The 489,919-nt window shown below is 41.9% G+C and overlaps 2 protein-coding genes and 1 long non-coding RNA gene across 9 annotated transcripts; 2 read left to right on the forward strand and 1 right to left on the reverse strand.

The window, feature by feature from the left end:
• The first annotated feature begins 55,105 nt into the window (after positions 1–55,105).
• AKAP13 (A-kinase anchoring protein 13) lies at positions 55,106–393,621 on the forward strand. Of its 4 annotated transcripts, XM_060156069.1 has the most exons (39): positions 55,106–55,301; positions 152,748–152,791; positions 186,256–186,403; positions 198,455–198,751; positions 208,850–209,033; positions 233,462–233,660; positions 236,348–239,492; positions 243,292–243,425; positions 302,626–302,701; positions 307,845–307,981; positions 317,820–318,190; positions 320,404–320,457; positions 323,682–323,747; positions 325,667–325,859; positions 328,713–328,821; positions 334,462–334,590; positions 338,391–338,433; positions 340,165–340,297; positions 347,034–347,208; positions 362,867–362,934; positions 365,094–365,160; positions 368,588–368,723; positions 370,151–370,263; positions 370,851–370,997; positions 371,619–371,869; positions 374,179–374,304; positions 374,421–374,538; positions 375,401–375,649; positions 378,784–378,860; positions 379,394–379,575; positions 379,696–379,778; positions 382,428–382,622; positions 385,747–385,908; positions 386,337–386,407; positions 386,874–386,918; positions 389,693–389,743; positions 390,384–390,833; positions 392,281–392,608; positions 393,439–393,621. In XM_060156069.1, the coding sequence occupies exons 2-39, from the start codon at positions 152,759–152,761 to the stop codon at positions 393,486–393,488; spliced, it is 8,595 nt and encodes a 2,864-aa protein (XP_060012052.1). In that variant the 5' UTR covers positions 55,106–55,301; positions 152,748–152,758; the 3' UTR covers positions 393,489–393,621. The 4 variants fall into 4 exon arrangements, with proteins under 4 accessions (XP_060012052.1, XP_060012060.1, XP_060012063.1 ...); XM_060156077.1 differs by lacking the exon at positions 334,462–334,590 and having other exon boundaries at positions 370,845–370,997; XM_060156080.1 differs by lacking the exon at positions 334,462–334,590.
• Positions 393,622–400,135: 6,514 nt separating this feature from the next.
• LOC132524264 (uncharacterized) lies at positions 400,136–426,644 on the forward strand. The gene is made up of 5 exons (XR_009541836.1): positions 400,136–400,708; positions 401,602–401,657; positions 402,315–402,420; positions 416,030–416,121; positions 426,153–426,644. It is a non-coding gene; the product is annotated as an uncharacterized LOC132524264 (long non-coding RNA).
• Positions 426,645–431,362: 4,718 nt separating this feature from the next.
• KLHL25 (kelch like family member 25) lies at positions 431,363–482,990 on the reverse strand. 4 transcript variants are annotated; one of them, XR_009541834.1, is made up of 6 exons: positions 482,853–482,973; positions 444,337–446,141; positions 442,225–442,446; positions 440,421–440,593; positions 431,947–432,153; positions 431,363–431,739 (listed from the first exon to the last, which is right to left on the reverse strand). XR_009541834.1 is itself a non-coding variant. In XM_060156098.1 (6 exons), exons 4-5 carry the CDS (start codon positions 447,058–447,060, stop codon positions 444,361–444,363), a joined length of 1,905 nt encoding a protein of 634 aa, XP_060012081.1. In that variant the 5' UTR covers positions 447,061–447,211; positions 451,581–451,635; positions 451,729–451,812; positions 482,853–482,990; the 3' UTR covers positions 431,363–431,739; positions 444,337–444,360. The 4 variants fall into 4 exon arrangements, 1 of the variants encoding a protein (XP_060012081.1); XR_009541833.1 differs by lacking the exon at positions 482,853–482,973 and adding an exon at positions 446,937–447,409; XR_009541835.1 differs by lacking the exon at positions 482,853–482,973 and adding an exon at positions 446,344–446,639.
• Between the last annotated feature and the right edge of the window lie 6,929 nt (positions 482,991–489,919).

The raw sequence follows: 489,919 nt of genomic DNA on the forward strand, positions 1-489,919 counted from the left end.
CTGTCCTCTCCTTCTGGAACTTCAGTTGGCCATAACGTTGGTCCAGCTCATTCTATGATCATTCTAGTCCCATGTCACAACCTCTCTTTCATTTTTTTTCATCTTATAATCCTTGTATGTGGCATTCTGGATAATTTCCTCAGAAAAATCTTCCAGTTCACTAAATTTTCTTTCAGCTGTGTTTTGTTCAGTAGTTCACCCATCCACAGAGGGTTTTTTAATTCCATTGACTATTTTTAATAATTAAAAGTTTAATTTGCTTATTTTCGATATATACCTTTCCATTTTTCATAGTGTACCCTTCTTCCATTTTAATTTCTTTTTCTAAAATGTATGTGATTGTTTTAAAGATTCTTATGTTATCATCTGTCTCAGATGAGTATGTGATTTTAAGCCCTTAGGTGCTAATCCTTCCTCATGTTTTGCCTACCAACCACCTCACATGGTGGATGGTTTCCTTATGTGAGTTGTTATTTTTTATTGTGAGCTAATACTTACTGAACTTCTCATGCACCTGAGGTTATGAAAGTATCCCTTCAGAGTAGTTTGCATTTGTTTCTGTTGACTATTTTAGAGAGTTCATTGGTCTAGGTCATTCTATCTATAATGAAGTTAGAGAACATTTGGATTCAATACTTACACGTGGCACAGGAATGGGGTTTTACTTTTAACAGAAGACTTTTTTCTACACAGAATATCAGGCACAGATAGGCTCCCTTGCTGCTTTTTTGGGAGGGCGGGGGGCTGTGGATAACAGGAGGAGTTTTCTAGTTCCCTTTTTTTGGAGAAAGCAGCCACTCCCTGCCATCTGGTTATATGCAAGAGGTTCAGTTTAGTTCTTTGTGCCACATGCTTCCTGTCACTGCAAGGGAGTTCAATCCTTAACCCCAAGTTCCTGGGGCCCATATCAAAGTCTGGTCTGTCCCTAAGTCACTGTAGCATTGGCTGGTACACCTATTGCTCCCCTTGTGAATTACCCCTTCATTTCTGCTATCTAGTAATCTTTTTTTTTTCCTTTGAGTTTGCTGTATTTTTATTTTTCCCAATGTTTTCTTTTGAAATTTTTCAATAAGTGAAAAGAATAGTATACTCAACATTTTCACACCCTTTTTTTTTTACTTAGATCTATAGTTAGGGGAGAAAGAGAGAGAGAGAGAGAGAGAAATTGGCTTCCTCTTTATTGAAGTGCCTGTTCAATGCTTTGGTCAACTTTTTCTATTGAGCTGTCTTTTTCTTATTGATTTATAAGAATTCTGGATACAACTCATTTGTCAATTAGGTGTGTGGCCAATGCCTTTTATCATCTGTAGCCTGTATTTTCACTCTCTTAATGGTGCCTTTTGATACTTAAAGATGTTAATTAATGTAGTTAGGTTTATCAACCTATTCCTTTATAATTAATTGGGTTTGGGTTTGTTTTGTTTTGTTCTTTGTTCTTCATAAGAAATTGCTCTTTACCTTTATTCTATGCATTTGTAGTAGTAGGTGGGGGTATCTATTAGCTCAGTCCAGCATTTTGCCAAAACCTACCATACAGCTTGTAAAGGAAAACAACATAGAAAGAGCAATAAACAATCAAGGAGCTTGAAGTTTAGCCCTCATGACACCATCTACAGTATTCGTGTGACCTATTGAAAATTACATAGCCCCTAGTGTTTAGTTTAGCTGGGACTTCAATCATTTGGTCACCCCATTATGTGTCTTCAAAACAATTAAATATCAATTATTTTCCCAGGGGTTTTGTTAGTTGAAACCTCACATTTACATCATACTTAATGAGAAAAATATTTTAAGTATATTTACATTTGGATGTACTTCCTAGGGTAGGGATTGGAGAAATCTGTTGTCAACATTCTTCAGTTATAATCTATGAAAAAGTTTAAAAGTAAAGAAGAAAGTCCCTTCACTTCTAAAAATTTCAGTTTCCTCCTCAGTAGGATGATCATATAATTTATTATCCAAACCAAGACATTTTGATACTGAAAGGAAGTGTTATTCATTGCTATTCTGGAACAACTGGTATAAACTGGGACTGTCCTCGGCATCTCTGCATGTGGTTTGCTCTGCCCATTTATAAAGTGGGAGAGCTATACTAGGTGATCTCAGGGATTTCTCTGGTCTCACATTCTATTACCCTAGGAGGGGAAAAAAAGGAAATATCTGTATTTCTTTAAATTTATTTCCTACTCTGATAAATAGGGATGTTGTCACTTTTATTATATGGTCTAATTTTTAATAATCTATGTGATAGTGAAAACTTTAATAATTTAGATAAACTTTTAGGTAGAGGAATATGACTAAGACAGGCTAAACTTCCCTTTTGTTTTTCCCCAAGAACATGTAATCATACTCACAACTCCAGCCATGAAGTTTGCTCATCGTGCCTAGTAAGAGGGCCAATCCAGAGTGTTTGGAGTGGTCTCTGTCTCTTGGATCTATCCCTAGTGAGTTCACTGGGAATCTAAGCCCCTCAAAACCCCAGTTCTTACAGCTGTGTTCTCCATGGTCCAGACGCCTCTGGCAACCTTTAAAGTTTCCTCACAAATTCCTATGAAATAACGTTAAGTGAAGAAAATAGAAGAGGCACCAAGACCAAGAAAAAAAAAGAAAGAAAGAAAGAAAGAAAGAAAAAAAAGTGTCAAGAGAACAGAATAAGAAGCCTAGAAACAGACAGCAGACCCACCGTCATATAAATGGTAACTTGGAACTTGACAGCAGTGGCCTTTCAAACCACTAGGAAAAGAAATCATAATTTAAAATACAGTACTGGTGTATTACTAATCTATTGCTGCATTAAAAAGAGACTGGGGATACGGGGATATAAGTACACACATGGCTGATTCACTTTGTTATACAGGAGAAACTAATGCAGCATTGTAAAGTGATTATACTCCAATAAAGACATTAAAAACATCAATTAAAAAATAAAGAAATAAAAATTATCCCCAAATTCAGCAGATTAAAAGAATACACATTTATTATCTCAGTTTCGAGGGGTAAGGAATCTAGATACCACATAGCTGGGTCCTTGGCTTTCAGGGCATCCCTCAAGAAATCAAGGTGACAACTGGAGCTGCAGTCATCAACTCAAGGTTTGGCGGGGGCAGTATGTACTCCCAAACTCACCCAGTGGTTGTTAGCAGGATTCAGTTCCTCACAGATATCAGACCAGGGGTCTCAGCTCTTTTCAGGATGTTGAGCAGAAGCCATCCTTGCCTCCTTGTCACGTGTTCCTCTCCACCACAGCGTCTGGCTTCATCAGAGCATGCAAGCTGAAAGGGCAAGAAAGAGAGAGAGAAAGGGGCAGAGAGACGGTCCTAGCAAGGTAGAAGTCACAGTCTTTTGTAACCTAATCACGGGAACATCTCATTACTCTTGTCGTATTCTGTTTATGAGGATATTCTCATATCCTCATATTCTAGTCTTGAGGACTAGCCCAGGAGGAAATTACACAAAGGAGGAAGTACCAGGAGGTGGAAAACATTAGAAGTCTGCCTACCACTGGGTCTTACCATCAGTCCAAAATTCCTCTTCCCAGTTTTTCTCAGGAGACCTAGCAATGCAAACTGGACTCCAAGTGACCCCTTCTGCTATCCCTAGTTCCATATGTAGCAATCCAGACACACTCATTTCTACTTTCCAAAGTTATTCTTCTATCTACTAGTCACGCAAATTTAGCCTGTGCTTTCAGAAGATGAAAATGGCAGACAGACAAAAGGAAAGCCTATCTAAAGTGAAAAAAGGCATTAAGGATGCTGCCAGTTTCTAAAAGAAATTTTATCCCCTGGTAAAAATAAAATCCTTATTCGGCTTGACCAGTCCACTTGACCCAGAGCCCAACAAAGGAATTTTCCTGTTCACACTCACTGAAGCCACACTGTCTTCCTGAAAGAGTTACTTGGCCCTAGGCTGTAGCTCAGCTCCTACAGAGGGACTTAAAAGGAAACAACAGTTCTTGGTCCAAAGCAATAAAGAGACAAGTGAGTCATAACAGTCTGGATTCTCCACCAGCATAAGCAGTTCCGTGAATCGCCTCTATAAAAACCCTGCCTTTCTATCCCAAGCTGTTCCAAGTGCCAAAACCTTCCATTCAAGAGTTTTATAACTCAGCCCTGTGCTCACAAATGTCACTGCACATAAGAGGGCCTTTGATCTCTAGCCATACCCAAGCCCATAGTCTGCAGCGAAGCGTGGTTTGATAGCTATCTAAAGAGAAAAGCGCTTGGGTTTCCTCTCGTCGATTTCTATTCTACTTTTAATAGGCTGCTTAGCTTCAGGCATCTGCCCTCTGCCCTCCCAGCTTCCATCTCAACCAGAAGTAAAACAGGGCCACGGTTATGTGGTTTGAGAGCTCATGAAATAACAATGGTGGTAGCAAATACTCAGAGAGGGCTCACTACATGCCAGGTGCTGTCTTAAGGAGTTTATATAGCCAGTCCTATGTAGGAGGAAGAGGAAAGGGAAGCACACAGAGGCAAAGTGACTACATGACAAAGTCAGAGTTAGTAACAGATATGAAACCAACTCATACATCCTCAAAATACGTCTTGCCGCTGAACGGTGAAAGAGAGTAACACAAGCCTTCACTGAGAAGACAAAATATGAAGACAGAAACGTGAGTATCTTTACCATGTGATCCTGTAATACCACTCCTGGACATACATCTGGAGAAACCTCTGCTTCAAAAAGATACATGCACCCCAGTGTTCACAGCATCGCTATTTTCAACAGCCAAGACATGGAAGCAACCTAAATGTCCATAAACAGATGAATGGATCAAGAAAATGTGGTATATTACTATATATAAAATAGATAAATAATAAGGACCTGCTTTATAGCACAGGGAACTCTACTCAATACTCTGTAATGGCCTATATGGGAAAATAATCTAAAAAAGAGTGGATATATGTATATGTATAATTGATTCAGTTTGCTGTACACCTGAAACTAACACAACATTGTAATTCAACTGTACTCCAATAAAAATTTTTTTAAAAAAAGAAGATGTGGTATGTATATAATGGAATATTGTTCAGCCATAAAAAAGAATGAAATAATGCCATTTGCTGCAACATGGATGGATCTAGAGATTATCATACTAAGTGAAGTAAGCCAGACAGAGAAAGACAAATATCATATGATATCACTTATATGTGGAATCTTAAAAAAATGACACAAATTAACTTATTTACAAAACAGAAATAGACTCACAGACAGAGGAAATAAGCTCATGGTTACCAAAGGGAAAAGTGGAGGGGGAGGGATAAATTAAGAGTTTGCAATTAACATATACACATTATTATATATAAAATAGATAACCAACAAGGACCTACTGTATAGCACAGGAAACTATACTCAATATCTTATAATAATCTATAAGGGAAAAGTTTCTGAAAAAGAATAGATACAAACATGTATAACTGAATCACTTTGCTGTACACCTGAAACTAACACACCATTGTAAACCAACTATACTTCAATTTAAAAAAAAAATCAAAGAAACTCACAATTTGAATTAAAAAAAAAAAAAAGAAATGTGAGTCTCCTTTTAATAAAGGGAGAAACTTTGGAACAAACTCCTTAGCTCTAAAAGCACTTTCTTTTTCCAGGTACAGTGTTAGAAAAGTCTTCAGTAAGAAGACTAAATGCACAAACCTTTGAACTAAACCAAAGCCATGAGCTTATTAATCAAATTGAACTGAAGGCCCCAAGTCAGACTAAACTATGCTCTGAGATCTATTGGAAGAAGATTTCTTCTACTGAAGTTTTTTCCCCCATTCAATATAAAGATACAGGACTCCATTACTGTGAAATTCCTTTAGTAAAAGAGGCTTTCTTGACTCATCTGAATTGGAAGGCTTTATGTTTTTAAAGTGTGTTTTTGTTAATTGTGGAAATTCATCAAATATGGCTAGGTCAGAAGACAGTTCATAACTAAGTCCTAAGATGTATCATTTCAAGCATAACTAAATTCAAAAATTAGATATTCAAAATTAAGTCCAGAGAAGTTTCTATCTACAAATAGCTGCTATAATGAAAACTACCTTTTTTCTCTCAGACCATAACAAGTAGTGGAGTCAAGCCGCTCCCTGGGAACAGGGGTGGGCTTGTATATGCTGTTGGGGAGCACAGGGTTGGTCACATGGCTGTAGTTGGGTCAATAGAGCCCCACAATTTTGCTGGAATGATTGAGAAAGAGGAGTTTTTATACTGGACTTTCCAAGCAAGTGACATAAAAGCTGTCGCTGATCCAGGCCATCTCACTGAGGACAGCCTGTCTGAAAAGGGAGCCAATATAGAAGGAAGGAGATAGAAACAGATGCCATGATTTTCTTAGAGCATTTGGATCCAGCTGTCCCTGAATCTCCTCCTGTGCGATGTGGTTAACCGAGCCTATAAATCCCTTTGTGTTGATTTTTAATTTATTTTATTGAATTATAGTTGATTTGCAGTGTTGTGTTAGTTTGCAGTGCTGTGAAACTGTAATTGTTTCACAACAATTACAGTTGTTGTGTACAGCACAGTGATTCAGTTGTACATATATATATTCTTTTTCACATTCTTTTCCATCCTGGTTTATTACAGGATATTGAATGTAGTTCCCCATGCTATCCAGTAGGACCTTGTTGTTTATCTATTCTACATATAATAGTTTGCATCTGCTAATCCCCAGCTCCCCATCCATCCCTCCCCCACCCCAAATCCCTTTGTGTTGAAATCTGTGAATTGGGACTCTGACCCTTGCTATCCAGAGTCCTGAATGGGACAGAGGAATAGGTCAGCTTCCACCTCCTGCTCTATTACTACTGACACTACAGGCTGTGTGAAATGAACACTCGTGAAAGCTGGGCACTTCAAAGCCACACCCATATCCTGGGTGCGTCTGCTAAAGCAATCCAACAGCTGTGCACACAGCTGGAGCTGACTTAAAGAGTTCCTAGGAAGGCTCATCCTACGGCTAAAGGTCATGTAAAGACATTTTGGAGAGATAATAAACAACATCACACACAAACACATGCACACACACACACACCTGTTAGGCAAGAATACCACATATTTTCTTCTTAGGGGAAATAACCAGGAGCGAAGTATGGTGATTAGTCAGTAACTGACTATAATTAGGGGCTTTTCCGCCCTAGTAATATCTGAAGTAAGGCAGAGAGCATAAGCACAGCCCAGCGGTCTGTAAAGAAGTTATCACATCTTGCTTGATGTTTCCAGTGACTCAGTCCCTGAAGAGCAGGTCCCTGCAAATCAGAAAGAAAATGCCTCCTAGGAGAATTTAGTACCTAAGTAATTGGGAGTTTCCTCCTCTCTATCAGAGTTAAAATAATTCTACCTTCAATCTTCCACTTTGGGGCCCAACATCACTCAAGCAGCCACTCTAGGAATTCCCCAGCTGCTGGACTTTAAGTCCATTTTTATTTCAGAAATTTTATTACGCTGTATATAATACATAGGGAAGAGTGTATAAAAATTATAGGTACACTTTAAATTAACGATTAAACAACGATGTACCCTCACCCTGGGTTAAGAAATATTGGGTGGGCCAGAAAGTTCGTTTGGGTTTTTCCATAAGAGGCAAAACCCAAACGAACCTTGTGGCCCACCCAATATGTTACAAGTCATCTTAAACTCCATGGTGTGTCCCTTCCTAATTGCACTCGCTCCCAGGAGAATAACCACTATCCTGACTTTAATGTTAAGCATGCTTCTGCATTAAAAAAATAGTAATTGTAGCACGATTGCATGTATCCCTAAACAATATATTATTTCATTTTGCAAAACTCAGTATAAGCCCACCTTGGAAGGAAGAGGCAATATCGCCTATTTTAGATGAAGGCTGCCAAGAAAAGCAAAGCTGAACTGAGTCTCTGGGTCACAGTCTGGCTTTAACTTCTGCCCCTTCTGGTGAAGGTGGAAGGGGCAGATCTTGTTAGTGAGTCCTCGGAAACACAGAGCTTACCTTCCCATCGGGCAGGGCCAGGCACAGGATGTCCAGAATCTAAATGGACTATTGAGTATTTTCTGCTTCTAAACTCATGACTGTCAGGTACAAGTAGAAACAGAAAAATTCTGTGCAGTGAAATGGATGTTCTCAGCACATCTAAGCGGCACTACATGTAGGCATTTCACTAGTATATGGTCAAGACAAGCCACATTAAGAAGAGAATATGACTCTCAGACTTGCTGTTCTCAAGTTGAAAAGAAAAGCAAATGGCAGTGTGTGTGGGGTGGAGCCCTCAACCTGACTCTCAGGTCCACTCCTCCCTGAGGGCCACTGCACCAGCTGGCCACTCCCACACACCTCTCATTCTGGAATCTTCTTTCACCAAGCTCCAGGGGACTCCTTCTCAGCTTCTTTAACTGGATCCCCTAATTCCTGTGTCCCAGATCTTTCCTGGTTTGTTCTTTCATTTTTGATGGCATACATCCTACTTGAGATGAGCCTCTTGAAAAAGGCTGCATGAGACATAAAGGTCTCAAGACTTTGTGTGCCTGAAAATGTAGTTTTTTGACTCAAACTTAAGTGATAGTTTGGGTCTCAAATTCTAGGATGGGAATCATCTTCCTTCAGAATTTTGAAGGCATGGTTCTATTATCTTCTTACCTTCAATGTTGCTATTGAAAAGTCCAAAGCCATTTTTGTTCACAAGCCTTTTTTATTTATTTATTTTCTCTTTGGAAGCTTGTAGAAACTTCTATTTGTTAACCAATGTTCTGAAATATCACAATATGTGCCTTGTTGTAAGTCTGTTTTTGTCTTATTTTGCTGTACATTCAATCATCCCTTTCTGTCTGGCAACTTATGTCCTTCAACGCAGGGAAATTTTCTTAAATTACTTTTTGATAATTTTGTTTTCTCTGTTGTCTCATTCTGGAAACTTATATTATTCAGATAGTGGATCTCCTAAACTGATCTTTTAATTTTCTTATATTTTAATTCTTGTTTCTGTTTCTATATTTTTTACAGTATTTTGGGGGTGATTTCCTTTACTTCTACTAAGTTTTTAATTTCCAGAAGCATATTTTGTCCTCTGAATGATTCTTCTTTTATAGCCTCTTGTTCTTTACCTCTCCTTTCCTTCTGAGGATTTTAATTATTGGTTCTTTTGTACTACTTTTTTCTCCCTGTCCTGTTTCTGCATTCCCTAAGTTGCTATTATTTGTTTCCTTTTTTCATCTCAACCTATTATGATGGTGACTTTTCTCAGAAATCTAGTACTTTTTGGCCACCTACTCATAATGACCAGGAGTGAAGAAAAGCTGGTTGGAAGCTCTGAGCGTATGATGAGCTTTGTTGACTTTGAGCTTCACTGTAGAATTGTATGGGTGGTCCCTTTGGGATAAAACCTTGATGTTAGTTTCTCAGGCTGGTCAATATCTCAAGGAAGAGCCTTCCAATCCCCTGCCTGGAGATAAACTCTGGTGCCAGTATTCTGGGCACCAACAGGAGCAACAGGGCAAGGGGTCCCTTGCTGAAACGTGGTCTATGTGAGTGTTACATTAAGCCATTCTGCAAATGCCTTCTGCAGAACCACCCCTACAAACACCTGTGTGGATGAACACCTTCTCCAGCTGAGGTGGAAGAGATAGAAAGTCCTTGGCTCTAAGTAGGAATAGAAGAACTCCTAGGTTAAATGTTGCTAGAAAAATCCCTCCCATTATCCAAGACCATTCCATCTGTAGTTGCTTCCTGTGTCTTCTGCCATCAGAAGGTCCTCGTGTGGTTAAAAGAAAGCTCTCCTTGTTGCCTTTCTAGGGATTTTTCTCGCTACGTATTCCATGTACATATAGATAAGATTAAGATGTTCATATACCTCATCTCATCTGTTCCTTATAACCACAGTCCTGTGAATTAGGAAGGTTGGGTATCATTAGTACTGTTGTTGTTGTTATTATTATTATTATTACCACCCTTTTGCAGAAGTGAAAACAGGCTCAGAAAGGCTGAAGGACTTGTCCAAGATCAGATTATATGCAACAAATAAAGCCAGCATTATAACCCAGGTATTCTGCCCCATAGGTCCCACTGTCCACTGTACCACCACTGCCTCATATAAATTAGCAGTCTCCTTGGGACGTACCCACTGAGATTTTCCCAGACCAATTTTAAGGAGGAGAAACTTGTCATCAACCTTGAATAAGGGTTGTGATGTCTTTTCACAGTTTGTGCTTTCTCCGGGAGGCAGAAAATGTGAGTGGTTCATTTCAAGAACCTGGAGCTCTTGCCCTTGAACTCTAACACTGAAGCCACCCTATGATGTGGTGACTGAGGTGACAGGATCCTCTGTGAGAACTTATCCTTCAGACAATGACTGTGGCTTCATGTTCAAACCAGGAGTCTCCATTTTCCTCTATGCCTCAGCCAGCCCAGCTTTGTCCTAAGGTCTGACTTCTTCATTTTCAGATCATCATGATCAGCACCAAAAACGAGTTGCAACTGTCCTGTCCTTTGAGTTTTATTTAATTACAAAGGATATTATTAGTATTGAGGAAAGGCACTAATTTTATGGCGTTTCATTAAAGTTATATACCTAGAAACATCTAATGAACAGGGCATGTCCAAAAAGCCATGTGTAACTTACATTTTTGCAACTCATTCCATTTTCAGGACAGCCCTTTGAGGAAAGTATTAAAGAAACCAAGTCTCAAAATGGTTAGTAATATTCAGTATGAGTTAATAATATTCTCAAAGACAGGGAACTAACGAGTGACAGAGCCAGAATTTAAATCCAGATTTATCTCAGCCTACTCTTTCTTCTAGGTTTAGGCACCACTCTAGATTTATGGTCCAAATATTCTGAACTGAGGACGACTTGTGCCTACTGGGGTGCAATAAGGGGTGGGATGAATGAAGGCTGGTCTAGAGCCTAGTCTAGAGCAGGGAATCTCAAACTTGACCGTGCATCAGAATCACCTAGAAGGCTTGTTAACCAAGATTTTCTGCACCCCATCCACTCATGTGTTTCTAATTCAGTAGGTCTGAGTGGGGCCTGAAATTTCACATTTCAGACAAGCTCTCAGGTAAGGCTGATGCTGCCGGTGCAGGGACCACACTTTGAGAAATCATTAAGTCTTCTCAACAAATAGCCAATCCCTGAAGCAACGACCTTCATAGCTAGTAACAAGGGATGAAATTCACCTAACTCTTGAAGGTCTATAATTATGATTAGTACACAAAGGGAGCTAGCAGGTGAATTCGCTGCTCTGGAGAAACAACATGGAAAAGAAGCAAATGTTCTCAACAAGGTCCCTCTCCACACATAAATTTCATTTTCTCCAAAGAAAAAAAGAAGCAAACAATACAGAAAATCAACAGAGAACATTTAGTTTGGAAAACAGAAGCAATAAGAAGAAAGGGCAAGGTGGAAACAGTGTGATGACTACAAAACAGTTGAGTTTCTGCATTTTTTTTCCTCAATGCCTATAGAGCAGCTTAACCAGTAAACATGTGTTTATTGGGCTCTTAGGGCTCTTAGGCTATGCTCAGGTAGGTGTAGAAAAAAGTATGGGGCATGGCTCTTGACCTCTAGAAAGTTACAGTGATGCCTCATGATCAGTTTCTTGCATGACACAAAGTGAAATTCCCAAATAAGTAAAAGTAATTCCTCAAAGTACTCAGATTTTATCTATTTGAAGTGTTCTTTTCATTTTAAAAAAATATTTCTGAAACCTACACCTTCCTATGAATTTAAACCAAGAACAAAAAACATGGTTTAAATTTTTCTTGATGATTCTAGGCCACATAACAGATATCTTCTTTTGGAATATTAAATAATAACCACAGGACTTATTGAGGGGTACATGGCTGTTTGCCCTACTTAACGTCACCCAAGTCCAGTCTTAATATTTGGGGGGTTCCCATTCTTTATCAATTGTCACTTTACCTTTGCCTTTGGGATCCAACTTCTAATACCTCCACTTTACCTCTTTGAATTTGCTGTTTCTTCTCTACTGTGGATTAGAAAATTCATACTTTTTAGGAAGCAAGACTAAGAGAAAACAAGAGATGAAACCTGAGGACCTGAGTTTTTTGCCTATGAATCAAGTGAGCTTTAGGGTCTGGCCTTAGTGACTTCATCTTTGGAGCTCCCTGGTGAGGCTGATGCCACCCGTCTGAAGACAACACTTTGAGAACTCGTTAAGGCTTCCCTAATGAGTCATCTCAACAAATACAAATATTTTTTCCTTTTTCTAAATTATTTTCTCAGTGGGGGCCAGTTTGAAATCTTCCAAATATACCTTCACTTTGAGAGGATGATTGGCCCAACCCTCCTGGCTCTTTCCTTTTTCCTTCTGGACAAGCCCTCTCAGGACGCTACTTTCATCTTCTGAAATTTTCCAAACATTTAATATAGGATAATATTCCCTGGTCATATATGTGTGTCACCTATTTATTGGATGAATAAATAATGTATCAACACATATATATATTATTGTACCCTAGTCCCCTATAAGACAGGTACTATTTGGATACTTTCATTTATCTCCTTTAATCCTCAGACCCATCATATGAGCTAGGAATGAATAGCCCATATTCTAAGCTGAGAAAACTGAAACTCGGGGAGATTAAGTGACCCACTCATTCAAGGTCTTAGTCAGTAAATGGCATAGCTGGGATTACAACTCAGATCTTCAGATCCCAAAGCCAGCATGCTTTCCATTAGACCACAGCTATTGTCCCACTGAGAATAAACTAACTATTGGGATGCAAAGGAAGACGGCAATTTATAGTTTTAAATGAGAAAAACTCATGGCAAGCATAATGGCCTCTCTACCCCACACCCATGGCAGACAATGTTCTTTCCTGCTGCATATGGAATCCTCAGAATCCTTTTCAACCTAGTGTCTCTAGTAGCCAGAACTAATCCATTGGAATAGGCACAAAGTACAAACCCATATGCCTTAGCTTCATTTACTTGGAAATTTCATTCTGTGGTATCCCACTTAGAAACATTCCACCTAGAAAGTAGAAAATAAGATGCTATTTGCAAAGGCAGATAGATAAGGTTGGGGAAGATAGACATTCAGTAGAACTGACAGCTTATTCCTTATCTTAGATCAGTGGTTCTCAACCAGGGGCAATTTTGGCCCCAAAGTTGATATCTAGGAATATCTGGAGACATTTTTCTTTGTCACAAATGGAGGAGGAGGGGGTGCTACTGGTATCTAAAGGGTAGAGTTTAGGGATGCTGCTAAACGTCCTACAATGTGCAGGATACTCAGGTTCTCTTACAGCAAATAATTATCCAGCCCAAAATGTCAACAGTGCAGCAGCTGAGAAACTCTGCCCCCGATCACAACACACAGAAAGGAAGGAACAGAGCATAGCCCCTTGCAGAGACCTACTGCTTCTCTCACATTAGTAAAATAAAGTTGAGGGAACTGAAACCACTGGTTTAGGGTCTCCTTCTGGTTGCTCTTACACAAAGAGCAGAGGCCACACAGGGTTCAGTGATAGCTGGCTGCAGGATCCTTTTATTTTCTTCCAGCCCAGATGACCTGAAGAAGCATAAGATGCTACCCACACATCCTGTATCAACATAGCTTTTGGCTTTGCTCTCCCAGTTTCTCTCCAATCAAGACAACAGGAAAGAACATTAAAAAGAAAAGGGAAAGTGAAGGGTGAGGGGAAGAGTAGACTAGACACTCCAAGGAAAATTCCTCCACAGCCAGACTGGTTCTTGGTGCTAGCTCATCCACATGGATGCTGTGAGCGCTCTCACAGTCCTTTGGTCCCTATTTTTCCACAACCTTACCACTCTCAGTGTGGTGTCCAGAGCAGAAGAACTGGCATCACCTGATGCGTATCTCCTTAGAACTGTAGAATCTCAGCCCTCCCTAGACCTCCTGACGCAAAATCTGCATCTTAACAAGATCCCCCAAGTGATTTGTATGCACATTCATGTTTGAGAAGCACTGCTCTAGGGTTTCCAAAAGGCAAAATAAAAATGCAAAGTGAACAGCTGCAAAACAGATGCAAAGCAAATCACGTGGTGTAACATATGACTTCTCCAGGGGATTTATGACCCTCTGTGGACGGTAGCTTGAAATATAGAAAACAGAAATGTGAAGGAATATGTGCAAAAAGTCAATGCCATGTTATATCTTTTTAAGTGCCCTAAAGGGATCCACCTTGGGTTCAAGAAAATGTGGTACTGTACCTAAAACAGTTTCATGTACCCAATGTGTGCGCAAGTGTTTTGTCTTTTGTTTTTTTGTTTTGTTTTGTTTTGTTCTCAACAGGGAACAAAGATTGGATTTATACTGATCGTCCACAAAAATCAGAGGATTTGATTTGATCAGTATTTCCAACACAGCATTCCATAATACCGAAATTTTGTAACAAGAAAAAGAGAAGAGTCGATGTTGTCTCTTTTTAAATAACGTAGAAAATAGATTAAGGCGAATGGAACCGGTTCAGTCTCAGGTCCTCTCTCAATTTATTCTAATTGTCTTGGCTTTACTCATTCAAGAAATATTAGGTCCCAGAATCCGTGCAAAGGAGAGTTTGAAGGAATGCAGCAACCAGCGCTGCAAAACATTGCCTGAGATTAAGTGCGGCAGGCCGCCCTTGATAACTGAGATGGAGAAGGGAACCGAGCAGGGGGGAGGAGTCGGACAGAGAGGAGCTAGAGGAAGGGGGAGGGGGGCGCTCTGGATGCACTTGTGGATGCGCGGGTGGAGCCCGGGAGACCGACCTCACCCCGGGCAGGTCCAGCCTGACTCACACGCTTGCCTGCAGGACAAGGCCATGACTTTGCCCGGTGAAGGTTTTCCGAGGACCGCGTCAAGCAGTCCCGCAGCCTGTTTCCAACGGAGCCGTGGCCGAGTTTCAGATGATCCATCCACAAGGGCAGGTGTAGGAGGGGCCGCTAGAGGCCGCGCTCCATCCCTTCACGGAGGAAAGGAAAGGGCCCGAGCGAGTATGTGTGCAGCTGGCTTTGTTCAGCCCAGCACTGGGTGTGCTTTCCTAACCTCCGCGCTCTGCCTGCGACTCTCTGCGTTGACCTGAGAGAGATCAAACACCAGCCTCGAAGTCAGAGCACCCCGCGACCCCTGCATCACTAGAGCGGGGTGGGATGCTGGGTGGTCCCTCCGAGCCCCTCCTCCGACTCCTGGGTCTCTTCCCAGGCTTCTTCTGGGGCAGAAAGCTTGGTTCACTGATAACAGGCGTCAGTCCCCTCACTTCACTGGGATTCTGAAGCCCAGAGAACTGATTTGGAGAGAAAGCAATGGAGCAAGGTGGAGAGAGAGAACGAACCTCAGAACTCAGGCAAACCGTCTCCTTCCTGGGGAGGCACCTGAGCCCTGGGAGTGCTCCCCAGGAGGTTGGGCAAGAGTTGACACTACAAGAGGAGCGGATGTGGAACGGGAAATGAGGCAGACGTTTCCAGAGGCTGCCCCGCCCGAAATAGTGTTCAGAGACCACTGAATTCTTAAGATCACTGGACATTTTTACGGTGGAGTGAGGACTCAGATAAAGTCATGACAAGGCAAGCAGGAGAGAGTTGCTCCTAAAATGCTTCCTGAGAAATTCTGAGCCAGTGGATCACAATTCTGCCCCAGGACAGAGAGACCCTGGCACTTCCATAGGGAAGGGAAATCACCCAACATTTATGAGCACCCCTCCAGGCACTGGGCTTAGTGCTTTATGCTTTCCGTTGCTCAGTGACCTAACAGGCCAGTGGGGTGAATATAAATATATCCATTTTGTTAAGTAATTTTCTAGGGTCAGCTGGTAACAAAGTGGCAGAACTGTGATGCTTGTTTGTTTGATTTAATTTATAAATAGATAATACAATCACATCTAAATCGGAAAGCCTAGAAAGGGATGTAATAGAAAGTCTCTCATCCCCACTGACCCCCAAATATCCAGTTGCCCTCATCTCATCTCCTTTGCCACATACACAGGTAACCACCATCATGTGTTCCTTATTACATATACACTTTCAGCATTTCTTTACACATATACCAGTTAATGAGAATATATAGTCTTATTTTTCCTCCGTTTGTAAACAAAACATGGCATGCTATACACACTGCTCTGTGCCTTGCTTTTTTTCACTTCACGAGATATCTTGTAGATCTTTCCATATCAGCACATGAAGACTTTCCTCCTTCTTTTCCTTTTACAGCCGCATGGTATTCCATTGTATGGACATACCATAATTTAATTAACCAGTCCTCTATTGTTGGATACTGCGCTGTTTCCAATCTTTCGCTACTATAAACAATGTTGCAGTGAATAGCTTTGTACTTACATCATTTTGCACATGCCGGAGCCAGAAGCCCACATCTTTCTCCCTCTAAATAATTTATGTTCCCTCCACTCCAAAGCTGACACAGGACTGATTATGTATGCCGGCTCTGACAGATAAATGCTCATATCTCTGTCTTCCCCCAACCCCCAATCTTCCTATTTTCCTTTTCTCGTTATGAAGCCTATTTGTATTTGAAACAGCTACAGAGATGCCAGACAGAGTCCTTGCCATTTTATCTCTTTCTGTGGTTGCTTCATTTCATTCTTCAAATACCAAGTGTGACTGTAACTGGGCTGTACTGGAGATAAAATCTGCAGATGTTGTTCCACATAAACATGGAATTTCTGCTACCAGTTGGATCACACTGTTTCGTACAAGTGCCAGGGATGTTCAAAGCCTGCATACCATAGCCCACACCAGGCTTGGATCCCAGCTTAGAACTGGAAGGAAGATGAGCTAGAGGCAGTCTGCTGCTGCGGGAGCTAGCAGCCATCGTCGTTTCTGGCTGTTGACCTAAAGGGACATGAAATGAATGGAGGCAACATCAGGGAGGCCCAAGGAAGTCCGCCTTCTGGAAAAGACAAAATGCATCATCCAAGCTTTCATCCTTGTCATCTGTGTTCATTTTATCTTCTCTTTTTACAATCAGATTTTTCGGGTTTGCTTTTCAAAAGATACCTTCTTGTCTCTCAAAACAGGATCTGGGGATTAGAGAGAGTACTGGGCCGGGGAGGGGTGGGGGTGGGGGGGCAAGAGAAGGTAGGGGTTTCTTTTTTTTTAATGCATGTGATTCCAGCCACTGTCTGCATAGTTCACCAAGATTGGTTTACCCTGTTTTGTGTATAGTTTGATCTAAGTCCTAATTCTTGGAAACTTACTGCACACCAGTCATTATGTTGATGAATGACAGAAGGCCCAGATGCTCTGGTCTAAAAGAAGAGTCAGACACATACCAGATATTGTCAGTGCAGAACAAGAGATCAATTCAAAGTGATACGAGCCGTGATGTAGGTAGAGATGTACGTTCGGGGTCTCGTCTAGCTCAGAGGAGGGGCGCTTAACCCAGAGTGGGGAGACAGAGAGGTGGGGCAGGCAGTTCAGGAAGGCTTCTTTGGGAAGATAATGCTAAAAGGAGCCATGAGGAGTAGCAGGAAGTGCTCCAGCAAAGAAGGCGAACGGAGACAACAGCATGAACAAGGCCCAGACCAAGGAAGTAGTAGGGGCACTATGACCCAAATGTAACTTATTTTTTAAACACTTGAAATATTGAATAGCAAGCTAGTAGCCCACCTGGAGCAAGCTTTAAAGGTGAAAGCTGGGATAAATTTGAACTTTATTCTACAGTCCTTAAATATTAGCCATTCCTTCTGTTCTTACCTTAATTAGATGGGTCTCCAGTAATAAGCTCCCATCCAATCTTCTTCTCTAACCTCGGAACACGTCAGGCAGACAGTTCCAGGGAAGCCTTTCTCAGCTGCCTCGGCCCTTCTGTCTCTTATCTCTGACCCATGACTCTTTTCTTGTAATCACAAGGATGGCTAGAGTTTGCCTTTTAAAACCACCACCAACGCTCTGAACTTAGGCAATTCCTACATCTTTCCTTCCAGCTGTCGACCAAGCCTGGCAAGTCAAGTCTTCTGGAAGTCTGTATGACAGCTCTTTGCCCCCCAGGAATGGAGACACTGGAAAGCTTACAGAGCCCACATCACTCTGTGAATGTAATAAGCTGGTGTTATCATCAGAATAATCTCCAGGGATCGTATCTCCAGGTATTAGTGGATATGCTAGATTTGGTTGAGAAATGCATGTGTCAGAGATTCTCTGCAAAAGGTGGTTTTTCAGGTGGTCTTCCAATAATAATAATGCCAGTAACAGTAATTAACATATATAGAACACTTCCTATGTTCCAGATACTGTTCTAAGTCCCTTAAAGATCACTCCTTAATGGTTTTATCTCCTTTAATCCCCAGATTTCCTTCTTAAAGCCTGGCATGCTGCCTAGTTAAAATTCAAGTGTCCTTGGGTTCAAATCCCGGCTCTGCCACCTACTATTTTTGTAATGTGCCTGAACTTCAGTTTCCTCATCTATAAGTGAGCATATTGATACCTTCCTCCCAGAAGTGAAATGATATAGATTAAAGCACCTGGCACATAACAAGCTCACAGTGAATGTCTCTTACCTTCCCCTAAATAACAGATACTTTTATTGAAAATGCTTCTACTTTCTTTTTTTTTAATGCTTCTACTTTCAAATAATTTAAGACAGAAGACCTAGTCGAGTGTTTTTTGACAATGATATAATTATATCACATCATTCCTCCAAATAGCAGAAGGAAAACATATAGATTTTTTTTTCTCTTCTGGGGTCTGTATTTCTTAAACAAGACTATGAATATGAGGAAAGAATATATGAGAGCAAGACCAAGTGCCAGTTAAGGACACATTTCCTAGTCTGGACACTACTCCTTCAGGGATCCACACCCCACCCCCAGCCCCATGAAATCATCAGAAAAGGAAAGAAACACTTGGGCTCTGAGATCCTGTCCAATTTTAGCTCTAGGTGTTAGGGTCATGTGGAAGTGGCAAGTTTTTGAAACGCTGACATGCTGACACTTAAGCGAATGGCTGGATCCTATTATAGCTCAAAGAAAATATATAAAGAACCTGGCCCTGGGTGAGAGTTCCAAAATGAAATAATATCCAGCATGATGTAAGTGGTAAGGCTTAGGGATGGAAAGACTGGGGTGTGAATCTCAGCTTCACACTTCTCATTGTGTGACCTTGGGCATGGATGAATAATATATTGTCACCTTAGACTCCGTCCCTGGGTTTACCTGTAAAACGGAGATAGCATCCTTTTCACAGCATTGCTGTGCTGCTCAACCAATGTCCATTCCCTTCCCCTTTGTGGTCAAAAGCTTACTCCATGTGAATCTACGGGGACTCCCAGCTCAGCCCAGTTGCAACCCTGAACACTTAGTAAATTGTTGGAAATCCACTTCCATATACCGTTTCGTGTTTTTTTAAGGGGTCTCTGTTGGAATTATTTCCAGGCTTGCAGCATGTGTCTGCCCATGGAGAAGGAACAATTTTCCCTCTTAGCTCCTACTCATACAATTTCACCTTGGCTGGCATCTATCACATAAACCACAGAACAGCAGTCACTCCATCACGCTCTCTGCTTCCAATCTCCTTTTCTTTTCTAGCAGTGACAGACTTTCATCTTTCTGAAAACGTTTCCGTCTCCATTGGGACTATCCTAGTCCCTTTCGTGCCGGTGACTGGGGCTCTCAGTCTCTATTTCCTACTCCTTGGCCTTTGCTTTCTTTTGCATTTCCTGAGGTGGTCCCCTGTCCTTTCAATGACTTTCTGGATTTCTCATTTGCTTTGTGTTGTTTTTCCTTTGTTGTCTCTTGGGGACCAAGGTTGAAACCCCACTCCCTCCTTTTTTGGTTGCTCATCCTGCTATTTTTATTCCCTTACCCCTTCTGTCAAAGTAACACAAGGAAGAAGTGCCTTGAATATACCACAACCATTTAACTGCAGACATTAAGATTAAGAAATATAGAGCAAACAGAGCTTCAACAATATGTGTTTTATACAAAATGATAAATATTTTTAAATGGAATTATTAGTATTAAAATCTTCAATGATATTTTATCTTGATAGAAATAAGTGTTCGCAAGGATGTAGAGAAAGGAGAATGCTTTCCCCTTTCCCACTGTTGGTGGGACTATAAATTGGTACAGCCACTCTGGAGAACAGTATAGAGTTTGTCAAAAAAATTAAAAATGGAACTACCATATGATCTGGGAATTAATTCCACTTCTGGGTATTTACCCAAAGAACAAAAGCACTGATTCAAAAAGGTATCTACACCCCATGTTCATTGTGGCATTGTTAAAATAGCCAAAATATGGAAACAACCTAAGTGTCCATCAGTGGATGAATGGATGAAGAAAGTGTGATATTTAGCTATTAAAAAAATGAAATCTTGCTGTTTTTGACAACACGAATGGACCTTGAAGGCATTACGCTAAGTGAAATAAGTCAGAAAGATAAAAACAAATACTACATGATCTCACTTATATATGGAATCTAAAAAAACTAAACAAAAACTAAACAAAACTAAATGAACTCCTCCATGAGAATCTTTGTACTCTAAGATACTGGATATATTTGTCTCCAGTCATTTTTCTCCATTTTTCCTGAACATGAAATCCACCATTTTTTCACTCCCGTCCCATGGACAGTGTTCTCACTCAATTTGCCTCCCAAGTGGGACCATAACACCAACTATAAAACACACACACACACACACACACATGCACGCATGCACACACTTCCCTCTTTCCCCTCTGAATTCCTTGCACCCAACCCAGTTAGCTGTTCAATGTACCTTTCCCCCAGATATGGCTTTATGACAATCTCCTATTGTTAAATTAAACTATTATTCGCGACCTCTTGTGCTCTTTCCCTTGTCACAGGACTGTGTCACACTTACCTTCATACTCTCCACAATGCCAACATAGAGTGCCTTGCTCATGGTGAGTACTCAATGGATATTCATCTCATGGGTGACTCTGGCTCTGCTGGATTTTGCTTCTCTTTTTTTCAGAGAGGGTCTAGCTGTCTCTGAAGAGGTAGCTAAAGCTTAAAAAACAAAAAGAGAGCGAGAGAGAGACAATTAACTAATGCTTTAGGAGTCCGTAGTCTAAAAGAGGAAAAGGCCTGGTGGTAGAAACTTCACAATAGTAAATCCCTGTTTTCAAAAGTATCCACTGTGTATCTGGAGGCTGGAAGGAAGAGGACTTCAAAAACAGGAGAACAAATTAGGAAATGAGATCAACAAATACTGTAACTACAAACATTTACGCAAACAGGCCCCCTCTCTTATCCTAGAGACCAGAAAGGAAATAACTGCTCCCTTTGGAAAATAGGATTCCAACTTGGGGAGACACCCATGGCCTTGACCCAAAGCTCTAGAAGGCCTAAATGTATGCTGTGTCAGAGGCCTTATGCACTAGGGGTTGCCCATAAATGATGAATTAATGAATGTGAGAGAGAGAGAGATTGGCAAATAGTCTATTCCAAACAAGTCATAAACTTCCAGATTCTAAACAAGCTGGATTTCCCTAGAGAATTATAGTAATAATAACCACAAACATGTTCTTTCTATGTGCAAGACATAGCTATAAGTCTTTCCACGTATCAAGTCATTTCATCTGCACAATCTCTGATGTAGATTATTTTACTATCTTCGTTTTGTAAATGAAGAAATTTAAACACAGGAAGCTTAAGTGATTTCCCCAAGGTCAGACAGCTAGCAAGCGGTAAACCTGGGAATGTGGAGGGAGAAACATAGGGACTCAGCTTAGAGAAACTTGAGTTGGAATCTTGGCGCCATCATCTATTAGCTGAGTGAACTTTTGCAAACTCCCTGAATCACATTTGCCTCATTGGAAAAATCGGATTAATTGTATCTACATCCTAGGGCTGTTGTGAAAGTTAGATGAGTCTTGGAACTTTGAGTTTCCTGTAACTGAAGGACTAGCCATTTGGATCAACCCTCCTGCTGAAATAGCCAAGCATGCTGGATAACTTTTCTTTTCATCTTCATAAAAGTATCAAAGAACTGACAAAATGGTTTAAAAAAAATACAGGCCTAAATCTAGAAGGAAGCAAGAACCCAGAGAGGTAAGCAGAGCATCAAAATCACTTTTCTTCTGAAGGCGTTTGTTCATCTGGATTATCCAAGCTGTGAAACTGAGCTGTGGTTTTGATGGCTTCTCGGGACAGAGGACAGAAGTCAAGGCCAGGGATTGCCAGGTCTTCCACAGGTACTTTTTCAAGGACGCATGAAACAGAAGTAAATGGGCTCCACCCACAACACCCCCATGGACTGCAGGGAATGAGGTCTTGGTGCCAAGCAGAGTCAGGAGAAAAGAGAAAAACAACCTGTCTCTAAGGGGCTGTAACCATGGGCTAGCATTTTTGCAGAGGCACAGCCTAGGTCTGCATCGTGGGTGTGGTTCAAAAGCTCAAGCTATGAATTTAAAATGGTACTGCAGGAAGAATAGGATGAGAAAATGGGAGCAGGGTTACAGAAAATAGGTTGGAGGGCAACGAAGGCAGACACAATTTGTGTGCTGTGCTCCAGGCCCACTGACAGGCTCCCCCGTTCCTCACACAAACACCCACGCACACCTGCTCATCTCTGCACCAGCTGGGCCTTCCACTGTAGGCGTCACGGTGGTCAACAGTATGATCTCTGGAGTTGGATGGCCCAGGTCAAATCCTAACTCTGCTACTTCCCGGCTGCATGACTCTGGGTAAGTCACTTAATCTCTCTGTCCATTTTTCTCATCTGAATAAAGGGAATAATTACAAAACCTCCTGTGGTTTATTGTAAGGATCACAGAGTTCACGTCTACAGAATGTTAAGAACAGTGTCTGGCATATAGGAAGTAATTATATGGTAATGATGATGGTTTTCTGAAATGATCATTTGCCCTTTATTTATTTGGCAAGATTTTATTAATCCTTTACAATTTGGATAATATTACCTGCTCTGTCAGGCCTCTCCTGTCTCAGCATACCACACAACTTCACATATACATCTCTCCTGGAGCCCTTATCATACCAATTTGCAATGACTGGTAGACAATTCTGTCTCCCCCGTGGCACTATCAGTTACTTAATATGGAAACTAAGTCTTATGTATCATTGCATCCCTAGCTGCTAGTACAGAGCTTGACACATAATAGATGATTAGTTAATATTTGATGAATGAAAGAATGTATTGATGACTTCACCTTGCCTTAGTGCAACAATTTTTCCCATAAGAACAGTTTTTTGAGTTTCCTGTCCCTTATTCTGCCCTCATTTTAAACAAAAAACATAAAATTCAGCTTGTTCTCCCACTTGAATTGTTTCTCTGGAATGTAAACTTCTTACGAGCAGTCCCAGTATCTTATCTACTTAATTTAGATCTGCATGAGTATCAGGAAAATGACTAAACCACCATAAAAATGGTATTGGCAAACAAATTGGACCAATGAGTCATGAGATCATGAACTAAGACATGTTCACAGATTCTTCCTGCTTATGTGGGGATGCGGACTTAAATCAACTTCCTGGTTCTGCCGTATTCATGGATCAGAAGACGGGATTTATAGTCCCAGATTGACGACTTATTTGTTATGTGACTTTGAGCAAAACATATTCTTCCTAAATTTCACTTTTCTCATCTGCTAAGTGGGTTTAATAATACCTGCCAGATAGTGATGTTGTGAAGCCAATAAGGTGATGCAAGACATGTGAAGGGGCTTCATCAATGGCCAAGTGCTTAAAAATTGTAAAAATGGCCGATTGTATTTATCTGTGCTAGAAAATTCCCATTTATATTCTGGGTGGCCAGTTCTCACCCTTCAATGGGTGGCTTTTCTCAGAAGAAGCCTGTGTTATAAACACAACAAAGTCAGTGTAAAATATCAGTGTTATAAACGCAACAAAGTTATATATCAGCGTTATAAACACAACAAAGCACCTCACCTGGCAACAAAGAGACCGCATAAAATTTAGATACCTCTCTGTTTTGAGAGTTTGGCAAGTGACTGAGCTTGGTTCCAGAGAAAACAGCTCTGAGGGGAACTGATTGGGGAGCACGTAGGAGAGATCATGCTTTCCCTATGACCGACTTGCTCTGACACATCCATCCACAGCAACAAGTGGAAAGAGGTCGTGGACTGCCGCAGCTGGGTGTCTGAGAGCAGAGGGAAGTCTCTCTGAAATGATGTGGTTTGAAAACCAGCTCTGAATATAAGAGAACAACCTCAGCCAGAGATTAAAGACAATCCTCATCCTGCCCCTAGGCTCTTCATGGCATTTGTTTTACTCTTCCTGACTTCCTTCACTCTGTATGACAGACTCTAGGTCCATCCACCTCTCTACAAATAACTCAGTTTCATTCCTTTTTATGGCTGAGTAATATTCCATTGTATATATGTGTCACATCTTCTTTATCCATTCATCTGTTGATGGACACTTAGGTTGCTTCCATGTCCTGGCTATTGTAAGTAGAGCTGCGATTGAATTATGGTTTTCTCGCAGACCTACTAGAGAACGGACTTGAGGACATGGGGATGGGGAAGGGTAAACTGGGACAAAGTGAGAGAGTGGCATGGACATATATACACTACCAAACTTAAAATAGATAGCTAGTGGGAAGCAGCCGCATAGCACAGGCAGATCAGCTCAGTGCTTTGTGACCATCTAGATCACAAAGTGGGATAGGGAGGGTGGGAGGGAGGGAGACGCAAGAGGGAAGAGATATGGGGATATATGTATATGTATAGCTGATTCACTTTGTTATAAAGCAGAAACTAACATACCATTGTAAAGCAATTGTACTCCAATAAAGATGTTAAAACAAAAACAAACAAACAAAAAATGATTCTTCTCAACCAAGGGGAATCAGACCCTGCGGGGGTGGGAGTGTTGAAGGCATCACAAGGCACCACCTCCAAGTCATTAAAGACAAGACTCTGTGTCCTGAATTTAGTGACATATTTGCTCATCCTCATTACTAGTCTCGCTGAACTCTTCCCTGCCCCTTTTAGAAAGCCAGAGAAATTTCATAACGGAACGAGGCAATTTCATTTTGGCCTTGCCTTGGTCCATTAAGACCATATTCTGCAGCTAGGAACCAAGCTGCACATTTGTGGAATCACAAGGTACTAGAACTTGGAAGGAATTTGGAGAACATCAGTTGGAAGCTGAAACTCAGATATGAAGTGACATGTCCATGGGCAAGCTGTGAGTGGGACCAGAATGCAGGTATCTTCACTTCCAGCCCAGGACTACAGAACTGCATCCTCTCTGCCTCCTGGAGTAGAACCTTGAGAATCCAGATGCTTCCATTTGCCAGCTGTGGTCCAGAGAGAAGGTGGATGTAGGTCATAAGTGCAATCTGCTATCTAAACAACCTAGCAACACTGCCAAGGCAATTCATTTTGAAACCTGCTACCTAAGTAGGCTGCATGATATCATCTGTCTAAAGAAGGTTCCAGTTGTCATTACAATCATTGGAATTGCATCAGTTGCATCAAGCATGAAATATATTCACCCACCCGGTTCTCTTCCTCACCAAGCAGGCTTTTTCTTCTCTGTAATTTCTTCCAAACAGTCCTAGAGTGTAAAGGAGCTGGGGAAGACACCAAGACTTGATGACAATGCTCTACATCCCAGTTTAACTTCTGTTTAACTGAAGAAAAGGAAAAAATAAAGTTAAGTACTTCTCTATGTCAGATGCATTCCATTTGTCACCTTTAATCCTCACAATAGCCCTCTGAGTTCGATAACTTAGCCACAATTCCCAGTTGAGGAAACTGAGGCAGGAGATAAAATAACTTCTCCAGGTCACATATTTAGTAAGTGGTAAAGCCATTCTTGAGTCTCTCTGTCTCCAGTGGCACCTGGTCTATCATATTTAAAGTTAATGAACATGGTGTAGTTCATATACAAGTTTAAACTATTTGTATATATTACTTTATGCATAACAGACAAGTACATAAAGTCCATTTCTAGGCAATGATTTGAAAAAGTAATTGCACTTTGAATACTCAAAAAAAAAAGCTAGCAGGCCTCTGTTACATTGAGTCCCATGCCACACGGTTTGCAGGATCTTAGTTCCCCGACCAGGGATTTAACCTGCGCCTTCCGCAATTAAAGCACAGGGTCCAACCACTGGACCACCAGCGAATTCCCCATTGAGTCTTCTGTTGCGGAGCACAGGCTCCGGACGCGCAGGCTCAGCGGCCATGGCTCACGGGCCCAGCCGCTCCGCGGCATGTGGGATCTTCCCGGACCAGGGCACGAACCCGTGTGCCCTGCATCGGCAGATGGACTCTCAACCACTGCGCCACCAGGAAGCCCCCTTGAGTCTTTTCATGAACCTTCCTACTGAAGAGTGTTTCAAACATTCAAATGACCAGAAAATTAAAGGTAGAAGATTCTCCATTCCACCATGCTAGAGACACACCTGAATTTAACCTGAATTCGAGTCCATTCTGGGCCAGATAAACCTGCCCTTTGTGCTCTAGAGAAAAACAGCATCCCAACTTCACCAAACTCCAAACGAGTTTAAGATAATAAAAAATTACCATTTAGTAAGTGATTACTGTGTGCCAGACACTGCACTGAACCTTTTGAATTAATTACCTCCCAGCAATCATAGGAGAGAATTACCATTACAGGCATACCTTGTTTATTGCCCTCCACCTTATTGCACTTCATAGATACTGCATTCTTTACAAGTTGAAGGTTTGTGGCAGCCCTGCGTCAAGCAAGTCTATCGGCACCATTTTTCCAACAGCATTTGCTCACTTCATATCTCTGTGTCACATTTTGGTAATTCTCACAATATTTCAAACTTTTTCATCATTATTATGGTTGCTATGTGATCTGTGATCTTTGCTGTTACTACTGAAAACACTTATGACTCACTGAAGGTTCAGATGATGGTTAGCATTTTTTAGCAATAAAGTATTTTTTTAATTTATTTATTTATTTTTGGCCACACTGGGTCTTCGTTGCTGCACACGGGCTTTCTCTAGTTGCGGTGAGCGGGGGCTACTCTTCATTGCGGTGCGCGGGCTTCTCGTGGTGGCTCCTCTTGTTGCGGAGCACGGGCTCTAGGCACCTGGGCTCAGTAGCTGTGGCTTGGCGGGCTCTAGAGCGCAGGCTCAGTGGTTGTGGCTCACTAGCTTAGTTGCTCCGTGGCACGTGGGATCTTCCTGGACCAGGGCTCGAACCCATGTCCCCTGCATTGGCAGGCGGATTCTTAACCACTGCGCCACCAGGGAAGTGCCGTCAATAAAGTATTTTTTAATTAAGGTATGTAATTTTAGTCATAAGGCTATTGTTAGTGCTTGCACGTTAACAGACTACAACATAGTGTAAGCATAACTTTTTTTACACGTGTTGATCATTAATGAAACTTTTGATTTGCAATGTTTTCTCAGACTGTCCACCAATGATTTTCTCCTTTTCTGCTTCTCCAAACTCAAAAAGCATCTGATAAAAGACAATGATATGTTTCTCTCTCAATTTCTGTCCATATTACATATAAGAATTAAATCAGTTTCCCAAATCTTAGTTACAATTACCTGTTCAGTGTTTTTCTTCACCACTCAATTATAAGCTCCCAGGAATAGCATTTGGTTTTTGTACCACTGTCATATGGTTTGTATCCAAAAAGATCCATTAAATGAGTTATGGATATAGCATATTTTAGTTACTCATTACATGGAAAAGTTGCTAAGTGAATTTGACTCAGAGAGTGAAGAATACTCTCTTAAAGATCAATAAAGCACAATGCAATAACAAAACAAAACACACAGGTTTGCTCTTTATATCCTATGTTGTCTTTGACAAGGCATTTAATATCTTCAAACCTCATTTTCCTAACCTGCAAAATGGGGAAGTACTTTCTCTGAAAACCTGTGAACATTTTTTCCCAAGATTTTGTCTCTGGTGGGAATCCAAATGATAAATTATTGCTTAAATATTAATAGAACTTTGTCATTCCTTCACGTGAATAGTCATCTTCTATTGATAAGTAATGATAACAACCTGAGGGTTTTAAGCTCAAAGGGTGAATGTACAATACATTGTAAGAGGAGAATAGAATGGCACCCCACCTAAAATTGAGTTCTGTCCACTTAAATGAGAGGTCCTCTGTGCCCTCTTAAATGGTGCTTCAATATCATCACTTAAAGCATAACTTTTATATGCACTAGGAAACAAAAAATTCATGTGACTCACTTTATTGCGATATTCACTTTGTTGCGGTGATCTGGAACTGAATCAACAATATCTCCAACGTTTGCCTGTGTTCAGATCATCCCTATAGTTGGCTGGCTAAATTACCTAGCAAGTAAGAAACAGAGCCATGCCCATAACCACCATGCCATGATGTCGCCCAGCTATAGAGAACAGCACAGAGGAAGGTTCTATTCAGAAGCTAACTTCGGCTTGGGAGGTTGAAACTGTAGACCAGAGTCCAGAGACAGAGCCTCACCTTCAGCATCCTCTGTCCTCGCCTGTGAGGGTGGCAGATCCAGTGATCTGCTGCCAACAAGAGGTGGCACCATGACTTGTTCTATGCTGACATACAGCACCTAATGGACCTCTAGCTCTTGTTCATTGCAACCCTACACAGAGAAAGGTAGCCTTGCCACCTTGTAAGAATTGCTAGAAAGTTCACACTTTCTAGCAATCATGAAACTATGATAACAGGGATGGTCCCCACCTCGTGCGGATGAGAGTTTCAACTCTTCTTCCAACTGGTCAGTCAGTCTGGAGAGACTATTTGGATTTGTTTTGGTTACCAGCACTAGCAACAGGTAATAAAACCGACTTGATTGGCCTCATTCAATTGCCTAAGAGCCTCTTGACTTATCTCATTATCTCCATATAATCTTGCCTTCTGTGCAGATAAGTCCACATGCAGGAGATTCTTCATTCTTTCTCTGGGCTTCTGCTGGGGCCCCTTCTCCCTGCTGATCTCTGCCCTAAGAAACCTCCCTGACTTTTCACACCTAGCTCTAGTCATGCCTTCACTCTACCTCGGCATTTGGCAAACAGGCTATTATTTTGCTCATGGGTGTTTAAAAATAGCCTCTTTTGCATATTTTATTTCTCTTAATTAAGTCAGAAGCTTCTCAAGGACAAGCATCATGTATTTCATTTACTTGGTCTCCCACCTCTGACACACAGCATCCTCTTCGTTCATGACAGATTGGCCAGCCACCTTTTATTTCCTCTGCCCAGCTTCCGAAATAAGGGAAAACATCACACAAGCAAGGGAGGAGAATAGGGCAGAGATCTGGACATTCCAGCCTACAGAAAAATAGATAATTCTCTCTGGGCATTTTCATATGAGTTTTTTTGGTTTTGTTTTGTTTTTGTTTTGCGGTACGCAGGCCTCTCACTGTTGTGGCCTCTCCCGTGGCGGAGCACAGGCTCCGGACGCGCAGGCTGAGCGGCCATGGCTCACGGGCCCAGCCGCTCCACGGCATGTGGGATCCTCCTGGACAGGGGCACGAACCCGTGTCCCCTGTATCGGCAGGCGGACTCTCAACCGCTGTGCTGCCAGGGAAGCCCCATATGAGTTTCTTGATTGCCAATCAGATTTCACTTAGGCATTAGTTACTTTCAAAAACAAACAGACCTAAGACTTACTGAAGACCTCAGTGTGCCAGGTTCCTTACATACATTATTTCAGTTATCCTTGCAACAACTGTAAATAGCAATAAATGTTTTTCTCATTTTGGAGATAAGAAAAATGACTGGGATATTAAATAATTTTCCCAAGGCCTTCTGGACTCAAAACCCAGTCTAATTCCAAACCCTATGATCTTCCACTCAACCGCACAGCCCCCAGTTGTGGCCCAGGGTTTCCTTGCCTATCCCTCTCATTCCTTGTCTTTTCACTTGACAGGTTTATCTGTTAAGTTGCATAACATTAACTCTGAGGAAGAATGATAGTAGCTTCCTGGAAAAAGGGACCAGGAAGGGGAAAAAAGAGCAAATTTTTCTGAGTCCCCACTGTGTGCCAGGCCATGTGCTAGCTTCTTTACACACATTTATTTACTCTTCTTAGTGAGCTCATTATGCAAACAAGAAAACTGAAGCTCAGGAAGTCACATGACTTGCCCAGGGTCCCCCAGCAAGTGAGCTGTGGAGTTAAGATCCAGCCCTAGGACCATCTAACCCAAAGCACAAGCATGGACGTTCCCAGGAAAATAGTGATGTTCTACTAAAGTAGTGGGCTGTGTTTTCAGGATTTAGGACTGAGACCTTAGCAGGTTGTCAGGCCCAATGGGTAATGTGTCTGTCAGTAGAAGTGGAACAAGACTCTGAAAGCCACAAGCTTCTGACATTGGTGATGTCAGGCAGTTGTGATTGTGGCTCCCTGAAGCCCACAGAGGAAACACAAGAGGTCACAGGCCAAAACCACACATCCAGCCAACCTCCAGGGGCTGACTGCCCATGAGTGTGCTGCCCACATGTCTGTATGGTGGAAGGAGAACCCAGAAACCACCAGTCCCACTAGACAAGCTTAAACAATATCTGCAGGCCATCTCTTAGGGAGAAATTTATGCTGAACTATCCTTTGGGCATGGAGCACACTGGATCAACATTGCACACAATGGGATAAGACAGATCATTTTTAGATCAGAGATATAGTGGATACTCATTGATTTCTCCACTCAGCAGTCATCCATTCCTTCCGGCAACACCCCAAATTTCCTCTGAACCCCACCCTTCCCTTCTGTCAGTAAGTTGACTCTCCCTCCGACTCCAGGGACAGGCAGGTGACCAGGCCCAGCCAATCAGAGCCATGTGTTCCTTTCCTGATCACAGTAATGTGTCCAGATGAGCCTGCAACCCAATGAGATGCAATGAGACTTTTGCTTGAACTGTAGGTAGAGGGACACCTTCTCTTTCCTTCTGAGTTTGAACCTGGCAGGCTGTTGACCTGGAGGTGACCGCAGCCAGTTTACCTCTGTGTGGAGCTAGAGAATAAAGTCACCACAGAGGAAAGCAGTGATACTGCTGTGGACTGAAAGGTTGTGTCCCCCCAAATTCATATGTTGAAATCCTAACCCCAGTATGTTGGTATCAGTTGGTGGGGCCTTTGGGGACAATTCAGTCACAAGGGTGGAGCCCTCATCAATGGGTAAAGCTTTGATGCTTTATAAAAGAGACTCCAGAGAGCTCTCTTGCCCCTTCTGCCATGTGAGGACACAGCAAGAAGGCAGCCATCTATGAAACAGGAAGCCGGCCCATATCAGACATTGATCTGCAGGCACCTTGATCTTGGACTTTCCAGCCTCCAGAACTGGGAGAAATAAATGTTGTTTAAGCCATCCAGTCTATGGTATTTTTGTTATAGCAGCTCAAACAGAGTAAGACAGATGAAGAAGGTTGTGGCCTAATGACATTGTTTGACCCCTGAATCCAGCCTGGCCTGGACTTTTCAACTTCCTGAATTAATACATTCCCACTTTTTGCTTAAGTCAATTTGACTCAATATGTCTCTTTTTTTATCACTTGCAAGAGAAAAAGTCCTGACACAATGGCTCTTCAAAAAAAGTCCTTCTCCCTTGAGATTTGGGGCCTCAGATTAAAGGCAGTCTGATAGAACTTAATCTTTTTCATATCTTTGCTTAACTGTCTCCTCAGTAAGGCTTTTCCTGACCAATGTATTTTCAATTATGACTTCCTCCAACCCAGTAATCCTTGTCCCCCTCTCTGCTCTATTTTTCAGTTAACACCATATGATACACCACTTATTGTACTTATTTGTTTTGTTCATTGTCTGCCTTCCATAACTGGAATATAAGTCATAAGGTCAGGGATTTTTTGGTCTGTTTTTATTCATTAATATGTCCCCATTGCCTACACAGAGTCTAACACAGGATAGAAGGTCAGTGAATATTGGTTCAATGAGTGAATGACTATTTGGACAAGCAATTCAAGGAGGGATTCCAGAAACATCAAAATCTTCCCAGAGCCCTTGGACCCAGACAGACTTGGGTTCAAATCTGGACTCCTCCAATGACTGGTTACCTGCTCTACAAATTACTGAAGTCTCATGGAGATTTAGTTTCTCACATAAAAAGGGGGGGGTAATAATTTGTACTCTCAGGATTATTGTGAGATTAGGTGAGATTATAACATCCTTCCTGCCACATTGTAGGCTCTCATTATAGGTTATCTACACATAGGGTAACCAACCAGAATGAGAAAGAGAACTCACTAGAATGATACATCAAGAGATCTTGCTCATCTTTTGTGAATCCATGATGACTGAGGAACAACCAAGGGTATATACTTGGCTCAGTATGACAACCACTGTTAGCATGTCTACCTGGTTTTAGAATGACTGATTCAAGAAAGAAGGCTTTTGGAAGGTATGGGAATTCTTGTGGGACACAGACGATAAATTGCTGGCTCCTGGCAAAAGATGACGTGACTTGTATCATCTGCTTATTTATTTAATGTTACAGACTGAATGTTTGTGTCCACCGCAAGATTCCTATGTTGAAGCCCTATACCCTACTGTGATGGTATTTGGAGATGAGGCCTTTGGGAGGTGATTAGGGTTAGATGAGGTACTAAGGATGTGGCCCTCATGATGAGATTAGTGCCCTTATAAGGAGAGTTTGCTCTCTCTCTCTCCCTCCCCCACCTCCCCCACCATGTGTGGACACATCAAGAAGGTGGCCATCCGAAAGTCAGGAAGAAAGACCTCACCAGGACCTTACCATGCTGATACCCTGATCTCAGACTTCCAGCCTGCAGAACTGTGAGAAAATAAATGTCTGTTGTTTAAGCCACCCAGTCTATGGTATTTTGTTATGGCAGCCCAAGTTGACCAAGACACTTGGGCACTCTTCCTTTCTTATTGCACACATGAAAACTGAGATCTGTATAATAAAAGAGTAAAGTGAGAATAAAAAATATCAGGACCAGGGAAAGTGCACATTAGCACAGGAGGTGTCGAGGGAGGGGAAGAGCAAGTAGTTCATCAGGTAAAAGAGAGTTCTAGCATTGAGATTTAAATTTGCCTATGAGTTCCCAGTGAGCCAAAGAAAAGAGAGAGAGAGAAAAAGAGAGAGAGAAAGGCATTAGTAAGGGTCAGCAAAGGACAGCTTCCCATTGGCTTAATGTCTAGGGGTTTAGAAACTTCTAGAGTTCAAGGGAAGCATCAATTATTTAGCATTATATAAGGTGTGGCTACTTGACTCCTTCATTATATGATTGGGGCCTTAGCAAACATGCTCAGGTGAATACGTTCAAATAAATACATTGAGCTTCAAAGAAATGGTCAAGGGACTTCCCTGTCAGTCCAGTGGTTACACCTCGGCACTTTCACTGCTGAGGGCCTGGGTTCGATCCCTGGTCTGGAAGCTAAGATCCCACAAGCCTCGAGGCGCCGCCAAAGAAAAAAAGAAAAGAAATTGTTGAGAAGCAATCCACTGGGCTGCCTGCCTTGGCTCATCACATTTAATGAAGGGTCTCTTTTGAGCTGGTGGCAACTTCTTTAAAATAGACTCCTATCTTTGTCCTATGAGAGTGGATATGATTTTTTTAAAAACGGTTCTCACTATGGAGCCTTTTAGGTCCTGTGCTAGGTACCCCATGAACCTTATCTGCACCTCTCTCTCCTCATTGTAGGGATGAGCAATCCCAGCTCAGAGAGGTTAAGTCACTTGCCCACAGCCTCCCAGCTAATATGTAAAATAATCGGGACCCAACAGCCCCCGCTCCTTTCATTCCTTCAGTGTTTCTCACACTTTACTCGTACACGTGCCTTCTTCCCTATCTTTGTCTTACCCTCATAACATTCATGATTGTTTACCATTTTTCAGCAAATTAACTCTCTGTATTTTAAGTTTAACTTTTCCTTAAGCAATATGCATGAAATTATGAGTTTGATGTGCTTGTTATATTATATTATATGTATGTTATGCTATATTAGCAATATTATTAATGCACATTAAAATAATTATGTAACCATTAATTTTTTAATTTAAAATTGTGTGAGTATGACCTAATATATCCTTCTAATGGTGTGCACATTCAACCTTTGGAAAACCTTATGCAGTTTCCAGAAGTGAACTAAGGTGGACATTTCAATGAAAGATACTGTTTGTTGCTGTTGTTTTGGGCTCTAAAGTAACAAGACCCTCTTTAAGCAAGGCTCGTCCACTGTCTCTGAAAGCAAAAAAGGTAGAGACCCCAGAATATCTAGAACAGCCACAATGTTATCACAAGAGAAGTGGCTAGACCTGCAGAAACTCTGCAGTGAGGTGGGATAGGGAGGATGGGAGGGAGACACAAGAGGGAGGAGATATGGGGATATATTTATATGTATAGCTGATTCACTCTGTTATAAAGCAGAACCTAACACACCATTGTAAAGCAATTATACTCCAATAAAGATGTTAAAAAAAAAAGTCTGCAGTGAGGGGATCCAGTCATATAGATACCTGGGTTTCCGCTCTTCTGCTTAAAATAAACATTTGTTAATAGTTACACTTCAAGTAATGTCATGAATAAAAGTCAAATAAAAACCTTTGGACTTTATTTGATAACTACAAGCAGATTAACAGTAAATCATATTTAAATAAGGCCTTCGTAAGTGCACCATGATGAAACAGAAGCAATAAAGTTAATTAAATCTTTATGTTCTATTATATACCTAGGGAACCCACCCTCTTTAGACTAAACAGTATTAAAGATAGAAGGGCATGTGGTAAGTTGAAGTTATCTTCAATATATCAATGAAATGCTCTTCCTGGATTTTCAATGGTTGATTTTAAAGTTGGTTTGAGCAGTAATCCCAAGAGAGGAATCTTTTGATCTAACCAAATGAAGGAATAATCTCATTAGTGCTTAAGCAAGGAAGTCATCATTTGTTCACTCAGTTCACTCATCTACTGGATGGATGCCTAGTGATGCTGGATATTGTGCTAGGTTCTAAGATACCCAGATAAGATGTGGTCCCTGCCCTCAGCGAGCTCATAGTCTAGTTGGGGAGACAAACAAATCAAACATAGAATGATCATGTTATGTTGTATGGGCACAGGTACTAAGGGGGCCCAGAGAAAAGGAATTAAATGCAGCCTGAGGGAGTCAAGATAGGCTTCTCAGAGAAGACAAAGTGGCAGAACTAAGTGCTTAAGGATGAGTTGGAGTTTGTGATGAGGTAACTCCAGGCAGAAGGACTAAATCACATATGGGAAAGCACCGTAATGAAGGGCAACTTGATGGAATTGGAGACCAGGTTGTTCATAATAAACGAGTAATTCAGTACCACTTAAGTGAAGAAGGGGAGTGAAGTTCAAGACAAGATGGACCAGATGATGACAAGCCTAACTAACTAGTTTATCCTGAGAGCTGTAGGAGCCATTTGAAGGTAGTAAGCAGAGGAGATTTGGGTTACTTGATAGCGGCTGCCAGGAATCCTCTGTGTGGGCTGCTCGTCTCCATTCTGGGGACTTTCCCTGGATGCATTTGGCACTAGAGAGCAGCTGCAATTACTGACGGCTGGAAAACAAGGTCTCTCTGGCATGTTATTCGGGCGACTGTAATTACAGATAATGGGCCTCAATTTGCCCGTCAGGAATTTGCACAGTTGGCTCTATCACTGGAATTTGAATATTTTGCGTCCTGCTTGTGCACCAAAGTTAGAGAGCAGAAGTGGCTGTGGTTTCTCAGGAACTCACACACTGACCTTGCAAATGGTCCCAGGCCTTTGTGAAGCAGTGGCCCTTCCCTGAAGAGCGGGCTTTCCCTGAGCAAACCCATCCCCCCAGAAAAAGTTTCGAGCCACTCTCCTCAGGCACCAGGTCGGGAAGCTAAGCAAGCAGGACCTACTGTTCCAGTGAGGTCGTGGCACTCTCCTGGAGTCCATGGCTGGTTGGGAGGACTGTGTCCACTCAGCTCCTTGTCTTTAACCCAGGCTGACACACCCTCACACTTCACTGCCCATAGCCAATTAAAAAAAAAAGTGCTTTGAATATATTTCAGCTCCATTTAGGGCAATTGCCTTGGAAGCTCTTGCTTCATTACTGTTTTTGTTCTTTATGCCCAATTCTGGTCCAGGGTCAACCAACTTTGTTTTCAACTATTCTGGTTTTGTGTTCTGTTCTTGTCCCAGCACTGGCCCTTCTATCGATTTAACAAGTATTTATATAGTATTTGGTCATATACCAAATCATGTTCTAAATTGCTTTATGTGTATTAACTCATTTATTCTTCATAACAAAAGTATGCAATAAATACAGGTAAGGAAGTTATTATTATACCCATTTTACAGATGAGAAAATGAAGCCAAGAGTAGGGGAAATCAGATTTGAACAAGGCAGTATTGCTCCAAAGTCTATGCCCAACTTCACTTGAATTTCATACATTTCAACTTGTGTCTCCTTAACATCTGAGATATTTTTTTACTAAGCACTTTTTTTGTGCTAGGCATTTTACATGTGTGACCTCCTCTAATCCTCAAGACAACCCAAAAGGACAGATACAGAAAAAAGAGCTAAGTTACAGTGATTTAAGCAACTTGCCCAAGATTATGCTGATTAAGTGGGAGAGCTGCTGGCCACTGAGCCTGACAGAGCTCTTTATCCCCCCATCTTTTTGCCTTATTCTCTCCTGTACTGATTGTTTCGGGGTATTCTCAAGCTTGAGTCAGTCCCTGGGACGCTACAACAACCATGACACTAGACACAGCCCAGACCCCACTCAAGGGAAGCGTATTACAATCCGCCACAATCTCGGAGGAAGGAAATGTAAACTTACAGTCTACTCTGTGAGGTCACGTTCTCACTGCTTCAAAGGGCCACTCAATAAATATAGCTGTAACAGTTATATTCGCCATTTATGAAATGCTTTCTAATGTGCCAGGCACTTTATATACAATATTCCTAAGCAGCGTGACAATCCTATGAGGTCAATATTATTACTGCTGTTTTACAGATGAAGAAACTGCTGTTTTACAGATGAAGGTTCAAAGAGGTTAAACAACTTGCCCACTGTCACCCAATTATTCAGATATGCTGACTCCAAAATCCATACTTTTTCTACTATATCTGGCTTCTTTTCTTGTGAACTATATCCAGAGAAGGCCTTTCCAAGGGCTTAGAGAAAATATAGAAGATGAAAGAGAACAGGTTCCAGCGTGGGTTGGGGGAGTTCATTATTTTGTTTTTTTCCTTCCTTCCTCTCTCCCATCCTCCCTCCTTGCCTTCCTTCCTCTTTTCAATCAAGAAAAATGACACAGTGAATAACAAAGCTAACAGAAGCCCTAGACTTGGCCTCCTGTCATCTTTAAAATCTAAGTTCCACCCATGCACAATTATGACTGCTGACAATAAAATCCCAACCCAGTGTGAATCAGCACAAAGAAAAAGCAAAAGAGGGCAGGGCTGGGGCTTGGTGCTCGGAGTTAGCCCCAAAGATATGAGTCAGGGAAGTCTCAGGATAACCTCCTGCCAAATTAATCCCAGGCCAGGGCTTGCCAAGGTACAGCCGCTCTCACAAACTCCAGAGGACCTAAGTGGACTGCCCTAGGGAGAAAGGGCAGTTCTACTGGGCCTGAGAGAGACCACTGGGCAGGTCATTGGAATTGTTGTTATCGACTGAATCTTCCTGGGACTGCTGTGGCAGAAGACAGTCCTACAGTCATGTAGGTGGCAGCGTACTGTTTAATTCTCTTCTTCACTGTACCCAGATACTCAGTAAAGGTGTGTGTAATGCACAGAGGCACAGATTTATTTGCATTATTAGATAACATCTGCAACGTGGCCTAGCCAAAAATAAAGTGTCAACACAGTGCCTGCGTGCTATCCTAAAAATAATGGCATGGGCTTGTGGAGATCTAAACAAAATGAAAAAGGTTGGTCATAGTGTGTCCTTGGTCTGGGTTCTCCCCATAATCTCCAGGTCAACCTCCCTCTCTGAATCTGAACTTTGTGAGTAAATTCTGGGGTCAGAGGTTGTCAGCATCACCTTGTGCTCCAACCCCAGACAGACCTAGGCTCTTGTAGGTCTCAGTAATCTGCACTTCTTTCTTTCAGAACACAGAAACCAGGACATTTTCTGCCCACCCAGATCCTCCTAGAGAAAGAAGAGGGAGTTATGCATCCATGCTATATGGAAAGAGAAGAGGATTTTAGAACCATAAAGATCTGGAAATGAACTCTGCTACTTCCTGTCTGCATAGGCTTTGGGCAGCTTATTCATCTGTAACAATGGAGAAAACAAGACTTACGTTGGAAAGCTGTTGAGAAGACTACTTACGTGTTAAGGTCGCCAGGACAATGTCTGGCTCATGGTTGATTAGATCATGGTCACCCAATCTCCTGGGCTGACCTGTGCTTCTTTCTGTATTCCCAAATCCTTCTGAGAGTCCTAGAGTCAGCTCTTCCTTCAGATACAGGATTCATTGATCAGAAGTGCACTGAAGGCCACTCTGGGATACTCCCTGTGTTCCAGAAACAGAAATGGGCAATTTAATTATTCTTTTATTCCGTAAAATGATGAAGCATGTGTTCTGGGTTAGGGACTGAACTAGGAGCTAGGGATGTATAAATGAGTTGTGGGTCTCAGTTTAGAGGGGGAAACAGACAAATCAGACTATAGTCATGAGATATATAAGGGCAAAACTAGAGTCTGGGCAAGTCCCGGGAAGAGTATCTAAATGGGATTCTCGGGAACTGCTTGAGGGATGTGTGTGTGTGTGTGTGTGTGTGTGTGTGTGTGTGTGTGTGTGTGTGTTGGGAAATAAGGCATGAAGGGGAGGGGGGCAAGTGGGAGCCTGAAGACCAGATGAGGAAGGAAGGTGGGATTGGCTCTGCCTGCAGAGGGAACAGCGTACGCTTAGGCACAGAGTAGGAAATCACCAATGGTTCTGACCAAGGGGACCAGAGGATAGTGGGGGGCGAGGCCAGGGCAGCAGCTGGAGATTTGGGCAGAGGTCAGATCGCAAAGGGTCTGGGGAGCTAAGCTATGCAGTTTTTGGTTTTAACATGAAATGTATAGTGAGTCCTTGAAGCATTCCAAGCAGGAGGGTAACATGATCAGATTTGCTTTCCTAAATTGCCATGACAATTTATGTCCTCAGATTTGACTTGTTTTTATGAACTCATGACACTACCTACCCCTACCACCCCTACCCGAAGGAAAGAGAAAATTACATTTCCAAAAATTAAAATTGTCAAAGAACCACATGCTAGGTGGGATTTTGGTTTTGTGTTGATGACGCTGTTCGGGGTGGGAGAGATTGGATTTGAATAGGAATATTAACACTATGACTAGAGCATTTAGCTCTCTTTTCACCCACGAAGCTAAGTCCATGGTTCTCAGATCATGAACAGGAGTTTTGAGATTTTTACCAAATCTGGAGACAATGATCTTCACTCTGACAAACGAGTTCTCAGAGGTCCCTCAGGAGTGAAAAAGCAGGAGGGCTGTAACCCAGCCCTGAAATTTATTGGCAGAAGCAGTTTACGACTGTAAACTCTCACTCTTAAGGCACCCCTGTGCTTGCCTTCTATTTCTGGCCCTGACCAAAGCTGTCAGCTTCTCACTTTCAAAAGCATTTAGTTCGTTTAATTAAAAAAATATTATGATTGTGAGAAGTCTATAGAAGTGCCCTGAAAATCTGATGACCTCATTTTTTGGTAGCTCCACAACATTTGTGAACATTTGTTTTTAATCATTGTCACTTCCTTTGATCAAATTTATTGTCAGGGTTTTGGAGTTTCAAGGGCAGTTTATCCTACCAATCAGGACCCATTTATCCGAGGCTCTGTCTCTGTAACTTAAATACAACACGCCGGCATAAAATAAAAATCCCACTGACCTCAGCAGCAGGCAAGATCTGGAAAGCAGACTTCGAAAGTAGATTAAAAGAAAAAGCTCAAACTTTCTCTCTTGCAATCCTGTATTGTCCTCATTCACTGGAAGGCTTTTCTAATATGACATTTGTCTTGGCAGATAAAGTGTCACATACTAAGCAGGTGATAAGTGGCATAACTCAATGGAAGCATTTGGGAAAGCAAGTCAGAAACAAACGAGTAGCTGGAATGTGTAACAATCAGCTCAGACAGGCAAGGTCCCAACACAAAAGTTATTTTGAAGGCTCCTCTCTGATTTGGCAGCCTGGCTGAAGTTAGATAGGTTTGAGCTTACTTTTAAAATCAGTCTCCCCATGAGTGTGTGTGTGTGTGTGTGTGTGTGTGTGTGTATTACACAGCTGCTGTCTTTCTGTCACTGAATACTTAAAGTAGAAAATCAGGAGGTAGTGTCATACTTGAAGAGAGGAAAGCAGATTTCCAAATAGACCTGATATCTACTTCAAGAGACCAGCTAAAATTACCCCAGCTAGAGTTTCTTGTGTCACAAGCTTTGTCCCTAATGTACGCTGAGGCCAAGGCCTCCACAAGCGGAGCTCTAGTCACAGCTCAGCTGGGAGTTATACACCCTCTGGGGTCTGCAGGCCAAGATTTAAGTGCATTAATGGAGGGCCTCCTCAAGCTAGTGTGACGGAGATCCATCAAATCCGAAGAGAAGCCAGAAAGGGGAAAGAAAATAAAATTAAATAGTTCTTTCATAAACTTCAGTCAAGTTTCATGAGTTGAGACACAGATGTGAAATTTTAAAAGCATTCTCCAATGCCTTCGTTCTGGATGAATAGGTTTCTATATTTAGGCAGTTTTAGCATTTGCAAGGCACTTGCTTTGTGGAGGGGAAATGAATGTGTGGACAGGAGAGAGAGAAGAGGGAGGTGAAGGGCCAGCTTTTAGCTTGTACCTGGTTCCAAATTTTCCTAAGTTCCAAAGGTCTTGGTTTAAGAGCTCTGTTTAACTGTGAGAGCAGCTCCCAAATAAAAGTGAGACCCAGAACTATCTTCCTATAAGTCTGTGACTAATCTGACTCTTCCCAAATTGGGAACTTCATAGAGGTGGTATTCTTGAGCTGGCTTTTAAGACTTGTGGAATTAGCCAGGCAGTGATGCAGTAGGAGGAGATTCTGGGTAGCAGTAACCACAGCGGCAAGGGTGGGAAGGAGGAAACAAGAGGACATGCTCTGGACATGTGAAGATAAAGAATTAAAAGGGCTTGGCATCAGTCTGGATGGTTGGGGCAGGGCAGAGGGAGGTGTCAGAGGTGACTTGGCAGGTTTCGGTTCAAGTGGTGACCCTTACTGAAGAATGGAATACAGGGAAAGGAGTGAATTTGGAAGGGGAGGTGATTGAGAAGGACATCTGTCGATTTTGGCTTCCCAGCATCCATCCCACTTCTTTCTATCCATGGTACTTCAATTTTCCTTTAAGCACACACCCCATCCTGTATCCTCTACTCAAGTGGCTCAGGTGTAACTGACACCATCTGTGGTTCAATGGGTGGACACATGACCCAGACCTGACTAATCAGAACATTTCATCTCCCAGGCCATCAGGGCTGACTCTATAACTTTATATAGAATTGATTATGAATACTAACATAATGGTGGGACAGTGAAACTTTGAGCTGTATTTGCATAGCAGTTTGTAAGATTAAGAAATCACCAAAAACAGGGGGATGACATGATTATACAGGAGGTAAGTCTTCTCCAGTGACCTGCTTGCAGTGCTATGGTACCACCAGTACTGATTCAGGGATGGACATGTGATCAAAGTTGGGCCAATGAAAGATAGCCCTGAGACTTTTGATCAAAGTATTGGGATACAGGACCTCTCATTTCATTGGGGGTACAAAGCTGATAAAATGGGGGCCTGGAGCTTCTGGCAGTTATATTGCTACTATGAGAGAAGAGCTTCCTGAGAAAGAAACCAAGACAGAAGAGAGCAGAGCCAAGAGAAAGAGATGGCGAGAGACAAAGAAGGTGGTGATGGGGAGAGATAGATTCCTCCTACTGGCATCATTGAATCACTCGGAACAAGACTTGCTTGAAATCTATCACTCAGAACAAGACTTGCTTGAAATCTATCTCTGGATTTAATTTTCCTTTTTCTTTTTTTCTTGAGCCAGTGAACCAAAAGAGTCTTAATGAATATAAAGATGCTATTTTTGGACATATATATTTTAGGTACTGGGAGTCATCCAGACAGTTAAAAAAGAAAAACTAGTGCCCAAGACATTAGAGAAAGTGACTTGAGCACTAAGATAAAGTTTTAAGAGTCTTTCACATGTTTAAAACAATAATAAGAGCCAAGAGTCACCTTCTTGCTTGGTGCCAGGTATTGTTCGAAAGGGCTTTGTATTTATTCTCTCGTTTCACCTCACAGCAACTATGTGAGTAAAAAACTGTTATTTGTATTTTACAGGTGAGGACATTAATGCACACACAGGGGAGGTTAAGTAGCTTGCTGTGGTGGCCAGACTCCAAGATGACACTAATGAAACCTACCTCTTGGTTATTCATGCCATTATTTTATTCCCTCCCCTTGAGTCTGGGCTGGACCTAGTGACTTGCTTCTGATGAACAGAATAAGACAGAAGTGATGGTGTGTGACTTGGAGACAATCATTAAAGTGGTATAACTTCCACTCTTCCCTGTCTCTCTCTTTCTCTCTCTCATCACTCTCCTTGAGGAAAGCCATGTTGTGATCAGCCCTGTGAAATGTCTCATGAGGTGAGAAACTGAAGTCTGTGGTCAACAGCCACAGGTTTGCATTTGGAAGTGGATCTTCCAACCCTGGTTAAGTCTTCAGAGACTATAACTCCTACTGACAGCTTCACCTCTTGAGAAACTCTGAGCCAGAACCACTCAGCTAAGCCATTCTCAATTCCTGACCCTCAGAAACTGTGAGATAATAAGTGTTTGTTGTTTTAAGCTGATGTGTTTATGGGTAATTTGCTACACAGCAGCAGATAATTAATACAGATTTTGGTACCAATAATGGGGTGCTGATATAATAAAAATCTAAGATGTCAAAGTTGTTTTGGAAACACAAAGTGAGTGGAAACTAGAAAAGCTGTGAGGATTTTGAGGAGAGTGTTAGTGAAAGCTTAAATTGCCTTAAACACATGATTTGTAGAATTACGGACTTCGAAGAGCCCATCAGTAAAGGCTTAAAGGAAAATGGAGAAAAGCTTATTAGAAACTGTGTAAAAGGGGATCTTCATTGTGCAGTAGCAGAAAGTTTAGTAATATTGGTGTCTGCAGTAATGTGGTTGGTAAAAAATGTGCCTGATTAACTGGGTGATCAAATTAAGGAAATTTCCAGCCAGTGTGCTGAAGGTGCCAGCTAGTTTCTTCTTACTGCTTATGGTAAAATGCAAATGAGAGGGATAAACTAATGGAAGGATTGTTAAACAAAAAAGGAACTGAAGGGTTTGAACAGTCTCACCATCGGTAGATGCCAAATGATGTTAAAATTTAAAAATGCCTTCTGAGAAAAGATCAAATCCAGAGCACTGCCAGGAAAACCTGGTCCAGAGACAAAGCCACATGTGTGTCTGTAAAATGCTTTGTTAATACTTGGAAAACTTAAATGTGTTGCCTCACAGTACTGTTCAGGCAAACAAAAAGTCCTCTATGGTGCTAAGGGTGTGACTAATCAAACAATGGGACTTCTAAGAAGCTTTAGCGTATTGTCTTTCCATAGACATCCAAAGTAGAGAAGAACTATATCAAAGAGATTTGTGAGTGTGGCTTTATTTTAATGGAGTGGACCCCCAATAAGATTCACAGGAGACCCACTAAGTATTTAAAATAATTATATCAGCAGAAACACTACCAGCTTGGACTAAAAGAGGTGAAAACAGTGCAAAACGTAGAAAGGATTTTGAGCTCTCGAAATTCAACAAGACAGAAGCAAACTGAGGAAACTACTTAGTTGCAGATACATGCTACCTTTCATGAAAAAGGAAAGATAACACAGAGAGTGGAACCAAGAGCTATGAGAACCATTACTGGGCAGAGATAGGACTGAGTCTGAATCTAGGAACTCACAATATTTTCCAAGATGGCTTTCAGAATTGCTATGGACCAGTGATGACTTTGTGCCTCCCAGTTCCTTCCTTTTTGAACAGGATATCTATAACGAATATCCGATGCCTATTTCACAATTGTACATTGGATGTGTGCTTTGGAGGAGGGGATAGATCATTTGGCTACTTCATAGGATTAGTTTAAAGATTAAGAGCTATACTCAAGGAACTATACTTAAGGTCTACATCTGAGGAGCCACATTCACACCTGGACCTCATTTAAGTTATGAAATTCTGGACTTTGATGTTACAATGGTCTGGAGACTTCTGAAGGCCTTAGGATGTGATGAGTATATTTTTTTCAGCCTTGGGATATAATAAGGATATTTTTCATGTGAGAAGAATGTGAATCAATGTGAGGTCAGAGAACAGACTGTGATTGCTAGCCTACAAATGACCCCCAGTGGTTCCCATCTCCTAGAATTCAGTCCTTTGTATAATCCCCTCTTCTTAAATGTGGACTGGACTTAGCAACATGCTTCTAATGAATATAATAAGAAATGTTGGTACATGACTTGGAGACTATGTCATAAAAAGTAGTGTTGCTTCTACTATCTGTTTCTTTCTCTCCCTCTGTCTCTCTCTTTCTCTGTTTCTCCTCATTCACTTGGTAACAAGCCATGCAGTGAGCATTTCTGTGGAGAGGACCAAGTAGTCAGGAACTGAAATCTTCTGGTAACAGCCAGGAGTGTAAATTTGGAAGTAGATTCTCCAGCCCTAGTCCAGAGACTGTGGCCCCAGCTGACAGCTTTACTGCAACCTCATGAGAGACCTTGAACCAGAACCACCCATCTTAGCTACTTACAGATTCCTAACCCTAAGAAACTGTGTAGATAATAATTGTTTTGCTATTTTAGCCTACATTTTGGGATCATTTGTTGCATGACAGTAAACAATATACTTGCCAAAGGCATAAACTCTCTGATTCCATTTAAATGAAACCTAGGGAAGACAAATCTTATCTAAGTTGTCTGGAGTCATGGGTGGTGGTGAGGACTGACAAGACAGGGGCACATTTGTCACACTCGCTGAATTGTACACTTAAAAATGAGTGTATTTATTGAATGTATATTTTACATAAATAAAGTTGACTTATGAGGGCAGATGTTGAGGAGATGGAATTACTAGTGACTGTAGGCTAAAAAGTATGATGGGGAAGGCAAGAAGAGGGATGGGGTGATGTCCTAAGAATATATCTGTGTCAGGGATTTTAATTTATTTTTTAGGAAAATAGAGGCTTGACTAAGTTTGAAAGCAGAGGATAAGGACTAAAGGTATAGAACAAAAAGTTTAAATTATAAAATAAAATTCCAGAGGGGACCAAAATAAATTATATTAAGCAGGACGATTGGATAGTAAAATATTTCTTGGAAAATATGGCTAAAAGGAGAGTTAGAAGCTTGAGAGGGAACTTGGATTTAGGTAAAGAAGGAGTCTATTATAATTTTTGTGCAAATTGACACCGGAAGTCAATTATTTTTTGATGCTCTGCTAAAATGTTTAGTATTATTCTGTAAGCAGCTGCGAGCCATTGAAGTTTTTTGATCAGGGAAGTGACAAGATAGGGCTGTACTTTAGGGAAATCATTCTATAGCAGAAATATGGACTAGTTGGGAGATATTAGAGGCAGGGAAACCCATTAGGGGACTATTGCTATCATTCAGTCATAAGATGGTGACTGAACATGAGAGAACCAGAAAAGAAAACTTGGCCTTGATTTGTAAAAGAGATTGTGGAATGAATAAGGCAGAATTTTGGAAATGATTAGATGGAACTGAGGGAAAGGAAAAGCAGGAAATGGAGCAGTTGAGGGAGAGAAGGAGACCTCACTTTTGGAATAAATTCTGAGGTTCAGCAGACTATCCAAGTGAAAAGGTACTTGCAGTGAGTGGGACTGCATGTAGAAATTTAACAGCAATTATTGGATTAGGTTAGAGATGAGATTTAGGAAGCATCTGTCTTTCTTTACTGACAGAGGAATCAAGACTCTTTGAAATGGACAGTGTGGGCATATCAGTCAGCTTGGGCTGCTATAACAAAATACCATAGACTGGGTACCTGAAACAGCAGACACTTATTTCTCACAGTTTTGGGAGTGGAAAGTCCAAGATCAAGGTGCTAGGAAGTCCAAAATTGGTTCCTGGTGAGGGCCCTCTTCCTGGCTTGCAGATGGCTGCTCTTCATTATATCCTCACATAGTGGACAGAGGAAGCTCTGGTGTCTCCTCTTCTTCTTATAAGGGCTCTAATCCCATCATGGGGGTTCCACCCTCATGACTTCATCTATACCTAATTATCTCTCAAAGGCCCCATCTCTTTATGTCACTTCATATCTTCAACACATGAGTTTTAGGAGGCTCAAACATTCAGTTGGTAACAGTGGATAAATAGTAAATGATGCTTCAGACTCAATTATACCTATACTGTTCTTTCTGGAAGATGAATTGAATGGATTCCAGACACGGTTTCTCAAAATGTGCCCTCAATGCAACATGAGATATTAATACGTTTTCCAAGAGAAATTGATTTCATGATGAAAGAAGTTTGAGAAATATAGGATTAAACAAAGCTAAACGGCTTTTTAAAGGCAGTTCTTCTTAGAGCCTTAATATGTAATGGTACTATGCACAGTGAATCCTCAAGAGGACAGGACTACAGAATATAAAGCATTTCTTATATTCCCTTAAATAGACAAAGCTTTTTCTTAGGAAGAGCTCCAGAAACCAATGTTTTAGGGAGAGCACTGTAAAAGAAACTAGTTTAGGGACTTCCCTCATGGTGCAGTGGTTAAGAATTTACCTGCCAATGCAGGGGACACGGGTTCGAGCCCTGGTCCAGGAAGATCCCACATGCCATGGAGCAACTAAGCCCATGCACCACAACTACTGAGCCTGCACTCTAGAGCCCGTGAGAAACAACTACTGAAGCACCCACACCTAGAACCCGTGCTCCACAACAAGAAAAGCCACCGCAATGAGAAGCCCGTGCACCTCAACGAAGAGTAGCCCCTGCTGTCTGCAACTGGAGAAAAGCCTGCAGGCAGCAACAAAGACCCAACACAGCCAAAAAATATATAAAAATTTTAAAATAAATAAATAAACTAAAGCTAAGAACAGAATTAAAAAGACCTAACAATTACAGACAGAGGTTCAATGTGAATTGACATAAGGTGTTAATCACATTAAAGAAAAAGAAACTAGTTTAATATTTTATATATATATGTATTGATATATATACATACATGTATATTAGAATATAACATCACCTATGTAGTATTCTTGCAAAAATAAAAATCACCCTATTCTACCAAGGAGGGGCCAATCGGACAAATACATATCGTGCAACAAACTATTAAACAGTTGACCTAGACTCTTCAAATAAGTCAATGTCATGGAAGACCAAAAGAAAAAAAGATGGGGAAACCCTTGTAAATTATGAGAGTCTAAAGAGATACTATTAATACATGCAATGAATGAGCCTTGATCAGATCACTTAAAGGAAAAATAAGCACAACTATAAAAATCCTTATTGGAACAACTGGTAAAGTTTGAAAATGAACTGTACATTGGATAATACAAAGTAGGGAAAAAAATAAGCTTCTGACTCAATTACATCCTATTGACCAGGTCTTTCCCAAAGTACTTTGGTACCTGGGAACCTATACTATAAGACCTAAAAACATGAAAGTTATAAGTGATATGTTCGTTCCATTCAAAAAGAAAAAAGAAAAGAAAAAAGCTGTTTTAAGCTGTACTGGAATTGTAGTTATTGGTAACATTTGTGGGCGAATAAGGACTTCTTTAATATTGCAAACTCTATACAGTTTAGGAAAAAATATTGTATCAAAGATGAAAAATTTAAAAAAAAATCTGCCCAAGAAAACCTGAGTTTTCACAACACTGTAAATCAACTGTACCCCAATAAAAATTAAAAAAATAAAAGAAAACCTGAGTTTAGGCCTCCCATGAATCATTAGAGTCCTTTTTCCATTAAATAGTGTTTAAGGCTCAAAAAAAACCATGGTGTTTCTTTAACTCCAGCTTCAGAAACCCCCCATTATAAATAATTGGGGATAATTATGAGAGCAGCTGAATAAACTGGAAAAGACCAGGCACAAAGAAAAAAGCAATAGGATGAAATGTGTAGTCCTTGAGCCAGCCCATAAATCTCTCTGGAATCAGAAAAACAGTCCCCATCTTCTCCAAACTGGAACCTACGTTTAAAGCAAACACCAAACCAAACCTAACCAAATCAAAATTATGTAACCCCCAAAAGTGAGTCTGGTTTTCTTTTACAGTTATATAGAGAGAATCTCTGGACCCTAAAATTAAATCCCCTTGACTCCTGACTGAGAAATATGGCAATAACATTTTTTGAGGGTAGTGTTCCCTTAATCCTAAGGCTTTTGTGATTCCCTTCGTTCTATCAACCCAGCCGCCCCCTAACTCTTCTACCATGGGAAATATAATGACTTTAGAAGCTTAATTTGATCCCATGAGCAGCCTTTAGCAAACCTGTTGCTGGAAGGGTCATTATGGAGAAAAGCAAGGGTTTCAGCAATTAAATGAATCGTTCTATCACTAAGTGGTACATCTGGCCTATATTAATTAAAGGCTGGGAAACCGCTCGGGGGCAGGAGACTAGGTGGCTGTCACAACTATTGGAGAGGTCAATATGCACTTTTTGTTGGAAATTCTCTATTACAGTTGTGGCAGGGTCCATGTTTCCCTGAATTTCTCTAAATAGCACTAATTCTGCATGATCAGGTTTACTCCTAGAGTGTCATTTTCTTATTATCTACAAAGGGAGAAGTGGAGGAGGGAGTTAAAGCAGGCAGAGCACTTGCGCTGTGCCAGGCAATGTGCTAAGGGCTATGCACAGGTTGTTTTAATGTATTTATCATTATGTGGCTATTGGGTGGGGGTGACCAATTTACAAACAAAGAATTTGAGCATCCAGGATCTAAAGCCAGCCCTGGGTGCTTCTAAAGTTCTGGTCTTTCTGTCTAATACAAGAAAAACTTAAATCAGAGAGGTTAAGCACTCTAACACCCTAACAGCAGGGAGGTAAACAAGCATAATCTTTCTGGAGGACTATTTGCAATGAACGTACATCAAGGTCCTGAGCTGGTAATAATCATAATGATAAATGCCATTTACTATGCACTGATCTGTAATCCAGCATATAGCTCTAATCTATTTCTTTGCTACTGTTGTGTTTGTGCCTGTAGAATTTCTGATACGTATTACAGGAATATATTCTGAACAAGGAACTGGTTGCTTAAACAGCTGTTTACTGAGCACTTACTCTGTAGTTGGGCTGAACACTCACAATCCTAAATGGAGAAGGGGAGGGGAGGAGCTGAGAGCCCAAGTGAGGGAAGACCTAGCCAGTGTGCTATTCTAAAGTGGATTTAGCAACTTTCCCTTAGTTTTTGACCTTTGGAAGCTAAGTTGTGTCACTTAGTAGCTATGATTTGGAGCAAGTTATTTAATCTCTCTAAGCCCGAGTTACTCTTACCAAAAAAATGGGTGGAAGACCTAAATAGACATTTCTCCAAAGAAGACATACAGATGGCCAAGAGACACATGAAAAGATGCTCAACATCACTAATTATTAGAGAAAAGTAGATCAAAACCACAGTGAGGTATCACTCACACCGGTAAGAATGGCCATCATCAAAAAATCTACAAACGATAGATGCTGGAGAGGGTGTGGAGAAAAGGAAACCCTCTTGCACTGTTGGTGGGAATGTAAAATGATACAGCCACTATGGAGAACAGTATGGAGGTTCCTTAAAAAACTAAAAATAGAACTACCATATGACCCAGCAATCCCACTACTGGGCATATACCCTGAGAAAACCATGATTCAAAAAGAGTCATGTACCACAATGTTCATTGCAGCACTATTTACAATAGCCAGGACATGGAAGCAACTTAAGTGTCCATCGACAGATGAATGGATAAAGAAAATGTGGCACATATATACAATGGAATATTACTCAGCCATAAAAGAAATGAAATTGGGTCATTCGTAGAGACATGGATGGACCTAGAGTCTGTCATACAGAGTAAGTCAGAAAGAAAAAACCAAATATCATATATTAATGCATATATGTGAAATCTAGAAAAATGGTACAGATTAACCTATTTGCAAGGCAGGAATAGAGACACAGTCGTAGAGAACTGACGTATGGACATGGGGTAGGGGTGAGTGGGATGAACTGAGAGATTGGGATTGACATGCATACACTACCGTGTGTGAAACAGATGGCTAGTGGGAACCTGCTGTGTAGTGCAGGGAGCTCAGTTCGGTGCTCTGTGATGACCTAGAGGGGTGGGATGGGGTGGGGGGAGGGAGGTCCAAGAGGGAGGGGATATATATATATATATATATATATACACACACATATATATATATATATACACATACGTACAGCTGATTCACTTCATTGTACAGCAGAAACTAACACAACATTGTAAAGCAATTATATCCCAATTAAAAAAAAAGGTGAATAGCAGCACCAGCCCAGGGATGTGAAAAATAAATGAGACAGTGCAAGTGAATGAGGTATAGTGAAGGCATTATGGCCCAGGCACACGTTAAGGTTTGGAACAAACTCCCACAGGGACGCTCTATCAGAATCAATCAACCTGAAGTGTGCTGTCCAGTATAGTAGTCACAGCCACATATGATTTTTAAACATTTGAAACAAGGCTAGACTGAATTGATATGTGTTTTAAGTGTAAAACACACACTGGATTCTTTTGAAGACTTAGTATGATAAAACAGAATACCTCATGTATGAATTTTTGTAGGTATCACGTGTTGAATTTACAATGTTTGTCATATGTTTGGTTAAATACAATACCTTTAAAATTAATTTCATCTGTTTCTTTTTACTTTTTAAATGTTGCTGCTAGAAAATTTTAATCACATATGTGGATCACCATATATTTCTATTGGACAACTTTGGGCTTGATATTGAGGAAGAAAGCTTCTCTTTGTCACTGAAGAAGTGAAAACTTAGCTCTGGACTGTAAAACCTCCTCCCTGGAGCCAGGTTTCTCTTAGAGATTCTCCTGTCCCCTACTCTCATCCCCATCCCCCACTTAAATTCAGCTTAAGCACGTGGTGCGTGGGTGATCTTTCAAGATGAAAATCTGTTTTCATCCTGGTTCTATGGGTTAAAATCCTTGGAAGGTTCTTCTTGGCCTTTCAGGATAAAGGCCATACTCCTTAGCAAAGCAGTGTAACCTGACTTTGGCTCACTTCTTTCCTTCAGCTTTATCTCTTACCCCTTCTTGCTCCAGTTTTTGTGTGTGCTGTGTTTCTGGACACCTTGGTGTCTTTGGATTGTCTCCTCCTTTTCCTGGGAATGGCCTCTGCTACCTGTGCACACACTCCCAAGCCTCGTGCACTAGCTACACCACCGTTCTTTACCCAGTGGATTGTCCTCCAAGACCTGGCTTAACTGTCACTCCCCCTGGATGCCTCCCCTGAACCTTCACCCTCTAAGTAGAAGTATTCCTCTCTATGCCCCATAACACCCTGCGTCTGCCTGTGGGGGGGTGCACTTACACTTCTGATTTCCTGCTGGCTTGCTTGCCTATTTCCCTCATTTGACAGAGTTCCTTAAAGACAAGAACAATGCTCTTCATCCTGAATCCCAGGACCAAGCCTAAGCCTGGAACACAGTAGACTCTCAACAGCTACTTGCTAACTGAATTGAAAGCAGGTCAGAGAACTGCCCAGGGATCATCTGCTCCCGGGTGGTGTATCAATTAGAGCTCTTGCGGATGCAAGTGACAGAAATCTCCACTCCGACTGTCTTTGTTGTCTTACATGATTGAAAAGTCTATGGGTTGTTCTAGCTTCAGGAATTGCTGCATTCAGCTGTCCAATCAATGTCACCAAGACGTTGTTTTTGTTTTTTTGTTTTTGCGGTACGCGGGCCCCTCACTGCCGCAGCCTCTCCTGTTGTGGAGCCCAGGCTCCGGACGCGCAGGCTCAGCGGCCATAGCTTACGGGCCCAGCCGCTCCGCGGCATGTGGGATCCCCACGGACCGGGGCACGAACCCGCGTCCCCTGCATTGGCAGGCAGACTCTCAACCACTGCGCCACCAGGAAAGCCCAAGACGTTGTTTTTAATTTCTCTACCTTTCTACTGTGCTGGCTCCATGTGAAGAGATTCTGTCCTCATGGCAGAGACAGCTGATAAGCCTATCTTCCAGTTTCCAGTTGAGAAAATGTCAGCTACCCCGATAGTTCAAACAGAGAGTAGAATTTACTCCTATTGCCCCTAATTGGCCAGTCTGGGGTCATGTGCCTAACTCTGAACTAATAATTGTTGACCTGCAGATAGGATGCATTGATTGGCTCAGGGTTGATGGTATGCTAAAGCATGGAACTGAGATTGTGGTGGAGTTGGCTTCACCCCAAGCAAGGGGCTGAAAGTGAAAGTTACTTAACGCAACAGCAGGGTACTATTCCTACTGTGAAAGGAATAAAGAGTCCACTGCCATGAAAGAAGAGCCCCGAGGCAAGTTGGTTCCAGCGCTCCTTCTTTTACCAAAGCAGACATTTTAGGGACCATGGGTCTCAAGAGAAATTCATGTTCTTGCATTTCCTTGCTTTGGTAATTTCCAGGGACTCTGTAAAATGGGGTTCATTCTTGTTAGAGTTATAGGTATTATAACCTATGTAAATCAATTGGAGAACTGTAAGTTGGCTGGAAAGACAGGTTAGAGATAGTTGAGAGATACAAAATCCTACTGCTGCTTGATAAGGCCCTGGTATCTTTCCTGGCTTGAAAACTTACTCAGGAAAAGTGAGAGAATTACTAAACCCCAAATCTCTTTCTGGTGAAATGGGGCACACTGAATAGAGACATTTGGTGTCCCTTGGAAGAACAAGTCTTTAGTATCAGGGACTGTCAGTTTGAGGGCACCTCACAGTAGCTCCTTCTGTACAAATTCATTCATGCGAAACTTCTGAGTGCCTACTGTTCCCACTGGGACTCTGTTAGGTGTAGGAGAGAGAGGGGTAAACAAAAAAGACTTTAGGGAACTTACATTACATTATGGGGGAGAGAGCCCATAACCACACGTAAATAAGATACCTTCAGACCGGAATAAATGCTGAGAATAGGTTTGAGTAATATGAATGAGAGGGAGTAGGTGAGAGTGAATTATTTTAGATAGATGTTTTCTCTGACGAGGGACATTAGAGCTGGTGCCTAGATGATGAGAATGTGCCAATCATGTAGATAACTACTTAGGACTTCCCAAGAAGACAGAGGATTTAGCTGTCTAGGGAATGTAGAGTAGACCCTTGCCCCTCAAAGCAGGGTCCCAGACCAGCAGCATCAGAATCACCTGGAGTCTGTTAGAAGTGCAGAATCCCAGATACCACCCCAGACCTACTGAGTCAGAATCCACATTTAACAAAACGTCCCAGGTGATTTGTAGGCATGGTAAACTTTGAAAAATGCTGGACTCTCGACTTTTTCTGCAGCTCACTGGGAAGGTATAAATCCTGCTGAGGCTGGGAGCAGGGAATGTTGTTGTCAGCAGTCACTTGAAAGACAACATGTATCTTGTCTGCTGCTGCTTTGCTCCAGAAGAAGACCATAGGGTTTTCACGTGTTAGGGTCCAAGAGATTTTCTAGGTTAGTCCTCTTGCTTTACAGGAGACTGAAGTTCTTTGAGAAGGGGTGACCTGCTCAGGGTGGGCTTCTTTGGGACAGAGTCAGGACTAAGATCTAGGAGTCTCTTCTCTCTGGGCCACCTTTCAAATATTGACAGGACAGATTAGAGTGAGTATGGAGGAGGGAATAATAAGGTGATTGGGAAATAATTTCACATGAAGCACTGGAAATGTTTGGCCTTGGTTTTCCATTCTGTGAGGCTGAAATAAGAAAACATATGTGAGAATCAGGTTCACTTACAGGGAAGCAAGTTTCTTCTCAAGGCTAGGAGCACTTCTAAGATTTAGAGCCAAACAACAATGAAAGTGCCTGATGCAGGCAGTAAGTATTCACAGTAGCCCCTCTCAGGTAGTCAGTCACTGGTAGGGAGCTTGGCTGGATCAGGTTTCCCAAAAGATAGTCCTTTGCATCTTCACATTTTGGGAGGCCATATCCTATATGAGTATTTTAAATTGATATAAAATACATGTGTAACCTGTGTAAAGTGCACTAATCTTAATTGTACACTGGATGAATTTTCACATAAGTCTATACCTTTGTTATTTACCATACAGATCAAAATACAGAACTTGCCCAGCACCTGCCCTTCTCCTTCCCAGCCAATAATACTTCTCCCTCTAGGTAACCACTGTTCTTACTTCGATTACTATCAATTTGCACGTTTTTGAACTTATGTGAAGTGTAAGTACATATATACTTTATATATAACGTAAATTTTTTACTTAATTTTTTTCTTTAAGTAGATTCATTTTTTACAGCTTATCTAAGAAATAACATCAATGAAATAGTCTTTTGATGTGAAAGGCATTTTCCTCCAATACACATTAAAATAAACGCACAACTATCAAAATGAGTTTATTCGTGTATTAACAGACCACATTTTGCTTTTCAAAAGCCACCAGGTGATTCCTGAGGTCCATGCAACTTGCAGATTGTCTGATTTTGCGCTGATCGAGAAGCCGAAAGTTTATGGAACGCCCTGTCACAATCCTGATGCCACCATAGATCCATCCATCCATCCATCCATCCATCCATCCAACTAAAACACTTGTTGAATACCTAGCAACGACTCTCTCAGGCACTGGACACAGAAAAGACCCCACTTTCTGATTTCAAGTGGAGGGAAACAGAAGAGTAAATCATTTCAGTATGTGTTACGGTAAATGCTACATCTCAGGTAAGCACCCTTACACAGAGGAAGGGAGTCTTCCGGAGTCAGGGAGCAGAGGAGAGGGTGGATGAGCATTTCAGTCGGCACCTCTACCAGCCACCCGACTTTGATCACTTTGCCGCAGCGATGCAGCTGCGGTCAACCTCAGCCTTCCTTAGCAACCCGAGGGGACCGCCCAGGTGTCTTCCTATTGGTCTCACGGAGCTTGATGGGCAGCTCTGCTGTGCAACCCCGGCTCGCGGCCCCCGGCTCCGCGCTTACTCACAGGAGAGCTCGTAGGCGTTACGGCCCTTCCCGGGTGCCCCGCCCATCCCCGAGTAGCTTGTGGCGCATGCGCGGGCTCGTTGAGGCTGTGAGTAGGGACAGCAGGGAGCCGGAGCCGCTGAGGTGAAGCTCCTAGGCTCCGCCGAGGTCGCCGCGCCCTCTCCTCGCCTCTGCCGCCGCACTTTCAAGCCGTTGCCACCACCACGGCCTTTGCCGCCGGAGGAGCGGCCGCCTATTGTCTTTCTCCGCGGCGAAGGTGCGGAGCTGCTCCGGCTCGGCCCGCGGGGGAGCCCCGGGCGCCTCGCGGTGAGAGCGCAACTTAGTTGGCGGAGTTGGGGGAAGTTTTGTGATTTGAGGAGGGGTCGCGGGTGGGGAGCGCGGGGCCCTCCCCCAGCGGCCGGTCCTCCGGCGGGGGCCGGAGCGGGGGTCCGGGGCTGCGGGGGCTGGGCAGGGGCGCGCGGACGGGGATGAATGGGCGGCGCGGGAGCGCCCCCCGGCTCTGCGGCCCCCGCCTCCCTCCGCGGCCCCCTTAACGCATTGTCTGCCCCGGGGCCGCGGCGCGCCTTGCCGCTCCCGCAGCCCAACTTCGGGGCCGCCTCCACTCCCGGAGTGGGGGGCACGGCCGCCATGCCCCTTCAGGTGCCTGGACCCCCGGCCTTGCCCGGTCGGCTCCTATGGGAGCGGGGGCCGCGGTAGCAGCTGCGGCTGCCCCACGGGTCCCTTCCGTCCGGGAGTCGGCGAACAAGTGCTGCGGCCGCGAGGGAGCGGCTCTCGGGGGCCGGCGCGAGCGGTAAACACGCCGGGCCTTACCCGCCTTAGGGGGGCGCTCTCAGGGCCTGTTCCCGGGGGCGCGGCCGGGGCACCCGCGCGGGTCGGAGACGTGCAGCCCGAGGGGACCCGCTTTGGGACCGTGCCATGGGCTCAGCTCTGTTGAGTTCAGATGCAAACATACTTTGAGACCAAACCAAACTTTTTTTTGGATAAATATGGCTATTGAACCCCTCTCCCTTCCCCCCGTTTCCCCCCCCAAAGTCAACTCGTATGTTAAGATTTTAAAATAAATGTGGGGGAAATCCTCAAGAGTTTTTCTATCAGAAAAAAGGATTGGCTTTTTTTTTTTTGAACTATTTCTTACAGCAAAATGATTCCGTCACATTTAAGTTTCTAGATCTTACTGTGAACTCAGGAGTTAACAATGTAAGTTGGATTGAGCAATATTTTGGTGTTCGTCTTAACTTTTACACTCCTCAGTGAAGTTATTTTGAGAGTTTGTTGCCCCAGGCATATAGAACCAAAGGAAACAGCAGTGTGCCTTTTTTACTTATTCAACAGCCCCCCCCCAGTTTTATTTTCATAAATAACTTTATTTTTTTAAACCGTTGGATTGCCCAGATCAGGATAAATGCTGGCAGTTTTGGAAAGATCATTTTTGCAAGTTTGTAAAGGATCAGCTGTTGTGAGTGATCAGAGTTGTGATCAGAGTTGTGATCAGCTGAGATAAATCATTGTTACAGTCCTGTAGGCTTTCGTGGTCTCTAGGGGATTTGCAGACTGCAAGAAGTACAAGCCTTGTTGTCAAGCTTTGGGTGCATCGGTTCTGCTGAATTCAGTTCATTTGCCTTATGATGTGAGAATGATTCTGTTTAAATCCCCTCGGTGGAACAAGCCTAAATGTCTGTCAGATTGCGTGGTGGAACAAAATGACCAGAATGTGTTCCTATCAGTTGTATATCCCTTTGCCATCTGCTAAATTAACAAGAAAAATTTGAGAAATATGGTGTGGGTCAATATTCATTGATTGGTTTCTCATGCTAAGTGAGTAATGTGAAGTGTTGCCCAGGTTTTCCTGGTTAGGTTGGCCTAATTTTGCTTTGAAAAAGCAACTTCACCTGACAAAGCTAAAGAAAAATGTCCTAATGGCATAAGCTTGTATTTTTAAAGTACAACAAGGTCACTTTTAGGAATCATAATCCTTGCTCTTAGGGCTTTCCTTCCTGGTTGTGTGGTTGTGTGTACTGTGTGTACCTGTGTGTGGGGCGGGACGGTGACAGAGGTTGGAAGGCGTTGTCAGGGAGAGACAAAATGTAAACAAACACTACTTAGAACGTGTGACAAGTAGGCCAGTTGCTTTCCCTCTCTGACAGCATGTTATACATACTTTTGTTTTAGGATTTCTCACACTTCATTTTTTTTGCCTGACTAATAGTAACTGCATATGTAGTATAAATGGACTCCTCTTCTAGCCTGTTAACTCCCTGAGGGCTGTGATGGGTCTTAGCTTTGTGCCTCTGTGCCAGGAAGGAGTCTTAACACAGCTCAGGTGCTCAGGATGCGTTTGAATTGGGTGAAGTGCTTGGGACTTCACCCTAGTGTGGTACCCAGAGAACCACTAACTCTGGGGACTTGTTAAACATGGCAGCTCACTTGTAGATCTGTGATGAAACGTAGTGTACTTTATAAGGATTTCTAACCTTTCTTTTTAACCTGTTAATTACTTCTTGAAAAGAATTGAGGTTTAAATAGTGCGCTATGGATTTCAGAAAGTGGTTCTAATCGAGAAAATTTCTCCCTTTTTTGGTGAAATGATTAAGACTTCTGGACTAATCCATTCACTCCTCTGCCTGTTCATACCTCTGTTGTGAAATGGGGAGGTAGCACAGTTTAGAAGAATGTACATTTTTTGGAATTAGGTAAATTTGAGTTCAAATCCCCACCCTTCCATTGACTAGTTGGGTAGCCTTGAGCAGGTCACTTATCCCCTCAGAGCTTCAGTTTCCTACTGTGTAAGGTATAGTAACATACTTTACAGCATTCTTAGCAATAAATGAAACTATGTGCCGTACTTCATAGTGTGCCAACCGTTAAGTAGGTGCCTGTTACCTGGTAGCTGTAATGACAGTAATTTGGATAATTTTTGTATGAGTTAAAGCATTTTTAGAAGTCTGATGCTTCTGAGCACAGTGGTTTAGCTGTCTGTTTCGTAAAGGGGGAATGCTTCTGAGAATTGAGAGTCTTAAATGCAGTTTTTTAAAGGTGCGGGTTGAGCTGAATGTTAATAGAAAACAGCAGTTTTATCTTCTCAGTCTGCTCTTAGTCTTTGAGTGGGCTTTGCAGAGTGTCTCTGTAGGATAGAACTCTATGCATTTATAGTGTTTAGGAAATCGTTAGAGATGGGTTGTTTTCAACATTTGTAATAGGATATCTGAGTTATTTAGTTCCAGCTTTTCTTCCTTATTTTACCTTAATTTTGAAAAATAACAGGCATCGATTATGACTACGTTTCTCAAACTTGATTAAGATGGGACTGGACTGTGGGTTAATATAGCAGTAGTACAATTCAGAGACTTGAGCAAATCATTTACTTCCCCTTCAAGATAACACTTTTGAAGGTGCCACCATTTGTGGAAGGAAACAGTGATTTAAATCAGTTATACCAGCTTTGTTTAGAATATTCAGAATACCAAGTGGAATAAATACATTCTAGAAATATTAACCTGTCATGGACATTTCTGTATATTGAATCTCATCTTTCCATTTATTTTCTTATAAAATAAGGGCAAAAAGTTAACCATGAAGGATTGTAGTAAACCTTTAAAAATTATATTTGACCAGACTCACGTATTGAGGAAAAAAAGTTGACAAAGCTAGATGAACACACTTGGACTTTTGATAATCCCCTCTTTTAAAGTTAACATTGAAGTGTGCTTGAATAAACTTGGTTATTACTGATGGGGACAGGCATTCATTCAGAAGCAGTGCTCCTGAGTCACTGTCGGGCTGTCTTACCCCACTGTAAGTGGGGGAAGAGGAGGAAGCTGTTCGTGGAAGGAAGTTTGTTTCATTCATATGTCTTCACATTTATGGTCTTGTGGTCCACCTCTCGGTTGACTGGGACATATAAGTAGAAGATGGGTAGATAACCCATATTTGTCAGTCCTTGCTGAGAGAATGGACCAGTAGACCTGATACTGAGATACTGTGATTGTTACGAATACTTGCGTGGGACAATGGTGTGTTTTCCTTTTTTACCTCTTCAGAGCTGTGTTCAGAGCGTGGGGAAGGTGTGGATATCAGTGTGTGTGATGTGGGTATTGGGATGGGGAGAAGGAGATGGTGTGAGGGATTTACAATTTATGTCACTCTGTAGGCTCTTCTATTAGAAATCAGTCCTTTTGATATTTATTATTATTTATTTTGGCTGTGCCGGGTCTTTGTTGCGGCATGAGGACTCTAGTTGCGGCATGTACGTGGGATCTAGTTCCCCGACCAGGGATCGAACCTGGGCCCCCTGCATTGGGAGTGCAGAGTCTTACCCGCTGGACCAACAGGGAAGTCCCAGAAATCGGTCCTTTTGAATTTTCACTTATGATCCTATCTTAAGCCCATATTTGGCCACAAAAATAGTCTTTACCACTTCAAAAGGCTAGTTATTCCTGAATGGTTAGGAATTAAGTATGTCACACTGTAATGAATTAGTCTTTTAGACAGCCAAAGATGTCAAGCAAGAGAACAGCACCTAGGAGCTATGTAGAGTTTCACAAACCCAAGATAACTCTCCGATGGTGATGTCTACTGAAGGCATATGATACGGGGCCACATGGCTGACTTCACATCCGACCTTCGCCAATTATTGGCAGTGTGTCCTTGAGCAGGCCACTTCATCTGTCTCAGACTTAGTATCCTTACTTATAAAATAAGAACAAATTTTATATTGTCATCCTACCTACTACCACTACTGTCATGAGAAACGCTCGAGATAAAGCACTATAGAGATGCTTTGTCATTTTGTAGTTTTGTTGGTTGGCTACTGGTTTGGATAAAATTCAAATCCTAGTCTATAAAAGGAAAAAACATCCAACTAAGTTTATTGGTTTTTCTTTATAAATATTATACCATTTCTGTTGCCATTCTCCTTACTTGTGAAAATGGATACTTCTTACTTTTGGCTCTTCTCAGATTTGCTTTTTTTTTTTTTTTTTTTTTTGCGGTACGCGGGCCTCTCACTGTTGTGGCCTCTCCTGTTGCGGGGCACAGGCTCCGGACGCACAGGCTCAGCGGCCATGGCTCACGGGCCCAGCCGCTCCGCGGCATGTGGGATCTTCCCGGATCGGGGCACGAACCCCTGTCCCCTGCATCAGCAAGCGGACTCTCAACCACTGCGCCACCAGGGAAGCCCTCAGATTTGCTTTTATAACGTATTTGTCATGGAGTATTTTTCTAAACTCAGTGCTTGCTGTGAGATCCAAGTTACTCTGAAATCACAGGAACTGACATTGGATGCCAGTGCTTAAAGTCAGGTGAAACCACAGTAAACAGTGAACAAAGAATGTCAGAATGTTTCAGAAGAGTACAAAAGAAGCTAGTGTAGTTGTCTGATCTTTACTGACTCATTTTCTTAAATTATTTTTTAAAAGCTTAAAAAATCAGGGAGTGTGCCTCTTATGTGCCAGATGTTATACTATGTGTCTTACATACATTTATTTCATTTTTGAAACCAACCTATGAAGCAGGAATTATTAACCCATTTTAAGGGGAGGAAACACCCTCAAAAGTGATTTGACAGGGGTCACATAGTTGTTAAATTTTTGGTGCTAAAATTTGAACTCAGATTATTCTGGCTCCAAAGGGCATGCTTTTCACATCATTGATGCTGTCACCTGAAAAGAGTACATTTTTAAACAAATCAGGTTTACTGAGTTATTGTTTATATGATAAAATGCACCCATTTTAACTATATGGAGTTTGATGAGTTTTGACAAATGTATCCATGCATGTAACTTAACAACACAATCAAGGTATAGAATGTTTCCATCACTCCAGAAAGTTCCCTTTCTGCTTTCCAGACAGTTCTGCCTTCAGCCCTCACCCTGCTGCCTACCTTGCTATAGGCAACCACTACTCTGCTCTCTGTCACTAGAGTTTTGTCTGCAAACTATGGCCCTCAGGCCAATCTGGCCTACTGTCTTTTTTTTTTTTTTTGGTTTATAACAAAGTGAATCAGCTGTACATATATATATACCCCATATCTCCTCCCTCTTGCATCTCTCTCCCACTCTCCCTATCCCACCCCTCTAGGTGGTCACAAAGCACCGAGCTGATCTCCCTGTGCTATTTGACTGCTTCCCACTAGCTAGCAATTTTACATTTGGTAGTGTATATGTGTCCATGTCACTCTCTCACTTTGTCCCAGCTTACCATTCCCCCTCCCCGTGTCCTCAAGTCCATTCTCCACGTCTGTGTCTTTATTCCTGTCCTGGCCCTAGGTTCTTCAGAACCATCTTTTTTTTAGATTCCATAAATATGTGTTAGCATACGGTATTTGTTTTTCTCTTTCTGACTTCACTCTGTATGACAGACTCTAGGTCCACCCACCTCACTACAAATAACTCAATTTTGTTTCTTTTTATGGCTGAGTAATATTCCATTGTATATATGTGCCACATCTTCTTTATCCATTCATCTGTCGATGGACATTTAGGTTGCTTCCATGTCCTGGCTATTGTAAATAGAGCTGCAATGAACATTTGTTTTTTAATAAATAAAGTTTTATTGGGGCATAGCAGTGCTCCTTTGTTTACATATTGTCTGTGACTGCTTTGGTGCTACACTGACAGAACAGTTACGAGACGCCCTGTGGTCCACAAAGCAGAACATATTTACTATCTCACTTTTTAGAGAAAAAGTTTGCTAATCCTTGTTCTACATAACCAAATATAATAACACCTAAAATATGAACAATTCTATAGAAGTATTCAGTGCATATTCAACTTTCCCTATTTGTCCTCCATATATCTTTTTATAGTTGATTAAAATTTATAAAAAAAGGATAATATTCCATTGTGTGTGTATTGGGCACTTGGTTTGTTTCCATTTCTTGGTTCTGGTAAATAGTGCTGCTATGAACATTGGGGTGCATGTATCTTTTTGAATTGGAGTTTTAAACTTTTTGAATTAGAGTTGATTGCTTTCTTATTATTGCCCCATCTGAGAGTGCAAAGACTTGCCCCTGTATTTTCTCCTAGAATTTTTATAATTCAGAGGGTTTTTTTTGGTTTTTTTTTTTTAGTTTTATTTCTTTTCCAATTTGTATTCCTTTTGTTTGTTTTTCTTCTCTGATTGCCGTGGCTAGGACTTCAAAAACTATGTTGAATAATAGTGCCGAGAGTGGACATCGTTGTCTTGTTCCTGATCTTAGAGGAAATGCCTTCAGTTTTTCACCATGAGAATGATGTTTGCTGTGGGTTTATCATATATGGCCTTTATTATGTTGAGGTAGGTTCCCTCTGTGCCCACTTTCTGGAGAGTTTTTATCATAAATGGGTGTTGAATTTTGTCAGAAGCTTTTTCTGCATCTATTGAGATGATCATATGGTTTTTATTCTTCAATTTGTTAATATGGTGTATCACATGAATTGATTTGCGTATATTGAAGAATCCTTGCATCCCTGGGATAAATCCCACTTGATCATGGTGTATGATCCTTTTAATGTGTTGTTGGATTCTGTTTGCTAGTATTTTGTTAAGGATTTTTGTATCTATATTCATCAGTGATACTGGTGTGTAATTTTCTTTTTTTGTAGTACCTTTGTCTGGTTTTGGTATCAGGGTGATGGTGGCCTCATAGCATGAGTTTGGGAATGTTCCTTCCTCTGCAATTTTTTGGAAGAGTTTGAGAAGGATGGGTGTTAGCTCTTCTCTAAATGTTTGATAAAATTCACCTGTAAAGCCATCTGGTCCTGGACTTTTGTTTGTTGGAAGATTTTAAATCAGAGGTTCAATTTCAGTGATTGTGATTGGTCTGTTCATACTTTCTATTTCTTCCCGGTTCAGTCTCGGAAGGTTATACATTTCTAAGAATTTGTCCATTTCTTCCAGGTTGTCCATTTTATTGGCATAGAGTTGCTTGTAGTAGTCTCTTAAGATGCTTTGTATTTCTGTGGTGTCTGTTGTAACTTCTCCTTTTTCATTTCTAATTTTATTGATTTGAGTCCTCTTTTTCTTGATGAGTCTTGCTAATGGTTTATCAATTTTATCTTCGCAAAGAACCAGCTTTTAGTTTTATTGATCTTTGTTTCTATTTCATTTATTTCTGCTCTGATCTTTATGATTTCTTTCCTTCTATGAACTTTGGGTTTTGTTGGTTCTTATTTCTGTAGTTCCTTTAGGTGTAAGGTTAGATTGTTTATTTGAGATTTTTCTTGTTTCTTGAGGTAGGCTTGTACTGCTATAATCTTTCCTCTTAAAACTGCTTTTGCTGCATCCCATAGGTTTTGGATCATTGTGTTTTCATTGTCATTTGTCTCTAGGTATTTTTTGATTTCCTCTTTGATTTTTTTAGTGATCCCTTGGTTATTTAGCACCGTATTGTTTAACCTCCATGTGTTTGTGTTTTTTACATTTTTTCCCCCTGTAATTGATTTCTAATCTCATAGCATTGTGGTCACAAAAAGTGTTTGATATGATTTCAGCTTTCTTAAATTTACTGGTTCGTGACCCAAGATGTGATCTATCCTGGAGAATGTTCTGTGCGCGCTTGAGAAGAAAGTGTAATCTGCTCTTTTTGGATGGAATGTCCTATAAATATCAATTAAATCTATCTGGTCTGTTGTGTCATTTACAGCTTGTGTTTCCTTATTCATTTTCTGTTTGGATGATCTGTCCATTGGTGTAAGTGAGGTGTTAAAAGTCCCCCAATATTGTTGTGTTACTGTCGATTTCCTCTTTTATAGCTGTTAGTAGTTGCCTTACATAATGAGGTGCTCCTATGTTGGGTGCACATATATTTATAATTGCTGTCTCTTCTTCTTGGATTGATCGCTTGATCATTATATAGTGTCCATCCTTGTTTCTTGTAACGTTCTTTATTTTAAGGTCTATTTTATCTGATGTGAGTATTGCTACTCCAGCTTTCTTTTGATTTCCATTCACATGGAATATCTTTCTCCATCCCCTCACTTTCAGTCTGAATGTGTCCCTAGGTCTGAAGTGGGTCTTTTATAGACAGCATAAATATGGGTCTTGTTTTTGTGTCCATTCAGTGATCCTGTGTCTTTTGCTTGGAGCATTTAATCCATTCACGTTTAAGGTAGTTATCAATATGTATGTTCCTATTACCATTTTCATAATTGTTATGGGTTTGTTTTTGTAGGTCCTTTTCTTCTCATGTTTTCTTCTTAGAAAAGTTCCTTTAGCATTTGTTGTAAAGCTGGTTTGGTGGTGCTAAATTCTCTTAGCTTTTGCTTGTCTGTAAAGCTTTTGATTTTTTCGTCGAATCTGAATGAGATCCTTGCCAGACAGAGTAATCTTGGTTGTAGGTTCTTCCCTTTCATCACTTTAAATATATCATGCCACTCCCTCTGGCTTGTAGAGTTTCTGCTGAGAAATCAGCTGTTAACCTTATGGGAGTTCCCTTGTATGTTATTTGTCATTTTTCCCTGGTTGCTTTCAGTAATTTTTCTTTGTCTTTAATTTTTGCCAATTTGATTACTATGTGTCTCAGCGTGTTTCTCCTTGTGTTTCTCCTGCCTAGGACTCTCTGCGCTTCCTGGTGTTGGGTGGTTATTTCCTTTCCCATGTTAGGGAAGTTTTTGACTATAATCTCTTCAAATATTTTCTCAGGTCCTTTCTCTCTCTTCTCGTCCTGGGACCCCTATAATGCTAATGTTGATGCGGTTAATGTTGTCCTAGAGGTCTCTTAGGCTGTCTTCATTTCTTTTCATTCTTTTTTCTTTGTTCTGTGGCAGTGAATTCCACAATTCTGTCATTCTTCTGCCTCAGTTATTCTGCTATTGGTTCTTTCTAGTGTATTTTTTCATTTCAGTTATTTTATTGTTCATCTCTGTTTGTTTGTTCTTTAATTCTTGTAGGTGTTTGTTCTTTAATTCTTCTAGGTCTTTGTTAAACATTTCTTGCATCTTTTCTATCTTTGCCTCCATTCTTTTTCTGAGATCCTGTGTCATCTTCAGTATCATTATTCTGAATTCTTTTTCTGGAAGTTTGTCTATCTCCATTTCATCTATTTGTTTTTCTGGGGTTTTATCTTGTTCCTTCATCTGGTACATAGCTGTCTGCCTTTTCATCTTGTCTTTTGTGAATGTGGTTTTTGTTCCACAGGCTGCAGGATTGTAGTTCTTCTGCTGTCTGCCTTCTGCTATAATTCCGAATTTTACATTTAGGTTTATGAATCACTTTGAGTTATTTTTTCAAGGGATGCAAAGTGTGGATTGAGATTTATTTTTTTTGCATATGGGTGTTTAGTTGTTCCAGTAGTTTTTTTTGAAAATACATCTTTCTCTATTGAATTACCTTTGTACCTTTGCTGAAAGCCAGTTGATCATATATGTGTGGGTCTGTTTCTGTATTCTGTTCCATTGATCTGTGTCTTTCATTTTTCCATTACCACACTCTTGATTACTGTAGTTTTATACTAAGTCTTGAAATCAGGTAGTATGAGTTCTCTAATTGTGTTATTTTTCAGAATTGTTTTTGAGTATTATAGGTGCTTTGCCTTTCCAAGGACATTTTATTTATTTATTTTAATTTTTAATTAATTAATTAATATCTGTTTATTTTTTGGCCGCATCACGTGGCTTGTGGGATCCTAATTCCCCGACCAGGGGTCAAACCCAGGCTCTCGGCAGTGAAAGCACGGAGTCTTAACCCCTGGACCACCAGGGAATTCCCTCAGGTACATTTTAGAATCAGCTTGTTGATATATATAAAAAATCCTGCTGAGATTTTTGATTGGCATTGCATTGAATCTGTAAATTACTTAGGGGAGAATTGACAGCTTAATGATATTGAGTCATGAACATGTTATATTTATTTACTTAGACCTTTCTTGACGTTTTTATTAGTGTTTTGTAGTTTTTTTTTTTTTTTTGCGGTACGCAGGCCTCTCACTGTTGTGGCCTCTCCCTTTGCGGAGCACAGGCTCTGGACGCGCAGGCTCAGCGGCCATGGCTTACAGGCCCAGCTGCTCTGCGGCATGTGGGACCTTCCCGGACGGGGCATGAACCCGTGTCCCCTGCATCGGCAGGCAGACTCTCAACCACTGCGCCACCAGGGAAGCCTGTAGTTTTTAATAAATGGATCTTGCACATATTTTGTAAGATTAGTATGTATTTCATGCTTTCTGGTGCTCTTGTAAATGATGCTTTTAAAATTTCAGTTTCCAGTTGTCCATTGCTAGTATGTAGAAATAGGATTGAATTCTGTATGCCGACCTGGTGTCTTAAAACCTTGCTAAACTCACTTGGGATCTTCTTTATAGACAGTAATGTCAGTGGCCAATACAGGAAGTTTGATTTCTTCCTTTGTAGTCTGTATGTTTATTTCTTTTTCTTGCTTTATTGAACTGGCTAGGACACCCAGTATGATGTTGACGAGGAGTTTTGAAAGTGGACATCTTTTCCTGATGTTAGGGGGAAAACATTTGTGTTTCACCATTAACATGATGATCTTTATAGTTTGTTTGTTTTTGTAGTAGTAAAGATGTCCGTTATCAAGTTGAGAAAGTTCTGTTTCTAGTTTGCTGAGAGTTTTTGTCGTGAATGGATACTGAATGTTGTCACAGGCTTCTGCATGTATTGAGATGATCATACGTTTTTTCTTCTTTACTTTGTAGATATGGTGAATTGCACTGATTTTTGAATGTTGAACTAGCCTTGTATTCCTTTGGTAATCCTCAGTTGGTCATGATGTATTTTTTAAAAATCTCTTTATTATTTATTTATTTTGGCTGTGCCAGGTCTTAGTTGTGGCATGTGGGCTTCTTAACTAAGAAGCATGCATGTGGGATCTAGTTCCCAAGCCAAGGATCGAACCCAGATCCCCTGCACTGGCTGGGAGTGCGGAGTCTTACCCCCTGGACCACCAGGGAAGTCCTCATCATGATGTATTTTTATATATTGTTGGATTCAATCTGCTATTGACTGTTTTTTATTTCTTCCATTTGTTTATGTTCATTAAAAAAACAATTCTTGGTCATATGTATAATGTTCATATAATAGTTGTTAAAGTTCTTGTTCATTAATTCCATTATTTCTTTCTATGGGCTGATTTTTTTTTTCCCCCCGTCTTGGGTCACATCGTCTTGTAATTTCTTGTTAGATCCTAGAAATGGTGAATTTTAAGTTGTTGACTGCTGTTGATTGGTCTAAGATAGACCAACCCTAACTCTTGTCCTTTTACTCTAAGGCTTGTTTTACCCCATTACTAAGGCCTGAAGCCTCCGTAGTTTCCATTGAAGAATGAGATGTTCTCTGCTCTGGGTGGTCAGAATATGAATGTCTGCCAGCCCTGTGTGAGCTCTGGGGTAATGTAGCATATAGTTCTTGGGTCATTCTTTGCCTACCTTTGTAGATTTTTTTACAGTATGTACACATGGCTTATTATTCAGTATTAGACTCAAGCAGGCCTCTGTGCTGATTTCTGGAGATCCTTCTTCATGCAACTCCTTCCTTTCTAGTACTCTGCACTTTTTAGGTTCCTGAGCCTTCTCATACTCTTTGACTTCTTAGCTTGAGAAAACCACCATGGTCTGCTTGGGCTCCTCATTGCAGGTGGTCCAGCATGTGACTCCAGGCTGGGAAGGCTGGTGTACTTGTGGGGTTCACCTCATCTCTTCCCTTTGCTAGGGATTGCAGTCCTTGTGCTGCTGGTTGTCCAGAAGCTAAAAGATGTTGCCTCATATATTTTGTTCATTTTTCTGGTTGTTGGAGGGTGGGGTGTGTGGCAGGATAAGTCTAGATCCAGTTACTCCATCATGGTTGGAAACTGAAATCCCTTGGAAGAGTATACTTTATTGATGGTGCTCAAAGTCTCGTTATAGGATTCTTCAAGTCTTTGTGGGTGTAAATATCAAAGAAATGTTTGTTAAATGTTTACTGCCTGTAGCTAGCCCTTACTCTGTAGGTAATACAGAAAAAGTAGATATCTTCTAGTTGAAGAGGTATGTACATAGTACATACATGAGATTAATCAAAGATGTGAAATGCTCTAGTGATGAGCAGAAAGAGAAAGGTCACTGTGGTCTGATATTTTCTTATAGAAATGTTTTCCTTTACATTTTTGTTTCTTAGCCTGTGTTTATAATTCCCTTTTATGGCACAGGATGAAGTGGGTCAGTGGGTAGAGTATTGGCTCTTTCATATGCATTTGGTGACTTATTTGCTCTGTGGCTTTAGGTAAATTTTTAGTCTCTGAAACTTAGTTTTCTCATTTGTAAAATGGGCATGTGACATACCTTGTAGGGTTGTTTGTTATTCAACACATATTTGGGTGCTTTCTGTACATCAGGCACTGTGCTAGGTGATGAGAGTTCAGTGACAAATAAAACGTAGTTGTTGCCATCAAAGGGCTGACGTTTTAGCGAGAGAAGCAGAACACAAACAGGTAAAAAACAACTTTGGTGAGGTCTGGTTTTGGTAATTGTAGGAAGACTATGAAGATTATTAGCAAAAATTGGGGAGGTCAAACAATACCTTTCTGAGGAGATGAGATTTGAGAGAGACCTGAAGGAAGTGAAGAGAGCAAACCACCTGAAGGTCTCTGGATGTTCCAAGTCGAAGGAGCATCAAGGGCAAAGAGCTTGAGGTGGGAGTATGAACAGGGAGGCTAAGGATGGGGCGAGACTAATAGGAGATAACGTATATGTACGTAGGGGCTTGGTCGAATAGGCTTTTAAGTAAGATGGCAAGCAGCTGAAGGATTTGAGCAAGGAATGACAAGAGCTGATTTAGGTTTTGAAAGTTTCACTCTGAGTGTGGGGAGCAGGAGGTGGAAACAGCGAGGCTAGTTAAGAGTTTTACACTAGCCCAGTTTAGAGCATATGGTGGCTTGGGTTAGGGTGTGGCAGTGAAAGTCTGAGAAGGTTGGAACCTATGTTCCTGTGAAGATAGAACTGATAGGATTACTTATGGATTGGGAAAAGGTGTTGAGCAAAGAAGGCAAGCAAGGATGATTCCTAGGTGTTATGGACAGCTGGGTGAATGGTGGTGTGGTTTCCTGAGTGGAAGAAGTGAAGCGGTTTTGTGGCGAGGAAGAAGTTGATTTTACTTCTGGACATGGTAAGTTTGAAATCTGTGAGACTTTTAAGTGAAGATACTAGTAAGCATTTGGAGGTGCAGACCTGGAGTTGAGGGCTGAAGGCTGGACTGGATTTACAAAGTAGAGAATTGTAGCTTGAGAAGGGAGGGTGGGGGTTATTGTGGGAATTAGGGATATCTAAAGCTCTTGGCACATAGTAGGGCAACATGGCGTGGTAGCTAGTAATAATAATGACAGTGGTAAAAAACAACAGCAACGACAACAACTGGGTATGACTAAGAGCTAGATATAAAAGAAGCAAGATGGTAGTGACCAAAAACAGCACCTTGTGTCAGTGTTAGTTAGGACTCCAAACCTGCTGAAAACTTTTCTCCTCTGAGCACGATAAAAGTAACATCAGTGAAAACTGTTGTACATTTTCCATCTCTATATCAGTGATCTTCAGATGTGATTCAGGGATGTCATTACGTGTAGTGTACACACAGTACACAAGATAGTTTGGGAGGAGGCTGTTGCAAAGTGTTAACTGTAGTTTCGTTTGAGGAGTGAGATGATGGTAGAGTGTCTTTTGATCTTCTAAATACTTTGCAATGTATATATTTTTCTTTAATCTCTCTTTTTTTCTTTTTTAAATAAAGAGAGGTAATACCTTTGTAGCATCTACTCAGTTGGTGAGCCTCTGGGCTGATGAGTTTCATTTGTTTGTGGTTGCTAACACTACAGATGGGTCTTTGACTGTGGTCTGTTGTCTTGAAAATTTGAGCCCTTGATCACAGTGGGGAATTGGGGGAAAGAGTATGGGTGGTTTTGATAAGAGTCCACAACAGCTCCTGGGAAAATTGTTAGCACATGTTCTCCCCTCCCAGGCTGGTTGTGACACCGCTTTGTTCAAAGGGGATGTTATGTTGCATTTGCATTGTGGTGGGCAGATCACTTCAGGTAAATTGAATCGAGCATGACTTTTTTTTTTCTAAGTCTGAATTATAACTATCCGTACTAACTTAGATTCTTAGAAGTATTCCTTTTCCCAGGTGATAACTGCCAAAGGTGACAGGGATTTTTTGCAGATATGACATTTTCTGTAATTTATGAGTCATTTCTGAAAACACACTTAGTATATTTTGAAATGGTGTCTGTCAATTAATCCATCTACCTGGTGTTGCCTGTTGAGTTCTACCCTGTTTAAAGTCATTGTGTTTCTGGAGTCAGAGAAGAGAGGTCCATTGTGGCATTACATGGGAATCATTTCTGTTACCTTTTATAATCTAGAAGAAAGTGGTTTTTTGCCTCTTGGATACCTTGTGCACAGAGAGGCCTGGCTCAGAATACAAAGGAACTCTGGATGTGGCCTTGGAGTTTGGGAGTTATTTAGGGGGAAAATGTGGCAATGAGAGTTTGAGAAGTAGAGTTCTAATTGTTCATTTGGTCACATGAAACCTTGGGGTCTGGCTGAGGTGCTTTCTCTGTTTGAGGATTAAGGATGCATATGGGTCAGTGGACAGGAATGACCAAAGCTTTTGCCTGGGCCCCCCTGCTAAAAGGGTGCTGTATGCTTAGAGCATAGGACAGTGTGTATTTAAAGGACTTTTTCACTCTAGAGAGATCTTTTGCTCAAGATCAGGCCATTTCCCAAAAGGTGTTTTCTAAAAAGTGAAGTCACTAAAGGGAAGAAGAAACTTTTACTGGGTGCCTGCCTGTGTATTGTGTGTTCATTTACATTTTCTCAATTCTTTACAATAATCCTGTAAGATTGGTATTATCCTCATGGCTTTTTTGATGAGAAAAGTATGGTTCAGAGATTTTACTTTGCCTTTCTCAGGTTAATGGACTATAATTTTCATCCAGGACTCTGTGACTATAAATCTACTCTAGTTTTATTATATATGCCATAAGTCACATTTTTTATTCACTCTGATATGATTATATCCAACATAGACAGCTTAAAATTCCAGCTTGTTCTTGTAAATCGAAGTCATTGTGGTCTGCCTTTAAAGTTTTCCTAGAATTCCTAAAAACATGCTGGGCTTCCATGTTCGTGCCTTGAAAGTAGCAGAAACTTGCCGGAAGAATTGTATTTTACTTCAGATGCAGGGGCTTTGTGGATCAACATTAATAATTAACATTTATGTACTTTTTCACATCTTCAAAGTGTTTTACAAACAGTTAATTAGTTCGTGTTTAACTTATATTGGAAGTTGAAAAACCAGTTTTTTAGGTTCATTTTAGCAGTACTGAAATGTTAAGGGCATAAGGAGTAATTCTTCAGTAAGAAAAATGTAGGTAGGAACCGTGCAACATTAAACATCTCTACTCAATCCCCTAGCTTTGTGCCCAGCTTAGCTCACAGCAGGCGTGTTTTTTGGGTGTACACATCTTGTGCTTAATGCAAGGGAATGGAATTATGTGAACTGAAAGACACGGGGTTCAAAGACTTGGATGATTCAGTGGACTGTATTGCAACTTTCTTTTCTGTAGTTCCTTAAACTAAACGTGAATGGTCCTTAATTTCTGTGGGGTTTTGACAGATGGGAAGTGATTGGCATAGAGACTTTGGCAAGTGAACAGAGTCGTTATACATGCTAATTTCTGGGAAAAATATTTTCTTTTTCACTCCTGGCTTAGGAGATAATAACTCTGTAACTGAATACTTTGCTAGTTTCCTCACTTGTCACCTGACTCCATCTCCGCTCCCCCCAGTAAAATGGCTTTTACTTGGCAAGGTTGTGTAGCTGGAAAAAGATTTGGAAGGAGACAGTCGTCTCAGTTCAGCTGTGTTTCTGTCACCTAAGTAGGTGTGTGACCTTGAGCAGGTTACTGCTCTTCTTCTGCCCTTGAGTACTTCTTTGAAATAATGTGTTAAACTCACCTTTCATTGGATCCTTAGAGGGGTGGCTGGAGGAGGATATAAAATGGAATGGAGGATATTTTCACATCAGTGAAGATTCTTCAAAGTTGCAGTGACTTCTTCCTTCCTACTTTGGTTGGAATAATTAATTTATTTTCTTACTGTTATTGCCAACCACATTGCTGCTCTTTAAACATCTTTTTTCCCCTAATACAGAGCAATAAATAGAACCCTTTGATAAACATTGTGTCTGGGTAATTTCCTAAGACAGGACAAGCAAGTTCCTTTTCATCATTGCTTATAGCCCTGTCATTCAGAGGAATCTGTTCATGAATCTTTGCCTAGGTGACCTTGCCAGAGAAACTTTACTATGTGATGGCAGAAAGGAGGAGTCTGAGAGCTTGGCATGTATATTTAATAACATTTTTATTATGAATGGGAATCTGTTCTTTTTATGGGGCCAGGTAGGAATGAATGGCCCTGAATTTTTTCCTCTATCAAATTGTGTTGTTTTTCATATCTTTCTCTTTTTTTCCACTGCCCTTTTCCTTCACTTCGTGAAAATCTGGAAACAAGTGAGGTGAATTGGCTTTTGAACCTTTTTGTAACATTAAATACACCCAGGTTTAAGTTTTTTATTCTGTTTTACCAAGGTTTTTGGTAACTTGGAAGGAGTGTTTGTTATACAGCTGAACCTTGAATAATAATACACTATGTGAACTTTGAATAATTGAGATTAACTTAGTTAAATGTTTAAAGCCACCGTTTTATTTTAGAGGATGTCTATAGGTAACATATTTACTTTTTTTGAAAAAGACTTCTTTGGGCCAAGTTTTATATAAATTAGACAAGATAGACGTTTTGGAAACACGCAGTTGGTTATATTAGTATCATAAGCTACAGAAATAGATGGATTTTTCTGAGACACTGTGCCAGCAACTAGGATAAATGATTGTTTTTCCTATTTAGGTTAGGTATCTTGGGTTATACTATTTTCAGTCACCTTTTTAATTTTTCCACGTTGTCTTTGCCCACTGTTCGTTTCCCCTCTCCCAGTTAATTCAAAAGGATTCATTTGTCACATTTCTCACTGACTAGGTAGGGACAGAGTAAACCCACATGTCTCTATTTCCTCCTAGATTATAAGGTCCTGGAGGACAGATTTTATCTGCTTTGTTCATTGTTGTATTCCCAGCATGTGGTATTGTGCATGGCACATAGCAGTTAGTTATTACTCGGGAAATATTTGGATTGATTGATGAATGAATTTGTGATACAACTGTATATAAATAATATATGCATATGATTAATATTAATAAAATCTATATTTTGAGAATAAATGAACAGAATTTAATTTTTTTCTCCCAGCATCAATTGTAGTTTGATTTTGGTGAGTTAAATCATCCCTTTTTGGGGAAGAGAAGGCACCATGTTAAATGGAAGATTGGCCAGTGTTGACCAAATCTGGCAGTAAAATTTGTTCAGCTCTTCCCTGGTTTTTGTGCTTGGGCAGTGTAGGTCTCTATTACTTTATATTTTAACCTGTTCAGCAGCTTCATCACTGACATACTGGTGTGGCTCACATATGGCCGTAAGTGTGGCTTGCCTGCCTAATTTTTAAAAAATGTAATTTTAAAACATATTCGAAATAGAACAGTAGAATTGATCCCTATATACCCATTACTCAGATTCTGGAGAATTAGTGAGATTTTGCTATTCTCTGCAACGTCTTTTTTTTTTTTTTTTTTTTGCGGTACGCGGGCCTCTCACTGTTGTGGTCTCTCCCGTTGCGGAGCACAGGCTCCGGACGCGCAGGCTCAGTGGCCATGGCTCACGGGCCTAGCCGCTCCGCGGCATGTGGGATCTTCCCGGACCAGAGCATGAACCCGCGTCCCTTGCATTGGCAGGTGGACTCTCAACCACTGCGCCACCAGGGAAGCCCTGCAACATCATTTTTTAAATAACAGTTGTATTGTGATATAATCCATATAGAATAAAATTTACCTGTTTCACTTTAATATGTTTATTATAGTTGTTTTGAAAGTTACTACCAGACTGTTATTTTCTTAATAGTGAATTTTAAATGGTATTTTTTACTCCAGTGTTTAATACTGTAAACCGTGAAATGTCTCTGTAAATCATGGCATGATGTGTTTCCAGGATATGGAACAGACAGCTTTAACTCAAAGCAAATGAGTGCTGAGTAGCCTTTTTTTCCTTTCAATAGAATCATTACAGAAATAGGATCATAAACCTTCTATTAAGCACTTTTGTATGAAATCTGAGGTTTCTGTCAAATTAGACATGGAAAATTAAACAGAGCTGCACAAGTTACTGATCTTTGCAGTTTTTGAGTTCGCTCTTATGTTAGGCTTATTTTTTTTTCTTCTTGTTTGGATGACTTTCTCTTAATACTAGTACAAGAATGTTATGATTTAGACAAAATTATTATTGGTTTCATGTCAGTAGTTTTTTCACCGCCCCCCGCCATAGAATTTAATGATTCTTTTGAGAATCTATTTTTCTTCCTAAAATGTATCCCTGTTTATTTTGATTGTTGTGAAGGAAATACTTGTCAGGTAATTGAATACCTTCATAAATTTAGTACTTCCTTAAGAAGTCATTTAGCGATGTATGTAAAAATAGTGTTGATTTTTCTCATGCTTCTTAATTCAAATCATCATCTTAAAAGCTTTCATTTGAAGCCCGAAGAACAATTGATTCACTGTTTTTCATAGCCCGTATTTGTATACATTATGTCCTAAGCTCATGAATTCTCTGAAATACCACACTTTTTCCCTGCTCTGTGGTAAAGTACTGTTTGAGTTGCTTTGCCAAAAGTGCTGTGGCTGTCTAAAGATTACCACTTTAATAGTTAGCTCTCTAGGATGTGTGCCTGTAAATGGAGAATTTTCTTTCTGGAGTCTAAATAAAAGCAATGGTTTAACTGTGAGATATTTCAGGACCCAAATACTAAAGGAAACTCTGAGAAAAAAATTATATCTGTTCTCTCCCTTCAGCCTTCATGCCTGTTGAAATCTACAGGGCCATGTTCCTTAATACAGCTGTCATTTATTGAGAGCCTCTGTTGAACTAGGTATCTTATGTTTAATCAGTTCTTACCTCTGCAAGGTGATTTTATGATTTTGCCAGAGAAGGAGATTGAGGTGCAAGGAGGTAATTAATTAATTGTATGCTTAATCAGCAAACATTTAAGGCCACTACTAGGTGCCAGGGATCCAGGGCTGAACAAAAATAAGACATGGTCACTGCCCTTAAAGTGCTCATGATTTTGTTTCTTGTGATAGCAACAATAATAATAGTAACAACTGCAGTCATTTATTACTGCTTTCCATGTGCCAAGCTTACTTCTATGTGTTCTCTACACCTTTATTTCATTTTAATCCCCACAACTCTTAAGAGGTGGGGTTTATACATACTTCATGGTTAAGGAGACTGAGGCTTGGAGAGGCTAGCTAACTTGCTCAGGGTCTCGCAGCATGTGGCAGAGTTGGGACTTGACTACGAGTCTCTGACTTTAGGACCCAAGCTCTTTATACATCAAGAATATTTCTAGCAAGAGTTGAAATAAGTAATTATGTGAAAGGAACATCCACTGTGAGCTGTGATTTTGGCAGAACTTTGTGTAACTTTGACTTTGCCAGTAAATTTATTTTTATAGTTAATTTTCTGCTATATAATCTCCTATTCTAGAAGTCATCAGATAGTTTTCATGATTCATGAGAGATATTTTTTGTTTTATTTTTATTAACAGTAATGTACAGTCCCTCCAGAAATTTAGGAATTAGACATAAACAAAAAGTACACATGTGAATAAATGACACTACCTGGAAAATTTTCGTGGTACAACTGGTGTTTTTCTTTCCAGACTAAATTTGTAGAGGGAGTGTATGTGTGCGTTTATATATACCATATGTGATCATATTTTATATGCTCTTGAATATAAACAGGTTATAAAACAAGTTTCATGACTATACTTTTGCACGATATCAAGTAACCTGTGTAATCATTTTAATGGCTATATAGTATTTCATTGTATGGATTTAGATTTATCCTTAGATCACTCATTACCTTTTCAAATTAAAAAAAAAAATTATTTTTATTTTTTGGGCATGCCGCACAGCTTGCGGGATCTTAGTTCCCCGACCAGGTATTGAACCTGCGCCCTTGGCAGTGAAAGCCCGGAGCCCTAACCACTGTACCTCCAGGGGATTCCCTCACTACCTTCTTTTTTTTTTAAATTTATTTATTTTTGGCTGCGTTGGGTCTCCGTTGCTGTGCACGGGCTTTCTCTAGTTGTGGCGAGTGGGGGCTCCTCTTCATTGCAGTGCGCAGGCTTCTCATTGCCGTGGCTTCTCTTGTTGCGGAGCACAGGCTCTAGGCACGCGGGCTTCAGTAGTTGTGGCTCGCGGGCTGTAGAGCGCAGGCTCAGTAGTTGTGGCGCACGGGCTTAGTTGCTCCGTGGCATGTGGGATCTTCCCAGACCAGGGCGCGAACCCGTGTCCCCCACATTGGCAGGCAGATTCTTAACCATTACGCCACCAGGGAAGTCCCCCTTATTACCTTCTTATTTGAATATTTAGGTGGTATTTCTTTTCTTCCCTCCTTCCCTCCCTTCCTCCTGTTGTAAGCACTGCTGTGATGAACAGCCATGTACATAATCTTTGTATTCTTATTTTTTTTGCTAGGGCAAAGGCTGTATGTTTCAACAGCTTTTAATAGATACTGTCGAGCTGTCTACAGAAAGTTTATATCATTTACACTCCCACTGGCAGAGTATGAGTGCCTGTTTACCATTTATTTTTGCATAATCTTTTTTTTTTTTGGCTGCGCCTCACGGCTTGCGGGATCTTAGTTTCTCAACTAGGGATTGAACCCAGGCTGCAGCAGTGAAAGCCCAGAATCCTAACCACTAGGCCACCAGGGAACTCCGTTTCCATAATTTTAAGAAAGTTTTTTAAAAATCCAACATTTAAAAGGAAGTTTTAAATGCCATAGTAAAATTACTAGTAGAATTACTGGACTGCTGGCAACCAATTGTAAATAAAAGAACTCTGTATTTCTAAAAGAATAGAAACTCATGAAGCATAGTCCCTACTCTCTTAAGCACTGAGAGTTAATCTAAGATTGGTTCTTAATATTAAAAGGCACATAATGGAACTTTCAAATAAAGAAAGTCACTGATAATCATGTTCTCTGGCTTCTCCTTAACTGCCAGTCCTAATTAACTCCAGCAGTGAGATAGGGAAATGTTTGAGATAAGATTTATAGAGATGGTATGGAGTAAGGTACCCTTCTACACAAAGTGCTTTATGAGAGATGACCTGTGGCCATTCTGTTCCACATCCAAATGAACATAAGAAGCTTTAAAAATTAATATTACATCTAATTTAATTATGAACATGCAGAATTCACATATGTTCCCAAAATCACAGTCATGTGTTGACATTATGGTTTAAATAACCAAGAAAATAATCAAATTAAACATTGGTCTATGCTCTTGACTTACTAATCTGACCAAACATTTTTCTGTGAGATGGATGAGTTAATTGGTCTTAACTATGATAGCAATGATTTTTAATTAGATAATGTTAAGATTTTCTGTACTGTAGGTAGGAAGAATTAGTTGCATAGCGAGTTATAAGTCAGATAGGTGCATAAGCTGGTCTCCTGGTACTCTTGATTCACCAAAGTGTCTCTGTTCTGTTGGGCATTCTTAGCAGTATTATCTTGCTGATCTTTAGCCTAGTCCTGGTTATAGAGAAAGATTTGCTGGTTAATTTAGTAGATAAATCCTCACTAGAAGTAGAAGAATTGATTTATGCTGGCTCTATAATAGTGTTGTCCCGGAACATGTAGACTGTTATTCAGTTGTGGGAGGACTTCTGTGATCCTGTTGGAAATACCCAGTTTTTTATGTAGCGTACCTGATTCTTGAACTGTTCAGATTTCATTGATGTGTCTGGCGGTTATTTTGGTTTGGTAGGAACCCTCTTAAGTGGAATTTTGAGGACATCTTCTCTGCCGACCTAAATTTTCAAAGGGCCTCTGTTTTGGAAATCTTTTGGGATCAGGTGAGCATTCTTCTTCTTTCTTCTTCTCCTCCTCTTCCCCCTCCCCTCCTCCTCCCCCTCCTCCTCCCCCTCCTCCTCCCCCTCCTCCTCCCCCTCCTCCTCCCCCTCCTCCTCCCCCTCCTCCTCCCCCTCCTCCTCCCCCTCCTCCTCCCCCTCCTCCTCCCCCTCCTCCTCCCCCTCCTCCTCCCCCTCCTCCTCCTCTTCCTTCTTTCCTTCCTTCCTTCCTTCCTTCTTGCTTCTTTTTTCTCCTTCTCCTCTCCTCCTCCTCCTCCTCCCCCTCCTCTTTTTCCTCTTACAATCACATTGCTTGGACTTGAATCTTAAAAGTGTGCCATCCTGCTTTCTCACTGTTTCCTCCCACTGGTAACTTAAGCTATAATTTGTTTATCAGAGAAGCTAGTCATTTTAATCCTAGCATTTTCTTGACAAACTGCCCTTTTGGAGATAGAAAGGGGAGTAATAACATTGAGCAGAGCAGGCAAGGACTGGGATCTCGGCCTCTAACATTTCAGAGGGTTCTCCCTTTGAGTCTTGTGACTTTTTCTTTCCTGGCCTATGGATTTGGGCATTAACATAATAGGTCTGGTAATGTACCAGTGCTAGGAGTTAAATGTTTCACTGCAGTTGTCTTGGGACACATGACAAGATTAATGGGGAACAAAGTAATAAGAGAATGTGTAATGTGAGAGTAATATAATAATATAAGAATAGTAAGAAAGTAAGGGGTCAGATATAAAATCAGAGAATTGAAACTCACTGAATGTGATAAAGATGCTAAGGGTAAATGTTGATGCAGAGCATTCTGTAGCTGAGGAAAACTTGATGGTTAGTGGATAGACACTGGCTTCCAATTCAGTAGATTTGTGTTCTGGACTTAGTTTGCTGCTGACAACCTTGGGCAGGTCACTTAGACATACCCCTCCCATACCCAGTTTCTGCCATTAAAAGTGAAGTGCATTCATTTTTGTTTTTTAGTTTAGTTCCTCCCCCCCGCCCCACCCCAAATGGTATTCTCAAGCCCTGGGGATTCCTTAGAGTTATATTGGGGGCCAAGTGGGGTTGGGCAGGGCATGAGGAAGAGACCAAATTGTCCCCCATAGAGTAACTCCAGTTTTTTTAATTTTACGTTTGTGGGTTTCCTGTAATATTTACTTTGAAGAAAGTCACATTGCCAAGAATCAGTTTGGAAACATCTAGACTGAAACATCTTGAAAATGTTTTTTGGATGCTAAGATGTGGAGTTTGTGAATACTCTTCCATAGTCTTTGTTCTTCGTGTAATTCTCTCAGAGTTAGGGAACTATTGGCTCAGTTGCAAAGTAACTGCACAGCACAATAGATAATTGTGGTGTTTGACTATTTGGCTGTGCTCTGATGTCCACTGCACATGAGCTATTTCTCAATACACAGTTAGAAATCAAAGTACTTTCTGCCTCTCATAACTTGCATAATCCTAATAAAAGGGTAAAGAAAATCATATTCCATGCTTATCAGAACATATTTATACTACCTGCCACTTTTTTGAGCAGCTGCCTTGTAGCATTTTATATAAGTTGTCTCATTTAACCCTGGGATGGTCTGTGAAGTTGCTGGAGTTAACTGTGCTGTAGGTGAGGACATTGAGGCTTACAGAGATTGTGTAGCTTGGCCAAGCTCCCACAGCCAGTAAGAGATAGAGCTGGGGTTTGAAACTAGGATTGCACTTCTAAAATATGTGCATGCTTTATTGGTTGCTTGCCTTTCCTAAATTTACAGGAGTTTTGTAGCGTGAAGAAATTATCAATAGCACCATTACTACTCATGTTTCTCACTAATGAAATCAGGTAATATAAGTAATTGGCAGCTTTCATTGTTTTGGGGTTTGTTTTTGGCCACACTACGCGGCTTGTGGGATCTCAGTTCCCTGACCTGGGATTGAACCCAGGCCACGACAGTGAAAGCATCGAATCCTAAGCACTGGATCACTGGGGAATTCCCTCATTGTTCTTAACTGCTTAAGATTATGCCAAGGACTCTCAATCATAAGGCAGAAATGGTTTGATCAGACTGAATATATATTCCTTATCTTGTAAATACAGAATAAATGAGACATTTTTCTGATTAGAGCAGGATGAAATAGTCTATACGAAAACTTGGAAACTATTCCTAAAAGAATAATAGATGTGAAAAAAAACAAGAGTATACAATAGATGATACAAAATTCTTTAAAGTCAGATTAGATTGTTTAGTAATCAGAAAGAGATTTGTGATATCCATAAAGCTATATGGGAAATTTGGTAATAATTTTGGTGCCTCAGGAACAAATTTACTGTGATGTTATCTAATTGCTAAGAAACTAGGCATTTACTTAGTAATTAGTTTATTACTGGACATTGTAAAGACAACACATTGTGATGGGCATTAGTGCTGCTCACCAAGGTTTCTAGTTCTCCTTTCTTATTCTTATTAAGGATCCATTGCCCAGACTCTTTCAAGTCCACGTGGCTATGAGACTTGCTTTGTCCAATGAAATGCGAGCAGGAATGACAGGCATCACGCTTGGATGGAAGTATTTAAAAGCTGATGTGAAATCCTTTCTCTCTCTTTCCCTACTGTTGGGGTCCTACCGTATGACTAGAGCAGACTGAATGCTGAGTCCAGGCATGAAGGACAGCTGCTCTAGAGAGTTTCCTGGAACCGTGCTGATCTTTGAGTGAGCGAGAAGTAAACTTTATTGAGTTCAGCCTCTACCACCTTCTGGTTGGTTGTTTGCATAGTATAACCTAGCCTGTGCTGATGTTACTACATGCGTTGTCAATACTCATTAGTGTAACAGATCGCTGAGGAGAGGGACTGACGGAGAGCAGAGCAGAATTATTTTGGATGTAGATAAGCTCAATGATATTAAATACATATTAAATAGCAGAGTTTCTCTTTAGCTATCATCCATTTCATATTATGTCAGTTTATTCTTCCAGAAGCACAGCTTTGGTCATATCACTACCCTATTTGAAAACATTAATAGTTCCTCAGTGCTCACAGAATAAAATCTGCGTAAGGCCTGCCACATGCTTTAAAACTGTTCTCTTGCTACAGTGAACTGTACCTCCAGCATGTGCCTTTGCCCATTCATGCAGTTGAGAAACACCTATTGACCACTTTGTGTGCCAGTGCTGAGATTTGACTCTGGGGACGCACAGAATGTTCCTTCCCATCTCTGCATGTCCAAATTTGACTTAGCTTTTGATAGGAGCCTTGAAGGATATTTCCTATTTAAACCCTGCTTCATTCTTATAGTGTGATATAATCTCTCTCTCTGACTTCTCAGGCGTTTTTGTCACACCACTTTCTCTCCTATGTTGTGAATTTTTATGTTATGTCTTATTCCCTTTGCTTGGGGTAGAGTCACACCTTTCCCTAGCACCTAGCTCCCAGCAAAGGGTAGGGACTCTAATATTTACCGAGTGAATGGTTGATAGATTGTGGTCCTGTTGAAATGTCAGTCAGTGATTAATTTGCTTTTGTTTGACAAATTGTGTTAGTTATCTTTTTTTTTAATATAGGTACTCATTACATATGTTAGAGAAGGATTTTTATTCATATTTTTAAAAAATTAATTAATTAATTATTTTTGGCTGTGTTGGGTCTTCATTTCTTGTGCAGGGCTTTCTCTGTTTGCGGCGAGCGGGGGCCACTCTTCATCACGGTGCACGGGCGTCTCACTGTTGCGGCTTCTTTTGTTGCGGAGCACAAGCTCCAGACGTGCAGGCTCAGTAGTTGTGGCTCACAGGCTCAGTTGCTCCGCGGCATGTGGGATCCTCCCAGACCAGGGCTCGAACCCGTGTCCCCTGCTTGGCAGGCAGATTCTCAACCACTGCGCCCCCAGGGAAGCCCTGTGTTAGTTATCTTTAAAGTTCTTCTGCCTTCCTTGCTTGCACTTGCTGCCTTCTGGTTATTATCTTTATATTTGTACATTCTTAGCAACTTATGTATGGTTATGTAGTAGGGCCTTATGTGGCAATGGCATTAAAAAAAAAAACATCTAGAATGCTGTATTCTGACACATTGACACCTGCTGAGTCTTCTTTACCACAGCGTAAGGTCTGTTTTGTGTTTTCTTAAAGAGTTACCATAGAGTTTTTTTAATGTGACATATGGGATGAGTCTAGGGCATAAGAATGTATGCCAATTCAAACTTTGTTTTGTCTTGATGTTTTGCTGTCTCTATTGATAATCTCCTGAAAGATGTGGGCCCTTGATTCAGAGTTTCAAAATGGGTGGTTAAAAAGATGCAGATTCTTGTCTGGTTTGGCTGTTAGCTAACTTTGTTAGTTTTGGTTGTGACCTTTATGTCCTCAAAACAAGTGGGCTTGACAAGAATCTATGATTCTCTTCCTGATTTTACAGAGGACCAAGTACTTTATTTGAATTCTAATCTAGTGTGGTTGCAAAAATTGGAGACAGCATCCTGGTGGAGTTGGGATAGGATGAGGGAGACTTTGGATTTATTGAGTGCTTACTATATGCTGGATGCTGTTTATTCACTTTATCCACTCTCTTGTGAGGGAATTTTTATCTCCGTTTCAGTTAAGGAATCTGAGGCTCAAAGAAGCTAGGATCCTTGTATAGGCCACACATCTGGTAAGAGCAGGATCCAGAACATTGGTCAAAATCAGTCTCACTCCAAAGCCAAGGTTCTTTCTGTTGTAAATTGCAGGCAGTTCTAGGTTTTTCTAACAGAGTGGCCTTTGGGGCAAAATGAAGGATGGTTTGGATGTGTCTTGAAGGAAGCACTGTATGTTGCATATGATACTGTTTGTAGAATAATGTTGCAACACAAAGGAGTGACTGGATGAACTTTTTTTCTGGATCTTCTGTTAAACCATGTATTCTGTAATAGTGGAGTAATTCCCTTTGTTTTTGTTAGTGTGCTTTATGTCCTGAGATAAAAGGACTTGACTGAAATCCCCACAGCTTTGTGTGGTTTCATGAGTGTGGGTTTAAGTCATGCTTGCTCTTAACTAGTTTTTGTGGCTTTGGGCTAGATAATGTAGCCTTTTCGAGCTGAAGTTCTCTTGTGTGTAAAATGGAGAAAGCAACACCTGCTTTATATAGCATGTTGCTGGATTTCATCTGTAATTGTACCTGTTATTGGGAAAAGATTTTTTAAGTACAAATCGTGTTATAGGATGTTGGAAGGTAAAAGAAAACCTACACGGCAGGCACTGACCTTGCCAGTGTGGGCTCCTGTTGAGAAGTAAGTTAGTTATGATATTTGTGTATTCCTGTTTTAGGATACAAGCATTGTCTAGTGCTCTAATAAGTTATTTGAAACTTTGTTTCTTTGCTAAGTTTTGTAAGTACAATTAAATTTTCATAATCAACGTTTTCAAGCAGAGCATAGACACTCTGAGGGGAAAGTATATAAGCATGAAGCTAACTTGATTTGTTTCTAGGGGTAAATTATCTTGGGATTCTGTTTAGCAAACATTTGAAACATCATATTATGGGCTAGGCCCTGAAGGAACTGATAGAGAATAATACACAGTCCCATTTCACTGAAGGCTCATCTCTGGAGGATAAGCATCTTGCTCACAAAACAAAAAGAGTAAATATTATGCCAATTATAGGTACAAGTAGTATTAGCTCGTTGAAAAAAAAAATGAGCAGAACGAATGGAACCAGCCACTAGGAATGCAAAGATAATTTTTGGGTGAGATGGAAATTTGTGGTGTAACAGTGATATATAAAAAGCTCTAAGGAACACAGATGAGGGATGTGACTGGACTGGATCTTAAAGTGTGAGTATAGGAGTTTGCCAGGCGTGGGTTGAGGAGAGAAGGTATAGAACACAGTCCTGCAGGGACAGAGTCTGTGCAAAGAAACAGCCAGCCCGATGTGCTTGAGCAGAGTGAGCAGTGGGTGGAGGTATGTAGTGTGAGTGGGGTGTAGCCACAGAATTAGGTTGAAAAGTTGGGTGGAGTGTCACATACCATGTCACATGACCACAGAGTGTCACTCTAGGGAATTGCGTTTGCCCTCCCGAAGCTAAAGGGAGGATCGTCTGTTTTTATTTTGGATGGTTCATTCTGGGAGCAGTATAGGTAGTGACTTGGTGGGGGACAGGGGAGCACTGCCCCTCAGAAGAGGTAGAGGAGACCATCACAATAGTTTAGGACAGAGGTGATGAGGGCCTGGATGGTGCGGTGAGAAGAGAGGGGTGTCAGCAGATCTCCTGGACATTGTCAAGGTCGAATGGATTAATAACTTGGTGAGTAGATGGTGGGCAGGAAGGGGTGGTAGTTGTCCAGGGTGACTGGAAGTTTCCAGCTTAGGCTGCTGGGTTAATGCTTGTGTACTTAGGGCATGATTCTTCCTGGCACAGTGGGTATGAAGGAGTGTGCTTCCAGGAGGAGGTTGGCTTAGATTACCCCTTTCACCGGTTTTTGTTTTTGCTTACTGTCTGTTTTAGAGTTTATTCATCCAGAAGACACCATCTGCTTACTGTGTGCCAGTAATCGTTATTTTTTAAATTAAATTAATTTTGGTGAAATACACATTACATGAAATTTACCATCTTAACCATTTTTAGGTGTACAGTTTAGTGGTATTAAGTGCATTTACATTGTTATGCAACCATCACCACCATCTGTCTTAAGAACTGAAACTCTGTACCCATTAAACAATAACTACCCATTTTCTCCTAACCCCCAGCCCCTGGCCACCACCATTCTACTTTCTTTCTTTTAATTTGGCTATTCTAGGTACCTTATATAAGTATAATTATGTAGTATTTGTCTTTTTGTGACTGGCTTATTTCACTTAGCGTAATGTCTTCAAAGTTCACTCGTGTGTTAGAATATCCTTCTCTTTTAAGACTGAATAGTATTTCATTGTATGGATGTACCACATTTTGTTTATTCATCCATTGATAGACTCTTGGGTTGCTTCTACCTGTTGGCAGTTGTGAATAATGCTGCTGTGAACATGGGTATGCAAATATCTCTTGAAGTCCTCATTTTCAGTTCTTTGAGTGTGTATACCTATAAGTGGAATTGCTGGATTATATAGTAGTTTTTAAAAATTTTTTCAGGAACTTCCATACTGTTTTCCATAGTGGCTGCACCATTTCATATTCCCATCAGCAGTGCACAAGAATTCCAGTTTCTCCATGTGCTTTCCAACACTTGTTATTTTCTGTTTTTTTTCCCCCTCAATAGGAGTCATCCTAATGGGTGTGAGGTGGTATCTCATTGTGGTTTTGATTTACATTTCTCTAATAATTAGTAATATTCAGCATCTTCTCATGTGTTTATTGTCCACTTGCATATCTTCTTTGGAGAAATGTCTGTTCAAGTTCTTTGCCCATTTTTTAAATTGGATTTGAATTTTTGTTATTGAGTTGAAGGAGTTCTTTATATATGCTGGATATTAACCCCTTATAGGATATATGATTTACAAATGTTTTCTCCCATTCTTTTCTTCTGATTGTGGCCTTTGATGCAGCCAGTATTCTTTTAACAAACATTAAATTATGAGGGAGAGTTGTTGCTTCTGAGGTAAATTCACTGAGTTCAAACCAACGAATCAGTTTCTTCCCTTTTTCTTTAGAGTTTCTGGGTTTAGTTGAAGGTGGGTTGGAATTCTTTTTCTGGAATGTTGCTTTCTAGGTGTGGTTTCCTGACCTAGTATCTCTTGAATGGTGTCGCTCCCCTTTCTTTCTTTTTCATGCCTCATAGCTATGGTTATTAGAATAAGCATCACAATTTATTTCCCTCGGCTGGTCCCTCATCACCAGCTGTCCATTTAGAACCAGGCCCTGCCATAGTTTCTTTTGTGTAACATCCCTTTTGTGTTGTAGTTACATGAAACCTGCTCATGCCCTTCCTCATTGACTTTGACCTGGATCATGGCAGTGGCTTCCAAACAGATCTCCTGCTTCATATTTCTCTTACCTTTATTCTTCTTGCGTACTATTTAGACTGGTCTTTCCACAGCACCTCAGAAATGAAAACTGAACCTCTTTCAGGGGCTTCGTGATGCTCCCAAGATCAGGTTCAAACTGCTAAGCTTGGCAGTCAGACTCCTTCCACCATAACCATATAACCTTCCTTTCTAGCCTTTTTACTTCCCAGGTCATTACTGTGTTGGGGTTCTTGGTCAGGGCATTTTATTTTCATTGGCTGGGCTAAGGAGCTTGGCAGCTGGGACGTTTCTCCTTGTCTGTGACTTCAGATTTCCTCACTGTGCCCTGAGCTTGCCTGTGCTCCTGCTGTGCCCTCAGCTTGTAGTGCTCTCACCTCTTCTCCTTGCCTTGCTTTTCAAAGCCCCATTGAAATCCATTTCCTCCCTGAATCCTTTTCCAGCTGCTCCAACCCATAGGGATCGTCTCCCTTCTTCAGAATTATTATGGCACTTATTTTCTGGGCTGTTCATCAAGCAGTTGATTTTAACTGCTCTGTATTGTTTGCCTTTGTGTGTGTGTGTGTGTGTGTGTGTGTGTGTGTGTGCGCGCGCGCACATGCATGTATCCTGTCCTTAGTTCCTTGAGGTAGTAATCATGTCTTATACTCTGTACAATCCTGTACATATAGGTCATTGATAGATATTCATTGATCTATAATATTGGTTCTCAAAGTATAGTCAGTGCATGACCCTGGAGGATTCCTGAGACCCTTTCACTGGGTCTGTGAGATCAGCACTATTTTCATAATATTAACATGTTATTTACATTTTTATACTGTGCAGATGTAGGCACTGGCACTGCAAAAGCAGTGCTGGGTGAAACGGCTGATGTGCTAGCAGGAGCCAAGGCGGGGGCCCTCAGCTGAGCTTGAGTAGTCATGGCAGTTGAACAGTTGTGTTCTCGGAGTGAAAGATGGTGCCAGTTTCACTAAATGTTCTTGATGAAGCAGTGAAAATTATTAGCTTTATCATATCTCAGTCTTTATAGTACCCCCTCACCGTGGGGCATGCTGGATCCTTTATCTTGCAATACATGTGTTTTCCCAGTTTTACAAATCACAAAAGCACAGGAAAACAGAGCGGTTAAGTCACTGGCTCAGACTTATTCAAGAGGTAAGTAGCAGATCCAAGTTTTAGGCCTCGTTCAAGTCTGATTCAAAAGCCTGAGCTCTTCATGCTGCTCTACCACTGCACAGAAAAGTGTGTGTTATGAATCAGCACTGTATACACACTGCAGATGAGTCATTAGAATAAAAGTACATTATCTTTTATTTTCGGCCGTGCTGCGGCATGTGGGATCTTAGTTCCCCAACCAGGGATTGAACCCGTGCCCCTGCAGTGGAATCTCGGACTCTTAACCACTGGACCACCAGGAAAGTGGTTCAGGAAAGTCCTGAAAAGTGCATTATCTGAAGATGATTCATGCAGGGCTCACGCAGTGGCTGAAGGTCCCGCCTATGGTTTTTTTTTTTTTTTGGGAACCCAGGCTGTAGTCTTGTACTGTTTTGTGGAACCAGATCCTTAGAAAGTGAGCAAAACTTCACAGCAGACCGTCACAGGAAGGCTGTAGGCTTTATGTCTTATAGATTAGTAGTAGTTAGTATGTAAATGGAGCTCAAGGTTGGGGAGATTTATAGGGTGGCTGTAGTTCAGAGGCCACTGCTTGGACTAGTAGCCCTTCTTGGTTTCATTCAGGGGTACAGAAACTTTAGGTCATCTGAAAGTGTTGTTTTGGATCAGCAATGGGTTCCCCCACTGGCAGAAGAGGAAACAGGAATGGAGTTGAAGGCAGTGAACGTGAGGTTAGCACTGTCTGTCTGATCCTAGGCTCTTGGGTTATTTGCTGAGAGCATCAGATGACAGAAAAGCAAGTGTGAAAGCAGATTGAGAAAAGGGGAAGCTACCCCACCCACGCACCCTGCACAGGAGTGTATATTGCCAGTTTCCACTCTGGATGGTGTACAGTAAGGCCCTCGCATTTGGGATCATCTGCAGAACGCTTGTTTCTGCTTGCTAGGTTTGCTGACCGAGAGAACTTCACAAGTGTTTGTACTTTCAGTGTCCCAGATGCTTAAGCAGCTTGACTTTCTACTGTTTAGATACTTCAAAATTGTCTTTGTAAATTTGTTTTGAAAGTAATTATATGAACTTTATTTATATTACACATTATACCTCTTTATTAAAGACTGTATATTTGTTATACTTTATTATAATTATTAAACTCTCATTGTTTTCTTTCTTTGTAACCGCCTCAATGGAAATGGAAATATGAGTACCTATTTTAGCCCAAAGAGCAGGGAAAGGAGGTGTAATTCTTTTTTTCATATTTTGGTCTTCACCAACTTGTTTTACTCCCAGGTTTCTCATAATGTGCTTTCAAACCAAAGTCTTCCATTTGCTCAGCACTGCTGTTGCCAGTGTGTAATTGGAACTTGTCCTTTGGATTTGTATTATGTAAATAGGCTTTGACAGGGGCAAATTTAAACTGTTGTAAAGATTGCATATTTATTTCTAAAACTGTATTTTGCGGTAGAATTGAATTGCTAATTGTGTTGAAGGATTTTTAAAATGAGGGGAAAATAAAACGAAAACTTATGAATAGTTGCACAGTAAAAAAAAAATAGAAGAGGAAAATATGAACATTGTGCATTTTGCCTCTGAACTGGTCAGTAGCTGTTCATTCCAATGATAATTAACAAAAAAGATTCCCAGACATAAATGAAAATGAGTTTTAGTGGGATGTAGCTGCTTATATATAGAATGAAGATGGAAAACGTACTATAAATATAAATGATACGGCTTCAGGGTGTTCCTTTATTTAGTAATTTGGGAAGAGTTAGGGAGCTCCAGAATTGGCTAAGCAAGTTGGTGTACTACATATTTTGTTAATTCTTATGTCAGAATGCCTTTTCTTGGTGTGGGTGCATTTCTAAGATGAATGGTTAATTTGTTCTTGGTTCTTTTCAATGACTGTCTTTGAGCAAATGACAAATTGAAAAGATGTCCTAACTCTGAGACTGCTGGCATATGCTTGAGACTTTTTCTTCTTTCAGCTTTCCCATTGTATTTGGGAAGTATATGACTGGATGTCACCTACACGGCTTGGGAGAAGGGTTAGCTTCTGTTTTCTAAATTTGATTCTGGGCTTTGTATTATGTAGGATTGCGGCTTTTTGATGAGGAAAAAAAATCTTACTTGTAACCTCAGAGTGTGATGAAGGGTGTCGTGTGAAGTTTTTTGGTTGAGTTCTCTGGGGTTGGGATGTTTTGTTTGTTAAATTTTAGTTTCAGGGGTGGGGTGGTAGTCAAGTTATTCTAGAAATTGATCATTTTTCTTTGGTTAGTCTCCTGAGAAACTTCAGAGAGAAATGACTTTTTAAAGTGAGATACGAGTAGATACATTATTAGTTCCTAAAATGTGATGGGAGGTGTTTGAGCTGGTGCTTTGAGTAAGCTCAGAATTCATGGGTCAAGGCAGATTTGTAAACAGAAGGATGTTGAGTCAGTATGTTAAGTGGCATTAGAAAGATTTGAACAAAGGTGGAAACAGATGATAGAGCAACTTTATCTGCGTTGAGGAGTTGAGGAGGGAAGGAGGGAAGTAGAGTTGACCTTTGAATAACACTGTTTTGGACTATGTGGGTCCACTTATATGTGGATTTTTTTCAATAGTAAATATTTCAGTACTACATGGTCCGTGAATGTGGAACCGTGGATACCAAGGAACATATACATTGGGCCGACTATAAGCTATATGCCGATTTTCAGCTTTGCCAAGGATCAGTGCCCCTAACCCATGCGTTGTTCAAGGGTCACCTATACAGTCTAAAACCTTGAAAGTGTTAAAGAAGAATGGGATGAGGTTATCCTTTTATAAATTCAGAGTTCACTGGACTGCTAGACACTTAAGAATTATTCTAAACAACTATTCTTTGTGCAGTTTATGTTTACCTCTGTGATAGGTGCTTGAGGAAGGAGTTACAAAAGAAATATGTGGTGGTCTTGCCTCAGTAATTTTTTGGAGCAGCCTGATTAACTTTGGGTTCAAGACTGTGGTGTGGGTAGCCAGATACTTTGGCAGACTGGTGCCCTTTTGTTCATTCTGTTCATTTCCCCCCTTCCTGCTATTAAATTGCTTTGGAAATCATCCATCTCATTAATGTAAAATCACACCTTATACCTCTCGCCATTAGTACCCATGGGCATGAGTGGTAGCCACAACAATTTTAGGGACTTCAGTGGTCAATGAGTGTGTCCAAGGTGCTTAATTTCTTCTACAATTAACTAGTTTTAGTGGGGAAAAGGAAATTTGAGAGCTTTTGGGTGACTTGCTGTAACTTACAGGACATGTAAAGTATCACATTGTATCATGATAGATTATCAGAATTTTGGTGTATGTTGGAATGTTAGAAATAGTGTCAAGGTCATTCTCCTGAAAATCGACCCATCTGAAAACCAGTATGTTTGCTCTAGTCCATTCTCACCAAGGCCATGGTTTCCATGTTCATTCTTCTTCCTCCCTCTCCATTAAAAGATATAAATTTTAGGCATCCTCTACACACACTCCTTTAAAATTGTACTGTAGCTTGGAAGACGACCTGTCCTTTAAGGGTTATGTACTTAATAGAATTGACATTTGTTATCTGTGGTGGAGTATGATATGTTAACATCATAGAGATGTACTAGGTTTCAATATGAAATATGGGATTTTTTTTAACATCTTTATTGAAGTATTATTGCTTTACATTGGTGTGTCAGTTTTTGCTTTATAACAAGGTGAATCAGCTATACATAAACATATATCCCCGTATCTCCTCCCTCTTGCGTCTCCCTCCCACCCACCCTATCCCACCCCTCTAGGTGGTCACAAAGCACTGAGCTGATCTCCCTGTGCTATGTGACTGCTTCCCACTAAGCTACCTGTTTTGCATTTGGTAGTGTATATATGTCCATGCCACTCTCTCACTTCGTCCCAGCTTACCCTTCCCCCTCCCCATGTCCTCAAGTCCATTCTCTGTGTCTTTATTCCTGTCCTGCCCCTAGGTTCTTCATAACCATCTTTTTTTTAGATTCCATATATATGTGCTAGCATACGGTATTTGTTTTTCTCTTTCTGACTTACTTCACTCTGTATGATAGACTCTATGTCCATCTACCTCACTACAAATAACTCAATTTCGTTTCTTTTTATGGCTAATACTCCATTGTATATATGTGCCACATCTTCTTTATCCATTCATCTGTTGATGGACACTTAAGTTGCTACCATGTCCTGGCTCTTGTAAATACTGCTGCAATGAACATTGTGGTACATGACTCTTTTTGAATCATGGTTTTCTCAGGGTATATGCCCAGTAGTGGGATTGCTGGGTCGTATGGTAGTTCTGTTTTTAGTTTTTTAAGGAACCTCCATACTGTTCTCCATAGTGGCTGTATGAATTTACATTCCCACCAACAGTGCAAGAGGGTTCCCTTTTCTCCACACCCTCTCCAGCGAAATATGGGATTTTGTTCACCAAACTGTCTTGCTTCCTTTCTTCCCAAAAGAATATTAATTAATGCTTAACTTGAACAACTTGATTTTTGTAATAAATTTTTCTTGTAAGCTTGCTAACTTACGAACAGCAGGTAACTTTTTCTTGCTGTTTTATTTGCTGATTGTTTAAGTTCTAGAATGGTATTAGAAAATTTTTTTTTTTGAGTTTTGAACTTATTTTTGGCTGCGTTGGGTCTTCGTTGCTGCATGCAGGCTTTCTCTAGTTGAGGTGAGCGGGGGCTACTCTTTGTTGTGGTGCGCGGGCTTCTAATTGCGGTGGCTTCTCTTGTTGCGGAGCACAGCGCGGACTTCAGTAGTTGTGGCTCGCGGGCTCTAGAGTGCAGGCTCAGTAGTTGTGGCGCACTGGCTTAGTTGCTCCACGCCATGTGAGATCTTCCCAGACCAGGGTTTGAACCCGTGTCCCCTGCCTTGGCAGGCGGATTCTTAACCACTGTGCCACCAGGGAAGTCCCTAGAATGGTATTAGAAATATTAATATGTTCATCCTCGGTAGGGGCAAAGCCTTTTTTTTTTCCTAAATATATACCAGGTGAGCTTCCAATAGTTCTGGACTTCGAGATTTTAGAAACCGATGCGCAGGCTCAGCGGCCATGGCTCACGGGCCCAGCTGCTCCGCGGCGGCATGTGGGATCCTCCCGGACCGGGGCACGAACACGTGTCCCCTGCATCGTCAGGCGGATTCTCAACCACTGCGCCACCAGGGAAGCCCTCTCAAACCTCATTTTGAGAGGGATTTTGACTTTGCTTTTTCTTTGTCATAATTTAAAATTGCTATGTATGACCAAATGAATCGTTCTGATACGATTTTTTTGGGTAAAATTGGAACAGCATTCAAACAGTAGACCTTTAACTTAGAAGATATTATTTATATAAAAATAAACCAGAAATCACTGAAATGTAGTTTTGGAGTATTGGTCAGTGTTGTCGAGTTAATAAGTTAATCAGTATGGTTAAAAAGGGTATTTGGCAGAAACAGAAATGTTGAAATATAATGACAAGTCATGCAGTGTTAAAAGAACAGTCCTGGGCTTCCCTGGTGGCGCAGTGGTTGAGAGTCTGCCTGCCGATGCAGGGGACACGGGTTTGTGCCCCGGTCCGGGAAGATCCCACATGCCGCGGAGCGGCTGGGCCCGTGAGCCATGGCCGCTGAGCCTGTGCGTCCGGAGCCTGTGCTCTGCAACGGGAGAGGCCAGAACAGTGAGAGGCCCGCGTACCGCAAAAAAAAAAAAAAAAAAAAAAAAAGAACAGTCCTTTTTTAACCCATTCACAGACTTTTTGTGATACTTAATTTGAGTGCAGTGGCATCATTGGCAGAATTTGTTATCCTTTTTGTGAGTTTCTTCTATGTTCTAGCCATTATGTCCTAAGTGCTCATTAATCCTACCATGACCCAGTGAAGAAGGTGACGTTGTAGTTTCACAGAAGGGGAAATTAAGTGTAACTATTAATCAGCTGTTCAAATGGCACAAAGCCACGGGAGTTATTGGTCTTGGGAAACGAACCCAAGTCTGTCTGGCTCCTGCTTAGGTTTGTCCGATAGAAATATAATGTGAGCCTCATATGTAATTTAAAACTTTCTAGTGACCATATTAAAAAACTAAAAAGAAACAAGTGATATTAATTTTAATATTTTCCTTAACTCAAAATATGCAAAATATTATTTCAACATATAATTAATATAAAAATTGAGGTATTGTACATTCTTTTTTGGTATAATACTAAGTCTGAAAGTCAGTGTGTACTTTACATGTATAGCACATCTCAGTTTGGACTGCTTTTTAAGAGTTCAGTATCCGCATGTGGCTGGCTGGTGGCTCCAATGTTGGATGGTGCAGTCCCAGCACCTCTGCTGTTGCCACTACTCTATTCTACTTAAGTGTCAAGGAATGAAGAGTTCAACATCAGCCCTAAGTTTTGCATGTTTTTGATTGATTTCCGCTTATAGTATATGATTATAGCATTGACTAGTTTAATAAAATAAGTCCTTAGAAAAAGTGGCAGAGTAGCCTTGTGGTCATGCAGATATTTGGTTGTCTTTCCCATATTTAGAAATTCTGCCCCTCTGAACAGGAGTAGATGATGTAGGTTAAAATAGTCAAGCAGTATTTAAAAGGCAAGTAATTACCCTTAGCCTGGAGATTTTAAGGAATTCAGTTACGTACTTATCCTTAACAATAAAGACCACAAATGACTAAGACCACTTTTAACCACAAAAGGGGAACAGCTGAAATTGTGTACGTGCATTTAAGGTAGATAGTTCAGCAGTCTATTTTCAGCGCCTACTGTGTACCAGGCATTGTTACATGTTTAGGGATTAAAATAAGAAATGAACTCTTAAGAATCTCATTCTCAAGGGTTTAATTAGAACAGTTGTTTCCAGAAAGATATTTTTCCCCCCATCTGATTGGTGTTGAGAAGAAAAACTGGGGGGTGATGGGAAAAGTCAAACTGTATATCTTTTGGGATATTGCACCATGAAAACAGTGTTTGCTTCAGGTACAATTTTTGTCTCACAGCATTGTAGGATTTCAGGAAAGTGCTTTGCAAATTTCTTTGTGTGCATTTTAAGAAGGTATTATATTGTACTGAGAGGGTTGAAATGTCAGAGCCCCAGAACAAGTTTAAAATACTCCCCTTCTGACAGTCTGTGACTTGCCATTATGTTGCTACATTTCTGTTCCTGGTAAAGACCCGTTGATCATGTTGATTAACTTGGTGTGCATTTTTGACTGAGCTTTTCATACAAGTAACATCCCCCAAAGTATGATTGTCAGTACTGAGCTGTATATCATTATGTACAGGATTGCTTGGTTGCAAGGTAGATGGAAGTATAGGTGCTTAATCATTTAAAGTTAAGAGTTTGTTGCATTCTAGTTTATTTGGGCTGGGGAGGAGAGTAACGTTTTTCCAAATTCAGTGATTTTTTTGGTGAGAGGAAAGAGGAAATAGAAATGATTAGTTAACTAGCGTTTATTGTTTCAAAAAATTGAAAGCTCTTAAAGATAGCGGCATTTTGTCAGCGACAAAACATGCATGTGTGTCATATTTTCTGTTGCTAAAGGTCATTGCCTCAGGGTTAATAGGGCAATGAGAAGGGAAATTGTTCACTTCATTTTTTTCTCTGGAGTCACAGAGTGAAGAGGGTGGGAGAAAGAAGACACACCTTTTATATTGTCATGTCATTTCTAGATGCCTAAGGGTGTCTGACCCTTGAAACAGTGTTCTTACACAGCAGTGGTAGCTTCACTATGCAGACTCTTGTCACTTCATTTTTATGATGATCTGCAGAACAGCTTCTTTTTTTCTTTTTTTTTTTTGGCTGCACGAGGCATGTGGAACTGGAACTTCCCCCACCCAGAGATTGAACCCATGCCCTCTGCACTGGGAGTGCCTGTGAGTCTTAACCACTGGACCACCAAGGAAGTCCCAGAACAGAAAGTCTGACCCACGACTTTGGGTGCAATTGTTGGGCTTGTTAGCCCAGTCTGTTACTCTTTCTGCTTGAAGGAATGGGTGCAAGGTTGTTACTGTTTATCCAACGTGAAGACCATTGCCCAGCTATTTGTAAAGCAGTCACTTGACCATCTCCTGAGATAAAAAAGGCAAATACAAGTTGGAAGTTGATACTTAAAACTTATACCCTTATTGGGACATGGAGGAGGAATACCCTATTTTACCAGAATATAACGCCAGGAAATTTTGTTGAGAGTAAAAATGTAGGGACCAGAGATACATTTTGAAGGGGCTCAAGAGCTAGCTATTTTATGTGAGAGAAGTTATCTGAACAGCATGGAATTGTAGGAAGGGAAGCTGAAATATAAAATAATTTTTCTTTCTACTCCTTTCTTCAGTATTGGAAAACATTTTTAAGGGATTATACCTAAAAATGTTAGATTTCACACTTAAAGGGGTTATTGGCCCATTCCTAGTTTTTCACAGATTAGGACACTTGAATTACGTGGAAGTCTGCAAACCATTTCCAGTAGAATCTCATTAAACAAAGGTGCAAATGGACAATGACTCAGAAATCCAGACAATAATGATTTTGATTATGTTTGTGTGGTTTCTCAAGTTTTAAAAAAATGATGGGACTTCCCTGGTGGCGCAGTGGTTAAGAATACTCCTGCCAATGCAGGGGACACGGATTCAAGCCCTGGTCCAGGAAGATCCCACATGCCATGGAGCAACTAAGCCCACACGCCACAACTACTGAGCCTGCGCTCTAGAGCCAGCGAGCCACAGCTACTGAAGCACCCACTCCTAGATCCCATATGCTCCGCAACAAGAGAAGCCACTGCAATGAGAAGCCCGCGCACCACAAGGAAGAGTAGCCCCCGCTCGCCGCAACTAGAGGAAGCCCGTGCACAGCAACGAAGACCCTACGCAGCCAAAAATAAATAAATAAATCGATTAAAAAAAAATGGTGACCAAAAAAATAGTGAGTCTCATAAAATAAATCTTTTGTGAGATATCTAGGCATCAGAACAGTCCATGGTGCACATAGAATTGGTATAAATTAAGGGAGAATGTGCTTTAGATTGTGTTAGAGCTCTTGTAGTGTGCTAGAGACTCTTAAAGGGTGGGCAAAGCTAAAACTAAAAATAGCTGGAGGCTTATATGCACATTTGAACTTTTGAAGCAGCTGGAGCGGGTCTCTTAATTCCTTTACCCCTCCCAGCTGAATAGTTCTCCCTCTCTGTTAGCAGTTTTATTGAGAAGTCTTCACTGGCTCTTAGGGCATTTTTGAGAGAGAGATGTGAAAGGAGCTTGGATTAGAGCACAGAAGGTGGAAGGAATAGCATGGAACATTTGATGATCTCTGCCACTGTCAAAAAATAAAAGCAAAATTTGATTGGAGAGGTTCCAAGAGAGTAGCAGATGTTTTTATGGAGGGGGGTGTGTGTGTGTTCATGTTCATATATATATATTTTTCCTTTACCTTTCTCTCCTTCAGTCTAATACTTATTCTTGTCCAGACTTCGACAGTGTAATGGAAGAGGCAAAGACTTTTCTTCCTCTGTAAATGAGTTACAAATTTTCCCAGGTCCAAGGCGGGTAACAGAGGGAACTTTATAGGTTTTTTCTTTACTTCATAGGTTTATTAATATTGTTTTAAAATGTTTGAATAAAAGTTGATTTCTCAGGTTGCTGTTTTTCAGTTTGTATGCATTGTTAAACAGCTGCATTTTCCCATGTTGATTAAGGAACACTTGTTTTAGTAACACCACTGTCGCCGCTCTATGAGTGAGGTCTCCCCTCCTCCCACTCCTTTTCATATCCAGTACCTAGAACACTGCCTGGCACTAAAATAGGTGCTCCAGTATACATCAGCATTCCTAAGGCCTTTGTTACAACTACAACTAGAGGATTGATAGGAGTAATACACATGATGATGGGCTCTATCATTGTTTCTCTCTGCAAATTATTTATCCGCAGTCATTTGAATGATTACTTTATACCAACCAGTATGTGTGGTCCTGGGATATACATTTTTAGGACCTAATCTCACCCTCAGGGAGTTTATTATTTTAGTTGGAGAGGCTAGACTAGTCAACCAACAACCAGCAGTATGAAGGTGCTGTGTTAAGAGTTTTGATAGTGTGCTTTAGAGAGTATTGGGGGGGGGCACTTGACCCAGTTTTTCCATGCATTGAGAGAATTAGGTGATTGTTTCTTGAATGAAGTGATGTTTATGTTACCATGTTCTGAAGGATGGGGAGGAATTAGTTGGGGAAAAGTTGGGGTTAGAGTAGGAAAGGCTTGGAGGCATGGAGAGCCTGTCCCTTGCAATGCAGAAATACTATATTCAGTTTTCAGGTTACCTACCATTTTGACTCATCTATGAGGAAGAGTAATTGGTTTTGTTTGGATTTAATTCCTGTTGTAATTTGAACAAAGCTCCTTTCCAGTGGAGCAGTTTAAGAAAGAATAAGTTATCAATCCTACCTAACCTAATTAAACCAAACCAAACCAAATGTTGCACCCTTCCCAGTATATTCCTGTACATGGTTCTAAATTAAGGAAAAAACCCATTTCAACTTTATTGTGGATAGAAGTTGTGTTACTGTACACTTTCTTATATTGGCAGCATCTCAGAAATGCAGATGCTCTGTAGTAAAATGGATGACTGAAAAATACTTAGTGCAATATTTTCTTATTAATATATTGATACCTTATTAATTATAATATATTGCATGGGCAACATACAAGTGAGCTTGAATATTGTACAACATTATATATATTCAGGTTTATTGTATTTTTATTGGAATTCCCTTTATGTTATTTATAAAGAAAAGCCTGGTTGTAAATGATAATTTTGGAGGCATGTTTAAATTGTAAAAGATAAAAACTTACAGTTCTTGGGAAGTAATTCTTGGAGTATCAGACGGTATTTGTTCATTTAAAGAAGGTCCTCTAAGGACTTTAACACTTGGAAGACATATCATTTTCATTCCAGGACAAAGGCCTCTTTGAAAGTATTGATATTAACTGGTGGGATAGATACGTTTTTTGGGGTGAGAGATAGTTTTGGTTTTTAAAAATAACCCCAAAGTTATTTAGAAACAAATAGATAATAAATTGCAAAGAACTATTCTGTGTTAAGAAGAAAATGAGACACATCTATAAATATCTAATGCTATTTTGAAGATCCTTATAAAAGAGAAGCTCCAAAAATACTTTGAACAATGGCAGTGTTGGTGGAATAAGAATTGACTCTTCCAAAAGGACCTTGAATAGGATAATCAATGGTTCATTGTATAATTTCCAATTTTGACTCTTAAGTGCTTGCAGTGGTAAATGGCTAGTTTGAAAATAAGAAAGTGTGGTTTTCCAAAAGGCTTCCCATTTCTATTAGGATTCTATGTTATCAAAGTCTTTAATATTCTGTACTGGTTTAGTGAGTAATAGTAATGGGTGTTTCCCTTAATTAATTTAAACGTAAGGTTTCACTGTTGCATGAGGCCTTGATAATTATTAAGCCAAGTGTTGATTAGGGCGGTGGGCAAAGGAGCAGCGTTCAGTCAGTGAGTTGAGAACTTAATCATCTCTTACAGTGAATTAATGAGCCTTTACTGTTGGGGGCCTCTGACATTACTGTCAAGGATCATACAAAAATAGGTAAAAATCTAAGAGAATTAAGTTTTTGTTTAGGCACTTTCACTTGTATATTGAGGTAACATAGTCTGTGGATAAATCTTTGTTTTTTTTATTTTTTTAGTGTAACTGAAGCAGTCGCACATATTTGAAGAGTATTTTCACACTTGGATTTAGGCTGAGGAAAACATAAAGTGATCATGAAAATGTAAAGGAGAAAAAATATTCTGAGTTCTCACTGCCATTCAGGGAAAACTTGATGGAAAATCGTACAGGATGATTTAGGTTTACCTGACTGGTGAGTGCAGTTTCTGCTCAGTTACCACATTTTGTCATTTAAAATCCTAAGACGAGAGACGTTCTAGCTGTAGTCCTGTCCCCACCCCTAAATGTTTTTTAAAGGATGATGTATTGCAGGAGATTTTTACTTTATTCCACATCATACCCTCTCCTACATAACTGTCTCTGAGGAATTTTCTTTTAGGTAATTCTTGCGGCCATCACTTATGTATATAGTTACTTTGACTAGAGATTTAGATTGCATGTGTGAAATCCTGTTTCAACAGAACCTTGTTCTTCATGCTTTAATAGGAGTAGAGAACCCTGGTCATCAGAAATGTTGGGGCTTGTTCTCCTTCCTTTTCCCAGTATAAAGTTTTGAGAAGGTTATGTTATCTTGAACTAAAAGCTCTGTAGGGTGGTTTTATGACAGGAGCATGAGTGGCATGCAAGGATAATGAGTCCTTTAGGCAAAAATCTGTGGCCATTTGTGGTTTGGAAAAAAAAAAAGAAGTCCTTTGAAAATCCTGGGGAATAAAATTGCTTTAAAACTAAAATGTTAGCCACAAATGTTTATTTAGTAAGTGCTAGAATATAATGTTGCAACTTGAAGAAATCATTGAAATCATCTTGTCCAGTTTGTTCATTTTATTGATGAGAAACCTAAGGGTCAAAGAGGTGGAAAGAGATTAAAATAGCATTCCAGATCTGATAAGACTAATTGTAGTAGAAGTATACGTAAAGATCTGCATTTGGGTCCAGAAAACCAGTTATGCAGGAATAGATGAAGGAGGTCTTGGGTTAGTTAGAGCGTTAATTGACCATAATAAGCGTACTTTAGTCATGAGTGACATGGCCATCAGAATTGCTAAATTCATTTTTAATTGCAATAGTAAAAGTATAATGTCCAAAAAAAGGGACATTGGTGGCCTCTTAGAGAAGAAGACCACACCTGAAGATTCAGACTGTTAATGTACTTAGTCCTGGATTATCTATTTTCAGGGAAACATTGACAAATGAGTTTGTCTTACCATCCAATTTATACTCCTGAGCACTGTTTGAAACCAGATGCCCCAGGTCACTGACTTCAAGTGGTGTTCCTGGCCTCAGGAGCAAGGCTGACCTTTTACCTGTTTTCGTCAACATGATTCTCTTGCCTTTCCTACTGCCTCAAGATCACAGTAACACCTTTTTACCTTCCTCCAGGCCTGCTCAGGACATGGTACCCTTGTTTAACGCTGTGAAGGATAGAAGTTGTTTCTCAGCGTCTTGTGGAGTCAGGCCCTGAACCTCAGTAAAGATGAGGCCTCTCCTCTTTTTTCAGAGTGGCTGGTGAGGGGTGGGTGTTAAATGGTCATTTGTGGGTTTGCATTTCTGCTGTTAAGGTTTCTAAAAGGGACTTAAATGTAAGGCCCAGAAATCTTTTACTTTTTGGCTTCCCTGTGATTTTGCATATATCAGAGATGGTAACTGAGGATAGCACTGAGGACTGACACACCTACAGGAATCAGAAAACAGCAAACACCTGAGAAGGCACACATTCAAAAATGGTGCTAGAATGACCATGTGGTCCTTTTCTACTAGGTTATCATCGTTTTTATTATTGATATCTTACCTTCTGAGTTTCTACCTGAGGAGGAAGGGAGCTAATCTTTATTGAACATCTAGGTAAGGAGCCACATGCTTTACAACTATCTCTTCTTATCTTATAGTAGTGTTCTCACCCCACTTATAGGGTAAGATAAAGAAACTGTGGTGTGTGAATGAAGTCATATCATGTAGCTAGTGGAATTGTAATTCACTTGTGTCTTGACTCAGAAGATCTTGTGTCACATTTATTTGATGACCAAGGAAGACAAATTAGTATATTTTTCTTGTTTAGAATGGCCTAACAACCACCATTCTTTTCTACCTAATTGTTTACTTTTATACTTGTTAGGCTCTTTATCTGTGTTTTCCCTTTTTCCCTGGTGGATTTTGAGTTCTTAATTTTTTTGAGTTTCTAATTTAGGATCACATGCTTCTGGAGTTTCCCTGGATGATCTTCTCCCTTCCTGTCTCCCTTATAAGACTAATGGTCCATCTGGAAGTTGTTTTACAGGCCAGGGAAGAGGGAAGCATAGGAGGTTATTCCCTAAACTGCTTCTTAATATTTTGTTTTTATTGGACTAATTTCCTTTACTGGTTGAGCATCTATTATTGACATGATGTGGTACGTGGTGCCCAGGAAAATAGTAACCTCCCTCTGGCCCTCAGGAGATTTAGGATTTAGTTTGGGAGCTAAAGTATGTACAGCTGGCATTGTGATAAGTGCCACAAGGCCATAGATTGTCTAACCAACCAACCAAAAACCAAATAAACAACTGTTCAGAAGGGGAAGGGAGCACAAATTTATACAGATATTACAGGGAGGCTGTGGTTCTCAATCCTGGCTCAAGATCAAAACATACTAGGGAGATTTTAATTCAGTAGGTCTGTTGCAGGGCAGGAATCTGTGATTCCAATACGCACAGTGATTTATGCCATCGGGGAGAATCTCTTAGTTCTCAGAAACAGGTTTGTTCTTACCTTCTGAATAAACCTTTGCATTTTCCTCTAGCCTGTACTTTAAAGTGGAAATAGTTGAACTTGAGTGCATTTTGGCTCATTGCCCTTGTCTAGTTAGTAGATCTGTGAATGTTATCTGTGATTGACTTAAGCAGAATTTCCAAAGTAGAAGTACATTCAGTCTTTCTAGGAGTTAGGTGTAGAACCTAGTATAGTAGACTTCATTTATTTGTATATTTTTTGGGATAAATTTGTGTATTTAATAGCAAAGCAGCATCATCTTCTATAAAGTCTCATTAATTTGGACTCTGTTAATTTAAATTTGTATTTTGAAGGCAGACAGGCACCGTTGTTTACCGAGTGTGCTGATTACATGTTTTAATCCTAGTTAGCAGGTCAAATGGAACCTCTTATCGGTAATGTTTTATTGGCTCGCAATTTCAAGTTATCTGCATTAAAGTAGTGAAAATTTCTTAAGTTCATTAACAGTTGTCACTAAATTATCTTTCTGAAGCAGTTTGAAATTGGTTGAAGTTGTAAACTCTGTTTTCCGTATAGAAATATGCTGACACTTTCTCTTCAGTTGTAGAGAGATGCTGTGTATGACTCAGAATCTTTCCCATCAGGGGAGATAAAAGTGATGTGTATGTTAGTGGCTCTTGGTAGGTTTGTTGCTTAAAAGCTGTAAGTTATATTTCTCTGAACCAGCCTGTCTGATTTGCAGCTGTATAGTTATGTTGTCTTGAAGTTCTTAGTCATTCCTACACTTGTGCGTGAAGTGGTACTGTGGGCCTTTGTAGTGTTTCTGCTTTTCATCCTGTTTTAACATGTCTGACAGTTACTGTTTATCTAGCCGCCTCCATTCCTATCCTAATCATTACATATAACAACTAGCATTTGAATACTTACTATATACCAGGCATTATGCTTGATGGCTTTACACTTATTACCTTAACATTCATAATAATACCTATGTGAGTAGTATTATTATTATCCATATTTTGCATATGAGAAAGTTTTGAAGGTTTAAATGCTTGCCTTAGGTCATAGAACTAAAATTAATGGAAATCCATGTCTGTGCTGGGAACCCATAGTTTTAACTTTGCTGTACCAGGACCAGGCCAGATCTTCATCATCAGTTAGCGTTATTTTGTTTTGTTTTTTTGTATAGTCACTGGGGATTTTGATTCCAGCGGATGGAATAGTCACAAGTGTATTACTTCCCAGACATTCACACTAATGGTGTAGAGGCTCATGCTCAACCAAGGACAGTAAACATTATAACATTGTTTAGAAGTATATTTGTTACAAATTTAGGAACCAGGTGTATCAGGAAAATCCAAAATACCACTGGTTATGCCATTATAGTGATTAAGAACTCAGGTTGGGAGCATTTATACCTTAGTTCTGCCTGTCCTGTGACCCCAGGCAAATGATTCAACCTTCCCAGTCCTCGGTTTCCTCACCTGTAAAACAACGGTAGTACTAGTACCTTACTCCAAAGAGAGATTGTGAAGGTGAAATACTTAGCAGAGTATCTCGCAAATAGTAAGCTTCAAATGCTGCCTTCCTATTATGAGCCAATAGGAAAATCATAGTAGTATTAAATTTAGATTATGTAAAAGCTCTGAGGTGGAGATGATCAAGTATTGAGGTGCTGGTACTTTGTACCAAAGTACTAAGGTACTTTGTCCCTTAGTGTTAAGCAGACTTGTGTTGGTGGTCTTAAGCTCTGCTATTTCCAGCCATAGATAATTACTTGAGGAATATAAAAATTCCAAGTTCTAAAATATTTTAAAACATTTTAGAGTGGTTTATGTTTAAAAATATTCTTGCTAATATGAAAGTGAAGTAAATGGTAAGAAAATCGATTACCAGGTTATTTTAGCAGAGTGACCTTAGGATAGATAAAACTTGAAAAATATGAAGTAGAGTTGTATGTGCTTGTGGGCTTGCATTTGGTAGGAGGGATGCAGGCAGAAGAGATGTCAAGTGACAATTACTGATCAGAAGGAAGGGTTGATGTAATTGTGCCTATGTGTGGTTTTGTGTATGAAAAAGATGCCTTTAATGTTAAAATGACTTTGAGAAATAGCATTTATCTAACCAAACTGTCATTTAGTCTTCTCTATAATATTTAAACACACTGTAAGTTTTCAAAAGAAAGCCATTAAGAAAAACTGTCTTGCCACGTAAGGTAGGGGTGGGAAACCATTTACTTTGTAAAGAGGCCTCTGAACTGTGCAAAAATTAATTGTAGGATATCTGAAATAAATGATTTAATTGGTGATTATTTGTTTCAATTTCCATGTTTGAAATTAGAACATAGACTGTTTAAAACTATATAAGGAGCAACATGCTTATGTTATATATTGTGGTCAGGTCAGGGAGAAGGAAATGGAGAGTGAAGTAGACAGCAGATTGTTGGAAACTGCTGTCTACAGAAAAGTTACCCAATGAGTAGCATGTGTATGCATGACCTTCTCTGGACCAAAAAGTGACACAGTGCAATATCACTCCCATCTTCAGGTCTTTTTTAAGTTAAAAGATAAATTTGTGTTGCATTTTTACAAGTACAGGAAGAGTGGCAATCTTCTCTGGTTGTATCTGGATCAGCTGATGAGCTGGAGCAGACGATTTCTAAGAATTTTTCCAGCTCTAAGATTTTATGATTCTTTGTCATCATCTGATAGAAATAATGACTGAAATAGCTGAGCACTTGCAGATTTCGAAAGTTCAATTGATAGAAATACTTTTTTACTAATTACTTCTGAATTTCATTGTGAGGCAGTTTATTTTTTTATAAATTTATTTATTTTTGGCTGCATTGAGTCTTCGTTGCTGTGTGCAGGCTTTCTCTAGTTGCAGCGAGCGGGGGCTACTCTTTGTTGTGGTGCACGGGCTTCTCATTGCGGTGGCTTCTCTTGTTGCGGCGCACGGGCCCTAGACGCACGGGCTTCAGTTGTTGTGGTACAAGGGCTCAGTAGTTGTGGCTCATGGGCTCAGTAGTTGTGACTCACGGGCTTAGTTGCTCCATGGCATGTGGGATCCCCCTGGATCAGGGCTTGAACCCATGCATTGGCAGGGAGATTCTTTTTCAAAATTTATTTATTTATTCATTTTTGGCTGCATTGGGTCTTCGCTGCTCTACATGGCCTTCTCATTAAGGTGGCCTCTCTTGTTGTGGAGCCTATGGGCTTCAGTAGCTATGGCACACGGGCCTAGTTGCTCCATGGCATGTGGGATCTTCCCGGACCAGGAATCGAACCCGTGTTCCCTGCCTTGGCAGGCGGACGCCCAGCCACTGAGCCACCAGGGAAGCCCCTGGGAGGCAGTTTAGATGAGGAGCTCTTTCCAACTGTGTTTCTGGGATTCTGTGTTTTTGAGTATTGAATGTTACATAACAGATCAGTTCACATTTTTTTTCCTTTTCAGTAGAATATATGAATTTACCTAAGAACAGTAGAAAACAGCTTTCTTTTTTAGCTGTCTCATCTCATTCTAACCTCATTCTAACTTAGCCTAACTTTATAGTTTATTTTGGCTGCAATATCTTGCCCACTTTTTATCTGCTATAAAAATGTATTTTTCCTTCCATGAGGGGAAAAAATGCAAGCTAACACATATTTATTTTGGATTATCTTTTTTCCCCATTATTTTCCTAACCCATTGAGCTCTGTTCATGCCTCTGCCAGTCTTTAAAAAAAGTTGATTCAGTTTGAGGATAGCTGAAACATTTTTTATGTAGGAGTGGTTTGTAAAATGTGGGAGAATTCTACTGACTTTCCTCTCACGGCATCATTTGGTAGCAGCTTACCAGTGATACAGAGATTACTGTTGATGCCTTTACTGTTCTAGGATAGCTCTAGGTTTTGAAGGAGTCAACACAGTTTTACTTCAGTATAGAAACCAGGAAAAACTTTACTTTGTCATCTGAAAAATACCTGGGTGTATGTAAGCTTCATTATACGACTAGATTTTCATTCACTTTGCAAATTTGGGCTTCATGAAGCTACTATAAGGTGAAAAAAAATGATCTATGATTCTGCCAGTTTTGCCACAGACTGATCTCTATCATGCAGAATCTTGTTACTCTAAAAGAGCAGAACACTACTGAGAGAGAGCTCTGGGAAGATTTCCAACAACTTTGTTTCTTATGGTTGAAAGCATTTGCCATCATATTTTTATAAGGTGCTGGTGGTGGGGCTCTCTCCTCCCCCTGCTACCTCCCAGTTGTATAAGTGATACATAGAATTTGGCAAATATATAATAAAGGAAATAATTACCCATAATTCCATTACCTAGAGATAGTTAATATTTTGATTTTCTTCTAGACTTTTTCTTCCTTGTACATGGTTTAAAAAATACATAGTTGATCAGATTATATAAACAGTTTTCTGCTTTTTTCCGTTTAATAGTGTGTTCCCATGTAATACAGTTTCTTGAATATTATTTTAAGGGATAGCATAATTCTATTGCTTGGAGTTATCAAATTTAATTGTTAGTAGATTAAAAATTTTTTTTTCCAAAGCAAGTTTTCCTTCAATTTTATCATTATTTCCTTGTGGTAAAGTAAAATTACTGAACATTTTCAAGTTTTTTTATTACAAATTGTTAAATTTTATCTAAAATGTTTTGACTGCATTATAGTTAATATGTATCATCTGAGTAAGGGAGTATTTTGCTACATCTTTGTCATCAGTGGGCGCTTTTGTTTTCCTACCGTTTCTTGTTTTATAGGGGAAAAATACAATGAGATTATACCTCTCTTAGAAATGCTATGACTATCTAGTCGGTTCATAAGCTCCTTGGTCTTCGTTTTAGTCTGAAACCAATTCTGGGGACTTCTTGATCATCCCTTCAATATTATTAGCTAAGCTTTGTAAACACATGAGTGTTTTGTGTTAGACCAGATCTGGAGTGGGTTCATTAAAACCAGGCTGTCACTGAATAGTTAAGCAAGCATTTGGAAATTCCCTGTGAAGGAAAAAGAACACCCAACAAAACTATCCATGTTTATGGTGTTCTGTGCCCATCCTTTGTATAGCTAGCAATTACTTTGGCAGAACCAGTTTGTGCATCCAGAAGAACTAGTCCAAATGTCTCTGCCCTTTATCAATGCAGACACCTGGTCATCCCCTCCTGTTGCCTTTTATTTTGACTGTAACTAGCAGGTTTTCAGCTAGCTTACAGGTTACATACAGACTTGTTTATTCAACTTTAGCTCTGTATTTACTAGGCATATTTCTGTTTTATAGGTGAAACTCTTAAGTTAAATTTCTCTGTTTCTGGAACTTATTCATGTGTTCTGAAATGCTTCTTTTTATTGTAACTGACTATAGTGTAAACTCATGGATCCTACCCAGGAGGGACTTGACTTTGATATCATGGAGAGAGCTGGTGCAAAATCTTCAACAGGCAGTTGTCATAGAGATAAAAGAGCAATTCTTCTGTATTCATCAGTAGAAATTGTCCTATCTGGTATTGCATAGGTGAATCTTTTCTTTAATTAACCAGTTTTCAGTTACCTTAAGGTCGGTCAGGTGCCAAAAAGGAGAAAAGGAGACATCTAAGCAGTAAACCACCACAAAGATGTCAACATGATGGTGCATCAAAGCTCTCACACGCTTTTATTTATCCTAGGAAAACTATACTTTCTTAGTCATCCAGTTACTCTTGTCATATTGCAATTTGAAGAAGGTTACTTACCTCTTTTCCTAGCCTCTAGCAAAGTATTGATGGCCATTCAGAAGCCAAGGATTAAGTTTAGGGATGGCTTAGTGTGGTGGAAATTGAAAAAAAAAACTTTTAGAGTGGTTTAAACAATGCAAGTGGATTTCACTAAAGGGGCTGAAATAGTTTGATAGCAAGAGAAACTGCAAGAAACATACTTAACTCTAAGCTCAGTAGTCTGGTGCCATTTGAAAGTTTGAGCATTTCTTTTCAGGTCTTTATGTTTTTCACATATGTAAATATTTAGAAGGAAAAGTTTTTAATTCCGAATAAGTCTAGTTTGTCATGTGTTCTTTTGTGGATTGTACCTTTGATGTCATATCTAAGAGATCTTTGCCTTAGCCAGGATCACAAAGATTTTCTCCTACTTTTCTTCTAAAAGTTTTACAGTTTCAGCTCTTATGTTTTATGTCTGTGATCCACTTTTGGGTTAATTTTTGTGTGTGGTGTGAGCTAATGGTTTAAGTTCTTTTTTTTTTTAATTTAAGTTCTTTTTATTTTTTTTGCATGTGGATATTCACTTGTTGAGTGCCATTTGTTGAAAAGATTCTTAACAGTTCTTTTAAGCTGTATTACTACCTCTCAGTCTTGGATGTGCTAATGAACAGAAGCCTTCATTTTCTGGCCAAGTTAGGGGAGGAGGGAGGGAAGGGGTTTGTCTTGAGTCTTGGCCTTATTGTAGGGAGGTCTTGTACCATAGTTTGCTTTGCTTGATTCTGATTCTATCTATTAAGACATCCACAGGGTCTTTGTAAACAGTGAGTAGAGTTTTAGCCAGCTTGGCTTTAGTTAAGAAGATGCTGTTATCCTCTCCCTCTGAGGGTGATCATGAAATCTTATTTTAACACACAGTTTGGGTTGGATAAGCTTAGGATAGTATAAGCTGACTTGAACATTTGTTAAAAATAGTTTTAACATGAGAATGATGAAACCCTTCTTAAAACATTCTCTTTTCTTTTTCCAAACAGTTACTTCTAACACTGTAAGTAAAACACGTTTATTACAGAAACTTGGAAATTACCGAAGTATAAAGAAAAACCTCTCTTTCCCCATCACTACCATCCTGATTTTGGCGCAGCAGTACTTTAAGTTTTGTGTGGTTGGTATATGGACTCTGTATAGCATAGTTTTTGGGAACAATATTTTGGTCTACTGATGGATTCAGACCTGTTTTCTTGCATTTCTCATGGGAAGGGAAAAGATTAAGAGCTAATATTTGATGAGCATCTATTGTGAGCCAAGCCTTGTAACTCATTAAGCTCCATGAAGTATCAAAATTATATTATTTAAAATATTTATTAAATTAAAAAATTTTAGTATTAAAAATGTATTCCCTCTCTCCATCTTCCCTACCTCCCCCCTGCTTTTTTACAATCTTGGGTTAAATTATTTGCCCAGTGTCATTCAGCTAGTGTGATAAATCTGAAAATCAGGGAGAAAGTGTAAGCATCTTTCATTTAAAATAGTTAACCTGTATTTTCTTTCATGGTTGGAAAGGCTTGAAAAGAAGAGAGGATGAAATATTTCTTATTTTCTTTCTTTTTTGGCTCATGTGGTCTCCCTTTTATTATTCTCCCTCAGAGTTAGAAGTTACACGGTCTCCTTACGTCCTGCTCAAATTAAGGCTTTTTTCTCTTCCCCTTTCTGTGCTGTGCTTTCAGCTCCAAGAGCCTTAGTTTTAACTTTGGTACTGTTAGCTGAATAGAAAGATAAAGAAGAGAGTGAGGATTTTTAACAAGGAAAATCCCTTGAATTGGATTGATTTCATCAGCAATTATAATTTATTTAGCATTAACTAATAACTAGCTGTGGATGACCAGGCAGATCACTCAGTTTCTTCATCTCTAAAATGAATCAGCTACTCACCAAAGATTTTTCTGTGGTACATCAGCATTTCTAACTTTTTGTGTTAGTGGAAACATGAAATAAATTTCTGGTGATAGGGTCAGGAGTCATTGCCATAAGGATGAGTATTGAAAGAACCTCTGTCTTCTCCTAAGTGCCCTTAAATCTCAAATCACCAAACCATTTGCATTGGAGTTAATGGGTAAGAAGTGTCAATTGCAGTGTACTCTTTCTGTGTGTGCACGTGTGTGCACGCACACGCGAGTGTGTCTGTATTGAACATATGTAATCCTGGAGCCTCATTTTTCTTCCTCCTCATTTAGGAGGTATTTATGACTGTCAAGGCCTTCTTGACAGCTAGAATGTCCCATTGACTCCCTCATTTTACCAAATTGCGTAACTATTCTAATCTGTTGCTTATGTTGTTGCCATAGTATCCTGTCTGGAAACAGAAAGGTGGTTGATACGTTTGTACAGGAATCCAGATTTTTTTCCCCCCTCACTGACAAACGCCAGCAGAAATTTTTTTCTTGTGATTCACGCTAAGGCCTGGGGGTATAAATGAGTGCTAAGGGGGGAGGGGTGTCTGGACTCTGGACAGTTAAAATTAGAGTCTTTATATTAACCCATTCTGTTAATCATTAAACTGTTCTGTTTAGTGATTTAGGGCTTTCCACTGGAGCCAACTACTTGCTATATGAATTGTATTTATTCCTGACGAATGTTATGTTTGAGCTAAACGTAGAACTCAGGCTAGAGCGGAGCATCTTCCTGCTACCTCAGGCTCATTAAAACAAACAACTAAAAACAGAAAACAACTGAAGGTGGCAGCCTCCAGGGATCATCTTAACATATTTGGACAAGTGAATCACAGTGAAAAATGGGAAAAGGTGGTTTTGGAGGTGTGGAAAAGAAATCCTAAAGGAAATAAAAAAATCCTAAAGGAAATAAAGAAATCCTAAAGGAAATTATTTTTATCCCTTTTATTCTAGTGCCAGTGAACCTTTGACTTGATTGCGGAAGAAATCCACATGGGAGTAGGAAGTTGTTTAGAGTAAAATCTTCACTTTGCATTGATATTTTTGCTTTTCACGTGTTCAGAAAAATTGGAAAGAGAAGCTGTTAGTGGTTGAGTGAAGTACCAACAGACAAAACACTACCCTTTCAGGATGTCTGAGGGGAAATACAGAATCAGTTTTTATCTTTTTCAGAAGACATGGCCATGTAGGCTTTGTGGGAAAGGTATTACAATTCAGTTAAATTTACTGAGGTTAACACCAGGATTCCAGCAGCACTTCCTGGTGAGTGGATTTTGTTCTGGGTGGCCTTCTACTTTCCATTTTGGACCTCTTAACCGGAGGCTTTCTCTCCCAGCCCCTTTGCCCTGGGGTATTTTGTTACCACAGAATAGTTAACTCTTCATATGGTACAATCATCAGCTGTTTGGAAAACTGTTTCACAGCTGAGGAAATGAAGGTAGAATTTGCACAGCGTCACGCATACCGTTTTCCCATTTAATGTCTTGTCTTCTCTTAGAGTATTTGAGACTTTAAATGAACTCTTCCCTTCTTTTCCCTCGCCCTCCATATGCTTACTCAACCAAAAAACCCTTATCCTCTGATCTCCGATAAGTACTGGGAAGTTATCTGATCAAAATAGTTCTTTGGAATGAGCCTTTTTTGAGGTTATTTACATTTTTTAAAGATGTTGGATAGTTTTAATGAATGCTCAGCATAGTTTGTGGGCCTTGTTTTTGAGGCCCCTAAAACACCAAAGAAAACAACTTGGCACTTTACCACTGAAAGGCACTTGTCTCTAAACCTGCATTTCTAGAGCTCACAGTGGAAGTTATAGTTTATGATGACACCCCTGAGAGTCAGGCTAGAGAAAACTGATTGATGTACTGTAATTTTGGAGACAGAAAAGTAAACTGATATATCTTAGGATTTTTAGTGATCATTGATGCAGAAAATTTGTTATTTAAGATAGTCTGTGTCCTGAAATGTCATTAAATTCTCTTTTCCTATCTGCTTGTCATATTATGGAGGTAGTTTATATAGAAGTGTGCTCTGATAAAAATTCATTTAATTACATCTTCCTTTGGGCTCCCATAGTACTATGATTTACCTTTATTATAGTACTTACTTATAGACTGACTTGGGTTGAAAGATTTTATCAACTGTGAAAAAAGCCGGTTTATAATTAAATTAATAAAGTTCAGGCAGGGACAGAGAGAGCCAAAGATTATTTATAGTTGTCTCATTGTAATGACACTGTACCTGAAGTTTTTCTATGTATTTTACTTAGTTGTAGAAGTGCTGTGGTTGTTGAGAGCAGCCTGGTATTGCTAGAGTTGTAATGGCAGCAGGTTATAAAGATATTGATAATAATTTGGGGCTAGGGAGTTTGACCTTATTGTGAAGAAAGCCAGGGATTCTTGGGAGGGAGGATTTGATCAGAGAATCGACACACAAATCATAATCAAACTGTGGGGAAGTTGAGCCTTGTGATAATGTGGAGGTTATGGTTAGTGGCAGGGAGAACAGTAGGGAAGCTATATAGTCCAAGAGAGAGGATGAGGACTTGGGTGGTAGGAACGGATAAAGAGACATTGTAGAAGTAAAATAGTAGAGTTTGTTGAGATACAACGTAGGGAGTAAAGGAGAAGGAAATCATTGCATGAGAGCTTGAGGTGAGACCATTAATGAGGATGAAGGACAGAGAATTGAGGGTATAGGAGATGGGTTTGGTACAGAACATCCATGGAGAATAGGATGTCTAGCACGCAGTTGGCAATTAGGAGGGTATGGAGCTTTAGGAAAGAAGTTAGAGCTAGAGGGTCAATGTCAAGAGCAATCTGAATATACGTGATAGTTGAAACTGAGGGAATGGGATGGAAAAATGTTTGTTGGATGTGAGGGCTGCCTGGGGGTAGTAAGTTGCCTAGGTTGTCTGGCCAGGTAAACATGCCTTTTCTTCCTCCCCACTTTGCCCAGCCCTTCCTAGAGCGCTGGGCTCTGATGAAGAGAATTTAACTTAAAATCCATCGTATCGTTAAACATTGTATAAATATATGACAGCATAAATATTTGGTTTTCACAGTGTATACTGTGAGAGGCAGTACTGCACGGTAATAAGAGCATAAATTCTAGAGCCAGAATGCCTGGGCCCTAAACCTTTCTCTGTTCCTTACTAGCTGTCCACTTACTAGTTGCGTGACCTTGGACAGTGTGTTCAACCTCTGTTGCTCCATTGCCTCTTTTGTAAAGCTGAGATAAAGTGGTTATTGTGAGGATTAAATTATTTCTTATTTTAAAACCCTTATAACAGAGCTTGGTATGTCATAAGCTCAAGTTACAGTTATTAGCTATTATTATCATATACTCTGATATCTGTCCTAAATGGTTCCAGATAGTAATTTGGTACATTCAGAGTCCAGTAACTCATAGTTAAAAATTATTCTCCTCAGATCTTTCCCTTTGCTACCAGTAACTTTAAAACTAATGAGTGGAAGTTGATTTGAATTTCTTTTCCTCTTTTTGCTTGCTTTGTTTTTGGGGGAAGTTAGAGCAGCTTTGTGCCCCTTTTGGTTGTAGATGAGATAGGAAGTGTAGCCATAGCAATAATAGATTTTGAGGCTGTTGCTTTCTTCTCCTACCTCATTCTACTCACATCAGTGTGGATGCTGCTGTCAGTGCCCTACATGGGCTGTATTGGGGCTTGAAGATGAGCTGCAATTCATTGAACTTTGTATTTCTAATCCTCCAGTCAGCTGCTGTAATCACTAGAAATTTTCAGAGGGGGCCAATTAAGTAAAAGTAATATTTTATGTTGGACAAACTTGCCTTGGTAGTGTGAGGGGATTGGGTGGTCAGGGTTTGAGTCCCATCCAGTTCTACCTCTGAACAAGTTACCTCTTAGGGCCTCATTTTCCTTCTCTTATAAGAGAAAAGAAACTGGATCTTTATTATCAACATTTCCATTTAGCTCTGATAATGTCATTCCTAGAAACAGGACTCAAAAGTTTAAGTGTATCCTAGCAATAAGTGTAGGAAATAAAAAGGACATTTAAACATGCAACTAAAATAATCAGTGTTTTATAATTTTATTAGAGAATGTCATTGTAGCTTGATTATTTAGTGCAGGAGAGAAGAAGGTTTTTGGGAAAGAAATCGAGTGCTGGCAGCAGAACTCCGTCTAGCATACGACACTTTACAGCTCTCTGGTGTTTTAGGGGAATATGCTTAGTATTTTGGAGTGTGGTTTTGTGAGGTGTACCTTTTAAACTGAAAAGTGTGATACCCATTCAACTTTAGCTCAGTTTTAAAGTAGTTTTCATGAAAACTCTTTTCTATTGCTCAGCTAGAATTTTTCAGAATATTGGCTCAAAAGGGGAAATCACTTAGATAGGGCTGTTGCCAGCGTATACCATTAATCAGTTAATTAGTATTTGGGGATCCACTGTGTAACTATCATAGAATCGAAAGTCTTGCTGGGGAAAAAGACAGGTCCACATGAATTCATGATTCTCTCTTTTCCACTCTCAATAAATGGCATCACTGTCAGTCTATGTCATGGGAGGCAAATCTAGAAATCATCCTTGATACTCCCTTTTTCTTACTCCCTATTTTTATTACATTATCAACAGATCTTGCTGTGCTTACTATCCAGATATCTGTCATCTACCGCCTTCTTTCCATCTTTATCACTCTCACCCTAGCCCTAGCTGTTCCTTCTTACCTGAATTACTGCCACAGCTTTCTAGCTGGAAGCTCTCTGTCGACATCCTGCCTTCTTTCACTCTGTTGTCCATTACATGAACAAGTGAGCCTTTTAAAATAAAAATTTAATCATGACCCTTACTTTTAAAATAAAGACCGAAATGGTCTGGCCCCTACACTCTTTTCCAGCCTCATTTCACACCATATTCCCCCCTGTTCTCTCTGCGCTACTCATGTTTGATTTCTTTTAATCCGTCATATTTACTCTTTTGCTAGGGTCTGTGTACCTGAAAGATTCTTCTCTTTGTTATTTGTTTCTTAGCTCTCATCCCAAAAATTCATTTCTGAAGGAAGCTTTTTCTTGACTTTCTCCAAAGAGGTAAAATCTCCTTATTGTTTGTTTTCATAATATCATGTACCTCATCTTTGCAATATTGTTGCACTTCTCTGTTTATGTGATTACTTGATTTTGTCCCTCGCTAGACTCTAAGCCCTCTGAGAGCACAGATTAAACCTTCAGAGGACTCAGCATTGTCTCCACGATACCTGGTAAGTCCCCTAGCAGGTAGTAGGAGCTCTGTAATTATATGTTAAATGAATGTGTGAGCTTTAGTTACTTAGTGGGCACAGAAGTAGCATTCTAATATGTAAAAGTGTGAGACTTGGATAGAAGTAACCCTGATTCTGTAATGAGTACAGAGAGGTGGAGTTGGGGAGTGGTATGGACTGATGCCGTCAGGCAGTGTCTTACGTTGAAGCTGTGTGTTGGATGTGTTGGATAATGTTATTGTGGAATGTGGACGGTGTCATACTGTTGGAAATGCAAGTCAGGTAAATGCGATTCCTTTTTTGTTTGGAGCAAAGTGAACACTGGATAAACAACGTGTGGGAAGACTTGAGCCATAGTTTCCATGACTTCATTGGGTTTTGTTGTGCTACTTGACAGGACTTAATGTTCTTTATCCTGCGTTCTGAACTTTAAGGAAGGAATGGGGAATGGGTTAAGCCAAAAAAGGAGGTGTGTAGTCAGAACATGACAGAACCTCAGATTTGCTTTTTAAAATAATAGATTAAAAAAAAGAGAGAGCTCTTCAATAAAATGGAAAGGGTATGGACCTGGGTTTGATTCTCAGCTCTCTTTTAAGCAGCTTTATTGAGATGTAATTCATATACCATGTAATTCACTCTTTTAAAATGTACAAGTTGGTGGCTTTTAGTATATTCACAGAGTTGTGTAACAGTCATCACAGTGATTTTATTTTATTTACTGATTTTTAATTTAATTTAATTTTTATACAGCAGGTTCTTATCAGTCATCAATTTTATACACATTAGTGTATACATGTCAATCCCAATCACCCAGTTCATCCCACCCCCACCCCCACCCCCCGCCGCTATCCCCCCTTGGTGTCCATACGTTTGTTCCCTACATCTGTGTCTCAGCTTCTGCCCTGCAGACCGGTTCATCTGTCCCATTTTCCTAGGTTCCACACATACCCGTTAATATACAATATTTGTTTTTCTCTTTCTGACTTACTTCACTCTGTATGACAGTCTCTAGATCCATCCACGTCTCTACAAGTGACCCAATTTCGTTCCTTTTCATGGCTGAGTAATGTTCTATTGTATGTATATACCACATCTTCTTTATCCATTCATCTGTCGATGGACATTTAGGTTGCTTCCATGACCTGGCTATTGTAAATAGTGCTTCAATGAACATTGGGGTGTGTGTGTTTTCTTGAATTACGGTTTTCTCTGGGTATATGCTCAGTAGTGGGATTGCTGGGTCATATGGTAATTCTATTTTTAGTTTTTTAAGGAACCTCCATCCATACTGTTCTCCATAGTGGCTGTATGAATTTACATTCCCACCAACAGTGCAAGAGGGTTCCCTTTTCTCCACACCCTCTCCAGCATTTGTTGTTTGTAGATTTTCTGATGATGCTCATTCTAACTGGTGTGAGGTGATACCTCATTGTAGTTTTGATTGGCATTTCTCTAATAATTAGTGATGCTGAGCAGCTTTTCATGTGCTTCTTGGCCATCTGTATGTCTTCTTTGGAGAAATATCTATTTAGGTCTTCTTCCCATTTTTGTATTGCGTTGTTTGTTTTTTTAATATTGAGCTGCATGAGCTGTTTACATATTTTGGAGATGAATCCTTTGTCCGTTGATTCATTTGCAAATATTTTCTCCCATTCTGAGGGTTGTCTTTTCGTCTTGTTTATGGTTTCCTTTGCTGTGCAAAAGCTTTGAAGTTTCTTTAGGTCCCATTTGTTTATTTTTGTTTTTATTTCCATTACTGTAGGAGGTGGATCAAAAAAGATCTTGCTGTGATTTATGTCAAAGAGTGTTCTTCCTATGCTTTCCTCTAAAAGTTTTATAGTGTCCAGTCTTACATTTAGATCTCTAATCCATTTTGAGTTTATTTTTGTGTATGGTGTTAGGTAGTGTTCTAATTTCATTCTTTTACATGTAGCTGTCCAGTTTTCCCAGCACCACTTATTGAAGAGACTGTCTTTTCTCCACTGTATATCCTTGCCTCCTTTGTCATAGATTAGTTGACCATAGGCGCATGGGTTTATCTCTGGGCTTTCTATCTTGTTCCCTTGATCTGTGTTTCTGTTTTTGTGCCAGTACCATACTGTCTTGATTACTATAGCTTTGTAGTATTCCTCAGGCTCCATTTTTTTCCCTCGAGACTGCTTTGGCTATTCGGGGTCTTTTGTGTCTCCATACAAATTTTAAGTTTTTTTGTTCTAGTTCCGTAAAAAATGCCATTGGTAATTTGATAGGGATTGCATTTAATCTGTAGATTGCTTTGGGTAGTATAGTCATTTTCAAAATATTGATTCTTTCAATCCAAGAACATGGTATATCTCTCCATCTGTTGGTATCATCTTTAATTTCTTTCATCAGTGTTTTATAGTTTTCTGCATACCAGTCTTTTTTCTCCCTAGGTAGGTTTATTCCTAGGTATTTTATTCTTTTTGTTGCAGTGGTAAATAGGAGTGTTTCCTTAATTTCTCTTTCAGAGTTTCCATCATTAGTGTATAGGAATGCAAGAGATTTCTGTGCATTAATTTTGTATCCTGCAACTTTACCAAATTCATTGATTAGCTCTAGTAGTTTTCTGGTGGCGTCTTTAGGATTTTCTATGTATAGTATCATGTCATCTGCAAACAGTGACAGTTTTACTTCTTCTTTTCCAATTTGTATTCCTTTTATTTCTTTTTCTTCTCTGATTGCCGTGGCTAGGACTTCAAAACGATGTTGAATAATAGCGGTGAGAGTGGACATCCTTATCTCACTTCTGATCTTAGAGGAAATGCTTTCAGCTTATTACCATTGAGAATGACGTTTGCTATGGGTTTGTCGTATATCGTCTTTATTATGTTGAGGCAGGTTCCCTCTATGCACACTTTCTGGAGAGTTTTTATCATAAATGGGCATTGAATTTTGTCAAAACCCTTTTCTGCATCTATTGAGATGATCATGGTCTTTATTCTTCAATTTGTTAATATGGTGTATCACGTTGATTGATTTGCATATATTGAAGAATCGTTGCGTCTCTGGGATAAATCCCACTTGATTATGGTTTATGATCCTTTCAGTGTGTTGTTGGATTCTGTTTGGTAGTATTTTGTTGAGGATTTTTACATCTATATTCATCAGTGTTAATGGTCTGTAATTTTCATTTTTTGTAGTATCTTTGTCAGGTTTTGGTATCAGGGTGATGGTGGCCTCATAGAATGAGTTTGGGAATATTCCTTCCTCCACAATTTTTTGGAAGAGTTTGAGAAGGATGGGTGTTAGCTCTTCTCTAAATGTTTGATAGAATTCACCTGTAAAGCCATCTGGTCCCGGACTTTTGTTTGTTGGAAGATTTTTAACCACAGTTTCAATTTCATTACTTGTGATTGGTCTCTTCATATTTTCTATTTCATCCTGGTTCACTCTTGGAAGGTTATACCTTTCTAAGAATTTGTCCATTTCTTCCAGGTTGTCCATTTTATTGGCACAGAGTTGCTTGTAGTAGTCTCTTAGGATGCTTTGTATTTCTGTGGTGTCTGTTTTAACTTCTCCTTTTTCATTTCTAATTTTATTGATTTGAGTCCTCTCCCTCTTTTTCTTGATGAGTCTGGCTAATGGTTTATCAATTTTGTTTATCTTCTCAAAGAACCAGCTTTTAGTTTTATTGATCTTTGCTATTGTTTTTGTTTCTATTTCATTTATTTCTGCTCTGATCTTTATGATTTCTTTGATTCTGCTAACTTCGGGTTTTGTTTGTTGTTCTTTCTCTAATTTCGTTAGGTGTAAGGTTAGATTGCTTATGTGAGATTTTTCTTGTTTCTTAAGGTAGGCTTGTATAGCTATAAACTTCCCTCTTAGAACTGCTTTTGCTGCATCCCATAGGTTTTGGATCGTTGTGTTTTCATTGTCATTTGTCTCTAGGTATTTTTTGATTTCCTCTTTGATTTCTTCAGTGATCTCTTGGTTATTTAGTAATGTATTGTTTAGCCTCCATGTGTTTGTGTTTTTTACCTTTCTTTCCCTGTAATTCATTTCTAATTTCATAGCGTTGTGGTCAGAAAAGATGCTTGATATGATTTCATTGTTTTTAAATTTACTGAGGCTTGATTTGTGACCCATAATGTGATCTGTCCTGGAGAATGTTCCATGTGCACTTGAGAAGAAAGTGTAATCTGCTGTTTTTGGATGGAATGTCCTGTAAATATCAATTAAATCTATCTGGTCTCTTGTGTCCTTTAAAGCTTCTGTTTCCTTATTCATTTTCATTTTGGATGATCTGTCCATTGGTGTAAGTGAGGTGTTAAAGTCCCCCACTATTATTGTGTTACTGTCGATTTCCTCTTTTATAGCTGTTAGCAGTTGCCTTATGTATTGAGGTGCTCCTATGTTGGGTGCATATATATTTATAATTGCTGTATCTTCTTCTGGGATTGATCCCTTGATCATTATGTAGTGTCTTTCCTTGTCTCTTGTAACATTCTTTATTTTAAAATCTATTTTATCTGATATGAGTATTGCTACTGCAGCTTTCTTTTGATTTCCATTTGCATGGAATATCTTTTTCCATCCCCTTACTTTCAGTCTGAATGTGTCCCTAGGTCTGAAGTGGGTCTCTTGTGGACAGCAGATAGATGGGTCTTGTTTTTGTATCCATTCAGCAAGCCTGTGTCTTTTGGTTGGAGCATTTAATCCATTCACTTTTAAGGTAATTATCAATATGTATGTTCCTATGACCATTTTCTTAATTGTTTTGGGTTTGTTTTTGTAGGTCCTTTTCTTCTCTTGTGTTTCCCACTTAGAGAATTTCCTTTAGCATTTGTTGTAAAGCTGGTTTGGTGGTGCTGAATTCTCCTAGCTTTTGCTTGTGTGTAAAGCTTTTGATTTCTGCATCAAATCTGAATGAGATCCTTGTCGGGTAGAGTAATCTTTGTTGCAGGTTTTTCCCTTTCATCACTTTAAATATGTCATGCCACTCCCTTCTGGCTTGTAGAGTTTCTGCTGAGAAATCAGCTCTTAACCTTATGGGAGTTCCCTTGTATGTTATTTGTCATTTTTTCCTTGCTGCTTTTAATAATTTTTCTTTGTCTTTAATTTTTGCCAATTTGATTACTGTGTGGTCTCCATGTGTTTCTCCTTGGGTTTATCCTGTATGGGACTCTCTGCGCTTCCTGGACTCTGGTAGCTATTTCCTTTCCCATGTTAGGGAAGTTTTCGACTATAATCTCTTCAAATATTTTCTCTGGTCCTTTCTCTCTTCTCCTTCTGGGACCCCTATAATGCAAATGTTGTTGCATTTAATGTTGTCCCAGAGGTCTCTTAGGCTGTCTTCATTTCTTTTCTTTCTTTTTTCTTTATTCTGTTCTGCAGCAGTGAACTCCACCATTCTGTCTTCCAGGTCACTTATTCGTTTTTCTGCCTCAGTTATTCTGCTGTTGATACCTTCTAGTGTAGTTTTCATTTTGTTATTGTATTGTTCATCTCTGTTTGTTTGTTCTTTAATTCTTCTAGGTTTTTGTTAAACATTTCTCACATCTTCTCGATCTTTGCCTCCATTCTTTTTCCAAGGTCCTGGATCATCTTCACTGTCATTATTCTGAATTCTTTTTCTGGAAGGTTGCCTATCTCCACTTCATTTAGTTGTTTTTCTGGGGTCTTATTTTGTTCCTTCATCTGGTACATAGCACTCTGCCTTTTCATCTTGTCTCTCTTTCTGTGAATGTGATTTTTGTTCCACAGGCTGCAGAATTGTAGTTCTTCTTGCTTCTCCATCACAGTGAGTTTAGAACATTGTCATCACCCCCAAAAGAAGCCCTGCACCCTTGAGCTGCCATCTTGACCTAGCATTTAATAACTGTTTTATCTCAACCCACTTAACACTCTCTGAGGCTCAGTTCGCTTTTCTTGTTTGGGCTCTTAAGAGCTGCCAGGAAATTGAGCCAGATTATTACCTTCCTAGACCTGAGAACCTTAATTCATTTTGTTGACAGAAGGAGAGATTGTTGGTTACCAAAGTCATAGGTGTTTTTCTACATATGCCAATAAGATAGGTTTCTTCTCTCTTCTCTCTGTTCCTTTGGGTGTTTTGACATAAGTTCTGGGTGTTTTGATGTAGAAGTGCAGGATTTATTTATACCCATATTAAATTTCATCCTGGTACATTTGGTCTCTCATGCACTTCCTTGATACACGCTGTTAGCCATTCAGGGTTTTTGGATCTTCAGTCTTAACTTTCAGTATATTAGTGTTCTTAATTAATCTCAGATAGTCCGTATATTGGATCATTTTATCATTAGATATTTCAAGCCCTTGGTAAAAGTGCTTATCAGAATTGCACAGAGATGTGGTGGTGAAGAGTTGGAGTTGCCTATAATGGAAACCTTGTTTCTTGTAGATGTTCATCAGTTATTCGTTTTGCTTTGTTGTTGGAAACTATTACAGGGTTAGGATGGCAACAGTGGGACATGGGGCATGTTCTCCCCCTCCCACAGTGTTTCCCCAAATTCCTAGAACATGCTTTAACATAGAAGCACATTCTGTGGCTTTAGAAGCACAGACAGAATCATGTGCTGGGGAAGGGAGAATTTTATTCACTCTGTGCTTAATCTGAGGCTACCATGTTCTCTCAACCCAGATTTCTTCACTTCATTTACAGCAATATCATGGGAGATTTGGCCAGGTGTTTTGCTGAAATTCAGACACATTGTCAATCCCTAGGATGAATTAAGTTACTAAAAAGGAAAAAAAAACACAAACCGTGAACTGTCTGGTGTGTCTTAATTGTGGCTATATGCTGGATTTTTAGATTGTAGCTTCCCTCTCCAAGGCTTACAAAACAGCCCTTTAACAATCTGTGTCTGATATTGAGATAAAACTCAATAGATTAGTTTATGGAATCTACTTTCTTACTGCAGGCTGCTGTTGTTCTTTCTAATCCTCCATCTCTTTTATTCTTTTTTTTTAAATTAATTTTTTTGGAGTATAGTTGATTTATGGTGTTGTGTTAGTTTCAGGTGTACAACATAGTGATTCAGTTAATATATATACATATATATTCATTCTTTTTCAGGTTCTTTTCTCATATAGGTTATTACAGAATATCGCATCTCTTTTATTCTTAAATAATCTTTCAGGACTTGGGAAGACTCTCTTTCTAGCCTGGGGCAAACTCCTTTAAGTCAGACACTCTGACAGTGTCTCCATGTCTTGGGCTGTTAATTTTTTTCTTTGCTGTTACTTATGCTTTATCGTGTAGTCTGAAGTTCATTCTGATTGGGAGAAAAGGAGGAACTAGAATGGATAAGGAATTCCTTCATGTACTTCCTTTTGTACACCACCACCCTGAGCAGTGGGTCTTAGATCTTCCTTCCTTGTCTTGCCTCAAACATAGAAAACCCGAGAAGGCTTTTTGTAGTCCGTGGCATTTTTCCCAACTTCAGGTCATTTTTTGGAGTAAAGATTCATATCCTTTGTGCCTTTCTACTCTAAACTGCTGTAAATTCATCCTTCTTGTTGTAAACAAAATCAGAAGTGTTTAATTGTTTAGTCACTTGGCTATATACACTGAACATTTTAGTTAAACAGGTTTTTCTGCTTTGGGTTGGAGGTGGCTATTAATAAGGTGTTAGAGATGAAAACTAATCCTGACCACCCCTTCTTAATCAGAATCCAAATAATCAGGACTGCACTGCCTCAGAGTCCGTAGGAGACTCACTGCCTTCGCTTTCTGTTTTCTTACTGCTCAGGTTGGCAGCTTTCTTTCCCTGCAGTGAGTCTAGTGGCTCAAGTAAAACTATTGCCTGCGGGTTTTTGTTGCGCTCATGAATCTTCCCTCAAAGTTCCATGAGGTTATGGCTCAGGGGAGATGTTTCTCAGTCCATTCAATACTTAAAACAATAATAACTACAATTTATTATCTACTGTGTGCCAGGCGTTCAACTTATATTTGCTTGTCCTCCCAACAGCATTGTGAGAAAGGTATGATCCCCTTTTTACTGAGAAGGGACCGGAAGCTTAGAGAGATTAAATGAATTGCTCGACTTCATAGAAATAATCTATTTGATATCTGCGTGTTTTTGTCAGTCTTTGAGAGTAACTTATCTGAAATAGTAAGAGGCATACCTAGAATTCGAATCTAGGTCTATTTGACTTCCAGAGTAAGTGATTTTTCTCACTGCTGTTGGGGTCCTGCCGTGATGTGGTGCTGTGCTAGCTGCTTTGGAGGATATGAAATGGAAGAAAATACCTTCTTGGCCTTCAAAGACTTTTTTAAAAATAAGGGTGAGGGGAACCATTGAGTTTTTTAGGGGAGGGCCTACCTTTCTTTCGGAAGCAGTGGGCTGAATCCTTTCATCAGTGTGCAGAGTAGGAGCCTTAGTTGACGCAGGTAGAGATTGCCTGTCTCAGCACCATGGTGTTGGTTGTAGCCTTTGACTCCTTGGGGTGATCTGTACGTCATCCTCTACTTGGACACAGCTGTTTTCATCAAGCCTTGTCCAATGCATACATCTGTTGTATGGTAACAAAATGATTTGCCTTATTTTAGGCTCTTCCATTTACGGTGTCTTCACATACTCCAGCAGAACTTCACAGAGCTCTAGCCCTTGGTGGAGGGTGACTTTGAGTTGTATCTACATTACTTAATTGTCGTGAATTTGACTTTTCTAAGCCACGGTGTCAAGAAAAGAGATTTGAATGTTTGCCAAATAGAGGGTAGGTCCCTTTAAGGGATGAGACATCTGCCTTAAGCAGTTTTGAGGAAAATAACTTTTAAGTATTCCTTAAAAGTAAGTATCCCCTTTATCCTGATTTTTGGTAATGCTCATTGTGGAAATTCTGGACTACGTAGAACTTAACTCATTGTGGAAATCTTAGAATATAAAGTAGAAAAAATAAAAATTACCCATAATTGAACCTTCCAGGAATAATCACTGAACATTTGAGTCTGTCCCCTCCCTCCTTACTATTATGTATGAGAGAGCTACATGTCTATATTCTGACTTTTATCACTTTACATTATAAGCATTTGCACATGCTATTAAGTTGTTCTTATGGTTTTAAATAACCTTAATCATTTTCCTAATGTTAAATAAGTTATTTCCAGATTTTTTGTCATAAACAAAATCCTTATAGATTCCAGTATTTTAAAAAATATTTGTTTGATTTTTAAGTATGTAATATGCACAGCAGAAACCAGATTTCTGCTGCCTTGAAACTTGGGGAAATCATTTTGAATAGTTGGTAATTTCTAGAACTGATAGGTTTTCCCTTCAAAACTATTTTAAGCATTTTGAACAGCTTTTTTCTGAAAAGCGTTATGTACTGTAGTAGATTGCTTAATAGCTTAAATTTTCCTTAATGATTCAGGGCCATTATTTTATTATAAGCATCAATCTTGCTATGTTACTAGAATAGTTTCCTCTTAATGGCTTCTATCACACCATCCTTTCTTGCTTCTCCAGACTCTCCGGCTTCTTTCTAATATTTGTTTTCCTTAGAGTGTTGGGTTGGGTCCTACTTTTCTGAATATACTTGTCTACATGATTTCATGTCTACTGTGACATAAACTGTTACTTATATGCTAATGATTCCTAAATTTATGGGAACTTATTTCTCATGAACTTCAGATCCATGTATCCATCTTTCTTTTGCTCATTGTCAATAGCTATTATTCTTATCTGTATCAAGGATGCCTCAAAACCAGCATATCTAGAATTTAACTCATTATATTCCCCTAAAATTACCACATGCTCATCTGTTTTTTCCAAGTAGTACCATCATCTAGGTAGTCAAGGTAAAAATCTTTCTAGATTCCTACTTAGTCTTCGCTCGCAAGGGTATGTGATCACTAAATTCTAGCTAGGCTGCCTTTCGCAGATCTGTTTTCTCCTCTCCATCCTTATTACCATATTTAAACTCACTAGTTTTTATCAGGACAGTCACAATCGCCTCTCATCTTCCTACTTACAGACTTACCTCTTCAAGTCTCTTCATCATGGCTAGAAATTACGTTCTTGGGCATACATATCGTGCTGTTTTAATGCTTATAGACCTTTATGGTTTCTAGAGTAACCATTACTCTAATTGCCTCTAGAGTAAAGTCTACATTCCTTAACAGTCTTGAATTGTTTCTTCTTAGCTTTCTGGTCTTATCTCCTGTCTGTCTCTCTGTCTGTCTGTCTGTCTCTCTCTCTCTCTCTCTCACACACTCTCTCTCTCTCTCTCACCAGACTTTGCCACCAAACTTCTAGCAGTTATCTGAATAATTGTGTGAAATTTTATATGCATACGCATTTGCACATGCTATTTGTTCTGCTGGAGAGTACACAGCCACTCACATAGCTTACCCTGCATTTTACCTCAGCATGATAATAAGTTCTTACAAGATACAGCTGAGTTCACTTGTGTCACTGTTCATGAACCGTGTCACCCCGTGTTGGCCAGAAATACCTCACCTGCTTCATGTTTATTGAACCTTTTATGATACTTCCTGTGGTAGACAGACTAATGTCCCCTCAAAGATGTCCACATCTTTATCTCTGTATGAATAAGTTACCTTACATGGCAAAAAGGACATTGCCGATGTGATTAAGGACCTTGAGGTGGGGCGATTACTTGGAATTATCCAGGTGGGACAGTCTAACCACAGGAGTCCTTAAAAGCAGAGCACCTTTTCTGGCTGTGATGGGGGGGTGGGTAGAGGGACGGGGTAGTGGGGTGTGTGTGTGGGAGAGGTGGGGGGAGAGTGGGGGGGGAGAGGGAGAGAGAAAGAGTGCGAGTGAGAGCGGGCACCAGTGAGGGGGAGGTTGAAAAAGGGTCAGAGAAGTTCAATGTTGTTGACTTTGAAGGTGGAGAAAAGGGCCACAGCCAAGAGATTCAGGTGCCCTCCAGAAGCTGCAAAAAATGATAGGGAAACACATTTTCTCTGAGACCCTCCAGAAAGGAATGCAGTCCTACTGACACTTTGGTTTTTAGCCCAGTGAGATCCGTTTTTAGATTTCTAACCTAGAGAATTAATTGTAAAATAAATTTTTTTGTTGTTGTTTTAAGGCACTAAGTTTGTGGTAGTTTGTTATGAAAGCATGAGAACTAATATCCTTCCATTGTATCTTATCTATCTTACTGTATTAAATGTTTGCTTTCTTGTCTTTTTCACTAGATTTTAAGCTCTGTGAGAGCAGGATTATATATATTTTCACCTCTGTCCTCAGCATGTAGTCCAAGTGCTAAGACATTGTTAACATCCAAAAGTTTTGAGCATATGAATTAACTAATATAGTAATATTTGTAACCTTATAAATGTCTTTTAGGATCTTTGCCACCTAAATTCCCCATGTTTCTTTTTGAGTTACTGTTTTGTCATTTTAAATATTTTGTCTCCTTTTTCCTGTTAACTTACTTTACTTACTACTCCTGTTTTTTTGTTTTTTTTGGCCATGCTGCACGGCATGTGGGATCTTAGTTCCCCGACCAGGGATTGAACCCACGTCCCAGCAGTGAAAGTGTGGATTCTTAACCACTAGTCCCTCTGCTCCTGTTTTCTTTAACTATGCTGGTTCTTCTCCTGTTGGTGTTTTTTTTTTGTTTGTTTGTTTGTTTGTTTGCTTTCAGTACAGTCTTTCTTACATCATTTGCACATGGCAGTTTAGAGTAGCATAGTTTCTGAGTCCCTTTGGAGAGAAGCTTGTACATATGTCCAGTCTTATTATATTTACTCAGTGCTTCTTTACAGGTGGTGTGTACTTCTTCTTTCTCACAAAGAAATCTGAACCAAAATTTTACTTTGATAATTTCCATAAATGAAATAAAATCATTGATTTTCCCACTCTTTTTGTTAAACAGCATTCCATTATAAATCTGGCATGAATTCCAGCTTCACTTAGACTGTCATAATTTACCAACTATAAATTCTAGATAACATACAAAAACAACAATACTGAAAGTACTAGAGAGTAACCAGCAAAGTGGATTCTGGAGGGCAGTTGATATGTGGAGGAAGGGACCAGGCAGTCGATCACTGGGTGGATTTCTCATTTTTAAGTCCATAGGAAACCCCCAGTATTTATATTTATGGCTTGTTATCACCAGAAGAGACAGTTCAGGGCAGTCACAGCCATTGAACATGAAGGAACATGGGGGATCCAAGCCAAGGCTTAAACTGGAGATTGGAGTTGCTATCCAAGAGACAGAAGTTTGCTGTCTGAGTTCAATTAACTGCCTGCTAAAACAAACAAACAACGAAAATCGAGATTATTTGGAGGAATAAAATAATCCAGAGTCTCCACAATATCCAGGATACAATCTAAAATTACTCAAAATATGAAGAAACAGGAAAAGGTGACCCTTTCGCAAAAGAAATCTAATCAACGGAGATTGATCCCAGGATGACCCAAATGTTGGATTTAGGGGATAAGGATGTTTAAGCAGCTATTATTTATACTTCGTTATGTGCAGGGAGATCTGCTTGTAATGAAAAAACTACAAAATCTCAGTACAGAAATAGAAACTATAAAAAAAGAAAAACTATCTGAAATAAAAACTTTACAGGCTAAATTTAACAGAGAGGACAGAGAAAAGAATCACTGAACTTTTAGATCAATAAGAATTACCTAATCTGAAGAACAGACAGACAAATGATTGAAACAAAAATGAACAGAACCCCAGAGCCCTGTGGGATAATTTAAAAAAGGTCTATAATATGCATGCAGTTGAAGTTCCAGGAAAAGAGGAGAGGGAGAATGGGACAGAAGAAATTATTTGAGGGAATAGGGACATAAATATTTCCTAATTCAATGAACGAATTAACTAGAAATCATTACTGTTTTGACATAGTTTATGAAAAGAAAGGGGAAAAGGATGACGGCATAGAACCTAGGAAGAATTGAGGCTTGCTTGCCCTACTTTCCCCCAAATGTCTGGTCTTAACCAGACTGACTGATTTCAGTCCCTGTAGTGTTTCTTTCTGGGTCTTACACATCCACCCTGTTAGGACATCAGTAGTTTAAGTTGCAGCCAAGACTGAATTGCACAGAGTGGTAGAATACAGTGGTTTTTGAAACGTGCCAGGGCTGGTTTCTTTCGGAGGTCTGCAGTGAACACTGAATCTTTTTGTTTGTGCTGCTTTTCCTTTTGCCTTTCTTCTTTGCTTTCCTTTCCTGCTACCCTCTTGTTTCTGAGAAAGGGCAAAAAGGAGCCTGAAATATTTGAGCTGGACTGGCTAGATCAAAGGCAGTGAGTTCTATTGAGATCAGAGTCAGCTTTGGCAGAGAGTAGCCTCTGGGGAGGCCTTTGTTGGGTCTTTGCTTTTCTCTCCTAGATGATGTTGCTGGTGGCCGTGCATGGAGTCACTTGGTAATGAGTCGTTGTTAATATGCCTGGATTGAAACGTGGAGGCCACAGTCCTGTAATTCTGACCGTAACTTTTAAAAAAATGCATGCTTGCATGCTCACATCCAGCTAGTATGCACTGGTGAGGCCATACTGATTGTTAGAAGTTTGAAGTACTGCCCCAAGCCCTTGTTCCCACTTCTCTTTGCTCTGGCTGTCCTTGGACCTCCCCCAAGATGGCTGGTTGTCTTCCAACACATTCCTTGTGATCCAGCAGCCAGAGGGTTTCAGTCTGGCATGAGGGCTGGGTTCCTCTATTAGGCTTTATCAGACTAGTGACTTCCCTGGTCATAAATATTCAAACATCTCCCTGTCTGTCCCTCTAGTTCTTGTGTTCATCCACAGGTGTGCACCAGTGTATGTCCTAGATAGGTGTTAGAAATTTGGTTACCGATTTTGGGAGGTAGTGTGGTCTAGGATTAAAAAATAAAGTGTTTTGGAGTTGGATTGACTCCAGAGTCTACCGATTTTGAGCAGGGTGTCCTTGGACAAGTTCCTTGAATGCTGATACCCACTTTCTTGTAGAATAGGGATAATGTCTACTTCTCAGGCATTAATGGAAGCTTACAAGAATCTGTATATAATAATATGCCTTCCACATAAATGTTGATTACTTTGATTTCCTTTTGGTTTCATCATAGCCAGTTATTCTAGGTCATCTCTAATTTTGTACATTTTTGTGTAATTCTGTTTTAAGGAATTAATTTTACAGCAGGAATTTAAAACCAGTAGTTTCTCACTCATCTGTCTTTACAGAGAGAAGACTGAAGCTCAGAGGTGCAATTGGGTTGCCCAAGATTATGTGGTTAGTAAGTGATGTAGCTAGAATTTAACCTCAGGCAATCTGATGTCAGAGCTAGGGCTCTTAACAAATTTATATCAGGATATACCTAATAGTAAAGTTATGTAGGTTCAGACTTTTCAATTGCTACCCCACCCCACCCCCATTTACCAGTTTACATATAGATTAATGATAAAACCAGAGGGACTAAACTGTACAGTTTTCTTTTAATCAGAAATGTAACTATCTGTATTGATCTTTAGGCACTTATTATAATTTAACCTTGCTATATATCTGTCTATAGATCTGTCTTTTGTACTCTAGTCTCTGGTCTTTGAAAGTAAATAAGTACTTGGATTTTAGTACTTTTGAATTCTGCAAAGGATTCAACATCCTATCCATCTTCCTCTTTTCACTGTCTAGTACTGCATCCTACTCATCATAGGCACACTGTGTATTTTATTGGTGACAGTGATGGCGTGAATAAAACTTTTGAACCACCATAAATAAGCTTTTAAAATTTATGCTTTGTCGTCAAGCTATAGAATCTTGGAGTTAAGAGAATCTTAAAGATCTTTTAATTTAAAGATCCTTAGATCTTTTCTCCTGGTTAAGCCTGTTTAGTTTTATCAAATGTTACTTTTTAAAACATAGTTTTCATTTCTCTTACCATCCCTTTCACTTTGTTCCCAACCTTTAAAATTTTTTGCCTATCTTGATGGGGTTCCCAGAATGGACCATTATATTCTAGATATGTTGAGTAAACAGTGGTTTGGAATCATCTGTCAGCTTCTTTGCTTTAGACACTGAGTACACTTATTAATGCATACCAGTGATTTGGGCAGCTCTTTTATGCTGTCAGCTCTTCATTTGAGTTTAGTATCAACCAACCCTTAAGTGTAGTTTACAAGTGCTTCTGCTGTGCTACATCTTACATGCCTTTATTTTATATAATTGATTCTAGATGTATACCTTGATTCTAAATGTATACCTTGCATATTTTCAGTACTGGGTACCTAGTAGGCACTTAATAAATGTTTGAATGATTCTGATTTTTGCTTGCTTACTCCCCAAGCTTTTCCTCCCTTCCTGCCTCCCTCCCACCCACCCACCATCCCCTTAGAACCTGTGCTCTAGCCCTACTGAACTACCATTAATTGTACCCCAAACATCTGTGAGTTATATATGCCTCTCTATATGAGTATGCACACAGTTTTATCTCTCTAGAAGGACCCCTCTTTTCTGTCATCTCTGATGTGTTTCAACTTCTTTCAGCTCAAGAATCACCTCTTCTTCTGTGAAGCCTTTCTGGACCTTTTTTTCTTCCCCAGACTCTCATGTCATCTACCTGGATAACTAAGGCATATCATTCCACTTAACTTGTGTTCCTCTCTGTTGCCCTTGGAATGTATGTACTTTGAGAGCAAACACTGTGTTTTTATTATTATTTTCATCTTCAGCATCTAACACAATGTGCCTAGCAGTAGCTGTATACTAAACTTTGGTGAATGAATGAATGAATAAATAAACAAATGAACAGAGTCAGGGCCTGACGTTCCAGCCTGTAATCTTTTTGGATCTGGGTTCTGGTATCGAACCTGCTACCCATTATTAGACGCAACAAGTTTGATCAACCTGCTTTCTCTGTCTTCATCCAAGTTACTGACTTAAGTGTTGACTAAAAGCAGGGTTGAGGAGGTCATTTCTGATGCCTGTTTTTAATATCCTCAGTGACTAAAATTTACATACTAATTTTTTTCTCTATTTTTGTCTCAGAATAATATGAAAGAACCACCACACAAAAAATTACTGTTTCATGGCTTACATGGTATAGGAACAGCCCAGAATAGCTCACTTTATAAGCAGATTGAGAGTCAATTTCTGATTATTTGCTCTGAAAGTATTGTGCAGGGAGATGGTTCTTGAGTATTGACTAGATCAGTGAATATTAGGAGACCATGGTGGAAAAGCTTTCTTGTATTTTTCAGGGTAAAGGAAGTTTTGAGATATTCCATGGAAACCCACTAAGGCTGCAAGGAACTGAAATTGGGAATCCTGTTTTTGCTTTCTAGTTTTATCTAACCTGGCTCACAATCTGCATTACATGTTTAAATTAGCCTGAGCATATTCTGTTATGGCTGATGACCCTTTAGGGCTGGTGACAATCCGAGCCCTTCTAGAAGTATATCAACATTTGAAAATAACAGTGTATTATGACTATGACTGTATTATGATTTAGTGGTAGTTCTGTAAGTTTGGACTATTTTAATCTCTAGTAGTAGATGATAGGTAATATCTTTGGAAAAATGACTATGAAATAAAATTAACTTGCGGTAAAATCAGTTGTGACTTGTAGCTTGTAAGAGTAGTACATTAGCATTTTAACAATGTAGCTTTGATATTTTAAAGAAGATTGGGGCACTAACGAGATGTCTTGATTCTCTCATATGAGTTCCATCATATCACTTTCAGAAGTTTTGTTCTTTATCATATGAAGAGACCCAAACAAAGCAGCACAAGTGTAAAGGGCTTTAGGACATGAACTGGATTTGTAGAATTCTGTATAAAGTCTTACTTAAAATGTAATTCAGTTAATATTTGGGGAAAGAGTTTAGTCTTTGCAATTTTTTTTTTAGCTCAGATAGTGCTACTGTGAAACTTGCCCTATTCCACCCTTTCTACTTTGGTAAGTATCTGTGGAATGATTATCACTGCCTTGCAGTTAGGTGTTTACGTATCTCTCTAACAGGTGGAGAGCTCCTTCAGGGCTGTGACTACCAAGTGGTTAATTTCTTTGTCTGCAGAGTAGCACAGTCTCTGGTCCTCATTAGATGCAGAAATATTTAAGAGGATGAATGAGAGACCCAATACCTGTGCATGTGTCCTATGCAACCAGAGAGTGCCTTCTAGTATATAGGTAGATCTGAAGTTACTGGCTGTAGTTGCTGCGTACAGTGTGTATTACTATTGGGTGTTACTGTCATCAAAGCTACCTCTTTCCAAGCTGCTCCAAATTGTGATAAACAGCTTAATCCGGTTTAGGTTCTGTTTTAGGTGTAAAATTATAGCATTTACCCCTAAGCATACTTCTGGAATAGCTACTTGGTAACACGGCTGCCATTATTTCAGTGATTGATATGATGCAATTCTGAGTTAATCACTTGAGGGTCATTTCTGGTGGACCTGCTACCATTAAGATATAGATTTAACTACTAACCTCTTTCCTTTCAACCCAAGGACCTGTGACTGTTAAGCAGCATGTATTAAATAACACAACTGATCTGTCTGTTTTAATAACTATGCATACAGACTTTAGCCAGGACACCTTAGACCCTAAATAGAAAATCTTAAAATATTAGCATGGGGTTTATAGAGTTTGCTGTATAGGGGAATAAACAGGCCTAGGGAGATTAAGTGGCTTGTACAAGGTTCTTCCAAATTCTTATCTAGCTTATAGATTTTTAAAAATAGCTTTTCCCTTTTCAAAATATCTTCTCCCCTCCCTCCCTGCCTTGGATGTTATAGCTAATGAAGTCGGTATGCCGTTGGTATGCCCTAATCAGTTTCTTTTGTTCTGAGTACCCAGTGTGCATTCAACAGATGTGCAGTTAGACAAAGGCCCAGAGCTTTAAGCATTGACAGTGAAGAGAATTCAGTGATTTGATGTCTCTTTGGAGATGTGGGGAGAAACAGAGATGCTTCTTCACAGGAGCATTCAGTTTTATGCTTTTCTGTGAGCAGTAACATCCTGTGGCTGCTGTGTCATTGTAACTTTACTCTTGTTATCCAAGTGCTTGTCAGTGCTATTTAACAGACGTATGACAATGTCTTAGTTACCTCGCTTCATGTACTTTTCATGCTCCTTGTGACTTCTTGCTGGCCTCTTGCTGCCAGCCCATTACCGCGGTTGTGGTGAGAGAAGCTGAGACTTTGTCGTCCTGGCCCAGCCATGGAACCAGGGGTAGTTGATGTTCAACACAGTGACATCAGGCATTACAGCTTTTTAAAGAATAGTTGAATTGTTTGAAGAAATAAAAAAGAAATTGTTTTAAAATCTGCATTGTTAGAGTATAATTTACATACGATAAATTTCATCCATTTAAAGTATACAGTTAATTAGTTCTGTCAGCCGCATACAGTCATATAACTAACACCCCAATCAAGGGATAGGACATTTATGTCACTCCACAAAGTGCTAGGCAAGCACTGATATACTTTGTGTCACTACAGTTTTGCATCTTCTAGAATTTCATAAGAATGGGATCATACAGTCTATAGTGTCTTGTCTCTGGCATTTTCATAATGCTTTTGAAATCCATCTATGTAGCTGAATGTGTCAGGATTTCCATTCTTTGCTGAGAAGTATTCCATTGTTTGGCTGTATGACAAATTGTCTCTCCATTCACTGGTTGGATGCACATTTGGATGGTTTCCAGCTTTTAGCTATTATGAGTAAAGCTTCTGGAAATACTTTCATATAAGTCTTTTGCAGACATGTATTTTTATTTCTCTTGAGTAAATACCTAAGAGTGGGATTGCCAGATCATATTGTTAGTATATCTTTAACTTTACAAAGAACCTGTCAAACTGTTTTTCAAAGTGGGTATTCATTTTTCCAATCCCACCAGCAATGTATGAGGGTTCCAGTCACTCTTGTCAAAAATTGGTATTGTCAGTCTTTTAAATTTAAACCATGCAGGGGGTGGATAGTGCTTTTCTCATGGTGGTTTTAATTTTCATTTCCTTGATGACTACTAATATTGAGCATATATCCTTTTTGGTGAAAGATCTGTTAATTTCTTTTTGAGATATTTGTCTTACTGAATTGTAAGAGTTCTTTATATATTCTGAATACATGTCCTTTACCAGATATGTTTGGCAGATAATTTCTCCTTTTCATATTAATGGTGTCTTTTGAAGAGCAGAAAGAAGTTCTTAATTTTGTCATCATCCAATCTATCCATTTTTTCCTTTCTAGTTTATGCTTTTTATGTTCTGTATAAGAAATCTTTGCCAAACCCAAGGTCACAAACATTTTCTCATGTTTCGTGTGAGAAATTCTGTCCCTTAGATTTAGGTTTGTGGTCTGTTAGAGTTAACTTTTATAGCTGGTGTGAAGGAAGGGTTGAGGTTCATTTTTTGCTTATGGATACCCACTTGTTTCAGCACCATTTGTTGAAAAAACCATCCTTTCCTTATTGAATTACCTTGACCCATTTATTGAAAAATGAATCGACCATATATGTGTGGGTCTGTTTCTGGATTCTTCTGTTTCATTGCCTTTATATCTCTCCTTAGACCAGTACTACCCTGTCTTGATTACGATAGCTTTGTGGTTAAGTCTTGAGGTCAGATAGTGTAAGCCTTACAACTTTGTTCTTTTTCAAAATTCATATGGATATTATAGGTCATTTGCATTTCCATGTGCATTTTCAAATCAGCTTGTTGATTTCTGTAACAAAGAATATTGAAGTTTTTATTGGAAATGAATTAAATATGTAGCTCAATTTGGGGACAGTTGGCATTTAGCTATGGTATGTGTATCTATTTTTAAATATCTTAAGTATTTTTTAAAAGCATGTTTTCAATTGCAACATTTTGTTATACTTAGTATTTCATATTTTTGGAACTATTATAGATGTTTGAAATTTCAACTTCCAATTGTCTGTTGTAACATGTAGAAATACAATGGATTCTTGTTTATTGACCTGCCACCTTGTTAAAATCACTTGTTTCTAGTAGCTCTTTTGTAGATTCCCAGTGAGAACTGATATTCTTGTTGCCTATCTTAGGGATAAGCAATCAAACTTTTATCCTTCTATGTAATTTTAGCTATAGGATTTTTGCAGATTCCCTTTTGTCAGGTTGATGAAATTTCCTTTCTATCCTTAGTTTCCTTAGTTTTTTAAAATTTAATTTAATTTAATTTAAAATTTATTTATTTATTTTTGGCTGCATTGGGTCTTTGTTGCTGTGTGCGGGCTTTCTCTAGTTGTGGTGAGTGGGGGGCTACTCTTTGTTGTGGTGCGTGGGCTTCTCATTGTGGTGGCTTGGCTTGTTGTGGAGCACGGGCTCTAGGCGTGCGGGCTTCAGTAGTTGTGGCATGTGGGCTCAGTAGTTGTGGCACATGGGCTCAGTAGTTGTGGCTCACGGGCTCTAGAGTGCAGGCTCAGTAGTTGTGACGCACGGGCTTAGTTGCTCCATGGCATATGGGATCTTCCTGGAGCAGGGCTTGAACCCCTGTTCCCTGCATTGGCAGGTGAATTCTTAACCACTGTGCCACCAGGGAAGCCCCTCCTTAGTTTTTTTTACAATGGATCAGTATTGAGTTTTGTTAAATGCTTTCTCTACATCTAATGAGATATTTGTATCATTTTTCTCTTTTATTTTGTCAATGTGGTGAATTCCATTAATTTACAAAAGATAAGCCAACACTGTATCCCAGGATAAACCCAGTTGGGTCATTGTGTATTATACTTTTTCATATTTCTGGATTTGAATTGGTAACATTATGTTAATGGTTTTTGTGTCTGTGTTCATCAGAGGTTTGGTTTGTATTTTTTTCTTGTAGTATCTTTGTCTGGTTTTAGTATCAGGGTAATGTTGGCCTCATAAAGTAAGTTGGAAAATCCCCCCACCCCTCCATTTTTTTGGTATTGATATCATTCTTTTCCCCTTATCTGTTTGGTACCTGTCACTTTGATCCTCTCTGGGCCTGGAGTTTTCTTTGTGATAAAACTTAGCTAAGAATTCAAGTTGTTTAATAGATATGAGGTGATTCTGATAGATGTGCATCTCATTGTAGTTTTAATTTGCCTGTTCCCTAATGACTGATGATGTTGAGCATATTTTTATGTGCCTACTAAGCCATTTATATATCTTATTTAGTGAAATGTCTACTTCTTCCATTTTTAGTTGGGCTCTTAATACTGAGTTGGAAGAGTTCCTTAGAAGTCCTGGATATGAGTACTTTTTCAGATATGTGATTTGTTGATACTGTCTTTGGCTTCTCAGAGTTAAAGTTATGAATCTTACTCAAATATAAAATGAACATGTGTTGAAGATTTTAGCTAATTCATTTATTAATGAGGTATCCAGTAAGATGTTAAATGAGATATGTGATTCCACATATCTAGTAATTTTTTATCGTATGCTACACATTGTGGATGGTATGTTTTAGAGACTACTCTGTTTTTTATCTTCAGAAAAATGTTAACTTTTGTTCTGGCAGGCAGCTAATTGGATTGGACTCAAACTCCCACTTTAATTTGCTCTCTGCTCATCAGTTCTTTCAGCCTCACAGATTTGCTTTCTGTTGGAAATCTTGGAGTCTCCTCAGTATATGTACAACTCAGGAGTCTACCAAGGATTTGAGGAAAGCTGACATGCAGATTTTTAAGAATGCTGCTTTCTGCTTGAGTTCTGTCTATTGTCTCAAGTGGTCTGGGAAGTAACCTTAGTTGAAAAGCAGTGTAAAAGTGAATCTCACCCAGTACTTTTCTCCTTTTTTAGCTTTCTCTCTGCTTTTATCTTCTTCCAGTGCCTTCAAATGGTAGCTTTTTATATTTTATTCAGTTATGATTGCTTATCCGTAAGCACAGTAGTCTACTACAGTACAGGGTAATCTGCCTTTATTTTTTTTGTTGACTTTTTTTTTTTTTTGCGGTATGCGGGCCTCTCACTGTTGTGGCCTCTCCCGTTGTGGAGCACAGGCTCCGGACGCGCAGGCTCAGGGGCCATGGCTCACGGGCCCAGCTGCTCCGTGGCATGTGGGATCTTCCCGGACCGGGGCACGAACCCGTGTCCCCTGCATCGGCAGGCGGACTCTCAACCGCTGTGCCACCAGGGAAGCCCCTTTTTGTTGACTTTTTAACTAGTGGAGCTCTTTTTCGGTCATCTCCAGTTAACTTTCCATAGTGTATATCTTGTAATGAGGTACTGGAAACCTAACTCAAGAGTTGAAAATTTTGAAAGTGAAAGGAATAGGTTGATTTGGTTGGCAAGATTTAAAAAGTGTTTTCCTTGCTTCTAGTTCCATTTTGACTACAGTCCATGAAAGGCAGAGCTTGTCTTGGGATTGGTAAGTGCAGCTAATGCTGACCCTTAGAGGGGTTTTTGGCTGTTACTTGTTGAAGCTCAAGGCCTGAGGCTGTTAGCCCATATCTGAATATCAACTAAGAAGGAGTGTCTCCTTGGAGATTCCATAACTGAGTTTTTAGATTCCCCAACTCTGTGGTATTCTTTTTTTCTCTTGTACTGGGTGGGGAGGCATTCTGTGGGTGGCTGCATTCTTCACTTGTTCCTTGCTCTGACCTGGGATAGCCATCAAGGTCTATAATGGAACATCACAGTACATGTCTCTGGTCTGTCCATCTTGCTTTTAACTGCTTTTGTTTTTTAATTTTCTGTCCAATTTAGTAGCACACTTCAAGACTGCTGATTACCTATACGAAAAGCCAGTGTACTTTCCAGTATGTGCCATGAAGTGATAGGATGGTGTACTTCTTTTTAGTACTTACAGTTTGTAAAATTTAATGTAGTACCAACAGAAATGTTATTCACTTTGATTGCAGTTTTGAATGTGAAAGACTCCTTGTTCATTCTCTTGAAGCTTGGGCATTGGTTTTTAAGCTTGATTATTTTCTTTATCAGATTTTTTTAGAATTTAGGAGAAAACATTCTCAGAAGTTCCTGTAACAGCAACTAAATTTTTTGGGCAGCAGATTTTAGCTGGCGGACATTAGCCTGTGTTTGTGTAGAAGGGAGTCTGTCCATTCCCCAGCTGATTATCAAGCTTGTAAACATTTCCATTTGGATGTGGGTAGGAACATGTTGGTCTGTTGAGTTGCATTACTTGTTTTTATTACGCAGCTGACTTTTTCTGTAGGCCATTGCCTACTACTTTGGAAAAAGAGAATAGGGCACCTCTGTAAAGTAGTCTAAAATGGTTCAGTTTGGTGGGAGATGAAACAGATGAATTAGTCTACAGAGAAGCTCTACACAAGCATGTCTTTGTCTTCTTTCTCACCCTTCGGTCTTTAATTAGTGAAATGCTGCTTCCTCCACTAAGCATTTTCCATTGAAATTCTTCTCATCCTCACTGTGTTTAATTCCCAGCTCACAAAATCAATCACCTTTCCTCCTTTGTTTATATACCTAAGGTACCCATTGTTTCTGTACGTGGAATTATGATGTGCTAGAGATGGAAGGAACTTTCATGATTACCTACTCCAACCCCTTCCATTCACAGAATAAGAAATGGAGGTCATGAGGCTTCCTACAGAGTAGGAGAGGCAGCAGTGTAGTAGTCTAAGGGTTAAGGTCTGGGTTCAGATTTTGGCTCCCACCATTTACTAACTGTGGGACCTTATCCAGGTTACTTAACTTTAACCATGAATCTCTTCATTTGTAAAATAGATTAAGTGAGGATTAGCAAGGTGCCTGGAACAGATTAAGAAAACTCTTCTATAAGTGGCAGTGAAGATGATGTTGGTGGTCGTTATGTCTTCATAGCTGATAAGCTGTAGGATGTTAGGATGGTAGAATTATGATGTTTGCCTTTTGGTTGAAGAATGAGAAGAACACCCACTGAGGAATGAAATAGGAGGCTATGATGTACCTGTCAGTGAGGTATATACACATTTTTGGTGAGTATGAATTCTGAAAGCCAGTGAGCGCTTGTTTACCACCCAGTGTATTTCCAGTGTATGCTTGAGAGAGAGAGCGAGGGAGGAAGGAATACTTTTTAAAAAATGCCCTTGGTTGAATTTCAGAAATGGATTTCAGAGGCCAGGAAGCAGCTTGTAACAAGAGGATGAGATCAGTTGGTAAAATTGGAACTAGTTGATAATCCTTTTACTCTCTTCTCTGAACATTCAGTGTTCCTATTTTTATGCAAACATATGAGCTAGAAAATGACTAGGTCTCTCCATAGATAATGCCATGTGTCACATTGGGGAGGGTGAGGGGAATGTGGGATAGAGCCGGCAGTCAGCCTTTATCCTTCATCTTTGTTTAGCTTTTTCCTGTAGTAGGTACTGGGGCCGTTTTGTTCTTTTTAAAATGCCTCTGGAGGTTGTTTTAGAATGCGATCTTCAGTTTGGTTGTACTGGCACTTGGGGAGGGCAACAGAGGGAAAGAAAGAGGAATTAGGAATATATTTTTAAAACTATGAAAAAAAATTGACCTATGAGCTTTTACCTCGTGGGGTAGGTGCTGAGACTGTTGGCTTGTGGTTTTCACCATTTTACTTCCTGCTGATGGAGAGCCAGCCACGAAGTCAGCTGTTGCTGAGCCCAAGTTTGATAGCTGAAAACACCTTTTTCATTTTATTCAAGTCACTTAGAAGGAGAATTCATATCACTGAGGTTTTAACTCTAAGTTTCCAAACTAGTGGTTAGTTGAGTGGCCTCTGTTTCTCAAGGATTCTGCTGTTGCTGCAAGTAAGGAGTAAGGATTCTGTTTCCCAGTCTTTTCCATCTTGCATTATTGTTTTTTTCTTGTTGGTTGTCCCAAGTCAGGTTTGCCTGGCTGGGTTTGTGCCAGTGAAAGACAAAGTGTATAGAACATCTACTCTGTGTCATTACTGTACCGAAGAGCTGCCCACTTTTGATTGACCCACAGTGGTTCTCAGAGACCCGTGACTACCAGCTGCTTCATGCAGAGGAGAAAGGTCTTACAGCTGGCAAGGGCTCAGACTTCAGTGCCCTCCTCTGGGTGCTCCTCTTACTCTGGTCAGAGCAGTTCATCCATTCATCAGTTGGCGGGGCATGTTGAAGGTGTTGCCTCTTCTATCTTCCACCTCAGATCTTAGGAGCAACCGTGGCTTTTCATTCTTTCGGCGCAGTCTGAGTTCTGGCCGTCTTCTAACTGTGTGTGACAAATCCAGCACTGAACCAACTGTTGCTGCAGTGGGGGTGGGACCTCTGTGGGGCCTGTTTAATTTATGTGGAGAATCAGAAAGCCAAGATCACAGAGCTCTCAGGAGAGTTTATTTGGACTATTTATAGTTTGTTGTTCTATCCGCAGTCTCTGTCTAGAGTACACACGCAAATACTTGCTGAATTGAATTATTTCCTCTTGCTGCCTTTCACATACCTTTGTTTGCATCCTTTACATCTTCTCTTCGTCATCCCTTCCACATCGAATTGCTTTCTGGACAGCCTGGACTCTTGGAAGACACACATACAGGTACCTGTTCTTCAGTCCCACCCTCATTCCCAGTTAACAAAACCTGCAAAGCAACAGTTTGGGGACAGTATGCCTGGAAATCTTTACTCTTTTTCCCCTAAATTAGTTTACTAAAAAAAATTTTTTTTACTTTTTAATTAATTTTTATTGGAGTATAGCTGCTTTACAATGTTGTGTTAGCTTCTTGCTATACAGCAAAGTGAATCAGTCATACGTATACATATATCCACTCTTTTTTTTAGATTTCCTTCCCATTTAGGTCACCACAGAGCATTGAGTAGAGTTCTATTCAATAGGTTCTCATTAGTTATCTGTTTTATGTATAGTAGTGTATATATGTCAATCCCAATCTCCCAGTTCATCCCACGCCCCCACTTCTCCCCTTGGTAACTAACCATAAATTTGTCCTCTATTTCTGCTTTGCAAATAAGTTCCAATTGACTTTTTTTTTTTTTTTTTTTTTGCGGCGCGCGGGCCTCTCACTGTTATGGCCTCTCCTGCGGAGCACAGGCTCCAGACGCGCAGGCTCAGCGGCCATGGCTCACGGGCCCAGCCGCTCCGTGGCATGTGGGATCCTCCCGGACCGGGGCGTGAACCTGTGTCCCCTGCATTGGCAGGCGGACTCCCAACTGCTGCGCCACCAGGGAAGCCCCCAATTGACTTTTTGATTGTAAAGATTTTCAGAAGAAGTAGCCAACTGAAGTGTTCATTATGACCAAATTATTAGCACTTGGGTCATTCTTTGATAACATTTATTTTATGAAACACCTATATATATTTTTTGTATTTTGAAATATTGTCGTTTTAAAGGAAAGGGTATTGTGTAGCAGATGCCTGACTTTCTGTAGCTATATTTTTTTTGTATATTCTAAATATATTAAGTATTTGAAGTTTCATGTGCATAGTAATATTGTCTGTTTCCACATTTACTTGAAACAGTTCATCATTATGCATTTCTGTTATGTGCCACTTATCTACTCACACATAGCTAGAAATGCTAAATGTTTTAAAGCAACGATCATATGTTTTAACTTAGTTCAAATAGGGAAATTAATAACTGATACAATAAGAAATGGAAAATTAGGGGGCTTCCCTGGTGGCGCAGCGGTTGAGAGTCCGCCTGCCGATGCAGAGGACACGGGTTCGTGCCCCGGTCCGGGAAGATCCCACATGCCGCGGAGCGGCTGGGCCCGTGAGCCATGGACCCTGAGCCGGCGCGTCCGGAGCCTGTGCTCCGCAACAGGAGAGGCCACAACAGTGAGAGGTCCGTGTACCGCGAAAAAAGAAAAAAGAAAATTAGTATATGTGATCCTCTAAGAGTTTCCTATTAAGAGGAATTCAGAAAATTTGAAATTCAGGGAATAACCTCTAAAGTTTCTCGTAACTGTTATTTCTAAATCCAGAACAAGTGTAATATCACCCAAATTTAGCCGGGCAATAACCTTTTAATAATTTGATGGAAAGCTGCCTTTTGAATCATTATTTTTAAACCATTTTTCAGTGAATTGATCAAGTTAGCAGAATTTGCAGAACACGTTGTAGGTGATTTTCGATTCAGTTGAGATATAATCTTACCAGTTCTTTACTTTAGTGTTGTCAAACACTTGTGTTTGTTTTGTGAAGCTGTATGTCCTAATTGAAAGTGAATTGTCTTTATTAACATCCAAACAGTTAGCGGCAACTCTAGTAAGTCACCATTTTCAAAATGCATAGGCACTTCCTCCTCTACCGTGGACGCTATGAGTGCAGAGTGTTTCCTTTAGACTCCCCTTCAGTGTGACTTGGAAGAGAGATTACTGAGGGAGACCTTTCCCATATAGTGAGAGGGTGAGAAACAGTTCTGTTATGTCAGAACACGGATACATTTTGGTCTTTAAGTAGCTAAATTCTCTGCTAAAACGGCTAATCACATTATCACAGGTTCTGTATAGTTTGTTATGGTTCTGTATGGCATCTAGATCGTTAGATGTAGGGGTGATGATTTTCGTGTGCTTTTAGTTGACTGGACCTAGTTGTTTCCACCTAAACTAAGTTTATCAGTAATTTTAAAAAATACTCTCTGCTCATTGTATGATATAAAAACAAAATGACTCCCTAACGGATAACTCAGGCCAGGGATGCTTTATGAATAGAAAATCTCCTTTTAAAATGAAATTTTTCGCTTAAGAAGTTAATAAAGTAATATTTGAAAAAACCCTAACAGGGACTTCCTGGTGGTCCAGTGGGACTATGCGCTCCCAATGCAGGGGGCCTGGGTTCGAACCCTGGTTAGGGAAGTAGATCCCATATGCATGCCACAACTGAGAAGTCCGCATGCTGCAACTAGAAGATCCTGCATGCAGCAACGAAGATCCCACGTGCCACAACTAAGATCCAGCGTGGCCAAAATAAATAAATATTTAAAAAAACCCAAAAACCTCTAATAGCGGGCTGCTGAAAATACTGGAGTTTCTTTGACTTTGTAGAATTTTCATTTAATTATGAAATATACAAATTTCTTTTTCTTGAAGTCTTTGTTGTTTAAAACTTTCCCCCCAATTTTGAGATCGTTTAAAAAAAAAGTCCACCTCTCATGTTTTCAAATACCATTGTTCTCAAAATGTTAAAGACATACTACTGGAGAATAACATTGAAGGCAATATTTATCCTTGAGATATGAGAACCATTTTAACAATTTAAAAGCTAACATTGACATTCCTAGCATCTGTTTCTAATACCTCTTCTGCCTGCCACTTGTGGGAATGATGTGATAGTGCTTTTGTCATGTAATGTGACCAATAAGGTGGGCTTTGTGTCACTGTGAAATAATTTCTAACCAAGTAGCCACTCCAGGCCTTGGGATTTGTCCAGGTTAGGTCATCCAGCTTCGTAATGTCTACATTTGTGTGAGCGCCCACTTGCCTATATTTAGTCTTTCCAAATAGTTTATAATTGGTTTAGCCCATTGGATTGCTTGCTTTTTGGATGATAGAGGTTGGGGAGGATGAAGGAAGTATAAGGCTTGAATTTGGCAGTCTCTTTACAGGATGTCCCTTTTAACCCCTGCTGAGGTTAATTTACATAAAACACAGCTGTGTGTGAATTTTTCTAAATTTAAAGTTTATACTTATTACCATGGGGATAAGATTGTCAGCACTTACTGAATTTATGGTCTTGCTCTCCTGTATCTGGACCTCCTGGCAGCTTACAGTTCCGTTTCCTTTGGATAACAGGATACAGCTGGTGGCAAAATTCTCACCTGTGGAATAGCCATTTGGAGTTTTGTTCTCTATATAGGTCTCTGCAAAGCAGCAGAAACTATTTTTGCAGGAAACCACAAGCCTGTGTAAAACACCAAAAGAGGATTGAAATAACATGTGCAAGTGTTCCTCTTCCCTGAAGTACCAGTCATCATGCGAGAGCCTAAGTATGGTGTTAAGCAGCTCTTTGCCCTCCCTCCCCTTTACTTTGGGGTTGTTGTCCAGTTAAATGATGCTGAATTCCCCCACTCTGGTCTCTGTTACGTCTCTGGCCAATCAAGCAAATTGATCCAGGCTGGATTTCTTAATAAGCTACTAGGTAAGCCTTCTGGGACTAGACTGACCTTAGATATTTTGGTAAGATTGATTTTTGTTCTTATAGCTGTGGATCCTTTACCATCAAACGGTGTGGAAAAGCTGATTAATTTCTGTCTCTGATGTTCATGTCAATCAGGTATTTCTTTAGTGTTTATTGGGTGCTCAGTACAATGCCAGATGCTGCGACAGGAGCAGTAGTGGTGTGGAGGAGTGCTACAGAAGACATATACGGGTGTGGTGGGCTGGAATAAACAAGTTAAGGAGAAAAGGTAAGCACAGAAGTAAAAGAGAAATAAAACCCAGTGTGTGACTTATTGCTGATTGTATAGATTAGTTTATCAGCAAGGTGGAAGGCATTATCTTGAGCAAAAGAGTGAGGACTGGACTGAGCATGGTGCATGCAGTTGGTGTGTGTAGGAGCTGAGTGGAAGGGAGGGTATGGGGTAGGGGAGAGGAGTGCTAAATAAGGCCGCATAGATAATGCACTGAACACTATGCAGAGACATCAGAAGGGGTAGTGGGGGGGAGCCTGGATGGCCACTGAGAGTTCACCAAAGATAAAGGGCATATTTAGTAGAGCACTGTATCTGTTGGGGTCCCCGTTTCCCTCATCAGTGCCCTTTATTTAGAATTAGACATAAGCAGTGATTAGGATGGAGTAGTTGAATGTGATGCAAGGTGAGTGCTGAGATGGCTAATCACATAACTCATTCCAGGCAGTAAGAACAGAAACTTAATTTATTGAGTACTTTCTTGTTGCTTAGTACTGTATAAACATTTTACACACATCTTTTACTCTTTTTCCCCCCATTTTACACATGAGAATAAAGCCTGGCAGTTAAATAACTTGTCCAGGGTATGCAGCCAGAAGTGCAAGAGTTAACAACTCAAATCCAAGTCTGTCTCTCTCCTTCTCTGAATTATATTGCCATTCTCAGTTTTAGCCTTACATTCTTCTGTGAGGGGTTGCTAAAGAATTGTTTGTTTGTTTTTTTTTTAATTGGGGTATAGTTGCTTTACAATGTTGTGTTAGTTTCTGCTGTACAATGAAGTGAATCAACTACATGTACACATATATCCCCTCCCTCTCGGACCTGCCTCCCCCCCCACCCCCACCGCCAAGAATTCTTAAATGCTAGAAGGTTGTTTCCCCAATCTAGATGGGCACTGTGCAGTCATCTGTTCCTTTAGTATCTTCATTATTATCAAAGTGGCTTATAGAGAGTTGGTGTAAAATAAATATGATATTGACTATTTTGCAGAGGAAATGTAGTGAGCTTATTAATCTCTCTGTTGGCAGCTGCCAGTCCTAAGCTGCCCATGTGTGTCTGTGGATGCAGCACCTGGGCTTATGAACCCTAGGGTGCAGGGCTCCACCTTTAGAAGAACTAAGATGGGTTAAATGTGTTCCCAAAACTGTGATCACATCTTATTTTTAGGCTTTTCCCTCCATTTCTTGAAGCAAGGCAGATCTTAGTGCTATCGCCTAGAACTTCCTAAAGAAAAGAGGTTGGTGCCCCCAAAGAACCTTGCTATGTGATTGCATACTACTATGTAGGCAGAGAGGAAGCTGCAGAACGAAAGAAGCATTTTAGGAAGGTTGAGTCAGAGGTGCAAATGGAGCATGGAGAGATTTTCTCAAGGTGATAAGGCCCTGGCACTCATATCTACAAGCAGAGGCAGGTAGACTGGCAGTGATTCCTACTTGGGGAAGGAGGGTAATGTGGGCTGCTTCTGAGACCGCGTTTATAGAGTTCCATGGCTGACAGGATTTGGCTAGAGTTTGGGATGAGGATCCCAGGGCCTGTGGAAATTGATTGGGAAGCCAGCCTTTGCTTGCTGCACCTCAGGAAAGCCATGGTGAGGTTCTGGCTTGACCTTACTGGTTGGAACCCACAACAGATACTTGCTCTGTCTGGGTTTGAGTTTAGGCTACATGATTACCTTCCAGTGAAACTTTTTAATGAATCTTTGAACCTGCAGTTGTGTATGATCCGACATTTGAGTCTGAGCTTTAAAAAAAGAGAGGTGACAAAGAAAGGAAAGAAAAGAAAATGAAAAAGAAAAAACAAAGCAGAGATTTGTTGATGCCAGTGCCATCGTATGACCATAATTTCTTTAGGCTAGAGCTGTGTCCACTGGTTTGTATATTTTCTCTGTCTTCCTTCCTTGGCTTCTGAGGCCAGGCAGCTTTTAGGCATGTGAATTTACATGAGTGCCTCTCCTGACTTCTCCCATCATCCCCTGCTTGCACTTCTCATTTCTTCTGTATTGTTCTTAAGAACTTACTGTGCTGTCTTGTCTTTGGTTATGCAGTTTTTTCTGCACTACACTTCTATGTCCACTTGGTGAAAATTGCCTCAGGGTTGGCCTCTTCCAGTAAGCTGTGTCTGGGCCTCCACCTTCTAGAGAGTTTATAGGTCCTTCCTGATCCTTGTAAAATTTTTATTATTGCACTTAATCATATTGTACTATAAATTACCTGGTTACTTAATATGTGTCACTTATGAAATTGGTACCAGCCACGTGGTATTTATCCCTAAAGCTCAGCATCCAGCTGTACATGGAATATTCTAAGGGCTCAGAAATATGAGATTATCTCCCATTATTGAGTCTTTATGTGCCAGGCAGAAATTATATACATATATAAAGAAAAGGAGGCCTTAAGCTCTAAAAAGACTATGGTGTACTCTCCCTTATGAATTTTAGAGCAAGCTCTAAGATGAGTGTAAGAAAGTCAGAGTTTTAAAATTAAGTTTAATTTCTTAATTATTTTAATTAGTTAATTAATTATCGTGGAAAGAGGTCTGATTTTTTTATTCCACGATAATTACTTCGCGTGTGTATGTTTGCCCTAAGTTCAGGATCATTCTGCCTATTGGGTAATGCAGCACTGATAAAGAAGAAATTAAATGAGCGAATGTGGGTGTTAGTGTTTTGTTGTTTGGGTTTTGTCTTAGTTTGCTGAATCCTTTTGTTTTACTGTGAGTATTGCACTTTGTTAGATTCTTCGTTCTTTTCATGTCCTGACTACCTGCTTTAGGCCCCTCTTCCCATCTCACCCCAATTCCGACTAGTGCTTTGCTTTTTTCTTGGTGTGTAGTAAGTACTGTGTCATGAGACGGTGGGACAGAGCAAGGCTTACTGTGCAGTGAGAGAATCAGACATGTGTTATGGATCTTAACACCATTGTTTCCAAAAGTGTGGGCCATGATTTCAAAGCAGAAACATCACAAGGTTTGGTCTGATTTGGACTTTGATGGTGGAAGTGGGAGGAGGGGACCAGGCAAGAGTCGGCATTATTTAAGAAGGCTCCAGTGGATGCTCATGTGCACTAAGATTTGAGAATCACTGCTTAGAGCAAACTGCTCCGCGGCATGTGGGATCTTCCCGGACCGGGGCACGAACCCGTGTCCCCTGCACCGGCAGGCGGACTCTCAACCACTGCGCCACCAGGGAAGCTCAGTGCATCTCAGAAGAACTTGGACATTTATGAGGCTTCTGTAGGATTTCCTCAGTCCCTAATTCAGGAAATGTATTTCGTACATGTAGTGTTCTATATTTTTTGTATAACTTGACATCCTCCCCAGGAAGAATCTGTCTGCTCTTTGTACTGTGCTTCTTTTTCTATTGTTCAGAATTCCTGGCTCCCACCCTCAACCAGTTCATAACATGTTTATAGCCACCAGCCCAGACTCCTTAGGAATGAAGGAAGGAGTCTTTGGATCTTGTTATTTTCCTTGAGGAAGACCTGAATGTTGACTGTTTTGCAAGAATCCAGAGTATGCATTGTCATTTCCATGTTAACCCTCGCCCCAAATGTTTGTGGGTTTCGAAGGGTTTACTGTAGCCCAGTCTTAGCAGGGTCTCTGGCCAGGGAAATTCATTTGAAGCACATTTTGCCATGGAAGTACCCTGCAGGTAAAAATACTCTGTTTACACTTGGCTGTGTCCCAAACAGCTGTCCTCCTCCTAATGAGACTGGGGGCTGCACATCTTTTTTGTGGATTTAGAAGCTTTCCTGTTGTGGATGACAAAAATCATTTGCAAAAACCAATTGAAGTGATAGGTTTGTCAGAGACAGACAGCTGGTCCTTAGGAAATGGGCTGAGATCTCCACGCTCACAGGTTCAAGGGAGTTTGCAGCCTGCAGTATAATTATCTGATACGGTGTTGAGGGGGGCCTGTGATTTGCTCCCCCTCCCGCCACCTCCCCTTGGGCATTTCGTTAAGGGTGGAGCACCTGTTAAAGGCTTGTTTAGTGTACTGTGTGGCTGTGGCTACAGAATAGTGAGTTTGGTTTAAGTTTACAAACGTATGGGTGCAGACATTCTTGTTTTAATTGCTTTGCTTTTATTAGCTCCAGGGACCTTTAGTAAGGATTGTAGATTTATTCAGTGTTTTCATTTAGGAAAAAAAAGGTATTTTTACTCATTTCTAGGTCAATTGCGATACACTGAATGACCAGGGACTTAAACCAGATGTGCTGTGTGTAATGTTTCCTTTCTGATTGCAAAAGTAATATCTGTTCATTGTTTGAATAGTTATAATTAAGAAACTGATAATTTAGGAATGAAAATTCCCTGTAATCCCCAGAAATACATACATTTAACATTTTGGTATTTGTTCCTCCAGATCCTTTTCTGTGGTTATTTTGTTACATTTTGCAATTCTACTTTACCCACCAACGTGTTTTAAGACAGAAATGCATCTCTTGCTACCTGAAGCCTTTCATTTAACCATTTATACTTTTCAAAGTATTTTATGTGGTAGTCTCCACTGAGACCCAGAAACTCTGCCAGGAAGAAGGAACAGTGGCTTCTACTCTGTGCCTGGCAAGTGTGCTTAAGTGCTTTACTTGGCGCTTTTTCTTTTTTTCAATTCAATATAAAAAGATTTATTAAGAAGTCATTCTCCCACCCACATCCTCTTCTACCCTGTGACCCTCACCTTTCATATCCAGTTTTATTAGTTTCTAATGTATCCTTCCAGTGTTTCTTTATGCAGATAGTAGCAAACATGAATATATGTTCTTATTTCCCCCTTTCTTACACAAAAAGAGGATACTATGCGTACTGTTTGGCATCTCACTCTATTCACACAGTATACCCTGGAGACATATTCTACATTAGTACTTGGCTCTTGCTTTTGATTCTTACACCAACTCCATAATATAGGCAGCAGTTACTATGCCCTTTCTACACATAAGGAGGCTGAGACTCAGACAAGTTAAGTGACTTGCTCATACAGTTTATTAGTAAAGAACTTGGATGCCTACCCATTTAATCTGATTTCTCATCTAGAGAATATTGTGCCACACCCTATGCCTTTCCTGTATTGAGAAGTGGTTTTTTAGATGAAAATATTCTTTGAGACATATAAAACTGTTGAGTGAGGGCATAGTGCTTCTTCGGATTATTAAGAGGTATTTTTTTTTAGTTTTTGACCAGGAGTTGGCATTCTGTGGCCCACTGGCTGAATCTAGCCTTCTTCCTCTTTTTGTAAATAAAGTTTTATTGGAACATGGACCCACCCAAGTCATTTACATATTGCAGCACAGACCATATGACCTGCAAAGCCTAAAATATTTACCATCTGGCTCTTTACAAAAATGTTTGCTGACACCTGTTGTGGACACCAAGTTTTATTTAGGTGTGTAAATTTTTTTTTTTTTGTAGCTTCTAAGGTTTTGCATTCGTTTGCTCAGGCACATTGGTTGGTGGAAGTGCTTTCTTTCCTTTACTTCCCCCAAACTAATCAAACAGGCGTATCACTTCTTGCTTGAGTTTCTCTGTGATCCTGTATAGTGACTGAGTTTCTACACAGTCATTTTCAGGTAGAGTGAATTGCAAAATATTCCAAAACTTTTGCTACTGTTAATGTTGGTACAAAACTGGTGTACATCCTGATGATGGTTTGTGCATTGCACCCTATGGTGATAGTTTATGTTAAAGTGCAAGAAGGGATCATCAGCACAAAGTCTAATCATAATCAGCAGCACCCTGAGACTTCTTGCATGGGGGTGTTGTGGGAGTGTGTAGATTTATATAATTGAGACAGTTGCATTAAAATTGGTTGACTCTTGTTTTGACATAAAGTGAACGTGTGACATTTATACAATAGCAAACTATTAAATTTGGTTTTCCTTTGAGCATTTTGAAATAAAATGCAAAATGTGGAAAGAATAAAAATACTTAATTACTGTGCTTGTAATTATTTCACACCCCCTGAATTTATGACTCCTCAGAACTGTAGCAGGTTACTACTGAGTGGCAGAGTTGGTGAACATACTTAAAATCACATCATTTAAATCTTTGAGTTTTGATAGTTCCTTTTCTTCATGGTCTCTTTCAAATGGCATGCAGCCTTTACTGTCCCACTGTGTCTGTCACATGTTGTGCTTGTGTTACATGGAAGCAACCCAGTGAACTTGTGCAAGGTCACTCACTAGTTAGTTATTGGGTAAGGAAGAAATTCCAGGGTTTTCTCTCTTAAAATTCCTTAATGAAATGATTGGATGGACATAGTGCATTTCTTTAATTTTCCGTTTGGGAAAGCTTGATAAAAATTCTGTTGGCAAAGCAGAGAGTCCAGTGATCTCCAAATTGGTCTTGGTGTATACGTTGATTTTTAAGTGCATTTACTTTGACCCAAAAGACTGCCTTCCTGTAATATGCTCCTTTTTGTAGAACACAGCTCTCAAGTAAGTAAAGTAAGTTTGTTTAAAATGTGTGAAATAAGTTGAGGCATTATACGTAGCAAGTTTTCGATGGTTTAGCATCGCGACTCTGAGTTTTCAGTTTTAGGACCAGTTTGAGGGTCTTTCATCTATTATCTGTATTACTAGCTTTCTTAATCTCTTTCATTTTTTGGGTAAAAGTCACCTCACAGAGGCCTCCCCTCAGCACCATATTTAAAACTGTATCCTACTCATTTCCTGTTCCCTCTTCCCTGTTTTATTTTTCTCAATAGCACTCACTAATCACTCTCTGAAAACCGTTTATTTTAATGCTTTATTTATCTGTGTTACTCCTAGAATAAGCTCTGTGAAGCTTCTGTACTCTCAGTGCCTTGAGTATGGTGCCTGGCACATGGGAGACGCCCAGTGACAGTTGAATTAACAAAGTCAAAGAGAGTCTGTATTGCTTGTAGAATGAGGGCTAGACGTAGGGCAAGTCAATTTGTGGCGTCAGACGGGATTTGAAACTGGGTTCTCCCACCTCTTGATGTTGATATTAAATAATTTAATCATTGAAAGAACTTTTCCCTCCCAATGAAATGGGAGAAAATATCTTTTTATGGGGATTAAAAATTATATTGGATATAAAGCTCTATAAATGTTAGTCCTCGCTTTCCCCTGGTGTGTCAGCATTGAAGAAGCCTAAAGGCAATGTGAATTTACCAATCCTGTGCTTCTGGGGTCATTACCTCTATGACTTTTGACAGATGTATTCTTTCAACGGCTGTGTTGCCAACACAACAATGACCTGTGCCTTTGACCAGTGTGAGTGGACAGACACTTTGTCGTCCCTCTTTAATCCTCATATCAGAATAACTTGTATGGGTTTGGCTTTTAAATAAGTTTAGGCAAGTTCATGATTGCAGACAGTTCAGATGGCATCAGCCCTTAGAGCCAAGTGAGTTTCACCAGATCTTTCGTCAAATGCAGTGGGAACATCAGATAAGTTGATGTTTGTGGTCCTTATACACGTCATTCTAGGTTTTTTGGCAAATCAGGAAGCATCAGAGGGCTGTTAAGTCACTAGTTTGTCTCTGTGGATTTCTCCAAACCTTATGGATTACAAAGTGTTAATTCCTGTTTTGGTTTCCCCTGATATTTCTTCTGCTTGGGATGACAGGAACACTTCAGAAGTTAGTTAAGGCAAATTGGTTCAGAAATTTATAGGTTCTTTTAGTCTTTTGTCCCAGGTAAGTCTGAATACGACCTGGAAAGCTGATTAAAAGACCAGTGAGCACAGGGAGCTTAATTTTAAATTAAATGGATATTTAATGCGTTGAGAAAGTACTCAATCTTCAGTCTTTCTTTTTTTAATCTATGCTTGCTATTTGCATCTGATGGCCAGGAAATCTCTATTTTTCTACTAAAAGCATTGGTTATTGCTACATTTCTCAAGCTTGGTTTTCAGTGTGGATTTTTTGCGGGTGATTTTTAGCACCTATGGGTACAAAACCATTAAATGAAGGCCGGCAGAAAGGAAAGGGTGCCCTGAGCTGGGCAGTCTCTTACAATCCTCTGGTAGACCAGAGGATGAACGGGGCAGGCAGGGAGGTGGTCAGTCACTGCGGGGGCTTCCTGGCTGTGAGCATGTCTTCCAGCAGAACACAGTGAAACCCGTGGCCTGCTGGTTGGAGGTGATTGTGCTTAGGAGCCTGGTTATAGATTTTTTTTTTCCACAGGAGTGTGTTAACTTTTTTTTTTGGGGTGAGCCTTGATCCTCAGACACACACAGCCTGACCAAACTGGCAGATTTGTGAGAATTTTAATATTGAGAGGATTCTGTTATTGGAGTTATGCACGGTTGGTAAGGCATTGCTTTTTATTCTAAAATTTGGTCTTGGATAACCTCCGGTTTATGCTGTTGGGATTTCAGTTAATTGTTACGCTTTTGTGATCTGGTCTGGTATAATACCACATATGGGATTTTATCTTTTTTTGCATGTATGAATGACATTCCTGTACTGTTGTTTTTTATTTTGCTGGATAATAATTTAATCCAGTCCCCTATCATGGGTAAGACACTTGAAGTTGACTATAATGAAATCACTTGGGTCTGCTTCTCTGACTCTTGTGAAGATGGGATCAGCTTATTCTCAAATTCATTGTATTTGGCAAAAGACCTGCCCTTCTGAAGTACACAATACTGGACGATGATCATTTTGGCTTAGAGGAAATCCTGGTCAAATTACCAAGTTAAACTTTTAAGAACATGCTATTCTCAATATTCACAAATGTATTATGTAATGCTGGAAGTCTCCTCTAAAGTTCTTCCTAAGATTTTTGTGAGAATTCATTTAGTGCAGGTAACCACAGGGAATCCAGCTATTAATTTTGAGGAAAGTGACAACTTCTAGCTGTTGGAGGCCAGCAGTAGCCCCCCTTCTCTGAGAGGAAGGTTGAGAGGAAGAGGGCTTTCTAGTGGTCTGCCGAACCCTTCTACCCTAAGCGCCCCAGTGAGACTGGGGGGCATCCCTGGTTAGGTAGCATTATGTGAGTTTGGGGGATTATGTAAAAGTATAACTGCACACACGCTGTTCTTGCTTTGGTAACTGATTTTAATATCCTGTTGGTTTTGTTGTTGAAACGTCTTCTATGACAGTGAAGCCTTTTGTCTTTATTTTTCAATCAGAAAATCTTTCTCCCCACTTGAAAGGATGGAATCGGGGCTACAAGGCATTCTGCAATCTTTGACCTTCTTGCCTCCCCAAACCTCTAAGGAAAGCCGGGCATCCAGTAATCTCAGACTTTTGATTGTGCTTTTGTAACCTTGCTTGACATCTAGGACTTTTGGAAGGTTTTAGATTTTTGACGATAACTTTTAATTTTATTCTCATTTATTTCTCCCTTTTCTGTTTCAGTGTCCTAGGTCATGAAACTTAATCCACAACAAGCTCCATTATATGTGAGTAAATCGCAAGATTTCATTTTATACTTAACTTTTGCTGTTTAATTCTTATGATAAACTCAAAAAATGCTCTCATGTGATTATCAAAGGAATTTTTAACCGTCTACACATGAATTTATTGGCCTAATACACTTAAGAAATTGAATTTGATTTAGTAAATATTAAATGATAATAATGCATGGCACTGAGCTCAGAACAAATAATGCTCGTAAGACTTGTGAGATAGACTGATCGTGGTGATAAGATGCGTGTATAAAATAATTGCATTGCCCTGCCAAATGATACTCCGGCTTATTTTTACGTACAGTGCATTTCTGTAAAACTAGTATGTAGAGCTTCCTACTGCCATGGTCAGTTACCCTGTGCCACAACTAGGTGGCACTCTTCCATTGGCAAAAGTGCTATTTACTTTAAGAATCTGGGTGAAAGCTGATGTATCATCTCCCTAAAGTGAGGGAATTATAAGATGAAATGGATAAATGAATGAATCGAGGCTGGAAAAACTAAATTCTAGGTGTGTGTGTGTGTTTTTTTTTTTTTTTTTAAATGTTGTAAGAGTGAATTATCTGAATCAGAGTGGTGGAAAGTGCCTGTTTGGTGAGGAGCTGGCTTAGAGGTATGGATAGTTAGACTTGCGAGATGCTGGAGGGTTTGGGGTTGGTATGGTCTGGAGACGTGAAAAAACCTTTTTTGATGGACAGGATTTCAGTCAGGTCTTGAAGATTAAGGGTCATTTCGTTGGCTGAAAAATTCTCAGAATTTGTTCAAGACACAGACCAGATGGTAGAGGGATGAGTGGCAGTGAGCATGTTGTTCAGTGAGCAGGGAAGGATGGTAGTGGAAAGTCTGACCCTGCTGAATTTGTGTTGGGGGTGATGGGAGATAAGTCTGAAGAGGTGGGTGACGCTTAGTTGTGAAAGCACACAAGAAGGTGCGCGGAGTTTATTTTGTGACTGCTGAGGAGCTTTTAATGGTGTTTAAACAGGCTGTTCATTTTATGTATTTATTTTTAACCATGCCGTGTTAATTAAAGTCATATACCTTTCTATCATAGAGCATTCATGTGATCATGCTCCATAGTTTATCTCTATGTTAAATGTAACATACAAAGAAAAATATATGTGTTCTTAGAAGATATTTTATGTTCACATTTTCTTTCCAGACTACTTGGAGACAATTTATTATGTTCACCAGTGCGTTTGCACATGAATTGAATATCTTGGACTTAAGAAAACAACTTTATTTTTTGGTTTGTTTTTTAAAGTCCTTTTTTTAAAAATATTTATTTATTCATTTGGTTGCACCGGGTCTTAGTTGCGGCAGGTGGGCTTCTTAGTTGTGGCATGAGAACTCTCAATTGTGGCATGCATGTGGGATCTAGTTCCCTGACCAGGGATCGAACCCGGGCATTGGGAGCGCGGAGTCTTAACCACTGCATCACTGGAGAAGTCCTGAACAACTTTATTGAGATAAAATTCACACACCATAAAATCCACTCATTTATGGTTTTTAGTATATTCACAGTTGTGTTATCTTAACTTCAGAACATTTTTATCATCCCCAAAGAAACTCCGCACCCTTTAGCAGCCACTCATCAATTCCCCCTCCTCCAGCCCATGGCACCCACTATCTACTTTCTGTCTTTATGGTTTTACCTGTTCTGGAAATTTCGTATAAATGGAGTCATGCAATACCTGGCCTTTTATGACTGGTTTCTTTCACTTAGCATCATGTATATAAGGTATATGTTAGAGTAAGTATAAGTACTTTGTTCCTTTTTATTGACAAATAATATTCCATTATATGGACCTACTGCATTTTATTTACCCACTCCTCAGCTGATGGGCATTTAGGCTGTTTCCACTTTTTGGCTATTCTGAATAATGCTGCTGTGAACAGCAATTTTTTTGGTACTCCTCCAATTTTATTCTTTCCCCGTTGAATTTTCTGGGGCACCTTTGTTGAAAATCAATTGATTATAAGTGTAAGGAATTACTTCTGGACACTCAATTCTGTTCCTTTCATTTAGGTCATCCTTCGTTAGATCAGTTTCTTTCAGCAGTGATTTATATCGGTAGTTTTCAGTGTACATGCCTTTTATTTTTGTGAATTTATTCCTAAGTATTTTATCCTTTTTGATGCTATTGTGAATGATATTTTCTTAATTTCATTTTTAGGTGGCTCATTGCTAGTATATAAATACAACTGATTTTTGTGCATTGATCTTTTAATCTACAACCTTGCTGAACTTGTTTATTAGCTAGTACTTTTTTAGTGGATTCCTTAGGATTTTCTACATCCAAGATGATGAAAATAGTTTTTTTCCTTTCCAATCTTTTTATTTTATTTTTTTTTCTTGCCTAGTTGCCCTGAGTAGAACCTCCAATGCAGAGTTGAATAAAAGTGGTGAGAGCAGACATCCTTGTCTTGTTTTTGATTTTAAAGGGAAAGCATCTGGTCTTTCACCATTAAGATTAGTATGATGTTGCTAGCTGTGGGTTTTCATAGATGCCTTTATCAGGTTGAGGAAGTTCCCTTCTGTTCCTAATTTGAGTATTTTTATCGTGAAAAAATGTTGGATTTTGTTGAACGTTTTCTCTGTCTATTGAGATGATTGTGTGGGATTTTTCTTTCATTCCATTACTGAATTACATTGATTGATTTTTGAATGTTAAACCAACCTTGCATTCCTGGGATTAATCTCATTTGGTCATGGTGTATAATCCTTTTTGTGTGTTGCTAAATTTGGTTTGCTAGTATTTTGTTGAGGATTTTTGTGTCTTTGTATAAAAGATATATTCTGTAGTTTTCTTCTGATGTCTCTGTCTGCTTTTGGCCATTGAAAGCGTTTGATCAGGGGGCTGATATAACTACGTAGTTGTGGTAGGCAGAATAATGGTTCCTCAAGTGAGTCTATGTCTTAATCCCCAGAACCTGTGAATGTTTATCTCACATGGCAAAAGGGACTTCACAGATTTCATTAAGCTGAGGATCTTGAAACTGGAGATTGTCCTTTAATTATATGAGTAGCCCAGTGTAATCATAAAGATTCCTGTAAGTGAGAGAGGGAGTCAGAGAGAGATTTGTAGATGCCACGCTGCTGGCTTTGAGAAAGGAGGAAGGGTCCATGAGCCAAGGAATGCCACCTCTAGAAGCTGGGAAAAGCCGGGGAACAGTTTTTCCTCAGAGCCTCTGGAAGGAACACAGACATCTTTATTTTAGCCCCGTGAAAGTCGTTCAGGCCTCTGACCTTCAGAACTGTAAGATAATAAAATTTGTGTTCTTTTAAGCCTCTGAGTTTGTGGTAATTTGTTGTAACAACAATAGAAAGCTAATACAGTAGTAGTTTGGGAAAATTAATTGGTGGTAGTGTGCTGGATAATTTAGAAGGAGAGAGTAGAGGCAGAGAGATCAGTTAGAAGTTTTCTGAACTTTTCATCATGGAATTTGAGAACTTTAGAGTTAATAGAGACTTCAGGTAATACCTGCTTCAACCTCTCCGTTTTAGAGATGAGGAAATGAGTTCTGAAGATACTGTGATAGGGTCACACAGCTCATCGATGACGGTAAATTGTGATTTAAATCTGTATTTTCTGGGCTTGGTCATAGAAACCACTGTAAAGCTTATGAAGCTTAAAAAAGCTTCGTTCTGTTAGGGAAGCAAGGTTCTTAGACATCAGTTCTGGGGAATATACTTAATAAAGTAGTGCTTTATATATGATTTATGTGTTTAATGAAGTTGGGCAGGCTCTACTGGGGAAGACTATTTTAAATTTCAGATTTCATATATGTCGATCAGCAGTAATACTTACTGAGGCAATTGGTTATCCCTTTTTAAAGAGTGAAAGTGTACTCCATTTTCAGTGAACTAAGCCAAGTCTCAGGGATTTATACTGTTTGGGTGAAGAAAAGTGTAGTAGTTTCCCCCTTATTCACGGTTTCGCTTTCTGTGGTTTCAGTTACCTGCAGTCACCATGGACTGATAATATTACATGGAAAATTCCAGAAATAAACAATTCATTAATTTTATTTTATTTTATTTATTTTTGGCCATGCTATGCAGCATGCAGAATCTTAGTTCCCTAACCAGGGAACGAGCCTGTGCCCCCTGCAGTGGAAGTGTGGAGTCTTAAACCACTGGACCACCAGGGAAGTCCCACAATGCATAAATTTTAAATTGTGCACTGCTCCAAGTAGCATGGTGGAATCTCACACCATCCTGCTCTGTCCTGTAGGGGACGTATTTAAATCATCCCTTTGTCCAGTGTGTCCTGCCTGCTAGACACTTAGTATCCGTCTGGGTTATCAGATCAACTGTCGCAGTATCTCAGTGCTGTGTGCAAGTGACCCTTATTTTACTTAATAATGGCCCCAAAGTGCAAGAGTAGTGATGCTGGCAATTCAGATATGCCAAAGAGAAGCCATGAAGTGCTTCCTTAAGTGAAAAGGTGAAGGTTCTTGACTTAATAATGAAAGAAAAAGATTTGTTTGCTGAGGTTGCTAAGATCTATGGTAAGAATGAGTCTTCTATCCATGAAATTGTGAGGAAGGAAAAACAGATTCATGCTGGTTTTGCTTTCACACTTCAAACTGCAAAAGTTACAGGCACAGTATGTGATAAGTTCTTTTATTAAGATGGAAAAGGCATTAAATTTGTACAGTAAGATATTCTGAGAGAGAGGGTGGGAGAGACCACATTCACATCACTTTTATAGTGTATAATGGTTATTGTTCTATTTTGTTTTTCGTTATTGTTCATCTCTTTACTGTGCCTAATTTACAAATTAAACTTTTATCACAGGTGTGTGTGTGTAGGAAAAAATATATATGGGGTTAGTACTGTCCATGGTTTCAGGCATCCACTGGGGGTGAATGTACCCCCCTGAGGATGGGGGCACTACTCTAACTGTATAGGACAGTCCGTTGGTAAGGGGGTCAATTCTCTGCACCTAGAGAAAGAAGTACTAAGCAAAAGAATAGAGTGTGTTGAAGTTTTTCTTTTAGTTTATATTTGAGATGTGCTAGGGGTACATGTCATCAACAGAAGAGAGAAAACTGCTAGTTAATAAGGAAAAACACTGGATCCTGAGAAGAACTTTTACCTGAAAGTTAAGAAAAATAGGCTGGATTCCAAATATTCCAAATAATCATCTTAACCAGTCTTTGAATAAAAATGTGTCCACAATAAGCTGCCATAGTTAAAATGTAAGAAATGTCCCACTGTACAGGTGGCAGTACTGTTGAGTGTTTAAATGAAGCTGTTGTAATGAGTTATTTTTGTGAACTGTTCACAGTGGAACACGCGGAACCTGGAACTTCGGCTGCCAGTAGTGTAACCTGGCTGTGCCTTGGTTTCCTCGCCTGTCAGCTCTGTGATTCCACAAGTACACCCTTTGTGTTAGGCAGGCTAGTTACATTACCAGGTCAGGTTTTTCCCTCAGCCTCTACAAAAATGTTGATTACTGCCAGGTGCATGTGTGAGAATCGCAGTTGCAGGACCTTTGGGTGGCAGTGGTAAAAACGTTGATAGCTTTCCTAGGGTCCCTCTGGGTGGGGAGGGCCTAGGTTGTTTAGTGGCGGTAAAAATGGAGAGGCGGTGGCAGATGCAAGAAATATTTAAAAGAAGCAGTAGGACTAAATACTTTATTAGATGCGGGGAGTGAAAAAGAATGAATGATAGTTGATTGAGGACTTGAGTGTGAATGACAGTTGATGCCATTGCCAGATGTGGAAAAGAAGGAAGGTGATGACTTTGTTCTTTAGACATGTTGAAGGGCATATTGATGTCCTGATTACAGCGGGAGATGTGGGCTCGGAGCTATGGAGTAAGAAAGTTGATTTTGAACTAGAGAGAGTTTGAGTCATCTTTAAGAAATTGGTACTTTTGACTCTGAGAATAGATGAGTCCTTTGAGCGGATAAGAGTGGATGGAATTAGGATAGTGGACTATGGCAGAGAAGGCAAAGTTGACTCAAGAGAGGAGGAAGGAGTTCCAGAAATCTGGGTTGCATGTGAGTCTTTGACTTTTTATTCCTGGAGTTGTTAAATTTCAATCACACACTAGTACTGGAAGTGAATTTTGAGCTGGAGCTGGGGAGTTCTTTCATTCAGGTGCCCGCTTTGTGCAAACCCCTTTTTGGATGCTGGAAATTTAGCCATGAACAGAATGGAAGGGTCCCTGCCCTTCCGGTACTTGTATTATAGTGAGAAGAAGGCAGATAATCATAAACAAGAAAACATCAGGAAGAACAGTTTAATGAAAGTAAATAAAACAATAGGATGTGATGTGATTGTGCCTGAGTAGAGGCCATTTTAGGCTGGATGGTCGGGGAAGGCCTCTGAGGGGCGGCCAGTTAAGCTGAGACCAGAATGACCAGAAGGAGCACGCCACGTGCAGATCCTGGCACAGTGTTCTAGCCCAAGGGAACAAGTGCAGAGCTCTAAAGTGAGGGCTAGGCTTGATACGTGTGGGGAACAGAAAAAATGGCGGCGGGGATTCAAGAGTGCAGAGGGGGTGGGGTGCGTCCTCTCCTGGATGAGCTTGGAGACTCAGGGAGGAGACAGGGAAAAGCCTGATCTTGAAGCACTTCACAAACCATTGGGTGACCTCCCTAGGGCCTGCCTTTCATCACGTCTGAAGCCCAGCACAGCACCCACCTCTGAGTGTACTCTGAACTTCAGAGCCTTCAGTGGCTCGGGGTCAGGTCAGGCCTCTTAGGGATGTTGGATTAATCCTAATGTGGAGCTGTGGGCCCTGGGCAGACTGGATTCTCAGGCAGTTTAAGCATAGTAATTTGGACTGCCCATCTGAGGAAAAATAGTTTTAGTACTCTGTAGTCATCTTTAAGATCCGTGTTTTAGATGTAAATTGGATTTTCTTGAACGGAGGAACATAAAGCAGATTTGGCTCTCATTTGTTAAAGGGCAGTGTAATTAAAAATTTCTGCTTAGTTTTTATATTCTTTCATGGTTGAATTGCTTCTGGGGAGAAAAAAATGTATTTTCAAAGTCCATTTGTGAACCTAAATGAACAGTGTATGATAGGATTTCATTGTAGTCCTTTCATTTTCTGGTTTTCTCTGAATGCTTCACCTACTGGTGTAACACTCATTTGCATCACCTGTAACCTTTCTGGATGACAACTCCTTAAAAACAAGAGTTCATGTTCATATACTACCTCCTGGTTTAAAATGCACATTTTGTAATGAGGTGGATAGACCTAGAGTCTGTCATACAGAGTGAAGTAAGTCAGAAAGAGAAAGACAAATACCGTATGCTAACACATATATATGGAATTTAAGGGAAAAAAATGTCACAAAGAACCTTGGGGTAAGACAGGAATAAAGACACAGACCTACTAGAGAATGGACTTGAGGATATGGGGAGGGGGAAGGGTAAGCTGTGACAAAGCGAGAGAGAGGCATGGACATATATACACTACCAAACGTAAGGTAGATAGCTAGTGGGAAGCAGCCGCATAGCACAGGGAGATCAGCTCGGTGCTTTGTGACCACCTAGAGGGGTGGGATAGGGAGGGTGGGAGGGAGGGAGACGCAAGAGGGAAGAGATATGGGAACATATGTATATGTATAACTGATTCACTTTGTTATAAAGCAGAAACTAACACACCATTGTAAAGCAATTATACTCCAATAAAGATGTAAAAAAAAAATAAAACGCACATTTGAATACATTATATCATTTGGTTCTCACAGCAACCTTGTGAGGGTGGAGGAAGCTTCATTCTTACCCTCATAATACTTGAGGAAATAAGAGCTCAAGATGGTTCATTTAGTATATGCAAAAGTTAGGGCTTTACCCAGAAATCGTGACTCTCAAACCCATTGTCTTTCTTCTGTATACCAAGCTGACATGCACAGTTCCTGTCCATAATTGTTATGTAAAACACACAAATCTCATCCCACTTAATGTGATAGAGGCTTGCACATATAAAGTCCTTTTTAAAATAAGTAACCCAAGTTTAGTCTTCCATTTCCCATGTTTTATTTGAAATAAGTTCACATTTATAGAAAAGTTAGAAGAATGCAACTTCACCTCTACTTATCTTTTATTAACATTTAGGTGTGACCTAAATGTGATTTGCTTATCATTTTCTGTATTACATATATTTTTTGAACTGTTTGACAGTTGCTTTTCCCAGGCATCATACCCTATTCTCCTTAAATATTTCAGCATAGATTTCTTAAGACCTGGGACATTCTCTTTCAGAAACACAGTACAATTAACAAAAACAGGAATTGTAACATTGATGTAATATTCTTATGTAATGTAAGTCCATATTCCAAATTTCTCTGATCATCCCAGTAATGTCCTTTAGAGCATCCTCCTCCCCTCTTCTCCCCAGTTCAGAATTTAATCCAGAATTACACACTATTTATTTACAGTCTCTTTAATCTCTTAATCAGGAACAGTTCCTTTGCTTCTCTTTGTCTTTCATGATACCGACATTTTGGAAGAGTATAGGCCATTTAGCCAGTTATTTTGTAGCACTTTGCTTCTTTTTGACAGAACAACTGCCTTTTAAAAGTTGCTCATTAAAAAAAATAAAGATGCTCATTTGTTTCCCAAGTTTCATTATTGATTAAGTTTGCCTTGTGTGAGTCCTGAATAGTCAGTAATGTCACCTTTGTGATTAAAAGTATTGCTAACAAGGAAATAAATGTGATAACGATGTCTCTATTGTGCATATGTAACTTCCTTATAATTGTAAGGAGATATGTACAGCATCCCTGCAAAGTGTAGCCTAGAGTATCTGATTTTATTCCAGAGATGTATTCTGTGAAATAACTAACCTACCTAGTCATTTAGCAAATTGAAAAGGCATGCTAGACATGGTGCCTATATCTCTTGAGTCCTGAACTATTATCTCTAGCCATTATGGGACTTACGGTCTGAGCCACTTGTTTACAGTAAACAACATGCAGCAAACCCCGTGGCTGCTAATAATTTTTATGAACATAGTACATGTACCCTTTGGCTCTAGAGCCCTTCTCACTATCAAGATAAAAGCATAGACTTTTCCACGGAACTCCACTTCGCTGTACAGTAGAAACTAACACAACATTGTAAAACAACCATACCCCAATGAAAAAAAAAAGCATAGACTTCTCCCAGAAAGCATAGGGGGGATGGGGAATGCTATCAGGTGATAAAAGAAAAAGCCAGGCACATGAAGCAAAGGTTGGTATTTATAAAACAAAATAGGCCCTACCACCAGCCCCACACACTAAGCACTAGGGGACCTAGCAACCTAGCAACTGGACATTAGCAACAGTAAATAAATCCTCCCCCAGACTAACAGCTGAAGGGGATGAAAGATTTTTAAACTTCTGAAGGAGGAGCATGAAAGGGTCTTTGGATGCTTCTTATCTCAGGCCTCAGGCTAATGCTAGAAGAAATGAGGCCAGGCCAAACCTGAAGGTCTACAAGGCACAAGGAGACAATAGGGGTCAAGAATAAGGAGATCCGGATTATTCCAGAGAAAGTCACTTCCTTTCTCCTCTCATCACTTTACTTTTCTGGAGAAAAAGTTGTGATGATGCACCCAAGTGATTGTCCCATAGTCAGCACTCCATGTGGGGATGCACTTTGTAGGAGAGATCAGGACTGGAGAACAATTTGATGAGTCATAGGGATCATTGTATTTTCGGGGTGGTTGAGCTCACTCTGCGGGAAGAGTGAAGAAACTGAGCTACAAGAGAGATTGAGGGATTTGCCTGAAATTTCACAGGGGTTGTGATAGATCTGGTCAGGTAGCAGGATCTGCAAATAATTGGCCCAGCCAGTGTGCAGGAGGCAGTGGCTTGAATTTAGGATTCAGAGTACACATACAGAGAAGTTGTGGTGTAAGTCTGGTGGTAAGTGGGCTAAGTCAGAGGAAAAAAGGTAGCTGTGGGAATGCCGAAGAAGAGAGAAATATTTGAAAAGATAGCATTGAACTCTTTTTCAAAGTATAACAGGTAAGGATTAGAATGTCTTTTGCGCTGTAGACACATTGGAGAGTAGTTTGCAGTTATTAATTGAAATCCCTCTTCAGTAGGAAAAAAGAATAAAAATAAAATGTGGGTTGTAACTTTGGATGTAGGAAGTCAGTAATAGCCATCCTGGTGAATTACTTGGTCAGATACTTATCTTCAGGAGGGTGGGTGGCTTTTTAGCCCTGGACCAGTGAAAGGAAGGGAAGGTCAAGGCCCTTGAACAGTAAGTGAGGCATTTCTCTTGTTAAGTGCAGCTCCTGCAGGTTTTTGATGTTTTTCTGTATTAGAATAATGTCCTTACTGGTTGCCAAAGTGTTCCAGTGGGCATTGGGCACTTCATGGTTAATGACACTCCAGAATGGATGGTTGTGACTCTTAACACTGACTCAGAAGGTTTATATTGGACGCTGATGATTCACTAACTAAAATGACCATAAGGATACATTTAAAGAGGAAAAACTTGGGGTTCATTTCTCAGATCCTTCAGTTATAAACTTGTTTTTTTTTTTTGGTGTCCCCAAGATTTGTGGTCTATTGAACACATCTCTAGGTCTCCCTCAGGAAAACCAAAAGGCATTTTTTTTTTACCTTACAAACTAAATACTTTTTTTTTTTTTTTTTTTTTTGCGGTACGCAGGCCTCTCACTGTTATGGCCTCTCCCGTTGCGGAGCACAAGCTCCGGACGCACAAGCTCAGTGGCCATGACTCACGGGCCCAGCCACTCTGCGGCACGTGGGATCTTCCTGGACCGGGGCACGAACCCGTGTCCCCTGCATCAGCAGGCGGACTCTCAACCACTGCGCCACCAGGGAAGCCCACAAACTAAATACTTTTTTAGAAGCAGAGAGATAGATGTGAGGTATAAATTCTGTTCTAAGCATGCAGCAAGGTTATGTATGGGATACTTATTACCTGCCATATGATTGAGATGAAACCCACATTTATTAGATTTTCAAGGGGAAGAGCCATTCTAATTACAAAACAAATTTCCAGAACCCCAACAGATCTGGTTTATTATGTCCTTCCGCATTTCTCTTTTTCCTTAGCACTGAGTGTTTGCCTGGAACATCCTGACAGTAGAAGAACATCATAGGAAGGTAGATCTTTGGCACTGGATTCCTTTCTTCATTTAAAATCAACAAAACAAACCAATATCCAGTGATTATAACTATTTCTATTAGAATAGGGTCCGTCTCTTAAGATGATGTTGCTCTCTGTTTTCTCAAGGAAGGGAAAGGTGGGTTAGGGTGCTGGTATTGGTTGAGAACAACTTGAGAACAACTTCTTGGCAGGGTACCCTGGTGGGCACTTATACACATTCCCTCATTAATCTTCACAAGAGACAAAAGATTTGGGCAGTATTTCCACTTTAGAGCCCGTGAAGTGAGGGTTCCAAGGGGTAACTGACTTGTCTGAGGTTGCAGCTATGGTGGACCTAGGGTTCAAATCCTGTGAATGATTCCCAAGCCCGTTTAAAAAAGGGAAATCAGAAGAGCCTTTCCATTTGACTCACATTTAGATCTTGAGAAAAACTTAGAGAGATTTTCTGCCATCACATTGGATTCTTGTTGACTCTGGACTTCTGTGTCCAGCCTCAGTGAAGAGGACTTTGTGCAGTGGATTAATATGCTGTGTGTGTGCTAATCAGAAGTGGCCTCAGAGCCCAAACAGTACCAGAAGATGAGAGTGCAAGTGGAGATGTGCTCAGAAAGAAGCAGGTTTAAAATGAGCAATTAAAACAGTTTATTCTTGCATAAGTATAGTTTGCATAAATAATCAAAGCTGTGAAGGGCTGCAGAATTTAAATTACCCCAACTTTAATCTTCTCAGTTGCCTCCTTTCAGGGAAGAGGACCTATTTGGTAATAGCAACATTTTATCTCTTCCTGGGAATTGTGTTTCCATAGCAGGAGTTGAACTAATCTGGCTATGCCTCTTGCTTGGCTATTACTTTGTCACATTTTTCTCTTACAAAGAGAGCTTTATCAGCCTTCTGATCTTTTAAATGAATTACCTGCCTTAGCCTTAACAATACATGTCAGATGGGTCAGCTCCAACATTTTGTAGCCTGGAGGCTCTTTCCATCCAGATCTGAGGACTGTGTTTAAATAATGACAACTTTGTCACTAGTGCTAGAAGAAATAAGGAAATCAAGTGTTCCTTAATTTAGCTTTTGATGGTTTTACAGAGCAAGAGCTTCAGTTTCCTTCTGTTGGGACTTTTTAATCCATCTCCAGAAACGTGCTTTGAAGTTAACAGATTTTGCGTTTGCAGGTAGCATTTTCTTATTTTTCCTTGGCATTTTCAGAGCAGATGAAGATACATTGAGGTCAGAGCCTTTTCAGGGTCTGTGTACATGATGCCTTTACAATAACTTGGTGTTTCCCAAGCATCTGGATATGGTGCAGGGGGGCTGGAGTTAAATTTTCCATTCGGTTCTAGTGAAGAGAAGTCTTGCTGTCCAAAGAAGACCAAAATGTAGTGCTCTGTACCCTTAGCTCATTCACCAAGTGTTTGTGAAGCACCTATTAGTGAATGGAGGACCTGGTCTTAGAGGAATAGATTCTTTCACCGGGGCTCAGATGCTTGAAGAGTTAAATGACAGCACAAGCAGTACTTGTTCAGGTGCTTGGATGAGTTATACAGATGGTTACACAGTGACAGTTCATAGCAGGGAGAGGAATGAGATGTTGGCAGAAATGATAGGGAAGCCTTCAGGAAAGATGGGGGGCTCTGTTAGCCTGGACAGATTTGGCTGTGGAGAAAGGGAAGAGCAGAGCGAGAGAAGGGAGCACAGTCTTAGAAGTAAGGTATGGACATGGTGTTATCAGTGGTGGTGAGGGATCTGGCTTGACTGGAGAGGACAGTTCACATGGGAGAATATGTGGAGATGAGATTGTATAGATCTACTCTGTTCAGTATAGTAGTCACTAGCCCATGTAGCCATTTAAATTAATTTAAACGAAATAAAATTAAAAATTCAGTTCTTCCATTGCAGAGTGCTCAGTTGCCACATGTGGCTGGCGACCACCATTTTGGACAGTGCGGATATAGAATATTTCCATCATTGCAGAAAATTTTCTTGGCCAGCACTGATGGAATATAGCATTTTACAAGCAGGATAGAGAGCAACTGGAGGTCTTCTGATTAGGCAGATAGTAACATGATGAAAGTAGTACCCAAAGAACATTGATGGAGAGGTGTGGAGAGCAGAGGAAGAGCAGTGAGGGACTCTCAGGTGAGTAGCCTGTTCACCGTTACAGTGTGCTGAATGGATGTGAGGATGATAAGCTGTTCCGAAGAACAAATGGATTTTGTTTGGTAGAATGACTGAAAGCATCAAAGAGCCACAGATGTGAACACCGAGGATTTTACTGTGAGAGGCAGAGGGAGAATGGTGTAGCACCAATGGGCGAGGGAGGAGCTGCCTCTGCAGTCTGAGGGAGAACAGTTGTGTCTTTACAGCAGCCTGTGGCGGAGGGGCTGGGGTGCGGTGGTGGTGGTGTTGGTAGTGAGGATTAAATGGTATAAGCATATTTCACAAATGATGGATAGAAACTTTAAATATATAGGTAGTTTTTAAAAGAGACCCATCTCCTTTATTTTGACAGTACAAAAGCGTATAAACATATCGGGTGGCTTCCTCTTGCATCTCTGCACATGCATTTGTGTTGACAGCTCTTTCCCTTGTTTGCTTATAAAGAGGAGGGGAACAACATTTACTGAGCGCCTTCCACGTAGGGTGACTTATGTACATTTTCTCCTCAGCCTTGTGAGGCCCATATTATAGATGAAGGACAATAGCTAGTAAGAGGTGAAACAGAGGGTTTTTTTGTTTGTTTGTTTCTTTCTTTTTGCGGTACGCGGGCCCTCACTGTTGTGGCCTCTCCCGTTGCGGAGCACAGGCTCCAGACACGCAGGCTCAGCGGCCATGGCTCACGGGCCCAGCTGCTGTGCGGCATGTGGGATCTTCCCGGACCGGGGCGCAAACCTGTGTCCCCTGCATCAGCAGGCGGACTCTCAACCACTGCGCCACCAGGGAAGCCCGAAACAGAGGTTTGAACTCAGAACTCTTGCCCTTTCTGTCTAGTCTCTCTAAGTAAGGATGGTTTCACTACCAGTCCCTCAAATTGCTACCACCCTCTCTTGACCTGGGAGCTCGAAACCTGATGCTTATATCACATTCTACATTTAGGGGTTGGCTTTAGCACTGAATTCCACTTGCCATCGCTTTTTCAAATGTAAGATAGAGATCCTATAAACATTGTTTGCTCACAGTAATCATTGGTGTGAGGAGTTACCCGGACTGACTTTCAGCTGAATTGTTCTTGAGCACTGGTTTTCAAAGTGTGGTCCCTAACCACCAGTGTGAACATCATTAGAAACTTGTTAAAAATGCAGATTTTCACGCCCAACCCAGATCTACTGAATCAGAATGCTTGGGGTGAAGCCCTACAAGCTATTTTTAAATAAGCGCTCCAGATGACTCTGATGCACCCCAGTGCTTAAGCATGAACCAAGTGAACAAAAAGGGTAGTTTTAAAAGCCCCTTTCCTGTGAATTAAATTGGAGCCTCTTGGGTAGATTTAGATCTTCCAACATGGCTGACTGTTAACCCATCAGCAGTGGTTGACTGGAGATATATGGGAAATGATATGCATTGGGTAGGACATTGTTTCAAATGGATGGATCTATGGTGGATTCCTGAGTAAATTATTACTAGATTATTGACTCAAAATAACGTCAAGGTGTGCAATATTGAACACAGGGCTGCTTATTTCTTAGCAGGAGGTGGTAGTGATTTTCAATTAAGGGAGTTAATACTTTGCATTATTTTTCACAGTATTTTTATGTCATTTAAGATTCCTCATTTCTTCTTTGTGTGGTTGTGAATAATTAAAGCCAGATCTGCTTTATAGTTAGTTAGCAGAGCAGTTCATGATGAAAATGGAACTCATAAGAGCACCTGGATTTTGGAATGGTGTTGTAAACAGGCTTCTGTAATGGATTTTTGGACGGCATCAGTGAATTTTAAAAAATTTGAAGTCAGCCTTTGGGAGTTTAGCTATGGACCCTATGCTGAGTCAGTGATACTGCAGGGAAACCAGTTAACAGCTCTGTGTGTGCTAGCCTTCAGCTAGGTAAAACAGTTTTTGCATTTCTCCCTCTCTCTGAAATACAGTCAACCCTCTCCACTACCCCCAACACACACACAAAGAAAACTGCTCATCTTTCAGTATGCAGTTCCTGTCATTTGGCTCTATGGAGCCCTTCCTGAACTTTCAGCCTCCTGTGGAATCTATCACTCCTCTCTCCAGGCCCCAGCTACTCTGTACAGACTTTACTATAACACCTCAAGCACTTTAAATGATTGCACTTTTGCTTACATGCCTTTTTTCATTTACTGTGTCTATCTTGAGTACAGAGACTTTATACTTGAGTTGTTGTTTTTATTGCTCTCACTTTAACTTCAGCTTCTATCACAGTACCTTGCACATAATAGGTTCTCATTGTTTTTGATTAAATATAATAGAATTACAACTGTTTGGGAAAGAGCTTTGCTGCATGCATGGATGGTTATAAATGTCTGTTTAGTCAAAGATGAGATTTTTTGGGGGGGGGGAGGTAAAACTTACGACCCTGAAGGGTAAGCCACTCAGGAGATCAAACAGCATAGGGGACTTTGTGACCTGGAACCAGTGACAAAGGGTCACTTTGACCCCTGAGATGGGGCCTCTAGGAAAACTTGGGAATGATACTTGATGAAAAACTGAATTTCAACCCAAATAGTTTAATACTTCTGTGTTGTGTATGGGCTCTTTACTTGGAACTCCCTGTGTTTGCTTCTTTCTGTACTAATCTCACTTTATTGGTTTGACAAACCTGTGAATTAGGAGGAATTGTTTTGTTACTTTACAGATGGGGAAACTGAGACAGTAAGATTTATATTTTGAAGTTTTAGTACAGCTATTAAGTACAAAATAAGCTACAAGGATATATTGTACAACACAGGGAATATAGCCAACATTTTATTATAACTACAAATGGAGTATAGCCTTTAAAAATTGTGAATCACTATATTGTACACATGTCACTTGTAGAATATTGTACATCAACTATACTTCAGTAAAAAAAAATAAAAATAAAGTTTTAGTAAGTTCATTATAAGACCAAAGGTCTTTATTGCCCTCTTTGGAATTTACTGTGCCATCTGAGATGAAATTGTTAGGTAGTTTCACAGAGTCACCCCAGTGAATCTGTAATTCAGAAATCCGAAAATAGCTCCATACAGATAGAACATTAGGAATATATTTGTATCAGCAGGGATGTAGAAATTAGATTCTTCTGAGAGGTACACTAATTTATTGATTGATTAATGAACTGGTGATGTGCATCTTTAGTACTTTTCTCATTCCTACACATTTCTCCTCCAGAGATTCTGATTGTTTCCTTGTATGTGGGTCCTTATCTTTAAGTATAGAGAACATCATATGTACTCTCAGAGATTTGTTTGCTTGTTTGTTCTTTTTTAAACCAAAAAAGAGGTATTGGCCCTTGTGCATCCTTGGAGCCCTTCACAAAGCTCTGTTTGGATTAACTGCCGACCCCGTGTGATATACAGAGCATGTGGCAGCTAGGATGGAATTTTCAGCTGTCTCTCTTTGTTATGTCCACAGAAGGAAATGTGAGTTTTATCTTACTACTCAGGCAGTGGTACATTCCTTTTTTGGTCCATGGGATCCACCAATCTGATTGTGGACTTATTTTCTGCCATTCCTGTCATCTTCTTGAACTAGTTAAAAGGCCAGGGGTGATCTTAACTTACCCTCATGACTATGAATTCCTCTTCGGTCACTTCTTGCATTCTTAAATTCTACTTTGATTAAAGCTTATTATGTTTTGCCAACATTGTCTGGTTCATCCTATCTTGTGTGGTTAAGGGATCCCAGGCAGCATAATATGAAGGAGCTACTACTGTGGGTGTTTCTCATAGCCAGTGTCTCTTCTCCACAAATCCTCATTTTCCAGATCTCCATACAATTGGTTCTTTTATCCTTGCCACATGTATGGGTATGATTATAGGTTGTCCATATCTTACTAGATCTCAGAATTAGAAGTGGGTCTTCTTTATTATGAGACAAAAGTGGGCATTTTAAGAAGTGGTGTGCTGAGATTCCAACTCCAGTCTTCCTGTTGATTATGGGGTTGTGGTCTTGATTTTTCATTTGCTGTAATGTATGTATATGCAGTAGAAGGCAGCAGAAATGCATATTGTATTAAAATAATCCTAAGAGCCTCCATTTTTAAAAAATTAATTTTTAATTGAAGTATAGTTGATTTACAGTGTTTCAGGTGTACATCAAAATGATTTAGTTATACGTATACATACATACATATACACATACATATATATACACACATATACATACTATGTATATTCTTTTTCGGATTCTTTTCCATTATAGGTTATTACAAGTTATTGAACATAGTTCCCTGGGCTATACAGTAGGTCCTTGTTGTTTATCTGTTTTATGTATAGTAGTGTGTGCCTGTTAATCCCAAATTCCTGTTTTTTCTGCACCCCTACCTCCCACCCCCTTCCCCTTTGGTAACCACAAGTTTGTTTTCCATGTCTGTGGAGTCTCCATTTATTGAATACCTTCTGGTACTTGCCCACTATGCTATGTGTCCTTTCATTTTCTCATTTAATCATGCTAACAACCTCATGAGATAACTTTTGTCTTCTGTATGTTAAAAGGTGAGGAAATAGGGCAAGAGAGCTTCAGCCAGTTGCTGAGGTCATGCATCTAGTAAAGGATAGAGTCGGAGTTCACACTAGCCTTTCTTACTTCAGAAGCCGGGCTCCCGATGTCAGTGTACTGCTACTGTGTGTCGGCTCTTACCCTCCATGGTGTGGGAAGAAGTGGGCTGTTGCTGAGGATTTGTAAAATAAAGGTATTGATGGGATTATTGAAGGCAGAAGGAGACAATGAAAAGTGGAATTATTTGCAAAGAAGGGAAACTGTTTGGGGACAGACACTAGACCTTCTGTGATAACCATTCCAGTGGGGTACAGTGCAGTGCGGGCTACTGGTTCTCAAACTTGAACCTGCATGGGAATCACCTGGAGGACTTGTTAACACACAGATTGCTGGGCCACAGCTCCAGAGCTTCTGATTTACTCCGCTTGGGGCAGAGCTGAGAATTTGCATTTCTAATAAGGTTCCGGGTGATACTTTTGGTTCTCGGACAACACTTGGAGAACCTGTGTAGAGAAAAGTGACTCCTTTGTAGGTGTCAAGTAGATATGGTTTTAAATTCCTGCTGTAGTACTAACCAGCTGTAGGAGCCTTAGAGTCTTCATCTGTAAAATTCAGCAGGGTAATACCTGTATTACAGGGTTTTTGTGAGGGTTCAATGTGATTTTTAAAATGACAACAATATCTAGCACTTATTGAATACTTACTAAGTACCAGGTTCTTTGAGAAATGCTTCACATACATCATTTACTCTTCAACCGTTAAATACTGTTGTCCCCACATATAGAGCTCCTAGCACATGGGCGTTGCTCAGTTACCACTCCTGCCCTTCCCTGTCCGCATTTAAGAAGGCCGGGAAATGTGTAATGCACCTTAGTTACATTTTCATAAAGCTAATTTATTTCTTTTTAAAATTTTGACACTTTAAAAGGAAAACTTAAAAAAAACCCAAAAGAACAAATTCTGGATATTTATATGCAATGGTTTTACCAGTAAGGCTGGATAAGAAAAATGTTGCTATCATCTGAAATGGTAGAATATTTCTTCTTACTACTTTATGGTTTTCAAGTATTGTGGATCGCTTAATGCCCATATAACTATTTATTATCAGTTAGGAAGCTTAACCAGCTTTAAGAAAGCTTTATAATTTACCTTTAAAACTAATCAAGTTTTTAACTCTTTCTCCCTTCCTTTATGGCTGCTTTTCAGAAGGTGTCATAAAGCCAATTTTGCCATCCAGTTACAGTCCTTCACCCATAATTAAATAAAACCCCAAAATAGTAAATTTATTACTTTATTTTGCTTTGTTTGAGAAATAATATATTTTACGAGAAGAGAGTATAAAAGAAAGTAAAAACATGGAGATTCTGAAATGGGGGATATTTTTATTTACTTGTGAATGAGTGGGGACATTTATTCTGTGTCTGCTAGATACTTGTTAAAATACTAGTACTTAAGGGGATTAAATAGTAACCCTAATCTGTGTAAGGCAGTTGAAGTGGTGCTGGTTTACAGTGAGCACTTGATGAAAGAGCCGTTATTAAATTATTTCAGGCACTTCAAATATATGGATATCCTAACACAGCTTCTACCCTTGTGGAGTTTACAATCTAGCGGTTCCCCAGAAGGACTCGAGGTGGCTCCTAGAAGAGTCACACAGCTGGTGACAACTGAAGCTGGTGTTCTGAGTCATGCGACTTCAAGGCCAGTGACCTTGCCTCCCAAAGCGATGCCTCCCGTTCTGTATTTGCATCTTCCCTCCTAATCTTGGTGTAGTTGACAGTGTCCCCACTGGCCAGCTTTGAATATCTCTTTTTGTGGTCTCACGGTTTGTTGCATCCTGGGCCAGGAATGAGATCTGAGCAGGTGTGGTTCAACTTGACGAGTTGGGTTCCCCTCCTGAGGCATTGCCCGGACACATGCCCATTACATAGGCAGGGGAGGGATTGGAGAGACCTTGACCTACGCGCAGTGAGTGAGGCATAGTGTGTTAGATAAGGTAAGGAGGCCTTTCCCCTGAGGAAGGAGCCCAGGTGTCTCCTCAGGAAAGCAAGGCAGGGCTTGTTTCATGCTGTCCTCTCTTGGGCCAGTCACCAGTCAGGCGAGAGGAGGATGTGACAGGTAAAGGGAGCAGCATGGCCAGGTAGTGAGTGAGACATGTAGTGAGAGTGAGGCTTCGGCCTCTTGGCATCCTCCTGGTTTGGTATGATTGTGGTGAGTGTGTGGGGAGAGGCTCCGGGAGGGAGGGGAGGCTGGGGAGGTTAGCAAGGGCCAGGCTGTGGGGGCCTTGTCTGCTGCTGGTGGGAGGGACGCACTCCCGAGTTAGGATGTTATCCTGTTGACCGTCCGTGAGTTTCAGGGGAGTAACTTGATCAGATTGTATTTAGGAGACTCTTCTGTGGCCCCCTACTGTGTGAAGGGCTAGCCTGGAAGCCTGGAGACCCAATTTCATAGATGACTTGAGAGGAAAACCGAAAGAAGTGACCAGGGAATATCCAAGGAAGCTAGGTGGATAAGTATGGGAGATGGGTGGAACAGAAGTCAAGCTGATAGATTTTAATTATAGAATGTCCCCACTTGAATTATCTGCTCTCCGGGAGGGCAGAGAAGGAAGAGAGGACTATTCTGTCAAGAATTAATAAAAATCCTTATGGTCTCTGCATTTTAACCAAATATCTGGTCCTGTTAGCAGAGGGGGACTGTCTCTTGAAGTGTTGACCTAATTACCCTAGCAGTTCCAGAGAGCTGTGTAACATTTGTGAGAGGGTGAGGCTGCTTTTTAAAGCCACCAGCTAACTCCCTTCAACCAATTTAGCTTTGCTTATTAACAAGAATAGATTGAGAGGCAGGGTTGTACATTGAAACAAAAAGCTCATACTCTTAGAATTCTAAAAATCTCTTTATTTTTAAGCAACACTTTCCATTAAGGGGACCATACATTAAATGATTTCCAAACTTTTTGTAATTTTGATTCCTTTTCCAGCTGAAGTTTCAAGATTCTTCCGTTACAGAGAATAGTTCCTAAAACCATTCCACACAGAGCACTCTACAGACTCATTGAGCGCCATCTGCTGGTTTTATTTTAATGGACCAAATAGGTGGTGCTTGGAAATCTTTAAGTATTTGTGTATATTTTAGTGTTGAAAAATTATGAGGCTGGAAGACAGTATGAACTTTGATCATAATTAGTAGTAGTATTTAAAATAATGGTTTTGCATTGAGAAGGGGAATGCTTTTTGGCTGGAATATAGACATATTTGATTAAAAGTAAACACAGGTTATAGGGAATTCACTGACCCATATCTATATCTGGCAAAAGATTAGACTGGTTGAAATAAAAACTAACTTCAAATGTCAAATAAAATGGTTACTTGTTTTCTAACATTAAAATCAACCAAAATCTGCTTATATGGAATGAATTTAGTTTATGCCCCAAATTAATAAATTTCACAGTTGACTTTGTTCATGTTACTTGAGGTGCTTTGAGACATCTTTCAAGGAAAGTGTTATGAAAAGGGCTTTGCTGGCCAGTCTGGAGAGTGGCCTTTCTTCTGAGGGGAGTGGAAGAGTATCTGAATATTTTTCCACTTAAGAGAGAGATGGGTAGAGTCCCTAGGGTAAAAAAACAGGGACGATGCTGTTTTGTTCTCTTCTCATCACTGGCCCCTTTGAGCCTTAGTTATATTTTACGTGACTGTTTAAGGACCACTGAGCTAAAAATTTGGCATAGCCAGAGCGTTAGATTTACGGTCTTCTAATTTCTCATCTCGTCATCTTAAGTGTTTAAATGGGTTGAGGAGAGAGACGCAGATTGTACACAGGAAGAAAGTCCAGTTAGGAATTCATTCATTCATTCATCCAACATTTATTGAGCACTTAAAACAACCAGCTATACTTTTAGGCCATGATATTGCATTGAGTAAAGCAAATGTGCTCCCTGACCTCGTGAAGCTTACATGATAGTTGGGAGGAGAAGAGGGAATCAGGGCAATATGTAAATAAATATATACTCTTAGAATTTTATGTATGTAAAATATACACTGAGTGTGTATATATAAACTCTTGTACACACATAAACGTAAATATATGCGTCAGAGAGTAAAAGTTGCTATGGGGAAAAAACACAGGGCAAGCTAAGGAGAGTTGGGGCCGGGGAGTTCCATATTTCATTTAGGATGGTCAGGGAAGACCTCACTGATAAGGGGACATTTGAAGAAGAATCATTAATTTTATATAAAAGTTTATGATTTTCTTATTTGATCTTTCAACAATGTGTAGAAAGTACACGGGGGAAGTAATGTTGTTAAGCCTTCCATGGCTCCCCTTGCACTAGTATAAAGACCGGAATCCTTGGCATTTCTTTGTGAACCCGTTTCCAGCTTATTGTTCTCTGTGCTCAAGCCATAGCGTGTTACTCCACAAACGGGCCATGGTTGTTCAAAGTGTGTAGGCGTGGACTAGGCAGACAAAGGATGAAGTCTCTCCAAGGAGAGGGAACGACAGTGATTCTTTTAAAACGTGAATCAGATTATGTCACTCTTTTCAGAACCTTCCAGTGGCTTAGCATCACACTTGGGAAAAAATCCAAACTCCATCCTCATCTCCTATCCAGTGTTATTCACTTGCTCTTCCAGGCTGACCTTTGTTCTGTATACATGCCAAGTTTATACTTGTCTTCCAGTTGCTGTTCTCTCGGCCTCGAACACTTGTAACTTGCTTCTTCATTCAGGTTTCTGCTCAAATGTGAATTAGCCCGTAGTAGCCTTTCCTCACCAGCCTACCTGAAGTAGCCTCTCACGCCCACTTCAGACACACCTTAATCCCTCACGCTGTCTTATTCTTTTTAATAGAACTTTCCCCCTGATGTTATTTTTTATAATTTGGTTGTCTTACCTGCTAAAACATAAGCTCTATGAGGCCAGAAGCCTTGTCTCTTTCATGTTTATTCCCTAATTCTTAACAGTGTTTGACACATGTTTGATGATCAATAAATATTGTAATGAATAAACCCATTTTGCTGACAAACAAAATGAGTTTCAAGTGGTTATTTATCAGGTCTATAAAACAACCAACTATACTTAGCTATTAAGTGATCCTGACCTTACTCCCGTGTCAGCGTTTTTTCCTACTTCACTACCCTTTGTGGTGGCAGATACTCTGTTAGTGAGTAACATGTTACGTTGAAGAAATAGTGGATACTAAATAATATTGACTTGTGTATGTGTGGGCACATTTGTGCACGCTCTCTCTCACGTGCACGCACATACACACACACACACACACACACCTGTGTGTGTGTGCTAGTGCTTTGTGATGGTGTTAGTTGCCCAGAAAATGGAAGCCACTGTGAGAACCATACAAGTTACTTTGGGGAAATATTAAAAAGCCAACAGAACCGAACAGCCCTATCCAGTGATTTGGGTTTGGGATTTTTTTTTTTTCTTTCTGGTAAGTCTTCTGTTTTTAGCCTGATGGCAACAACATCATGATTTATGTTAGTTCTTATCTTAAAGGCACTCAGGGTACTACTTTGCCATGACTGTGCCTTATAAACTTGCCTATTATTTCCCTACCTAGAACACTCCAGTAAATTAGGCAGCACAAATGTAACTCTTGTGTCCTTCTGTAATTAAAGTTTGTGGTAATTCTCCTTTTGAATGAATCCCAGTGTAAAGAAGGCCAAGGAACTGCAGTTTGGGGTGCTCACAAAGATAGAAATACAAGATTGCTATTTCTTTGAGGTTTGCTAATATTATATATATATATATTTTTTCTTTTTTTTAAGCTTCATTACATCCAGTGTTTAAAACCCCTCTGATCTGGCAGCTGTTTCCTGAATGATTTTTGGATTCATTTAGTTTGCAGCCTCTTTCACCTCCTCCCACACCCCTGTCCACTCACTGCAACCACCATCTCTTTCAGAGGGAGTTCTTGTTCCTCTGGCTCCTTCCAGTGGCCTGTGTTTGAGATGACCCTGTGGGAAGCCTCCCTCCCCTGACTTTTGCTCAGTCTTGTGTCCAGTGCTTCCTCTAATTCCTACAGTACCTGAACCTTGCTTTTCCAGCAAAATTATTGTGGCTGAATTACTGCTTTATGTGTCTCTTTCTCCCTTGAAAAACTATGAACTCCAAGAGAGCAGAAATTGTCTTGTCTTCATATGCTCGGTATCTACTGTAGTATCCTACCCATATGCTCAACCAATCTTTAGTTAAGTGAAGGAGGTGATAAGCAAGACAAACTTAGTGTTTGGCTTATTTGTAGCATTTTATGTTTTGTTTTTTAAAAGGATGAAATGTTTTTGGTTCAGCCCAGCAAACACTGAGCCCTTGCTGTACGTCAGGCCCTTTGAAGAGATGTTGAGTGTACATAGATCAACTAGATAGTCAAAGATGAACTACGTAGTCTCTTCCCCACCTTCACTGTAAATGGCTAAGCTTTCAGAAGGTATCTTCCTGCCTGGGATGATCTGTCCTGAGCCATGAGCAGCACTGGGCACAGCCATTTCTCCCCAGAGGCCTTCCTAGTATACCCCACAAGGCAGAGTTTGGGCACCCATCTCCTCCTCTGCACCTAGAGACGCTGGGTGTTTATGCTAATTATAGCACTTTACCCGGTGGCATTCTGTCTATATGCATGTCTGTCTAGTCCTCTGGAGGGCAGGCAACAGGAAGTATTTATAATTCTAGTACCAGTTCATAGCAGAGACAAACTATATTAAATAGAGGCACTTCGTGCTTGTTTAGCATGAATGGGTGAATAACTTAAGGCCTTGCTAATGGGAACAGAACAGAAAGGAAGGTAAAGAACACATTAATATTGGGCTATTAAATATCTTTCAACTATTTAACTTATCTACTTGATGGATGGACTAAAATAAAAATTTTATACTAGCAGTAAAAAATTATGAAATAATAAAGTAAAATAAACTAAAGGAAGTGTTTAAAGTAATAAAATATTTTCAAATATTTTAAGGCTCATTTACATATAACATTAGTGTTTAGTATAATATTCATATTTTCAAAATAGCCCCAATACTAATGGTTAGCAGTCCTATTATATGTGATAGCAATAAGTCATTGGAAAATCCTTTAATTAATTCAGTCCAGCTTTCTACCTGATTAGTACAGATCAACAATTATATTTTGCCTATATCATATCATCCCCAAAGACTTTTTGTAGTTACTGAGGGTATTGTTAACAAGATGGTTAAAATAAAGAGGAATTTGAAATATTTTAGATGGTGGGAAATTAACTGCATCATGAATCTAGGAAATGATGTTTATTTTAGTTATGAGCTCTCTGGAATACTCAAAATGAGAAAATCTAAGTATTTTAAGTTTTTGGCTAAAGAGGGCTCAATTGTGGCTGCCATTAGCAAAGGGAAATATGGTAAGTCTCATAATCTTTCTTGATGGCATTTGAGTTTGAGTTCCTTTTGGGTCCAAAGTATCCTATTTCTGGGGTTGAGGCATGGGAATAGGTAGATGAATAGTATGTTGTGAAAAGACCCATTTAAGGCTGGAGAAAAATGAAACAGTTCTGTAGTTTGCTGCTTTTCTGTCTTTGGATCTCTCCCTTGTGTGTTCTGAGGATTGCTTAAAAATCATTCCTTTTAAAACTGCAAGTCCTTTAATCCTTGCCTCTTTTAGCATCACTGATCCTCTGTTCCCTGATTTCTCCTTTTATCTGGCTGGCCTTTCCCTGCTTGGTTTGTTTCTCCCTGCCCTCCCCTGAAGGAACCCGGGGTCTGGTCCTTGGCTCTCTTACTGTGGAGACTTCATTGATGGTCAGGGCTTCTTAGTGCAGGTTGACTCTCAGATCTGCCTCACCAGCCCAGACCTTTTCTGACAGCCTGTCCTGCTAACTACCTCTTGGATGTATAATATCTACAATTTCCCATCCTGTTGGTAGATGAAACTTGACATTTAGAGCTTATTATTCTCTTTCTCACAAATCATTCCCATACCCCCTCCCTTTTTTCCTTAGAGAGATACTCCCTTTTCTGTTAATGTTGCTTAATGTTTACTCTCTTCCTATCTTTGTTCAGCCCCCATTGTCAGTTATCATATTTCATCAAATTATTTTCAACCACATGCCTTTCTCACATTTATTTCTTTTTAGATCATCTTGGTACTATAGCAGTTTAAGCCCATTTTGCTTCCTCACACTATGTTTTTGTAATATTTTCCCCAGATGGTTTCCTTGCCTCTAGTCTCTTTTTCCTTCTTAGGATACTGCTGTGAGATAAACCTTTCTAGAACATTTGCTGCTTTTAGCATGTCACCCTCCACTCCTTGACCTCCAATTTTCTCCCAGTACATACCACACAAGGCTGTGTTTTTTTTCTTGCCTACACACAGGTTCAAGTATGAATCTTTTGGCTTGCCATTAATATGCTACGTAAACTGATCTCTGCTACCTTTGTTCATTCATATAGTTATTGAAAAACTTCCTGTTGCTACATAGGCATTGTGTGAAGTGCCCCAAAAGACACAGTTCTTGCTTTCCATAAGCCTCAGATGGTGATGAGAAGTATGTACGATGTAGTGGGCTGAGTGTACACTTAAACACACTCTGGCTCTGTCACACATCCTTGGGTCCAAGCAGCCAGTGTGCCTAGGTTTGAGTTTACCCCAAATGTAAGCGTGTCTCCTGCCTGCTCTCTCCTTCAGCACCTCCGGATACTTCTGTGTCCCTTGTTTTCTGCACCCTCTTCCTTCTTCCTACCTAATACGGGACGTGTCCACAGCCTCTCTTTCTCTTTTATGACCTGGACCATTTTGAAGAATACAGTACCCCTGTTCTACCTATAGACCTTTTGGTGTCTGTCACTTGCTGGCTATTGAACATGTGTTTCTTCTACTGATAATTGCCTCTTTGCACATTTCTCCTTTCTGCCACTTAACTCTGTCTCCTGCACTTAACCTTAGTGTCAGAATTGTGGAACGAATACAGACTTTGGAATCCTACTTGGGTTTGAATCCCAGCTTTAGCCCTTTCTAGCTTTGTTCTTAGACAAGACATTGAAAATCTTCTGGGTTACAGTTTTCTCATCTCCAAAGCAGGGGTAAAGATACTCACCCTGCAGTGTTTGCAAAGCAGCTGGTTCTGCCTCCGACCTGCAGAAAATGGTTGTAGTGAGCCTGTGTCCCTTTCTCCTGTCACCAATCTCCTGTCGTGTTTATTGTTTATAGAATACTAATTTGTGATTAAAATGGTTGCTGCGTTGTATTAGTTATTTTTCCTCTATTGTTGGGTAAGAGACAGTTGTACAGGGGTGAGGACAGGCTCCATGCTCCCAGCCTGGGGTGGAGTGCCAACGGAACTTTATAAGCAAAGTTTGCTGTTGGTGTGGAGCTTTGTCCACATCTGTGATGATAGAGCATAACATATCCCCAGTCCGTAAGTCCTTTAAAGCCTTTTGAATTAAACATTTTTTTCCTTATCTTTATGTTCTTAAAACTTTATGTGTGGAAATAATTTCAAATTTATAAAAAGTGGTAAAAAACAGTACAAAGAATACCCAGATATTAGTTACTCAGGATTACACCTGTTAACATTTTACCCCATTTGATTTATCATTTGCACTCTCTAGCTAAAAACCTAGATACATCTACAGTGTTTCCTTTACTATCTGTCAGTAAGGTGCGTATATCCTGGCCTTTTATCCCTGAAGTGCTTCAGTCTGAATTTTCTAAGACTGGAGCTGCTCTCTTATAAATCACAGTAGGGTTAATTACTGGTTTTTAGTTGTCATGCCTCTTTTAGCCTTCTTTAATATGGGACATGTCCACAGCCTCTCTTTATCTTTTATGGCCTTGACCATTTTGAAGAACACAGTACCCCTCTCCTTTTTAATCGAACATTTCTCATTTTTTATTTGTCTCGTGCTTCCTTGTGGTTAGATTGAGGTTTTGTGTTCCTGGTCACAGTAATGCATAGGTAATTTTATGTCCTTCTCAGGGTATCACATATGGAGGCACACAGTATTCATTTATCTCTACTGAGGATGTTTATTTCGATTATCTGGTCAAGGTTTTGGTAGATTTATTCCCTGAATAAATACTGCTTTTTTTCTTCCTTGTAACTTGTTAGAAGTCTGGGGGGAGACAATGTTTAAGACAGTATACATATCTTGTTAACTCATCAGAATTTCCCCCTAAGTTGAGCATTCATTGAAAATTTTTGCTGGAATCAATTTCTACCATTATGATTGCAAAATGATAGTTTTACTACTTCAGCACTTTTCCCACTTGGACTGTCAGGCTTCATCATTCCACCATACATAAGAGTTCTCGCTTTTCCTCTTTCTGTCTATTGTTAATATAGATTCATGACGTCCTTTTTTTATTGTTTATAATTCATTACTGTTCTTAATTGACAATTTGGTCTAAAATTGGTCCCAGATTTGGCCAGAGGAAGCTATGTCAATGTGCAGCATGGCAGCATGTCCCCATCCTTTTTTTTCTTTCTGTCAAAACAAGATGTTCCCTTATTTTCTGTCAATTTCCTTATTTTCTATCAAAACAAGATGTTTCAGTCTCATCTTGTACATACCCTGACCTAGACCTGGAAACAGCCATTTCTTTGAGCAGCCTTGGTTCGTTTTAGTGGAGAATGCTATCAGTGACCAAGATCTGAGCATTAGGTATGCTCATTGCTACTGGGTGTCCCTCTGTGGTGTGAGGCTTTAAAGAAATTAAAAACTAGCTGCCCTGCGTTTCCAGAGGATAGACTTTGCATTTCAGACAGTGGAAAAGCTATAGCTGACTGTCAATCTTTGGTTGCTTTAGGAAATGATTATGCAAAATGATATGTCAGTTGCCGGTACTCTTGTATTTAAAGGGGAGAATGAAGCTAATTGCATGGATGCATATAGTATCTGAATTATACAAGGACTCACTTTGGAGTTATTCTTTTGGTACTATAATATTTACCACCTCATGGAAAGATAATACTTTGGAGTAATGCTCAGTATTTACTTAGTATTACTTACTTTCTTTGTTTCACTTTTCCCTTATGATTGTTGGGTATAAATCTTGTCATTTTGGCAAACTGGGAAATTGATTTGGGAAGACCTATAAGCCTCCTTTAAGATTCTTGAATAAAAGCTAGTTATTGTTATAACTTCATCATTCTGGGATCCTGCAAGAATATCTGTACTAAATATTTATGTCTGCAAGATATAAAAATTAGCCTCAGAAATGTAACTTAATTTTGTACCTTTTAACTTTGAATATCTGATCATATAAATTATTTGAAAATTTTTTTCTTGGAAACTTCTTATTTTAAAATAATTTCAAATTTACAGAAAAGTTAGAAATCCCATATACCCTAAACCCAGATTCACCAACTGTTAACATTCTGCCTCATTTGCTTAATCATTATCTCTCATTTTTTACCCTGAATCATTTGAGAGTAAGTTGTAGACGTGCTCCTTTACCCCAAATACTTCATTGTGTATTTCTTAAGAACAAGGATATTCTCTTACACAACCACAGCACAGCTACCAAAACCAGGAAAATTTTAACATTGGTACAGTGTTAAATGTGTAAACCTCATTCAAATCTGGACACTTGTCCCGTTAATGTCCTTAATAGCAATTTGTTTTTATTGTTCAGGATCTAGCCCAGGATCATGTATCGCATTTAGTTGGAAAGTCTTTTCAGTCTCCTTAATCTGGAATAGTACTTCAGTCTTTCTTTGTTTTTCATTAGTGACATTCTGGAAGAGTACAGGCCAGTTTTTTTGTGTGTGTTTGTTTTTTAATTTTTATAGAAGGCCTCTCAGTTTGGGTTTGTCTGATGTTTTCTTCTGACTAGGTTGAGGTTATGCATTTTTATTAGGAACACTAAGTGATGCTGTGTCCTCAGTGGGTGGGATCAGAAGACATGTGATGTTAGTTCATTTCATTATTTGTGTTGTTAACTTTTTTGATCACTTGATTCATATGGTATGTGCCAGGTTTCTATCTTTCCCTTTGTAATTTATAAGTGAGCAGATTATTTTTAAAAGTAAGTTTTTTATTTTTAAAATAATCCATCTTTATTTTTAAAAATTGGAAAACCAAAGCACAAAGTAAATTAAAATTGGCCTCAATTACTACCTAGGAATAACTACTATTAAAGTTTTGGGGTCTCCTTTTCTTTCTTTTCCAATATGTGTTTTGAGCACCTGCTACTTATTATTCTAGACAAAGGGACTATCTCAGTGAGTAAAACGTGTTCTCATGGGGCTTACATTCTGGTAAATAATAATAGCTATCATTTATTTTTTTTATTGAGATATAATTAACATATAACATTGTATGAGTTTGAGGTATACAACATAATGATTTGATATATTGCAGAATGATTACCACAGTAAGTTTAGTTAACATCCATCACATATAGTTACAGATTTTTTTCTTGTGATGAGAACATTTAATATGTATTCTCTTAGCAACTTTCACATGAACAATACAGTATTGTTAACTAGTTAACTGTAGTCATCATGCTGTACAGTACATTATAACTATCATTTATTGAACATTTATTATGTGCCAGTGCACTGCTGTAGGTGCTTTGCTTTTATCAATCATTTAATTCTTAAAACAACCTTATGAGGTAGGTGTGATTGTTGCTCTCTTATGGCAGAGAATTTAGTCTACCCCATGTTAAACAGCTGCAAAGTGATGTGCCATACTGTGATTCAGGCACAGACCATCCTCGTAACTACTGTGGTGTGGTAACAAGTTATAAGCCAAGTCTGAAAGTTAGAAAACAAATTAAGGTGGTGATTCTGTTCAACTCTTGGGAACAGAGCTATGGCAGCATTGTTGTCTATACCTGAGATGCTTTGTACTTGCCTAGGGTTTTCTCTTACTCCTCCACTCTTACTCCGTGTAAGCAGTGAGCTCTCTTGATTGGGCCTCCCTAAGAAAATTCTCTTACTTTCCCCCTCTTCCCTTCTACTGACCTGTTCTCAATGATGTGACGGTTAAAAAGAAAAAACCAAACCAAACCCTGATTTGTAGCATTTGCCAATTTCAGTGGTGTAAATATACCCATAATCGTTGACTTCAAGGTATCAGTGCTACATCACTGAACACAGAACTGGCAAGAGGTGTGTTGGGAAAAGATGTGCAGTAGCACATCATTATAACAGATACAACAGATGTAAACCTCAAGAGCGTAGATAATAGTAAGATGTGGCAAAAGATTAAAATGTGATGTTTCGAGTATTTATTACATCTCTTTTTAATTTATTTAATTGTAAGCTTATATCATTTACTTTTTTTTTTTTTTTTTTTTTTTGCGGTATGCGGGCCTCTCACTGTTGTGGCCTCTCCCGTTGCGGAGCACAGGCTTCGGACGCGCAGGCTTAGCGGCCGTGGCTCACGGGCCCAGCTGCTCCGCGGCATGTGGGATCTTCCCGGACCAGGGCACGAACCCGTGTCCCCTGCATCGGCAGGCAGACTCTCAACCACTGCGCCACCAGGGAAGCCCTCATTTACTTTTTAATAATGGCCGTATTTAACACCTGGCTTGTAGATATCCTGAAAATATGATGCGCTCTCGCAAGCCTGTACAGGCCCGCTCCAGCATGCCACTGCAGTTATCTTGCTGCTGACTTCCCACCTTCAGGAGCCTCATGACTGACACTGTCTTGCTATCTAAGAGATCAGTGCTATCCCTTCTTCTATCATTCCTCCCACAAAACTCCCTATCTCATTCCTCTAATCTCCACCTAACATCTTCCCTGTTTCCAAGGCCTTGTTTGCCCCACACTGTAAGTCACTCTCTCCCATCCCTCAGATGCTTTTCTCTTCCCGATTTCATTTTTTTCCCCAAATCAAGTTACTGTCCCCAGTTAAAGGAAGGCCCCAGACACAACTAATATCTTGGGGCATGGAGAGTCTCTCAGCAAGATGGTAGGTCTAATGTAGAGAGAGAATCCTTGATCTAGAAAAGGATGATCTATTCTTAGATTTCCAGGTTAGAAATCTTAGTGGAAATAATATATATTTTTTTACTTATTAATAAGTACATAAAGGTGATTTCAGTACTATTAATACAGTCCCCAAGATAGGGACTTATATACAAGTCCAAAAGTATAATTCTAAATAGTGTCTGAAGTCAGTGATAATTCTGTTGTACCGACTGTGCTATTCCTGTGTTAGGGTGCTTTGGAGCTTTCGAGTTCAGCAGTCCTAGTAAGTTACAGCTTATTTGTAGTTCTTTCTGACTTCTTACAACAGATTGGAACCCCTACTGTATACAGGGCGCTACACAGAGTACTGGGGAAAAATAAGAAAGAGACAGGGCTATAGGAAATACTTTGAATTTGGTCTTCAGTATCAACCTGCTGGAGCATTTCTGTTACTAGACTTGATCCCAAGTTTGACTTCATGACTTTTGGTTTTTATTATTTAGTGAAACACTACCTGCTGCTCCTTTCTGCTGCTGGCCATTAAGTTGTGGCCACAGGGAGCCATGGTTCTCTAATAGGCTTTATTACTGCTAAAGTGGAAAGGAAAAAAATGTTTTAAGTAATGGGAATTCTCTCCCCTATTTAATGTTAAAATGGCCTGGCTTTCTCTAAATTGGATTTTCCATAATGCATCATTAAGGTTTACACAGTACTAAACCTCAGTGCTTTAAAATCTTTTGTTTATGGTTACCACATGAATTATATAATGTTTATGATTGGGAGAATGGTAATTAGGACTGTATTTCGTAGAATAAATTTAATTTAGCCAGTGACCTCAATTTTTAAAAATGTATAAAATTGCTAGAAGAATATTTGCAAATAAAGGACGAAGATGTCTTAACTTCTAAATAGTTGCAGAGTCACGGGCAGAGTTACTGGCACAAGATTTATGTCTGATTCCGTGGGCTTAAGGGAGGGGTGGATAAAGAAGAGTAGCGATTCCAGATGGTCAGGAAACACAAATTGTTGGAAAAGCGCCCCTCCCATCCTCATAGATTAAGAATATTATCCCAGGCTGAGTGGTGAATATGCTTCAAGAATTCTCACATATTAGCTGTAAGAAGAGAAGGTATTATCTCCATTTATATAGTCAAGGAACCTGAGACTTAGAGGATTTAAGTAAAGTCTTTGTAGATGGAATTTAAACCCAGATTTGTCTGGAGCCCAAGCTCTTTGCACTCTACCACATCCAGGCCAGCTCTGTTAGAGGCTCTCCATGTTTGATGGAGAATAGGTGGACCCGGCAGTGATTCTGTGGGATGTAGAGTTTAGAGAGTTATTGCTGCAAATGGAACACAGAGGTTAAGGGGCATTCTGAGTATAACGATGTAACTGTTTAATATACTTCCTCCATCCTCTCTGCCTTATTTTTAGATTTTCCTGGAATTTTTACAGAGCTTTTTTAGGGAGCTATTTTACATTCTTTTAAAATTTTTTTTCCAAGTGAATGTACCATTATCTTGTTGGTTTACTTATTTGTCTAACCATCTCCACTAAAACGTAAGCTTCAAGAGGACAGAGATCTTATTTTCAGATTGTTTTGTATTCTCAATGCCTAGAATACTTCCTGGCACATAGGGGCTCAATCAGTGTTTATATTTGTATAAACTCACTAGAATGGGCACAGTTTAGATGATACATTTGATTTCCCCTTAAATTAGATGTTTTCTAAAGATAAGCTCCCAAGAGGAACCTTACTAATGCAAACTTGCTCTCTCTTCCCTTTTCCTAGGGCGATTGTGTTGTTACTGTACTGCTCTCTGAAGAGGACAAAGTTGAGGATGACGTAGTGTTTTACTTGGTATTTTCGGGTTCCACCCTCCATCACTGTACAAGTACTCGGAAGGTCAGTTCTGATACGCTGGAGACCATTGCTCCTGGTAAGTATTTGAGTGGAATCTTTACTAGCCTTTATTTATTCTGTGTTCTGGTATAGAGTAATCAGGGTGATAGAACTATTGTTAGATCTTTGTTTTAAATACACTTTAAAGTATTTTATTTCTTGCTTGTTGCACAAAAATCTGAGCCTAACTAGAAATAATTGAAATAAAATGGTGTCATAAATTGAAAGACAGTAATTAAGATCAGCAAAAATATTAATTTATTGGAATGTGGAAGAAAACTAAAACACATTTGAAAGATGAAAGTTCATGTGGTTACTATGGTGTGACTGCATATTTGATTCTGAATATCACTGTGGCAAAAGCAAAGGTAAAATACAATTAGTAACACATTCCTCAGTATCCCTGAGGGAAAGACTAAAAACCTTCTGTAAAAGCCAAAGCTTCCCCAAATTAACAGATTATAGTTCATGGTGAAATGAATACTTAATCACTATTGCATTTATCCATTTAACAGAATTAAAAGGAAAATGTTTACTTTAAAAAATTCTTTATAAAGTCATTAAGTCATTGCTGTTTCCACCAGAAGCGGCTGATAACTTTGACTGTCTTTTGACTGACCCCAGGTATCTGAAGGTGTATTGATTCGTGTTTGGAAATGAGCTTCTTCTTTCTTTAATTGACCTTGCTTCAAAGTTAATAATTGGTTAATTTTCATCAGAATACAAAAGAGGGCACATTTAGGGGGAACCCCTAAAAATGTTGACAGTTGACAGTTGAACCATTTGCCTTTAGAGAATAAAATGGATTTAGTTCTTATTGAAACATTTCCTGTAACCAGTGATTTTATGTAACTCTGATTCCACTTTGTTGAAATAGATGGTGTAAAAAAAGTATTAGTTTATCAAGCACTTTCAGTGTCTGGTCTTGCTGGTATTAGATCAGATTGTCAGTTTTTGGTTGCTGCTGTGCTATTTTCCATACATTATCTTCATGTCTGATGCCTACCAGATCCTGGAAGTTAAACCGCATTCAAGAACTGAGATTATGACAGTTGAACGCTGTATTTATCCTCCTACTCGACAAAAGTGATTTTGAAAATACAGGATTTAAAGATTCTTGGCAATTTCTATGTATATTCCCCCCAAACTTTTAGGGATAGGAAATTTAGCTAGGAGTTCAGCATAGGTACTGACGTTTTCCCTAAAGAGTATTAAGTATCCTTCTTTGTAACTTAAAGCTCTAGTCTTGTTTCCTGTGAAGTATATCATGTCAGAGAGGCTGATCTGGAACTTGACGTCTGCTCCAGCAGGTGCCATCCAGTGTCACCACTGCTAAACATTTCTTATGTGTGGGTGACTGTGAGAAACAGACCCTCAGCTAGGTAGAATCAGTCAGTCCCTGACTGGGCTCTTATTAGGAAGGGAATGGAGGTAATTTTTATAGACTTATTCTTTTCCTGGTTTAGAGGTGCTTTAACAGTTTAAGTTTGTGTATGTGTATGTGTGTGTATGTGTTTGTGTGTGCGTATATATATATAGAGAGAGCGAGAAAGCGTGCAAGTAGACATGAGAATGTTCGAGGAAGGCTGGCTATTACAAGGACATAGCCCTGTGCCCTCACTGCCGTCCTCAGTCACAGGTACCAGCAGAGTCCAGCCTCCTGGTGGAGAGGGATGTGCCTAGTGGCTCGTATACCTTCAATGACGAGGTACTTAAATTAGTGTGGACTGCAAGCAGTTACTCTCCTTGGGTTCACAGACCCACGGTACTTGGATGACAGCCAAGAGCTCTGGGTTTGTACCACATCCTTGTACACTGTCCCCAGCCTACTGTTTTGGAACTTTAGTTCCCATTTCTTCTCTTGCCTTTGGTCTAACACTTCTTCAGTCTGTTTCAGGCCCCCCTCTTTTCCAGCCCCACCCATCTCTGGGTGTCCTTTGGTACTGACTGACTCTGAGTGCCCTAGACCTGTTGACTCCAGCCAACCAGAATGGGCATTGTATTCTGCTCTTTCCCTCTAATCTGATCTGAATCCTCAGTAATCATTCCTGACCCATTTGCTTGGGGCCTGGAATCACAGTACCTGGTTTCTCCTAATTTTTCACTAATCAGCTCTCCTCCCCTCAAACTATTTACCATATTCTTACAACTTGTCCCCTTTGCCCCCAATTGGCCTGAATGTTCTGCTACTCACCTGAATTCAGTCAGCCTGCTGCCTGAGGCCCCTAATCACAAGAGAGGTGACAAAGGATTAGAGTCCCTAAAAGGCCCTCTTGTTCAAGCAGGCTGAACAAAGAGTAAGGCAGCATGTGAGACTGTGATACATGCACGGGTCCCAGTGAGCCTCCCTCCTTGGTGAAGTAGAACCTCTGTTAACTGTTGAAACAAAGGAGATTCCTGAGTGGATCTTGCTGCTCTGGTCGTCACACGTGTCATTTTTCTGTTCACTTGTCTTCTTCAGCTGCTGTCCAGATTGGCCCAGTAATTGTTGTGGAGGGGTGGGTAGAGATAGGGAGACTTTCGGGGGTTAAGTTAGTTTTGAATTGCTTGTTTATATCATGGAGTTAATAGTTTCATCTAGAATTAAACTGCCTTAAATCTGCTTTGGGAGATTTCTTTGGCTTGTTCTGTACTTTCCTTGAGGTCTTTACTCAGATATCACCTTCTCAGTGAGGCCTTTCCTGTCCACCTTGTAAAAATATACAACTGCCTCCTCTCCACGCTCCCTGTTCCCCTTCCCTGCTTTACTTTTCTCCACTGCACTTATCAACTTTGGACACATTATATATATTATTTATTTTCTACTTGCCTCTACTGCAGTGTCAGCTTCCCGAGGGCAAGGATTTGTGTCTGTTATGTTCACCGGTATATGCTAAGAAGGCTTTTTCTGTGAATTCCTACCACTCGGAAGCACCCTTCTAGAACGGTTGTGCATATGTACGTGCATGTGTACACACACACACACACACACACACACACACACACACACACACACACACACACACACACACACACACACACACACACACACACACACACACACACACACACACACACACACACACACACACACACACACACACACACACACACACACACACACACACCCTTTCTTTTGAAAACTGCAACTCTGGCTTCTTGAGTTGAATTCTTGGCCTGGGTCAGGGGTCTGTGTTCTCTTTCCAGAGGCACGTCTGATGATTTCAGTGCATCGGTTAGCCATATTGATAGCCTCAAATTTCCTGTCTGTGGAGGGCAGTGTCAGATTAGTCAAGATTCTTCGTGGAAAGTCTGTATTGCTTTGTGCATCCCAGTTACTGGGTAAACGTGCACGGTCTGTTTGCAGCAGCTGCGACCGGGAGGGATGTACCTGCGCCCTTTCTGCTCCTGTGTGGGGCTAGCTCCTCAGGTCCTAGCCATTTTGCTGACAATGGGCAGAAAAAGGGCTTTGTGTCTTGATCTTGCTTTGAATGTCATGCTTCATCCAGATTGCTGGCTCAGATTTTTCTTTGAGTTCTTTCTCTGCGTGTTTCACTGTCAGTGTTTTGTACTATTTTAGTTTTCACTAAAACCAGATGATTGATTGACCTTCACAGACAGCTACTCCTTGATGTTAGTCTGTAACCTTTTATAATTTGGGGGGGTAGGGAGATGAGACATTTCTTAATAGTCTCCTGGAAAAAAACCTCTTTGACTTCAGATACCGAGATTACAGTCTATTTTCCTTTTTTCACATTTTCTCACTCTTTTGCTTGTTTTCTGATGAGAAGCTTACAATGAATTGTGTATGTATGTTTAGTTATAAAGAAATTGTAAAGTGATCTTCTCTTACCTTAACACTACAGAAAGGCTGTAGACGTGATACAATCCTCCTTCTTTAAAAATGAAATTATGTTAAGAGTAGTAGCATCTTAGGGGACAGTTAGTTGGAGCCTTTGGAGGCTTTATCTGCCTTTAAATTGTTTGAATGTTTTAAAAGTGCACATGTTATTTTTAACATATTGAATATAGTAATTTTTAATAAAAACATATTGAAGACTTTGGAAATAATGTCCTCTCTTTTGAAAATAAACTATCTTTGTGCTAATGAACACTAAACAAAGACAAACAAGCGTTATAATAAAATACCACATTCAAAATACCTATGAATTGGCTGGTTTAAGAATATAATTTGCTGTGAAATACATCCTGAAATGAAAATATATCTCTACAGACAAAAGGTGTTGGCGTTTGTAATAAATGAAAGTAAAATATCTCCATTCTTTTCTCTTCATATAAAACAAATCCAACCCCAAATCCCATTTTAACAAAACAGTGATTTTCCTTGAGGGATGAAGCCAACATGTTTTCTTTAAAAGACTATAGGACTGGTAAGTAATATAAAGAAATCAGAGTATCCTTGGAAGGTAATTCTTGGGAGATGCGAGGCACTGCCATGGATTCATTTTTATTACTTAAATGTGAATTTCGACCAAGCAGACAGTAATTGCAGAATGGAAAATGAGACAGGATGTTTAGTGGATGCTCATACTACTTTTGTGAAAGGCTTTGATGCAGAATCTATCATAAAATGAAATCTTTTTTTTTTTCCCAGCATTCACTGACCCAGAATTTGACTCTGCTGTTTCGTATCTTTCTTTTCTTTCTCACTTAATCAAAGGGAAGGTACTATATAAAGTAGATTAGTTATTAAAAAGAAAGGGAAAAGTACATTTACCATGATCAGAAGTCTTTTGTGGCTTAATTAAAAACCAGTGCTTACAGCCCCAGGTCTCAACAAGTAGTCCTGCAGTTAAGTTGTGTGTCTCTCAGTTCTTGTGAACCAAGACTCTGTTTCTATCAGTGGACGTCCAGAGGTTGCCAAATTGAATAACACATTTGAAAAGAAGTTCTAGGCTTTTAACTGGCACAATCAGAGAATCCTGGTGCCCTCTCTCTCTGCCAAAGTAATGAGTTATCCTAAATTACTATCCTAAGATACTCCTACTACAAGGCTGTCTCTAGACAGACATGATTTTATATCTTAAAAGGCTTAAATTACTGTCCCAGTGCTAGTCAGTATATATAGTGGCTATCCTGGAAAAACAAACTGAGGACTAGTTGAAGGGAAGTGTATCTGCTGTCTGCTGTCCTGTTGTAATTGATGCCTGTGTGGATACTTCATCACCTTGGAACTATGAACACAGCACTAGAATGGAGCACACATTGTTGCGCTGGGGCCAATATCCCCCCAAGGGGGTGAGAATTGGTTCTTAGGGGAGTTAAAAAAAACTTAACTCTTCATATAGAGAGCACAGATGCACATATACAAATATATGGTATATCTGTGGTATTAAAGTTTCATAGGATGGTTGTGGCAAATAGAAATGTTTAAAAAGGCTCTTTGGGGGATGACAATGAATAAAAGGTTGAAAAGCACTGCCTTAGAGTAATAAGCTGGATTATATAGCACATCACATTTTTAGTGTTAATTAGCCCCTTTCTCCCCCCAGATGTATCTTTGATACCTATCCCAAATTTGCACATCTACCATTAGACCACCGAAAACTAGCAGTAGGTACATACTTCTGCACATAATCCTATTCCTGTTAGAGTGTGGGTCTGAAGACTGAAAATTTCCTTCAACCCTGTATAGCTACTTCAAAGGGAAGAAAAAGACACCAAATTTTTAAATACTTTTGATGCCAAAATGAAGTAGTAAAAGATATAATTTTTATATTTTCCACCTTGGCTACAAATGCAGCCTTCTGGTAGGAAATGACTGAGTGGGCCTGGACTTGGTTGGCCCAGCAAGCACTTGCAGGGTTCCTTTTTGGATAGCTGGTGAAACAAAGTCCCAATTGTTTCCTTCTCTAAAGAGAAGGCCGGGATGGGATGTGTGCCACTTTTAGCCTAATAGGAAATGAAGTAATTCTTGGGTCATGCTTCAGCAGTTCTGTTTATCTGCAGCACTGTTTCGTTTCCATGGATATGGGTGCTTCATGTAGTGATAAGGAGCCTGCGGAAAAGCTCTCCAACCTCAGGAGCACACACCTCCTGATGTGTGAGCTTAAAGACGTTTGGATTAGATGCTTTTAAGAGGACCATCAGCAGTTACATTTTTGTTTCCCATCTAGGTGCTCCTGGTTGTTCGGATTCTTCCTCCTTCCCTTTGTTTCTTCAGTTCTGCAGTGTCAGGGGCAGCATTTGCTGTGTTGGGCTTATGCAGAAGCTCTTGATAGAGTAATAGGCATCTCTTTTCCTTGAGTCACCTGAATAGGAGGATTTTAATAGCTAATACTGATAATAAGTACCAGGTTTAGATGCCTGTTTATGCCAGGTGTCTGCTTTGTGTACAGCCATCTCTGATTTTTTTTTTTTTTTAAATAACCTGGAAGGTTGGTGATGTTCCCATTTTTGTGCACAAGCAAATAGACTTCAAGGTCGAGTGACTTTTTCAGGTTGACCCAGCCTGTTTGCAGTGGAGGTGAGACTTAAACCTGGTATCTTCTGACTCTACAGCTAGTTGTCAGCATACTTCAGTACCTCTTACAATTCACTCAGTAAGGGTTCCATCTCTCCCACCCCCAAATTTACTTCATACTTCTGTTGTAATCAGCTCGGACCTGATTGTAGCATATATTCAGAAGTCAATTTTAAAAAATGGAATTGAGGTTTAGGCCATGTTCCTTAACAGTTCATCTCTCTTCTTCCCCTGTCTCAATCCTCTGTGGGTATTTCCCTCAGAAGCAGCTCAGTAAAATTTTCAGAACTTCCCCTTTTAAAAGGACTTGTGATTTTTATTTTCTTTTTTTGTTACCAGGAAATTGAATGGAAGGAAAAACACCACGGAACCAGCTGCAAACCTTGTTACTCTTCTTTATGCTGCAGCTTCTGTCTTCATGTAAAAAGAAGTTAATTGTGGTTATTATGTCGAATTGGATATAGTTTCCCATCCCCATGTTTTTGCCCTGAAGATGTAGACATCGTTAATACTTTGTATTTTGTGTGTACAAAGGCAGTCATAAGACTAATGGCCCCTGAAAACAGTTGTGTCTTTAGAGCTAATTTATGGTAGTAAGAGATTTTATGTGTACAGATGCAGTGACTTCAGTTTTATTAATGGGTCCATATTACATAACCTTTGTTTTTGAAAAATGTTGATTTTTTTTTCTAGATGCTTTATCTGAAAGGTCATAGGGATTAAAAACTGATCTTGTGAACCATTTGAGCCTAATAGAAAACGTGAATATGAGACAGTGGCCCTGCCAGCCTTGCGAGGTGGTTTTCCAGACGGTAGGGGAGGCACTTTGCTCGAGCTCAGTAGTAATTCTTCCAATTTACTGAAAGTTTAATAAAGACTGAGCCAGGAAACCCTCAGTTCTTCACTCTTTTAACCCTCAGTTTTTCTTTGGAAAAAGAAGCCTATAATCATACCAAACAAATTCCAGATTTATGGCACATTTTACTTAGGATGATTCATAGTTTCTCCTTCAGATTGTGAGTTCATGTCTAAAGGGAAAATATTGGGCTAACAATTGGATGGCTTCTCCTAGATATCTATTTCATGGCCTTTGCTGACATTCTACCTTCTCTAATACACGGTTTTGTTTTAGTTCTACATAAATAGAGCAGATGATAGTTTGCCCATCCACCCATCCACCTTCTAAGAGATTCTGCTAAAGCAGCAGAAAGAATTATGCGTGCTTATGCTGCTAAGCACATGTGCACACACAGGTGTGTGCACATGTGCTCAGACATACACACCCCTAAACCACCTTCTGTTTCTCCCTCTTGGTTTTCCCCACCCCACCCTAGCCAAGTAAAGTCATTTTTGCAATTTCAGATAGATTTCTGTGTAGATGTATTACGCCTGCACTTTCCAGTTTTGAGTTAAGGTGGTATTGCTTCACCATGGCTTTTGGCCGTGTGCGTGCGTGCGTGTGCGCCTGTGCAGGAGAGTGTGAGATGAAGTTGAAGATCTGGACTATGGCCTGGACCCTGTGTATATACAGGAGGTGATTTTACAGAGCAGCGATGATGTTGACTTTTAGCAATGGTGTGACTCGCTTTCTGGCTCAAGCTCTCAGGTGTCTCAGACACCTCTGCACAGGCTTGGGGAAGGAGACGAGTAAGAAATAACTGTTTGGATGGGTGGGGCAGTGGATGTCATTATTGTAGGTTAGTTTATATCTCTTCTAAGACAGAGTGTGTTTAAGTTTTGAAGGTAGAATTCAATTTGGATCCCACATTATTCACATTCTCATCATTGAATTGTGAAACCTGTAAGTTTAGTTTTTATTGACATTTATTCGTATCTACCTCAAAGGACTGTCAGGAATTTAAAAATGAGCTTAATCCTGAATAAATGGGAAATGCTATCATTACTGGTGAGATTCATGAATGAGAGCCACAACATTCTTAAAGTACAGTCATCTGTCAGTATCTGCAAGGGGATTGGTTCCAAGACCCCCATGGATACCAAAATCTGCAGATGCTCAAGTCCCTTAGTTGGCCCTCTGTATCCATAGTTTTGCATCCGGAGATTCAGCCAACCATGGATCGTAAATATAGTAGTACATATATGTAGTATTGAAGAAAAAAATCCACATATAAGTGGACCCAGGCAGTTCAAACCTATCTTGTTAAAGGGTCAACAGTAATTATCCTGACTGAAATATGTATTGCTGTGTCTGTCTGTCTGTCTAGTTTGATTGGAAGTGAAATGAGCCTGTATATGTTGTTTTGGGTGATAGTATTACAGAATTTGAGAGGAGTCTTCTAAATTACAGCTCTTGACTTACGAGATTAAGATACTCTCCAGATTTTAAAGTGTTAGAGAAGTTGTCATTTACCTCAGGCCACATAGCTTAGGAAGTAACAAAATAGGTTTGAACCCAGGTCTCTCCTCACACGAAACATCTAGGTGTAGCCTAGTTAATATCTTCCTGAAACTGTCTTTTGCAGAAATTATTCCATCCCTTGAACTTGCTCTCTGCTTCCATTTTTATGTTTTTGAAACTGTTTCTTGTTCCTGGAATCTCTTCCTAAGTTTCTGTCTCTCCCCACCTTCTGCCTGGTAAAACCCACAGGTTTGTACAGCTGGGGAAGCCATAGAGCCTGCAGAGGCTGCCCTTATTCTGTACACGAAGAAATTGAGGCCTGGAGAAGCAGAGATGATCCGAGGTCATGCAACTTAGGAGTCTTATAGTCAGGATTTGAGCACAGTGTTTTCCTTCCTTTCCTGTTAGTTTTTCCATGGTACCTTTATTTCCCATTTAAGCCTTCTTGTCTCCATGAATCTTGGGTGTAGGGGCAGACAGGAGAGCAAGGAAACTTGGGTTCAGATTCTAATTCTGCCACTTAGGAGCTTTATAACCTTGGACAAATTACTTAACATTTTTGTGACTTGATTTCCTCATCTGGCAAGTGGGGATAATAATAGTACCTACTGCTAGGGTTGTTATGAGAATTAAATGAACTGTTTATTAGGAAATCACTGAGGATGGTGCCTGGCACAGAGAAATTATTAGAGAAGTGATAGATAGAGAGGGAGGGAGGGATAGGATAGGACTATGCATCTGAGTTCTGAGGGTTGCAGTGAAGAACCGCTGCAGTTGGAGAGTTGGGAGCAGGATGCCTATGGAAAAGGTCCTTCTTGACTGCCACCTTTCTTTTGCTCACCTGTGAAATGCACTGGTCCTCTCTGGCGAGTCGCATGGTATGTGTTTCTTTAGAACCCACCCCATTTTGCAGTGATCTGCAGCTTGGTTGATTGCCACCTAATAGACTGTAAACCTCTGGAGAGCTCAGATTCACTGTGATTAGCTTCTGGTTACAGTGTGCTAGGCTTGGTGGATGTCCACATGTTATTTTTGGCTGCACCGAACAGCTCACGGGATCTTAGTTCCCCGACCAAGGATTGAACCTGGACCCCAGCAGTGAAAGCACCGAGTCCTAACCACTGGACCGCCAGGGAATTCCCCAGATGTTAGTCGTTAAATGTTACAGAACAGTTTAGAAAAACTACTTTCTGCCAGAAAAACACCCAAACCTTTATTACCTGAATCAGTTGATTTGTTTATCCTGATGTTGTTGTCTTAATGTAATTAGGCTGGCTGCCCTTCAAAGAAAGATTAAGATTCTTTTTTCTGATTTCATTTCACATAGTAGACGTATAAATTCAGCATATTTATTGAATTGAAATACAAACATGGGTGTATACACACCGCCGTGCACATGTGTGCACGCATGCATGCCAGAGGATGCTTCACTTTCCCACAGCCTTCATGGAAGGAATTCCACTGGGAATGCAGTGGGAGCACCTTGGTGGAGTTATGCGTTTGTGTGGAGACTGATCTCGGTGGTTCATGGACCCGTTCCTCTTGCTTAATAGTCATACTGGCCTGTCATTCCAAGTGTTGGGCTCCTCACAGGTAGGGATGTAGCTGTCACCCCTCCCTCTTTATAAGCAATGTGTTACAAAACTTTTGCATCATGATATAATAGGCCATGACCTTTGGCATCCGACTTGAATTTGAATGATGGATTCTGCTTCTTCACATGTGTGTAAACTTGGGCAAATTACTTCTTGAAGTCTCAGTTTTCTTATCTGTAATGTGAGGACAATATGCACCTCATAAATTTGTTGTGTAGAGAAAATGACATGTCAGATGCCTGGTATGTGGTAGGTTCTTGGTTAGTAAGTATTGATGCTTGTTACCATCCTCAGATTACACAGCAGGGAGAGATTTCTTTTGTCACAAAGTAAAGGCTTAAGGAGGCCCCTGGGGAAAAAGTATATGTGGAAAAAAATAATTGTTTTCTCTTTCAAAGACAGCAGAAAGCTTACTTTGTTCTGTGAGGTGTGAAGCCTCGTTGGCTGTGCCCGTGGTCTGGAGAGCCAGATTCAGGGACCCTCCTCCTCACCCTGCTGCTGGGAAGCGGTCAGTGCGAGCCGGTGGGCTCAGGGGAGCCCAGGCCTCAGGTGCCTGCAGTTTATCAGGCAGCGCACCAGGGGGAGCAACTCAAACAGAAGCATCAACTTCATTTCCTTTTCTTTTTTCTCATCAGAAAGATACTTATGAAAGAAATGATGATGTTAGGAGCATAGTTCCAGCTAGTTGAGATCAGTGCCTGAAAGTTGAGGAAAAACGTGTCTTGATTAATATTCTATATCTTGGAAATACTTAGTTCTGTGAGGCTGAAAACCCAGAGAAAGTCTGATTCTCCAGGAAGGCCTCCCCACGGGGAACACTGCTGTTAAACCTTCCTGGTCTTACTTGAGCAGAGCTCTTTGAGGTGACACGTAGCTTGCTGCCAATGTCGCAGCTCGTGAGGTCTCTGCCCCTCTCGACAGTGGGCACTGCAGTCTCTGGCATGCTTGCTTCTCCTCAACCAGGTTTCTAGCCACAGCATTGTGTCATCCCTGGGTGACCTGGGTGACTTGATTGAAGTTCTCTTTACGTTACAGGAAAGAATGTGTATCTCAGAGCAAAAGTTATTTTCTAGGCTTTGAATTGCTTCATAATAGTAAAATAAAATCAAGTCGTTTTGTACTTTTCTAAGTGCTTCCTCATTTGCTCAGTTGTATCGTAGTGAAAGTGAGGCAGGTTCTGGGGCATCTATACAATTCCTGCCATGTAACCTGTATGAGTGACTTTTTTCCTGTTGGGTTTTCGGATCCAGAGCAGTTCGGGAGGGGTTAGACTTCCCATTGTACGCTAGGCCTTGCAAGGTCCTTCAGCTTTCATTCTTTAATTTGTTCAAATTGAACCGCTGTAGTTCAGTGTATATTGAGATTTTCAGAGACTGTTAGTACCGAACACTACGCTGCTGGCACGGTGGCAGCTGGAATACAAAGTTATTTGTTCTTTGGTAGGGGAACCAATTCATATCTGCAAATAGCAATTGTAAAAATGAGTTGGAAATGGAGTTTTAAGAAGTTTGGAAGATTGCTGTTAGAGCTCGGAGGAAGGAGAGGTTTGTTGTAGGAAGGGGAGCTTGTATGTCACGCAGGAAGAGCCGAGAAGCACCCCCCCTCCCCGCAGTGTCCTCCTTTCAGGAGAGGGCTCTAATCCTGTTTTCCTTGCTGCGTGTGTTTCCTTAGGTCATGACTGCTGCGAGACGGTGAAGGTGCTGCTCTGTGCTTCCAAAGAGGGCCTGCCTGTGTTTGTGGTGGCGGAAGAAGACTTCAGGTTCATCCAGGACGAGGCCTACGATGCAGCCCAGTTCCTGGCAACCAGTGCTGGAAATCAGCAGGCTCTGAACTTCACCCGTTTCCTGGATCGGTCAGGACCCCCGTCCACGGATGTGAATTCCCTTGATGAGAAGGTTTCCCTGGCGTTCAGGCACCTGAAGCTGCCAGCGGAGTGGAATGTGTTGGGAACAGATGCAGCTTCGCATGGTAAGAACTTCAGTGACCCACAGTCTCTGAACTTGGAATTCTTGTGTTTTTGGATGGGGCTGCTTTTATATGGCGATTGTCTTCACATCTGCCACGGTGGCTGAATAGACCTTGCAGTTACTATAGCGGAGTGACCGCGGTGGCCTCTCTCCTGGGTTCTTCAGCTTAGCTGTTAGTCCTGTTCTTGCAGTGAAATGACCCCAGAGAGAGCTTGCTGTTGTCGTCGGCAGCTCTCATTTAAAGTAGAGGGTGGCCAATCAAAAAATGGGCAGAAGACCTAAATAGATATTTCTCCAAAGAAGACATACAGATGGCCAAGAAGCACGTGAAGAGCTGCTCAACATCACTAATTATTAGAGAAATGCAAATCAAAACTACAGTGAGGTATCACCTCACACCAGTTAGAATGGGCTTCATCAGAAAATCTACAAACAAATGCTGGAGAAGGTGTGGAGAAAAGGGAATCCTCTTGCACTGTTGGTGGGAATGTAAATTGATACAGCCACTATGGAGAACAGTATGGAGGTTCCTTAAAAAACTACAAATAGAGTTACCAAATGACCCAGCAATCCCACTACTGGGCATATACCCAGAGAAAACCATAACTCAAAAAGGCACATGCAGGGCTTCCCTGGTGGCGCAGTGGTTGAGGGTCCGCCTGCCGATGCAGGGAACGCGGGTTCGTGCCCCGGTCTGGGAGGATCCCGCATGCCGCGGGGCGGCTGGGTCCGTGAGCCATGGCCACTGGGCCTGTGCGTCCGGAGCCCGCGTACCGCAAAAAAAAAAAAAAAAAAAGACACATGCACCCCAATGTTCATTGCAGCACTATTTACAATAGCCAGGTCATGGAAGCAACTTAAATGCCCATTGACAGAAGAGTGGATAAAACAGATGTGGCACTTGTATACAATGGAATATTACTCAGCCATAAAAAGGAACAAAACTGGGTCATTTGTGGAGATGTGGGTGGATCTGGAGACTGTCATACAGAGTGAATCAAGTCAGAAAGAGAAAAACAAATATTGTATATTAACGCATATATGTGGAACCTAGAAAAATGGTACAGATGAACCAGTTTTCAGGGCAGAAACAGAGACACAGATGTAGAGGACAAACGTATCGACACCAAGGGGGGAAAGTGGCGGTGGTGGTGGTGGGATGAATTGGGAGATTGGGATTGACATATATACACTAATATGTATAAAATAGATAACTAATAAGAACCTGCTGTATAAAAAATAAATAAAATAATATTCAAAAAAAACAAAATAAAGTAGAGGTTGGCATGTCGCCCTTCCATGGGCCCAGATTTCAGGCTTGATCTCCTGTGTGTAGAAAGAGACCTGACCTTCATGAGGAGGGTAGCAGAGTAACTTGGGATACTTCTTTCATCTTTAATTATCAAAGCAGGGTTTTCCTTATTGTCTTCTCAAGTTCTCTAGAGAGTCCACGAAGTTGGAGGAAAGGAAAAGACTGGGAAGTAATTGGGGGGCAGCACGAGAGCAGGCTGAGCTCTGGAAAACCCTGCACATTTTTAACCAGAGTATTTTCACTCTTGTTTATTTTATCTACTGGCTCTCCATATGAGAGTTCATTGAAGGAAGGGCTCTACTTTTTAAAAAACACTGATGTAGTAAGTATCTATTTATGTTCCTCTTATTCAGACGGGATTTCCTGTGTAATTATTCTTGTGGCAAATGACATCTACTAGATATTGTGAATATATATGTATGTGTACACACACACACACACACACACACACACGTATTTAATGAAGCAACATATACCTGGAGTCCAATAAATAACATCATCTTTCCCTCCTGAGTGCAAATCATGGAAAGATTTAGGAGTTACACAGAGTTTAAAATGTTTGCCTTTTTCCTGACAAAAGCTAGATTGAAAGGCTGACTTCAGACCGCTTGCCAGAAGGGGTTGCATATCCTTTCTACTTTATTTCTGAAAGAGCTGGACAATCACAGGACTGCCCTTCAGCGTCCACCAGCTTTGATTATTGTGTTATGTAGGGGAGCACCCAGAAGTCACCCTCCCCACCCCCCCGCAGGCAAGCAGATCCTGAGGAGAAGCGCTGAGCCAGGGGCACGCTCAGTTCCTGCTCCCACAGACCTGTCAAGTAACTGTTCTTCCTCCCGTGGAAGAATGGTGAGGAGGTGTTTGCTAGTTTGGGCTCTCTTAAACCCACTGAATTTAACTATTAAGGCAGTGATCAGCTGCAAGAATGATGTCCCTCACTATTACTGGCTTCCTGTCAAGGTAACGACCGGGGCCCTCCTGCCAGGTAAAATACAAAAGAAAGCGTGGACTCTAAAATGAAGGGAAAAAACACTTGTCCCTTGTCCCTTTCTTATTAATACAACGTCTCAGAAACCTCTGCATTGCTGAGATCTAGAGATCAAAATATTTGCCATTATACAGGACACGGGCACCTTTTCGGGAATCTAATGTTTGGAAACCTAGCTCATGCTGTTTCTGTGTTGTGATCAGAATGATTATTCTGGTTGACCTTTATAAATCAGTATCAGAAAAGATTTCATTAGTTATTTGTGGGGCTTAAAGTTTATTTTGTGTGGTTTTGCTTTGTCCTGTTTAAAGAGGGTACAGGAATTGGATAGTTGGTTCATGCCACATGATTGGAAAGAACTGTTAGAAAAGCACAGGTCGGAGACTTTAGGCATATCCTTCCCTTCTCTGGGTCTTAGCATCTTTGTCTTTAATAGGCAGCTCGCCAGCTTTAATGTTTTTATAGTCTTTCCATGTGCTTCTGAAGTTTCTGATGTACAAAATTGTTCAAGCAGTGCTAGTGAAGACTAAATCAAATTTGAACACTTACGGAAATGCCTGAAAACCACAATAACGTGCCATTACACACCTTTAGGAAGACCAAAACTAAAAATACCAAGCACTGGGCTTCCCTGGGTGGCGCAGTGCTTGAGAGTCCACCTGCCGATGCAGGGGACACGGGTTCGTGCCCCGGTCCGGGAAGATCCCACATGCCGCGGAGCAGCTGGGCCCGTGAGCCATGGCCTCTCAGCCTGTGCGTCCGGAGCCTGTGCTCCGCAACGGGAGAGGCCACAACAGTGAGAGGCCCGCGTACCGCAAAAAAAAAGGCAACAACAACAACCAAGCACTGGCAAGGATGCAGAACAACATCTCATACATTGCTGGTGGGAATGCAAAATAATACAGCCACTCCAGGAAACAGTTTGGCAGTCTCCTACAAAGTTAAATGTACATTTACTGTATGAGCCAGCAATCCCACTTTTGGCTCTTTGTCCTAGAGAAATGAAAACTTATATTTACTCAAAAAAATCTTTTCACAAATGTGCCTATAGCAGCATTATTTATAATCATCCCGAACTAGAAACAACCCAGATCTCCCTCATTGGGTGACTATGTATGCAAACTGTGGTACATCCATACAGTGGAATACTACTCAGCAATAAAAAAGGAGCAAACTGTTGACATGTGCATCAACTTGAATGCATTTTAAATGCATTGCACTAAGAAGTCAGTTTCCAAAGTTATTTACTCTACGATTCTATTTATATGATACTCTAGAAAGGGCAAAATTGTAGGAACAGAAAATAGGTTAGTAGTTGCCAGGGGCTAGGAGTAGGGAAAAGGTCTGACCACAGAGGGGTATCATGTGGGAGTTCTTTGGGTGTTGAAATGGTTTTGTGTCTTAGTGGTGGTGGTTTTAAGAATCTATGCGTGTGCTCAAACTCATAGGACTGTTCACCCCCCAAAAGTGAATTTTATTGTACATAAACTAAAAACAAAAGAACAAAAGAAATTGAACAAGTTAACTGTATACTTTACAAGGTGAAATGCATGCAAGGGACTAATGGCTGTGATTTCAAGTGCTGGATTCACATTCTGCAGTTGAAATTGTTCAGTTAATTGTGGATTAGAATCTGCAAACAGTGGGTATTTTAAGGCTGAATAGCATCAATTAAGAGGTCTTTGCTTGCTGTTGGGGGACAAATGCAAAGGAACACTCTGCTTACAGCAGTGAGTTGCACATCAGATGCTTTTTTAAAGGTGTTTAAAGGAAGAAGGTACGAAGTCAACTTATTGCCTGGGATAATCATGCAGCTAAACAGGGCACATTGTTACATAACAGGACTACTTGCTGTTGAAAGCTAGGATGTTTACAGGTGTTCCAGCCTGATACTTGTACAAAGGAGTCATGTAAGATTTATGGTTAATCCTCCCACTCTAATCGTTTAAGATGTAGTGCTTTTTAACTTTTTTTCAGGTCAGTGACTCCTTTGAAAATAGCTCGGATTTCTCCTCAGGAAAAGATATACATAGGGGCTACCTGCAAAAATTTACATATTGTTTCAGGGATTCAGTCTCCCTGAACCGCAGGCGTGAACATGATGTTAAGAACTCTTGGCTTAGGCTTGATATTGTAAAGTAGAAAGAGCATAGGCTGCAGAGTCAGTTTGTTGATATCCGGTCTTCATTGCAAGAGTTTGTGCAGAATACTTAATCTCTCTGTTTCTCAATTTCTTCATCTGTAAAATGGAGGAAAATATATCCAATAGTGTGTGCTACTTTGCAGGCTCTTTATTTTTAATGTACCATGACCAATGTCCAGTAGCCTTTTGAAGACAAAACACTGGTGAGCTCTGATGAGGGAAAGTGACATGTTCTATAAAAGGATAAAACAGTATAGAACTTAAAAGAAAAAACCTCTTTGAAGCAGAATGAGACTGTTTTTTTTAAGCTTATTTCTACAGGCAGTCCTTACTTTAAATATCAGCAAGAGGGAATTTGTCCATTTTATTCTTCCAAGAGTTCTTTAATCCCTAGTTACATAAAGCACTGTACTTTAGCCTTAGTTCTGCCTTAAAGGCAAATAATATGGATTCATCTGGGTGGAGGGTGAATGGTGGGGTTGGAATATCTTCCCTCTGAGTTACCAAGTCTCACTTAGTTGTCTCAGCTCTTCAGTGCCTCTGTGGTTAGTGAAATGGTGAATTAGGATGGTTTTTCCCCTGAAAGAGGCTTGTACAGTAGCAATCAGCATAACTCTCAGGTAACAAAGGGTGGGCCTTTGAGGTCCTGGGGGAAATCTGCATTCTTATTTAGTCATGGTGTTGTATAACTAAACGAAAAGAAGATCTAATCACCTCTGGGACGGGACCCCTCCCCACATAGAGAAATTTGGGTGGAGAGAAGGATGAGACAGGTTTAAGCCAGGCTGCACTAAAAGCAGTCTGTGTGTTCTCAGTTCTTTATATCTGATGTTGGTTAATAGAACCACAACCTTAATCATTTAGTGTTTTAGTTCCCACACCTTTTCCAGATTGATAGCTTTCCAAGAAAATGTTTCCTTAGCTACACCCACTAGTAATTTTGTATGTTTTCAGCTATCGTAGCTGCTAAAAAAGAACATAATAAAATATTAAAAGATATTTTAATAATATATAATATTTTAATAGTCTAAGGGATTGACTCCAGGACAAGTGGTTCCTTGTAATGGCAGCAATTTTAACTCCAAAAGGTTTTGTTCCCTCTCAAACCTTGATTCTGTCACAAGATTACAGGTGTCATTTTTCCAAATGCCCATTTCTCACATGGGCCTGCTGTTTACCTTCCCCACGGGGTGTGAAAATTCCTGCATCATGTGGGACTTGAGGTTTATTCAAGAAGTAGTACAGAATAGTAGAAAGAATGGTGATTTTGGAGTCTTATAGATACACAGTCGAAGAGTCCTGTGAGCAGGATGGATCGATGGGGTAGGAAAAGTACCTGTAGCCTTTGAATACTATTTTGTTCACAGAACTCACCACGTTTTGCTTAGACAGAAAACCTGACGACTTGAAAAGGTGCAGCCATCTCTCCTGCTTCTCATGGTCTAATGCCTGTGAGGCCCAGCGCCTTTCTCTGCAGAGCTGAGGGAATGCGTGGAGGGGTGCTTCCAGCATACAAGCAGATAGTAAACAGGACTTCAGACATTTTCTCCTACCTTCTCCGTGGGAAGCTGGGCCCACAGAGAGATTTTGCCAGTTTAACACGGTTAAACAGGAAAACTAACCAGCCAACATATGGCCTATGAAATAACACTACAGCATAAAGGAAATGGAAAAGTATCATGAATATTCAGATGGAAGACTCTAATTTTCATTAAGAAACCAAAGAAAAATTTAGAAGAGGTTTGCCATTTGTCCTTTAAAAGATTGAAGAAGTCAGACCTATTAGAAAATAGGAAGGAAGGAAGGAAGGAGAAGGAAGCAACAAGGAGAAAAATAAGTTTAATGATTTTTGTCAGTCAGGGTCACCCAGAGTATCAGAATCAGTAGGAAAATATGTATCAAGATGTTTCAGGGAATGGCTTGCACAATGGTGGGGGCTGGCTAAGCAAGTCCAAAATTTATAGGGTAGGAGTGGAAGAGAAAATCACGGGCAAGCTCAAACCCACCAGCATGAGCCAAAGCTGTCATCCTCAGACAGGAAGGGGAAATCCTGAGCTGGATGGCACTCCACGAGCACAGCCTGACGCTGTCCTCCTCAGGCAGGATTTCTTCTCTCTCCAGGGGAAATCTCAGCCCTGCTTTTAAAGCCTTCCAACTGATTCTGTTAGGCCTACCCAGATTAGCCAGGATAATCTTCCTTAATACATCAACTGATTAGGCACTTTAATTACTGCAAAAAAGCCATCACAATGAGGGCAAAGATGGAAGGGAGTTGGCTTAAATGATGCAAGGACATCCAGAATCCCAGAGCATAATTAAATTCAAATTGGGGATAAAGGACCCAATTGACATCATAGGAAATGCAGTTAGTGACCTGAAAAACAAAGTTGAGTAGCTCTCACAATACAGAGGGAAAACACAAAGATCACAAGAGAGGAAAAAACAGAGTAAAGAGGTTGATTCTAAATTGTAGGTGCTCTGGATTTTAAACTGAGACAAAAGGAACAAAAGCAATGATGCAAGGTATGTTAGGTAAGAGAAATTATTTTTGGAGGAAAACCTGAGAAGGTACCTTTTTTTTTTTTTTTGCGGTATGTGGGCCTCTCACTGCTGTGGCCTCTCCCGTTGTGGAGCACAGGCTCCAGACGCGCAGGCTCAGCGGCCATGGCTCACAGGCGCAGCCGCTCCGCGGCATGTGGGATCCTCCCGGACCGGGGCACGAACCCGTGTCCCCTGCATCGGCAGGCGGACCCCCCAACCACCGCGCCACCAGGGAAGCCCCAAGAAGGTACTTTTTAAACTACAACATTAGAATGCTTGCCTGATTGATTTTTACAAAAAGAAACGGGGTGGAGTAATGGAAAGGGTATGGTTTCTAGACCCAAGACAAGAATTTTCAAATCTTGATGATTTTTGCTGTGAGTAAGTTATTAACCTGTCTTCATCTGCAAAATGAGGATAATGAGACCTCACAGGGTTATTGTGAGAATGATAAAAGTGAATACAAACAGTTTAGCCCAGTGCGTGGCACTTAGTCTTCACCAGATATTACTTTTCTTATTATCTGTTGATTGCAGAGAAGGGGTGACCTAAAAGCACATGTGGCACCTGCTGCTAAGGAAGTTAGGATGAGATTTGGGAGCCTGCAGGTGCTGGAATTGGGGTGCCAGCTTGGAGCAGGTGTATGGCCTTGTTATTGGAACTCTACTCTTTTTTTTTCCCCCCACCAAGAATGTGAGATCTTTTTCCTTTTTAATTTTATTTATTTTTTTATACAGCAGGTTCTTATTAGTTATCTGTTTTGTACATATTAGTGTATACATGTCAATCCCAATCTCCCAATTCATCCCACCACCACCGCCCGCCACCCACACTTTCCCCTCTTGGTGTTGGAACTCTACTCTTGAAGGCTGAGCTGGCTCAGAGCAAGTAGGGGATGAGAAAGGGTGGGGATGTAGAGGAAACTACTTTAAGGAGGTGTCAGGTAGTGAGACCGGACTTAGCTAGTCTCTGAAAAATCACCTAGTTCCTGGGCAGTACCTTATTAGCTTTTTTGTATTTGATAAGGATGTCAGAGTGCCTGTGAACAACTGTAAGGCACAAGTTAGATGGTGATATTTGATCTTTTCTGAAGGTTCTTTCTGTCCTTTTGTCTGGCCTGGCCACCTGCTCTGAGTTGTTGATTATTAAAATTTGTACCTACACGTGCGGTGGTTTCTTCTGTAGTGTTGATGTCTTTCCAGCCTGTGCCTGTGCTGAACATCATATAAATCCTGAATTAGTCAGTGTGCAGAGTTCTATAGGGAAAGTGTAAAATATGAAAGATAGTTTTTGCTTCCAAGGAAATTTACCCCGGCAGTAAGGAGACAAGACTAAGGCACACATGACGTTAGAAGACAGTGCAGTTCATGTAAAACTGCAGGGTCAAAGATGCCTTCATTCTTACCGTGCTGCTCATGTACAGAAGCATTGGGGACTTCAGTGTAAGGAGAAAACACTGGGGTCCGAGAAGTCTGAGAATGCTCAGTGAGGAAGTTGAGACCTGCAGGAAGCCACGGAGAATGAGCGATGTTAGCTCAGCTGAGGAGATGAAAGCAAGCACAACTGCAGGGCACCATTCCCGTTTCCAGACCCTGAGTGGTGGTCCCTGTGGTTAAGTAAGCCAGCATCGTGGGCTGTGTACTGAAGCCCTGGGGTAACTGTAGCTCCCGCCTTAACAGGTTGGGCACAAGAGGATGCCCTAGGCACAGAGAATGTTGCCAGGGAACCTAGAATGTGATTGGAAGTTGGGAGGGACAGAGAAGTGGGGTGGGGACGGAAGGAACCCAGCGATTATTCAGTGAGTGCCTGCTACAGGCCATCATCTGACTAGCATGTCACCTACCCCCCTGATTTGTTACTGCAGCCATGGGAGTGAGGTGGTGGTACCCCACTCTAGGGATGAAGAGAATGAAGCTCAGAACTGAAATGGATTATGCCCAGTCACATGATGGTAAATGCCAAATTTGAACCCAGATTTGTCTAACTCCAAAGCCCTTCCTCATTCTGCCACTTTCTTTTTTCAAAATTAATTAATTAATTAATTTATTTATTTATGGCTGTATTGGGTCTTCGCTGCTGCGCATGGGCACCTCTCTAGAGGTGCCCATGCACCTCTAGAGTAGCGGGGGCTACTCTTCACCACGGTGCGTGGGCCTTTCACCGCCGTGGCTTCTCCTGTTGTGGAGCATGGGCTCTAGGCATGCGGGCTTCAGCACCTGTGGCCCATGGGCTCCAGAGCACAGGCTCAGTAGTTGGGGCACACGGGCTTAGTTGCTCCGTGGTATGCGGGATCTTCCCGGATTAGGGCTCGAACCTGTGTCCCTTGCATCGGCAGGCGGATTCTCAACCACTGCGCCACCAGAGAAGCCCCCTCTGCCATTTTCAAAGTGACTCTGTACCAAGAAGGGACCTTGACTTCACCTCAGGTGAAATAGACACATATTTTTCTTTCTGAAGGTGTTAGCATATCATCTCGGAGTTAGTCTTTCTTATGCCTGGAGATGCATTTCTTTCTTTCATTAAGCAACCAACCAAAAAAGCTGGCTGTGCCAACAATTTGATTTGCCCTTAGTGTGGGAGAATAAAAAGACCTGTGTGTACTTAACAAGCAGAACCTGTTTTTAATGTTTAACTAGCCAACTGCTCTCTGGGTGTTATTTTTTTTTTTAAGTAATTATACCCTTTTTGATATACCTGTCTAAGCCCCAATAACTATTCCCCTTGGATCCCGATCCCCATGTTATGAGGCTGCATTCACTTCTTTCTTTCTTTTTCTTTTCAGGAAAAGAACATATGTGTAGTACAGTCACCCTTAAAATCTGCCTGTATAAATTTGTTGAACAAATGCATTAAATCAGAATATAGAAATGGATTCTCTTTTGTAGGACTGTCTCCTATTGGAGATTTTGCTTCTTATATTTTTTCTAGCTTCATTTTGTCTTTGAGAGCTGATTCTACTCTGCCACAAGAAAATTGTTCATGTTGTATGTTGTGGCTTAACTTGAGGATCTTAGGTGCTTGGAGGCAGTGGTGTTTACCTGAACCATCTCTTTGTTTGTTTACTTTGGGTTTTCACATTCTCCTCACTGATTTTCATTTTCTCCCCCATCTGCAGATGGTGGCCCCCGAGAGACATTGATGCATTTTGCTGCGCGGCTGGGGCTGCTGAGGTTGACGTGGTTCCTGTTGCAGAAGCCAGGTGGCCGCGGAGCTCTCAGCATCCACAACCAAGAAGGAGCGACCCCTGTGAGCTTGGCCTTGGAGCGGGGTTATCACAAGCTGCACAGGCTTCTAACTGAGTAAGTGCTCCTTCTTCCCACTTCCTTCTTCTCACCACCAGCCCCACCCCCGATTCATGGTAGCCCTGCCCCCTTGGCATCTGCAGCCTTCGCCAGGAACTAAAACCTCAGCTCTGTGCCTTGCCTTTCGCTGGAGGTTTATAAGCTTGGTCCCACTCACGACTTCATTGTCTGAGAGTAACACAAGTAAGTCATATTCCCATCTTTTTTTCTCCTCTGTTTCCCTGCCCTTACTGCTTCATGCCTCTTAAATTTTACTGAAAACTCAGAATAAGTCTGGTCTGCAGGGGTAGCACTCCATTACCAAGGTATCCAGTTTTTCCCAGTTTAGTACAGAGGAAACGTTTTTTCTGTACTATACTTTTCTTTCTGGTATGTCTTCAAGATTTGAAAGAGTTAACTAGAAATACTTTAATAATTGCTTATGGAAAGTATGCTGAACACTGAGTTTTGGTTTGAATGTAATTTCTATAAATAAAATCGAGAGCAGTGGTCTCTTCATATGAGTAGCAGTAAAAAGCCACTGAGCAGTCCTGGAAACGTGCAGTAGGAAATCCTGTCTATGTGTTTGTGGGTTCAATTGTTATACATTCTGACTCTATTTAGAGAGTCCTTTGAAGGAAGGTTGTTAGTCAAAACATTAGAAGAGTTCTTTTTTCTTTTTTCTTGAATAAATAGAAAAATAAATGCATTATGACAGCCAACACTTTTCACTGGAATATTATAAAAGGCAGAAAATTTCAAGTATAGTTTCTCTTGTTTAATGATTTTTTATTGCTTTATGGTCATCATTATCTTTTCCATCACATAATCTAAACAAGAATCAATCCCATTGGATCTGTGTTATTTTTTGAAGGATCCTTGTAAATTAAGTCAGTATTCCCAAGTTCTCAGACATTTTGCCCATGTTAGACTTAATTTAGTTGCATTTTATTTTTTTACCATTTTAAGCTGTTGTGTGAGGGATTATCTGGAAGGGCCAAGAAGAGATCGCAGAGTGTAATGGTACTTAGTGTTATATAAATAGGGGTTTTTTGTTTGTTTGTTTTTCTTTATCTGCCATGCTTATAACTTCCCCAGTCAAGCCAGACAGAAGGTTCTTTGCAGAAAGCTTTCTGATGGGTGCTATAGATACAATGACGGCAGGAGGGGCACACCTCATCTCAGATGAGCTTTGGATACTTGAGCTCTCCTAGGACAGTATTCCAGAGAGTGATATGTTCCATTCCTTTGTACTTCCCATCTGGCCAGTGATTTGATTCCTTCTGCTTGTTTGCCTCATGGCCTTAGGAAGACAGGCCTCTTCCCAGAAGTTGAAACAATTATCTCAGTCTAACTATCGTGAAGTTCTAGTGCAGTTTCTCTAAATTCAATCTTAGAGCTCAGAGGTTTTGCTGGGAAGCAGAGTTGGTTAAGGATTGCCATCCAAATGGGGAAATAGTGATTACAACAGCTTCATTATATGCTGGGCAAGGATGTCACAAGACTATTCTTACAGCACAGCTTTAAGGAAGCTAGAGTGTGTTTGTTCTTGGAGAATAGTTTTTGGCTTGCTTTATAGTGCTACCTCTGTTACATGTTGGAGAGCAACTTAGCTCCTTCTGAAGGGGAATGGATAAGGGAAAGCCAACTTGAGAAGTCTTGGAATAGAGGACTGTAGTAGGAGAGTAGAAGCACCTTGCTGCAGATCTAGCTCTGAACTTAGATTCTTCTGGCTGTTATTGTACTGCAACCTAGAAAAAAAATGCTGAGTTATAATTAACAATTTTAAAAAAGATCGGGTGGTGATTTTCCTAAATCCTTCATTCTTACTGTGATATCAGTAGACTTTGCTAGAATTTCAACCATGAAATCAGGAAAGATCATCTTTAACAGATGAGGAAACTGAGTGGGTTAGAATGACAAGGTGGCAGGGCCAGAAACAGAAGCCACATCTCCTAACAGGCTGTCCAGAGCACCTTCCACCCCTAGGAGTCAAAGAACCCAAGAGTAGACTTCATGGGATCTGCATCCTTGGAAATTACAGGTAAAAGTTTATGCACGTGTGTTTCTGAATAAAGAGTTTGTTTTGTGAAATTCACAAAGAGATTTGTGGAAAGTTAAGAGTTGCTCCACTATATGCTGATATCTTTCTAGTAGTTCACTAAAATCTTTAGACTTGGGTGTTCTTACCCCTTCCCCCTTTCAAATTGAAAATTTTCATATAGGCCTGTCTCTTATCCTCTCTTTTCAGTTAATACGAAATTGAAGTATATACACTTTACATTTATTAATAGAAGTATATAGACTTTACATTTATTCCAGCCCTAACTGAAGTATCAAGTTTATTTTACTCCTTTTATACCTCTCCCAAAATAAATCTGTTGTTTTAATTCTTTGCTGCTTACTCTGGTTTTTTTGAGGGGGGGAAAGAGAGGTCATTGTGCTTATTAGGGTCCAAGTTATTTTTGTGTTTGTGTGCCTAAGGCTTATTTAGATAGTCCATTTTGATAAACTGAGTCATTTCTATGTGAAAATTGATTCTCCTGTGCTTAGAAGAAGAAGCTTTCTCTAAATAAGACTCATGTCTTTAGGGAACTCTATTTAGGACATTTTTGGCAGTTCCCCTTTTCTGTAACCCGAAACTGTTAACTTTCACTTCGTTCAGTGACAGGGAAGAGAGAGATTTTGTTGACTTATAGCTCTTTTGCTTTAGCTTGTATTTTGATTTACATTATGAATATGGATGCATTTGTGATCTGAAAATTCACCTTAAACACAAATGTTACGAGTTTTGCCTGAGAAATCTTAGTCCTGGAAGAGTACCCAGAACACCTACACCTACTTCTGCTCTTACGTAGATGCACAGTCATCTCCCACATTTTGAAGAGGAGTTGGTTGAACACCCTGCCCAAGGTCCCTTAATTAGCAATGGGCAGAGTAGGGAGAGAACCCGAGTCTTCAGGCTCTTAGTTTAGGATGCTAGGAAGTGATGATACTAGATGAGTTTTGCATTGGAGCCATCTAACAAGAGAATGTTAGAGCCAGATGCTGCCTGATATCTCGCTCACATATGACAAATAAGAAACCTTAGGACCTGGGTCACTCATTAGAGCTGAGATTGAGAGGCAGTTCCTGGTAATGGCAAAGTGTGCAAACTTTGGAGTCAAGCATAAGCTTGCATTTCAGCTCTGCCATTTTTAGCTGTATTACTTTGGTCACGTTGGGTAACTTTCCTGTCTAAGCTTCAATGTCTTCATCTGATTTTTTTTTAAAAAAGGATAATAATGTCTACTTCCTAGAATGATAACTAAGGGCTGGGTGTGTACAGTGTAAAAAAATCAGGGTTTATTTGTCACGTGGTTATTTCCTGGAGCAAATGTAGGGGTTATAAATATTGCAGCTTGAAGAAAGACGGTATAGTATGGTGGAATTGCTTAGGGACGAAAAACTTAATTAAAATCTAAGTTTCCTCACTTAGTAGAATGTGTGACTCACAAAAAGTCACCTACCCACTCTTGAGTCTCATGTTTCTCATTCCTTATGGATAGTATATCTAGTCTGTTGACATCATCAGGTCGTTAGAACCAAGTGAGATTTGTGCAGATACCTTGTTAAACTCTAAGGGGCTCTGTGTGAAAGTTTCCTATGTAGTCATAAAATCAGTGAAATGATAGTTCACTGATCAGTGAAACTCATATTCCCATTGATTGATCTGGTTACACTATCTTTATTTATTTATTTTTTTGAGGTACGCAGGCCTCTCACTGTTGTGGCCTCTCCCGTTGCAGAGCACAGGCTCTGGACGCGCAGGCTCAGCGGCCATGGCTCACGGGCCCAGCCGCTCCGCGGCATGTGGGATCTTCCCGGACCGGGGCACGAACCCGTGTCCCCTGCATCGGCAGGCGGACTCTCAACCACTGTGCCACCAGGAAAGCCCTGGTTACACTATCTTTTTTTGTAATGTTTATTGTAGTTCTCAGTGAATTACAGTTAGTAGAAAGGTTGGGAGAATTGTAGTGAGGCAGGCTAGTTTTGACTCCATGGTCTGCCTCTTATGGAGCGATGTGATCTTGGGTGATCCACTTAACCTCCTCAGTGCCTTGCTTGTAACATGGGAAGAATAAGAGGACTATCTTCAGGGGGTTGCTTTGAGAAATGAACAAAAGAATGCATAACATTTCAGTGAGAGAGGGGCATAAAACAGTGACTGACATAAATGTTATCTATTTTTGCTCTTAATTTTCCTTTCCTTCTAGGCCTGTATCAATTTTTCATACATTAAGAAAGTATGGACACAGTCTTGAAGTATTTTCAGGCAGCATTTGGACATCCCTATTTAATAAGAGTTTGCAATTATTCCCTTGTGTAATAGATGACACTTTAAAAAATTAGTTTGGCTCTCTGATATATGCTGTGATGTTGATGGAACTAGGAACTCTAGATTGGTAAGGAATCATTTACAATGCTGTTGCTCTTACAGGAAGAGTATATCTTTGAAGAATTTCAACTCTCTAGTGTTGACATAAAAGTGCGAAAATATTTTATTTGCCCTAAGAGTGAGTTTAAAAGTATTTGTCCTCAGGCTTCCCTGGTGGCGCAGTGGTTGAGAATCTGCCTGCTAATGCAGGGGACACAGGTTCGAGCCCTGGTCTGGGAAGATCCCACATGCCGCGGAGCAACTGGGCCCATGAACAACAATTACTGAACCTGCGCGTCTGGAGCCTGTGATCCGCAACAAGAGAGGCTGCGATAGTGAGAGGCCCACGCACCACGATGAAGAGTGGCCCCCTCTTGCCACAACTAGAGAAAGCCCTCGCAGAGAAACGAAGACCCAACACAGCCAAAAATAAATAAATAAATAATTCACGACATGTCAATATTTAATTAAGAAAAAAGTATTTGTCCTCATACTTCATCTCATTTTCAGTATCAGTTCAACAAATCTTTATTTGTTGAATGCCTACAGTGCACTAGAAGTCATGGTTGGTACATTACACATAATGTTTCATTTTAACCTTATTACAACCTTTTGAAATATGTATTATCTGTTTTACAGATGAAATATGGAGGCTCAGAGAATTGAAGTAACTAGCCAAGGCTTTATAGAAATGGTAGAGCTACTAGTACACACACATCTGTGGAATTCCAAGACCCATATTCTTCCGTCTACAAAAATTTGACAGAAGGAAAGAGACTTGGGAAAAGGCCCCTGGGATACTGGATGAACAGCACTTCATTAGGAAAGGGTAATAGGCTTTCCATTTAGTCCTAGCCTCTACTTTCCTGAGGAGAACAAGACCCTCACTAAAATCTTTACATTTGTATTACCCATCATACGGTTTTAAAACTATTTTTGGTTACCCTTAGGCTGTCTTTTTACATTTTGATTCTCCCGACAGCCTAATGAGAGGGTCGGTGGCATTATCCCTGTTTTATAATCAGGGAAACTGAGGCCAGAGAGGTAAAGTGAGTTGCCCAACATCACAAGGCTACAAACCAGGCTCAGGCTCAGAGTCCAGTGAACGATCTGCTTAGGTTGAGATGACCCGTGTGCATATGCAGAGCACAGACCCAGCCTGGCGAACACTAGGCTCTCTGTCAGTGGTTTATTATTGTAGCATGCAGTATTGGCCCCTCTCAATCTGTGTCTGTAGTTCCCAAGTCCTTCTTTTGACACATTTGCACTTGAAACCTGGGTCAGGGTCAGGTGGTAGAGTAGCTAGTACTCAAGTGTACATATTTCACAATGGAACCGAGTCCTGTTGAGCAAGATGTTCTGTTGACATAGTGGCTGCCTTTTTAGGGTTCTCTTCAGGTACTAGACAAGTGAGTCCTCAGTAGCCCAATCTGGTGTAAAACAAGTTTGGAGCCTTTGCTTTTGCTTAGGAGGGGAAAGGATGAAACAAATGTACAAACTTAATCTTCAGAATAATGGCCAGAGAGCAAAAATTCTTTCTTTCTTTCTTTTTTTTTTTTTTTTTTACTTTATATTTCTCCGGCCTAAGTCCTACCCATCTATCCATCCATTTATCCATTCACTCATCCTCCTTTCTCATTGTAAGATCTGGATCTTTGTGTTTTGGTAAAGATAAGGTGGTAGGACTAAGTGGAAACTAGAAAGAGGATTGGTAAAGATAAGGTGGTAGGACTAAGTGGAAACTAGAAAGAGGAGGAAGGGCAGTAACAGTTACTGAATGTTGATTACCTGCTGCATTGGTGCTTTACATGTGTTCTTATTTAAAACCTTTCCAGAAACGTCTAAGACATAGTTACTAACAGTCAGTACTTTTCTACAGATGAGAAAATAGACCCAGAGAGGCTAGATTGCCCAAGGCCATATAGTTAGTAAGTTGCCATTATTCACAAGCCTGTCGTTTTTTTTTTTTTTTTTTTTTTTCCGGTACGCGGGCCTCTCACCGCTGCGGCCTCTCCCGTCGCAGAGCACAGGCTCCAGACGCGCAGGCCCAGCGGCCACGGCTCACGGGCCCAGCCGCTCCGCGGCACACGGGATCCTCCTGGACCGGAGCAAGAACCCGCACCCCCTGCATCGGCAGGCGGACCCTCAACCACTGCGCCACCAGGGAAGCCCCGTTTGGTTGTTTTTAAACTCTTTTAATAGAATTTTGTGAGGAGGCATGTTTGGTAACATTGTCAGACTTATAACCAAACTAATTTAATTACAGTGATTCATAGATCTGACTTTCAGTGACTTTTTTTCCCCCTTTTTTTGGTAAATTTCTCACTGAAGCATTTTAAGAATTTTGACATTTCATAGTTTTTTTAAAGCATTCAACTGCTAATCTCAGGATTGCCCTATCTGACAACCTGCTGGAAAATTGCAAAATGTACTTTCTGAGGATAATGTTTGTATGTATTTAACAATTACGCTAGTACCATTTATTGTATTTGCGTTAGGCATTTTGTGCAAATTCTCACGTTTTCTCCTCTCCCAGACCCTTTGGGGGTGGGCATATTATCTTCAAATCACAAGGTGATCACCATAGCTGGTTAGTTACGGAGCAGTAATTTGAACCAGGTTGCAAATCCAAAACCCATGGCCTTTTACACTGTCTTGGGCTTTCTAAGAAGATGCGTGGGTATTGGAAGTTGGTTGGAATAACAAAGCCATTTCATATGTCTTGTGGTTCCTACCGTACACTTCTTTTTTCTCCCTGCTGTATGCGCGCAAATGGCCCCAGCCTATGTTTGTTCTTGGTGTAACATTTAGGCCTCAGAGGTTTTCTTCAGAGTTATGAAGTTACACAGCTTAACCTGTGGTAACAAATTCTCTATGGCAACAGCATGTGATTTTTGAAAGTATTTCTGACTTCACTACAGACCCAGGTGGAAGTAAACGTGAACCTGGAGTTCACGTTGATAGGTTGATAGGTGTATGTGAGAAAAATGAAGGATCAGTTGGCACCTTCTACCCTCTAAAAAATACAAACCTTTAGTATATTACACATTATTTGATCAATTTTGAAATTTCCTTCAAGGTATACCAATCGAAAGAATGACTTGAAATTTTTACCTGCATTTATTATTAACAAAAATAAAAATGATTTTTAAGCAAGGAAAAAAATAAGGGTTGTTGAATAAACATTTTGGCTAAAATCAATATGTGACCAAAGCTGAATATCACCAGTGTAGAATGAAGTTGTGTCGTACAGGAATAAATATGGAATAGTATAAAATGTAATTCTGTATGTTTATTAAGATTTAATAGTCTTATTTTAAAAGTTTATAGTGGAAGAACAATAATTTCTCAGCATTACCAGCTTCTAGATTGCTCTCGATTCATTAACAGCACACTCACTTTCTGCTGGAGCATTAGTACCTCTAAGCAGGTGGGTGATAGAGATTATAATTCAGGGGAGTTTTTTCAGAACTTTTTTTTTTTTCAGAATTTTCCAGAATTTTGTACTTAGGATTCTTGATTTATTGAATCTCAAAGGTACTTGAGCTGCTGAACTTGTTTAACACTGTAAAACAATCATTTTGACAAGGTTTTGTTCAAATGTTTAGTGTCCATATACACTTATAACTACATACTATGCCATTTTATATAAAGAACTTGAGCATCCACAGATTTAGGTATACGTGGGGGGTCTTGGAACAAATCCCCTGCGGATACTGAGGCACGGCTGTATATTGTTATATCCTTGAAGTATTTGGTTAGCAAAACCAAAACATATTTGAGGTACCTCATTTTTTTCTAATACATTTCTTCATACATTTATATCTGGATTGAGGATGATTTGTCTTAGTTGTTATACATGGTTTTGGCCATTTCTCCTTGTAAATTTGGAGGTGGCAGTGTTGACATTCTGCTTTTAATTTTTTTTTTTTTAAGATATGACTAATTTACAAATAGAATTTTCCCTTGAAGGATACTTGGCTTAAATGGAAAGAGATATGTACAACTTAAAACATTTATTCTAGTGAATGTTTATTTAATGTTATGAATGAGTTAACAAAAAGTTAATCAGAATTAGGATTTTTTTAATATAATATAATATCTATAATTCTGTAATTCTTCTATCATTTAAATTGTTATAAACAGTTGTGGCTCAGAAAAGGTAAATGATCTTTGTAAAGTTATCTAGCCATTGCACTCTCTTAATTATATTAACTGTCAAGCTATTTCTCTATTAATTTAATCATTTGAAACACTCTTGTATTGTGCATAGCATTAACAATTTTCACAAACACTAATTATTGTAGTGTTTTACTCTTATAGTAAATACACATTTATGCTTTAAGTGGTCATTAGAATTTTTGCGTCAAAAGCAGATGAGGAGATGTGCACTTTAAATTATGTACTTGATCGTTGATCACATACATGTTTGGTTGACATTCAATTGTTTGGCCTTAAAAATGGCAAAGCTGGACTTCCCTGGTGGTCCAGTGGTTAAGAATCCACCTTCCAGTGCAGGGGACGCGGGTTCAGTCCCTGGTTGGGGAACTAAGGTCCCACATGCCGGGCATCTAAGCCCACGCACCACAACTAGAGAGTCCACACAGCCAAAAATAAAAATTTTTAAAAATGGCAGAGCTGAACTTTAGTGCATCCCTATTGCTTGTCATCTGTGAGCCTTAGTTTCTTCATCTGTAAAATGGGAAATGATAGCATGAACCTCATAGGTCTGTTAGGATTAAATGAGAACATGCTTATTAAGTTATTAGGAGCTTTAGCATGTCCCTTTATTTGGAGAGCTAGGAATGAAGAGTCATTGGAAAGTCACTCAGCTTTACATGAATATGACATCTCTTTGCACCACCATCTAGTTTCTGATGTATTTTTTCCTGGTCAAACTCACCCATATAGTCACAATTTATTGAGCACTTTGGGAGAGCCAAACGTTATGCTGGTAACACTTTACATTCGAGGTCATTTGACCTCACAGCAAACCTAGTCACTCCCACTTTACAGATGAGGAAATTGAGCTGCAGAGAAATTTGGGTAAGTAGTCCAAGATCCCACAGGGTTAACGTCACAGTAAGGAGTCAAACCAAGTCTGTCCAACTTTCCAGCTTGTGTTCTAACCATTGCCTTATAAAACTTTTGTTTTAAATTATTTAACAGCATAGAATTTGTACCAAGTTGCTGATGCACAGTAGTTTGTTCAAATTATGTGTTCTTTTTCCTTTGCGCTCTTCCCATTCTAGCTGTTAAGGGCAGAGTGGCAGTACTATGTCAAAAAGGAAGGAGGGAGGACAAAAACAGAGTATCAGTGCCAAAATTTCTAGTGAATCTGCATGTTTGTGAATGCATAACTAGTCTAGCAGTGAGTTCCCTACTGACACCTAAGGTAGTAGCCTCCTATTCATTTTGAGGTGGATCAGTGATTCCCCTCCCCCTCCCTCCCCTCCCTCCCCCTCCCTCCCCCTTTTCTGGCATTTAGCCTCTCCCACTCCATCTCAGTGGAGCTGTGGTTGATTCTGTAGGACTCCTTGAGGTTTGGCACTGTTAGGGTGATGTGGTTTCATCGACGATATTGCTGTAACCCTCAAATAAGGAACTAGATGCTGCAGTTCCTGTCAGAAGTAGACTGAGCAAAACATGCCTGCTGGGTTTCCTCTGCTGTTAAAGCCAGGACCCAAATAGGATGGGCTTGCAATACTCGTGGTGCTTGGGCAGCCATAAGTGAGTATCAGCTTCCAGACTGTTGCATTGTTGACCTTCATTGTTTATTCTCTGCCATTTGATCTGGCTTTTTGCTGTATCTTAGCAAGTATCTTTGAGCTTCTGCCTGAATGACTAGTACCGGAAAAATGTTTTTCTCTGCAGTTGATTTGACAGAGTTTTACATTTACGTTAGCATCATACTGAACTTTCTTCTTGAGTTGTAACGTGCTAGACAAGGTAAGAAGGCAGAGGTTGATTGGTTGTTGACTGTTGCATAACAACCGGAATGCTGGGAAATAAGTTGGAATTCATTCTGAGCTTATTGAATTTTGTTGTACCACATACATAAACCTTGAGGTTTGGGGCCAGCTATGGATACTCAGTTTGGATGATGTAATCCTCTCTCTGAGGAATGGCGTCTTGATTTGTGTTTTTCTACAGTTGAAAATTTGCTGTGGATAGTATAAAATTTGTAACAGAAAACCCAATATACCTGATTAGCTTCTGATAAATATTATATCAGACTTAGAATTTGCATAATTTGAATATGTGCTCATAGTTTGAAAGTGTTAGAGGGTAAGTATTACTGTGGATAGTGTAAAGAGATACAGAAGTTTTAGAATTAGATCTGGGTACAAGTTCTGGCCTTTTCACTTACTAACTGTGAACTGGGGCAAGCTGTTCCTTAAGCCTAAGTGTCCTCACATGAAAAATGGAAATACACTGACCCCTGCCTCAAATTGGTTGTAAGGATTAAAAGTCAGTAATATACACCTGGTACCATACTAATTGTACTAGTATTGCTGGCTTCATTCTTTGCTTTTTTTCTCCTTTGGCTTCCTCCTTCTAATATGTTCTCACCTCATTCAAAATAAAATTCTGGTTCCTACATGATCTGCAAAGCTCCATGAGATCCAAACTCTGTACAACTCTCAGACCTCATTTCATAACATTCTCTTTATTTCCTTTGCTTTCACTGCACAGCTACACTGGCCCCAGCTGCACTGGCCAGCTGGTTGCTACCTCAGGCTCTTTGTACTTGCTGTACCCTTTGCCTGATACATTCTGTCCCAGTAAACTCCACATGCTGGCTCTTTTGTATGATTCAGATCAATTGCCTTATCTCCTGAAAGATTTTCCTGACACCTATCTTCAGAAGCCACTGTCTCCACTCCAGGGAATTTTCTGTGCTAAACACCTTGTTTTATTTTCTTTAAAGCACTTACCTCTAACTGTAATCATACCCCTCTATACTATAAGTTCCATTATGGTAGGAAGCTTGGCTGTCTTATTTATTCATCAATATATTTCTTGTACCTAGGAACATAAAAGATACTGCATGAATGTTTGTTGAATGTTTGAATGAATAAATGAAAAAATACATAACCTAGACTATTCATTTTCTGAAAATATGTTTTTTTTAAATATCTTGAAATATGAACTTAAGAACAGAGAAGACCAAATTCCTGGTAGAATGCATTTGTAATACAGTGGCATACCATCTTTTCAATGGACTTTTGGTAACATTTTATTTAGCAATAGAAAAATATGTATATGAACATTTGAAAACAAGTATTCATACAGAGCTTTTCATATACTGAGAAATAGTGTTTTCGTAATTGCCACATGTGTAACCCAGTTCCCTCCTATTTAATAGGATTTAGATTTTCATTTTAAACTTGTACAGAGTAAGTTAAAATTCTCTATATGTTTATGCTGTAAATATCTTCTAGGGTTTTTTTATACATATACCATTTTAGAGAATATGTGCTAATATGAAAATGAGTTTGTTAAGATACAGGTGTTCAGTAGGATACTTCTTAGTACCTTTTTTAAGGGTAATCTAAAGAAACATTTAGCTTGTAGCTTTTCTTTTAGCTCATTAATCTGCATAAGTTACTATACTAAATTGCTTAGGAATAGATTGCTTGGAATGAATTTAAAAAATTGTATTTTAACCTTCATTCAGCCCTTAGCTCTGTGAAACCTTGGTTGGTTTACCCGAACTTTGTTCTTCGTCTACACGCAGAACATCAGCCTTATCACTTGGAATATTAAAAATGGTATTTATAATGAAAGAGCTCTGAAAAGCTGGGTACTGCTTTACAGTGTACAGTAGTCCCTCAGTATCCATGGGGGGTTGGTTCCAGGACCTGCCACTGATACCAAAATCCATGGATGCTCAGGTCCCATCGTTGGCCATCCATATCTGCAGTTGCGCAGCCTCAAATTCAAGCAACCGCAGATTGTGTAGTACTATATGTCTTTATTGAAAAATATCCATGTATATGTGGGACCTGTGCAATTCAAACTTGTGTTGTTCAAGGGTCAACTGTATCATTTTTATTATGTACAGTGATTAGTTTCCTGTGTTTCATATTTGGTTAAAGGAAATCATGTCAGTAAATTGCAGAAGTTCTTGGTGACGTGTCTGTTAAAGTGGATTTTTTAGGTGCTTTTGATTTTCTAAAAATAATAATTATAAACACTGTTTGGGATTGAACTTTTAAAATACTCTTGAATATTATTGAGTTAGTTTTCAGCTTTTCCAGGACAATGTGAAGTATACCTTGGGACAAAAGGAAACTTGTCCAGTGGGTCCGTAACTGGTACCACATTCCATATTCCAGTCTATGCCATGACTTTCCTTTCTGTTGCCACTTCTCTCCAGGGTCTCTAGATGTTAAGAATGTAAAATATGGTTCCTCGCAGTCTGGAGGGATCTCTGTCGTATAACACACTGCTGTTCAAAATGAGGGAGGCCCTGGATCAGGGCTGATCTGCCAACTCTTTGTCACTGGTCCATGATGAGATCAGTATAATGTATAATGAGAGTACTGTATGTGTTTAGAAACTTTTAATAGTAATTTGACAGAGTAATTATATGTCTATTGAATCTATTAAAACTTTGGGCATAAGTTTTTTATCTTGTAAATTTTGTTTTTCTAGTAATTTTTAGAATTTTTACTTCTGTGATGAATTGGAAATTCATAGTTTGAGAAGTTCTCATCTGACACATTTAATCTACTTATTGTACAGTTCTGTAATCAGGGAGAGTAGATCAATGTTTTATGGTTTCTGCAAAAGTAGCAACTTAGAGGAGACCTGAAAAAAAGTCACATCTGTCTGTGACTAGTCTTTATTTTGACTTATTTTACTTATCTAACTGCTTCTAAGTAAGATTAATCCATTTCATCAATTGAATTATGAAAAGTGTTGAATAAGGGCAGTGGGGTTTATAAAAATACACATGATCATTAGAAGCTTATTGGACTTAAGTATGGATTCTTTTCTTAAATTTTAATGACAGTAACCTGCTATAAAGTCAAATGAACTTCATGCCTGAAGATAAGAGTCCTGCCCAGATTAATGAACAAAAATTCTTTTTCTTTTTCCTGAACTGGAAAAGCTAGTTTACAGAGTGATGACTTGTATTAAAGTTATCAGTTTCTATAAGTAGAACAAATAGCTTATCTATAGAATCATGGAATCTTCACTGTTGGAAGCCTGTTACTCAACTGATTTTAATGGTCACCATTACATTGGAGTTTGGGATTCATATTTAGCTCTTAGTCTTTCTATCATATTGAGTTTCAAGTGCTTGTCAGAAATAAGATTGGAAAAAATGGATGTGCGTTCCTTTCCCTCTATTATGAATAGGTTATTTAAATCGGTAAACATATAGGGTTGCTATTTGATTTTGTTTGTGTGTTTGCTCCCTGAGAAAGCTAAAGAAGAAGAAACTAACATTTTAAAGACATATTACCTCTCTTCTAATAGTTGGATATTGGATTTTTCTTCCTGATTTGTTTTCTGTCATCAGTCTGAAGTTACTTCATACAGTTCTATTTTTCTTCCCAAGTTTCAGACTATTTTGTAAGCATTTCTGTCTCTTTTCCCAACCTAGAATTTAATTTTAGTCAACAGTGATAATGTTCTCCCTTTCAAAATAATTCCCACGTGCCTGTGTTTCTCACTCTTATTAAGTAACATCAGGCACTTTGTAGGCAAAGGACATAAGTAGGTATTAAGCCAATAACTGTCGTGGAATAGGCAGAGAATCATAAGTTCTGTGAGAGATCAATCTATCTTTATATAAGGATAAACCCAGTAATATTTAAATAGAAATCTCCATCATTTAGCTGACCTAAAGTCATCTGGGAAGTGAGGGGGCTGAGAAAGAGAGGATGCATTACTGAGTGAGTAGAAATTGATCCATCTGGGTTGCTTCTTAGCTGAAGATCTGTTTGAAGTGCCTGGTGTTGTTCTGGGGATGAATTAAATGTAACTGTATCAGAGTCCAAGCTGAGACTTCTGGGTTGTGGTTTTTTTGGTTTTTAAATATTTATTTATTCTTGGCTGTGTCAGGTCTTAGTTGCAGCACGCAGGATCTTTCATTGCAGTGCGTGGGCTTCTCTCTAGTTGTGGTGCATTGGCTTCTCTCCAGTTGTGGCATGCGGGCTCAGTAGTTGTGGTATGCGGGCTCAGTAGTTGTGGTATGTGGGCTCGTAGTTACGGCACTTGGGCTCAGTAGTTGCGACATGCAGGCTCTCTAGTTGTGGCACGCAGGCTCCACAACACACAGGCTCAGTAGTTGCGGCACACGGGTTCTCTAGCTGTGGCACGTGGGCTCCAGAGTGCATGGCCTCTCTAGTTGTGGCACGCGGGCTCCACAGTGCGCGGACTCAGTAGTTGCAGCTCGCAGGCTCTCTGGTTGTGGGCCACAGGCTCCAGAGTGCATGGGCTCTGTAGTTGTGGCGTGGGGGCTTAGTTGCCCTGCAGCATGTGGGAACTTAGTTCCCCAACCGGGGATCGAACCTGTGTCCCCTGCATCGGAAGGTGGATTCTTAACCACTGGACCACCAGGGAAGTCCCTGTGTTGTGGTTTATATCTCCATGTTCCCTTGATGCAACTCTCGACGATGCCTGCACTAAGCTGCCTCTGTCTTTGACTTAGGCCAGAAGCAAGAAAGATAACAGGGAGGGAAGAATTGCATTTTTTTTAAACAATTACGTTTACATAACAAAATTATTCATAATGCTGCCACCAGAAGACAGGTTTATTTTATTATCAGATATTACGTCCCACATTGCATGGAATTGCTTAAATAGTTGCAGCTGATATTCTGTTTTGTATTCTGATACTTTTTCACTGTTTCATCCTCTTAATCTGTTTCTCTGGTCTTTTAATTATCTTTTAGGCCATCTAAAATATTTTGTTTATCATGAGTATTTAAACCATTTAACATTGAATGTTAATTTTAATCTTAAAAAACCCAGAAATTAACTAATGAATGCTGCAGTGAGCCTCATTTTTTACTTACTGATTTTTATTTCTGTTAAATTATTTATATAGGATAAATTCCAGGGAACTGTATAATTAGGTCAAAGGATATATTAACAACTCTAGTATTCATTGCAGTCTTGCTAGCCTTAGCTATACTTATGTAAATGAATTGGGACCTGTAGGTTACTTTAATGTGGTGTTTTACAACCTTAGCTGCCCATTAGAATCACATGGGGATTCTAATTATACGTTAGAATCTCCTGGGAACCTTTAAAAAATATTGATACCTCAGCGCCTCCTCTAGAGATTTTTATTTAGTTCGTGTGAGGTGTGATCTGGACATGAGGATTTTTAAAAGCTCTCCAGGTAATTCTAAAATGCAGTTAAGATTAAGAACTTTGCTTTAGTGGGAAAATTAGACTTAACATTGCATCTGAAAATTAATTCCTGAGAGTTTGTTGAATTAGGTTGGTGGCTTAAATCTGATTAAGTAAGAACAGTCAACAACTAAGTAGCTTGATCACATCAATAAATATTTAGATGTTAATCTAGTATAAACTTGACTTTAATTTTTACTTACCCTGTGAATGTTGGTATATTAGATATTGATGTAAATATAACTAGTATCATGGTAGGTATTAAAAATTATTTTTCAGGATTTGAAAGCAGTGCAATAAGGTGAAGCTAGAAAATAGAGAACTTCGACTGTTAGAGGAGCAAGGTATTCCAAAAGTCATGGAACCATAGAGTAAGAGAGCCCAAGTAGCCCCTCAGAGTGAAAAGGAACAGAGAAGAATGACCACAAAAGCCGTGGACCACAAACTATACCCATGTCCACAATGCACAACAATCTAGAACTTGCATCTCCAAAACTTAATCCTCCAAAGTCCATATGTTAAAAATATTTAGTTTCATTGGTCTGCATTTTCTAGTGCAAAATAGGCAGCAGAGACATATATATGTGGAACCTAGAAAAATGGTACAGATGAATCGGTTTGCAGGGCAGAAGTTGAGAGACAGATGTAGAGAACAAACGTATGGACACCAAGTGGGGGAAAGCTGCGGGGGGTTGGGGATGGTGGTGTGATGAATTGGGCGATTGGGATTGACATGTATACACTGATGTATATAAAATGGATAATAACCTGCTGTATAAAAAAAAATTAAATTAAATTAAAAAATTTTAAAAAAAAGGCAGCAGAGGTAGTTTTGTGTGGTGGTTTAGAATATCAGCCCAAATTCTGGCTTAACAGACTGTTAGGCAAGTTATTAAATTTCTCACAGTTTCAGTTTCCTCATCTGCAAATTGGGGTAATAGTATCTTCCCTCACAGGATAGTTAAAAGAATAAATTAGGTGATATGTAAAACACACAGCTCAGTATTTGACACATTGTTAAATAATTAAATTTAGCTGTAAAAGAGAGTGGTTATGTTTGTACCCCGTGCTTGTGGAAGGAAATAGAACCCAATATTTAATGAGTACTTAACTAGGCATATATATAGTAAGGCTGTCTCTATCCATATATCTTTTAATCCTTAAAACAACTCCGTAAGAAAGTTAGTATTATCCCACTTTTTAAAAAGCAGATGAAAAAAACCTCTGGCTCATAGAAGCTAAATAATTTTTCTTAGATCAGATCATGGCATAAATGAGATTCTATGCAGACCTCAATACCCATGCTTTTCCCCTCATATTGCCTGGTGATTTAGCCTCTAGGGAAATCTAAATTAAACATAATTAGATGAATTTGTGGTGATTTCTTATGGTGAGTAGAATATTTTTTCCCATTAGGAAAAGGTAGGTACTGATTGGTGTCAGTTTTATGGAAAATGTGGTGAACAGTTTGGGGGTGTCATTTGTGAAAAAGATTGAAGGGATAAATGCCCAAGTTGATACTGTCCTTCAAGTGAGTAGAATGTGCTCATTTTGAAAATAGCTAGGTAGAATGTGGGCTCTGCGATTTGTCCTACACTTTGTCAGAGTCTCACCAGACACCAGAGAATGACTGTGGTTGATTTGCTCATTCTGTGAGAAACTCAGAAGAGGGCAGACTTTAGAACTTTTCATTGGAGAATGCTTGTGTGTTGAAAAATGTTCTGCCTGGAGTGGACATTCTTTTAATTCGTGAAGAAATGTTTCCCCTAAAGGCCTCTTTGCTCCATCCTGCCTTCAAATGACCCTCAGTGCTTCCTGCTGTGGCACCTGATGAGTTTCTATTAAAGACCAGCCCTTTCCACTGGAAGCAGTGCAACATTAGGTGTGTGTTTGGGGGGGAGGGTACAGGCTTTGGGGTCAGTCCAACATGGATCCAGATCTGTTACTCCATTACATATTTGAGTACTAAGGTTTACTGACTGCCTCCTGTGTGCCAGGCGTTATTAGATACTTTGTTTCCTGTCCCCTTTAATTACCACTGCAACTTTTAAAGGGACTCTTACTGTCTTTTTACAAATTATGATACATACTCAAAGAGACTACATATCTAGCCCAAATACTTACTTCTCCTAAGTGGTAAAATTTGTCATTTGAAGCCAGATTTATCAAAGTCTGATGTATGTGTTATATCTTAAGCAAATGAATTAGTATTTCTGAGTCTCAGTTTCCCCTCCTCGGAACTAGAAATAACACTGCTTTGAAAGACTCGAATGAGGATTAAATATATGGGGTATCAGGGTGCCTGTCTCTTAGTAGATACCCAAATATTAGTTTCTTCCCTGCCTGAAGTAAATAGTAATCATAGAATAGTGAAAGAATTACTACCGTCTGCCTTTCTTTTAATTGATGTTTTATATTTAACTTTTTTTGTGAAAAATTTTGAACTCATAGAAAAGGTGTGAGAATAGTACAATGGGACTTCCCTGGTGGCACAGTGGTTAAGAATCTCCCTGCCAATGCAGGGGACACGGGTTCGAGCCCTGGTCCGGCAAGGTCCCGCATGCTGCGGAGCAGCTAAGCCCGTGTGCCACAGCTACTGAGCCTGCGCACCTAGAGCCCGTGCTCCACAGCAAGAGAAGCCACCACAATGAGAAGCCCGTGCACCGCAACAAAGAGTAGCCCCCGCTCACCACAACTAGAGAAAGCCTGCGTGCAGCAATGAAGACCCAATGCAGCCAAAGATAAATAAATTAATTAATTTTAAAAAATTGAAGAATAGTACAGTGAACCACTGTGTATCCTTCACCTAAATCCACCAATTGTTAATGTTTTATTTGCTTTATCTGTGTGTGTAGATAGATGGATAGAATTTTACTGAACTCTTTCGAGAGTTGTTGCCGACATCATGCCCCTTTATTCCTAATTATTTCAGCGTGTTCTTATAACAGGGCAGTTATCAAAATCAGTAATATAACATTAATATATTATGATTATCTAATATATAGTTTATATTCACTTTTTACCAGCTGCCAAAAATATACTTTCAAGCAATGTTTTTTCCTCCTGATCTTTATCATATACTGAATTCAGTTGTCATGACTTTTTAGTCTCCTTTACCAGCTAGACCTTTTAAGCCATTACTGCCACTACATTGGGTCTTACTAGAATTACTTCTTTAGGTTATCTGTCCTCTCACAGAGAGTGAGTTCTTAGTGATCTCAAACCATTTTTATAAAGAATATCCCTACTCTTTTGCCCTGGAGTGAAATCCCAACAAATATTTGAGTACCTACAATGTGTCAGGAGATGAAGCAGAGTAGTGAGACGCAGCAAGTCAGAAGGTGTATGGTCCTGCTCCTCCTTAGGGGGTTACAGGTGAATGAAGAAAAGGTTACGGTGCAGAACAAGTCTTTCAGGGCTCAGAGGTGGGAGACTGCACTTGGAGCTGTGCTGGATACTCCAGATGAAATTCAAGGTGCCTGAGAATGGTTGGAAGCAATATTAATTGCCTTACTGACAGGATGATTGAAAGTTTCCAGTAATCATAATATCAGTCCTTATATCTTGAAGTCTGATCTGGGATGTGGTTGAATGTAACAATCTAAGAAATTCTACGCCAATACCATCTGATGTCGTAGTAATGAAATAATGCCTATACTGCACAGTTGCCACAACTGGTAGTAAAAATACCCTCTTCTTTGTTCAGTGTGGTGGTGTCCTCATAGGGGTGAAAAATGAAAGGTCGTGGAGAGCTCTGTAAACCTTCCCGCAGCATTTATACTCCTTCATCTACAGATCTCCCTTTCACTCATTTTTTAAAAAAGCCTCAGCTGAGGCTATGGTGCCTCTTAATTCACCAGCTGAAATAACTAGAATTTCTAGTGCATTCATGGATGTGCTTTTCTGTCCTGCCAGACTTGATTTGATTACATAAAAGCTTTGTGAGTATTTCTAAGGTAAATTTTAGATACCCAGGCATATTCTTCTCCATGGCAGAAATACAAAGCCGAGGGGTCAACTTAATTACCAACTGTAAGCATACCAAGGGCTTCAATCAGGAGAATATGGAGTAGTTATTCTACAAGTGCAAAGGAGACTAAACAAGGAGAATGACCTTAAAGTGGGAAATGTGGTAGTTGTACATAAAGAAAGCCTGTACCTTGGGAATTAAGAACATTTAGCTACTCCTTGGGTTTAGTATCAGTCTCACAACCCACCTAGGAGGGATGGTGGCTGGAGGGAGGGCTGGGCTTTGCCTTTCCTTCCCTCTACTGCCCCTATCACCAGAGCAACTCTGTTTCTGCATGTGGCTTTATTTGAAACTGTTCAGCTACTTAAAAGTTTGAAAACTAGTGTCTTAGGTGTTTAAGTCTGTCTAAAGCCTCTGAGCTGCCCTTTTCACTTGTATCTGCTGTCCGTTTGTTGCAGGCTTGGGACTCACAGGCGAATGAAGTTAAGCAGTTGATGTTGGAACTGTTTGTTCATTTGAACTGTTTGTACCACCCATACCAGTATTCAGAGGGACAGTTGACTGTATTTATACTCTGTTATCTCTCTCTCTTTTTTTTTTTTTCCTTTGGCCACACCACGCAGCTTGCAGTATCTCAGTTCCCCAACCAAGGATCGAACCTGCACCCTCGGCAGTGAAAGCGAGGAGTCCTAACCCCTGGACTGCCAGGGAATTCCTTGTATTATCTCTTTTAAGATGTAAATTTTTCTAACTTGTGTCATAATTTAACTCACAACAGTTCTTTTCCTTCTTAGTAATACAGAAAATGATGTTGCTTTTACAAGTAATAGCATTGTAATTTTGATGAAATATGGTATATTTAGTGCATAAAATGCCACACTCATAAGGGTAAAACTCCCATGAGATTGTTTCTGCTTTTCGTTTCCATGGAGGTGACAGTAACACCAGTAGGCCAAACTATGGCTATCTAATAGTAATTCATGTTTGACCTTAGGCTGTGTGTTTACATTATTCTTGAGAAAGGTATCATATTTAACCTTGTAGCCCTGGCATCTAGCACAGTGCCTACCATTTAATAGAAGACCAAGTTCAGGAAGTTGACATCTGTTCACATCTAAGATGTGAGAAGAAGAAGAAAAAGCCAGAGAAAGCAGTGGGTGAATAGGATGATTCTTTATGAATGTCAAGTGAGAATAAATGTCAAAAGAAAAATCAGGTCACCATTTTAAGATGCTACAAAACTCAAGGACAGTGGAGACAAAGAAAAGCCATTGGATTTGGAGATTTGTTTTGTCAGTGGAACCCGAGACAAAAGTTTTAGTAGCAGTGGGAGGGAGTAGGCGCAAAGCCTTTAATTGTTCAAATGGCTGGTAAGGAGGTAGAAGGGAAGGAAGAGGAGGGCAGACAGAAAGGGGTTCGGGGGTTTACAGCAGGATTTCTCAACACCAGCACCACTGGCAGTTTGGGCCCGATGATTCTTTCTTCTAGGGAGCTGTCCTGTGCATTGTAGGACCCCTCCCCATCCCCAAGTTGTGACAACAAAAAATGTCTCCAGACATTGTCAGATGTCCCCTGGGGGCTGGATTCCTCAGAGAGAACCGCTGGTCTGCAGGGCTGTGTAAAGATTGCTGCTGCTGCTGCGGGCGCCTGTGCAGTAATCCCTTTTCCTGCCTCTGCTGTGTCTACTGGTGAGGTTTTCATGGTACTTGCAGGTGGATGGGGAAGGAGCTAGTCCAGAAGCAGGTGGAAAACTATAGGCATCCAGGGGGTGATTACCGAGCCAGTTACCTAAGGACGGGGGTGTGGAACAGAGCAAACCCACTGCATAGAGAGGTGCCCTGAAGTTAGAGGAGACGGGCACAGGCATTTTTGGGTGGATTGAAGATGGGTTTAGTTCATGTTAGATGGCCTCAAGCTTTTCACTAAGATGGGAGAAAAGGTCACCTGAGAATGAAGTAGACAAGGTTAATGTTAGGCCTTTGAGGAAATTATAGAACATTTTGGTAACCCCCGTGGGGATGGATTAACACACATGAGTAAGAAGCATTACAGAGCAGCAGTGAGGCCTGGCTGAATAGGAACTTAAAAAAATTATTTAAGACATTAATTAAAATCCCAGAGAAGAAGAAAACCTATAACCCAACCACCCTGACACTATTTTTATTGTGCAGTTTACTGTCTGTACTTATATTTTTTGCTCTTTTTATTTTGCTTATTCCACTGAATATAGATTTCAATGTTATTGAACTGTTTTTTCAGTTATATTTAATGGCTCCATAATAGTCTGTAGATCTGTTCTTTAATTTACCAAACATCCCTCTAGTTACTGACTCGGTTAGGGTGTTTCCAGTCTTTAGTACTATTACACCTAATGTTGCAGTAAACATTCTTAGTCATAGAACTTTGCCAAGTGGATCCAGCCAAGGTTTTATACAGTGTTGAATACAGAGCAGACAGTGCATTGGCTTAAATGTCACCTCGGTGAGGCCTTCCCTGACCCACCACATTTCAAATTGCAGCCCTCATCTCTGGTTTATTTTCTCCACCACACTTGCTGTCTTCCAGAATTCTAGGTGTTTTATTTATCTTGATTGCTTTTGTCTCCCTTGCTAAGTATCTATGCTTCAACAGGACAAGGATTTTCGTTTGTATCACCAGCACCAAGAATACTGGCACAAATACTTGCTGAATGGTGGGGTTTACCCAGACCTACAGGCACGATGGGTTTGAAGAGTGTCAATAGCAGCAGATATTCGTGGAAGCCAGTGGGAGAATAATTGCATTAACTAGTCTTTGGTTTCTAGGTGGGCTAGGAAGCAACAAAAATCCACAGGGACGGTGAATTGGGAGATTGAAGGGTTAGCACTTGTGGCAACAAAAGCACATTCTTCTGGAAGGGGAGAGCATGGGAGAGGTAGGAGATAAATAGTTTGTGGTTACAGAAGGGAATTTCCCAAGGTTTAGATATTAGAAAAGAAGCAGTTTGAGAATTAATAGTGGCAAGGTTGGTAGAAAACTCCATCTTGCTGGGAATGGACTGTATCACTATTTAATTGCCCCTGCCTTGGCAAACAGTTCCCTCCTAGCTTGTTGTATTTGGTTCACACTCAGTGGTGGTGTATAAATCAAGTTTGTTTTCAAATACCTTTTTTTTTTTAAAATTGGAACATGGCTATAAGTGGTAATCTGAGTAAGCAGATATGCCAGTAATGCCTTGTCAGACAGTTAAGCAGAATTAGTGACAATGTCAACCCAAGCTCCAAAGTTGAATTTACAGAGACGTTGCCTCCCCCTCACTTGGTGGAGCTGATTGACTTCTTGAGTCATTCAGTTGAACTTTTAAGTGAGTATCTTTTAGGTACTTTTCTATTTGAGGTCACTTTGCTCAGTGTAGAGCAGCTTGGTAAATGCATGAAACATTTAGCATAGCATATGCTAAGTTCATTTTAAGCAACTGTTTGGGAGTCACTCTTGAGTATGGAAATTATAATAGTTTTCTTTTGGAGCAGCCTTAATTGTTACCTTCAGCCATTGTATGACTCTCCAGTTTGTTACAGGTTTTCCACTATAGCATATTTTTAGCTTTCAAATTCCAGTTATTCTCTGGTGAATTGTTAAGAACTGACAGGTATGATTTAGTAGACAGAACACTGGAGAGAGAGTTGAAGTAATGTTTCCCTCTCATATTTGTCAGTGGATGGCATGTCTATTAGTTCTTAATTCTTTAGTTTTATTTTTTATTTTAAAACATGATAATGATCTCAAACACTACCTTCCACCTTCTTCCAGAATCTCTGGGATACCATATCAGCGTACTGGTTCATTAGAACCACGTAAAGAGAATTCATGTTTTGAGGCCTATCCCAGAAATGCTTTTTTACATACTGGGCATTTGTCGGCTTTATTTGAATATGAGGTGTAGCTATAATGATGTGAGTTGAGCAAAGTTGTTTGTCTTTTAAATTTAAAGTTATAGCTTAAAGTTCTTGGAACCAAGTGCTTCATTCAAAATAGGATTTGATAATTATATTGACAAGTATAGTATGATAAGGCATTATAATATTGATAGTTTTCCTCTATATAGTTGACTTCGAGAATTTTGAGAGTGCTTCCTCCACCTATCTTTAACAAAAATTGGAGTGCCCTTGCACGGATTGGATTGATTAGTTCTTCCCTTCCCAATATGATCAACTGCATTTAGCATATGGTATAACCCATTTTAAGAGAAACGCTTCATAAGCCTTGCTTTTTTTGAAAACCAGGGCAAAACCATCCTCCTTACATTTCCTCATTATTTGGTTGTGAGCATAATATTAACTGTTTTAGGATCCAAGTCTTCTCTTTATCTTGATCAAAAGAACATCCTTAGGGAGGAATCCTGCAGTTTTCATTTAGCCCATTTATGACCTCTTATGAAGAGAATGAAACAGTTAGTTATATGCCTGAATTACTGGGGAACTGTGCAAACCAAATTTCTGCTGCAGAGCCTCAAAGAGCAATGAGGTTCAAAATTTTGCATAAGACTTAGAGGGTTAAACCTTTGCCTGGGAGGCAGAATACATATATATGTATATTGTATACACATATATATATATATGTTATTATATAGTAATATTATAATATATTCATGTATATTATGTATAGAATATACATATATATTAACCAGAGTTTGCTTGCTTCCAGGGAAGATACTGGAGAACCAGACTCCTGGAGCAGTTTATCCTATGAAATCGCTTACGGAGACTGTTCTGTGAGGCATCACCGAGAGCTGGACGTCTATACGTTAACCTCTGAGTCTGAACCACACCAGGAACCCCCACTTCCTGGAGACAGTTGCACTGGACATATTTTTAAACTTATGAACATCCAACAGCAGCTAATGGTAAGACAGAAAATTTCCATTTTCAGGCTTTTGTGCCCTCACCCCTTCCCCCAATGAGCCTTACTATAATTAGAACATAACAGTGCTTCCCTCAAAGATTGTGAAACCTGTAAAGCAGTTTTAGCTATATTAGATGTTAGCATTTATAGAGACAGAGCTCAGCACTGGGGTAGTAGCAATAGGAGACTGCGAGAATTTTTCTTTTTTTTTTGGCCAGGCTTTTAAAATAACGAAAGACACACATACACCTTGCAGATACAGAAATATGCAACAACTAGAACTAAATTTTCCTGGCTTAAAAGGAAATTTATTTAACTCTATAAATTTGTTGGTTTAACTTTATAAAACGAAATGAGCTAAACAGTTTCTGAGATTTTTGCTGAAGAATAAGAACCAAATATGCTCAGAAATGGAGCCTTTTCACAGCTATTTCAATGAGTGATGACTGTGTTACTATATTTAAATTGGTAGTTGTGTGGTAGAAAGATCACTAAAACAATAAAGATTTTATAATCCACTCAAGCCTTCAAGATAAAGTTGTTGCCAGACATAAAAACATTACATACTCCCTGGTAGCATTTATTATGGATAATATAAACGTCACATGGGTACATCTCTCTTGGCCACGACATCTGAAAGGCTAAGTTTAGATAATTTTTCCACCCATTTTATTTCAGAGTTGATTTGATTTGGAAAAAGCTTGGCAGTAATTTCATTTAAGGTCATCTGGGGTCAGCTCAATGCCAGAGCCTTCTTTGGGAGCAGGCCTTGCTTGTTTCGGAGAGCAGCAGGCCAGGACACTTCATAGCAGGTTGTAGATGTACCTGCCTCTGCCTCTCCGAGTCATATCTGTTCCAGAATAGGTGTTATTTTATTTTCCTCTGAAGAGACTGCCGGAAGGTCAGGTTTTCCTTTAGGGCTCTTCTTACTGGGTGAATGATAGTCCATTTGAAAACAGCACTTAGTAGATGCCAAAGCTACCTGCAAGGTGTGGGAATATTTTACAGGAAACCATGAGAAATTAAAACTGAGAAGATGCTTGTGTTAGGAGCATCTAAAATTTTTCAAGCAAGACAACTTTTTTCTGCAAATCTCTGTTCTGTAATATTCACCCTTTATTAAATTTAATGACCTGCTTTCATAATTTTTTTGGAGTCAGTTACACTCTCAGCAGGAAGGGAAGCAAGCCACTTTGAATACCCTAAGGAGCATAGCACAGACGCTTTCAGTGAAAATTCATTTTTCGTGTACTCTATTATTAGAAGGACTTCAGTGAGCGTAACTCGTTTTACACTTACATGTGTGAACTTTTACATCAGACCCAGTGAGTAGACAGGAATCGGCTGATGATGGAGTACTGTAAGTGCTCGACACAGGAACTGAATGGGTAAGTGAATGAGATGACAGTGCATGGTGGATTTGCGTGAGATTCTTGTAGTAGATCAGATAATGAGCGAAGAGCAAACCAGGTGTTATAAAAATAGTTTTGGGACTTCCCTGGAGGCCTGGTGGTTAGGATTCTGCGCTTTCATTGCCATGGCCTGGGTTCAATCCCTGGTCAGGGAACTGAGATCTCGCAAGGTGCGCAGTGCAGCCAAAAAAAAAAAGATAGAGAGCAAAATAGTTTTTATGTGTTGAAAAAAAATAGTATCATTTTAAGGATTCCCGAAATTTTGATATAAAGGTAAACCCACTCTAAAGATCAGCTGTGTTTGTTTTTCTCCATTTTTTCCTAAGCCTTATATACGTGTACTTGTAGTTTTTGCATAATTATAACCTTAGATTAACTATAAGTTTTGTTTATTTTCTTAAACATTATGTTATAAATATCTTTTCCTTATTTCACTGTGGTCTTCATAGTTAACACTTATATAACAGCGTAGCATTTTCCATCAGGTTGATTAACCATGATTGTTTTAACCATTCCTGTATAGTTGGTTACATCTGTTTTTCAAGTTGCAAAAACTATTTTTGAGATGACCTATAATATCCTCAAAGCACAGTACCATCTGAGAATAATCAAGAATTAGGTACTACTAGTTCAATATATTCTTATTTATTTAATATTCAGTATTAGAGGAACAGAGGAACTGCTTTTATCAAGAGGTGAAAGAATCGACCGTGCCACTCTTTTTGAAATTATAACCCCATAACTAAAATTGTTAAACTAGATTGAACGGAGCATATTTTGGAGATTAAAGGATGCTGTGTAACTCCTCAGTGAGAATTTAGGGCATGGGAGCATATGTCTGTGCCTTGTGATTGAAGAGAGTTTACCAGACTGGCCAGGATTTGTTTTTACTTGTATATATGAGGTGGGATGGAAGCAGCCTCTGCCCCTCTAAAGCCCCTATAAAAAGTATCTTTCTCAGCTGCTCATTGGAAGATAGCCACTGAGCTCTTTTGAGGCTCAGTTTTTATCTGTTTTCTAAAATAAGTTCATAATATAGAAAATAGTCATATTGTATTATTCTTGCCATTTTTATCATTCTAGTGGATATGCAACTATAAGAGGAAATTAATGTCAGGAACAAGAGAGAATTTATTTTTATTTAGGTTGGCTTATCCTGTGACTTGAGAGGCTGGAATGCTACTGAGTTCTCTCCAACAGAATTTTTGCTTATAGGTGTCAGTGACATCTTTTCCCCCGGACAATTTTTTTTTAAATATCTTCCATTTCCTCCTAGAAAACAAACCTCACACAGATGGACAGTCTTATGCCCTCAGTGGTGACAGCACAAGAACCTTCAAGTCTGCCCAGTGACCAAGATACAGATGGTCAGTTTCTTCCCTGTGCATCAGAGCCCGCAGCCAGCCAGCAGCTTGCTTCTCCTGAAGGCACTGAGAGCTCTCAGTGCTGCCATGGGAGCACTGTGGGGCAGATTGAAAGTTCCTATGATTTGTCAAGTGTGGTTAAGGAAGAGAATACAGACTCTTCCTGTAGGAAGAAAAATACAGGCGTGGAGAGCAAAGGAGACGAGGTGGAGCCAGCACCTATCGTGGACTCTGGGACTACGTCTGATCCTGACAGCTGCCGTCAGAGCACACCTGATTGCAAAGGAAAGGACACAGAAGGCCTTCCATCCTGTGGAGTCAGAAATGAAGAAACTGGAACAAAATCGTCGGCAATGACCACAGACCAGGAGTCTCCAGGCAGTGGAGGCCGCGTCCTGCAGGGAGGCGTAGCCCTGGAGCCCGGCACGGCCCAGTCTTTCTCTGGAGGTGAACTGGTGGTCCCATCACCAGCAGGTGCCAGCGTCCCAGACACTGCAAGGGAAACGGAACGCAGTCTCGTGAACCCAGAGGCCACCATCCAGAGGAATGTGCTTGCAGCAGGGGAGAATATGAAGGAAAGATTTGAGGACTCTAATATCAGCACAGCTGGAGCCTCTGACCTAAAAGTCACAGACGAGCCTATGGATAAAGCCAGTGTTCCAAATGGTGTCTCTGCCTCTGGCTCCCTGGTTGCTGACAAGCCTGCTGAGTCTTTACTTGTCGTTAGTGATGAAGAAACTGCCATTGATGAAAGCACTGCAGAAATGGAAACTTCTAGAAGTTGTGAAGAGAGTGCTGATGCTCCAGGGGCTCAGAACTCTCAGTTAATTCTAGCTGCTGCAAAAGATGAGATTTCAGAAGGTCTCGAGCTTGACACTCCCTTAGCCAGCATGTGTGTGGCATTGTCACCCTCTGATTTAACCTTTCCCAGGCCGCAAAAAGATGTTATGCCAAACCAGAAATCAGAAACGGATTCATCTCATGTTCAAAGCCAAAACAGTAAATCACCCATCTGTTCTACAACTGGAGATGATAAACTTTGTGCTGCCTCTGCATGTCGACAGAACACGGGGACTTCTAGTGGTGTGTTGGCTGTAGAACACTGTGATGACATAGTTACCCAGCCTGAAGGCACCACCACAGGGCTGCTCAACACACAACCACTGCCCACTGCCAGCTGCTTGGAAGGCCCACAGGCTAACACAGTCACCCCTGACCCTGATGGAGACACCCAGGAACATGTGGATTTTTGTCCTCTCCAAGTTTGGGATAAAGAAAGCCAAGGAAAAGATTCGAAACTAGAAACACCTTTAGCAAATATGCTTGAGGTAGTTCCACATCCACATGCTCTTGTCCCCAAAGCTGAGAAAGCACGGGTGTCAGACCAGGCAGTGATATCAGGCAGGACTTTCTCTCTGACAGGCAGTCCCGGCAGTGAATCAGTAACCAAAGATGACGCACTTTCTCTTGTCCCCTCCTCCCAGAATGAAAAAGGAACAGCAACTCTTGAACCACATACAGACTGTAGAGATGGCCCAGATGGAGACTCGAATGATCTGGAGAAGCAGCCAGCAGAAGACAGTGTAGCGGGCCTGTGCACACCCTCCTCTGCTCTAGATCTTCAGCCCAGCATGGGCAATACCAGTCCCATAGGACCTGGTGCGGAGTGTGAGCGTCCCTGCCTCTCAGCAGACCCTGAAGTCCTGAATATCGCCGAGGGGGTCACTGACTCTTCCCTGCTCCATGTGGGTCAGGCCGCTTTGGCCTCTGATTCTGCTTTGACTGAAGAAGGGAAAGATCAGGTGGTTCCAGAGAGCACTGCAGCTCAGGGACCAGAAGACAAGGATAAAGCAGTGACCTGTTCCTCCATTAAGGACAACACTCTTCATTCAGGAACGTTGCAGGAAGAGTCGAGAACACCACCTCCTGGACAAGAGGCCCCGGGATTCCATGAAGAACCTGGCTCAGCTGTCTGTGATGAGGACAGAGCTCCTCGGAACGGTAATTCACTGGGCACACCCTTGGCCTGTCTTCACGCAGAAACTAAACATAACAAGGAAGTGGCCCCACCAGTCGCACAGCTGATTGAAGGTGGGGCTGCACAGAGCCTGGTGCCACCAGGAGCGAGTCTGGCTGCAGACTCAAGCCAGGAGGCCTCAGGTACAGAGCAGAACAGCTCACCTCCATTGCCAAATCTGTTACCAGATGGGTTCGAGGTTCTTAATTGTGAGCAATCTTCTGCTCTGGATGTTGAGGTGAAAAACACTCAGTCCCAGGGGAAGACCACTGCTTGTGAGGTGAGTGGAAATGCAGCATTGGATGGTGCCGTGGTCGGTGCTCTGCAAGGCACCACTGGGACCGGGAGAAAGGATACACCACACAACGCTCCAGACATCCAGATTCCGCAAGTCTCTTCGAGCCAGGAGAAGAATATGATCCTGGGTTTGCCGGGAGCTTTACCGGACAAAGGTGTGACTGACCCTCAGGGCGCCGCACCCCCAGAGGTCGTGTCCCTGGGTTGGGAGAAGGGGAAGGTGGGGGGAGCAGATGGCAGCCGTAGCACAGGCGACTCCAAGGAGACACAGGTGGATGAGGAAGCGCATCACGTCCCGCCGCAGCCTGCTGCCAAAGAGCACCCCACAGAGACGGAGCTCTTAAGCCGTGGTGACAAGGCCCCAGGCAGGGGAAGGGATGCTGCCCCTATGCCGTGCACCGTCGCTGCCAAAGCCGTGCTTCTGCCTGAGACAGCGGACTTGATTGAGGAGGCTGCGAGTCGCATAGTGGATGCTGTCATAGAACGAGTCAAGGCCTCGGGAGAACTGATGACAGAGGGGGAAATCAGTCACATGTCACTGCCCTGTCCTTCCGAGGCGGGCCCAGGGCCCGAACAGCTGGAGAGTGCTTCTGCAGGGAAGGCGAGTGCTTTCCAGCCTGCGGAGACCCCGCCAATGGGCAGTAGTCGTGGAGAAGCCTCTGGGAACCTTGCAGGATGCTTTGCTGGAAGGGAGGAGCCAGAGAAGATTATTCCGCCTCTCCAGGGACCAACTCCGGCAACAGGTAAGCAAAGTAGAGTACGAAATCAACAGTTCGAGAAACAAATTCCCTTAAGAGTCTCTGTGATGTGCTGGTATAAACATAGGTGTCATGTTGTTGTTTAGAGGTCTGGCGTTCATCGGGTAGGTTGCCAGGTTACCAGTCAGCACCATCCGGAGAGGCACGTCATCTCAGGGTTGGGCAGTTTTTGCTCCCTGCATTCCAGACTTCTGGCTTGACTGCTTAAAGCCTATAAATGCTCTATCGCACTGGTGCAGTCATGACTTTCCTAACCTGGAAAACAGTGCCTAGATCCCCAGGTGCTCAAAATGGTAAAGGAATTTAGCAGCTGTTTTTGTTCACATGGCATAGTCCTTTTTCCCCGAGAACCATAACAAACAGTGCTGTTTTATTTACAAACCTGAAACTCCTTTCTTTCCCTATCATCCTAGTCTGTGTCCTGAGCAAATTTAGTCAGAGTGGTTTCACAAACAGCTCTAAGTATCGTGGTAAGCCGATGGCCCAGCATCCCAAATGGTGGTATTAGGTCATTGGTGGAGGCTGTGAGAAGGGAACTCCCTCCTTTTCCTGCCTGAGGAGCAGACCTCCAGTTCCATTGCCTGTTGCTCTTGGGCAGCAGTCTGGGAATTGAGGACCCTGCGAAAGGCAGGGGATAGGATACAGGATTTCCGCCAGAGCCTAGTCTGCTGAGCTGCTGTCACAGGGCAGACGTTGTGTCTGCTTATCTTGGTGAAGCAGCTGCAGCAAGCAGATTGCTCACACAGCACCAGCCCGTTCCGTCTGTGGGTAACCATGTCCAGAGAGAGCAAAGAGAAACCACTGGTGTTCAGTGGAAAGAAACGATCTGAATAAAACTCCTTATTGGGGGTTGAGGCTGAAGTTCAAACTGGAGTCGGACTCGGTTTTGACTCCTGAAGTCGTTCAAGGTCAGTTTGATTCAGACTTTGCGACCACCACCTGTTACCAGCTATAGACAGAGGACCTATCTCCTTGCTTGCCCCCAGGCTCTCGTAGGTAAGAAGCCTGTTTTGTTTTTATCGTTTGATTGCTCTTGCCGTTCTTTCTAATTTTTGAAAACCCCTTTACTGTAGTAGGTGTTAAGAATTGGGGGGTGGGGCATGAATAGAAATGAACAAATAGAATAAGGAGAGAAGTGGCTTTAGAAAAAGAGCAATTTAAACACAGTGGTCATTTTCCCTGATAGAGGGTGTTTAACCATTTATAATCTATTTTTCCAGTTGAGGGATTTAAGAAACCTGAGATAGTATTTCTGGTGATTTCACACTTTTTGTTTTATTAAAGTGTCTTGGATTGTTAGCAGCCAACAACTTTCTATCACTAACAGTCTCAGAATTTCAATGAGAAGGTCTGTAATTTGTAAAAGAAGGCACAACAGCAAGTCTATTTTGGGGGCCCTGGCAGGTTGACATTTTAGAAGAACGGGAGTGGCTGTAAGCTGATGCCTGCCTATGTTGTTTTCATTTGGGTGCTGCGTCTTTGGCCACATGGGCTGGAATTATTTCTCTTTCTGGATCAGTAGTCAGAATTTAATCCAAGCAAGTACAAACTATGTAAGGTTTGTGTCTATAGTACCTTATGAGAAAAGATAGAAACCAAGCCGACTTTGATTTTTTTTTTCCAGACTTTGATTTTTAATAGCACACAAAGATAGTAAAGGTGCTAAGAAATTATGTTTAAGATTTTAAGGCTTTAGGAAGGAAAATGAGATGAAAGTCAAGTTTCAACTGTGTCTCTGGGCTTGGGATTTCGGGGTGTGTGTGTGTGTGTGTGTGTGCGTGTGCGTGTGCGTGTGTGTGTGTGTGTGTGTGTGTACTAGTTACTTATTCTGCTCTCCAGAGGAGTCATATGTGCTCCATGCTCATGGCCTCAAAGGACAGAGAGAAGTAACCAGTGATGAAGAAATTGGTGCTTTTTTCAGAAAATAGCCAGGATTTGGGGAAAGTCCCTGGTCACGTTGCCCTGGAGAAAAAGCACCTGAGTGTGATCTCAGACCAAAGGGTATTTTCTAGGAAGTTTACATTGCCATTTATGAATTTAACCATACTGTTCTATAAGTGAGGAGACATCGGTTTAACTGCTGATTTGGAAGGAGCCACATGGCATTGGCTTTTGTTTTTATATACTGCTGTTGACAAAGCCAAGTAGAAATTGAGATGAGGAAAACACAAAACTTCCAGTTAGGGTGAGGGGACGTAGCCCTTTACACATCAGGAGCATTGGCCGCAGTGCTTTGGGAAGTTAGTTGTGCATAACTGAGCCAGGCCAGTCCTGAGGGGGCTGACAACACCCCACAGGTCTCACTAATCTCTGTTTACCGCTGGAACTGGTTGCTACTTGCCAAGATACATATTTTCAGTTGATGGATGTAGGATAGTAAGGATGTGTCAGAAATCACATCCCCAAATAAATAAAATAAAAATCATCAACAGCCCCCCCACCCCCGCAAAAAAAAAACCAAAAACAAAAAACAACCCTATCTTAGTCAGAAATGTTTTGATCAAGGAATACTTCTAAGGGGGTTGCTTAGTCAGTTTTTTTTTTTTTTTTAACTTTAATCACATTTTATGAAATGTAAGAAAGATTTTGGTTCTTTGGGCAAGGAAACGTGTTTGCCCATTTTTTTAATTGCTAGTAAGATTATGTAATTAAAAAATTAGGGCAAAGAAAGGAGACTTACAACTGTTCATTTATAGGAATGTCACTTTCCTAAATCTAAAGTAGACCTTTATACGTCACAGTGTATAAAGGTATACACTCTCACAGTGTGCTATTAGAATAAAATCTTAACATTTTATTTATATAATTATAAAATACATAATACAATATAATATAATTTATTCTTTGGTGAAAGGAGCCTCTGCCCTCTGGTGTAGGGAACATTTTTCTCTGCCAGAGTAGTAGTGTGACTAGATTAAGAACAACCACAGAAAATTTTCCAAATGAAATCGAGATGATAGTTCCATTTGTATTTGGATTATCAAGGTGAATTTTGACTGTTCAACCATCAGTCCCCTTTAAAGAAGTGTTGAAGCCTAAATTTGCCTCAGGCATCATTTTATCACTTCCTTCCTGTATTAGCTTGACCATATGGTAGTCATGTAACAAAACCACTACTGTTTGGTCTGTTGAGCATAATTCTAAAGAAAACATGAAAAAACTTTTTCTTCAGAAAAGGAATTGCTGTTGATAGTGTGTAATTATGTTTTGGTTTGGGAAGAAATAAAAGTTAAAACAAAAACTAATTTATTAAGAATAGTTCAGTCTTATCAATTGCTGTGATGGGTAGGTGAGTGTATGTAGTATGTTTTTAAAGAAAGACTCTTCCCAAAGGCTTTATCTCATTCTCAGTAGCTCTTTCCTTTTTGTCCTGTACAGATACATCTCTTGCCTCTTTGATAATGGTCAGGATGGACTACTAGCTTTAGCTATTAATCTGTTCCCTTAAAGCTTGTCAGTTTTCTTTTCCATGTGCAAGACAGCACCACACTCATCAAATTGTCATGAAAAAGTCAGTAGTGAAGATGGAAGTTCAGTGGACATTGAACTGGATCTTACCTTAGCTACAAACCCACACAGAAGCAGGAGAAAACCATATAACCAGGTGATGAGGGACTAGCTCAGCACAGGGTCAGAAATGACACCAGCTTCAAAATAATACTTTCTATTTAACACAAAGGGAAAGGCAAACAAAACACATGAAACCTGGAGCATGTTGTGTAAATAGTAAGGCCCAGGAATCAATTTTTCCAAATGTACTTTGTAACCACCTTGTTCTCTTCAGAAATGCCAGACACGAAAGCTGAAGATGAAATGGATTTTCTGAGTAATACCAAGGAGAGTTCAGTTTCTGAAGAGGTGGCTGTAGGAAACATAGCTTCTACACCGGAGGTGAAACAAGGCCCGAAGACCCAGGCGGTAAGTCTGTATGAGCACAAAGTGTGTTTAGGCTGCTCTGTTGTGTCTGATTTATGGCCTTGCTTGGGGGATTTTTTTTGATTCACAGTAGGATTTTTTTCCTTTCTCCCTTGTTCCCTCATATACAAATGTGGACATGTTGCAGTGAAGCTTTCGCATAGCATAGTTTTAGAATGGACCCTCCTGCAGGGAACCCTTGGAGATAATAATGAAAAATGCTTTTCCTGTGAGCACAAGACTTTCCAATTTGTCATGAGGTTTATTTAACATGTCACAAGATGGGAATTACCAGAAAAAGGGATCTATTAACCCTTCTTAAACCTGACTCTTCTTTCTTTATATAGAAACTGATAGCAAAAATGAGATTTTAACTTAAAGCTCAATACTGACTAAAATATGAAGTATGTCATTTTTAATGATGGAAAAAAAATTCACTAGGTTTTCATAATAGCTCTATTGAGACATAGTTCACATAACCGTAAAATTCACTCATTCAAGTAAAGTGTGCAGCTTAGTAGTTTTTAATATATTTACAAAGTCTTAAAACTGTCACTGCCGTCTAATTTTGTAACGTTGTCATCATGCTGAAAAGAAACCCCATGTTCATTAGCAGTTCACTACCACCCCCCTCAGCTAACGGTCACTAATCTCCTTTCTGTGTCTATGGGTTTGCCCGTTCCGGAACTTCATATAAATGCAATTATAGAATATGTGGCCTTCGGTGACTGGTTTCTTTCACTTAGTGTAATGTTTCAAGGTTCATCCATGTTGTAACATTGATCAGTATTTCATTTCTTTTTATTGCCAAGTAATATCCTGTTGTATGGATATACTACATGTTGTGCATTTGAATTATTTCTACTTTTTCGCTATTGTGAATAATAACTGCTCTGAACATTTGTGTATAAGTTTGTGTGGACATATGTTTTCATATACTTAGTAATGGGTGTGCTGACCCATATGGTAATTTTATATTTAATACTTAACTAAGTTTTCAGAAATGGTTTTCTTCAGAACTTAACTAAGTTTTCAGAAATGAGATTATTGTTCTTCTTGTTTAAAGCTATTAACTTGTAAAGCAGAGAACTTAAACTTGTTGAGAGAAACAGAGTTCTAAGCTTTAGATTCCACACTTGTCTTAAAAAAAAGAACACCTTTTGGAAGCTGAAAAATCGAGTTACTGGCCTAAATCATATTGCCCGTCGGAAAATGAACCTTCCTTGCCTAGACTTGAGGGTGCACTGTGTTTGCTCTTCAGAGGGCTAAGTATTTTTTCATAAAGTTACCCCAGTACATAAACAGAACTATACCCTCCCAAAATGTTTCAAGTGTATGGACTGTGATAAACAAGCTTCATTTTTTTGGAGTACAGTGGTAGGGAGGTGCTGGCTGTTTTCACCCACCCCTTATTACAGATAGTATCCATGACTAATGCCTGGTTGGCTACTTGTACAGCAGGCACTATACAGACAAATACTGCTTTTGCCCCTGGGGAAAGAAAAGAGAACACACCCTGCATGGGTACATGTGTCTTTGTTTCCAGGAGCCCCTAAAAATGGAAAGGAACAAACTCACATCCTTGAATTCAAATGCCTCTGTTTCTTAGTCTTCCATCTGAAGTCTTGCTAATTAGTGTTCTGGAGTGCAGCCTGATGCTTGGCCATAGACCTTTTGCTTTCCCATGAGGATATCTCTGTCCTGACAGTATCTTGACTACTATAAAAAAGAAAACAAAACACTGTATTTTTAAAAGAAAGTACCTCCTCTCCTCGTCTCTTTCCTCTTCTCATTTTTCCTCCAGTTTTAGGAGTTGAGATAGGTAATATTCCTCTGGTTGGTCATCAAGCCTCATTTTACAGATAAAAGAATTACACCCTCAGAGAGTCACATGGCTAGCTCAAGGTCAGAGCCTGCTAGAATGGGAGCTTGTAGTTTGGTTCTAACCTAGGACTTGCCCAGTGGGGTGCTTTCCTCCCTGCCTCTTAACCCCAGGCTCTGTGACTGTGGGTATATTCTAAGGAGCATCAATATGTGAGAACCATGTAATTTGTCTGTTGCTAGGGGTTATCTGTGCTTTGTGTCTGCCTTCACTTAGCGTAGTTAGAGAAAGCATACGTTAATGGAATTTTTAGTTCATGAGGATTTTCAGGTCTACACAGTGGAGGGTTTTGTGTTCACGGCATTCTCAAAGTGACGTGGAATCTGACCACTGACCTCCCCTCCCTGTTGCTCTGCCAGCCTTGCCTTACTTGCTATGGATTGAAAGGAGAAAGCATGGACACACAATTTGATCTTTCCAATGCCCCATTTTCTCTTTTTATCCCATTTAACTTTCCACATGCTATATTCATTGAGAAGTTCCCAAACATTTTTGGTAAAGGACAGAGAGTAAATATTTTAGGGTATGTGGGACTACAGTTTCTGTAACAACTAATCAACTTTGATGTTATAGTGTGAAAGCAGCCACAGGCTGCCTGTAAACAAGAGTGTGACTGTGTTCCAATAAAACTTCATAGAAATTTGAATTTCATATCATGAAGTAATTTAATTTTTTGAATTTTTTTCAATCATTAAGAAATGTAAAATCTACTCAGGGTGTTTTTTTATGGGCTGTACAAAAACAAGCGGTGGCCTAGTGGTGGTAGTTTGTGGGCTCCTGACCTAGAGGATACTTGTGCTTCAGTGGATGAAAAGAAAGAGAAAGCAAGTAGAATTTTTTTCTTTTCTAAATTGTTTCATCTTGCCGTGAAAGCTCTGGTTACTAACCTGCACATAGGAAGGTGGAGAGTTTCGATTCTGTGTTTCTCCTGAATTTGCTTTTTGACTTAGTCTCTCCAGGGCTCAGCTTCCTTACTCTATTCGTCTTCTAGCCTTAACCTTCTGGAGTCTGGGTTTGCAGTCTGAAAAGGGTTACTTGAGCTTGTGATTGTAGTCGAGGGTGGAGTGGCATTTGTTTAGCATTATTTAATTCGATCTTTCAGACACATGGTCAGTCTCTTTGCTGGCCTTGGGAAGAAGCCAGTCATTGCTTCATTGACTCATTATTTCACTGAATCATCCTCTTCCAAATGTAAAACGGGAAAAAACTGTGTATCTTACGCTTTGCTACTGTCTTGAAAACCTAGAGCATAGGTTCATAAAGGAATTAGGCAGTATCAAGAATAGTGCTTGCTTATATCCTCAGAGAAAACGCATGCGTGTGTTAAATGCTACAGGTGTCTCAATACATGATATGTGGTCCTAACGGATATTTCTTCACTGAATCGAAAACTGTTCACAATTCCAGAGGCCAGGTTTTATACACAATATGGTCCATTCCCATTAGTCATTTCATCAGCATTTTTCTTTCTTTTTTTTTTTTGTGGTAAGCAGGCCTCTCACTGTTGTGGCCTCTCCCGTTGCGGAGCACAGGCTCCGGACGCGCAGGCTCAGCGGCCATAGCTCACGGGCCCAGTCGCTCCACGGCATGTGGGATCTTCCCGGACTGGGGCTCGAACCCACGTCCCCTGCGTCGGCAGGCAGACTCTCAACCACTGCGCCACCAGGGAAGCCCTCATCAGCATTTAGTAGTCATGGTTGTTATTAAGTATTGCCAAAGCCTTAATACTAGTTACAATTTAATATTCAACATTATCCCTTCTTATATATACATTCCTGGTTTCAAGGTTCTCAGATTACCTCTTGTAGTCCTCTTTTTTTCCCCTCAGTGAGTTAATATATATCAAGTACTTAGAGCCTGACATGCAATAAGTACCACTTAGCATTATTATTATTAATTAGTTTTATAACTTTAGATTCCAATATCCTTTTTAATTTAAGTAATTTAAGTAACTGGTGGCATATTGTGGTTCCTAAAACAATCAAGCCTCAGGTTCTGCTTCTTGAACATTGTTATAAAAGCTTCAGGAATAGCATCAAATGTTAATTTAAGTTGGGAGACATGGTGCTTGTTTTACTTCTGAGACCCTTAGAATTTGAGTGAAGCTTAAAGATTATCTGAAGTCTAATACCTTTGCTTTATAGGAGGAAAAAAATGGTTTCTGGAAAGTTAAGCGACTTGCCTCATTTTACAGCTAGTTAATTCTGTATGCTAGACTAGAACCTCATTTCTGTGTCCGTAATGTCTCTGCTATACTGTGGTTTCCAGAAAAGTCATCCTGAGGGTATACTTCTGGGGAATTCAGTTCACTTGGATGGGTTTTTGCATTTTAAACAAGTACCCCTGAATGATGCATACACACCCTAAGATTCTAAAACCATTGCATTATACCCTCGTGCTTTCAGTGATAGTTGGAGAAATTCCTTTGGCTGTTTTAGGATCTAAGCTGATTCACTTTAAAATAAGTCTCATGTTCTTATTATAATTTGTTTAGCTGTAGCTAAGTACCATCAAGATGGTATTTGTCCAGAGAGTTTGCTTTTGATGTACAATTACTAAGATTTTCCAAACCTGCCATTTATTTCCTAAAGAATGATATGACTGGGTGTAGAGGTGACATTCAATACTTGAGTCCAGAACAGAAAGCTTTCTGGGACCATTCACCTTGAGAATATGCTCCATGGTGACCAGGAAGGAATTCTGACTCCTACTTCCCTGACCCAGTGCTGCAAACCAGTATACTCCATGTCCTCTGTGAATCTTTTCAACACGTGGCCAAGTTCATTAGGAAGGAGCTTGCTTCCCTGGGGTATCTGTTCATTAAGGTATTTCTGTAATAGTTCCTTTTCCAGATGATCATTGCAGAAGCTCATTAGCCATATGGAGGAGTTAATTCAATAAGCCAGGTATATCTTGTCAGGATGCCCATGGTCCTAGCAGCCAAACACTCAAGAACAAATATGTTCAAGCACAACTATAAAATCCCATATGTTGGGTATTAGGTTACTGGGAAAGTCTACTCTTCATTTAACACACACTCCCCAATCAGAACCATGCTCCCTTTTAAAAAAAATAACTACATAGGGCTTCCCTGTTGGCACAGTGGTTAAGAATCCGCTTGCCAGTGCAGGCGACACGGGTTCGAGCCCTGGTCTGGGAAGATCCCACATGCCGCAGAGCAACTAAACCTCTGTGCCACGACTACTGAGCCTGTGCTCTAGAGCCCGCAAGCCACGACTACTGAAGCGCGAGCACCTAGAGCCCATGCTCCACAACAAGAGAAGCCACTGCAATGAGAAGCCTGCGCACCCCAATGAACAGTAGTCCCCGCTCGCCGCCAACTAGAGAAAGCCTGCGTGCAGCAACGAGGACCCAGCGCTGCCAAAAATAAACAGATAAATAAATAAATTTATTTTAAAAAAGCCCGACACAGCCAAACATTAAATTAACTGAATTTCCATTCTTAGTTATTTTTACAACAATATTAATATTTGTTTCTTCAAGGTTGTGGTAAGGGCAGTGTTGGACTATTTCTGGTTAAAATCTTGAATTCTCCCTGTAGTTTGATTATTTTCTGTGTTTCCTTCCTCTTGTCTCAAGGGGGCGAGCTTGCATTTCCATCCCTAGTCCAGGAATCTCTTCAAAAAAGTTTTCGTTTTGTGTGGCTTTTCACACCCTTCATGCACACCTGCCATAGGAACATATGGCAGCTCTCAGGCTATCTGGTAACTAACTGGACTGGTCGTAGCACTGATATTCAAAATGACTCACACATCCTACCCTCTTATTTAACAGTTTTCAATTTTAAAAAAGGTCTTTTTAAAAATGTCTCTGCTATCATATTTACATATATATAGTTTTGTGGTATACGTGTCATCTAGGAAAAAGCAAAGTGGCCTCTTCATGTCGCCAGTAAGTCTTCTCTGCGTATATTTGGCATGTAAGAGAACTAGCACTGCACCCACCCCCCGCTGCCAATTATCCTTTTTGGGTCCAAATCTAGAGCTAGCTTCAGTCACAGGGAAACATACTCCTCAGCTTTTTCATACAGAATTTTTGGAGATACTCTGGATGTCTCTTCTGAAATGGGGTTAACAAGAAATTCTCCAAGTGTTCTTCTAGAGAAGATAGTTGCAAAAAAGAAGTGCCTTAAAGAGCCCCAGATCACAAAGCCGTAAGTGGAAAAACTGCATCCTTAATGTAAAAATATCTGTAAATAATATATGTAAGAGTATAATTTAATGATCTAACTATACATTTTTTCCTTTTTTTAAAAAACTGAGGCATAGATGATGCACAATATTATATGTTTCAGCTGTTTAGCAGTGATTCACAATTTTTAAAGGTTATGTTCCATTTATAATTACTAAAAAATATTGGCTATATTCCCTCTGTTGTATAATATATCCTTGTAACTTATTTATTTTATACATAGTAGTTTGTCCCTCTTAATCCCCTGACCCTATCTTGCCCCTCCCTCCTTCTTTCTACCCACTGGTGACCACTAGTTTGTTCTTTTTATCTGTGAGTCTCTTTCTGTTTTGTTATATTCACTAGTTGGTTTTATTTTCTTAGATTCCATGTATAAGCGATATCATACAGTATTTGTCTTTCTCTGTTGGACTTACTTCACTTAGCGTAATATCTTCCAAGTTCATCCATATTATTGCAAATGGCAAAAATCCATTCTTTTTTATGGCTGAGTAGTAGTATACCATTGTATATAGCTATACATTTTTCAGTGACCTTGAGGAAATTGTTTAATTTCTCTGATCTCCATCTTCCCACTTGTATAATGGTTAGGTAATCTCTAATGTTTCTTCAGGTTCTTAATTTTTAACCAGTGTGTGATTCTAAAATGATAGGAATAAGTCCATGAATGTTGGGGTGTATATCTTACTGTATTGGAGTAAAAGGGCAACCGTGAAGGACATTTTAAAATCACACTTCCTTTAATGGCCAGTTCTTACTGATCACTTTTTCTTTGAACATTTTCCAGGGTGTTTTGCTCTGCAGTCTTACTTTGATTAATAATCCACTTCTTTCTCTCATAGAACTGCTTAATCATAGGTCATGTGTGCATTTTGGAGGAGGCATGTGTGCCTTTTCTACCCCCCCACCCCCCCACCCCCCCACCCCCCCCACCCCTCCACCCCCTCCACCCCACCCCCCCGCCCCCGCCTGTTGGGACAAAAGAACCAAATGTGATTCTTATCACTCTTTTGGCCCATTTGTTACACTCCTCATCTCACTTTTGTTCATTCTTATCTCATTATATTGACAGCCAAGGTTAGTAGCCAAGCACAGTGGAAAGATTATGGAGCCCAGTAAACCACCGTTTTAATCCCAGTTCTGGCCCTTGATCTGCCACTTTGATCCATGTGTTTAGAGGCTCAGTTTCCTCATCTATAAATTTGGGATAATGATGCCAACTGCAAGAGTTATTTGTACTAACTAGAGTTAGTATAGTGTCCAGCATGTACTAGACGTTTTATAAGCAGTAGGGTGTAACTCTAATCTCATTTTAAACTAACTCAGAATTATCAGACCCACTCTTAAGACTCTATGGATGAATGATTTTAAATAGATGATGGTTAAAATGATCTTGGAAGAAGTTACCAACTGTATCAGGCCATAGTGTTACTTATTTAAATTACCATGTCAGTTTGTGTTTACTGTGAAGGTGCATTGATTTATTCAGAACCTCATTCAACAAATGTTCTTGAACTCTGTGCTAGACCTTAGAAATGCTGAAATGAAAATAAGCCTGTCTCCACATTCAAATTCATATTCCAGTGGGAAGAGACAATTACTAAACCAATAAGATACAGTCTGGTAAGTGTTAAAATATATAGGCAAACTCAGGGTGGCTTATGAATAGATATATTTCAGCTAGATAAATGGTAAATTCTCCTCTCTAAGTTCCTATATACCCCCTGGGAGGAGGGACGTTTCTAAGGAATGGTGTATTATTTTTACACTGTTTACCTCAAGTGGCTTCCCAAGTTTCATTTTAAAGGAGGATTGTCTTTTGTGGGGGTGAAGATATGTGCATTCCATGTCAGAAACTCAGGCTTGGGTGTAACCGTTATTTCTGCCAGTAGACTTGGAAGGGCCCCCACTGGGCGACCTCTCAGAAAAACTAGTGTATTGCTTCTGACCCCAAGTTCTATGTTCATCTTACTGACATAAACATGACTTTATGGCTACTTGTTTTCCCCTCTTAAGAGAATAAGCTTCCATAGTAGAAAAACTAAAAGAAAAATATCATTTGATCTGTGGAGAAAGGCTTAGGTCCTTCTCAGTGATGCACATAATTGGGACATTTATAGATTTCTCAGATTTTGATTGTGTATTTTAAGAAGATGCCTTGCTGGTTGGCCACCATAAGAGTAAAGGTGCACGCTGTATATGGAATTGTTTATCCAGAAAAGGTTTCAGGGGTACTGATTTCTGATATTTTGGGCCCATTAGACTGCTCAACTTCGTGATGTAGTCTGTGGCTTTGATTTCCTTTATTCATTCATTTAGTAAACTTTAAATGAATACCTTTCCCTCTCAAGGTATTGCATCAAATATGTAGGGAAGTAAAAAAGAGGTTAGATATTGTCTTTGTCCCTAGTTTAGTTAAATAAAGAAAGCACATACAGGCATAATCACAGTCTGTGGCTGCAGTATGTGAGATATGCCATAGGTGCCTTTAAGGTGCTCTGGAAGTTCACAGAGAGATGAATTCTTCCTGAGAAGTGCTTGTCTGAAATGTAGTGATGTTTCCTTGGTGATTACCTTGTTGTAACACACATGGTATAAATATTCATTAGAAAGTAGGGATAGGTTCAGGGAACCTTTGGTGTGCTCTCCAGCTTTATAGTTCTTTATTGCTTTCACAATGTACTTGGCCCTTCAAAGATCCAAGAATTGCCAGAAATGCCCCAATTTCAGTTTAGGAAACTGAAAAGTAACATTTACCAAAAGAAGCATAAAGAATGGAAGTATTTGGTAATATGTGAACCATGTAGGAATTAAAAAGAGTAGTACCTCTGTTTAAATATTTCCATTCAGCCAGTATAAATCTGCATTCCCTCCTTGCCTCTTTGATGCAGTGATATAGCCATTTTGCTTCCATTCTGAGAACCCCCAAAGCCCCATCCCTCCTTGTGGAACCGAAGAATTGTGACATGGTCTTAAGTCATTGCCACGTGTGTAGTCTTCAATAGAAAGTTAGTTGATAATGAAGATACTTTCCATAAAGTTCAGAACAGAAAATACTCTTAGGAGCACAATTAAAATATCTTTGAGTTTAAGTCTTACTCAGAAGTCACAGTAAGCCAAATATTTTTTATATTGATCTTCCTTATCTGTGTAGCAGTTGGCATTCTGTCCTGAGTCATTCGAATTGATATATATTTAAGAGTTTTGAAAGCCTAGTCATTATGCAGTTGGAATTTGGGGTCGAACCGAAGTATAAGAATGAAATAGATTTTTTGTGTTTGGTTCCTGGATTTGTATTGAATGTAGTTGCAGAAGATGATTTGTGGAACAGTTTGAAGTACTTATAACAAGAATAATTAGGTTAAGTGTACAGCTCCCCAAAGTGGACACTGTGGAAAGTGTTTATTTGAATGTCTAAATTTGACTCGGAATTTTCATTCATGCGAGACACACAGTAGTCCCCCCTTATCCACGGGGCATGTGTTCCCAGACCCCTGTAGACGCCTGAAACCTTGGATAGTGCCAAATCCTATATAGACTGTTTTTTCATATACATACATACATATCTGTGAAAAAGTTTAATTTATGAATTAGGCACAGTAAGAGATTAACAATAATAATAAAATGGAACAGTTATAACTATACTGTAATAAAAGTTATGTGAATGTGATCTTTCTCTCAGAATACCTTAAATCTGTAATGTCTTTTCCATCTTAACTAAACACGCACGGTGCGCATAATTTTTGCAGTTTGAGGTGCTATGGTAAAAATAGCACTATTTTCTTTATCCTTCTTCACAATTTCACAGAAAATTCATCCTTACCATAGATCTTAGCAACCTCAGCATACGATTTTCCCCCCCTTCCCTATTAAGTCCAGAACTTTCATCTTTCACTTAAAAGATGCACTTTACATCTGTGGTAGATCCAAAATGCCAGCATCACTACTCTTGTGATTTGGGACCATTATTAAATAAAATAAGGGTTAGTTGAACACCACACTGTGTACTGACATAGTCAGTCTGATAACCAAAACAGTTACTAAGTGACTAATGGGCAGGATATGCCAGACAAAGGAACGACTCACATCCCAGGTGGGGCAGAGAGAGATGATGCGAGATTACGTCAGGCTACACAGAATGGTACACAACTAAAAACATATGAATTGTTTACTTCTGGAATTTTCCATTTAATATTTTCTGACTATGGTTGAGCACAGGTTACTAAAATCATGGAAATTAAAACCTCAGATGAGGGGGGACTACTGTATACATACACATGTGTGTGTTTCTTCTACTACATAGAACATGAGATACTTTTCGAGCATCACAGCATCTGGGAAATTTTGCTCTACCCCTTTCCTGAAGCAGTAGTACAACAACAACAACAAAAAAATGGAGAGGGGGATAAATCGTGAAAAAGTAAGACTTACTTTCTTGCTCGGAGTCTCCTTGAAGAAAGATAGACCAGTAGAAAAAGGTACTTGAGTTGGAGATACCTCACCACCCCTTTGGTTTGTTTGCACAAATGGAATGGGATCATAAGATTCGTAGTGGGACCATTTAAAGGTCTTTTCTGCTCCCATGCAGTCCTGGCCTGAGGAACAGGGGCGGGAGCTTCGAGACTAGGGTGGCGCGAAAGCCATGTGGAGGACAGGCTCTTGGTGATCCAGCCAGCCATCAGGGCTGTGCCACTGAGGTGGGAGAGCCAAGTTCAGGACACTGGTCCACAAGAGACCTCCCAGCTCCACGTAATATCAAACGGCGAAATCATCTCCCAGAGATCTCCATCTGAATGCCAAGACCCAGCTTCACTCAATGACCAGCAAGCTCCAGTGCTAGACACCCCATGCCAAACAACTAGCAAGACAGGAACAAAACCCCATCCATTAGCACAGAGGCTTCCTAAAATCATAAGGCCACAGACACCCCAAAACACACCACCAGACATGACAAGATCCAGCCTCATCCACCAGAACACAGGCACTAGTCCCACCAGAAAGACAAGATCCAGCCTCATCCACCAGAACACAGGCACTAGTCCCCTCCACCAGGAAGCCTACACAACCCACTGAACCAACCTTAGCCACTGGGGGCAGACACCAAAAACAACGGGAACTACGAACCTGCAGCCTGCAAAAAGGAGACCCCAAACACAGTAAGATAAGCAAAATGAGAAGACAGAAAAACACACAGCAGATGAAGGAGCAAGATAAAAACCCACTAGACCTAACAAATGAGGAGGAAATAGGCAGTCTACCTGAAAAAGAATTCAGAATAATGATAGTAAAGATGATCCCAAATCTTGGAAATAGAATAGACAAAATGCAAGAAACATTTAACAAGGACCTAGAAGAACTAAAGATGAAAAAAACAACAATGAACAACACAATAAATGAAATTAAAAATACTCTAGATGGGATCAATAGCAGAAAAACTGAGGCAGAAGAACAGATAAGTGACCTGGAAGATAAAATGTGGAAATAACTACTGCAGAGCAGAATAAAGAAAAAAGAATGAACAGAACTGAGGACAGTCTCAGAGACCTCTGGGACAACATTAAATGCACCAACATTTGAATTATAGGGGTTCCAGAAGAAGAAGAGAAAAAGAAAGGGACTGAGATAATATTTAAAGAGATTATAGTTCAAAACTTCCCTAATATGGGAAAGGAAATAGTCAATCAAGTCCAGGAGGCACAGAGAGTCCCATAAAAGATAAATCCAAGGAGAAACACTCCAAGACACATATTAATCAAACTATCAAAAATTAAGTACAAAGAACAAGTATTAAAAGCAGCAAGGGAAAAACAACAAATAACGCATAAGGGAACCCCCATAAGGTTAACAGCTGATCTTTCAGCAGAAACTCTGCAAGCCAGAAGGGAGTGGCAGGACATAATTAAAGTGATGAAGGAGAAAAACCTACAACCAAGATTACTCTACCCAGTAAGGATCTCATTCAGATTTGACAGAGAAATTAAAACCATTCCAGAAAAGCAATGCTAAGAGAATTCAGCACCTCCAAACCAGCTTTACAACAAATGCTAAAGGAACTTCTCTAGACAGGAAACACAAGAGAAGGAAAAGACCTACAATAATAAACCCAAAACAATTAAGAAAATGGTAATAGGAACATACATATTGATAATTACCTTAAATGTAAATGGATTAAATGCTCCAACCAAAAGACATAGATTGGCTGAATGGATACAAAAACAAGGCCCGTATATATGCTGTCTGCAAGAGACCCACTTCAGACCGAGGGACACATACAGACTGAAAGTGAGGGGATGTGAAAAGATATTAAGTGCAAATGGAAATCAAAAGAAAGCTGGAGGGCTTCCCTGGTGGCGCAGTGGTTGAGAGTCCGCTTGCCGATGCAGGGAACACGGGTTCATGCCCTGGTCCGGGAAGATCCCACATGCCGCGGAGTGGCTAGGCCCGTGAACCATGGCCGCTGAGCCTGCGCCTCTGGAGCCTGTGCTCCAGGGCCACAATGGGAGCGGCCACAACAATGAGAGGCCCACGTACCGCAAAAAAATAAAATAAAAATTAAAAAAAAAATGGAAAGCTGGAGGAGCAATTCTCATATCAGACAAAATAGACTTTAAAACAAAGACTATTACGAGAGGCAAAGAAGGACACTACATAATGATCAAGGGATTAATCCAAGAAGAAGATATAACAGTTGTAAATATTTATGCATCCAACACAGGAGCACCACAATACATAAGGCAAATGCTAACAGCCATAAAAGGGGAAATTGACAGTAACACAATCATAGTAGGCGACTTTAATACCCCACGTTCACCAATGGACAGATCATCCAAGATGAAAATGAATAAGGAAACAAGCTTTAAATGATACATTAAACAAGATGGACTTAATTGATATTTATAGGACATTCCATCCAAAAACAGCAGAATACACATTCTTCTCAAGTGCTCATGGAACATTCTCCAGGATAGATCATATCTTGGGTCACAGATCAAGCCTTGGTAAATTAAAGAAAATTGAAATCGTATCAACTATCTTTTCCAACCACAACGCTATGAGACTAGATATTAATTACAGGAAAAAATCTGTAAGAAATACAAACACATGGAGGCTAAACAACACACTACTTAATAACCAAGAGATCACTGAAGAAATCAAAGAGGAAATCAAAAAATACCTAGAAACAAATGACAATGAAAACACAATGACCCAAAACCTATGGGATACAGCAAAAGCAATTCTAAGAGGGAAGTTTATAGCAATACAATCCTACCTTAAGAAACATCTCAAATAAACAACCTAACCTTACTCCTAAAGCAATTGGAGAAAGAAGAACAAAAAAAAAACCCAATGTTAGCAGAAGGAAAGAAATGAGAAAGATCAGATCAGAAATAAATGAAAAAGAAATGAAGGAAACGATAGCAAAGATCAATAAAACTAAAGGCTGGTTCTTTGAGAACATAAACAAAATTGATAAACTATTAGCCAGACTTATCAAGAAAAAAAGGGAGAAGACCCAAATCAATAGATTTAGAAATGAAAAAGGAAAAGTAACAACTGACACTGCAGAAATAAAAAGGATCATGAGAGATTACTGCAAGCAACTCTATGCCAATAAAATGGACAACCTGGAAGAAATGGACAAATTCTTGGAAATGCACAACCTTCCAAGACTGAACCAGGAAGAAATAGAGAATATGAACAGACGAATCACAAGCACTGAAATTGAAACTGTGATTAAAAATCTTCCAACAAACAAAAGCCCAGGACCAGAGGGCTTCACAGGCAAATTCTATCAAACATTTAGAGAAGAGCTAATACCTATCCTTCTCAAACTCTTCCAAAATATAGCAGAGGGAGGAACACTCCCAAACTCATTCTGCGAGGCCACCATCACTCTGATACCAAAAGCAGACAAGGATGTCACAAAGAAAGAAAACTACAGGCCAATATCACTGATGAACATAGATGCAAAAATCCTCAACAAAATACTACCAAACAGAATCCAACAGCACGTTAAAAGGATCATACACCATGATCAAGTGGGGTTTATTCCAGGAATGCAAGGATTCTTCAATATACGCAAAACAATCAATGTGATAAACCATATTAACAAATTGAAGGAGAAAAACCATATGATCATCTCAATAGATGCAGAGAAAGCTTTTGACAAAATTCAACACCCATTTATGATAAAAACCCTGCAGAAAGTAGGCATAGAGGGAACTTTCCTCAACATAATAAAGGCCATATATGACAAACCTGTAGCCAACATCGTCCTCAATGGTGAAACACTGAAAGCATTTCCACTAAGATTAGGAGCAAGTCAAGGTTGCCCATTCTCACCACTATTATTCAACATAGTTTTGGAAGTTTTAGCCACAGCAATCAGAGAAGAAAAAGAAATAAAAGGAATCCAAATCGGAAGAGAAGAAGTAAAGCTGTCACTGTTTGCAGGTGACATGATACTATACATAGAGACTCCTAAAGATGCTACCAGAAAACTACTAGAGCTAATCAATGAATTTGGTAAAGTAGCAGGATACAAAATTAATGCACAGAAATCTCTTGCATTACTCTATACTAATGATGAAAAATCTGAAAGTGAAATTAAGAAAACACTCCCATTTACCTTTGCAACAAAAAGAATAAAATATCTACGAATAAACCTACCAAAGGAGACAAAAGACCTGTATGCAGAAAACTATAAGACATGGATGAAAGAAATTAAAGATGATACAAATAGATGGAGAGATATACCATGTTCTTGGATTGGAAGAATCAACATTGTGAAAATGACTCTACTACCCAAAGCAATCTACAGATTTAATGCAATCCCTATCAAACTACCACTGGCATTTTTCACAGAACTAGAACAAAAAAATTTCACAATTTGTATGGAGACACAAAAGATGCCGAATAGCCAAAGCAATCTTGAGAACAAAAAATGGAGCTGGAGGAATCAGGCTCCCTGACTTCAGACTATACTATAAAGCTACAGTAATCAAGACAGTATGGTCCGGGCACAGAAACAGAAATATAGGTCAATGGAACAGGATAGAAAGCCCAGCGATAAACCCATGCACATATGGTCACCTTATCTTTGATAATGGAGGCAAGAATACACAGTGGAGAAAATACAGCCTCTTCAATAAGTGGTGCTGGGAAAATTGGACAGCTACATGTAAAAGAATGAAATTAGAACACTCCCTAACACCATACATAAAAATAAACTCAAAATGGATTAAAGACCTAAATGTAAGGCCAGACACCTTCAAACTCTTAGAGGAAAACATAGGCAGAACACTCTATGACATAAATCACAGCAAGATCCTTTTTGACCCACCTCCTAGAGAAATGGAAATAAAAACAAAAATAAACAAATGGGACCTAATGAAACATAAAAGCTTTTGCACAGCCAAGGAAACCGTAAACAAGATGAAAAGACAACCCTCAGAATGGGAGAAAATATTTGCAAATGATCAACTGACAAAGGATTCATCTCCAAAATTTACAAGCAGCTCATGCAGCTCAATATCAAAAAAACAACCCAGTCCAAAAATGGGCAGAAGACCTACATAGACATTTCTGCAAAGAAGATATGCAGATTGCCAACAGACACATGAAAGAATGCTCAACATCACTAATCATTAGAGAAATGCAAAGCAAAACTACAATGAGATATCATTTCACACAGGTCAGAATGGCCATCATCAAAAAAATCTAGAAACAATAAATGCTGGAGAGGGTGTGGAGAAAAGGGAACCCTCTTGTACTGTTGGTGGGAATGTAAATTGATACAGCCACTATGGAGAACAGTATGGAGGTTCCTTAAAAAACTACAAATAGAACTACCATATGACCCAGCAATCCCACTACTGGGCATATACCCTGAGAAAACCATAATTCAAAAAGAGTCATGTACCAAAATGTTCATTGCAGCTGTATTTACAGTAGCCAGGACACGGAAGCAACCTAAGTGTCCATCATTGGATGAATGGATAAAGAAGATGTGGCACATATATACAATGGAATATTACTCAGCCATAAAAAGGAACGAAACTGAGTTATTTGTAGTGAGGTGGATGGACCTAGAGACTGTCATACAGAGTGAAGTAAGTCAGAAAGAGAAAAAGAAATACCATATGCTAACACATATATATGGAATCTAAAAAAAAAAAAAGGTCATGAAGAACCTAGGAGCTAGACGGGAATAAAGATGCAGACCTACTAGAGAATGGACTTGAGGACACGGGAAGGGGGAAGGGTAAGCTGGGACAAAGTGAGCGAGTGGCATGGACATATATTATATACTACCAAACATAAAATAGATAGCTAGTGGGAAGCAGCTGCATAGCACAGGGAGATGAGCTCCGTGTTTTGTGACCACCTAGAGGGCTGGGATAGATAGGGAGGGAGGGAGACTCAAGGGAAGAGGTGTGGGCATATATGTATATATGTAGCTGATTCACTTTGTTATAAAGCAGAAACTAACACACCATTGTAAAGCTATTATACTCCAATAAAGCTGTTAAAAAAAATAAAAGAAAAGAAAGGTCTTCTCTGTTTGTATTCCAGATTCTGCCACTACCGGAAGTCAAAATCTTCCAGAATAAGTTGTTCTTGTTATAGAATCTTAGTGTAGGGCGGCAGTTGTAGTCTCTGTCATGCAGTCTATACCCTGTAGTTTGCAGTCTATGCCCAGAGTGCTCCAGTGCTCTAACAGCCTGCCCTTGTTTGCCCAGCTAGCTAGTTAGCACAGAGCCAGGCCCAGGACCCCAAACCCTGGAGCCTTGCTGTGGGCCGGCCTCTCCCTGCCTGCCCACCTCTACTTGAGAGATCACCTCATCTCACTGAAGTCATCTCCTTAGTATCCCACTGTAAGCTGAGGCACCCTGCAAACCTCTCCAGGCCTGTGCTTCCTCTGCTGGGGAAATACTTAAATAGGACCACCTCTCCTTATCAGTGACCCTCTTCTGTTTTACGAAATCCTCACGCCATCCCCATACGTGGAGAGAAGTCATGGGAAGGGCACAGCTGAATCCGCACACTGAGTCCTGTGCTGCGGGCATCTGCTGCCTGGTCAGCTCTGCAGTACTGCCTGCAGCAAATTGCCGTCTCACGTGGATTCTTGGAGGCCTGTGGTGGGGCCTCATGCCGGTCACAGTGCAGGGCAATCTGGACAGATGTAAGAGTCTCACCTCTTGTTGCTTTTTGCTTTCCAGAGCACAGCAGCTTGCTTTTGATGTGTGCGTGTCCTGGGTTGCCTTCTCTGTAATTTAATGCAATTTGTTACTTACCAAGGCAGGGGGGTCTTTGGTTACAAACGAGCCCGTGTGAGTCGGTTAGGACTACAGGTGGATTTAATGATGCTTCCTGGCCATGCCACGGTAGACAAATGGCGTGAGACAGGGAAGAGCCTTGTGCTTGCCGTGTCCTCCACTAGGGGAGGTAACCCAGCATCCCTGGGAAAAGCAGAAAGGGAGGAAGATCCCCTTTCCAGTGCTCTTCATCTTTCTGTTTCTATGAAAATAATAGCTTACGTAAATGTGCTTGTGGGCTCTTGTGTTTCTGACATCATCGATTCATTTCTTTGCCAGCTTTCCTCATTTTGCCATCCCAAATTCTATTGTATTCATTTCCCCATTGAATCATCTACAAGCCAAGCTCCTTTTAGGCAGAGAGGTCTAGGAGTTGCATCGGGTTGCAGTGGGTTGGCATCAGGCCTCTCCCTCCCATGCTGGGCTAGTGGCAGAGGTGGAGAAAGAAGAGCCAGGGCCACTGCCTCAGCTACAGGCCTCTTGAGATTGGATCAGGGCCTGGACCAGTCTGGAGGGGGATGCATGACAAGAAGCCCCAGAACCCGTGCAGTGTGTGACCTCCACTTTGTGGGCAACAGGACATCCATTCCAAGAGACTCAGGAGATTTTTCTCTCATTCCACCCCTGTGAGGCCAGGGATTGTGGGAAGCCACAGACTGACTTGTCAGCAGGGGAAGCATGGAGAGAGCACATATATATCCATGCATGAGTTCCTTACTTTTAAACATTTATAACAAAAGATTCCAGTGATAAATGATACTGTTAGAATGTATTCCCTTCCTACAGGACTTACTGTTGTGCATTTGCAAAACTAAATCAAGCCTTTAATTTGCAGACACCTACTGTTTTGTGTGTTGAACACACAAATTCTATTATAATAGAAACTGAGGGTGCATGATGGGTTAAATGAGTAAAGATACATCCCATCCCTCAAGAAGCTCTGTTAGGAGAGATAAAGGAATGAACCACTAGTTGGCATCTGAGTCATGGGAACTTAGGGAAGGAATCATCTCTTGTTTAGGCCTATATATACCAGTGTCCCTTCTGTTCACTTTTGATGGCATTATAACATCAGGCATGAAGTGGAGTTCTGAAATGTCTCACCCAGGGGATTTTCCCCTGTTGACAGCCTTGCTGGCCTTAAAATAGGGAGCTCTTTTCATTCCAGTCCCAGAAAGTGATGCTTGTGTTGTGATTATTTTGCCATGGAACAGTTCCTGTCTCTATCACCATTGTACACAACGCAATAGGCTGTGTTCCTTCCTAAGAGTCATTAGGTTTCCCTAATGGGATGATCTAGAGGAAGAAAATAGAGCTCTGGCCCTCCTCCCTCATTAATGCTGTGTCTGCTTCACATCAAGCTCATTGAATTGTTTTTCTCCTTACTTGAGACTGTTCTTTCCTCCTTGACTCAGGAAGAGGATTTAAATCCTGGCTTTCTTGACGTGGGACTTTAATACATTTGCTATTGCAGCTGAACCCGCCTTGCAAGCTGTGAGCAGAAATGCTGTTTCAAGATTGGCACATAATATGGACAGTGCTCTGAGGTTTGCTTTATAAGTCGAAAGACTGTCCCGTAGGCTTTGAGAGTTTGTCATTGGCGCACTCCACCTGCATAGCCCCCCAGCCTCGATAAAGCCAATGGAGGTTCTTAAGAAATGCTGGAAACGCTGAGTACAGATGATTGACATCTGCTGCTCAGTGTCATAGTGACCATGTGTCTCTACCTCCTCACTTTGGTTTTGGTGTCATACTGGGAGCTCCTGTTTCAGCTGTCCCTGGAGCCGGTGAGGGCCGGGGGTGGAAAGCTCATCAGAGCCTAATAATGCTTAGTTTTCTCATCTTTGTTTTATTCCCCATGGGGACCTTTATTGCCACATGTCTATCTCTTGGCATGGCTCTTTGTTTAAGTAAAAACAAGATAACGCATGCCCTTTCAAGAATCATCTCTTGTTTAGGCCTATACATACCAGTGTCCCTTCTGTTCACTTTTGGTGGCATTATAACATCAGGCATGAAGTGGAGTTCTGAAATGTCTCACTCAGGGGATTTTCCCCTGTTGACAGCCTTGCTGGCCTTAAAATAGGGAGCCAGTTTTCTCATTCCAGTTCCAGAAAGTGATGCTTGTGTTGTGATTGTTTTGACTCAATCTTGTTATTTTTTTTTTTTTTTTTAGACTTAGAGTCCCCATGGGTTACCTAATTCCAGCCACTTATTAGTGGACAAACATGAAGGTGCCCTGAAAGCGACTGATGTGAAAAGTTGCCTTGATCCTTCCTCCGTAAGGCTGGTTAGTGGGAACATGGAGCAGGAAGGAGGGAGGTAGCAGAAAGGAAAGGGAGGATAAAGGAGAGCTTTAATGTGGGGGTTGAGAAAACAGAAGGGTAACAAAACATAAGCCTCCTTACAGCATCTGCAACTGACCAAGCTCTAAAGGCCTGGAACAGCAACAGCTGTGAAAAGACCCAGGTTGTCTCATTCTTCTAGCAGTTGTTCGTATAAGTTCTTACAATTTATCACCCCAGCATAGACTGGGGAAGATGAGATTATAAAATGAGATATTAAAAAAAGAAGGAAGGCTGGCCGATTTCTCTTCTGAAAAGGATTTTATCACATAACCAATTAACTTAGTCTAATGGAGGGAGATAATTGCACAAATCTAAATAAGTAGAAAGTGGGAATTGTCAAAATATGTTTGAAAGCAAGGGTCTAACTTTTAGATGTACAGTTACTCAGGAAATTTCAACAGCTGTTGCTAAGCAGAGGCACCGCTGGGCCATCTTTAAATATTGGCACTTGTTTTCACAAAACAAATGTTTCTTTAGGAACTTCTTTTTGATAAAGAAATAGTAGTAAGACACTTGACAAATGCTCGTCATTGATTTTACATTTTTAAACATTTTAACAAGGTGGCCTCTTAAAGGGATATAACTCCCCCCCGCCCCCCCCACCCCGCATCCCCCAAATGCATATATGCTCTGATGACCACAGGGAGTAGCAGAGGGAACTCAGCTCTGGCAGGAAGAGAAAAATATATGAAGTCTTCGACCGTGTCTTTAACTTCCATTCCTTAGAATTGTGCCTTGTGGCTCCTCATATTACCTGCCCCAGGAGTGAAGAGCCACCGTATAATTAGATTGCAGCATTTGCACTCTGTGGAGGCTTTGACAAGTGAATCTTTCTGAAATTGCAGAGTTTTCAGATAGCTGGAGGTAAAGCCTTAAGTGCTGGTGCTTCCATTTGGAAGTCTTTGCTGTAGTATATTTCTAAAATACCTGTGTATTTGACTGGCTTCTTAAATGCTGAACAAAATTTATCCTCTTCTTGATGGCTTAAGAGTATCATTATGGCTATCATTTGTTGTGTAATAAAGATGTACATCAGTGGGCACTGATCCTACTAAGCAGTCCAGAAACTTGGATGAAAGAGTTACTCATGTCAGTTTACCTCTTGGTCATTTGCCTCAGTCTTTCAAAAATAGAATGAGACACAGTCGGCCAGAGAAAGTGCCTTTCAGCTAAATTCATTCACACATAGACCATGGAAACAGTCTTTTCCTAAAGAATTTTATTTGCCCTTCAGAAAACCATCTCTGCTTTTCATTCCTGCTGTAGTTACTCTTAATTCATCAGCTTCATTCAGAATATCAGGAAATTGTTTGGGCCTCGCTTCACATATATAAAACTGAAGGCATTGGCTTTCATGTAGTCTCTCTCTATTTTTCTTTCTTTTTTAAAAAATTTATATTATTGAAGTGTAGTTGATTTACCGAGTTGTGTTAATTTCTGCTGTACAGCAAAGTGATTCAGTTATACGTATATATACAATTCTTTTCCATTTTATTTTCCATTGCGATTTATCCCAGGGTATTGAATACAGTTCCCTGTGCTGTACAGTGGGACCTTGTTGTTTACCTCTTCTATGTGTAATAGCTCGTATCTGCTATGTAACCCCAACCTCCCAGTCCACCCCTCCCCCCACCCCAGCAACCAGAGGTCTGTTCTCTGTGTCTCATGAGTCTGTTCTCTGTGTCTCTGTGAGTCTATTTCTGTTTCACAGATGAGTTCATTTGTTGTATTTTAGATTCCACATATAAGTGATATCATGTGAAGTTTGTTGTTCCCTTTCTGAGTTACATCACTTAGTATAATAATCCCTAGGTCCATCCATGTTGCTGTGAATGGCATTTATTTCGTTCTTTTTTATGGCCGAGTAGTTAGTATTCCATTGTGTGTGTGTGTGTGTGTGTGTGTGAGATCTTTTTTATTCATCTTTTGATGAACATTTAGGTTGTTTCCATGTCTTGGCTATTGTGAATAGTGCTGCTGTGAACATAGAGGTGCATATATCTTTTCGAAGTACAGTTTTGTCCGTATACATGCCCAGGAGTGGGATTGCTGGATCATATGGCAACTTTATTTTTAGTTTTTTTGAGGAGCCTCCATACTGTTTTCCATAGTGGCTGCCCTAGTTTATATTCCCACCATCAGTGTAGGAGGGTTCCCTTTTCTCCACACCCTCTCCAGCATTTGTTATTTGTAGATTAATGATAGCCATTCTGACCAGTGTAAGATGGTACCTCATTATAGTTTTGATTTGCATTTCTCTAAAAATTAGTGATGTTGAGCATGTTTTCATGTGCCTGTTGGCCATCTGTATGTCTTCTTTGGAGAAATGTCTGTTCAGATCTTCTGCCCATTTTTTGATTGGGTTATTTGTTTTTTGTTGTTGAGTTGTATGGGCTGTTTGTATATTTTGGAAATTAAGCCCTTGTCAGTCGCATCATTTGCAAATATTTTCTCTCAGTCCATAGGTTGTCTTTTCATTTCATTTATGGTTTCCTTTGCTGTACAAAAGCTTCTAAGTTTGAATAGGTCCCATTTGTTTATTTTTGCTTTCATTTCTATTGCCTTGGGAGACTGACCTGAGAAACCATTGGTACGATTTATGTCAGAGAATGTTTTGCCTGTGTTCTCTTATAGGAGTTTTACGGAGTCATGTCTTGTATTTAAGTCTTTAAGCCATTTTGAGTGTATTTTTGTGTGTAATGTGAGGGTGTGTTCTAACTTGATTGATTTACATGTGGCTGTCCACCTTTCCCAACACCATACTGCATACAGTCTCTTAAGCTAGAAAGCTTTCATCCCAGACTCCTTCTTCTTAGCACAAATCAAAAAAATTTTTTTCAGTCAAATTTAACCTATCACTTCAAACTTCTGGGTTAGATATTCATCTTTTCTCACCTGGACTCTTTGGTTTCCTTGCCATTAATCTCTTTCTGCCTTACAACTCAGGAGTTCTTGAACTTTTTGGTCTCAAGATTCCTTTATACTTTAAAAATTATTGAGCATTCCAAAGAAATTTTGTTTATATGAGTTATATCTTCAGTTATTTACCATATTAGAAATTAAAACTGATACATTAAAAATATGTAATTCATTCACAGTAACATAGTAAACCCACTGCTTGTTAACATAAAGAGCATATTTTCATGAAAAATAACTTTTCCAAAGCAAAAACAAAATTAGAAGAGTGACATTGTTTTACTCAAACTTCTGGCTCAGTAGAAAACAGATTCTCATATCTCGTATTCATTCAGACTGTTGCAATAGGGAAAATCCAGCCTAACACAGATATATGCTTGAAAAGGGAGGAATATTTTAATAGTTTTCTCAGATAATTGTGATATTCTTCTTTGATACCATATGAGAATTGACAAATGGTAAGTTCTGAGAAGTTATCTGTAGTGTGGAATGTGAAATCATATCACTGAACTTTCTGTACTCTAGCGCATTAAAAGCCACTTGGTCTATCTTGTACTTTGAATGGATTTTTTTATCCATACATGATTTTCTAACATCATGCATTGGTCATTTGGGAAATGTTGATTCACAGAATAATGCAACTCTTCCAAATGTTGAACATTTCATTCTACAAATCAGAAAATCATGTTTGGTAGCATCACCACCAATCTCATCTGAAATGTCTTTAAGTATTAGTAAATTGGCAAGTTCACGGTGGCAGATACAGGTTTTCAAAAATCTCATTTTCCCTTGCAAGTCTGTTATCATCAGCAATAAATACTGCCAGTTGCTTCTTTTGAGAAACAGGTTCACTTTGTTCATTTTCAGGAAAATACGCAAGTTCTGAAGAGCCATGCTTCGTTTGCCAGTCTTTCTTTCAAATAAAAATGTTGTTCCATGACAAACGTGTCTGCATCAGCTCACAACTTAAAACAATTGCACAGGTGATTTTTCTCAAGACAGCCGTAATAACCTCCATGACAGAAGTATTTTATGTCTATTTCCCATTTGTCGCACAGAGTATCAAAAAGATGAGTATCTAAAGCTTGAAATTGAATGATACTGATAATGTCTACAGCTTCATCAAGGACATTCTGTGTGAAAATACTTCTTTGTTTTTCATACTATGAAGAATATAGCAGCTGCTGGTTCACTTTGGTACCGCTGCGTTGGTTTGTGCTAAGGCCTGTCAGTGCAAATGTCAACACAACAAAAGGGTAAATGACATTGTAGGATTACTGTGAAAATAGTTTTGACCCCACAGATGCCCTGAAGAGGTCTCTGAGCCCCTGAAGGTTTTGCAGACCACTTGTTGAGACCCGCTGCTCTGGCTTATGTTAGAGATTCTTGCTAAACTTTGTGGTGTGGCATGGACTTCACAGTCTGGCTCCTGAGATTACTCAGACGATACCGTCAACTCTGCTGTTCTGTTCCACACAGTCCAACTGCCAGCCACGCCAGACTCCTCTTTATCCACGAGGTATTCTCTGCCTGAAATGTATCCTTGGAGCCTACCAGGGTACTTACTCTTGGATTCTTTAAGACCCTTCTCAGAAGCGCTGCCCCGTGCTGCACTCCTCACTCTCTCAGGCCTCCTGCATACCCTTCTCTCACCATCTTTACCCTCTCTGGTGCATTGGGTGGTGGAACCGTGCTGGGAACTGTGAGGCCTGCGCAGTACCGCACCTCCTGATAGGGGCGCTGCCTTAGCCATGTTTCATGGGCAGGGACCTGCCACGGTGTCTCACACACGATGGGCATTTACAATGTAGGATGCCTGGTGGGTATCTTGAAAGAAAAAGAAACACAGGAAGAACTTTGGCAAGGCAGATTTCTAGTTAATTGACAGTTTTCTTGTAGGTACAACTTCAGTGGACTTTACCTAAGAGTATATGTCATTTATCAATTTCTCTCCTTAGGGCACTGATAACCTTTAGTAGTTCCCTTTCTTTTAAAATTCTATGTCCTATTTTCATAGCAAATATATTTGAGGCTTTTACATTTTGTTAGTTCAGCTTAAAAATGGTTTAATCAATATGGCAGGAGTTGCAACTAAAAACTGGGTGGAGAAAAGGAAGTTCCTCATTGATTACCCATTAGTATGAGTATTTGGGATTGAACCTCTATGTAGAATTTGGAGAGTTGCCTTTGTAGTGACACAGAATAGGTCAAAGCTACTTTGGGTTTATTGGTAAAAAGTTTAGAGGCATAGAGCCATTAGAATTCAGACCCAGGAAAACTCTACTTGTATGAAAGAAAGATAGTAACAGTAAGCCATATTAAATAATACTGTAATACTGTGCTCTTTTGAAGACTACTACTATTATTATCACATCCTCACAGGGAAGCAAAAGAGAAGTATTAATAATAATCTTATAGATGGCAAGTTGCAGGGACAGAGCAAGGCCTTTTCTGTGTCCTTCCTGCTCAGTGCTGGGGACTCGGGGGGTGACCCTCATAATACTTTATGCTCTTACCAGTTACTTACACTTATCTTCATGGGTTCCCTGGTTTGTTAGATGTACTGTCCTTGATATAGTGCACAGCCAGTCAGTGCTGTGCAATCTTCTGAGCCATTAAACATACATACATATGCACACACATATTTTTGGAGAAATTATCAAAATGCTTCCATGAAACTTGGTCCTGAATTGACCGTTGTGTGCAGAGTATGTATATTTTTAAGTTTCGAGGGGAACAGTTTTTTTCTCTCTTCAGGGTTTATATTAAAAACATTCACATTAATTTTGAAAAGAGACATAGGCATATTTAGGAAGGTACTGGGATATCTGTTGGTTAAAAATTATGAACAAATAGGGGCTTCCCTGGTGGTGCAGTGGTTGAGAGTCTGCCTGCCGATGCAGGGGACACGGGTTCGTGCCCCGGTCTGGGAGGATCCCATGTGCCGCGGAGCGGCTGGGCCCGTGAGCCATGGCCACTGAGCCTGCGTGTCCGGAGCCTATGCTCTGCAACGGGAGAGGCCACAACAGTGAGAGGCCCGCGTATCGCAAAAAAAAAAAAAAAAAAAACTATGAACAAATAAAATAGTAACCCCCAAATTAGTATGTATTTAGTCAGACAGATCTCCAGCATGGATAATCTTATACAGCCCACCCAAACTGCAATTTTTATTTAAAAAAAAAAAAATTCAGGGTAGGCAGAGAATTTTGTTCTTTTACTTGCTGATTAAGTTCTGACATGTCCCATTTATTGATAAGGTCTAACTAATGCCATTTGTTTGTGGTGAGCAGAGTAGATCCCTTTTCTCTAGTGTGTGTCTCCGTATCAAAAATCCAGGGGTTATATACATTTATGAATAAAGGAGCTTCTGAATCTAGGTTGCCTGTACCAGTTTGATCTACTCCTGAGAATGGGTTACCTTGCCTGAAAGTTCCTCTTCAGACAAAGAGATGGATGTTTATTCATTCACATAGGAACCATTTGTTGAATGCTAAATAAGCCCCAGAACCTATAGGAAAGCCAAAGAAACAGATGTCTCCGTCCAAGAGACTTGTACAACAGCTACCCAGATAACTCTGATAATCTGTGATTTAAGTGTGATAGGAGTGCTAACGCAGTTCTAATAGAGTTGGAGGAAGGACAGGGCCAGTTTTTTTTGTTGTTGTTGTTTTTTAATACAGAATCACATTTTTTAAAAATTATTTATTTATTTTGGCTGCAGTGGGTCTTTGTTGCGGCATGCGGGATCTTTTAGTTGCAGCATGCAGACTCTTAGTTGCGGCGTGCATGTGGGATCTAGGTCCCCGACCAGGGATTGAACCCGGTCCCCCTGCATTGGGAGCATGGAGTCTTACCCACTGGACCTCCAGGGAAGTCCCAACAGGCCAGTTTTTTGACTGAGGTGTTCAGTGGAGGTATCAGGATGTGATGGCATTTGAAGGGGTCTTAAAGACTTGACCGGTTTTGCTTCTGTGGGGAACAGGACAGCAGGGTGCAGGACGTGGAGGCAGCCAGATGTCACAGCTAATCTGAGCACAGTAAGTTGACTCGTGTGACTGCAGTGAAAGAGTTTTCCAAGGAGAGGTGAGAGGAGAGACCCGAGAGGTTGGCATGGTGCTAGGCTTTCCTCCCAGAGTCACCTCCAAGAGCCACATGCTGTCTGTCCCGTTGGTGACACTGGGTGGGGACTGTTCAGGGACACTTTGAGTTCCATCCAAATTAGGCACTTGGGGATTGGCCAGGAAAAAAATCTATAAATATCTGTCTTTTACTTCTTTCCCTTTGCTTCAGATAAAGAGGCTTTTTTTCTTTTTTTTTCCCAAGGCTAACTCTTCCATTTGAATTCCCAGTCCTATCTTGACCTTAAATTTTAAAGAACTGTTTCTGTATAAAACAGCTTGGCATTCAGATGCATAGTAGCTCCTTTAGTCTTAGCTTCTGGGGCAGCTACCTACCTTCTCCCCTTATCAGAGGAAAGAGAACCTAACTTTTCCCTCTGTCTTCTTTCCTGTCTCATGATACAAAATATTTTCAGAGGGAGCATGGTGATCTGAATCAAAGCAGAGGTGTTTTCTTCTTTCAGCTGTATCTTAAGTGAGAATTTTCAGTTACTTGTTTTTTTCTTATATGCTCCCTTGTAGGCTGACTTAAATACCTCTTTAAAAATAAGGCAAAGATGTAGCGATGATAGTAAAATAAAAAATATTATAGCAACTAATACTTATATAATACTCATGCCACAGGCATTATACAAAATACTTTATGTGTATTCATTCCTTTATTCCTCATAGCAACATTTTTCTTTTATCAATACTATATGTCTTGGGACTTCCCTGGCTGTCCAGTAGTTAAGACTCTGCCTTCCAATGCAGGGGACGAGGGTTCAGTCCCTGATTGGGGAGCTAAGATCCCACATGCCTCATGGTGCAGTCAAAAATTAAAAAAAAAAAAACTATATGTCTTTATTATTTTTATCTCCTGACAGTAGTGTTAAAAAGTAGGTTTTCTTCTTGAAGGATTTTTCTCTTTTCCCTTTGTTTTGTCTTTTGGACAATTGATATAAAGAGCAAGTTATACCTCTTCATTTTTGGGGAAGGCTTGAGTGTACTGGCATGTGTTTGCCTGGGAGGGATGAGGGATGTCTTCCATGGGAAATTGAGTCATTTTTTGGCTTGTCTGACTGACTGTGCTAGAGCTGTTCTTTTTGCTGTGAAGTGAAGAATAAGAATAAGTCGGGTGAGTAAAGTAGCACATTCTCATTTTATGTGAGATTCAAATTTTTCCTAAGGATATGGTTATTTTAAACACAAGTTTTCATGTCTGGCCAGGATTTTTATCCTTTAAATCTAGAACCTCTTTTAGACTACTCACCTTTTGTGTATGGTTAACAGTGACAAACACTTTTTCTCTCCTGTAATAACTGAATCTGGTCAGCCTTTTGAAAAGTCTTAGGATTATGATTGTGGTAAGAAACAAATGCATCATCAGTAACTCAGCCAGCCTTTGGATGTCTAGTACTGTTTTTGGCACTCTGGGAGAGATTTAAAAAGTACCTGTTGCCTTTAAGGAAGTCACCATTCTACTTAGAGTAAGACTAACATGCAGCAGCAGCAGCAACAAGGAAGAACACAGGACAGAGCACTGTAAAGTCAGTGCGGCAGAGTCTAAGGACCACCTTAGTTCACAGTACAGCGTTAGAAGGAGAGTTAGAGCAGGCAGAGAGCCTAACTAGAAAAGTGGGATTTGAAGGATAGATTGTGGTTAAGGTGGAAGAGACACAGTAGGGAATTCCAGAAACCACGATTGTCCTAAGAGCCAGGGTTCCTGAGGTAGGAAGAAGCCCATATCCTAATTGTGGAACCTTGAGAGATCACCCGTTTACATATCTTGAGGAGTGACAGCAAATGAGGTTGGATAAGGATCATGGCGTAGTATGATACCCAGACAAGGGAGATTAGACTTGATGAGGCTAGAGGCTTGCACAGCCTTTCTGAATTACAGCACAAATCATACCGCTTCTGTGCTGGCACATCTTCGATGGCTCCCTGTTGCCTCTGAATAGAGTCTGAACTTTTTAGCACGGCATCATATGCTTCCATAATCTAGCCTGTGAATGCTTTTCCAGGCCAGGGCCATAGCACTGCTCTCACAGGAGTCTGATGCAGGTAGTAGACGGCTCGCTCGTCCTCTGTCCTACCTGTTGCGCATCAACGCCTGCACCTTCTCTCACAGTCTTCATTTGGGATGCCTGCCTCCTCCCTCCCATTTTCTCTCTTTCTGTCCCTTTATGTTAAACCACCACCTTCATGAAACTTTTCTGCCTAATCAGTTTAGTCAGAGACCTTTATTCGTTGCTGAAACCCTACATTTCATTTGTACTACCCATGCCGTCTTATATTTCATACCATTGCCCCTGCTGTGTTTCCTTGAGGTCCCAGAAATGCCTCATCCATCTTCATATCTCTCATAACACCTCACAGAGCACCATAACTTCGGCAGAGATTTAAATATTGTTGAACAGATAAATAAATTTGGCTAATATTAGCTAGTTGGCTACTAGTTGGCCATGACATGCTGGTGATGACAGACTCCCATGAGGAAATTCTCGTCCATAATTGTCAGTGTTGTTTCCCTGACCTCATTGCCTTTGTTTTATAGAGTGAGGTTTGTTCTTATTTCCATAGATGATCATATGGAAAGGGAGTTTCTTACTTGTTGGCTGTTCCTTCTGTTTCCATTTCCTCGCCAAAACACTGTCTGCCCTGCTTCCCTGCTCTAGCTATTATGAAACCTTTGTTCATATTCCTGACGAAGATGCAATGTGTGCACTCAAGTGTTCTCTTTTGGTCTCTGTGACAGGATCTCTTGGAAAGAATTGAAAGAACGGGCACAGAACTCACTTTGTGTTAATGGTCCTTTTTCTCTGTTAATGCTTCATTTACTTCTCAGAAAGTTTTTTGTTTTTTGCGGTACGCGGGCCTCTCACTGTTGTGGCCTTTCCTGTTGCGGAGCACAGGCTCCGGACGCGCAGGCTCAGCGGCCATGGCTCACGGGCCCAGCCGCTCCACGGCATGTGGAATCTTCCCGGACCGGGGCACGAACCCGTGTCCCCTGCATCAGCAGGCGGACTCTCAACCACTGTGCCACCAGGGAAGCCCCTCAGAAAGTTTTTTACACACTAAAGTGTTTATTTCCAGGTTAGCCATCCTGTAGCAACCATATTTTTATGATTCACTAAGGCACCTTGTCTGAAGGGTAAAATGTCTTAGGAGAAAACTGGAAAAAGCAAACAAAGTGTACAGGCAGAACTTAAATTTTCCCCTGTGAAATGGTAGAATATTGAAATTCAGCTTTCATCACTCTACTACTGCACCGGAACTTGCCCTCACCAAGCAAGGTCCATGAAACATTTACATACCAAAACCCAGATCTCTTATTGGCTTGACTTTTTCACAGCATTTGGCACTGTTTACCGTTCTTTCTTTCTCTTTCCTCGATGTCACATCTGTGTGTTGACTTCCAAATTGGGGTGCCCAGCCGCAGCTGTTCTCCCGAGCTCCAGACACAGATGTTTATGTTACATCTAAAGGGAGATGTTCTTGTAGTACCCTGTGATTCCTCTATTCTGGCACTTCTCACACACACTATTGTAACTATTTAATGTCTGTCTGGTTCTCTGTTATATTCTCAGTGCCAAAAATAGGTGTTCAATGAATATTTGTCTAATGATTGAACGAATTTCATTTACTGAAAAGCTTGTAGGAGATTCAGGACAGTGACACATGAGAAGTTGTAGTTTACAATCACAACAGTATTATGGATTTTCCATGTAAAACTTCTTGGTTGTTTAAATTGTTACTGATAGTAAATTTGCCCTTTTTAGCATCCTTAAGCAGTCTAGGTTTTTAAAATACTAATGTATTTTAAAGCCACATTCGTTGGGAAACTGAAAATTCAACCTAAAAAATTAAATATTTACAAATTATCTAGTACACTTTAAACAAGGAAAGATGTAAAGTGAGTTTTACAATAAAATCACAAGATTATAGTATGGAGGAGACCTGTTTTGACACGTCCAACTAAGAAAAGATATGAGAAGTGACTTACTTCACCACAAGCTTATATACTTCTAACGGTGTGGTATTCATGTTAAGAAAGCCAGTTGGATCTTAATCATCCCAGTGTACTCAACACCAGAGGGTTTTGTTTTGGTGTTTGCATCACAAGAAGGACACCGACTAACTGAGAGCCCTCAGTCGGGTACCCTGTGGCATGAGGAACAGTTGTGGGAACCATGATCCAGAAGAGAAGCTTTGAGGAGGGTAGCGAGTCGTAATAAGTATCTTCAGATGTTTGAAATGCTGCCATAAGAAGTAACTAATGTTTGTTCCCAAGAGGAGAACTGGGAACAGTACACCCATTCATTCTAAAGGAGACCTAGAGAACAGTTGTCAGTATCCAGAAATCTTTTAGTCTCTATGCTGGATGTGTTCATTCTGATTATTATAACATATTACCAATAGTGAGAAGCTATTAAAAAAATTAAATATCAAGTATTAAAATGTTGGCAAAGAAATTGAGTCCGTTGAATGTAATGACACACTTTTCTACCAGTACTTTCTAAAATTAGGAACCATTTGTCATTTTTATTGAAAAAATAAAATCTTTTTCTATCCTTTGGCATTTGTATAAAATCAAATGTAAGAATGCCAATAATATGAGTAACGAATTCTAAGTTTTCTTTCCTCAAATTTTAACTTACATTTTCTCCATGATAGTTTCATTTCTTTCAGTTTAGGGGATTACTCAAGGCAAAATAAGACGCATATGGAAAAAAAGATTTACAGAACCGAGTTTAACGCAGACTCATTTTATTAGCTGTGTGACCTGATACAACTGACTTAAACTCTGAGTGCGACTTTTCTGCATCTGTAGACAGTGATGTTTCACCCTGTAGCTTTTTATGAGGAATAAGTGAAATTGTACATGTGGAAGCACATGGCATACAGGAAGCACTCAGTGAATGTTGTTATTAATAAATCTTGCCCCAGAAGACCTGTCCTAGAGGTTAAACTATCCTATCACCACTTTTCCAGATGAATTCTGATTCGGCTTTCTCCCTTTCTCCCCTCCTCCTGCCTTTTATTTCACCAAGTTGTTGGTAATTTTAGTAAAATTTAACATTTGTGTGCTTGTTCCCCGAGACCTATTTCCTGTGAGGAGCACGGGTTGGTGAAGAGACATTTTTAAAGCTTTGTCTTGTCTTACTTCCATCTTAATTACTTTTTGCTAATGTTATTGTGGTCAAACAACCTGCTGCTACCAGCTAAATTGTGTTAAGGTTTCTTCTTGAACAAGTCAAGAAAGGGTTAAAGCAGAGGAGCTGCCTGCTGCTGCCAGATGGTAGTTTGAGGAGAATTGCTGGTTGACCGGTTGCTTGCCCTTTAGGCCTTCCCCTTCTCCTTTATTCTTTTAACCTTCTTGGAACCTCCAAATCTGGGAGTGGAAGAAAAGCCAGAGGAGTGGGGGCCCTAGGCCTTCCTCTCCTGGACCAGTAGTGCTTAAACACCTAAATTGAAATGAAAAAGGAAATCCTCGCTGGAAACAATGCAGCTGTTGTAAATAATTCCCGTCTTCTCTCAATTACTCAAACATCTTATTTGGAGCAGACTGTTATTTTAAGCAGACTGGAGTTGCTCACATGGAGGCTATAATAATAAAAATAATACAACGTTTTATCTATATTTTAGTAAACTTTGCTACCAACAAATGTGTAGCTCTGGATGACTCAGTATTTTTTAAGTTAGTTGAAATCATAGGTTAATGATAATTGTTGACTGTGGTAGACGTTTCCTTCCTTTTCATTTCACATGAAAAGTGGAGGTGGAAAATATAATTAAGCAAGAATATACTACGTTTTCTACAACAGATTTTGCGAGAACTTCTCAATCCCTTTTTCTTTTTCCTCTGCATCTTCCCACATCCTGTGAGCTATATGGCAAGTGATAAAGATTTGTTAGTCTCAGACTGACCATATCCGATCAAGAAGGAACTTCAGATACGATCTAGTGTCCAGCCCTTCTCATTTTCCAGTTCTGGAAACCCAGGTCCAAGAGTCAAACTAATTATCCCAGGATGCTCCATGAGATAGTGGCACACTTAGGAATGGAAAGAACCTTTGATTTTCACCTTGTGCTCCTTGCAGAGACAAAACTGATCATTGGTGGGTCTTTTAGCCAGTGACATGCTACTACTTTATGTTCACTTTGGGGTACAGGACAAATGTTTTAGTAGCAGTAGACACCCCTCTCCCCACCCCAGTGCTTGCTGGCCTTTGTGTTCTGTTTGGATCTTTCATATACCCACTAAGTGGTGTCCTAATTCAGAAACTTTGCTGTGAGACTTTAGATAGGGTTCTGCCTTAACTGAAACAAAAGGAGCCAAGTAGAGTTGACCCATAAGAATGCTGAAATAATTTGGGTAAGGGTTAGACCTTAGGAGTTAAATATCAAGGGAAAATTTAGTTCATGAACAGAAATGCTCTAGTTAACTTCAAATGCATAAAATATTTTTATACTTCATTTTCTGGAATCCTTAAGAGTATATGTTGGGCCTGTGGTATGAACAGACTTTAAGCACTTGAAGCTTCTATTGAAGAACGTAGGGCTCTTGTTGTGGCTGGAGAGTGGGATGGAGGACACAGAAAGAAGGGAGATATGATTAATCTTGTGAATAATTACTATTGTAAGAGGTTGTAAATAATAAACATATTTTACTACAAGTTCCCAAAATTAAAGAAAAGGAGAATATTCTTAAAGCGAAAATTCATAGGTATCAGCTCTATGGTTTGGATGTAAAATGGTTGGTTTCTGTGTTTCAAAATCCTAACAGAGTAACTCTTCAGTGGTTCCAGATGTTTTTGATAAAAACTTGGAATTGTCACATCAGCAGCAAAAGCACTGGACTATAGACTCAGTCTTCTGTGGAGAGTGCTGAACAAATCCAGAGGGGAAAGCAAAACAGACTCTTCCCCCCACCCAGAGTATGTGTTCCCTACCCAGAGAATTTGTTCTCCAAGAAGGAACAGAATACTCAAGGACAATTCCAAATCCTTTTAATATGTTTATGTGTACAGAAAAGGTAGGAAGTCTCGATTTCCAGCCTGTAGCACAAAACCAGCAGATCATCCGAAATACAGAAATTAATCTGTTTGTCTCAAAACAGTAATCTCGGCCATTTCAGACAATAGTATAACTTTGAAAGAGGTTTCTAATTATATAAACTTCTTGAGGACAGAGACCTTGTTCTTTGTTTCTTTTGTTTGCCTTTGCTGCAAGGCACAAAATATCTGTTAAATCAATATAGATTATTTAAGTCAGGAGTTACACGAGGTTGGGAATAGAAAGGCTCCGTGGTGATTAAAGCATCTATGATCCTTAGGGAGATGCCTGGAAACCTTGGAAGCAGGAAACATTTGATTCTAATTAAAACAGAAGGGAGCAGCAGTGAGGAATAAACCATACTGAGGACAGAGGGGTGGCAGCTTTGTGTTTATATGGGGAGGAAGGAGAGTTCTAAATTATTGCTTGGTGAAAGTTCATACAGAAAAGATAATAAACTATCCATTTTCCCCTACACTAAAGCCTAAAGGACCTTTCGATTTGTGCCCTAGACCACATAGTTTCAGAGTAGTTGTAAATCCCCGGACAGGTTCCCACCCTTTTGGTAAGCCTGAGCTAGAATTTTATTTACAACTTTCTAATCTCTCTCTAATCATCTGTTTCTACTGTTTCCCATCATCACTCTAATGAAAAGCAACATCTGGTTCACTGTCCACGTTGGTAACATCACAGAACTAGGCTCACCGAGGGCGTGTGGGGAAGGGGAGGGACTATCTACCTCCCTGCGGTGGATGGAACAGTGTGGGACTGGGCTCAGCGGCTGCGGTGTGTTAGGTAGAGGGGGAGATGCGTACTAGCAGGATTCGCTGCCTTGCTCTCCTTTGAGCTGGTTAGCTACTTGAATGCCTGGCCAGAGGAGATGGTGACTCATCAGACCTTCTCTACCCCTTTCATAGCTCCTGGAAAGCCTCTTCACCAGCTCTGTTTGTGATATTGACAGAAATTTAAGTATTAAATCTCTTTTTTCCTTCCACTTGTGATGTTTGAGTCCCCTCATTTACACTCTAGCCAAGGACTCCTCTGGCCACTTGAGGAAAATGTCAGCTGCCTAATGCTCCTCGAAGGAGAACATCTTTGGAGTTTTCCTTTCTCCACTCTTCCCTTTTTGTCCCCCTCAGCTCCTTCTCCTCCTTTCCCTCCCAGATCATTTATGGCCCAGGTAAGAAAATGAATTCTAGAACAGGTCTGCCCCTGAGAATCTTGGCTAGGGTGGGGCTGGAGGGCTCTTGGATAGTAAGAGAGCGGGCGCACAGAGTGGTAGAGCCACACTCCGGGCTCAGTCAATGTGAGTGGTGGCCTTCAAGGGGGGAAGAAGTCCCAGCCAGGTGACTCTTCTTAGCCACACAACGTACTGACGCACGTGCCTGTCATTCTACTCCTTTCCTCTAAAATTTTCTTTAAAGTGCTCCTCCTACCACCTCCCCATCCCTCCCTTCCTCTCCGCCAAGAAAAAAAAGCTGACCTCTTGATGATTTCTAAGCCTTGTCAGTCACTTCTGTAACCCCTTCTGGATCCTGGAAACATAGCCCTGAAATATTGGCTAGCATTTTTCTCATATTAAATCACTGACTTGCGTTTGGCAGGGAGATGCAGTGTCTGCCTTGTGTAGTTTCAATTTCCCCAGTTTCGTGGAACAGATAAGTGTGTTGAACTTGCCTGTGGTGTTTAGGATGACACCCCCTCCCTTTATTACCATACCTCCCCCGACATCAGAGCGCTTGGGGTACATCTGGAAATGCCTGACAGAGCCTTTTTCATGGGGAACAGCGTGAGGAGGAGAAAGGGGAGGAGGAGGAAACGGGTTGGAAAAGGAAGCCTTGTTTTTCCCTTCTTCGTCTGTGGATGAATCACGTTCCCACCACTGCCATTAGGTTTTCAAGCCTCCGAGGCTGCTGGTGCAGGGCTGAAAGGGCAAGTAGTGACGTTCCTGAGAGGCAGGGAAAAGGGGTGAGGGGTCTGGGGTAGGGAAGGGCCAGCGCCCAAGAAGGGAGGGAACAAGAAGGGAGGAGTGGTCTTTTTTTTTTTTCCCCTCCTTTCGCTCTGCTGTCATTAGATATTTTCAGCTGAAATCAGAAGCAAGCCCTACCGCCTGGCGAGCAAGAGGCTGACTAAAGACTCTTTACTTTGAACAGAATCTCAGAGCTTCAACTTTTTTTTTTTTCCTGTAAAGGAAAAATTGATTTTCCTTGTCTTTGTTTTATAAGCAAGAAGAGGATTTAATGAGAGAGTTTTTTCCTATCATCCCTTCAAATTAGAGTTGTCTTCCCTTCTTCGCTCTTTCTCTTTTCCTGACAAAGTACATACTGGATTTTTATTGCCTGCTTTGGGCTACTCCACCACATGCGTCAGCCGTTATGTGTAGCCGGTTAATTCTTAATTTTTCCACTGGAATTATCGCCAGTGATGGAAATGGTGTGTGCTTCTCTTTCGGTCAAGATCTGCCTAAGGTATAGCATCTGGAAGCATTTATTGTTCATATTATGAATTGTAAATTGTAAATTCATCATCCCAGTGCTCTGAAGTTGGCCAGGAAGTTCTCAGTCCGTTCAAGGAATTGGGATTCTGCTTGGTTTTCTTTAATTCATTTTTTGACCCTTTGAGGTTTTCTACATAAAGAAGTCTGGAAGTCATAACTCCCCTTCAGCTCACGGTAAGAAATTTGGAGCTCTGGACTTGCGGGAGCGCGGTGGTCCCCCAGGTTGACAGTGGGTACGTCTCCTGCATCTTACTTCTTCTCTTCTGCATTTGGACAAAATGTATGAACGGCACAAGAGGCGCTACAGCCTATGTGACATCTCCAAGGTGGACAGGACTGTGGACGTGGTGTTGCTGAAGGTAAGGGGCCACACTCCATCCACTCCAAAGCTCTCAGGCTCTTCGTCTCTGAATCCAGTAGCTGGATTCCCTGGCCCCCCTGTATCGGGAGAATGGCTGAGAAGTGTGCGTATGTGAACAGTGGGGAGTGTTGGGTTGGGTTGGTGATTTTAAGGTTCTTAGCAGAATATCTGAACAGAAACAGTGGGGACTTCAGAATCAGCATTGAGCCGCTTACTGTTTCAGTGTCATTTTACTTGCTTTAAAATGGATTCTTATGCTCAGGAGAACCTCATACTCTTGAAAATCACAGACGGAGAAATTCACCTTCAGAGTTGCCCTTTCCTCAGATGTCTGTGTCCCTCTGTCCCTGTCATCCCCACCCCTCCCCTCCCAACCCCAGGCCCCCATCTGAGGGGGGGGATCTTTCTCTGTCAGTCTCTCTCCTTCTGCCTCTGTCTCTTTGTCTTTTGCCCGAGTCTTTTCTATCTGTTGTTTCTGCCGTCTCTCCTCACAGCTCTGAGGGGAAAGATAGACAGTCCTTATTTCCTTTGGAAGGATCTCCAGTCAGTCTATTTATTAAAGTGGCAGAGTGGCCCCTTTGGCTTTGTTTGACTGCTTTTCAGGGCTAGCCTTTGAATGTTAATAGCTGTATTTGTTTGTTTTCTCCCGGTAGTGATGCTGGGTGTCTAAGCAGGATGGGGGCGGAGACTCTGGATGGCTGATTGCTCACAGAAGGCATCCTTGAATCTAAAATTAGTATGGACTCCTCCAGCCATAAGATGGGAGTCTGGGAATGTTGGACGACTCAAGGAGCACTTTTTGGAAGTTTAGCAGTTTTCTGGCAAAGGCAGGGGAAATTGGAAGCCAAGCAAGTGCTTCACAGTTGCCAAGAGACCCTCAGTACCTGAACTTGTGAAGGTGTAGAGCCAGGGGAGTCCAGGCAAAGTAGTAATGTATCGCCCTGGTCAGGGAACTAGTGGAGCTGTTGTACTGATTTATCAATTCAGTGTATTACTTGGGACTCCTGAATTCTTTTCATTGGTCCATTGAGGCCAAGAAACGGCTCAGAAGGCTAGACACAGAAGTCAGTGAAATAACACTACCATGCTGGACGAGGGGCTAGGTGGAGGAGTTGTGACTGTGGAGGGCGTGGCGTCTGTTCTTCCATGATCGCTGTCAGGTGGTGGTTTGATATGCCAGGCCGAGGCTGAGAGCAGTGGGCAACTTGGCATTTTGAACTTGATCCGAGATATTATTCATTTTAGTTTCTCTGAAATGTGATTTCCGCTGTGAAATCACAGTGATGTTTTAAAATTTTTGACCTCATGTTTAGGAGAGACTAGTTTTTAGAACCTTTATATGCTTGACTCTTTATGATTTTACCTGTCTGGGGGAAAAAGAAAGAAGGAAAAGAGGGGAGGGAGGATAGAAAATCTCAATCTGAGTATCACAAGGAGTATGGTACATTTAAAATAGTGCTGAAGTGTTCAGTGCTCTTCACTCTCATGGGGCATGAAAGCCCTCAGGAATGGGGCTAAAGTAGCACAGGCTTATTGGCCTCGTAGATGCTGTTTTACAGTTTTAACAAAACACTTTTATGTATGTTATTTTGTTTGAGACTGACTGGTCAGGCAGCAGCGGTTCCCCCACCCCTTCATATGAAGAGATTGAGGATTCTCCTGAGCCAGGGTGAGGAACGTAAAGGACTTGAGTGACGTGATTTTTTTTCCACAAGGCCACAGCTAATAAAGGACATAATTAGGGTTTTTTTAGATGTACCTGTGTTTGTATTATTTTTTTGCACCATATGGCCCTTACGCAATGAAAGATTTTCACTTCTCAGAAAGTAAGCATTTATTACAAATAAGTAAACACAAAGAGTCCTGAAAATACGCTATTTTCAGTTTGAAATGAGACGGGTGAGTTTGGTTCTGATTCTTTGCTTTGGAGACAGAGAAGGTGACATCACTGAGAGCTCTACATGAAAACTATACTAATGACCTGTTTGATGTCAGACGTGCTAGGTCCAAGGGGCACACGGGTCTTTAAAGTCCTCGTATTGCTTAAAGACAGGCAGTAAATAGAGAAACAAAAAGTACAAATTACTGTTAGCGATTTGATAGAAATAAACAGTGTGTTCTGTGGGAATAATGGGAATCGTATTTCAGATAGAAGATCTTTCTGAGGTGCTGACATTTAAAAAACTGTTCTCCAGAGGATAAAGAGATGCTGGAGCTATACCAAGGGAAGGCATTCCAGAAAGAAGGAACGGCAGATACAGAGGCCCTGAGGTAGGGAAGAATGGGCAGGGCCATTGTGATGAGAAAATACTGAGCAAGCGGGGTGGAGTCATAAGCAGGCCCTGGGAGGGCTGGGCCTTGACAGCCATGGTGAGGAGTTTGCTTTGCTTAGATATGTTACTTCTCTATTTTTTTAGATCATTCCGGCATGTGGGAGTCACTTAGGCTGCCATTATGGTAGTCCAGGCATGTTGAAATGGCTTTGTGGTCTGAAGTGGTAATAAGTGGATGGGTATGAGATACAGGCATTTAATTTTTACATCATTCCTAGTGTTTGTCTCATTTTACATGTGGAAAAACAGATTCGGAGAGTCAGTAATTTTCCAAAGTTCTCACAGCTCACACATAGTAGGTAATAGGATGCAACCCCAGATCTGATTGTTTTCAAAGTTCGTGTTTTTTCTTGCTACCCTAGGTCTCTTGAGTCAGCCAATTCCTCTTATTACATGAATATGTATATCAATTTTTATTTATATATATATGTATGTATTTTTAAAAATCTAACTTTTTCTATCGGAAGAAGTCTTAGAAGTTATCACAAGCACTTTTTTCCCCAGTGCGGGAATTCGTTCTACAACACTTTGAACAGGTGCATGATCTCATCTAAATTCATTTTGCCACACAATTTTTAGAATGATTTTTCGTCATTCAGAAGTGGTCTCCAGTTATCTTCCATTTTGAATTTGTGTCTTTAATCAGTGTTTTTGAGTATAATTGTTTTACAGTGGTGTGTTAGTTTCTGCTTTATAACAAAGTGAATCAGTTATACATATACATATGTTCCCATATCTCTTCCCTCTTGCGTCTCCCTCCCTCCCACCCCTCTAGGTGGTCACAAAGCACCGAGCTGATCTCCCTGTGCTATGCGGCTGCTTCCCACTAGCTATCTATTCTACATTTGGTAGTGTATATATGTCCATGCCACTCCAGTGGGTTTTTTTTTTTAAATAATTATATTGGGTGTATATGCCACTTCAGTTCTCAAGTGATCATGTATATTTTCTCACTCCTTTTCTGTGGAAGATTGCTTTATTTTATAGTAAGGAGTTTGTAATTTTTTCATCTACTCACTATATCTAAACAGTGTCCCTCATTCGTACTAAATACGCAATAAGTTTTGTGAATTGAATGAGTTAATCTTTTAATATTTGTTCATGTTATGTTCATGTTATGCAAACTATACTTGATGTGCTGATGAGATGGGGGTAAGAACAGAGAGATGAATTATGACAGTCATCACAAAATTTAGATTGTGAGCCTATCTCTTTGGTATCACACTTTTACAACTCCAGTCCCTCCCATTGGCATCTGAATAATTCACTGTAGATTAACTTCAAGATTCTGATCCTCTTTTATATACCCATACTTTCTTGGGCTTATTCCACATTCTGATCTGTTCCCTTTGTGAGTTCTGTACAGTTAGTTTCATGGTAGCTTTTCTGCATCAAAGCCATCTCTTAGGATTTCCCTAAGACTGGGCACACTGGTCTTTATCCTCAGATCAGCTCTTGCTTCCCATCATCAGCCCCCAGCATCCTCTGAAATCTTACCTCCTTTCTGAATTTTTTTCTAAATAATAAGGTGTAGGTTGATAGTATCCTTTGGTCACCCATGCCGCCATCCCCCAGCCCAGTACACGCATACACACTTCTCTTCCTCACCTTATTGGTTACCCCTCTCCCCCAGTGCATATATGCCTTCTGGCTCTAATGATCAATAAGTGGTTGGTAACTATGAATCATGTGCACAGAATGGGATGAGGAAGAATTTTAATTCTTGGCAGAGGCCCTTTGGTATCAACATGCCCATTTTCCTCAGCATCCTTCAAAAAGCTAGTATTGACCTCACAAGTTGGTGAATGATAGGACCCTTTGTCTGACGCGGTTCAGTAGCTAACTCATGAGCGCATTGAGTAAGAGACCACTCCTAACACAAGAGGATACCAAGTAACAGGAACTTACTGCAAAACTAGCATACCAGAAAGAGGGGAGTCGGAATCTAGGATTAACTGCTGACTTAAACTGATTTTAGTACAGGGACCATTTCTGTTTTACTAGTTTTATTACTTTGGGTACCTGGAAAAACATTGCCTACTAATAATAACATGATTTTTCATGTTACTGATGATTTTTTGAGAACTTACTTTGTCGCTAGTAATTCAGAGTATCAGATGAATGGTTAAAAGATTTGCAACCATGTTTTGTGTGCATTGAATAAAAATGTTCACGGAGGAGGATGACCCCCTCCCCATCCTTGATGTTTGGGCAGGCCACCTGACCTCATTAGTGAAAGCACAGAAGGAGTAGTTTGTCTTTAACTCCATGTCATTTTCCAGAGAAATACACATCCTTTAAAAAGTTTACTTGCTTTAAGACACTTCCATGCTGCTTCAAACAAAAGACATAAGGAGGCTAAGGATTGAAGACAACTATGCCTGTCTGCTCAGTTACACTCAGATTCCCTGAAAAGACTTGGACTCAAGTGTTGGCTTCCATGTCCGGATGGAGGGGTTTTGCTTCCTTTTGTTCCAGCCTTGTAACTCTGGCTAGATCTCCTGAGACAGTTGCAGAGGAAGTAAATACAGGCAATGGCTGGGAAGGCTGGGTGTAACCATGAGCTGTATTATTAGGATGTTCAGATATAAACAGTAGCAGAAACACTGCCAAAAACAAGAGTTCTCTCTCCACTGAAAATATGTACAACTCTATTTTCAGACTGATGGGAACGCAACTTAGGTGTGGTTTAGATAATCACAAGGGGTCCCAGGCTTCGTGACAGGAATGAAAAATTACCAGGATGGATCGACATTTCTTTTGAATTAACTTCTCTTATCCCGTGTTCCATGTGCACTATAACTCACCAGGACTTTGGATGTTCAGTACTTGTAGTGTCCATGGTCTGGTTGTCATGGAGATAGAACGTGGACAAAGGACTAAGTTTGTGTTTTAGCTACAGAATCATAAATGGTGTCAGAGCCAGAAAGTGGTTTTTGGTAACTTATTCCTCCAAAAGATGTGAATATTTAACGGCAAAATCTCTGTTTTCCTCATTTCCAACTACTTGCTAAACAAAATTTCAGAATCATTTTGAACTGTTTCCTCTCCTACCCATTCAATCAGTTGCCAATCCTGTATTTTGCTAATAATTCAGAGATTCCATAGGGCAAAACCTGGATAAAGGGGCTTATTATTAATCATTATCTTTGTTTTTCTCTTAAGCTCAAATTATTAGCAGTCTCAACACTGCTGTTTCTTTCTAGTCTGTCTCCTAATTCTGCTGGCGATCAGAATCTTCTTCCAAGCCTAGTCTCAGAGCTGGCTAAGAAGAGTGTCGGTAGTACAGAGAACCAGGTCATCATCCAGTAATATAGAAACCTGAGTCTTAGAAGTCACCTTTTGGAAAAGAGACTAACATGAGAAGAGGTGTGTTGTCATGTTTATAATCAGGGCCTGGCATTTTCTCAGGCCCATAGCAGGCACTCTGAAAATGTTTAAGGTGGAGCAACGTAGTGTGTGTGGCCTTTAAGTTATCTCATTGTGTGAGTGAGAAACAGGGGAGTTGTTGAAAAACAGCCCCAAGACCAGGGTAAATTTATCTGTCACATCAGTGATTCTGAAACCGGGCAAAAAGCGGGAGAGATGTTTTGTAATCCAGTTTATATCTTAAACAGCTTACTTATATATAATAAGCACAGTATTTTTCACACATGAATATGATCTGCTTGGTGTTGCTATTACTGTATACAGGATGTGGTTGAAAACGCTGATACATGTTTTGACATTCTTTCCACACTCCGTGCATAAGGAGTTTGTCTTCTGGTTAATGGCATTGACCATGATTGGTAGCATCTGGCCCAGATTACCAATGCTCCTTCTGACTGTGTGGCTTCTTTTCTCTAAACAAGCTCGCTTCTCTCTAACTGCTGCACACTCCCTTTTTTTTGGGGGGGGGGTCAGGAAAACATACATAACATAAAATTTACCACATTTAAGTATACAGTTCAGTGGCATTACATACATTCACATTGTTGTGCAGCTATTATATTACCACTGTCCATCTCCAGAACTTTTTCATCTTTGCGAACTGAAACTCTGTACCTGTTAAACAATAACTCTTCATTTCTCCCCTCCCCCAGTCCCTGGCAACGACTATTCTGTGTTTTGGCTCTATGAATTTGACAACTCTAGGTATCTTACATAAGTGGAATCATACAGTATTTGTCCTTTTTGTGACTGGCTTATTTCACTTAGCATAAGGTCTTCAGGGTTTTTCCATGTTGTAGCATGTGTCAGAATTCTCTCCTTATTTTAAGGCTGAATAACATTCCACTGCATGTATGTACTACCTTTCGTTTATCCGTTCATCTGTTGATGGCCATTTGAGTTGTTTTCCCCTTTTGTCTATTGTGAATATTGCTGCTGTGAACGTTGGTGTACAAATATCTGTTTGAGTCCCTGCTTTCAATTCTTTTGGGTGTGTAGCCAGAAATGGAATTGCTGGATCATAAGGTAATTCTGTTTAAGTTTTGGAGGAATCCCCTTACTGTTTTATACAGTGACTGTGCCATTTTACATTCTCAGGAGTTTACATGCACAAGGGTTTCAGTTTCTCTGCATTCTCACCAACACTGGTTATTTTCTGGAGGTGGTTGTTGTTGTTGTTGGTGGTGGTGGTGGTGGTGGTGGTGGTGGTGGTGTGTGTGTGTGTGTGTGTGTGTAATAACAGCCATCCAAAGACGGGTGTGATGTGGTAGCTCACTGTGTTTTGATTTATTTTCATTTTGTTAATCCACACTCAATTTTATGCTGTTTATGTTTGTAAGAAGCCAGCTTTCCAAGCTGCTTCATCTGTAGATGTGTGTTATCTAACATGCGTGCTGCCTTCAGTGTGTCTTTTCTCTTGGTGTGTTCTGCCTCTACTCTCTTACACATTCTTTTCACCTTTTACTCAAGAACAGATGAAGCCAGTTCCAACCTTTCTCTCAATAATCATAACTTTGTTTAGCCATTTGGAAGACATCTTAACACTTAAAACTCAACACAGGCAGATAGAAGGCACCATCATCATCTCCTCTGGATTTCCTAAGTCTGTTAAATTGTGGATTTTTGGTTCCTCTTTCTCTCTTATTTCTGTGGGTTCTGCCCTTTGTACCAGCTTGCTGACCTGCTGCTTCTTCTGTGCTCCAAAGGCCATGTCCCCAGTCCAGGCACACGCTGTCTCCAGACCAGAGCAGTCTGGGCCCCTCCTGACTGGTCTTGTGTGTCCTGGATGTCCCATGCTGCTTCTTTCCTCCCCACTGTCCGATTTTATCTGTACATTTCTACAGTTGTTTTCCTAGTATAATACTGATTTTTTTTTCACTCCCTTGCTTATAAAATTGGGGAGAGGGGTCCACCCTGGTAGAGAACAAAGCCATATCTCCCATTATTCTTCTTTCCTCAGTTTATACTTCTGGACACTCATGGGCTTTTCGTGCTCCTCAAAAACATCTAAGGAAAAGTCTCTGCTCTGAGTTGTAAAGCTGTGCTCCAGAACCACTGACTGGACACATACATGTGTGTTTCTGGGAAGGGGTCCATGGCGTCCCTCAGATTCTTGAAGGAGTCTGTGCCACCAAAGGCTGTGCACTCCAGCTCTGAAGCGTCCTGACTGTTTGCTCATCCTCTTTGTCACGTGGCTGGAGTGCCCTGCCTTACCATCTCTCTCTTTTAAGCACACCTCACCCCCTGTAGGGCTTACCTCATATACCACCAGCTTAGTTAATAAGCTTTTCCCAAATCTGTGAGCCAGAAATGATCTTTTTTTATACTAGAGACTTCCTTACCTCTCTGGGTTTCAGGTACTAGTTTACCTATTGTATTTCACAAACTAGTCTGTTTCCCAACCTGTAGTCCCCAGTTTGTAAGTTATTTCATGGGGTCTGATAAGCCTTAGACCCGTATGGTTATACGTGTGTCATCCTGGGATGTGGAGGCAGATGTAACCCTTGACATTTTAAATGAACAGAGAGGTCCCTCATACTTTAAAACTGTGGGACCTATTGTGCCAGTTGTCATCAGGATCATGATTCGTCTTTCTATTGCTGTACCTTGACACTGTTCCTTGCCTAAAGTGGGTACAGTACTCCCCAAAAGCTGACTGGCCAACGTGTGAATGAATCAGCAAGATAGTTCTAGGAAGACTTGTTATGCTAGATTTCCCCATCCTTTCCTGGTGAGGAAGTCTTTGATTTACCTGAAATTTACTAATTTTCAGTATAGGTTTTACTTTCAGTGTTTGTGAATGAGTCCTAATTCCAAAGAAGGAACTGACTGGAACTGCATCATTGCCAGATTTCCTGAAGCTTTTTGTGTACTTAGAGACAGTGAGCCTTCTCAGTACATCATTGGTAATTAACTGTTAGTGATTGAAAATGCAGGCTCCTTGAAATAGACAAAGCCAAAACAAACAAAAAACATTTCTTTCAATTACAGCATTTCAATGTTCAGAATATCGGCACCCACAGTTCCATATTTTAGTTGTTGCGTTATGATAATACTTTATTTTCTAAATATTTTGGTCTAAATTGAACGTTGACTCTATTTTCCAACAAATCTTCTCCAGAGATGTTAAATGCAATTTGCCAGACTTATCCAATTTCATATTGCTATTAAAAATTGTTTAAACAAAATATGAATTCTGAGACAAAGTTAAGAATAAGAAGAGACATTTGCAGGGATGGGGAAAGAGCGCTGGACTGGAAGTGAGGAAAACTGGGTCCTCACTCTGTCTCTAAGTGCTGTGTTACCTCCTTCGAGTCTCTTATTAAAGGGGGATGTGCCCCCATCCCCCTTGAATGGAGCTAGTAAAGGGAGGCAGAGTGATAATCCTGAAGGTTCTCCCAACTTATAGTTCTCTGTAAAGTCACTGATGATAAGGAATTCAAAGATTATTCGCTAAGCATCTACCATCTACTCATTGGGAGATCCGTGGAATAAAAGATAGGATTCAGTTCTCAAGAAGCTTACAGTCTTTTGAGCAGATAAGGTTACCAGTACAATATAGTTCACACACAACTATACCATCCCCAAATCTAGCCTCACTGAGTGTGTGGCCTCTTCTTGAAAATGGTAGTGTGCCTTCTTGTGGGACAGGAAAAAGGTCAAATCTAGGTGACAATACTTTGCAAACTTTAAAGTACCATGAATTTAGAAATATAAGGAGATGTTTTACAGTTTTAATTCTGGTATCACCTGTCTTGTTAAAATTGTTCTTTCCAAACTCACCACAAACCTCACAGTTGCCCAATTCAGTAACTTCCTTTCAAAAATTTATCAGTTTTGACTTCTCAGCAGCAGTTGGCACTGTGGACCTACCTTCTCTTTTCAGCCCTCTGCTTCGTTAACTTCTGTGAAACTCATCTCTCTGAATTCTCCTGCCTCTACAAGCGCGTGGCAATCTCTGACCTCCCCCCTCTATATATTGTGCAATGCCTTGTATGAAGTGAAAGAGAAGAGTTGTTATTCTGGCCCAGTGTCTGTATGTCACATTTGTGACCTGGGCAGAAATGTATAAAGCATTTCAAGTATGGTTTGTCATTAGAGTATCCCATTCACTCTAATTCCCATTTCTGTTGGTCACAGCACACCTTGTCCAAGTCAGCACACATTTCAGTGCCTGATGTGTGCAAAATGCTATGGAACGCTTATTTACTTAACATTTCCATGTCTCACATAAACTATGAGTTCTTTGAGGACTCAGTTCTTTTACTACTTCTGCTTTTAAGGCTTGACACAATGTTTTGATACACAGAAGGTTTTAGTACTTTTTTTTTTTAAGCCTTTATTGAATTTGTTACAATATCGCTTCTGCTTTATGTTTTGTTTTCTTTGGCCACAAGGCATGTGGGATCTTAACTCCTGGACCAGGGATCAAACCCACATCCCCTGCATTGGAAGGCAAAGTCTTAACCACTGGACTGCCAGGGAAGTCCCTATTTAGTACTTTTTTTTTTTAATAAAAGAAGGAAGGAAACAAATCTGAGGGTGCTTAGCATTGTGTCTTTATAGAATCTTCCTTTCCTAGAAAGTAACCAATAGATTAAAAAATATTTTTCATTTTAAAAGAATGGAAGGTTGGAAGTATATCTCATATACTCATATGAGGTACCATTCATACCTGCTAGTTTGGCTACAACCAAAACACAGACAAGAACAGTAACAAGTGTTGGCAAGGGTGTGGAGAAATTAGAACACTCATACGTTGCTAGTGGGAATGTCAAATGGTGCAGCCACTCTGGAAGTCTGGCAGTTCCTCAAAATTTTAAACATAAAGTTATCATATGATACAGCAGTTCTACTCCTAGATGTATACCCAAGAGAAATGAAACACGTCCACCAAAAACTTGTGTATGGTTATTCACAACAGGATTATTCATAACAGCCAGCAAGTGAAAACAGCCCAAATGTCCATCAGCTGAAGAATAAATAAATAAAATGTGGGCATGTCTATACAGTGGAACATTATTTGGCAGTAAGATTAAGTACTAATACATGCTAAGACACGGATGAACCTTTAAAGCCTCTTGCTAAGTGAAAGAAGCCAGTCACCAAAGACCTCATAATGTACAATTCCATTTATAGGAAATGTCCAGAGCAGGCAAATCCATAGAGACAGAAAGTAGATTACTGAGTGCCTAGAACTGGGTTTGGGGTGGGGTGTGACTGCTACTCAGTCTCTTTTTGGTGCCATGAAAGTATTCTAAAATTAGTTAGTGGTGATGCTTACACAACTCTGTTAAATGCGTGAGTTTTAGAGTATATGAATTACATTTCAATAAAGGTCTTAAAATGCAAAATTACACACACACATACACACACAAAATGCAATGTGGTGTCCTGGATTGGATCCTGGAACAGTAAAGAAGATTATTGGAAAAATGAATGAAATCCAAAGTCTATAATTTAATTAATAGTAGTGTGCCAGTGTTGGTTTCTTAGTATTGACAAATGTACTGTGATTATGTAACATTGAAGAAACTGGTGAGACCCTGTGTATGAGAACTCTGCACTATTCCACGTTTATAAAAATTAAATTTTTTAAAAAGTAACACAGTCATTAAAGAAAATTCAGGAAGCTATAGAAAAATTAAAATGGATATTAGTTGTCTCTTTATCATTATTCAAGCATAACCACTCAGTGAAAAATTGAATCAGATTAGAGTTTTTCACCACATAGGTGTGATCATATTGAGAGATTTTTGGCTGCCACTGTGTTTAAGTGTTTTAATACTGTTTAATATAGACTAATTTGTCAAAATGTGATGGGTCTGAGATTTTACCCTGCTTGTAAGGTACCAAGTTAGCCTGACAATTTCATGGCTGCTGGCTGAAGTCAGGGAACTCCTGGGTCAGAGACAGATGAATTTATTACTCATCGTTCAAAAAGCACCATGAACATCAGCTTAGCTTCTCATTGGTTCTTCTTGCTTCCCTAGTCTCACGGAGGCAATACGGAGGGGCCCAGGTAGATGCTCCGTCACAGCTGAGGAATCCCAACGTTAGGAAACCGGAATTTTTACATTGGGCAGTAAGCCTACCTGACGTTTGCTCTGATTCAACACATCTGCCCTTTGCTTCAGACAGAAGCAATATCTCTATCTTCCAAGGCTGTTTGATACATAGACATTCTTGAAAAGGTAGTCTAGAACAAAAGGACAGTCAGTGTCCTTTGCTCACAGACATGCAGAAAAAGGGGAGACCCATGGGGAATTGCCTCCCACTGCTAATATGTTCTCATCCTTGTTATTCAGAAATTAGTGTATTTAGTTAGAGGTTTGATTTAATTTTAATTTCTTTCAGTATTTATTATATATTATTTTAAGTAATACTCTTAAATCTTTTTATTTTTGTTAAGTAATACATTATTTTAAATAAATATTTATGGATTATTTACATTATATGTTACTTTGCAAAATGTATAACTCACTTTCTGTAACACGCAAATGCCTAAAATTACATGAAAAGTGTAGAGTATTAGTCCCTCAAATATTGAAGGCAAGAATGTTCAGTTTACTTATTGGCTATGGAATGATGTGTGAAAAGGTGACGAAAAACATTCTCAGATAAAGAATTTTAACAAAGTTTCCTAAAATGTTGACTGAAGAGGTGTTGAAGATCATGGAAGGGGAGAGAGCAAAGTCCTGATAATGCAGAGCGGCTTGGCATTCTTCGCTGTTTAAAGGAACTGCTTTTTTATTTCTGTTACCATTTAAATTTGTTGCTCTATTCATGGAGCAAAAGTACAGCAATTCTGGACTCTTGCTTTTCCTGTTAACAGAGAAACTTACTTCACTGGAAGTGAACTTTGGCTCATTTCAAATGAGATGCAGTTCACAGTAAGAAAATCCTTCACTAAATGGAAGATTTTTTTGTTTTTAAAGAAAATTTGCTGTTTCAGTTCTTTGAAAGATGTGGATAGGGTTTGTTAACATTACTGAATTTGAGGTTTCTTCCTTAGGCACATTCAGATTGTGTTTTGAAAGGGGATATTTTGCATAATCTCAGGGAACCTGCTGGAGATTTTCTTTTCCATTCAAGATAACCTTCAAATTTTGGGCATCATTTTGTAACACACCAGGAATTGAAACATTGATGGCCCCTGGTCCCCACCTCTTCTCCTCTCTAATGGTGAAAGAGCTGAAATGAGCGAATGATTTGGTGTTTTGTTTCATGGTTATTTGCAAGCAGCCTAATTCCTTGCATTTCTTCTTTGTCACACAGTTGTAATTTGACAGAATGTCCCATAGCGTTCTACCTTATCCCACGTAGCATACTTAGTAAAACTGTTGGTCCTTCTCACCAATATAGTTTAGTATCTTCTCACCAAAGATCAGAAATTTACCAGTAGGTACACATGATATTGTAGAAACCGTTAAGTAAAATCATCTTTGAGCATAATAAATATTCAACTACTTGGTAATTTGTTTGGATACTCCTACTTACATTGTTTAGAATCCACTGACTGTTTCAGTGTTAATGAAACTAGAGGATTATAATGTTAAGGTGTTTGGGAGTGGTAAAAACTAAAATGAAATATTATACTTCTCTTTTGGGGATACATTTTTTCAGCTTTATTGCGATATAATTTATATACAATAAAACTCACCAATTTAAGTTCACAGTTTGATGAGTTTTGACAAATGTTTGAATTGTGTAGTCACTGCCACAGTCATGATAGGAACATTTCCATCACCCCTACAGTTCTCTCCTGTCCCCTTGCAGTCAGCCTCTTCCTCCAGTCCCTGTTAATCACTAATACGCTTTCTTGTATTAATTTCGCCTTTTCTAAGGTATTATATAAATGGAACCATACAGTAGGTAGTCTTTTTGTCTGGCTTTTTTCTTTTAATTTAACATAGTGATCTTGAGATTTGTCCATGTTGTTTGTATCTGTAGTTCATGCCTTCTGATTCTGAGTCTATTGCATTGAATGATGTATCACAATTCGTTTACCCATTGATGACAGTCTGGGCTGTTTTCAGTTTGGGGTTATCATGAATTAAGCTGCTGTGAAATTCCAGTAAAAGTCTTTGTGTAAAGGTATATTTTGATTTTTGGGGTGGTAAATACCACAGTGGGATTGATTGCTATGTTGTCTATAAATATATGTTTGACTTTATAAGAAACTGCTAAACTGCTTTCTAAAGTGACTTACTATTTTGCATTCTCCCAGCAATGTTACCAATGTTTCAGTTGCTCCATCTTTGGCAACACTTGGAATTACCAGTTTTTAATTTTAACCATTTGAATGGCTGTAGACTGTTGTTTCCTTGTGGTTTTAATTTACTTTTCCCTGATGATTAACAGTGTTCAGCATCTTTTCCTGCATTTATTTACCATTCATAATCTTCTTTGATGAAATGTTTATTCAAATCTTTTGCCTATGTGAAAAAGCATGTTTGTCTTATAGCATTGTAAGAGGTTTTGTTGTTGTTGTTGTTATGTGTATTTTAATATTCTAATTACCAGTCCTTTAGAAGATACATGTTTTGTAAATATTTTCTCCCAGTCTGTGGCTTGCCTTTTCATTTTCCTAACAATGCTTTTTGAGGAGCAAGACTTTAAAAGAATTTTGACGTAGTCAAATTTACAAGGTTTTTTCATGCTTTTTTAATGCATGCTAGGAAATCTTTGCCTGACCCAGTGTCACAAAAAACATTCTCCTCTTTTCTTCTGTAAGTTTTGTTGTTTTAAGTTTAACATTTAGATATATTTTGAGCTCATTTTTATAGACAATATAAAGTTTGAGATTTGGGGGAGATTTATTTGTTTGTTTTCACATGAACACCCAATTTTTGCAACTTCATTTGTTAAAAACCTATTCTTTCCTCACTGGAATACCTAGACATCTTTGTCAAAAATGAATAGGTCATATCTGTGAAGGTCTATTTGTGGATTCTCTCTTGTTCTTTCAATCTGTATGCCTGTCTTTATACCAGTACCAAACTGGCTTTATTAATATAGCCTTTTTAAAAAATAAATTGATTGATTGAGTTTTGGCTGCGTTGGGTCTTCGTTGCTGCCCCTGGGCTTTCTCTAGTTGCAGCGAGCAGGGGCTACTCTTTGTTGTGGTACACGGGCTTCTCCTTGTGGTGGCTTCTCTTTGTTGCAGAACACAGGATCTAGGCTTGCGGGCTTCAGTAGTTGTGGCACGCAGGCTCAGTAGTTGTGGCTCGCAGGCTCTAGAGCGCAGGCTCAGTAGTGGTGGCGCATGGGCTTAGTGAGATCGTCCTGGACCAGGGCTTGAACCCGTGTCCGCTGCATTGGCAGGCGGATTCTTAACCACTGTACCACCAGGGAAGTCACAATATAGCTTTTTTTTCCTTTATTTTGGGGGGGGGCATGGATTTTAGTTAATGTTTGGTTTTTTTATTTTTTATTTTTGAGTTTAAAATTTTTTAATTTTAGCATTCCAAAAGCTAAAGCTATTAACAATACAAAAACAAATACTTCAGTGAACTAAAACCTTCACTATCTCTACATTTTTGGGAAATTATCCAAACTTCCAAAAGTACTTTTTTTTTAATTTATTTTTTTACACAGCAGGTTCTTAAATAGTTATCCATTTTATACACATCAGTGTATACATGTCATTCCCAATCTCCCAATTCATCCCACCACCACCCCTGCCGCTTTCCCCACTTGGTGTCCATACGTTTGTTCTCTACATCTGTGTCTCAGTTTCTGCCCTGCAAACCGGTTCATCTGTACTATTTTTCAAGGTTCCCCATATACATGTTAAGATACGATATTTGTTTTTCTCTTTCTAACTTACTTCACTCTGTATGACAGTCTCTGGATCCATCCATGTCTCTACAAATGACCCAATTTCGTTCCTTTTTATGGCTGAGTAATTCCATTGTATATATGTACCACATCTTTTTTTTTTAATTAATTTATTTATTTATTTATTTTTGGCTGTGTTTGGTCTTCATTTCTGTGCGGTCTTCTTTCTCTAGTTGTGGCAAGCGGGGGCCACTCTTCATCGCAGTGCACGGGCCTCTCACTGTCGCGGCCTCTCTTGTTGCAGAACGCAGGCTCCAGACGCACAGCCTCAGTAGTTGTGGCTCACGGGCCTAGTTGCTCCACAGCATTTGGGATCTTCCCAGACCAGGGCTCGAACCCGTGTCCCCTGCATTAGCAGTCAAATTATCAACCACTGCACCACCAGGGAAGCCCTAACACATCTTTATCCTTTCGTCTGTCGATGGGCATTTAGGTGGCTTCTATGACCTGGCTATTGTAAATAGTGCTGCAGTGAACATTGGAGTGCATGTGTCTTTTTGAGTTACAGTTTTCTCTGGGTATATGCCCAGTAGTGGGATTGCTGGGTCATATGGTAATTCTATTTTTACTTTTTTAAGGAACCTCCATATTTTTTCTCCATAGTTGCTGTATCCATTTACATTCCCACCAACAGTGCAAGAGGGTTGCCTTTTCTCCACACCCTCTCCAGCATTTGTTACTTGTAGGTTTTCTGATGATGCCCATTCTAACTGGTGTGAGGTGATACCTCACTGTAGTTTTGATGTGCATTTCTCTAATAATTAGTGATGTTGAGCAGCTTTTCATGTGCTTCTTGGCCATCTGTATGTCTTCTTTGGAGAAATGTCTATTTAGGTCTTCTGCCCAGTTTAGAATTGGGTTGTTTGTTTTTTTAATAATGAGCTGCATGAGCTGTTTATATAATTTGGAGATTAATCCTTTGTTGATTCGTTTGCAAATATTTTCTCCCATTTCTGAGGGTTGTCTTTTCGTCTCGTTTGTAGTTTCCTTTGCTTTGCAAAAGCTTTTAAGTTTCATTAGGTCCCATTTGTTTATTTTTGTTTTTATTTCCATTACTCTAGTAGGTGGATCAAAACAGATCTTGCTGTGATTTATGTCAAAGAGTGTTCTTCCTATGTTTTCCTCTGAGAGTTTTATAGTGTCTGGTCTTACATTTAGGTCTCGAATCCATTTTGAGTTTATTTTTGTGTATGGTGTTAGGGAGTGTTCTAATTTCATTCTTTTACATGTAGCTGTCCAGTTTTCCCAGCACCACTTATTGAAGAGACTGCCTTTTCTCCATTGTATATCCTTGCCTCCTTTGTCATAGATTAGTTGACCATAGGTACGTGGGTTTAACTCTGGGCTTTCTATCCTGTTTCATTGATCTATATTTCTGTTTCTGTGCCAGGACCATACTGTCTTGATTACTGTAGCTTTGTAGTATAGTCTGATGTCAGGGAGTCTGATTCCTCTAGCGCTTTTTTTTTCCCTCAAGACTGCTTTGGCTATTCAGGGTCTTTTGTGTCTCCATACAAATTTTAAGATTTTTTGTTCTAGTTCCATAAAAAATGCCATTGGCGATTTGATAGGGATAGCATTGAATCTGTAGATTGCTTTGGGTAGTATAATCATTTTCACAATGTTGATTCTTCCAATCCAAGAACATGGTATATCTCTCCATCTGTTTATATCATGTTTAATTTCTTTCATCAGTGTCTTATAGTTTTCTACATATAAGAGTCTTTTATTCTCCCTAGGTAGGTTTATTCCTAGGTATTTTATTCTTTTTGTTGCAGTGGTAAATGGGAGTGTTTCCTTCATTTCTCTTTCAGATTTTTCATCATTAGTGTATAGGAATGCAAGAGATTTCTGTGCATTAATTTTGTATCCTGCAACTTTACCAAATTAATTGATTAGCTCTAGTAATTTTCTGGTGGCATCTTTAGTTTCTCTATGTATAGTATCACGTCATCTGCAAAGAGTGTCAGTTTTACTTCTTTTCCAATTTGTATACTTTTTATTTCTTTTTCTTTTCTGATTGCTATGGCTAGGACTTCCAAAACTGTGTTGAATAATAGTGGTGAGAATAGACATCCTTGTCTTGTTCCTGATCTTAGAGGAAATGCTTTCTGTTTTTCACCATTGAGAATGATGTTGGCTGTGGGTTTGTCATATATGGCCTTTATTATGTTGAGGTAGGTTCCCTCTATACCCACTTTCTGGAGAGTTTTTACTTTCAGTCTGAATGTGTCGCTAGGTCTGAAGTGGGTCTGTTGTAGACAGCATATATATGAGTCTTGTTTTTGTATCCATTCAGCAAGCCTGTGTCTTTTGGTTGGAACATTTTAATCCATTCACTTTTAAGGTAATTATCGATACGTATGTTCCTATTACCATTTTCTTAATTGTTATGGGTTTGTTTTTGTATGTCCTTTTCTTCTCTTGTGTTTTTCACTTAGAGAAGTTCCTTTAGCATTTGTTGTTTGGTGGTGCTGGTTTGGTAGTGCTGAATTCTCTTAGCTTTTGCTTGTCTGTAAAGCTTTTGATTTCTCCATCAAATCTGAATGAGACCCTTGCCAGGCAGAGTAATCTTGGTTGTAGGTTCTTCCCTTTCATCACTTTAAATATGTCATGCCACTCCCTTCTGGCTTGTAGAGTTTCTACTGAGAAGTCAGCTGTTAACCTTATGGGAGTTCCCTTGTATGTTATTTGTCATTTTTCCTTTGTTTGCTTTCAGTAATTTTTCTTTGTCTTTAATTTTTGCCAGTTTGATTACTATGCGTCTCAGTGTGTTTCTCCTTGGGTTTATCCTGCCTGCGACACTCTGCGCTTGCTGGACGTGGGTGGCTGTTTCCTTTCCCATGTTAGGGAAGTTTTCGATTATAATCTCTTCAGATATTTTCTCGGGTCCTTTCTCTCTCTCTTCTCCTTTTGGGACCCCTATAATGCGAATGTTGTGTTTAATGTTGTCCCAGAAGTCTCTTAGGCTGTCTTCATTTTTTTTCATTCTTTTTTCTTTATTCTGTTCCGTGGCAGTGAATTCCACCATCCTGTTTCCAGGTCACTTATCTGTTCTTCTGCCTCAGTTATTCTGCTATTGATTCCTTCTAGTGTATTTTTTATTTCAGTTATTGTATTGTTCATCTCTGTTCTTTAATTCTTCTAGGTGTTTGTTCTTTAATTTTTCTAGGTCTTTGTTAAACATTCCTTGCATCTTCTTGATCTTTGCCTCCATTGTTTTTCTGAGGTCCTGGATCATCTTCACTATCATTATTCTCAATTCTTTTTCTGGAAGGTTTCCTATCTCCACTTCATTTAGTTGTTTTTTGGGGGTTTTACCTTGTTTCTTCATCTGATTCATAGCCCTCTGGCCTTTCATCTTGTCTGTCTTTCTGTGATTGTGGTTTTTGTTCCACAGGCTGCAGGGTTGTAGTTCTTCTTGCTTCTGCTGGTGGATGAGGCTATCTATGAGGCTTGTGCAAGTTTCCTGGTAGGAGCGACTGGTGGTGGGTAGCTCTGGGTGTTGCTCTTTTGGGCAGAGCTCAGTAAAATTTCAGTCTGCTTGTCTGCTGATGGGTGGGGCTGGCTCCCTCCCTGTTGGTTGTTTGGCCTGAGGCAACCCAACACTGGAGCCTACCTGGCCTCTTTGGTTGGGCTAATGGCAGACTCTGGGAGGGCTCACGCCAAGGAGTACTTTCCAGAACTTCTGCTGCCAGTGTCCTTGTCCTCACGGTGAGCCACAGCCACCCCCGTCTCTGCAGCAGACCCTCCAACACTAACAAGTAAGTCTGGTTCAGTCTCCTATGGGGTCACTGCTCCTTCCCCTGGGTCCCGATGCACACACCACTTTGTGTGTGCCCTCCATGAGTGGAGTCTCTGATTCCCCCAGTCCTGTCCAAGTCCTGCAGTCAAGTCCTGCTACCCTTCAAAGTCTGATTCTCTAGGAATTCCTCCTCCCGTTGCCGGACCCCCAGGTTGGGAAGCCTGATGTGGGGCTCATAACCTTCAGTCCAGTGGGTGGAATTCTGTGGTATAAGTGTTATCCAGTTTGTGAGTCACCCAGCAGTTATGGAATTTGACTTTATTGATTGTGCCCCTCCTACTATCTCATTATGGCTTCTCCTTTGTCTTTGGATGTGGGGTATGTTTTTTGGTGAGTTCCAGTGTCTTCCTGTCGATGATTGTTCAGCAGTTAGTTGTGATTTCGGTGCTCTCACAAGAGGGAATGAGCGCACGTCCTTTTACTCCGCCATCCTGAACCAATCTCCCAAAAAAGCTTTTATAGATAATAAGTCTTGAGATCAAGTAGTGATGAATTGGGGAGAATTAACATTTAACAGAATTGAGTTTTCTGATCTATGAACATGGTGTCTCTATTTAAGCCTGCTTTAATTTTTCTCAGTAGTGTTTTGCAGTGTTTAGAGTACAGGTATTACTCATATTTTATTAAATTTATGCCTGATTATTTTATATTTCTTGATGCTATTGTAAATTGTATTACTTTTGTTTTTAACTTTAATTTTTAATTGTTCACTCCTAATATATAGGACTAGTATTAATTTTTTTTTTTGTACATTGACTTTATAACCTTCAGCTTTGCTAAACTCGTTTATTCTAGTAGCATTTTTGTAGATTCCTTGAGATTTTCTCCATAGATAATCATGCCATCTATGAATAAAGTAGTAACTACTTCTGTTCTACATCTGTGCATTTTATTTCTTTTTCTGCTTTACTGCATTGGCTAGAACCTGTACCTATTGAATAACAGTGCTGAGAGTGGACATTCTTGCCTTGTTTTTGATCTCAGAGTGAAGTATCAGGATTTTTTAAATAGATGCCCTTTATCAGGTTGAGGAATTTCCTTTCTGTTTTCAGTGTTCTATGAGTTTTAGATGTTGAATTTTGCCAAATTCTTTTCTGCATCTCTTGATAATCATTAGTTTGTGAGAGGTTTTGGTCTATTAATAAATTGATTTTCAAATGTTAAACCAACCTTGCTTTTCTGGGACGAATTTGGTCACGATGTTTATCTTTTTTCTATATTGCTGGGTTCAGTTTCCTAATTTTTGTTCAGGATTTTTTGGTCTATGTTCCTGAGGATATTGATTTATAATTTTCTTACGTCTTTGTCTAGTTTTGGTGTCAGGGTAATGCTGGGCTTATAAAATGAGCTGTATATTGTTCCCTCCTCTTTTGTTTTCCTTAGGAGTTTGTGTAGAATTGCTATTATTTCTTCCTTAAATGTATGGTGCCATTTACCTTTGAAGTCATCTGGGCCTGGAGTTTTCCTTACAGGAAAGTTTTAAACTATGTATTCAATGTCTTTAATAGAATAAGGGTGTACAGATTATCTGTATCTTTTTGAAAGAATTTTGGTAGTTTGTGTCTTTCATGAAATGCTTCCATTTCATCTAACTTGTTGTATTTCTTGTTCGTAATATTGATATTTCCCTATCATCCTTTCAGTGTCTGTAGGATCTTTAGTGATGTCCCCCTTTAAATTCTTGATACTGGTAATTTTTAACTTAGAATTCTTTTCTGGTCTATCTAGTTAAAGTTTTACTGATATCAGTAAACTGATCTTCTAAGGATCCAGCTTTTGATCTTATTGATTTTATTTTTCTGTTTTCTCTTTCACTGATTTCTGCTCTTTGTTTTACTCATCATGTTTGCTTTGTGTTAATTTTGCTAAGTTCTTAAGGTGGAAGCCTAGATCACTGATTTGAGACATTCCTTTTCTAAAACAGGGATTTAATATTATAAATTTTGCTCTAGGCATTATTTTGGCTGTATCTCACAAATTTTCATATGTGGTATTTCTATTTTTATTCAGCTTGAAATATTTTCTGATATTTAATGTTTCCTTAAGATTTCTTTTTAGAAGTTTTTTTTTAAATTTTTTTAAATATTGTGTTTTTCCAGATATCTTTTTGATTTTGGTTTCTAATTTGATATTGTTATGGTCAAAGAGCATGTTTAATATGATTTTAATCCTCAAATTTGAGACTTGTGTTATACGACAGAATATATTCTATCTTGGTGAACATACCATGTGCATTTGAAAAGAATGTGTATTCTATTGTTGGGTAAAAGGCTCAGTATATGTTGATTAAATCAAATTGGTTGATGATGTTTTCCAAGTTCTTTATGTATATTCTTGCAGATTTTGTGTCTACCTGTTTTATCAATTACTGAGAGAGGGCTGTTGAAATCTCTAATGGTAGTTTTAAAAATTACATTATTTTTAATCTAATGAAAGTGGAAAGTTATAATGTTAAGATGGTTTGGAGTTGTAAAGGCTAAATTTAAAAAAAATGGTTTAAGGCGGGTGTATGTGCTTCTTAATATGCTTTAGAATCACATAGGTTTGTATTCCATTCCCAGTCCTGCCATTTATTACCTTAGCAACTCCTCCAAGCGTAGCTGTTCTTTGGATAGAGATATTACAAACTTCTTGGAGCTAGTGTGGGGATTAAATGCAATAATATATGTAGAATTCTTAACCTGATGCCCAACATACAGTAATTCTTGAACAAATAGGAATTATTTTTGCATTTTCTGAGTTGCAACCTAGGATGTGGAATGCATATTTCAATATTTGATCCTTTTCACCTGTTAACTTATTTTTCTTTTTTATTTCACCATTGGCCTGCACCATGATCTTCCTCTTTGTATATCTTTTTTCCTTTTGTTTTTATATGCCTAACTTTTACTGACAGTTTCTTTAGAGTCTTAATTGAGTATAGATTTGCCTTGTTGTGTTGTGAAAAAGGTTTTTTCTTGACATAATTTTACCCACTTTGCAATAAAATATTAAAGAAAAAGATAGGAGTGTTGGTGTGGTAGATATACTTGCAACAGCTGTATAAACATCCCACACTACTTCACCGTCTGAAGGTCAATCTCTTTTTCTTTTTCTTCAGATAAACCGAGAAAGTTGGTGTACCATTGAGCCATGCCCAGATGCAGCATCTCTCTTGGCTCCGACGCAGAGCGCAGGTACGCGGGGATTCTCCAACAATTTGCTTGAATAACTCATCCAAAATGTCCATTTTCTAGAGCCACATTCCCACTCTAATAACAGATTGTTTGATTTCAAGGTCTGTCCTTCATGAGCATTAATGGGATAAATCAGAAGGAGGGGTGTATGTGATTTGGGTTTGTAGGCATTTTGTCTCACAGTTGAAAATGAACACGTAATTACCTAAATTTCACTTCAGTATTAAGTTTTCACATGTGGCTTTATGATTTATTAATTCATCTGTGAAGGCGTATGTGCTGTGCATATATGTACATGTGATAAAGGTTTCTTATTATGGTAAAACTATAAATATGTATTATTAAGGACTAATCCTGGGGCTCTCGATTTTGGTTGTACATTGAAATTACCTAGGGAGCTTTAAAAATGTAGTGATCTCTGGGTCCTGCCCCTAGGGATTCTGATTTAATTGGGCTGGGGTGTGGTCTGGGCATCAGAATCTTTAAAAGCTCCCTTGGTTCCTCTGCTTTGTAACCAAGATTGAGAGCCATAATCTTTGGAAGTATTGTCAGCAATTGAGTCTTTCCTTAAGCACCCATGAGGTATTAGTAACATTGGATGAGGGTAAAATTCTCTTAAGACCTTGCTGGTTAATGACACAGCACATGATCTGTGGTTAGTTAGGAATCCCAACTTTTTATCCAAGTTTAGCCACTAATTCACTGTGACGTAAGGTACGTTCCCTAATGTCTATGTGCTCTATTGTCTTCCATCCCTAAAGCCTTACTGGCCTTTCTTAAGGGAAGAGTCCGAATGACCTGGTGAGTAACTGAAGTCTCTGTGCCTGTTCTTGCAGCTGGTAATTTGCATTTTGGGCTCTTGAGTCGACTTTACCCAACAAAACCTCTGTTAACCTGTCCAGTTTTCACTGACCTGCTTTAAAAATTACCAAGTTTTCATTTACTGGTCTTTTAGAGACAGTTTAGCTGTGGATGTCCTGCAGTAGTATTAAATTTAAAGACAGATGGTTCAAATCCTCTATCTCCAGAGAAGTTTCCTACTGATTCTCAGTCCTCTGACTTTGCTCCAAAGGAAGTGTCAGAACAAATATGAAAAGTTTTTTTCTGTTTTTCTCTCACGTGGAAAAAGAGGTTAAAGGATATTATTATGCTGTAGTTGTGTTTCGGGTCTCCGAATATTATAAGACTGACCTTGTTCACAGATGTAACTTACATTTTCCCTATCTCTCCCCCTAGAATCTTCTACTTAAAAGTATAGTACTTACTGTGTTTTGGTTCTTTAAGCTGTTTGGGGCTTTTTCTAAAAGTGTAATTACTCTCAACCACTCAGGCAGTGAAATTGTCTGCTATGTAGAGGTTGCCTCATAATTTGAATATTCACAGGAAGTTTCTTCACATGCTGCAGTTTATTTTACTCATTTAAGGAAATGTATTTTGAACCCCTGAGCATTTTCCCCAGGGCATAATCTTGACCTTCTCCATACCCCAGCCCCCAAAAGACTTTGGTTTTTTTAGAGTGATTCTTTTTAAACTTCAGTTTATCAAAACCCAAGATCTGGATTATGCTTCTGAACTTCAGACCTGAGATTTTTATTTTAGGCATATTGTTTTGTGAATTCTAGGTACTTTCAGTCATGTAGGTTTCTTTCTTTTACTTTTAAACACAGCTCAAGAGAGCAATAGTGTTAGACTAAATAAGGTAGTAACATTTAAAATCACTTTGTATACTCTTCAATCCAGGATAAATGCAAACCTATTTAAATAGGAATAAATACAGATGTGTTATGATTAACATGGTTCAGCAAAGCCCAGTGAGTGGGCTGCTGGTAAGTTTTCCTACCCTTCCCCAACTATAATTTGTTTACATATGTATAATTGAAACCTCAAAGACTAGATAGCACTTTAAAAGTGCACATTTTGTTAGCTTTTAAAAAGCTAGTGGCTCAGGACACAAAAGTTATAGACAGATTTATATATGGGTCATAAAATGGGGTTGGCCCACCTCAAGGTGTAATGTCCTTACTGGATACTTGTCAAATCACACATTACAGGTTAATGAAGCCTTAGCTCCATTAGGCATGTTTATCGCATGCCTGCTGTGTACTCAGGGGCGGAGTTCTGGTTACTATATATATAAATTATTTCTCACCATCCCTACAACTATGTTAGGGAGGTACAAATCATCCCATTTCATTGGTATGGAAATGGAGACTTAGAGGGTCAAATTCCTTCTTGCCTGGGATCTTTTTGCTATAAGTATTCGGATCCAGATTTGAGCCACATCAGCCTCACTCTGAAACCAATGATCATTCATTCCTGTTTATACCTTTGTTTGCTGCTCCACTTTATTCCTTAGGAAGGGGGGCATGTAAGAAGAAAGGAAAGATTTTATCCATTTTGAAAACTTGTCAACACATGTGAAATGGGGTATAGATTAGCTCTGCCTTAGATTAGCTATAGATTATTAGCTAATTATAATTATTAGCTATAATTATTAGCTAATTATAATTATTAGCTAATCTGCCTATAGATTAGCTCTGCCCCCACTTCCATTTGTGGGGTTTCATAATGGCTTAAGGTCCTTTTCTCTCCCTTGTTCCTCGTTTTCATAGTCTTCCCTCCGCCCCAGCTCACCAACCAACATTGTATCACAGCAGCAGATTCTCATCCCAGACTTGGTTTGTGGTCCCTTGTAGTGCTGGCTTGGATTTATTTTCTGGGTGAGGTATTCCTACCAAGGCTGAGTCCGGATCTTCCCCGTGGATTTTCCATTAGAATGTCTTAAGCTGCTCTGTTTTCCAGGTCTGGAATTGGGACGTGGTCTGTTTGACTGCCAGCTGGACAGCTAGCACCTTAGCATAGTTGCTGCGGCAGCCCTTTCTTTCCTTGGCCAGTCCCCCTATTTTCCCCTCATCCATGGAGTGGAGTTTTTGATTTTTCCAAGTGGGGAAAAGGTGTGGGGGGAACAAGTAGAAAAATCACAGCCACCAGCTCCACCTAAGTTAGTACATACTCTGGGATGTGGGAAAAAAGGGACCAGAACTCCAGAATCCCCATGATTTCCAGTCTTTAAAAGGCAAGGCTATTCCCATTAACTAACACACTCAGAAATAGTTTGGACCAAGACTGAAATGGGCCAAGGTAATTTTTTCTTTAACTGAAACATTTTCAGATTAATCTGCGGGCCGTGCCTTTATTCCTATGGCATCCTTTCTGTACTTCTGTGTTGAAATTACCTCTTAATATATTCATTTCTACTACAAAATTGTAAACTACTCCCCCCCTCCACATAGACACAAACATTAGGCATCTCTTTTTATTTGGATAATTCCCAGTACCTAGTCAAATGCCTAACTAATAGAAAAGGTAATTTTATTGACAAGTGATTCATGACCTGTATCAGTGCAGCGCCTCTTTGACCCTTCCTCTAAGATTCCTGGCTAATGCAGGGCAAATTATTTATTGATTGATGATCAGTTATTAGTTAATTTAGATAAGAAAAACTTCCTCTTCTCATTATCTCTGAACACAGACCTGTACACACACACACACACACACACACACACACACACACACACACACACACACACACACACACACACTTATTGTCTAAGCATAGACTATAAGAATTAAAAGACACATTAGGGGTCGTCTAGTTCAGTCTCCACTTCCACTTCTGCGCAGACAGCTTTTTCGAAATGTCTTGCCACGGTCACTCAGCCTTTGCTCCAGCCCTTCTGGTGAACGAGCCTCATGACTTTATAAGGCTGCCAGCCTATGGCCCGAAGCCCCGTTATAGTGAAGCTCTGGCTTCCACTTGGCAGGCTTTGTTCTCCCTCCTGAATGGCACAGGGCAAATCTGCAGCCATCCTCAGACACATTTTCTTCAAGCTCCTCTGCAACCTGAATGTATCCCAGGTGTTTCCACTCATGGTGACCTCATTACCATGCATGCATTTTTGTTTATCAGTGTTTTAATTTAATTTATCAATATTTAGGAACAAACACAACCGTATAGGTGCAGTGTTGGTGGCACATACTGGCCAGACTGTCCCCATTTTGGATTTGGGTGCATTGTCTATTAATAGAGCCTAAAACCATTAGTATTTGTTTGTTTTGCCATAACCTTGTATTGTGAACTCCTCTTGAATTTGCTTTCAAGCAAAACCTCCAGGTAGAGTTCTCATGAACTGCTAGGTAGCCAGGTTATCTACTCTCTCCCTCATCACTTAGTGTCACCTGCAGGTTTGATAAACATACGTTTGTTTTTCCAAATCATGCTTAATGCTAACTAGAATGGAAACGCTTCATTCTTCAAAACTTCTTGAAGGAGGTTGATGTCTTACTTGGTTTCACCATGTACACAGAGATATTTTTATCTCTGTTGTTATCAGGTCACATGTCCTTTTTGTTTACAGAGTTAAAGAAGAGAGTGGGTTAAATACTTTGCTAATTTAAGCATACAAATCTTTAGAATCCCTAGATGTACCAATGTAATATTTCTATCAAGGCCCTCTCTGTCTGGTTCACCAGAGTCCACATCCTAGTTGTTGAACTGAAAACAGATTCTAGATTATATATTTTTCTTCATCACATTATTCATCCAATGTCAGATCTATTAAAGGTAGGAGAATTTAAATAGTTATATTTCTGTTATTGCTTAATAGAACCCGTGAGTTTAATACACAGGTATGTTTTATTAGTTATGCTCCCCCTTTGTCTTTTATCTCGGTATTTTGATAAAATAACAAGTTTCCAGAAAGAACTTAAGTCTCAAAAACAGAAATTGCCCACAAATCCTATCACATAGTTTCCTAATAAGGAACTTCTGATTCTGGTAGCAAAAGAAATAAATTCTATAACTACCAGGAGGAAAAGATCATTATTTAAATACATAGGTGGAATTATGGTTCTAAATCATCGTTTTATCTTTCTGTACCTGTGGTTTACATGACAAACTCATGGTTGTCCTGTAGTAACTGTATCAACTGAGAATTGAAAGCTACTAATTCGACTGTGTCCTTTACAGCTTCTTAGTATGAGGAGGGAGGGAGATTCATCAGCTGGTTGATTTAAAAGGCTGGAATGAAAAGAAACTGATTTTTTTTTTTAAAGCAGTGGTTGAATAAATTTTCTTTTTCAGAATGTGATAACTTCCTGGATGTTGGATTGGGCAGAGAGTGTGCCTCAAAACAAGGTGTCCTTAAAAGAGAATCTGGAAGTGATTCTGACCTCTTTCACTCACCCAGTGAAGAAGTGGACAGCATTATCTTCTCCAAGGTACTGTTGTACTCAGTGTGTGACTCCTGCTAGTAAGATGTGACTCCTACTAGCCTTACAGGGCTTCTCTTCAGGTCTTAGAGAAGTGTAAATGCCCACTTTCAGAGAATGAAGCTCCAGGTTGCCAGGCCTTAGAAAGAGGCCTTGGCCACTTTATTTTCTGTAGAATCATGGCTGGTTACGTACAGGTTTTGAAGCTCACATTGAAGCCTAAAGAAATGGAAGTTCCTTTATTGTGAATTAAATCAGATGACAGTGAATACTTCTCAGGGGGCAGGAAGGAACCACAGCTCAGACTGTATGACGTCATGTGTATAAACTAACCACAGAGCCTTCTGATTGATGTGTTTAGGCCTGAAGCTCGCTGCTGAGCTTGGTGATGTCACCCGTCCTCATGGAGCCTGCTTAATTGGAAGTTTCTAGAGCTCTGCTCAGGAATCCAAGCTTTCTCACTAGTGAAAAGCCAAGCCCATCCACATGAATCACCTCGTGTTTTCATATAATTTGAAACTCTGAGAGAGTGTGTGTGTGTGTTGGGGGGGGGGGGTTGTTGCATTCTTTTGCTTATGTTTGTATCTGGTTGCAGCAAGGTTGGTTTTGTCTCCTAAGAAGAATAGAGGCCTTTCCCACAGCAGGATCAGCAAATGGTACTCAGTTATATGCCACAAGTGCTTGTCTTTATAATAGAGGGTGGTTGAGGGGGCAGAAACATGGCAGCTGTGCAGACGCCTTTGTGAGGGTTCACGATGACTTTGGAGAAGTGATGAGAGCAGTTGGGGTTAGTGGCTGCTTAGGTTCTCCAAGGCAGCGTGATGATGCTGGGTTTAAAAGTTACACTAGAAGAAGGCTTACCGTTCTGGGACTCTGGTCTGGAATGTATTTAAGCCTCTGTGCATTTACTTTCACTTTCCCTTCATTTTTGCTCAGCGGCTCTCGTATGCCCGCTTGGCCTCCCCTCACCCTTTTCCTCGTTCCTTTTCCTTGTGGTCATTGTCTTCCAGAGGGCCTTGGAAAGACTCATGGCATTGTTAGTCATAGAAGGGATTCTGTAAAGTAAAAAGTCCACACAACTTGGAGGATCTGTCCTTCTCCGAAGTTATTTAGGGAGAGGGACACCAATATGATCTTTTTTTTTTTTTTTTTTTTTTAACCAACAGAATTTAGGTAATTTCCACTGTGATTTTGAGGTTTTCATTGTAAGGACTCCTAAAGTGTCCACCTCCCCTCAAGGGGAATACCATTCCGAAGGTGCATGTCTTTAAAAATGTATTGCTTTTGTCCGAGATAAATAAATTAGATAATCTCTCTAAGTTCCAGCTTTAAAATAGTCATCAGTAATCACTGAAGCTGGGTCATGGATACATGAGGATTTGTTAAACATTTATATATGTGTGAAAATTTTCTTACTAAGAAATTTTTAACAAATTGCAAAGTCTCCCTTAAGAAATAATTGCTTGAACCTCCTAGGTGCGTGACAGCTTGCCCTGGGCGTTACCATCTCTGCAGAATGATAGTTATTTCTGGTTACTAAATTGAATGATTTTCCTAGCTAAGGGGAATTAGAATTTACTACATTTTACCTAATTATTCGAACTGCCAAAAGCACTTAGGAGATTGTTCATACAAATGGCCAGTGCTAGATTTGGCAGTTTTTTCAGGATGACTGGACAGATACAATTTTTAAAGGTTGAAGCATACCCTGAATAAACTTTGACCAACATTTCATACTGGGGTGCCTCAGGAAGTCGAGAAATGGCGAATGCACTTTCACCTCTTCATGCTGACAGAAGAATGTCTGATGGCCTGGGGTGAGATTTGGAGGGTCCTTCCTCTTAGTGTCTCCGCTCTACCACTGTTGTTAGTGACAGAGAGGTTTTGCAATAATGTTTTCTCTAGCATTCATAAAACCCAGGGTTTACATGTGATGGGAAAAGGAGACAGACAGACTCATGTGTACAAGATGCTTACTTTATACTAGGCACTGAACAGAATTTTTAAAGTATGTGGTCACATTTCATGCTCCCAGCAACCCTGCAAGGTGGGTGGTTTTATCTTCATTATACTCCTGAGGAAATAGAGGCTCTGATTGGTAAAGAAGTTTACTCAAAATTACTCAGCTGGTAAGTAACAAAATTGAGATTTGTACGTAGCCCTAACTCTGAAATCTGTTCATTTTCTGTTATTTTGCTCTCAACCTCCAGACACCTGCTTTAATAACCAGTGCTTTATATAGAAGCATGGCAGTGGCAGACAGGCCATCAGCTACTTCCTTAAAAGCCTTCCTCTGTGGTCATCCACACAACATGTACTGTGAAACATCAGACTGTCCCAGAGCTTCTTCTCAGGCTCCAGCCCTCCCACTCTCCCTTCTCTAAAAAATAATCTGTAGGCAAGGCATTGCAACATCCTTTTCTGCGAACCATGAGTGGTGCATTAGGTCACTTCCTGCAGCCACTTGTGTGACTCTGGCCTTAACAGAGGTCTCTTTAACATTAGCCTGCGATGTTTGTCAGAACTTTCCACTTAATCTTATGTTTCCACTCAGTATGCCTGCCTCCTGGCAAGTATGACTCTTTGGTGAGTGTTGCGAGCTTCATGTTTATTCTTACGGATATTTGCTCGTTTCTAAGTTCTTTTTTTCCATAGATCAACAGCATAAAATTTAAATTTTGTTTTTAACGTGAGAAGAAATCCTAGGATGCTTTCTGGCACTAGCTAAGAAAGAAAAGTGTGATCATAAAATACACGATCTGGGCCACTCTGTTATCCAAAAGGATAATTGAAAGCCACAGAAAATACTGATAGTTGCTGCCTCTTTTCCCAGAGATAAAGTAAAGCCCTTACACCTTGTTTTTTCCTCCAAGTTATAAGACATATCCACAATTAAGAAAATCAAAGTAACTCCCCTAAGATGCTAACCCTTAAAGGAAAATCCTTTATTTTATATTGCTGTAGTTTGCTCTCAAGTACTTAAACACCAAGCCAAAAATTTACCTTTTATTTTAAACTTTTAAAGTAAATATGTTTACAGAATCCAAATTAGAAAAACTATAATCACTTATGAATAAGTATTGAAATTATTGTAATTTCAGAACTGTGAAGCAGGGCTGATGCTTGCTATCAGATACTTAAATAAAGTATTGCACATAAATGGATTAAGTGATTGGCATACATTAGGATTTTAAAATATGAGCTTTTATTTTCAAGGCACATGGCAGAGTGTCCTGTGTATAATATAATAGATAATAATTTATAAGTATTTGACGAGTAAGTGAATGAAAATTAAAGGACTAGTATTTTGGCAATATTAAGCATGATTCCTTCAGGTGTAGTAATAAGATATAAACTGCATAGCTATTTCTATATTTCTATGTATATAAGTGTATATAATGTTTACACCTCTCTATATACATATCTATATCATACCTATATGGTGTGACACTGGTTAAGAAAGCCAATCAGGCATTTTTTTCGCCAACATTTTATTTTAAAAATTCTGAAACAGAAAAGTTAGAAGAATTGTGCAGTGAACATCCACCACCTAAATTCTGCAATTAACTTTTTATTACATTTGCTTTGTTACATAGTTATGCATCTGTCTCTCATTCTTCCACCTACCAGTTCATCTAATTTCTTTGATGCACTTCAAAATAACTTACAGATATCAATACACTTCACCCCTAAATACTTAGAATTCAGTATTTGTTTATAGGGTTGTTGTTTTTTGTTTTTTTATAAAATTTACATACAATGAAGTATGCAGTCTCAAGAGTACCATTCAGTGACTTCCCCCCCAACTTTATTGAGTTACAATCGACAAATAAAAATCATATATATTTGAGGTGTATGACATGTTGTTTATATATATATATAAATAAACACACATATATATGATACTTACATACATATTACATACATACATTGTGAAGTGATTACCACAATCAGGCTAACTAACATATCTGTCACCTCACGTAGTTACTTTTTATGTGTGTGGAGAAAACACTTGAGATTTACTTTCTTGGCAGATTTCAAGGATACAGTACCTTATTATTAACTATAGTGACCATAGTGTATATTAGGTCTCCAGAACTTACTCATCTCATAACTGAAAGTATGTTCCCTTTGACTAACATCTTCCCATTTCCCCCACCCCTCCAGCCCCTGGTAACCACCATTATACTCCCTGTTACTATGAGTTTGACGTTTTTAGATTTCACATTTAAGTGAGATCGTGCAGTATTTGTCTTTCTGTGTCTGGCTTATTTCACTTAGCATGATGCCCTCAAGATGCATCCATGTTATCGCAAATGGCAGGATTTCCTTCTTTTTCAAGGCTGAATAATTCTATATCCATTCATCTGTCGTTGGATACTTAGGATATTTCCATATGTTGGCTACTGTCAATAATGCTGCTTTGAACATGGGAGTGCACATATCTCTTCAAGACAGTGACTTTATTTCCTTTGGATATATACCCAGATGTGGGATTGCTGGATCATATATGGCAGTTAGTCCTGCCTTTAATTTTTTGAGGAACCTCCATACTGTTTTCCATAACAGCTCTACCTCAGTGACCTTTGATTAATGCATTCACCCATCTTTGTAACCTAAATGCCCATAAGGATATATCACTTTGGAAAGTTTTCTCATGCCCCTTCCCAGTCTGTCTCCTCTCTAACCCACTAGAGGCAGCAACCGTTCTAATTTTTTTCTACCACAGGTTAATTTTTCCTATTTCAGAACTTCATATAAATGAAATATAAATATTATCATTCCTCTTAGATGAATACCCAGGAGTGGAATTTCTGGATCATATCGTAAGTGTAGGTTTAGTTTTATAAGAAATTGCCAGACCCTTTTCCAAAGTGGTTGTACCATTTTTTATTCTCAACAGCAAGAATGAGAATTATAGTGGCACCACGTCCTTAGCAACATGTATAATTGTTTTGTTTTGCTTTGACTGTAGCATTTCTGGTGTGCATGTAGTGGTAGCTCACTGTGTTTCTGATTTGCTTTTCCTTGATACCTAATGATTATGTTAAACACATTTTCATGTGTTTATTGGCCACTTATGTGTATCTTCCTTTATGGAATGTCTGTTCATCTCTTTTGCCCATTAAAAAAATTAGATCGTTTATCTTTTTGTTGTTGAGAAGTAGAAATTCTATATATGCATCCTGGATACCAGTCCTTTGTTAGATTTACATTTTGAAAATATTTTCTTCCACTCTGTGGCTACCTGTTCACTTTGATAATGCTGTCTTGATGAACTGAATTTTTAAATTTTTGATGAAGTGTAACTTATCACATTTTTATAGTATTGCTACCTGTGTCCTATCTTGTTATTAATTTGTCTGCCCCCAGCTGCGGTAACAGCTCTGTAGTTTTTAGCAATAGGATTGAATCCTAGCTGTACCTAGAATCACCTGGAGAGCTTGAAGAAGAAGAAGAAGGGAAAAAAACAAAGACAAAGAAAAAAAGTCTGGCCCTTACTCCAGATCAGTTAAATTAGAAACTTGAGTTTATTATGTAACCTCACTGAGCTTCAGTTTTCTCATCTATAAAATGGGAATAAGAATAGCTACTAAAGGAAATAGTTGTGAGGATTAAAAGAAATCATACATCGAAATCACTTAGTATAGAGCCCCACACATGGTGAGTATCCAGTAAATAATTATTATTCAAATTTATGTAATAGTTATACTGCACATATATTTAAGTAATAGATTCTCTCAAGCTTTATATAAAAATCATCATTTGTTTTGGACTTTTACATTAACTTTTGTTTATGTAATTATTTTGTAATTTCATTCTCTCTAGTTTATTTGGCCTTAAATTAAGCAAAACCCAAGTACCCTTGGGTCACTCTGTTGGACTCAGCCCCTGCCCCTGAAGCCAGAACTGTCTGTTTAAGGCTAGTGTTGGAAAGACCAGCCGCTCTCACACCTTTGTAGTGCTCAGAGGGCATTCTCTCTGAGGCCTATTGGGTTTTTCTAGCCTGATAACCATTTGCAGATTTTCAAAATTTTATAAACCCCAAGGAGAGAGAAGCTGATGGTAGAGATGATAGTTTTTTGTGTGTGTTCCCGTCCTCCTATATGCAGGAGGGAAACCCAATTATGAATACTCAAGAGAGGAAGGATTTGTGTGTCAGTCTCAGGTAGACTTGGTCTTAGTTTCCCTAGCATACATACGTGACTCCCAACCACCCCTTCTCTCCTGTTTCCACCTTTTAACATCTCTTCTACTTCTCTGCCCTAACCCAGTCTTAATACTCATCACAATTGTTTTGGCTGTTTGTTTATAAGAATGAAAATATATATGTACATATATTTCATTCTTATATATATTTATATATAAATGCGTAAGTATTCATATAAATATATATTTATATTACATGTATATATATAGAGAGAGAGAGGGAGAGGACTTGGGATATTATTCTTGATTGTCTGGAGGAATGGCAGCATGGGATCAGTTTAACTAGTACATTTGATTTACATGGATTCAAATCTAAGTTTTAAAAAATGTGTTAGTTTAATTGATCCCATGGCACCATTCCTCCAGACAATCAGGAATAATTTCCTAAGTCTTGAAAGTCGTTTAATTAGCAGACATTTTAAGAGAAAAGACCTCTCTGAAGAAAGACTGACAACTCAAAAACTCTTAAGAGGAGCTTCAACTATTAGGCATGGAACATTCTGTCTGTGTCAGAAGCCATAATTTTTCTCCGTTTCTAATATATATAAATGAAAAAACAGCATCCCCCCAATCTGGTACTTTCTTGAGGAGGGAGGAAAATGGTGGAAGTAGTAGTTCTCACATCTGTTATTTGGCAGACATCTCTAGAAACTTTAGCACTAACAAATTCAGGGACTGGAAAGGGAACATTGCAAAAACAGTTCAAAAGTTTTAAAAACCTGCTTTCCTTCTTTCCTCTGTTATCCGTGATTTAAATGGACAATACTTTTCAACAGACCTTATATTAATTTCTAACCTTTAGATCTAAAGATCATCATGTGACTTATCCATAGACACATACCTAGCTGTAGAAAGGCTACGACCGTACTCTGGGTTTGATTTCTCATTACACCACTGACTACTTTCTAGTCTGCAAAGGTAGTGTAAAGATGTGATGAAGTTGGGAAATTCTTTTGAGAATGCTAAGAAAAACTTGGAGAAAAGTAGTTTAGAGCCTTCTTTAGATTCAGTCTAAAGTTAAAACCATTTGCCTCAGTACTTAATAAATGAGCTCAGTCTTAATTTCTGTATTTGTCCTGTTTTTCCCTTTTCAGATAATAACTGCTAGCTCACAAAAATACTTGAGTGTAAGAATATTATACTGTGTGAACCTGATTCTTAAATCAGGATCAGGAATGCAAAACTAAAGAAATCACGTGTTACTATGAAAAAACTCCCAGGTCTTTTATTTTGTGTTTTTTGTTTTTTAAAAACTCAGAGTTAAAAGCACACACCAAGAAATGCCATAGCACACACAAGGAACAAGGCTATGTTGAGGCTGTATGCTAGGCAGATTTCTCCTTTTTACAGAGAAACCTATTCTACCATCTGCAAGTCATTTTCACACTGGGAAGAGCTAACTTGTATGAAGAATGTGTGATAAATGGAAACTTCAACTAAAAAGCTTTCATATCTTTTGAAGCCTTGCTTGTGTGTTTTAAAACAGGCTCATCACACATTTTGCTTTTTTGATGCCCATTCTGCTTGTCCCTTGGTATTGTTTTGAGAATTAGACATTTAGGCAGCTTTAGTTTCCCAGGACCGCTGTAACCAATTACCACAAATTTGGTGGCTTGAAACAACATAAATTTATTCTTTCATAGTTTTGGAGGCAGGAGGTCCTAAAAGCAATGTATCAGAGGGGCTGCTGTCTCTTCTTATAAGGACACTACTGCTTTTGGATTCAGGAACTACCCTAGTGTAGTATGACCTCATCTTAACGAATAACATTTGCAAAGACTCAACCAAATAAGGTCACATTCCGAAAAGGATGTGAACTTGAGGAGGACACTATTCAACACAGTACAGTGAAAAAGCTAAGACATCCTAAAAGTGTCTTCTAAAGTTGGTATTCATGACCATTTATAGTCTCCCTTTCTGTGGAGAGTGGCCCCAGGAATAGAAACTTTAGGATGCCCAGGTCAATCCTCACTAACTTAAAAGGGGTCATCGATAATTTTATTTTAAAACAAGACCTACCCTGTTTTAGAATCTACTTGGTAAAGCATATAGTTTTATTTTACAGTGTGGCCCAGTGAAGGGAACACTGAGGACTTTTCTGATATTGACTTTGAGATCTTATCCTTACAGGGTGGTTTTTTTTGTTTGTTTGTTTTTTAAGGTGATCTTATCCTTACAGGGTTGGTTTTCTTTTTTTTAAGATAACAGAACAGGGCAGTTTAAAAGTTGAAATCAACCTCCATTCAAATCTTGCTTCTCTTGTACTTGGAGGGGTGGGGGAGCCCATGAGACAGTCTGGGCCTCAGATTTCTGACTGTCCAGTGGTCCCCTCGCATCTTTCCCTCACTCATCGTTTAAAGAGCAATTAACGTAGGAAACGGGATTCTACAGGGTGGAAAAAAAAGCTCATATGAGCTGGTGAGATCCAGCCCCAGCGGTATAAAGAAGGTACAGTGTACAGAAGATACAGTGCTTTTGAAGTGTTGTGTTAAGCCTTTAAAGTGGCACTCCCTTTAGTATGGGAGTTGTTTTCTGTTTCAAAGCTAACAGGACTCATTAGTTTCCATAATTTTTAAAATCTTTCTTGAAGAGCTGTAAGTTTCTTTACTCCTGATTAAAACTGAGTAGACTGACTGATTAGGGAAATACTGTGAAGGGGAAAAAAAAAAATCACAGAATATCTTTCTCTATTCCTTGTTCCCTATCCCATAAGAATGCAAAATAAGGGTATTAAGATAGTACAGTGCCAACATCTGTAACTCAGAATGTGAGCATGTATCTTTTTAGACACTTTACTTATCTTTTGGATACATTTATTTTTTGAATGCCATGATGCTTACCTTTCCCTCACCCATCAAATTATGTGTTCTGGTGTCTTTCAGCACATGGAGAATGTCAGGCCACTGGGATCAAAATGGCACAATTCCTGTTAGGCTCTAGAAGTTGGCCAGGGAAACAGCATCATCACTTTATCAAAGGCTGCATTGCCAGGACTGATTATTTTATGTACAGTTGGCTCGATAAAACTCAGCCAGTACTCAGTTAAAGGAAAAAAGGGGATAGATTTCTTGCATTTAGGTGTTTGTGGCCAGAATTTGGGCATTTGTGGCAGACTTTAGGTGGGATAATAAGCTATTCTGCATTTTTTAAAATGCTACTGAAAACAATTAGACTTGCTTTTGGAATATAAACTTCAGTATATCACTGTTGTAGCCAAGCACACTACCTTGTTTTTAGTTAAGCCTTGTAAAAAAAACAAAACAAAGAAAACCTAAACTTTATATGGTATGAATTTAGAGTTTTCATAAGCAGAAACCTCAGAGACATAGTTTCCCTTCATTTCAGTTGATGGTATTGACTGAAAAAAACTGACTTGAATTAGATCTGTTCCTCTGTAAAAAAGGGAAAATGATGTACTTCCCATCTAGCACCTCTAGTAAAAGGGTAAAAAGAGCATAGACCTCGACCCTACCTTTACTGGAGGCTGTTTGAATCCATCTGTGATCATGCTTTAAGAAAGAAATCTGTTTGAAGCCAACTGTGATCTTGCCTGTCCTACCCACTGTAAAGGGAATAACAGAGAGCTGTCTGCTTGGTCCTGCCATTTCCAACCATACGTGCTTTCTCTCCATTACAGCCTGAGGAAGAACAGTTGGCCTGTGATATCACTGGATCCAGTTCCTCCACCGATGACACAGCATCCTTGGATCGACATTCTTCTCATGGCAGTGATGTGTCCCTCCCCCAGATTTCAAATTTGAACAGGTCCAGAGACCAGCAATGTCTTGATGGTTTCTACAACCATGGGGTGGGAGCTGAGGGTCGAGAGAGTGAGAGTGAGCCTGCTGGCTCAGGTGAGATGGAAGAGGAGGAGATGGACAGCATCACTGAAGTGCCTGCGAACTGCTCTGTCCTGAGGAGCTCTATGCGCTCTCTGTCCCCTTTCCGGAGGCACAGCTGGGGTCCTGGGAAGAACGCAGCCAGTGACGCAGAAATGAACCACCGGAGGTGAGATGGAAGGCTGTTTGTCTAGTCTCTCAGTGTCTGCTTGCTTTTGATTTGGTGTTATTATTAGTAAAAGATTTTAGGAGACACCATGGTATAGAAGAAAGAATATAGGCTTTGGAATCAGGAAAATCTGTGTTTAAACTCTAGCTCTATAACTTTCTATGTGGAAAACCTTGGCAAGTTACTTGACCCTTCTGAGCTTTAACTTTCTCATCTGTAAAACACCTGCCTTTCTGAATATTTGTAATAATAAAGATTACAAGTGAAATATGTCAGTCACGTGGGTGTTTAATAAATGGTAGCATTTGTTCAGGCCAGATTTGTTCATGAAATTCAGAGATTAGAAAATTGGGGGGGAATAGTTTCATGTCAGTTTTGAATTAAGAAATAAACATGAACTCTTAAAGTCTCAACACATCTAAGTCTTCACAGTGCTTCATAGAAATTGCCATCTGTTTCTAGTGCAGAGAGTTGATGAAGTCTAAATTACCAGTGTTTAATCCTTAAGAAATCATAATAATCATTCAGAGTTGTTAGTGTTTTTCCATGTATCACTCAGTCTTGGGGCTCTCTTGTAAGTGCCACCCAGTCTCATACCTTCAGTTTGGAAGCAGGCGCTAAGAAAAGTTGGATTGGCTTCTGACCATTGGCTGCCTAGATGAATTTAAGCAGATGGCTTTGAGTGTAAAGAACAAGTGCCATGAGGCCTACTGTATGTGCAAAGGTGTGCCTGCTCCAAAGCTGCTTTCTTAATGCGGACAAGCAGCCAAGGGAGGAGGCTGACAGTTGTAAAACAATTGATAGAACGGTTCACCGGCAGCAATTATTGGTTTGTTTGCTTTTTAAAAATTCCTTGACCTCCTAATATTTTGGCTCATAGCTATAAGTACATGTAATCTGATCACATTCACTCGCTCATTTATTCTTTTATTCGGCCAACATATATTAAGCACCGCCTGCACGTCAGGCATTTCTATGTTCTGAAGACCCAGAGGTGAACAGAGTCCCTGCCTTCATCATATCTTACACCTTCCTGACTTGCTACCCTTTTCAGATTCTTTTAATAACACATTGTCTCATGTAATGTTGCAACCTCTTCATGAGTCAGGTGGGATTAACCCCATTTTTGCAGATGAGACTCTGCAGGTAGTTTATATCATTTACCCAAGGTCAGTGGGATCCAGGTTTCCAGTTTCCTGGTCAGGCACTCTTTCTAGAACTCCGTATTATTCTGGGGTGGAGTTCAGAATGCTAAGCTTAAAAATAAGCGGTTGCTTTATCTGATGGGCAGTTTTTATATATATTTGAAATCCTAGATTATGTAAAAAGCAGTTTCTAAAAGCTTTCCTTCCCAGCTTTATTCAAGCTGTACTTTTTTTTTTTTTTTTTTAAAGCATTCATACCACAAGAAAAAATAAGGTTGGGGGAATGATCCCAACAGCCAGAATTCCCTTCCTGAAGCAAGAGAAGCTTCTTGACAGGATATACTTGTCTTAGATGATGACAACATTAAGAAATGAGGATTTATTTTATATATAATCTTTTTTCCTTTATAAACCACTATGGATCCCTTTGCCATGACTTTGATTTCCGAGCTAGATGTGACTTCATGGGTCATGTAGCTCCAATGAGGAAATTGAAGCTCAGATTAAATGATTTTGCCCAAGATTACATGATTTTAGGACTGAGCTAAGATTAGAACCATATCACCTAAATTGTTTATATTTTCAACCTATGTGATACCACGGAACCTCCTGTTGGAGTTTATCATTAAGGATTGCTTAGCACCACTGTGCCAATACCTCTGGAGATAATGGAATGAGAGTTAGGGTTCACTTTAATTAGTTTGACTAATTCTTATAGTGTTATCTGCATATAGTGTAACCTGAATTGTAGAGTCTTAAGAAAACCCTTTTAAAGTTTTGAATGGCCTTTTTTAAAAATCCTTTTACTTTTATAATTTAATAAACCTCATTCTTGGTCACCTGATTAACTCCTTAGAGCAAGGAGGGAGCAAAGTAGCCCTTCTCAGAAATTATCAGGCCTTTTTGGTCATGATGTTTTCCTGATTCCACATTCTTTCATTCCCTTACTCCCTGAACTATTTCTCTTTGGCCATTGTGTCTCTTCCCGGTGTGATGTCTGTATGTTTCATGCGTTTGTATCCACTTTATTTCAACTCGACACTGACCTCTTCCACCATTCATTTTCAGTTCAATGCGAGTTCTTGGGGATGTTGTCAGGAGACCTCCCATTCATAGGAGAAGGTACAGAGTTCACTAACTTGATGTCACTAACTTGTTGGACTAACTGTTTGCCTTTGAGCTTATACTAACAGGCATCTCATTCTGCTTCATCTATGATTAAACAGTCTATTTTTAAGTAATGTCATGTCTGCTTCAGACAAATAAAATACAGGTACTTATTAATTGCTAATGTCCATTCCATATGAAATGGTTTCTCGAATTTGAAGTTTTTTCCTATTCTACTTTTATTTTTTGAAAAACAATTTAAAAAATATTTTTTCCATCTTGTGCTTTTTGGTGTTCAGATCATTTTGATAATAGGGTCTCCCCAACTTTATCCAGGAGAATTCAAAGAAGTGTCTGTTGTGCCTATGTAATGGACCCTGGGGAGTACTTTTTCTTTCTTTCCAAAAAAAGGGAAAGAACCAGAAACATGAGTGTGCTCATGTACAGACCCTAAAATATTTTTAACATGTTCTTTAATAATGTGATGAAAGCCTGTCTTCCTAGGCCACCTGGCGCTCTCCATTCCACTGCTGATGTGGTCATTCCTTAAAGCAAGTAAGAGGCATCAGCTGATTTCTCAGGGGCCCTCTCAGTCTTTCAATTCCTTAATTATTTTTTGTCACATAAAATTTTGAAGCTAAAAATTATAGTGATTTATAAGCTGAAAAGTCATTTCTAGCCAGAAAGTGCTGATTTGCTTTAAATTGTTCAAATGCTGAGTTTTGTTTTATATTTACTGTACAGAAGTCATTTGTGACTTTTTCTTCCCTCGTTTGGAAAAAAATTTAGAAGTCTAAAAACGATGGTTTGATTACTGTTAGTGTCTCATATTAGGAGATACTTGTAAAGGTATTTTTAACTATTAGCTGAAGCTGTTTGTTGGGAAGCAGGCAAATAACAGTCTTTCTTTCCCGCTTCATCTTTTTCAAGTAGGTGTTTCCTTTCATTCCAGATTTTAGGCACAGAGTTGAGCTCAAATACAAATGTTCTCATGAATCTTAGATAATCATGAACCTGGTTAAGTTTTTCTCCAGGGGAACAAGTGGTTAAATGCCTTTTTCAGTAGAAGTATCTAAAACCTTTAGAGATATATTTGTCTGACTTTCTTTTAAACTCTTCAGTATGGACTTATTAAAATCATGCACTGGATGACACTGGAAGATGACAGGTTGCTGGATACAGTCCAGGTTAGCATGTAGATACAGCCATCACAGCAGCTCCAGTGACGGTTTCATCCCTAGTCATATTTCTGTAGGAAGAACATGGGTTATAATTTTAAATTTTGTATTAAGCCTTAGCTACTAAAATTGAAGCGTTCCAACAAGTATTAAAAGGTGGGGGGAGCGGGATACTTGTTTTTGTTCTTGTTTTTTAAATCTGGAACTACTAAATCTCAAAGCTAAAGAACCATGAATTGTTACCTCCCCCCAGTTGAGGAATTGAGGAAATTATGATGCTCTCAAAAATACTCTTAGTTGTGAAAGGAATTTTCTGCTACTGTAGGACCATCTGCAGCTTCCTTCCTGAATCCTTAGAAAAGCTTTTCGGACATGGTTTCTGTCTCCCTGTTGTTCTTCATTCTCTTCATCCTAAATTTCATCCCAGTCTCTCACATCATTGTCGTTTTCTGAGAGTAAAGGGAAGTTTAAATCTATAGGAAGAAAGACATTATTTTATTTTTCATGAATGATAAATTGGCAAAATATATTCAGTTACTAATTTTTTCTACATTCTGTTTTTAATAAATTGGCTATTTAGGCATAATATACCTTTTATTAACAGTTTAGAGATACAAAATTAATTTTCAAAGAATGGACTTCTGAATCTCATGTGTATCTGCAAACTATATCAAGTCCTGCTTCCCTCACACAAGTAAATTATAAGTCAGTCTGGTCTTGCTTAGCAGACTAGTAGAGACATGTCTCAGGTGTGTATTTTCACTATCTGCTTTTGCACTTGTGAGCTTTGTACTATTAATTTAATCTGATTTAAAATGTTTTACCATTTAAATTATTTTTAATGATATTATTTTAAAGATTTACTTTTAGAGGATCCATAGAGGTAGCTCATATTTATTCTCCCACCATTTTCCTTGTCTTTTTTCGTCTGTCAAAAACCTCCCACTTATCAACAAAACAGAGTTATCAGCTGTGTTCAAGACAAGGTAGAGTTTTTTTGGTGTCTGTAGGTCTTCCCATTTGAAGCTTCAGGAAGCTGATTGGTTTTACTGTTATCCCCCTTCTTAAAACCAAAGCATGTCACTGAGGACCTTAAGGCCAAAGTAGTAGCAGTGTTATTTTTTAAATGATAGCTTTTGTTAATCAGAAATCCTCTCCTATGGATGCAGCTCCTTTCACAGAGTATCTCATGTTTTGAATTGGTTATTTTTTGGCTGGTTATGTTTACTTAGCATTTCCAACCCCAGATTTTCTGTTCTTGCTGCTTGAGAATAAATATCAGTGCTGAGATAGTCAAGGAAATAGATGATCAAGTGGATTTTTTAAAATCTTGTGGGAAAGTGGATACAAACCTAAAATTAAGAGACACATTGCTCACCCAGTACTATAAAATTCCTTTTCTTTTTTAAGGAAAGAAATCCCTTCGTTATCATTAAAAAAATACAAGGAAACAGGATCGTTGTTCTATGCTTTATCTTTAGCATACAAGCCTAGTGCATAGGGTTTGAAGGTGAATCTGAGTGTTGACTGGATATCGTTATGAAAGATATAAATTGTCTGGCTTAGATGGATCCTTAGTGGAGACATGAAAAAAACTGATGACTCAGTGAGCCTACCCTAGTGCAGTTTGTCATCGTTCCTTACAGTTAAGGATTAGAGACACTGTGGTAAGGGAGTTGTAGGAGTGGTGGCATGTATAGAGAGATTGTCCCCAGTGGTGGAGGTTGGAACAAAGAAGCAGCCACACGTAGGGTGGATTCTCTGTTCAGTGTCCTCTAGGAGGAATTCTTGGTTTTCCAAGATTGGACTTGTTATCCTGTAAAGAATTCGCGTAGTCATTTCCAACACATTATGTAGATGGACGTCAGTAGAACAATTTTAAGTTTCTATGTTTTTTGTTCCAGCCATTTTCTAAGTTCTAAGTCAATGTTACATTCCTAATTTTTTGATAATCAGATAAATCCGTTTGTCTCTAACCATGCCCTTTCTTTTTAAACCCAATAATCCCATGCCTGTTTCCTCTTCTTCCATTTCTGTTTCTTCCTTTGATGTCATCCCCAGTATGAGCTGGTGTCCTTCTGGTGTGCAATACTCTGCTGCCCTGAGTGCTGACTTTAATTACAGAAGGTATGGTATTGTTGTGTGTCCAGCCACCAAAGGGGGAATCCTAAAATACGGCACTTGAGCTTTTGGCTTGGAGCTGGCTTCTGTGTGGCTAGAATGCATATGGCAGCCTGCTTTGGCTGTGAGCACAGTGTTCTGCTGCCTCTGCTGTGGGCACCACTGATCCAGTTGAAGGGGTACAGCCTAGGAGTTAGATGGTATACCCTGATGCATCCTTTTTGGCTCAAGTGGCTATAGATTTGGTGTTTTCTGCACAGAATTGTCTCGGTGGTATGATAAATCACTTTTCTGTTTGTTTTGATCTGTCCTAATTCCCAGATCCTAGGAATTCCTACATCCTGAGGAAAAAAATAACAGAAATAAGGCAGCTAATAAGATGCACTCATCTTTTTACACTTCCAAATCCACCAATCTCTTTATTTTTTTAACATCTTTATTGGAGTACAATTGCTTTGCAATGTTGTGTTAGTTGTTGCTGTGTAACAAAGTGACAAAAGACCACCAACCAATCTGTTTAGATTCCAGGCTCACAGATTCCTCATCATTGCATATTCTTCTCTCAACTAAGCAGCCAGATTTAATTACTAAAACATTTTCAGGTTTAAATTTTGTGGTAAGCATAGATCTGGCTTTCCCAGTCTTTACAAATAATTCATAATAGAAAACTAAATTTCTTCACTTAGTCTGTCTTCTTATCCCTGCTATTGAAAATGAGTTTTACAGAGACATTTATGTGTAGTTAGTCATGATTTCTATTGTCATATTGAAATAAGAAAAACAAAGTCCATTGTTTAATTTACTCACTCAAGAAAATAGAGGCATACGGTTTCAGTTCATAATAAGTAATTCATGGCGAAAAAGAGCGAATAGAAACCCTTCTGGACTGGCATACATAAATTTTTTGTAGCAATTAACTTTGAGCAGAGATAACTAAATAGCTTCAGTATACCTTCAAATACAATTCCAGATGCTTGTAACTGAGGACATGGTCTGCTACAGCTGTATTCTGAGATCCAGTTGTAACCGGATGTGAATTATTCTGGCTAGCAACCCCAAGGATGATAGATGGCCAACCTCTCTCTATAGCCTCCTGCTTACATAAAAATGCTTTTCATTCCACAAACCACATAGTCTATTCCAGGGATCCCATTTTAGATACCAAAACTTAAGTTTGCTTTTTTCCCCTTTGTCAGTATTAAGGGGGGGGGGGAATTAAACCTCTTTTAGATGCAGTAGCTTTTCAGCTTTTGCACTTTAAGATGTCACATGTGCCTGTCTGCAGCTAACAATTCTCAGGAAACCTGTCAAAGCAGTTGTTGTCCGGGCAGGTGTGCACAGATATTAATGCTCCTACGTAATGTGGGATTTCTGGGGGTGGATGCATACCTGTGAAGTTATAAAGGTCAACTAGACTATAGTTGAATGTAAAGTTATAAAGGTCCACTTGATGGATGCAAGGGCAAGTCTAGGTCTCCCTCTTTGCCTTCTGGAAGTTACTTATGCTCATATTTTCTCTGTGCCATTTCATTCTTTGGCATTTGCAGAGTTCAGATTCTGGCAAAGATTGATCACATCAGATCAAGGGAAAAAAACACACATGAATAAAAGATCAATAAGCTAATGTGGCCTGTCCATATGGTATATTGAAAAATGTCTGAGAAAATGACCTTAAGTGGTTCAGCATTTGAGTAAGTTGAATGAGGTTTTTTTAAAAAAAATCTTAAGTGCAGTGTGTTTCTCAGCATACCAGGATATTTGTGGAGAATGGTAGGTGGCGCTCATGGCCATGCCCTTGCAGATGGTTTTGCTGGGTGACATAGAAATAGTTATGAGCAGGGGAGATACAGCTAAAGGGATTTTGTATCCTCCTTCCTTTCTGAAACTCAGAAATAGAATGAATTAACTCTTGGTTCTGTGTTCAGTTTCAGTCTAGAAGGCTTGACAGGAGGAGCTGGTATTGGAAACAAGTCATCCTCATCTCTGGAAGTAAACTCTTCGAACACCAAAGAGCTCAGACACCCTTTTAGTGGTGAGGAAAGGGGTGACTTGTTGGTGTCACTTTCAGAAGAGGATCTGGAATCAGGCCAGAGAGAACATAGGATGTTTGATCAGCAGGTAAGGCTGAAATGGGTATATGTTGCTAATTTGGAAAAAATTAGTTTTATTTCCCTAATATGTCCTCATATTAGGAACAAAGAAGGCAAGATTTATGTTAATATAAGGCTAGGAGCTATGATTACTTACCCGCTATATAATATTCTCAGTGTAGCACACAGCAGTTTTTTAGCACTTAATACTAATTAGAGAATGCCATTAATCTGCATAGATTTAAATATTCCAGCAAAGCAAACATTTTGAAATTAGGAGAGTATCCAGGATATTAAATTGAGTTTTTCTTCTTGTCTGAGAACTTCTTTTACCACGCCAGTAGTACAATGAGTCTTGAAGTGTATTACTTACCATTGTTAAATTTCCCAATTCTCAAAAACATATCCTAAGTTTCTCCTTCCTGGGGAAGAAAAATTCTTTGTCTCATCGCATTGTCTAGGCAACAACTAAGTATTCTCTCTGCTTCCTGTCACTGCCAAGCTACTTGAGACAGCGTCTGCACTCCCTGCCTTCTCTTTCTCCCCACCTAATGTCCACCACTATCACGCTCTTGAAATTCCTGTCTTGAAGGTCCTGGGCTTGCTTTTCCACCAGACCAAGCGACTTTTTCTTAGTTCTCATCTTCTCTTTATCACTTACCATCAGGGAGTTTTTGAGTTGAGAATTTGAATCGTATGCTTTTCTAGCATCCTACCCCACTGAGTCCTTTTTCCTCCTCTTCGGCCGAGGAGACTTTGGATTAACTTCTGAGAGGATTCCGGGATACACATTCAAATGAAACATGTCTAATTAAACAAACAAAAAAGTTAAACGCCTGTCTCTGAATAGGTGACTGGCATTTTAGATAGAAACGTAAGGAAACATTACAAATTAAACAAACAAAAACCTTAACCTGTTCTTTGAATCAGTGACTGAGGTTTTGTGTAGAAATTTAATTTTTTATTACATCCTGCTACATAGCAATGATATGACCAAATATAAATTTGGCACTAGAGGATTACCTTAGAAATGAATGTATCGCTTATGCTCATGTGAAGGCCTAAGAGAATTTAGGCCTAAGGAAAATGCAATTGAAGGCCTAAAGGAATTTTACCTCCTTTTGGCCCCCACCCGTGGCTTCTTGGCCTGATACTTTATAGAAAAGTAACAAGAATACAGAGAATATATTCATTGAAGTAAATGGTTTAGATTTATTTAGCCTAATGGTAACAGGAAGAGGGAGGAAAAAAATAGGAAACTGTAATTTGGTGACTACCGAGAGCATCTCTGACAAGTGGAAAGTCTGACAAGTGAAAAAGTTGCATTTTACATGTATAGAATCCTTTGGAAGTCATTTGTTAGGACCACATAAAATACCAAAAATTGTGTGCTTGCGAACAGAATCATAGACTTAGGGCCAATATATCCCTTCCTATTCTGCTCAAGCTTTGGTGTGTGAGAACTTCAAGCCCATTTAAGTGACTTGCCTAAGCCTTGTAACTGGCTATTAGCTGAACAGTATTAAACTCAGAATTCCAGACTGTTAGTCCCACTGTTTTTTTCCATGTCTTTGAAGTAGATGACTTTTAATGAGGAAATGAGAACATTTTAATTTTCTTACTATTGTTTATGTAATAACCTTTCCTGAACTGACATTCCTAGGAATTTTAGCTGTGACCCTGTTTTATAGTAAGTGATGTCTTTCTAATGGCCTTTCTGATTGAGTCTGCCTAGCTGAAGTTGTTGACAGTGTAGCACCTTGTGTGCTTAGTCTCCCAGGGGCTCTGCCCACCCATAGTTTTCCATCTTGTGTGTAACCTCAGAGTGGATATTTGAGCTGCTGGTATCACTGATGTGCACAAGTTGCCTGCAGCCAACTTCCTGTTGAAGATCTCTGCCTTTCACTGATGTCATTTTTCAGACCTCACAGTTGTATTCAAAACATAGCAGCTGTTTGCCTCAGACTCCATGGTTACCCATGGAACAAACTCTAAATAATCAGAAGTCTTTGGCGCAATTGAGTTCACCCTGGTAACGGATTTTCATTGCTTCCCTTTCGACATGCACAGATTTCAGCCTCCTATGAAGGGAAGAGATTTATGGTAATTAAAGTTAGTTGCCAATTAGAATGGCCTCTCTCAAAGCAAAAGGAGAGGGATCCCATCATCACTGGAAGCATACTAATAAACACTAGTTGACTGTCATGGGTTTTGTTGCAGGAACTTCTGCAGTGGGTTGGATTACATGGCCTTGAAGTGGCTGTGAATTTACTGAGGGAGTTCAGTTGTCAAATTCCAGTCACCCTCATGTTCATGTAGAAGCAGTGTAATCTTAGAAGAGGAAGTGAAAATGATTTAGGCTTCTGTCCAGATGCACAGGCAACTTTGCTTGTGATCTTAAAACACGTTCTACTTGTATCTCTGTTTCCAACTCTTTAAAATAAGAATGATATTACTGGTATCCTACTATATCTGTAAGTGATATTTAGATTTTCAAAGAGCAAGAACTATATGTAGTTTTGGTATTTCCAGTGAAATTATTTTTATCTGATTATGCATTCAATAGATGTTTTATTATGCACTTACGAAGTTTGAAACATCATTAGGTATTATGAGGGTTACGAGACAACTGTAAAGGATGGATACTCTAACTATCCCCATTTTGCCGATAAGAACACTAAGGCTCAGAAAAGCTAGGTAGCTTCTCTGAAGTTGAGCAGCTGTTTTGTGGCGGGGAAGACTTCTGACTACAAAGCCTGTGCTCTTATTCCTCTTGTGTACTGCCTTATTTCCCTAGGCTGAGTCAGAATGTAAAATTCGGTGCTTATCTAGAAATATGAGAGCAGGTACTCAGAACCTGTTTACTTTTTTTCCTTCACAGACATGTCACAGATCTAAACAACAGGGATTTAATTACTGTACATCAGCCATTTCTTCCCCATTGACAAAATCCATCTCATTAATGACCATCAGCCATCCTGGGTTGGACAGTGAGTATACTACTTTTTTAAATTAAATATATTATATTTTAAACATTTTTCCTCTCTCTCTCTCTCTTTTTTTTTTTTTTCCCACTTTAAGACCCTATGCCGTTACCTTACAGCATTTGCCTGCCTGTTCCTCTGAATGAATGGCTCATCATTTACAAAAAAGGTGACACAGAGTTCAGTTTGGGGATCTTCCTCCTTTTACTACATAAAAATCTCCTTTACACATTAAATTCATTGTATTCTTAGGCCTAAACCTGACAAACATTTTTAAAAACTTTCTATTTTGAGATAATTTCCAGTTAAAAATAACTGTTTTTTAATTTATAAATAAAAATATTTTAACTATTTATAACTATTTTCTAGTTAAAAATAACTATTTTTTAAAATAGTTGCAAAAACAGTACAAAGACTTAATCACATATTCTTCACCTGGAGCCTCCAAATGTTATCTTAACACTTGTTTTATCCATCTTGCTCCCTGTCTTTATCTCTGTCCTTAAGGATTTTTCTGAAACATTCGAAAGTAAGTTACACATATAATGCTCTTGTGTCTCAAAGATATTTTCTTGTATTACCACAGTACAATTATCCACATTTTATCCAGTACTAGTTTCCTGAGCTCTTTAAAAATGTCAAGCTCTTGAAGGCCAGAGAGAGACTGAGATACATTTTTAGTCAGTTAAGTAAATGCCAAAAGGATTACAGCCAAAAATGATTACTGGAGCTGTATGCAGATTCAGGATCCATGACTATGAAAGTTAGTAGAGACGTCGGGCATCCACAGGCACAGAGCGTTGCAAATTAAAGATGCTCGAAAACATATTTGAATTGGATCCAGATGTTTGCCACAGAAAGGTTTCTTTGGGAAACCCCACTTTTTTTGTTTTATTTTAAAAATAGATTTCTTTTTCATGAGTAGTTGCAGTGTGGGATCTTGATATAAAGATTTAAATTCTCATCAAAGAGAGTATGGTATGTTACATTCTTTGCTGAAAGATCATATATTCAGGAGGCTGAAGCAAAGGGTATAACCCCTCCTGGTATTTCTGGTGTTTCTTCAGCGTCCCCTGATATATAACTCATCTTAAAAGAGTTGAGGACAGGAGTAGCTGCCCTGCATTAATGGGATGTTCTGTCTCCATTTTTGACTTACTAGAGGCCTCATTTTCTTAATTTCCATGGTGGAGTTAAGGCATAATGGATAATTCTGTTAACTTCGTCCTCATTTTCATATGATTAGTACTTCAAATACCAGTCTGGCCTGTTGGACTAAAGGTGCCTAATAATGACTTATTCCCCAAGATAACAGGTACAACCTCACAGAACTTGACTGAAATAGCAGTTTCTGTTTTTGTTTGGATCTTGGTTTGGTTTGGTTTGGTTTGGTTTTGATTTGGCTTTGGGTTAGTGGTTTTGCTGGTATAGAACGAAAATTATTATAACAAAATAGTTTATAGTGGCTTTGAACCCAGAAAACTAGAACTTGATAACCAAAGACAGTCCGTGAGGCGTTTCAGCTCTGCACCCCCTCCTCCCGTGGCCTGGTGAAGGGCCTGCTCCTGCAGCAACAGCTGCCCAGTACCAACAGAATGTAGCCCGGAGAGAGAGCTTTTTCCATTGTTCTGTGACACACTCTCTTGCCTCATACATGAAACACTTCATTATTTTTCCTCCAAAAAACAAGATGGTTTTTGACTGTGCTTTCAGTTGCTCACCAGCACTCTAAATGATGCGGGTCACCCCCAGGAAACACTGTCCTCTAGCGCCAGGAACTCTGGCACAGCTCGTTGCTGGGGACTTGTGGCTCAGCTCACTGAGGGGTACTGACATCAGTAGCTGGCTGCTGTCATGAGTAGAGCTTGGAGCAAGAGTCCAACCCTTTCATCAAAGTAGAGTACCCTCATTCTGATTTGTCATGTACATTTCATGCAGATTGGAATGATTAGCCAGCCCCACTTACTTCCCTAAGTTAGCATATACTATAATTGGAGGGCTCATCAACTCTAATGACAGTATTTCTCCTTAGTCCTCCCCATATACAATTAATTTTCCCAACTGTATTTTTTTATTCTGCTCTAGAAACATAAATTTTTTGCAGATGTAAAAATTCTGGCTGTTAAACAGAAGGCTAAAACTTGTATCTTGCATGCTGTGCCTTTAAGTCTCAGGGTAACTGGGTAGTTCTCGACTTGCCGCAGACACAAATCTTCATTCCAGATCCCTTAAATACTCTGCATGAGTCATCTTTGGCCATGGTCGTCCTTGCTGAAACTATCATAATTAAAACCTACCCAGTGGTTTTAAAGCCTAAAGTGTGTGGTACACTTAAGATACTTTAACTAATGCTTTATTGTAAGCACACTTAGTGGCTTTGTGACCTTGGGTCCTTGAACTATTAAACAGTGCTAATAATATGATAGGGCTTAAGTTGAATTTATTTAAAATTCACATTAGCGTGTTTCCTGGCTTATGATAAGCATTTGTTATCTTTATGGAATGAGTTCACACTGTACAGGCAGTGCCAGGGTCCGTTTTTCTCTGACGAGAGTCTAAGCAATGATGAAGAAACTAGAACGTGGTCCCTCATTTTCTTTAAGTGGCTGTGTCTTATGAGTGTGCTTGTCTAGGGACAAAATACTTCCTAAACTCAGCCTTATCTCACTACTTCCCAGCTATTACTTGTGTTCTAGCTTCTACCTTGAAGGAAATTAGCTGCTTCTCCCACAACCTTTCATAGCTGTTACCATTTGAGCATTTCTGAAAACGTGTGTCCACCGAGCTGTTGTCTGGAATATCCCATCATTGGGTCACTGGCCAGATTAGAAAAACAGACAAACTCAGCATTATTCCCAAACTGGAATCTGTTTCAAAAATTCATTGATGTAGAGGACAATACCACATAAAGGCGACAACTAAAATATTTCTGTGTCATTCTCTGGGGTGGAAAGTAGATGGGCGACAGCTGATTTAGGAACCGTAATGGGCAGGAAAGCTGTCCTAGCCCATGTCTTCGATTTGCTGTCTTGGTGGGGGCAACATGACAGAGGCATCTTGCCGGCTTATCTTTTTAGGGAATCAGAATAGCACTGATGCTGTGTGTGTCGTGTGGGAAAATGCCGGGGAGGACTGCCCTCAGAGGAACCGCTCCAGGAAATGTGTTCCCAACATAGGGTTGAGTGGAGACTTACAGCTTGCCAGGAGACTCAGATGATTTCTCAGTAGAGCTTAAAAACAAACTTTATTTTTGCAGATATGGAATAATTCAGTTATTGCAGACAATCCCTTAACAAGACTATATTTTTTAACTTTTCACTGCTTGCACCCAGAAGATGCTTAGAAACAGTAAACTATTTGGTTGTATCCCTGCTAAGCATATTAGTGGTGGTAATATTAAAGAGAATGATACCCATTAGACAATTTAACCTCCTGGGCTTCTTAATGAGATTTCATTTTGCCCTTCATTTTTCAAGGTTTGTTATCACAAAGAACGGTGTTCACAAATGGCACTTGTTCTTGGAATCATTCTCAGACCTTCACTCATGGTGTGTGAATTGACCAAGTTCCTTATGCATGTTTTGATGGCAACACTAGCTTGTAATTGTATAGCTTGCATTAGACTACGAAAGCTAAGTGGGTCTTAAGAACTTGAAGTGTGGTATTTACATATATGAAATGCACCAGATCTTCAAAGCTAAATGATCCATGTGACCAAAGATCAGGGTGGGCGTATAGAAAGTTAGGCATCGATGCTAATGAGGATATTTTATCTTTACTTTCTGTGCTTAGTTTCTCTCTCTAACTGGACAGTGGGATGAGACTTTATTGGAATACATTTATTTTCTTAGGGTAGTTCTGTTTGGAGAAGATAACATTTGACAAATTTGTCAGAACAAATTAAGTCAGGCAAATAGACTTTTTATATTGGTCTTTTTGATTATATTGCAAGGCTGGAATATATATGTAGTCATTAAAGTTGAATATGTTATAAAATTGAATCCCTGTGTTAACAGAACATATTCTTTCCATATATGTTGAAGATACTCCTTATTCATACAAGTAAGTTTCTCTTTATGATCCATGATCGTGTGACAAAAGAAGGGGATACTCTTAGATTTGGGGTAATAAGAGAACTCATTTTCATCTCCTAACTTTACTTTACATTAGGAAATACTTTAGAACACACATTAAAATGGTATCTTACTTTTGTACTCGACCGTCGCTGCCTAAAAATCCAGTGTACATGAATTTGTGCCAGGTGATCTCTGTTACGAGCAGTGGCTGCACCCTGCAGTCTGTCATCACTTAGCATTTATCTGGGGTGTGGAGTGGCTTTTGTGTTGGGTAGATACAGGGCTTTTTCCTTCATTTTATTTAGGTTATTGAGCTTCTAGAAAGCCTGACAAAAGGAAATTCATTTATTAATTTGTTTATTTATTCAATAAATATTTGAGTACCTACTCTTTGCTAGGCACCAGGCTGGACAGTGGAAGGAGAGGGATGAACTTCCAGACACGGTTCCTTTTCTCACCACACTTAAGCTGATGGACATGAGAACAGTTGAGTGTAACAGAAGATGATAAATGCAGCAACTGAAAGAAACGTTGGGTGTTTAGGAGCCTCCGACTGGAGACACCAGAGAAGGCTTACTGGGGAGAAGTGATACCAGAGTCGAGACCAAGAGGAGTCTAGGAATTCGCTGGGTGAACTAGTATGTGGAAAGCTAGACTGAGGAATTTGGGCTTCTTGTCTGAGGGCAATGGAGCGATTTAAGTTGATTAAATTGATTAATTAATTGATTCAAACACTTCAGAGAGACCACACTGAAGAAAGTGTTGGGGAGGAGAGGCTGGTAGATCAGTAGAAGGCTATTGCAGGATTCTGGTGAGAGTAGATGGTGGCCTGAACCAGGCCGTAGAGCACTGGCAATAGGGGAAAAGTTGATGTTCAGAGAATTCTAGAAGGCAAAATCAGAAGGACTGAGTGATGTGATAAGAGGATTCAAGGATGGTACCCAGGTTTGTGTTCTGGATAATTAGTTAGATGTTAGGTACCACTCACCAAAGGAAGGAATAAAGGAGGAGGAACAGGTCAGGAGGAAGGGGGTAAGTTGATATATGCACTTGTTCAGTTTGAGCTCTGGGATATCCACCCACAGGTGGGCAGTGAGATGAATGAGGCTTGAATTCAAAGGAGAGACCTGGCTTGAAAATAGAAAGTTGTGGAGTCACCACTATATCACATGCAGATTGTACTCGAAGGGGAGACAGTGAATGAGGGGGTTTGGGGTGAGGGGGAAGAGAGCCAAGTACGGGATCCTGAGGGACACTCCAGGCGTTTCCTTACTTGGAAGGAAAAAAAACTCCAGCTGTAAATGATGACTGTGAAAAGTAATATACTTCATGTTTTCATAATCTAACAAGTACGTATTTGTTGGATGAGTTTTCTTAAGCTGCTTTAGAATTCTGCCATATTCAGAAATAAAGATGAAAATGTGAGTACATTACGTTGTCCACCTAGACGCCTCTCCTGGAATCATCCAGGCCAGTGACATTATTCTCGGCACCGTGGGTCTGAGGTGCCTTTCACTCTGTTCTGGTATGATCTGCGTGCTCTAACATCTTCTGTCCACCCACTCCTCAGCCCAGCAGCAGATGCAGCCAACAAGGCGGATCTCCTTCTCCGTCAGCATCTCTCCGCTCCTCCTTAAGTCTAAAACTCTCTTTTCTCTTGGCTCTTCTTATTCCAGTTGTGAGGAGGAAGAGTTGCATAGTAAGTAAGCAACTTTGGGGTCCAATGGCTGTTCTCCAGTGTCTGACCAGTGCTAAAAATGCTGTAGGCTTGGTACTAAGAAATTTGGGGACTTTTCTCCCCTTGCATGTCATCATTTCTAAATCATTCGTCTTCATGCTTTGCTTTGAAAATTAATTGGGATAAAACAACAAAGTTTTTGTCGTCTCTACACTGCCAGTGCTGACAGATCTAGTGACCTGATTCCAGGGCCTGAGACACCCTCTCAGAACAGAGATACCTTCAAAGGCATAAGGGCTTCCCATCCCACCTTGTACCTTTTGTAATGCTGAGTAGTAATTTCACAAAACTTTCCATTTGATCATGTAAATTTCATTTTCATTATTTTGCTTTTTTTGTCTCATGGGACAGATACCTAGATGTCCACTTGTGATACTTAAAAACTAATGTTAAACTTTTTTCTTCTCACCTTTCAGACCATTTCTTTTTTTTTTTTTTTTTAATCTTTGTCAGTTTTTTGTTTGTTTTTGGAGTTTTCTTGGCCTTGCTGCACGGCTTGTGGGATCTCAGTTCCCCAACCAGGGATTGAACCCGGCCATGGCAGTGAAAGCCTGGAATCCTAACCACTCGGCCACCAGGGAACTCCCCCAGACCATTTATTTAAGAATACCTTTTCTTTGAGATTAAACCACATGGATTATTGGGTGGAAGTTAGAGATTTGTTTCCCTACCTTTTCTCCTTTTGAACTTTTATTTTTCAATCCTCTTACTACACTGTAGGTTTCAGATTATTATATTGTTACTTGATAATAACCTAGTTTAAAAACTTTATAAGGTATCAGTTTTAGTAAGTTTGGAGAGGAAATGAGTCCCCCCACCCCCATGAAAATCACTGTTCTCAATTGTGCAGGATTTCTAGATGATTCCAGGATTGCTATTTTTAATGGAAAAACTACTTCTAATATAAAGTTAAATAATAAATTATTTTCATTTCATATAACTCATATGAGTCTCAGGCAATTACAATATCCATATGATTAAGCATCCTAATTCCCTACCACTTGCTGATCCTAAGTTTTAGCAATATTTAAATAATTATTTAATATTTAAATATTAATATTTAAGCAATATCAAGCTCAGGGTGACAATTTTGCATTGTTCTTAAAGGAAAGTGACTTATGCACAAATGAAGGTCTTATATGTTCAATATTTTCTCACAATTAAAAGGCATTTGGTTTAGGCACACAAGATATTCAGTCTATACCAGTTGTCATAGGAGGGAAGTTGTGAAAATCTGTCTGCAACTTTGAGTGTTCAGAAATTCTCAAAGCTGTTTCATCTCAAAGCATTTGTAATATGCTGGGAAATAGGTCAGCACGGCAAAAAAAAAACAACTAAGGTCCCAGTAGTATTTCTTCTACCACTAGTAAAATTATGACTGGTTATTCAGTAAATCAGCAGTGGTTACTCAGTTAGTCCAACCTGATGTAATCATAAAAGTATAGAAGCTTGAAGAAACCTTTGAATCAAATATCCAGCATTCCTCAGACTGTGTTCCTTAAACTCAAAAATACAGTGAGAATTATGGGGAAGGGGGAAAAGGAAGAAAAAGAAAGGGCTGGTTCTTGGCCATATAAATTTAGGAAACTGTTCTAAGCAGGTTTCAAGGGCTAATGTGTATATTGTGAATTTCCAAGGCAGCATTCAGTATGCGGTGTTTCCCAGACTTACTAACCTAGGTAACTACAGTATGTTCATGATGATGTGTAACATCTCATGAGACGAGTGTTCCAAGGAACATACTTTAAAAAATATTGACTGTGTCCATCGAGTAGTTCCAGTCCTGGAATGTTGTTATATTAGGTCTGCAGGTTATTTCATGCCTTTTAAAAAAAAGGTCTAGTTGAAATATGCTATTTACGTGCAACAGTACTTCATAAGCTAACTTCAGTGACAGATTTCTACAATCATATCATGGAAGTAACATTGGTTATATCATATTCTTAGATGCCCTGAAAAGTTGATGACACTTTAGGAATTTCAGGGGCATTGATTTTAGAAACATTGGTGGATTAATCACTGTTTTCAGAACCACATCTCAGAGGTCATAGTAAATGAATTAAAATACCTTTCAGCAGCCAAAAAGTTGGAAATCCTTATAGGAGTCATAGATTCTCCCAGTATTCAAATCACGTTTTTGTTTTTAGTTTATTTGACAGAGACCTTCTGGGAGCTTATTCTTGGCCATGCTGTCTGCTGGTTGGTGTTTTTCTTTATGGGTTTTATTTTTACTTTGTTCATATCACTAGGGTGGTAACTTACTAGGTAATTGATAAAGTGTACAACAGAATCCTGGCAGCCTGAGAGAATTTAATGCTGTTTATATCATTCAGGGCTCCTTGCGTGGAAAAATTTTTAAAGCCCCCAAATCTAAACCATACTCTTGATTTTTGTTTAAGTAAATTAAGGCATTCTGATGTTAAAATGCTGATGGTTTCACACCTAGATCATGCAGGGCTGGAAGATAGATCCCGGATCTTACTCTTCATCTTTCTCTTTCTTCTGGCTACTGTTACCATGCATTATAACTGAAATAGAAGAAGAACCCCAAATACGTAAAAGGAAAAACTATAGAAGGCAATCTTTTGAAGACTTAGAATTCATTTTTAAGTTTCTCATGCATTATTGCCACCTGTTGGCTGTATGTTAGTAATAACTTCAACTTTGCATTTCTATTCAGAATCTGGAACAATTTGGAGTTTTTAAGAGTTCCAAATGCTGGTAATCTGGTAGTGGAACATTTTCAAATCTCTATCAAATTAAAGTTTTACTCACAGTAACCTCAAGGAGAAAGGGTGTGTTTTGTCTACATTATAACAGTAGTTATACAGAGCAACCTTTGTCTACCTGGAATCATACACCGAAAGTGTTTCTATACCTGATCTCCTAAAACCTTGGAAACCATTAATCATTGTGTGATTGCGGCCTTTCTCTCATCTAAGTCCTAAAGTAGCTCAACCTTGATTAACATGTCGTAGGTAAAATAATGGTATTGTTCCTTCTGTATTTGTTCTACTTATTGTCCTAGCTGACTTAGCCTTAGATTTAATGACCCATTTTAGTTTACGGTCTGATAGTTGTGGAAGGAGGAAAAATGTATCTGGCCTACTCATTTGATCAGTATCAACCTGGAAAGAACCTTAGCATCTGTTTTATCTTCTTTATTTCATAGATGAAGAAATGAAATCCAGAGATCTCACCCCAAATTAGTGGCAGGGCCTAGACCTTATAGGCTAGCTCTGATGCTCTTTCCTGTTCACTAATCCATTTCTAGGAATGCTTAAGAAAATATCAGACCTATATTAGCTAGATTTTTAGCATAGAAATACATGACAGCAAAATTAACAGCATACAGGATGACATTTAATTTCCTTTTGTATATTTCTCCCCTGACATCATCTCAGAAAGATGGCCTATGGACTCTGTACCTTCACGAGAACAGGAATTAAACGTGCATTTGAGCTTTTTTTTTTTTTTTTAAGTTGATTTGGGGTTTGTTTGGTTACTTGAATCCTGGATTAAAATTTTTTTCCACATGGGAAATTCACTCCCCACTGCTGCCAATTTTCCAGTTCTGATTTGAGGGTTTCATTTTTAATTTTCCCTCTTCCAAACCCTCATGAGGAGAAGGCATCCCACACTGGCTTTCAAAGGCTATTTTTGCTTTATCTGTGTCAGTCGTAAAAACGTTAAACATTTTATCTGTTATCCAGGTAAAATCCTTTTGTTCTAACTTTTATTCTACCGTTCTTGTTTTCTAGATTCACGGCCCTTCCACAGCACCAATGCTAATCTGACTGAGAGGTACTATATATTTATTTTGTTACTCCTTTTCCCAAGATGAAATAAAGGAAATCCGAAATGTCTTACGGCATTTAGGCAAACTAAGTTAATTGAGCTCATTGGAATCTTACTTCCTTGACTGATAAATTTGGAATAATGGTCAGAAATGTTTTTTTAATGAAAGCTATATCCTTTTTAATTAATGTCTTGAATAGTTTTCCACCTTTATTCTTTACACCATCTGAATAATAAAGATTATTGTTTGCATTTATTCACATAAGGATACACTTATATTTACCTTTATGAACTTTGCACTCTTTGCTTATGGGAATTTATAATTCCTAAGTCTTAAGAACATTTTGTTTCATAATTTGTGTGTGTGTGTTTGTGTTAATGCAGTATTGCTGCCTTCTTAGCCATTTTAAGCTTTAAAGCTATTTTCTTTTGTATACATTGATATGGTACACACCTCTGTCCAAATAAGTGAATTGGTTCTTTACTTGACAGCAGGCAAAAGATTGCTATTTTGACTCATTGTTTATTTTTGTATTCCTCTTTTCAAGCTTTTGAGATTAAATATTCTAATTTAAGCATAAATGGGGTTCTGACTGTTACCCCACAGTGTTTTTTAAGTCGCCTTCCTTTTCACAAAGGCGTCAGCTGTGACTCAGTGATCCAGAACTCTCTCAATATGAGTGCTCTTCTTTGCACTTCTGTCATAGTTTACCTATTCTTCGTTCTTTCACACCATTTCCCCTTTATCTTAGTAACAGACTGCCTTATATTGTAAACAATATTTTATATATAAATAGACTTTAGCTACTGACTAGGACCCTTGTGGTTCTGCCTGTCTGCCCTCTCACAGAGGCCCTTGAGGCAAACACTACTTTCTATGGAAAACTTCTAATATATCTGTTCGAGAACACCTAGGAAAAGTAGTTTGAATATTTCTATATAATAGATTATGTATACAACTGTACATAATTGTATATGTATACAAATTATTATGTGTACAAGGGCCCAGCATTCTTTGAGGAAATCAACCTTTGTGAATTTCCTAGGGTCCAGACATGCGCATCATGGATGAACTTAGAATACAGGTGTCCTAAACAAGTAGGTCAGTGCATCTGGATCTCTGTGAAACTCCTAGAATGGATCTTTCTACACTAGGTGTCAGTTTTGCCTACCGTTTTGCCTGCCTAAAATTGTGCATAGCTGAATTCATGTATTGATTGTCCAGTGTGCCAGAGGACTGAAGAGGTGTGATCTCTGCTGTTAGGGAACTTGGATATCCATTCAGTCATAAAAATTCCTTGGTTTGCATCACATATACGGGTTTCTTTTCAAACACGTATTTAATGCAAAGAAGTTTATAAATGGGTGCTTAGATTTTAAAATTTCAGATAAAATAATTAATGAATAATTGATCTTTAGACTCTATCATCAGATCACAAAAGCCCATTAGTAAAACACTAATAAGTGATATAAGAAAACTTAGCCAAGCTTTGACATTAGAACATGGGCATTCTGGCGTGCTCTGTTCTCAGATAGATATTATTATATAAAACCATTCAGCAGCCTCTGCCCACCTCTTATTCCTTTTCCCATTTTCATGTGAGTATATAAGTTGGCTGTGACTTGTAGCTAAAATTAATACATGACGATGGTTACAAAGAATTATATGTAGAGCGTTGTAATTTTTAAAACTCAACTTCTGTAATCTTTTTGAAAACTCTTATTTTTTCACTTTAGTATAACAGAAGAGAACTTTAATTTCCTGCCACAAAGCCCCTCCAAGAAAGACTTTGAAGGGAAGAGTGGAACAAAAGTCAGTCGTACGTTCAGCTACATCAAGAATAAAATGTCCAGCAGTAAGAAGAGCAGGGTAAGTACTCTCGTGGGCGCTTCTGTGTGGCCACCTCAGCAGGTCCTCAGTAGGCTCCAGGCACAACCTGCACACACCAGGAAACTAATTAAATGATGGGGACAGGTGGAAATAAGTTCAGAGATGCTGGCTCAAATAGCCTAATATTTGAAGAAGACTAACAGCAAGGAAAATAACAATAAGAGGTGATACCACCAATTGAGTTTTTACTATAGGCTAAGAACTTTCCATATAGAATCTCATTTAATCCTTTCTGCAACCGTGTATGGTAGATATTATCTCCCTTTTCTAGGAGTAAGGTACCTTATCTGGGAAAAATAAGGAAATAAAAATTACCTGTAATAATTCCACGTAGAGATAACTATTCTTCTAATATTTTTTTCATGTATTTTTAGAAAGAAAGGGGTAATAAAAGGCATTAACTTTCTTATACCAATTCCTGGTGCTAAACCAAAAGATTCCATTTCAAATTAGTGGGGAAAAACTTTCTGCCTCGCACTCCCCACCCAAACTCCAGCAAAGTAAGAAGAAAAAAAAAAAAGGGAAATCAGTTACAGAATTCTTGCACAGGAATCACTATATATGTGTGTGTGTGTTAGACACATATACACAGGTACGTACGTACTTAGAAGTATGGGAATAAACAAGCACTGGACGCCAAGGGTATCGTTGTAAAAGTGCACGCACCACGCCACCCACACCCCCGCCACCAGCGCAAACGCAGACAAGCTTCTTAGGTAAGTGGGCTGGTAGAAATAGAGCCAATGTACTTTACTGAGTTTTGTAAATAAGATCTCTTTCTTTTAGCAGATACTAGATTTGGTCATCACTCAGATAAATTTTTCCACAAAACCTGCCACCAGAATTGTTTTTTCTCTTCATTTCTCCTGCCCAAATGAAGAATGGACAGAAAATGGGCAAACTGGAAAAGATGCAAAGAGTCTAGCAAATCGTGAACTATTATTTTACAAATAAATAGTGTAAAATGTAGAAATGATACTTAATTTTGGAATAATAAATTCATAATTTTCTAGGGGAAAAAAGAGTCTTGCAAATCGTTTCTAGAATAGTCACATATTTAAGCGTTAACTTTATGCTTAGCCTTGGTTTTTTTGGGGTTTTTTTTTTTTTTTTTTTTTTTTGGTGGTACGCGGGCCTCTCACTGTTGTGGCCTCTCCCACTGCGGAGCACAGGCTCCGGACGTGCAGGCTCAGCGGCCATGGCTCATGGGCCCAGCCGCTCCGCGGCATGGGGGATCTTCCCGGACCGGGGCACGAACCCACGTCCCCTGCATCGGCAGGCGGACTCTCAACCACTGCGCCACCAGGGAAACCCAGCCTTGTTTTATAATTCAAAAAAATTAAGGTTAAGGAGGGCAGAATGCTTATCATTATCCTACCTATGGCAGCAAGGCTTAAAATAGAACCATATCTATCTTACTTATCACTGCTCGCTTGGACACTGGTTGGCATCAACAAAAGAAAATCTCCTTGAAAGTTCAGTATAATTTGGCCAAATATTATTGAGTGGCTTCTGTAATCAGCATTCTGCTAGGTACTAACAAGCACCCAGAAGAACCAAAGCCACATAGTCTTTACCTTGAAAATTTTTATGATCTGTTTGGATGATTTCAGATGTTTCTGTTGTTTTTTATCTTGTTTTTAAAATGTGGACTCTTTTCTTCAAACAAACTTTTTAATTGGAAGACCAGTATAAAGTGGAGATCCCCCTTTCCATCCACCCCCTAGTACCACTGACTTAAGGGCAGAGCAGTGAATACACCACTGATCGCATTGACGAGGTAATACAAACAGACAAGAATGAAATGATGTAAGACTGAATTTAGAAACTGGGACCTGACCTTTAAAAAAGTCTCGCACCAGCCTCCTTATTTTACAGACTGAAGCGCAGAGAAGTATGCTTCAGGTAACAGACTAGATCATATCTTGTGATCTGACTTCTAGCAAGTAGAACTCTTCATTTCATGTTCGCTCTTCAACAAGAGTGAACTGTTACTGCACAGTATCTTTTTCCTTTAACTTTTTTCATAACCTCAAAGGACTGGAGTTTGCTAGTAGGGGGATGAAGAGAAGGGGCAGGAGAAAAGAAGGCAATTTGTGTACAAGTGCAGCCTGTCGTCAGTGGCAAGATGGCATCAGTTGACCTGTCACCTCCCATCTTCTCCTTTGTCAAAGTGACAGCACTCTTTTGCAATGAGGCTGCTTCCTCTTTCAGGCTCTTGGCTTCAAGGTTTGATCTCTGGGGGCTTGTGCTATCTCTAGTGATGGAAATTCACAAAAAGTTACAAATCCGTAACCCTGGATTGCAATTCTTTTCACATTATCAGGGGTTTAGGTGCCCCAGTAGCCAAATATATTAAGAAGCTTAAGAGTCACCTTTGATCATTGTTACTAGCTCACTTTAAATAAGGTTGTTTTATCCCCCCATAGGACAGCTCAGCTTTTGTCAACGTACCAAAGATAGTAAGAAATAGGGGAAATGGGGAAGTAATATATTTTATGTTAAAATTAAATACCTTCTCTTTATTTGCCATTGTACCCACAGGAGAGCTTTACCATTCAGAAGTATTTTATTCTCTAAAGGATAACACAAAAATAAGTGAATAATTCCTTGGTGTGATGATGCTAGCTCTACTCTTTTCCTTAACTGTTGAATAATGTTAGTTCTCCATAATGCTTAAAAAATTGAAGATGCTACTATAAATGTTAGCACTGGTTTTTATGTTAATTAGTATAAGCACTCTATAGTATATATAATATACTATGTATAACATAGTATACACTATATGTATTATACATATATTCTCATACCTGTAGCCAGTATATGAGAAATTAGGGGGAAATTGAGTACTCATCCTTTATATGTCCTTTTAAGAATTCTCATTAACTGGCATGAGTTATTAGGTAAATATTTGAATCTTTTTTTGAAAGAGGGAGAACCTAAACAGGAAGTATAACAGGAAGACTGGCAGTTTCTGCTTTTGTCTTTTAGTATCTTTAAGAGGTAGTACTGTTTCCTGCTAAGTAAGTTTACTTGCTGCAGAGTATTTAAACACTAATATGCATAATGTCCGCATTCACAGAGGGAGTGGGATGGCCCTCTTTAAACCATCCTGTCACACTGATTTTCTTTTTTCTAAGCTTTCCTCTTTGCAAACAACAGGGAGACAGTTAGGGATGTTTGAGACAAATTCTTAATCTGACTTGAAGCAGGCATTTTCGGATGTAAGGATCAGACTCCTGCACAGCTGTTAATGTACTCCATGACTTTGTAACAAGACATTCAGCTTCAACTCCCAGTTCCTGTGGTGTGTCTAAAAAAGAACTAAACCCCTCCGCCTTTCAAAGGTGCCGACTAGGGTAGAGTTGTGTTTGCAAAGGCTTAAATCAGCATTAGATACCATTATCTCTCTCGTTCCTTCTTTGATTAAAGACCTGCAGTGTGACAGTTGCTTAATCACAGCATGCTCCACAGTTTTCCAGAAAGTTCTCTGATTTTTTTTTTATTATAATTACTTGTCTCAAGTGGTAGGTTTAGAAAAACGAAAATATCACTTTCCCTCATGGTATCCTAGTATAGTTGTTACCTGCAGTTTTCTCTTTAAATATTGTTAGTTTCTATTTCCCCAGCACACAGGTTTAAAAAGCATTTTGGCAGGTGTTAAGGAAAAGTCAGACTTCAGGAAACTACCAATCACCGGCCTTACCCACAGGCACGACTTCACTAAAAAAAGTTTTCTTTGTAAATGTATTGCTTTTTATAAAATGAGCACATCTAATTAAATAGATGTGTTCTTTAACTTCTGGTGTTAAAAAATCGGCCTCAATCTTGCCAGAGTTCCCATCTTGCAACTTAAGTACTGTCCACACACACTGTGTTAGGGGGAATTTGTTCTCGTTCGTGTCCGGTGTTCTTTGTAACTAGGGTGGTTGGCTGTACTGGCAGCGTGCAAATAGTTAAGCTTGTCTTAAGGAAACAAACAGCCTCAGCCCTCCCTCCTTCCCTTTCTCAACCAGTCCGTGGCTTCCTCTTACCGTTTCTCTAATGGTTGCTCTGATGGCAGCTCGAAGCTGCTGGGCTGTGCCCCACCGGCATGAGCCCCTCCTTCCGTGAGAACACATTTCCTGGCATGGGGATCGAATCATGTCGGTAAAATGGGGTCGGTTTCATGAAGCACCCCTTATAACAGTGAGATTCATAGGACTAAAACATGGGGAGGTAAGCGCCTGACTTCTTTAAAGCACTAACCTAATAAATACAGAAAGAGACAGTGGAGTTTATTGTTTTGTGTTGTTTTTATCCCTGGAGGAGCTAGTTTGGATTGTTGCAAAGGATGAGGAAATAATTTATTATCTATTCAGATTCGAAGAGCATTGCAAGGCTTGAGAGAGTTGCCATAGAAGATTTTCTGTTTTTCTTTTTTTTTTTTAAAGGTAGAAATGAGGTTTTTTTTCTTTAAATTTATTTATTTTTTGGCTGCGTTGGGTCTTTGTTGCTGCACGCGGGTTTTCTTTAGTTGCGGCAAACGGGGACTATTCATTGCGGTGCCGGGCTTCTCATTGCAGTGGCTTCTCTTGTTGCGGAGCACGGGCTCTAGGTGCATGGGCTTCAGTAGTTGCAGCACGTGGGCTCAGTAGTTGTGGCTCATGGGCTCTAGAGCGCAGGCTCAGTAGTTGTGGCGCATGGGCTTTGTTGCTCCATGGCATGTGGGATCTTCCCGGACCAAGGCTCAAACCCGCGTCCTCTGTATTGGCAGGTGGATTCTTAACCACTGCGCCACCAGGGAAGTCCCCATAGAAGATTTTCTTAACTCTTACAGCATGCTTTTTTTTAAGCTTTCTTGAGCAAAATGTCAGGTGCTTTTCAGTTTAACATTTAATGTATGAAGAAGCCTTTAGCAAAATTTAGTTAGAAGAAAGAAATTATTAGAAAAACTCAATTTTTATTATTTTCATTAGTTTTGCGTACTTTAGCAGTTACGAATTTTCACTCAGAGCAGTTTCCTGTTTTGTAAAGTGAAGTAGTTTGTTTTTCTCCCTTCCTCTCCATTATTTTTTATGGTTCTAAAGTGTAGCAGTTTGGCTCTTAGTGTTTTATGATATTCATTCTGTTAACAAAGGAGTTTACATGAATCATAGACTTAGCAAATATTCACCATTTCAGTATAGCAGATGGGTTCTGAATAGGAAGTCAGAAGACCTGGGTTCTGATTTTAACTGCAGATCATTTGCTGTGTGACCTTCTGTGAGTCAACAGACCTCTCCAGCCCTTTGCAGTAGAGCGTAGTGAATGAGAGCTGAGCTTTAGAGTTGGCAGATCTGGAACTTAATTCCAGCTTGGGCAGTTACTGGTGTGTGGCCTCCAGTACAGTATGAGACATCTCTAAGCCTCAGTCTCCTCAAATGTGAAATGGAGATCATAGCTGGTACTTAGTTCATTGGGTTGTACCCAATGTATGAGAAAATTCATGTCAATTGTATACTACAGTGCTTGGCACACAGTAACTGTTCAAACTTTTAGCTGCTATTTATTATCTTGCTCTTTTCAGTTAGAACATGGGAAGCATAATGCCCACCCTACTCACCTCAGAATTATTGAATCAGATGAAATAATGTATGTAGAAGGCATTGATTTAAACATGTAAGGCATTTGGTAGTTGTCAGAATCACTGACTCTGGGGTACCTATTTTCCAGCAACTTTTTTAGATTACAATAGTAGTATTGTATGCCCTGGAAAATGGGTACCCCAGGGCTAGTGGTGATGACAACTAATAAATGCATTCTACCTACCTCTGTGAATTATAGTTCATGGTCCAGTTAGTTTGAAAGAGAATTATTCATTTGGTATTGGTTAACCAGCCGAGCGTGTGCCTAACCATGTTTGTGAAGGACCTCTTGTGGAGAGCATATAGTTAGACCCCACAGCCCTCGTCTCTTGACAGTAGTGTGTACCTGAAATGTCCCTGGCTGCTTTGGGTATTTTATTAAGGATCTAGCACTCATTAGTATTTCTTTAAATTTTTAGGGTTTAAATCCCTCCTCCCCCAATTTGAAAATTGGGCCAAAGTTAATATCTATGAACCCTGAAATTCTAATTAGTAAGAATAGAAAATGTATATGTGGGGGGATAGTTAATATTTCTGGCTAGAGTAAGGGAGGAAACATCAGAGATGTGCCCTCACATGGGGATATGTGATGGCTGGGAGGCAGTCAGAGGGGACCCTCGAGTCATTTTTGATGCTGCCCAATCATCTTTCCTCTCCCTCAGGCTGGTCCCAGAACTGTCACCATCCTTTCTTCTGCTTCCTGCCTGCAGCTGGCCCTGAGCTCATTGCCAGCTTCCCCCATGGGCCGAGCTGTGGCTCACTGAGGAGGATTCACGGCCACTGCAGACTCCTCCTCCAGCACCAGAAGCCTCTTTCTCTCTGGTGCTGGTCATTGGGCAATGAATGTGTCTGTTGGCATAAATAACCAGTGAATAAGCCACTGACAGAACTGTTTAGCCTTCCCAGTCCTCTTAAGGTTTTTCTAACATAGCTCAAATGCCCACAGGTTAATAAAAAAAAATTTTGTCCAGGACAGTGTTCCGAATTTTCATCCAAAACATTCACCAGCCACTGTTGACCACATGCCAGCTGGGTACCCTTCCAGAAGGGGAGGCCTTCTAGTGTTAACTGAAGGCCTTCAGTTAACTGTCGATTGTTTTCTTTGGCAGGAAAAGGAAAAGGAGAAAGATAAAATTAAGGAGAAGGAGAAAGATGCCAAAGAGAAGGAGAAGGACAAGAAGACTCTGAACGGGCACACTTTCAGTTCCATCCCTGTTGTGGGTCCCATCAGCTGTAGCCAGTGCACGAAGCCTTTCACCAACAAAGACGCCTATACTTGTGCAAGTAAGAGACGTGCTTCTTCCTGTGTGACAGAACGCTCTTGGCTCAGAGAAACTCATTTCTAGTTTCCTGTCCTTCCCACCCCTAATCTGTTCCTCGTTTATGTGGAGAAGTAGCCCTTTTTCTATCTCTCTTTAAATAGCGTTGAAGAAATTAATTCTAGATATATAACATACAGCCTATAATTTTTTCAGACAGCCCAATTTTAAATATCCTGTCCTTTTGTCCCTAAGCCGCTACCTTATTCCAGAAGTCCATGTCAGCATGAAAACAGTCTCATAACCTCAAACCCTCAAGCTACCCAGCAGTCCCTTGTCAGGTCGTATATGCTCATATTTTACTCTAGTACTTTGGTGTATGCTTCAGCCATTGACCAACGTCGAGTCATGGAAACTGCCAAGGGAGAGGGAGAGTACCTTCGCGTGCAGAGACGTTCCGTATTGACCTCTTGCTGACCTGCTTATACCACCTTAAAGCCAAGTCTGTTAACTGAACATGGTTCCTGGTTTTGACGATATGCTCTGAGACAGAGGATGGCTAACTTTTTCTGTCTAGATAGCAGACTTCTTAGACTTCATGGGCAATGCAGTCTCTGCCACACTACTGAACTCCGCTGCTGTAGTGCAAAAGCAGCCATAGATAATACATAAGCCAATGAGCATGGCTGTGTTCCAGTAAAACTTCATTTATGGGCAGTGAAATTTGAATTTCATGTAATTTTCATGTGTCATGGAATATTAGTCTTTTCTATTTTTTCAACCATTTAAAAATGTAAAAACCCTTTGTAGTTCATGGGCCATACAAAAATAGGTTACAGGCCAGATTTGGCCCACAGGCTGTTAATTTGCAGATCCTTGCTCTGAGGCACTACATCTCAGAATTTTGTGGTTGCACACAGATAGAAAGTAATAATATTCATAGTGCACACCAAGGAAAATCAAGGAGGCTGCTTGTGGTCAGAAGTGGCCAGTGTAAAGGTCCACTCTTCCAGAGGCTGAGGTGATTCGGATCTTGTCATACCTGTAACCAATTCAGACCAAATAGTGACTAACTCAGACTCCAAGAAGCACTTCTCAGACCATGATGTCATGACATTGTCTTGATTTCAGTCACTTATGTGAAGTATCCCAAGTGATCTGTTACTAAAAATAGTTAACTTACTGAAATTTGAAATGTTTAAAACTTTATTTGAGCAGAGTCTAAGTTACTGCAATAATAATTTCCACTCACTTGCTTCCTTGATATTTAGAGAAAGAGTGGAGTGACAACTGGCACACAGCCTATCTTATCCACGCTGCGGCTGTTGTGACTTTTTAAACGACTGGCGTTAACACTCACGTGCTTGTAAAATGCCTCTTATGGATATATTATACCCCAGTATTGTCTACAGCCATATTTGTTTTACTGTCCTATTTTTTTTTTTTTAAAGAAAACTTCCGGGGGGCTCTCATCTCTTTTTTCATCCTCGTGTGCAGATATCACACACATTTATGTCCTCCTTCATGTGTGACTTACTGGGACGATGATAACGACTCCAGCATAGTAATACATTTTATGTGACCTCGAGACTGTCACTGTTCAATATCCCCCCAGCATGTTACTCTGGAGCCCAGGTTCTAATAGGACTCATTCTTAGGACACCAGTCACCAGTTTAGTTTCTTAGCCACTGGACACAGACAGCTTCTCAGTACTAGAATAACTTGGTTGTCTAGGGCAGTAGTCACCAAGCACTTTTTAGTATGTTTATCTATCATTAAAACATACTTAGTCTACTCACACGGGGTATGTGTGTGTGTGTAATGTGTGTGTAAAAAATTACGTACATGTCCTATACTATAATTACAAGGAGCTCATTCTAGGAATGAGAAGTCAGGTTTGCCATTTTCTTGTTTGCTGGTTAGTTATTAGTCTTCTTAATATTGTCCTAGATGCACAGTTTCTTTGCAGGAATTTGTCTCTTTTTCATTTTATTTTAGTTGAAACTAAATATAATTTATAAGTTTATTGAGCACCTGTAAATTTCCATTCATCACAAGATGCTGAAAGTAAACGAATGAGGAAGCTGTTACACATCCCTGACCTACCTTCCGAGGGCCTCTTCTTCCTTCCAGAATCCTCTAGGATCAAACATAACAGGAAGCTGCCTAACATTAAGGCTGAGTGAGCCACCCATTAATCAGTCTATATATTAACTCCATTCCTCTTTTAAGTCAATATAAGTGAGAGCTGTAAAAATTTCCTCCTCTATTTCAAAGAATCATTTTGTGCATCCCTCCTGCCAAGTGCCTGATCTCCATTTTGGGAGTACTGGTCTCAGAGAAGAATAGGGGAAGGTCATATTTCTTGACTGGCAGCATGAAATTAATATTCAAGGAACTTCATCAGTACAGCACACTGAACAGCTGCTTTCTGCTATAAAACGTAATTTTTAAATATGTATTTTCAATAAAATATATTTTTTAGAAAACTAATGCATAACTGAGCATGCAGAAAAGAAAATCCCCGAGCAGTATAGATTCTGTTCTTTCCATTAGGGACTTGTAATAACTCTCAACATCTTCTCTTGCCTGTGCATTTGCTAATGCTTCTTCATAGCCGTTTGCTTCCTTACATGGTATCTGGGTTTTTTTGTTTTGTAAGTTCAGCTTCAGCTTTATAAGTCATTTTTCCCTCCCGTGGGAACCTCTAGATTCCCTGTTTTGTCACAGTGACCCTGTGATGCAGCAGTTCTGCATTTGTTTCAGCTGGATCCCTCAGGGTTTCATCATTCCTAGATTGGGATTCCATTAAACCTCTAGAGAAGATTTCTTAACTCAGGGTTCCAGGAGATATGGATGGTGTAAATTTGGACCCTGGATTCATATGTGATACAGAATTCTCACTCAGGGTCCTGGGGAGGGCAGGTTTCCTTGCTGCTTCTGCAGGGCCAGTAGGTGGACTTTCTCCAGGCCCTTCAGCATGGCTGTTACAGTCTTTAGTTTAAAGCTGTTGGCTTTATTTAGGGGTCTCAGTCCCAGCTCCCACTATGTGCCCTGAGACCACACATCCTCTCCCCAGTTGAGGGGGATGCTCTCTACTGCTCAGAGTACTACACAACCAAGGGGTGGGTTTGAAAAATAACTGAATAAAACTTCAAGAATGAAAGTAGTTCTTGAAGAATCTTCATGGAGATTTTCACATACTTCAGTGTTCTGTGTCCTCAGTGGATTGTTCTGATTTATATTTATTATATATATATATATAAGAGAAAATGGCTTCCACTCTGTCCTCTGCTTCAGTAGGGGGACAGCTGGGTGAATATTCTAGAAGATCTTGATGACTTCAGACTGGATTTATTTTTTACATTTAACTACCAGTAAGTATGCATTTGAGTTTCTTATCTTCAGTTACCTGAACTCTGCAAGGCACTGTGGTTCATTCAAAAGCAGTTCATCAACAAATATTCATTGAGCAGCCGAATGTGCCAGGCACCTTTCTCGTGCTCTTTTTCTTAAAACGGAATATATTTGACATGTAACATTGTGTAAACTTAAAGAATGCAGAGCATTAATTTGATGCATTTATATATTGTAATCTGATTGCCATTGTAGCCGTATTTAGCACCTCTATCACATCACATGATGATCCTTTCTTCTTAGTGGTTGGAATATGTAATTAGAGGCACCTTTCTCAAGTTGCTTATTACACAGTCGCTTATAAGAAGAGTTCTCGGGACTTCCCTGGTGGTGCAGTGGTTAAGAATCTGCCTGCCAATGCAGGGGACACGGGTTCAAGCCCTGGTCCGGGAAGATCCCACATGCCGCAGAGCAACTGAGCCCGTGTGCCACAACTACTGAGCCTGTGCTCTAGAGCCCGTGAGCAACAACTACTGAAGCCCGCATGCCTAGGGCCCATGCTCTGCAACAAGAGAAGCCACCGCAGTGAGAAGCCCGCGCACCACAATGAAGAGTAGCCCGTTCGCTGCAACTAGAGAAAGCCCCGCACGCAGCAAAGACCCAGTGCAGCCAAAAAATAAATAAAGAAAGAAGAGTTCTCAAGGTATAATCCTTGGTACTTACTCATTGCAGCATTATTCATATTGTGGAAAATTTTAAAGGAACTAAATGTCCAACAGTAAAATATAATTTATTCATCAGGTGGAATATTAGGCCAATAGTAAAAATAGAATAGATCAAAGGTCGGCAAGCTTTTTCTGTGAAGGAACTGATAGTAAGTACATTAGGCTCTGCAGACTATTAGGTGTCTGTGGTGACTACCCTACCCAGCTCTTGCAGCACAAAAGCAGCCATAGACAAGACATAAATGTGACTATGTTCCAATAAGTCTGTATTTACAAAACAGATGTGGGCTGACTTCGGCCCCCAGGCCACGGTTTGCCAGCCACTGGGATAGCTCTGCAAGTACAGACAGATTTCCAAGACATTTTGATAACTTGAGAGGCAATAAATAGAACTGTATGTATGATCCCAATTTATAGAAAGCAGATAAGTAAACAGTAATTGTTTATGTAGATGTATAAGAATATCTGAATATGTCCATGCCTCTTTATCGCTTTGTCACCGTTTACCCTTCCCCCTCCCCATAGCCTCAAGTCCATTCTCTAGTAAGTCTGTGTCTTTATTCCTGTTTCACCCCTAGGTTTTTCATGACATTTTTTTTTAAATTCCATATATATGTGTTAGCATACGGTATTTGTCTCTCTCTTTCTGACTTACTTCACTCTGTATGACAGACTCTAGGTCTATCCACCTCATTGCAAATAGCTCAATTTCGTCTCTTTTTATGGCTGAGTAATATTCCATTGTATATATGTGCCACATCTTCTTTATCCATTCATCCGATGATGGACACTTAGGTTGTTTCCATCTCTGGGCTATTGTAAATAGAGCTGCAATGTATACACTACCAAAAGTAAGGTAGTTAGCTAGTGGGAAGCAGCCGCATAGCACAGAGAGATCAGCTCGGTGCTTTGTGACCGCCTGGAGGGGTGGGATAGGCAGGGTGGGAGGGAGGGAGACGCAAGCGGGAAGAGATATGGGAATATATGTATATATATAACTGATTCATTTTGTTGTGAAGCTGAAACTAACATACCATTGTAAAGCAATTATACTCCAATAAAGATGTTAAAAAAAAAAAAGAATATCTAAAAGGATATATACCAAACTGTTAACAATTTGTAAAAGAGGTTAGGAGAGGAGAGATTGAAGGGGACTAAGTTTTTATTTTATACTTTTGTGTTTGAATTTTTTAAGACTGTACTTAAATATTGTTCCTCTGAGTAAAAAAAAATGTAAACATCAGATCATTGGTAGTTTCAGAGGTTTTTCTGGTTGTCAGCTAGTCTCTGATGAAAGAGCAAAATATGTTGATGTTGTATGAAGAACTTAATAACAAAGAGCAAAATGATCTCTGGAAAGCAGTCAGCCTGACAGAAGACCTACGGAAATTGCTCTGTATAGCACCAGCATGAATAAGAAGCAGTATCGTTGATTCCACCAACTCTCAGTTCTGAGTTGTGAAGTGAAATATTATCAGAAGGTTTAGGGACAAAAGAGAGAGAAAATCTTGTTTGAGGACCCAAAGAATCCTTTTCTTTGTGCTATAGAGGACCATAGGTTTGTGGTTATAGTGAGTGGATGACTCTTTCCATGACTAGCTCCAGGTAACTTTTCAATTTAAATGCAGGCTGGAAAAAGTCTAATGTATGTCAGTGTATGAAACATCTTATCATTGTCATTGATTTTTGAGTATACATTGTTTCCAGGTTAAAAGAGTTAAATTATACTCTCCTTGACTGTATCGTTAGTCTGTGTTAGACTACAGTGACTACTGAACCTGCAACTGACATATGATTGATTTGTCAGGTAGCAAAAATACCCACTATGATGTAGGAGAACACACCTCTTTTAACCAGGCATCCTAAACCCAGTTTTGTTTTTTTCATACCTTTCCCTGTGAAACATAAATAGAAATTCTCTTTTATTGGACTCACTTCATGATGAAATACAGCTAGGGCACCTCAGACTGTTGAACCGCTTTATGCTGTCAGTATAGCTTGTGGCAGAACTCCCCCTGGAGAGGACACCTGGGGTACCTTTTGGAAACTTCTATGGCCCAAGGATACCAGAGCAACCCATGGAGAATCACTTGTGTGGGGTCTGGTACTGATGAGGAAAAAACAGACTTAAGAGGTTTGAGGGGGCTTCCCTGGTGGCGCAGTGGTTGAGAGTCCGCCTGCCGATGCAGGGGACACGGGTTCGTGCCCCAGTCCAGGAAGATCCCACATGCCGCGGAGCGGCTGGCCCGGTGAGCCATGGCCGCTGAGCCTGCGCGTCTGGAGCCTGTGCTTCACAACGGGAGAGACCACAACAGTGAGAGGCCCGCGTACCGCAAAAAAGAAAAAAAGAGGTTTGAGGGCTTCCCTGGTGGCGCAGTGGTTAAGAATCCGCCTGCCATTTCAGGGGACACGGGTTCAAGCCCTGGTCCAGGAAGATCCCACATGCCGCGGAGCAACTAAGCCCATGCGCCACAACTAGTGAGCCCGCGCGCCTAGAGCCCCGTGCTCCGCAACAAGAGAAGGCATCACAATGAGAAGCCCACACACTGCAACGAAGAGTAGCCCCTGCTTGCCGCAACTAGAGGAAAGCCTGCACGCAGCAACGAAGACCCAATGCAGCAAAAAATAAAATAAATTAATTTAAAAAAAAAAAGTTTTGAGACTTGTAGACTAAACTTCTCAGCCACACATCTGTGTAGTAATTAAATAGTTTGGTAGATAGGACAGTGGTTTTCAGAATGTTTTTTGTGGAACTGGTGTTTTGGAAGTTCCAGATTTTTGGATTTAAACTAATTTAAAAAAACGTACTTAAAAATATACATGCTCAAAAGTGTAACCAAATTTTAACATCAGCGTATTAACTGTAGCTGTCAGTCTACCTACTTGTTTGGATTTTTCCTTCCATCTCGAATTAATTGAAGAACGTAATATAATTGCAAGGCAAGCCATTTTTTTTAACTGCTAATATTTGTACCAGCTTATCTATGAAAATGAAGATATTCTCTATGTTATGTATGCAAAACTAAATACAGACATAAATTAGATGCTGAGGTAGTTATGTGAATTCCAAGTATAATATGCACCTGATTTCTCATTTTTGGATCCATCAAAACAAGTTCATTTTCTCTTTTATTGACTTCAAACGCAAATGTTAAAATTATAGTTCAAATATCTGTACTAAGTATTTTATGTATTTGATAGCACACAATATAACAATATTTTATGTAAGACGTTTTAAAAGTAGAAAATCAGTAAAATAGGTCGACTACTAGTTTTATGCTAACAGTGTTTATAATAAGTAGGATGGGGGCTTTTTGGTTTAATTCGTAATTTTTAATGTTAAGTCACCTCAGGTGTCTATTTCTTTTGGAAGCAGATTATTTCACTGAGTCCAGTGTGTCATCACAAGAGTCTTTTCTGTTTGGAGAATCAGTCTGGGAGGAAGTATAGTCATCATGTCCTCTGCCAGTGGTTCTTTGATTTATGGAAATCACTTGGTCAAACTGAAAATGTCACAAATTATCTTAGTTCTACCCGCTTAGCAAAACAAGGAAGAAAAGTTAATGTTTTTCAGTTTAAACTGAAAGAATCAAGGGACTTCCCTGAAGGTCCAGTGGTTAAGACTGTGCTTCCAGTGCAGGGGACATGGGTTCAATCCCTGGTTGGGGAACTAAGATCCCACATGCCGTGTGGTGTGGCCAAAAAAATTATTTTTAATAAAATTTAAAATAAATAAACTGAAAGAATCAGACAGCAAAAAGGAACTGTTTGATAGGGCCTGATTATTATTCTACTATGCACCTAAGGTGCAAAAATACATTTTTAGTTTAAATACCACCCCACCTCAGAATCTTAGGGGCTACCTATCTCAACTGTACCTTTGCAGTCCGCTCCAGAGGTAATGTTGAAATAAGCTCGACATTTAGTGGTGGCATTAAGGTCTGTTTGTTGACAGGTTGCTGCCTGCCACATAAAAAAAGGGGGAAAAAAATCAAGGCTTGAAAGCAAAGGAACAACATGTAGTCATCTTCCCAAAGGAACAAAAGTAATGGGCTGGTTCTCTCCAGCTTCCTGAAGAACAGTGTCTGCAGTGCATGTTTGTGTGTGTGAAGCACCATCTGTAACCTTGGCAGGAAGTGGAAAATATGAGTAATTTGGGGACTCAGAATCTCTTTTCCCCCCTCCCTCCATCCCCTCTCATGTCCAGGATCTTCCCAGGGGTCTCAGGAAACATAGCATCCCTCCAGTTCATTTAACTCCCGGGAAACCCTTGTGCTCTTAGCCTCCCTTTTTTGGTTTAACATTAACCCTGTTTGCTGACCCTGGAGCCTCAGACCCCAAGTGGCTGCTCAGTCAGTTTTGACTCGTGCTTTAGAGAGATCAGCCGCACGGTTCATCATGGTTTTGTGTGACGATGGCTGATGTTGATCTTCGCCTGTCTCTCAAATGTCTTTATTCACTTTAATATATGTTCTTGCATGCAAATATTAAGAGATACAGCAGGATAGAATTTTTAAAACAAATCAGCATCTCTTCACCCCGGTAGAACACACCTGGAGCGGTCTGAAGTCAAGTCGTGGTGAAAGCTGAGTCCCTTAGGTGGAAATGGTCAGGATCACAAGATGCTAGAACTAGCAGGGAGCAGTAGCGAAGCCTCCCTGTAGCTCCCCTGAAGTCCGCTCCTGGAAAACAGACAAATGGTGGCAGCAGGGGCTGAAGCCCCTTGTCGGGACTGCTTCAGAGTAATTTATGAGAAACTTGACAGGGTTGTGTGTGTGGTTGGTTTGTTTGTTTTAAACTCAGCCAAAACTCTACCCTTATTTTAGGATTTCAGTGACTTTAATGGAGAAAGGAGAAGAGCGTCTTTCCAGTTCTCACTTCTTGTAGTTATGTAAAGCTTCCCTTGAATAATCAGCTGTTCTTTCCAGCTGCCACAGATAATTTGGTCTTTGGAATGCTTGGTGTGGAGTCTTTCAGAGTATGGAATTCATTCTGTTCGGGGTTTTTTGGAGATTGCCAGTGGTTCTGTTTTGTTTGCTTTAAACAGATGTAAAATGATATTGAGATTATTGTGGATTTATTTTCTGTTGTGTTAGCAGCTTCTGAGTACTTTTGTGGTAGGTTGGTTCTCTTGATTAAAAAAATAAACAAGTAGACCAGCTGCAATCTAAGTAGGAAACATAAGAGTTTAGAATGTGTGTGACAGTTGGATTCAGCTTTAGATTTTATCTGGGAAGACAGCTCTCTAGATAGGCAGTTTTCTTGTATTTAGAATTCATTGCTTAGATAGTAAAATACATATAACTGATTAAGGAAAAGAAGTTCGTTTAGGGAAAAGGAAGGTGAAAGAGCCTGAGCAATAAAGTCAATTCTTATCCAAACAGAGCAGTTTCATTTTGGTTTTTGTTTGTTTGTTTACCAGTGTTCTGAAAACTGCTGCTAGGTGAGCACTTCAGCTAAGATGATTTGGGTCATTTGTGGCTTTCCTCTTGTCCTGTACATCAGCATTGTGGTTATTACACTAACTACCAAGAATATCTTACAAGGCTTTTGTATCTACACTCTGTCAGTCCAGACCAGGCAGTGTCTCACACTCCCCAAAGAATTTAAACAAGAAGTTGTGGAAATAATTTTGGAGCGTGTATTTCTAAATTGTTGGTATTTAAATTTTTTTTGTTGTTCTGTTTGAGTTATCTTGGTTAGGGTTGACACAATAGGAAGCAGTTGCACCTTTCTCTCCTTAAAGTTAAAAAACTCTCCAATGTTTATCCTTAAGAAGGGTCAGAGAATTTTCCCCAGATGGATTTTGCTGCTCAGACCTGTCTCTAGGAGGAGCTCTTCAGCACATCGCCCACTGGACTGAAGTGGCAGAAGAGCCCTTCCTTCAGGTCCCCAACACAACTCAAGGTGAATCCTTCCCTTAACAGGGAGGCCTGGAAAATGCCATGCTGTAATTTCAATTTGGCATGGCCACTCCTCTTACCAATGCTGATTTTCTTAAGCCAGTCTCTCTAACGGGTTGTTTGATTTTTCTGCTGAAAGAGAGTGTATAGTATATAACAGTTCACCAAAGACCTGGTGGCAGAGGTTAAAAAAAAATGCAGCAACAAATAGATGATAGCTCCCAGTCATGTGGGTTTTCCTTCATATCCTTTTGTTTGATTCCTCCTTGTAGCAAGAAAAGAAGTTGAAGGCTGGGCTGTTTGCTTTTAAGTTCAGAGGAGTCTAATTAAGGGTCAGCTCTGTTCCCATAAACCACTGTGCCAAGACCTTTTTGAAGAACTTTATAGAATGAAAGTATATTGCTTACTGCTATCAGGAAATCTTTTTGAAAAATAAATAAAAGGCCAAATAATTCTTTGATCTCCCTAACAACATGGTATAGTCTGTGGCAGAGAGCTTGAAAGTGTATTAGATTTGTCTTCGATTCTTAAGTTCTCAGTAATTGTCTGTTTTCCAAAACAGAGGTTTTAACCACATGACTTTGGCTGATGTCAGTGGGGCGGAAGTTTCTAAACCACCCACGTATACCACTAAAACCATTGCCATGAACTGAGTCCAGGACAGCCTGCTGACAAGTAGAGTAGTTTCCAAGTAGGTACTTGAGTAAGTTAAGCAGACATCTATGCAAACTGTTTATCTCTAAGACTTGTGACCATGTTAATGAAGTATATTAAAATTTTCAGCTGGGTTGTGGGTTTGGGGACATGTCTCAGTTAACTAAAGTGGATTTGTATGAAAATTTGTTTACCAGAAGTGCATTTTAAATATTACTTCTGCTTTTATGATTCATCAATTGCAGTGGTCTTTTAAATCTCAAACACTGGCCTGAGAACTTGAATATTGCCAAAGTCTGTTTAAAAGTGATTGTACCTTTCCCATTGTTTAATTCTCTATAGGGTGATGGAACTGATGGGGAGGAAAGAAACAGGAAGAATGCAAGTTGAAAGCAAGTTCTGTCCACGGTGTACTAGTTGGTCATTTTTGTAGATCAGAATTAGTGGCAAGTTCTCAAGCAAATCCACCACCCTGTGTTGCCCATCCATGCCTAAAATATCGATTTTCATTACAGCAAAGGAGAAAATGCTGTTTTTTAACTGGAATATAAGATAATAAAATCTAATTGAAAATTGTTTTATATTTGTTTTAAAAGATAAGCAAATGCAGGGAACTTTGAAGGAATTAGAATTTGGGTTTTAAAAAAGAACACACTAATATAAAATAGTGCATGGATAACATAACCAACACCTACGTGCCCATTACTCAAGATGAAAAAAAAGTAACATTTTGTCATATTACTTTAGATTATTTTTCAGTTTTGAAGAAATAAACCATTATAGTTAAGGTTGAATTCCCCTGTTTCCCTGCCTAATCCCATTCCTCTTCCTTCCTCCCCAAGACAAACACTATCATGAATTCAGTGTGTATGAAGCCAGTGTTTTATAACTATCTTATATATAAATAATATTAAAAATGTTTTTTTTGTTTTTAGTTTATTTAAGTGGTACCATACAGTGTATCTCATTCTGTAACTTGCTTTATTCTCCTCAGCATCATATTTGGGGGATCCAAACAGGGTATTGAAACACATGGATCTAGATTATTGACTTCTAACTCTTATATGGTATTTCAGTTTTGAATATATCAGATCTGTTCCACTACTAAGTCATTTGGGTTATTTCCAATTTCTGTCTGTTACAGTGCCGCGGGGAACATCCTTAATTGTACTTGTGTGTATCACCATGCTATATACCAAGAAGGGAATTGCTAATTCATTGTGTGAGCACGTTTTTACCTTTACTAGATGTTGCCAAATTACTTTCCAAAATGGATGTACCGTCCATTGGCAGATGATGCGAGCTCCTGCATCACCATATCCTCACCAGTACCTAGAACTGGCAGACTTTTATTTTGGCCAATCTGGTTGGATGTGAAATGATATTTCTATGTTGTTTGAGCTTGCATTTCTCTAATTTCTAGAGAGCTTGAGCACCATTTTGTGTTTTTTGTGAATTGCCTGTTCATAGTCTTTGTATTGTTTTTCTGTTTGGTTCTTTGTCTTATTGTTTTATGAGGAGTTTTAAACATTTTTAAGATGGTGTTGTTGGATATGGCACTACCTTTAATTCCATTTCGAAATGTGGGCTTTTTTTTGTCCATGATATGAATTCATTAGTTTTCCTCATATTCTTATCACCCATGTTTTAAAGTATATTTTAAGTAAAATGGAGTGAAGAAGAGGTTCTCCTAGGGTACCTAGGCAAGACTCAAGAGAGGGTAAGGAAGAATGGGATTAAAGAAGATGTATATGAAAGACAGAGGGAAAAGATAGGGAGGGGAGCTGGAAAGCCTGTGCATGAGAAAGAGATGATGGATCAACAAGACCACTCCGTGGTCCCAGGCATCTGTGTAGCAGGGGAGGGGAGACATGTACCCTGAGTAAGGATAGTGGGGCCGATACGGGGGGAAAACACGTTCTGTCTTACTAGAAGATGAATATAGATATTTGCCTTAACTACTTTGTTATACTTCATGCTGTGGGTCTAGCAGCTTGGAGCTCACCTGCCCACCCCTCTCCCTCCTTCAGACATCTAGTGCTTACTGTGGGCCTGAGGCTGAGGCTAGGGATATAAAATTTAGAAAGACAGAGTTAGACTCCCTCCAGGAGTTTTCTGCCCAGTGGAAGAGTATGGCCATCACAGTACAGTACTATAACAGAGGCAAGCATGGAATTCCAGAAGCATAGAGGTGGGGAGTCTTATCTTCCCTGCGAGAGTCAGAGCTGAGTCCTGCCAACCTAGTCATGGAAGGAACAGAGGGAAAGGGACACAAGTACAGGAAACAGTTTGTTCAGAGCTCAGAGGTGTGACAGAACATGGCAAGGGGCTAGAAATGTATACAGCACGTGATGGGCCATGTCAAGCTAAGTAAGAAGTTTGGGCTTTATCCTAAAGATGATGGGGAGCCATTAAAAAAGTTTCTGAGAAGTGAGAGGCAAAAAGTTTTGAATACAAATCAATCAAGGCAAACGGTCCAGCCCACCTGTTGCCTCTTTGAGTCTTTCTGGAAGACCATTGGCTAGTGGGGCTTAAAGTCTTTAGCCAAAGTTCACCAAGTCTAGATCCTGGAATATGAATTACATTGCCTGATGTATAGAAGGGCATAACAGCATTGGCATCTCAGAGTTATGTGGATTTCTATTTGTGATTCTGCTTTTTTCTCTGAGTAGTAAGACGATTTCTTTATCAAAATGTATCCTTATTTTCAAGTAGCAGAGAACTAGACAATTTAATGAGGGCCAGTGGTTTCCGGTCCTTGAGAAAAATATCCTCAAAATGTTTCCTTTTGCTGATTAGAATGAGTCACTCCCCAGGGGTCTCTTTCTGCAGAGCCTTCCTTGTGCCCAGAAAGGGATGTTGCTGAGAAACCCTGGCATTAATATTCAATGATACATAACTCTTTTTTAGCTGCTGACTTCTGGAACAGTTTCACTTCCTATGTGGAAATGGTCATGATCCCAAACAGTAGGAATTGCAGGGAGCACAGCATCCATATAGCTCCCTTGCAGTCTTCTCCCGGAGAAGAAAACAATGGAAATAAGAATAGAGCTGTGACTGAGATAAAGCCTTCCAGGTTTTTTCCTCTTGTTGATTCCCTGAGTGAGCCTTTCCCAGGAGAGTCTCTCCTCATGCTGCCGTTGGTAAATGGATGTCTCTTCTGATTGTTTAACATCAGAAAAATGACCAGACAGTGAATTTCCCTTGGGATGGAGCTAGAAGAGCTTAGCTAGATAGAAGGCTTGGTAGGCCTGAGAGTAAAAGGCCCAGAATACTTCACCCCACCCCACTTCCAGACAAGTTCCCGCTCTGGGCCATCCTGTCAACAAAAGTAGAGTTGCTCCCTATCGCCTCTGTTAAGTGGAACTTTCCCTAACCATGCTCTGAAGGATGGATCTGTCCTACTGATAATTCAGATGACTAAGTTGAAAACTCTTCTGCAACATGAACCTTATAGAACAATCTAGTGGATTTACTTGGAAAATTATCTCTTTCTTCAAGAGATGTAGCATAAGGAGTCTTATAGGATCACAGAGAAAAGGAACTTGGGGGAAGATGTGATACTTCCTTTCATTTTATAGGTCTGAGGAAACTGAGGCCTATAGAGAAGGAACTTGCATAGGGTAACATTCACTAATTAGGAGAGCCAGGACCTAAATCACATTTAGTGTGATGGTTGTTCTTCCAGTACTCCTTTTAGTGTTGATAAGATATTTGACATACTGTAATCTAGGTTGTGTCAGGGCACTTGGCTTTTGGATAAAATAGACATAAGATCTCCAACAGACGTTTGAGTAGGTGGCATGAGCCAGGCATTATGCTAGGGAGACCTAATTAAGGATTCGGCAGTAGATGAAGGGACCCTACCCTAGAGGAGCGCTCAGTGGAGGAGAAAACCATAAGATTATCCAACGCATTGTGACTGGTGGTGTTAGGGAAGAGACCTGTGAACCCAGTAGGCATTGAGGAAGGAATGGGGAAAAGCGTCTGGGGTTCTGGCAGTCTCCATTCTAGTATCCTCGTAATCCGTACGTAGGAACCAGGAGAGCATCCTGGCCCATGATTCGTGGGTTACCATAGGCAGTACCCGTGGTGGTTCCCAAATCAGGGTGTGAAGTGTTGCCTGATGGGTGGTATGTGTTGATTTTCTCAGGCAGTCCTTCCCTGGAGAGATGCTCATCATGGGGTGTCCCCACAGACAGCTCTTGTATTTGTTTTACTTCACCTCTGGCCTCCTGGCACCATTCTTATGACACCATAGAAGCAGTACAAGCTGATGATGACCCTATTGTGAGGCACAGAGGGTGGGATTCTTATATCAGTGGCCCTTGTGGGCCAAGGAGTGAGAAGTAAGAGTTGAAATAAACTCGTGTCCTTGCAGGATTATGGGCTGTGCTTCATCTTGCGGTAAATCTCTGTTCATCATTCAAGAAGTCTCCCACTTTCTCTTGAGTCAGGGCTCCCAGAGGTGCTTTAGGGTGGTTCTGATGACCTTTCTTCTGCAGCTGTTGACTCGCTCGGGGTGTTGCAAAAAGTTCAGGGTAGTTAGGTTTGCAAGTCGAAGGTCATAAACAGGTAGATTTTCAGATTCACATTCCACCTTTGACACAGCCATTACAGATTTCACAGCCCCTGTTAAGGGGCTGTATTTATGTATTATTTGTGGGTGTTACTCAAGGCATATGTAAATGTCTATATATGTAAATACATACCATTTATGTCTTATTTGTGACTTAGACCTACATATTGACAGCAGATGCTTTCACTTTTAGTTTTGTAGCCTCTCAGCTTCCTGCCCGAGAAGTTTCAGATTTCTAGTTTTTATTAATCAGAAATCACATCTGCTCTTGTTTCTCCTCCTCCAAATGACATCGCATGCCTGCTTCCTAGAAGAGGGCTGCAATCTGTAATTTCGGCTAGTCACGTTCTGACGTGTGAGCGACTTCACCTGGCAGTCTGTCGGTTGCTGTGGCAATGGAAAATCAGTCTGGGGGATCTGTTTGCTGTGTATTAATGTCACCTGGGGTTTTGCTCTCTTTTCAGATTGTGGTGCTTTTGTCCACAAAGGCTGTAGAGAATGTCTGGCCTCCTGTGCAAAGGTCAAAATGAAGGTAAGACATTTCTGGCTAAACCAATAAAATCTTCAGAGTTGGGAGATTTGGGGTTGTAGTTTTTGTTTATTTTCATCATTTTGATGAAATGACTACTTTGAGACTCAAATAACCAAAAATGATTTTTCTCTTCTTAACACACTCGGGAATTTGTGGCTTTTGGAAGGTAAAATGCTTTCAGAACTGCTCCATGTTAAATGCACATTTCTCTGTGATTTTAATGTGTGTCGCCGTTGAAGTGGTTTTCTTCTTAACTGTGTCTGCAGACCTCCTCTGCCTTTCACACGCCTGGCTTCCTTCTTCAGGACCATGAGGGCAGCAGGTGGAAATCAGGGGCTCTGACATGCTGATGGGCTGGGGAGTGTCAGGGTTAAACGGGCCTGTGTGGCAGCACTTTTCTCCACAGGCTTGTGTGGATCACATGACAGGAGCAGGAAGTGTGTGATGGTACGTGCTCTGAGTATGCAGCTGTGTGGTAACAGGCACTGCATATCAGAGCCCTTAAGGAAGAGTATGGGGCTGGGGGCAGATGGGCGTTTAGGCGGCCTGTGTGGTTTTCAGTGTTGTAGTCACTCATGAATGTCTTTGTTCCTTGTCAGAAGAGTGCTCTCCAGCTCCATCTACACAAATGCTCAGCATGCTGTGTGCTTCCAGTAACCAAACGCATTTATCTAGTGCAGTGGCCTCCAACTGGAGTGTGCATTAGAATCACCTTGGGGGCTTGTTATAAAGACGACACTGGGCCCCACTCCCAGAGTTTCCAATTTGGCGGGTGGGGAGGGGCCAGGAACTTGCCTTTCTAATAAGTTCCCAGATGATGCTAATACTGCTAGTCTGAGGACCACACTTGGAGAAGCACTGAACTCTAGTGTAAAGATGACAGACCTCTGTACCCCAGATCTTATTCAGTCCATGGACATAAATTTTGTTTGGCTCATGGAGTAATTTTTTTTATTTGAGTTAGTGTATCTATTGAAAAATCGTATTTCACACCAATTTGGATTTCTGATTTCTCCTGAAGAGATGGAAGATCTCACAGCCCTGGTATTTCCCCTTACCCAGCATTCCCAATTCCCACCTTGCTCTTTTTCTTTTTTTTCCATAGTACTTACCACCTTCTTAGGGTCTACTTAGCACACTGTATGTATTATTGTATTACATTTACTTTTTATGATCTGTACCTTCCCCCCACTAGAATGTAAGCACTAAACTTGCCAGGCAGTCTGAAGTCAGGACTGTTTGATCCATCGATAGCTCCTAAGCACGTAGAACAGTATCTGGCCTGTAGTTCCTTAAATGTTAGAGAGGTGGGTGGTGGGTGGTAATCCACTGGGGCTGAGTGGCTGCCGCCTCCTCTAGACAAGATGTACAAGCCCCAGACTGCCACTCCCCCCCTCCTCCAACTCTCCTCTGTCCTTTGTTACCTGCCTGACCCCACAGGCATTTGAGTTTGTGATCTCTGGTAAGACTGCTGTTACTGTGAATGTGCTATAGAGAAGAAGAATGATAGGGATACAGCATATCCCATAGAAAAGAATGTAACCTGAAAGGGGGAGTTTCATTTTAAATGGACCCTTTTTCACTAATGATTTATCTCAGACTAATTGCTTCAGTCTGTAATTTCTCACAGTGTCTCTGGTCCATGCTACAACAAAGGTCTTAAAATTAGCACTTTACCTAAGAATTATTTTACACCTTATAAATGCGAGTCACTGGAGAAATAGAAACGAAAAGGGCACAGATGCCGCTCTTAAAGGAGCCAGCATTCTGGTGGGGAAGATGGACAAGCAGACGATGACCATAAGTAAGGAAAAAGCTAGGCGGGGGCACATGCAGGATCCTGAGGGGTGCCAGTCCCTGCCTCGGGTGAGGAGAAGAAAGAAGCTAACAGACGGCTCTACCAAGGAGGGATTATCTTCAAATAGAAGAATGCCATGCCTGTGACGGTGAAGAGAGCATTCCAGGCAGAAGAGACGGCATTTGCAGGATCAGAGCGCTTGGCGGGTTCAGAGGAGAGCCAGAGTGGGTGGCTGTAGCTAGGCCTAGGGTGCTGGGGACCGTTGGCAGGAACAGAGCGGGGAAGTAGGAGCAGAAACTTGAAACTTGACAGAAGATAAATTGTAAATGCAGTGTTCACTCAGGCTTTCTTTTCCTTTCAGCAGCCCAAAGGGAGCCTTCAAGCACATGACACATCTTCGCTGCCCACGGTCATTATGAGAAACAAGTGTAAGTAGCTCAGCCCACCTCTCATGATTCCTTTTCGCCTCTCTGGTTCAGGACTTACCCATACTTCTGTAGTATTTATTTGTTATTCTTCAGCAAGATTTGAATACCTATTTTGAATACTTAGAGAAGGCTGCAGTTTCATTGACCAAAAGCTTACCATTCTACCATCAAACTCTCTGGAAGGTTCTAGAATAGTGTGTGTCTTAGCTTAAAAGGCAGCACCTTAGCCCTGTGTGTCTTGAAATTTCTCTTGCGTGAGTCGACAGTGAAACTTGCTTTTAGCAGCGTTACAGTTGCATCAGATGAGATCTTGCTTCTTAAACTTCTTGACAAACTGTGGAGTTACGAAAATAGTTCTTTTTTTCCCCAAGGACTTCAGTGGTACACAAATTGGGTAACTCACACCTCTCCCATTCACATCAACCTGTCTTCTCCAGTCTGTGCAAAGCTTCACTTTGGTTTTACTTAATATTTTCCCCTTTTCATTCTTCATTCCCTATCTCATTCCTTTCCCTTCCTCAGCACGCACTGCAGTATATTTAATGTAAACCTCTCTGATCTGCCGTATCTTTAGACATATGTGTACCTCTGGAAATATCACTTATGATTTTGTGCGTTAAATTTAAATTAGATGATATGACTTGCTTATCCATTCTGCTGGGTTTTTTTCCACTCAATATGGTTTTGAGATCTATGCGTGTTACTATATGTAAGCTGTTGTCTCAGATCGCTGCATGTGTTCTTTCATAAATATATACCACATTTTAATTATCAGTTCCCCCAAAGACAGTTGTCTGAGTTGTTTCCAACTCCTGCCATAAAGATGCAGTAATGAATATCACCTAAATTTGCTCTATGGGAGCCCATGTGAAACTTACCCTCAGGCCGTGTTTTCAAAGTGTAGATCCTGGATCAATTAGGAGTGCCAATTCTTGGGCCCTACCCAGACCTACTACCTCAGAGATTCCAGAGGCGGAGCCCAGTGATCTGTGTTTTAGTAGCTGCTCCAGGTGATGGTGATGCACACACTCGAGCTTGAGGACCACTGCTCTGTGCCCGACGGCTCTGAGTGCTTCCAGATGGCCCCGGAATGGCTGTAGAGACTGTGCCACCAGGAGGGTGTGGAGTCCCTTTAGCTAGAAGTCCAATTATTGCCCGTCTTTGCATGTGGATTCCTAGAAGAAAAGTTGTGCCAGACTGTCACCCACTTTAACCAGCGATCCAACCCATTCCAACACCTTTTACAAGTCTAATCTTCCTTAAACTTTTGTTCTGTGACATTATCCCTTATTTCAGAAACCTTTTTTTTCTTTCAAATCAGATAAAATAGCATTTTTCCCAAAAAATACCTATTATGTCTGACCCCCACATGTATTCTTATTCCCGTTTTCCCCTTTTGATTCCTGAGGTAACGTAGCGGTAAGAGTACAGCTTGTGGATTCAAGTTGGATGGGTTTGAGTCCCAGCATCCCACTTAACAGCCGTGTAACCTCGGACGTTTACTAAATCCCCTGTACGTCATTTTCCTCCTCTGTGAAAGGATGGTAATAGTATCAGCCGGTGGTCATCGGGTTTAAGTGAGATCACACCAATGAAGTACTTGGTGAGAGGCCTCCTTCAGTGTTTGCTTTCACCACTACCATCACCATCACAAATAAGGATGCTGAGGCTCAGAGAGTAGTTAGCAACTTCCCTGAGTGCAGTGGATTGGTTTCAACAAGGGAAAGTTGTTGTTTGCACCCCCCTACGCTGCCTTTTAGATGCAGGTTGTTCTTTATAATTTTCAGGGCTCTGCATGACGTGACATCGTTCTGCTTCTCAGGCCGTTTCACTGATCCCTTATATACACCCCTCTACTTACTTCCTCTTCTGCTTGTTATCTCCCTTTCACATTAATAGAGTGTTTCTGCCTTCCTTCATGCAGTTCTCCTCATCAGAATGTCCTCTTTTTCTGCTGACTTACCCACATCCTACTGTTCTTCAAGAACCGGTGTTTCTTCCTCCATCAGATTTTATCTGCTCAGCAGCTTCCCTTCTGAGACACTGAGGATGTGCTCCAGGCTCTTGAACACTTGAGCATGTTCTCTTCCCTGCCAGTTGCCCTTCTTCCCTGTTGCTGTGGGACCCGCATCTCCTAGTTTCCTGTGTGCTTCCTGCAGGAAGGGTCTGGTCGTGTTATAGGGTAGCATGTTTCTGGTGTTTATTATATCACCTTCTTCTAAATAGAATTTGAATTAGAAATTAATGGTTTTATTAATTTTATTAAGTCAGAAACATCCTGTAATACTGTGAAGCCATAACAACTGCCCCAGTCTTATTTCCTTCAGCTCCTGATGCTCCTGGGGATGGACAGGTAATGCAGCAGTTTAGTTAGCTACCAAGGAGAAATAATTTGCTACCCAGATGGCAGTGTGACTACTTTTGCATGAAATTAGACCTCCAGTTTCTTCTTTGGTCAAGTTCAAGAGAAATATGCAGGATGAGGACAAATTAGCTATGTGACATCAAACACATGTTGCATTTTCCTCATCTGTAAATTAAAGGAATTGGTCAAAACCTGTGTTCTCAGACATTGTACAGAAGAGTCTCTTGGGGAGCTGGTAAATGTGTAGGCTCCCAGGTCCCACCCGCACAGAACGAGGAGGGCTGGGAATTTGCATATCTAACCAGCCCCTGACACGTTTCTTGGTAGGTCCTCCCAAAGAACACCAGCCTCAGTTATCTCTGAGGCTCCTTTTATCCTTAAAATTCTTTCGGTCTCCTTTTCTCTTACTTTGAATTAGTTTAAATTTTTAAATATATGATACTTTCACACGATTCTTTATCCTCATTGCCTCATTGCCATCACACCCCACAGGTAAACCACTTTTCTTAGTTTTATATTTATCTTCCTTAAGTTTCTTTATTAAAATAAAGCAAATACCAATTTGGATTATTAATTATGTTTTTAAAACATAAAAGGTAGTCTGTTGTGCACTTTATTCTGCACCTTGATTTTTTTCCCCCTTAATGTGTTATCTGCCGATCTGTGTAAGTTCATGGAGAGTGTCCTCATTTTTTTTAAAAGCTTCATAGTATTCCCATGTAGGCTGTACCATGATTTATTAACTGATCTTCTTTTGATACTCATTTTGCTTTTACCAAACTTTGCATTGAATAACTTTGGACATACGTCATTTCAAATATAAACAAGTAAATCTTGTAGAATAAACATATCCTAAATGGAATTACTGGGTCAAAGATATAGGCATTTACCGTTTCAACAGCTATTGCCAAGTTGTCTTCCATAGGGTTTTTGTACCTATTTACACTCCCAGGGTAAATCTCTTTTAAAGCAGTTTGTTTCTATTTGGCATTCATCAGGTGAGTCAGTGCTGGTGGGCATGTGTCGGTGATACTTCATTTGGTGTCCTTTCCTTCTTTACAGCCTCCCAGCCCAAGGAGCGCCCTCGGTCTGCAGTCCTCCTGGCCGATGAAACCACTGCCGTCCCCATGTTTGCTAACAGACGGTCCCAGCAGAGTGTGTCGCTCTCCAAAAGTGTCTCTATTCAGAACATTGCTGGGTGAGTGGGAATGTAAAGCTAGCACAGTTGACATCTAGGTGACAGAGCATAATAATTTATACCATTTGACAGAAAGATTGTTTTAGAAAGAAATGTATAACGTAATGGGTTAGTGCTACAGATGAGTGGGGTGAGGATTACACTTTGATGCACCATCATGATCACCATTTTGTAGCAAGGATCCCCTTTAAACACCATTTTTAGGCTAGTTGTCCTCTGCTTTTATACATGATCAGCCCTGCTTTTAAAGAACCTGCCTTCTAAAAGGATGATTTTCAGATCAAAATAAGAAGTGGGAATCGGAAAAAAGATTTAATTCTGAATGTTTGGTTTCAATCACTTGTATTTTCATATGTCTGTTGGTCTTTTCTGTTGGGCAGATGAACCTGGCAGGAGGGGGTAACTTTGTTTTGTTTCGCTTTTTGCTTTTCTTTTCTTTTTTTAACTCGCCTCTTGACTCTTAAGTCATGGGAGTGAATAATGGGCCAGGTACGACAGTAGGTTCCCCGTCCCTCATCTGCACTGAGTTCCTTTTGTGGTCCCTCCAGAAGTTGCTGTGGCCCCTGATTGTTCAGCCCTCGGCTGTCTGTAATTAGCACAGGGCCGATTACGATGTTGCTGGCTGTTTGGGGCAAGATGCCTGCCTTCCCATCCAGTAAAGAAGTCATCTCAAATGTAGGACTCAAAACATCTCTTGCAGCTCTCTTAACCTAGGCTGGAGGAAAATTCCCAACTGAAGGATGCAAATTTCCTTTTGTCTGTGTTTCCTATAACCTCTGTGCTGGCTAATGTTTCCTCCTCCTTAAAAACAAAAAGTTTCAGGTATTTTTATATTGTTTTGTCTTTCTGTTGTAATTAACCAAAGGCTTTCTTTTCCAAGTTCTTATGTTATCCAAATGAGTTTATATTATGACTTTGAAAAGTTGGCCTTTAAATCAAATTGAGTTTTAAATGACTCTGGCTTACTTTTGTGTTGTACCACAAACATCATCTTCTGGGTGCCTAATGTGCTAGCTGGTGAGTTGGGGTCAAGAAAGGTTCGAAGAATATGGTTTAATATAAGTGCTTGGTCTATAGTTATTTAGGGAACACAGGGAAAAAGTGTAGTGGTTAGACATGAGTTTCCAACAGAAAAATTTCTTATATAATGTGTATGCAGTTTGAAGGAAGAGCATTCTCCTTGCTACCTATCGTTAAAAAAACCCAAGGCTCAAAAAGTTCATACTTGCAGTGATGTTAAATGCCTCCAACCTTCCTTAATAGTTTGTGTTGCATATTGCTGGGTACCTGCCATAAGTAATTTGTCTTCCATCATTGTAGTACTTGCAGCCAGCTGTCATTTTATAGTTCTTCAGATCTTCACTTAAGACCGGAAACTATGGCTTCTCAGAATGTATCTGACAGTATGTGTTTCCTTTTTCCCACAGAGTTGGCAATGATGAGAACATATCAAACACCTGGAAATTCCTGTCTCATTCAACAGACTCACTAAATAAAATCAGCAAGGTCAATGAGTCAACAGAGTCCCTTACTGATGAGGGTAAGGGGAAGCCACGGCGTGTATTGTGTGCGTCTGCAGAGACTTTGTGCCATCTCCTAGAATGCAAGCACTAACCCATCTCCTGCCTCTTCCTTACTCCTGTGAAACTTCTCTGGACTGTCTGTAAAGCATCACATGCTTTATAATGAGTTGGTAAACCCACTTATCCTGTTGTTAGATGGTTGTCCACTGAAGGATGTCATTGATTTTAATGTGGTCAGACGCTGGTTCAAACGCTTCTTCTTCCCCTAGACTTTCGTACACGTTCAGTTCTAGCTCTCTTGGCACAGCTGTAAGCCTACTCTCTTAAACAAGTAAAGTCACCAGGACCCTGATATGTCTTAATTACCTTTGATTTATGTGACATTTATCACCCTTAACCGAAGTCTTGAATATAGAGTATGTCACTCCGGAACAGAAAATGATCTTTTCTAATAGAATGTATATTCTAATGACATCCCTGTATTAGTGTAGAGTGTTTACGTCTCATAAAATTATCCCCATGAGGAACGTCCAGCAGAGGTTTTTTTTTAGAGGTCACAGACGCAGGATTCTGATATTGATTTTTTTTGTATTTTGAGGAGTAGGTACAGACCTGAATGAAGGGCAGCTAATGGGAGACTTTGAGATTGAGTCCAAACAGCTGGAAGCAGAATCCTGGAGTCAGATAGTGGACAGCAAGTTTCTGAAACAGCAAAAGAAAGATGTGGTCAAACGGCAAGAAGTGATTTATGGTGAGACTCTTCATGTGCTCTGCTAATATTTGATTTGCATTGTCTGGCATTGTTTATGAGGGGAGTTATTGGGCTATATCAAGTCAATTTTCAAGTATGTAGCATCTCAAAGATTTTCTTTTGAAAACTTTGAGGTATAGAGACATCTTATTTCTCTCCTTTACTCTCTCTGTAAAATTATATTCTTTAATTTTATTGGACATTTTATTTAATATGAGTGCTTATTTATGCAGTAGTCCTAAAAAGAGATCTCTTGTGACAGTACAGTTTAATTCCTCAGCTACAGTAGAAACCAGACTAAACACAAGTCATTTCTGGGAAATAGGAACGTAGTAAATTGTGAAAGGTCTTGAATCCCAGTGAAGACCACTTTGGAAACCACCACTTAAGAGTGGTGGAATCCAGTACACCTGTCAGAAAATAACGTGAGGTCCCGTGAGAAATCGAGGAATACGATGAAAACACTTTAGGGAAAAGACAGCTGTTGACTCAGTTTTAAAGTTTAAATTGGGCTGTAAATAGCCTTAAGACAAAATTGGGCTCTTAGTAGCAGCAGACACACTTTGCAGGAGAATCCTCGAGGAGAGCATTCCTGACCACTGAGCCTTGTCCCTCCCCCAGAGCTGATGCAGACGGAGTTCCACCACCTCCGCACACTCAAGATCATGAGCGACGTGTACAGCCGGGGCATGACGGCCGACCTGCTCTTTGAGCAGCAGATGGTGGAGAAGCTCTTCCCCTGTTTGGATGAGCTGATCAGTATCCATAGCCAGTTCCTTCAGAGGATCCTGGAGCGGAAGAAGGACTCTCTGGTGGATAAAAGTGAAAAGAATTTTCTCATCAAGAGGATTGGGGATGTGCTTGTGCACCAGGTGAGCAGCGGGCTGGTGCCTGGTGCCTCTCACACGCACTGGGGGCCCCGTAGCCGTGCGTTCACGTCCCGGCTGGACTGCTCACGATCTCTGTGAGCTTAGGCAAGTGGTTGCATCTCTCCGACCCTCAGTTTCTTTTTCTGTAATTGAGGACAGTAGATTTTCTCTTTTAATGCTATTTTAAAATTTAAGAGGTAATGTATATATAAAGTACCCAGCATACATGGTAGATATGCAGTAAAAGCCAGTTTTTCTTCCTCAGAGTCTGTACCAACATCAGAGATACTATAGTTTAAGAGATCAAAAAATATTTTTTGGAAGTCTCAACTTCAACCTGTGCCTCAAATCAAAAGGCTCATTTATCTAAAAACCACCTGAGACTAAAAACTTGACTAAGAAACCATCTGTAAAATAATTCATAAAGTATTTCTTGCTAATATTTTCATCAAGGTATGGTATGGTTTCAATCCTACGTCAAAAGCAATTTAGCTAAAAATTGTTTTGATACTTTCAGATGTATATGTCATAGGCAGTTTCTAAATGTTTCTTTTTTAACACATTCTTTTTGAAAGAAGAAGAATGCTACTATAACCTTTATAGGCAGAGGGGCATCACATCACATGTGACTAGCTCTTTCTCACCGGCAAGTCTCTGCCTCATTGTGGAAGCAGAGGCTTACTTGCTGGAACATTTGCCTGAGAATTGGAAATATTGTCCTTTCGTTGTATGCTTGAGTCTGTACCCCTCGCCCTATTAATTCATTGGTGCCTTCATTCATTCATTTTTCAAGTATTTACTGGGGATTTACTCAATACCATGTGGAACCACAAAGGTAAGTATAATGTAGACCTCTGCTTCATGGAACTCATGTTCTAGGAGTGAAGGATAGGCACGTCGTGAAGTAAATGCAGATGCAGTGTAGTGAATGCGTTCACACTGGTGGTCAGGGCATCAAAGTGGGCACGGTCAGCTCTGCAAGGGAGGACCCTTCCTCCCCAAATATCCTCCTCCTGTCATTTTCCATGTTTCTCCCTCTGCCCCTCCTCTCCACCCTCAGACCTGCACTGGTACTTCCTCTGACCTTGTAGCTCCTTGTATTTGTGCATGTCCTCTAGTAGGATGTTAGCCCCATGGTGTCCAGTTGTTGCTTCTGAGCGCCAGTGCCAGAGTCACCCTTTTAGGGCACTTGCTTTGTGATGGGAGCTGATCACTTAAAAATCTCCTGCCTCAGCTTCTCTGTTGGTAAAGGGGAAAAGGAAAGGCTACCCTGAACGTTGTTTCAAGTTTTGGGGTAAGGATCAAGTTGTTCCAGAGATTGTTAGTCCAGCGGGAATTGATGCTTAGCACGTGTCTTGTGGACCACATACAGAAACTCAGCGGTTACCCCACAATGAACGTAGCTTCAGATGAACGGTTGAGATTGCACACGCTTGGAAACGATGTAAGGGCCAAGCAGAATTGTTAGGCCTGCTGGCCTGAGGTAAGTAGGATAAACAGGTCCCTAGGTAATGACGGCCGTTTCTGATGCCTTTCTAACTTATCAGGATGACTTCTTTGAGACTGCTACCTCATGAGAGACTTCTAGTGAGTCTCTCTGTTTCATTACTGTGTTATGACAAATGGGAGTTAAAACACATGTTGCATTTCTTATGTGCACAGTGCATAGATATTTCTGTGTTTACTATTTTTTAAATATATGTAACAGCTTTATTGAAATATAATTCATATGCCATGTGATCCACGCATTTAAAGTGCACAGTTCAGTGGTTTTCAGTATATCCGTGACTCTTGGGCAGCCATCGCCACGGTCCGTTGTAGAACGTTTTTATCATCATCACCCCCACCAACTTCCCCAGCCCTAGGCAACCACTAATCTACTTTCTCTGTGGGTTTGCCTATTCTGCACATTTTATATAAATGAAATAAAGCAGTATGTTGTCCTTTGTGATTGGTTTTTTTCATTCATACATTATCCATTTATCCTCTGATGAACACTTGGGTTATTTCCACTCTGGGGCTGTTGTGAATAATGCTGCTATGAACATTCATATACAGGTTTTTGTGTGGACATATGTTTTTATGTCTAGGAGTGGAATTGCTGGGTCATATGGTAACTCTATTTAACTTTTTGAGGAACTGCTAAACTGTTTTCCAAAGCTCCTGTACCATTTTAATCTTTTAATCTTTGGGGGGAAGTTATGAGGAAGCTCTCTTGGGTTTCACAAGTAAACTGGAAACTTTGGACAAAATGGTAATAGGAGTTTAGCACCCTGAGTTATGGCATAACCTCTGTTCTCTTTCCTCTGCAGTTTTCAGGAGAGAACGCAGAACGCTTAAAGAAGACATATGGCAAGTTTTGTGGGCAGCACAACCAGTCTGTAAACTACTTCAAAGACCTCTATACCAAGGATAAGCGTTTTCAGGCCTTTGTGAAGGTATTGATGTGAAACGGTGGGGATTTCCATGTTGTCCAGAGCATTGTGTCACTGTCAGTTTTAGCTCGAGCCTTCTCCCTTGGGTAGTTCCTGACACTTAGTTTACTTCCTTGCAGAAGAAGATGAGCAGTTCAGTCGTACGGAGGCTTGGAATCCCCGAGTGTATATTGCTTGTAACCCAACGAATCACCAAATATCCAGTTTTGTTCCAAAGAATATTGCAATGTACCAAAGGTGCGTCTCTTTCTGGACTCGGTCTTGTTTGCCAGTGGACTGTTCCAGTCTGTCCAACAGCACTGGAGACCCCGTAGAAGAACTCTTTTATGTCGAGAAGGTCTAAAAGAGAGCCTGTGTTTTATCTTAAAGACAGTTTTCTTCAGTGAAAACATAAAGTGTTATATCAGCAGACTTAGTGTGAATGAGAGCAAGAAGGGAAGGAACCACTTAGTGATCCCAACGAGAGTTCAGTGACCTGAGCAACTTGTCACTTGTCCCTAGACTGGGAGGTGATTCTCACCTGCAAGTGCTAGAATCACTGCTGTTTCTCGTTTAATCACTACTTAGTAGTTTCTCTCTTAGCTAATCCTGCTCCTGGGCAGTTACATTAAGGATTAGGTAAAGCAAAGACGTAAATAAAAAACTCGTTGCTCCTCTCCCTCCCTAAAAATGGTGGGTTCCTTCCACTTTAGAACGTGGCACATAATTGCATGTCATCTGTATCATTGAAACATCTAACTTGATTTAAACTATGACAGAGCAAGGGGTAGGCACGTGCCCTTCGACGTGTTGGCTTTGCTCTGCCAGCATGCCCACAGAGGGAAGACAGTGATGTGGAGCAAGAAGGCAGGGTCCTGGGGCTCCCCTGGTGGCGCAGTGGTTGGGAGTCCGCCTGCCGATGCAGGGGATGCGGGTTCGTGCCCCGGTCCGGGAAGATCCCACATGCCGCGGAGCGGCTGGGCCCGTGAGCCATGGCCGCTGAGCCCGCGCAGCGGGAGAGGCCACAACGGTGAGAGGCCCGCCTACCTCAAAACAAAAAAAAAGAAGGCAGGGTGCCCCTCCTTCTGCCCAGTAGAGACAGTTATTCTTTCCTTCTCAGACAGTGAAGTGGAACAGGAAGATCTAGCTCAGTCCCTGGGCCTGGTGAAGGGTGTGATTGGAGCTGTGGACAGCAAAGTGGCGAGTTATGAAAAGAAGGTCCGTCTCAATGAGATTTATACAAAGACAGATAGCAAGTCGATCATGAGAATGAAGAGTGGTCAGATGTTTGCCAAGGAGGATCTGAAGCGGAAGAAGCTCGTGCGGGACGGGAGCGTGTTTCTGAAGAGCACAACAGGGAGGTTGAAAGGTGAGGCTCACTCTCGTCAGCGTCTAAGCGTGTGCCAGAGGTCAGCGGGCAGAATCCAGATGTCACCAGGTTGTTCCCAGGGACCCATGTCCAGACGTCACACAGGAGCAGCAGGCATTTAATTGATCTTAATATTGTATCAGAAAAGACTGGTTTGAGATGACTTATAAAACCATATAGAATACAGTAAGAGAACGAGGAAATGATGCAGTCAGGGGAAAGGAAAAAAAAATTTTTTTTAAAGAACAAAGCAAAGGGTAAGATTCATACAAAAAAGCAATATGTTAAGGGACACATATTTTCCCTATGAAAGAGGGGCAACAAATTTGGGGTCAGGGTTTCTGGCAAAACAATTGCTAGGAGGGAAATACCATCAGTTGCACAATTCATAGATTCTCTGAGATTAAAAATACATCCCTCGTTTCTAAGAGATGGCAGAGGAATTTTCAGCTCCTGAGACCTTAGAGAAATGAAAGTTTAACTCACAGCAACTAGATTTATTATTAAACTTTGTTTTTCATCTTTTATCTTCCTCTAAGCAAAACAGATCATAAAAGATACTCACTTTCTGTTTGATTTTAGTTTTTACCTTTTAAATGATCAGCCCCATCAAGTGAAAGATGTTAGGAGGTTTGTTCATTCATCTGTACATCTGGTTTGTTTGTTTGTTTTTAATAATTGTTTTCATCAAACCTGTATCCTCTGGGCCTATATGGTAACTCTAACCTCACCAGTAGCCTTGAGTATACCCAGCCCACCTCCCTGGCCTCGGTGAGCTGAGCACACAAAGCAGCCCAATGCCGTCAGCCCCGCTGACATAAAACTCAGGTGAGTGAAATGTGTGCTTCTCTCATCGCCGAGGTATAAGTAATGCTATAGGTAGCTGCTCTCGGAGAATTCCCAGGACTCCTTAGCTAGGGTCTCACCATGCTAAGTAACGAAATCCCAGGCATTCAGCTGCTCTCAAAGGTGAATGTCGCAGGACACCCTGCATTAGAAGTTGGGCTCAGAATGAAGAGACTCGTAAAGAGGTTCTTGCTCTGCAGTATGATGGTTGCTAGAATAGAGAGGCGTGAACTGAGGACAAGAGGAGGGAGCCAGGCAGAAGGGAGGAGTAAGCGTGGAAGCATGGAGCTGAAGGATCTGGCCCGTCGGGAAGGGTGGGCAGTCGGGGTCTCTGGCAGCAGAGTGAGGCAGGAAATATGGCTGGAGAATCGGCCAGGGGCCAGGTTGGGGTGGGTGCGTGCTCCAGACTAGGGGACTGACAGGGATGCTGGTAATGGGAGTGAGCGAAGAATGGGCTCAGAATGGAGGGTCTGAGCAGGAAAGGGGTGAGTGAGTTAGAGTGTGTGTAGTTCAGCTGCTGGGGGCAGGGTAGAGGACAGCAGGGGTGCGGAGGTACCAGTGACCGAGACGAGGGCGGTCATTGTCGCAGGAATCCGGGAGGGGCTTCTCCGGGCAGGCTCATCTCAGAGAGAAGAAATACCCCTTCCTGCCACCAGCCAGCTGTGCCTCTCACTGCTCCATGATGAACTTGAACTGTGCGATCCCTGCAGCTCCTTCCTTCCAGCCCTGATGCTCTGTGATGTCCTGAGACCACAGTTGACGGCTCTGGCCTCACTGCCGCTGTGAGGCCGTGTCGGAGTTAGCCTGGTGGTAGAGAAGTACCTGCCCTCTCTTGTAAGGATGGATTTCCTAGAGTTGCTGCCAGTGCTGTATTTTCTTTACGCAGCAGTTTATTTATTCATTCCCAAAATAAAAACTAATAGATTCCAGCTGTTGGAATAATGTTGTGGTCAAAGCAATGGCAGAACGATAGGTTTTCTGGCCTAAAATGTCTCCAGTGGAGATAAGAGTTTGGTGTTTAGTCATTTTCACCCCCAAGTGAAAATGACTTGTGCCAAGAACAGCCAGTCCTGTGTTGGGTAACCCTTGAAAGGGGTAGGATTGTTTTTCTGTGATCTACTGATGCTGTGATCACGTAAATTTCAGGATCAATAAAGTTGAAACTTATGTTTTAGAGCTCTTTTTTTTTTTTTGACAGACACCTGAACTATTTAAAAGTAAAGTTTAAAAAAAAAACTTGTCAAAACAAATGGTAGTGCATGGAAAATTACTGTGGTCTAGGCTGAAAAACTAGACCACCCTAGGAATCAGACATCCTTGCTTCTGTTTTTCCTCCTAGCTTTGCAATGAATTACACAGAGAGGGTACCCCAGTTTTGTCAGTAGTGGTAGAAAAGGCCAAGAGGGTCCTGCCCACCCAGGAGGCGGCTGCATAAGTCAGCCCGTTGTTTTCCCAGAGATTTGTAGGCTCCCCTTTCCAGAGTGAAGGCGGTACAGAGGGACCTGTTAGGTCTCAGTAGACGGCTCACCTCCAGGGAGGTCCCACTTTGTCCTTAAGGGAATAATGGGAAATGTCACTTCATACTCCTAGAGGATTAGAACAAGAGTTTGTGGCATTCTTTTGATTCCTGGATCCAGCTAGAGATGTTAATTTGGCTTTTGTTTTGTCTTAATTGAGAAGAAGAGAAGGCTGTTTCCACGGTGCAGAGGGGTTGAGGTTGACTGTGCTGTGTTGGAGCTGGGAGCGGAGCCACTGCACTTCGTGTACCTGTGACGGCAGTGGGTGTTGTCTAGCCATCCGTGTCCTCTAGGACGTGTGGATGAAGCCTGCCTTTCATTAGACTGAGATATTCTTGTACATCACCTTCTGGCCGCCTTCCTGTCTGCTGTCCCACGCCTTTTTCCCATTACTATGATCAGAAGTTGAGAAATACTGTGACCTGAGTATTATGACCTGTAGAATGTGTTGCTGTTTAGCATCTGTTAAAGTCCTGTTTTCCAGCTTTACTCTTATTTATTCTTAAAAATCTTGCCTTGTGGGATATATCTTTCCAGCACTGAGTGCTTAAGCCTACCCAAGACAAGGCTTTGGTGATAGGTCCCATTTTAAAATGCCTCTAACAATCTAATGACCATATGTGGACCCAGCAGAAATGTCAAGCCCTTGCCTTGGAGGAGTGTAATAATGTGCCGTGCAGATGTGTTGCTGAGTTTTCCTCTAATGAAGTGCCCTGAAGGTGCTTCACCGTTCAGTGGTCATTGTTCTCTCTTCCCTTCCCCCCTCTACAGAGGTTCAAGCGGTCCTGCTTACTGACATTTTAGTTTTCCTTCAAGAAAAAGACCAGAAATACGTCTTTGCGTCATTGGTAAGCTGAACTGTTTGTCTCTGCTGTTTGTAATTAATAGTATTCAAACCGGTGATGGTAGGTGTTGAGTGTTAACACTGTATTACTGCTCTCCCACCTCCTTAAAATTGGCTCAGGACAAATGCCTCCGAGTCATTCCTTATATACCCTTGCAATTTTCTGCCCGCCTCCCTCCCCACCAATTATTTTTTTGTTCCCTCATAATCCTTTTGAGAGCCTTTGGCATTTGATCTAAAAAGAAATCTGTCACTGGAGTATGTCTCACACATTACATATTACAAATCTTGCCAATTTATAACATTGCCAACCAGATTCTGTGACGAACCGGAAAGGACTCATCATGCAGAAAACAGGACTCGAACCTTGATAACCTTAAATTTTCGTTTCCTTTTCGGAAATCTTTTTCTGTTGGATAAAATGTGAGTGAGCCATATGCTTTTAAAAGGCATCTAGTCTTACCTTAGACGGAGGTTGTCTTAAGAGCTAGACTGTTGTATCCATGTCTTAACATCTGCGCTCTCCGCATTTTCCAGGACCAGAAGTCGACGGTGATCTCTCTAAAGAAGCTGATTGTAAGAGAGGTAGCACACGAGGAGAAAGGTTTATTCCTAATCAGTATGGGGATGAAAGATCCAGAGATGGTGGAAGTCCACGCCAGCTCCAAAGAGGAGCGGAACAGCTGGATTCAGATCATCCAGGACACGATCAGCACCCTGTGAGTCACACACCCTGGCCCACCCCCGCCTCCTGGTACCTCTGTGGTTTCATAACGGTTGGGCCGCCGTCACACTGATTGACATCTTCAGAATGTGCTGTTTTGTTACGGTTGTATTAGGAACAGAGATGAAGATGAAGGAATTCCTAGTGAGAATGAGGAAGAAAAGAAGATGTTGGACACCAAAGCTCGGGAGTTAAAAGGTAAAGCTGGTGGAAGCGGTCTGAGGCCCTGTCTGGGGGCGTCTGCAGTCCCGTAGAGTCCCCGCTGCTCCTCCATCGCAGAGCGGTGCTGGCAGGCATGTCAGCCGAGGAGAGGAATAGCTCCTAACAAAAGAGAAACCAGATCTGAGCTGGCACAGGTCCTGGGGAACAGTGGCTGTAGGAATGTGTCTGATACTAGATCGAGGGGATGTTGGCTCTCTCGTCTCGGTATCAGTGTCCTTGGACCCTGGTGACAGTCTTTGTACTTTGTCACAGAAGAATCTGCCAGAATTCATGGTCACATCTAAGATTAAAACAAGGAGAGAAAGGTACTTGCGGGAAAGAATTTTCCAGTTGATCCATTTGTCAGTCACCCCCACCACTGTGCCCTGCGTTCCAGATCCGTCATGAGGTGGTTTGGGGAGAAGTGTGCTTATGGGTTATGTTTGACCACGCTCTGTCAAGGCCCTACTGTTTCATGTAGTCTTGTTGGCATCCCTGCAAGACCTGTATTGTAATCCCCACTGTGTAGGTGAGAAAGCTGAGGCCCATGAAGGCCAAGCAACCCAGGGTCACACACACACAGTTCATGGCAGAGCCCAGGCTGTGCTCCCTGTCTGCTCAGCTGCAGGGCGCAGTGCTCGTGCCCCTTTGCCGGTGCTTGCTGAGTGTTCTGAAGTAAATACGTGTTGTGCTTTGGGTAGAAGTAAGGCCCAGAGTCAAGGAAATATAGGCGCCCAAGGAGTTTACTTATTGCTTCATTCTGTTTCAATGGGGAGAAAAACAAAAAAAGAGATGGACAGATTTAGACTGGAGCCAGTATCACATTTTTAATCTCTGCCCGTGATTAGGATGGCAGAGATAAGAACTGCCTTCTTTTCACACGTATGAAGCACCTGGCCAGGCACAACGCTAGGTGCTAGGGATGCAGCGAGCCTTAAATCACTGTCCCTGCCATCAGGAAACCCACACTCTGGCAAGGGAGATCTACATAAATGACAGGCCACCTAGACCACAGGCACATGTAAAGTGTGTAGGACCCACGAATCCTGCCTGTGGTGAGTCTCACAGAGAAGATGACACAGGAGCTACATCTGAAGGAAATTACCTCACCAGATGAAGAATAGTTAGGTGAAGAGTGAAAAAGGACTTGACATGTCTGCCAAGGAATGAAGGTTTGGTATGTCTGGAGAGTCAGGGCTGAGTGATGGGAGAGTAAGCCAGGAAGCCACCACACCTTGAAAGGCAACAAAGGGAATGATACAGTTTCTTTAGCAAAATTTAAACTTAAATTTTTTTAATTGGTATTGACACCAGTTGGGAGAATTGCTTGGGGGGCTGGGGGAGCCCACTGGGAGTGGAAAGGCCAGTTGGGGGACTCTTGGGATAAGTTTGGTGAGAAATGGGCTGGAGGGGGGATGGACGTGAGTAAGAAATAAGGAACCACTGTGGGTGGTGGGACAGAGTGAGGAGACAAAACCGCTCCCAGGTTTCCAGCTGGGTAACTGGGGGATGACAGTGTTGTTGCCTGAGGAAGAGGCCACAGGCTACAGGGAGGAGACGGGGTGGCAAGAAGGGAGAACAGTTTTCTGACCTGCGGAGAACAAGGCGTCTAGGTGGAGAGAGCTGCCTGACAGTGGGACTCAGCAGTCTGGTGCTCAAAAAGTGGGTAGGATTTGGGGTGCCTTTTGTGAGTTATCAGCACATAAGAGGTAACTGAAGCCATGGGAGTGACTGAGGTCCCCGAGAGGAAAGCATGTAAAGTATAGAAAGGAGTCTAGGATGGAGCCCAGGGCTGGGGGGTGGGGTAGCCCAGATACTCATTCATGGCAGGTGGCAGGTCTGGTCTGTAAAGTGCTGGAGTAAGAGTGGTAGGAAGAGAACCAGCAGTGTCCTCAAAAGCAGATGGGGAGGGAAACAGTTTTATTTTATTTTACTTTATTCATTCATTCATTCATTCCTTTTGGGCTGCCTTGGGTCTTCGTTGCTGTACGCAGGCTTTCTCTAGTTGCGGCTAGTGGGGGCTTCTCATTGCGGTGGCTTCTTTTGTTGCGGAGTACAGGCTGTAGGCGCACGCAGGCTTCAGTAGTTGTGGCTCGCAGGCTGTAGAGTGCAGGCTCAGCAGTTGTGGCACACGGGCTTAGTTGCCCCACGGCATGTGGGATCTTCCCGGACCAGGGCTCGAACCCGTGTTCCCTGCATTGGCAGGCGGATTCTTAACCACTGCGCCACCAGGGAAGTCCGGGAAACAGTTTTAAATGGGGGAAGTATCCATGCTGGAAAAGATGAAATGAAAGACTTCACTGGATTCAGTAGTGAAGGGTAACCTTGGAAAGAGCAGATGCAGAGTGATGGGCAGAAGCCAGAGAAGAGTGTGTGGGTTGAGAAATAAACAGGAGGCAGGAGAATGGAACAGAGTGCAAGTTAGTTATGTCAGAAATTCTGGCATTTGCGTAGAAAGACCCAGGATAGTTTTCCCGGTAGACATTACAGATCAAAAGCTTGATACTGCCTTCATGATGAAAAAGAAAGTGGGGGAAGCTGTGTTCCTTGTGGTTCCATGCGTTACCACAAGGTGGTGCTCATGTCTTAGTCATCTCATCATAGTGAACAGTCAAGTCACCAGATCTCTTCTCTGTGCACCTGCAGAACAACTTCAGCAAAAGGACCAGCAGATCCTACTCTTACTGGAAGAGAAGGAGATGATTTTCCGGGACATGACTGAGTGCAGCACTCCCTTGCCAGAGGATGGCTCCCCAACTCAAAGCTCTAGAATCCTCTTCCGATCCAACACAGAAGAGGCTCTCAAAGGAGGGCCTTTAATGAAAAGTGCCATAAATGAGGGTAATTTACATTCAGCATTGCCCCCCTCCTTGTCTCCTCCCACAGTGGTTTCCACACTAATATTCTCTACCAGTTTGTACTTTTTTTATTGTAAAATAAATCACAAATACAGAAAACAACCCAATACATATTTCACTTTAGTAAATTCTTATCAGGTGGGCATCCTTGTAACTACTACCCAGGTCAAGAAATAAAATGTGGCCAGACCCCTTAAAGCCCTTCCACATGTCCTGTCCCCATCAGAGCTCTCTCCCTCCCTCCTGAAAGTATATTGTGACTTTTACAGTAATCGCTTAGGTTTCTTTATGGTTTTATGGCCAAGTGCCTGTTCACAGACCCTGTGGCTCCGTTGTATTCATGGTTTTTGATATGCCTTTTAGGATTCTTTATTTACAGTCCTCCACCCACCCCACCATCCCTTTCTTTTCCACACAATTTATCCTTGAGCTTTGACCTGTGGGTTTCTCTTTTTGGGTTTTATTCACACAGGGGTTCTGTTCTTCTGCCCTCCGTTTCCTTTAGATTCTCTGCTGGACTCGGAGGCTCAGTTGCTCAGACATAATCCCTTTGGCAAGCTGTGTTACCGGAGTGTTGTGCTCTTTCATCTGGGGGCACAAAATGTCTAGTTGTCTTCTTTATTTTGTAACATATAGGGAAAACAAGATAAAAGGATAAATGCTTGATTAATTTTCCCCCATTATTTACCAGTTTTCAAAGTAGTGAATTGATTTATGGTCATTCTCTGAAAGTGACCAGTACTTTTAATATATTATTATAGACTCATGAATTAAATATGTCTGATGCGCTTCAAGTCGTTGCAGTTCTTATCCTTATTAAAAGTTAAAAAGGTCCTCTCTTTGCCAAGGAGCACCTCTTTGTGGGGCCTCTGAGTCCTTTTGGCGTGACCCCAGCAGTCTTTGAGAGCTGCTTTGCTGTTTGGTATGTTAAGATGCTCCAGGCTCATCTTGTTTTCTGCCCATACCTGGAATTAGCCATCTTTCTGAGAAGCTCTGGTTTCTTTTAGTGGGAAATGATGTTTCAAGACCACTGTCTAGGCGCTAGGGGTGGTTATTGCTGCTGGGGTTTTCATTGTTACTAGGTTGGGCCTTTTCAGTGGTCCGCTTTGGGGGAAATATACTTGTGTGTGTGCGTGAGGGGATGGGGTAATGAATTCACACTGATACATATTTAATTCAAATTGTGGACTGCAGGGCTTAATCTCCTCTATATTACATCTGTATCTCTTTTCTTCCACATTGTGAATCCTCATTCTCAAGGATACATCGTAGAAATAAAATATCCTATATTTACCCTAACATACACATCAGAATAACAATACTAACACTGCTATCGCTAAATATGACTCTTTTATGCTCTCCCCATTCCCTCCCCCCTTTTTTATTTACCAGTTGTACTCTGTCTATACTGTCAGCTTACAACCACTGTATATGGCACTCTCCCCTTCTTAGACCCGAACTGTAGTCTTCATTCTGCAAGAACCACCACCCGTTTTTATCAGTGTCCCTCCAGTCATTTTGGATGTCTAAAGCTTATTCTTTAGTAGATGTCTCAGGAAAGGTTCATGAGGATAATATACCGAGTCCTTGCATATCGGTAATAATTTGTGCCCTTTATACTTGAAAATCTGTTCTGCTGGGTATAAAATCCTTGGTTCACATTCTCTTCCTCTGAGTGTCTTAATTCTCAAATATGTTATTTATTTTTTTCTGACATAAAGCGTTGCTGGCAGCGTCTAACCGTAATTTGATTTTCCCCATGTAAGTCGCGTGCTCTTTGCCTAGACGCCCAAAGGATTTTTTTCCCCTAAATCCGAGTAGTTATACTAGAATATGCCTTGGTGCTGGTTATCCTGGACTGATGTTCTCGGGTTCACAGTGTTCTATTTTGACATATAGTTTCAGATTTTTCAGATTTCAGAGATGTATTCTTATAGTTTTTAGTATTTTTCCTACACCCTTGCTTTGATTTTCTTCTTCAAGAACTCCCACTGTCCATATGTTGGATCATCATTGCCTGTCTTCAATACTTCTTGCTTCCCATAGTACTTTTTATAGCTTCATCTTTTTAATGTTTAAATGTCCTTTCACCATCTATTATCTTAAGTCATTTTCTTTTGGGCTTATTTGTTCTCATATTCTAGTTCAGTTTCCATTTCTTAAAGGGATACCTTTTCCTTTCATTTCCACTTGAGTTTTGCCACCTCCTTTCTGTGTTTTCTGATTCTGACTTAGGTTCTTTCATGTCTTGTGTCATTTTCTTTATTTTATTAGCTCACTTATTTTATGGACATGTCCTTCTGATGTGCTTTTATTATATGTAGGGAAGTTATGCCCCTTGTTTTTTCTCTCTCTCTGCCTTTCCTTAATTTTGTGTGGGATTTGACTTTGATGTTTTTCTGTTGCTCATTTTTACGTGAAATACATTTCCTACATTTTTAGGCTAAGATAGCTTCTTTCACTTCATCGGACTCTTCTATTGTTTTCATGTAGTGTTTTTAGAAAATAACAATGGCTTGTCTTAGGAGATTCCCTGCCTCTGTTTCCTCCCTTATTCTATCTGGACCTTCTTTTTCCTTTATCTCTGTGGCTTCTCTCCTGCTCAATTTTTATTCCACTTTCAGCACTTTCTCCTTCCTGTGGGACACTGCTGCTCTAGAAGAGAACCCTAGCTGGTTGGATTTGAGAATTCAGATGCTTAGACTGCTGTAGCCCCTTGACCTCCCTATGGGAGGGGCAAAAAGCCTGCCAGTTTGAACTGCAGTTCTCAAATTGCCTCACCTTACTTCCTAGGGAATTCCTTTTGGCTGCTTTGGATCTGACTCCCGGAGCCATGCTCCTTCCAGTAAATTACTCTGCCTTCCCTGTACCCTTTTAAATCTCCTAGGTCTCATGTGAATAAGGCTGAAGAGTTAATCTCTGCATTTCCAGTAGAATCCATTTAACGCATATATCCTGAGCTGAGAGCTTTCTCTCAGCAAAGGAAGTCACGTAGTCACTTTGGCATTTTCTGTTCCTCTTCCCTTTACATATAGTGTATTACCATGAGATTTTCTTTTTCCCATTAAAAGAGGCGATGTCAGTTTTGCATGTTTCCTTTCTTCCAGTGGAGATCCTTCAGGGCTTGGTGAGTGGAAGCCTGGGAGGCACACTTGGGCAGGCTGTCAGCAGCCCTGTTGAACAAGAAGGCATGGTAGGCCCCGTTTCCTTGCCCCGGAGAGCAGAGACCTTTGGAGGATTTGACAGCCATCAGATGAATGCTTCAAAAGGTCAGTGGTTTTGAACTCATGTGTTCTTATGGGCAGTCCTTAACTATCACAACTAAAAATGATCTGTACTCTGGTAGCTCCATCTCCTCTGTCCCAATCAGTCAGTAAATGTTTTAGTGAGATCCTAATAAGTATCTAGCTGCTGAAACACTCAGGAACCTCTATGAATGTCATGTTCATTTTCAGTAATAAAAGAGGTTTTCCTGAGATCTCAGCTAAGCTATAGCCAAAGGGGGGTAATAACACTTGTTTTTCCTTTCTGCTTCTAGTTCTTCTGCATCCGTAAAATTATTAATAATCAGTCACTTAGCTGCCATTGGCATTAATAGGATTCAGAAATATTCTGTCCCTAAGCTATGTATATAGTATTTCATTGGCTAATCTGTTTTACAACTGCAAAAAAAAAACCACCTTGTTTGTTTGTTTAGGAGGTGAGAAGGAAGAAGGAGATGATGGCCAAGATCTTAGGAGAACAGAATCGGATAGTGGTCTGAAAAAGGTATTTCTTTCTAAAGTACACTCCCTAAGTCCTCCCTGCACTTCCTCTAAATTCATAGTCTTTGAAACTAGCCTACTTTGATTTTGTTTTGGATGCCCAATTTGCCGTTTTTATTTCCTGTTTTATCTGAAGAGGAAAGCACGTTTTTAAGCAAACAGTACAATTCAGAGCCCCACGTTCTTGGCCGTTGGGCCTGTCTCCAGACACCACGTCTACGTGCACAGCTCTGCCGCGGCCGTGGCTGGACCAGTTTCATTAAGAGGCTTGTTTAAATGCACACACCCCCCTGAACTCTTTGCAAGGCTTCAGTAACAGTTCAGCCTCAAATCTTCACTGCCCTGCAGTGAGAAGCTGTAGAAAAGAACGAAAACGGGAAGTCACAGCATAACTCAGACACACGCTGAATATCATTCTTGCCTCAGAGTCTTCGTTGTTTTTAAATGCACTTTTTTTGTTTGTTTTATAGGGTGGAAATGCTAACCTGGCATTTATGCTTAAAAGAAACAGTGAGGTAAGAATATTATGAGCTATTTAAAAGAATATGATTTTGTTATAATTGCTAGGTTAAGAATACTCATTTCTGTTTTGCCATGATGAACAAGCTTGGCTCCTGGCTGATCTGTGCAGTTGTGTTTCCTTTCCCTGGCCCCAGGGCCTCGTCTTGCCCTTTTGCCAGAGTACTGCCTCTGCTTCTCTGTCCTTGAGAAGCCCCTTGCTTTCTCTAAACGTGGGCCATGAAGCTCCCATGGTGATTTCTTTCTGCGCACACTGAGTAGAATTTGTAGCCACCTTTGCTGTAACACAAGCCTGGCACCAAAGGCACAGTCTGGAACGTGGCAAATTAACTTGTGGGTAAAATTTTGCATAATAATTTCTTATCCTGCAACTCAGCTTGAGTTTTCTTCTTCGAGCACTGCTTTTCGCTCTGTGTGTGTCACTCTAGAAGTAGCCTTGTTGTCTCCTAGCTAGAGATCAGGTCCCCACGCAAATCTTTCACCTGCCTTCGGCTGAGCTCTGCTGACCCTGCAGGATAACGCACGCCTTTCACTGTTTCTCCATCTCCTTGGGTCGCTCTTAGGAAATCCTCCTCAAGGTTCCTACTGTCTCCAAACCTAGTTGACTCCAAGCGTGTGACTGTGTCAGCAGGCTGGAATTGGACACAGGACGGTGGGGTGCTAGGGTGTACCTCTCAGGGTGTTCTCTGTGTTTCTTCCTGCTTTTAATAGAATACCTTAAATCCCTGAGGAGTTTTCTTTTGAAATTTCAGATTAAGGAAATCTTTCCTTTTTTCCCTCAAACACAGAAGGGTGTTTTTTGTCTTCTGTTTGTTGGCATGTTAGTCTACACGCTGACGTAACCCCCTTCAGCGTGTCCGTCCTTGAATGAAGTAAACCTGCTCCCACACAGGCTGCTGTGCTCTGGTGCTGCTTAAAAAGTAGCCCTTAGTTGATTTTTTCACCTGGCAACTTTCCCCTCATATTTAGTGAGAAGAGACAGTACAAGACCAGTGGTTTTCAGGCATTCCAGCATGGATTATACACTACGGATGCTCAGTCAGTCAGCTGGTCTGCTGTGCCTTCTCCCTCTCTCTGTTAATTAAGAATAAACTTAAATGAGGGGTAAATCGTATTCTCAGAAGAGCTAAGCCTGATAATAAAGTTTTTGTGTTTTAAATATTATAAAAGGAATACATGTTTGTGGTAGAAGATTTGGAAAACATCCAATAATGTAAAAAAGGAAAAAATTAAGTAAACATAGTACCACTAGTACCATAGTACTATTAAATGTTTGGTGTGCATTTTTCCAGCCTTTTCTTATACAGGACATGTATTTTATGTGTGAGTATGAGTTGCATAAACATAATTTTATACAATTTGTTTCACTACTCCCTGGAGCTTCGTATCCTGCTTTTTTTCTCTTAACCCACCAGAAGCATTTCCCCAAGGCATATTTGTACAAAACACGCTAATCGGGCTTCCCTGGTGGCGCAGTGGTTTAGAGTCCGCCTGCCGACACAGGGGACACGGGTTCGTGCCCCGGTCTGGGAAGATCCTACATGCCGCTGAGCCTGCGCATCCGGAGCCTGTGCTCCTTAAAAGGAGAGGCCACAACAGTGAGAGGCCCGCGTACCGCAAAAAAAAACAAAAACAAAAAACCCAAAAAGAAACATGCTAATTAACAGCTGCATATTATTATGTTATGTGCCATAATTTATTTAATCTTTCCAGTGGTTCTTTCTCTGCTTTTTTGCTTTTTAAATGATGCAGCCAAGAGCATCCTCATACTTTTTTTTGCAGGGCTCTGATTATTTCCTCATCATGTCATCCGCTCTCTAGAAAGGTTATACAGCGTTCATCCCTGTCCGTACAAGAGTATCCATTCTCATCATACTTTCACCAACACTGGGAATTATTTTTTAATTGACATTTTGTTGATAAGTTCAAGTGGTTATTTCTTTATTTTTGCATTCTTCTGATTTCAAATAAGGTTGAATCATTTTTAATATGTTATATAATTGGCCATTTGTATTTCTTCTTTTGTAAATTGCTGGTTTATGTTCTGTGCCTGTTTTTCTACTAGAATATTCGTTATTTTGTTGATCTACGAGAGCCTTTTTTAAATTAAAGGTTTCTTTTGCCTTGTTCTGTTCACTGTTTCCTTTGCCTTTTTATTATACATTTTCACACAGTAAAAGTTGAAATTGTGTGTGTGTGTGTGGTTTCATCCATTGTTTCTGTCTCTGAAAAGCCTTCCCTATTTCAAGATCAGAAAACATTCTCACATTTTCTTACAGCTCTTTTACAGTTCTTTTCTACATTTAACATTTCAATCCATTTGAATGTTTTTTCTGTGGATCCCAGCTTAGTTTTTTCCAATGATTTAGCCAGTTTTTTCGGAACAATTCACTGAATATTCTTTCCTTCTCCATTGACTAGAAATGCTCTTTGTATCATATACTAATGCTGCGGTTTGCTTCTGGGCTTTCTGTTTTGTTACATTGGTGTGTTTGCCATTTTTGTGCCAGTCATTTTAAATAATTGGAGCTTCGTAATACCTTTCACTGTGTGCTGACTTCCCTCCTACATACACAGTTACTTCGTTTGATCTTGTTTTTCTTGGCTACTTGTACCGGCTTATCCTCTGTGGTGCTTTCAGTCTGAAAGTACTTGGTTCAAATGCAAGCCCCTTGCTGTGTGGTAGGGTGGGTTCTTGTCGGATGACACGCAGTGTGCTGGGGTCTGAGCCTCCGAGTCTGAGGTGATGGTCCTTTGATTCCTTTTGCAGCCGGTCATCCAGAGCGTCGTCCATCTCCACGAGCTCCTCAGCACTTTGCAGGTATGTGCCCTTCTCCTTTATCCCTTCACTTCCTTGTTTCGAGAGAATCAGTGACCAGGGTATTGTTGGCCTGGATCTTTGAGGTCTATAGTTTTCTTATGGGTAAATGGGGCCCTCAGACTAGAGAAGACTGGCTCTCATGATGAGAAAGGTTCCAGAATGCAGTGGTTAGAGTATCATCGACCCGCTAAGACTGGACTTGACGAGCACATGGTGGACTGCAGGTACCCTTGACAGCCATGCCCCAGAGCACATGGGGTGCTGACATGCACAGAGGACATGGTTTCAGTCTGGAAGGCCTTTGGTAGGATTGTAAGTTTCCATGTTCCATGTCTCTGTGTGGTATTTGAGTAGGGTGACCCTCCCCACACAGCTTTCTGGGAATATCCTCAATTTCTAACCAGTCCAGTTCATACCTCCTCCCACTTCCCAAACACACACTCCCCACCCCATACAAAGCTGCTGCCCGCCAAATCCGAGTCCCCCACACCACTGACCTTGTGACTTGGTTGCCGCCCAGGGTTATGCTGGAGCATTTTCCCAGAGCAGCTTAGAAACCAGGGGAGGGCCGTAGTCTGGGGTGGCGTCCTCGTCCTCCAGGCGGAGGCGCATCGTCCCCCCTCGTGCGTCTCCCCCGCAGGGGGTGGTGCTGCAGCAGGACAGCTACATCGAGGACCAGAAGCTGCTGCTGACCGAGCGGGCGCTCACGCGGACGGCGTCGCGGCCCAGCTCCCTCATCGAGCAGGAGAAGCAGCGCAGCCTGGAGAAGCAGCGCCAGGACCTGGCCAACCTGCAGCGGCAGCAGGCGCAGCACCTGGAGGAGAAGCGGCGGCGCGAGCGCGAGTGGGAGGCCCGCGAGAGGGCGCTGCAGGAGCGCGAGGCGCGGCTGGCGCAGCGCGAGGACGAGCTCCGGCGCGGCCGCCAGGACCTGGAGCACGAGCTCGAGGAGCTGCAGCAGAGGAAGGTCGCCTACCAGAGCGACCTGGAGCGCCTGCGCGCTGCCCAGAGGCAGCTCGAGCGCGAGCAGGAGCAGCTGAAGCGGGAGGCCGACCGGCTCAGCCAGAGGCCCGCCGACTGTGACATTGGCCAGGTACGGGGCGCTGGGGGGCCGGGTCACGACCCGCATAACCAAGAACCCTCTGAGCAGCGGAGGAAAGTAGACAGAGAATATAAAGGCTGCTTCTACAGATCTGTTTATGCACCACCAGGGGGCAGGTGAGGAAGTGAGTCTTTTTCTCCTTTTTGCATCTCTCAGCATGATGGGTTGGGGTTTGGCCAGGGGAGTTAATAGATGCCTGGCACTTCCCTCAGCCCTCAGTCGCTTAGGCCGGAGGAGCCTCAGCATCTCTGAGGATGGCAGTCAGCCGTCCAGGATTTGGGGAGCAACCCCTCTGCCCTGTGCCACAGAAGAACTTAGAATGGTCCCCAGCTAAAGGAACTTGTAGCTGGATGGGGACAGCACACCGAGGACACAGGTCCCCCCGGAGCACAGTGCCTGGGGCTCACAGAGAGCAGTAACGCCTGAGTTCCTGAAAGAACCCACACGGTGGGGTCAGTGGGCGTCAGCTACAGGGAGGAGCCCATCCCGGCAAATGATGGAAGGCAGCCCCTCTTATGGAGAGAGGATATTCCTGCTCAGGGATGCTCAGACATCTGGGCTCTGCTTAATTCCTGATTTGTCTCGCTACTGTGGATGAAACCTTTCTTTTCCTGCAGCGACTACTTATATGGGAAGGCATCACATATGTGGGAAGCACGCTGACCCCCGAGTTTATTTCAGTGGTGGTCTACGGTTATTCTGGAACGGGGCACCTGTGGCAGGTGGGAAGCTTGGGTGCACACAGATCCTCCTGTCTGCTGATACTCAGGTTGCCATTTGTTTGATCGATTGACCTTGGATCATGAAAGAAAAGGAAACTGACATCTTCCAGAGGGAGCAGTTTAGCTTCCTGCAGAGTTTTTCACGTCTGTGGGGGGAGTAGCCAGTGGCTCTATGTGCTTTTCGTGACACAAGGATGGCTTCCCCAGGGAAGGCTGCAAGGCCCAGCGGGAGCACAGATTAGACTGATTATCTCTCTTTATCTTTGGTTTAACCTTTGGCTAGGATCTTGGTATAAGCATGTCTCCACCTGCCCTCTAACCTGAACAGACCTTTATAATCTCTTAGCCCTGAAATAATTATCTACACCCCCGTGTAAATCAGTCGTTGGATAAGCAGCTCTTCCTGCTTCTTCAGGGAATGGGAGTTCTAAGCTGCCTCTTCCAAGCTACTGTTAATTCTTTATGTTGCTGATAATAAAAATAGTAATGGCATCAGATGATGCCATTAGCACTTTCATAGATACTACCTGAGTGAGGGAGGAAATGGAACTGAGAAGATCAGAATCTTTTTACCATTTCTCTGGAGTCCAAGGCAGTGGGTGCACACGGGGCTGACCCACTGACACAGCCGGTGACCTCAGGTAGTGTTCACTGAGTAGAGGCACTGGGGATGCTGCCGGCCTCCAAGTCAGATCCCTTCTCTTGACCATGTGCAGGTTTCACATCAGCACACCAAGCTGCTGAGGATCCCATCCTTCCTTCCGAATCCTGAGGAGACCCTCTTGCCACCGGCACCTTCCATAGCCAAATCGGGGTCATTGGACTCAGAACTCTCAGTGTCCCCAAAAAGGAACAGCATCTCTCGGACACACAAAGAAAAGGGGCCTTTTCACATACTGGGTTCCACCAGCCAGACAAACAGAGTACCAGAGGGTCAGAGCCAGACCCCAGTGTCCACGTCCACCCGCCTGTTTGGGTTAGCTAAGCCAAAGGAAAAGAAGGAGAAAAAGAAGAAGAACAAAGGAAGCCGTTCGCAGTCCGGTGGTGAGTTACACACACCAGGTCTCCCTCTGGCCGTGTAGTCCCTGGATCCTGAAGAGTGGGTGGCTTTAGCAGCATGGGAGTGGTTAAAAAGAGGTGGCTGCCATTCAGGTGTGTAAAAGCTGAACCATACACATCTCACCAAACCCACTTGCTCTGCCCGCAAAGGACTGTTGGAACTGACACTAAGAACACAGATTCAAAGAACATTTCAGAACCCACTCTGTGTGGCACGTGCATGAAGTAGAGAGTGCGGGCTCATTTCTCACACTTACTGTCCAGCTGAGGAGCTGAAACTCACCTCAGTGAAGTAGCTGCAGTCCTCCCTGCCTTTCTAGGCCTGGTCCAGTAATACTAATAACAGGTGCTTGGTGAGCATTTTCTGAGGGCTGCTTTAATCCTGCAGGTGACTGTGAGAGAGGTGTTGCTGACCCCCAGACACACTGGGAAGCTGAAGCTCGGGATTAACTGACCTACCTGCCGCCACAGGGCGTGCTATCAAATCACACTGCACAAGGTCTGAGTCCTTCTCATTAGGATTCCTCTCCCTTCTGTGTGGGAGGTTGAAGAGAAATCCCTATTTCCAGGCCTATTTACAAACAGCAAGCCTAGTGTTTCTGTAAAGTTTAAGGAGCTGTAGACACGGAGGACATCACTGACGACCTCATGCACTACGTCACCTGGAGGCCTGGCTGGCGGATGTCATTGCCCACCAGCCCGGCATCTGTTTGCATCCCAGAAGACTTGTGTTTGGGGAGGAAAGAACAGAATTTACCAGTGAAAAGAGCAGTTTTTCTAAAATTCTTTTTCCGCCTTGGTTTCCTTTTTTCCAGATGGCCCTGCATCTGAAGTACCCGCAGAGGGGGAGGAGATCTTCTGCTGACCCCGTTCCTCTCCGAGGCAGCCGCTCCTGTCCCGCCATGGTTATAGCCCCAACCCCTGCTGTCCTGTGCGCACATTCTCCTACACTGATGCCCGTGTCCTGCGGCGCCCAGCCCTCCCGCACTGCCCAGGTCCTGGACCAGAAGAACAACTGGTCTTGGGGGTCAGGGTGGGGAAGGAGGCACAGGATTGGCAACCCAACGCCTCTCGGGTTGGGGCCAGCCCTGCTGGGTGGTGGATGTTACACCAAGAGTAGTGGCCCCAGAAGTCCAGGCGATGGTTTTGGACATGTCAGGAATTCCTAGAGACTAAAAGAGCGTTTCCAAATGCGGTCTGAAGCTCTTACTGCCTTTTATTTTGGGGAACAGAACCAAAAATCAAACAGCAGATAGGTTGGACTTCATCTGAACACATACAGTAGCCCATCTGCACATACATGTGGAGTGCGCCGGAACTGTGCACGGTCTATACCAGATGCCTGCTGGGCTCAGCTCAAGCCCCGCACGAGGGAAACTGCCCGCCACCGCTCAGGGAGCGCGCACTCAGAGCCTCACCCACTAGCCCTCCCAGGCTGTCTCCCTGTAAACTCACCCCATGCACGGCTCACCCCTTTTCGCGTGTATTTCTCATTTCACTTCAGAAGGGACGACGACATTTGTGAGAACCTGTGAGAGAAGGCTTGATGTCTTTAAAAAGCAGATGATCTTGAAACACCTTGATTTTGGTGTTTCAGTCACTTTAAAAAGAAAAAATGTATCTAATTTTATCAAGTCTAAAAGAAATCATATATTGGCTTTACAAGATGTGTGCCCACATGTTCTGGGCACAGACGAAGTAGAGAGGCCTCCTCACTATCACCCCTGCGGCGTGACACTTTTTGGTTGTCACTAGCCACTCAGCAGTGGCCACGGCCTCCTGGCAGTACTCCTGAGACCTCGAGGTGCCCCCCCAGGGAAGCTGCTCCTGCCTGGCAGTCGCCCGTGGGAGAGGGTGGCCCCATCCGCGCTCCTCCCGCGCAGAGACCGCCTGCTTCTCCTGCTGCCAGGGGGTGCCCACCCTGTACTAGACAACTGGCCGAAAAGCAGGTTCAGGTGGGTGTGTTAGGCCCATATGAAGCGGTTCCCACCAGTACAGACTGAGAGAAGAGCTGGCCAGAAGGTGTGGCTTGGAAAGGTCTCCTATCAGGAGGCCTGGCAGAATTTGATTTCTTTCAAAAGTTTTAGAAACGAAAGGCCTGTTGGTTATTGTACTCTGCCCCTTGAAGAATCCACAGATGCTGCCTGTTTGTTCATTTCCTTCTCTCTTTTTCTTGTCCCACTGTGTTTTGATCTGTATTCCTTGAGGCTTGTCGCCAGCGGGGAGGTGCAGGATGTTTCTCCCTGAGGCCCCTGCACCTGCCACACTTGTTAACCCCCCAGGAGGGGAAACCCTGGAAAATTCTGTGCTTTAAATGTGGTCTTTGATTCCTGCCTTTTGCTCCTCAGGAGCATGGGTCTTTGAACATAATTTTTAGAAACAAACAAAAAAATCTGTAACTTGGTGCTTGTTGATGAATTGCAAGCTGGCCTTGCAGATGGAGATATTTATCTTTCAGTTTATTTGAAAGAGGTCTGGTTTAAAACTTTTAGCTTAGATTTGTTTTATTTATTTGTGTGTTGTGTGCATGTGTGCATGTGTGTGTATGTGTTTTAAGGGTGAACACACCAGCCCAACGGTTTCAACTGTCCAGTCAAGCAGCCGGTGCTGCTTCCTTACTCCCCCGTGTCTGTCAAAGTGCCTCGAAGGCCCAAAGGAAAATTAAGGTTGGGGGAGGGGTCCATTTCCTTCCCTCCTGCCACCCTCACCTCATACTTTGATCAAGGGATGTCTTCTTCCTTGCTTGAGAGTTAAGGAACTTGCCACCCATGGGCTACATTTGCCTAGTTTTGTCATGGAGATTTCTTACCCTTCAGAAACACACCTTGAGCAGAACCAGCTGATTTTCTATTGAACCTTAATGTACTACCCCCCCACCCCTCCACCCCCACAGAGACCCTAAACAGCAAAAGGTTAGGTTGCTTCCTGCTGCCAGTCCGTACAGCTTGAGTACGGCCAGCCTGTCATGCCTTTCTCAGATCCACAGGGAGCTCAGCCGTTTGTCCCTGTCACTGGCTCAGGTTCACCTCTGTGGGTCCCAGTCCCAGAGCTCTGCTGGAAAGGGGTGGGGCTGATGAATGAGGACCTGCATCCTCCTTCCTCTGTCCGTGTAGGCCGGGCCTCCCTGCCTCTGGGCTTGAAACCAGTGCTCAGTGCTGATGGCATTTGCCCTAACGCAGGCTCTTCACAAGAAGCACCCTGGACGCTGAGTTTCTGTATAGAGCTGCACAGGTGGCTTTCAGCTTACTCCCAACTAGTTGTGAAGTTTCGGTTGTCTTGATTATTCGGTGGTAGTTGTTTTAAAATGGGGATTTCCCCTTCACCTGTACCCCACTAACTTAAAATACTTTGGTCAGCTTGTGGTTGGACAAGTTTAGAATCAGAATCAGAAGGCATCTCCCCCAGAAGAGTGTGCGGTGCAGAGAGAGAACCACTTACCCGGACCCGTGCTTTTCCATGCCTTCGTCCTGTCTCTCTCCCCCTTTGATAAGGAACTCGGGGATTTTGTTGTTGCGCTTGGGGAACCACCTGGGATTGTTGCTGCTCCTGCTTTTGCTGATGGCCTTGAGGTCTCCTCTGACCTTGAGGCCTGTCCTGGTTACTGAGGTGTCCTTCATGTGAGAAGGGGCTGTCTCCCGGGACAGCTCAGACTCAGTTCTCCACAGTGTCCCCACACTAGGGGCCGTGCTTCTCTAAGCTCCGGAAATCAGATGGCTGGCCTTCCTTGTGTTTAGGTTTTGGGGGACAGATGGAAACACCATCCAGAGTTCCAGAATCTCGTGAGTTGCCTGGAAGGAGGCTGCATCTTCTCTCAAAACTTCCATCATCTCAGTGGTCGTCATCCCAGTCGGGTGGCATGTGCACTTTAAACGCTCCCTACAGTCAGCTTCACTTTCGAGACAATCAACTATGCTAACTGTTTTCTTTGAAAATGGAGAAGGTTAAAAACATGCAGATTGCCATAATTCAGCCTTTGCCAACATTCCATCCTCTACCCCCATGAGAGCTGTCTGTGGGGAAGAAATCCTTATCAAGACTTTTTTTTTTTGGAAAGGTACGAATCTTACCTGTTTTCCTCTCATGTCTCAGGGTAATACCACTAAAAGTTGTTCCTTTGCTGATATTCTCCTTATTTGTTATCTTCCCAAGCCCCTAGTATTAGCAGTAGTGAGCACACATTTTTAAGATCCTTGGGCTTTGTCGTACCTTTATTTGGAGAGTGGGTGTTAGTGTATAGGGTTTATAACTAGGCCCCACCTAAAATAAAGGTAGCACCATAACCTTAGGGGCCAGAACTCCATCCCGAAGGTACCGTTCACAGAAGCGCTTTATATTTCATCCATTGGTCACAAAGTTCTTTTTCCATAGCCGGTTCTTTCTCCCCAAGGATTTGGTATCGGCCTTGGAGCTGCAGTTGTTGATACAGCGTTGATGGGGGGGCCAGTTGTGCCCAGAGGACAGCTAAGCCCAGGGACTGGGGTGGGAGCACATTGAGAGAGACGGTCCTGGTGAGTGGGCTTCAGCAGCCATGAAGAGGGTGGCTTGCAGGGGACCCCAGACACTGCCAAGGGGTGTGGACACACTTGGAATGTGGAAGCCCAGAAAGAACGCTTCCAATTCCACGACGGCAGTGGATGAGGGATGTGTGTCTTGCCTTCCTGCAGCGGGACAGTGTGGCGCACACACCTGTGGTCCTGGGGTCACGGCCCCACCTGGCGCTGTTGCTCCGATGGACCCTTGGAGACAAGGAAAGGGGCAAAGAGATTGTTTTGGTTCGGTTCTTCATTTTCTTTCTTTCTTTCCGTGTAGCGTAACATTCCTAGTTAACCGGAACTTTGGGATCTACTGCCTGCTGGCCAGGTTTTAAAGTGAAAAGTCTTTTAGTGCTGCCATAAGAGGGAAAAAAACAAAGGCTTCTTTCCATGTACCAATCGGATTTCATTTGTCAAAAGCTCGACAGGCCTTGAGTGAGTTCTCCATCTTGCTAAGGTTTAAAGACAGGCAGACCCAGCTGGCTAAAGTCTCTCCTGCCGCACACAGTGACAGCCTGCTCCAGACACCCAGGCTGAGCCCAGTCTCTGCTCACCCCAGTGTTCACCCTGCTTGAATGCCTCTGCCTTTTGTGACCACCTGCCAGGATGAGCAGCTCCAGAGCACTGACAGGGGCCTGCCCGGTCGGCTGGCCCACGGTCGCGGTTTAGCCTGAGGTTTCTGGCATGTTGCCCCGCCGGGCGCGCAGGGGACACCAGGACACGCAGGAGGGTGATTACCATGCACCTTATACCTCTGCTCTCGTTTGTTGTCCTCAAATGCTAAATGAACGTTTCTGTGCTGAATCCTATTAGATAAAAAGGGGTTAAAACCCAGATGCTGTATATTAATTTGTAATTATGTATAAAGTGAAGCAGTTTTAAACTGTAAGGATTTTTTCAGTGTGTTTTCTGGAATTCTGCCACAACGTACTGGCTTTGTATTTTATTTATCTTCCTTTCTGGTTAGCGGCTTCCGACCCTTGTAAAGTCCCCCTCCACCCTTTCAAAAAAAATAAATAATAAATGTCCTTTAAGTCCCGATGGTGACTGTGTGGGCTTCCTGAAGTGAAGGCTTCCTGGATACTCTGGGTTCCTGGTGAAGGGGCACCCCCTACCCAGCTCTAAGGGACCCTTCTCCCCAGTGAAACCTTATTTCTGTACCTTCGGGAACAGGACTCAGGAGGACAGCCCTGGAGCACAGAGCAGCTCCCGGGGAACTCAGGTCCCCTGGAGCTGGACCCTAACCCGGGGGCACCAAGAGTCAGAACCATTTCCAGTCAAATCAGCGTGGTAAGAAACGTCCTTGCTATAGATTCTACTACGTAAAAAAGATGAATGTCAGTTTGCCTTTCTTTGCCAACTTTTTTCACCTCATCCCACCCCCAAACAAGGGAGCTGCCAAAAACTAATTCAGAAAGAAGAATCCCATTTGCATGTAGCTCCACAAGGATTTACTGGGTCTGATCCTCTGAGAAATTGCTGGAATGCACACGGTAGGAGCTGTTGCCGCTGCTGCCTGCGGGCACCTGTGCCGCCCTTCCTGAATTGCTGGCTGCCTCCCCGGAGTCCAGGACTCTGTCCCTATGAGAGGCCCCTCGGTCCAGCCGGCTGCGTGGTGTAATACGAAGAACGTGGGCAGAGCTGCCTCAGTTCCCAGCTCTGCGCTCCCAAGAGCTCCTTGTCCCTCCCCAAGCGACAACCAAAAAGAGGGAAGTCCTGCCGGGTTGCCAAGCGCTTTGCCTTGCTCAGTGAACTTGGAAGTGCCCAGATTTCTAAGGAGTCTTGCAGCCCTGGTGGCAATAGATGCCTCCCCAGAAGCCAGCAAACACTGGTCCCTTCTCTCTGCCGTCTGCCCTTGGCTGTCACGGCAGCTGCAGCGTGCCAACGCCCCCAGCGGGGCTGGGAGAGTGGTTCCCACGGCCTCCCTCCTCCGCCGCTCTGCTCCCACCGTGCTTGGGTCTGAGCCAGGGAAGGGCTCCATGTGGCAGGCAGGCCAGAAGAGGGAGGAGGTGTCATCCTTTGTTCCAGAAGAAGAGCAGAGGCACAAAGCCCGCAGGGCTCCACAAGGACCGGCCATCCATGCAGCGGGGCGTGGGGTGTCTGCCTGCTCCTGAGGGAGAAGTGCCCCAGATAAAAGGGGCCACTCCTGTCTGAGGACCTCCCACCTGAAGGGAAACCAGGTTGTGGCAGCCATGTGCCCAGGAAGGGAGTCCTGCTAACCAACGCAGCAGGACGGAAACCTGAGTCACAAATGCCGGGAAGAGGTTGGGATGCTGGAAAGTCCAGAAAAGAGCTTGCAGGGAGGAAATACAGTGCACAGGTTCTGTTACTTCCTAGGAAGTGGGAACAAAAGTAGATCGGTGGTGAGCCGTGCTGCACAGCATCAGGAATAAGATCAGGAACCTCCTTCCAGCACCGCATCCCTGGTTCAGCCCGCAAGGGCCTCGCCCACCACAGCTCCTGCTCTGGGATTCTTGGGAGGTTTCTTTTCCCTTAACTTTACCCCCATTCCTTCAGGGCCTCAGGTCACCGCCGGAAGGTTGCCCGGAGGTGGTGGAGCAATCCAGGTGGACATGATGCCACCCCCATCAGGGTCCCAAGAGGAGTCCGACGTGGAAAAGGAGGCAGAACTTGGTACACCCCAGACTTGGGCAGAACTTGGTGCACCCCACCGGCCTCCCCCATACACCCCCTCCCAAGTCCTTTGGTGTCCAAGTTATAGCCAGGGCGTCCTCAGGCCCCTCTGGCCTCTTTCTTTCACATGGTAATCACTCACACAGCTGTAAATAGTCCCACTGAAGTTTGGGCTGCTCTTCCCTCCAGGCGCCTTGGTGAGACTTTCTTCCTGGGAAACAGTATCTGGACCCTTGGGATGGAGGTGGGAGGAGAGGGGGACCCAGGGGGGGCCTCTGAGGGGATTGGCTGGCGGGGCTCAGGGGCCGTGAGGGGAGTGAGCTCCTTACACCAGCTGAGAACCGGGCCTGCTTTTCTCCCCCTCCCTTGTCAGCACATCCCTTGAGGGGATGTGCTGAACTTCCCACCCCACCCCCAGCAGCTTTGGGGTTGAAGCTGGGCCGTTGCCTGGACAACCCCAGTTCCCAGCCTTGCCTGGTCTCTGCATCCAAAGACAAAGGAGCGGGATGCTGGTCACCTGAAACAATGCTCCCTCCACCCGAGGAGGAGCTGGGGACCGGCCCCGGCTGGGCTCCCGCTCCGTGGAGGGGGCAGTGGACAAAGGCTGGGGGGCCATGGGGTGAGTGAAAGGACGGGCGCAGACTTCGGATCAGAGTCTGGGCTCAACGTCCAGTCCAGCCATCTAATGGCCAAGTGACCTTGACAAGTTATTGGACCTGTCTATCCCTGTTTTCCTCTTTCATTCGGGAACCAGGGTATCTAGCTTGCAGATTTGCTGTGACAGTTCGGTGAGATGCTGAATGTTGGTCCCCAGCACGTGATTCTTGATTCCTGAGCCTGTTACCCACAGCAGCAGCAGGAGCCTGTCACAGCAGCAGTGCCGGAATCCCATACCTGACCTCCGTCTCTGCACCTGGAGGTGAGCGCCCGGAGGAAGAAACGACCTTCCCCATCGCCTGGCAGTGGTGCCCAGCCCAGGGCGTGGCTCGGAGCTCCTTGTCCCTGGGCTTCTGGTTTGGGATACCTGTCCTCCTTCCCTCACTTGTCCCAGGTGAACTGTCACTTCCTAGAGGAAGCCTTCCCTGACAGCCAGGGCAAGCCCAACCCCTCCCTCCCGTCTGCCCTTAGCACCGGGAACCCTCCGGCCTACACAGAACACGTGACACCTGGAACCACCAGCCTTTAGCTAGTGTCCCCTCCCCCTAGCTTCCAGACCAGAAAGCAAGGCTGAGCCCGAAGCCCACGCCCCACGCACCCTCATTCCAAAACCGCAGTGCTGGGAGTGGACAGGCAGGATTGTCCCAGGGCCTGGAAGAGGCAGGGGCCACTGCTATGCCAGCAGGGCCAAGGTGGCAGGTGGCCCTCAGCTCCAGCTAACTCCAAGAAGGCTCTCCCCATGGGTGGCCTCTGGTTGAACCGTAGAGTCCTGCTGCCAGGGCTGGGATGGCTGCCAGCCCCTGCCCCTGCAAAGCAGCTGAGCTTCACCCCCATCAGGTCTTGCAGCCAAAAGTGGGCCAGGCCACTCTGCCCAATCTGGGACCAGGAAGCCCAGGGGGGGCTCTCTCACCCTCTGCCACTGGAGATGAGAGCATCTCCGAGAAAGGCGGGCTGGCAGAGCCAAAGCAGCCAGGTGTGGAAATAGAACCACTCAAGTTCATACCCTGGTGCCCCACTCCTGTGTGCCCTGGGCCAACATGCTTAACCTCTCTGAGTACAGTTTCCTCCTCTGTAAAATGAGGATGATGACACCTACCCCCATACTGTTACTGTAAACAAAATAAACATTACATGTCCTTTCTTTTTGCTTGGCAGGAAGAGACAAGGTAAAGGCCTGGGTCTTGGGACTGTGCAGACATGTGGGCCTGCAGGTGTGAGCATTTACTGTGACTTCAGGGCTCCCCCAAGCTTTCAGATTTTTCTGGGTCAAAGAAAGTTTGCCAGTGTCTTGTCTTCTTCTTGGAATGACCTTCCCATGGAAGGCCCTAGAGCGAGGGGCTCTCACTGGCTGGAAACCCATAGGTCTCATATCCATGATGCCTTTGAACCTGACCGCCCAAAGGGCGTCCGAGTCCCCCATTTGTGGGTGATAACACCAAGGCTCATGGAGTTAGGTGATCGGCCCAGCCAGAGCCAGCGGCAGGCCCATGCCTGCCCACATGCAGACCCAAGATTTGCCCTTAGACCAGTGTTCCTCAAAGGACACTTTAGATCCCTGCATTTGAACTATCTGGGTTGCTTGTTAGAAATGCATCTCCCTGGGCCCAACCCCAGATTTAAGGAGTCAGAATCTCCTGGGAGAAGGCTAGGAAACTCACAGCTTTCACTAACTCCCTGGGGAGTTTTACCCATACCACAGTTCAAGAGACCCTGGGTGCACTCAATACTCCCACCCCGGCGAGTTGGGGTGGGGGGTGGGTGGAAAGGAAGAAGGAGAGAGCTCCAGTATCCCACCCCTCAGGGCAGTGAGGTCCTTTCCACTCTGCACACAGAAGTTCCCTGCATGGAATCCCGCTCTTGTTCTGCAGATAACGCTCCATGAACACTCTGGCTGTTTACAAACCTGCTGACACAGTCTGGGAGCAGTTGCACGGTTCTGAGCAAGGTGCAGGCTTCAGTCTCTTCATCTGCAAGGTAGGAACCCTACAACCCCAAGGGCTGCTGCGATGATGAGATGACGGGACAGCACAGAATCCGTGCTCTGTAGATTTCTCCTGCCATTGTTGTGTGTGCCGACGTTGTCACTGAAGGGCTGGGTGGCCTTGAATGTGTCACATCCACAAAGTAGGTGGCTGGACTAGAGAGCGGCTCTCAGCCTTGCACGCGTTAGAATCATCTGGGGGGGCTTTGCGCCTCGGCGGCCCAGGCCCCACGTGTGGCGGATTCCCCCACAGAACCTTTAAGATGGGGCCCAGGCATTAGTACCTTTGAACAGTTACGGGTGGTTCCTACGTGCAGCTGAGGTTGAGAGGCTGGACGATCCCCAGGCTTGATCCCAGAGGTCAGCTCTGTTCTGCAGGTGAGGCTCCCTCCCCCAGGGTCTCCAAACAGCCCCTGAGATGGAGCCGTCTCTGCGTGTGATGGAAGCCTGGGCTTTGAGTAGCTGGGGCTCTGGGCCTGAAGGATGACAGCTGTCTCCTTGGGGCCTTGAATCCCACTAGAGTCTGCCAAGCAGCAGAGTAAACATGAGGGAGAACAAGGCAGAAGTGTTGCCCGTGGGAGGAGCACAGCCCAAGGGGAACTGGGCCTGGGCTTGAGGGAACACTCCAGGGGCCTCCAGAAGTAATGAAAATGGTGGGCAGAGAAGACAGGGCCCCCAGCCCACTCTGGAGGTCTGAGCCAAGCTCAGTTGGCTCGAGCACTGCCTGCAAGTCCCAGATTCTGGTGCCAACCTCCAGCTGACTTTCCCCCCAAGGATTCTAGACCATCGTGATCCCTGCCCCAGCTCCACCTGCCCCTTCACACCCACATCATCTCCATTTAGCCCTCTCCCAGCCTGATAGGAGCCACTCCTCTGCAAGGATGCTGTCTTAACATTTAGGGGGGATTTGTTGTTTGATATAATTGTAACTCATATTCCCTAAAAAAAGATATGGGAAATACTGATTTATTTTTAAAACATTTTTAAACACCTATAGTCCCATCACCCGGAAGAAACTATCCACTAATATTTCATTATGTTTTCTTCATATACATTTTTTAAAAACTGGATTTATAATACTGTAAACAGGTGTACATCATAGTGATTCGGGGTAATTTTTTTGGCAAATGATGTTCCATTATAGGTTATTACAAGACATTGGGCATAATTCCCTGTGCTCTGCAGTAAATCCTTCTTGCTCATCTACTTTATGTGTAGCAGTTTGTACCTGCTAATCCCATACTCTTCATTCTTCCCTCCCCCACAACCCTGTCCCCTTTGGTAACCGTAAGTTTGTTTTCTACGTCTGTGAGTCTGTTTGTTTTGTAGATAGATTTGTTTGTATTCTTTTTAAGTTTCCACATATAAGTGATTATCATATAGTATTTGTCTTTGTCTGACTCATTTCACTCAGCATAATATTCTTTTTGTCCATCCATGTTGCTGCAAATGAAAATATTTCATTCTTTTTTATGGCTGAGTAATATTTATATATATACATATATATGTATATATATACACACACACACCCCACATCTTTTTTTTTTTTATAAATTTATTTTATTTTTGGCTCTGTTGGGTCTTCGTTGCTGTGAGCAGGCTTTCTCTACTTGCGGCGAGTGGGCTTCTCATTGCTGTGGCTTCTCTTGCTGTGGAGCATGGGCTCAAGGCACTCGGGCTTCAGTAGTTGTGGCACACAGACTCAGTAGTTGTGGCACATGGGCTTAGCTGCTCCACGGCCTATGGGATCTTCCTGGACCAGGGCTCAAACCCGTGTCCCCTGCATTGGCAGGTGGACTCCTAACCACTGCCCCGCTAGGGAAGACCCACCACATCTTCTTAAACCAGTCACCTGTTGATGGGCCCTTGGGTTGTTTCCATGTCTTGACTATTGTAAATAGTGCTGCTATGAACACTGGGGTGCATATATTTTTCTTTTTTTTTGCGGTACGCGGGGCTCTCACTGCTGTGGCCTCTCCCTCCGCGGAGCACAGGCTCGGACGTGCAGGCCCAGCGGCCGTGGCCCACAGGCCCAGCATGTGGGATCCTCCTGGAACGGGGCACGAGCCCGCGTCCCCCGCATCGGCAGGCAGACCCCCAACCACTGTGCCACCAGGGAAGCCCCGCATATATCTTTTTGAATTAGAGTTTTCATCTTTTCTGGGTATATACCTAGGAGTGGGATTGCTGGATCATATAGTAGCTCTATTTTTAGTTTTTTAGGAACCTCCATACTGTTTTCCATAGTGGCGGCACCAATTTACATTCCCACCAACAGTCTTTGTAGACATTTTTATTTAGCAAAATTAAAGTCATGTTCTATATAGACATTTATATCCTTTTTACTTCATTCCATATTTTCATATAAACATTGGGTACTTAATACTCCATTTTATAGATATTATTATTGTTCCACTCTCTAGATATATCACTTGGAAATTTAGGTATTTCCAATTTTTCATTGTTATGAATAACATACAGGACTAATTTATAGCATCATTTTCCCCCTTGTTTCAAAGTAAAAACATGTTTATTAGAGAAAATGTAGAAATTATTGATAAGTAGAATAAATAACTGAAAATCAACCATAGTAGGAACTTCTGCTTCCACCCAAGATAGAGTAATAGGGACCAGATTTACCTTACCTACCTACCCAAAACAACCAAAACTCCAGAAGAAATGTATGGAATGATGGTTTTAAGGACACTGGAAATCAAACAACAAAGTACAGGTATCCCTGAGAGACCAAGGGAGCCTTATGGCTGCCTTAGGCCTTGCAACTGCCCCGAGTTTCCAGGCTGCAGCAAAGGATGAAGACTCAGATGGAATCTGGCAGACTCCCCAAGTTGAGGGGATGGAGCTGAGAATCAGGGGAGATGAAGGCAGAATAGGCAGGACAGAATACAGAAGAGAGATGCACACAGAATTCTAGGGATCTTCAGTGGGTCCCCCTCAAGTATTCATTAGAGGACTGATCAGGGCACACATGTGAGAAAAGTGTTCAAGTCTAGAAAAGAATCATCCCAAAGGATTAGAGGTGATAATACCCAGTGCGACACAGGACCAGGTATAGTGCCTATTCCCACCAGCCAGCCTGGAAAAATCATTCACAGGGCACAGGGTAGAGGACACAGAAGGGGCTTTCCCTAGTAATACGGAATAATTAGCCCTAGATGAAGCACTGCTGCAGTTCTACCTAACAAATCTTTAAAAGCAAGACCTAAAAGGATCAAACAGTTTCCAAGTAACTTAACCACATCCCAGAACAAAGCTCAGGAATACTTACAAAAACATCCAGCACACAGCAGAGTAACATTCACAGTGTCTGACATCCAATAAAAATTACTACACATGTTAAAAAAAAAAAAACTTAAAGGATAAAAATCATGTAAACTGACACAGATGTTAGAATTATCAGACAAGGATGTTAAAACTTATTATAACTGTGTTCTATATGTTCAAAAAGTTTTAGAAGCATCAAAGATATAATTAAAGACCCAAGTTAAATTCCTACAGATAAAAACCATATGTCTAACAGAAAAAAAGCCTGGAAAAAATTAACATAGCTTGAAGGTGAGACACCTTCAAGCAGCCTAATAAATTTGTAATTGGAGTCCCAGAAAGGGGGTAGGAGACAGAAAGAAATTATCTGAAGAGATAATAGCCAAGTTTTCCCAAATTTGATGAAAAATATAAACCCATAGTTGAGGTTCAGCAAAAACCCCAAGAACAAGAAATATGAGAAAAATGACATCAATACACATCATAATCAAGTTGTTCTAAACCAGTGATAAAAAGAAAATCTTAAAAACATCCAGAGGAAAAAAGCACATTATGTACAGAGGACCAGATAAGGATGATAGCAGATGTCTTGTAAGAAACAGTGTAACAGAGAAAACAGTGGAACAACATCTTTAAAATATTGGGGGGCAATTTGTCAAACTAGAATCCTATACTCATTGAAAACATTTTTCAAAAGTGAAAGCAAAACAAATACTTTTTCAGATGTACAAAATCTAAAAGAATTCATCACCAACAGACCTTCACTGCAAGATATTTTAAACTGAAGGAAAATGATACCAGATGGAAATATGATCTATATAAAGGAATAGAGGTCACTAGAAAAAGTAATTACCTGGATGGATCAGAAGATTTCATGGATCAGAAGATTTAACATTGTTAAAATGCCAATATTGGCTTCCAGTGTCCTTTTCCCCATGGTTGCTCACCCACCCACGGTTGCTGCCCCCCACCTCTGCAGGAGACCCTCCAATATTAACAGGTCTTCCAATGTGATGCTGAATAAGAATGTTGAGAGAAGATCCACCACCAGTCCTTCCCATCAGGAAGCTTGCACAAACCTCTTAGATAGCCTCATCCACCAGAGGGCAGACTGCAGAAGCAAGAAGAACTACAGTTCTGCAGCCTATGGAGTGAAAACCACATTCACAGAAAGATAGACAAAATGAAAAGACAGAGGACTATGTACCAGATGAAGGAACAAGATAAAACCCCAGAACAACAACTAAATGAAGTGGAGGTAGGCAATCTTCCAGAAAAAGAATTCGGAATAATGATAGTAGAGATGATCCAGGACCTTGGAAAAAGAATAGAGGCAAAGATTGAGAAGATGCAAGAAGTGATTAACAAACACCTAGAAGAATTAAAGAACAAACAAACAGAGATGGACAATACAATAACTGAAATGAAAAATACACTAGAAGGAATCAATAGCAGAATAACTGAGGCAGAAGAAAGGATAAATAACCTGGAAGACAGAATGGTGGAATTCACTGCTATGGAACAGAATAAAGAAAAAAGAATGAAAAGAAATGAAGACACCCTAAGAGACCTCTGGGACAACATTAAATGCGACAACATTCACATTATAGGGGTCCCAGAAGGAGAAGAGAGAGAGAAAGGAGCCAAGAAAATATTTGAAGAGATTATAATCGAAAACTTCCCTAACATGGGAAAGGATATAGCCACCCAAGTCCAGGAAGCAAAGAGAGGCCTAGGCAGGATAAACCCAAGGAGAAACACACTGAGACACATACTAATCAAACTGACAAAAATTAAAGACAAAGAAAAATTATTGAAAGCAATGGGAAAAACAACAAATAACGTACAAGGAAACTCCCATAAAGTTAACAGCTGATTTCTCAGCAGAAACTCTACAAGCCAGAAGGGAGTGGCATGATATATTTAAAGTGATGAAAGGGAAGAACCTACAACCAAAATTACTCTACCTGGCAAGGGTCTCATTCAGATTCAAAGGAGAAATCAAAAGCTTTACAGAGAAGCAAAAGCTAAGAGAATTCAGCACCACCAAACCAGCTCTACAAGAAATGCTAAAGGAACTTTTCTAAGTCGGAAACACAGGAGAAGAAAAGGACCTACAAAAACAAACCCATAACAATTAAGAAAACGGTAATAGGAACATACATATCAATAATTACCTTAAACTTGAATGGGTTAAATGCCCCAACCAAAAGACACAGGCTTGCTGAATGGATACAAAAACAAGACCCATATATCTGCTGTCTACAAGAGACCCACTTCAGACCTAGGGACACATACAGACTGAAAGTGAGGGGATGGAAAAAGATAGTCCATGCAAATGGAAATCAATAAAAGCTGGAGTAGCAATACTCATATCAGATAAAATAGACTTTAAAATAAAGAATATTACAAGAGACAAGGAAGGACACTACATAATAATCAAGGGGTCAATCCAAGAAGAAGATATAACAATAATAATATATATATGCACCCAACATAGGAGCACCTCAATACACAAGGCAACTGCTAACAGCTATAAATGAGAATATCGACAGTAACACAAAAATAGTGGGGGACTTTAACACCTCACTTACACCAATGGACAGATCATCCAGACAGAAAATTAATAAGGAAACACAAGCTTTAACTAACACAATAGACCAGATAGATTTAACTGATATTTATAGGACATTCCATCCAAAAACAGTAGATTACACTTTCTTCTCAAGTGCACACAGAACATTCTCCAGGATAGATCACATCTTGGGTCACAAATCAAGCCTCAGTAAATTTAAGAAAATTGAAATCATATCAAGCATCTTTTCTGACCACAACAGTATGAGATTAGAAATCAATTACAGGGAAAAAAACGTTAAAAACACAAACACATGGAGGCTAAACAATATGTTACTAAATAACCAAGAGATCACTGAAGAAATCAAAAAATACCTAGAAACAAATGACAGTGAAAAAGTGATGATCTGAAACCTATGGGATACAGCAAAAGCAGTTCTAAGAGGGAAGTTTATAGCAATACAAGCCTACCTCAAGAAACAAGAAAAGTCTCAAACAATCTAACCTTACACCTAAAGGAACTAGAGAAAGGAGAACAAACAAAACCCAAAGTTAGTAGAAGGAAAGAAATCATAAAGATCAGAGCAGAGGACTTCCCTGGTGGCGCAGTGGTTGAGAGTCCGCCTGCCGATGCAGGGGACATGGGTTTGTGCCCCCAGTCCAGGAAGTTCCCACATGCCACGGAGCGGCTGGCCCCATGAGCCATGGCTGCTGAGCCTGCGCGTCCGGAGCCTGTGCTCCGCAATGGGAGGGGCCACAACAGTGAGAGGCCCACATACCACAAAAAAAAAGATCAGAGCAGAAATAAATGAAAAAGAAACAAAGAAAACAATAGCAAAGATCAATAAAACTAAAAGCTGGTTCTTTGAGAAGATAAACAAAATTGATAAACCATTAGCCGGACTCATCAAGAAAAAAAGAGAGAAGCCTCAAATCAACAGAATTAGAAATGAAAAAGGAGAAGTAACAACAGACACCGCAGAAATACAAAGCATCATAATAGACTACTACAAGCAACTCTATGCCAATAAAATGGACAACCTGGAGGAAATGGACAAATTCTTAGAAAGGTATAACCTTCCAAGACTGAACCAGGAAGAAATAGAAAATATGAACAGACCAATCACAAGTAATGAAATTGAAACTGTAATTAAAAATCATCCAACAAACAAAAGTCCAGGACCAGATGGCTTCACAGGTGAATTCTATCAAACATTTAGAGAAGAGCTAACACCCATCCTTCCCAAACTCTGCCAAAAAATTGCAGAGGAAGTAACACTCCCAAACTCATTCTACGAGGACACCCATCACCCTGGTATCAAAACAAGACAGAGATACTACAAAAAGAGAAAATTACAGACAAAAATCACTGATGAATATACATGTAGAAATCCTCAACAAAATACTAGCAAGCAGAATCCAACAACACATTAAAAGGATCATACACCATGATCAAGTGGGATTTATCCCAGGGATGCAAGGATTCTTCAATATATGCAAATCAGTGTGATACACCATATTAACAAATTGAAGAATAAAAACCATATGATCATCTCAGTAGATGCAAGAAAAACTTTTGACAAAATTCAACACCCAGTTATGTTAAAAACTCTCCAGAAAGTGGGCATCGAGGAAACCTACCTTGACATAATAAAGGCCATATACAGCAAACCCACAGCAAACATCATTCTCAATGGTGAAAAGCTGAAAGCATTTCCTCTAAGATCAGGAACAAGACAAGGATGTGCACTCTCACCACTATTATTCAACATAGTTTTGGAAGTCCTAGCCACGGCAATCAGAGAAGAAAAAGAAATAAAAGCAATACAAATTGGAAAAGAAGTAAAACTGTCACTGTTTGCAGATGACATGATACTATACATAGAGAAACCTAAAGATGCCACCAGAAAACTACTAGAGCTAATCAATTAATTTGGTAAAGTTGCAGGATACAAAATTAATGCACAGAAATCTCTTGCAGTCCTATACAATAACAATGAAAGATCAGAAAGAGAAATTAAGGAAATAATCCCATTCACCATTGCAAGAAAAAGAATAAAATACCTAGGAATAAACCTACCTAAGGAGGTAAAAGACCAGTACTCAGAAAACTATAAGACACTGATGAAAGAAATCAAAGATGACACAAACAGATGGAGAGATATACCATGTTCTTGGATTGGAAAAATCAATATTGTGAAAATGACTATACTACTCAAAGCAATCTACAGATTCAGTGCAATCCATATCAAATTACCAGTGGCATTTTTTATGGAACTAGAACAAAAAATCTCAAAATTTATATGGAGACATAAAAGACCCCAAATAGCCAAAGCCATCTTGAGGGAAAAAAAATGGAGCTGGAGGAATCAGACTCCCTGACTTCAGACTATACTACCAAGCTACGGTAATCAAGACAATATGGTACTGGCACACCAACAGAAATATAGATCAATGGAACAGGATAGAAAGCCCAGAGGTAAATCCACACACCTATGATCAACTAATCTATGACAAAGGAGGCAAGGATACACAATGGAGAAAAGACAGTCTCTTCAATAAGTGGTGCTGGGAAAACTGAACAGCTACATGTAAAAGAATGAAATTAGAACACTCCCTAACACCATACACAAAAATAAACTCAAAATGGATTCGAGACCTAAATGTAAGACTGGACACTATAAAACTCTTAGAGGAAAACATAGGAAGAACACTCTTTGACATAAATTACAGCAAGATCTTTTTTGATCCACCTCCTACAGAAATGGAAATAAAAACAAAAATAAACAAATGGGACCTAATGTAACTTCAAAGCTTTTGCACAGCAGAGGAAACTATAAACAAGACGAAAAGACAACCCTCAGAATGGGAGAAAATATTTGCAAATGAATCAACAAAGGATTAATCTCCAAAATACATAAACCGCTCATGCAGCTCAATGTTAAAAAACAAACAAACAATCAAAAATGGGCAGAAGACCTAAATAGGTATTTCTGCAAAGAAGACATACAGATGGCCAAGAAGCACATGAAAAGCTGCTCAACATCACTAATTATTAGAGAAATGCCAATCAAAACTACAATGAGGTATCACCTCACACCAGTTAGAATGGGCACCATCAGAAAATCTACCAACAACAAATGCTGGAGAGGGTGTGGAGAAAGGGAACCCTCTTGCACTATTGGTGGGAATGTAAATTGATACAGCCACTATGGAGAACAGTATGGAGGTTCCTTAAAAAACTAAAAATAGAACTACCTTACAACCTAGCAATCCCACTACTGGGCATATACCCAGAGAAAACCATAATTCAAAAAGACATGCACATCAATGTTCATTGCAGCACTGTTTACAATAGCCAGGTCATGGAAGCAGCCTAAATGCCCACTGACAGACGAATGGGTAAAGAAGATGTGGTACATATATACAATGGAATATTACTCAACCTTAAGAAGGAACGAAAATGGGTCATTTGTAGAGACGTGGATGGATCTAGAGACTGTCATACAGAATGAAGTACGTCAGAGAAAAACAAATATCATATATTAATGCATATATGTAGAGTCTAGAAAAATGGTACAGATGAACTGGTTTGCAAGGCAGAAATAGAGACACAGATGTAGAGAACAAACATATGGACACCAAGGGGGGAAAGTGGCAGGGGCAGGTGGTGGCAGTGGGATGAATTGGGAAATTGGGATTGACATATATACACTAATATGTATAAAATGGTTAAGTAATAAGAACCTGCTGTATAATAAATAAATAAAGATGCCAATATTCCCCAAATTAATCTACAGATTCACACAATCCGTATCAAAAGCCCAGATGGTTCCTTGCAGAAATTGACAAGCTGATTCTAAACTTCATATGGGAATTCAAAAGACCCAGAAAAGCTAAAACAATCTTGAAAAAGAAAAGCAAAGTTGGAAGACTCACACTTCCCAATTTCAAAACTCACTACAAAGCTATGGTAATCAAGACAGTGTATTACTGGCTTAAGGATAGATACGGAGATCTATCCTTATGCCAGTAGAATAGAATTGAGAGTCCAAAAATAGACTCTCACATTTATGGTCAATTGATGTTTGACAAGGGTGCCAAGACTCTTCAATGTGGAAAGAACCGTCTTTTCAATAAATCATACTGGGACAACTGGTTATGTACATGAAGAGAATGAATTTAGACCACCCCCCTTCCTCACACCACATATAACAACTAACTCAGAATTAATGCTAGACCTACTGTAAGAGCTAAGAAAAAAACATGGGATCAAATCTTCGTGACTTTGGGTTAGGCAAAGCCTTCTTAGATGTGAAACCAAAAGCACCAATGACAAAAGAAAAAATACATAAACTGGGCTTCATCAGATTTTAAAACTTTTGTGCCTCATAAGGTACCATCAAGAAAGTGAAAAGACAACACACAGAATGGGTGACAATATTTGCAAATCATTAATCTGACACGGCAATTTTATCTAGAATATATAAAGGACAGTTACAACTCAATAATAAAAAGACAACCAAATTTTAAAATGGTCTAAGCATCTGAATAGGCATTTCTCCAAAGAAGGTATATAAATAGCCAATAAGCATATGAAAAGATGCTCAACATCGTTAGTTATCAGAGGAATGCACATCAAAACCATACACACAAAAAATGAGATATCAATTCACACTCACTAGGAAGGCTATAATAAAAAAAAAACAGATAAGTGTTGAGGAGGATGTAGAGAAATTAGAACCCTCATACACTGTTCCTGGGAATATAAAACGGTGCAGCTGCTTTGGAAAATGTTCTGACAATTTCTCAAGTGGTTAATCATTGTATACTGATATTTGCTGCAGGATGAACCTTGAAAACATCATGCAAAGTCAGAGAAGCCAGTCACAAAGGACTCCATTTATTATTTTGTGTTATTCCATTTATACAAAATGTCCAGAATAGTCAAATGCATGGAGACAGAGTAGATCAATGATTGCCCAGGACTATTGGCAGGGAAGGGGGGTGACTACTCGTGGGGATGGGATTTCTTTTGGGGGGAATGAAAATGTTCTAAAATAGATTCTGATGATGGTTGCATAACTCTGTGAATATACTAACAGCCATTGAATTGTACTCTTGGTGTGAGTGAATTGTACAGTATGTGAATTCTATCTCAATAAAATATATATTAACAAGGAGGCAGGAGGAAACTTTCGTCGGTGATGGATATATCACGACAGTGATTGTGATGATTTCACAGATGTATCCGTATCTCAAAATTTATAAAATTGTACAATTTAAATACATGAAATTGATTGTATATCTATTATACCCGATAAAGCTGTTTCTAAAAATCACCTACAGTGAGCATCTAGAAATAAGCAGAATTCACATTATGATATATCTTTCCAATCTCTTTTCTCGGAACACACACTTTAGTTTACAAAATGGGGTAACCCTGCTTTTTTTTCCACTTGGTAATATATCCTGAGCATCTTTCCAAGTTATTAAATACTTATTAAATATTTAATGGCCACATAGCCTTTTATGTTCAATGATGCAGTAAATTTATTCCAAACAGCGGAATCCCAGATGATCCTTCTGAGCCTTTCTGGCTGCAGGGGCGCCTCTTCTGCCCCAGCTGGGACAGGCTTCCAAACCCCCATCCTCCGCTGGTCCTGGCCTGGCCTCTCTGGAAGGGACCTTCAGAACCAGCACTCTGCCTGGGTGGGGAACCTGTGGGAAGCCCTTCATTCCTCACATTCCTGCCTCTCACTGCCCTGGTGGCCCCAGGTGCTGAGAAGGTCTCGGGCCAGCTTTGGGAATGGGCTCAATGCCAGTGCCTCTTCCTCCACATCCAGGCCTCAGCTCCACGTGGGCCCAGAGGCAGAGAGGAATGCACCTGAGCCCTGTTCCAGCACAGGGCAGGCCCAAACAGTGATCAGCAGGCTTTTGGGGTCACATGTCCTCCCGAAAATAATTGCAAAACAATCTTGCATTTTTAAGTTGATCTCTAAAATTGTATCACAAGTTTAATAGTTACAAAATATATAATTTGGGACACAGTGTTTACGTGCTTTAAATAGATTTAGGGCTGCAGATTTAAGCTGTTTGCTTCATCGAAAATGTCCACCATGTGACCTAATTAGCAAAGCCAATCCTTACTGGCAAACTGGTCAATTCGGAATTTGTTTCCACCAGAAAAATGTTTGATTTTGTTTTTTAAAGTTAAATACAAATTGTTAACCTACATCCCAGTGACAACACTCTCATTTTTGAATTATGATTCAAGCCAAGAATTGCATAGAGAGGTAGATAGATAGGGAGGTAACTAGGACAGATGGATGGATGGATGGATGTGTGGACAGACAGACACACAAAGATGGCGAACCCAGCCATGCTTTTGTCAGTTGAATTCCAAAGGCACGGGCTTCTTTCATAAACTTGTGCTTTGCTGTCAACCTCATCCTCAGTGCTGGCTGTTTTTAACGCATCTCTTGGAGGTTCTGGCAGACTTTGTACTCTGGGCCATGCAGCATAATGAGTTTCAGGAGGGGGGAGAGTTGTGTCTTTCTTTTGTGGAATGAAAGGAGATGGAGGCAGGGAGGTGTGAAAAGAGGAGCAGGGGAAAAGCGTCTGCCCCAAAGCTTCCCTGGGGTTGGGGACCAGCTACTTCTCCTGACGGGACTTCCGGCTGTTTCCCCATCACCACCAGAGTTGGGAGCCCCAGCTTTTTTACCTGGAGAGAGAGGCCCCCTGAATTGCTCGCCCTGACACCTGCTCACACTGCGTGACCCGCGAGGTCTCCTGGGAGAAGACCCCCGAGCGGCGGCCCGGCCCCTCGATGCTGGGTGTGCGCTGTGCACAGTATGGACCCAAACACTCTTCTCTCAGCGCCAGACGGAGGCCTGGGCCTGAAGGGGACGGGGCTGCCGGCAACATAGGACATCCCTCTTCTTGGAGGCAGTCGGTCTCCCTCGGAGAAAAGTTTCAGAATCAGGAGCCAGAGCAAGTTTCTTAAGACTCTGCACACTTGCCAAGCAGGAGCCGAGGTCCTGTGATTGCAGTAACTATTGGCTCGTGAAATGAAAAGCCGGGCCGTGTCAGGAGGGGGAAGCAGGTGTGCCAAGAAGAGGGAGATCATGGCCTCTGTGCTCAGCCTCCCAGTTGGCTCGGGGCTTCCTGGCAGCCAGGGCTCAAAGGGAAACATGTATTTCTAATGGAGTTTCCTTTGACCCACCCCCCCCAAAATTCTGGGATGTTTTTTCTTTCCTAATAATGGTTTTCCTAATACATACACAAAAATTACTCAGTTGGAACCTTATGTGGGGCAGAGGACGTGGACATTGTTGAAGGAAATCTGTAACCTCTTTATTCTTCTGGAGGAGGGTCACCACATACAAGGCGGGCTGTGACCTGGGCCCCAGCTGGCCTGACTCCCAGTGTGTCCCTCCTACCCTGTGCTGTGCACCCTGAGGGCTCAGCCAGTGGGGACAACGCACACCGTCTGGGAGGCCTGACCGGTACCCCGGAGCACAGCTCAGACTCCTGCTGAGTCTGAGAGGCCAGAGGTGGCCAGGATGGCGTGACCCCCCCGGAGCATCACCCAGAGCATCAGTGCACAGCCTGGAGAGCAGAGGGGCAGCTGGAGCCTCAGCCGGCCCGTCTTCGAGTCATGACTTCGCAGCCGAACTCAGCAGCCTGGGATTTGGGGTATCGTTTCTTCTCTTGTGTTAAAATCTCGTGTCTTTCCCTGGGAAGCAGTGAGCTGGAGAGAGGAAGAGACAAGACCCTCATAGGAGCGTGGAGATGTGACCCAGAGCACCAGCGTCCCCTCTGTGAAGCGGACACAGGTAGGGCTGTCTCAAAGTTATTACAAAGCTGAAATGAGCTACTGTGTGGCAAAGAAGTTGTCTAGTCTCAGAGCCTACCTCCCCCTCAGTGCTGGCATCTGGATGAGTCTTGGGGGTTGGGACGCGAGCTGTCCCTCCTCTCCTGGTTCCTCACCACGGCGGGGCTGCTTGGGCGGGACCACCCTGGGTGTTACAGGTGAAGCAGTGACAAGTCTACCTGCAAACTACTTTAGAGCCACGGGGGTGGGGGCCTGGCTGGGGGCGGAGATGTGATGTGAGCACGTGGGCAGGGCCTGTCACCCACAGGGAGGGCTGGACCCTGGCGGGATGGGAACCCACTGGAGCCAGTGCCTGGCTTGGGGTTGGTGCCCCATACATCAGATGAATTAGCTGGTTGTACAGTGCAGGGGTGTCTGGAAGCTTCTTCTGGGATCCCACAGCAAGGCTCCTCCTCTCCATTAGCTGCAGAAGGGCCAGGAAAATGGTCCAGTCTTACCCAATTCAACTCAACAAACCAGTTACTGAGCACCTGCCTGCGGGGACTGACCCCGGGCGCGTTCAGACTAGAATGTGTGTAATTAACCCCGTGAAGGGCTGACCAGCCCTCTCTACAGATGCAGGATCTGAAAGGCAGTGAGGTTGCCCGATGGCGCACTGCTGATGTGTAGAGTCTGAAAGAGCCGCTGCTCCCCTTCTCTGCTGTGAACCCAGGGCCCTGACGTCCAGCTGCAGCGCCCAGTTCAGCCCCAGGCCCAGAGCAAGTCTCCCGCAGCCCAGGGGGCCGGGAAGGCCAGGGGACACCAGAGGGGCCACGGGAAGAGTGACCAACTGTCCTGGTCTCTATGGGACTTTCCCACATCCTGGGAACCCTCAGTTCCAGGCAAACCAGGACAGCTGGTCGCCCTGGACATGGGCACAAACTCCCCAGGCTCTCTGAACCAAATCCCAAATTGTCCCTGAGGAAATTCCATCCAGGCCCACACACTCGGTGCCGAGGCTCCCCATTCCCACGCAGGTACTGGCCACTGTTGCTTGCTCTGCTCAGCTTTCTTCTGAAGGCAACCCCTGGCCTCTGTAGCCCACCTGAAAAACAATGCCCTAAACTAGACAGGGCAGAGACACCTGGGGCTCCGGGTGACAAGCAGGATAGCTGGGGGGCCCGAGAGGTCTGTGTCCCAAGAGCATCCTCAGTTCCCCTCAGAGCCTGAGGCCGAGAGGGCCCTCCTCACCCCCAGATCTCTCCCAACGCAACTCGTTTTTTAAGGAAAGGAAATACACATGTTCTTATTTAAAGCCCTTTAGTTATCCTTCCAGGTAGGTGAAAGGACCCTTTATTTTACAGATGATGTAAAGTCTCAGACAGTATCTGGCCCAAGGCGAGGCTGTGGAGGGGAGCGATGCCAGATTTCAATCTGGATCCGCTTGGCTTTGAAGCTGGAGTCTCTTCTGGTGCAGACCCTGCCCTTTCACCTCAAAGCCTGTGTCTTCTCCATTAAAACTGCACGGCACTCTGACCTCCAAAACCACTCTGGGGTATAATATGGCCCAAAACATCGACAGGAGAAGGAAAAAGTGATGTGTGCAAAAATGTGCATGGTGATTCATCTGATAACCACTAACCTAGAAACCACAGATAAGAATCGGCCCCATGGGCACGTGCAGGGGGACAGATTGAGCTGTGGTGGGATCTCGGCACAAGGGAAGGCCATCGCGCTCGGCCAACAGGAACCACAAGGAAAGGATAATGATGGCCCACCTTTGCTGAGTGTTTCCCGAGTGCCGGGCACTGTCTTAGGACTTTGAGTGTCTAAGACTCATTTGTGTTCAGTTCTCCTAAGGACCCGGTGACATGGCCACTCATGACGTTTTCTATTTTTACACACGTGGCAGTTGAAGCACAGGGACCTTAAGTGTCTGGTCCAAGGCCAGAGTGTGTGAGAACCACGGTGTCCTGTCTGTATGGAGCAGCGGGCCGTGGAGACACACAAAAGCCAAACAGTACGAAAGCTCGTCCTGCAGAAGGTTATCCCAGGGCCTGGCATCAGATGGACATGTATCTAGAGGAGCTGAAGAGCACGTGGTGTGAACTAGTTCCCCTCCTCCGTTTAGATATTCTACAATCATTTCTTACAAAGGTGGCGGGGGATCCCTGGCTTGGGTGAGCAACTGGAGGCCAGGTGAGTGGATACAGAAGGATGATGGGCCACAGGGATGCAGCACGATCCCACCTGCGGGCTCTGCCCTGGCCGTCTGGGGGAGGAGCTTGTGGCTCCGGCTGGTCCTCACGTCCTCAATCTGGGAAATGGGATCCTGGCCTCCGTGCACCCATTACAGATCCGTACACAGTATTCAGGGCTCCCAGCAGTCACACTTCTCTGACCCAGGGTCCAGGACTGGCCTCCCGTGGTCAGGGAGGATAAGGCTGGAAGGGAACCCAGGAGCGGCTCTTGCAGCCATGGCCTGGGAGCGCAGAGGGTCAGGAGGGGAAGCCTCAGTGTGTGAGCACAGCTCTGGGACCCCTGGATGGAGTGGCTGGCGCTCGGGCACATAACCTGAAGTCTGGCTGGGGCCCCTGGAGCAGTGCCACACGAGCCAGCGGGGAAGAGTGACCCCGCTGCCCGTGAGGGTGGCCCACCCCAGTGCCTGCCCAGTCCTGCCCATTAGGGTCCTGGAATGGACCTGAGGCTGGGCAGACCCTGTCCCTCCTGGACCAGGATGCCAGGGGGGCAGGAGGGTTGCTGGGGCCTGGGCTGAGGGCCCTGCAGAGGCCGTAGCTGCTGGACATCCCGCAGTGAGCCGGGATCGTGGGCTCTTGTCCAGATGGGATCCTCTAGCTCTCTGTGGGACTCTGTGCCCCTCGGCTCACCCTGGGTCAGGGCTTTCTAACATTTTCCGTGCTCTGACCCCTCTGTGGACTGCTCGGGGGGAATGTTTTTAAATACATAAAATATAACACCCAGGCCAGCAAAGGAAGCTTGTAGTATGAGTTTGCTGGGGCTGCCATAACAAAGTACCCCAGATGGGGTAGCTTAAACAGCAGGAACCTAGCATCTCACAGCTCTGGAGGCTGCAGGCCCAAGATAAAGGTGTCAGCAGGACCCACTATCTTCACACCAGGGCAGGGTCTGTCCAGGCCTCTCCTGTCTGCTTACAGTTCCTTGGCTTGTGGTGGCATAACTCTAGTCTTCACATGCATTGCTGTGTGCATGTCTGTGTCCAAATTTCCCCTCCACCTAAGGACACCAGTTATAACAGATTAGGGGCCAGTGTGAGCTCGTCTTAACTAATTACATTGGCAAGGACCCTGTCTCCAAAGAAGGTCACATTCTGAGGAACTGGGGGTTAAGTCATCAACATATGAATTGGGGAACACAGTTCAACCCATAACACCTAAAAAATACTAAAAAAAATGTTATATTAATAGTAATATCCATGCTCCTTTATTAACACATTAAGTAAGGCGATCTAGTGGCTGGTCTAAGAATCACTGTAATTTGAATTGGTAATGAGTGTATGTAGTATTTCAAGATATCTATGACTGTAGTGTCATATGAAAATATCCAGAGACACCAACCTGGGGACTGCTGATACCGGTGGAGTGGTTGCCTATTTCCTAGTTGAAGAAAATGCTAAATGTCAGAGTTTCCTGAAAATAAGGGTGTAATTCTTTCCCATCCAAGTGCATGGGCCCCTGAATTTGATCCCGAACCCAGTTTAAGAAGGCCTGGGGTCTCTCCAGGCTTCATCTTGATGGCTAATAAGGCAGAGCCCAAGCCCTAGGCACCAACAAGGCAAGTGAGCATCTGTGCTGGAGAGTCTCCCCAACCTGCCTGGCTTGGGCAGGGCCACTCCAGCAGGTGCCGTGGGCCCGGGACTAGAGGTCAGGTGGCTGGCTCTGGCCCGGCTGCTGGAGGGGCAGGAAGGCAGCAGGAGACTGGCCCCCATCAAGAAGTCCACCTGTGTGTTTCAAGAATGTTCCCCCTCCAGGGACTTCCCTGGGGGTGCAGTGGTTAAGAATCTGCCTTCCAATGCAGGGGACGTGGGTTCAATCCCTGGTCAGGGAACTAAGATCCCACATGCCACGGACATGCCGCAGGGCACCTAAGCCCATGCGCCACAACTAGAGAGCCCGCGTGCCGCAACTAAGACCTGACGCAGCCAAAAAAAAAAATCTTCCCCCTCCTGAAGGGGAGAGCCCGGTGGGTGGAGCCATCGGGGCTGGGGGGCTGGGACAGGATGGAGTTTGCAAGTTTCTTGCTGTGCGAAATACCCACCGAGACGAACCAAAGCTCTTTCCAAGCTGCGCTTATTAAAGACAATCGCTGCTTAAAAGGCTCCTTTTTTTTCTTTAAAGTCTTTATTGAATTTATTACAATATTGCTTCTGTTTTTGGTTTCTTTGGCCCCAAGGCATGTGGGATCCTATCTCCCCGACCAGGGATGGAACCCACACTCCCTGCATTGGAAGGCGAAGTCTCAACCACTGGACCGCCAGGGAAGTCCCCAAAGGCTCCTTCTATAATGGAAAAGAATCGAAAAAATCTATAGATATATACATATATATATGTATAACTGAATCACCTTGAGGTACACCTGAAACTAACACAATATTAGAAGTTAACTATACTTCAATTTAAAAAAAAAAAGCTCCTTCTTTCCCCACTATGATTTACAGGCTTGGGTGTACCAGGAAGTATGTCCAGTACTTTCACCCTACACATCTTTGCTGTAAGAATTTTTACCACATAACTAATTGGCCATAAGGCAATTTTGCTGTAAAAGATAAAATAATGCAAAATAAGAGAGGAATGTTTAAAAGAACATAATAAAATATGAGAAATGAATAACAAAATTAAAAGCGTTGTGAAATACAAAACATTTGAATACATTTAAAATGTGTGTAGATTCATGGCAATACTGCACAAAAAACTGATTTTATTTTGTGAGTTGTATCTAAGCCCTTGTCCTCCAAGTCATAGTATTTTATACATATTTTTATTTGCTGGTTCATCTGTTTTGTTGACATCACACTTTTTCATTAAAATTTCTTCCTTCATTAAGAAAGTATGTTTTCCAAGTACTAAGAGCATATTCATAGCTGAGCTCTGTGTTGTGTTGTGAAAGCCTCTTTCACTGCTCTTTTGTTTTTTGGCATTTTGTCATATGTCTGCTGATAGACATTCCAAAGTTCTACGGGAAATGTGGGTTCAACTCTGGGCCTTCAAATCACCGAAGGATTTACGAACTGATATGTTATCATTTCCTAGTATAGCAGGCAGTGTGGCTTTACACTTTGTTATTTCACACTTCCAGTAAGTTTCATCACTGTATTTCCTATCACGTCCACATACATAATGGTTATCAACCACTATTTTAAGACCCCTGCATCTACCCGTCACTGTATAAGGCTATTATGAAAATGCTAAATGCCAGAGGTTCCTGAAAATTCCTAAGATTTATGTAATATGTAAATGGGAGTATTGTGTTAATGGAGAAGTGAAACCAAACTGTCAACCAGTTATTTTATCTTTTACAGCAAAATTGCCTTATGGCCAATTAGTTAGGCAGTGAAAATGCTTGGGACAAAGATGTCGATGGCAAAGATTCTTATGGAGAAAGTGCCCAGAACCGCCGGGAAGGCCCTTTGGACCAGGGAGGGCTGGCTGAAGAGCAGTTAGGGGAGGAAGTCAGTGCCCCTCCTCGCCCTGGGAGACGCAGCGTCTCCAGGGACGCTGACCCTCCAGGTGGCCTGTCCTGTTTCCTGCATCAGGAGCCACAACCCACGAAAGCTCTGCTGGTCCTCTTGGGACCGAGGTCCCCAGGATCCCTTGCCTCATCACTGATGGGAAAGCTCCCTGTCTCACCCCAGAGTCGGTCTGGCCCCTGGGAAGCCAAGGAGCCAGTGGGTCAGTGACTGGGTGTGAATCCCACTCACTGCACCCACTCACTGCAATGGTGGTGGCCATTCCCACTGTATCCAGGGCTCTCCAGGTGTTTAGTGCTTTACAGAACTTGACCATTGTTAAACCTCTATCAGAGAATCAAATGGTTTATCCAAGCCTGCACACAGATGAGAGAGCTGGAACCCAAACCCAGTGGGCCTAGCCCCAGAGACCACATTCTGCCCATTGCAGCCTGGTGCCTCCTACCAGTGTGAGCCTGTGGTGAGCAGCTTTAACCTCTTGGCCTGTTTCCTCACCAGCAGGAAGAGGGCAAAGATGCCCACCTCCCAGGGGGTCACTGTGAAGATTAAAGGAGGCAGTTATGCAAAGCACTGGTCAGGGGGCAGCAGAGTTGCAGCTGACAAATGCTAGTACGCACGCAAGGGCCAGGCTCTTGAAGTGGCCTGAGAGCTGGGCACGCATGTCCCGCTTCCCCAGCTCAGAGAAGGGGGGAGCAGGTCGGTGTAGGCAGGTTCCACTCCACACCAGGTGGAAAGATGGAGAGGCTGCTATTGTCTCTCGATAGCCTCCCTCCCCTTTGCTCAGCAATAGAGGTTGACTGACACTTCCCAGCCTCCCTTGGGAGTGTGCAGAAGTTATGTGTCCTTAAAGAGGCTTGCTAGTCATGTCATCTTCTTCCCTTCCCTCTGGCTGGAATGCAGATGAGATGGCAGGGGCTAGGTGGCTGTGTTGGGCTAGGAGGTGGAAGCCTGCATGGAAGCTGGCAGAGCCACAAGATAGAAGGAGGCTCCAGCCAACCCTATGCAGCCACTCCAGCCTTGGCTTGTTTACACTCACTTCACGGCTGCATAAACGAGAAATACACCCTTACTTCCTGTCTGGGCTGTTTCTATAGCAGCCCAACCAGAGGCTGAACTCAAGTGACCAGATATCAGGCCTGGGAGGAAGTGGTGCTTGCCTTGGCTGTTCTCACCACTGCAGCAGGAGTGGACAGTGTGATGTAGCCAGGGTGTCCCTCCCAGGGCTGGGCCTGGGGGCTGTGAAGGGCATCTCTGCTCTTGGCTCTTCTACCAGCACCATACTTTTGAGATCCACTCATTCATTCAGGTGATGATCAATTTTATGAGAAATGTGCTGTAATACCCCTACTTCAGCACCTGAAGCATTAATTCACAGTGTTAAAGCCCAGTTTCGGCTTTGGGGGCCTGCACACTGCTGAGGTATAGAGCAGAGGTGCCCTCACCCAACCACTGGGCTGCCCACCGAGGGGCCCCTTGAGATCAGATCACAGACACTGCCCAGCGGCATGTCTTGCCTGTGCCTACACTCTTTTTTTTTTTTTTAATTGAAGTATAGTTGATTTACAATGTGGTGTTGTTTCAGGTATACAGCAAAGTGATTCAGCTATGTATGTGTATATATACATTTTTCAGATTATTTTCCATTATAGGTTACTACAAGATATTGAATATAGTTCCCAGTGCTATACAGTAAATCACTGTTGCTCATCTATTTTATGCATAGTAGTTTGTATATGTTAATCCCATACTTCTAATTTATCCCTCCCCCACCTCTCCCCTTTGGTGACCATAAGTTTTCTACATCTGTGAGTCTGTTTCTGTTTTGTATATAGATTCATTTGTATTATTTTTTGGATTCCATGCAAAAATGGTATCATATCATATTCGTCTTTGTCTTACTTCACTATGATAATTTCTAGGTCCATCCATGTTGCTGAAAATGGCAATATGTCATTATTTTTTATGGCTGAATAATATTTCATTGTGTATATATACCACATCTTCTTAAACCAATCATCCATTGATGGGCACTTGGGTTGTTTCCGTGTCTTGACTATTGTAAATAGTGCTGCTAATGAACACTGGGGTGCATGTATCTTTTTGAATTAGTTTTCATCTTTTCTGGGTATATGCCAGGAGTGGGATTATGGGATCATGTGGTAGCTCTATTTTTAGTTTTTTAAGGAAACTCCATACTGTTTTCCATAGTGGCTGCACCAATTTATATTCACACCAACAGTGTAGGAGGGTTCCCTTTTCTCCACACCCTCTCCAGCATTTATTATTTGTAGACTTTTTGATGATGGCCATTCTGACCTGTCTGAAGTGATACCTCATTGTGGTTTTGATTTGCATTTCTCTAATAATTAGTGATTTTGAGCATCTTTTTATGTACCTGTTGGCCATTTGTATGTCTTCTTTGGAGAAATGTCTATTTAGGTCTTCTGCCCTTTTTGGATTGGGTTGTTCTTTTCATATCAAGTTGTATGAGCTGTTTGTATATTTTGGATATTAACCCCTTGTCATTTGCACTGTTTACAAATATTTTCTCCCATTCCGTAGGTTGTCTTTTTGTTTTGTTCGTGGTTTCCCTTGTTGTGCAAAAGCTTTTAAGTTTGACTAGGTCCCATTTATTTTTTATTTCTTTTGCCTTGGGAGACTGATCTAAGAAAATATTGCCACAATGTATGATGGAGAATATTTTGCCTGTGTTCTCTTCTAGGAGTCTTATGGTGTCATGTCATATTTAGGTCTTTAAATCATTTTGTTTAATTTTGTATATGAAGTATTCTAATTTGATTTATATGTAGCTGTACAGCTTTCCCAACACCATTGCTGAAGAGACTGTCTTTTCTCCACTGTATATTCTTGCCTCCTTTGTTGTAGATTAATTGACTGTAGGTGTGTGGGTTTACTTCTGGGCTCTCTATTCTGTTTCATTGAACTTTATGTCTGTTTTTGTGCCAATACTCCACTGTTTTGATTACTGTATCTTTGTTGTATTGTTTGAAATCTGGAAGGGTTATGCCTCCAGCTTTGTTCTTTTTCCTCAGGATTGCTTTGGCAATTCTGGGTCTTTAGTGGGTCCATGTAAATTTTACAATTATTTGTTCTGGTTCTGTGAAAAATATCATGGATAATTTGATAGGGATTGCATTAAATCTGTAGATTGCTTTGGGTAGTATGGCCATTTTAACTATATTAATTCTTCCCAATGCAAGAGCACGGGCTATCTTTCCATTTCTTTGAATCATCTTCAATTTCCTTTATCAATGTTTTATAGTTTTCAGCATATAGTTCTTTCACTTCCTTGATTAAGTTTATTCCTAGGTATTTTTTTAAATGTGACTTTAAACAGGACTGTTTTTTTACTTTCTGATTTCATTGTTAGTGTAAAGAAATGCAACAGATTTCTTATCCAGATAAACTTGTATACAGATTAATCTTGTATCCTGCTACCCTCCTGAATTCATTTATTCGTTTTAATAGGTTTTTTTTAAACATCTTTATTGGAGTATAATTGCTTTACAATGGTGTGTTAGTTTCTGCTGTATAACAAAGTGAATCAGCTATATGTGTACATATATCCCCATATCTCCTCCCTCTTGCGTCTCCCTCCCACCCTCCCTATCCCACCCCTCTAGGTGGTTACAAAGCACCAAGCTGCTCTCCCTGTGCTATGCAGCTGCTTCCCACTAGCTATTTTACATTTGGTAGTGTATATATGTCAGTGCTACTCTCTCACTTCGTCCAGCTTACGCTTCCCCTCTAATAGTTCTTGTGTGGAGTTTTGGGGTTCTCTATATGGAGTATCATGTCATCTGCAAATAGTGAGTTTTACCTCTGTCAGTTTGGATACCTATTATTTCTTTTTATTGTCTGATTGCTGTGGCTACGACTTACACTATGTTGAATAGAAGAGATGACAGTGGGCATCCTTGTCTTGTTCCTGAATTTAGTTAGCAGGAAGACTTTTAGCTTTTCACCATTGAATATCATATTAGCTGTGGGGTTATCATAAATTGCTTTGTTCCCTCTATACCCACTTGGTGAGAGTTTTTTTAATCATGAATTCATGTTGAATTTTACCAAATGCTTTTTCTCTATCAAGATGATCATGTGGGTTTTGTCTTTTCTTTTGTTAATGTGGTATATCACACTGATTGATTTGCACATGTTGATCCATCCTTAAAACCTGGCATGAATTCAGCTTGACCAGGGTGTATGATCCTTCTTATGTATTGCTGAATTCAGTTAGCTAATTTTTTTTATTTTAAATATTCCTATATTTTTATTAGTCTTATTTATTGATTTTTTTTTCATTGCAGCAGCAGTGGGGGAAAATGTAAACTTTCTCCACACACAAAGGGTGTCCAATTGACAGAAGTTTATATATGAAGGACGTCCTTCTGTTGCTGAAAATTACTCAGTGTGCTTGTGCTGGCTGAAGGCAGCCCCAGCAGGATGCTGCAGTGAAATTTTGAAGTGAATTCTGGTGCCTGGGACCAGCCCAGCATGGACCAGGAGGCATGTTGGAGAGGAATCAGCCCTCCCTGCCCCCACCCGGCAGTTGTACCTGGCTCAGGAACGTTTGAAAACAAGTTGCCAAGTCCCCTGTTCCTGATCCCCAGCCCCAATCCCAGGCCAAGAAATGTTTACCAGAAGGATTGGGACCACGCCACGTGCCTGGGGATACCACGAGTCCCTGCTGCCCGGTGATCCTGATGCGTCCTGCTCACTAGACTGCCGGTTGCCAAGGTAATATTTTGTTGAGGATTTTCACATCAATATTCATCAAAGATATTGGCCTGTGATTTGTTTTTATAGTGTCTTTGTCTGTTTCTGGTATCAGGGTGATAATGGCTTCACAGAATGACTTTGGGTCTGTTCCCTCCTCTTCCATCTTTTGGAAGAGTTTGAGAAAGACTGGCATAAGTTCTTCTTTGTATGTTTGGTAGAATTCCCCAGTGAAGCCGTCCAGTACTGGATTTTTGTTTGCAGGGAGTTTTTTCGTTTCTTTTTTTTTTTTTACAGGTTCTATTTCACTTCTAGTGACTGGTCTGTTCAAATTATGTTTCTTCTTGACTCAATTTTGGCAGGCTGTATATTTCTAGAAACTTGTCCATTTCCGCTAGGTTATCCAATTTGTTGTCATGTAACTGTTCATAGTATTCTAGTATTTTTTTTTTTTTTTTTTGTATTTCTGTGGTATCAGTAGTTATTTCTCCCCTTTCATTTCCTATTTTGTTTATTTGGGTCCTCTCTTTTTTCTTCTTGGTGAGGCTGACTAGAGGTTTGTTGATTTATCTTCTTTAAAAACCATCTTAGTTTCATTGTTGTTTTGTTTTCTTTTTAATCTCTATTTTCTCTCTGATCTTTTTATTTCCTTCCTTCTGCTGACTTTGGGGTTTGCTTTTTTTTCTAATTCTTTTAGGTGGTAGGTTAGGTTGTTTGAGATTTTTCTTATTTCTTGAGGAAGGCCCGTATCGCTATGAACTTCCCTCTTAGAACTGTTCTGCTGCATCCCATAGATTTTATAAGGTTGTGTTCTCATTGCCATTTGTCTCAAGGTATTTTCTGATTTCCTCTTTGGTTTGATCATTACTAGCATGTTGTTTACTCTCCATGTATTCAGGTTTTTCCTGTGATTGATCTCTATTTCATACCGTTGTGTTCAGAAAAGATGCTTGAAATAATTTCTATCCTCTTAAATCTGTTGAGACTTATTTTGTGACCTAGTATGTGGCCTATCCTAGAGAATGTTCCATGTGTACTTGAAAAGAATGTGTATTCTGGTTTTTTTGGATGTAGTGTCCTGTAGATATCAAGTCTAACTGTTCCATTGTATCATTTAGGTTCTCTGTCACCTTGTTGATCTTCTGTCTGGAAGATCTCTTCATTGATGCCAGTGGGGTGTTAAAGTCTCCTATTATTGTATTCCCATCAATTTGTTGCTTTGTGACAGTATTTGTTTTATATATTTAGGTGCTCCTGTACTGGGTGCATATGTTAACAAGTGCGATAGCCTCTTCTTGTGTTGACCCCTTTACCATTATATAATGTCCTTCTTTGTGTGTTTTTTTTTAACGGACTTTGTTTTAAAGTCTATGTTGTCTGACATGAGTACTGTGACCCCCCCACTTTCTCGTCATTTCCATTTGCATGAAAGCTTTTTCCATCCCCTCACTTTCCATCTGTGTGAGTCTTTCACTCTAAAGTGAATCTCTTGTAGGCAGCATATTGCACTGTAGGTTGTCTTCTTATCCAGTCTGCCACTTGATGTCTTGGAACATTTAGTCTATTGACTGATAGGTCAATTACTATCAGTAATTACCGATAGTAATTACTGATAGGTATGCACTTATTGCCATTTTAAACCTTGTTTTCTAGCTGACGTTGTAGTTCTTTGTTCATTTCTTCTTATTTTTCCTTTTGTGGTTTGATGGGTTTTTTTTGTTATGCTTGAGTTCCTTTCTTTTTTGGCTTTTGTGAGTCTATTGTATGCTTTTCCTTTGCAGTTACCGTGGTTTTCAAGTATGTTAACTCATAGTTATATCTACTTGCTTTAGACTTACAGTCATATAAGTTCAAACACATTCTAAGTTATAATCACTTCTACAAAAATGTTTTGATTGTATTTTAATGTATGTACTGGTTTATATAAATGATTTTAATCCTCTTATGTAATTCGCCTTTCCCATTGTGATTTTCCCTTTCCTATAGATTCTTGCTTCTTTTCTATTTAGAGAAGACCTTTCACTATTTCTTTTTGGTTAGGTTTAGTATTGCTGTATTCTTTTAGTGTTTGCTTGTCTGATTAATTCTTTCTCTCTCCTTCTAGCTAAATGATAATCTTTCTGGGTATAGTATCCTAGGCTGCAGGCTGTTTTTCTTTCAGGATTTTGAATATATCCTGCCACCCACTCCCGGCCTGCAAATTTTCTGCAGAGGAATCAGCTGATAGTCTTACATGGGTTCCCTTGTAAGTGACTCTGTTTTTCTTTTGCTGCCTTTAGAGTCCTCTTTAACTTTTGCCATTTTAGCTGATATATCCTGGTGTGGGTCTGTTTGGGACTCGCTGTGCTTCCTGTACCTGGATATGTTTCATTTTTTCGGGTTGGGAAGTTTTCAGCCATAATTTCTTCAAATACATTTTTGATCCCCTTCTCTTATTCTTCTTCTGAAACCCCTATTATGTGTAAGTTGGCAGGTTTTACACTGTCCTATACATGTTTTCTTCTTTTTTTCATTTGTCTCTGTCTGTTGTTTTGATTGGGTGATTTCCATGATTCTATCTTCCAGATCACTTATTCACTGTTTTGCATTTTTAGTCTGCTATTCACTGCTTCTAGATTGGTTTTTATCTCAGCAATTGTTTAATTTTGATTGGTTCCTCTTTATAGTGTCTAATTTTTGTTATAGTGATCTGTATTTCTATCAATAACCTTTCTTAATTACTTTTTTTTATTACCTCCTCTTTGAACTCTGGGTCTAGTAGACTGGTGAGGTCTGCTTCATTATTTGTTCTTTCACAGGATTTCTCTTGTTATTTTAATTGGGATTAGTTCCTCTGCTTTTTCATTTTATGTTTGTCTCTACAAATTTAGAAGAAACAATTACCTACTGTGGTCTTGAAGGGGTGTTTTTATGTGGAGCATCCCTGTGTAGGCTGTGTGAATCCAATATTTTTGGTGCAAGGGCTGTTTTTGGAATGGATGCCAGCCTCGTCTTTCTCCAAGGTGTGTTGGCCGTTGTCCCCTTGATAGGTGGTGTGTTTGATGTTGTGGTCTTCAGTGGGATGTTGGGAAGGGCCTCCTCTTTAATCTGTGGCTGTCACAGCCCTGTGTCCACATTCTTGAGTTTATGGTTCATAAGAGCTGTGAAAAGGTGTGAAAGGAGAGCAGGTGAACATGAGCATTAGCATTTGTGTCGTGATAACTGATGCTAGCCACTGGAGTATTGATGATTGTCTTAATGCTGCTTGTGTTATTTTCACACGATTGAGTGTCAACTGGGGGTTCACAGCACACAGAAGAACACATGGAAATCAATGGAATTACATCTTCAAGTTAGAGTCCACCCACGCACGAATTTTTCAGGAAAAAAGGTATGAGAATCAGTGTAAAGGCTTCTGCTGCTGAAACAATCAATTTGAGGACAGGAAGCCCTCTCCTCTGCGTGCTTGCAGGTGCTTGAGGAAGGTGGATCTCCCTTAACCCCCCAGAGGGGCAGACTGTGAGCCCTGGCTGGTGGGGTGGAAATCAGTCTGCTTGTGCCTTAATGTCCTGCAAGACTGGCCCCAGCACCCAAAGAAAGCAAGATTTTTCTTAACTCTTTTATTAAGTTAGAAACGGATAAAAGCAACACAACTTTTGGGAAAAGCACCACTGCGAGGTCCTCTGTGCTGTGAGATCTGTGCTTAACTCGGCTCGGCAATGCAACAGGCCACAGGGGCCCCTCCAGGCAGTGTGGGCTCGGGACCTGGGGCTGCTGCTTCCCCACCAGCCCCAGGGCCTCCCCAAATCTCAGGCAGAGCCATCTCCTGGGACAAGCCACCTGGCTTCTAGGTGGCTGAGATGAAGCACCAAGAGCAAGAGGTTGGCCTCTCATACAGGTGGGGTCTAAGGAACCTGGAGATGTGCCTTCCGCTTTTGGCTTTTTCCCAAGTGGCAGCTGATGGCCTTGCACTGGGGCAAGCGAAGGACCAGCCCAGAAACTCTAACACTAGGAGTGAGGAGGGCCGCTGGCAGGAGCCAACCTCTCCAGAACCCCAGATGCTGAGGTCGTACCTATGAGGTACCCAATGACTTGGGAGGTGGAAAAAATGAACAAATGGTTGGCAGTTTTCTTGGGACCATTGTTTTTGCGCTCAGGGGGCAAAGGGGCCAGATCCCATTACACTGGAAGGGCAAGATGTCAGAGGACAGCGGACAGTGGATGGGGGGCCGGAGTCATGGGCCTTGTCATCCTCCAAGTTGAGATGTGTCCAGCCCTGGTGGGATCTATAGTGGGCACCCTGGAGTCCCTCTGTGGTCCCCAGCTCATATCTGCTGCTGGTCTTGGAGATTAGTGCCATATTCTAGGGTGACCGTGCTCCTGTCAGGAGATGGGGTCATTGCTGCCTCTTGGGCTGGGCTCTGAGGGGAGGTGATGGGGCCTGGTCTCCACATGCATCTGCACCTAGGCACAGTATCCTGTGGCATAGCTGGCCTGACCAGGAGGTGGTGAGGTCACTGGGGGCAAGGCCTGACTCTGGGGAGGGTCTGGGTGTCATTTGCTAATGGAGACTCTGGGGGTCTGGGTGTCATTTGCTAATGGAGACTGGTGGGCATCGCTGACGGGTTCCCTCCCTTAATGTGCTTTCTCCACAGCACATTCTGCTCTCAGCCCTGATGCACCTGTTTCCCAAAGGCCTGGGACATTATCTGTGGGGAGACATTACAACACCAATAGGGAAGCCCTGAGCCAAAGACCATGCTGTCAGTGCTGCCAACCCCACCCCTTCAGGGACACCCTCCCACCCACCCAGCCCCCCCATCCCAGTCCAGAACTTGCTGAAATAGGCGACCTCAAAGCTCTGCAAACATGTCCTTCTCCCTGAGGCTGAGGGAGTCCTGGCATCCGTCCACACCCCCCCTTGAAAGGTCCTCTCCCCTGCAAACCACTGCAAAGCAGGAAAGGCCTCAGCCAGACACACAGGGCGCTGGAGATGGATTTTCTTCTCTGAAGCTCAGAGCAGCCCCCAAAGCCACTCAGAGCAGCCCCCGAAGCCACCCAGAGCTGGTGGGGCCGACTTCCAGCTGCTCAGAGTACTGGCCTGGGGCCGGGCTGAGCTTCCCGCCGTGGCAGACAGGGTCAGGGCCACCGTGCAACAGTGAGGGCTGCAGCCATGGGGTGGGGAGAAACACACAGCGTCTGTGGAGGAACGAGAGAGAGAGAATGTGAATCATGCCGACAATGTTCTGTCCTAACCTGGAACCAGATGATGATCAAGAGGCCACAGGGAAGGGCTGGAGCTCAGGCCCCAAGTGGAAGGCCTGAGTGTGAGCACGGAGCTCTCTCATTTACCAGCAGTGCAGCCCCGAATGGTTCTGTAACCTTCCTGAGGCATGCTTTCCTCACCTAGAATATGGGAACTACTCATGGGTCCATTCAGCCCCTCCAGCCATGTGCACCTGAGCACCCTCAAACCGGCAGGCACCGTTCCAGGCCTGGGGAAACAGGAAGGGCAGACACAGCTACTGCTGTCTCCATGGATCATCCTTCAGTGGGAGAAACTTCAGGCTCGTACGAATAGATGTATACAGCCATCACACACTAACAAAAGAGCTATGTGTTAAAAATAAAAAGTTAGAGATGAGAGAGCCATTTCACACTAGGAATGCTTGTCTGAAGTCCTGGGTGAGAGGCCTCTGTACCGGCAACCTATGAACAAGTGAAACTGAACTAAGCGCAAAGGAAAAAAAGGAGCCAATAAAACATGGAAGAAAGTAGCGTATAAAACAGTGATTAGAGGAGACGGAGACAAGATGGCAGAGCAGAAGGATGGGAGCTCACCTCTTCTTACAAAATCACCAAAATCACAACTGCTTAACAACCACTGACAAAAAAATGCTGGAACCTACCAAAAAACATATCCTACATCCAAAGACAAAGAAGAAGCCACAAAGAGAGGTAGGAGAGGCGCAACTGCGATAAAATCAAATACCACACCCACCAGTGGGCAACCCACAAACTGGAAAATAATTATACCACAGAAGTTCTCCCACAGGAGTGAAAGTTCTGAGTCCCACGTTGGGATCCCCAGCCTTGGGGTCTGGCAATGGGAAAAGCCCCCAGAGAATCTGGCTTTGAAGGTTAGCAGGGTTTGTTCACAGGAATTCCACAGGACTGGGAGAAACAGAAACTAAACTCTTGGAGAGTGTAGAAAAGGTCTCATGCAAAGCAGGATACAGAAAAAAAGCAGTAACCTCATAAGAGCCTGGGCCAAACCTACCTGCTGATACCAGAGGGTCTCCTGTGGAGGCGGGGGGCTGTGGCTCACTGTGGGGACAAAGACACTGGCAGCGATAGTTCTGAGGAGTACTCATTGGCATGAGCCCTCCCAGAGGCCACCATTTCCTCACTAGGACCTGGCCCCACCCAACAGCCCGTGGGATCTAGTGCTGGGACGCCTCACGCCAAACGGCCAACAAGGTGGGAACACAGCCTCACCCATAAGTAGGTGGGCTGCTCAGAGTCTTCCTGAGCGCACAGTTGTCCGCTAAACACACCCCCTTGACCTGGCCCTGCCAACCAGAGGGACAAGACCCAGCTCCGCCCACCAGTGGGCAGGATCCAGTCCCTCTCACCAGGAAGCCTTCACAGGCCTCTTAGACAGTCTCATCTACCAGGGGGCAGAGAGCAGAAGCAAGAAGAACTACAACCTATGAAAGAGAAACTGCAGTCACAGAAAGCTAGACAAAATGAGATGGCAGAGGAGTATGTCCCAGATGAAAGAATAAGATTAAACCCCAGAAGAAAAAGTAAGTGAAGTGGAGACAGGCAGTCTACCCTCCAAAAAATTCAGAGTAATGATAGTAAAGATGATCCAAGATCTCAGAAAAAGGAGGTACAGATCGAGAAGATACAAGAAATGTTTAACAAAAACCTAAAAGAACTAAAGAACACAGATGAACAATATAAAACTGAAATGAAAAATACATCAGAAGGAATCAATAAAATAACTGAGACAGAGGAACAGGTAAGTAAGCTGGAAGACAGAATGGTGGAAATCAATGCCACAGATGAGAATAAAGAAAAAAGAATGAAAAGAAATGAGGACAGTCTAAGAGACCTCTGGAACAACATGAAACGCACCAACATTTGCATTTTAGCAGGCGCAGAGGGAGAAGAGGGAGAGAAAGGACCTGAGAAAATATTTAAAGAGATAATAGCTGAAAATTGCCTAACATGGGAAAGGAAACAGACCCAAGTCCAGGAAGCACAGAGAGTCCCAGGCAGGATAAATCCAAGGAGGAACACACCGAGAAAGATAGTAATCAAATTGACAAAAATTAAAGGCAAAGAAAAAATATTAAAAACAACAAGGGAAAAATGACACATAACATACAAGGTACCTCCCATAAGGTTACCAGCTGATTGTTCGTCAGAAACTCTGCAGGCCAGAAGGGAGTAGCACCGTATATTTAAAGTGATGAAAGGGAAGAGCCTACAACCAAGAATACTCTACCCAGCAAGGCTCTCAGTCAGATTCGACAGAGAAATCAAAAGCTTTACAGACAAGCAGAAGCTAAGAGAATTCAGCACCACCAGACCAGCTTTGCAACAAATGCTAAAGGAACTTCTCTAGGTGGAAAAGAAAAGGCCACAACTAGAAATAAGAAAATTACAAATGGAAAAGCTCACCGATAAAGACAAACATACAGCAAAGGCAGGAAGTCATCTACACATAAATATGATATCACAGCCAGCAACTGTGAGAAGGGGAGAGCACAAATGCAGAATATTGGAAATGCATTTGAAATTAAAAGAACTTAAAACAATCTTGTTTATATATAGACTGCTATTTCAAAACCTCACGATAACTGCAAACCAAAATCTACAATACACAAACAAGAAAAAGGAATCCAACAACAACACTAACGTTAGTCATCAAATCACAAGAGAACAATAGAGGAAGATAAAAGAACTAGGAAAACAAATCCAAAACAATCAACAAAATGGCAATAAGAACACACATATTGATAATTACCTTAAATGTAAATGGATTAAATGCTCCAACCAAAAGACAAAGACTGGCTGGATACAAAAACAAGACCCATATATATGTTACCAAAGACCCATTTCAGATCTAGGGACACATACAAACTGAAAGTGAGGGGAGGAGAAAAGGCAAATATTAACAGCCATAAAAGAAGAAATCAACAGTAACAATAATAGTGTGGGACTTTAACACCCGACTTTCATCATTGGAGAGATCATCCAGACAGAAAATCAATACGGAAACACAGGCCTTAAATGACACATTAGACAAGATGGACTTAATTTATAGAGTATTCTGTTCAAAAGCAACAGAATACACAGTCTTCTCAAGTGCACATGGAACATTCTCCAGGATTGATCACATGCTAGGCCACAAAGTGAGCCTTGGTACATTTAAGATAACTGAAATCATATCAAGCATCTTTTCTGACCACAACGCTATGTGATTAGAAATCAATTACAGGAAAAAAAACTGTAAAAAACACAAACATGTGGAGGCTGAAACAATATGCCACTAAACAACCAATGGATCACAGAAGAAATCCAAGAGGAAATCAAAACATACCTAGAGACAAATGACACTGAAAATACGATGATCCAAAACCAATGGGATGCAGTAAAAGCAGTTCTAAGAGGGAAGTTTACAGCAATACAATCTTACCTCAGGAAACAAGAAAAATCTCAAACAACCTAACCTTACACCTAAAGCAACTAGAGAAAGAAGAAAAAACAAAACCTAAAGTTAGTATAAGGAAAGCAATCATAAAGATCAGAGCAGAAATAAATGAAATAGAGATGAAGAAAACAATAGAAAAGATCAATGAAACTAAAAGCTGGTTCTTTGAAAAGATAAACAAAATTGATAAACCTTTAGCCAGACTCATCAAGAAAGAAAGGAATAGGGCTCAAATCAATGAAATTAGAAATGCAAAAGGAGAAGTTACAACCAACACCACAGAAATACAAAGGATCATAAAAGACTACTGCAAGCAACTATATGCCAATAAAGTGGGCGACCTAGAAGAAATGGACAAATTCTTAGAAAGGTACAATCTCCCAGACTGAACCAGGAAGAAATAGAAAATATGAACAGACCAATCACAAGTACTGAAATTGAAACTGTGATTTAAAAACTCCTAACAAACAAAAGTCCAGGACCAGATGGCTTCATAAGCAAATTCTATCAAACATTTAGAGAAGAGTTACCACCTATCCTTCTGAAACTAATCCAAAAAACTGCAGAAAAAGGAACACCCCAAACTCATTCTATGAGGCCACCATCACCCTGATACCAAAACCAAAGATACCACAAAAAAGAAAATTACAGGCCAATATTACTGATGAACATAGATGCAGAAATACTCAACAAAATACAAGCAAACCAAATCCAACAATACATGAAAAGGATCATACACCATGATCAAGTGGGATTTATCCCAGGGATGCCCAGATTCTTCAATATCTGCTAATCAATCAGTGTGATACACCACATTAAAAAACTGAAGAATAAAAACCATATGATCATCCCAATAGATTCAGAAAAAGCTTTGACAAAGTTCAACACCCATTTATGATTAAAAATAAACCTCTCCAGAAAGTAGGCATAGAGGGAACATACCTCAACATAATAAAGGCCATATATGACAAACGCACAGCTAACATTCTCAACAGTGAACTGAACACATTTCCTCTAAGATCAGGAACAAGACAAGGATGTCCACCCTCGCCACTATGATTCAACACAGCTTTGGAAGTCCTAGCCACGGCAATCAGAGAAGAAAAAGAAATAAAAGGAATCCAAGTTGGAAAAGAACTGTCACTGTTTGCAGATGACATGATACTATACAGAGAAAACCCTAAAGATGCTACCAGAATACTACTAGAGCTCATCAATGAATCTGGTATAGTTGCAGGATAGAAAATCGATACGCAGAAAACTGTTGCATTTCTATACACTAACAACAAAAGATCCAGAAAGAGAAATTAAGGAAGCAATCCCATTTACCATCACATCAAAAAGAATAAAACACCTAGGAATAAACCTACCTAAGGAGACAAAAGACCTGTACTCTGAAAAATATAAGATGCTGAAGAAAGAAATCAAAGCTGACACAAACACATGGAGAGATACACCATGTTCTTGCATTGGAAGAATCAATACCATCAAAATGAGTATACTACCCAAGGCAATCTACAGATTCAATGCAATCCCTATCAAATTACCAATGGCATTTTTCACAGAACTAGCACAAAATTTTTTTTTAATTTGTATGCAGACACAAAAGACCCCAAATAGCCAAAGCAATCCTGAGAAAGAAAAATGGAGCTGGAGGAATCAGGCTCCCTGACTTCGGACTATACTACAAAGCTATAGTCATCAAAACAGTATGGTACTGACACAAAAACAGAAATATAGCTCAATGGAATGGGATAGAAAGCCCAGAAATAAACCCATGCACCTATGGTCAATTAATCTATGATTAAGGAGGCAAGAATATACAATGGAGAAAAGACAGCCTCTTCAATAAGTGGCTCTGAGAAAACTGGACAGCTACATGTAAACGAATGAAGTTAGAACACTCCCTAACACCATACACAAAAAGAAACTCAAAATGGATTAAAGACCTAAATGTAAGTCCGGATACTATAAAACTCTTAGAGGAAAACATAGGCAGAGTACTCTTTGACATAAATCACAGCAGTATCTTTTTCAATCCATCTCTCAGAGTAATGGAAATAAAAACAAAAATAAACAAGTGGGACCTAATCAAATTTAAAAGCTTTCGCACAGCAAAGGAAATCATAAACGTAAAGACAACCCACAGAATGGGAGAAAATACTTGCAAAGGATGCAACCAACAAGGACTTAATCTCCAAAATTTACAAACAGCTCATGCAGCTCAATATCAAAAAAACAAGCCAATCAAAAAATGGGCGGGGCTTCCCTGGTGGCGCAGTGGTTGAGAGTCTGCCTGCCGATGCAGGGTACACAGGTTCATGCCCTGGTCCAGGAAGATCCCACATGCCGCGGAACGGCTAGGCCTGTGAGCCATGGCCACTAAGCCTGCGTGTCCGGAGCCTGTGCTCCGCAACAGGGGAGGCCACAACAGTGAGAGGCCTGTGTACCGCAAAACAAAAAAGGGCGGAAGACCTAAATAGACATTTCTCCAAAGACGACATACAGATGGTCAAAAAGCACATGGAAAGATGGTCAGCATCACTAATTATTATATAAATGCAAATCAAAACTACAATATCACCTCACACCAGTCAAAATGGCCATCATCGAAGTCTACAAACAATAAATGCTGGAGAGGGTGTGGAGAAAAGGGAACCCTCCTACACTGTTGGTGGGAATGTAAATTGGTACAGCCACTATGAGGAACAATATGAAGGTTCCTTAAGAAACTAAAAATAGAACTACTGTATGATCCAGTAATCCCACTCCTGGGCATATAGTTGGAGAAAAACACGGTTCAAAAGGATACATGCACCCCCAATGTTCATGGCAACGCTGTTTACAATAGCCAGAACATGGAAGCAACCTAAATATCCATGGACAAATGAATGAGTGAAGATGTGGTACGTATATATAGTGGAATATTACTCAGCCATTAAAAAGAATAAAATAATGCCATTTCCAGCAACATGGATGGACCTGGAGATTATCATACTAAGTGAAGTAAGTCAGATAGAGAAAGACAAACATATGATATCGCTAATATGCAGAATCTAAAAAAATGATACAAATAAAACTTATTTACAAAACAGAGCCACAGACTTAGAGAACAAACTTATGGTTACCGGGAGCGGGGAAAGGGCTGGGGGAGGGATAGATTGGGAGTTTGGGGTTGACATGTACTCACGATTATATTTGAAATAGATAACCAACAAGGACCTACTGTACAGCACAGGGAACTCTGCTCAATATTCTGTAATAATCTAAATGGGAAATGCATTTGAAAAAGAATAGATACAAGTGTATGTATAACTGAATCACTTTGCTGTACACCTGAAACTAATACAACATTGTTAATCAACTATACTCCAATATAGCCCCAAAATAAAATTTTTAAAAATAATATAATAAAAAAAGAAAAAAAATTAGAGATTAGAAGGAGGACTTTCTTTTACTTTGGTGGAGGGTATGGGAAGGAGGTAATATTTAACCTAAGACCTGCAGGACAGACAGGAGTTTTCTAGAAAGGCAAAAGCACTCCAGGCAGAAGGAATGGCATGTGCATAGGCCTGGGGGTAGGAATCTGGTATTGATATTTTTGAGAACCTGAATGTAGGCCAGTGAGGTTGGAAATGGTGAGAGAGAGAGGGCAGACATGGTCACGGCCAGTCAGGTCACCAGGAAGAACAGTACAGCTGTGGGCAGCAGCCAACACATTCATTCCTGCACTTGATGTATATTTACTGCACAGCCTATCAACCCAGACCCTGCAGGACAGATGCAGTGGTGAATGAGGTCAGACGGTCCCCATGGTCATGAAGCTCACACTCCAGTGCTGGGTTCTCAATCAGTGTGGCATCTGCTCTGAGCTTCGCATTTTCCTGTGGAAAATAAGGACAGATACCTGCCTTCTCCCAGAGAAGGATGGAGCCATCTAATGCACACAAAAGGCTTAGCGTAGAATGTCCTGGAAGCAACGAAGAAAACGCAGTTGGCCAGTGTGATCATTTCTAAAGCCCAACCCACAGCGACAGCTTGGCATAACCTAGCCCAACTCCAAGCAGAGACGTGGCCGTGGACGTGTGTCCAGGAGGTGGTGCCCTTGGCTGGGGTAGCAGCTCCTGAGTTGATTACCTAGTGGAGAAAGAATACAGCAGGCCCAGGAAGGACCTAGAGGGGTGGGGAGCGGGGAACACTCAGGACAGCGATGGGCGGACTGCCCACTCAGCCTCCACAGGCAGACACACCCCTGTGGGATTCTATTTTAAAAACAGGTTCTCTGGAGTACCAGGGGAGGGAGCTGGGGGTTCTTGCCAAGGGTGTTCCCCACTCCCCACCCATCCACAATGCCAGACGGCACACTTACTCTGGCCAGCTCTCTGAGTGCCATGGGCTCAGAGGCAGCCCTAGACCAAGGAGGCAGGTTTGTGCCAGGGGACACAGATGATATGCCCCCGCCTCCACCCACACCGAGCTGCCCAAAGGGGTCTCACGGCGGTTCCAGAAAAGAAAAGAGAAGGAGCCCCCTGCACAGGCGGGCTGAGCTCTCCATAAACCTGCATATCCAGCCATCCAAGAGGCAGAGGGAGGCAACACAACTTCCACAAAGCATCAGTTAGCGGAGACCACATTCTCGGTCTTGCGTCTTTGGGTGTATTTCACCTGTACAATTGTTAGCGTTGCAGCTGTGAAAGAGCTACAAAAACAGGGAGCTTACATCTAGTTGTAAGTCTGTACATATTTAAGTAACATTATAATGAAAAAAATTCAAGCCAGCGCTGGGACCTGTGGACCTGTTTCCTTCAAGTAGGATGCGCCCCTCATTCCCAAGGCTTCTGGAAGGCGGACTCAAGTTCTGCTGGAAGCTGGTCGAGCCCAGGGGGTCAGCAAGCTCCCAGATGCGTGGGCTGGGCAAGGTGACCACTGTGCTCTCAGTGGGGCTGGTGAAGGGCCCCCAAATCCCTCCAAGCTCCTCACAGGCCCCTAAACGTCCTGAGAAGCTCTAAGGCGGTGAACCCAAAGCTTGGGGGCCTGCCCGCCCTACCCGCCCCCCGCCAGAACACCAAGCAGACATGGGGTTCCCCTCGGGGCAGGCCCCAAGCCAAGCCTCAGAGCCCCCTGTGCTGGGGGTGAGGGACTGTGGGATCCTGACCTGGGGGGTGGCCCTTCTGGGCTGTCCCGAGTTGCTGAGGAAGAGGTGGCACCCTGAAGGCAGAGGAGCTGGGGAGCCGCACTGCCTGGATCACTCAGGCGCGTCCCATGGCCGTCCTGGTCTGCGCCACCCTGATTTCTGGCAGTTGCTTCTCTGAGGCCTGGTTTCCTCATCTGTGAAATGGGACCATGCATCAATGCAAAAATGGTGCCCGCCACGTCAGTAAACAAAGGATGTTGCAGCCGCCCCTGACGGTGCACCCTGAGGAGACTCAGGATGGGAAAGCACAGGATACTGGACCCCTGACAGCTGAAGTGCATCGTAAAGGAATGACTTCAGTGAGCCCAGACTCTTGCACCTTCCCATACACAGAAAAGCGCTACATGCCTTAACTTGAGATGTCTGGTTTCTTTAACAATATTCTTTTGATGTTCTGACTACCTGGTCTTCGTTGCAAGAACTCCTATATGTGCTGGTTCCCCCCATGACCTCTTGGGAGCAGTCCCTCAGAGCTATCTGAGAAGCTGCGTCCCAGGCTTAAGTCTTCAGTTTTGTCCGCCAAATAAAACATAATTCTCAACCTTTAGGTTGTGTGTTTTCTTTTTTTCAGTCAACAGGACACTTGTCTAGCCCACCGCCCGTGCACAGTGGCCCCGGCCAGCCCCGTGACTGCCCTCGCTGTCCCGTGGCGTGCTGGTGGGGGCCTGCCATGCGGACCACAGCCACTAACGCCGTCCCCATTGCGGGCCTGGCCCTGGTTAACACGGACAGAACGGGAGGCCGTGGGTGTGCAGGCGGATGGGTGGACACGGGGTGTTGCAAAAGGCCTGCCCCGGGCACCCCCCCGGCCACACCAGCCCAGCCCTGAATCCTGTGCTCCGGGGTTGCCTCTCGGGCGCAATCTCTCTTAAGGCAGGACAGGATGTGCTGAATCAGCCCTCCTCTGGTGGCAACTGAGTCCCCTGTAGAGACCACAGCACCCACGCCGTGGGCTGGGGAGCACGGAAGGAACAAGGCCCGTGTGGCACTCAGCCAGGCAATGGCAAGTGCGATCCCGACCGTGAGGGATGGACCCTTCCAGAAGGAGGGGCTGGCCCAGGGACATCCAGAGGTCCCTGCGCCCAAAGCATCCCGAAACCATTATCACCACCGTCCCCTCCTCCTCGCAACCTCATATAAAAGCGGACTCTGAACCCAGCCCCTCACTCGGTCTCTCCTCCTCAACTACTGTGAGTAATAGTTTTTATTCCCGTTTTCCAGATGAGAAAGCTGAAGCTCAGAGAAGTTAAGCAACCAGGGTCAAGCAGCCAGCAAGAGTCAGAGCCGACCCTTCCACGGTCCCTGAAACGGGGGGAAGTCCTGGAAGAGTAAAGGGCTCACTGGGTCCGGCTGACCTACCCCCCACCCTCTCCCGCTTGGGGAAGAACTGCCCTCCAGGGTCCCGGGGATGGGCAAACACCAGACAGGGTCAGAGCCACCTGGGCTGGGTGGCCCGAGACGGGAGGAGCCTTTGGGCCCGACAGGTGACCAGCCTAAGTTCCCAGAGTGTGGGAACAGGGACTCAACAAGGAAACGCCAGTGTTCTCTTTGAAGCCTATTCCCCAGGACCAAGGTATTTTGCTGGTCAGATTTTTCTCCCAAAGAGGAAGAGAGCACATTAAAACAGAACAAAGCAGAGAAACCTTAAAAGAGAACAAAGCCTATTCTCATCCAGGCTGGCCTTTATGAAGCCAAACACCCTGTACGGCACACCTGATGCCTTCGCTGGGTCCTGCCCTGCTGCCTTGCCTGCCAGAGGACATACCTCTTTAAGGGCCTCGAAGGCACGGCTGGATTTGATTTAATAGCTGAGACATCAGATTCCATTCAGAAGCAATCCCAGCTAAGTACGATTGCTTTCGCCGTGCAGAGCTTTCAGCGTTCTTGTCAGCAGCCGCCAGGTCATTGAGGAAATTAATTTCTCCGCTCTGGCCAGCTCCTGACGGGGTTCCTGTGACCTGAACGGCACGGGGCTGGCTCCTCAGAGCTGCAGGAGCACAAGGCAGGTGTGGGCAGGGAGGGCCTGGGCCAGCCAGGCAGAGAAGCACCTCGGTGGACAGGACAGCCCGGGGCCAGGTGGGAAGGCTCCCCCTGTGTGACCCCGGGATCTCCCACCGACCCCGCTTCTTAGAGCACCCAGGACCTATGCTTCCTGACTCCCATCCACCGGGGGTCCCCACACCTCACCACCCCAAGGGCCAAGGACCCGAGGAGGGCTAAGAGTTGGGACCTGACCATGGACGACCTTCTCCAGTGCCCACGAGTCCACCACTCCATTCCAGCCCCTGCCCCTGCGCCCCTGCCAGGCTGGCTCAGGACACCCTAATCCAACCTCAGTGCCTGCTGTGGAGCCTGCCCCAGCGGAGCTACAGGAAAGGTCCCGCCCACCCCTCAGAAGAGGCCCTCCAGGACATGCTGGTCCTTCCTTCCGCCCTCTCCCTTCCCGACTCTGCACCCGTCCTGGGACCTGGGCAAGTCCCTCTTCCTGTCTCCCTGTTCCTCTGTCACCCACAAAGAGTGCCTGAATGTGTCCCTTTGCCCCTGGCAACCACTGTCACCTTCCCTTTTCAGGCAATGATTTCATATAATGATGGCGCTAAGAACAGAGCACGATAACTTGGGGTAACTGGGGCAGCACTGCAGCAAGCCCTGCTGGGGGCTATTCCCTCACGTAATCGTGACGCCCGCTCGGAGGAAGGCCTTCTCTCCATCTTGCGGAAGGATGGGAGACAAGAGGTTCCTTCGCACACCAGTGAGCACACAGCTGCCCCCAGGAGGGGCAGGACCCAATCCCAGGGCCGTCTGGTCCCAGAGCCCTGGAACTACCGGATGTCCAAAGTGGCACCCGACCCCAGGGCGCCAGCTCCCGCCTCCCTTTGAGCCCTCCATCCACTCCCCTCCTGTTGCCTCTCAAGGGCCCCCCATGGTGGGGCTCTCACCTTGGCTGCACACTGGACTCACCTGGAGCTATAACGACTACTGAGGCCTGGGCCCCAGAGGCCCCGAATGGCCTAGGGAGAGGCCTGGGCTTAGCATTTGAGTAGGACAGAATTTGTGGCCTTTGCCCCAACAGAGATCTGGCCTTTGCCCTTGGCTTCTGGGAGGTGATCTGGGTCACACCTGATAGGAGTGTCTGTTTAGGGTGGGGGCTTTGGGTCACGCTGGACCAGCTGACTTGAGAGTAACCACGGGGACATGAGCAATCGGTCATGCCCACGTGATGGGGCCCCGCTAAAAATTCTGGACACCGCAGCTTCTGTGAGCTCCCCTGGCAGGCAGCATTCCGTGCGTGCTGTCACTCACTGATGCTACAAGAGTAACAGTGTCCCAACTCCATGGGGAGTGGACAAGGGATGCTTTGCATTTGGACCCCCGTCCAGGTCTCTGACCCACGCATCTCTGCCCTCTGATCTTAATCTGTATCCTTTGCCCATAATAAACCGTAACCGTGCACATGTGCCTTCAGCACATTCATGAGTCCTTCCAGTGAGTGCTGGATCTGAGACGGTTCTGGGGAACCCTGACCTTGCAGCCGGTGTCAGAGGGAGGGTGCCCTTGTGTGGAGACTGTGCCCTTAGACTTCACAGGTTGGCCTAGACTCCACATAGGATTGTCAAAAGGCCCCCCGGGGACTCTGACCTGCGGCCATGCCTGGGAACTACCACCCCAGTCTAAGATTGTCACCCCCATTTGGCAGAGGGGTTATGTGTTTTGCTCAAGATCAACTGCAAGTAAGGGGCAGAGCCAGGCTCCGGCTCCAGAGTTGAAAAAGGGTCCCAGAGCCGCCCAGTCACCTGCTGTCCTGCCTCGCCCGGCCTTCTGCGGAAGATGCAGCCTTTACCTGGGGTGGGATCAGGCCTGGGGTGCGGGGGCTCACCTGGTTGGGCTCTACAGGTGCGCCTCATGCGGGCAGGTGCTTCCAGGTGCTGACGAAGGCCGTGGGGATGAGTGAGTAGGGCACGGTGGTGATGCAGTTCCACGTGTCCGAGGTGGGGTCATAGCAGTCCAGGGTCTTACACCGCTGGGTCCCAAAGTAGCCCCCCACCACGTAGAGCTTGTTGCCCGAGGCCAGGGCGTGGCAGGACATGCGCTTGGCAGTCATGTCCCCGATCCGCGTCCACTGGTTGGTCTCGCAGTCGAAGCGGTAGGCCGAGGCAGCTGTGTACTCCGTGTCACCTCCCATGATGAATATCTGGCTGCCCAGGACGGCGGCAGCGGTGTACCGCCAAGGCTGGGGACACTCGGCCTTGATCGTCCACCGGTTCTCTGCAGGGTCGTAGCACTGGACTTTGGACACCATGTCCCGGTGGATGCTGGTCCCCCCGAAGACAAAGAGCTTCAGCTTGGCGCTCACGACCGCGGCATTGCTGACGCCATCCCTCAGCGGCGCCACCATCGTCCACTTGTTAGCCCCGGGGTCGTACTTCTCCACCTGCTTCAGGGAGACAGACGGCGAGGCCGGGAAGACGCCAGCCAGGGACGTGTGCCCTCCGACCACGTAGAGGCAGTTCTCCAGCTCGGCCGAGCCGTGGCCGAAGCGGGCGATGAGCATGGGCGCCGCCTTGGACCACTCCTCGTGGACGGTGTTGTACACCCACACGTCCTTAGAGACCCCGTTCTCGGAGCCCCGGCCCCCGGTCACATAGACCTTGCAGCCGATGGCCGAGGCGCTGAACTCCTTGCGGGGGCTGGGCAGGTCCGCCTTGGGGATGATCTCCTTGGCCTTGTGGTCCACCTGGTAGATCTTGTCACACATGAAGGTCTGGCCCCCGAGGATGAGCAGCGTGTGTCCGGCCCTGCGCGGCCGGGCACAGGGGCTGGTGACCACGCCGTCGTTCTGTAGGATGCGGGCCTTGCAGCGCAGCGCCTCGTCCACGATGAGCCGGGTGCGCTCGTCGGCCATGAGCAGGGCCTCACCCGACACGGCCTCCTTCAGGCAGTCGGACGGCAGCAGGGCCAGCCGCACACCGCGCAGCAGCTCAGGCAGGTGGGCCTTGCGCCGCTCCAGGTCGTGCCTGACCCACTGCAGGATGGCCTCAAAGACCACACGCTCGTCCTCCGCCTCCAGCTCGTCACTCGAGATGAGGTCCAGCAGGGTGTCCTTGGACAGGCTGTTGAAGTCCTCGCTCTGCCGCACGGCCTCGAAGTGCACCAGGCACATGCGCCACGAGAACTCGTAGAGCCGGCGGCACTGGTGGGCATCCGACAGCAGCATCATGCCCAGGCAGTTGGACGGGAACAGGTTCTTCTCCAGGAACTCGGCAGCTGCATCACGCACGTCATGGAACTGCAGCATGTCACCCGCCTCGAGCAGCGACTCTGCGTTCTCCTCGTTGATGACGATGCGGGACGAGTAGGCGAAGTCCAGCAGCAGCTCCAGCACCTCGGGGTGCAGGTTGTCCTGGAAGTTGACCGTGTCGTCGCGGCTCTCCCGCAGGCCGTGGCTGAACATGGCCTCGAAGTAGCGGCTGGAGGCGGCCAGCACGGCGCGGTGGCAGGGGAAGGCGCGGTCGCCGGCCCAGAGCGTGACGTCCGTGAACATGCGGTGCTTGCGCAGCGTGTTGAGGTGCGCCAGCACGCAGTCGGGGTGCGAGGCCTTGTGGAACAGCGTGATGTTCATGGAGCCCGTGCTGCTCCGCGACTTGCGGGTCTCATGGACGCTGACCGACATGCTGAGCCAACCTACCAAGGGGGGGGACAAGGCCACAGGTGAGAGGGGCCAGGGCCTGGCACCCCGCAGCTCCCCGCTCAGCCCCCAAGCATGGCCGGCCCGCCCCCTCCACCCCTGCTCTCTGCTCAGCTCTGCCAAACCCGGCCCAAGCCCCACCCCTCAATCTGCCAGCCAAGGACGACTCAGATGGTAGAGGCTGGGGTTCAGACCAACCGCTTTTGCACCAGCTCTGGATACGAGCCTCCTTGGGTGACCTCGAGCTGCAGCTGCCTCCCGTGGTTGCTAGAACGTGCAATAGTGTCCCCAGCCTGGTTAAGAAGCCAGCAGGGCAGTGCTAAGGAGCATGTGCTCTGGACACATTCCACCGTCTGGGGCTGCTACTGTGTGGCCCCATTCTTCAGCCGGGGAAGCCAAGGCTCAGAGATGCAAAGTGGCTGCCCCACGTGCTGCAGCCAGAATTCCCTTGTGGGCTGTCTGGTTCCAGCCCAATCTCTACCCCACATTAGCCCAAGGAGACTGGGATTCCTGCAGGGAGACTTTTGAAAGCCATTCCTAAGGAGCCACAGACCCCAAGCAGAGCCTTACGCCCCCCTCTGCTCCCAGCGCGTCCTGTCCTGAGCTGGGCTCCAAGCAGCCCTGGCCACACCCCTCACACCCCTTGCCCTTGGAAAGTTCCCCAAGAACTGCTGTCACAGCCCAAGCGCTCAGCATAGACACATTCTGCAAATCCAGGGCTCTCCAGAGGCCTCCGGACCCAGCTGCGATAAGCAAGGTGTGGAGATGAGGCCAGCTAGCCTGTGGCTCACCCTCTGGACACCTGCTCGATTCCGAGGTCCCGAGGGGAGGCCAAGACAAGGTCCTGGGTGACAGCGGGACGCTAAAGCAATCCAGATTTGCCTCAACCAAAGCAGCAGGAAAACCTGTAGCCATCGGAGCCTCCCTGGTCCCGACAGGCGACTCCAGGCTCCCAGGCCACAGTGAACGTTCCACCTGCCCCCTCGTCTGGCGTCCTCTGCCGGGCCCGGGACTTGGGGCTCAGAGTATGGGTCCCCAGAGCAGACAGACACAGGCTCATCGCCGGCTGGAACGTGGGGATTCCAAAGCACTTGAATTAAAGTCTGGCCGATGGCATGACCCAAGACCCCACTGTGGTACTATGGGAAAGAGGCTCAGACGGCAGGCAAAGATCCCAGGCCTCAAGAGAAAGTGGCCAAAAAGTAAAATGCATTCAGCGTCCTGACCCCAGAAGCCTGGGCTTCCTCCTTCCCGCTGGTAAGGAGGCCAGAAAAACCCCCTTCTGTTTCATTTTTATTTTCAGAAGTGTAAACTCCCCCCACTCCCCACTCCAAGTCAATTTTGTACTTAAGTAATAATCTGGTAAAGGAAGGCTGCGATCTCATGCGTCACTGGATTGTAAATTATTGTCCAAGTGCACTGCTCTCTCCCTTGCTCACTCCTCTCCTGGCAAAGAGCCAGGGAAGCCACCGAGTGACGTGATCAGAGCTGCCGGGGCAAGGCCCCTGCTCCCGGGCTGGGGCAGGGAAGACACAGGGGCTGGGCCTGGCCTTGCTGCTCTGGCCCCCGAGCTCCAGGCGGACTGCGGGCCAATGACCCGTCAGTGTCCCTCAGTGCAAACCTGCCACCGCGGAGCACTGAGCTCCAGGTTAGAGGTTCGCCTGAGGGGGTCCGTGTGCAGCCCACAGGGGCGGGAGAGTGCTGCACCCGACGTCCAGGCTGTACCCGGTGGTCCCCACTCTACCACATGCCCTAGGGCACCTCTCCCCTCCTCTGCAACTTAGTTTTCTCTATTGTGAGACGAAGTCCCTGCTCTGCTCAGGCCTCTGAGAGTCCCTCACTCGTTGGCAATTGTTTACAGAGCTTGACCCCCGAGCCTGGCCCTGGAGCCAGGCACTGCAGAGATGAGAGACTGCGCTGACCTGGCCGCAGAGGCTTCCTGGGAAGCGCCCCCCACCCCCGAGGTCTGAATTGCCCAACCTGAATTCCAGCCTTGCAGCACAGCTCCCCAAATCTCACGTGACAGCTAAATCCTCATTCCGGCTTCTGCCTCCTTGATCACCGGGCACTTTCCCAAATGTGGCCATCCACCTGGTGACTGTCCATCCGGCTCCCGTGTGTCTGGGCTGTTGGAGGGACGTGGCCTTTGATCTGTGTGCCACCTGGGGGACTGGTTCCGAGGTCTCCAGTTCAGGGCCCTGATGCTGAGGCTTGACCTCGGTTCCTGCTGTTCCACAGGCCCCACCTGCTCTGGGCCCCTGAGCACCTCACTGCCCTCGCCCCGTGCCCCACCCCAGCCAGGAAACCAGGCTGCTTCTGAGCTCCACGTGGACGTAGCCTTGAATGCTGGGGCTTGCACACCCATGCATGGTGCCCAGCTCCTCCTGGACTCACTTTACAGACAGCCCCGGGTTGGAATGCCAGCTCTCTGCCGTGCAAACAGGACGTCACTAGTAGCTGCTCCTGGGGGGCAGTAGGCTCAGAGGCTGCCCACAGGGCCTGGCCCTGTGGCTAGCCAGAGATTGGACGGCCCTGCTTTCCTCCCACAGTCACATGTGGACACACACTCTCAGCCCGTCAGGCGAAGGCCCTCTTGGGTTTTCTGGCCCCGCGTGGCACGCTTCCCTCCCTTCCGGGCCCAGGTCCACGCTGAAGCAGCTGGTACTGAGGCTGTGGGAATGGGCTGGGCCCCCCTCCGCTCTGGGGGGCTGCTAACAGGGCCGCCCTAGGAGGGATTCAGGCGAGACTCCCTTTGGAGGGCGTTAAGGGCAGGACGAGGCAGGACTCAAAGACTGAGAAGGTGCCAAAAAGCAGGGCAAACCCCAACAGAGCAGCCACGTTTGCCCTGAGAATGAGGTCAAGTTAAGTGGGCAGCCCGGGGCCCCTGAGCTGACTCTGTCTCGCTCAGCACCAGGATGCCTGCCCGCTGACGCCAACTCCCGCCCCGGCCAAGGGCCCGCGACGCACGGACACCCCCAAGCGGGTTCCCACCCCCAGACGGCTGCCGGCCCAGGCTCCTCTGAGCAGAGCCGAGAGCAGCAGCACCTGCCAGGAGGGCCGCCTCCCCGTCTGTCCCGCCTCCTCCCAGGAGGCGCCCAGACCTGAGCCAGTCTTCCAGGGACAGCCCCGAAGCACCAGGATTCTGGGGGGGTTGGAGAGTCTCACTGGCCCCAGTTTACAGACAAGGAGGCTGAGGCCCAGACACAGGGAGGGGGCTGCAGAGACTGTGAATCGAGTCTCCACCCAGGCCCACGGGTGCCCAGGGCTGCCCTTCAGCCCCAGGCCAGCAGTGTGGGAGGACAGGCCTGAAAGCCAGGGGCCCTGGATGCCGTGCCCCACCTCAGGCTACTCACCTCCACCAGAAATATACCCGGATGCCAAAGCGTTACCTCAGCCGTAACATGTCCAGCATTTCCCCCAAACCTGCTCCTCCCCCGATCTGGGAAATGCCACCAACACGCTCCTTGGTGCTCACATCCCATCATCCCAACAACCAGGCCACCACATGTCCTGTGGCCGCGCCTCCTACACAAGCCCTGGGCCTGACCCTCCCCCCAACCCCTGTCTCTCCCCTGGACTAACAGAAACCAGCCTCACCAGCCTCTGCTTCTGCTCGTGCCCCCCAGGGTCTGAATTCATCCAGAGACCAGAACCTTTTAAACAGCATCACCTGAATCACACCACGCCCAGCTCAAAACTCTCCAGGGCCATCCCAGCACCCTCAGTAAAACCCCAGGTCCCTACTGTGGCCTCCAGGTCTCCACTGGCTACCCCTGTGTCCTCACATCCTGCCACGTCCCAAAGAGCTGCCCCTCAGGCTGCGCCGGACTTGTCACTGGCCTCAGGACCTTTTCACGTGCTGTTCTTCTGCCTGGAATGCGCCCCTGCCCACCCCATTTTTCCTGAGTGGCTCACTCTCGCGCCTCCTGAGAGCGGCCACCTTGTTGAGGTCACCACCTCCCACACCTCCCCTACTTCTGCCTTCGCAGCACCCGTCACAACTTAGCATCACGCGCTTATCTGCCTCCTGCATCTCTGGCCCCTGAAGGCAGGGACCGTGTGTGGTGCTGATGGGACCCGGCAGAGTGACCACTTGACTGGACTCAATGACGAAGCTAAGACGCACATGGTGCACAAAGCTCACCTCACTAACATCGCTGCGGTGCTCGCCCAGCTGCCCTCCTCCAGGCCCAGAGGAGATGCAGGCTGAGATGCTGTGGATGCTGCCGAGGTAGGTGTGACCATGGGCAGGCGTGGCGGACACGCAAGCCAGCACGGCCCCCTCCTGCTTGCCCCAACATCCAGCTGTTCTCAGGAACCACCCTCCTCCACTCCAGGCTGTTTAGACACGGGATCCAAGGCAGGGCACCGGGCTGGCCAAAGTGGTGCATCCCTGGGCTCCAGCGTCCTCCCAGCCATTGTGACAGGCCCACACCCAGGATGGGCCCAGGAGACTCTGACGGGCCCCACACCCAGGATGGGCCCAGGAGACTCTGACGGGCCCCACACCCAGGATGGGCCCAGGAGACTCTGACGGGCCCCACACCCAGGATGGGCCCAGGAGACTCTAGTCTACGATGTTTACTCAGCTGCAGGGGGTGAGGCCAGCTCTGTTCCTGGGGCGGCTGACAGACTGAACCGAGGCTGGGAGCGGAAGTGCTGCCCGAGGTGGGCGCTGCACAGAGGAGGAGAGCGGGGCCCTCATGCCTGCTGACCCGAGCCAGTCCGCCCCCTTCCTTTCTGTCACTTGCCACCAGGAGTCCCAACTAGTAAAAGGATCACTGGGACGTCAGTTCCTGAATCAGGGATCAGGACTGCTGGCCTTAGTAAGGGGTCTTAGCTATGCGAGTCCTGCCACCCTTTCCACCTCCAGGGGAGGCCACCCTAGACACCAAGAACGGGTTTCATGAGGTGATTTCCAGTGTTCAGTACCAGTTACACACCCAGCCCTATGCAGGGGCTGGGGGATCCAAAGAGAGTATATAAGACAAAAGGTTCCCAGTGGCAGGAAGGGTGAGCACCAAAAGTGTGTGTGCAGTCAGGTCCGTCCAGACTCTTGGAAGCCTGTCTCCATGGCCCCCTGCCTTTGGGAGCCCCCCAAAATCGGACACTCTCAAGCTGTACGTATCTCAGGACTATTTTGATGACCTAAGCATCATCCCAGGTTTTGATGGATTTAAGGCACATAAATTAACTGCATGACACTGCCATGCTCCTGACGAGCAATTTATTATCCTGCCAAGAGGTACTGATCCACCTCCGACAACAGCTCCGCTTCCCCGACGGCAGTCCTTACCTACAGGAAAGAGGTTAAAACACACCAGATAGAAGGGATGGGATCAACATGGCAGAGGAACAGGCTGGGGAGCTCACCTGCTCCCACAAAAACATTAAAAATACACCTACAAGTGGAACAACGCGCACAGAACACCTACTGAACGCCAGCAGAAGGCCTCAGACTTCCGAAAGGGCAAGAAAACCTCCATGTAACTGCATAGGACGAAAGGGAAAAGAAAAAGAAAGAAATCGGGATGGGGCTTGCGCCCCAAGGCGGGAGCTGTGAAGGAGGAAAGATTTCCGCACCTTGAGAAGTCTCCTCACTGGCAGGGAGATGAGCCTGGACGGAGAGGGAGCTTCAGAGCCTCAGAGGAGAGTGCAGCAACTGGTCTGCGGAAGGCAAAACGGAGAGTAACCTGCAGAGAGGGTGGGCACCGCCACCCCGCGCTCCCCAGCCTGAGACTCTCATCTTTCGGTGCAGGTGGGGGCTGGGTGCCAAAGCTCAGGCTTCAGAGGTCAGACCCAGGGAGAGGACAGGGGATGGCTGCATGGAGAGAGCCTGAAGAGGCTGGAGTGTGGACACTGAGGGGGGTACTTGGAAGAAGCCTGGGCCTGCCAGAGAGGCAAGGTGCTATTATGGGGAGGGGGCATGAGGAGAGGAGTTGGACCACCAAAAGAGCTTCTTTCCCTGTGAGCGCTCCCAGGCAACAGGACACCGCCTACCGGAGTTCCAGGGGTGGGCGTGAGTCGCTGCTATGAGACACGCAAGTGGGTGCCAAGCGCTGCCCCCAGTCTCCCAGGAATACACGGAGAGCAGCTACTACCACGAGACCTGCAAACAGGCACCAAGCACTGCCCCCGCCATCCCGGGTGTGCACAAGGGCCATGGCACCTGCACACCCCATATCAAGGGGATAACAGCCAGCACACGCTGAAGAAAGAGACAAGCATCCAAGCTAAAGGAAGCCCCTCTCTTCTGGAAAACATGGTGGCATAGAAGGACCTGAGCCTACCTCCTCTCACGAAAACACCAAAATCACAACTAACGGCTGAACAGCCATCAACAAAAAAGACAGGGACCTACCAAAAAAAAAAGATATTTTAGATTCAAAGACAAAGAAGGAGCCACAACAAGATGGTAGGAGGGAGGCTTCCACGACATAATCAAATCACATACCCACCACATGGGTGACCCACAAATTGGAAAATAATTATATCATAGAGGCTCTCCCACAGGAGTGAGAGTCTTGAGCCCCATGTCAGGTTCCCCAGCCTGAGGATCTGACATCAGGAGGAGGAACCCCCAGAGCATTTGGCTTTGCAAGCCAGTGGGGCTTGAGTGCAGGAGCTCCACAGGACTGGGGCAAACAGGGTCCACTCTTAGAGGGCGCACACAAGACTTCACGTACACTGGGACCCAGCCCAAAGCAGTAACTCCACAGAAGCCCAGGCTCAACCTACCTATGAGTCTTGGAGGGTGTCCTGGGGAGGCTGTGGCTGACTGACGAGGGAGCAAGGACACTGGTGGCAGAGGCCCCAGAGAATATTGATCAGCATTACCTCTCCTGGAGGTCACTCTTTTGGCATCAAGACCTGGCCCTACCAAACAGCCTGCAGGCTCCAGTGCTGGAATGCCTCAGGCCAAACAAACAGCAGGATAGGAACAGCCCCACCCATCAGCAGACAGGCTGCCTAAAGCCGTACGGAGCTCACAGCCACCTCTAACCACACCACTTGACACAGCCCTGCCGACTACAGGGACAAGACCCAGCTGAACCCACCAGTGGGCAGGCACCAGTCCCTCCCACCAGGAAGCCTGCACAAACACCAGGACCAACTTCACCCACCAAGGGGCAGACACCAAAAGCAAGAGGAGCTATGATCCTGCAGCCAGCAGAAAGGAAACCACAAACACAGAAAGTCAGACAAAATGAGATGGTAGATAAATACGTTCCAGACGAAGGAAGAAGACAAAAACCCACAAGAACAACTAAATGAAGTGGAGATAGGTAACCTACCCGAAAGAGAATTTAGAGTAATGATAGTAAGGATGATCCAAGATCTTGGAAAAAGAATGGAGGCACGGATTGAGACGATACAAGAGATGATTAACAAAAAGCTAGAAGACTTAAAGAACAAACAAACAGAGATGAACAATACAATAACTGGAATGAAACATACACTACAGAAATCACTAGCAGAATAACTGAGGCAGAAGAATGAATAGCTGACTGAAAGACAGAGTGGTGGAAATCACAGCTGTGGAACAGAATAAAGAAAAAAAATGAAAAGAAATAAGGTCAGTCTGAGAGACCACTGGAACACTATTAAACACACAAACATTTGCATTAAGGAGTCCCAGAAGGAAAAGAGAGAAAGAACGTGAGAAAATACTTGACGAGATAATAGCTGAAAACTTCCCTAACATGAGAAAGGAAACACTCAAATCCAGGAAGCACAGAGTCCCATACAAGATAAACCCAATGAGGAACATGGTGAGACTCATATTAATCAAACTGACAAAAATGAAAGACAAAGGAAGAATATTAAAAGCCACGAGGGAAAAGAAACAAGTAACATACAAGGTAATCCCCATAAGGTTTTCAGCTGATTTTTCAGCACAAATTCTGCAAGCCTGAAAGGAGTGGCACTATATATTTAAACTGATGAAAGGGAAAAATCTACAACCAAGAATACTCTATCCAGCAAGGCTCTCATTCATATTTGATGGAGAAATCAAAAGCTTTACAGACAACCAAAAGCTAAGAGAGCTCAGCACCACCAAACCAGCTTTAAAACAAATCCTAAAGAAACTTCTCTAAGTGGAAAATAAATGGCCACAACTACAATAGAATCAAGAAAATTGTGAATGGGAAAGCTCACCAGTAAAGGCAAACATAAAGTAAACATCTACACACAAATATAACATCAAAGCCAGCAATCGTGAGCAGATAAGAATACAAATGCAGGATACTGGAAATGCATTGGAAATTAAGAGACCAGCAATTTAAAACAATCTGGTATACATATAGACTGCTATAACAAAACCTCATGGGAACCACAAACCAAAAATCTATAATAGAAACACACACAAAAAAGAAAAAGCAATCCAAATACAACACTAAAGATAGACATCACATCATAAAAGAACAAAAGAGGAAGGGAAGAAAAAAGGCCTTCAAAAACAAACCCAAAACAATTAACAAAATGGCAGTAAGAACATACATATTGATAATTACCTTAAATGTAAATGGATTAAATGCTCCAACCAAAAGACATAGACTGGCTGAATGGATAAAAAAACAATATCCATATTTCTGCTGTCTACAAGAGACACACTTCAGATCTAGGGACATGTACAAACAAAGTGAGGGGATGGAAAAAGGTATTCCATGCAAGTAGAAATCAAAAGAAAGCTGGAGTAGCAATACTCATATCAGACAAAATAGAGTTTAAAATAAAGACTGTTACAAGAGACAAGGAAGGTCACTACATAATGATCAAGGGATCAATCCAAGAAGAAGATATAACAATTGTAAATATATATGCACACAACACAGGAGCACCTCAATATATAAGGCAAATACTAACAGCCATAAAAAGAGAAACTGACAGTAACACAATAATAGTGGGAGACTTTAACACCCCACTTTCATCATTGGACAGATCATCCAGACAGAAAATCAATACGGAAGCACAGGCCTTAAATGACACATTAGACCAGATGGACTTAACTGATATTTATAGAACACTGCATCCAAAAGCAACAGAATACACTTTCTTCTCAAGTGCACATGGTACATTCTCCAGGAGAGATCACATCTTGGGTCACAAATCAAGCCTTGGTAAATTTAAGAAAATCGAAATCATATCAAGCATCTTTTCCGACCACAACACTATGAGATTAGAAGTCAATTACAGGAAAAAAGAAAACTGTAAAAAACACAAACATGTGGAGGTTAAACAATATCTTACTAATCAATCAATGGATCACTGAAGAAATCAAAGAGGAAATCAAAAAATACCTAGAGACAAACGAAAATGAAAGCATGATGATCCAAAACCTATGGGATGCAGCTAACAGTTCTAAGAGGGAAGTTTATAGCAATACAATCTTAACTCAGGAAACAAAAAAAATCTCAAATACACAACCTAAACTTACAGCCAAAGCAAATAGAGAAAGATGAAACAAAACTCAAAGTTGGAAAAAAAGAAATGATAAAGATCAGAGCAAAAATACACTTGATCTTAGCCAAAAGGCCAAGAAGTAATAGAGACCAGAAATAAATGAAATAGAGAAGAAAACAATAGAAAAGATCAATGAAACAAAAAGCTGATTCCTTTAAAAGATAAACAAGAGGATTTAGGGAAGATGGCGGAAGAGTAAGACGCGGAGATCACCTTCCTCCCCACAGATACACCAGAAATACATCTACACGTGGAACAACTCCTACAGAACACCTACTGAAGGCTGGCAGAAGACCTCAGACCTCCCAAAAGGCAAGAAATTCCCCACGTACCTGGGTAGGGCAAAAGAAAAAACAGAGACAAAAGAATAGGGACGGCACCTGCACCAGTGGGAGGGAGCTGTGAAGGAGGAAACGTTTCCACACACTAGGAAGCCCCTTCGCGGGCGGAGACTGCGGGAGGCGGAGGGGGGAGCTTCGAAGCCACGGAGGAGTGCACAGCAACGGGTGCGGAGGGCAAAGCGGGGAGATTCCCGCACAGACGATCAGGGCCAACCAGCACTCACCAGCCCGAGAGGCTTGTCTGGTCACCAGCCGGGGCGGGCGGGGCTGCGAGCTGAGGCTCTGAGGCTCGGGTTTCAGTTTCCGACGGAGCGCAGGGAGAGGACTGGGGTTGGCGGCTTGAACATAGCCTGAAGGGGTTAGTGCACCACAGCTAGCCGGGAGGGAGTCCGGGGAAAAGTCTGCACCTGCCGAAGAGGCAGGAGACTTTTCCTTCCCTCTTTGTTTCCTGGGGCGTGAGGAGAGGGGTTTAAGAACGCTGCTTAAAGGAACTCCAGAGACGGGCGCGAGCCGCGGCTAAAAGCGCGAACCCCAGAGACGGGCGCGAGCCGCGGCTGAAAGCGCGGACCCCAGAGACGGGCGCGAGCCGCGGCTGAAAGCGCGGACCCCAGATGCGGGCGGGAGACGTTAAGGCTGCTGCTGCCGCCACCAAGGGGCCTGTGTGCAAGCACAGGTCACTCTCCACACCCCTCTTCCGCGGAGCCTGTGCAGCCCGCCACTGCCAGGGTCCCGGGATCCAGGGACAACTTCCCCGGGAGAACGCACAGCGCGCCTCAGGCTGGTGCAAAGTCACGCCGGCCTTTGCCACCGCAGGCCCTCCCACGGGGAGGCAGGCCCGTGCCCCTCCCTCCCCGCCGGCCTGAGTGCGCCAGAGCCCCCGAATCAGCGGCTCTTTTAACCCCATCCTGTCTGAGCAAAAAACAGACGCCCTCCAGCGACCTACACGCAGTGGCAGGACGAAATCCAAAGCTGAGCCCTGGGAGCTGTGAGAACAAAGAAGAGAAAGGGAAATCTCTCCCAGCAGCCTCAGAAGCAGCGGATTAAAGCTCCACAATCAACTTGATATACCCTGCATCTGTGGAATACCTGAATAGACAACCAATCATCCCAAATTAAGGAAGTGGACTTTAGGAGCAAGATCTATGATTTTTTCCCTTTTCCTCTTTTTGTGAATGTGTATGTGTATGCTTCTGTGTGAGATCTTGTCTGTATAGTCTTGCTTCCACCATTTGTCCTAGGGTTCTATCCGTCCATGTTTTTTTTTTTAGTTTTTTTTCTTAATAATTAATTTTAATAACGTTATTATACTTTACCTTCGTTCTTTCTTTCTTTCTTTCCTTCCTTCCTTCCCTCCTTTAGACAACGAATCATCCCAAATTGAGGAGGTGGTATCTGACAGCAAGATTTATGATTTTTCCCCATTTACCTCTTTTAGTGAGGGTGTATGTGTATGCTTCTGTGTAAGATTTTGTCTGTATAGCTTTGCTTCCAACATTTGTCCTAAGGTTCTATCTGTCCCCTTTTTTTTTCTAAATAAGAATTTTTTAATCCAATAACTTTATTATACTTTCTTTTATTTTTACTGTACCTTCTTTCTTTTCTCCTCCTTTCCCTCCTTCCTTCCTTGCTCCCTCCCTCCCTCCCTCCTTTCTTTCCTTCTTGCCTTCTTTCCTTCTTTGCTTCTTTCTTTCTTTCTTCCTTCCTTCCTACCCTCCTTTCCTTCTTTCTTTCCTCATACTTCTACTAATTCCCTCTACTTTTTCTCCCTTTTATCCTGAGCCGTGTGGATGAAAACCCCTTGGTGCTCCAGCCAGGAGGCAGGGCTTGGCCTCTGAGGTAGGAGAGCCAACTTCAGGACACTGGTCAACAAGAGACCTCCCAGCTCCACATAATATCAAACGGCGAAAATCTCCCAGAGACCTCCATCTTAACACAAGCACCCAGCTTCACTCAACGACCAGCAAGCCACAGTGCTGGAAAACCTATGCCAAACAACTAGCAAAACAGGAACACAACCCCACCCATTAGCAGAGAGGCTGCCTAAAATCATAATAAGGCCACAGACACCCCAAAACACACCACCAGACGTGAACCTGCCCACTAGAGAGACAAGATCCAGCCTCATCCACCACAACACAGGCACTAGTCCCCTCCACCAGGAAGCCTACACAACCCACTGAACCAACCTTAGCCACTGGGGACAGACACCAAAAACAGGAGGAACTATGAACCTGCAGCCTGCAAAAAGGAGACCCCAAACACAGTAAGATAAGCAAAATGAGAAGACAGAAAAACACACAGCAGATGAAGAAGCAAGGCAAAAACCCACTAAACCTAACAAATGAAGAGGAAATAGGCAGTCTACCTGAAAAAGAATTCAGAATAATGATAGTAAGGTTGATCCGAAATCTTGGAGATAGAATGGACAAAATGCAAGAATCAGTTAACAAGGACCTAGAAGAACTAAAGATGAAACAAGCAACGATGAACAACACAATAAATGAAATTAAAAGTACTCTAGATGGGATCAATAGCAGAATAACTGAGGCAGAAGAACGGATAAGTGACCTGGAAGATAAAATAGTGGAAATAACTACTGCAGAGCAGAATAAAGAAAAAAGAATGAAAAGAACTGAGGACAGTCTCAGAGACCTCTGGGACAACATTAAACGCACCAACATTCGAATTATAGGGGTTCCAGAAGAAGAAGAGAAAAAGAAAGGGACTGAGAAAATATTTGAAGAGATTGTAGTTGAAAACTTCCCTAATATGGGAAAGGAAAGAGTTAATGAAGTCCAGGAAGCACAGAGAGTCCCATACAGGATAAATACAAGGAGAAATACGCCAAGACACATATTAATCAAACTGTCAAAAATTAAATACAAAGAAAGCATATTAAAAGCAGCAAGGGAAAAACAATAAATAACACATAAGGGAATCCCCATAAGGTTAACAGCTGATCTCTCAGCAGAAACCCTACAAGCCAGAAGGGAGTGGCAGGACATACTGAAAGTGATGAAGGAGAAAAACCTGCAGCCAAGACTACTCTACCCAGCAAGGATCTCATTCAGATTTGATGGAGAAATTAAAACCTTTACAGACAAGCAAAAGCTGAGAGTTCAGCACCACCAAACCAGCTTTACAACAAATGCTAAAGGATCTTCTCTAGGCAAGAAACACAAGAGAAGGAAAAGACCTATAATAACGAACCCAAAACAATTTAGAAAATGGGAATAGGAACATACATATCGATAATTACATTAAATGTAAATGGACTAAATGCTCCCACCAAAAGACACAGATTAGCTGAATGGATACAAAAACAAGACCCTTATATATGCTGTCTACAAGAGACCCACTTAAGACCTAGAGACACATACAGACTGAAAGTAAGGGGATGGAAAAAGATATTCCATGCAAATGGAAACCAAAAGAAAGCTGGAGTAGCAATTCTCATATCAGACAAAATAGACTTTAAAATAAGGACTATTAAAAGAGACAAAAAAGGACACTACATAATGATCAAGGGATCGATCCAAGAAGAAGATATAACAATTGTAAATATTTATGCACCCAACATAGGAGCACCTCAATACATAAGGCAAATACTAACAGCCATAAAAGGGGAAATCGACAGTAACACATTCATAGTAGGAGACTTAAACACCCCACTCTCACCCATGGACAGATCATCCAAAATGAAAATAAATAAGGAAACACAAGCTTTAAATGATACATTAAACAAGATGGACTTAATTGATATTTATAGGACACTCCATCCAAAAACAACAGAATACACATTTTTCTCAAGTGCTCATGGAACATTCTCCAGGATAGATCATATCTTAGGTCACAAATCCAGCCTTGGTAAATTTAAGAATATTGAAATTGTATCAAGTATCTTTTCTGACCACAACGCCATGAGACTAGATATCAATTACAGGAAAAGATCTGTAAAAAATACAAACACATGGAGGCTAAACAATACACTACTTAATAATGAAGTGATCACTGAAGAAATCAAAGAGGAAATCAAAAAATACCTAGAAACAAATGACAATGGAGACACAATGACCCAAAACCTGTGGGATGCAGCAAAAGCAGTTCTAAGGGGGAAGTTTATAGCAATACAAGCCCACCTTAAGAAGTAGGAAACATCTCGAATAAACAACCTAACCTTGCACCTCAAGCAATTAGAGAAAGAAGAACAAAAAAACCACAAAGCTAGCAGAAGGAAAGAAATCATAAAAATCAGATCAGAAATAAATGAAAAAGAAATGAAGGAAACAATAGCAAAGATCAATAAAACTAAAAGCTGGTTCTTTGAGAAGATAAACAAAATAGATAAACCACTAGCCAGACTCATCAAGAAAAAAAGGGAGAAGACTCAAATCAATAGAATTAGAAATGAAAAAGGAGAGGTAACAACTGACACTGCAGAAATAAAAGAGATCATGAGAGATTACTACAAGCAACTCTATGCCAATAAAATGGACAATCTGGAAGAAATGGACAAATTCTCAGAAATGCACAACCTGCCAAGACTGAATCAGGAAGAAATAGAAAATATGAACAGACCAATCACAAGCACTGAAATGAAACTCTGATTAAAAATCTTCCAACAAACAAAAGCCCAGGACCAGATGGCTTCACAGGTGAATTCTATCAAACATTTAGAGAAGAGCTAACACCTATCCTTCTCAAACTCTTCCAAAATATAGCAGACGGAGAAACACTCCCAAACTCATTCTACAAGGCCACCATCACCTTGATACCAAAACCAGACAAGGATGTCACAAAGAAAGAAAACTACAGGCCAATATCACTGATGAACATAGATGCAAAAATCCTCAACAAAATACTAGCAAACAGAATCCAACAGCACATTAAAAGGATCATACACCATGATCAAGTGGGGTTTATTCCAGGAATGCAAGGATTCTTCAATATACGCAAATCTATCAATGTGATAAACCATATTAACAAATTGAAGGAGAAAAACCATATGAGCATCTCAATAGATGCAGAGAAAGCTTTTGACAAAATTCAACACCCATTTATGACAAAAACCCTGCAGAAAGCGGGCATAGAGGGAACTTTCCTCAACATAATAAAGGCCATATATGACAAACCCACAGCCAACATCGTCCTCAATGGTGAAAAACTGAAAGCATTTCCACTAAGATCAGGAACAAGACAAGGTTGCCCGCTCTCACTACTCTTATTCAACATAGTTTTGGAAGTTTTAGCCACAGCAATCAGAGAAGAAAAGTAAATAAAAGGAATCCAAATTGGAAAAGCAGAAGTAAAGCTGTCACTGTTTGCAGATGACATGATACTATACACAGAGAATCCTAAAGATGCTACCAGAAAACTACTAGAGCTAATCAATGAATTTGGTAAAGTAGCAGGATACAAAATTAATGCACAGAAATCTCTGGCATTCTTATACACTAATGATGAAAAAACTAAAAGTGAAATCAAGAAAACACTCCCATTTACCACTGCAACAAAAAGAATAAAATATCTAGGAATAAACCTACCTAAGGAGACAAAAGACCTGTATGCAGAAAATTATAAGACACTGATGGAAGAAATTAAAAATGATACAAATAGATGGAGAGATATACCATGTTCTTGGATTGGAAGAATCAACATTGTGAAAATGACTCTACTCCCCAAAGCAATCTACAGATTCAATGCAATCCCTATCAAACTGCCACTGGCATTTTTCACAGAACTAGAACAAAAAATTTCACAATTTGTATGGAAACACATAAGGCCCCAAATAGCCAAAGCAATCTTGAGAACAAAAAATGGAGCTGGATGAATCAGGCTCCCTGACTTCATATTATACTACAAAGCTACAGTAATCAAGACAGTATGGTACTGGCACAAAAACAGAAAAACAGATCAATGGAACAGGATAGAAAGCCCAGAGATAAACCCAGGCACACATGGTCACCTTATCTTTGATAAAGGAGTCAGGAATGTACAGTGGAGAAAGGACAGCCTCTTCAATAAGTGGTGCTGGGAAAACTGGACAGCTACATGTAAAAGTATGAGATTAGATCACTCCCTAACACCATACACAAAAATAAGCTCAAAATGGATTAAACACCTAAATGTAAGGCCAGAAACTATCAAACTCTTAGTGGAAAACATAGGCAGAACACTCTATGATATAAATCACAGCAGGATCCTTTTTGACCCACCTCCTAGAGAAATGGAAATAAAAACAAAAATAAACAAATGGGACCTAATGAAACTTCAAGTCTTTTGCACAGCAAAGGAAACCATAAACAAGACCAAAAGACAACCTTCAGAATGGGAGAAAATATTTGCAAATGAAGCAACTGACAAAGGATTAATCTCCAAAATTTATAAGCAGCTCATGCAGCTCAATAACAAAAAAACAAACAACCCAATCCAAAAATGGGCAGAAGACCTAAATAGACATTTCTCCAAAGAAAATATACAGGCTGCCAACAAACACATGAAAGAATGCTCAACATCATTAACCATTAGAGAAATGCAAATCAAAACTACAATGAGATATCATCTCACACCAGTCAGAATGGCCATCATCAAAAAATCTACAAACAATAAATGCTGGAGAGGGTGTGGAGAAAAGGGAACCCTCTTGCACTGCTGGTCGGAATGTGAATTGGTACAGCCACTATGGAGAACAGTATGGAGGTTTCTTAAAAAACTACAAATAGAACTACCATTTGACCCAGCAATCCCACTACTGGGCATATACCCTGAGAAAACCATAATTCAAAAAGAGTCATGTACCAAAATGTTCATTGCAGCTCTATTTACAATAGCCCAGAGATGGAAACAACCTAAGTGTCCATCATCGGATGAATGGATAAAGAAGATGTGGCACATATATACAATGGAATATACTCAGCCATAAAAAGAAATGAAATTGAGCTATTTGTAATGAGGTGGATAGACCTAGAGACTGTCATACAGAGTAAAGTAAGTCAGAAAGAGAAAGACAAATACCGTATGCTAACACATATATATGGAATTTAAGAAAAAAAATGTCATGAAGAACTTAGGGGTAAGACAGGAATAAAGACACAGACCTACTAGAGAATGGACTTGAGGATATGGGGAGGGGGAAGGGTAAGCTGTGACAAAGTGAGAGAGAGGCATGGACATATATACACTACCAACGTAAGGTAGATAGCTAGTGGGAAGCAGCCGCATAGCACAGGGAGATCAGCTCGGTACTTTATGACCACCTGGAGGGGTGGGATGAGGGAGGGTGGGAGGGAGGGAGATGCAAGAGGGAAGAGATATGGGAAGATATGTATATGTATAACTGATTCACTTTGTTATAAAGCAGAAACTAACACACCATTGTAAAGCAATTATACTCCAATAAAGATGTAAAAAGAAATAATAATGAATAAAATAAAATAAAATAAAATTACAAGCATAAAATAAAATAAAAATAAAAATGAAAAGACAACCCACAGAATGGGAGAAAATACTTGCAAACGATGCAACTGACAGGGATTAATCTCCAAAATACACAAACAGCATATGCTGTTCTGTATCCAAAAAACAAACAACCCAGTAAAAAGATGGGCAGAAGATCTAAATAGACGTTTCTCCAAAGACGACATATGGGTGGCCAAAAAGCACATGGAAAGATGCCCAACATCGCTAATTATTAGAGAAATGCAAATCAAAACTGCAGTGATGTATTACCTCACACCAGTCAGGATGGCCATCCTCAAAAAGTCTACAAACAATAAATGCTGGAGAGGGTGTGGAGAAAAGGGAACCCTCCTACATGTTAGTGGGAATGTAAATTGATACAGCCACTATGGAGAACAGTATGGAGGTTCCTTAAAAAACTAAAAATAGAACTACCAAATGATCCTGCAATCCCACTACTGGGCATATATAAGGAGAAAACCATAATTTGAAAAGATACATGCACCCCAATGTTCACTGCAGCACTATTTACAACAGCCAAGATACAGAAGCAAACTAACTGTCCATCAACAGAGGAATAGATAAAGAAGATGTGGTACATACCTACAACAGAATATTACTCAGCCATAAAAAAGAAGGAAATAATGCCATTTGCAGCAACATGGATGGACCTAGTGATTATCATACTAAGTGAAGTCAGACAAAGACAAATATATGATATCACTTATATGTGGAATCTAAAAAAAATGATACAAATGAACTTATTTACAAAACAGAAACAGACTTACAGATATCGAAAACAAACTCATGGTTATCAAAAGGGAAATGTTGTGTGGGGGTAATGGTAAATTAGGAGCTTGGGATGAACATATACACACTACATATAAGACAAATAACCAACGAGGACCTACTGTACAGCACAGGGAAGTCTACTCAATATTCTGTGATAACCTATATGAGAAAAGAATCTGAAGAAGATTGAATATATGTGTACGTCTAATTGAATCACTTCGCTAACACCTGAAACTAACACAACATTGTAAATCAACTCTACTCCAATATAATATATATATAGTTTTAAAATTGCAAAAAGGGACTTCCCTGGTGGCACAGTGGTTAAGAATCTGCCTGCCAATGAAGGGGACATGGGTTCGAGCCCTGGTCCGGGAAGATCCCACATGCTGCAGAGCAACCAAGCCCATGCGCCACAAGTACTGAAGCCCATGCTCCTAGAGCCCGTGTTCCACAAGAGAAGCCACCGCAATGAGAAGCCCACGCACTGCAACGAAGACCCAACATAGCCAAAAATAATTTATTTAAAAACATAATAATAAAATAAAATTGCAAAAAAAAAGTACCAAATAGCAAGGTGCCCAGCTCACCTTTCATCCTCCTTGGAAAGTTAGCCAAATACATAAGTAAACAAACTAGCCAAGAGGCAAGACCTTCAGAAGAAAACTTGCCAAGCTCTCTGAAGATTCCAGTGACTAAGATCTAAAGACCTCCACTCTCAGAGAAAAAGGCACCAGAGGCAATCAAAGCTGCATTTTGGGGGTCACTGTCTGGGAGGCCCAGCTCTGTCCTGCAGCACCAACGCCCTCCCCCACTTCCACCCCCAGCCAGGAGTTAGCAATTTTCTAAATGAGTGTGTCAACTCCATCACTCTTTGCTGGTGGCCAGAGGGAGCCAGAAAATCCCAGGGCCCAGCTGAGGGGTTGCAGGTAATGTGGTTCTGACTCGCTCATCCACCAGAAGCTTCCCGAACAATTCCCACGTGCCAGGCAGGGAGACAGTGATGCACAGAGACAGAGTTCCTGCCCCCATGGACCTGCACTCTGTGGTTGGCGGTATGGAAGGGGGCAGACAGACCAGCGATAAGCAACCAAACCAGTGAACAGGACACTTTCCCTTCCTGGGAGTTCTATGAAGAAAATAAAATGGCAATGGGCCGCAGAGGGACAAGACGACGGTGGGCTCATTTAGGTCCCTGTGAAGAGGGGACACGTGGGATGAAACTTAAGTGATGAGCGGACCCCAGATGTGATGGCGGGGAAAAGAGGGTTCAGGCAGAGAAGCAGCAGGTGCAAAGGCTGGGTGGAAACCATCGGCCCTTCAGGGAAGAGAAAGGCCAGGGACAGGCAGGGGCGCTATCACACAGGGCCAGTGGCATGTGAACCCTGGGGCCAAACGTGTAAGTGAAGAATTCGCCTTCGACATTCCAGCTGCAGCAGGTGGACCCCAGCCCGCAGAGGGGAGGGGCAGCAAGTATTTTGAATCTGTATCTCCCAGGGGGTTCTGCCCCAGCTGCACTGACACACCTGTGACAAGGCAGCCCCCGGGAAACTCAGAGCTCCTCAATGCCAGTGCACAGGAACAGGGCCCCTGAAGACAGCTCAGCCCTTACTGGTGACCCTGAGAAAGTTAATTCACCTCTCTGGGCTATTTTTCTCAATCATAAAGTGATGACGAAAACAGCTGCTACTTTATAGGTTTGTTTGAGACTTAAATGAGACCGTCGATGACAAGCATATGGGATGGCCTGGCCCTCTCCTGCTTACTTGGTCAGCTGTTTTATTATTGTTGCTGTTGTCATTACCACCGTCACTGAATAAAGGACACAGCAGACATTACCCCAATCTCCACTTTGAATAAGGGGATTTTCACTGTCTACTCTAATCATTTTTAAGTTATTTGATTTTTTTAAAATGAGTATGTAATATTTTTATAGTCAGGAAAAACACTAAAGGTTTTCTTCAAGCCTGCTGGATCTGGGTTACTCCAGAACTGTGATAATGAAGGATTCCAACACTATCAGATATCAGGGCTATGCAGGGCGGCGTGCTGCAACAAGGTTCCCAGGAGCGGGGTTCCAAGAGGACGCCCCGTGATACTGCAGCTCAAATCCCCACCCTACCCAAGTCTGGGGGACACACACACCTCGGTGAGCCCACGGGGTGCAGGGGCAGCCATCCGTCCAATTTTCAAGTGGAAAACAAACTAAGCACCGTATGAAGCAGACAAATCTAATTGTTAAGTGAAAGTAAAATCAGTATGACCACTGTAACTGAATCAGAGCCACAGATCATTCTAGATACAAGTGAATTATCAGACAATGGGTCCTTTTCCTAGATGCTTCTACCTTCCAATGGCCCTTTCTTTTAAAAAGAAAACAAAAAACAACTTCATATATATTTATTCAGAAGTCGTATTACCTGAATTTTTATTGAAAATCCAACAGGTTAAAACTGTTTATATATATATATATATATATTTTTTTTTTTTTTTGCGGTACGCGGGCCCCTCACCGTTGTGGCCTCTCCTGTTGTGGAGCACAGGCTCCGGACGCGCAGGCTCAGTGGCCATGGCTCACGGGCCTAGCCGCTCCACGGCATGTGGGATCTTCCCGGACCTGGGCACGAACCCGTGTCCCCTGCATCGACAGGCGGACTCTCAACCACTGCGCCACCAGGGAAGCCCTGTTTATATTTTTTACTATGTATTTATTTATTTTGATCTTGCTTTTCAGCTTTTGATTTTGAAAGACTTCAAATCCGCAGTAAAGTCACGGGAATTGTGTAACGCACGCCTCCTGCTCTCCCGTGGTTAGCCTGCTGGATGCTACTCCACCCTATTCCAGCCCCCAGCCTCACCCCATCCCTGCCTCACTGCAAGCCCGGGCCCTCCTGCAGGCGAATGCGCTGGCCATGCGGGTGGTGGTTCTAGAATGGAGTGAGGTTCAGGGAAGGGGTGACGGTGTCTGCTTCATACCCTGCTTGGTAATGAATGGGGTTCTCTTCAGGCAGTGCCAGAATGTCCCACGAAGGGTGGAGCCCGCCCCTGAGCTCGCCCCCTCTGGACAGAAGCCCAAGCCTTCCACACCTTCTGACAAGGCACAGTGTGAGACAGCCCGGTTCCCACCTGCTGTCCTGAGGGCGTGAGCAACAGTGCAACTGTACCCTCTCAAAAGGGTCATGCACACTCACACACACAGTCCCAGGTGGGCACTGAATCCTACACATGGCCCAACTTCCTGCACCCAAAGCCAGGAAGGGGAACGTGGTCCCAGCAGACCCCGAGGGGCAGGCAAACGCCTCGGTGCCTTCTCCATGCGCTCCAGCCTTTTTACTCAACGCACACGAATGTTAGGCACACTTGAGGAAGGGCAGCCACTTTAGCTCCTGTGAGTGATAGCCAGGTCTCAGGCTGCCAGCAGCCTCTGGTCAACGGGGAGCCAGAGCTGTTACTCCGAGTTGATAGATGCTATGGGGATGGATGCCAGCTCTGCCGGAGTGGGCGGGCCACTTCTAGAGGAAGGGTCTGGGTGGTGCACTGCCCTGGCCTTTCCCAGGCAACAGGCTCTGCCTTCCCAGAAAAGGCAGAGGACAGGGGTAAGGGCTCAAGGCCTGTGAAACTCTGCTGTAGGAAGAAGCAACACCTGCTGCAAAGAATCAACAGGGAATTCTGGTTGGGAAGGGAGCCACATGGAGCACATGACTACCATGTATCCATACTGTGCTGGGCATCTTACATGGAAGATTTCATCCTCACAACCAAGCCTGACAAGGTTATGACTCTAATGTTTTAATCAAGATGGGCTAGGTGGTGCTGCAGCAACAAACACCCCCGAATCTCGGTGGCTCTGGGGACAGAGACATTTCACTCTTATGCTACATGCGCTGTGGGTTAGTTGGTGGTTGAGGGGGGAGGGGAGGAGAGAGTACTCTTCTCATCACTGTCACTCCCAGGGACCCAGATGACAGAGTAGTCGCCATGTCACCAGTCACCATGCCAATGGGAAAATAGAGAACGCTCTGGAAAGTGGCACTGCCAATTCGGTGCTTGGCCTTAGAAAGACACACATCACTTCTGTCCCCATCTCATTAGCTAAAACGAGTCACGTAGCTTCGTTCACCAGGACAGCACCAGAGGTGCAATCCTGCCATATGCCCTATTAGTTTTGTAATTTACAGATAAGAAAACAGCAGCTCAGAGATGAATGGTAATGACAACAGTACTACTATCAATAAGTCATAGTGACTGAGCACTTACTATGTACTAGGCACTGGTCTGAGTGCTTTTTTCAGGCTGGGACACCGGGCAGGGATATGTGGGAATGACTCCCTGTAATGACTGCCCAGCCATAGGCCCAGCCCAGCAGATGCAGCCACGGATGGTTGGCGCCCCCTTTTCTGCCCAGGACCACCTCTTCTGAGTGTGAGCTCCACGAACCAAGTGAGATAGGCCAACAGGCACACCCAGGAGCTCAGTCATTTTTTCTGAGAAGAGAACACAAAGGTGAGGGCAAGACACAAAAGACGACAAATCCCCAGGAATCACAGCCCCGACACAGACGTCCTCACGGGGGCTGAGGGGGTCAGGAGGTGGTGGGCAGAAACACCGTCCTAAGGAGGCAAAAACTGGTTCTTGGAAGACAGAAAAAAATCTTACTTGTTTTAGGTACAAAGCACAGACATACAGACAGACAGACTTATAGCGTATCTGGTATTAAAATTTATGGCAGGGAAGGGGGTTGAGTGCAATTAGGAATAAAAGGTCCAAAAAGGTTTGTGGGGGGAAGTGATAAGGTTGAGAGGCACTGCAAACACAATGACTATTTTCACTTTGGCTTATTATTTTCTGCTTTTATCCCAAAACAAACATTTCACATTGTTGCAACTACAGAACACACTTTCACATTGTTTTTACCATTCAGAGTCTGCATGCTCCTATCCTTCATTCACCACTGAACACAGATTGATCAGGGGTCTCCTGCATGCAGACACTGGGATGAACCGGTTGGTTTATCCCAGCGTCTCTGGGGCTGTCAGCTGTAATTTTTAATGTCTGTGAAGTATATAAGCACCATGACTTACTAATTCATTCATCCACAGTTTTGCATTTGTATCCAATGAACAAATAACGTCTTTGCTGTGGTGTATTATGAATCACTGTATTCTCTTGAGATAAAAATCTTTGGAGAAGAATTACAGATGTGTGACGTCATACTGTCATAGAAGCTCTGGTTACCATGCTTAACGAAACCACCGCTGCAACAAAGAGGCTTCTTTCAGCTACGGGAGGAGTGGCTCAGATGCCTCCAAATTCGGCAGGGAAGGGCCGAGAGAAGCTGCCACCTGGCTTCCACTGCCGCATCCTGCTGCCCCTCAGCTCAGTGGGGCCGCCTGGACTGTCTCTGGCCCCCGAGGCTGGGGGTCTGCAAGCCCAGCTATTGCTGCAGACGGGAGTGGGGCCAATGAAATGGACATCCCTGGTCTAACCACAGAGGGGACAAAGCACTTGGTGCTCAGGTTCGCCCATCTGTTGAGATCACTTGTTTCCTTTCATTTATCCAGAGCGAGACAGAGAGAAACAAGCAGGGGCAGAGAACAGCCCCCGTACAAAGCAAACACCGCCTCCTGGTCCTGGGTTCCTCCCTCTTCAGCAGGACTGGCCGGGCCCCTGGCAAACAGAGGGAGGCTGGGGGCCTGGAGGGAGGCTGTCTCTCTTCCTGTCTGGTCCCCTGAAAGAGTCACAGAGGCCCACAGATGGAGTCATTAAAAGCACTGTGGCCTAGATATCACTTTCAGTGAGCCACCTGGAGTGACAGCCTGGGAGGAAAATGCACACGCAGAACAGGACAGAAGGAAAAAAAAAAAAAGTCAAGCACCAGCTACTTGTTCGTGGATTTCTTCCTCCCTGTGCTCTAGAAGCTTCGTTCTACTCCAGGCTGCCAGGGCTGCTGTCGAACCAGAATGGGAATGTGCCTCAATTGCTAAAGCCCAAGACACAGCTCTGTTTCTCCCCTCCCATGGAGAGGGAGGAGGGCAGGGGAGTGTAGCTGGAGAGCACTTTGGTAAGAGCTTTCAAAATGACAAAAGCCCTCTGCCCCAGCCTCTCCACGCCCAGGAATCCTGCCCTCCATCACACTTCCACGCTCTTGGCTGCAAGCAAAAGGCTGGAAACAGGCTCAATGTTCACAGGCAAGAGGCCCAGTTAAAGCAATGGTGGTTCATTCATACAATGGAGTACTACAGAACTATATATATATAAAAATAAGCAACTGGCTTTCTCTGCTAAAACGAGAAGTGCTATGAATAGGATGCCATCTCTTACATCTGTTAAAAACCGACTACCTAGTCATACACATAGACACGTAATACACACACACATGCACCTGCTGGGGTTGCAGACTGTCTCTGGTAGGTTGGGTGAGAAATGGGTTGATAGCTACCACTGGAGAGGAGGGTGGGGAGGCTGTCCCCACCGCACACACCCCTGAACCTGCCGGACACTGTGCCAGATGCAGGGTCACTTTTTTGTTTTTGGTGGGGGGGCGGGGTCGTGCCACACAGCATGTGGGATCTTAGTTCCCTAGCCAGGGGTCGAACCTGTGCCCCGTGCAGTGCTGAGTCCTAACCACTGGACCACCAGGGAAGTCCTGGAGTCACTTTTTTTCGAACCTGGCTGTGAACGAGCTTTTGCATCAGGCCCTGTACGTGCCTTCTTTCATTTCATCCTTACGGCACCTCTTTGAGGCGTCACGGTCCCTATTGTACAGGTGGGCAAACTGAGGCTCAGAGAAGGTAAGAAACGCGCACACATCCTCAGTGTTCAAAGCTGTTTTGCTCCAAAGTCCCTGCTCGAAAGGTATAACATGGGCTGTTTAGAAAGAACCACCTTCCTGGCTGCAAACGCCGTGTGTGCCTGAACAGGAGATGCTGTTTTTAATGAAAAACACTTGATTTCCCAAGTGCCTCGCTGCCACTTAGCAAACCTGAGTCTGCCTTCCTGGGCCTCAGGAAAGGAGGAAGGGTGTGGAAGTGTGCCTCCCCGCCTGCCAGGCCCCGTGCCACCCTGAAGAGTTCGCACTACGTCCAACGGCTCGTAACTTGAGGACACAGACCAGGCCTGCATTACAAGCGCTCTCTCAGGCGCCTGCCTTCCTCCCTGCCTGGGGAACAGGGACGTCCGTCTGGTACCTCCCTGCTTGCTGGCACTGCCACCTCTATACTGCAAGGCCTGTGCTGGGTATTCAAATGCTCAGTGCCTCGGTTTCCACATTTGTAAAATGGACGTGAAAATAATCACACCAACCTCGCAGGATTGCCAAGGGACTAAAAGGGGAAAACAGATGAACAGAGCTGGGTTCAGGGCCCACACCCAAGCCCCAGCTTGCAAGGGCTTTGCCTAGCACACCTGTTCTCAAATGGTTTGGTCTCAGGATCTTTTTACAATTTGAAAATGATTGAGGACCCTAAGGGGCTTCTGTTACGTGGTTTAACCTATTGAAATTTATCACAGACAAAATTAAAACTGAGACAAAATTGAAATGTATACTAGTTACCTGAAGAACAATAATAAACTCATTATATGTTAGCATAAGTAACAGTAGTTTTTCATAAATCTAGTTTCAAAAAAAAAATTTATTTTATTGAGAATAGTGGCCAGACTCTCTAACTGCTTCTGTATTCAATTTGTTGTAAAATGTCGTTTTTTTTTTAATTGAAGTATAGCTGATTTACAATATTGTGTTAGTTTCAGGTGTACAGCAAAGTGATTGTTATATATATACTTTTAGATTACTTTCCATCATAGGTCATTACAAGATCCTGAATACAGTTCCCAGTGCTATACAGTAAATCCTTAATGCTTACCTATTTTATATATAGTAGTGTGTAAGTGTTAATCCCATACTCCTAAACATTATAAAATGTTTTCATTGTGAAGACTAGAAGAAAATCCAGCCTCATACAGACAGGGAGTTGGAAAAGGGAACAGATTTTAAGAGCCTTTACAGATCATTTTGGATATTCCTCTTTGACAAAACACTAAGACTTGTCAAGCACTAGTTTCTTAAAGATTAGCTGCAGTGTGGGTCCTGAGCCCATGTGGTGCCCTTGTGTACTCCATGACCTGCCCGTCTCCTGGTCTGTCTTGCACTCTGGCTCACTTACACATGCATGATTTAGTAACTTCATGCAATGGTCATCTGGAAAACATTGGGTCACCAGGTTATGCACTTGGAGGGAATGGGTGAAAAAGGCAAATAATATCTGGGTGTTACTATGAAAACAGTTTTGACCCCCGTGGACCGCGAAAAAATCCCAGGGACCGTCCTGGACCACACTGTGAGAACAGTGGGTCAGCAAAACTTCCTCATCCTCCACACATTAACCATGTTTTTTTTAAAAGTACTCGAAAAAGAAACTGCCATGGAAAGTGAAGGGCAGTGAGAGTGGAATCACCTGCCTGGAGGGTCTCGGCCCCTCCCCAGCTTGCATGGACGTGTGGGCACAGGAGCTGGCGCCCTCTGATCCCCGCTGGCCGGCCTCCCCTCGAAGAACCCAGCCTGCTCTGCGCCTCCCTCCATCACCAGATGCTTTCTTCTCGCCACAGGACCCCTCATTTTCCCCCAAATAACAGACCTTGGTGGTTTGCAGAGGGCGCCTGAAACGGCAAACTACAGGGGGCACGCATGGGCTGCTGCCCTTGGGCTTTGCAGTTGATGATTCTTGGTCTCTTGAAATTACATATGTAACGTGTATTTATAGCCAAATACATGGGTGCCCAGAAACTGCAACTCATTCATACATACATTTTTAGCATATCGTTCGGCCACCAAGTTCCATTAAATCCTCCTTCCTGGGTCCCTTGTGTGGCTAGTCCTGCGTCGGAAACAAGGTGAGGACTTCACAGCTGCGGAATGGGCTATGAACAGGCCCTGTCCCCAGTCTCTCCCACTCCAGGCAATCCGGTCATCACTTTTGACCACCATTCTCTCCTGCTCAAAAGCTTCAAGGAGGCTTGGACATCCAAGCCTTGTGCAATCTGGTCCGCAGCCCCTCTCCCCCACCACTCGCTGGGGCACATGCCGGACTTTCCAGCTCTCCCATCCCCACTCCCTCTCTCCATAAGCCCTCTCTTTTCACGCTCACACCCTCCCCTGGACTTGACATCTGTCTGGCATGTACAGGGCCTCATACATAGTAGATACTGAAAAAATTAACCTGACAAGGAATTTCTGAGCACCTACCATGTGCTGGGTCCTGTGCTATGCACCAGGAACATGGCAGAGAGTAAAGAGAACATTTTTGTCTTGTCTCCTACAATTAACATTCTAATACCCATTGGCCCTTTGCTGCGGTGCTGTGAGGGTTCTTCTCTAGTCCAGCATTATTTATTCCTTCAGGGCATTGGGTACTCTGCCTTTATTTTTATTTTCAACTCATCGAGGACACTATTCTGTGTCATCTTTGCTGCCTGGAATACATTAGATCGATAATATTGCTGAATGGGAAGTAGATTAACCACAAATACCCACTGGAATAAGAATCAAAAAGATCCACATGAGAGGTCCTCAGTGTCTGCTGTGTTAACCTGCAATATGATTGGTATGTTTCATATTTAAGTATTTTAAATGCTGGATGGGAAAGAGCAACCCTCATCCCTGTCCTACACGGTATTCTGCATATCACAGTAATCAAACTGGAGATGCTGGCCTCGAGCACCCTGAGGGGGTGGTTAGGCACTAAGGTCCTGGTCTCAAATCCCAGCACTGCTGTTTCTACCTGTATGACTGGCCCAAGGTACTTATATTCTCTGAGCCTCAGTTTTACTCATCTGGAAAATGGGGCGGGTGGAATAAGTGTCAATGTGCTATCCTGAGAATTAAATGAGAAGGTCCATGTAAAGAGCCCAGGACAGTGGGACACACAAAATTCACTCTATTCATGAGACCTGCTGTTATCAATACTGTTGCTGTTGTAGCCCCTGTTGGCACAAGCTCTTGGCAGAAAAATTCAAGGATGGCACCCTGATCTCCACCCCTGGTCTTACTCCTGTGACCATGTTACCTACATAGCACAGGGATTTGCAGATATAATTAATGATGTTACTAACTAATCAGGTGGCCTTAAAATAGGGAGATGCTCTGAGTGGGCCTGACTTAATCACATGAGCTCTTTAAAGCAGAGTTTTCTTCAGCTGATTGCAGAAGTTGATATCAGAGATCTGAAGCAGGAAAGGATCTGACACTCCACTGCTGCTTAGAGATGGGGTATCTGGCATGGAATGCAGCAGCCTGTAGGAGCCAAGATCAGCACCTAGCTGCCAGCCAGGGAGGAGAGAGGGACCTCAGTCCTACAACCACGAAGAACCTGATTCTCCCAACAACCTGAATGAGTCTGGAAGCAGATTCTCCCCCAGAGCCTCAGGATAAGAGTCCAGTCCAGCTGGTACTTGACCTTGGACTTGTGACAGCCTAGGCAGAGAACCCAGTTGAGCCAGCCCAGGTTTCTGACCTACAGAACTGTGAGCTAATAAATAGGTATTGTTTAAGCCACTAAGTTAGTGGTGATCCGTTAGGCCACAACAGAAGCTAACGTAAGCCCTGCTTGGCCTCTGGCCATAAGGCATATAAATTAAAAACATAGCAGGTGCTTGTCCAAAGGGTTCAGGGATGGCACTTTCTGCATCCTTAATGCTGCATGGGTGATGCTCTAGGGCGGGGTCTGTCTGATCCATCTCTACCTCTAGCACTTAGCAGTGTGGCTATCACACCGTAGGGTCTCAATAATTTCATTTAACAAAATTTCAGCTTCCTGAGCAGTCCGGAACAGAATGGCTTACAGCTCCCCAGATTGGCTTCATAATCTCATGACCAGCCAATCATAACGTGTTCAGGTGCACTAACCTGGACAAATCCCAGCAAAGTCCTCTTTTCTGCCTAGAGGAAAACTATATAGACACTGCAAGCAGTTCACAGGAAGCCACCCAGCACCCAGGGTAGGGATGTGTCCACGTGCAAATGAGTCTTGCTTTACACACCCACCGACACCACCATTGTCCCTGCCTTGGCCTGTGGCAGCCTCCCAGGGATCAGCTGGCCAGCCAAACCCTGACATTTTGCTTGTAATTGTACCTTCCTGTAAAAAAGTCCTAGTTGGAGCAGTAAAAATAGCAGCTGCAACTTCCTGCAACACGGACAGACCAGTCGATCCTGGTGCCTGAAACAAAACCTGGCGACTCGACCTCACTCTGACTCCACAAACCCCTGCAGGCTGGGCTGGGGGTGGCAGTGGGGTGGGACCCAGTCTGCCCCTGCCCTCACGGACTGCCCTCGAGCCAGCTCCTGAGTGAGATGCTCCCCTCACTCCCTTCATGAAAAACCCAGCCCTCGGAACCATGGGATGCCTAACAAATGCAAAGATGTGCAAGGTCTCAGCCTTCTCTCCTCCCGCCCACTGGCTGCAGAGGTACAAAGGCAGGATGCCTCCCGACCAAAGCCCTCTGTCCACCTGCTTGTTCGTTCGCTGCTATCACCGCCCCCCGCCCCGTGTCTGTCCACCTTCCTGTCTGTGGCCTAGTCCCCCCCAGCTCCCCACAGCTGTCCCAACCAGGTCAGGCTGGTGGGGATAACAGAAGCCTCCACCAGGGCTTAGGTCCCAGGCGGCAGCAGGGCAATCGCAGCCAAGTCTGGATGCTGCTCCCCAAGGTGTGGACCCGCTGTGTTAGAGCCCACTTGGGGAAGGACAGGAGAGCCTAGCTATATATACCCCAGGCACCTGAATCCCAGCAGTGATGAATTCCTCCGGGGCCCAGCCCGCTCCCTGGCTCCTGCATCATGGGGCCTGAGGCCGCCCAGGGACCACATGGGCCTGGTTTTCCTTGGCCCTGATCCCACCTTTCCTTTATCAATCCCCACAGCTTCCCCTCCTTCTGTCTCCAAATCAAGTACAAGGGCCCTTTTGTCAATCTTTTGCTTATCTTAAAGCCTCCTGTTACAAGAAAACAGACAAGGACCCCCAAAGTAACAAACATGGAAATACACAAAGTTCTAGGAGCCCCAGCCTTTGGTCTCTACCAACAGATAAATGGGGGATCAAGTCTGTGGTGACCAGTGCCCCTTTCTGAGCCTGTCCCTAGACCAGCTAGAGAACCAGCTAGAGAACTTTCTCTGCCCTCCTGGCTCATTTATTTGACTCGGCTGGGTGAGGCCCTCCCCATCTCAGGGATGCAAGGCAGACGTCCCACCTAAAGCCAGCCCAGTCCCTCCCCTGGACACACTGGCTGTTTAGAAACACTCACATCCATTCAAATGTTCCAGGCTCCAGACATCTGCCTTTCACTAGTAAAACCCATGATGTCTGCAGAGCTTTTCAGCATAAAATGAACTTTCAGGAATGTTTTCCCATGCCCAAAACGCAGCAGCCTGGCAGGGGGCAGGGCGGGGATTAAAAGGACCTCATTTCACAGATGAGTACACAGGGCAAAGGCTTCACTGAGTCCCCAGCCGCGGTCAGACCAGCGAGAGGCAGCACTCGCTAAACCTTGATCCTCTGGGAAAAACAACGATGGACTACAATAAAAAGAGAAAGCCTGAATAAACTGGATCACTTTTTTTTTTTTTAAGGAATAATAAGATCCTTTTCCCCCATCACAGTAGCTAAAAGGGAAAATGTGGATAATAACAAGCGTGGTGAGGACGTGGGGAAGTGGGCTCCCAGACACCATCAATGGGAGAGAAAACTGGCTTATTAGTCTTCGCAAACGGCACTTGGTTTTGACAATGAAAATTTAAAGACCAGAAAGACGTATGATCAAGGATGTGCATGACTTCATGGATTGTATAGGGGGGAAGAAAAATCAGACACAACCAAAACGTCTCCTGTTAGGAGACTGTGAGCTGAAAGATGGTGGTCTGGCCGCACCATGGAATACTACTCTGCTGTGAAAAGAGAAAGAGATTCACCACACAGTAAGTGATAGACACTGTGGAGTACTGAGTGTGATCCAAATTACATAAGCACAAAATCTGTATATGAAAAGGGGGACAAGAACAGTATGCCCCAAACTGCTGACAGATACCAAGGATGGGGCCACTTTCATACCATGCTCCGTTTCTTATATTGTTTGTTTATAAAGGGAACCTACTGATGTATGATTGAAATTAAAGACAATAAAACAACTTAAAAGGAACATGTTTTCCTTAGGCTCCCTACGCATCAGAAGATTCCAGGATGGAATGGCTACAGCCTATCTCTGGGTCTCGTCTCAACCCCCTCCCCAGCCCACAATGTTCCCAGCCTGTGCACTTGCTGGGCACCCCCTTCCTCAGATCTTCCCACAGCTGCCTCTTGCCGTGTTGGAGGTCTCGGCTCAAATGTCACCAGCCCAGAGCCCCTTCGTCTAAGCAGATGCCCCACCTTGATCCTTTTCCTCACACCTCCCCGTCCGCTTTCTGCAGCCCAACCGCAGCTCTATTTATTTTATCCATCTGTGGTCTGCCTCCCCCAGTTGAATGGGGGCCCCAGGATGGTGGGGACCTTGCCTTGTTCTCTGCTGCATCGCAGATCCTGGCAGAAAAACAGATGGCAAAAAACATTCGTTGGGCACATTAGGAATTGAGACACAAACGACAGTCCATTTCCTCACGTGTCCAATGGCTCTGGCCACGCCACTCACAGCCTAGCGCTGACCCATAACCACCTGACTACTTGTCTGTCTCCCAGGCCAGAGGCCGAGCTTGCAAGTACAGACCCTCTTTGAACCTGACTTTCCCTTCCCAGTTTCTTGTCCAGGGTGAGCCATTCAGAAGATGCTGAATAAATGTCTGTTGCCTGAATGGAGCTGTACGTCTCGCTCCCTCGGATTTCCAAAGCCGCAAATAATACAGGTGCTCACGGGTTAAGGGACTTGCTGCCCAGGGTCTCGCAAGCCCAGCTGGGATGCAGCAGAACTTGAACTCTGGATGCAGGATGCAATCGCCATGGCTTTCTAGAAAAAGAGCTCCTCCGTCTCTTGGCCCTCACTCCTGACCAGACAGATCTGACCTGGCCAACTGCAAATCTGGCAGGCAGCTCATCCTGGGGTTTGAATGAGCCAAGCCTTTCTTATCTTAATTAGGAAATTAATTCCTTTCAGCCTAGATTGATCTGTGGTCAGCCTCTCCCTGGGGGCCCAACAGGAGCAGGCAGAAAATAAGCAAGTCTGAGTTTGAGTTTTCATCCTATTCCCACATCCTACTCTGACGGGAGGGCGGCTGACAGTCCAAGGTGACTTCCTGGCAGACGGAGGTGGGTGGGGAGCGACAAAGGGGTCCTCCCTTTGGCAGCCGCCGACACAGTTCTCCCACCGCCCTGCTCAGCCCCTGCCTACCGCCTCCTCGCAGGAGGAGCCATCAGACTGGTCTTGCAGGCGCCTCCTTGGCAAAGTGCTGCGTGCAGAAGGCAGGGAGCCTGGCGTCCTCCTCTGTCTCCCTGGGCTCCCTCAAGATCCCTCTTGCCCCCTAGGAAGTCTTTGTCCGTCTCTCCTTTCAGAGGTGGCCCTAGGCTCTATGCCCAGGGGACACTCCGCTGGCGAGGTCTCACCCCATCTGTTCCAGGCTGGGTGGGGGGTGTCAATTTAAGTGCTCCCACACCTGCTGCCCTTCACACCTGGGCCCCAAACTCCAAGGCAGTGGACAGAGGCAGGGGAGTTACTGGGAAAGTCTGACTCAGTTTCCACTCACCAAGAAAGGAAAGAAAATGGGGCGCCTGCCTACTACACCACTTTCATTCTACAGGTGGAAAAATGAGGGCCCAGAGACGGAAGGTGACCTGGCCAAAGGCCAACAGCACCCATCAGAGGCGGAGCTGGAGCTAGGACGCCAGATTCCTGCCTTCTAATTCAGCCCCTCTGCACTCTACCGGCCACCTCTCCCTCTTCCTGCCCAAGAGAGCTATGCAAGTAACTCAAGCCTTATAAAACTACTTAATACCAGAGGACACAAGACCTTTTGAGATTTTACAGCAAGACATTTAGTAGAAGCATTGTACCGAAGAACATCCACCCATTTTACAGAAGAGCAAATCGAGGCCCATGGAGGTAAGGGGACCTACAGGAAGTCGTACAGCAGGTAGGGGCAGAGCAGGGCTCCCAGACCCCCACTTAAGTGCTCTTTCTGCTGACACGGTCCAGGTGTGAGGGTTCCATCTGTGGGATAGCTGGTGAAGAGGTGCAGCTGGCCTTGGGCCTCAGTCACGCTGAAACCAGGTGGGGCCCAGAGAGCGTCATCTAAACTCTGTCCCAGAGGTGCAGGAGACCATCGTTGGGGGAGGGAATGGCTTGGGAGATTTTTATGTATTTGCAGAAAATACAGTGAAATTTCTCAACTAAGCTGGATTTCTGAGACCACAGAGCTGGCACTTTTAAAAACAGGTTAGTGAGCCACACACGCCTACCATTTTTCATCCAAAAGGTCACTGACAGGGCTGGGAAGGAAAGGTTTAGCAGTAAGAAAGAACAGCGTCTACTGGCACCAGAGGGAGGGGGCAGGGTGGGTGCAGGTGGCTGGGACCCCAGGAGAGGGCTGACCACAGACACATAAGCAACATCTGAACCCGAGTCCAGTTCAAAGAGCCCATGCTCTTCCCCCCATCCCCCAACCTGGTGCTGAAGAGACTTAATAACAGGGAACCCTCCCATCCCTGAGCCCTCTCTCTGCCCTCCATCCCACAATCCCCCCTCCATGCTCCTAACAGCTAAGGGAACTGGAGTAAGTCCGGCAAGGTGAGTGCCTGAAGGTGACAGGTATCAGCTTTAGCTACATATTAGATTGGGGTGGGAGCAGTGCTGATCAGGGGCCAGATGGTCTAGGAAAGGGGGTGGAACCTACAGGGTACGCTGGGCTGACTTCCATCACCTGGGGACAGACCCAGATTCCTAAGGGAAAAGGCCTGCTGGGATGCTGTGAGTAAAAGCTGTGGATGCATACACTCTCCCCACACCCCCCCCCCAGCTGTCCCAACTAAGTGTTTTCTGGCTGGGAAAATGCTTCAACAGCCCTGGTTGCCTAAGGCAATTCAATTATGAAATTTACCACATCAGATGAAAAGGAGCATCTCAATCAGCCAATTCATAAAAGGAGCATCTCAATCAGCCAATTCATTTGTGTCTGGCCACTCTGTTTTCTTGTACCAGCTCTGCTAGCGCCCTCCGTTTTCAGGCCACACCCACACTGAGGGCTGGTACCGTGGCACTAAGGGCTCAGGCGATGGGTTGGTGTTTGGGGCTGGTGGGTGGGGTCTCCCATGATCCCCTGAGCAGATCTGCTGTATCCAGAAGCCACCCATCTTCCTGGGGGACTCCTGGGCCAGACCACCACAGTCCCAGGTGAACCTTTCCATCACCTCCCACCTGCATGCTCTCTGCCCTCAACCTGCACCTGCCTGGAGGCTGGCAATGAAGTGGCCTCTGGGAGAAGTGTGAGTGGGTGGGGGGAGGTGGTAGCCCACCACATGCCTTTCTCATCTTTACTTAATCAAGGCATCATCTCTCCAGGAAGCCTTCACCACCCGCGCACCTCCTGTGTCCCCTCAGCTCCTCTTGCTGCCTTTGTTACTGGGGTACTGTGCACACCTTGATGTGTCAGGGCCTCTAAGCCACACGCATGCCAGCACACCTGGTCCAGGAGCTCCCCGAAGGCAGGGTCCCAATCAAGCCCCTTCAAACCATGAATCAATTAATCGGTTAACGAATGAATGAACAAACCACCACTCCCTTTGACCAACCCCCCCCAACCGTGCATCACGGTAATAGATGGGAAGAACCAAGCCTGCTTTCGCTGCAGACCAGGAAGTCCAAGGCCCGGGTAATCGTCCTCTTTCTTCCTGCTCTCCTCTTCCACACTGAGCGCCCACAGGTTTAAGATGCTATTAAGGGGCATCCGGCTGCAGAAGCCACCTCTGAGGTGGAGTGTGCCAGTCGCCCGCGGCTCCTCTCTCTGCACCACATACATAAATCCGGCTGCAGCCTGAGCCCCGGGAGGAAGGTCTCTACCATTTCTCTCTACCTTCCTTTGAGTAACCTGCATGGAGTCACTTCCTGACAAAGGGAATGGCTCGAGACGGAGATAGCTGCCGGGCACAGAAGACTGATTCCGTCATCCTCCAAAGGCACGGCTTGGGGACTCAAGGACCCCGTGTTAGAAGGACACCAAACCTGCCCCCAGTGAGGTGGACCTTGGGTCCTACTCCTCCCCAGTCCCCAAATGCAAGCCTTCACCAACACCCCCTTAGCAATACTAACAGCACACCTGGGCTCAAAGAGCATCGGTCCCACCTGTGAATGGGCAGACTGAGGCTCAGGGTCCCAAAGGGCCTGAACCAAGTCAGAGTCACCAGAGTCTGGCCTGTGATCAGACTGTGGGGTTCCTGCCTCCTCTCCCCCTGGCAACTTCCCTCCCTCAGTCACGCCGCCAGAACCAGAGTGAAACTAAAAGGCCCAAACACCTGGCCTTCTCTGCCCTGACTCACCAGGGAGGGCCAAAGCTCAGGGAGCCTTCCCCCTGCCCAAAGCAACCCAGCAGGACCAAGAGTGGCTGCGTTAAACCTGCGGGGAACCTGGGTCAGCCCCCACCCCACCCCCTTTGTTAAGATCTCTATAAAGATTTCTCTGCTCAAAGACAGTGGAAATGAACTTTGGGCTCTTTGAAGCACCAGCACAAAAATGTCTGGTGCCCCTGGGGTCACAGAGTCCCAACCAGAAAGCTTCTCAAGCAACCACGACGGAGAAAAAGAGTAGGGGGCGTGCCCAAGTGCTGCGGGGTCCCGAAGCCAGGGCAAGATGGGGTGAACAGGACAGCCAGGGCCAGAGAAGGCTTGCTCTGGACCTGCTAGGGTGGCGGCCACCCTGGGGGGCAGGTGGGCAGGGCTTAGGACGGGTGACCATTCCTCTGCTGCTCCACAGCTCTCTAAACAGAGACAAGGGGCCCTGTCAGGTGGGACGTAAACGGCCGGGGCACAGGAGACTCCGGGCCGGGCTCGCGTGGACGACCTTTCCCTTGGTTAAAACCCTCGGCCCTCGCTCTGCACGAGGCAGGCAGCCATCTGGCCCTCGGCGTCAAGTGCGCGGGGACTTCGCCCGGCCCGCGGCGCAAAGCCGGACTGCTCACATCCTCAAAAACAGGCAGCCTCCACTTTCCAGGATCGATAGTAATTTTTTAAAAAGAGAGTCTGCGGACTCAATGAATCAAGCACTCCCAGGGGAAAGAGTTGCAGCTCCCGCGCGCAAAATACATTTGCAAAACAATTCATTCTCTCGCTCAGAGCTTTCAGCAAATACCCTCGCCGGGTTCCCCGGCACTCGCGAGGAGGGAGGAACGGGGTTGGGGAGGAGACGGCTCTCTACAGACCTCCACTCCCCACCATTGTCCCCGACTCCAGCCTTCCGAGACCCCGAGGTGGCCGAGGCGGTTCCAGACACTCGAGCCCCGCTGTGCTGCTCGCGGGGCACGCGGTCCCGCGAGGCTCACTCTGCCGGGGGCTCCCACGGCGGGGCGCGCAGGACCCGGCGCTCCCGATCCCGGCCCGGGGTGAGGGGTGGTGACAAGTGCCAAAGCCGGCGGCCGGGCGCGCGGCTAGACCGGCCCGAGGACGGCGCCCCCAACCCAGCCCGGGTACTCACCACTCGGGGCGTCGCCACCCGCCGCGCTCAGAGGCCCCTAGCCGCCCGCGCGAGGCTCCGCAGCCCTCGCCGCCGCTGCTCCCCTCCCCCAGCTCGCAAAAGCCGCTGAGCGCGTTGCTACTGAGGTACAGCCGGGGCGCCGCCAACAAACTAGTTTCTCCGGCCTTCCCGCCCCGCCTCCCGGCCCGAAGCCAATCAGAGGCGGCGCCTCTGTGACGGATGGGCATCCGAACCCGTAGTTAAGCCAGCAAGAGGAGAAAGGGGTGGGCGCTGGGCTTCCCCAGCACCGCGAGTGGAGGGGGCAGGGAGAGAAAAAGGACTTCAACCAGATTCTTAAAGGGGCAGGCCCCTTCCCGCCCCAGCGGCCGAAGTTTGCGAACAAAACCCGACTGTGTTCCAGAGTTTTCCGAAGGAGGGAGCTCTGTAGATTGCAAATGCATCTTCTGTACCTGGTCTGCGGAGACACACCTTTCACCTAGTTGTGAAAGTGTTAAGGAAACCGTTTCTTTTTATTTGGAGCTCGTTTCAGTGTTTGGGATTTTCTTCAGCCACTGAACCCCATCTGTGCTTGGAATATGTATTTAGCTCTCCTACCAGTGTCATTTCTCACTAAGTTCCTTTGTAGGCCGACCTTCAAATATTCATTCATTCATTCATCCATTCATTAATTCACTCCACAAACATTTGCTGGATGCCTGAGCGATGGGCTAGTCTCAGAGTGGGGAAAATTATCTATAATTTCTCCTTCTTGCTTTCTGAGTTTGCATCTCATTCCACCACTTCAGGTTGCTGTATATCTAACTTCATCTATAACGTGGCAGGTAAAAAGTGCTCATCGGATTATCTGAGGGATTAAAGGAGACAAACTCCTATGACAAAGTAAGTGTGCAACAAAATGTCCTTTCTTTCCTCCCTCCCGCTGAAAATGGATAATTCAGGTAGGATACAAAAAGGATGCAAAAAGCCCTGGTAAAGTACAGAAAATGATAAGTGTTGTAAGAGCCAAGCATGGGGCGGGGAGAATTCCCAGGAAGCACAGTTCACACTGATGGGAGGTGCAAGGAAGGTTATTGGGGAGGTGATTCGACTGCCCAAAAGATTTGGATGAGGTGTAGGATTTTGACTGGTGGAAACTGGAAAGGAGAGCCCATGGGTAGGAAGCTGTTTAGATTGGACAGAAGAGATTCCAGGCTTAAAAGTCTGTAAGATGACAGGGAAGACACTAGGCATTTTGGGGAGAAACAGCATGGTACAGAGGAAAGGGTTTGAATCCCAGCTCTACCCTCAAGAGCTGTTTAGGACTGGAGGCAGAGTGCTCAGGCTCTTTGGGTGTTGGATTCTTACTGGTGAAAGGAAGATTCTAGAACGTATTTTGCAGGGTTATTGTAAAGATTAGATAAGAGCACGCATGTAATGGACCTGGTACCTAATAATTGCTCAATATAGATTTGTGTCTCCATTTGGCCTAGATCTGGAGATGGGTAAGACACGAAGGTTCTGTTAGTCAAGAGCAGTCTTGGTCAGAGGTAAGAAGCTAGCCAAGTGTGCTGCTAAGGTGCCTTCCAAGGGGAAAAGGAGGCATCAAAATAATTGGTCCATTAAAGAAATGACATAGATCACATTTGTAATTTTAGCCTCCTGCCAATTTTCTAGAGCTTGAGTATTTATATAATTGTTAGTTGGATGAAGCTCCACATACCAAATTGATTCTTAGCAAGTTCATAACCATTGCTTATTATTCCATTGAGACTCTCTGTGAAATTATAAGTGCCAACCATCTAAAATCTGGTCCACATTATCATTTTTTCCCCTCCTCAACTCCAAGCTTAAATTAGGTACTGGAATAAATTAAAATTAAATGTAGGCAAGGGAACAAAATCAGACCAAGAACACTTGTTGAGTCATTGAATTTAGATATGATTTGAAAGGAATGGAGAGGACGGAGCTTGCGTTGCCATCTGTCTCAGTTCTCGCTGTAAACCCTGGAGCACAACCACCATCATAGCCCCTACCAGCCAATGCTGTAATGACCCATGGACCTGTTAGCCCTCCCCACCACACGGGGAGTCCTGGGAGGGCACAGACCATGACAAGCTGTGTAGGCAACTTGGTTCCTCACACAAGTTGTGCACACAGTTTTGAAAACCTATGAATAAATCTCAGCTCAGTTAGAATCAGATTTTGCAACATTATGACAGAGAACCTAAAATAACTGTGAATTTTAAAAAGACAGAAGTTTGTTTCTTGCTCATGAAAAATAAATCTAAAGTTAAGTAATCTGTGACTAGTTGGCAGCTCCACAGTTTTAAAGAGCATGGGCTCCTGTACTTCCATTCTGCCATCCTTAATGCTTGGTTTCCATTTGCTGATGCCTCATGATTCAAGATGGCTGTTGGAGCTCCAACTATAACATCTATCTTTCATACAGCAGGAAGGAATAAGAGTAGAAGAGCAGATGTGTGCCTCCCAACCGTGTTAGCTCCATTGAAGCAAGCTGCAAAAGTCCCACATGATACTTCCATTTATATCTTATGTAGACGTTTATATGAGTACATTGCCTCTCCAAACAGAGTCAGGTTTCTTTTATCAAGAAAGAGGGAAGAAATTCCTGGTGTCAACGAACAGTCTTGGCCCACACCTTTTTTTCCCCTCCTGGCATTGCCATCTGTCCCATATTTCAGCAGTTCAGAATCTAAGGTCTTAGAAATTCTGAGGTGATGTTCAGAATTCAATACATATTTGTTAATAGATGATTGAATTCTTGGTTCTCCTACCTCTCTGGATGTTCCTTTCCAGTCTCCTCTGTTGATTTCTCCTCACTTCCCAGATTTCCAAATATTGGAGTGCCTGGGAAGTGAGTGCAGATAAACAAAACCTCTTCCCTCTGTACACTCAGATCTAGGTGATTTCATCCAGGCCCATGCCTTATGCTCAGATAAACATAAGACAGCTCCCATATCTGTACTCCCACCAAACTTCTCCAGGAACTTCAGGCCCACAGGTGCATCTGCTTACTCGACACCTCAGCTTGGATTTCTAGGGACACCTCCTCACCTTAGCACGCCTCCATTGAGCTCCCGCTGCACTACTTTGCAAAAGACATCCTGCTCCTTCAGTGGGCTTCCCTATCTCAGGAAAGGACAACTCAATCTTTTGCTCAAATAAAAAATCTGTTTTACCCTACCTCCAATCCATGTCCAGTCCGAGCACTTCATACCACTGTATCTGCCACCACCAGGCTGGTCCAAACCACCATCATCTCTCCTCCCCTGGGCCATCTCAGCAGCTTCCTGAAGCATTTCCCATCTCTGCTGCCTAGAGTCCAGTCTCAAAAGCAGCCAGAGGGGACTTTTTATAATATAATCTGACTGTGTCCATTGTCCCTGCAAAATCCTCCAATGGCTCCCATCTCACTCAGAATGAAGGCCAAATTCTTCACATTGGCCAACAGGCTTGACCCCATCTGGCCTGGACCACCCCTCACACTTTATCTTCCACTGCCCTGCCCCTCACTCACTCTGCTCCAGGCCCACTGGCCCCCTTTTTTTCTTTATAAATTTATTTATTTTCTTTATTTACTTTTGGCTGTGTTGGGTCTTTGTTGCTGCATGTGGGCTTCCCTGGTGGCACAGTGGTTAAAGAATCTGCCTGCCAATGCAGGAGACACAGGTTCGAGCCCTGGCCCAGGAAGATCCCACATACCACAGAGCAACTAAGCCCGTGTGCCACAACTACTGAGCCTGCGCACCTAGAGCCCGTGCTCCGCAACAAGAGAAGCCCCCTTCAAACAAGCCAAACCCACTCCCACTGCGGAGGCCTTTGCTGACTCTAGCCAGGAAGCTCTTCCCCGGATGTCCACGTGGTTCTCTCCTGGCTTCCTCAAGTTTTTGCTCAGACACTACCTTCCCTAAGGCCTCGCTGACCACCTGCTTCAAAGTAACCACGTTCCCCACGCTGGCAACTCCTAGCCCTCTCTATCTCCAAAGCACTTACTTCCACCTGAAGTTACATATATATTATATACAGAGTGAGAGAGAGCTTGACAGAGAAGCAGCCTTGACATCTGGGAGCTGGCCCTGCACGCACAGCTAGGCTTTGCTCTTCTCCCGTTGAATGGAAACAATTTAGTAGGATGTCACCATCAGACAAGGTCCCTCTGTGACCACGATGTGTCAAGACAAAAACAAGATCACTCCGTTATCACGTCTGAACACAGCAAAACATGAGAATTGTCCAAGCCACAAAATACCCAAATCTGTGTCTCCTGGGTAATAAGAGTGACTGCTGTTTCTTCATTAATTACAGCTTTGACCTCCATCTGGTCTCCCTCCTTTTATATGAGATTTACTAAGATACCCTATCATGGACTCATCACTGCTTTCTGGCAGCACCCAATCCAGGTCAAAGCCCCACTTTCTTAGGCCCTGTCCCACGCCACCCAGCCAAAGTCCAAATCCTGTTCTACCTTCTTCCTAACACCCTTGTGCTGAGATGCCCTCGGTTCCCCTATGGTGTGTGGGCTCCTTTGTTGCAACAAGTAATAAACCCAACTTGTTCATCTATAGGTATTCCTGGTTGACAGTACAAATACACAAATATTGGCAGTACACACACACACACACACACACACACACACACACACACACACACACTTTATTTGGTGTGGGAGGATCTGATTGGCGGCCTGCTCTCCCAGGATGTAAGTTCCACGAGAACAAGGGTTTGTATTCACTGCTCCATTTCCAGACGTAGAACAGTGCCTGGCTCATAGGAGGCTCTCCATACATATGTATTCAATCAATTCAGAATGAATTGCAGGTGGTTTTAGGGGCAGTATTAGCCACCATGAAGTCAGTAGTTTCTGATCTCAGTGTTGGATAAATTCAATCAAATCTTCCATTTTTGGTCAAGCTCCCCCGAAATGGCGGGTCAGGTGGGGCCCGCCCAGGGCAAGGCTGTGGCAGGAGATGGCTTTGTCAGCTTTGGTTCCCAAGGGAGAGGCTGGGAGGTGACGACTGCTCTTCTGAGGGAGCAGCTGGGATCAAGGTCACTGGTGAGTCATCACTTCAGCTATGGGTGCACAAAGGAGCAGGGCAGGGCTGTGGCGGGCAGGGACAGAAGCTGCGGGAGGCGGACGGTGTCCTGCCCTCACCTGGGGTAGTGTGGGCGCTGCATGAGGAAGAAGCTTTCCGGATTTGCTGTTCCTTCTACCCCAAGATGCTGCAGCCACTTGCCGAGCTCCATTGGGCAGTACCCATGAAGCCCCTTCCCCAAAGCCTCTCTCCCCACACTGCCAGAAATGCCACCATTAGCTCTTTACTCGATACAGGGGGACACTCATGCTTCCGTACCAAGCAGTGCATCCTGGGGGTGTGGGAAGGACAAAGAGGGTAATGGCTTTGGTCGGGCACGTGCAGAGCTGTCAGGGAGGACGTTCAGACATCCAGGGCCCAGCAGTGGCGGAGCTGGACCAAGAGGGGTGGGAATGAGCTGCAGGAAGGAAGCTAAGAGAACATCACAGAACAAATGCCTCCTTTGAGAAATGTTGCCCGGGGCCTGCCCTACTCCCTTCCTTCCCACAAACCAGAGGCAAAACACAGTATGGAACAATGGTTCATAAACAACTGTTGAAAATGCAAAACAGTGTGGACAGTGTGCTACCTTTGGGGCCCGAATTGGGAGAAATCAGAAAGGACACTTGTCCATGCGTGGATGTAAATGAAGATGCTCTGGGAGGACATGGGGAAAGTGAGCCCAGTGGTCCCCTGTGGGTGAGGACGGAGGTGGGGATGATGCAGGGCAGAGATGGAGAGAGTGCTGGATAGTTAGAGTTTGATTTCTGAGCTGTGGAAATCTATCGCTTACCCCCCAAAAAGAAAAAAAATCATTTAAAAACCAGTCAGACCCCATGGGGTGAACAGGAATCCACACCTGTCTCTCACTGTCTCCGGACCAACTTCCACAATGCAAGTGGTATAGGAAAAGCTAGCACCCTTCATCATTAGGCTGTAGTCACCAGCCCAGCATCTGGAGCAGCTGAAGAAAGAGCTGCTTCACGCTGGAGCAGGTGCTGCAGGAGCTGCAGGCTGGGCTGCTGCCCCGCATCAGCATGAGAGCCGGCAGAACGGTGACTTCACATTTGAGTTGCGACAGTCCCAGAGCCCTGCACCAAACTTCCTAGCGTTAAAAAAAAAAAAAAAAGGAAGCTGCTTTATTTCTGTTTTCCAAATCTTATGCAAAATGTCTCTATGGCTCACCCTAACAAGAACTAAGCAAGGAAGAAAATTCTGGAAAATAGAAACCTAAGTAGACACAGTGCAAATCCACCACAAGGTTTTAGCATCTCCTCAAAAAGCTCTTCTCCACCATCTAATCTCTGGTTAAGGTCCCTGTATCATCCTTATTCCTACATCATCTCCCCCAGTCCTCTGTTTGTTTCTTCCACTACATTTATTAAAACTTTTAATTATTGTCCTGCATGTTGATTGGCTTAATGGTTTATCATGTGTTTCCATACTACTTGTCTATCAGCTCCCTGAAAGCAAGGACTGTGTGTTATTTACTTCTGAATTTTCAGGACCTAATGATGATGATGATAAACATAATAAAGGCAGTTACTTATATAGCTCAAAAAAAAACCCAAACAGTCAGAGGGGACTTCCCTGGCGGTGCAGTGGTTAAGAATCCGCCTGCCAATGCAGGGGACACGGGTTCCATCCCTGGTCCAGGAAGACCCCACTAGCCACGGAGCAACGAAGCCCATGCGCCACAACTACTGAAGGCTGTGCGCACTAGGACCTGCATGCCGCAACTACTGAGCCCACGTGCTGCAACTACTGAAGCCCGTGCACCTAGAGCCCGTACTCCGCCACAGGAGAAGCCACCACAGTGAGAACCCCGTGCACCACAACAAAGAGTAGCCCCTACTTGCTGCAACTAGAGAAAGCCAAAGTGCAGCAACGAAGACCCAACACAGCCAAAAAACAAAAACAAAACCAGTCAGAAGCTTCAAAATGAAATAAAAGCCCTGTATTTCTATGCACAGATTAGGATGGGAGAAGAGGGAG

The sequence above is a fragment of the Lagenorhynchus albirostris genome, chromosome 1 (assembly GCF_949774975.1).
Source record: "Lagenorhynchus albirostris chromosome 1, mLagAlb1.1, whole genome shotgun sequence".
Classification (NCBI taxonomy): domain Eukaryota; kingdom Metazoa; phylum Chordata; class Mammalia; order Artiodactyla; family Delphinidae; genus Lagenorhynchus; species Lagenorhynchus albirostris.

Excerpts from the sequence above, each read along its gene's own strand:
- AKAP13 (XM_060156069.1), top strand. The coding sequence starts at position 152,759 with ATGAAACTTAATCCACAACAAGCTCCATTATAT. Across the intron at positions 318,191-320,403 it reads GCAGAAATGAACCACCGGAG|TTCAATGCGAGTTCTTGGGG; the intron begins GTGAGATGGAAG and ends ATTCATTTTCAG. Across the intron at positions 340,298-347,033 it reads CCAGCAGTAAGAAGAGCAGG|GAAAAGGAAAAGGAGAAAGA; the intron begins GTAAGTACTCTC and ends TTTCTTTGGCAG.
- KLHL25 (XM_060156098.1), bottom strand. The coding sequence starts at position 447,060 with ATGGCTACAGGTTTTCCTGCTGCTTTGGTTGAGGCAAATCTGGATTGC. Across the intron at positions 446,142-446,936 it reads ATCGAGCAGGTGTCCAGAGG|GTTGGCTCAGCATGTCGGTC; the intron begins GTGAGCCACAGG and ends CCCCCTTGGTAG.